The sequence below is a fragment of the Bos indicus genome, chromosome 23 (genome assembly GCF_029378745.1).
Source record: "Bos indicus isolate NIAB-ARS_2022 breed Sahiwal x Tharparkar chromosome 23, NIAB-ARS_B.indTharparkar_mat_pri_1.0, whole genome shotgun sequence".
Lineage (NCBI taxonomy): Eukaryota > Metazoa > Chordata > Mammalia > Artiodactyla > Bovidae > Bos > Bos indicus.
In genome coordinates, this window is record NC_091782.1 from 14,058,553 (window position 1) to 14,635,268 (window position 576,716).

Consider the following 576,716-nt stretch of genomic DNA (forward strand, 5'->3'; position numbering starts at 1 on the left):
GATGAAGGGCTGCTGGTGTCCCTTCATATGAAGCACCATCTTACTTAGGCCAGGTCTGCACCAGTGACTTCAGAATTTCTCACTAGAAAGCTTCTTTATCTTCTTTTGAAGTAGCTGCTTTGTAATCTGTTCTTCTGCTCTTCAATTATGTACTCTTGTTCTGTGAGAGTAAGAATCTTAGCCATATCCTGAATGCCTGTTTATTTTGATGGAGACTTGATTATTGTCCTAACTTTGATTTTTCCCCCACCTATTGCCGGGAGAAATATCAATAACCTCAGATATGCAGATGACACCACCCTTATGGCAGAAAGTGAAGAGGAACTCAAAAGTCTCTTGATGAAAGTGAAAGAGGAGAGTGAAAAAGTTGGCTTAAAGCTCAACATTCAGAAAACTAAGATCATGGCATCTGGTCCCAGCACTTCATGGGAAATAGATGGGGAAACAGTGGAAACAGTGTCAGACTTTATTTTGGGGGGCTCCAAAATCACTGCAGCCATGAAATTAAAAGATGCTTTCTCCTTGGAAGAAAAGTTATGACCAACCTAGATAGCATATTGAAAAGCAGAGACATTACTTTGCCAACAAAGGTCCATCTAGTCAAGGCTATGGTTTTTCCTGTGGTCATGTATGGATGTGAGAGTTGGACTATGAAGAAGGCTGAGCACCGAAGAATTGATGCTTTTGAACTGTGGTGTTGGAGAAGACTCTTGAGAGTCCCTTGGACTGCAAGGAGATCCAACCAGTCCATTCTAAAGGAGATCAGCCCTGGGTGTTCTTTGGAAGGAATGATGCTAAAACTGAAACTCCAGTACTTTGGCCACCTCATGCGAAGAGTTGACTCATTGGAAAAGACTCTGATGCTGGGAGGGATTGGGGGCAGGAGGAGAAGGGGATGACAGAGGATGAGATGGCTGGATGGCATCACTGACTCGATGGACGTGAGTCTGAGTGAACTCTGGGAGTTGGTGATGGACAGGGAGGCCTGGTGTGCTGCAATTCATGGGGTCGCAAAGAGTCAGACACGACTGAGCGACTGAACTGAACTGATTCCCCTGGGAATGGGGTATGTCCCCTAGGGTCACATCATGATCAGGAGAAGCACTTACACAGTTTGAAAAAGCTCCTAGAGGGATGTGTGTTTATGTGTGTGTGTGCGCGCGTGCTGTCTCACTTAAAAAAACTCTCTCTAGCCCCTTAAACTTAAGTTTCTTTAGATAATGCAGTAGGGAGAAATACATAATTTTGTTCACCTGTCTAGCCTCAAGGGTAGTAATTAACATATCGCGCTCAACGTTTTGAATAGTTTTAAAAGCAAACTTTTTATCATCCTAGGTTTTGAAGTTTTAAGGTGCTCCGCTGGTGGAAGGACCGGATAACATGAGCGCTGAGGAAGGCGACCCACCCGCTCCGGAAGAAGAAGCCCCTCCCTCGTCCGGAGAATCAGCGCCTCCTGGTTCAGAAGAGGTTGCCCGTCCAGATCCAGGAGATGAGGCTCCGCCCCCTGCAGAAGAAGAGACTCCTCCTCCTCCTTCCAGCGAGGAGGCCCCAACCCTTCCCGAAGAGGTGTCTGAGGGAGATACAGGCTCTCTTTCGGAGAAAGCCCCTACTTCCTCTTTAAGTGATTATTTGAATCTCCTTCCTTCTGATGAAAGGATAGTTATGCCAGACGATGATGAGTTGGAACCAGGCAGGGTGCGACCCAGGCCTGCGCCGCGAATGGTCCAGTCAATGCTTTCTGATGTGCTCTCTCAGTCTTCCCACAGATCATCCAAATATCGCCGAAGTATGAGTGGCATTCCAAATCTACAGGAAACATTAAAAGAGAGACAGGTTTTGCTTATGTTTTTCATATGTGTCACTTCGATCTCAAATGAAACGTTTTGGTGACTTTTCTTAATAATTGCATTTTTTTTTTTAACCTGTTGTTTTCATTCTTTAGGCAAGATATAGAGATGCAAGAGAAAACCGAAAAATGAAAATAGACCCTTCCTACAAATATATATTTGAAATTCTGTCAGAAAAGCTTGGCCTGGACATAGTAACTGTTGAAGAATTAATTTTAGATTGCCCATCTGTAAGTTTGAGTCTTATCACTCTCTTTTAGCTGCTTTTAGAGGAGTGATTGGTTTATGAAACATGGATCATTGTGAACAACAAAACATTTAGAAAGAGGCGGTTGGAATTTACCTGGTTAGAGAGGAAGCTTTATTTTATGTAATTATAGCCAACTGGGTGATATTTCTAGTTTGGCTTACTAGTGTGGAGGAAGGAAGGAAGGAAGGAAGGAAGGAAAAGAGTTGGCAACTAGAATTAAGCTAAAATTTAATTCAGAATGGCTTCAGAAGTTAAGAGGAATAGTAAAGCACAGGTAGAGTGATATTTTAAAAGTACAGGTTATATAACCTACAAGTGAAAATTATTTGGATAGAAAAACAAACTGCAGAAATAGAGCTAGGGCACAGTGACTGTTGCATGAATATATTGGAAACCAGTGAGGTGATTCCCATGTATCTCTGCATGCCAGGGACACCCCACTGCCTACTTTTCTGGCATAATTATTAACAGTTCCCCCTTTCACTCCAAAAACGGTCCCAGTTTTGGATGATGAATTTACTATATATGGTCACCCTAATTATAGTAATATATGATAAACTGTGACTTTCATAGCAGTTCCCAGAAGCAGTTATAGCTTCCTTGTAGCTCAGGTTCTAAATTAATTTTCTTTTAAAAAAATTTGATACTTTTTGTTGTAAATTCCTTATAGACATTGATTCTCTTTTAAAAGTATTTATTTTTATTTATTTTTGGCTGCTTTGGGTCTTTGTTGCTTTGTACGGGCTTTCTCTGGTTGTGGTGAGTGAGGGCTACACTCTGTGGTCTGCGGGCTTCTCATTATGGCAGTGTCTCGTTGTGGAGCATGCGCTCTAGGCTCGTGGGCTTCAGTAGTTGCAGTGCACGGGCTTGGGAGTTACGGATCTCAGGCTCTAGAGTGAGGACTCAGTAGCTGTGGCACACCGGCCTAGTTGCTCCATGGCACATGGAATCCTCCTGGACCAAGGATTGAATCTGTGCCTCCTGCATTGGTAGGCAGATTCTTATCCACTGTGGCACCAGGGAAGTCCTAAATTAATTTTCAATAAAATTACTGTTAACTACTTGAGCTTGTCATCAAGTCTAGGAGTGACCTGGATCAGTGAAAGTCACAGTTTCTCAGGTCACCAAAGTTCCATGTGGGAATGTAGATGTGGCCAGATGCTTTAAGGGCGTTCAGGCTGTTAGCCGAGTAGGCCCCTGTGCTGAAGGGCCTTGCACTTGGATTAATGATCTCCTGTTGCCATCTTGAAATTATTAATAATTTTTAAACCTTTGGTTCTGCATTTTCATTTTATACTGGGCCCCACAAATTCTGAAATCTGTACTGGCTATGGGTCATACCACCCAATGGCAACAGGATTCTTTTTGCCATTCTCAAGCTGTTTTGTTTGTTTGTGTTGCTTTTAAAAAATTATTTATTTATGGCCCTGCTGGGTCTTTGTTACTGAGTGGGCTTTTCTCTGGTTGTGTAGAGTAGGGTATACAGTCTAGTTAGACTGTGTGGGCTTCTCATTGCAGTGACTTCTTTTGTGGAACATGGGCTCTAGGGTGCGTGGGCTTCAGACTTGCAGCATGTGGGTTCACCAGTTGCAGCTCCTAGGCCCTAGAGCACAGGCTTAGTTGCTTGGACACATGTGGGATCTTCCCGGATCAGGGATGGAATCTATGTTTCCTGCATTGACAGGCGGATTCTTTACCACTGAGCCACCATCTGTTTCAATCTCTCCTGGCCTCCTTTCCTTACTATTTTGGCTCCTCTGACAACTCTGTTTGTGTGTCTGCCTGTTCTCCTAGTAGAAGAAAGTAACATAAAACAGCCCTGTACTCATCATTGAGCAGATGACCAAGAGATAAAGGAAAGGCAAATTTCTAAAAAAAAGTGTTTCTCAGATGGCCCAGGCTTCAGGCCTGTCCCAAGAACCATTCCTGTGCTTGGTTAGGGAGGAAACTATATAGGTGATCAACCTTGTTTCACCTGAAATTTGCAAGGCCACATAGTTGGCTGACTTCGTAATTGGAATCCCAGTAGCTCTGCAGAAGTTTTAGGCATAGAAATTGAGACTGGACAGTGCCTTCAGAGGAGGATTGATGCTAGGACTCGGGAGATGGGTGCCTACAGAGGTGGTACTATCACCCGTAAGTATTGATATTTGCCCCCTGGTTTTCTTGACTGGCATTTTCTGCTTGGAGGAAGTTTTTCTCACTGGGCCAGCATGCTGGAGTGCCTGGTGGCTGCAAACCATTCCACTTGTCACTCCAGGGGTATGTCTTGGATTTGGGTTTATGTGGTTAAGTTATTCCTTAAGACTATCATGGACCAGGTCAGATACTGCTAAGGCAGCAAGAAATGGGAAATCTAGGATTAAGGGAAAATTCAGGCCAAAAAGGTGTTTCCTTAAGAGTTCCTTGTGAGTTGCAAAGCCACAGTGGAAGGAAGATCATACAGCCAGGAATGGAGACAAATGTCAAAATCTGGGAGAGATTAGAGTGTTTATTTGGTTACATGTTCAAATCCAGGACTTATAGTAGATTGGGATCATGATTAGTGGATGCATGAGGAAGCAGATGGAATAAGGAGCAAGGGATGGTACGTTTTGTTGTGTGGTTTAGGAAACTGGGTGTGTTAAGAACGGGTGTGGTTGTTAGTTTGTTGGCTTTCAGATCCATTCTCTTTTACTGTTCTGTTACCTGGAAGACTGACCTTTCTGGAATCTACCACGTGCCCTCGCTCTCTTGCTTCCATGTGGCTCAGCCTCTGGGAGGTACCAGTATGAGACTGGAGGGCATAGGGGAAAGAAGCCTGATCCTTCCCTCCTTGGCCGTGTTTCTGGCCGTGTTCTCCCGAGCAGTCCCTCTCCCCCAGCTCCTCCTTTCAGCCTGCTTCCCGCTGTTCCCCCATGCCCACCCTTCCAGGCCTTGAGGTGGTACTGGTTTTCCTCTGTTGGTTCATTTTATTATAGTTTCTTAGTCATTTTATTGGGCTTCCCCAGGTGGCTAAGTGATAAAGAGTCTGCCTGGAATGCAGGAGACCTGGGTTTGATCCCTGGTTGGAGAAGATCCCTTGGAGAAGGAAATGGCAACCTATTCCAGTATTCTTGCCTGGGAAATCCCATGGACAGAGGAGCCTAGTGGGCTACAGTCCATGGGGTCACAAAAGAGTTGGACATGACTTAGCCACTAAACAAGTCATTTCTCTTTTACTTAACAGCTGGAAGCATTTACTCTCTTTTTTATGAAAGACGGTTGCAAGACACTGAAATTTTTGTACCAAGAAGGAGATGTACCTGGTCTTGGTAAGTATGTTCTGCAAGGGTAATGTGCCAGCTGTTCATGAATGAATGTGAAAATGTAGCATATCTTTTCTCTTATACATAGACAATCCTATATTTATAAAGGAAATTATCAGGAGCTTACAGGATTACCATAATGATTGAAGAAGAAAACATCCTTAAAAAAGTCATTGACTTCCCCTGGGAATATACATTTTCACTAGGGTTTAATTGCCTTTTCCCTGAAACAGATAGAGAGCCATTCTGTACACATGTTGTCAGATGACCAGAAATAGTCAGGAAACCACCTGAAAGCACAGCCGTTGCTCCCTATGGTCCTAGGTGAGCCTCCTGTGTCTGCTGCTGCTGTAGTTGGAATATCTGGCTTTCCCTACTTTTCACGTTATTCCAAAAAGAGTTGCTACTTTACCAGGTTGGTAAACTTTTATCTTAATAAGTAGGTACATGGCCCATCCTTTGCTCTTAGGCTACTTATCTTATAAATCCTGTGGATTTTACCTTCACTATGTCCCCTCTATTGGTTCTTTCTTGCTTTCCTCCTCTGCTGCCTTTAAGCTAGGCTCATATCTCATGCCCATCTCTGGATTCTAGATCCAAAAATAGTATCTGTTGTCAGATTCCCTCTCTGAAATCTATACTACTTATTCTTGGTAAGTAAACCTTTAATTAGGCCCAGACTCTTCATTTATTGCACCAAGGCCTGTCATAACCTGGGCACACAGTACTTGTTTAGTTGGGTCTCCTAATCTCCTCTTAACCAGAACTTGCTGCTCCTTCTAAGTCAGTCTTCATTGTTCTCTGTTCATACCAGAGTCATTTCTGTGCCCTTTTCTCCACTCTCCATCCTGACTGTCTCTGAATGCCTTTCTTCTCTCCACCTAGACAAATCCTACCCCTCTTCGGGATCACTTCATGCGTTCTCTTTTCTTCAGAGCCTTCCTAGAGTTTTCCAAACCACGTCCATCACTATCCTCCAAATTCCTGTCTCTTTTAAAGTTTGCACTGTCAAACAGAGCACTTGAGGATGTTCTTCTGTTTTCATCTTGCTGTTCAGTTGCTCAGTCATGTCTGACTCTTTGAAACCCTGTGAACTGCAGCACACCAGGCTTCCCTGTCCTTCACTATCTCCCAGAGTTTGCTCAGAATCATTGAGTCAATGATGCTGTCCGACCATCTCATCCTCCGTCTCTCCCTTCTCCTCCTGTCCTCAATCTTTCCCAGCATCTGGGTCTTTTCTAATGAGTTGGCTTTTCACATCAGGTGGCCAAGGTACCGGAGCTTCAGCTTCAGCAGCAGTCTTTCCAATGAATATTCAGGGTTGACTCTTTTAGGATGGACTGGTTTGATCTCCTTGCAGTCCAAGGGACTCTCAAGAATCTTCAAACACTGAAGATAGATACCTAATTAAATGATAAGTTTTCACTGAAATTAGCTCAAGGAAAGATTTCGTATAAGTTGGGTGCTGTGAGAATATTTAGTGGGGGACAGGATCTTCTTAGGGGAGTCACTGAAGGTTTCCCTGCGAGGTGGCATTCTGGCTAAAATATGTAAGATTAGCAAGGATTAGGGAGGTAGAAGGTGGACGATGGGATGGCAGAAGAGTTTGCATGAAGACCCTGCCTGAGGCCAGGCCGGAAGGAGCCAAGTGCAGAGCTCAGGGAAAGGCACCCGAGGAGGTGGCAACGTTAAGATTTGCAATTACTAACATCTTTTTGTAGGCAAAAAATTTTATCCCACAATCATATTGAAAACTTCTTATACTAAAGTGAAGCAAGGAACACCAGTGTAAGAATCACAGTAATTTATCACATTTAATCAGTTATGTGATCATATGTTAAGTTCTTGACTTTTGTTTTCAGAATGTGGTCGAACTATTGCTGGAGCAACCAAAGGGGCAAAAATGATGAGATTGTATGTAGACAACGCAGCCCCGGAGAAACTAAAAGGACAGTGTGTATTTTTTGTTCGCTGTCGCAACGATATCCCTATAAATACTAAAAATATTCAGGAAGTATGTTTACTTTTTTTTCAAACATATAGTTAAATATTTTTGCCAGCTTTATTGTGATACAATTGACATATAACATTATGTAAGTTTAAAGTATGCAAAGAATTTATTCAATACATTGTGAGATGATTATCACCATAGCATTAACTTCATATAATTAACTACTTTTCTTTTTTGGTAATGATGTTTAAGATCTACTCCCTTAGCAACTGTTTTCTTTTTTAAGGTTTTTTTTTTTTTTTTTTTTTTTTTTGGATGTAGACCATTTTTAAACTCTTTATTGCACTTATTACAATATTGCTTGTTTTATGTTTTGGTGTTTGCCTACAAAGTATGTGGATTCTTAGCTCCCCAGTCAAAGATTGCATCCCCTACATTAGAAGGTGAAGTCTTAACCACTGGACTGCTGGGGATGTCCCAGCAGCTTTCAAGTATATGATATAGTAATTTATGCTTTTTTTAAAAATTTTTATTTTATTTTTTAACTTTACAATATTGTATTGGTTTTGCCATATATTGAAATGAATCCGCCACAGGTATACATGTGTGCTTTTGAACTCTGGTGTTGAAGACTCTTGAGAGTCCCTTGGACTGCAAGGAGATCCAACCAGTCCATCCTAAAAGGAGATCAGTCCTGAATATTCATTGGAAGGACTGATACTGAAGCTGAAACTCTAATACTTTGGCCACCTGATGTGAAGAACTAAATCATTGGAAAAGACCCTGATGCTGGGCAAGACTGAAGGCAGAAGGAGAATGGGACAGAGAATGGGATGGTTGGATGGCATCACCTACTCAATAGACATGAGTTTGAGCAAGCTCCGGGAGTTGGTGATGGGCAGGGAAGCCTGATATGCTGCAGTCTATGGGGCTGCAAAGAGTTGGACACGACTGAGTGACTGAACGGAACTGATTGTTGACTATGGGGCTTCCCAGGTGGTGCCAGTGGTAAAGAACCTGTATGCCAATGCAGGAGACACAGGAGACTCGGGTTTGATCCCTGGGTTGGGAAGATCCCCTGGAGGGGGGCATTTCAACCTACTCGAGTATTCTTGCCTAGAGAATCCCATGAACAGAGGAGCCTGGTGGGCTATGGTCCATAGGGTTGCAAAGAGTTGGACACGACTGAAGTAACTTAGCATGGCACATTTTATCATAGTCACCATGTTGTTCATTATATCCCCAGAACCTAGTCATCTTATAACTGAAAGTTTGCATCCTTTCACCAGCGGTTTTTTTGTGTCAAATTTCTGGGCAGAAGGCTAGTTTCGTTGTTCTGTCTTTGCACTGACGGTTTTCTGGTCTCCTTTTCATAGACAGGGCAATGGTCAACCTGGAACTTTCTTTTTGCACAAGGCTTAATTTCATTTCCCTCACATTGTGTATGCTCCAGGCCATAACTTCTTCCCTAGGCAGAATTTAAAGCACCAGGGAAAAAATGTTTGCTTGATGAGCAAGCATCTGAATGGTTAAATGTGGGCAGAATATAAATTTGTTGATTTTAGAACCCTAATATTCACCACTTAAGTTTTCCTAATAGTTTATAAGATGTATTATTTATACTTATTGCAGTGTAAAAATAGATTTTGGTTTTCAGTTCTTAATGGGACCAGCATATAAAATAACCTTTGAACATTATCCTTTCAGGAAGTGCTATTTACTGTTCTGGATGCATCGGAAGGACTGCTAGTTGGGATTAGAAATATGCTGGCAAATATATTTCTACCAGCTATTCTTGCGACAAACAGTTGGGGTGCTTTAAACCAGTCCCAGCAAGGAGAATCCGAAAAACAAATTTTCATTGAAACCATCAACAGATACCTTTCCTTTTTAGATGGTAAGTGTAATATTTAATGTTTAATAAATTATTACAATAAGCAAATTAGCTATAAGATATGTTATTAAAAATAAACATTAGAGAAAAAATTTCCATCTTAAAAGATGATGTTAAAGTAATTATGGGACCTAGAGTTAAGATATTTAATCATTACAACTTCTCTTTCCAGGAATTTTTGAAGGCATAAGATACATTTTCTTTTATATTTTCTGTTGAAGAAGAAGTCTCTTCCTATATTATTTGTGAAAATTTTTACCATGTTTAAAAATATATACTTTATTATTAACCCTCTTTAAACTATAAATCATTTCATATTTATAAAAATAAACAATTTAAATAATCATAGCACAGTCTAATGATCAATTAGAATTATGCTCCTACTATAAAATATTAAATCTCTAACATTTTAGTAATTACAGCTTGAAACCACACATTGATGTTTAACACACTGACATTACCATCTCTTCTCAATATTATTTTTTCCCTTTTAGGTGCTAGAATAAGTATTGAGGGAACAGTTAAGCTAAAGAAAATAGACAGTGTTGATTTTTCCAAACTGCATACCTTTGAAGACGTGACACTTGCAGCAAGCAATTCAGAAACTGTTCGTCAGCTAGAGGACGTGCTGATGATATGGTACAAACAGATCGAACAGGTGAGCTGGCTCGAGTGACTTCATCAGATACGAGTTGTGGTTCTCATCTGTGTCCTAATCATTGCATTTTGTTCCTGAACATAAAGGGAAGAGGAGCCTTCCAGATTCTACTATGAAATTCAGCCTCTTCTTGATTCCAGTGCAAAATCATTGTTCTCTTTGGACCATTTAAAATCACCTTTAAGATATTTCTCACTTTAAGGAGGAAACCATAACAGTATGGCTTGAGGATGAAATAGTAAAGAATCAGGATTAGCTAGCATTTATCTGCAATATTTTATATATTGTTTATGCTTTTCATTAGAGAGAGAGGAAAAGAACACAATGAAGAGCCTATAGCCACAATGCTAGATAATTAATAAATGCTTTTTGGTTCATCAGTGAAATTGTTTGTGTTGACAGAGAGGTTCAAACTAGGCTCATTCATATTAGTGCTACAGTTGCAAGTCTGCAGCTCTGTGGCCAAATACATTTTCTCTGTCAGTAAGAAAAGCAGTGATAGAAATGGTGGCACATTCTGAGAGGTGCCAACTTACACTACAAAGGCTGCCCCAAACCAGATGCTATATAATTGCTCTAAACAGACTCTAGAAACCAGCTCACAGATCTCCAGGTCATGAGCACAGGAGAGTGGAACTGGAGAAGAAAATCTTTAATGGAGTGAGGACTAGGGGAGAAAAGTCTTGAGCAAGCAAGAGTTAGAGAAAAGCATTTCTGATTTTACCTCTCAGAACTGTTAGAAGGAGGGAAGTGTAGTTAGAGTGGAGAATCTGGAGGAGTTTTGGAAACTCCATCAAGGCCTGGAGTGCTGACACCAGAATTTGCTTCCAGGTGTCACTAGGTAATAAAAATGAGTATTTGTCCACCTGCAGCTGCCTTTAATGCCACTGAGGAAGGAGGGGAGTTGTAAGCCATTGTGGAGGTCAAGCTCTGTCCTGCACAGAGCTGAGGAGATCTCCTCCAGTTTTCATGATCAATCAAAATAGATCTTCTTTTATAAAAATGAGCAAGCAAAAGATAATAGCTTAACATGAAGATATTAGGCAACTTGAAATAGGAAAATCAAGTTGGCCAACTGCAGCAAATGGTCTCCAGTTAAGCAGAATCAGTGCAAGAAATCTTTAAAAGTTACATCTAGGACGTCCTTTGTGGCACAGTGGATAAGGATCTGCCTTCCAATACAGGGGACATGTGTCCAGTCCCTGGTCCAGGAAGATCAGACATGCTGTGGAACAACTGAAGCCAGAGTCTGCACTCTAGAGCCTGTGCTTTGAAACAAGAGAAGGCACCACAGTGGGAAACCTGCACGCTGCAGGGAAGAGTAACCCCCGCTCACCACAACTAGAGAGCACCTACGTGCAGCAAAAAAGACCAGCACAGCCAATATATAAATAAATATTAAAAAATTACATCTAAAATAAACCCGACCTCTTGTCATACACAAAAATTAATTCAGGATGGATCATCGCTAAAACTAAAAGAAGAGATACATGCAACAAGATGAATGAATCTCAAAAACATGCTGTGAACAAATCCAGCCTTTGAAGAGTAATGTGAAAAGTAGAACAAAAACTATAGGTAAATCAGAACATAATGTAGGGCTATATTAATATCTAATTAAGACAGATGGAAAACCCAGAAGCCATGAAATAAAAACCTGACATATTTGACTACATAAAAAATTAAAGTAATATCCATATGGCAGAAATCACTGTAAGCAACATTAAAAGATAATTGACTTTCTGGGAGAAAAATATTATCAGCATGTGTAACAAAGAGTTAGTATCCACAATATATAAAGAACTTGCTCTTCTTTGGGATTGGAATGAAAACTGACCTTTTCCAGTCCTGTGGCTACTGTTGAGTTTTCCAAATTTGCTGACATGCTGAGTATAGCACTTCAATAGCATTCTTGCCTGGAGACCCCTAGGGACAGTATGAAAAGGCAAAAAGATACGATGCTGCAAGATGAGTCCCCCAAGTTGGCAGGTGTTCAATATGCTACCATGGTGAAGAGTGGAGGGCAATTACGAATAGCTCCAGTAAGAATGAAGTAGCTGGGCCAAAGCCGGAATGATGCTTGGTTGGGGACATATCTGGTGGTGAAAGTAAAGTTAGATGCTGTAAAGAACAGTATTGCATAGGAAGCTGGTTAGGTCCACAAATCAAGGTAAATTGGACATGGTCAAGCAGGAGATAGTAAGGCTGAATATCAACATCTTAGGAATCACGAACTATAATAGATGGGAATGGGAGAATTTAATTCAGATGACCATTGTATCTATTACTGTGGGCAAGAATCCCTTGGAAGAAGTGGAGTAGCCTTCATAGTCAATTATAGAATGCAGTACTTGAGTACAGTCTCAAAAATGACAGAATGATCTTAGTTCATTTCCAAGGCAAACCATTCAACATCACAGTAATCCAGGTCTATGCCCCAACCACTGATGTCAAAAAACATGAAGTTGAACAGTTCTAGGAAGACCTACAAAACCTAGAGCTAATACCAAAAAAATAAAAATAAAAAGACATGTCTTTTTCATCATAGGGGATTGGAATGCAAATGTAGGAAGTCAAGAGATACCAGAATAACAGGCAAGTTTGGCTTTGGAGTACAAAATGAAACAGGGCAAAGGCTAACATTTTTGCCAAGAGAATGCACTGGTCATTGCAAATGCCCTCTTCCAACAACACAAGAGATGGTTCTACACATAGACATCACCAGATGGTCAATACCAAGATCAGATTGATTGCCCTTTGCAGCCAAAGATGGAGAAGCTCTATACAGTTAGCAAAAGTAAGATCAGGAGCTGACTGTAGCTCAAAACATGACCTCCTTATTGCAAAATCCAGGCTTAAATTGAAGAAAATAGGGAAAACATCTATGTCATTCAGATATGTTCTAAATCCCTTATGATTATACAGTGGAAGTGATGAATAGATTCAAGGAATTAGACCTGATAGAGTTCCTGAAGAACTATGGATGGAGGTTCATAATGTTGTACAGTGTCTTTGAGATGATTTTGGAGGCAGGGACCAAACTATCTCAAAGGAAAAGAAATGCAAGAAGGCAAAGTAGTTGTCTGAGGAACTTTACAGATATCTGAGGAAAGAAGAGACGCTAAAGACAAAGGAGAAAGGCAAAGATATACCCAACTGAATGCAGAGTTCCAGAGAATAGCAAGGAGAGATAAGAAGGCCTTTTAAAATGAATAATGCACAGAAGTAGAGGAAAGCAATAGAATGGGAAAGGCTAGAGATCTCTTTAGGAAAATAGGAAATATCAAAGGAACATCTCATGCAGGGATGGGCAGGATAAAGGATGAAAATGGTAAGGATAAAGGACGAAAATGGTAAGGACCTAACATAAGCAGATGTAGATGATTTTCTGGATAAAGGACGAAAATGGTAAGGACCTAACATAAGCAGATGTAGATGGTTTTCTGGAACTCTATTGCTTTTTTGATGATCCAACGGATGTTGGCAATTTAATCTCTTATTCCTTTGCCTTTTCTAAATTCAGCTTGAACATCTGCAAGTTCACGGTTCACATACTGTTGAAGCCTGGCTTGGAGAATGTTGAGCATTACTTTGCTAGCATGTGAGATGAGTGCAACTGTGTGGTAGTTTGAACATTCTTTGGCATTGCCTTTCTTTAAGATTAGAATGAAAACTGACCTTTTCCAGTCCCGTGGCCACTGCTGAGTTTTCCAAATTTACTGGCATATTGAGTGCAGCACTTTCACAGCATCAACCTTTAGAATTTGAAATAGCTCAACTGGAATTCCATCACCTCCACTAGCTTTGTTCATAGTGATGCTTCATAAGGCCCACTTGACTTCACATTCCAGAATGTCTGGCTCTAGGTGAGTGATCACACCATCATGGTTATCTGGGTTATGAAGACCTTTTTTTGTATAGTTCTGTGTATTCTTGCCACCTCTTCTTAATATATTCTGTTTCTGATATCATAAGATATCTTAATATCTTCAGTGATCTGTTGGATCATTGAAAAAGCAAGAGAATTCCAGAAAAACATCTACTTCTGCTTTATTGATTATGTCAAAGCCTTTGACTGTGTGGATCACAATAAACTGTGGAAAATTCTTCAAGAGATGGGGATACCAGACCACTGACTTGCCTCTTGAGAAATCTGTGTGCAGGTCAGGAAGCAACAGTTAGAACTGGACATGGAACAACAGTCTCGTTGCAAATTGGGAAAGGAATACGTCAAGGCTGTATATTGTCACCCTGCTTATTTAACTTAAATGCAGAGTATATCATGAGAAATGCTAGGCTGGATGAAGCACAAGCTGGAATCAAAGATTACTGGGAGAAATATCAATAACCTCAGATATGCAGATGACACCACCCTTATAGCAGAAAGTGAAGAACTAAAGAGCTTCTTGATGAAAGTGAAAGAGGAGAGTGAAAATGTTGAGTGAAAGCTCAACATTCAGAAAACGAAGATCATGACCTCTGGTCCCATCACTTCACGGCAAATAGATGGAGAAACAATGGAAACAGTGGCAGACTTTATTTTGGGCTCCAAAATCACTGCAGATTGTGACTGCAGTCATGCAATTAAAAGACGCTTGCTCCTTGGAAGAAAGCTCTGATTAACCTAGACAGCATATTAAAAAACAGAGACATTACTTTGCTGACAAAGGTCCGGATAGTCAAGGCTATGGTTTTTCCATTAGTCACGTATGGATGTGAGAGTTGGATTATAAAGAAAGCTGAGCGCTGAAGAATTGAACTGTGGTGTTGGAGAAGACTCTTGAGAGTCCCTTGGGCTGCATGGAGATCCAACTGGTTCATCCTAAAGGAGATCATCCTGAATATTCATTGAAAGGACTGATGTTGAAGCTGAAACTCTAATACTTTGGCCACCTGATGTGAAGAACTGACTCATTTGAAAAGATCCTCATGCTGGGAAAGATTGAAGGCAGGAAGAGAAGGGGATGACAAAGGATGAGATAGTTGGATGGTATCACCGACTCAGTGGACATGGGTTTGGGTAAACACGGGGATTTGGTGATGGACAGGGAGGCCTGGCATGCTGAAGTCCATGGGGTCGCAAACAGTAGGACACAACTGAGCGACTGAACTGAACTGAACTCAGTGATGTCATCCATTTTCTAAAAATGTTAGTTGTTTCTACGTTTTTGTCCTATTACAAACAATAATAATGTCGATACATCTTCATTGAATATCTTTGTTGAAGTCTTGTTTGCACTTGTTCAAGAGTTTCCCAGGGGATGACTGAGAGAAGTACTATATCAGTCTTTTATTGGTTACTAACTGCAAAGCCTTCCAAACAGTGGTTATATTAATTTATAATTTTTTACATAAGTAAATGAGAGTTTCCATGTCTTCAAATCTTCCATTACACTAAGAATGTCAGATTTTTAATGGTTGTCAGTATGTTGGGTGTGAAATTGTATTTTGATTTATTTTACATTACCCTGAACACTGTTGAGGCTGTCCTTTTTTTTTTTTTTTTTTAATTTGTGTGTGACATGTGGGATCATAGTCCTCAGCCCCTGCACTCAAAGAGTGGAGGTGTTTTTTTTTTTTAATTGATTCATTTTTTATCGAAGGATAATTGCTTTACAGAATTTTGCTGTTTTCTGTCAAACCGCAACATGAATCAGCCATAGGTATACATATATCTCCTCCTTTTTGAACCTCCCTCCCATCTCTCGCCCCATCCCACCCCTCTAGGTTGATACAGAGCCCCTGTTTGAATTTCCTGAGCCATACAGCAAATTCCTGTTGGTTATCTATTTTACATATGGTAAAGTGAGTTTCCATGTTGCTCTTTCCATATACCTCACCCTCGCCTCCCTTTTCCCCATGTCCATAAGTCTATTCTCTAGAAAGAGTGGAGTTTTAACCTCTGGACTGCCAGGGAAGTCCTGAGGTTGTGCATGCTTAATGGATATTTAGATCTCCCCTTGTTGAATTGGCTGTTCTTATCCTTTACCTAGTGTTCTTTCAGATTGCTTGATGGCGTCTTACTGAATTGTTGAGAGTTTGAATAATGTTTTCCTGCTGTTCATCTTTTGTTGCTCCCTATTGTGTCCTGATTTTTCAGTTGGTATTGGTGTCTTTAGTCATGTGGAAACTTTACATTTTAATGGATGTATGTGAGATACAAATGGCAATCTAGCCTCAATTTAGCTACCTCCAGTGACAAGAAGCTTTGTGCTTTTTGTATTTAGGAAACACTTTTCATACTCTCGTGTTGTGAAGATATTCTCCTAAATTATTTATTTTAAATGTTGAAATATACAAAAATGAGTAACAAATGAATAATACTAAAAATTAATAAGATAAATTATTGTAAAATGAACACCTGTGTAACTTTTGCACAAGTTAAGAAATAGAGCATTATCCGCACCTTGCAATCTCCATGCATTTCTCTTCCCAATTTTAACTTCTTTTTCTTCCAGTGGTTACCATTTTCTTGACAGTTATGATATTCCATTCCATGTCTTTCTTTATAGTTTTACCCCCATCTTCTATATTTTCTTTAAAGGTTTTGCCATTTTGTTTTAACCATTTACGTTTTAATGTATCTGGAATTATTTGTATCCGTGTATAATGTAAGGGCTTCCCCAGTGGCTCGATGGTAAAGAATCTGCGTGTGATGTAGGAGCTGCAGGAGATGTGGGAACGATCCCTGGGGAAGATTCCCTGGAGGAGGGCATGGCATCCTATTCCATGTTCCTGCCTGGAGAATCCAGGGGCCTGGTGGGCTACGCTCCATAGGATCGCAAAGAGTTGGACATGAAGGAAGCGACTTAGCACACATGCATGCATAATGCGAAGTAGGAATCTAATTTTGTCTTTTCCACATAGTTAGCCAGTTGTCCCAAAACTGTACTTGGTAGTCCATTCTTTGCTAACAAATTTGTATTATGTATCAAGTGTCTGGACTCTTTTATCTGTCCCATTGGTCTACTTATTTGATTTTTGCATTCATATCATACTGCATTAATTTCTGTTGGTTTTTACTAAATCAGCGTTTAGTATGCTAATTCCCTTTCAGTGTTTTTGTTCAAAATTGCATTGATTATTTCTGGTTAAATGCTCTTTCAAATTAATTTTAAGACTAGTTTGTTAGGTATCATGAAAAAAAGCCTTGTTGAGATTTTGATTGGAAATTTCATTGAATGTATACATTAATTTAGAGAAAATTGCCATTTTTGTATTACTGAATTTCCCAATCCATGAACATGGTATATTTCTCCATTTATTTATTTATTTTGTGCACTGAAAGTAAATTTTCTAATTTTCTCCAAAAAGATCTTGTACATCTTTTGTTAAACTCTAGATATCTTAATGATGTTACTATTTATTGTAGCATATGCTGTCATTTTAGAAATTACATTTTTAGATTGCTAGATGGCTTGTAAAGAAATTACACTAATATTTAAATACATACAGCCAAAACCTTACTGAATTGTTCACTTTTATTAGTTATAAAAGTCTGTCTTTATATATTCTTGAGTTTTTAAAATGTGGCCAACCATTCCATCTGTGATTATGTCATTTTTGTTTTTTATTTACAATTCTTGTACCTTTGTTTACTTTCCTTATATTGTCCTGTGATCTCCATGTCCAGGTTGAATAGAAGTGGCTGGTGATAGTGGCGAAATTGTCTTGTCCTTGGTTTCAAAGTGGTATTTTCTAAAATTTCATTTTTAAGTATGATGTTTGCTGTAGATTTTTGGTAGATACTCATTATCATGGTAAAGATATTCTCTTCTAGTCTTAGTTTACTAAGAGTTCTCAATATTATTCAGTGTTGACTGTGATTTATACTTTTAACTTTTTTTTTAAAAGTTCAAATAATGAGATTTTAAAAGAAGAAAGTAACATGTCTAAGCTGTGAACTTTTTTGATTCCAGGTACTTATTGAGAGTGAGCAGTTCAAATAATGAGATTTTAAAAGAAGAAAGTAACATGTCTAAGCTGTGAAATTTTTGATTCCAGGTACTTATTGAGAGTGAGCAGATGAGAAAAGAAGCTGATGACTCGGGTCCACTCACTGAATTGGAACACTGGAAACGCATGTCAGCCAAATTCAATTATATCATTGAACAGATTAAAGGACCAAGTTGTAAGGCTGTTATAAATGTGCTTAATGTTGCACACTCCAAACTCTTAAAGGTAAAAGGCCTTGTGTTGTAAAGTTAGGTATACTTCAAAACAGACAACTGGAAAATTACCCTTCTTGAATTGCTTCTTTGCATCATATACTTGGCACCGAGTATTTAGAAGTGCTAAACTTTGAGTAAGGCTTTCTCATTATACCATAATTACTTCCAGAAGAGGAAAAGGAAGTATAGAAGTGAAGATTTATTTCTCAATATTTCACATACCAATTTTGATAATACTAGTATAGGGTGATTGTCATTTATTTTTAAATTGTTTTTGAAACTGTAAATCATTACCAGCTCATTGAAATAGAGAACTGCAAGAAAGTCAAAAGCAAAAATGTCCTCTACCATACATCTCACCCGACTATTCTACCTTCTTTCCAGGAGGTCATATGTATTAAGTTTGGCTTGATTCTTTCCAGGTTCTTTTCTGTTTCTTCCTAATACATACAAACACACACACACACACACACACACACACACACACACATTTGTTTTGTGTCTCTAATTTTTAAAAATTACAGTGTCATACTCTGTTTTTCTTTAACTCCCTCTTCCCCTAGTAGCATATCTTGGAGAGTTATGCCTGTCAGATCAAGCTGTGTAGTTTTCCAGAACATTAATGCACGAGGTTCTAGCTAATCATTTTCCTGTTTTTAGACAGTGAAATGGTTTCTTTTTTTCCCCCAACAATCTCAAGGTAAAATTCACATGCTGTTCATGTCTTCCATCTAAGGAGCAAAATTCAGTGGCTTTTAGTGTAATCATAGAATTGTGCAATCATCAATTTTAGAATATTTTCATCACTTCAAAAAGAAACCCCTGTACCTTTTAGCTATCACTTTCTGTCTCTACCTGTCTCTTTCCCCTCACGCCAGTCCTAAGTAACCACCAGTCCACTTTTTGTCTCTAGATTTGTAGATTGGACATTTCATATAAATGGAATCATATAGTATGTGGTGCTTTGTTACTGGTTTCTTTCACTTGGCTTGATGTTTTCAAGGTTTATCCATGTTTTAGCATGTATCAGTACTTATTCTTTTTCACAGTTGAATAATACTCCATTATAGATAAATACCACAATTTGTTTATCAGTTTATAAATATTTGCATTGTTTCTTCTTTTTGGCTATTATGAACAGTGCTGCTGTGAACATTTTTATACAGGTTCTTGTGTCGACATTTTCTTGTATATGCCTAAGAGTGGGATTTCTGGGTCAAACCCTAGCTCTGTGTTTAACTTTTTGAGGAAATTTGTTCCTTTTTTATATGTTTACAGACATTAATACAGTTAAAGCTTCTATGTGCCTACAATCAAGTATTTTCCTGGGGTATATACTCTACAACTTTGTTAGTATTTATTATCAGTTAAAAATTTTTTTTTTTTTTGCCAGTCTGACATGTAGAAAATGCTAGTCATATTTTGGCTTTTGCTTAATAGTGAAGTTGAGTATCTTTTAAAGTTTACTGGATCCTTGCATTTGTTCTCCTGAGAAACGTTGGCTTATATCTTTCTCTCATTGAAATGGTACGGGGAGGGAAGTGGGAGGGGGGTTCAGGGTGGGGAACACGTGTACACCCATGGCGGATTCATGTTGATGTATGGCAAAACCAATACAATATTGTAAAGTAAAAAAAAATAAAATTCAGATATTAGTTTGTAGATAAGATAGTATTAGTTTGTACTGATTCTGATAGTTCTTTATTACTATGGCTGTTTATCACTTGTTATGTATATTGAATGAGGTAATTCACCATCGTCCCTGAGCATCTCTGTACATTATTACTGAATATGAGAAGTTCACTTTGTTGATACGGATACTTTCTTGGAATAATGTGTTCTTTTAATAATTTGACCCATTCTTGAAGATTCAGAATAATGTAATGTCACAAATAACTAACCTAGAAAAGTACTCCAGGTAAAAGCATGTCTGGTTGAAGCCTATAGACAGAATATTAATTACAAAAGTAATGAGACTTAAGTCACTTAAGATATTTACAGTAACTATAAGTCTTAAATAACAGGAGAAAAAGGTATGTTAATCACATTCAAATATCTACTGTCTTAGTATATGTATGGCCAGGGAAGACAGCTTGAATTTCTTGGCTAAATCTTGGCACATAGATAGACCTTAGTGGTATATTTGGATGTTTCACAGGACTCAAACTTTCTTTTCTTAGAATTGGCGTGATTTGGATGCAAGAATCACAGATACAGCTAATGAATCAAAAGATAATGTCAGATATTTGTACACTCTAGAAAAAGTATGTCAACCTCTCTATAACTATGATCTAGTAAGTATACTTTTTAAAGTGTAGTTTTAAAAATTATTGTGTTTACTGTGGGGGAAGGAGAGGGTGGGATGAACTGAGAGAGTAGCATTGAAACATATACATTACCATATGTAAAATAGATAGTTGGTGGGAGTTTGCTGTATGACAGACACTGGGAGCTCAAACCCAGTGCTCTGTGATGACCTAGAAGGGTAGGATGGGGTGGGAGATGGGAGGGAGGCACAAAATGGAGGAGACATGTGTTTGCCTAGGGCTGATACATGTTGATGTATGGCAGAAACAGTACAATATTGTAAAGCAAATATCCTCCAATTAAAAATCAATAAATTTTAAAAATTAGCATGTTAAAATCAATATGTGTATATTGGGAAAAATGTATACTGCAGAAAAGTTATTTAAAAGATGTCTTTTCCTATTATATATCTGTAATGAATCATAAACTATATTTATTATTTTAACCCACATTTAAATATGTGGTATTATCATAACTATGACCTCATTTGTATGTTGAGCAAGACAAATATATTAATTGTTCATTGCTTATAACAAATTACCAGAACTGAGTGACTTAAAAGAAAAAGCGTTTATTATATCACAGTTTTTGCAGGTCAGGAATTGCACAAAGTAGCTGAATGCCTCTGCTTCAAGGTCACTCATGAGGCTGCAGAGAAGCTGTGGGTTGGGAATGTGGTCTCTTCTGAAGGGGAGACTGACTGGAGAGGGTCCATTTCTATAGCACATCACATGGTCCTATGCACAGAACAACTCGCTTACCCTAGAGTGAGCAAGAGAGGGTGCTCTATCAGCATTACCCCAATAATACCAAAGCCAGATACTGCACTGCTGCTAAGTCATTTCAGTCGTGTCCGACTCTATGCGACCCCATAGACGGCAGCCCAACAGGCTCCCCCGTCCCTGGGATTCTCCAGGCAAGAACACTGGAGTGGGTTGCCATTTCCTTCTCCAATGCATGAAAGTGAAAAGTGAAAGTGAAGTCGCTCAGTCGTGTCCGACTCTTAGCGACCCCATGGACTACAGCCTACCACGCTCCTCCATCCATGGGATTTTCCAGGCAAGAGTACTGGAGTGGGGTGCCATTGCCTTCTCCGAAAGCCAGATAAGGATACCTCAAAAAAAAAAAAAAAAAAATTACAGGTCAATATCCCTGATGAAGATAGATGTAAAAATTCTCAACAAAACAGTAGCAAGCCAAATTCCACAGCACATTAAAAGAATCACACACTATGACCAAGGGGGATTTATTTCTGGAATGCACAGATGGTTCAACATATGCCAGTCAATAAATGTAATACCTCATGTTAGCAGAATGAAAGATAAAAATCATGTGATTATCAATAGATGCAGAAAAAGCATTTGACAAAATACTATAAAAATTCTCAATAAATTGGGTATGGTAGGAATGTACCTCAACATAATAAAAGAATATATATTCTTTAAAAATCATATAAAAATAAAATAATAAGCACGCTGAAAGAGAATATATATGAATATTATAATGTTCTGTGTACTTTTCTATATATTTAAAACTTTTCACTATAAAAAGTAAACTTGGAAGAAAATAACAATGCTTTTTATTGTTACCAAGACTTCAGAGTTGGAAGGAAAGTTATGAGCAACCTAGATAGCATATTCAAAAGCAGAGACATTACTTTGCCAACAAAGGTCCGTCTAGTCAAGGCTATGGTTTTTCCTGTGGTCATGTATGGATGTGAGAGTTGGACTGTGAAGAAGGCTGAGCGCTGAAAAATTGATGCTTTTGATCTGTGGTGTTGGAGAAGACTCTTGAGAGTCCCTTGGACTGCAAGGTGATCCAACCAGTCCACTCTGAAGGAGATCAGCCCTGGGATTTCTTTGGAAGGAATGATGCTAAAGCTGAAACTCCAGTATTTTGGCCACCTCATGCGAAGAGTTGACTCATTGGAAAAGACTCTGATGCTGGGAGGGATTGGGGGCAAGAGGAGAACAGGATGACAGAGGATGAGATGGCTGGATGGCATCACTGACTCGATGGGCGTGAGTCTGGGTGAACTCCAGGAGTTGGTGATGGACAGGGAGGCCTGGCGTGCTGCGATTCATGGGGTCGCAAAGAGTCGGACACGACTGAGCAACTGATCTGATCTTAATTTCAACATCAAGATTCAAAAGACTTGTTTAAAACTATATAATTTTCAAGTAATTTAGTTTTGGTTTTACTTCTTTTCATCCTAGTAATTTTAAAAACTTTGTTCAGTGAGGGTGAGGGCTGATGTTATTTCTCAGTTTATTCCATTTTTTGTTGTTTTCCTTAATCATTGATAATGACATTCAAGTGATTTAATTCTACCCAAGAGTAGAAATGTTAAGCAGACTGGTGACCCACCCTTCACATTCACACATAAGATCATATGGAAATTGTATAAAATAGAGAAAAAAAGCTTTGTTAAGTTGCTCTAGCCATGGATGTACTTCATTATTATTGTTATTTTGTTATTATTGAGCTTCTGACATTCTTTGATGTAGGAATATTTTGAACATTATCTTTTAAAATTAGTGAAGTACTATCAGTATTAGGTCTTATAATTTCTTCCCCCTCATAAGCCATTTCTGTGGTTTTAAAAATTCCTTTTTTCCCTTCATTTTCTTTATTCTCATTAAAAGCAGTTGCTGTTAAGTTTGTAACTGCCCGTTGAGCAGGAGAAAAGTGGATGAATATGCTTCTATTTCTTGTTGATAAAATTTTATGAATTTTGTTTCATGTTTTCATCCTAGTATTGTGCTATAGGCATATATACTCTTATCTATTATATATATAAAATGTCTAAACTCTATGTATAGTCAAGAACTGTGCACCCATTGAGCTATTATTATAAATAATAATGTTTAAAGGGCATTTTCCTGGTGGGCCCATTTGATATAATCCCCAGGCCTTTTCCATTCTTTATAAGGTTGCCTTATTGAGGGTGGAAGGAATTCTAGGCATATTTTCATTAGAATCTTGTTGATCTACAGATAACGATATAATATGAAAAGTGATGATACTAATTTTCATAAGCCACATAAAATTGATTTAATTATGTCTTGATGTGCCGGGGTCCAGCCCTGGCTGATCCAGGGTATTCAAAGCGGGGACGGCGTCGGTGAGGGTCAGCATACAATAGCTTCAATTAGATATTAATTAAAGATATAAAGAGTAATAGAATAAGGATAGCTCAGTAGGAAAATTCAGTGGAGAAAAGAGGCTGAGTAGCTTAGTTTACGCGGGAGACCAATAAAACTTCAAGTCAAGAAGCTTGCACCACTTACGTAGGCCACAGGCGTCCTTCCGTTCTCCCGAAGGAGAGGAGACACTGAGGCCTCCCCGGTCAGATCTTAGAAGCCCAGGCATAATTAGTAAGCATGGCGGGTTCCACGCTCCAGATGGAGACTCAGCCAGAGTGAGAGAGAGAGCGACATGGGGAGACCAGTCTTTCGAGGAACTGATCCCCATTCTTTATTTTCCAGAGTCTGTTTTTATACACTGAGATGTTATACAAAAGTCACGTGGGGACAGCAGTCCTGACTTTTATTAAAGTCAGGTGCTTCACACAAATGTATACAGAGGTCTTAGGGGTGTTACATCATCTTCTGGCCAGGGGGGGGCCTGCTGACAATTTATGACCCTCTCCTTGTGACAACGGTCAGTCAACCAGGACACTTATTTCTCCAGGGGTGATTATTCTTAAAACAGACGCCACCCAAATAAAGTTACATTCCTATAGGGTGAGGGTGTAGTGGGTTTTAGTTAAGGAAAGAATTTATTTAGCCTAAGGTCTAACGTGATTAATATCAAAGGTTAATACTTATTTCTTCTATATTCATTAATGTATGTAAGGGCAGGGGATGTGGAGACTTAGCAACAAACATTGGCTCAACAAATGAAAAACCCTTCACCAATACAATTTTTAATCAGCCCATTATACTTATACTAATAGTTTTCTGACTTTTCTAAGGAACCTGTTTTTAGAAGGTTTAAAGCATCTCGTGCCTTTCACGGTTGGGAGGCTGTGAGCAATCACATGTGGCCGGACAAGCCCGTCAGGAAGGCTAGAGAACCTTCAGAGGAGTTTGTAGGTTGAAACACTCCTATCACGCCCAGGAATTATTATTACCTGGAGCTCTAAGTTAACTCCTTCTCCGAAAGAGGTGGTGGGGGACAGCCCCCCGTAAAGTCAGAGGTGTAGGGGAGAGCACAAAGTAGTAAAGTAGGCAGGCTCTGGTTATGGGGATAGATGCTTGAGGATTTCCAGGGGGACTCCTGAGGCTCGATCCCGCCTTTGCGTATGTCCAGCCTCCTTCCTCATGACCTTTGTCATGGGCAGAGTACCTCACTCTGGCCCCCAACATTGATGCTTTTGAACTGTGGTGTTGGAGAAGACTCTTGAGAGTCACTTAGACTGCAAGGAGATCCAACCAGTCCATCCTAAAGGAGATCAATCCTGGGTGTTCACTGGAAGGACTGATGTTGAAACTGAAACTCCAATACTTTGGCCACCTGATGCGAAGAGCTGACTCATTTGAAAAGACCCTGATGCTGGGAAAGATTGAGGGCAGGAGGAGAAGGGGACGACAGAGGATGAGATGGTTGGATGGCATCACTGACTCAATGGACATGGATTTGACTGGACTCTGGGAGTTGGTGATAGACAGGGAGGCCTGGTGTGCTACGGTTCATGGGGTCACAGAATCAGACACGACTGAGCGACTGAACTGAACTGATGTCATGGTTACACCTCATACCTATGACATGTAGTACCCTCATCAGTGGTTGTTTTTCCTGGTTTTATTTATTCCACCACCATTAAAAAAATCTTTTTATATATTTTAAATTGTCCTAGCAATTAAAAGGCAAACTACTAGAGGTCAGGAATACCACTGACCTTATCTGTTCTTCCATAGTGATTTGCATCAAGGTTAAAGACAGGATCTCAAAATCTCAGGCACCTAGCTATGCTTATATTACAGCTGTGGGACTTGGACAAGGTACTTCTCCACATTTCTATTTTCTCATTTGCAAAATGGGAATAGTTAATACTTTATAGATTCTGACTCATTTTTTTCACATTTTCACATTTCACATTCAGTGTACTCAGAGTACATTTTATAGTCAGTCAAGTTTTATGAATCATTGTGAACATGACACCATCTGAGATTATTAGTTCTTTCCTGGGAGGGTAGTGTATGTTTCGGTTTGGGTACTGTTGGTGTGAATTCAGATGGCAGTGAGTGAGCACCAGCTTGTGGTACAAAATCTCAGAAGAGTTTATTTTCCATCTCCTCCCGAAGAGCAGGATTGGGACACATAGGCTTTGCTCCTATCTTTCTTCATGGCTTGTTAATTTCATGCATAGTTTGGTGGCTTAGTTTTTTGTGGGAGTTAGACTCCCTGTCTTGAGCATCCCACCCCGCTTTCTTCAGTTCAGTTCAGTCGCTCAGTTGTGTCCGACTCTTTGTGACCCTATGGACTGCAGCACACCAGGCTTCCCTGTCCATCACCAACTCCTGGAGCTTACTCAAACTTGTGTCCATCAAGTTGGTGATGCTATCCAACCATCTCACCCTCTATCATCCCCGTCTCCTTCCGCCTTCAATCTTTCCCAGCATCAGGGTCTTTTCCAATGAGTCAGTTCTTTGCATCAGGTGGCCAACATATTGGACTTTCCGTCCTTCCAATGAATATTCAGAACTGATTTCCTTTAAGATTGACTGGTTTGATGTCTTCTGCAACACCACAGTTCAAAAGCATAATTTCTTTGGCGCTCAGCTTTCTTTATGGTCCAACTCTCAGGTCCATACATGACTAGTGGAAAAACCATAGCTTTGACTAGATGGACCTTTGTCGGCAAAGTAATGTCTCTGCTTTTTAATATGCTGTCTAGGTTGGTCATAGCTTTTCTTCCAAGGAGCAAGCATCTTTTAACTGCACGACTGCAGTCACAATCTGTAGTGATTTTGGAGCCCAAAAGAATAAAGTCTGACACTGTTTCCATTGTTTCCCCATTTATTTGCCATGAAGTGATGGGACTGGATGCCATCATCTTAATTTTCTGAATGTTGAGTTTTAAGCCAGCTTTTTTACTCTCCTCTTTCACTTTCATCAAGAGGCTCTTTAGTTCTTCTTTGCTTTCTGCCATAAGGGTGGTGTCATCTGTGTATCTGAGGTTATTGATATTTCTCCTGGCAATCTTGATTCCAGCTTGTGCTTCATCAAGCCTGGCATTTTGTATGATGTATCTGCATATAAGTTAAATAAACAGGGTGACAATATACAGCCTTGACATACTCCTTTCCTGATTTGGATCCAGTCTGTTGATCCATGTCCAGTTCTAACTGCTGTCTCTTGACCCTCATGCAGATTTCTCAGGAGTGAGGTCAGGTGGTCTGGTATTCCTATCTCTTTAAGAATTTTCCACAGTTTGTTGTGATCCACACAGACAAAGGCTTTGGTATAATCAATAAAGCAGAAGTAAATGTTTTTTTGGAAGTCTCTTGCTTTTTCTCCCCCTTTCTTAGTAGCACCTAAAGCAGCAGTGCAGTCTTACAATCAGTGATGTTTTAGATCCGATGAAATCAAACCTGCCCTAAAGTGTCATTGTCAGCATAAATCTAGATAATATGTGAAGCTCTTTGCTTAGTGCCTGGTGCATAGTAACCTTTCAATATATGTTACCAGTAGTTTGATATCTCAGATGCACTTGCTCTGCTTTGATCCATGCCATTCTACTTGTTTCAGTTTGTTTGCATCTCTCCCACACTGCCTTGACCTCCTCCAGGATAGTTTCCTTATATTTGGAATTCTGTCAGTACTGTTAGAACTTGGTAGCACTTCCTAGGCTTGCTGATAGGCGAATTGAATTGAATAACCAATAACCAGCTTTTCAACCATACATTAGTCATTTTACCCATCAAGATATCAGTTTCTTCATCTTTAAAAAGAACAACTTGAGCTGTTAATCCTTAAATAACTTTCACTTACAAAATCTTTTCTTTAGACAACAACAAAAAAATTTTTTTAAGGCCATGTAATATGGCTTGCAGCATCTTAGTTCCCTAACCAGGGATTAAACCCAGGACCCCTGCAGTGGAAGTGCCAAGCTTTAACCACTGAACTGCCAGGAAATTTGCATAAATAAAACCTGAAGTTTACATGTACAGAAAAGTTGCAATGATAGTACAGAATTCTCTTCACCTAATTTCTCCTGTTAATATCTTGCATTACCTTGGCACATTTGTCAAAACTGATGTCTCTGTTTCAGTATCCTGTCAAGGATACCACTTGGCATTGAGTAAAATGTTACACTATTTTATGTAAGTTTAGAGTTTTGAATATTATAGCTTTCTGGTTATTAAAAATATGAACATATGGTGGAATTCACTTGCTATATTTCAATTTTAGGTTTCCATGGCGCATGGGATACAAAATTTGATAAATGCCATCAGAATGATTCACAGTGTGTCCAGGTACTATAATACTTCTGAGAGAATGACCTCATTGTTTATCAAGGTGAGTTTCAAGGGAAGACGCCACACATGTAACCCTGTGAAAAAGTTAGCAGTGCTTTCCATTTGAGCCAGAGAAGGGAAAAAGGCAATTCTGGATTTTCATACTTTGTGGACAAAAAAAGAAAGATGTTGCCTGGAGTCAGTTGTACTTAATTGAAGGGGGACTTTTCTGCTTGTCAGAGGTAAGTGCCCAAGACTTGTTTAAATGTATCTGATGATTTTCTAATTTAGTTATTCCAAATAGTTTTGCATAAGAGGTAAAAGTTGGGTGTTTTGTTGCTAATGCTTCTTAGCTACTTCTATGCACACTGTGGTTTATGTAAAATCTTACCATGTAGTGTCATTTGATTAATTGTTTTAAATAATTGAAAAAATTATCCAAGAAACACATGAATAGAATTTACTTGTAAATAATTCAAGCAGAACGTAACAGTCACATTTCAACCTTTGTTTTTTAAATCAAAGGATAGGTTTAATCATTCATTATCTATGTCCCAAACGTAGCAAGAACCTTAGGAGACTTTTCCGTTGCTTGTCTTCCTCCTTGCTGCATGTTCCACATGGAGATTGCTAGTTTCATGTTATTGTTGCTATTTTTTCAACATTATGAGTCAACAGGTGTTCAGACTGAAATCTAAGTATTGCTAGGTTCTTGGATCTGTGTTGTGATTTCCACGTCTTCCTTTGTCTTGGATTTAGTATTTCTTTTGCTGAAAAAAATTCTTAAGTAATTCTTCCAGAGGGGGTCTCTGTGGTGAGCCCCTTGAGTTCCTGCCTGTCTGAAAATTGCTTCATTTTGTCCTACCACTCAAATGTTAGTTTGGGTTTCTTAAGTTCAATATAATTTTTTCCTGGAACTTGGAAGATGCCATTGTGTTCTATGTTGTTGTATCTTCCTGCTCTTCCTTTGTAGGAAACCTATTTTATTCTCATAGGAAGATTTTAGGATTTTTTCCTTTATTCTTGAACTTCTAAAATTTCAAAGTAATGCTCTTTTTACATTTATCTTGTTCTATACTTGCTGACGGAGAAGGCAATGGCACCCCACTCCAGTACTCTTGCCTGGAAGATCCCATGGATGGAGGACCCTGGTAGGCTGCAGTCCATGGGGTCACTAAGAGTCGGACACGACTGAGCAATTTCACTTTAACTTTTCACTTTCATGCATTGGAGAAGGAAATGGCAACCCACTCCAGTATTCTTGCCTGGAGAATCCCAGGGACGGGGGAGCCAGGTGGGCTGCCGTCTATGGGGTCGAACAGAGTCGGACACGACTGAAGCGACTTAGCAGCAGCAGCAGCATACTTGCTGAGTTTATTTTACTTCAAAAAGACTGTCGTCTCTCTTCTTTTGGGGGAACTTTTCCTCTTTACTCCCGATTATATCCACCTATACAATTTATTCCCTTTTCTTGAATCTAAAATCTATATTTTTAAATTATGATCTTTTTGGTCCATCTTTGTCCTTTGACCTTTCAGCTCACTCACTGCCTCTTCATTTATATCCCAATTACTGGTCAATGCAAATTTCAGTTTCCAAGTTCTTTTGTTGTTTCCTTTTCATGGTGTAAAAATCCTCTCATATCTTTTTCATGAACTAATTTAGTTAACAAAGCCATTTTAAAAGATTTCACGCATATCTTTTTCTGTATTTTCTCTCTTTGTTGAATTTAATGTTTCTGTCACCATGTCTGTTTTCTTCAGTTGCTGGATGATTCTTGGTTGTCTGCCCATCTTTGTATTTGAGATTCCTGATTTGCCTCTGGGTTTTGTTTATTTTGTCTGTCTCCTGTGAGTAAGGGGCATAACTTACTGTTGGAAGGGAGTGGGAGTAGCTTTCTCTCTGATCTGTCCTCTTGAGGGTGCAGTAGCTACTTGGGTCACAGCTCTCCGAGGCCGTGGTCTGCTTATCGGTTCATCCTTTCAGCATATGGCACTGTTGCCTGCTGTACGAGTTGCTCCAAATTCAGTGTTCAGGGTTACAGCTAAGGGTCACCTCACATTGGAGAAGGCAATGGCACCTCACTCCAGTACTCTTGCCTGGAAAATCCCATGGATGGAGGAGCCTGGTGGGCTGCAGCCCATGGGGTCGCTAAGAGTCGGGCACAACTGAACGACTTCACTTTCACTCTTCACTTTCATGCACTGGAGAAGGAAATGGCAACCCACTCCAGTGTTCTTGCCTGGAGAATCCCAGGGACGGGGGAGCCTGGTGGACTGCTGTCTATGGGGTCGCACAGAGTCAGACACGACTGAAGCGACTTAGCAGCAGCAGCAGCAGCAGCAGCATGTTTTTAAAAACTTGTTTTTTTTCTTTCTCTATATATAGTTATTTTGGACTTATATTTATTTTAGGTAACCAACCAAATGGTGACAGCATGTAAAGCATATATTACTGATGGGGGAACTAATCACGTATGGGATCAGGAAACACCAGTGGTACTAAAGAAAATTCAGGTTTGTACAAGTATTTTTATTTTCTTAAAGCTTTTAAACATCTGGCTCAATTTGTTTACTTTTTTCATTGATAAAGTATGCTAGCTTTGAAAAAGTATTGTACAGAGTAGCATGAGCAAATAAAAAGAACTTCATTAAAATTATCCACTTCCCTTTATGTTTAGTGCTCCTGATAGGGCACCATTTAATCCTCAGCTTCTCCATGGCTGCCTGTATCAGACACCTCTTGTGTACTCTTACGTATGCTCTGACCACTCCTCTTATTCCATCCCCTGTTAGATTTCATTTTCTTGCCTTTTTCATTGGCTGGGACTGTCATACATCCTTAAGTAGACCTTATGATAGTTGGCATCTTATTCTGATCTTCTTTTGGAAGAAAATCCTTCTAACATTTCCCCATTTGGTTTGATGCTTTAGTGCATCATTGATTAGATTCCAGGAAGTTTTACTCCTAATTTTGGTTACTAGGAGATATTATTAAAAGTTATGAATGGGTTTTGAAAAAAGTTTTTATGCACTTATTCATCGAGGAGGTTATAAAAATTTTCTCCTTAATCTGTTAACAGATGACATTTTTGAAAAAATTTTTATTGCAAGATATTTACTTTACAATATTGTGCTGGTTTCTGCCACACATCAACATCAATCGGTCACAGGTATACATATGTCCCCTCCCTCTTGAACCTCCTTCCCATCTCCCAACCGATCCTACCCCTCTAGGTTGTCATAGAGCACTGGATTGAGCTCCTTGTGTATTTGAGTCAGTCCTAAAGAGGGGGATGAACCTAGAGCCTATCGTACAGAATGAAGTAAGTTAGAAAGAGAAAGATGGATATTGTATATTAACACATGTGTATGGAATCTAGAAAGATGGTACCGATGAAGCTATTTGCAGGGCAGCAATGGAGGCACAGACAGAACAGACTTGTGGACACAGTGTGGGAGGGAGAGGGTGGGTGGACTGAGAGAGTGGCTTCGGTTCAGTTCAGTTCAGTTGCTCAGTCATGTCCAACTCTTTGCTACCCCAAGGACTGCAGCACGCCAGGCCTCCCTGTCCATCACCAACTCCCGGAGCTTGCTCAAACTCATGTCCATCGAGTCAGTGATACCATCCAACCATATCATCCTCTGTCGTCCCCTTCTCCTCCCACCTTGAATCTTTCCCAGCATCAGGGTCTTTTCAAATGAGTCAGCTCTTCACATCAGGTGGCCAAAGTATTGGAGTATAGCTTAGATGACATTTTTAGGTTATCTAGAATGAAACTATTCTGATATCCCTAGGGTAAACTCAACTTATGGTGTAATTATCTTTTAAAAGACATTCTTAAATTCACTTTGCTACACTTTTCTGTAGGACCTTTTGGAACTATACTCATGAGAGAGATAGCCTGTAAATTTTTTTTTCTCACAGTATCCTTGTCAGTGTTTCTGGCACTAAATTTTCAGAATGAATATGACTGAAGGAGAGAAAGAAAGTACTCCCATCTTTTCCAGTCTCTGGAGGAGTCTGTAGAAAATCAAAGCAATCTGTTATTTTGAAAGTCTGAAAGAAATGACCATACCAGGAAGTCTCCAACTGGAAGTGGTTTGCTTTCTTCATGTGCTGGATCCTGGGTTCTGCAGAGTTAAGGCGGGAGGCTGAGACTGGGAGGCAGAGCAAGAAAGGATGCTCAATGCCCGCCCCTAGGACGCGAACTGCTGTGTGTGCAGGGTGGGTCCTGAGCACTGCCATCACCACACTCTGACCTTTCAACCAGAGGACAAGGAAGAGGGGTCAGAGGAAACAGGAGATGAGGAACTGCAATTAGAGTAGTTTCTCTTCCTGAAAACACTTAAACCCAAAGACTGGAAGTACCAGAATCATTATGCAGTTTTTGGACAGAGACAGACGAAAGCAGCATGTAAAGCAGTGGTTTTAAAACAGTACCCAAAGAGCTGGTGAGCCATTTAAAGAAGGAGATAATGACAACTGCACCTGCATAAATAGAGCTTATGAAATATCTGATTCAGTGAAAAGAGGAGAAATTAAGAATATAGTTCTTGCTTTTGATAACTCAGTTCCTTCTAGAAGTGAAGCAACGGATACTTTCTTCTAAATGTTTTCCCAAGTGTTTGAAATGTATTCCAGGTGGTAAAAAAGAAAATGTAAACCTAATGATATGCATTCATCCTTTTTGTAGAGGCATTTTATTCCTGCTGGTATAATTTTTATTCTTGGAAAGAGTTTTCTTATTTAAATGAAGGGGAAAAAAAGCAGAATGTCATGATAAGAAGAGAGAGATTGAAAAGCAGAACAGAGCAACAAGGGCACAAAGAAAAAAGAAGAAATGAATGGAAGGTCAGTTACTAATGCATATAACTGTGATGCAAGAAGAAAAACAGAAGGAAAAATGAAGAAGAAAGAAGCTAAGGAAAATAGAGATGAGCTCAATTAGGAGTTGTTTGGGTAACTAAGGAGAAAGAAGAGGAAGTTTGTCAAAATGCATTACTGGCAAAGAAGAAAAAAGATATACAGGGGGAAAAAAGCCATTAAGAGGGAAAGGCAATATCAAATCATTATGTTTTACACGTGAAACTAATATAATGTTGTGTGTGCATGCTAAGTTGCTCAGTCACGTGCAACTCTTTGCAACCCTGTGGACCATAGGCCACCAGGCTCCTCTGTCCGTGGGATTCTCCAGGCAAGGATACTGGAGTGGGTTGCCATGCCCTCCTCCAGGGGATCTTCCCAACTCAGGGATGGGACCCGTGTCTCTTTATGTCTCCTATACTGGCAGGTGGGTTCTTTACCACTAGCGCCACCTGATGTAATGTTATATGTCAACTATATCTCCATAAGAAAAGGGAAAGGTAGCAAAAATTGCAAAATTCACGGAAGACCTGGAATCACCTTTCCGATGATGAGATGAAGACAAAGTAATGGAAGAAGTGGAAAAACTTGGCGATACCCTTGAACTTGCAAGCTTACTGTACTTAAGTGAAAAACTCACATCACCTACAAAAGAAATAGGAATGATCGCTCTGGCAAAACAGATAGAAGAAAATGAGCAAAGCAGAAGAGAAAGGAAGTTGAGTATGTGCCAAGTATCTAAGAATGCAGAGACATCAACTGTTGCAGGTGGAAATGACAGTAAAAATTGGTCAGAAGAGAATTGATCTGCAATTGCTAATTAAATCTGTGAGCCTCTTCCTTGATGGGATGAAGTCAAGATGGGAAGTTATTGCCAATTACGTGAATGTGTATTCTACTTCTGGGAGTCAAGAAAACTACCAAAGATTTCATTGGCAAAGAAGAGTCTCTAAAAACTTGGCCATCATCGAAAAGAGGGCATACTGTACGGAGAGGAGCCTCAAATTGTCAGTACCTTGAAGTGCTGAAGGTTCTGTCAGCACCTTCAGAACAATTTGAAAATCCATGTGCAGATTTCACGTCTTGACAACAGAAGAACAGAAGCTTTTGGAACAAGCTTTGAAAATGTATTTACTGGGTAGTAAATACACCTGAAAGATGGGGAAAAATAGCAGAAGCAGTATCTGACATGACAAAAAGGACTACCAAAATGACATATGAAACTTGCTAAGATGGTGAAAGCAAAGAATGATGCTCAAGAACAAGCGCTGAATTCAGATAGAGCCATGAAATGACATAATGACAGACTGTTGTATGTGCATTTAAAAAATAAAACGACGAGTTGAGTTGAGCTCAGTCACTCAGTCATGTCCGACTCTTTTTGACCCCATGCCCTGCAGCACTCCAGGCTTCCCTGTCCATCACCAACTCTTGGAGCTTACTCAAACTCATGTCCATCAAGTCGGTGATGCCATCCAGCCATCTCATCCTCTGTCTTCCCCTTCTCCTCCCACCTTCAATCTTTCCCAGCATCAGGGTCTTTTCTAGTGAGTCAGTTCTTCACATCAGGTGGCCAAAGTATCAGAATTTCAACTTCAGCACCAGTCCTTCCAATGAATATTCAGGACTGATTTTCTTTAGGATGGACTGGTTGGATCTTCTTGCAGTCCAAGGGACTCTCAAGAGTCTTCTCCAACACCACAGTTCAAAAGCATCAATTCTTCGGCACTCAGATTTTTTTATAATCCAACTCTTACATCCATACATGACTAATGGAAAAACCATAGCTTTGACTAGACAGACCTTTGTTTACAAAGTAATGTCTCTGCCTTTTAATATGCTGTCTAGGTTGGTCAGAGCTTTTCTACCAAGGATCAAGCATCTTTTAATTTCATGACTGCTGTCACAATCTGCAGTGATTTTGGAGCCCAAGAAAATAAAGTCTCTCACTGTTTCCATTGCTTTCCCATCTATTTGCCATGAAGTGATGGGACCAGATGCCATGATCTTAGTTTTCCGAATGTTGAGTTTTAAGCCAACTTTTTTCACTGTCATCTTTCACTTTCATCAAGAGGCTTTTTAGTTCCTCTTCGCTTTCTGCCATAAGGGTGGTGTCATCTGGGTATCTAAGGTTATTGATATTTCTCCCGGCAATCTTGATTCCAGCTTGTGCTTCATCCAGCCCGACATTTCACGTGATGTACTCTGCATATAAGTTAAATAAACAGGGTGACAATATACAGCCTTGATATACTCCTTTCCGAATTTGGAACCAGTCTGTTGTTCCATGTCCAGTTCTAACTGTTGCTTCTTGACCTGCATACAGATATCTCAGGAAATGGGTCAGGTGGTCTGGTATTCCCATCTCTTTAAGAATTTTCAGTTTGTTGTGATCTACACAGTCAAAGGCTTTGGTGTAGTCAATAAAGCAGAAGTAGATGTTTTTCTGGAACTCTCTTGCTTTTTTGATGATCAAACGGATGTTGACAATTTGATCTCTGGTTCCTCTACCTTTTCTAAATCCAGCTTGAACATCTGGAAGTTCACAGTTCATGTACTGTTGAAACCTGGCTTGGAGAATTTTAAGCATTACTTTGCTAGCGTGTGAGATGAGTGCAATTGTGTGGTAGTTTGAGCATTCCTTGGCATTGCCTTTCTTTGGGATTGGAATAAAAACTGACCTTTTCCAGTCCTGTGGCTACTGCTGAGTACTATAAAACTGCAAGTACTATACAAAAAAAATATCTGGACAGAACTCATGTAACTCATTGAGCTTGAGTTTTTTGTGGAATTTCCTTTTCTTATCATTAAAATTTTTAAAATTGTGATAAAATGTACACAATGTAAAATTTACTGTTTTAACTGTTTTAAAATTTGTGGTTCAGTGGCATTAAGCACATTCACAATATTGTGTAACCATTACCACTATCAATTTCTGGAATGTTTCCATCTCCACAGACTGAGATTCTATATCTATTAAACAGCAACTTATTCCCTGTCTCCAAGCCCCTGGTCATCTCTGTTCTGCTTTCTGTCTCCATGTATTTGTCTATTCTAGGTTTTTTATATAGAATCAGGCAGTATTTGTCCTTCAGTGCTGGTCTCTTTTTTTAACATAACATGTTTTCAAAGTTCATATTGTGGCATGTATTAGAATTTCACTTTTTTTATGGCTGAGTATTATTCCATTGTGTGGATATACCACATTTTGTTTATCGATTCATCTTTTGATAGACATTTGGGTTGTTACCACTTTCTGACTATTGTGAATAATGCTGATATGATCACTGTTGTGTAATGATCTCTTTGAATCTCTTTATTTTGAGTATATACCTAAAAATGGAATTGCTGGATCATATGCAATTATATATTTAACTTTTTGCACAACCATTAGGCTGTTTTCTATAGCTGCTGTTCCATTTTACGTTCTCACCAGCAATACATGAGAGTTCCGGTTTCTCCACATCCACACCAGTGCTTGTTATTTTTTCTTTTTCTTTTTTGATAATAGCATCCTAATGCCTGTGAAATGTTATCCCATTGTGTTTTGATTTGCATTTCCCTAATGTCTAGTAATAGTTGAGCATATTTTCAAATACATATTGGCAATTTGTATATTTTCCTTGGAGAAATAGCTTTCAAATCCTTTACTCACTTTTCAACTGAGTTGTTCTGCTTTTGTTCAGTTGTAAGAGTTCTTTACATATTCTAGATATTAGTCCCTGGCATATATTTTTAAAAAATACATAGTTTCATTTTTTTAAAAACTAATTTTTTGACTTTTATTTCATTTATTCTTGAGTCAGTTTGGTAAGTTTATATTTTTGAGGAATTTATTCAAGTTTTCTAAAATTTGTAAATTATTGTTATAATGTTGATAATATCTTATTATTATATAATATAATATATAATTATATATAATTATAATAATATATTGTAATATATTATTATTGCTTTATTATATACTATGTCCGCTTATTCATTAACAGTATTACTTATCTTTTTCCATTGTCTTCTTAATCATTCTTGCTCACTTAATCCTCAGATTCAAAACAACCCATACTCTTTCTGGAAGTTTAATCATTTCTGTTGTTGTTGTTGTTATTTTTTGGATTCCATGTTGCCCTCTAGAATTTCTCCAGTGTTAATTTTTGGAGTGGGAGGCAGAGATCACTCCCTCCAAGTTGACCTATTAGCAGGAGCCAGAACTCTTGACATAGAACTTAGCAATTTATTCTTATAATTCTTTTAATATCCTTCAGGTCACTAGCTATTTACCTACTGAATTAGAAATGAAAGTTTGGTTTTCTGAATTCTAGTTTAACCCAATTTCTATCACATTTGAAATCGTTTCAGGAGACTTCTACTGTATAGTTTTCGGGAATAATTTTCAAATGGGTTGGAAGAAACAATGGAAAGAATTATTATTTAGGACCTTATCTGTCCAACATGAAGGAATTGGTTAGTAGAGAAGAAATAATATGAAGTAATTTCTATTAGATGGCATATTCCAGGAGGATAAGGATCTTATTCCTAGCATCTCAAGGAAGTTGAGTGAAAAATTATCAGTAACCTTGAAGAGTGTAAGATTCTGTTTTAGAGATTGAGATGGGGGGACTATCTCTTATAGTTAGAAGTAGGTGTGTGACTAGTTACAGAAACCTGAATGTTTATAGGAATCACCTGAGAAACTGGTTGAACATATGGATTTCTATGTCTCACTCACAGAAATTCTGATTTAGTGGCTGAAGGAGACAGAATAAAGATGTCCTCATCCTAATCCCTGGAATTTGTTACATTAAATGTCAAGGGGGAATTCAGATTGTAGGAGGAATTAAGGATGGGGAGGTTATCCTGGATGATCAAAGTGGGCCCAATGTAATCACATAGGTCCTTCTAGACTCAAGAGGGAGATGAAAGAGTCAGAGCCAGGGAGCTGACAGTATGTTAGAGATTTGACTGGACATTTGTGGCTTTGAAAAAGTTGAACATTTTTTAAAAGATGGTTTGGTTTGCTTGACATGACAGTGAGTTCCTACTGGAGACTGGTAACACTGTCCTCTTTTTGCCTGGCTGAACTGCCCAGTGGTATCCCAGTTCAGTTGCCCAGTCGTGTCCGACTCTTTGCGACCCCATAAACCGCAGCACGCCAGGCCTCCCTGTCCATCACCAACTGCCAGAGTCCACCCAAACCCATGTCCATTGAGTTGGTGATGCAGTCCAACCATCTCATCCTCTGTCATCCCCTTCTCCTCCTGCCTTCAATCTTTCCCAGCATCAGGGGCTTTTCAAACGAGTCAGCTCTTTGCATCAGGGGGCCAAAATATTAGAGTTTCAGCTTCAACATCAGTCCTTCCAAAGAACACCTAGGACTGATCTCCTTTAGGATGGAATGGTTGGACCTCCTTGCAGTCTAAGGGACCCTCAAGGGTCTTCTCCAACACCACAGTTCAAAAACATCAATTCTTCAGTGCTCAGCTTTCTTTATAGTCCAACTTTCACATCCATACATGACTACTGGAAAAACCATAGCCTTGACTAGACGGACCTTTGTTGACAAAGTAATGTCTCTGCTTTTCAATATGCAGTCATAACTTTCCTTCTAAGGAGTAAGTATCTTTTAATTTCATGGCTGCAGTCACCATCTCCAGTGATTTTGGAGCCCCCCAAAATAAAATCAGCCACTGTTTCCCCATCTAGTCAAATATTAGGATTTCAGTAATGTATCCATCAAAGACTTTATGCTCTCCTTGTGGAGAAATGACAGTTGCATAATAAATTAGCACTACACAACCTTAATGTTTTTTATACCTGTATGTGAATAATGCTGATTAAAAGGTGCCAACTGAATAGATAATTGATAACAGAATTGATACATCATTTTTTACCTGGAAGTTCTAATTAGCCATGAAAATCTGACAACAAATAGTATATGTCATACTTTGATAAGGATAAGAGTTAAGGGGAAATAATGAGAATAAAGAAGCTGAGAGAATGGCATTGAAACATGTATAATATCATATATGAAACGAGTCGCCAATCCAGGTTTGATGCATGATACTGGATGCTTGGGGCTGGTGCACTGGGATGACCCAGAGGGATGGTACAGGGAGGGGGAGGGAAGAGGGTTCAGGATGGGGAACACGTGTATACCTCTGGCGGATTCATGTTGATATATGGCAAAACCAATACAATATTGTAAAGTTAAAAAATAAAATAAAAAAATAAGATGAGAATATTTTGTAAAATAGAAAAAAATATATTGATTTTTCACAGACCTTTCTATATGTGAGCAGAGAACTTGAATTTTTAATGTTAGCAGCAACAGCCCTGTTGAGGGGCTGCTGTGATCAGTTCTGTGTGAGGATAGCAGTTTTGAATTTTTCACTTATGAACAAAAGGCTCACTATATATCACCCCATTTTAAATCTCTCATAGGACTGCATTTTTCTATTCAAGGAATATCAGGCATCTTTTCATAAAACAAGGAAACAGATTTTAGAGTCCTCAGGGGAAAAATCTTTTGAGGTTTCAGAAATGTACATATTTGGAAAATTTGAAGCTTTCTGCAAAAGACTGGAGAAGGTAAGCAGCCACAGTTTTCACTGCCAACCATAGTGTTCCAGTTACTTCATACTTCATGTAGCATTGTTGAGATCTCTTATCTCACTATTGATCTGACTCATCCAGTATTACTCATAGATTGCTGCGTTTTATTATAACTTATTTTTTCATTCCTAGTTACTGTCTTCTGCCAGTCACACAAAAGCTGTTGTAGACTTTCTCTTCTCTTGAGACCTCCACTCTGTCTTCACATATGGAGCTTGAACTCAAGTCTCTGCTCTTAGGCATCATAGCAGCTGAGAACAGGCGTGAGATGACATGTGTGCAGTGCCTGGCAGAACCAGGTAGCTGTTTCCTATCTGGATGTGTGGGTACCTTATCTTTCTAGGGCAGCATGTATGGTCTAACATAGACATTATGTGTGTACTGTCTTTGCTGGGCAGGTGTGGATTAGAAACTTCTGCACCTTGGATGCATTCATTGTTTAGGACTGGCTGGAGAGAAGTGAGGTTTTGCCAGGGGTTGTAGGGCAGCCCATCCCAGAGTCTTCTTGCAGTCAGCCTTTGGAAAGCCTACAGAGATACCATCTAGGTACCATCCTCCCCATGCCCCCACCATTCTGCAGGCTCCCTAGGTCTTGGGAGTAGTTAGGGACCTGCTCATCATTTTTGGGACAATGGTGGGGGCATTACGCAAGTTGAAGGGCATTTCCTAGGTATGCCAGGATGGGAAAGTATGGGTGCTGAACAGAACCAGGTTACTGAGTTGGGCCCTTCCTACATACTTCTATTGGTTCTGTTTTTGTTTATTTCTCTAGCATCTTTATTGTGATATAGTTTACATACCACATAATTTATTCATTTAAAGTGTTCAAGTCAATATTTTCTAATATATTCACAGGATTGTGCAACCATCACCACCATCTAATTTTACATTTCATTCCCACTAAAAGAAAACCCTGTGCCCATTAGCAATGATACCCCTTTCTCCCCTCTACCCAACCCTAAGCAACTGCTAATCTACTTTCTGTTTCTATAGATTTGCCTATTCTGGACATTCCATATAAATGGAGTCATATAATATGTGCTCTTTTGTGACTGGCTCCTTTAGTTTAGTATCATAATTTCAAGCCTCATCTGTTTTGTAGCATTCCTCTTTATTTCAGAATAATATTCCATTATATGGGTATGTGTGCTTAGTTGCTCAGTCGTATCTGACTCTTTGCAACCTCACGGACTGTAGCCCGCCAGGCTCCTCTGTGCATGGGGATTCTCCAGGCAAGAATACTGGAGTGGGTTGCCATACCCTCCTCTCAACATGGGTATACTATATTTTATTTGTCCATTCATTAGTTGATGGACATTTGGGTTTTTCCATTTTGGGCTATTACGAGTAATGCTGCTATTTTCTATGTGTGTTTTTGAGTTGTTATTTCTCTTGAGTTTATGCATAGGAGTGGAATTGTTGGGTCATATTATAACTCCATGTTTACTTTTTGAGGGAGTACCAAACTGTTTTCCAAAGTACTTGCATCATTTTATATTCTCGTAAGAAATGTATGAGGGTTCCAGTTTCTCTACATCATTGTAATGCTTGTTATTATCTGTCCTTTTGAATTTAGCCATTGTAGTGGATGTGAAGTGATATCACACTGTGGTTTTGATTTGCATTTCCCTGATGACTCGGTGACTAATGGTGTTGAGCATCTTTTCATGAGCTTATTGTCCATTCGTATTTCTTCTTTGGAGAAATTTCTGTTCCGATTCTTTGCACATTTTAAATTTAGTTATTTGTATTTTTATAGTTGAGTTCATAAGCATTATTTATGTATTCTGGATTTAAGTCTCTTATCAGATATGATTTTCAAGTATTTTCTCTTGCTGCGGGCTATCTTTTCATTTTCTTGATTGTGTTCTTTGAAGCATGAAGTTTTAAATTTCCATCGAGTCTGATTTATCAAGTGTTTGTTTTGTCGCTTGTGCTTTTGGTGATGCATCTAGGAAAAGTTGTATGAGACTGTTTTGTGAACAGTGGGAATGTCTTGAGGACAAATGTCTAATTGGAATTGTATCAGCATGGGTCAAATGAATAAATAAGTCCCATCATCAGAACCTGTTCCACAGAGATGTTTAATATGTCTGAAACCATTAGAATGTAAACCTGGAGGTGATTCCTAGTTACTTTTCATTTTTCCAGGAGCAAGGACCCTCGCCAACTTGGGTGCAGTTTTAGGCTTGGTAGGGCTTCAGGGCTGGACCTTAATGGTTAACCCATTTGCAATAAAGATCTTTGCTGTCAGGTCTAGTGCTGGGGATCCATCTGTAAAGTAGCAGCCCAAGCATTCCTGATCCTAGAGGGAGTAGGTGATAATGGCTAGCTGCTTCAGCCACTCACCCCCGTCCTACCTCTAGAGAAGCCTACCTACAGTCTTAAGGATACAACTTCATGCCACAAAGGCTCAACAGTCAGAGCCAATGCAGCACTCTCCAGGGGCCTTACTTGAAGTGCATTCTGGCTGCTAGGTTATTCCAACTCTCCTGTGCTAAGAATCCTTTGGCTGGCTGGCATCTCTCCCAGGTGTAATTGGTGGATATTGGTTTCCAGATTCTCGAAGATGGGGCATGATAGTTACCCTGAAATGTGGCCAGGATTTTTTTTTATAATCCTGTAGAGGTTGTTCCAACATCTGTTGGAGCATCGAAAAAGTGAGAGAGTTCCAGGAAAACATCTATTTCTGCTTTATTGTCTACACCAAAGCCTTTGACTGTGTGGATCACAAGAAATTGTAAAAATTTTTAAAGAGATGGGAATACCAGACCACCTGACCTGCCTCCTGAGAAATCTGAATGCAGGTTAAGAAGCAACAGTTAAAATTGGACATGGAACAACAGACTGGTTTCAAATTGGGAAAGGAGTATGTTAAGGCTGTATATTGTCACCCTGCTCATTTAACTTATATGCAGAGTATATCATGTGAAATGCAGGCTGGATGTAGCACAAGCTGGAATCAAGATTACCAGGAGAATTATAAATAACCTCAGATATACAGATGACAACACTCTTATGGAAGAAAGAGGAGAAGGACTAAAGAGCCTCTTGATGAAAGTGAAAGAGATGAGTGAAAAAGTTGGCTTAAAACTCAACATTCAGAAAACTAAGATCATGGCATCTGGTCCATCACTTCATGGCAAATGGGGAAGCAATGGAAACTGTGAGAGGCTTTATTTTGGGGGGCTCCAAAATCACTGCAGATGGTGACAGCAGCCATGAAATTAAAAGGAGCTTACTCTTTGGAAGAAAGGCTCTAACCAACCTAGACAGCATATTAAAAAGCAGAGACATTACTTTGCCAACAAATATCTGTCTAGTCAAAGCTATGGTTTTTCCAGTAGTCATGTATAAATGTGAGAGTTGGACTATAAAGAAAGCTGAGCACTGAAGAATTGATGCTTTTGAGCTGTGGTATTGGAGAAGACTCTTGAGCATCCCTTGGACTGCAAGGAGATTCAACCAGTCCATCCTAAAGGAAATCAGTCCTGAATATTCACTGGAAGATCTGATGCTGAAGCTGAAACTGCAATACTCTGGCTACCTGATGTGAAGAACTGACTCACTGGAAAAGACCCTGATGCTGGGCAAGACTGAAGGTGGGAGGAGAAGGGGACAACAGAAGATGAGATGGTTGGATGGCTGGATGGCATCACCGACTTGATGGACATGAGTTTGAGTAAGCTCCAAGAGTTGGCATGCTGCAGTCCATGGGGTCACAAAGAGTCAGACATGACTAAGTGATTGAACTGAACTGAGAGGTGGTTACTGAGCTGCTTGGTGGACTTCCCCTGCTCAGTGGGGCACAGCAGGGACTGCTGTTGGACCTGCCCTGAGAGCTCTTCAATAGCTGTCAAGGAGAGACAGAAAGGCACGCTAAGCCAGATCCTGTTAGGGAAAGCTGAGATTCAGATGTCTGGATGACCAACTGCCAAAGTCAAAGGACAGACAGAATTGAGCTTGGCGTTGGAGAGCCAAGACCTCAGAGTTGGGCAGGGATGTTGGGAATCTTTAAGGAATAAGTGAGGAAAATTCTAGTGTGTCAGCTTAGGATGCCTGAAAGTTACCTTTTGGTAGGTGGAGACTTGATGGTGTATTGTGGTTAGTCTGCCCTAAAGAACTGAAATTAAGTGTGTATGATATAGCTTTTGTTTCTTCTTCTTCCTGCCATGTAAATTTTGGTGAATATTGGTGTTTCCCAAAGCTCTGTGTTTAGTTTTCTTTTCTTCTCACCCTCATTTGTGGGGGAGAAGAGAAGGTGTGGGAAGCTTTGAGTATTGTTCTCCAGAGCAAGAATCAAGATGAGGAATCACTGATGAAGACTGAAGAGCTGAGAGCCTGTGAACATAAAAGACTTTTTCTTTATGGTGAAGTAGGTAGTGTTGGTATGTTGAGATGGAGTCAACTGTTTCTGAAGTAACGTTCATAATGAGGATTGCCCAGGGTTCTTTTTAAAAAACAGTTTTCTTTTATTGTGCTGAAAGTCACATAATATAAAACATATGATTTTAACCATATTTATCTATACAGTTCAGTGGCCCTAAGTGTATTTACATTGCTCTACAGCTCTTACCATCATCTGTCTCCCGAATTTTTCACCTTCCTAAACTCAAACTGTCTCCATTAAACACTAACTCCTTGTTCCCCCTCCCCCCACAACCCCCACCTGCCAGCCCCTGGAGTCTACCAGTGTACTTTTTGACACTATGAATTTGACTATTTGAGATACCTCATGTAAGTGGAATCCAACAGTAGTTGTCTCCCAAGTGTTCTTTAAGGGTCAGAAGTGACTGCAGTCATCCTTCAGGATTGTGGGGCCTTTCTTTTTTCTGAATGTGGATTTATTGCTAGTGTTACATATCAGAACTGTCGGGAGTGCCAAGAAGGACGGTAATGCTTTTGAATCCAGTGAAGTGATTTTGAGGAATAAAAGGCCTAAACTGTTTAGACATCTGCAAGGGATTTTAGTCCCTGCCCTTCCTCCTCTTGAAAGGCAAAGTGATCAAATTCTGAGAAAGGCTGTAAACTCTTTGCTTATGTTGAAACATCTTCTGTCTTAAATAGTCCAAGGGTAATAATGACTGGAGTAGAGATTTGTCTTCTATTTTATCTCCTCTGGTTGGGTTTATTTATATGATTCTAGATCCTGTTTATTTATTTATTTTTTTAAAATCATTGATTCATTAAGAGTTTATTCTGGGGAAGGGTGCTAATTTTTTAAATAAAATAACACTTTTGTTTTTAAGATTACAGAAATGATAACTGTTGTGCAAACATACTCAACCTTAAACAATTCTACCATAGAGGGAATAGACATTTTGGCAATAAAATTCAAAAATATATATCAAGGGGTTAAGAAGAAACAGTATGACATTCTGGATCCAAGAAGGACAGAATTTGACACAGATTTCTTAGATTTTATGACAAAAATCAATGCTTTAGAGGTGAGTATACATAATTTTACTTTAGTAAAGCTGAAATGTAATCAATAGTACTGTACTGAAATTAACATAGTTACTATTTATTACAAATTACTTTTGCAAATTGATCAAAAATACTTGCTGGTATGAATAATCTTCTAACTAGTCCACAAGATATTTTCCATCTTTTTTGAAAAATGAGTTTACTCAGTAAAGGGTACCAGTAACTAACCAGAAGCCCAAAGGGCTTATTGTAGCTAGGGTTTATTTTTCATTTGCATTAAAAATTAGATTCAGTTTTTGTTGTGCCAGGGACCCATGTCACTTTTCCAGTCTAAGAGGGAATTTGTCAGCCTTGTTCTTGGTCAAGTGTGAGAAGATTTGAGAACAGATTAGGAAGACGAATCACTCTTCCCTTGGCACTGCACTTTATAACCACATTCTCACTACAGCTTAGAGGATGGCTCTGAAAAGGCCCTCAATCCTGTCTGTGAGAGCTGAAGGAACCCCAGAGGGATGAGACTGTAACATATTTCTCTGTCACTTTTTGGGCTTATATGACCTCAGTTACTTTCTTACTGAAAACTCTTAGCCCAGGTGTAGCCAAGGTCTCCTCCTTGCTGCATAAGGTCCTAGAAACACAGGGAGGGATAGGAATTCTCCAGGCAAAAATGCTGGAGTGGGTAGCCACTCCCTTCTCCTTGGGATCTTCCCAACCCAGAGATTGAACCTGGGTCTCCTGCATTGCAGGTGAATTCTTTACCATCTGAGCCACCTGCTAACACACTGTCTAATTGAAAACTGTTAGCCCAGATGTAGCTCCAGTCCTCCTCTTTGCTCAGAATGTCCTGGAAATACAGAGAGGGAAAAGAATATACAATGTCCACTTCCTGGGTCTTAAATTATTGCTAAGAAGGTGAGGAAAATTATATTTTTTTCCCTTGTGTTTTAAAAGACTCTTTTAAAAACCACATTATGTATATAATTTGTGCAATATATATTAAAAAGATCCTAAAATTCTAACAACACTTTTTCTTTTTGACACAGATTTCCTTTCAGTTTTTGATAGACTCTGATAAGATCAGATCAGATCAGATCAGTCGCTCAGTCGTGTCCGACTCTTTGCGACCCCATGAATCGCAGCACGTCAGGCCTCCCTGTCCATCACCAACTCCTGCAGTTCACCCAGACTCACGTCCATCGAGTCAGTGATGCCATCCAGCCATCTTATCCTCTGTCGTCCCCTTCTCCTCCTGCCCCCAATCCCTCCCAGCATCAGAGTCTTTTCCAATGAGTCAACTCTTTGCATGAGGTGGCCAAAGTACTGGAGTTTCAGCTTTAGCATCATTCCTTCCAAAGAAATCCCAGGGCTGATCTCCTTCAGAATGGACTGGTGGGATCTCCTTGCAGTCCAAGGGACTCTCAAGAGTCTTCTCCAACACCACAGTTCAAAAGCATCAATTCTTCAGCGCTCAGCCTTCTTCACAGTCCAACTCTCACATCCATACATGACCACAGGAAAAACCATAGCCTTGACTAGACGAACCTTTGTTGGCAAAGTAATGTCTCTGCTTTTGAATATGCTATCTAGGTTGCTCATAACTTTCCTTCCAAGGAGTAAGCATCTTTTAATTTCATGGCTGCAGTCACCATCTGTAGTGATTTTGGAGCCCAAAAAATAAAGTCTGACACTGTTTCCACTGTTTCCCCATCTATTTCCCATGAAGTGATGGGACCGGATGCCATGATCTTCGTTTTCTGAATGTTGAGCTTTAAGCCAACTTTTTCACTCTCCACTTTAACTTTCATCAAGAGGCTTTTGAGTTCCCTTCACTTTCTGCCATAAGGGTGGTGTCATCTGCATATCTGAGGTTATTGATATTTCTCCCCGCAATCTTGATTCCAGCTTGTTTCTTCCAGTCCAGCATTTCTATGATGTACTCTACATAGAAGTTAAATAAACAGGGTGACAATATACAGCCTTGACGAACTCCTTTTCCTATTTGGAACCAGTCTGTTGTTCCATGTCCAGTTCTAACTGTTGCTTCCTGACCTGCATACAGATTTCTCAAGAGGCTGATATGAAGATATATTTTACTTTTAGTATTTGGTTTGGGGAGTTATATCATTATAGCAATGGGAATTTGTCTTTTTAAAAAATTATTGTGTAAATTATTTTTATGATTCATTAATAAAGATTATATGTTATAAAGACTTTACTGTGTGGTCTTAGATTTAAATTTAGCTTTCAGTAAATTTAGAAAGCATAGTTTTTAGTATTTAGAAAGAGATGTCAGTGTTTTAACTTTCCTTGGTTTTCCAATGTTTCATTAATGGGTGTGGCATATATTTGTGGACAGTACCAATATAATTGATAAGTGAAAGTAATTTACAGAGTGCTTCAGTTCCATCAGCTGGGCACCAAGAGTTTGGAGTTCACTGCTAAGGATGGTCAGAGCCTTGGAAGGATATTTTCTGCATCTCATTCCTCATTACCATGACAAAGATGTTTCTGAGAGTAGTGGTATTGGACAATGACACCTGTTCACTATGGGTGTTTATAGTGTCATTGGAGAAGGACATGGCAACCCACTCCAGTATTCTTGCCTGGAGAATCCCATGGACAGAGGAGCCTGGGGGGCTACAGTCCACAGGGTTTCAAAGAGTCGGACACGACTGAGCACAGTGTCATTACATTGCTCCACAGACATGCTAAGAAATCCTAAATGTCCCAAAGAAATGTGCTCAGTAAGAGACTTTCACTCCTTTCATAAATTCTGTAGGTCAACATACAGTAAATAATGAGCAGCAAATGCAAACCACATATGTAATTTTAACTTTTTAGTAGCCGCATGCATACAAGTAAGAAGAAACAGGTGCCGTTAATTTTAATGATATACTTTATTCAACACCACGTAGTAAAAATATTATCATTTTAACACGTCACTAACAAAACCCAGTATGACATATTTTATACTCCCTTTTTCATACTAAGTCTTTGAAGTTTTGTGTGTATTTTATTTTCTATTTACAGCACATCTCACTTCCAAGTACTGACTTTCACGTGCTCAGGGGAAACGTGTGGCCAGTGGCTACCATACTGGACAGTGCAGCGCTAGACGCTTAGATGGTAGATGTGTTTAAGGCTCTTTTGATTCTGTAGAAGAATCATTCATTGTTGTTAAACAAAACCAATCTTCTCTTTAATAAAAAAAAAATCATTCAAACATTAATATTGCATTTCAGGTACAGATACAGGCATTTATGAACAGTAGTTTTGGAAAAATTCTATCTTCTCAGCAGGCTCTTCAACTGCTTCAAAGGTATTTATAATGCATTAAGCAGTGTAATTCCTTTTTTATTTATTTATTTATTTATTTTTTGTTTGCTTTTTAAAAATTTTATTTTTAAACTTTACAATATTGTATTGGTTTTGCCATATATCAACATGAATCCACCACAGGTATACACGTGTTCCCCATCCTGAACCCTCCTCCCACCTCCCTCCCCCTACCATCCCTCGGGGTCGTCCCAGTGCACACGAGTTGCCAGTCCAGGTTTGATGCACGATAAGCAGTGTAATTTCTAAGTGGGATAACTTTATACCTGAAAATAACCATTTCAAAAAAAATTTTGGAAATCTCTATGTAAACTTTGAAACTTATAAACAGTAATCTTTTTTATGATTTTATTCTTGAAATTTATTTATTTTAATTGGAGGCTAATTACTTCACAATATTGTGGTGGTTTTAGCCATACATCGACATGAATCAGCAATGGGTATACATGTGTCCCCTATCCCGAATCCCCTTCCCACCTCCCTCCCCATCCCATCCCTCTGGATTGGTCCCAGTGCACCAGCTTTGAGTGCCCTGTTTCATGCATAGAACTTGGACTAGTGATCTATTTCACGTGTGGTAATTAATATACATGTTTCAATGCTATTCTCTCAAATCATCCCACCCTTGCTTTCTCCCACAGAGTCCCAAAGTCTGTTCTTTATATCTGTGTCTCTTTTGCTGTCTCACATACAGGGTCATTGTTACCATCTTTCTAAATTCCATATATATGCATTAATATACTGTATTGGTGTTTTTCTTTCTGACTTACTTCACTCAAACAGTAATCTTTCAATTACCATAAATAGACTGGTGAAAATTTGAAACATGGGATGATGTTTTTCATTGAATTTTATTGAGGAAAGCCTTTATATAGGAAATGATGTCATATTTTCCCTCAGCTATGTAATATCTTAAAGTTAATTTCATAAGTGTTATTGGAAAGGGAACAAATAATGTTTGATTCTACATACTGAAAGGAATTCTGAAAGTGAAATTATCTAAGAGTAATAGGTCTCTGGCTTCCCTGATAGCTCAGATGGTAAAAAATCTGCCTGCAATGGAGGAGACCCAGGTTTGATCCCCAGGTTGAGACGAGCTCCTGGAGAAGAAAATGGCAGCCCACTCTAGTAGTCTTGCCTGGAGAATCCCATGGACAGAGGACCCTGGGGGGCTACAGTCCATGGGGTCGCAGAGAGTCAGACATGACTGAAGCAACTTAGCACACATGCCCCTACGCACAGCAGGCCTCCAAAGTTTCTGTTTTCCTTCCTGAGCACTCCTGCAGCTTCCTCTATTCTGACAGCAGTGCTCCCCTGCAGGACAGGGGAGCCTGGATTAGAGGAGCGGGCTGGACCAGAAGCCGTTTTCTTCCAGCTCAGAGAGGGCTCATTACCCATGTCAGGGACTCTCTGGGAACTCTCCCCTGAGAGCCAGTGGATCTGGGCTTGGGTCTGACTTTGCTGTAGTTCCATGTCTTTCTAATGATGAATCATACCTGTAAAACTTTAGCTCATGAGATGATCGTAAGAGTCAAAACAGATATAAAATGGTTTTGATGAGTGAGAGTACTATACAGTACTGTACAGACTATACTATACAGAGTACCATACAGATGGCAGTACCACTGTCTTGGCAGTTTCTCTGTCTCTTTTTACTCATTTTATTATCAGAATGTTATGGTTCTAGTTCTCCCCGTGCATCCTTAGTCTCTAAGCGTTGTGGTGTTTGGCTGACAAAATGTTTATTATCGTGACTGGGGATGACATGAGCAGTAATACTGGCAGAGGACAGTCAGTCAACTGCTTTCCGTCTTTGCTAAGCCAGCTTTGAAAAGCTCAACTTTTCAATCTCAGTTCAGATGTCATTTTCTTCAGGAAGTCTTTCTCGACTCCCCAGGCTTGGCAGGGTTTCCTCTGTTACATGCAATTTCTGGCACTCCTGTAATTGGAACAACTATTTATGTCACTTATGACCAATCTCTACCTTTTCAATGACCGTTGGCTCCAAGAGGGCTGAAGCCACACCTGTCTTGTACATCACTGTGTCCTAGGGCAATGCATGAGGCCTGGTGGGAATGTTTGTCAAATGAGTGAATGGATTTTTAGGACTACAGCAACTCTTAAGTATGTTTCTCATTCGCCTTTTAATTATTCACCTTCACTTGCTTTTAGATTCCAGAAACTGAACATTCCCTGTCTGCAGTTAGAAATAAACCACACCATTGAGCGTATTCTTCAGTATTATGTGGCTGAACTTGAAGCTACCAAAAAGGCAAGTATCATGTTTATAAATAGAACAGCACTTTTTGTACAAGAAGAAAAATACACTGCAAGTATTCGCCGTCATTATCTTGTGCCAAGCTTTTCAGACCAATCCTGTCACTGCTGAGTATCTTTGATGCTCCTCTCCAGGGGGAAGGTCCTGACAGCATGTGTCCCTAGAAAGCCAGATTATACCTCTCTCCTCTTAAGAATTATCTTCTTATGACAGGGTTCATGTATGTGTGGGGAATCCCATTTACATTAATGTTTTTGTACATCAAAATATGGGCTCAGGTTTCTGCCATAAAGGAGTGCGAATCAGCCGTAATTATACATACATCCCCTCCTTCTCTAGCCTCCTTCCCCTCCCCTCGTCCCATCCCGTCAGGTCATCACAGAGCACCAGACTGGGCTCTCTGTGCTGCACAGCAACTTGTCACCAGCCAATAGTGTGTATATGTTGATGCTACTTTCTCCAGTTGTCCCGCTCTCTCTCCTCTCCCACTGGGACCGCAAGTCATCTTCATCCGTGTCTCCATTCCTTCCCTGCAAACAGGTTCATCAATATCATGTTTATGGCAGAAGCCAACACAACATTGTAAAAATTTAGAAAAATATCTAAATGTTAAAAATAGGGGGAAAAAAATTGGGAAGGCTTTTATCATAGTTTGTGATCCTGAATTAGATAACACAGCATTGGAATAGGAATTTACTTGGAAATGTGAAATTAGCAGTACAATTAATGGGGCCAAGGAACAGAGAAGTAAAAGTAAAAGGTAGTTAGTTCTTGGATTCTTATCCCTCTTCTTCTGTCACTCTGTAAAATTAAAATATATGTGTATAACCTGTAAAAAAAAATATGGTCTCTGGAGAATATTATGACAGATATAATATAGCTATGTGTTCCCACTTTTGAGTATAGCTTTAGGATTAGGGATAAAAGGCAGAAAAAATGTATACATGTAATGGGAAGTAAGGGTTAAAAGGGAATCAAGTGTCATGTGTTGTAATCATCATAGTTTTTGAGCCTTGGGTTGATAGGGCTAGAGTACATACTTTTTGACAACCTCTTATTTATAAAACATGTCAATAATTGTAATACATCAATAAAAATATAGCTGTATGTGTTTTACCTTTTCCTCTGTATTGAATTTCAAACATTAATGCCAGACCTTTAATTACAGCTTTATCATTCTCAAAAAGATGACCCCCCTCTTGCTCGCAACATGCCCCCTATAGCAGGAAAGATCCTCTGGGTGAGGCAGCTGTATCGCCGGATAAGTGAGCCCATCAACTATTTCTTCGTAAGCCAATAGTTAAAATTTACAGTTTGTGGATCATGGTGGGTTTAGTTTTTCTTTTTTTGGCATGCCCTGAAGCATGTGGGATCTTAATTCTCCTACTAGGGATTGAACTGGTGCTCCCTGCATTGGAAGCATGGAATCTTAACCACTTGACTGCTGGGGAAGTCCCTTGTGGTGATTTTTAATACAAGAAATATATTTTATACTAGAGCATTTGTTTCCAGTAGAGTAACTAGAGCTAATTCTTTTACCAGGCAAAGTAAATTTAGCTTGCAAATACGCTTGAGAGAGAATAAGCCAATTCCTTTCATGTTTGGTAGATAAGCCTGATTAATTACAGCTAATCTGTCAGAAGGTTAATCTGAGAAATGTATGACCTTTAATCATACAGGACACTTGATAAAGGCTTTTGTAAAATAATTGCTTTGAAAATGATAGAGCACAGGCTTGGTACTGAAACTTAAGTCTGTGTGTGGATGGATAGGTCACTGATACACATTCAGTTCAGTTCAGTTCAGACGCTCAGTCCTGTCCGACTCTTTGCGACCCCATGGACTGCAGCGCGGCAGGCTTCCCTGTCCATTACCAACTTCCAGAGCCTACTCAAACTCATGTCCGTCGGTGATGCCATCTAACCATCTCATCCTCTATTGTCCCCTTCTCCTCTCGCCTTCAGTGGAGGTGAGGATGTGCTCAGAATATATTCCTCTGTGTAGGACTGAGGCCAAGAGCAGGTGTAATAGAGTACGTTCATCCTCTGTGTTCTTAAGACGATTAGATTTCTGAAAACCACCAGGGTAGTCTTAAGCCTTGTTGGGATTCTGAAACTGCCAGTTTGTCATCTCGTTTTGTTTGTGTGTTTTGGTTTTCCTTTTCTTGCTTTGTGTTTTAAAGAGATGGTGTCGCCAGTCCAGGTTCGATGTACGATACTGGATGCTTGGGGCTGGTGCACTGGGACGACCCAGAGGGAGGGTATGGGGAGGGAGGAGGGAGGAGGGTTCAGGATGGGGAACGCATGTATACCTGTGGCGGATTCATTTCGATATTTGGCAAAACTAATACAATATTGTAAAGTTCAAAAATAAAATTAAAAATAAAATAAAAATAAAGAGATGGTGTAGCAAAGCAAAGTTGGTTTGCCTGGTGTTGTGTCTTGTGCCTAAGTAGAGAACAAAATATAATAGTCTTGCAAGTGATTTTATTATTTGAGCATTATTAAATATTAAGTTTTTGTTGTTTTTGTTTGGCTGATATAATTTGTTTTACTGTCCTCAATATTAAAAAAAATATTGAAAAAACAGTAGGCTCTGGCAGTAGGCTCTGGAAGTTGGTGATGGACAGGGAAGCCTGCCGCGCTGCAGTCCATGGGGTTGCAAATATTAAAAAAAAATAAATAAATAAAACAAAATGCTGGCCTTAGACAAGAGGCCAGGATAGGTACTCAGTTGTTTATTGACTTTATAGTGACAGAGCAGAGATTGCCCTGTTTTTGATACGTGTGAATGAAAACAACAAAAAGAGAATGTTCAATTTTTACATAAAAAATCTTGTTTTTGTTCTTTGATATATATTTACTTCTTTTTAAAAAAGTTGGTGGGGAAGGAGGGAGGGGGAGAGAGAGAGAGGGAAGAAGGGAAGGAAGGAGGGAGGGAGGGAATCTACATTTCCTTTTTTTTTTGATGCTGTAATTTAAGAATTTGCCCTGATACTCACAGTTCTAGGAAAATTAGTTCATTGTATCTTGCCAGAAAAGTGGGGATGAAACAGAGAATTGGAGGTGGAGACCCTAGTGCCTACGGCCAGCTGTAAGACTAGATACCTTGCTTTATAAATCCTATTTTCTTTCTCAGTTTCTGCTTTTTACTGTTAATGTTTCTCTGCTTCCTTCTCTAGCTTGTCTGACCTTCCTCGTCTCTGATCTTTTTCTGAGGCAAAATCTAAATGAGTAGCATTGTTATTTGAAATATAAACAGCTTTACAGTTTGAATAGAAAGCAGACAGCAGACTTTTTAAAATAAATCATTTTTCTTCCCTTAAAAAAACAGAAAAACTCGGAAATTTTGTCAAGTGCAGAAGGCAAAGCTGTCATCCGTCAGTATAATAAAATTTCCTATGTTCTGGTGGAATTCGAGGTGGTCTATCACACAGCCTGGATCAGAGAGATCTCCCAGTTACAATACGGTGTGTGTAAGACTGCAGTGACCCTGCAGAGGAGGGAGTATTAGGTGGCTTTGAATGAGTTTGTGGTTCTGGAGAATTTTTATGTCTTTTTAAATATAACTGTATGATGGTTAAATTTAGATTTGGGACTGATACAATTATTTATTTCTTTACAGTTAGTAATATTCTGATTTTATAAGCAGAAATTGTCATGACCTTAAAATTGGTATATGCAGATTATGAGTTTCCCCTGAAAAACAGTATTAAAAGTCAATATCAAAGCTCTTTATTTCTCCATAGGTTTGAGAAGATTTTTTGTTTTTAATCAGTTTTATCATGCTGTAGATTCAAATCTCAGTCCCAGTCAAGAGAAAGAATCGCAACTTGCTTGTCCTCATTCTATCCTTCCTTCAATCGTTCCTTCCTTCTATCTGTCCTTCGTTCCACCCATCCTTTCTTCCATTATTCCTTCCTTCCTTCCTTCCTCCCTCCCTTGCTTCCTTGCTTCTTCTCTCCCTTCTATTTTCCCCTCCTCTCTTCCTCTCCCTTCCCTTTCTTTCTATAACTGAATTTAACTTAAATTTTGATCTCCAGTAAATAATGAATATTAGGGTTGTGTCTAAGTACCTCTGAGAGGTGCCAGGGTATTGGGCAGCTAAGTGATGTAGGAGATGGATGGTTTTAAGCCACCGTCCATCCATGCTCCCATCATCTGGGATGTTGTTGTCATTGTGTGGGCCCAGCTGGTCAGTTCAGGTTCCTACTTTGTCCCATATCAACCGTAATCTCTTATCCATAACCCTGGCGGAACCCTGATTCTGTCCCGTGGTGGGAAGGTGTCTCCCTCTCGTGCCAGGGATCTCCACTTCAGGAGAGCACAGAACTGCAGGGGTAGGAAGCACAGATTCACAGTTTGGGTCCCTGGGAGTGATGGTGAGAGGGGCCACTCCTAGTTCTGCCTCTTGGTTCCAAACTCACAGCACTATATATAGGTCATTGATTCGCTGCATGACTGCATCCTGAAGGATAAGATTTCAACCCTCTGGAGTATCTTCTGAACTGGCACCTCATTAAGCCTTTAATATACCACTTCTATCGGCCCAGCTGTTTCTGGGTAATGCATATGATAAGATCCTATGGATCCTAATGAAAGCCTGCTAATGGAGCAATGGTCTCAAACTTTAAAAGAAGGTTAAAATTTACATTATGGAAAAGATCAAAGAGAATTTTTAGCAATCGAAATATGGAGCATGTATTGTTTTGCTTATACAATACGATGCACTTCTCTATTTTTTTTTTTTTTTTTGTTCTGTCAGCTTTTCCTTTTATCTGCACACTAACAAGTTCAACAGTCCCCTGGTCCATAAAGCTGTTCCTTATTCTTCCTGGCAGATAATAATGTCTTCTTCCTCCAGAGGCCTCCACACACTTTATCATGACATTTGTGGCTTTATAGATCTGTCTTATCTCCCCTATACATTCTAGCAACACTCTCCGTGTCTGTTTCATCTTTGTGTCCTTTAAATAGCAGTCATAGCTAACAAAACACACCTTATATATTCAACCCCCATTAATTCTCATGGCAGTTCTCTGAGCTATTATTCTTATTGTCATTTTACAGATGAAGAAACTGAGGTGCTGAGAAGTTAAGTGATTTTCCTGAGATCACAGAGCTGGGAAGTGGCAGGGCCAGGATTCAAATTTGCCTTTCTTTAAAAAAAAAAAAATTATTTATTTGGCTGGGCCAGGTCTTAGTTGCAGCATGTGGGATCTAGTCCCCTACCAGGGAGAGAACCCCTGCATTGGGAGCATGGAGACTTAGCCACTGGACTACCATGGAAGTCCCCAGACTTGCCTTTCATGTGAACACAGGCTCGTGAAAGTGAATTACTCTGAAAGACCTCTTGTTATGTTGATGTAACTATATTTAACTGTTTAGGAACTTGGGATTATAATTGGAGACCTAGTATTGGTCTCCTCATTTGCTCTGTAAAGTTTCTCCAGTGATGATTAACATAGAAGGTTCACTTAGTCCCAGAGTTGCCTTCCTGGCTATCATTATTCTTAGTGGTCTCGCTGACCACTTTGTCCTTTCAAGAAAGCTCAGCTTTGCCTTAAGGAAGATAGATTTCATTACATGAATGTCCTAAGATTATCTTGGCATTTACTTGGGAAGATAATGATTTCCAGCCAAAGTTTTAAAAGATTCCAAATGAACTGGTTTTTAGTTGAAATCCTCATAAAACCATCATTGTTAATAATCACATCAAAACTCATTCTGTTGAGTAGAAGTCAACTAACTTCAAAGGGATATACAGTCTATTTTGTTTTACTAGGAATTTGATGCACCCATATTCTCTGAAGTAATTTGAGGCTTGGAAAATAAAATGTGTGAAATTCTCACATTAGCAGTGCTTGTATAAGATGCAACTGAAGCTAGCACATACTAGTTTACAACTGCGTTATTATGATGCCTCTAAAAGCAATTCATGTTAGGATAACAAATGGTTGAAGGCTGTTCAACATGAACAGTTTGGGATTATGTATTTAACTTCTTAATAAAAAGCATATCTGAGAGTACCTATTATATGACTGATGTTCATGTAGTAATTTGGATGTAGGCTAAAAAAAAATTCTTCCTCTGCATTCTAGGAGTTCACAACTCAATGGTGTTTAATAAATATTTCTTACGGATACTGAACCTAGTTATCGATTTAAGTCAGATAAACCTTCTTAAATTTGAGAAGCCAATTTAGTATTAGGTATAGAAAAGAGTTTGAACTCTATGAGGTGTGTCATATTTTGTAGTTGGGCACATCTTTCAATTCTCTCTCCCAGAGGTTAAATCACAATCTGTAAAAATAAACTAACACTGCATCACAGCCCTCTTAGACCCACTCAGAAAAGTACTGTGTTACAGTTCATGGCACAAAGGCTAAGCATTCTTGGTTCATATTTATGTCTCTGGATCTAATTTTATGGTTTACAGACACTCTGCATTCATTTATCTAAGTTTTGAGCACTGACAATGTGTCAGATACTGTGCCTTAGCACTTGATAGCCAAAACTACCATTCTGTCCTTAAGAAGTCAGTGGTTCAGTGCGGAAGACAGTCATATAAACAGGACTGGAAGCAGGAGTAAGTCATGTCAGCAATTGTTTATTTGTAGCTTTGCAAGCCACACTTTTTGTGCGACATCCAGAAACAGGAAAGTTGCTGGTTAATTTTGACCCCAAAATTTTGGAAGTTGTTCGGGAAACTAAGTGCATGATAAAAATGAAGCTTGACGTACCAGAACAGGCAAAGAGATTGCTAAAATTGGAAAGTAAATTGAAAGGAGATAAATTGTACCTACAGGTAAGATGGATTCTATTTTCTTTTCTTTTTAAAAAATATTTATTTATTAGGATGCGTTGGGTCTTAGTTGGGGTACATGGGATCTTTTGCTGTGGTACATGGACACTCAAGTTGTAGCTTGAGGGCTCAGTGGTTGTGGCACTTGGGCCTAGATGCTCCATGGCATGTGGGATCCTAGTTCCCAAGCCAGGGATTGAACCTGCATCTCCTGCATTGCAAGGTGGATTCTTAACCACTGGACCACAAGAGAATTTCCCTACTTTCTAATTTGCAAGAGGTTTTTAAATATATATATATATATATATAATTTTTTTTTTTAGAAAGAAAAAGACACCTTTGCAGTTGTGCTGATGCTGCATTGAGGAGAAATTTGTTATTATGTTGATTCTTTTTAAATTTTTTCAGCTTTATCGGGGGACAGATGACAAATAAAATTGTTAGATAAAGTGTAGGTCATGATGATTTGATATACATATGTGTTATGAAAATATGTTGTAGAATGTATTAGTCACTCAGTTGTGTCCAGCTCTTTGTGACTCCATGGACTGTAGCTTGCCAGGTTCCTCTGTCCAGGCAAGAATGCAGGAGTGGATTGCCATTCCCTTCTCCAGGGATCTTCCTGACCCAGGATCGACCTAGGTATCCCGACTTACAGGCAGATTCTTTACCGTCTGAGCCACTAGGAAGCCAGAAGCCCATATTATGAAAGGATTCCTTCCATTTAGTCAGTTAACTAACGTATCCATCATTATATATATATATATATATATATATATATAATTATATATATAATATATAAACACACACACATTGGTGAAAACATTTAAATTCTATTCTCTTCAGTTTAGTCGCTCAGTCATGTCTGACTCTTTGTGTCCCCATGGACTGCAGCATACCAGGCCCCCTGTCCATCACCAACTCCTGGAGCCTGCTCAAACTCATGTCCATTGGGTTGGCGATGCCATCCAACCATCTCATCCTCTGTCATCCCTGTCTCCTCCTGCTTTCAATCTTTCCCATCATCAGGGTCTTTTCAAATGAGACAGTTCTTCACATCAGGTGGCCAAAGTATTGGAGTTTCAGCTTCAGCATCAGTCCTTCCAATGAATATTCAGGACTGATTTCCTTTAGGATGGACTGGTTGGATCTCCTTGCAGTCCAAGGGACTCTCAAGAGTCTTCTCCAACACCACAGTTCAAAAGCATCAATTTTTTGGCACTCCGTTTTGTTTTTTTTTTTATAGTCCAACTCTTACATCCATACATGACTAATGGAAAAACCGTATCTTTGACTAGATGGATCTTTGTTGGCAAGGTAACATCTCTGCTTTTTAATATGCTGTCTAGGTTGGTCATAGCTTTTCTTTCAAAGAGCAAGCATCTTTTAATTTCATGACTGCAGTCACCATCTTTAGTGATTTTGGAGCCAAAGAAAATAAAGTCTCTCACTGTTTCCATTGCCTCCCCATCTATTTGCCATGAAGTGATGGTACCAGATGCCATGATCTTAGTTTTTTGAATGTTGAGTTTTAAGCCAACTTTTTCACTCTCCTCTTTCACTTTCATTAAGAGGCTCTTTAATTCCTCTTAGCTTTCTGCCATAAGGGTGGTGTCATCTGTGTGTATGAGGTTATTGATATTTCTCCTGGCAATCTTGATTCCAGCTTGTGCTTCATCCAGCCCGGGATTTCTTATGATGTATTTTGCATAGAAGTTAAATAAGTAGGGTGACAATACACAGCCTTGATGTACTCACTTTCCAAATTTGGAACCAGTCTGTTGTTCCGGGTCTGGTTCTAACTGTTGCTTCTTGACTTGAATGCAGATTTCTCAGGAGACAGGTGTGGTGGTCTGGTATTCCCATCTCTTGAAGAATTTTCCACAGTTTGTTGTGATCTACACAGTCAAAGGCTTTGGCATAATCAGTAAAGTAGAAGTAGATGTTTTCCTGGAATCCTCTTTCTTTTTCTACGATCCAACGGATGTTGGCAATTTGATCTCTGGTTCCTCTGCCTTTTCTAAATCCAGCTTGAGCATCTGAAAGTTCATGCTTCATGTACTGTTGAAGCCTGGCTTGGAGAATTTCAAGCATTACTTTGCTAGCCTGTGAGATGAGTGCAGTTGTGCGGTAGTTTGATTGTATGACGTGTTATCAACTACCGTCACTGTGTTGTACTTCAGGTCCTCAGACCTTATCAATCTTAGAGCTGAAGGTTTGCGCCCTGTTAGCAATAGCTTCCTGTTTCCCCTACGCCTGACATCTACTTTGCTACTCTTTTTATGAGTTTGCATGTCTTAGATAACACATCTAAGTGATATTATACAGTATTTATCTTCTCCTGTCTGACTTATTTCACTTAGTGCAGTGCCCTTGAGGTCCATCCATGTTGTCACAAATGGCAAGATGTCCTTCTCTCTCATGGTTGAATAGTATTCCATTGTATATATGCCACCTCTTTATCCATTCACCCATTGATGGAAAGTTGTTTCCGTGTTTTGGCTGTTGTGAATAATGTTGCAATGAACATTGGAGTGCATATATATTTTCAAATTAGTGTTTTCATATTCTTTGGATAAAAATCCCAAAGTGGAATTGCTAGGTCTTGTGGTAGGCATCACTGACTCAATGGACGTGAGTTTGAGTAAACTCAGGAGTTGGTGATGGACAGGGAGGCCTGGCGTGCTGCAGTCCATGGGGTACCAAAGAGTCAGACACGACTGAGCGACTGAACTGAACTGATGGTAGTTCTACTTTAGTTTTGTAAGGAAACTGTTTTTGATAATATTTGCACAATTTAGCTTTTACCAACAGTGTCTGAAGGTTCCTTACTCTCCACATCCTCACCAGTTATTTATCTTTTATCAATAGATGTGAGGTGGTATCTCATTACCTACTATGTTTACTTCTAGGAGTTTTATGGCTTCAGGTCTTAAATTTAATGGTTTAATCCATTTTGAGTTAATTTTTGGGTGCGGTATAAGATGGTGGTCCAGTTTTATTCTTTTTCATGTGACTGCCCAGTTTTCCCAGTATTGTTTACCGAAGAGACTGTCCTCTCACCATTGAATTCTTTTGACTTCTTAGTGTGTTCTTGGTTCTTCGTAAGTGAATCGACTGTATATGCACGGGTTTATTTCTGGACTGTATTCTGTTCTGTTGTGATTCTCGAGGCATTAAAATACTGACATGCAAACAGAAAGGAAAAAAGTGAAAGGATTATCAGAAAGCAAAAAGTGATTATCAGAAGTCAGATGTAGATTTCTGGATAATGACAATGATGAATAGCAAGTTTAAAACACTATTAATATTATAATTTTATAGATTAAGTGCATTATATTTTATAATATGTTCAATTAAGGATACTAGTAAGATATGAATTAATGACTGTAAAATGACATGAATGGAAAATGAATCTCAATATTATGGAGTAAAATGGAGCAACAACCAAAAAGATCAGAGTATTAGAATAGATATTCTCAAAACCAGTCTAGAAAAACAGGCTTATTGAGATATAATTCACATACCACACAATTTATCCATTTTAAGCATACAGTTTAATGGTTTTAGTATATTCACAAAGTTACACAACCATCATCATTATCAATTTTAGAATATTTTCATCATTCCCAAAAGAAACTCCATATCTGTTAGCAGTCAGTCCCCATTTTCCCCTCAACTCTCGCCACATCTTCCCCTGGCAATCACTTAGTGTCTCTATGGATTTGCCTACCCTGGGCATTTATACAAATGGAATCATTTAATATATGATGGTTTGTGATTCACTTTTTTAACCTAACACAATATTTTCAGAGTTCATTCATATTGTCCCATGGATCAGTACTCATTTTTGAGTGTGTGAGTGAGAAAGTTACTCAGTCATGTCCGACTCTTTGCAACCACATGGACTGTACAGTCAATGGAATTCTCCAGGCCAGAATACTGGAGTGGGTAGCTTTTCCATTCTCCAGGGGATCTTCCCAAACCAGGAATTGAACTGGGGTCTCCTGCATTGTAGGTGGATTTTTTACCAACTGAGCTATGAGGGAAGCCAACGGCTAAATAATATTCCATTGTGTGGTTATACCACATTTTAGGCATCCAGTCGCCAGTTGATAGACATTTGGGTTGTTTCTATATTTTTGCATCTTGAGTGATGCTGCTGTGAATATGTGTATACAAGTTTTTGTGTAGATATGTTTTCATCCTCTTAGGAATATAACCTAGGAGTGAAATTGCTGGGTTTTAGTAACTTCATAACTCTATGTTTAACCTTTTGAGTAACTGACATGTTTTGTTTTCCAAAAAGGCTGCTTTATTTTATGTTCTCACAAACAGTGTATGATGGTTCCATTTTTCCACATCCTTGCCAACATTTGTTACTGTCTTCTTCATTTGAACATCATTTGGATGTGAAGTAGTATTTCCATATGGTTTTGACTTGCATATCTTCATGGCTGTTGATGTTGAGGATGTTTTCGTGTGCATGTTGGTGATTTGTAGGTCTTTGGCAGAATGTCTGTTTTCTCCTATTCTGTGAGTTGTCTTTTTGTTTTCTTGATACTATCCTTTGGAGCACAAACTTTTTAAAATTTTGATGAAATCCAACGTATGTATTTTATCTTTTGTCCCATGTAATTTTAGTGTCATTTCTAAGAAATCTTTGCCTAATCCAAGGTCACAAAGATTTATGCATGTGCTTTGCTCTAGGGTTTCATAATTGTAGCTTTTACCAAAACACACACACACACACCCTCAGAATACCCCCTCAGGCATTGTAGAAACTTTGGCTTCATCATCAAAAGCCCTAGGTTTTCATACTGGTTAGTTATGACTTTACAGGACTGAGTGTCAAAATACTGTTATAAATTGAGGTTAATGTCACATGCACTGAATCTTGCAGGATTTTAGTTAGTATTGAATGATACTAGGAAAGTCAGAGTCCTTTGCCAAGTGTAAAGTGTACATAAAAGTTCAACTACAAGTAAGAGAAAGGAAGAAGGGAATTAATCACTTTGGAACTATTAAGTAAACATTGAAACAGTTTAAAATTATTAATTTGGGGAAGAATTAGCCTGAAACCACATCTTCCATCACACAGTGTAGTAAGTTACAAAACGATCAAAAGTTGATCATCATGGTTCTTTCTCTAAAAAACATCTAAAAGTATTTAAGCTTTGTGTAGACCTTTATTTTGATTCAAGAAAACAAATGTGGCTTCAGGAATAAGTAAGCTGCAATATATCAGAAAACAAGCAGCAGAAGGGGTGAAAATGTGTAATGACAGACTTAAGGAAAAGATAATTGTCTGAACCATTTAAAATTGCATGAATTTAAAAAGACAATTAAATAATAGTTATTATAAATGTAAATCTAGGAAGCTCCCATGACTTACTGTTTAAAGGGGATGCTCAGTTAATTTACAGGTGAAAGGAAAGTACAGCAAATTAGTACAAATAATCAGCCTCCATTTTACAGGGCTATGAGGAAATGGGTAAAATGAAACCTTCTAGGTATGAATCAAAATGTGACTGTTGCTTTAAAATAAATCAAAGTAAAACATGCCATTTTGACTTTTAACAGGGTCTCCTGCAACATTATGATGATTTATGTCAGGAAGTGCCTCCTGTGTTTGTCAATCTGATGACCCCTAAAATGAAAAAGGTTGGTGATGTTGATGGTTTATATTGATTTCCCTGTCGTTTAAAATTAGATTCCAGTTCTATAGATTATGGATTCTAGAACATCTATTCTTGGCAAGGCCCTCTTTCTAGTTCAACTTTATAGCTCTATTTTCCCTGCAGAATGATTTCTTGTCTAGGTTTTGTTGCCTTTGAAAAACAAATAAATCTAAATAATGAGCCCTTTCTAAGAATCTGCAATTGCTTCATGGACAGCCAAAGATGATTAAAAACAAAAAGTCACCTTTACTAGGCATAATGGAGGGGAAATAGAATTAAGGAAATACAACCCATAATATTTCCAGGTAATAAAAGGCAGCCTTTTTATGAATGCAGATGCTCCTTTTTAATAAGGGAAACCATTTTTTTTTTCTTTTTCTAGGTGGAAGCTGTGTTAAGACAAGGGCTCACAATATTGACATGGTCATCTTTAACACTAGAAAGCTTTTTTCAGGAAGTTGACTCAGTTTTGGGTATGTTCAACCAACTCTTAAAGAAGGTATGAGAGATACATTGTTAAAAACTACATGCATTAATACTCAGGCTATACGTAATAGTTTGATTAACCTATGAAAGCTATTTAAGTCTATTTAAGTGATTTTTAACTAAAAGGACATCATTACATTAAAAAAAAAAAAAAAAAGCTTTGTACTTCTTGAACTGATTTGGGGCCTCTTAATTTAGAATTGCCTTGTTCTTGTCCCTGAATTACCTTGCTTGTAATATGTTTAAATGATTGTTCAGCTCCACAGTGTAGTTTAGAAAATGGTATGGTTGTAGACTGTGGAAGATGGTGGAATGGAGGGCTTAAATGTATCTGATGTTAATTAGATGAGGTAGTTACCCACTTGGAGACTATCTATTGATTTCTGACATGTTTTCTACATAAAACATGCATAACCTTTTAGATGTGCTAGTCTGTCTATGGTGGCAGCATGTATAACAGACGAAACCCAGAGGCCTGAAAATCAGATAAACCTAGGTAGGATATTTCGACTTTCACCAGCTCTGTGTTCCTCTCTGGGTTTCTTGACTTCTCTGAGCCTTGGTTTCTCTGGCTGTAAAACTGGGATAGTACTGATTCATAGACTGGAAGGAGATCATGCATGTGAGGTTATGACACATGTTGCAGCTCAGTAAAGTTTAATTCCACATCAAGAAAAGATTTACTCCTAAAATTCCTACCAAATTATGCTTGGCTCAGGATGCAAGTTTCCAGATATAGCCCTCCAGGTTAGTTTATAACTCAAGTGCTTTTTGGATGAAAAAGGAGGTTTCTTCTACATATGTTTTCTCATTGGTAGATCAATGACTTGTGTGAAATGCATATTGATGCAGTTCTAAAGGAGATAGCCAAAACATTGTTAATTTCCCTGCCTGAAACCGGTGCTACCAAAGTAGAAGATATGTTGACACTCAATGAGGTATGTGTTTATGTGTTATACTTTAGTCATAGAAATGCTAACTCATAAACTAAAATGTGAATTTGCATTCTAAAAGTAGAAATCTGTGTTCATGGCATTTAGAATTCTGGATTTTTTTTTTTTTTTTTTTTACATCCTCAGCTCCAAAGACTTATAAGGTGTCAACAGCTCAAGCTCATGGTCACACCTTAGACATTATCTTAAGAATGTCCTCCACCTCATGCTGGAGTCCCCTGGGGTCCTGTTGGTGTTCACTGCCCTTCCTCTGTACATGCTCCCAGGGCAATATCATCTACTCTCATGGTTTTAACTACCACATACTTTGTCCTTAAGTCATCCGAACACCTGGGTGTCATCCAGAGTCCTTTTCTCGCTCCCATCCCCAAAGCCAGTCAGTCTTCTAGGGCTAAGCCAGATTTTGTCTCTTACTATTCTTGAATTGCCTCTTCTTTTCCATATCTACCACACTTGTCTTAGGTCATGCTTTTTTTCTCTTTTGAGCAAAGGTTTATCACAAGGGCCAAGCAAAGAGAATGAGTAGCTCATACTCAAAAAGCCTAAACTCCAGATCAGGCTTTTAATGCTCATGAGTGTGTCATTTGATGTGATCTAACTGGTCTTTCTGCCCCCATGTTCGGCCCCATCATATCCATCATCCTCCGGTTGTAGGAACTCCCTAGCTTAAATCCTTCAATGGCAGTGGCACCTGCCTAAGCTCCTGAGCATCACATTAAATTGAACTGACTTGAATACCTACTTGTCCTCCATTGGCTCAAAAGCACAAAAGACAGGAATCCTGTCTAGCCATTCTTGAGGCCTGGCACATAACACAGTCTTTCTCAGAAGCACTTACTTTTTATCTTGAACTCTGAGCCCTTTTTTTTTTTCTTGCCTGCCTTGTGCTTCCCACCTCCTTACTGGTTTAGGTCACCTTGCGAATGTCCTTTTCAAGACAAGCAAGGATGGTTCCATCTCAAGGGATGTAACCTGGCCATGGGAAACAAGTGCCCTTACCCTCTCTTTCTATGGAAATGTGGTGTCCTCTTCGCAGGACACCTTTCTGAGCTGTTTGGGCTTAGGGTAGCCAGCCAGCCTCTTGCTTCAGAATTACTTAGGCATGGAGCAGCCCCTGCATCCCCAGATTGTAGCGGTCATGGGTCAAGGTCTCTGAGTAGTTCTTTTTCAAAACTTTGAGGTAGTGTGATCTCAAGCCATAAACTTGAGTGAGGGTGAGCTAGTGGTTGTAAATTTCTAAGGGAGACTGTATCTGTCTCTCCTAGAGCCTTAACCGAGATTGCTGACTGTCCTGAAGAGCGTGGCCCTTGATTTGCCTGATGGTGTGGCAGGGAGGGCAAGGGTAGGTCTCAAGTTCCTATCTGCTACCCTTGTGAGGGATCCAAGGCCTCATTTGGTTTTTTGTTTGTTTGTTTATGGGGGAAAAAAGTCCCCATAAAAGCTGTAGCTTCAACTTCTCACTTTAGGCCCATATCTTTTTTTTTTTAATTGAGATATCATGTGTATACAGCAAAGTGCACAAATCTTAAGTGCACTATTCAGTGAATGTTTACATATGACGTACCCTTGTACCCTTCTCCACCGCAAGGTATAGAACATTTCTTCATTGCAAATGATCCCTTCTGCTCCATTCCAGGCAGCAAGCACCCTCTACCCCAAAGTCCTCAACATTTTGGCTTCTATCACTGTACATTAGTTTCACTTGTTTTGAACTTCACGCAAATGAAATCAAGGCGCATACATTCCTTATGTCTGGCTTATTTTGCTCAGGGGCTGTGAGAGTCATCTGTGTAGTTGCATGAGACACTAGTTCTTTCAATCTCATTCATTGCTGACTAGTATTTCAGTGTCATATTACATATGACTAGTGTCTGAGTTTATTACACTTTATGTGTCTACTCTACTGTTTGGGGCCTTTGGATAGTTCACAGCTTTTGGTTATATGCACTGAGAACTCTTGTAGGTGGTTGCTTTTTGTTTTGTTTTTGTGAACCTAAGCACCTGTTTTGGTGAGTGTATTCTTCTAAGTGAGTTTGCTGGGTCATAGTCATAGGTTATGAATATATTTAGCTTTTGTAGAAACTGTTTTTAGAGTTGGTATGTTTGAATTAGGAACCAAATAGATTCACAGATTGCATTTGATTTATATATCTTTTAAATTTCTTTTTGTCATCTCCCATTTCTTGGCTTGTAATTTTTTATTGCAGTAAAATATACATACTGCAAACTTTATAATTTTAACCATTTTTAATGTACAGTTCAGTGGCATTAAGTAAAATTCAGTGTTTTGTAACCATCTATTTACAGAACATTTTTTTTAAATCATCTTACACAGGAACTCTGTACCTATGAAACAATGACTTCCCATTTTCCTTCTCTCCACCCAATCCCTGGTAACCTCTATTTCTGCTTTCTATGTTTATGGATTTGTCTATTTTAGGTATCTCATGTAGGTGAAATCATGCAATATTGCCCTTTTGTATCTGTGTTACTTCCCTTAGCATAATGTTTTCAAGGTTATCCTATTGTAGCATGTATCAGAATTTAGTTCCTTTTTAGATCTGAAATGTTCTGTGATATATATACGCCACATTTGGTTTATCCATTCATCTGTCAGTGGACATTTGGGCTCTTACCACCTTTTAATGATGAGTTAAGCACTAGTGTGTAATTATCTGTCCCTACCTTCGATTCTTTTGGGTATATACTCAGAGTGGAATTACTGGTCATATGGTAATTCTATGTTTAGCTTTTGAGAAATCACCAAGTATTTTTCACGGTGGCCATACTCTTTTACCTTCCCACTAGCAGTGTACAACAAGGGTTCCAGTTTCTCTGCTTGCTTGCTGACAGTTCTTATTTTTCATTTTTGAAAATTAAAACATTTTTCATAATACTCTGAATGGATGTGAAGTCTCCTTGTGGTTCTGATTTGCCTTTTCCTAATGATTGCTGATGTTGTGCATCTTTCATGTGTTTTTTGGCCATTTGTACATTTCTTTGGAGAAATGTCTATTCGAAGTTTTTTTTTTTTTTTTTTTTTTTGCCTTCTTCTTTCTTTTAATGCTGTTTATTTATTGAAGAAATGGGATCATTTGTCCTATAGAATTTTCCATGTTTTAGACTTTTGCTTATTATATCCTAGTAGTATGATTTTTAAAAATCAAAAAATATATATATCATTTATTTATTTTATTTGGCTGGACTGGGTCTGAGTTGTGGCTCACAGGATCTTTAGTTGCGTCATGCGAACTCTCAGTTGGGGCATGTGGGATCTAGTTCCCTGGTCAGGGATCGAACCTGGGCCCCTTGCATTGGAAGCATGAAGTCTTAGCCACTGAAACACCAGAGAAGTCCCAGTAGTGTGATTTAACATGTTGACCTAGTCCTCTATTCCTTGAATTTCCTATGTATTTTAATTATCTGGAGGATTGATGCAGTTCAGGTTCAGTTGCTTTTGCTTTTCCTGACAGAATAGTTCACTGTGTACTTCCTATTGCTTCACATCAGGAGGCACATTTTATTGGTGTTTCCCTTTTTGTGATTTTAAGATTAATTAGTGAGCTCAAATACAGTCAGCTTTATCCATCATTATAAAGTTTCCCACCAACTTTTCTCCTGAGGAGTTTAGCAATCTTTGATTATTATTGCCTAGAGCCATTATTGTTGCCTAGAGATTGCAAAATGTTGATTTTCTGACTTTAGCATTTATGGATAAAATACCTCTATAAAGAAGAAATTTCCTTCATTAATTGCTTGGTTACTATGGAACGATGTATAGAAAATTCAAGTTTAGTGCTTCAGTTTTCCTTTTATATACCAGTTTTCAAAATAATGAGTTGGCTCACTGGTAACTTCTAAAATACTCATTGTAGTTTAAATTATTTAAAGATCATTATGTATGGATGGATTATTATGTATTTGAGGGATTCAGTCCATGGAAGTCATTATTCTTTTTTCTATTTAAATTTTATCATCTTTGTCCAGTGGAATTCTTCAGGCAGGCTTCTGTGTTTTTGATATGAGTCTTGTAGTCTTTGAAAGCTTTCTTGCTTCCTGGAACCACTGAAAATCTTAGGTTCATCTTGTACATTTCCTGTCCCAGATCTGGGATAACTCAATTTTCCATCTAGCCCTTCGGTGTTACTGGTGGAAAATGATATTTGAAGATCATACCCTAGGTGCTAGGGATGGCACTCATTTTTAACTTTCACCTGTTCTTATAGTATTATTTCTGCATCCCTGATATACCTTGGGTGGTATTTCTTGGGTTGGCAAAGAGTCTGCTCTATTCCTGGGCTCCATGTTATTTTAGGAGGGAGATTCCTTCAAATGTCGTATAGGTCTTTTTCCAGCAATTAAAGTTTCCAAAGAAGTCTCCTGTTTCCTGCCTGGGGATGAGGGGGTAACAGCTTGTCACTGCCTTCTCGCTCATCCTGAAATCTGATTATGAAAGTGAAAGTCACTCAGTTGTGTCTGACTCTTTGTGACCGCATGGACTGTAGCCTGCCAAGCTCCTCTTTCCATGGAATTCTTCAGGCGAGAATACTGGAATGGGTAGCTGTTCCTTTCTCCAGGGGATCTTCCCAACCCAGGGATTGAACCCAGGTCTCCCACTTTGCAGGCAGATTCTTTACCATCTGAGCTACCAGGGAAGCCCAAGAATACTGGGGTGGGTTGCCATTTCCTTCTCCAGGGGATCTTCCTGACCCAGGAATCAAACCAGGGTCTCTTGCATTGCAGGCAGATTCTTTACCAGCTGAGCTACCAGGGAAGCCCATGTACTTCATACCAGGTCTCACTTATAAACTAACAGCATACAAAGGAGTAGGGACATTTCTCCATTAATTTTTTTCATTTTGTGCTCTTGACAATGAAAATCATTTCTATTGGTGTGTGCATATAACTGTTCTGACACTGTCCTCTTCTCAGTCGGGTGAAATTCACACTACCAAAGAAAATTTTCTTTGAACATATAAACACAGGACTTTCATATGCATAGAAGAAGCAGATCACCCAAACAAGGGAGATGAGGATAAAGGGAGACCAAGTGTGAATGTGGTGGTTACGTGGGTGGCCCCAGTCAAGATACAGGAGGTGAAACTTGGAAGAGCGTGTTTGTCAATCAGTGTGCCCCAGTCACGTGTCCTAGAGGGAGCCAAGATTGAGTAACACATGGGCTGCCTTCACACAAGCCTGTCACTTAGGTAGACCATTACAGTGAAGACAGAATAAGATTTGTAATGACAAAGCACATTGGATAACACTTCGGAGAGAAATCAGTTTTGGAAACACGGCATACATAATGTTGATCTGGGGATGGGTGCGAGGTTATTTTGCCTACCCAGTGGTTTCAGACCGTATTGGGAACCAGGGCCTATTTGCAGTAATGGCAAGTATTCCTTATCTTGGGACATCTAAGATAAGGATGTGGTTATAGGACAGATTTTGATAATTATTTAAAAGCTATCTTCTGTTAGCTCCAATTAGTCCTTCTACTCTATGATGTTGGGGCTGGGACTCTGCAAATTACATTTATCCTTGGCCAGTTGGCTCCCTTTTAAGCTTGCAGTATAGGTAATAGAAGGAGGCTGGAGGAGAAAACAGCTTGCTCTTCCTTGTATTGCCTTCTGTTGCTGACACCATTACCCTGGCAGTGGTTGTTAGTCCCAGGCCCTAGCTTTTTCTGGCCTTTCCAGAATCAGCCTCATGTGTCTCTCAGATATACCAACATCAAGAGGCCCCTCTCTGAGCTTCTGAGGCAGCCCTGCTAGCTGAGCATCTCCCTCACCTCCCGGTACCAGGTTCCAATAACTTCACCCTCCTCCCTGGGCTCCTCCATGCCCGGGGATGGGAGCTGCTTCCTGCAGTTACTTTCTGTGACCTCTGTGTTCCTTTTTGCCATTTTGATCCTTTAAAAGTTGTTTTACCAATTTTTAAAATATTTGAATTCTCTCATTCTGTCTGTTAAAATAGCTGGAGTGGCGTGTATTTCCTTGCTGGACCATGATCAACATATCTGTATATTGATAGATATACAAATGGAATCAGAAATCAGGGCAATATTATGATCCAAGTTAAGACAGGAGAACACAGGAAAATATATGAAAGGGTATTAAAAATTCTATCCACAAAATCAACCTGGCTCCATAGAGACAGAAAGTAGATTAGTGGTTGCTAGAGTGATGGGGAGTGACTGCTAATGGATATAGGGGGATTCTTTTGGGGATGATGAAAATATTCTGGAATCAGATGTCAGTGATGCTCCCCAGCTTTGTGAGTATACTAAAAATCAATTAACTGTATACTTTACAAGGGTCAGTTTGTGTTATATGAATTATATCTCAATTTTTAAAAATAGAAAGCTGCTCACAAAATCAGTTTGACTGCCTTCCATTTCATCCCTGGCATGCTCCTTGGTACTGCAATTTGTTCTTCACTCAGCTGTGGGAATGATCTTATTAATCTTCAAGGACTAGCTGTTCTTCTCATGAAGAGATATGGTCCTTATTAGGAAAAGATGCCTTGCTTTGTGAGGCATCTCACAAAGTTGGGTACTACCCAACTGGTAGTGACATCACATGGAGGCAGTTTTTGTAGTCTGTTATCTCATGGCATTATTTTGCCACTTGTTAAAGAGGATAGCTGTGCCACTGGTCGCCAACTGAGACAGGAAATTTCTTTGCAATGGAATGTGTACATCTAAGTTTCTTACTCCTGGCTTTCTTGGCAGTATGAGCTGTCATGGTTATCTGAGGTGACCTAATTCATAAAGTGAAATTGACATCGCTCAGTCGTGTCTGACTCTTTGCGACCCCATGGACTGTAGCCCACCAGGCTCTTCTGTCCATGGGATTTTCCAGGCAAGAGTATTGGAGTGGGTTCCCATTTCCTTCTCCAAGGGATCTTCCCAATCCAGGGGTTGAACCTGGGTCTCCTGCATTGCAGGCAGACGCTTTATCCTCTGAGCCACCAGGGAAGCCCAAATTCATAGCAAGAATCAAATGTGAGTTCTTTGATCAGGGTTCAGGAACTAGGATAGGGCTGGATTATTGTGTTTGGGATGGTATCGGTGCAGAGCCCAGCAAGGTGAGACACTCCAGGAGTCTCAAGGGTGAAAGTCATCAGCACCGCTGGGGCTGAAGGCACCAAATGAGGAAAGAGTGCTTTCAAAGTCCAGTGAGAACTGAAACCACGGGGAGGGGCTCATCCTGTAGGAGCTGAATTTGTGAAGAGACAACAGCCTCTACCAGAGATGCAGCCCTACCCTCCTCTGCCAAGGAGGGAGTGGGAGGCACCCTTCTCTCCCGCTCTCCTATTTTCTGCTGGTACGTCCCATTGGGTCAAACCCAGCCGGAAATTAGAGAATCAGGGAACCCCAGGAGGCAGCTTCCCTCTGCACAGGGCAGAGCAGAGAAGAGCTAGGAATGGGTTGCAGGAGGCAAACGGAAAATAGCCTGCACCTGGACTGTCTCCCAAGCTGGATTTCATGGACTTGCAGGGATTACTTGTAGTTTCCTGAATTAAAGTCATGTAAATAGTTTGTACCGTCCCAGAGCTCTTGGTGCATTGCTGACTTCTTCATCCAACTCTTCTTTCCTTCTGGTTCCGTGGAGAAAGTTCTCACCTCTTTTCATAATTGAGGTCCTACTCGTGGGCTCTGGAGTCCACGCCTTCTTGTTCTTGGCAGCCTACCTCCGCCAGTCTTCCTTCTTCTAGATCTTCAGCTTTGTCCTCTCTAGGGGACTCCGCCCCCTAGTAGTCAAATATATTCTCCTTCTTTTCTTGCCAGCAAACAAAAAATGCTCTCACATCTCCTTCACTTCTTATTCACAACTAAACTTCTACAAATGCTCACTCAAGCTGCCTTCACTCACCCACTTCTCTTTTCCTTGCTTCATTCCCCTCAATTCTTGCTTCCAGTTATTTCTGGCACTAGCTATTGTTTTTTGACAAATTTATTGAAATATAATTCACCCATTTAAAGTGTACAATTTGGGAACTGCCTGGCGATCCAGTGGTTAGGACTCTGTGCTTCCCACTGCAGGAAGCATGAGTTTGATCCCTGGTTGGGAAACTAAGATCTGGTAAGCTATGTGGCACAGCCAAAAAAAAAGCGTACAATTCAATGGTTTTAACATAGTGACAGAATTGTGCAACTGTCACCACAATCAATTTTAGAACAGTTCATCTCCCCCAAAGAAATCCCATGCTCATTAGCAGTCAATATAATTTTCTCTCAACCCTCCCAGCCCTAGGCCACCACTGATTTGCTTTCTGTCTCGATAGATTTGTCTACTGTAGACATTTCTTACAAAAGGAATCATATGGAATATGGTATATTATGACTGGCTTTTTTGACTTAGCTCAGTGTTCATTCATATTGTCCCATGTATCAGTACTACATTTCTTTTTATTGTTGAATCATAGTGCGTTGTGTGGGTGGACCATGTTTTAGTTATCCATTCATCAGTTAATGGACATTCAGATTCTCACTTTTTGGCCTTTATGAATAATGCTGCTGTGAATATAAATGTAAAAGTTTTTGCAGGGACATATTTTCATTTCTCTTGGGCATATATTTAGGAGTGGAATTGTTGGGTTATGTGTTAAGTACATGTTCAATCTTTTGAAGAACAGTCAGACTTTTCCAAACTGGCTGCATTATTTAACATTCCCACCAGCAGTACGTGAGGGTTCCAGTTTCTCTACACCCTTGCCAACACTTATTATCCATCGTCTTGATTATCGCCTTCTTAGTACGTATGAAGTGGTATTAGAAATGTCTATTCAACATTCAGAAAACTAAGATCATGGCATCTGGTCCCATCACTTCATGGGAAATAGATGAGGAAACAGTGGAAACAGTGTCAGACTTTATTTTGGGGGGCTCCAAAATCACTGCAGATGGTAATTGCAGCCATGAAATTAAAAGACGCTTAATCCTTGGAAGGAAAGTTACGACCAACCTAGATAGCATATTCAAAAGCAGAGACATTACTTTGCAACAAAGGTCCGTCTAGTCAAGTCTATGGTTTTTCCAATGGTCATGTATGGATGTGACAGTTGGACTGTGAAGAAAGCTGAGTGCCAAAGAATTGATGCTTTTGAACTGTGGTGTTGGAGAAGACTCTTGAGAGTCCCTTGGACTGCAAGGAGATCCAACCAGTCCATTCTAAAGGAGATCAGTCCTGGGTGGTCATTGGAAGGATTGATGCTAAAGCTGAAACTCCAATACTTTGGCCACCTCATGCGAAGAATTGACTTATTGGAAAAGACTCTGATGCTGGGAGGGATTGGGGGCAGGAGAAGAAGGGGATGACATAGGATGAGATGGGTGAATGGCATCACTGACTCGATGGACATGAGTTTGGGTGAACTCTGGAAGTTGGTGATGGACAGGGAGGCCTGGCGTGCTGCAATTCATGGGGTCGCAAAGAGTTGGACACTACTGAGTGACTGAACTGAACTGATTCAAATTGTTTGTTCATTGTAAAATTGGGTTATCTGACTTTTTAGTTTTTAGTTGTAATAGTTATTTGTATGTTCTGGATACTAGTCCCTTATCAGATTGCAAAATTTTTCTCCCATTCTGTGGGTTGTCTTTCACTTTCTTGATGGTATCCTTTGAAGCCACAAAGTTTCAAATTTTGATGATGTCCATTTCATCTGTTTCTGTTGTTGCTGCTCTGCTTTGGTGTCAAATATCAAAGAAAACTTTGCCTTATCCAAGATTATGAAGATACATGCTTATGTTTTCTTTTGAGAGTTTTATGGTTTTTGCTGTCATTTAGATCTGTGCTTCATTTTGAGTTAGTTTTTGTGTATGGTATAAGGATCCAGTTTCATTATTTTGCAAGTGGATATTCATTTGTACTAGCACCAATTGTCAAATACCATTAATTTCATTATTATATGGTATTGAAAACATACAGAGGAATTTTATGGCATCCTCATTTATTCTTGTGAGCATGCTCTTGTAACATAAAAGATGATTTTATGTTATTTTGTAGAGGTTTCCAGGGGAGTGCCAAAATAAACATGTGTTTAATCTGTCATGTTTAGTAGTATGGTTCCTTCCTTGTACATGTGTGTGTATGTGTGCTCAGTTGTGTCCGACTCCCTTGCAACCCCATGGACTGTAGCCCACCAGGCTCCTCTGTCCATGGGACTTCCAGGTAAGAATCCTGGAATGGGTTTTCATTTCCTCCTCCAGGGGATCTTCCCAACCCAGGGATCAAACCTGAGTCTCTTGTGTCTCCTTAGGGGATTTCAAAGCAAATAGAGGGTGTGTGTATATGAACAGGTGTGTCCCGTCTTCTGTGATCAGCTGGAATTGTGTCCACTTGCTTAACACTTGTTTTCCCTGCTGGACTGAAGTGGCTCTCAGCCTCCATTGCATTCCAAAGTTTAATAGTGTGTTCAATAAATTAGAAAGGATGGAGTGAATGAATGGAGGAATGAGGTCTGAAGAGTTGGTGGGGATAGGAGGGAAGGGAGATTGTCTTTTGGTAAGAGGAGGAACATCATTTCCCCTGAGACTGAGAAAAGATGAAGATGGTTTCAAATACAGGTGAGGTGGTATAAATCTGGGGGACAAGCTTAGAAGTCTCTTTCTCTCAATCTAATAGCCAAGAGAGGAACGCCTGAGAGCTGTGCAAGGAAACTATGGGATCTCCCAAAGCGTGTCTGGAGAGAATGCATAGATAGGCTCAGGCTCCTTCGCAAAAGTGATTTTAAAGGGCTAAGTTGGCTGCTACCATTTACTTTTCTCTTTTCTAAAATGCATGGACAGTGTATGTCAAAAGGCTTGTTCAGTTTTATAAGCCAGTTTTCTTTTCTGGATTTAACTAGTTCTCAATTTCTTCCTAAAGTATTTGTTATTAGAAAGATTCAAAAGGCAAAAAGCACAGACTTTTAGAATCACACAAAGCTGGTTTCAAACCCCTATTCTTACCATCAACTGTGTGACCTTGGGCAAATTTTTTATTCTTTCTGAGACTCAGTTTTCTCATCTGTGAAATGGGGACAATAATGTTACCTATCCCAAGAGGCTGTCGTTTAATTAAATGAGTTCATACACATAAAGCTCTTAAATTGATGCCTGGCATATGACACGATGCTCAGTTAAAAACCTTGTCTGATTTGAATCTCAAAACAACACTTTGGATTGTCATTTTTAAAACCAGTTCTCACTTTCAACTTGTGACATCTTTATCTCTCTTATGTCTTCAGGCTTCTTTCTTTTTATTCATATGAATGTGAGTATAGATCTTGATGAGTGATTGGATCAGGTAAGGTAAAAAAAACTTTGAATTTGGCACTTCCCTGGCAAGTCCAGTGGTTAAGACTCCATGCTTCCACTGCAGGGGGCACAGGTTCCATTCCTATCAGGGAACTAAGATCCTGTATGTGTCATGGCATGGCCAAAAAACAAAACAACTTTGAATTTTTATTCTTTCTCCTCCTTTTCCTTGCTTGAGACTTAACAGGTTTCTCAGGCTGCTTTTAGCTGTTGCCAGTTTGGAGTCTGAATCGTCATGCTACTGGCTACTATCTCTAGGTATTTTCAAATAGCATTAATTAGAGTTTGACAAATTAAAGTCATATTAAGAAGCTTCACAGTAGTTTTAAGTATCTGGAAATTAATAGTCATTTCTTTATTTAATAGACATACACAAAAGAATGGGCTGAGGTTCTAAACCACAAAAGTAAGCATGTGGAAGAAGCTGTCAAAGAACTTATATCAATATTTGAGACTATTTATGAAGTTAAGTACAGTGGGAAAGGAGCAAGACACTTACCAGGTAATGCGACTGGTTAAACTGTTTGAATCACGAGTGCTACAGATATGCTCTCAAGAAGGCCCTCTGTGCTTAGCATCTACCAAAATTCCAGACTCTGTGAAGGAGATCAGGTGTTCAGCATAAACCATGCAATTTGCACAGTGTAGGCATGTGAGCCCTTTTTATGAGTTAGGGAATGGTGGGCACCCCTCTGAAATCCAGGTTCTTGTTGTTTAGTTGATAAGTCGTGTCTGACTCTTTTGCCACCCCATGGACTGTAGCCCACCAGGCTCCTCTGCACATGGGTTTTCCCAGGCAAGAATATTGGAGCAGGTTACCTTTTCCTTCTCCAAGGGATTTTCCCTACTCAGGGATCGACCTATGTCTCCTGCGTTGGCAGACAGATTCTGTACCACTGAGCCACCTGGGAAGCCCCAAATCCAAATTCCCAGACACCTGTTAAGGACCAATCTTGCAAGCAGGCCTTAACGTGGATAGCAGTCTCTGGCCTGCTATGTTAACTTTTTCTTTTTTATGTATTCATTCTACCATGCTGGTTGTCACACTGCATGACAATCATCTGAATAGAGGGCAGAGATGCTGCTGAACATCCTCCATTGCACAGGACAGCCCCCAGCAACAAAGTAGTGCTGAGGATGAGAAACTCTGAGCTTACAGTGGTTAAGAATCCGCCTGCTAATGCAGGAGATGCCAGAGACGTGGATTCAATCCCTAGGTTGGGAAGATCCCCTCGAGGAGGAAATGGTAACCCACGTCAGTATTTTTGGCTGGAAAATCCCATGGACAGTGGAGCCTGGGAGGCTACAGTCCATGAGCTTGCAAAGAGTCAGACACGATTGAATGCACACACATACGAGTGATCTTAGCTAAAACTCAAGTTTATAAATGATTTACTTTTTTTTATTTATTAAAAGAAGTGAAAGAGGAAATATTTCTTTTAAGAGGTCTAATCATGACTAAGTTTAATCATGAGTGGTTTAATTATGAATAAACCTGGTTTAATCAAGACTAGTATAGGATGCGGAGAAGGCAATGGCACCCCACTCCAGTACTCTTGCCTGGAAAGTCCTATGGATGGAGGAGCCTGGTGGGCTGCAGTCCATGGGGTTGCTAAGAGTCGGACACGACTGAGTGACTTCACTTTCACTTTTCACTTTCATGCATTGGAAAAGGAAATGGCAACCCACTCCAGTATTCTTGCCTGGAGAATCCCAGGGATGGGGGAGCCTGTTGGGCTGCCGTCTATGGGGTCGCACAGAGTCGGACACGACTGAAGCGACACAGCAGCAGCAGCAGCAGCAGCAGTATAAGATGATAAAAAAAATTTACAATTTTTATAAATTGTACTTTCTTTGTATAATTGAATTATGGTTTTATTCATATTTTTCTTTATATTTCTGCATAATCCAAATGTGTCTAGTCACCTTGTATTACACAAATAATTATAAAAAGTATTTCATCTTCAAATGTTTCTCATAGAAACTTTTAAAACGAGTGTAAAGAAATCCCTGAATTCCTATACACTAACAATGAGAAAACAGAGAAATTAAGGAAACAATTCCATTAACCATTGCAATGAAAAGAATAAAATACTTAGGAATATATCTACCTAAAGAAACAAAAGACCTATGTATAGAAAACTATAAAACACTGGTGAAAGAAATCAAAGAGGACACAAATAGATGGAGAAATATACCGTGTTCATGGATTGGAAGAATCAATATAGTGAAAATGAGTATACTACCCAAAGCAATCTATAGAGTCAATGCAATCCATATCAAGCTACCAATGGTATTTTTCACAGAACTAGAAAAAATAATTTCACAATTTGTATGGAAATACAAAAAAAACTCAAATAGCCAAAGCAATCTTGAGAAAGATTGCTTGGAACTGGAGCAATTGGAACTGGAAGAATCAACCTGCCTGACTTGAGTCTCTACTGCAAAGCCACAGTCATCAAGACAGTATGGTACTGGCACAAAGACAGAAATATAAGTCAACGGAACAAAATAGAAAGTCCAGAGATAAATCCACGCATCTATGGACACCTTATCTTTGACAAAGGAGGCAAGAATATACAATGGAGAAAAGACAATCTCTTTAACAAGTGGTCCTGGGAAAACTGGTCAACCACTTGTAAAAGAATGGAACTAGAACACTTTCTAACACCATACACAAAAATAAACTCAAAATGGATTAAAGATCTAAACGTAAGACCAGAAACTATAAAACTCCTAGAGGAGAACATAGGCAAAACACTCTCCGACATACATCACAGCAGGATCATCTATGACCCACCTCCCAGAATATTGGAAATAAAAGCAAAAATAAACAAATTAAAATTAAATTAAATTAAAATTAAAAGCTTCTGCACAACAAAGGAAACTATAAGCAAGGTGAAAAGACAGCCTTCAGAATGGGAGAAAATAATAGCAAATGAAGCAATGGACAAAGAATTAACCTCAAAAATATACAAGCAACTCCTGCAGCTCAATTCCAGAAAAATAAAAGACCCAATCAAAAAGTGGGCCAAAGAACTAAATAGACTTTCTCCAAAGAAGACATACGGATGGCTAACAAACACTTGAAAAGATGCTCAACATCACTCATTATCAGAGAAATGCAAATCAAAACCACAACGAGGTACCATTTCATGCCAGTCAGAATGGCTGCTATCCAAAAGTCTACAAGCAATAAATGCTGGAGAGGGTGTGGAGAAAAGGGAACCCTCTTACACTGTTGGTGGGAATGCAAACTAGTACAGCCACTATGGAGAACAGTGTGGAGATTCCTTAAAAAACTGGAAATAGAACTGCCTTATGACCCAGCAATCCCACTGCTGGGCACACACACTGAGGAAACCAGAATTGGAAGAGACACATGTACCCCAATGTTCATTGCAGCACTGTTTACAATAGCCAGGACATGAAAACAACCTAGATGTCCATCAGCAGACGAATGGATAAGAAAGCTGTGGTACATATACACAATGGAGTATTACTCAGCCATTAAAAAGAATACATTTGAATCAGTTCTAATGAGGTGGATGAAACTGGAACCTATTATACAGAGTGAAGTAAGCCAGAAAGAAAAATACCAATACAGTATACTAACACAAGAGAAGACTCTACACATGGACATCACCAGATGGTCAACACTGAAATCAGATTGATTATATTCTTTGCAGCCAAAGATGGAGAAGCTCTATACAGTCAGCAAAAACAAGACCAGGAGCTGACTGTGGCTCAGATCATGAACTCCTTATTGCCAAATTCAGACTTAAATTGAAGAAAGTAGGGAAAACCACTAGACCATACAGGTATGACCTAAATCAAATCCCTTATGATTATACAGTGGAAGTGAGAAATAGATTTAAGGGCCTAGATCTGATAGAGTGCCTGATGAACTATGGACTGAGGTTTGTGACATTGTACAGGAGACAGGGATCAAGACCATCCCTGTGGAAAAGAAATGCAAAAAAGCAAAATGGCTGTCTGGGGAGGCCTTACAAATAGCTGTGAAAAGAAGAGAAGTGAAAAGCGAAGGAGCAAAGGAAAGATATAAGCATCTGAATGCAGAGTTCCAAAGAATAGCAAGAAGAGATAAGAAAGCCTTCTTCAGTGATCAGTGCAAAGAAATAGAGGAAAACAACAGAATGGGAAAGACTAGAGATCTCTTTAAGAAAATTAGAGATACCAAGGGAACATTTCATGCAAAGATGGGCACAACAAAGGACAGAAATGGTATGGACCTAACAGAAGCAGAAGATATTAAGAAGAGATGGCAAGAATACACAGAAGAACTATACAAAAAAGATCTTCATGACCCAGATAATCACGATGGTGTGATCACTGACCTAGAGCCAGACATCCTGGAATGTGAAGTCAAGTGGGCCTTAGAAAGCATCACTATGAACAAAGCTAGTGGAGGTGATAGAATTCCAGTTGAGCTATTTCAAATCCTGAAAGATGATGCTGTGAAAGTACTGCATTCAATATGCCAGCAAATTTGGAAAACTCAGCAGTGGCCACAGGACTGGAAAAGGTCAGTTTTCATTCCAATCCCAAAGAAAGGCAATTCCAAAGAATGCTCGAACTACCGCACAATTGCACTCATCTCACACGCTAGTAAAGTAATGCTCAAAATTCTCCCAGCCAGGCTTCAGCAATATGTGAACCGTGAACTTCCTGATGTTGAAGCTGGTTTTAGAAAAGGCAGAGGAACCAGAGATCAAATTGCCAACATCCGCTGGATCATGGAAAAAGCAAGAGAGTTCCAGAAAAACATCTATTTCTGCTTTATTGACTATACCAAAGCCTTTGACTGTGTGGATCACAATAAACTGTGGAAAATTCTGAAAGAGATGGGAATACCAGAACACCTGATCTGCCTCTTGAGAAATTTGTATGCAGGTCAGGAGGCAAAAGTTAGAACTGGACATGGAACAACAGACTGGTTCCAAATAGGAAAAGGAGTACATCAAGGCTGTGTATTGTCACCCTGCTTATTTAACTTATATGCAGAGTACATCATGAGAAACGCTGGGCTGGAAGAAACACAAGCTGAAATCAAGATTGCCGGGAGAAATATCAATAACCTCAGATATACAGATGACACCACCCTTATGGCAGAAAGTGAAGAGGAACTCAAAAGCCTCTTGATGAAAGTGGAGAGTGGAAAAGTTGGCTTAAAGCTCAACATTCAGAAAACGAAGATCATGGCATCCGGTCCCATCACTTCATGGCAAATAGATGGGGAAACAGTGGAAATAGTGTCAGACTTTATTTTTCTGGGCTCCAAAATCACTGCAGATGGTGACTGCAGCCATGAAGTTAAAAGACGCTTACTCCTTGGAAGGAAACTTATGACCAACCTAGATAGCATATTCAAAAGCAGATCATTACTTTTCCAACAAAAGTTCGTCTAGTCAAGGCTATGGTTTTTCCTGTGGTCATGTATGGATGTGAGAGTTGGACTGTGAAGAAGGCTGAGCGCCGAAGAATTGATGTTTTTGAACTGTGGTGTTGGAGAAGACTCTTGAGAGTCCCTTGGACTGCAAGGAGATCCCACCAGTCCATTCTGAAGGAGATCAGCCCTGGGATTTCTTTGGAAGGAATGATGCTAAAGCTGAAACTCCAGTACTTTGGCCACCTCATGCGAAGAGTTGACTCATTGGAAAAGACTCTGATGCTGGGAAGAATTGGGGCCAGGAGGAGAAGGGGACGACAGAGGATGAGATGGCTGGATGGCATCACTGACTCGATGGACATGAGTCTGGGTGAACTCTGGGAGTTGGTGATGGACAGGGAGGCTTGGTGTGCTGTGATTCACAGGGTCGCAAAGAATCGGACACGACTGAGTGACTGAACTGAACTGAATGCATTTATATGGAATTTAGAAAGAAGGTAATGATAACCCTGTATGTGAAACAGCAAAAGAGACACAGATGTATTGAACAGTGTTTTGGACTCTGGGAGAGGGCGAGGGTGGGATGATATGGGAGAATGGCATTGAAACATATTAAATATCAAATGTGAAACAAACAAACAAAAAAAAGAAATAACTTACAAAGACCCCCCCCTCCAAAATTTAAAAATTATCTCTATAATGTCCTTTTCAGGCTCTTCTATTCAAAAATGTTCTCCTGAATACAGAGAGGGCCCACACAATAGAAATTAATTAATGGGTTTGTGCTGTGCCTACAAAATCAGCAGTTTTTTGAGACCTAGTCAATGGAAAGTTAAGAACTGTAAGTTAAAGACAGGTGGACAGGTAGAGGAGAAAGCCATGTGCAGGCAAATATCCCTTTCCAGTAATAAGGGAAAACGTAGGTGAAAATGCACATTTTCATTAAGTAAAAACTTCAATTTAATTCAGTGAACAAATTGTTTAATATATAAAATACATTTTGCTTTCCTAAATGTATAAGACCTGTAAGAAGTGCTGAAAATAATATATTCACTGAGGGGATTCTGGGTAATAAATATAGATAATTTGTAGTTTTAATTTGAAGGGAAAACCATTGTGTGTGTGTGTGAAAGTGTTAGTGGCTCAGTTGTGTCTGACTCTTTGCGACCCCACAGACTAGCCTGCCAGGCTCCTTTGTTCATGGAATTCTCCAGGTAAGAATACTGGAGTTGGTTGCTATTCCCTTCATCAGGGGATCTTCCCGACCCAGAGATCAGACAAACCATTATTTTTAGTTAAAAGTTGTTAATATTTTTCCATGTTCACTTTACTGCTGCTGCTGCTGCTAAGTTGCTTCAGTTGTGTCCGACTTTGTGCGACCCCATAGACGGCAGCCCACCAGGCTCCCCCGTCCCTGGGATTCTCTAGGCAAGAACACTGAAGTGAGCCGCCATTTCCTTCTCCAATGCGTAAAAGGGAAAAGTGAAAGTGAAGTCACTCAGTCGTGTCCGACTCTTAGCAACCCCATGGACTGCAGCCTACCAGGCTCCGCCATCCATAGGATTTTCCAGGCAAGAGTACTGGAGTGGGGTGCCATTGCCTTCTCCATCACTTACTGCTAGAAATGTTAAATGTGTTTCTTTAATGAGTTATAGCCAGTTATGATCCACATGCAAGATTCTGCACCAAAGTTCCTAAATGTGAGAAGTTTTTGCAAGGGATAAATTTGAAACTATTGGAAGAAAGCTTTGCTTTTTTGGGGAAACACAGGAGCTCATCCCACTGATGAAGCAAAGTTGTTGGAAAAGTAGCATCAATATGCTAATCAAATTAACAAGTCTTTAGATTCATTAGGCGGGGCACAGGGAAGAGGGGAGTAGTTTACAGAACCCCCTCTCTAGTATTGGTATGGCATACCATAGAAAGAATTTTTAAAGGAAAGGAAATGAAAGAAGGGAAAATGTAAGTTAGGAGAGAAATTTTGGGGCTCAGAACATACCACCCCCAAATGTGCTACCGTGCATATTGAGTATTTTAAGCTAAAGGAATTTGAGAGGTGGTGGTACAGGAAAGTGAAAGTGTTAGTCACTCAGTTTTGTCTGACCCTTTGTGACCCTATGCACTGTAGCCCACCAGTCTCCTCTGTCCATGAAATTCTCCAGACAAGAACACTGGAGTGGGTTGCCATTTCCTACTGCAGGGAATCTTCCTGACCCAGGGCTTGAACCTGGATCTCCTGCATTGCTGGCAGTTTCTTTACCATCTGAGCCACTCCAGGTGGTATGGGAAGGACTCTCCAACCTCTACTTTCTCCTCTCATCTGAGAGGCTTCCATGTACCCAGAGAGGAAAGGAGCATCTTTATTTTCAAAGATGGGAGGATGCTGAGAGGAATCAGAATGAATGGGCCTTGCTAAATCCCCACAGTTTACTACTTGTAGTCCTATCACATTTTTCCTATGATTTTCTACTCTTTATCGAACCTAGTGTGAAACCCCGCAAGTTTAATCACTTCTTTGGATCTTAATTTCCTTTTGAAATCTCTTGTGTCATGTAAAACTTATATTAAATTTGTATGCTTTAAAAAAACAAACAAACAAAAACTCAGAGCTTAAATATCCACAGCATGTGTTCTTTCTCTTAGAGATTTTTCACTTAGTTTAAGTGGTTTTCATCAGAAGTATCAAAAACACAAACATATCAGCTTGTTAGGCTAGCAAAGTCAAAACTTAAACAGATATTTTAGAAAGCTAACATGTAGAGCCCTCTTTAAATGTTCCCTAATTCTAGATACTAAGAGTGTGTTTGAAGAGTGTACTTGATTTAAATTAAATTCAAGGGTGATTTCCCTAGGAACAAATTTTTAATTTTTCGATTAAGAATTTTTTAAAGAAGGAGCCTCCTAAGAAGGTTTGGTCATATAGAATAAACCGATTGCTAAGTATTAAATATTCTATTTTTATTTTATCTTTTCTATAGAGCTGAGAAAGCACGTTGTTTTTGGAAGTGAGGGAGAAGATGTTGAAAGTGCTGATTATGATGCTAATATTGTGCCTGAGGCTGATGTTAAAGATGATAAAGAAGATGAATTTAAGAAGGTATTATTGTGAAACAACCTCATGCAATTTCACAGAATTATGTTTCATAGGATTGCAGATAATCCCAAATGGTGTTTCCCTCCCCACCCCCACCCCCCAGGCAGTTCTGCAGCCAATCTGTGTGGATTTATAACAAAATCCAGAAAATATAATTTTCTATCCTACACTGTGGAATCTGACAAGCTACAGCAGTCCTTACAGCTTTCCCCCCAATATCACCTGCTTTTAATGTGATTCTGTCGATTACAGTTTATATACTTATCGTCCCGATTGTGACTGACAATGTTTTCTTATGTAATAAATGTCACATCTGGGACCATAGTGCCAATCCATTTGACTCAGGACGGAGAACTTTGTTCTCAGTTACTGTTTTTAATGGAGTTACCTATATTGCAAGACCAGACTTTGATTCACCTGGGGTCCAGGGATCTGCATATTTTAAAAGCACTGTGGATATCCTGTGGACTCCCCTGCAGGAGAAACCCCAGGTGGGCAGAGCTTCACATTACACTGAGATGTGTTGAGAATGGAAATTGAGGAGACAGGGGGATTCTTCATCCTTCTTAGGCCTTCTGGCTGTTAATCAGCTCTGAATGCCCCTGCCACATTTGTACTAATTCCTGATTTCTCCTGCTGCCATCAGTTTTCTTTTTCTTAATATTTATTTATTTCACTTGGTCGGGTCTTACTTGTGTCACCTGGGATTTTCATCGTGGTGCACAGACTCTCTAGTTGTAGTAAGAGGATTCTAGAGCTCTTGGGCTCAGTAGTTGTGGTAAGCAGGCTTAGTTGCTCTGCAGCTTGTGGGATCTTTGTTCCCCAACCACAGATCAAACCCGTGTCCCCTGCATTGGAAGGCAGATTTTTAACCACTAGACCACCAGGGAAGTCCCTCGTTAATTTTTTTTAACCCTCCATACCCATCTTTTCATTCTTTCTCCATTTTACTTGCTTTTATACCCTCTAACCCACACAAGTGGTGCTTGCGGTAAAGCATCTGCCTGCAATGCAAGAGACATGGGTTTGATCCCTGTGTTGGGAAGATTCCTCTGGAGGAGGAAGTGGCAACCCACTCCAGTATTCTTGCCTGGAAAATTCCATGGACAGGGGAGCCCAGTGGGCTATAGACCATGGGGTTTCAAGAGTTGGACACAACTGATACAGATACACTGCTACTGCTAAGTCACTTCAGCTGCGTCCGACTCTGTGCGACCCCATAGACGGCAGCCCACCAGGCTCCCTCGTCCCTGGGATTCTCCAGGCAAGAACACTGGAGTGGGTTGCCATTTCCTTCTCCAATGTGTGAAAGGGAAAAGTGAAAGTGAAGTCGCTCAGTCGTGTCCGACCCTCAGCAACCCCATGGACTGCAGCCTTCCAGGCTCCTCTGTCCATGGGATTTTCCAGGCAAGAGTACTGGAGTGGGGTGCCATTGCCTTCTCCAATACAGATACACACACACCCACAAACACACCCCACACTCCAACATAGTTTTGGAAATAAACAGCACACATGTGTTTCATTTTCACCTTCTGATTCAAGGATGGTATAACGACTTGGTTGGGAAACACTTTCCTGCTGAGTCTAGATTTTAGCTGTGGATTGCTTCTCAGCGCCAGACACTAGGCAGCCACTACTGGTGAGTGGGAGGCGGCTGGAGAGTCCTTCACTCCCACCTGCATTCCCTGTGAAACTGGCTGGGGTCCTTAGAGCAAGACTGAGTACCATACTGAGTACCATCAGAGCCTCTGGAGCTGTAGGATCACTTGGAGCTGCATCAGGCGGGCACCTCCTCAACAACCTCTGCCTCTCACATCCATCTTCCTCATCGCTTCCACAGTGGTCTAACGTAAACATCTCACGATATCCTGCCTGCGCTGTGGCCTGGTGCTTGACCAACCCTGATCATATTCCTCTTTGTTAACACTTGACAGGCCTCCCTTCTGAACCAGCTCAACCTAACTGGCCTACCCAGTCTCAGAGCGGGGCAGGGCATAGGGTGGACAGAACAGCGTGGCCAGAGCCTGGCCATGGGTGTGGGACTCACTGTGAAGCTAGACGTGGTGCCCAACACCTGCTCAGGCTCAATATTTATTCTGTGCTCTGACCAATAAGTATGGCTACTACTTCGCTGGAGGGAAGGTAGGGCTGACAGAGAGGGGCAAACCATGGTGCCAAGACGATGGAAGTTTCATCCCATACATTTGGGTATCATATTTTTTTTTTAAATGCAGCTTTATTATTATTATTATTTGACTGCATGGTGTGGCATGTGGGATCCCAGTTCCCTGACCAGGCATTGAACCTGCGCCCCCTGCCGTGGAAGCACGAAGTCCCCACCCCTGGACTGCCAGTGAAGTCCTTATGCATTTTAAAACATATTTATTCACCAAACTGAGACTTCTGCGGTTGGAGACTAAAAATAATGTTCTGTGTCCACACCTCTAAGCATTGAGAAGTACATACCCCTAAATGCTTCAGTTTTGTTGAGTGAATTTTTGAGTATTGAGCAAACCAGGATTATTTTCAATTAGCTGTTTTTGAATTTTGCTTCGGAGTAACACCTTCTAATTTGCTGCGGTGTTTATGAAAGCACATTTTTCATATATTCTTGTTTTAAAAAATAAAAGAGTAATATAGTGTTGAATTTATTTCTATAATATAATCGAAATTGTAAAGTTTATTATTTTCACCTTTTGCATGTCACTTCTAATATTTATTATTGCTTTGGGGGTGTTAGATTTTTTTGTACCAAATTTAATATGATTTCTCATTATAGGAATGTAAAGAGGTCTACGCTTTTTTCTCTCATCAATTACTAGACAGTCTTCAAAAAGCTACACGGTTATCTTTGGACACAATGAAAAGAAGAATATTTGTTGCCAGGCAAGTGGAAAATATGTCTGGTAATACTATCACAGCACAATGCTAAAGCATTTTTAAAAGTTATAAAATTTAAAACATGGCACTTATGAAAATACTGTATAAAAACAAGTGTGTAACATTATAAAAACAGTAATGAATGAACAACCGTATTCCTAGCAACCAGCCCAAGAGCAAAGAACACTGAACTCTATAGTCCCCTTACTGGTCCCTTCTCTGCTCACGCAGAGGTAGCCACTGTTTGGAACTTGATTTTATCATTGTCTTGTTTTGCTTTTTTTTTTTAACGGTTTACCCCATTTTTGTATTGTTTAATTTTGTGTGTATTTGAACTGTGTTCAGTATTGTTTTTGAGATGCATTTATGCTGATATAATTTATTTTCACTTCTATTTAGCCAGAGCGTACACAGTCTGTTTTATCAGTTCTACTGGTGGTAATTGTTTGGAGTGTTTGCAGTTTGGGCTGCTGTGAACGCTCTTGTAACCTATCTCGTGCTGCATCTGCTGAGGGGGATGGCTGGGCCCTGGGGTGTGTGCACTCCTCACTTTACCAGGCAGTGCCTAGCATTCTTGCTCCTTGGAAGGAAAGCTATGACAAACCTAGACAGCATATTAAAAGGCAGAGACATCACTTTGCTAGCAAAGGTCTACATAGACAAAGCTGTGGTTTTACTAGTAGTCATGTATGGATGTGAGAGTTGGACCATAAAGAAGGCTGAGTGCCAGAGAATTGATGCTTTTGAATTGTGGTGCTAGAGAAGATTCTTGAGAGTCCTTTGGACAGCACGGAGATCAACACCAGTCAATGCTAAAGGAAATCAACCCTGAGTATTTACTAGGACTGATGCTGAAGCTCAAGCTCCAATACTTTGGCCACCTGATGCAAAGGGCCAACTCATTGGAAAAGACCCTGATGCTGGGAAAGATTGAAGGCAAAAGGAGAAGGGACAGCGGAGGGTGGGCTGATTAGATAGCATCACCAACTCAGTGGACATGCATTTGAGCTAACTCTGGGAGATAGTGGAGGACAGAGGAGCCTGGCGTGCTACAGTCCATGGTGTTGCAAAGAATCGGGCACAACTTAGCAACTGAACAACAGCAGCAACGAGTCTAGCAGGAATGTGCCCATGGTTCCTCATCGCACTGCTCAATTAAAAAATCGTTGCCAGTGTGTATAGGTGTAAAGTGGCATCTCACTGGGATTTAAATGATCACTTTCCTGGTTACTGATGAGGTTAAACATACTTTTATGTTCATGAGCCATTTGTGCTTTCTTTTTAAAAAAATTTCTTTCCTTCTTTTTCCTTTCTTTCCCTTCCCTTTTCTATTTCCTTCTTTCCCTTCTCCCTTCTTCCCAACCTCCTTCCTTCCGTCTGTTTTACTATGTGATTGGATTTATTCATGGATGGTCTCAATATATTACTTTGTTGGTATCATAGCAGATATCTTCTCTCCTTGTGCCTTTTTGTTCTATTTATGATATTCTTTGTTGAGTTTAAATTCAGATTTATCAATCTTTTCCTTAGTGATTTGTGATTTCTATGCCTTTCAAAGGAAAATTTTCTCTACTGCATCATGTCTTCTGAAAGTTTTAAAGTTTTATCTTTTACAATTAGGGGTTTAATCCACATGGTATTTATTTTTGTGTTTAGTGTAAAGTAGGAGACTAGTATTTCTTTCCCGTATAGTTAATTAGTTAAAAAAGAAAATTAATTTTTCTTTTGGGATAGTTATTTAAATTACATTGAATCTATAGGTAAATTTGGAGGGAATTAGCATCCTTACTACATTGAGTCTTCCTTTCAGAATCATGGATTACCTCTCCATTTATTTTTCATTTTTAAAATATTTCTCAATAAAGTTTTTTTAATTCTCTGTGTAAAAGTCTTATACATTTTAAAGTTAAATAATAAAATAAAATTTAAAAAAAAGTCTTGTACATTTTTGCTAGGTTTATTCCTTGGTTATTCATTGCTGAATTTTAATTAAATTGCACTATTCAGATCTCCCAATGTGATTGTGAAGTTGTCAATTTTTCCTTCTGTTTTGGTCAGTTCTCTTTTTATATCTTTTAAGGCTATGTGGCTAGGTACATGCAACATCATATAGTTAAGTCTGCTACAACACTGTATATATATATTTTTTTTTTTTTTGATGAGCCTTTCTATCCATATTAATCCTGATTTCTCATTCTTTTTGGTCTGTCATTAATTTTACTTTCCCAGATTTTTTGGTATATCTTTTTCTATCCCTTCATTTTTTTTTTCTGTAAAGTTTTGCCTCTTAAAAGGATTATATACCTGATTATTTTTATTTAATCTGATTATCTCTGCCATTTAATGGATTTTAATTGACTTACATTTTTGGATTTTTTTTATATAGTTACAGTTAATTTATGACATTTTATTTTGTAGTTTCTTACTATCCTTTTTCCTTGGTTCATTTATTATCTGTTATCCTTGGGATGGATAATTCCCCCTTTATATTCTCTTTCCTATACTTCAGTCCTTTAAGTAGTTACCTTCAGATTTAGAATACATATATCTATCTCTGGTTTTTAAAAAACACTGTCTATATTTTTTTCAGTTTTCTCATCTTATTTCTAACTACAAGGGGTTTGGCATGAACTTTATAATTTCTGTGTGGTGTTTTGCTTTTACCTATTTTTTGAACACTAGAAAATAGTATATTTACTGGACTATTTTATTAAAATGTCCAGGTTATTGTGTGTTTATTTTATACTGCTGGTTCCTCAGTAAGTGTGGGTGAGGTATAAACCCTCTTAGTCTTCATTTTAAGTCTGAACCAATTTGGCTATATAAAAAACTTTTGTTTTTCTCTCAGCACTTTGAACATATTTCTTCATTTTTTTCCTGACGTATATTGTTGCTGATGAGAAGTGTGCAGTGAGTCTAACTGAAAATTGTTTTTTTAGCCTTGATGTTCTGCAGCTTCCTTTCCCGGAGTGGATTTGTCTTTATTTAGTCATGCTTTATTCTCAGAGTATACTTTCTGTTTGATGACTTGCCGTGTTCTTTAATCCTGGAAAATCCTCAGCAATTTCCTCTTGAGTTATTGCTTCTGAGATAGTCTCTTCATTCTCTTGATATGTAACTCCTGTAGCTGAATGTTGAGTAGGTTGACCACATGATCTATTCTTCCACCTTGGAAACACTTTTGAGTGGAGAGGCACTATCTAGATGAAGATTCAGGGTGGACTTAAATCAGAACTGTTGCAGGCACTGTGGTTATTTGGCCATCTCAAATGCTGGGGCATGTCAGTCTGTCTTTCCTTCACTGTCATATATTTCATCTTTTTTGTCTTTCTGGGCTACATCATTGTCAAGTATCTCTGTATCTAGCCTAAAGGTGGTCTCATCTACTGTATCTTAAATATTTCAATTGATATTTTTGTCCTTATCCTCTAGATACTGTATCATTCTTGCCTTTTTAGTTCAGCAACTTATTACTTTTTGGAAGATGGCTTCATTTATCTCTTTGAACATCCTCAATATATTTATATTTGAGTTTGTCATACTTCTATACATTAAACTTTATCTGGAGTGAGGTTTTGTTTCAATTATTGATGTCTTTAGTCCTCTTTCTTTACGTTAGACTCAGGCACGCGTATTGGAATTTATTTGTAGACTCTCCTTGAGCGAGAGTTTTTCTTTGGTTGTTTTTGTGTGTTTCTCCCTCCTTCCTTTCGTGTGTCTCTCTCGTCTCTACATGACCCTTGGCACCTTGAGTGCAGGTCTGGGTCGCATTTGTTCACAGTTACGTATCCTCTGAAGAGATGCTGGGTGTGGTGGGTTCCACACATGGGCGGCTCGGCTTAGTGGCAAAATGAGGATGCTGTGGATTCACTCCTTTCACCTTAGGTGAGAACATCTTTTGGAAAAGCTGCAGCTGCAGGCAGGAGGTTGGCAAACGTCTTGTTATTTTGCCGGTCTTTACAAGTGGGGGAAGGTCGCTTCAGTGTCTGGTGTCTGGTAGCAAGCCTGGATGAGTCCCCTCTCACATGGACTACTCTAGCCTCCCACAGTCCACAGGGCCGAGCCCCACCATCACTGCTCGTTTCCTGACCAGAGCCCTGGCCAGGCTACTGCGTGTTTCTGATGCCAGCCTGATGCATGGTGATGCTAGCCTTCTGTTTGAGTATTTTCAGGTCCTTCATGGTCTATCCATGATTGTGACGTTCTTGGCACAGGGAGGCGTTTTTGAAGTCTGAACTCAGAATTCCATGTTAATTTGAAACTGTACTTCTGTGATTTTTGAAGAGGCATACATGAGTATACTACCGCAGAATCCTCCCTTGTCTAAAACATCTCTCTTTCCCACACCCGTGAAGACTATTTGGTCAGCTTGGGTCATAGCCTCTTTCTCTCGCACTCCACAAATACTGTTTCACTGGCTTATTTTGTTTCCATATTCAGATGTGAGTTCTGCTGCTAATCTGATTTTTCTTTTCTAAATAACAGTTTTTTGCTGCTTACAGATTTCCCCCATGTATTCTGGAAATTCACAGATAATGTGTTTTCCCCCCATTAATCCTGAGGCACACAGAGAAACTTTTCAAGGTGAAAAAAATAAGTCTATTCTTAAGATTTGAGAAGGGCTATGCTTAAATTTACTGTATGTAGGGTTTCCACAGTGGATCCTAGGCAGTAGAGCATCTCTGAGCTGAGTGACCCTCTGGGAGTTACTTAATCTCTCTCTGCCTTGGTTTCCTCATCTACAATAAGGAGATAATAATCATGGGATCTGTGTCAAGAGTTAATGTGAGCATGAAATACTTCAATTTATGGAAAAGTACTTGGAAAAGCACCTGCGGTACACTAAGTGGAGGATAAACTTATCTTTATTACCTTTTCCTTAAGTAATTTATGTCTCATATTTTGCATGGGAATGATTGGAGAATTCCTTAAGCTAATCCTCTAGTTTGTCAAATAAGTCACTGAAGGATCTAGTATGCTGTCCATTGCTTCTGTTAGTTCAGCTGCTTGATTATACTTTATAAAACTCTTTCTTTTTCTCAGATTGTACCCTTTCAAATGCAGTCTACGCGTCTTGAATTTCACAGTGAGACTAAGAATTTGAGGTTTTTTCCTTTGTTTGCTCACTTCTAGTTCAAAGAGTTCCTTACCATAATATGTTTACCTGGGAACCACTGATCCTCCGTTATGAACGGAGGTGTAGTTTTCCAGTAATGATAACATTTCTTTCTATGGAAAGTTTACACTTACTAAATTTCATCTGGGATGGGACAGAGATCAGACAGAGGGAGATAACCAAACTACTAATAATTTTCAGGCCAATGTGTGTCATTCATTAGTTGCACTCCTGTGTCTGTATGTCTGTACTTCTGTCTGAGCATAATTGATACTACTGTAAAAATTACTTTTGGAAGGCTTTGACTTGAAACCTCCTGTTAATCTTGTACACACGCAGAATAAAGTATATGAAGGTATATGCTTTTTGTTGGTGATTTTCAGCACCTATTGTGGGACAGGGAAAAAGGAGTGCCTGAGGTGAACATGTTTAGGTGGTACTTCCTGAGAGAATGCAACATTAAAATATTAGAAATGGGTAAAAGACTAATATGTCATTTCAAAGAAGATTAAAACTTTTCTTAGTCTGTGAACTAGTTCATGAAATCTATGGTTCCATTGTAAATAATAGTCTCTTCAAGTAATTCAGCATTTTGAAAATTGTCCTTATTTTTCAGGGTTGAAAGTTGTAGCATAACCATGCTATTTATGAAATATTAGGTTAAGGTTTCTGAGTTAAATGTCCATCTTATTACAGCCCTTATGGACGAAAGCGGTCAGAAGATGTTATTTCTTTTTTAAAATCTGAAGTACATCTTGCGATTCCTAATGTGGTAAGTATTATGAAATATTCAAGTTAATACAGTGATATTTTGGTAATGTATTTAAGAAGTATAGAGACTTGCCTGGCTGTCCAGTAGTTAAGACTTTGCCTTTGAATGCAGGGGATATAGGTTTGATTCCTGGTTGGGGAGCTGAGATCCCACATGCCTTGTGGCCAAAAAAAACCCCAAAACAAACAGAAGCAATATTGTAACAAGTTCAGCAGAGACTTAAAAAGAAGTATAGCATTAGGACTGAACTTTGTTTAATCTCTTGGTCCTGTGTGCTTTTTGACTTCACCTCAGCATTTAACAATGGAAACCACTCCAGTACTCTTGCCTGAAAAATCCCATGGTTGGAGGAGCCTGGTAGGGTGCAGTCCATGGGGTCGCGAAGAGTTGGACATGACTGAGTGACTTCACTTCCACTTTTCACTTTCACACATTGGAGAAGGAAATGGCAACCCACTCCAGAGTTCTTGCCTGGAGAATCCCAGGGATGGGGGAGCCTGGTAGGCTGCCGTCTATGGGATTGCACAGAGTCGGACACGACTGAAGCGACTTAGCAGCAGTAGCAGCAGCATTTAACAAAAATCAAAGTGTATCATTAATATCTATTATAAAAATGACTTCTGCAGAGCTCATGGTATATTGAAGGAGGGTATCAGAGTTAAGTGTCTGGTGGGCCATAATTAGCAAGTACCCTACAAATCATCTTCCTTTTTCTTACTTCAGACATTATCTAAATAAGACCATCTCAGAAGTCCAAATCTCTGTCCTGAGCACCCAGCTGTGAGGCAGTCCACGGCAGAATAGAAGGAAAGAAAGAACAAACCTGCGCCTTGAGTGCACAGGTCCCTTATGTTTTCTCAGGGCACTTTTCTCTACCACCACCCCTCCTGCTGCTTGTTGGCATGTGGAACACCAAGTCATCAGGATGACTGTGCTGTGTTCTGTGATGATCCAAGGGTTAAGGCCAGGCAGGAATGATCTATGGCTCACCTAACACCGAATGTACACAGTCTGGCCTCCTGGAGGACAGCTTCTATGCTTCTCTGGCACATTTGAAAGAACGGAAGTCAAGATCTTGGCAGTATAGGGTCTTCAGTTTCTCTGCTTCATGGACATGCCACACGTGCACATGCCTGCATCCAGCCACCCTCACAGGGAAAGGGTGGCAAGCACTGTGCTTGACCTTTCTGCCTGCAGGAATGGGTAGAGTGGGAAAGCTTGAAGATGGTTAAGTCTGCAGCCTATCTTCCTCTAATATCCCTCTCCTTGAAGCAGACTTCCACTGGGCCAGCGGAGGCTTTCCCCACTCCGAAGGGAGTGGGGATGATGACAATCAGAGGTGTGGATTTGTCTGTGCTGGGAGCACCTGGGACTCATTTCTTCTTTCCACAGGTAATGGTTCCTAGCTTGGATGACATTCAACAAGCCATTAACCGTATGATCCAGTTAACCCTGGAGGTCAGCAGAGGAGTAGCTCACTGGGGCCAGCAGTCCCGTCACATCAAGAGGGTCATTAGCAGTACCTCCCGTACGACTATGGACGTGGCCCATTCAAGCCCAGGAAAGCAATTGAAGAAGGAAGAAAGTAAGAATGTAAATCTCAGATCAGTAGAGTCTCAGAATTATAACAGTAAATAAGTCTTTCTGATTTTTCCTGGATATTACAACATATCTTTTTAAAGTCAGTTTTATATGTTTGTTGGTTACATTTTGCATTAAAAAAACTAGTGTTCTCCATCTTCCATCTTAAACATTGCATGCAGACATTTCAGATTTTGGTCATGGATGAACAGGACATTTATCACGGTTCTACTATCATAGCCTCAGATTCAAAGTTAAAAATGAAAACAAACCTTAGAACTAATTCTATTTTCAGGCTAGTATTTGGTCTGATAAACTTAGTTTGCTAGAACATGGTGCTTAGGAAATCTGGTCATATGTGCTTTGTACATAAAGTTTATTTAAGCTGTTCCCTTAATTAAGGGTGTGGTATGACACTGACCCCAAATTCCATGGATATTTTTGGATACTTTCTCTTGTATAGAAAGCCAAACTTTTTTTCTTTTTCTTTCTTGCTTTTATGCCACGTTAAATTTTTATTTATTTTTGAGAAAAGTTGTACATATCTGAGGTATACAGCATGATGTTTTGATATATGTGTACTTTTGTGAAATGGTTGCCACAGTCAGAGTAACATATTCATCACCTCTCATAGTTTATCATTTATGTGTGTGTGTGTGTGTGTGTGTGTGTGTGGTGAGAACACCTGAGGTGTACTTTCTTAGCAGACTTCAAGTACGCATTATTATTATACTATACATTACCAGTACATATACATTTCCAGAATTATTCATTATGTTAATGAAAGTTTGTACCCCTTGATCAACATCTCCCCTTTTCTTCTACCCCCATCCCAAGTCAGTATCATTTATGGGTATTTCCGCCAGCTGTTGCTAGGCAGGAGTATCAGATTGAACCATTTTAAAAGAGAAGGTGGAAATCTCAAATTTTTCATGAAATCTCATGATTTTTTAATTGTTGCTGCTGCTGCTGCTGCTAAGTCGCTTCAGTCGTGTCCGACTCTGTGCGACCCCAAAGACGGCAGCCCACCAGGCTCCCCTGTCCCTGGGATTCTCCAGGCAAGAACACTGGAGTAGGTTACTATTTCCTTCTCCAATGCATGAAAGTGAAAAGTGAAAATGAAGTTGCTCAGTCGTGTCCGACCCTCAGCGACCCCATGGACTGCAGCCCACCAGGCTCCTCCATCCATGGGATTTTCCAGGCAAGAGTACTGGAGTGGGGTGCCATTGCCTTCTCCGTTTAATTGTTAACAACTGCTTTAACAAAAGTAGGGAACTGTCCAGGCCAAACAAAAGTATCCGTATGATCTGTACCTGATGAAGAATACTTGAGAATACTGACTTTTAATAAGAGATGTTTATTGTGGTGTTTAATACTGGTTGTGTGGGTTCTATATACTAGATGCTGAGCTGAAGACAAGCATATGTTGTATCATTTAGTCCTCTCAAGTATTTCTATGAAGTTTAAATAATTAGCTTAAGGCATTTGGGTAATAAATGTAGTTGTTGTTGCGTTTAGTTGCTAAGTCTTGTCTGACTCTTTGTAACCCCATGGACTATATGTAGCCCACCAGGCTCCTCTGTCCATGGGATTTTCCAGGCAAGAATACTGGAGTGGGTTGCCATTTCCTTCTCTAGGGGATCTTTCTGACCCAGGGGTCAAACCCCCGTTCCTTGCACTGGCAGCAGATTCTTTACTGCTGAGTCACAAGGGAAGCCCCAATAAATGTCCTGCCTCTCCTTTAACCACAAGGCTGTTCTGTGGGATAGCAATTTCAACTCTTTTGATTTTTCCTTGGAGGACGTTTTGTTTTGGGGGAGGTTGTTAATCAGTGTCTTTCAACTGGTTTTCAGTTCTTTCCTCTGAATAGCAATTTCCTCACTTTAATGAAGGCATCTCAGATAGATCAATGGTAAAGAATCCACCTGCCAATGCAGGAGATGCAGAAGTGGGTTTGACCCCTGGGTCAGGAAGATCCCCTGGAGAAGGAAATGGAAACCCACCCTAGTATTCTTGCCTGGGAAGTCCCATGGACAGTGGAACCTGGCAGGCCACGATAGTCAATGGGGTCGCAAAAGAGTCGGACATGATTGAACGACTGAGTGCGCCTGCGCACATGTACTTTAAAGAAACCTAGACCTCAGAATCGGAGAAGGTAATGGCACCCCATTCCAGTACTCTTGCCTGGAATATCCCATGGACTGAGGAGCCTGGTAGGCTGCAGTCCATGGGGTCTCGAAGAGTCGGACACGACGGAATGACTTGGCTTTCACTTTTCACTTTCATGCGTTGGAGAAGGAAATGGCAACCCACTCCAGTGTTCTTGCCTGGAGAATCCCAGGGACGGGGGAGCCTGGTGGGCTGCCGTCTATGGCGTCGCACAGTCGGCCACGACTGAAGTGACTTAGCAGCAGCAGCAGCAGCAGACCTCAAAATATGACACAACGATTTAATAAGAATAAATGAAACTAGTGAGAGATTAGCTGTTAATTACTTGCAGGGAGATGGGTCTTAAGAATTTAAAGTTTGAAAAGTCTATAGATAATTACAACTGGCAGTATTTAAAGTTGAATGCATGAGTTGTCTATAGAACACAACTGTCCGTTCTCAGGATCCTTTGAAGAAATGATTCCCGCACGGAAGCTGAAGAATTTTTACCCGGGAGTGGCAGAACACAAGGATATTTCCAAGCTGGTCCTCCTCCTTTCTTCCTCCGTGAACTCTCTGAGAAAGGCAGTTCATGAAGCCCTGCAGGACTTTCAAAAGTACAAGACACTCTGGACAGAGGACCGAGATGTGAAAGTGAAGGTGTGTTTCCACTGCTGGCAACGCAGTTTGGCTTGTAATTGTTTAACTCTTGTGGGAAGACCAGGAAAACGCCAGTGATAATGATGAGAACTCAAGAACAGAGGCCGAGAACCTGTAAATGCCACGCACCTAACACTTCTTGTCTTGTGTAATTCTGATACTGACAGAGGGGCAATTGATAATAATGAGGCTCAAGCAGATTTTGTTCAATTCACCTGAGTACCAATTATGTGTGAGACATACCCAGAGGCCAGGTATTCAGGGGTGTGTCAAAGTTACAGAGGCTTAGCTGGATATTTGGTTAGAAACTCAAGGAAACTTTAGGACTATGAACAACCAACCAGAAATGTGAACTGTCTTCACGTAGCCTCCTCTTCCAGTACTAACAGTTCATCCCTCTCTCTACTGAGCCCCTGGCCTGATAGAACATACGTGAGGAAAAATATATAAGCAGATGCAATTTTATAATTTACCTATTAGAAGTGTAAGATTTACATTGTCAAAAAGCCAAAGAAAGTGTTGATTCCTTCCTTGCTACAGGAGTTTTTGGCTAACAATCCCTCTCTGACTGAAATCAGATCTGAAATTCTACACTACGCGACTTTTGAACAGGAGATCGATGAGTTGAAGCCTATTATAGTTGTAGGAGCACTTGAATTGCATACAGGTATTTAAAAAATATTACGTAAAGTATCTGCATTTTCACGTGAAATGTGACTTCATTTAGGAGGCAGTTATTAATCTGCAATATTATAACTATTAAGTATTTTGGACCACCAATATTGTTCATATATATGTTAAATATAGATATACATTGTGTATATATAGTATTATACCAAAGTGGCTTAATGCAGTTAATACTAAGCTGGCACCCAAACGACTAAAACTATAGGTGGAACTATGTGTTACCGGAGGGAGTGGGTTGTGTACAACAGATAAGAATCGGAACAGCTGGAGTCTCCTGAGAAGTTAGTCCAGTGGGGTTAGAGTATCAGAGGGTGATGAGACAATGTCTGAAATCAAAAGCCCAAGCCAAATATATGGCTAACTATAGTGAGGGAGAGCTCTGCTGGACAGGCCCAGTGTTCCCAGCATTTTAGACTGCTGGTCTCATGCAGGAGTTACCTGGAGGAATTCAGGGAAATGGGTGAGGGCTGCTAATAGGATGGCCAGAAACAGAGCAAGGTTCACATTGGATAATGCTAGAATGAATTTCCAAAATTCTTCTCTATAGACTTCGGTGTTTGTCTTGTGAACAGCTTAACATACTTCACTGGGATAGGAATTAAGTTTTCAAAATCTGGTAACCTTACAGAACATTTAATTCAGACTAGCTACATTTCAAGTGCTCAGTGTGGCTGGTGACAAATGGACAATTATAAATGCTCAGCTTACACATGAAGTGAATTGTTTCAGAAGGTCACCTAGTATTTTATTTTGACCTTTTTCTGTCTTCACCAGAGCCAATGAAATTGGCCTTATCAATTGAGGCTAAGGCATGGAAGATGCTACTCTGTCGATATTTGAATGAAGAATACAAAAAGAAGATGTCAGACATGATAGCATTTATCAACGAATACTTGAAAAAGTTATCTAGACCTATTCGTGACTTAGATGATGTCAGATTTGCCATGGAAGCCTTGTCTTGTATCCGTGATAATGAAATTCAAATGGACATGACTTTGGGACCAATTGAAGTAAGAAATGTTTGCATTTTCCTCTCTTGAAATGCTACTTTTTTTTTTAATAGAGAAACATTAAAAAGTTGATTTATTTATCTATTTTATGGCATCATCTTCCTGTTTTTCCTCTCTGATGTTGATGTTCTTAGAGGGATTTTGATAATTATTAACAGTGAACAGTATACCAAGGAAAATATATTAATAATGCTGTCTGTACTGGTCTAGACAGTGTTCCATTTTTTTATGCTGGTACCTATATTTTACAGAAAAGAGTGGTTGTACTCTCTGACTTCAGTCCTGACATATTAGGCAAGTTCCCCAAATATCTTTGACTTTCTTAGAAATGAGCTGTGTGTCTCCCCTGTGGCCAGCAGCATACCATGGTTGGGAATGGTCCATTTAGGCTCAAAAGCAGCTGTTGGGATTTAGATCAACAGGAGATGTTTTTAGGAAAGAGTACTCTTTTAGTTTTCTGTTTAGCCTCTGTAACAACCTCAATGGCTTAAAACAACACACATTTATGATTTTATAGTTCTCGAGGTCAGAAGTGTGGAAATGAGGCTGAAATCAGCATGTCAGCAGGGGCTCCAGGGAAGAACCGTTTCCCTGTGTTGTCCAGCTTCCGGAGGCAGCTTGCGTCCCTTGGTTCCTGGTTCCCTCCCAGCCGTGGCATCGCTCTTACCCCTGCTTCTGTCCTCACACTCTGTCTCTAAATCTCCTGCCTCCTCCTTTCCCTTAAAGGAACCTTTGTGATTACATTGGGCCCACATGGTTAATCCAGGATAATCTACCCCTCTCAGATTCTTTATTTTTAATCACATCTGCAAAGTCTCATTTGCTGTGTAAGGTGACATATATTCCCAGGTGCTGGAGATTAGGGTGTGGCTAACAATAGGGAGGCTGTTATTCTAGCACAAGTACTTATGACTAATACTTAGAATTTCTGGCTCATGGTGATAATAAAGATAAGATCCAGTTCATTTTATAACTTTTTTAGATTCTCTGTGGACAGGGCACTCCCCTATTGCCTGCAAACCTGGGTAATTGGTACCTCCTTTTGGTACCCGGTGTTCATAACTGAGCCTTGCTTTCATGAACCTATTTAGAGTTTGTGCTCTTTGGTAGCTAATGAAATTCATACCTTTACTACTTCTTTAAATCTTAGTATTCAGATATTTTGAATGCTGACCACTCGCTTCTCAAGATTTAACAAGTTATCATACCATTTTTTCCTGACTGCCAAAGCTCAGTTTTTCAGCATAAATTCCTTTGGTAAAGCCGATTGCCAGCTCATCACTCCAGAAATTAGGCAAAATTGGTATATAACATTATACAGATTTCAGTTGTGCAGGATTATAACTCAATATTTATATGCAGTGTAAAGCCATCACCACCTTTAAATCTCATTACCAGCTATCACCATACAGTTAACCCCCTTCACCCGTTTCTCTGTCCTCTATCCCCCTTCCTCTCTGGTTACCACCAATATGTTCTCTGTACCTATGAATTTGTTTTGATTTTGTCTTATTTGTTCATTAGTGTCTGCTCTTCAGAATATCATTTCATTCCATTCCTTATATAGCCAGCCCCTACTTTAATAGAATATGAGAAGACATTTTGCATGGTGTTGGCACAAGATCAGGAAGAGAGAGGTTTTTCCTTGGAGGATATCTCAAAGGGATCGGTCTCCTCTCCACCAGAATCACCTTGGTGCTTATTAAGTTCAGATTTCAGGGCCTGAGGTCTAGAGTCAATATCTGATGTCAGTGATAATCTAAAGGAGCTTTTTATACACATTTAATTTGGGGAACCATCCTTTTAAGACATAGTGGGGATTTCCCTGGTGGTCTGTTGGCTACGGTGCTGTGCTGGGGGGATCCCTGGTCAGGGAACTAGATCCCACACACTGCAATTGAGAGTTTATGCTGCAACTAAAGATCCCACATGCTGCAAGACCTAGCACAGCCAAATAAATAAGTAATTTTAATAAAAGACATAGGAATGTGTTTGTAGAAGGCCTGTAAGCCATTTGTCAATTGTATTCCTTGTGATGTGTCTGAATCTGCCCCCATTGCACAGGAAGCCTATGCTATTTTAAACCGATTTGAAGTTGAAGTCACCAAAGAAGAATCAGAAGCAGTAGACACCTTGAGATATTCTTTCAACAAATTGCAGAGTAAAGCGGTGAGTACAAATTTAATTCTTCTTTTATTAAGTGACTATATCCAGAAAAATATACATTTAAAAAGCTCAATATATATTACCTTCATAGCTTTATTGGCTTATAATCCACATCCTATAACATTTACCATTTCAAAGTATACACTTCTGTGATTGTTACTATATGCAGAGTTGCACAACCATTATTATTTAATTTTAGAACATTTTCATCATCCCCAAAGAAACCCCATACCCATTAGTAATCACTCCTCATTCTCTTCCTCACCACAGCCCCTGGCAATCACTAATATACTTTTTATCTCTTTGAATTTGCCTTTTCTGGATGCTTAAGCATAGATAGAATCATATAATATCTAGCCTTTTGTGACTGGCTTCTTTTACTTAGAATAATATTGTCAAGATTTATCCATATTGTGTCACATACCAACACCTCATTCTCCTAATGGCTAATCATTCTTAGCATCTTTTTACATGTACTCATTAGCCATTTGTATATCTTCTTTGAAGAAAGGTTGAATTTAAATCTGTTATTTTTTTTTTTAATTGGGTTATTTGTCTCTTTGAGTTGTAAGAGTTCTTTATATATTCTGGATGTAAGTCCTTTAATCAGAAGATTTGCAAGTATTTTCTCTCATTCTGTGGGTTTTTTCACTTTCTTGGTGTCTTTTGAAGTATAAAATTTTTAATTTTGATGAAGTCCAGTTTGTCTAATTTCTCTTTTGTTTCTTGTTTTTTGGTATTGTATGTTGGAAACCATGACTAATCCAGGGTCATGAAGAGTCACTACTATGTTTTCTTATGAGAGTTTTATAATTTTACCCTTACATTTAGGTCTTTGTCACATTTTGAGTGAATCTTTGTATATGGTGTGAGTTAGGGGTCCAACGTCATGTAAACGTGTGTGGATATCCTGTTGTCTCAGGACCATTTGTTGTAAAGACTGTGCTTTCACCAATGAATTGTCTTGTTACCCTGGAGAAAAACAGTTAACTGTAAGGATTCATTTCTGTACTCTCAACTTTAATTTGTTGATCCATATGCCTGCCCCTATGCCAGTCTTGATTACAGTAGCTTTGTACTAAGGTAAAAAAAAATGAAGCAAAATACACATAACCTAAAGTTTACCATCTTAATCATTTTTACATGTAGAGTTCAGTAGTGTTACATGTATTCACATTGCTATGCAGCCAATCTCCAGAACTTTTTCGCATTGCAAAATGGAAACTACCCATTAAACAACAGCTCCCCATTTCTCTCATGTAAGTGAAATCATACAATATTTATCTTTTTTGTTACTGACCTATTTCAGTTAGCATAATGTCATCAAGATTCATCTGTATTGTAGCATATGTCAGAATTTCCTTCCTTTTCAGTGTTGAATCATATTCCATCATGTGCATATTCCGCATTTTGTTTATTCACTCATCCATCAGTGGGCTTTGTGTTCCTCCCACCTTTTGGCTGTTGTGAATATATGGATATGGATGTACAGATATCTCTTTGAGACCCTGCTTTCAGTTCTTTTGGATATTTACCCAGGAGTAGAATTGCTGGACCACACAGCAACTCTATTTTTAATTTTTCAGAACTGCCTGCCATATTGTTTTCCATGGCAGCTGCACTATTTTATGTTCCCACCAACAGTTCATAAGGGTTCCAATTTCCAACATCCTCACTTGTTATTTTTTGTGTTCTTGATAGTAGGTGAGGTGGTCTCTCATTGTGGTTTTGATTTGCATTTCCCTAATGAAAAGTGACGTTGAGCATCTTTTCATGTGCTTGTTGGCTATTTGTGTATCTTCTTTGGAGAAATGTCTTTTCAAGTTCCTTGCCTGGTTTTAAGTTGGATTGTTTGTTTTTGTTATTGCTGTTGAATGGTAGAAGTTCTTTGTATATTCTGGATATTAACTTCTTGCTGCTGCTGCTGCTAAGTCGCTTCAGTTGTGTCCGACTCTGTGCGACCCCATAGACGGCAGCCCACCAGGCTTCCCTGTCCCTGGGATTCTCCAGGCAAGAACACTGGAGTGGGTTGCCATTTCCTTCTCCAATGCATGAAAGTGAAAAGTGAAAGTGAAGTTGCTCAGTCGTGTCCGACTCTTCGCAACCCCATGGACTGCAGCCTACCAGGCTCCTCCGTCCATGGGATTTTCTAGGCAAAAGTACTGGAGTGGGGTGCCATTCACAAAACCTAGCCAGGCCTAATTCCATGGCCTTAGCCCTTGCCCTCGGCAACAGTTCACAGCCTGAAGGGTGGCTTCTCTCTGGATCCTAACAAATCTACCTCTTATCGCTTTGTCTCTCAATGAATTTTTGCAATGAGACATCAGAGCCTGAATTTCTTTAGTTTTGACTGGGCTTGAGTCCCAGGAGAGAGCTGGAGGAAAAAGCAGTGGGAAAAACATGCCAAAGAATCCCTTTCATAGCCCGCCAGAAAATTTGCTAAATATCTGACCAGTTCTCACAGTTTCATTGGTCTGATCCTTGGCACAGAGAAGAGAAAGGACAGAAGAACCCCCACCGGCTTGTGTGACAGCTACTGGGGCTCAGCACATAGCGCCTTTGGGACATGCTGAGGAGTAGCCTCTCCAGAGTCCCTCAGTTGTGCCCCATGCCGCTCGCCTGTTAGCGGGAGGTTCGAGGAAACAAGAGGTTGTAAAGGTCCCTCCAGCCATAGGAGCGAGGACCTCTTACCTTAACCGGAGGTTTTCTGGGATCTGAGACTGGGCCACATGAGCTTTCTGCTGAGTTCATTTTTCGCTGTCCTGGTTTCCAGCACGATGGACCTTCCCCTGCGCTGGGTTTCTTCGCCTTCTGCTTCTAGCGCGGGAGCTTCCCTGAGTTGGGCTCCTGCTGTACTTGGCCTCTTCTGCGCAGAGGTTGTTTCAGCCAGGTTTAATCCGAGTCTGCTGTGGCACCATAGATGTCACACGAGTGTATGTTCCCTGGTTCTTTGTCTCGTCACAACAAAGATTTGGAGCAACGGACATTAAAGCCCTTGGCACGTCACAGCTCTCAGGTCTTGGACAAACCATGCTACAGCTCTTAGGCAAATCAGTGTTACAGCTCTATTTTATTTAGAAGATAGCAGGAGAGTGAGAGAGAGAGAGAGAAAGAGAGAGCGCTCGCATGTGGGAGAGAAAGAGTCCATTACAGGAAAGAGTCCTGTAACGGGGTGCCATTACAGGTATATAATTGGCAAGTATTTTCTCCCATTCTGTAGATTGTCTTTTCACTCTGTTCATTATATCTTTATAATTCTTTTTATATATATCACTCTATATATTTATTTATATATTATATTATATATATATTTATTTTGGAGAAGGCAGTGGCAACCCACTCCAGTGTTCTTGCCTGGAGAATCCCAGGGACAGGGGAGCCTGGTGGGCTGCCATCTATGGGGTCACACAGAGTTGGACACGACTGAAGTGACTTAGCAGCAGCAGCAGCATAGATATTTATATTGTAAATATATATTTATATCACTTTGTAAAGTAAGTAGTGATATCCCTCCTTTCTTTTCTAATTTTAGTAATTTGAGTCCTTTCTCTTTTATTTTTGGTTATACTAGGTAAAACCTTGTCACTTTCATTGCTGTTTTCAAAAAAGAAACTTTTAGGTTATTTTCTCTATTGTTTTCTTATTCTCTTATTCTTATTCTCATTTATCTGTGCTCTTTTAAAATTGTTTTCTTCCTTCTGCTTTCTTTGGGTTTAGTTTCTTCTTCTTTGTCTAGTTTGTTAAGGTGGATGGTTAGGTTACTGATTTGAAGTTTTTTTTCTTTTTTCTTTTAATGTTGTCATTTATGGTTATAAATTTTTCTCTAAGCATTTTTGAAGTTGGTAAATATTTAGACATTATACCTATGGCTGATTCATGTTGAGATTTGACAGAAAACAGCAAAATTCTGTAAAGCAGTTATCCTTCAATAAAAAATAAATTTAAAAAAAGTGAATGGAAAAGGGATGGTGGGATGAATTGGGAGATTAGGATTGACATATATACACTTCCATGTGTAAAACAGACAGCTAGTGGGACCCTGCTGTACAGCACAGGGAGCTCAGCTCAGTGCTCTGTAATGACTGAGAGGAGCGGGATGGGAGGGGAGCAAGGGAGGCTCAGGAGGGAGGGGACATACGTATGCATATGGTTGGTTCACTTTGTTGTAAGAAGAAACTAACAATTTAAAAAATAAGTGAACTCCAAGGGAGGGTCCAGATTCTTTAATTATACTAAAATTTCTATTGACTACTAATTAATTAATGTTGGATTAAAGTTTCCTATTTATGGAGAGATTTGTCACTGAGATTGAAGCAAGACACAGCAGCAAGGACACAGAGCTGAAATTGGGGTCATGACTTGTGATTCTGGCTCTGCCATCAGCCAGTTGGGTGATCTGGTGCAAGTTAATAACCTTTGTTTCTTAATTTCTTCATGAGGTCCTTTAGGAATATTTTAGAAGCTTTAAAAAATGCAGTTTAATGAGGCTTGAGAAGATGTGTATAAAATTTTTTAATAATTTTTATTTTGGGGCTTCATGTTCAGTATTGACTAACTGCTTATTTTAAAAAGTACTTGCTGGTTAGTCTAGACAGTGAGTCCTAGGAAGGATATGGGGAGCCCTCAGTTGAGATCTAGTAAAGCCCTATTTTCTATTATTGTTCAGTTTAAAAGATTCACTTGGGTTTTTCTCTCATCTCTCTGTTAGTGTTATACCTACTGACCCATTCTTTACTACAGTCACCATTAAGCTTAAAGCAGTATATGTTCCAACCCTGAAAGATGCTACTGTTGAGAGCAGTTAAGAGCAAGAGCCCAGGAATCACATTGCCAAGTTTTGAATCTTGACCTTGTCACATACCTTGAGGAACTTAGTCTCTCTGTGCGTCCGTTTTTTCGCTTGTAAAATGGATACAATAGTAGTGTATACCACGCAGGGTGGTTGTGAGGATTGAATGAGTTAACATATGTAAAGAACCTGGCAGATAGAAAGCAAGAATTAGGTGTTAGGTGTAATGATTGTCTTTTTATACAATTCATGAGGTTCTCATAGCTAGTATACTGGAATGGTTTGCCATTCCCTCTTCCAGTGGAATTGATGCTTTTGAACTGTATTGCTGGAGAAGATTCTTGAGAGTCCCATGGAAAGAAAAGAACTCAAACCAGTCAATCTTAAAGGAAATCAACCCAGAATACTCTTTGGAAGGACTGATGCTGAAGCTGAAGCTCCAAAACTTTGACCACCTGATGCGAACAGCTGACTCATTGGAAGAGACCCTGATGTTGGGAAAGATTGAAGGCAGAATAAGAGGGTGACAGAGGATGAGATGGTTGAATGGCATCACTGATTCAATGGACATGAACTTGGGCAAGCTCTGGGAGATGGAGAGGGACAGGGAAGCCTGGTGTGTTGCAGTACATGGAATTGTGAAGAATTGCACTCGACTTGGTGACTGAACAACAACAATAGCAATGATTGCAGATTTAAGCAGAAGCTTTGAAAATCGTTGTGGAAGACATTTGCTATTCTTTTTCCCTAGAGTTATATCATTTTCTTACTGGGAACTGCTCTAATTATTGCAACCACATGAACCTACTAGAGATTTCTAATCCCAGTCCGTGGCCTGGTCCCGGAGACAACATGTGACCTAGACTAGGCCCATAGTTGTAATTGTTTCCTTGGCCATATTAACTGCCTGAACTGGGCAGCCAGAAAATATTTTCCTAACTGCAGTTAAATAGCTTTGCCTCTTGGGTCATGAGCTAGAATGATTTGAGACTCATTGGTGCATTTGGATTGTTTATTTCTGAGTTTTTTTTTTTTTTAACAAATTAACATTTCAGACACATCCTCATTCATAGTATCTCTGTGAGATTAACAAACTTGCTGGAGTAGAATCTGTATTTTTCATTTAAATACATTGGTTTCATCCTCACATTGAGCCTTTTTTTTTATTCTAGGTTTCTGTACAAGATGAACTAGTACAAGTACAGCCAAAGTTTAAAAGTAATCTACTTGAGTCTGTGGAAGTTTTTCGTGAGGATGTGATGAACTTTGCAGAAGCGTACGAGACGGTAATTAAGTGTTTCACGCTCTGTGTTAAGATACTTGGCACAGTGTTCATATGAGATGAAAGTGCTGAACCCTGAGAAGTATACTGTAATTTGTACGTTGTGTGCAAGAGTCTATCTTCGCGTAGTTGCAGCTGTCAAAAAGAGGGGATAGCTGTTCCTTTAAGCATGTTTTATATAAGAGAGAAGAGAAACAATTTAACTGCTAAAAGGAGCAACAATTTTGGAAATCATGAAAGGAACACAGAATCTGCTTTTGTCCTTTCTTAGGGCCAAGATATTCATAATTAAAAATATAGTACAATTGTTGGAAGGCTGTTAGAAACTATAAATGTCCAAATGTCAGGGTATCATGCAACTGGTTTTTTCCCAGCTCTAACTCTTAGAGAACCAGAAGGGTCACTGAACATAAATAATAAATGTCATCCTTGGTTATTCCCACAGACTATTCAACATGGTATATGACTGATAATGGTTGACCTTTATGAAGTTAAAACTCAGAAGTTGGATATAGTCCCTAACATATTCTACTTTCTTTTAGTAATCATAGTAGATATAAAATCATAAGATAATTTAAGACCTTGGTGCTACTTCTATAACACTTTTTCTTTAATGTGTACTGAACATCTCTTTTAGGTTTGACTAGTTGATATTTTATTTTTCTATTATTCTGTTATACTGGAAATATGGCATATTATTTAGCATATCCATAGTATTTATGATTATACAGACCATTTGGGGTCTTTTTTGCAACTGTTTTCTGGCTCATGGCCACCAAAGACTGCCTTCTGCTACTTCCAAGTATTCAGCCTATGTGTGTCTGTTTCTATATTGGGCTAGACTATTAGTGAGAGGAAGTTGTTCTCAGAACTATGTATCAGTTATTCTAATGCACAACCACAGCACCATCATTTACGATTGTAAATGAAATGAAACAGAGTTCTTGTATTGCAAATGTCATATAAGATGTAATTTAATCACATATTTTGTTAGCTATGTCAAGGTCCTTGAAAAATGAATGGAAGTTAGAGTGATGCAAATGTACTAAAATTGATTGTGATCATAGTCTGTGAATATAATAAAAACTGTTGAAGGGTACATTTTAAATGAGTGGATTGTATAATATGTGAATAATATCTCAATGAAACTGTTACAGAAAATAAATGAGAGCCTCATGTACAGGACAGAGTTAGATCATGTAAATCATGTTTATTTGTTTAAAAGGAAATAATAGATAAACCTAATAAATTGATAAATATATGTGATTAAGAATTAAAATGCTGATTATATTATTCATTACAGGAAGGACCCATGGTTCCAAATATACCACCCCAAGAAGCTAGCAACAGGCTACAGATCTTTCAGGTAAAATTACATTTTTGTGGTTACATTGACATTCCCTGCATGTTTAAGCATGAACATGAACTCTGAACATGAAATGAACATGAACATGAAAATGAACTCTGTTTCATTTCGTTTACTATCATTTCATTTACAATTTATACTTAGGTGGCTTCCATGGTCATCTCACCAGGGAAATACAGAGCTGCTGTCCAAAAATCAGTGTTTTCTTCTTTACTAGGAATACCCAAGATTGAGTGGATTATACTACTTCTTTACTCATTTGAACCCTATAGGAAAGATGACGGTCTAAAATAGTAGAAAAGTCTGAATTATAGAATTTTACAAATGTAGTTTCATTACTTTCAGATATATTTATAGGAGCTTGAAATGTATGTCTGGGGACCACTTAATTTCTTAAGGAAATAATTTTATATAAAAAGATTACTTTCAGAATGCTTGAAAGTTAATTTTCCTGAGTACTTAACTTTTCCTCTGATAGCTTGGTATCAGCATAAATTTGCTTCACAAATTTATCTTGTTTCATAGATACTATTTAATAAACTTCAATATAGCTTTTATCCTCATTATAATAAATTCTACTTTAGTGGGTTCTGAATTAATTACATCTTACTATAATTTAAAAACCTTTTGTAGGCCAATTTTGATGATCTATGGAGGAAATTCGTTACATATTCATCTGGAGAACAACTTTTTGGGTTGCCTGTGACTGACTATGAGGTTTTACACAAAACTAGGTAAGTTTAGAAATTGAGCAAGTTTATTATAAATAGTTAACTGTCCATTAGGTGAACATGTTGTCATTAAATCCTTCATTGTACAGAGAAGGGTCTGGCTTGGAAAACTCCTAAATAGTCCCCTCATTCCTAGCTATTCCTATTCCATTGAATACACAGTCTCCATATAAAAAATGTGGCCTTTTGTGGTTTTCCCTGATAGCTCAATTGGTAAAGAACCTGCTGCCAATGCAGGAGACCATGGTCTGATTCCCAGGTCGGGAAGATCTCCTGGAGAAGGGGTAGGCTTTGGGCTTCCTTTGTGGCTCAGCTGGTAAAGAATCTGCCTGCGCCTGCAGTGTGGGAGTCCTGGGTTCAATCCCTGGGGTGGGAAGATCCCCTGGAGTAGGAAATGGCAACCCACTCCAGTATTCTTGCCTGGGAAATCCCGTGGACGGAGGAGCCTGGTGGGCTACAGTCCATGGGGTCTCAGAGAGTCTGGTGTGACTGAGCGCGAGTGCCACACAATGAAGTTTTCCTGTACTTGCTCCAGAATCCCTCCTTTCTTCTTGTTTTGGATATAACTGCATCTGGGCACATGAGAGAAAGCTTTTGGTAGGAATGTGATGTTTAAAAGGCAGACTTAAAGGCAGACATGATCATAGAAATGCAGCTTGCATTTGAAAGTAAAGAGATCAAATAAAACATTAGCCTTAACTTTGCTCTCGTTAGCAAGTTTTGGTCACATTGTTTGCAGTGATTGGTAAGTTTGTAATAATTAAACACACTGGTAATGGCACGTAATATTGTAATTTGGAATATTTGAGAGCTATAAACCTTGACCTAATTGATGGAGCTTTGTTTGGAAACTGACGGGGTTGTATGCATGTTGGTATAAGACATTATACACATAATGTATGAAATATTTGACTAGATGAATTCTGCCTATCCAATAATGGAATTTATGTTTACAATATATGTTACATAATGACTTAATTATTTGGTTTCTCAGAAAGGAACTCAACTTGCTGCAGAAGCTGTATGGACTGTACGATACTGTGATGGGCAATATTAGTGGTTATTATGAGATACTTTGGGGAGATGTAGATATTGAAAAAATTAATGCAGAACTTCTGGAGTTTCAAAACAGGTGAGTTTCAATTGCATTAAACTTACCAATTTATAGTGCCTATTTTAGGATCCTATAGGAATTTCACAAATGATTTTATCTTCTGATATATTGCTATATATTCATAACACCTTCTTCAAAGAAATGTGTAGATGAAATAATTTTTTTCTTAAAGATGTCGTAAACTGCCAAAAGGACTTAAAGATTGGCAAGCTTTTTTGGATCTGAAAAAAAGAATTGATGATTTCAGTGAGTCATGTCCTCTACTAGAAATGATGACCAATAAGGCAATGAAACAGAGGCACTGGGATCGGATCTCTGAGTTGACCGGAACCCCATTTGATGTGGAGTCAGATTCTTTTTGTCTCAGAAATATTATGGAAGCACCACTCCTTAAAAATAAGGATGATATCGAGGTACCTAGGATTTAAGGTCTTACGAATGATCTGTTAAAGAATGTCTCCTTTTTCTTTTCTGAAAATTGTACAAATAAACGTTTTATTCATGGGTGTACTGATTTCCCTATATAATGTACCCTCAAAATTTCAAATGATCCTGAACATTCCTTGGTTTTGCAAAATCATGCTGTAACTCAAGGAGATAATATAATTATTCGAATTATTTAGTTTTGGAGCTCCTTAATCTGTCCTCCTTGTCCCTTAACTATACCCTTTTAAAAAATTCTGTTTATTTCTATATTGTGTTCTTGGTGGATTCCTCAGAATATTTTCCAACCTTCTAATTCTATACTGTTTACTATTAGTCTACTAAATACTTTAAATTATTATATATTTCCTTCAGGATTTTTAATTGGTTCATTTCCATTTTTATGCTTAGTGTTATTTACATTTCCATCAACAATGTGCAAGGATTCCTTTTTTTTTTACATCCTCACTGACACTCTTTCTTGTCTTTGTGATGGTAACTATTCCAGCAGGTGTGAGGTGATACTTCATTGTGATTTTGACTTGAATTTCTCTGATGATACGTGATGTGGAGCACCTTTATATGTACCTGTTGGCTCTTTGTATGTCTTTTTCAGAAAAATAGCTATTTAGAACCTCTGTCCATTATTTAATCAGATTGGTGGTTTTCGCTGCTGAGTTGTATGAATCTGCTATATATATATTGAATATTAATCCCTTATCAGAGCTATTATTTGTGAATATTTTCTCCTGTTTAGTAAGTTACCTTTTCATTTTGTTGGTTGTTTCCTTTGCTATAAGAAGCTTTTTAGTTTGATGCTATCCCACATGTTTATTTTTACTTTTGTTACCTTGGCTTTGGTGTCAAGTCCAAAAAAATCATTGCCAAGACTGATTTCAAGGAACTTAACCACCTCTGTTGTCTTACAGGAGTTTTATGGTTTCGGGTCTTTAGTCCATTTTAAGTTGATTTTTTGTGTGGTGTCAGATAGTGGTCTAGTTTCGTCCTTTTGCATGTGGTTATCCTATTTTCCCAGCACCATTTATTGAAGAGACTGTCCTTTCCCCATTGTATATTCCTGGCTCTTTTCTCATAAATTAATTAAACATATATGTACGTTTATTCTGTTCCATTGTCTCTGTTTTTATGCCAATACCATACTTTTTTGATTACCGTAGCTTTGATATAGTTTGAAAGCAGGAAGCATTATGCCTCCAGCTTTGTTCCTTTTTCTCAAGATTGCTTCGGCTAAATGGAGTCTTATGTGGTTTCATAAAATTTTTAGGATTTTTTGTTCTGTTTCTTTTATTTATTTATTTGACTGTGCCTGGTCTTAGTTGCGGCACGTGAGATCTTTGTTGCAGCATGCAGGACCTTTCTTTGAGGAGGGCAGGTTAGCTGTCCCAAGACATGTGGGATCTGAGTTCCTCTACCAGGAATCGAACCTAATCCCCTGCCTTGGAAGGCAGATTCTTAACCATGGACCACCAGGGAAGTCCCCTTGTTCTATTTCTTGAAAAATGTCATTGAAATTTTTATAGGGATTGCTTTGAAACTGTAGATTGCTTTAGGTAGTGTAGACATTTTAATGATACTAATTCTTCCAATCTATGCTCATGTATTATCTTCGCATTTACTTGTGTCCATTTTAAGTTGCTAGCTACTAAAGTTGGAATGCGGTCTAAAACTCTACATTTTTACTCCCCCCCTACATTTTGTTTTTGGTGTCACAGTTTACATCTTTTTTATCTTGTGTATCCACTGACAAATTATTATAGTTACCATTATTTTTACTAATTTTGTCTTTTAACCTTCATACTAGACTTACAAGTGATTAACCCAACACCTTTTATAACATTAGACTATTCTGAACTTTACTATTTATTTCCCTTTACCAGTGAGATTTATACTTTCATATAGTCTTCTGTAGGCAATGGCATCCCACTCCAGTACTCTTGCCTGGAAAATCCCATGGACGGAGGAGCCTGGTAGGCTGCAGTCCATGGGGTCGCTAAGAGTCGGGAACGACTGAGCGACTTCACTTTCATGCACTGGAGAAGGAAATGACAACCCACTCCAGTGTTCTTGCCTGGAGGATCCCAGGGACGGGGAAGCCTGGTGGGCTGCTGTCTATGGGGTCGAACAGAGTCGGACACGACTGAAGCGACTTAGCAGCAGCAGCATAGCCTTCTGTTACTAACTAGCTCGGTTTCATTTTAGCTTAAAGAAGTCCATTTAACTTTTTTTTGTAAGACTTATCTAGTGATGATGAACTCCTTTAAGCTTTTACTTGTCTGAAAAACTGTTTATCACTCTTTCAATTCAAAAGGACAGCTTCACCGTGTACTGTATTCTTGGTGGCAGGTTTTTTTTTTTTTTCTTTCAACACTTTGGATATATTGTGTCACTCCCTTTTGTCCTGCAAAGTTTCTGCTGAAAAATCTGCTGGTAATCTCATGGGGGTTCCCTTGTACATAACAAGCTGTTTTTTTCTTGCTGTTTTTAAGTTCTCTCCTTGTCTTTAACTCTTGACCCTTTATTTATGTGTTTTGTTGTGAATCTCTTTGGGTATATTTGTGTATTAAGCAAATAGGCCCCTTTTTTCACAGAAAGCTTTTTAGTGATCTGCCTCTGTGCTGGGCACTGGGTTGGGTGAGTACAAGCAAGCTATTCAAGAGCTATTTCTCAGTTCATTATGGGCTTGTGGGTCTCATGAACATAAGCCCTGAATTTGGGAGGGGTTGCTTCTTTATAACAATATATGTATGCCAAAAGTTTTGTTTTCGAAGCATTCTTGTCCTATAAATGCTATTCAAATACTATTGAAGGAAACAATCAAGGAATTAAAAAAAAAAAAAAAACTTTGATGATCACTTCATTCTTACAGTAGGTTTTTACACTGAAGAGTGTAGCTATTCATAGGCTGTGCTTCTGAAAACTTCATTTCGCAGGAATTCTAGGATTCAGTTATTAGTTATTTTCCCCCTAAACAGAGTCTCAGTGTCGTCTATACCAGTACATTCTGTTTGCTTTGCTCCATGTACTCTGCTAGTAGCCTAGCTGGCTGCTTACTATTACTTCATTCACTGCCTTGAAAGGAAGCCTTTTCCCTTCCTATAAAATGTCCTCTCCCTCCCCCTGTTGGAATCCTACTTATTCTCAGATGTTCCCTCCTCCATGAAGCCTTTCCTCCTGACTGTAGGCAAAAGTCATTTCTCCCTTCTCAGAACTCACAACAGTTAACACCACTCTTATTACACTTACTACACAGTGTGTGTTAGTTACTCAGTCGTGTCCGACTCTTTACGATGCCATGGATTGTAGCCTACCAGGCTCCTCTGTCCATGGAATTGTCCAGGCAAGAATACTGGAGTGGGTAGCCATTTCCTTCTCCAGGGGAGCTTCCCAACCCAGGGATTGAACCCAGGTTTCCCGCATTACAGGCAGATGCTTTACCATCTGAGCTACTAGGGAAGCTCTACCACACACTAATTTGTGGAAATTCCTTGCACCTTCATATCCTTTCCCGTCTCTGAGATTCTGTGATTCCAAGTAGGAAAATCAACTGGGGTATGTTCGGAAAATACCTTAATTTTATTTACCTTTGTGAGACTTTCATATCAAAAATTCTCAGGAAAACAGGAAAATCCATAAAAATTAGAATTAACTTTTAATCAAGTGAGATATTCATATTAGGGTCAGAAGAGATGGGACTATAGCAATGTTTATATATTACTTTAAAGAGTTCAAAAGAATCTCACATTCTCATTTGCTTCTTATAACAAGCCACTGAGCGCAGCTGTGATTATGTCCATGTTGGCTGAAAAACAACAGTTAAAAATATAAACAAGAAACATGATTTAAGTTCCGTATCTCATGTATCTCAGTTGTGTCCACCTCTTTGCAATCCCAGGGTCTGAAGCCCCTCAGGCTACTCAGTCCATGGAATTTTCCTAGAATACTGAAGTGGGCCGCCATTTCCTTCTCCAGGGGATCTTCTCAACCCAGGGATTGAACCTGTGGCTCCTGCATTGACAGGCAGGTTCTTTACCACTGCGCAACCTGGGAACCCGAATGATTTTCTAGGGCCAAACTAAAAAATTATGTGATTTTAATGCACTGAATTTGTAATTGAAAATGTCATGACATATTCTTTGATTTCCCTCTGAAGGATATTTGCATATCTGCCATTAAGGAGAAGGATATTGAAGCCAAGCTGACTCAGGTGATTGAGAACTGGACCAATCAGAACCTGAGTTTTGCAGCCTTTAAGGGAAAGGGAGAACTCCTGCTCAAAGGAACTGAATCGGGAGAGATTATCACCTTGATGGAGGATAGTTTAATGGTTTTGGGTTCCTTACTAAGCAACAGGTAATTTTATAATTTGCAAGGGAAGGTTTTGATTTGCCATTTAGAGTTATATAATTTTAGATAAAACTCCAGTTTCGTAGCTGTGGCACAACACGAGATTCTGACCTAAAGTGTTGACTCTTGTCAGTCCTTACATGAACTACCTATTTTCCCTAATAATCATGGCCTCAATTTTTTTTTTATGGTACTCACCTCCCCATTATAATTATTCTCCCCCAAATTGGCAGCTCATCTTCTGAATATCTTGACTCCCTACCAAGATGACATCTTCATTTTATCTTCTTTCTCTCTCATTCTTTCATTTTTTTGTCATTGTCCTCCTTGGCTGAACCTGCTCAAGTGTTCACCCAATAGCCCAAGAAGAGTAGGCTGGCAAACATGAAGGAATATGGAGAAGGCGATGGCACTCCACTCCAGTACTCTTGCCTGGAGAATCCCATGGACAGAGGAGCCTCGTAGGCTGCAGTCCATGGGGTCTCGAAGAGTTGGACACGACTGAGCGACTTGACTTTCACTTTTCACTTTCATGCATTGGAGAAGGAAATGGCAACCCACTCCAGTGTTCTTGCCTGGAGAATCCCAGGGACGGCGGAGCCTGGTGGGCTGCTGTCTATGGGGTCGCACAGAGTCGGACACGACTGAAGTGACTTAGCAGCAGCAGCAGCTGCAATCCCCTACCTGACTATCCAGTGATTCTTAACTGGTCTTTACCCTAACACACCTAAGAAATGTGTCACATTATTTCAGAGGTCATTAACAGAGGTCAGTGCCCAGGGTGCATGGGGATTATAATACCCTATCTGCATGTTGGGATCACTGTTTACTGAATGACATCCTGCAAGACCTCTGGCCCAAAGGCAGTCTTGCATTTGGATAATGCATTAACTCACAAAACTCCTAGGAGTTCTAGGGTGAAGTTGCTGGGCTTAAATTCCTAGGGCTCATCCTCTGCTTTCAGGGAATCTGAATAATCTGAATAAGCTGGCAAAGGTGACCATTGGCTATTCAGTGGTTCCTGGACTTCACAGGCTTCTGCTTTGCCATGGTTCATTGAAAAGTTTGCCATCTTGATTTCCTGAATTATGATCTCTTGAAGAAAGGCTGTAGATTGATCTGAGCCTGATTGTGCAACCCAGGAATTCAGACTTGAAATTTTTCTTAATTTTACTGTTAACTTGCATATAACTTGAGTTGTTGTTGTTCATTTGCTCAGTCATGTCCGACTCTTTGTGACCCTATGGACTGCAGCACGCCAGGCTTCCCTATCCTTCACCATCTCCCAGAGTTTGCTCAAACTCATGTCCATTGAGTCAGTGATGCCATCCAACAATCTCTTCCTCTGTCATCCCCTTCTCCTCCTGCCTGCACTCTTTCCCAGCATCAGGGTCTTTGCTAATGAATTGGCTCTTTGCATCAGGTTACCAAAGTATTGGATCTTGAGCTTCAGCATCAGTCCTTCCAATGAATATTCAGGATTGATTTCCTTTGAATTAACTGGGTTTGATCTCCCTGCAGTACAAAGGACTCTCAAGAGTCTTCTCCAACACCACAGTTCAAAAGCATCAATTCTTTGGCACTCAGCCTTCTTTATGGCTACTGGAAACACCATAGCTTTGTTTGGCAAAGTAATCTGAGTGGTTAGAGTACTAATTTATTGTACTAGTAAACTCAATGTTGAGGTCCTGCTAGGAAGAGTATAAGGATATCTGAGAAGTCACAACACTATGGGAGATCCTTCTTCTAGAAAACTTTGCAGCACCAAGTGGATCCAGAATGCCTCTTCCAGAGCCAACCATAGCCTTATCTTGTAGCAAGTGCCAGATGAATTTCTAGGGCTATTCAGATGTGATGTCAGAGGAAATTGTGTATTTCCATGGGTGAGACTTGACTCACCTCAAATACCTGGATTGTGACACTTTCCTCATGGGGTTCCATGAGCCTTCTTTTCTGTCATTAACAGGTTCTACCACATAAAGTTGTGCAGTGCAAATACCTGGCCAAAGGACAAAACTTGTCACTAGTGATTTATTTCAAGTCCCCCTTTTTCATGTTGGGAAGTTATACAACCATCAAAGATGAGTCTTTTCAAAAATTTCTGGGCAAAGTTATTTTTAACTCCATTTATCTAGGTGCTTCAGCTCCCTAAAATGCTTATCCACACCCTCTTGGTCTGCATGTATTGATTTTGAAGGTGCTTTTGGCGTATTGACTGCCTTTCAGCTCTAGACTGATGGTCAGATGCACACTATAAATTGTGAGTTGAGAAAAAATGCCTCTTACTACTAGATCAACTCATCTACCTCCTTGGGGCAATTTTTGTACTGCCACTTTATACCTCCATGTATAACATAAGCTTCTGTAGAAACCAAAGGTTGCGCTCAAGCATCAGACTATACCCAGAAGAACCCCATTCTATATGTGAGTCCCTTCAAGTCACTCTGTCTTGATCAAGAAAACTTTTAAGACTGTACAAATGTCACTCACCAGGAAGTGCCACTACACAACTTCAAAGCTATATGCTTGCATTGCCACAACTGAAGTTGGCGTCTTAATCCAACTGTAGGTAATTAGGTCTTTACCCAGTATCTTCCCATCACTTCCTCATGGCATCCACTCTATTTCTTGTCTTTCTTATTTGTGCCCAGCTTTTTGGACACCTTGTAGTCTCATGAACTCTTTAGCTAGCCCCGATGGTGAAGAAGCAGGATGGGGAAGAAGTGGAAACAGTGACAGACTTTATTTCCTTGGGCTCCAAAGTTACCATGAATGTTGACTGCAGCCATGAAATTAAAAGACACTTGCTCCTTGGAAGAAAAGCTATGACAAACCTGGACAGCATATTAAAAAGAAGAGACATCACTTTGCCGACAGAAGTCTGTATAGTCAAAGCTATGGTGTTTCCAGTAGTCATGTACAGTGTGAGAGTTGGCCCATAAAGAAGGCTGAGCATTGAAGAACTGATGCTTTCATACTGTGGTGCTGGAGAAGACACTTGAGAGTCCCTTGGACAGCAAGGAGATCCAACCAGTCAATCCTAAAGGAAGTCAACTCTGAATATTCGTTAAAGCTGATGCTGAAGCTCCAATAATTTGGCCACCTGATGTGAAGAGCTCATTGGAAAAGACCCTGATGCTGGGAAAGATTAAGGGCAGGAGGAGAGGGGGGTGACAGAGGATGAGTTGGATAGCACCATCGACTCAATAGACATGAGTTTGAGCAAACTCCAGGAGATAATGAAGGACAGGGAAGCCTGGCATGCTGTGGTCCATGGGATTGCAAAGAGTTGGACACAACTGAGTGACTGAACAACAACCACAAGGGCTTCTAGGGAGTAGCAGTTCTGGATCTTTAACACTGCAGAATCTACTAAGCACAGTGCCTGGTGGAATTAGCAGTCTGTAGGTAAGGCAGACCACATTTGTAGTGAATATCAGACCTCAAGTTTGACCCAGGCCTTGTGTTAGTAGTTCCACAGACCAGTGATAACAGGGCCCTATGTGTTATTCTCACGGGCAGTCCCCACTTGGATTTGGTTCACAGAAGCCTTGGCAGGCCATCTTAGTCCGTATTTTCCCTATACTCCAAAGAGCAACCAGTACAATTCCTTTGCTAGACCTCTGTAGCTTAAAACTAGGCAGATTTCTTAGTTTATCACTGAAACGTGGGAGCAGTAAGTGAGATCACTATAATTCTATGTTTTATTCATAAAAATGCAAATATCTCATTAACTTTATGAAATTTAATAGGAGCTGCTTTTTTGTAGGAAAAAATATTCATTGTCAAAGGAATATTTCTCCTTCTTGTTAAAGCCTACTATTGTCTGAATCTTTCTTAAAATGTAATATTTTTCCATTCTTACTTTTTAGATATAATGCTCCATTTAAAAAAAATATTCAGAATTGGGTGTATAAATTGTCTACTTCCTCAGATATAATTGAAGAGTGGCTAGTAGTCCAGAACCTTTGGGTTTATCTTGAAGCTGTCTTTGTAGGTGGCGACATAGCCAAACAGCTACCACAGGTAAGTACGGGTCTTGTAACTGCTGATAGAATAGTTGGTGTATGTTGTCTGTATGTCTCTGTAGAAATCTTCAGAAAGACATATGGCCATGTCTTGAGGATTTGTACCAGTGGTTTGCAAACTGTGGCCAACTCACCTATTTTTGTAAATATAGCTTTATTGGAATACAGCCATGTCTCCATTCATTTATATCCTGTCTGTGACTGCTTTAGCATTACAATGGCACAGTTGAGTAGTTGTAACAGAAACCATATGGCCTTACAAAGCCTAAAATGTTTGCTCTCTTGCCATCAACAAAAAAGTTGCAAACTGCTGACCTTTGCTTTACATTAATAGAAAGAAGAAACTCATAGTATTTTATAAATATATATTATAAACATAATATTTTCAAATCTGTTGTCTGAGGAGGTGAGGTACATTCAAATATGATACTACTAAATTATAGAAGTTCATCTCTTCTAAGAGTTAGACTTATTCCTCTGAGTTAAAATAATCTGTAATCTGTAAACACAAATTAACTACTAGTAAGTTAACTAATAGTAGATTAGAAACACGAGGCAAGGAAACTTAGCCTTAGAAACCTGTAACAAATTATTTAAAACAGCTTTATTGAGACCTTTTAAATTAATACCGATACATTACTACTAACTTTATTCTATAGAGGTAATTTTCCTTTTGTAAAATTAGTCTTGTTCTTTTGAATTTCCATATCTATGGCATCTCTATGGGGCTTCCCTGGTGGCTCAGATGGTAAAGAATCCACCTGCAATGCAGGAGAACCAGATTCAATACCTGGGTTGGGAAGATCCCCTAGAGAAGGGAATGGCTCCCCACTCAAGTATTCTTGCCTGGAGAATTCCATGGGCAGGCTACAGTCCATGGGGTCGCAAATCTTTGTAGATTAAAAATCAAGGACAAAAGCATTTTGAAAGTAGCTGGTTTCCCTTTGTAACACATTTTTAAAACAGAAATCTTTTCTTTTTTAATCAGAAAGTTATGTTTTTTATCAAAAATGCACTTAAAACTTTTGATAGAGGCAAGATTATGCCAATTTCTAAAGGCATTTTTGCAATCGAATGCAAGCTTAATATCATTCATAGTAAATAGTAAATTTTCATTTGCAAAAATGTAAATGAAGCTTTGTTTCAGATTTTTACTGTTTTCTCCTTCTTTTTTCCTGGGGCACTATTAAGCTTTAATTATTCCAAAGACACTGAGATCAAATTATTTTCATGCTTCTTCAGTTTGCTCATCAAACCAAAACACCTGGGGTGCTGAAAGACTAGATTTGCGATTTAAGTTGATAGCACTGAAAATTAATCATGCGGCACTTTGAAAAATGTATTAAATGTAAGGAAATGAATTAGTCATAAACCCTATTGTGATAGGACAGCATTTCAATAAGCAGTTTTATGGCTTTGGGTGTCTGTTGTTCAGAGTTAATTCAGATAAAAAAAAAATGCTCCTTTAAATTATGTAGCCTAAGATTAATAGGGTGACTTGAGGAACTATAGGACATGCCAGAGTGAAGACTTTGCTTCATTCAGTCATCCACATGCCAACTTTTACTGACTATGGGTTTGTCTTTAGGAAGCAAAACGTTTTCAGAATATTGACAAGTCATGGATAAAGATAATGCAGCGAGCTCACGAGAATCCCAATGTGATTAGTTGCTGTGTTGGAGATGAAACCATGGGGCAGCTTTTACCTCATTTACACGAACAATTAGAAGTATGTCAGAAGTCACTTACAGGGTAAGAGTTTAATTTTTTCATTGCCTAACATTTTATATGTGATGGTGTTTTATCCAAAATTAATAGAATTGACTGCATTTCTGGTTTGGTAGTGACGGTTGAAGTGGTGTTAGGAATTTAACATTTCACATAAATTTGATTTCTTTGCAAAAAAAGACACCTTCAAGTTAGGGTGGGTGAATTAAGACATTGTATAAGTTTTGTAGGGCTGCTGTGACAAATTACCGCAAACGGGGTGGTTTAAGATGACAGAAACTTATTTTCTCAGTTCTGGAGACCGTAAGTCTAAAGTCAAGGTAGCAGCCCCTTCTGAAGGCTCTAGGGAGAATTTTCCTTTGCCTCGCCCAGGTTCTGGTGGCTCTGGGACTACCCTTGGCTTGTGGCTACGTAACATCAGTCTCTGTCTTGATATGTCCTTCTCCTCTTCTTCCTGTGTCTCTTATGAGGAGACTTGTCATTGGACTTAGGGCTCATCCGGATAATCCAAGATGAGCTCCTCTCGAGATATCTGACTTCAGTACATTTGCAAAGGCCTCTTTTCCAAATGAGACCGTATTCACGGATTCCAGGAAATAGGATGTGGACATGTCTTTTGGGGGCTACCAATCAACACACTGCAGGTGTGGAGTGGAGAGGTGCACTCACAGAGCAAATAGCCAAACAAATTCACAGATAATTTTCTTCAAAGGCAGTTCTTTCTCAATTTCTCTTGAAATAGGGCGAAAATAGACCCCGGTTTGTCCAAATTTTTGCCTTTGTCCTGACTGAATGGCTAGTTACCTCCGCCCCCCGCTTTCACTCTCAAAATATCCTGGTTTGGAGATAAATTATATGTTCACCTGGCATTTAAGCTTGAGGTTCACAGTACTCTTAGAAGGGTTGCAGGAGGGCTCTTGATGAGAAAGAATACTATAGACGATGCCTTGCTCTGAGTCACGCTTTCTTATTTCCACTTACTTTCCCCAGTGCCATCTATGGTAGGTCAGAACTTTTCAAATGGGAAATGGCTATAAGTGTTTGCTACTATCTTATCGATATTAGTGATTGTGTCTTGGCTAAAAACCCCAAAATTAGTAATTCAGAAAAAATTATTTGGTAATGTGACTTTATTTAAAGGTATTTGGAGAAGAAGCGATTACTATTTCCAAGATTCTTCTTTGTGTCTGATCCAGTTCTCCTGGAAATTCTTGGACAAGCCAGTGATTCCCATACCATCCAGGTGTGTCATCTAAATTTCTGTTACCTAAATCCTTTTTTTCCATAGCCTGTGTAATAAAAAATAAAAATGAAGTTAACATCTGAAAAGTACAGTCAGGAAAGAAGAGTGTTAAAAATGACATTGGTTATAAAATGCCTCATTTTCTTTGGATCTGGAGCCCATCAGCTGGAGGCAAGAGCCATCAATTATGCAACTCACCAGTTGGATGATCTTAGCCAGTTACTTAATTTTCCTGTGTCTCAGTTTTCTTGTCTGTAAAATCAGAATATTAATCATTTCCACCTCATAGGCTTGTCATAAGAATTAAGCAAGATAATGCATCAAAAGTACCTGACATAAAGTATGTGCTCACTAAATGTAACTCATTGTTATGAGTATTTAAATCTAAATATTCTTAGATCAGATAGGGATTGTGGTTTAAATGTGTCCCTTTTTTCCTGTCCAGAATGCTTCTCAAATGCTTTTAGCCATTTCGAAGGGCAGTAATTCCAGGGGGAAGAGAAAAACTACAGAGAACTGAGAGTGGAGGCACTGAAACCCCATCCCAGGACCATTTCTGGTTTGGGAAGCTGGGAAACAGCTAATAATACCTTCCTTGTTGGTTTCCAGGGAGTTGTGGGGATGAGAAAGGACAGGAAGGAAGTAGAAGCTGTGTAAGGCAGACACAGAGCCAAGAGAGAAGGACTGACCTGTCCCTGGGAGGGAAGGGGACAGGGACAGTGTGGTTCAGTCTCCAGTGGGAGGAAGATGGCAGTTACTGGTTCAACCTCCATAATGTAAGAGGATGGGCATCTGTAGGTCTTGGAGGAAACACTGTATATGGCTGGATTTTAAAAAGTGGGCTTCCAAGTCAGTCAAGGGTCAAAGAAGAGGTTGGTTTTTGTTTTTTTTTTTTTTTTTTGAGACAGTGAAGTAAATTCTTAATCTTTTACAAATATTAAAAAAAAAAAAGCAAAGCTTTTAAGAAATGTCTCAATGGCTTTTGTGTTTGCATGCATGCTCAGTTGACCCATCGTGTCTGACTCTTTGCCATCCCATGGACTGTAGCCCGCCAGACTTCTCTGTCCATGGAATTATCCAGGCGAGAATACTGGAGTAGGTTGCCATTTCCTCTCCCAGGGGAATCTTCCCAACCCAGGGACTGAACCCATGTCTCCTGCAGCTTTTGTGTCTAACCTCATGTATGATGTGTTTGCTCTGTCTTGTGCTCTCTTATAGCCACATCTCCCTGCAGTGTCTGACAACATAAATGAGGTGACCTTTCATGCAAAAGACTACGATCGTATCATGGCTGTCATATCAAGAGAAGGAGAAAAAATCATTGTAATTTAACTTGATTAAAATTTTGTTAGGGTTTCTTTAAAATGTAGAATGCAGTTCTCTTATGAGAGAAAGGGAGGGAGTTGAGTCAGGTTCTAGTTCTGTAGTCTTTCCTGGCTTTGTTACAGACTAGTTTAGATAACTCATTTAATTTCTCTGAGATTCATTTTATCACCTATACAATGAAAGTTTTAGACCAAATGATCTTTATACTTCTTGCTACATTATTAATTAATTTTACTCATGTTTTAAGTATTTTGTGTGAAATTGTTTGCTTTGTCTCGAGGTACTGTGATTTAGGACATTTGTAAAAATATCAAATTACTATATATTTGTAACCTATTTGTAATATACTGTTTCAGTTGGATAGTCCTGTTATGGCCAAAGGTCCCGTGGAGATTTGGCTTCTGGACCTATTAAAAATGCAGATGTCGTCATTGCATAATATAATTCGATCCGCATTCTATCAAATCAGTGATTCAGGATTTCAGCTGTTACCTTTCCTCAATCACTTTCCGGCACAGGTGAGACTACATGACATTCAACGAGTAGAAATAAGGGGGACAGGTATTCAGGAGACAGACAGCCTGACAGTGCGGAGCTGTTCTGTGTGTCTTAGTTGCTCAGTCACGTTCAACTCTTTGTGACCCTCTGGACTGTAGCCCCCCAGGCTCCTCTGTCCATGGAATTCTCCAGGCAGGAATACTGGAGTGGGCTGCCATTCCCTTCTCCAAGGAAGCCGTTCTAGCTTTCAACAAGCTAGAGAGGCCCACCCTCACACTTGTCCTCTCCTCCACCACTCTAGTCCAACCCACCCCGTCCCCCAGAATAGGGTTTGCACTGCTCCCATCATTGAGGATCTTCACGGAGACTAAAGGACTAATGAGAAATTTCATCTTGTACAAAAGACACCTGTCTATGTATAAAAACACCTATCTCTATCCATACGTAGATAAATATAGATGCAGATACAGATATGGACATATATAAAAGGAGTAACCATATCTTTTCCTGAAATGAAATCCATCTTGCCTTTTGTTTATTTTCCCTTCAAGTAGTTAAAAATTGGCATAATCTGGTGAAGTTCTTCTCATGAGCTAAGGTTTTAGAGAAAAGACATTGAAGAGGCTGGAGCAGGTGTTTTCGTGAAAAGCCCTCCTGCCCTTTGACTCTTAGAAGTGTGGTGTCATGTGCCAGGTGTTATTAAAACTGGATATGGCAAATGAAGAAGTAACAGTTTCATTACATTTTCAGCCAAGGTAAATGAAGAGTGATGATTTGTGATCTTGGTCAGAGACAGTGAGGGATCAATTCAGTTTAGTTCTGAATTGCTCAGTTGTGAGTCGCTCAGTCATGTCCGACTCTTTGTGACCCCATGAAGCACAGCACGCCAGGCGTCCCTGTCCATCACCAACTCCCAGAGTCCACCCAAACCCATGTCCATTGAATCGGTGATGCCATCCAACCATCTCATCCTCTGTTGTCCCCTTCTCCTCCTGCCCTCAATCTTTCCCAGCATCAGGGTCTTTTCAAGTGAGTCAGCTCTTTGCATCAGGTGGCCAAAGTATTGGAGTTTTAGGTTCAGCATCAGTCCTTCCAATGAACACCCAGGACTGATCTCCTTTAGGATGGACTGGTTGGATCTCCTTGCAGTCCAAGGGACTCTCAACAGTCTTCTCCAACACCACAGTTCAAAAGCATCAATTCTTCGGTGCTCAGCCTTCTTCACAGTCCAACTCTCACATCCATACATGACCACAGGAAAAACCATAGCCTTGACTAGACAGACCTTTGTCGACAAAGTAATGTCTCTGCTTTTTAACATGCTATCTAGGTTGGTCATAACTTTCCTTCCAAGGAGTAAGCGTCTTTTAATTTCATGACTAGAAGGCAAGAAAAATATAGGCGGGTTTAGCAAAACCCAGCTGCTCTTCCCATCCCAAGCCCCAAATCCTGAATTACTGCACACACAGTGGAGACAGCTGAAATGTTATGAAATTATTCAGATGACACAAGCATGAATACAGAGTCAATCTCCACTGAAGAGAATGCATTAATATTGTTTTGTGTTCTATAATATTCTTCGAAAGCTTTATTATTCTTATTAGCATTATTACCTTTGTGACAAAGCTTTATAAAATTCTGTATTTGATAGCTAAGGAAAATAGCTCCTTAGGCTAAATCAACATAGTTTCCCTCCTGCAGGAAAGCATGATTACAATTAGGAGATATAGCATTACAGTTGGAAAAGCTGAAAAGCAAATTTAAAGTAGTGGTGAAGTTGGACAGGATATAATAGGAAAATTGACCAACTTTTAGGACTTTTGTATAATGTGTGTATGTATTTTTAGATAAAAGATTTTTAGATAAAAATCGTAACATTGTAGTAGGCAAATTTCAGTTGTATGGAAAAATTGCTTTAAAGAGTAATGAATATATATATTCATTTTCTGTATTTTCATTCAATATATACTTATTTAATATATTCATTAAATATATATATTACTCTCTTTAAATTGCATTTTAGAAAGCAGTTTTCCAGAATCAATTTTTCTGTTACTGTGTTAATTTTTTATCTGAAATTGTTTAAAATTTCACCTTTTTTCTCAAATGCATTTTGAAGATTTTGAACACAATGGATCCTTTTTGGAAAAATTTGGAAACATTTGAAGAATATAAAAGTGAAAAGAAAATTTTCCCATATTTCCACCACCTGGAAATGATGACAGTATTTTAGTGTGTTCCTTTTCAGTATTTTTTAATGTGCTCATCATAAACACCAAATAATATTGATGAGAATTTTGTTTTTTATTTTTATTTCATTTTTTATTGTAATGAAACATCCTTCAGTTTTCACCATGATGTCCCCTGCCTTCTTAAACCTAGTGAGAAACATAATTTATAGTCAGTTTTTAAATCAGATAGCCTTGCACTGTCGTTTCTGCCTTGTTTCCCTCTGCTTTGTGCAAAGAGAATCTGCTATCTGGAGCTTCCTGATAGCAACTATTTCCTTTCCACCCCAGGGCTTCGTTTACCTTCACCTGCAGACCCAAGATTGGCCACTGCTCTAGCAGGAAAATTATTGATGTTCCAGAGGAAGCAAGGATAAGGAGAGGGTTTTTTTTTTTTTTTTTAGTTTATTTATTTTAATTGGAGGCTAATTACTTTACATATTGTATTGGTTTTGCCATACATCAACATGAATCCGCCACGGGTGTATACGTGTTCTCCATCCTGAACCCCCCTCCCACCTCCCTCCCCATACCATCCCTCTGGGTCATCCCAGTGCACCAGCCCCGAGCATCCTGTATCATGAATTCCTGCTTTACCTACACTGAACGCCATGCCTGTAGAATCCATACGCCACTTGCACACTTTCCTTCCTCTACCAGATGTGGAATTCCTCTTTGGTTCAAATGGTCTTGGATATGTTGCCTGACTCTGGGGAAGAACAGAAGATCCCAAAGGGACGGTTGTTGCAGACGAGGGGGTGAGGGGAGGGCAAGTTCTGACCGCTTTCATTTCCTTTCCTGGGGCAGAAATCGTAGGTAAGGTGAGCATCAACTTACAGTTTTCCTATGCCTTCTTCAGGAGACAAAGGACAAGCTTCCCCCTATCTGACTTTTTGTCTCTATCTCTGTCTCTTGTAGATCTATATGTAGAAAGAGAAGTAGATGTACATAAAAGATAAGGATATTAGAATGAGATTAAGGAAAGAGATAGACAGCATATCCTTTTTAGAAGATACAAATAAACCTTTGGAAAACTCTGCTGAAGAAAAATACACAATAATATATTATTTCCATTTATTTTTTTTTAGAAAGGAAAGTAATTGTATGAAGGTATATGGGTCTCAAGCCCTCTATAGAAAAATTCCCCAAGCATCTTCCATTAATGCATATATAATTGCATAAATTGTAGCAGTTGTTTAAATTATTATCCATCCACATTGAAATAAATAATCAATTGTTTGAACTTTCAGTGATTTTCCCCTTTGAGAGTGAAGAAATGCATGTCCCTTTTTTAGTTTAAAATCAAGAAGACTGTCCACCTCAGTGTGAATAAGTGACCACTAGATTTTATTACAGGTGTGCTTTAAATATTTGGTAAACTTATTTGTCTGCTGGATTTCTAGGTTGGGCTTCTGGGAATTCAGATGTTGTGGACACATGATTCAGAAGAGGCTTTAAATAATGCAAAAGATGACAGGAAAATCATGCAAGTGACAAACCAGAAATTTTTGGATATTCTAAATACTCTCATTAGTCAGACAACACATGACCTGAGCAAGTTTGATAGAGTGAAATTTGAGACTCTAATTACCATCCATGTGCATCAGAGAGATATTTTTGATGACTTGGTAAAGTATTTTTTTTCTTAATTTAAAGTAATCTAGTGTATTAATTAAAAGTTAGTGCTTCTAATAATTAACAGTTAAGTATTATACATACTTCGTAGCTTATATGAATCTTGCATCTGTTTGGTCCTTTCTCACAACCAGCTTTGCCTATACAGTGTCTACAAACATATACTGATATATTTGGTAGTTTTAACAGTCATGTATGTGTATTCAGTTTTGACATTCTGAAAGTCTGGAATCAACTGATGTAATTTGAACTGTTTCTTTAAGCCAATAACCAGGGATATGATATAATTTAGGTGCGCTTGGTTGTGAGTTATGGCAATGTTCGTTCATGACTTGGCCCCTGCGCTCAGAGGGCAAGAAGAATCTGAAGAAAGAGGCATGCCACTCCAGATTGGTAGTTAGCAATATTAGTGAGGAAATTCATTGAATACTTAATGAGGCTTGGGCAGCCTCTAGAGGACTAAATCTCTGCATTTGTCTGCCAGAATTTTTAAAATAATTTTCTTGAAATATAGTTGATTTACAGTGTTGTGTTAGTTTCTGCTGTACAGCAAAGTGAATGAGTTATACATATCCATATCCCTCCCCTTTTTTAGATTCTTACCCCATTACAGTGTATTGAGTAGAGTTTCCTGTGCTATTCAGTAGGTCTTTATTAGTTACCTATTTTGTATATAATAGTGTGTATATACGGAGAAGGCAATGGCACCCCACTCCAGTACTCTTGCCTGGAAAATCCATGGACAGAGGAGCCTGGTAGGCTGCAGTCCATGGAGTCGCTAGGAGTCGGACACGACTGAGCGACTTCACTTTCACTTTTCACTTTCATGCATTGGAGAAGGAAATGGCAACCCATTCCAGTGTTCTTGCCTGGAAAATCCCAGGGATGGGGAAGCCTGGTGGGCTGCTGTCTCTGGGGTCGCACAGAGTCAGACACGACTGAAGCGACTTAGCAGCAGCAGCAGCAGTGTGTATATGTCTATCCTGATCTCCCAATTTATCCCTCCCCACTTACCCCCTGGTAGGTTTGTTTTCTATATCTGTAACTCTATTTCATTGTCTGCCAGAACCTTATAAGTTTGTATGGAGGCCTTAACTACCTCCTGTACCATCCAGATGGTCTCAACGGCATGTTCCTCTCTCAAGGGTGCATCCATGAAAATAGTTCCCACTATGGGAACAGTAGGCAGAACGCCTATTCCAGGGACAGAGAAGGGGGTGAGGGTCCATCCAGCTCATGGGTCCACCTGAAGCCATGTCTTCTAGATTAGCTCCTCCAACAGATGAGCCAGTTGTGAAAAAAGTGTAGATTGAGTAGAACCAAGTTTCAGGGCACTCCTATGGCTGTTCAGGTGATCGTGTCTGACAAGTCTTCATGGGCTTGATCTGGGCAAGGTTCTGCAGAGTGGGAGTAGAAGGGATATTTGAATTCCCTTTGGAAACAGGACCCTAACAAGTGGTCTTGAGCAGTAGTTGTCTATTATGGGATAGGAGGCCCAGGTAGTTTTGATATTCCATCATTTTGACTAGCTTCATTTTTGACTACCATTGCATTATTCTGTTTAACTTTTTTTAAAAAATTCTGAACATGCTGCTCTACTTTATTTCTTAAATTTTTTTTTATTCATTTCTTGGCTGAGCTGGGTCTTTGCTGGGGTGCGTGGGCTCTTCATTGCTGTGAGCAGGCTTTCTCTAGTGGTGGCAAGTGAGGACTACTCTCCGGTGGAGGTGCACTGGCGTCTCATTATGGTGACTTCTCTTGTACAGGGCATGGGCTCTAGGCTCACGGGCTTCAGTTGCTGTGGCTCTCAGGCTTAGTTGCCCCACGGCATGTGGGATCTTAGTTCCCAGACCAGGGCTTGAACCCGTGTCCCCTGCACTGGCAGGCAGATTCTTAACCACTGGACCACCAGGGAAGTCCCTGACTTGATCTGTCTTTAAGGTATCTTTTTCCTTCATCAGAGACCCACAGTTCATGCAACTTGGGGCCCATTTTTTGGAGACTATGATTCCCAGGCTATCTGTTTCCAACTTGTATCAAAAGTTCTGATCAGATAAGTTGTATTTACTGAAGATTGAAGGGCATGGAATCCATTTTATTCCCCTGTAGTCTAGATCCTTCTTTCTCAAAGTATGTATGACCACCGGTTGTGCTGGCCTCATCTAGGAGCTTGTTTGAAAAGCAGAATCTTCAGCCTCCCCACCATACCCCTCTGCAGACCTACTGAATCATCCTCTGTATTTCAGGACAACTTCCAGGTGATTCATAAGCATATTAAAGCTCAAGAAACACTGCTCTAGAATTTCTCTGGTTCATGCTAATCATCAAAGAGCCACATACTTAGACCGTATTGCTTTGGCCTTCTACAGATTTGCTTAATTGCATTACCATTATACTTTGGTTTTCCTTGAAATCCACTTCAAGAAGAAGTCATATGGAATCCATTACTATACCTGCTATGAATGTAATTGAGAATATTTGTACATTTCTCACTGTCTCTTAAAGTTGAGGTCTCATGGAAGAACCTTCTTTTTAAAATAAAAAGGCTGAGCATAGCTTTACTTTCCTTACAGAATGGTTTTTTTTTTTTTTTTAAGAAACTATACACATAGTTAAAACTATGAAGCTGTTTTTCTTTTTATCTCAATTGCTAGTGAACTCATGCTCAGTTTGCATTCCAAGTAAAATAGTATCTTGTAGCCCACATATATGCATTTTATTTCTCCATGTATAATGCTTAGAACATAATGTATTTTGATATACAGTAACAACTCAATAAATATCCGCTATTCTTCTTTATACTTTCCTCCTCGACCCCCTCTTTATTTTTAAAAGTGTACTTATTTTTATTTATTTTTGGCTGTGCTGGTTCTTTGTTGCTATGTGCAAGCTTTCTCTAGTTGCGGCGAATGCTGCTCTCTAGCTGTGGTACATGGGCTTCTCATTGTGGTGACTTCTGTTGTTGCAGAGGATGGACCCTAGGGCATGCAGGCTCAGACTTGGGGCACATGGGCTTAGTTGCCTCATGGCATGTAGGATCTTAGTTCCTGGACCAGGGATCAAACTTGTGTCCCCTGCCTGTCCCCGGCAGGCAGATTCTTAACTATTTGACAACCAGGCAAGCCCCAGTCTATCCCCTCTTTACCATCCAATAGGACTGTTGCAAGCAGCTAGCTGACTACATCTCCATGGCTGAGGGTCCTGTGCTAGAGAACAGAGTCCCTGCGGGTGGCACTGGACTGTTACCTGAAAGTAGTCCTTTTAAGGTGGTGAATACAAACTATTCTTTAGAAGGGAAGATAGAATTCTTAACTGGAGGGGGGAGCCAGATCATAGACAATGAAACAATAGCAAAAATTAAATAGCATGAAGACTTCATGAGATGGAGAACTGAGCATTGTATAGTTGCCGGAGTCTATTTTTCAGTGTCAGCTGAATGACCTGGAATTGGGCCCCTGGGTGGAGAAGCAGTGAAAGGGACCACTTGCCACTTATATTGATTCCCCTGAGTGGGCAGGACTGGGGTTTCTCCAGGTTTGCTGATGGAAAGTCATTAGGCACCGTAGAACTTATTGTGGTGGGATGTTGCTCCTGAACGTGCTCATCAGGTTTCTGTCTCTTGCATCCATGGTGGTGGGAGCCTCTTGGCCTCCCATGGGTATAAGCCTCTTGGCCCATGGGTATAAGCTGATGGCTGGGCAGATTGATTGGTTTGGCCACAGTGCTGGTACAAGAAGGCGTGTGTGCATACAGGGCCATGCCTCTCCCACTGCCGTGAGGACAGTGCCCAACCCCTTTCCTCTGCCCTGTGAAGCCTCAGCTCTCACTCTTTCTCCAGAGTCCTGGACGCCTCAGCAGTACTGAACTTCCTTCAATTTCTTGAACACACCAGCCACATCTTCTGGGTCTTTGTCTAGAATATTTTGCCTTCTCATGCCTTCTGTTTTATTTCCTCAGCTAATTCCTACTGTTTTTGCGGGGTAGTTTAGATGTTTCTTTCTCTGAGTATCTCCCTCAGACCTAGACTAGGGGAGGTCTTCTTGCTACATCATTTCATGACCTTGAGTTTCTTTCCCTACTTTATTGCATTTGCTTGTTCATCTGATTTGTCTTTTGCCCTGACTTGTCATCTTCAGAAGCCAGGAACTGTGTCTGTCTTTGTTTACCCAGCACAGCACTCCAAGGAAAGACTCATCAAATATTCATTCCAAGGAAAGACTCAGTAAATATATATTCAGTGACAAGAATCAACTAATGAATGAGTGAATAAAAATTGCCTATATGCTACATTTTATGCTATTGCAATTCAGTATGTAATCTCTTTGTATTTCATGTTTTTAAGGTAAAAATGCATATCAGATCTGTTACTGATTTTGAATGGCTAAAACAGAGTAGATTTTACTTTAAGGAAGATTTGGATCAAACAGTGGTGTCTATTACAGATGTTGACTTTATTTACCAGAATGAATTTCTGGGATGCACTGATCGTCTTGTTATCACCCCGTTAACAGATCGGTAGGAAACTCATTTTTGTTATTCCATTCTTGTAATTAAATCATGTACTTACAATTGTCTTAAATTTGCATTTGAAATGTTAACAAAAGCATATTGCTGTCGTGTCAGGTCTGGGCTAGCTCATCAAAGTTTAACAATGAAATAACTATCATTATTTCAAAGTACCTATAGGTTAAATTTTTATGAAATAGAAAAAAATAAAACAATAAAAGGATGCTTGAATGTTGACTATGAGAAGTTTAGTAATGAAGTTGAAAAAAAAAAAAAGGAAAGAAAAAAGCCGTTGAGTAATAAAGTTGAGATTACAGGATGGACAAATGTCTCTAGAGCCTTAAAGAGGGTCATTAGAATGGCAAAGAAGGAAGGTACACCTTGGAAACGGTGTCTTCTGGTTTTTCATATGTGGAAGTTCATTCCTGAAGTGATGTTTCTTGGCCAGGTCTGAGTGAATAATCAGTTAATGGCACATCCCCTCGCCATTCTTTCTAGTACATGACACTAGACAAGTCCAGGGTCTTTGCCATTCTTACATGTCCTGCAAATACCTGGTTCTGTATGCCATGTGTAGGAGACAGTAAATGTTTGTAGAATCGACTTAAACTGGGTCACAGAACAGCTAATTCTGCTGTTATTTTTAAATAGAGCCGACACCAGGTAAAATTATGATACAGCAAAATTATGTCTTCAGCGTCTTCTAGACTCATCCAACCTCCCTTTATATGTCCGGTTCCATCACAGTTTAAATTTTTCAGGCTGTTTTCCCTTCGACTGATGTTTATGTATAAAGCTTCATGTCACATGAAGCTTTACTAAGTTTGCTTAGATCTGAAACAAATGTAACTGAAGCTGCATTATGGATACCAGGGGATTCATTACAGTGTTCTGTACATGTGTCTAAGTGAGTGAAACACTTCACAGTAACATGGTTTCCCGGCAGTGGTGTGCTGGCGGAGCTGGCTTGTACTAGTCTGCAAGAGCCAACGTCATGCTCTTCTTCCCAGTTTTGTGCTATCACATTGCCAGCGTTGCCACTGGCCACGATGGACGTATTTATGCCACAGAAATCAGCAGATGTAAAAAATTAGGCTTGGAATTTCCTGGTGGTCCAGTAGTAGGACTCAGCACCTCCACTGCAGAGGACACAGGTTCTATCCTTGCTTGGGGAACTGAGACCCTGCATGCCATGTGGCGAGGCCAAAAAACAGAAATCAGCTTTATTTTATTTTTCCTAGAGGGCTCATTGTTAAACATCTGCCAGCACACCACCACTTACTTGATTCTCTGACTTCAGATTTCTCCTGACCACAGTGCAAGGAAGGCCTGCAGGTTTTACGTCAGGGTTGCACACCTTTGCAAACCCTGTATTACTTCTAATGAATACCAGCTACTCCAGCCTTGTTTGGTTGCCCATCTCTTATGAGAAAGCATTAGTAGCTCAGTCATGTCCGACTCTTTGTCATCCAATGGACTGTAGCCTGCTAGGCTCCTCTGCCCAAGGCATTTTCCAGGCAAGAATACTGGAGTGGGTTGCCGTTCCCCTCTCCAGGGGATCTTCCTGACCCAGGGATCGAACCTGCATCTCTTATGACTCTGGCATTGACAGGCCGGTTCTTTACCACTAGCACCACCGGGGAAGCCCCTCTAATGGGGGTGGCTCAAACTCTAAAACGAACGGTCTCATTTCAATCACATCAGACTTCTGCTTGTGCTTCACTGTAACGCGTGTTAGCTCACATCCACGCTTTGTCTGCTTCACGTTTGCAGGTGCTACATCACTTTGGCACAGGCTTTGGGAATGAACATGGGAGGGGCTCCAGCAGGACCTGCGGGCACTGGCAAAACCGAAACGACGAAAGACATGGGAAGATGTTTGGGGAAATATGTGGTCGTGTTTAATTGCTCAGATCAAATGGATTTCAGAGGGCTAGGAAGGATTTTTAAAGGCAAGTGTCAAACACTGTTGTGTTATTTTTGGTGGATTTATTTTTATTGCATTTAAATGGTATTTTCTGATAGAAGTCTAAAGTGATAGTGTCCCACATAAGCAAAATTAATGTAGATTGATGCATATGATATTGCCATTTTTCTGGGCCAAAAATGGCTGGGTATCATCAATTAAATATCATTCAATACTACTTCTGGCATTACAGTCCATGAGTTGAATGTGTATTAGATTATGAAAACAGAATCAATTTAATACTGCCTGAAACAATGGTGGAGGAGATAAGATCAGGATAGCAAACTGATGACACATGTGACTTCCTTTATCGCATTAAATCACACTGAAATAAAGATTTTTACTATTTATTTATTTTTGGCTGCACTGTGAAGCTTATGGGATTTTAGTTCCCTGACCAGTGATCAAACCCGGGCCCTTGGCAGTAAAAGCACAGAATCCTAACCACTGGACCACCAGGGAATTACTGAAATATTTTTTTAAAAGGATGGTAACACTGGAACACAAGAAGGGAGAGGGGTACTGGCAGATGGGAAATATTGATAAAATCTGGAAAGATAGATGGCAGATGGTTTCAGATGGACAAAGAAAAAAGATTAGGGAGCATTTCAGTCTTAGAACTCAGGCCTTGTTGGTCTTCTCTGGTGGTCTCATGCAGACCCACACTTTTGTTGTTATTCGGTCACCAAGTCATGTCTGAATGTTTGCAACCCCATGGACTGCAGTGCCCCAGGCTTCCCTGTCCTTCACTATCTCCCAGAGTTTGCTCAAACTCATGTCCATTGAGTCAGTGATGCTGTCTAACCATCTCATCTTCTGTTGCTCCCTTCTCCTCCTGCCCTCAATCTTTCCCAGCATCAGGGTCTTTTCCAAAGAGTCTGCTCTCCACATCAGGTGGCCAAAGTATTGGAGCTCCAGCTTAAGTATCAACCCTTCCAATGAATATTCAGGGTTGATTTCCTTTAGAATTGACTGGTTTGCTCTCCTTGTAGTTCAAGGGACTCTCAGGAGTCTTCTCCAGCATGACAATTTGAAAGCATCACTTCTCTATCATCCAGCCTTCTTTGTCCAACTCACATCTGTACATGACTACTGGAAAAACCATAGCTTTGACTATATAAACTTTTGTCAACAAAATGATGTCTCTGCTTTTTAATATGTTGTCTAGGTTTGTCATGGTTTTCCTTCCAAGAAGCAAGCGTCTTTTAACTTCATGGCTGCAGTCACCATCTGCAGTGATTTTGGAGCCCAAGAAAATAAAGTCTGTTACTGTTTCCGTTGTCTCCCCATCTATTTGCCATGAAGTGATGGGATGGGATGCCATGATGTTAGTTTTTTGAATGTTGAGTTTTAAGTCAGCTTTTTCACTCTCCTCTTTCACCCTCATCAAGAGGCTCTTTAGTTCCTTTTCACTTTCTACCAGTAGAGTAGTATCATCTGCATATCTAGGGTCATTGATATTTCTCCCAGCAATAAACATTAAATGCTATCTAAATGATCAAATTTACATCTTATCTTGGACTTCCCCTTGAAACTCTGAATTCACATAATACAACTGATACCTGATCCTTGACATTGCCCCTTAAATATCTAACAGGTCCAGAGTCACTGAATCCCAAACCAAACTTCCGATCCCCCCTCCCCATCTCGACTTCTTCTTCAGCCTTCCTTGACACACTAAATACCCACTCTATTCTTCCAGATACTTAAACAGAAATCTTTGACTTATCCTTTTCACCTCTCTTTCTCTCATGCTCATGTCCAACTGTCAGCAAACACTATTAGCTCTACTTTCAGAACACATCTAGCACCAGCCGCCTTTTATTATCCCGCTGCTGTCATCCTGGTTCAAGCCAATCATTATCTCTCGCCTATGCTGCTCCAATAAGGTTCCTAATTGGTCTCCCTGAGTTTACCCCTGTGCTCTCCATTCTAATCTCAAATCTAGAGCCTTCTAATTGTAAGTCAGGTCACGACACTCTTCTACTGAAAGCCGGGCCCTGGCTTCGCTCACAATAAGAGCCGAAATCCTTACGCTGGTCCTCGTATTGTTTTGTACAGTCACACCTGCCCTTCCCTGTGGCATCGCTCTGCCCTTCTCATCTCGTCTCCTGACACTGTCCCCACACTGTCTCTGCTGCAGCCACGCTGACCTTTGTGATGTTTCTCAAACATCCCGAAGCACACTCCCTCCACCTTATGCCTGCTGATCTTTAGATTCTTTCCCCAGATATCCATCCACATAGCTCACTTGATAAAGGACACCCACGGCAAACATTGTGGTACTGAAAATTTGAAAGCGTTCTCTGAGACAAGGTATAAGATGAGGATTTCCATCGCTATTCCTTCCACTCACCACTGTGTTCTGCATCCTACCCAGTGCATTAAGGAACAACAACAGGGACAGCAAAAGTACAAAGGCTGGAAAGAAAGAAACACAAAAGGCTGTCATTTACAAGTGACATTGTAAACAATGAAATCAACAAAGCTATAGAAAGTAGAATTTAGCAAGTTTACTTGAATATGAAATAAACACAAATTTTATTTTAATTGTCCATAACAAAAGTTAGAAAATGAAAATCTCAGAAGGATATCACTTAGGTAGTGCTGGTGGTAAAGAACTCCAGTGCCAGTGTAGGAGACATGAGAGATGAGGGTTTGATCCCTGGGTCAGGAAGATCCCCTGGAGGAGGGCATGCTAACCCATTCCAGTATTCTTGCCTGGAGAATCCCATGGACAAAGGAGTCTGGTGGGCTACAGTCTGTAGGGTCACAAAGAGTTGGACATGACTAAAGCGACTTGATAAACAGACAAGTGGAACATAGTAGAGAATGCAGAAATAGGCCAGGAACACTGACATGTGGAAAAGGTGGTATTGAAAATCAGTGATGAAGAGATAGAATTTGCAATGTCATTCTGGTACCCTGGATGATTAATATTTAACAAGGGAAATTGGATGCCTGCATATATAAAAATTAAATCCCTACAACATGCATAGAAATAATTTTGGGGGATTAAGTGCTTAACTATGATAGGCAAAACCTGTATGACCTTTAGAAGGTAACAAAGGCACATATCTGTTCTCAGAGTAGAAAGGGACTTTTTATACAAAAACCACAAACTATAAAGAAAGGATGAATACATTTAAGCAGGGTAGGAGGATATCCCTATAACAGATACCATGGGATTGCTCATCCAGCTCTTATCTTTAGTTACTTGCCTGTTCAAAATATATACATTGAACAACTCAGACTTGAACTGTGCAGTTCTACTTATACACAGATTTTTTAAACTAAATACATACTCCAGTACTATACGACCTCAGGCTGGTTGAACCCCTATATGTGGAACTGTGGATGTGAGAGGGCTGACTGCAAAGTTATATATGGATTTTCGACTTTGTGGCGTGTCCAAGCCCCTAACCCCTGTGTTGTTCAAGGGTCAATTGTGTGTGTGTGTGAATGTGTGTGCATGTATATAATTTTACAGTCTTTTGTGATATGTCTCTTTTTGAGAAGTTAAATAGACTTCTCAAAGACTGGGAGAAGATATTTTAGCATGTATGGCTGACAAAAGATTAATATCTAACATTAAGAAAGATTTTCTTTAGACTTCCATGTTGGTCCAGTGGTTAAGACTTCACACTTACACTGCAGCAGGCAGGGGTTCTACCCCTGGTCAGGAAACTAAGATCTCCACATGTGTGTGGCATGGCCAAAAAAAAAAAAAAAAGAGAGAGAGTTTCTTCAAATCATTAAGAAATACAAAACAATGCTGTTCTCACTGTTATTAATTGGTAAGAATGAAAAGTCTAACAAACCACTGTTGGTAAGGGTGTGTAAAACTGTAAATCTTAGTACTTCTGTGTGTATAAGTTGGTAGAATTGCTTCAGAGAACAGTAAATAAATCAGTTTATTTGATGATACACTGTATATATTTACAGTGCACAGATACAGTATTTTATAGATACAGTATATAGAAAAATAAATAGATACACACAAATTTTGAACAAGCCAAACAAGCCAAACGTTATGCATGCCTGTAAATAACTGCACGTGAGCAGGCATGCATAAGAACCGTTGACATCAAATTCATAGTAGAAGTTACCTCTGGAGAAGGAGGGAGTGTGGATCCAAGAATGGACTTGAATTGTAGTTCCAGTATTTTATTTTTTAGGATGAAATCTGAAGCAAAATTGTTAAGATTTGGTAGGTGGGTACATGGATGTTCACCATATTGTTCATTGTAATTGCCTGTCCTTAAAAAAAAAATAATTTAAACCCAAAGAATCACTTAATGAAAGAGAATGTTCTGTGGGCCACTCCTGGCTGGTTGAAGATGGCTGAGAGGTGCAGACTAGAGCACCAGGTAAATCCTAGAATGCCAAAAGTAAAGCAGAAAGCAGAGAAAGAGAAAAGAAACTGGCTGTCTCCAGCATTTCTCCCCCATGGAAATGCTCTGAAGGTGGAGTCCTGACAAAGATTATCGCCAGGTAGGGGTTGTGCCAGAGAGGCAAGCACCGCACCAGGTCAGTTCCCAAGCCCCAGACCCAAGCGGATAAGCTCTCCTGCCTCTCATGCCTTTCCCCCAATCGCCAGAGGCAGCCATACACAATGCAAACAGGAATTTGCATTTGGAATGAGAAGAAAATGCAAAAGTAACTCAAATTAATAGCTTCAGAGAGATTCAAGAATTTGTCACATATAACCAATTAAAGAAAAAAAAAATAGGCTGCTATGAAAAGAATAACAATTGGAATAATCAGAAATTGAAAAAAACAAAACCTGAGTTTTTTTTTTTTGAGTTGGAATATCTAGCCAAGAGAGCATATTGCAGAAAGAAATGGAAAGTTTGACAGAAAAAATTCACGGTCATAGGAATAGATATGTAAATTCCAATATCCATAAAATGGAAATTCCCAAAGGAGAGAGAAGAAAAAGTGGGGGTTGGTGGGTGGAAGCAGTAATAAAAGAAGAGTGTTTTGTGGGGACTCTCTAACCCCTCTCAGTGTCTATGCTGAGAGCTTTGTACTTTCCTTCTCTTTAATAAATCCAATTCGCTTGCTTAAAAAAAAGGAGAGAGAAGAGTGTTTCATGCAGTTAAAGATAATAAAGATTTTTCATCCTTTGAGATTAGACAGGAGCAGTGTTCCTGGTATCCAGGTCTTCCTTTGTGCTGGGTTTCATAAGGAATAAATAAACATCTTTTGACCATTCTTTGTCTCACTCAGCTTCCAGGCATTTCTCTCAGTGCAACAAGAATGGGACAGAGTGATCTGACCCAGATAGGGCATCCCTTATTTTGTTAATTTCCCCAAACATTATAGCTCCCTCACCTCCATCCCCACTGGGGGTGGCACATCCAGACTGAAGCAATTTTTATCACCCTTCAGCATCCCTGGTGGAATGATGAGTCTGAACTTTCATTTCAGCAGTATACTGTTTTCATTGTTTTGGTGATGATGTACAAATAATTAAACTTCTCTATATCACTGGAATTAAATATGTCTTTATAAACAGCCAGATGTGAAGTTTATATAAATTGTATTTCACTATATAATTGTTTGAGGGTGCTTTGGAAAAATGATTTCTATCAAGAAGGTGTATTACAAAGTAAAACTTATCAAACTAACTGTTTTTCACACCAGGTCTTGCACAGTCAGGTTCCTGGGGCTGTTTTGATGAGTTTAACAGAATTGAATTGCCTGTGTTATCAGTGGCAGCCCAACAAATTTACATCGTCTTGACAGCAAGAAAAGAGAGAAAAAAACAGTTTATTTTTTCTGATGGTGATTGTGTTGATTTAAATCCAGAATTTGGAATCTTCTTAACAATGGTGAGAACATAGGTGTTACATATTTTAAAACTTTTTATTGAGTATGGTTAATATATAGTGTATTAGTTTCTGGTGTACAGGAAAGTGACTCCGTTATATATGTATATATATATATATTATATTCTTTTCTACTATAGGTTATTATAAGGTTTTGAATACAGTTCCCTGTGATATATATACTAGGATCTTGTTGTTTATCTATGTATATATAGTACTTTGTATCTGCTAACCCCAAATTCCTAATTTGTTCCTCCTCCACCCACTTTCCCCTTTGGTAATCCTAAATTGGTTTTCTTCGTCATTTGTATCATAGTTTAGATTCTGCCTTTGAGTGATATCCTATGATATTTCTCTTTGTCTGACTTACTTCACTTAGTATGATGATGTCTAGGTCCATCATGTTGCTGCAAGTGGCGTTATTTCATTCTTTTCACCCTCTTGATCGGGTGTATTCCTAAGTATTTCATACTTTTTGATGTGATTTTAAACGAGACTGAAAAACATAGGTTTTAAATGCAATTTATTGGTGTAATTGTTATAGACTTAAATAAAAGTAGGCATATATGAGTGGGTAAATGACCATCTAGGGATCGTCCCTGTTTAAATGATTTTTTTTTGAGTAGGAAAAATAGACTAGACAGAAGATAAAATAGTGATTTGTTAATGATAAAATTAGTCACTGTTTACTGAGCACTCATTTTGGGAAAAGGTAATGGGCCTTTTATATACTGTATCAGACAGGGAAGCTACAATAACAATGCCCAAATTCTAGTGGCTTACCACCTCAAACCCAGTCCAGTGGCTAAGACTTTGTGCTCCTACTGCAAGGGTTGCACAGGTTTGATCCCTGGCTGGGGAAACTAAGATCCCACATGCCGTGAAGCACGGCTGGGAAAGAAAATATCCACCATGCAAAATACTACAGGACTATGTCTCCCTGACCCTTAAAGTTAGGTGTGGCCACATAAATTGCTCTACCTAACACCTTAACCAGAGAAGGCAATGGCACCCCACTCCAGTACTCTTGCCTGGAAAATCCCATGGATGGAGGGGCCTGGTGGGCTACAGTCCATGGGGTCGCTAAGAGTCGGACACGACTGAGCGACTTCACTTTCACTTTTCACTTTCCTGCATTGGAGAAGGAAATGGCAACGCACTTCAGTGTTCTTGCCTGGAGAATCCCAGGGACGGGGGAGCCTGGTGGGCTGCCGTCTATGGGGTCACACAGAATCGGACACGACTGAAGCGACTTGGCAGGAACAGCAGCAGCAACAACACCTTAACACACCAGGGAAGCCTGGCGTGCTGCAGTCCATGGGGTTGCAAAAGGTCAGATGCAACTGATGGACTGAACTGACTGAACTGAACACATCAAAGATTTATTATTTTCATACCACACGTCCGCTTGGGTGTATGGTGTCGTGGTGGAGAGGGCAGAAGATGCTTTACATGTCCTGTCTCTGGTACTGTCTCAGCTGTGACTGGTAGCTACAGCAAAGGAAAAAGAGAACAAGAAGAATTATGCTCTGGTTCTTAGGGTTTCCTGTCCAGAAGTGAGACTAGTCACAAACTTTGGCTAAAGCAAACAACCAGTAAAGCAATTAGGGGTAAATAATAATAATTCTGAAGTGATCAGTTATAACCCATGAAACTGAATGAAAGAGTTTACTCAGTGTGATAGTGTGGCTTAGAAGAATTTAAAAGAAGCAAACAAAAGCCCAGGTCCAGATGGCTTCACAGCTGAATTCTACCAAAAATTTAGAGAAGAGCTAACACCTATCCTACTCAAACTCTTCCAGAAAATTGCAGAGGAAGGTAAACTTCCAAACTCATTCTATGAGGCCACCATCACCATAATACCAAAAACCTGACAAAGATGCCACACACAAAAAAGAAAACTACAGGCCAATATCACTGATGAACATAGATGCAAAAATCCTTTAAAAAATTCTAGCAATCGGAATCCAACAACACATTAAAAAGATCATACACCATGATCAAGTGGGCTTTATCCCAGGGATGCAAGGATTCTTCAATATCTGCAAATCATTAATGTAATACACTACATTAACAAATTGAAAAATAAAAGCCATATGATTATCTCAATAGATGCAGAGAAAGCCTTTGACAAAATTCAACATACATTTATGATAAAAACTCTCCAGAAAGCAGGAATAGAAGGAACATACCTCAACACAATAAAAGCTATATATGACAAACCCACAGCAAACATTATCCTCAATGGTGAAAAATTAAAAGCATTTCCCCTAAAGTCAGGAACAAGACAAGAGTGCCCACTCTCACCACTGTTATTCAACATAGTTTTGGAAGTTTTGGCCACAGCAATCAGAGCAGAAAAAGAAATAAAAGGAATCCAGATTGGAAAAGAAGAAGTAAAACACTCACTGTTTGCAGATGACATTATCCTCTACATAGAAAACCCTAAAGACTGCACCAGAAAATTACTAGAGCTAATCAATGAATATAGTAAAGTTGCAGGATATAAAATCAACACACAGAAATCCCTTGCATTCCTATACACTAATAAAGAGAAAATAGAAAGAGAAATTAAGGAAACAATTCCATTCACCATTGCAATGAAAAGAATAAAATACTTAGGAATATATCTACCCAAAAAAACTAAAGACCTATATATAGAAGACTATAAAACACTGGTGAAAGAAATCAAAGAGGACACTAATAGATGGAGAAACATACCATGCTCATGGATTGGAAGAATCAATATAGTGAAAATGAGTATACTACCCAAAGCAATCTACAGATTCAATGCAATCCTTATCAAGCTACCAACGGTATTTTTCACAGAGCTAGAACAAATAATTTCACAATATGTATGGAAATACAAAAAACCTTGAATAGCCAAAGCAGTCTTGAGAAAGAAGAATGGAACTGGAGGAATCAACCTGCCTGACTTCAGGCTCTACTGCAAAGCCACAGTCATCAAGACAGTATGGTACTGGCACAAAGACAGAAATAGATCAATGGAACAAAATAGAAAGCTCAGAGATAAATCCACGCACCTATGGACACCTTATCTTTGACAAAGGAGGCAAGAACATACAATAGAGAAAAGACAATCTCTTTAACAAGTGGTGCTGGGAAAACTGGTCAACCACTTGAAAAAGAATGAAACTAGAATACTTTCTAACACCATACACAAAAATAAACTCAAAATGGATTAAAGATCTAAACGTAAGACCAGAAACTATAAAACTCCTAGAGGAGAACATAGGCAAAACACTCTCTGACATTAATCACAGCAGATCCTCTATGACCCACCTCCCAGAATATTGGAAATAAAAGCAAAAATAAACAAATGGGACCTAATTAAAATTAAAAGCTTCTGCACAACAAAGGAAACTATAAGCAAGGTGAAAAGACAGCCTTCAGAATGGGAGAAAATAATAGCAAATGAAGCAACTGACAAACAACTAATCTCAAAAATATACAAGCAACTCCTGCAGCTCAATTCCAGAAAAATAAACGACCCAATCAAAAAATGGGCCAAAGAACTAAATAGACATTTCTCCAAAGAAGACATATAGATGGCTAACAAACACATGAAAAGATGCTCAGCATCACTCATTATCAGAGAAATGCAAATCAAAACCACAATGAGGTACCATTTCACGCCAGTCAGAATGGCTGCGATCCAAAAGTCTACAAGCAATAAATGCTGGAGAGGGTGTGGAGAAAAGGGAACCCTCTTACACTGTTGGTGGGAATGCAAACTAGTACAGCCACTATGGAGAACAGTGTGGAGATTCCTTAAAAAACTGGAAATAGAACTGCCTTATGACCCAGCAATCCCACTGCTGGGCATACACACTGAGGAAACCAGAATTGAAAGAGACACGTGTACCCCCAATGTTCATTGTAGCACTGTTTATAATAGCCAGGACATGGAAGCAACCTAGATGTCCATCAGCAGATGACTGGATAAGAAAGCTGTGGTACATATACACAATGGAGTATTACTCAGCCATTAAAAAGAAAACATTTGAATCAGTTCTAATGAGGTGGATGAAACTGGAGCCTATTATACAGAGTGAAGTAAGCCAGAAAGAAAAACACCAATACAGTATACTAATGCATATATATGGAATTTAGAAAGACGGTAACGATAACCCTGTATGTGAGACAGCAAAAGAGACACAGATGTATAGAACAGTCTTTTGGACTCTGTGGGAGAGGGAGAGGGTGGGATGATTTGGGAGAATGGCATTGAAACATGTACAATATCATATAAGAAATGAATCACCAGACCAGGTTCGTTGCAGGATACAGGATGCTTGGGGCTGGTGCACTGGGATGACCCAGAGGGATGGTACAGGGAGGGAGGTGGGAGGGGGGTTCAGGATGGAGAACACGTGTACACCCGTGGCAGATTCATGTTGATGTATGACAAAACCAATACAATATTGTAAAGTAATTAGCCTCCAATTAAAATAAATAAATTTAAATTAAAAAAAAAGAAGCTTGCCCTTGGATTAAGAATAATTTTGGAAATATCAATTAGATATTGCATTAGGCTGTGAATACCTGAGATATGAAGAATAGTAACTTAAGTATGTATTCTTTTAAGATTTTTTGAGGTTTCTACACCATCATGGTTTCCATTTTCAAGGTCACCTTATAGCCCAAGGTGCTACAGAAGCAGCTCTGTTGCAGCCAATTGACTGAATCAACTCCCTTCAGTCAGACATCAAGTGTATTTCATACACTGTCCCTTTCATACACTGTGTCCCTTTGTGACTCACAGGGTAGAATTTAATCTCACCAGCTGCAGGGCAGGCTGGGAAATGTAGTTTTAAATCTGGGTGGTGATGCACCCAGCTTGCAGCTGAAGTTATGTGACTAAGAATGAAAAATAGGAGTATTGAAAGGCAGCCAGCCATCTTTGCGTCCCCAGCACCTGGAAAGTTATCTGGTCTATTGACCATGCCCAGTAAATGCTCAGGGACTGAAGGTTTCCTCATGCACTTTCCTCTTTGCCTTACTTGTCTTCGAACACCCTCACCTTATCGCTTGGGATTTTTGGGTGTGGTCTATCCTCAGTCTTTTGCTACTTATTAGCTTCCTTCTCACCTCTACTTTTGTCCTTTTTAATGTTTTTCTCATCATTCCTGTCTTTGTTTCCCTTCATCACTGTGTGTGTTTTTTTAAATAGTAAAAAGAAACTATTTGTCAGCTATTTATGGCTATTTGTCAGCCACAGAACTCTCTAATTCTGACTGTAAAGAATAATTTGTGTTGTTGATCAGCAGAAACCAACACAATATTGTAAAGCAGTTATCTTCCAATTCAAAAACAAAGCACACACACACACAAAGCAAATAGGAAACATTAATAAAAAAGACAAACCTAGCAACTATAGTATATACTCCATGCAAATGTCCTTCAAAAGGTAAGGCAAGATAAAAATATTTTCTGGCAAAAAAAAGAACAGTTGAAGAGAGGAAATAAAAATTGCCTCAGTAAATTGATTAGTATGAAATCCTAAATTTTCTTTTTCTTTAAGTAACACATTTTAGATCATAATTATCCCAGTATTTATTCAGTTTTATTTCATTTTCTTTAACAAATAGATATACAGAGGCTTATTTTTTGCTACATAAAGTGGTGTGTGTGTGTGTACGTGTGTACATATGCACATGTGTGTTACTTTATTAGTATAATGAAAATGGAAATGTGTGAGAGAAAGTAATGTGACATTAATAAATATGGATGGTCTAATACATATTTTTGTGAAAAGAGGGATATTTTATCAATCGAATGTTTTTCAATACCTTCTTAGAATCTGAATTAGGGATTTGAAATGTATTGATAATTTGTATTCAAGAAATAAAAATTATGTCAACAATTAAAAATTAAATAATTTTAACTTTTAGAACCCTGGGTATGCTGGGCGCCAGGAACTACCCGAGAACTTGAAAATTCAGTTCAGAACTGTTGCTATGATGGTTCCTGATAGACAGGTATGCATCAGGATTTAAAACCATAATACGATTTATGTTGTTTACCTGTTCTTCACTAAAACTGAAAAGTCTCACTGTTAATTTGCAGATCATTATGCGAGTTAAACTTGCAAGCTGTGGTTTTCTTGAAAACGTTATCTTGGCTCAAAAGTTTTATGTACTTTACAAACTCTGTGAAGAGCAACTTACTAAGCAGGTAACTTTGTACATCTATTTTCCCCCTCACTATAGAACTTGTCTTTTAACTTGCAATTTTGATAAGTACTAATTAGGGAGTTAAAAAAATTCCTTGACTCTTTCCTAAGATATGTTTATAATTAACTTGAACTTTTGATTATGTATTTTAAAAACTTCCCTAAGTTGAAATAATTATAGATTCCCAGGAAGTTGCAAAGACATGTATGAGATGTCCTGTGTACTCGTCATCCTGTTGACATAATTGTAGTACAATAACCAAACCAGAAGATTGACAATGGACAATAAACAGAGATTCCTAAGACTTCACACGCACTCGTGTGTGTGTGTGTGTGTGAAGTGAAATGAAGTGAAGTCGCTCAGTTGTGTCCAACTCTTTGCGACCCCATGGACAGTAGCCTACCAGGCTCTGCCGTCCATGGAATTTTCCAGACAAGAATACTGGAGTGGGCTGCCATTTCCTTCTCCAGGGGATCTTCCCAACCCAGGAATCGAACCTGGGTCTCCTGCATTGCAGACAGACGCTTTTACCGTCTGAGTATGTGTAGTTCTATCCAATTATGTCATAGAAAACAGAATTGTTTATCCCCACCAAGTACCCTCCCGCTACCCTTTATAGCTATGCTTACCTCTCTCCCAAACTCTATAGCCCCTCATAGGCCTAATCTTTTCTTTCTTTTTTTTTGTTTTATTTATTTATTTATTTTTATTTTTTTATTTTTTCTAATTTTATTTTATTTTTAAACTTTACATAATTGTATTAGTTTTGCCAAATATCAAAATGAATCCGCCACAGGTATACATGTGTTCCCCATCCCGAACCCTCCTCCCTCCTCCCTCCCCATACCATCCCTCTGGGCCGTCCCAGTGCACCAGCCCCAAGCAACCAGCATCGTGCATCGAATCTGGACTGGCAACTCGTTTCCTACATGATATTTTACATGTTTCATTGCCATTCTCCCAAATCTTCCCACCCTCTCCCTCTCCCACAGAGTCCATAAGACTGTTCTATACATCAGTGTCTCTTTTGCTGTCTCGTACACCGGGTTATTGTTACCATCTTTCTAAATTCCATATATATGCGTTAGTATACTGTATTTATGTTTTTCCTTCTGGCTTACTTCACTCTGTATAATAGGCTCCAGTTTCATCCACCTCATTAGAACTGATTCAAATGTCTAATCTTTTCTACGTCTCTGTAATTGTGTTATTTCAAGCATGTTACATAAGGTGAATCACATAGTATGTAACCAGTTGTTCATGCATTTTAAATGGTTGCCCTTCAGACTATCAGAGTGTATTTTTCTCAGAAAATCATGTGTGAGCACTGTCACCCAGCTTGATGTTTCCAGTGAAGTCATCTTTTTCAGTCAAAAGAAAGGCAGGAGAAGTGAGCTAACAGAACTCTGCCACTCAGCCACTCCAAAACTATAGTATATAAGTACTATATGTGCACAGTGAGTCTACACTTAGAATTTTTCAACTGGATGATCCTTTTTATTTCTTTTCTCATCCTAGGTTCATTACGACTTTGGGTTGAGAAATATTCTATCTGTATTGAGGACACTCGGATCTCAAAAAAGAGCCAGACCAGAAGATAGTGAATTAAGCACGGTCATGAGAGGACTGAGAGATATGAACCTTTCTAAATTGGTATCTTTATTTTCTGGGTTAATTTCTCTTTCAAGATTTTGACCTAGCTGACAAGTGGGGGTGGGCTCATACAGAGCTGTTAACATGAGTGTGTGTTGGGTTATGTATGTGAAGTTACCACTGACTGGGCTTCTGGAAGAAGGCACCCTCCTCCTGCCCCCAAGAAAAAAAATCCATGGCTTTATATGAACCACAGGGGCCAGAAATGCATCCTTGCAAATGCCATAAAATAGGCTCCATCAGTGGGCTCCAGCCCCCAAATGTCAGTCCATTACTCATAATGTAACACAGATTCTAAACATGAAAATCTGGATTCATAGGGAACCACCAGAGCTTTTTGCTTTGTCTGTATGTGACTAGCTTTAACTATGTCTCTGCCAAAACATCAACACCATTTCTATTTTCTAAATGTGCGTTAAATGGTGGCTGCTGCTGCTAAGTCACTTCAGAGTACTGGAGTGGGTTGTCATTGCCTTCAATGCATGGAAGTGAAAAGTGAAAGTGAAGTCACTCAGTCATGTCTGACTCTTCACGACCCCATGGACTGCAGCCCACCAGGCTCCTCTGTCCATGGGATTTTCCAGGCAAGAGTACTGGAGTGGGGCGCCATCGCCTTCTCCGGTTTGCTGTGGAGATTACAATAATTATTTCACTGCTTGCACACTTTTCACGGGTACAGCCATGTTGTCGTGAACTAGCTGATGGGCAGCTTCATGTGGCTTTTATTCAGGGGCTTCTTGGTGCTACGTGTCCGTGTCCTGGCAGTACACGGTTGAGGAAGGAGTGGACCTTAGGAGCTCACATTCTAGTTACAAAACTAACAACTAACATCTGCATACTTCACTTTATTACAGAATCTTTTCACGGGTACTGTCTTGTTTGAGTCTCACAGCCACCCTGGGGGGCGTGGATCTCCTTATGAGGGAGCCACGTTTGTAGGACTCACCCACCATCATAGTCAGTTGAGAAACTGAAAGCAAAATCCACAAGACTTTCTGATGTTAAACTACAGATATTTTCCTAATTAAAGTAGAATGTTAATACTCTGTTCTCTTGGGATTGGAGCTATTACTTACACGTTTTTAAGGTTAATGCATATACCTGTCGTATGATAAAGTAATGAGATCAAACCCTGGAGCAGTAGATTGGAGAAGACATTAAATGCCGACAGAGTGTTTTTTAAACATTTTGTCTTGGGGTATGGCCAATTAACAATGTTGTGACAGTTTCAGGTGAACAGCAAAGGGACTCAGTCATACATGTATATAAATCCTACTACTACTACTAAGTCGCATCAGTCGTGTCCGACTCTCTGTGACCCATAGACAGCAGCCCACCAGGCTTCCCTGTCCCTGGGATTCTCCAGGCAAGAACACTGGAGTGGGTTGCCATTTCCTTCTCCAATGCATGAAAGTGAAAAGTGAAAGTGAAGTCGCTCAGTCGTGTCCGACTCTAGCGACCCCATGGACTACAGCCTACCAGGCTCCTCCATCCATGGGATTTTCCAGGCAAAAGTACTGGAGTGGGGTGCCATTGCCTTCTCCGAATATAAATCCAGTTTCCACCAAACTTCCCTCCCGTCCAGGCTGCCACGTATTATTGAATAGAGTTCCCCGTGCTATAAAGCAGATCTTTTTATCCATTTTAGCTATCCATTTTAGTAATGTCTACGTGTCCATCCCAGACTCTAAGTATCCCTTCCCCCCATCCTCTCCTCCGCCCACCCTGGCAACCGTCCAGTTCATTCTCTAAGTCTGTGAGTCTCTTTCTGTTTTGTAAGTTCATTCCTATCATTTCCTTTTAGATTCCGCATATAAGAGAGATGTTTCCCCTTTATGTCTGACTTACTTCACTCAGTACAACAATCTCTGGGTCCATCCATGTTGCTGAAAATGGCATTATTTCATTCTTTTTAATGTAAATGCCAGGGAAATTTAGGTGCAATGCTGTAGGTAATGTGGACTCAGGGGTGGTGTTTGGGAGAAAGTGCTAGAGCATACAGGTGTGGCCAGGAGAATAATATGATTATTTGGGCATGAAATAAGTGCTATGAGCTTCATTTTTGACCTAAATGAGTAAATTTATTCTTTGCCACCTTAGATTGATGAAGATGAACCCCTGTTCCTCAGCTTAATCAATGACCTGTTTCCAGGATTACAACTAGATAGTAATAGTTACGTGGAACTGCAAGCTGCAGTCACCAACCAGGTTCAGCTGGAAGGTTTGATTAACCATCCACCCTGGAATCTCAAACTCGTGCAGGTAAAATATTTTTCATCTATTATCAGTATGATGCTCAATGAGTGTTGTTAGAGGTTGTCATTTGGAGAGAAGAACTTGTGATATTAGTCTTGCTTGATGTTAAGGTTGAGACTAAATAAAGCACATCATTACAAGAAGAGTCCTCAGCTAGGGATGTTAGTCCTAAGGACTTTAGTGTGGTTTTACCCTGCTTCACACTAACCAAGCACTTACTGAAGTTACTTACACCCCATGACGTTAAGTGGTAACCAGAATCTTGAGAATAGCTGGTAGGAGATAGTAGATTATGAAAATGCAGGGAGGGACTTCCCTGGTGGTCCGGTAGTTGGGACTCTGTGTTTCCACTGCAGGGGCCTTGGGTTCCATTCTTGGTTGGGGAACTGGAATCTCACGAGCCATGCAGCATGACCAAAAAAAAAAAAAAAAAAACCCACAGGGAAATGGAATGCCATAGCTGGGGGCCTTCATGGGGCATGGAGCCCAAGGAATCTGGGGCTGCTACCCTGCTTCTGCTTCGTATGTGGGCGTGTTCACACCTAAACTAAATCCTTTGCCCGTGTCTCTTGGTGTGTTTCTGTCAATTACATTTTATCCTTGTGACAACCTATCAGTGATTTTATCAAGCAGATCCCTGAAACTGTTGCAGAGTTGCTGAATTAAATCCCTATGAGCTTGACACATTGAGAGTATTTTCCAGTGCCTTGGAAAATGAAGGCATTGAAATTGTGGAAAGTGTCAAAACTGCATTTGAAAAGTAATGATTCTTAACTTATTCTTTTAACCAGTGCAAGTGTATGAGACAGATTCAAATCTTAGAAAGAAAATATATTGGGAGAAATCAACGTATTTTTCATCATCTATGTAATGGAAATCATTCCATTTAAAAAAAATTCTGGGAAAACCTCACTTTACATGTGATGTGCATACAGGTGAATTGAGAACTTCAGATGTACAAGCTGGATTTAGAAAAGGTAGAGGAACCAGAGGTCAAGTTGCCAACATCCACTATATGATAGAAAAGCAAGGGAATTAAAAAACAAAAATCTACTTCTGCTTCATTGACCATGCTAGCACTTTTGACTGTATGAATCACAACAAACTGTGGAAAATTCTTAAAGAGATGGGAATACCAGACCACCTTATCTTCCTCCCGAAAAACCTGCATGCAAGACAAGAAGCAAGAGTTAGAATCAGATATGGAACAATGGCCTGGTTCAAAATTGGGAAAGGAGTACATCAAGGCTATATATTGTCACCCTGCTTACTTAACTTCTATGCAGAGTACATCATGAAAAATGCCAGGCTGGATAAAGCACAAGATGGAATCAAGATTTCCAGGAGAAATATCAATAACCTCAGATATGCAGATGACATATGTCTAATGGTAGAAAGTGAAGAGGAATTAAAGACCTTCTTAATGAGGGTGCAAGTGGAGAGTAAAAAAGCTGGCTTAAAACCCAACATTCAGAAAACTAAGATCATCACATCCGGTCCCATCACTTCATGGCAAATAGATGGGGGGAAAGTGGAAACAGTGACAGATTTTATTTTCTTGGGCTCCAAAATCACTGTGGACAGTGACTTGCAGCCATGAAAGTAAAAGATGCTTGTTCCTTGGAAGAAAAGCAATGACAAACCTAGACAGCATATTAAAAAGCAGAGACATCACTTTGCTGAAAAAGGTCTGTATAGTCAAAGCTATGGTTTTGCCAGTAGTCATAAAGGATGTGAGAACTGGACCATAAAGAAGACTGAGCACTGAAGAATTTATGCTTTTGAACTATGGTACTAGAGAAGGCTCTTGAGAGTCTCTTGGATAGCAAGGAGATCAAACCAGTCAATCCTAAAGGAAATCAACCCTGAGTATTCATTGAAAGGACTGATGGTGAAGCTCCAATACTTTGGCCACCTGATGCAAGAGCTGACTCATTTTAAAAGCCCCTGATGCTGAGAAAGATGGAGAGCAAGAGGAGAAGGGGGTGAGAGAGGATGAGATGGTTGGATGGCATCACTGACTCAATGGACATGAGTTTGAGCAAACTCAGGGAGATAGTGAAAGACAGAGAAGCCTGGTGTGTTGCAGTTCATGAGGGCGCAGAGTCGGACATGACTTAGCCACTGAACAACAATGCACACAGTATACTGAGCACTGAAATCTTAGTTCTCTCAGTTGGTGGAGGACTAGAATATTGTGTTGTTACTTAATGTCAAACACATTACTGTTGAATATAATATGGCCAGTACCTCTGTTGCTTTTAAACTATGGATTACAGAGCTAATACATTTCTATCTAAAACTTAGGAAAGTAACTCAAATTTTACTCTGATCAGCTATGAGACCTTTGACTTTTTGTTTTCATTAAGAAAACTGTAGAGAGGACTTTGTAACAGACACTGTCCATGTTCTTTGTATGTCTCCTTGAATCTCTCTTACCTCAACCTTGCACTCCTTCCCTGACTTCTAGAACTGTGATTCCAATCCCAAACACACCACTCTCTGCAGGAGGGTCAGTGCCACTTTTTCTGGAAGGTGCAAAGTGCAGACAGCGCATGGGAGTTTTTTCTCCCCTACCCCCAAACAACCCTTCCTTAGTTAAGGACATATGGTTGATGTGGGGAATTCCCTGGTGGTCTAGTGGTTAATACTATGCATTCCCAATGCAGGGGGCCTGGGTTTGATCCCTGGTTAGGGAACTTGATCCTGCATGCTGCAACTAAGAGCTGGCACAGCCAAATAAATAATTAAAAAAAAAAAACAAACCAACAGAACACTCGATAAAGACTTATGGGTGATGCAGTCAAAAAGTCAAGTTCTCCTGCTTCCAGTTGAAACAGGTATAAAGGTGCCCCGAGGGCCAGCCTTAAGTCTCCCCTCTACAGGATTTTTGTCTTCAGTCACACCACGCTTGACCTGTCCCCGTTCCTGTCCTTCCCTTACTCCATTACAAGTTTCCCTGATGATCACTCGCTTGTACAGGAAACTCAACGTCCAGCTGTGCCTCTGGAGAACCAGAAGGCTGATGTTTAACTTGGGTCTTGGCAGAGATGCTGTGTATCGCTGCTTTCCACCACTAGGGGGCGGTATCACCACACGTGATACAGAGAAAGCCTGTTTGTGGAAAAACCACTTCTATGTTATCAGCAAACTGAAATGACAAGGAGTTTGTCATATCAAGTAGTTTGAGACGTAAAAACTAGATCCTGAATTGATTACTTCCAAAATGTAATTAAAGTCCCACATTGTCATCACTTTCTCACTTTTAACGTTTTAAAAGTTTGCTACTCACCTTCCATGAAACAAACAGTTTTGGAGGGGTCATATTCCATTTTTAAGTACTGAACCAGTTACTATCTAAAGCTTTTAAGATCCTGTTTAAAGCTTTTAAAATTTCTTCACATGACTTCTATGAACGTGTGCAGGAGACTCCTAAGTTATATTTTTTGATTGATCATCTCATTGTGTAGTTGTATGAGACGTCTCTGGTCCGTCATGGTTTGATGACTCTTGGGCCCAGCGGGTCTGGGAAGACAATGGTCATAACAATCCTGATGAAGGCACTGACAGAGTGTGGAAGGCCTCACAGGGAGATGAGAATGAATCCCAAAGCTATTACGGCTCCTCAGATGTTTGGCCGACTGGACACAGCGACCAATGACTGGACAGACGGGATTTTTTCTACTCTGTGGAGAAAAACATTAAAAGCTAAAAAAGGTACACGCAAATTCTTTTCTGCTGATCATTCTTTTTTCCTGCCAGTTTATCCGCAACTCAGTATTTTAATTTTCTTTTTTGATCATCCACAGTTGAAAAGTGATTTTCTGTTCTTATTTTTGGCAGGTGAAAACATTTTCCTCGTTTTAGATGGCCCTGTGGATGCCATTTGGATTGAGAACTTAAATTCCGTGTTGGATGACAATAAAACCCTCACACTGGCCAACGGAGATCGCATCCCCATGGCCCCAAGCTGCAAGCTTTTGTTTGAAGTCCACAATATCGAGAACGCCTCTCCAGCCACGGTTTCTAGGATGGGCATGGTGTACATCAGCAGCTCTGCCCTCAGCTGGAGACCAATCCTGCAGGTGGGGACTGGAGACCTACAGAAGCGCATTTAGTATCTTTCCATGTCTCGCTTTCTCCATGTCTTGCTCTCTTATAAACAGAGATTCTGTTTCTTTGCTGTAGGCATGGTTGAAGAAGCGTACTACTCAGGAAAATAATGTATTCCTAACTCTGTATGATAAAATATTTGAGGATGCATATACATTTATGAAACTGAACCTCAATCCGAAAATGCAGCTCTTAGAGTGCAACTATATTGTGCAAGTAAGATATGTTTTTTGTACACTCATTGCTTAAGATTTGAAATTCCCCCCACCTCCCCCCCACACACTCAGTTGCAGTCTAGAGGTATCTGAAATGGAAGGTTCACAGAATACATCAAAATCTTTCTGTGATGTGGCAGTGAAGCGTCTGAGAATTTGGATTCCTATTAAAGATCTTATTGATTCACTTACTGCCATGTCTTCATGAGTTTCACCTCCCAGGGCGGTATTGTCAGGGGAAGCGGAATGAACTATCTTTCCCACCATTCAAGCTCAGTCTAACCTTCCCAGAAAGAGTGTCCAAAAATGAGAGCAGACAAGATAAATAGAGCTGGTAGTTCTACAGAAAGCACAACAAGGAGCTGGTGGCAAGCAGGAAAATTTGGGTGGAAGTCTTGGCTTTGCAAATTTAGTGTATGTATTAGATAGGGAAAACCTTGAAGCAGCTCTCCAAGTAGTTTGTAACCTTATATTTTCCCCCTCTACTCAGTTTTCCTTTTAAGTCTTTGGAAGAAACAGAACAAATCGTTAATTTCTTTCTCTTTCTTTTTTTTCTGTTTCTTTTATATATTTTTTTAAAGATGTATTTGTTTAATTGGAGGATAATTACTTTGCAATTTGATGATGGTTTTTGTCATACAGCAATATGAATTGGCCATAGGTATACATGTGTCCCCTCCATCCTGAACCTCCCTCCCATCTCCTTCCCTACCCTATTCCTTAGATTTTTCAAAGGCTCTCCTGATTCTAGTCCATATGTGATCTCTCATTATCCATTCTAGAGCTCTGATTCTCTGTCAGTGTGAAGGACGTCAGTCAGGGAGGCTGGGTGGCTTAGAAATAATTCATGAAGCTCACAAATCATTGAAATGATTTTATTTTGAAAGACAAAGGATGTCTTACTGTAGATACTTTTTTTCTTTTTTTTTTTTTTTGATGCCATGTGGGAGTTGACACACTTTTTCTTGAAGGGGCAAATAGTCAATGTTCTAGGCTTTGCACAATTTTCCATCCCAACCCCTCAGCTCTACTGTTGCAATATAGAAACAGCCAGACGCAATGGACGAGACTAACTGTGTTTCAGAAACACTTCATTTGCTAAGCAAGTGGCTGGCCCCTGGGGCCACAGTGTGCTGAGCCTTGCAACATGTTAAAAATAAATAAAATCTTTGATCTATAAAATTTGGAATGACCAAACTTTAGAACCAGAAACTACCTAAGGAAGCATCTAGTCTAGGCTTTTTGCTTCTCAGATCAGGAAACTGAGACTCAGAGATGTTAGGGGCATGAGTTGGGGGAAGAAACCACACCTCCGCATTCCCAGTTTGGTGTCTTTTCTGTGCAGTCATGCTAAGAGTCGGACATGACTGAGTGACTTCACTTTCACTTTTCACTTTCATGCATTGGAGAAGGAAATGGCAACCCACTCCAGTGTTCTTGCCTGGAGAATCCCAGGGACGGGGAAGCCTGGTGGGCTGCCGTCTATGGGGTCGCACAGAGTCGGACACGACTGAAGCGACTTAGCAGCAGCAGCAGCAGCATGCAGTCTGCCTAAAGCAGAATGACTTTTCTTCTAAATGCCACTGGCTGTAGGACACTGATCAAGCCATAACTGGGGATATATGGATTTGTTTTCTTCTCCCGTTCTCTCCTTCTTTTAAAGTTATTATTATATTTAAATGTTTATTTTGAAATCTAAATATAACACTTAATTTTATTGTATTTTAAATATTTTCAGTCTCTCAATCTTCTGGAAGGTTTAATCCCCTCCAAAGAAGAAGGTGGCATTTCGTGTGTCGAACATCTTCATAAATTATTTGTGTTTGCTCTAATGTGGAGTTTAGGAGCCCTTCTGGAACTGGAAAGCAGAGACAAGCTTGAAGCTTTTATGCGAAGTCATGAAAGCAAGTTAGATTTACCAGAAATACCTAAAGGCTTGACTCAAACCATGTATGAGTTCTATGTTACTGATTATGGTAAGCACAGTGACTTACGTCTGAAAAAAAAAAAAAAAAACATTTTTGTTTAATGGAACAGAGATAAACTCCATAAAATCTTCTATGGGAAATATTAAACCAATTGTGAGTAACATAATTGCTAATACTATTTTTAAATTGCATCTATGGAAACAAGACTAGGATTTTGCATATGAGCTGGGAATGGTTATAGAGGCTCTTGACTTCCCCTTTCGCAGTTATCTAAGTGAAGTCTACCATAAATAAGTTAGCAGTACCTCTTTTTCTATTGCTTGAAGAGGAAGGGTAGAAGTATAGAGAACACAGATTCTTCATGATGCAAAGTGTGGTAATGCAGTCTTAGAACTTCTTTGTTGGAAACATCAGAATAATCAGAGAATGAAGCAAGCAGATAGGGACCCTACTTATGTGTAGTAGACTTGGCAAAATCCCATGCCTCGGCTCCCTAACCCACCATATGTGTCAGTGCCCAGCTTACCGCTCCCTAAAAGAAGCTAATTATGAAATAAATCCTTAAACCTAGATGTTAATTCTCTTACAATTTAGAGCCAATCCAAAGATGGTTCTTTGGAAAGAGCGGTAAAATTGGTCAATTTCTTACCAGAGATATTAGGGGGAAAAAAGAGAAGAAGTAGATTACCATGAGCCAGGTTGAGAGAGGAAACATTACTACAGACCCTAAAGATGTTAAAATAAGAAGTGATTATTAGAAACAATGTTAATGAAAGTACATTTGACAGTGTAGATGCTGGGCATTTATTCTAGGGGTGGAAGATTGGATTAACGTTTAAAAACCAGTCAGTGTAATTCACCATATTGATATACAAAAAACCAAGCAATTTATGTGTCATCTAAATAGATGCAGAAAGTACATTTGACAAAATTTTAACATTCTTCTATGGTAGAAGGATCATTTTTCTATGATAAAACTATGACAAAACTCGCAGGATACTAGAATTAGAAACTTTATCATTATAATAAAGAATATCTTCAAAAAAGCTGTATTATACTGAATGGTGTGCTGCAGTCCATGGAGTCACACAGAATCAGATGTGACTTAGTAACTCAACAAATACTTAATGGTGAAAGACTGAATACCTCCAAGGTTCAGAAACAAGAATATCCTTTCTCACCATTTCTGTTCAGCATTGTACCAAATGTTTTAGCCAGTGCAAAAAGGCAGTAAATAAATAAATACAAACAAACACACAAATGAAATATCTATTGGAAAAAATTGGAAAAAAAACAAGTAAATTTCTATTTACTTGCAGATATTATAACCTCCCTCCAAAATGTTGTTAGAACTAGTATAATGAGTTTAGCAAGGTCACAGAATGAAAGAACAGTATATAATAATAATTTGTATTTCTGTACGCTCGCAACAAATTGGAAACTGAAATTTTAATATAGAATTCAAAATAGCATCCAAAAATGAAATATATAGGGATAAATTTAATGAAATATGTATAAAATTTGTATACTGAAAGCTATAAAACTGCTGAGAGAAATTAAAGAAGCCCTGAATAAATGGAAAGATAAATCCAGTGTACAAATCAGAAAATACAGTATTGTTAAGATGTTACTTTCCCTGAACTTATCTATACACTTAGTGCAATCACAGTGAAAAATCTCAATAGGCTTTTTTTTTTTGGTTAAAATTTATAAATTATTATAAACTTTTATGGAAATGCAAAGAATAACCAAATCAATTTTTAAAAAACAAAGGTGGAACACTACGTCATGATTTCACTAAAGTTAACATCTCTTTAAAAGTCACTATGAAAATAAAATGACCCATTTTGGCCACAGAATGGAAACAAATATTTAAGAGACATATATCTGATAAAAGAATTTTATCCAGAATACATAAAGAACTCTTGCAATTCAATAATAACTTTAAATAGATGCTGTACCAAAGACTTATGAATGGTGAAAAAAAGAATATGAAGAGATATTCAACATGATTGGTCATCAGGGAAATGCAAATTAAAATTGCAATGGGGTATCACTTCACAGTCACTAGAATGACTAAATTCTAATTAATTTAATGCCTAAAATGGGAATATCAATAACCTCAGATAGGCAGATGACACCATCCTTAAGGCAGAAAGTGAAGAAGAACCAAAGAGCCTCTTGATGAAAGTGAAAGAGGAGAGTGAAAAAGTTGGCTTAAAGCTCAACATTCAGAAAACTAAGATCATGGTATCTGGTCCCATCACTTCATGGCAAATAGATGGGGAAACAGTGCAAACAGTGGCTGACTATTTTTCTGGGCTTCAAAATCACTGCAGATGGGACTGCAGCCATGAAATTAAAAGATGCTTACTCCTTGAAAGGAAAGTTATGACCAACCTAGACAGTATATTAAAAAGCAGAGACATTACTTTGCCAACAAAGGTCCGTCTAGTCAAGGCTATGGTTTTTCCAGTAGTCATGTATGGATGCGAGAGTTGGACTATAAAGAAAGCTGAGCACCAAAGAACTGATGCTTTTGAACTGTGGTGTTGGAGAAGACTCTTGGGAGTCCCTTGAACTTCAAGGAGATCCAACCAGTCCATCCTAAAGGAGATCAGTCCTGAGTGTTCATTGGAAGGACTGATGTTGAAGCTGAAACTCTAATACTTTGGCCACCTGATGCGAAGAGTTGACTCATTGGAAAGACTCTGATGCTGGGAGGGATTGGGGGCAGGAGGAGAAGGGGACGACAGAGGATGAGATGGCTGGATGGCGTCACCGACTCAATGGACATGAGTTTGGGTAAACTCCGGGAATTGGTGATGGACAGGGAGGCCTGGTGTGCAGTGATTTATGGGGTCACAAAGAGTCGGACGCGACTGAGCAACTGAACTGAACTGAACTGAAAATGGCAGGGTTCATAATACCAAATTCTGGCAAGAATGTGGAACAAGTACAGCTCTCACATTGAACATTGTGCCCACTTTGCTAACTACACAGTGGTGCACAAGATGCAGCCTCTATGGAAAACCCTTTAGCCACTAATGTTTAATCCTTAAAACTTAAACATACATATAACATAGGACTCCATAATTTGCAAGGAAAGTTGAAATCAAGGCTGTTCCTCCAGTGATGAATATTTGCTTTGCTGCTATCAAATGTGTACTCTTCCTCTCTCTTTCCATGCATTCTATGTACACAGTTACTTTTTGGGTAAATTTCTGAATTGTGTTTTTTTTTGGAAGATCTTTAAAATGGCAGTTAAATTCAATAATGCAATCAACAATGAGGGTCATTCCATTTAAATGACCACAATATAAACATCTCTGGCCAAGTTTGCATGACTAACAGCGATGCTGACACCATAGATTGAATGGTGCTTTCCAGAGATGCTAAAATGTAAATAAGATACTTTTCTTAGAATTGATGGAATGTACTTATAATGCTTATTATAACAATAATGTGGTGGTTGTGTTAGTCGCTCAGTCATGTATAACTCTGCTTCTCTGTCCATGGATCCTCCAGACAAGAATACTAGAGTGGGTAGCCATTCTTCTCCAGGGCATCTTCCCGACCCAGGGATGCAACCGGGTCTCCTGCATTGCAGGCAGATTCTTCACAGTCTGAGCTAACCCATCCTTTTAGTTAATGTGGCTTTCTTAGTAGATACTAAACGTATCATTGGTTGTAATTCCATTTTAGGTCAGAGCTCTCTAGATAAATAATAATTTAAAGATTATTTTTTAAAGAGGCAAAACAAATTTAAATTATCAGATGCCACATACATTAGCTTAGCAGATAGGTTAATATGTTTCATGAGGATGTTTTAAATGTTTATTTCTGTTGATTGTTTACAGCACTTATATTTTTGTATTCTGAGATAACTTTTGAAGAATGCAGTTTTATTAAGATCCGTTTTAATTATTGCATAGGTGATTGGGAGCATTGGAATAAGAAACTTCAGCCATATTATTATCCAACTGACAGTGTTCCAGAATATTCATCAATTTTGGTTCCAAATGTTGACAATGTTAGAACAAATTTTTTGATAGACACCATTGCAAAACAGCATAAAGTAAGTTTGATAGTTTTGTTGACTGAAAAAAATGCACAATCTAAAAGCTGAGAGTTATGTTATTTTTTTAATTTAAATGTATTTATTTTAATTGGAGGCTAATTACTTTACAATATTGTATTGGTTTTGCCATACATCAACATGAATCCACCACGTGTTCCCCATCCTGAACCCCCCCTCCCACCTCCCTCCCCGTACCTATTTGGTGGACATTCTTCAGACTTCAAGTCCAGGACACAGCATCTCAGATAGTGTTCTGATGCGGCAAAGTTTGAGGGGGGAAGTCAGGATATATAGAAATTTTTGTAACCAAAAACCAGGTAGTCGGAACATCATGAAATGATGTTTTTTAATGAAAACAAACAAACAAGCAAACAAAAACCCAGGTGTCTCAAGTTAAGGAATTTAGCACTTTCCATGTATGGAAAGATTCGGGTCTGGACTCACTAAAGTCATCCCTTTGATATGTGGGGCCAGTAGCCTGTGTTTCCTGAGTCTCTTAGATCATTGCAGACCATGTAAGAAGCACAACTCTTTTTACAACCACAAGTGGGAAAAGTAAAGTACAGAGGGCTGGAGGTGGTGTCATTTCAAAGAAACCTTTTGGCAAGTGAACTCCGGTTCCCAAAATACGCTCAAACTCTGCTGATTTTCAGCTTGCTAAGGAAAGTGGATGTCTGCCTACAAAGTCCCTCCCCTGGTCACGTGACCACTCACCCACGTTTTCTTCCAGTACATTTTCTTCCAGCATGCATTGTACATTTATGGCTTTAATTCAACTAGGATTTATTTTGATGTAGGTTTAATTCTTAAAAGTAACTAAAACCTACCGTTAATTTATAGAATGAAAGAATGGCTACCAGAACCATAATATGTTTAAGACTAAACATTTTATAACACCTTTTAACATGATTATCCTACCATTGCAGGCTGTTTTACTCACAGGGGAGCAGGGAACTGCAAAAACTGTAATGATTAAGGCCTATTTGAAAAAATATGACCCAGAAGTACAGTTATCTAAAAGTCTAAACTTTTCATCTGCCACAGAACCAATGATGTTTCAGGTAAAATCTATCATTTGCAGTAGTCATTAACTTATTAAATATATTAAGTAGTTGATACATGTATATGCAAATAAAACATTGATATATATAGTCCCTCAGTATCCATGGAGGATTAGTGCCAAGACTCCTGGGAGTACTCAGTTGCATACAGTGGGTAGTGTTTGCGAATAACCTGTGCATATCCTCCCTTATACTCTAAAATAATCCCTAGATTATTTATAGTACCTAATACATGATAATTCTATGTAAATGGTTGTAAATGCTATGTGAATAGTTTCCAGTGTGAGACAAATTCAAGTTTTGCTTTTTGAAACTTGCTGGAATTCCCCCCACCCCTGCCCCCAATACTTTTGATGGAAGTTGGTTGAATCCAAGGACTTGGAAGCCATGAATATGAAGGGCTGACTGTAGACGCATCTTGAAAGAATCAGTATTGCAGTTGCCATTCAGCTATTTAACTTTCCTAAGGCTGAGACTGAAGCCACATTCAAACAGCATATTTTGGCCTAATAGTGAAGTTGAAGCTGAACATTGGAGTGTCGTTTGATGTAAATTAATGATAAACAGTCCAACAACTTATTTTTTAAAGTTCACAGTATTTATTTGAATAATAACATCACCCATTAAATAAATAAGTCAGTTATATTCTACTCTGAAAAGCATGCTCATCATTTTTAGAAATGGACTGAAGTGTAATGCATAAAACAGACTGTTTCCTTTTCTCTAGAGAACAATTGAAAGCTATGTGGACAAGCGGATGGGAAGCACATACGGGCCACCTGGAGGCAGAAAGATGACTGTATTTATTGATGACATTAATATGCCCGTGATTAATGAATGGGGAGATCAGGTATGACTAAAATATCTCATGTGGGTGATATTTAACCAGTATTCTTGGTTATATATATGGGCTTCCCTGGTGGCTCAGATGGTAAAGAATCTGCCTGCAATGCAGGAGGTGACCTAGGTTCCATCCCTGGGTCAGGAAGATCCCCTGCAGAAGGAAATGGCAACATGCTCCAGTATTCTTGTCTGCACGATTCCATGGACAGAGGAGTCTGGTGGTCTACAGTCCATGGGGTTGCAAAGAGTCAGATACAACTGACACTTTCTCTTTCACTTGGTTATATATAAAGAGATCAATAACCGTCACTTGATTAAGCCTAGTAATAAATTCTCAGTCTTTTTTGACCTCTTGGTGATAGGTGACCTTCTCCTTTCTTGAAATCCCTGTATGCTTCTCCCCATGTTCCCTTTGGTCTCTTTGGCTGCTTGATTTCGGTGTACTTTCTGGCTTCTCTCTTCCTTTCCCCAGGGTTTTATCTTTGTTCTCTTATTTCTCACTCTACATACTCTTTTCCAGGAGTATGTGATGTTTAGAAAACACTGAAAAAAGGAGATAGCTCTTTTATACACCACTGACCTATTTGTGATCATCTATCAACCCCAGACTCACTTCCCTTAGAGGACCTCACAGATGCTACCACCTGGGTTCAGCATGTTCATGGTGGGATCCCCAACACCTCTTCCCACTGCTGTCCACTGCCTTTTCAACAACATCCACCGGAGCCCACCAGGACCAGTCACATCCCTTCCACCAACATCAGGTTTACCTTTGATGTCACCAGGAGGTCAGGACTCCCAGGTCCATCCATGCTCAGCCTGAGACTAATTCCCATCAGTTCTGCTTGGCCCTTCTCTGACCCCATCTCCTACATTCCCTCCTCCTGAAAACCCTCTGTGTGCCCTCAGAGGTCATGGTTCATCCACAAAGTGAAAAGTGAAAGTGTTCGTCGATCAGCTGTGTCAGACTCTTTGTGACCCCATGGACTGTAGCCCATCAGGCTCCTCTGTCCATGGGATCTCCCAGGCAAGAATACTGGAGTGAGTTGCCATTTCTTCCTCCAGGGGATCTTCCTGACCCAGGGATGGAACACAGATCTCCTGCATTGCAAAATTCCCTGAAAATTCAGCTTCTCCTCTGAGCTTTTCCTCACTATCTTGCTCCAGTGGGAAACCGCGGATGCTGCTTTCCCTGCATACTTCTCACATGGATGTGAGGGAGAGGTCCTTGGTTCCCTTGGTACTGCATCGCCCCCCAACCCCCACAACCCTCCGCCAAAGATTTCAGTCCCTGGATCACTGATACTCTCTGTCCAGGGCTGCCCCAGGCTCTAGGGTCATTTTCATGGTGTGTACAATATGTCATAGCGCAGAGACTCGCACGTCAGAGAAACTTGCACATAGTTTAATGCTCTGCTGTCACTGTCTTGAAATTCCTAATGATTTTTGCACAGAGACACTGCATTTTCATTTTGACCTGGGCCCCACAAATTATGAAGCCAGTCCTGCTTGTCGTAATTCTCAGTGATGCCAACTTTTGTCTCCATACATGATCTTGGCCTCTTAGTTCCTTGACCTGGACTCCCCTATAATCATGTCTTCTACTCTGTCTGAATTACTGGCTGATGCAGTCATATCCTATACCTTGTCATCAATAACTGTCATCCCTTCATTATCTCAATTTCAACCCTTTTATTCTCTGATCACTATATCCACACTCTATAGCTCATTTCCTCTACTACAGATGGCCATCATCCAAAAAAATCTAAAAACAGTAAATGCTGGAGAGGGTGTGGAGAAAAGGAACACTCTTACACTGTTGGTGGGAATGTAAAGAGATACAGCCATTATGGAGATACATACCATTATGGAGAATGGTATGGAGTGTCCTTTAAAAACTAAAAATAGAACTACCACACGATCCAGAAATCCCACTGCTGGGCATCAACCACTGTTTATGGAGGCATCAAACATCAACCAGATGGAGCCGTCAACCACTGTTCCTACCATCATCAAACTCTCCTTCATTTCTTCTCATTTCCTCACTTTCTTCCTTCCCCCAGCTACAATTCCATAATCTATCATTATAATCATGGGAGCATATACCCTCTACTCATCTGTGAAAACCTTAACCATGTTAAATTCTTGTTAAACCTTTTTGCTCACCACCTACCTGCATCTATGCAGTTATACTTAGCTGGAGAAAAATACACAATACTGGTTTCACTTTAAAATCATATTTATGGACCTCTGCTAAGCTCTTGGTACTGCCCAGAAATTGCACTGCATGTTTCGTGTTATGTATCTTTATCCTGTCTATTCCTGTCCTGGCATTTACTTTCGGGCTCCTTTCATACTGTCTTTTTCTCAGACCTTGGACACCATCGTTTCCTTGCCCTCAGCTGATCATAGAAGTCCCGCAGTCTTCTTCCTATTCCCACTGAGAACACATTGATTTTTGTTCCCTTTTGTTTTCTTTCCTATCCATTTACTGCAGTCAATTTCTGTGTTTTAGTGGTTACCCTTGACAGTGCCTCCTGCATACATAATCTGAAATAAAGAAAGTCTAGCCCTTCTTTCCCGTTTTGTATATCCAGTGACCTTTGAACACTTCAATTTCCTTTATCTTTCTTCTGATTTATCCTTTTATTGTTGACTTGTATTTAAGTCTATATCTCTCTTTGTGTTACCATAAATTGTATTGGTCACCATTATATTGTATAATGCCAGTTTTATTTTTATAGGAGTTAGTTGATTTGCAAGGCTGTGTTAGTGCAGGTGTTCAGCAAAGTGAATCAGTTATACATATACATAAATCCACTCTTTTTTAGATCCTTATCCTACCTAGGTCATTACAGAGTACTGTGTAGGGTTTCCTGTGCTATACAGTAAGTCCTTATTATCTATTATGTTAGTGTGTGTATGTTAATCCCAGCCTCCCCATTCATCCCTGCCCTCCCCACTTTTCCCTTCTGGTAACCATAAGTTTGTTTTCTACATCTATGACTCTGTTTCTGTTTTGTAAATAAGTTCACGTATATAATATTTTTTTAGATTCCACATATAAGCGATATTGTCACATTTGTCTTTTTCTGTCTGGCTTACTCAGTTGGACAATCTCTAGGTCGATCCATGTTGCTGCAAATGGCATTATTTGGTTCCTTTTTGCGGCTGAGTAATATCCCATTGTATATATATTCCACGTGTTTATCCATTCCTCTGTCAATGGACATTTAGGTCACTTCCATGTCCTGGCTATTGTAAATAGTGCTGCAGTGAACACTGGGGTACATGTGTCTCTTTGAGTTACGGTTTTCTCCAGATAGATGCCCAGGAGTGGGATTGTTGGATCATGTGGTAGTTCTATTTTTGGTTTTTTAAGGAACTTCCATACTGTTCTCCATAGTGGCTGTACCTCTTTACATTCCCACCAACAGTGTAAGAGTGTTCCCTTTTCTCCACACTCTCTCCACCATTTACTGTTTGTAGATTTTTTGGTGATGGCCATTCTGAACTGTGTAAGATGATACCTCATTGTAGTTTTGATTTGCATTTCCCTAATAATTGATGATGTTGAGCATCTTATCACTTGTTTTTTGGCTATCTGTATCTCTATTTTCAAAGCAACCTCCCGTGAGACATTATTTTTACTGTTTCTTTTTTAAGATTAAAAAAAATGCTTATTATTTATTTATTTTTGGCTGTGTTGGGTCTTCATTGCTGCGAGAGCTTTTCTCTAGCTGTGATGAGCCGCTGCTGCTGCTGCTGCTAAGTCACTTCAGTCGTGTCCGACCCCATAGACTGCAGCCCACCAGGCTCCTCCTTCCCTGGGATTCTCCAGGCAAGAACACTGGAGTGGATTGCCATTTCCTTCTCCAATGCATGAAAGTGAAAAGTGAAAATGAAGTCGCTCAGTCGTGTCCTACTCTTTGCGACCCCATGGACTGCAGCCTAACAGGCTCCTCCGTCCATGGGATTTTCCACCCCACTGGAGTGGGGTGCCATCGCCTTCTCCGTGATGAGCAGGGGCTACTTTCTGGTTATGGTACGTGGGCTTCCCATTGCAGTGGCTTCTCCTGTCTCGGGCACAGGCTCTAGGGCAGGCAGGCGTCCATAGTTGCGCCATGTGGGCTCCGTGGTTGCAGCCCCTGGATTCCGGAACACAGGCGCAGTAGCTGTGGTGCACGGGCTTAGTGTTTCCACAACACATGTCATCTTCCTGGACCAGGGATCAGACCCATGTCCCCTGCATTGGCAGATTCTTTACTGCTGAGCCCCAGAGAAGCCCTACTGATTTTTACACTCACTCTCTGTTTGCCTGACTCATTTCTTTACCACTTTTTTCACTCTTTATTCCTTTTCATTCCTGGGCCTCCCATCTGATATCATGTTTCTTCTACTTTTAGAACTTCCTTAGGAGAAAATCTTTTAATAACAAACTTTTGTTTTGTTTGATTTTGGAGGGTTTTTTTTTTTTTTTTTTTTTGGTCTACAAAAGTCTTTATTTTTGAGATTGGCAGTTATTTTCTTTCATCATTTTAAATATATGACTTCTGTCTTCTGTTTTCCTTGTTGCTGTTGAGATGTCAACTACCACATTGTACCTCTGAAGTAAATCTGCCTTTTTTCTCTTGCCACCTTACTTTCCTATAATTTTTTTCTCTTTTGAATTATGTTCCTTGGTGTAGATTTATTTGTATTTATTTGCTTGGGATTTATTGGAACTCACCAATCTGTGGATTTGTCTCTTTGTCAAGTCTAGAAAATTTTTATTCTTCTCTCTACAAATATTGCCTCTGCCTCACTTACTTTCCCCTCTTATCACACTCCCAGTGTGTGTTAGATTTTCTTCTTTGCCCTCTATGTTTCTGTACTTCTTTTCTGTACATCTTAACCTTTTCTGTGTCCAATGCTTATAGTCTAGGTAATTTTCTCCTCTTCTATCATCCATCTCACTAATGTTCTTCTCTGCTTTGTCCACTCTGCTGTCAAATTCATCCACTGAATTTTAATTTCAATTGCTGTTTGGTTCTTTTTTCTTTCTACTATGTTATTACTTTTTACAGTTTTTATTCCTTGCATCTATTTTCAAATCATTGCCTATTTCTTTCTTTTCTTTTCTTTTCTTTTGTAGCCCTATTAGAGTTTTATTATGTTTATCTCTTCAGCAACATTTTGTGCCTACCCTACACCAGCAGGCGCGGGTAACCCGTTGAACCCCATTCGTGATTGGGATCGGGGATTGCAATTATTCCCCATGAACAAGGATGTCCGGGGCTGCACGCACGCTACACTGCCTATTTCTTTCAACATGTTGAGCACAGTTGCTTTAAAGTCTGTGTCTGTTACTATCATCATCTGAAGTCCATAACATCTGTGTCTGTTCTCTTTTGTCTCAATAGGTCTTGTTCATACTCAAAGTGTCTTGTTGTCTGCATCTTTGACTGCTTCCAAAGTCATTGCCCTTGAAAAATTACCTGTGGCTGTTTCTTAAAGCTTCAGATGAATGTGCCCTTAACCGGATAGGTTTTGAGTTTTCTTCTGTCGGATTCTTAAATGCTTATTCAGCTGGGATCACCTCAAAGAAAGGTTAATATTTGAGCGTCTCTGGCCCAGCTAGGCCATGCATACTCATGGTGCAAGTCTATTCCAGTGTCATTCTGAGGCCACAACCTCCCAGGGAGACTTTGCTGTTCTTTTTCTTTCCCTTTTCCTCTCCCATTCAGCAGGGATCCTGGTCAGATAAACCTTTCAGCAGTTCCTATAAGGTGAGGAGAGAGGGAAGCGTATTTAGTTATCTAAAAGATGAAGAACTCCTGAATTCAGATTTTTTAAAAATCCAATTAGGAATGCCTAGTTGGATGTCCAACTTAACATGTCCAAAATGAAATTCCCGTTACTCCCCAAACCTACTCCTACAATAGTCTTCTCCATCTCAAGAAATAGCAACTTCGCATTCAGCCTGTCTTCAAACTATACAGAAGTCTTGACCACTACTCATCACTCTATTGCTAAAGCCTGGTGCAAGCTGCCATCTCTCTTCTTGATTATTACACACATCTCCTCATTATCTCCCCATTTCCCTTGTGTCTCTCAAGCTATCTGCATATCAGTAACCAATTAAAACATGTGTCAGATTGTGACACACTCCTCTGCTCAAAATTCTCCCCGGAGATGCATAGCATATAAACGCCAAAATCCTCCCCATGATCCAAAGACCCTACACTGATCTCATCTTCCCATGAATCTCCTCCAGCCACATTTACTGATTCTTATACACATGGAATGTAACATTTACTCAGAGCCTCTTCATCTGCTGTTTCCTCTGCCTGGAATGCCTTTCCCCTAGATATCTGAATGGTTAGCTTTCTCACTTCCTTCACGTTTTTGATTATATGTCTTATGAGATGAAGCCTTCCTGCTTCCACATTCAGTTGCATGCATGAGCACTGCCTGTTTCCTTTCTCTGCTCATTTTCTCTAAAGGACTTATAACATACATATATATACATACATACATACAGGTGTGCACATGTATGTTTTGTCTCCACCACAAGAAGGTATGCTTCATGAAGACAGGGATTTTTGTCTGTGTTTCAACAGGGCCAGACACAGAGTAGCCATTCATTAAATGTTGACTGAAAGAGTGTTGTACTTGAAGGGCTTGTATGTTATCTATTCAGAGATGCCCAGTAGGAATTTGGATGTACAAGTGTGGAGTTTGGAAGAGAATCTGAAGCTTGAGTTACAGAGTTGAGATTCTTTAGGATATACAGTTGAGATAGAAACAGAAAAGAAATAGAGAAGAGCCAAGGATGGGAGCCTGTATAAAGATTACAGCTGAGGGATGAGTGGAGAAGAATGTCTTAGAAAGTGATCCAGGGTCTCAAGATGAGCCTTGGAAAAACCAAATCTCTAGAACTAAGAGAGGAAAAAAATTCAATACAGCGGGAATGTTAGCCGTGGCATAGGTTGTAGAGAAGAAAGCTGGGGATATAAAATCCAATACCAAAACAGTTAGGAGTAAAAGTATCCCATAATCTGATTTAAGGTATTTTGAAAAGTTGAATGTGAAATGTGAAAGATATCTGTAGTAAAACTTGTAACTTTGAGAACTCTTGTAATTGTACCAAATATTCTCTAATTCCTTTATCTAAATTTATCAAAGTGGTAAAGAGTGCATTGGATTTGCACCAGGTTTAGAGTTCGTGGGTGGTACAATTTAAGTTAAATTGCCTTGAAGGCAACATTCACAAACACTTCATTGAAAAGAGCTGAGCATTTTTTTTCTGATGTCATCTGTACTATTTTATAGGAAATTTGGAGAAAAATGGAGTGATGTGTTACTAAAATATTATTGTTTAAAATTCCAGATAACTAATGAGATTGTGCGACAGATGATGGAAATGGAAGGAATGTACAGCTTGGATAAGCCTGGAGATTTCACCACTATTGTTGATGTACAGCTCATAGCAGCAATGATCCATCCTGGAGGTGGTCGAAATGATATTCCGCAACGTTTAAAAAGACAATTTACTGTGTTTAATTGCACATTGCCTTCAAACGCTTCAATAGACAAAATCTTTGGTATGACAGTTCTTGGTGTTTAATTTTTTATTGCATTACATAATGGACATAAACCATGCAAAACCTGATTTATGAGATAAAAAGGCTCAGTGTGAGGTAGGATTAAGTATCTGAAATGGACAACTAAGTGCCAGGAGCTAAATACTAAGAAGAATCGTGTTTATAGCCTGTCGTAAGACTCAGGAATATTTAGAAACAGTCTTGTTTAAGGTTAGCTTTAGAGATAAGCAGACCTTTGTGTTCTGGTTTTCTTGACATGATTAATCAGAGAAATTTGAGCTAATGAATGACAGCACATTGATCATGGATTAACAGTATAATACACCAAGTCAAATGCAGCACTTTGCTATGTTAGTGAAAATGATATTTTTTTTGGAGTATAACCTTGCATTCTTTATTAAAGAATATGATTCTTTTAAACATTATAATTCTTTTAAACATTTACAAACACACAAGGCATGTACACAGAGTTTTGTCATTGTTTTTGCCAAAACAAAATCATATTATATACATTTCCTTTTCAACTTGAAATTTTCTTTAATAAAGTATAATGAACATCCTTTCAGGTCAGTAGTTATTAATCTAACTCATACTTTTTTAAAATTTGAAAATAATATTTTGACACTAAATTTAGGCTCACGCAAACCATTCCATAACAGTTATATACATGAAGACATAAGGGAGACTGTCCCGTTCATATGTGGGCATTAGTTGTTTGACATAGCAAGTACTATAGATGAGAACAGAAAATTTTCAGTAAATGGTGCTGGAATATTTAGTAATTCTTATGTGAAAATAATGGAAATTGGACCCCTACCTCACACCAAGCATTATAGTCAATACAGAAGTTTTGAAGATTTAAATATAGAAATCTGTAAAACATTTGGAAAAAATATTGGAAAATATCTGAATGATCTCTGGGTAGGAAAGAACTTCTCAAATGAGACTCAGAAAGCATAGACCATAAAGGAAGAAAATGATAAATTTGACCAAAATGAAAAGTTTCTGTTCATTCAAAAAGCAAAGAGTATTATTATTAAAAGTACTATATTAGTATTAAAAGTACTATTATTAAAAGAGTATTAATAAAATAAAGACAAGTCCCAAAATGGAAGAAAAAAATTTCAACATGTAACAAAGCAAAAGACTTAGTAATCTGAATACTCTGAAAATTTCTATGACTCAGTCAGATAAAAAGCAAACATCCTAATATAAATATGGACCAAAAGTCATGCATTTTAAGAAGAGAAAACAAGATGACTAATAAATGGTAAACATTAGAAATATGAACATTTAAAACACCAGGGAAAAGCCATTTATAATCACTAGATTTGCAAAAATGAAAAATTCTGACCCAAATATCAGGCATTGGTGAAAATGTGAAGCAAGTGAGACTCTTCCCTGCTGCTGCTGCTGCTAAGTCACTTCAGTCGTGTCTGATTCTGTGCGGCCTCATAGACGGCAGCCCACGAGGCTCCCCTGTCCCTGGGATTCTCCAGACAAGAGTACTGCTACTGGGAGTATAAATTGCCACAAGCTCTTGATAATGACTGGACATTATTACTGGTTGTAGAATGTGTGCACACCCACCACCGTTCCACTTCCAAGTATATGCCAGTTCATCATTTTCTTCCTTTAGGGTGATGCTTTCGGAATCTCATGTAAGAAGTCCTTTCCTACCTAGAGGTCATGTAGATATTTGCCTATGTTTCCTTCCAAATGTTACATAGTTTTGTCTTCCATATTTGAGTCCTTAATCCATCTGTAGTTGATTTTGCACATGTGTGCCACAAGACTTACACAAGAAGGTTCATAGAATAGTGCTCATGACAGCAAAACCCGTGTAGTGGCCCAAATGTGTATCAACAGTGAAGTCAGATAAGACATTGTGGTGTGGGCATACATGCTGTGCTCTGCAGCTGTGAATGTGAACAAAGTCAGCTACATGCTTCAAAATAGATGAAGCCAAGAATTACAACATTAAGGGGAAAAAGCAAGTCACAGAGGAACCTATAACATAATCCCATTAAATTGAATTTCAAAAATTAAAGTTAAGAGAAAGGGGTTAAAGTTCAAGAAAATAAGTGGCAGAGCTGTTTTGGGGAAAGCGAGTTGCTGATTCTCACGAAGTCAAAGCAGTGGGCTACCTCTGGAGGGAGGAGGGATTGGACAAAAGAGACTTCTGATGTGCTGGGGCGTTGTGGTACTCCCCCAGTCTACTGGTCTATATGTGAGTGTTTGCTTACTTGTTAAACTATTTTGTACAGTCTTTGATATGGTTAATATTGAAAATGAGATACAGAAACACACTAGAAACAGGCTCAGAGAAGTGAAATAATTGCCCAGTTATGTGGTGCTGATCCTGCTCTCTGGGGCTTCCAAATGGCATTAGTGGTAAAGAACCCACCTGCCAATGCAGGAGACCCAGGTTCGATCCCTGGGTTAAGAAGATCCCCTGGAGGAGGGCATGGCAACCCACTCCAATATTCTTGCCTGAAGAATCCCATGGACAGAGGAGCCCAGTGGGCTACAGTCCATAGGGTCGCAAAGAGTTGGACATGACTGAAGTGACTTAGCAAACACACATGATCATGTTTTCTGATTCCTGACCCCATACATCTTATATAACACATTTGTGCCACAGGAAGCTGAAAATCTAGAATCAGAGGACTTCAGAAAGAGGCCTTATAGGCGTCTAACAGAGCCAACCATGACTTTGGACCATTTCACGTTCCCTCAAGGCTGCCCGTCTTTGGTTTATGTGAACAGAACCAAGAGTTTCTTGGGCTGCCCCACTCTTTGCAAACCTGCTATGTGTCTCTGGGCAAATATTCATACTCATTTTCCTCTGAAAATACCATGCTCAGTACTGAACATAAAGCTCAACACTGAGTCTCACTGGCACGAAGTAGGGTTAAATCTTTTTGCAGTCTAACACCAAACACGCTTTGAGACTTTAGAAACAGTCTATAGACATATAACACAGTCATTCCTGAGGGTGATCATGTCAGATTCACTGGGCTGGGTGTTTCCTAGGAACCGTTACATCACCACTCAGGCCAGGGTGTTGCTGATTGCAGGTCAGGAGATGGGGGTCCTGACATTCTACTAATGTCAACAACCAATTCCTTTGACCTGGAACATTTTGCTTTACTTATCTCTACCTCCTCTCCTCATCTATAAGATGAGGAAATAGTTCTTTTCTAGCTCTTCTACTCTTCAGTGAAGCCTGCTTTATGGGTTCCAGAGCCAAGTTTCCTTTAGGTCCAAACCTTAGATCCACCCACGTACAAGCTGGGTGATCTTGGGTAAGTTGGTAAACTCGTATTAAAATGAGAATAATAATACCCTCTGTGTCCATCCATGTTGTTGCAAATGGCAAGTCATGTCAGACAGAGAAAGACAAATACCTATGGTCTCACTTATATGTGGACTCTGGGGAATAAAACAAATTAGCAAACAAAACAAAATGGAAACGGACTCATGGATACAGAGATCAACTTGGTGGTTGCCAGAAGGGATAAGAATGGAAGGATTAGTGAAATAGGTGAAGGGGATTCAGAGGTACAAACTTTCAGTTTTGAAATAAATTAGTCCTAGGGTTATAATATACAGAAATGTAGTCAATAATATAGTAATAGTTTTGCATGGTGACAGAGGGTTATCAGGCTTACTGTGGTGATCACTTCTTTAACTGAGGTATAGTTGATTTACAATGTTGCATTAGTTCCAGGTGTACAGCAAAGCGATTCAGTTGTACATACGTATATATCCTTTTTTTTTTTCAGATTATTTTCCCTTATAGGTTATTACAAAATGTTGAGTATAGTTCTCTGTGCTATTCAGTGGGTCCTTATCTATTTCATATATAATGCTGCTAAGTCGCTTCAGTCGTGTCCGACTCTGTGTGACCCCATAGACGGCAGCCCACCAGGCTCCCCCATCCCTGGGATTCTCCAGGCAAAAACACTGGAGTGGGCTGCCATTTCCTTCTCCAATGTATGAAAGTGGAAAGTGAAAGTGAAGTCACTCAGTCGTGTCCGACTCTTAGCGACCCCATGGACTGCAGCCCACCAGGCTCCTCCATCCATGGGATTTTCCCAGGCAAGAGTACTGGAGTGGGGTGCCATCATATATAATAGTAATGTGTATATGGTAATCCCAGACTCCTAGTTTATCCCCCTCTTTTCCCTTTGGAAACCTTAACTTTATTTTCTATGTGTGTGGGTCTGTTTTGTAAGTTCATCTGTATTATTATTTTTTTAGATTCCCTATATAAGAGATATGATGTTTGTCTTTGTTATTGTGTGGTAATCTCTAGGTCCATCCATGTGGCTGCAGATGGCATTACTTCATTCTTTTTGATGGCTGAGCGATATTCCATTGCCCATATGTACCACATGTTTATCTATTCATCTGTCAATGGACATTTAGATTGCTCCCATGTCTTGGCTATTGTCTGTAGTGCTGCCGTGAACACTGGGTGTGTGTATCCTTTCACATTATGGTTTCTCCAGATACATGCTCAGGAGTTGGGTAGCTGGATCACATGGCAGCTGTGTTTTTAGTTTTTAAAGGAACCTCCATGCTGTTCTCCATAGTGGCTGTACCAGCTTACATTCCCAGGAAGTATAAGAGGGCTCCCCTACTCCCTCTACAGCATTTATTGTTTGTGGACTTTTTCATAACAGCCGTTCTGACCAGTGTGATGTTTTGAATGTTGAATCACTACATTGTACACCTGAAAATACCAGAATAGTGTGTTGACCATATTTCAATAAAAAATAAGTAAAAATGGGAATAATAATAATACCGACCTCAGATTCTTTCTCGTAGGATGTTGGGAAAATTAAAAGGGTTAATACATATAAAATACTTATCAGTGTGTACTAAGCTTTGCAGGTCCCACTGCTGACTCCCAGTCTTAGCTGATTCTTTGAGAGAAATTCTTCACACCTTGTAATGATTTATTCACTGGGATAAACATGTACTTTGTGATCTTGAAGTAAGCTTGTACTTTCAATCTTGTTTATTTTTCAGGAGTTATTGGCTGTGGGTATTTTGATGCTTGCAGAAGGTTCAAACCTGAAATATGTGAGATGATTCTGAATTTGGTTTCCGCGAGCAGAATGCTGTGGCAGTGGACGAAGGTACAAAACCGTCCGTTATGAGTAATCAGGAAAAAATGTCACTAATTTCTCAGTGGCTCAGGAAGTTCTCATCACATATTGGGTAGTAGTGTTTTTTCAGGAAAAGACAAATTAGGGGCTTGAATAGATTTATGACACCTTTTCCTCCCAGGGAGCAAATATTCAGACTGAATGATGCTTTCCATATGTATGAGATATTACTGTAAACCAGACATTGCATTCAAGATAAAGTAGAATTTTGCTGAAATGAGAACACTGCTTTTCTACTTGTTTCTCTGATTTGTACCTCTTTATGCCTGTCTTCCCCTCCCCACCCCCAAGAACCAAACTGGGCCAGACACTCAGATGTTCACTGAGTGACTACATGGATTTCCAGATATTCTTAGCTAGTCAGGACTTAAAGTCCAACTTGTGGTTTCCTCTGAGGTGGGGCATGAATTAGTAAATGAATACAATGTACTTAATAAAGTAGTCTAGATTTTACTACAGAGATCAATGCCCTAAGTAAAACTCAGGGAGCGCTGTAGCTGTCACCAGATGTCTGAAGGTAGACTCATGAAAAAGTGATTAAAGATAGGTCAGAGATTAAAAAAAAACACACAAAAAAATAGCATTGATATATGTGCTAAAAAAAAAGTGGTGAAAGAGATGAGGATTACTTGTCATAGTTCATACGTTCGTTTGGCCATTTACGCACATCTGGACAGACGCTGATGTCCTGGGGAAACCTGGAGTGTGGCAGCCTCTCAGACCCCTGGGTGGACTGGGGGATTTCTTCTGTGTAGCCCCGCTGCTGTGACCATTTCTTTGCATGGGGCCTGCTCCAGACTGGAGTTTCAGAACATCTGGATATCTGAGATAATTCTCTGTCATAAGATCCATCTTTTTCCAGTGGGACTGTTGTTCAATTTAACATGCCCTTGTACATATTTTTCTGGAAGGCTTTGGTCTTCCTGGTATCTTTCCATCAAAGCTTCTTTTGAGTGTTAATCAGTTCCACTTCCTCACCTTTCTTAATCTTTTTAACACGTTTTGCACAAGTTCTCATTTCTGCTGCTCTCATCAAGGTCATCAAAGGCCACAATCTTACCAAACCCAGAGGCTGATTTTGTCTTCCTCTGACTTGACCCTTTAGTGGCATTTGATGATCCCTCTAAATACATTCTTGGCTTCAGAGAGGCCTCATGCTTCTTACCTCACTGGCTGCCTTCTCTAAGTCCCCACTCTCCCCCCTCCTCTAAGTACTGTGGTACGCCTGATCTCCATCCTGGAACCTCATCTCTGCCTCCATTATGACCCAGGTAGCCTCATCCAGCTTCGTGGCTTTAAATGCCATCTCTGGGCTGATGACTTCAAAATCAATACCTCCATCCCAGGCCTCTCTCCTCAACTCCAGACTTGTTTCTAATGGGCTTACTTAGTAGACACCACCACTTTGATATCAAGTAACGATCTCAAAGTTAACGTGTCTCTATCAGACTTTCGTATCTTAATTATCCTGCTTCTCAGGCTAAAACACAGGACTCCATCCTTGATTTCGCTCTTATTCCCTACATCCAGGCCATCAGCAAATCTTAGTAAGCAGGCTTTCAAAATACTATATCCAGAAGTTGAGTGCTTACTGCCACCTGACTGTGATCACCCTGATAGACGTTTCCATTCCCTGCCCTCTAGACCAGGCAGCAGCTTCCTAAACAGTCTCCTTGTCCTCCTAGAATCTGTTCTTTACATGGTCCTAAAAATGCTTTTTTAAAAGTACATCAGAGATCATTATTCCCTTTGTTTTATTTTTTTTAATGAATTAATTTATTTTATTTTTTATTTTTTTTTAAATTTTATTTTATTTTTAAACTTTACAATATTGTATTAGTTTTGCCAAATATCGAAATGAATCCGCCAAAAGTATACCCGCGTTCCCCATCCTGAACCCTCCTCCCTCCTCCCTCCCCTACCCTCCCTCTGGGTTGTCCCAGTGCACCAGCCCCAAGCATCCAGTACCGTGCATCGAACCTGGACTGGCGACTCATTTCATACATGATATTATACATGTTTCAATGCTATTCTCCCAAATCTCCCCACCCTCTCCCTCTCCCACAGAGTCCATAAGACTGATCTATACATCGGTGTCTCTTTTGCTGTCTCGTACACAGGGTTATTGTTACCATCTTTCTAAATTCCATATATATGTGTTAGTATACTGTATTGGTGTTTTTCTTTCTGGCTTACTTCACTCTGTATAATAGGTTCCAGTTTTATCCATCTCATTAGAACTGATTCAAATGTATTCTTTTTAATGGCTAAGTAATACTCCATTGTGTATATGTACCACAGCTTTCTTATCCATTCATCTGCTGATGGGCATCTAGGTTGCTTCCATGTCCTGGCTATTATAAACAGTGCTGCGATGAACATTGGGGTACACGTGTCTCTTTCCCTTCTGGTTTCCTCAGTGTGTATGCCCAGCAGTGGGATTGCTGGATCATAAGGCAGTTCTATTTCCAGTTTTTTAAGGAATCTCCACACTGTTCTCCATAGTGGTTGTACTAGTTTGCATTCCCACCAACAGTGTAAGAGAGTTCCCTTTTCTCCACACCCTCTCCAGCATTTATTGCTTGTAGACTTTTGGATCGCAGCCATTCTGACTGGCGTGAAATGGTACCTCATATTCCCTTTTTTTTAAAAAAAGATTTTCTTTTAAAAAAAAAAGATAATGCAACTTTTCCATTTTATTTATTTATTTTTGGACCCATAGTGCGGGCATATGAGATCTCAGTCCCCTGACCAGGGATCGAACCCGTATCCCCCTCAGTGGAAGCATGGAGTCTTAAGCACTGGGCCACCAGGGAAGTTGCTCCTTACTCAATCTTAAAATCACCAGTAGATTCCCAGTTACACTGCAGTGAAACATTCCACCTGCCCTCTGCTCTGTCAACCTGAGTTGGCCCCTGCTCACTGCTCAGTAGCTCAGTGGTAAAGAATCCACCTTCAATGCAGGAGACACAGGTTTGATACCTGGTTGGGAAGATCCCCTGGAGTAGAAAATGGTAACCCACTCCAGTATTCTTGCTGGGAAAATCCCATAGACAGAGGAGCCTGGCAGGCTACAGTCCATAGAGTCGCAAAGAGTTGGACACAACTGAGCCACTAAACATACATAAACACCCTTCTTCCCTCCCATTGTTCTTCTCCAGCCACACTGCCCTTCTCACTGTTTCTTGAACACCCCCAAGTTTTTATGCTTCTGGACATTTGTACTTTGTTTGACTCTTCTCATCATCTTACCATCAGAGGGGCTTTCTTAGATGATTTTCTCTAAAATAACTGTCCATGACCCCATTACAGGCCTTATCTGTCTCCTGATCCTTCATTTGTTCTTACTATGACTTTTATCATGATTATATGTCTCTCTGTTAGTTTATATTTGTTTCCTATTTATCACTAGGCTCCCCCGCTTGAATAGGCCCCTGATGGCAGCAGATTTAGCTGTCCTATTTACCATGATATCTTGGTAAGGGTAGTGGGAGATACTCAAAAATAGTCATAAAAAATGAATGAATCTTCCTCCTCTCCCCAGCCTCAAATAAGCAGCTTTCTTTGCATCTTTTCTTCAAATTTCCCATTTTCACAAAGCACTCTTTTAATCCATTCATGCCTAGTCTATCTCTTTACTTTTATATTACTTTACATAGCTTTAAAGGAGAAGCAGGTGAGAAAAAAAAGAAGTTAACAAAAATTAAAAGAAAATGTTGAAAGATGAGGTAAGAAGCAGATTAATAAATAAGAAAGAATAGGGTAAGAAAGGACTTCATTTAATTCTCCCTAATGGTTGCTTAAGTTGCCAACAGCTGCCGTCATAACTGCAGTCTTTTACAGGAAAGAAAAAAAGTAATGTTCACATAGCCTTATCCCTTTATTTGTGCATATTTGTAATATAAGTGCCTGCTTTACATTTTGGTGAGTAGTATGAACATTTTAGCTTGGAATGGAACTGAAAGCAAAGAGGGAAAGTGAAAGGTGATTGCTAATATATCATTTCTCTTTATTCTATCTTCATTTGCTACCTGCTGTTTTTAACTTGCACTGTGAATTAGCCTGTAGAAATTACTCTGTAAACTCAATAGGGTACTTTTTCAATATAGAAAGGGCATATTCCATGAATAAGTGCTAAAGAAAGCATTTACTTTCCTGAATTACTCTTATGGAAAGTTTGCTTTATATTTCCAGAGTTCTCATTGTTTCACTTACAAAATTATGCTGGTGGTATCAATTACAATCTTTACACTTGGGCAGCCATACTTCCCACACCTAATGCCTCAAGTTTATCCTTTAACTGGTACCTCTTTGTATAAGAATGTAGAAGGTGTCATATTATAGCTTTGCCTATTTGGATTTAGAAGTGGGTAGAAATAATAAGTAACTTAGTGTTCAAACAAACAAGCAAAACCCACAAAAACTACTAAGTATTTATAGCTGCATATCATACTTGCCTGCCAATTCTATTGTGGATATAGAGATATATGAAAGCATATTGACTGAGTTTGGATCCATAAGTGAAATCTAGATTATGATAAACAAATGTATTTGTGGAAATCCAGATGCACTCAGGACCTTAATCAAAGCAACCTATAAAAGATGGTTTTTCTTGACTTTAGACATGAACTTTCATTATTCTTAACCAAATGACCACCAGCTCACAATCAGTTTTTTTGTTATGACATATTTCCATTTTGACGTAGGATCACAACAAACTATGGAAAATTCTTAAAGAGATGGGAATACCAGACCACTTATCTTCCTCCTAAGAAACCTGTATGCAGGTCAAGAAGCAACAGTTAGAACTGGACATGGAATAACAAACTGGTTCAAAATTGGGAAAGGAGTAAAGGCTATGTATTGCCACCCTGCTTATTTAACTTATATGCAGAGTACATCATGAGAAACACTGGGCTGGAGGAAGCACAAGCTGGAATCAAGATTGCTGGGAGAAATATCAATAACCTCAGATATGCAGATGATGCCACCCTTATGGCAAAAAGCAAAGAGGAACTAAACAGCCTCTTGATGAAGGTAAAAGAGGAGAATGAAAAAGCTCATTTAAAACTCACCGTGAAAAAACTAAGATCATGGCATCCAGTCCCATCACTTCATGACAAATAGATGGAAAACAGTGGAAACAGTGGCAGACTTTATTTTCTTGGGCTCCAAAATTGCTGTAGTTGGTGACTGCAGCCATGAAATTAAAAGACACTTGCTCCTCGGAAGAAAAGCTATGACAAACCTAGTCAGCGTATTAAAAAGCAGAGACATCACTTTGCCAACAAAGGTCCTTATAGTCAAAGCTATGGTTTTTCCAGTAGTCGTTTATGGGTGTGAGAGTTGAACCATAAAGAAGGCTGAGCACCAAAGAATTGATGCCTTTTAACTGTAGTGCTAAAGAAGACTCTTGAGAGTCCATTGTTCAACAAGGTGATCAAACCAGTCAATCCTAAAGGAAATCAATCCAGAATATTCATTGAAAGGACTGACGCTGAAGCTGAAGCTCCAATACTTAGGCCACCTGATGTGAAGAGCCGACTCACTGGAAAAGACCCTGATGCTGGAAAAGACCGAGGGCAAGAGGAAAAGGAGGCGACAGAGGATGAGATGGTTGGATGGCATCATTGACTCAATGAGTCTAAGCAAACTCCAGGAAATGGTGAGGGACAGGGAAGCCTAGCATGCTGCAGTGCATGGGGTCACAGAGTCGAACATGACTGAGCGACTGAACAACAGTAACAACGATTTCTATAGACACACTAATAAGGTTAATAATGATTAGGAATGCTTATGCTTACAATTCACAGTTTTTAAAAACTCAAGGAACAATGGCTTGGTCAAAGTCAACTCATGGGGCTAGAACAAGAGTTAGAATCTGCATATAGTGCATTATCTTGAGTCCATCCTATTCAAAGCGTTATGGTCTTTTATATTTTGGTTTATTTATGATGCGTTTATTCCATAAATGCTGTAACAAAAATACAAACTTAATTTATTTGCCCAGTCTCTTTTATATAAAATCGGAACTTTGAAATAAAATCATTCTAAAAGATTTTTGGTTTTATCTTGAATTGAAATTGAAGAGTGTTTCTTTTTCTCTCAACTCTAGGTGAAGATGCTGCCTACTCCTTCTAAATTTCATTACATTTTCAATCTGCGAGATCTTTCCAGAATTTGGCAAGGCATGTTAACCATAAAAGCTGACGAGTGTGCTTCAGTTCATGTTCTTCTGTCACTTTTCAAACATGAGTGCAACAGAGTAATTGCTGACAGGTGTGTATTGCAGTGCTTGAGTTTAAATGTAATATATAAGCAGTTTATACTACTAGATTAACTCCTGCATTATCTACTCAAATAAGTAGAATATTTTCTTAAATTGCTCTGAGGCTTATGACACATGGATGTCATTTCCTACCTGCTGGTCACCTTGAAAAACCACTCCACCAATTTCCTTGAGTATCATTTCAATAAGACATTTTAAAAATATGCCCACATTATCGGCGCGTTGACAACATTCAGAGGCAAATTTTGGTTATGTATAGTTTCTAAAAAAAACTTGAAAGAGCTTGTAGTGAGAGCTCTGTTGCATGGTGACATTTGGTACATAAACTAAGTCATCTTTCTGAGGCTCCGTTCGCTTGTCTATAAAACATGACGGTGATGCTGGTCTTGTTGTTTAGTCACTAGGTCACAGCTGACTCTTTTGCAACCCCATGGACTGTAGCCCATCCGGTTCCTCTGTCCATGGGATTTCCCAGACAAGAATACTAGAGTGGGTAGCCATTTCCTTCTCCAGGGGATCTTCCTGAGCCAAGGAATTGAACCTGTGTCTCCTGCATTGACAGGTGGATTCTTTACCGCTGAGCCACCAGAGAAACCCAGTGCTGTTCTTACAAAGCTGTAAAGGACCTACTACAATGTCTCACACAAAGTGGCCTCTGTCAAATATTAGTCCCACTCCTTCCTCCCTTCCCACTCTGATGTTATAAGTGTGAAAAGAACCTTCATACACTGGGTGTGCACAGACCCAGAAAGAGGATGCTCATCCACTACTGGCTGTCAAATTCTCCTCTTCTGTCGGAAGTTTCAGGGATCTTGGGCCTCACCCAAGGGACTTACCTGTTTTGTTAAAGAAAAAAATCAATCACACTTGTTAAAACAATAAGACACTCATCCTTTATTCAAGACTATTGTGATAGATGTAGGGACTATACAGTGAGGTTTTGCAGTAGGGCTGAGAAATGGACTCAACTCTGAATACAAGCAGGGAAAAGTGAGAATTTATAATGGGGGAACAAAATGGGGGAGTTTGGATGGGAAATTACTAAGAGGAAATAAGGGGGTTATGGGAGGATTCTGCCTAAACTCGGAGAAGGCAACGGCAACCCACTCCAGTACTCTTGCCTGGACAATCCCATGGACAGAGGAGCCTGGTAGGCTGCAGTCCATGGGGTCGCAAAGAGTCAGACATGACTGAGTGTCTTCACTTTCACTTTTCACTTTCATGCATTGGAGAAGGAAATGGCAACCCACTCCAGTGTTCTTGCCTGGAGAATCCCAGGGACGGGGGAGCCTAGTGGGCTGTCGTCTATAGGGTCGGACACGACTGAAGCAACTTTGCAGCAGCAGCTGCCTAAACTGATCTAACGGGATTCTTGCTAAAAATGGGTGATGCAAAGAAGGACATGAGAGTCCAAAATTTCGGGCCTGGTTGGGAAGAGGATTCAGAGGAGCTTGAGTCTGGCCACAGAGAGACACAGTCAGTATTTTCTGTAAGTGACACTGTCAGGGTTATAACTCTCTTGGATGGAGTTCGGTCTGCCTCTGGTCAGAAGGCTGAACATACTGTTTCTGTGTTTTGAGGTAATGGATGTACAGGGTGAGGGCTGAGAAGATGTGGAGAGAGGTTAAAACCATGTTCAGTTAGAACAGATGCCTTCCTAGTTTGCATTTCTTACTCCTGTATTTTTCTTTTAGATTTATAACGCCTGATGATGAGCAGTGGTTTAATACACAACTTGTTCGTTCAGTTGAAGAAAATGTTAGCCCAGATGTGGGGTCATATATTCTTCCTGAGCCATACTTTGTAGATTTTCTCCGTGAGATGCCTGAGCCAACTGGAGATGAACCTGAAGACACGGCATTTGAAGTGCCCAAAGTCTATGAATTGGTATTCTCAGGCTTTTTCGATCACTCATCTAGCTAGATATTTCTCCCTGCACTGGAGTCCCCCTTTGGAGTTATCATAACTTCTACAATAGTTCTATGTTTCATGTCATCATACACCAAGTGAAATGTTTATTTCAAAGAAATTTAGCAGCCGTCCCATTAAAGTCAGGTATAAGACAAGTATGTGTGCAGTTATCTTGATTACTTAATATTGTTTTGAAAGTTCTAGGCAGTGCAACAAAATGACAAGAAGAAAATAGATGTAATTATCAAAAGCAAAAGTGTTAGGTACTGACAGATATGATTGTCTCTTAATATAATCCAAGAGATTTTTAAAAATCAGTTCCAACTACTAAGAGTTCAGTTATATGACTAAATGTGATATAAATCTATAACTGAATAAATATCCTCTATATTAGCCAATGGGCCAAATCCAGCCTACTGCCTCTTTTTGTCAGATTTGTGAGCTAAGAAGGGTTTTGCATTTTTAAATGGGTAGACAAAAAATCAAAGAACAATAATATTGTGTGACACATGAAAATTACACAGAATTCAAATTTCATTGTTCACAAGTAAAGCTGTATTGGAACACAACCAAGCCCATTTGTTTATATATTGTCTATGACTGCTTTTGTACTACAAAAGTGGAGTTGAATGACCATATGGGCCACAAAGTCTAAAATATTTACTATCTTGCCCTTTATAGAAAAAGGATTGCCATCTCTTGCCAATAATCCCAAGATAGGAAATACAACATAAAAGTATTTCATTCAGTTAGCAATAAATATGTAAAACATCTAGAAATAAATGTGATAAAACTTTACTTGGTTAAATGGCAACACATTGTTTTCCATAAGTTAACGTATAGATTTAATGACGCTTGAAGCAAGACTCCAAAGAGATTTTTTTTAAACAGGGTCACAAAGAGTAATTTTGAAATGCATGTTGGTCAAAGAATTAAATGGGGAGCAACCATTTGCAAAAGAAATAAGTGAATATTGATTTCAGAATAATTTGACTACATACATAATGTAAAATTTCTATATATTTTTAAAGCTCCATAAGCACTGTTAAGAAGCAAATAAAAACTGAGAAATACATTTGTTATATTACAGCCTTAATTAACATGGACAGTAGTTGGTGCTGGGATTCCTAAAGGAAAAGGTTAAGAATAATTTCATATTGGAAACCAACCAGTTAGGTTTCAGGATCTGAAAATGGAAATAACTAAAAGTCAATTCATTCATGACAAATTTTTGGAAATCCATTAGGTTTAACTTTTTTTTTTTTAAGAATTACTTGTGAATATGTTTGCAATTATAGCATTCCAGAATTTTGGATCTTAAATATTATTTTTCTCTCTCCCCACTCTTAGGTACCATCCTTTGAATTTCTGTCTGAAAAACTCCAGTTTTACCAGAGACAGTTCAATGAAATCATTAGAGGAACATCTCTTGATCTGGTGTTTTTTAAAGATGCAATGACTCATCTTATTAAGGTTCTCACTATTGATTGTTTACTGATATAAATAGATAATGTAAAAGCTTAGTGAATTTCACAGATAAACTTTTTTAGAGAATACATATATAGAATCTGATAGTTAATAGAAGAGAATCTATAGGTAAAGTCGGTTCACTCTCTAACAAAACAAAGGCTTAATCAGGAACCCCTTATTTGAATCCATCTATATGACAGCAAATGTTTTTCAAGGGCAAACTGATGGGTTTTGTATTCGACTCGCTGAGTCAAAGAGTTTTACCTTTTTAGCCAGTAAGCTGGAGAACTCTATGAAAAAAATATTCCCTCAAACTATGTTTTGGTGTAATGGAAATCCCGTTGCCCATGGAGGAAAAGTTGATGTATTTAAAAATGTCGATTTCATGATTGACTTACAGACTATGTGGAAAAGGAAAATGTGGGTATACAGGACTGATAAAAATAGGAACCAACTGGAGGCATCACCTAAAAGAAGTATGGCTTGGATCCAGGTGTGAAAGGCTGCAGGAAGGAGTTGTTTGACTATGTAATTTATAGATATAAAAAGAGTTTCTCCAACAAATTGGAGTAGGAAGGTTTCATAAAGAGGAGACAGTTAACTCTGTATTTATCATAGAATCGTCTTCTGCAAAATTGGTAAATTTACATTCATCTATTCAACAATTAATAATTATTATTTTAAAAGATGTTTACTTATTTATTTAGGCCATGTTGGCTCTTAGTTGTGGCACGTGGGCTCTTTCATCATGGCACGTGGACTCCTGGTTGTGGTGCATGGGCTTAGTGGTTCTGAGGCATGTGGGACCTTAGTTTCCAGACCAGGGACTGAACCTGAATTCCTTGCATTGCAAGGCAGATTCCCAACCACTAGACCACCAGGGAATCCCAACAAATAATTACTGAGTACCCACAGTGGCTTGGTCTTAGGGGCCTGGTACCCTGTTCTAGGTGCAAAGCACATAAGCGATTAACGTATTTAAAATATAATAGTAGATTTGACACATATCAAGGTGTCTGCCCCCTGTAAAACTTGGATTAAAAAAAATTCTTTGCTGTGGTGATAAATGAATTTAACGATCCATCTAGATTTTCTTCTAATCAGTGGTATTAATGTAAAAGACAGCTTTTAAGCAATGTCTCCAACTGACCCGCATAAGATTCAAACCACAGCTTGGGCCTTATCCTCTCTGTGAGGAAATCTCCTTAGAAAAGCAACACAAAGCTAAAGGCTGTTTCCCTAAGTTTTTTCTACAGATGTTTCCATGCCTCCATTGTAAATAGAATTTTGATACTTTTAAAAAATTTTCACTGGCAGAGATATGGTAGAGGTAGCATTTGCTGTAGAGCTACGTAGCACTTGGTTTCTGCTAAGTCAGTGTGTTAGACTGATGATAATAAGCAAACAGTTCTAAACTGCTCCCTGTAGATTGGGAAGAGCAGTTCCATTACCCGTTGAGTCTGAAAATAATAAAATTACACACACACAGAGCAAATCATTTTAAAATAGGAGAGAGGAAAGCCAATTTGCACTCTTTTTCATGATGTAAATATAGATGGGCAATGAAAGAACTGGAATTGAATAAATCAATATGAACCCTTGTACATTAAATGAGAAAGTCTAATGTAGTCTCAAAGCATGTGGTCAAACCTTGGACCCATTTATTGCAAGCAGCTGTAAACAGCTGAATTCTATTTTCAAATATATACTATTTTATTTCAAAACAGATTTCACGAATAATCCGAACATCATGTGGAAATGCGTTGCTTGTGGGTGTCGGTGGGTCAGGAAAACAAAGTCTTTCAAGATTGGCCTCTTTTATAGCTGGATATCAAATATTCCAGATAACATTAACCAGGTAAGATAAAATGAAACACGCCAATATGTTTTTTTCTCTATTGTTGATTTCACTGGAGTGAAATGTTTGCTTAAAAAAATTACATATATAATTATGACTGATTTGCATCATTGTATGTGAAGAAAGCTGAGTGCCAAAGAATTGATGTTTTTGAACTGTGGTGTTGGAGAAGACTCTTGAGAGTCCCTTGGACTGCAAGGAGATCCAACCAGTCCATTCTGAAGGAGATCAGCCCTGGGTGTTCTTTGGAAGTAATGATGCTAAAGCTGAAATTCCAGTACTTTGGCCACCTCACGCGAAGAGTTGACTCATTGGAAAAGACACCGATGCTGGGAGGGATTGGGGGCAGGAGGAAAAGGGGACGACAGAGGATGAGATGGCTGGATGGCATCACCGACTCGATGGACGTGAGTTTGAGTGAACTCTGGGAGTTGGTGATGGACAGGGAGGCCTAGTGTGCTGCGATTCATGGGGTCGCAAAGAGTTGGACACGACTGAGCGACTGAACTGAACTGAACTGAACTGATGGCAGAAAGCAACACAACATTGTAAAGCAATTATCCTCCAACTAAAAAACGAAATAAAAAAAAATTCCAATAGGATTTATCTGCAGGTTCAGTGGTTAAGACTCCATGTTTCTACTGCTGGGGGCAACAGTTTGATCCCTGGTCAGGAAACTGAGATCCTGCATGCTCCTGGGCATAGCCAAATAAACAAAAATAAAAAAGATTACAACAATATATTGTATTTCTTTTTCAAGTAAACGTTTTTATTTCAGGGTAATATACATTAAAAAAAATGTTCACAAATCATGGGTGTCAAAAAGTAAGTACACCTATGTAGTTAGGTCACAGATAAAGAAATAAAACATCACTAGCACCCAGAAGTACACCTTGGGTCTTGTCCCAGTCACTACCCTCCTAAGGGGAAGAATATTCTAACTTCTAAGCCCATTGCTTTACTTGGCCTATTTTTCAGCTTTATGTCAGTCGAATCGTATGGGGTTTCCTCTTTAGTGCCGTTTTTGTTGCTTGCGTGGTGTTTGTGAGAGTCACCCATGCGGCTGCGTGCAGCAGTAGTTTATTCTTTTTTATTGCTGTGGAGCCTCCCATTTTATCACATATTGCCACAGTTTGCTTGTCCATCGTACTGTTGATAAACGTTTGCGGGGTTTTCGTTTTGCAAATACAGCTGTTACGAATATTCCTGCACATGTCTGAGTATACTCCTCGAGATAGAAGTGGTGGGTATAACAATGCAGGGGGAGTGAGGAGAAGAGGCCAGGCAGAGGAGGAAATCTGACGTGGTTTCCAGAAACCCGAAGGCAGAGAATTAGCCTAAAAACGAGATTAAAGCCTGAAGAGTGGTGACTAACCTTTGAGTGGATCAGATGGGGGCGGAAGCCACATTGCTTTAAGGAAGCAAAGAAGCAAATATAAACAAATTTTAAAACTCCTCAAGAGGCTTAGCTGTGAAGGAAAGCAGTGAGAGGGATCTGGACCTACAGAGGGTGTGCTGTGACCATGTCTATATATTGTAAAAGCAATGCCTAACAGTCTGCTTAATTTAAAAAAATGAGCAAAATGGCTTTGTGACTTCCTTGAGTGGTCAGTGAGAGGGTTGCTCTAACACCGGGCACTTCTGAGAAAGGATGCGGACTATGTCGCTCTCACAAGTGCAGCTGCTTCTCAGCAAACCAACCTACCCGTTTCCCTTTTTAATGAGTTCTCCCCCTTGGCAATTATTTTGAGGGGATATATCATCTCTTCTTGATAGTATTCCTTTTGCTGAGATCTACAAGATTAACTATAATTCCACCCAGAAGGGCTTCATTTCCTCTCCTAATTTAAAAATAAGCTATGACATCTCTTATTTGCAGAATCTAAAAAGAAATTATACAGATGAACTTATTTACAAAACAGACTCACAGACTTACTAGAGAATGAACTTACGGTTGCCAGGGGGAAGAATGGGAGGAAGGGATAGTTAGGGAGTTTGGGATGAATATGTACACATTGCTATGATTAAAATGGATAACCAACAAGGACCTACTGTATAGCATAGGGAACTCTGCTCAATGCTATGTGGCAGCCTGGAAGAGAGGGGAGTTTGGGGGAGAATGGATACATGTATATGTATGTGTGAGTCCCTTTGCTGTCCACCTGAAACTGTCACGGTGTTGTTAATTGGCTATACTCCAATACAAAATAAAAAGGTTAAAAAAATAAAAGTAAGCTATTATACGTTTAAGTGCAGTTAAGGTACATCATCTCAAATGCCCATAACAACCTTTACAAATTTGTAATTATCTTCATTTTGCAGATGAGTAAACAAGCTGTAAAACATGAAGGAACTTTTATAAAACTTCAGGGCAGGGATTTGAACTCTGGTCTTCCTGAATTTAATGTCAGTAGTCTTTCCATTAGACCCTATGAATTACACAGAACTCCCTATTACTTGCACTGTGAAACCTCCTTCAAATAAGGACTTCTTTATAATCCCTTTCATTGGCATCTACCCACGAGGATTTACATGCCACACTTAGGAAAACGTCTGCTTTGCTTTTACACATCATATCACTTCTGGTAGCACATGCGTTTAGTAGGAAACAGGGTAAACGAGAAAAACAGAGACCAGGCTCATCTCTTTTCAGAATCTGTGACCACATAATTATAACATTTCTATTATTTATATCACATTGCATAATGCATCTCTGAATCTAGTCGCTCAGTGAGATGTGAAAATTACCATTATATGTAATTTATCACTACTTTTATTTATAATTTATCTATACCTTCTTACCAATATAAGCTCATCCAAATATCTGATTAGTTTAAATATTACATATATATTCACTTGGGCAAAAAACATCTGTTGGCTGAGGACTGTTGGATTGTAGGGAATAAAAGTTCTTTTCCTTGTTCCCAATTATTCTGTCTGAGTCACTTTTGGTAAATTCCCCACTAAGTTCTCAAGCTAAATAAAACCTATTTATTTAGAGTGGTAATGTACAGCTGTTTAGCTCTGTGTTTTCTAGCAGGCACTATTAACTTAGAATCTATCGGAGCAGGTGTGGATTACGCTCTAATTATCATGGATTGTATCGTGTTTTGAGATAAATGATGACTATATTTTCATTTAAAGCTTTCTGCTCCTTCTCTTCTTAGGTCTTATAATGTGAGTAATCTCACAGATGATTTAAAAGGCTTGTACAAGGTTGCTGGTGCTGATGGCAAAGGCATCACTTTTATCTTTACTGACAACGAAATAAAAGATGAGGCATTTCTAGAATATCTCAACAACCTGCTATCTTCAGGGGAGGTATGTCTCCAAAGTAGAGAAAGAAGTTATATTTTAAAAATGTAAATCTGAATAGAGAAAGCAGCAGTCTTTCAGAAGTGAGGTATTTAGGGACTTCCCTGGTGGCCCAGTGGCTAAGCCTCTGAGCTCCCAACGCAGGGCGCCCTGGATCAATCCCTGGTCAGGGAAGCAGATACCACATGCTGCAACTAGGGTTTGCATGCTGCAGCAAAGATCCCGGATGGCTGCAACTAAGACCTGGCACAGCCAAATAAGTAAATAATAATTATTAAAAAAAGAAGGGAAGCCATTTGGCACACGTTTTTCATTTTAGAAATGATTAACACATGAGGTTCAATAGATTTTTTGAAGTTTCTGTGAAATTAATGCTGCTTACCTCCAGATATTTTATATGCTTTCTTCCATTTTAAGTGTGGTTCCTTATTTGTCTCTTAAATCTTTAGCTTAATCCTGTAGTTTATTTTAGGAAAAGCAAAGTTTATCTTTCTATGTATCATTTATCTATCTAAATATCAGGTGTATAGAATGGTTGAAAAAGTTACACTAACTGTAAATAGATGTGTATGTCACCACTGAGTGCCAAAGAATTGATGCTTTTGAACTGTGGTGTTGGAGAAGACTCTTTAGAGTCCCTTGGACTGCAAGGAGATCCAACCAAGCCATCTTACAGGAGATCAGTCCTGAGTGTTCATTGGAAGGACTGATGATGAAGCTGAGGCTCCAATACTTTGGCCACCTGATGTGAAGAACTGACTCATTGGAAAAGACCCTGATGCTGGAAAAGATTGAAGGCGGGAGGAGAAGGGGACAACAGAGGATGAGATGGTTGGATGGCATCACCAACTCAATGGACATGAGTTTGAGTAAACTCTGGGAGTTGGTGATGGACAAGGAGGCCTGGCATGCTGCAGTCCATTGGGTCGCATAGAGTCCATGGACATGACTGAGTGAGTGAACTGAACTGAATGTCACTACTGCTGACACCATTTTTATCATCACTTCTTTGACCACCCACATGCTTGGTACTTTATTAGAAGGATACACAGGACTCAGCATATAGTTGAGCTTATGATTAAGATTTATTGCAGCAGCACAGTAAGGATTTTCAGCTGGATCAGTAAAGAAAAAGACACATCCAGGGGAGTCTGGGGAAATCCATATATATGCTTCCTATTAATATGTTCTCACTAAAGGGTCCATACAGAATGTGTTTTTGGTGTGAAGTGAAAGTGAAGAAACGTGAAGTGAAGTGCAGAAACACAGGTGCTCTTTCTGTTCAAGGAAGCTCATTTGAGACTCAGAATTCAAGATTTTCTTAGGGGCTGGTCATGTAGTTGTTCTCTGCCTAGCCGCAACTGCCAAAATTCCAGACTCCCAGAAGTAAAGCAGATGTTCACCATATATCCCAATGTTTTTATAAATAGTAGGTACAGTGGAACAGCCTTATTGATTAGTAATGGAGCCTTCCTTCCAAAAGCCTAGTTCTCAGATGCCAGGCGAAGGCCAGCCCTGCGAGCACACCTTGCGTGTGCACTCTCCCCTTCACAGTGACGTGTCTGGGTGCTTACTGATGCATGCTCTAGTTAACTATTTTGGAACCACAGTTGAGACTGACTGTGAATCAGAACGAAGGCATCACTGGACATTTAAGTGGTGATTGGAATGGTAAACAAGATGGCTTTTTGGTAATAGCTATTTGAGCAAAAGGAAACTTAATTTGCTCCTGATTAAGCTGCTAAATAAAAAGTTGTGCTCTTGGAATTTCTGGCAAACTAGGGATTTGTAGAGATGCAGGAAAAAATGTGAAAAGAAATGACATGCAGTGGTGGGGGTGGGGGGAAACCAGACTTTGGCAGTGCGTTGGCTGTGGGGAACTCTCGAAATACTGAACCCTTTCTTGCCTATTCCTCAAAGATCTCCAATTTGTTTGCACGGGACGAGATGGATGAAATCACCCAAGGGCTGATATCGGTCATGAAAAGGGAGCTCCCTCGCCATCCTCCCACCTTCGATAATCTGTATGAGTACTTCATTTCACGATCAAGGAAGAACTTGCACGTTGTTCTCTGCTTTTCTCCAGTGAGTTTTTACTTTAGTTATTTCTACGTAGGAGGAGTTACTTCCTTGAATGTACTTAGTTCGCCTTCTCTGATGAGATGATTTGCTCAGAAATGAACACTTGTTACTTCTTGACTACCACCAATCTCCACTGACCAAAATCATACTAAAGAGTGAAAATTGAGTGTACTCATTAGCAATTATTGCATACCCTACAACTTTGATTACCTAGAGACAGAAATTATTTATTTTAAGGGATTTGGTGATATAGTCTTTTCTAGCTTTAGCTCCAATGTATTCATACCATCTAGAATGTCCCTGATGTAGGTTTGAATGTCTCTCACTCACTGTGCTATCCAGTATTGTAACCATTAGCCATGTGTGGCCATTTGATTTTTGATCAGTTAAAACTAAGTAAAAATGAAAATCCAATTTCTCAGTCCCACTAGCTTCATTTCAAATATTCAATAGCTGCACGTGGCTAGGGATTACTATGGAAAGCACACATATAGATCCTTTCCATCATCATAGAAAATTCTATTGGGCAGTTCTGCTCTTGGGGGTGGGGGAGGTGGCTCACTAACTTACAGGGCATCTTGCTTAATTTTTAGGTAGTCTAATAGCCAGAAAGGTCTTCTTTACAAACAGTGGAATTTTGTCTCTGACTCTTCACCTGTGATTTCGTTTGTCCTGTAAAGTGAATCCAATCCCTCTCCTTTACTCAGCTCTTCAGATATTTGGAGAAAGTTTCTGCAGACTCCCTAAGTCATTTCTTTTTTAGACCAAACACCTCCCATTCCTTCTGCAGATCTCACTTGCCCTGGTTCCAGGCCTTTCACTGTCCTGGTCATCTGTCTCTGTAGAAGTGTGCTTTGTCAGTTTCCTTTTTTTTCTATCCATTTTTCCTTTATTGGAACAGATCTTTAATGTCAGATTGTTTAAAATTTTCTTTAAAATTTTAAGTATCAAATTTAGTTGTTTTTTTTTCTTGCCTAAGAATCCCTCTTGAGCCTCCCACCCGCCTCCTGTCCCGCCCATCTGGGCCGTCACAGCGCGCCGGGCTGGGCTCCCTGCGTTGTGCAGCAGCTTCCCCTGGTGGTCTCTCTTTTACATGGTAGTGAATACATGTCACTGCTACTTTCTCGATTCGTCCTACTCTCCCTTCTCTCACTGTGTCCACAAGTCCGTTCTCTATGTCTGCATCTCTATTTCTTCCTTGTAAAGAGGTTCATCAGTACTGTTTATCTAGGTTCTTATATATGTGTTACTATACAATATTTGTTTTTCTCTTTCTGACTTACTTCACTCTGTATAACAGGCTGTAGATTCATCTCCTTCACTACAAGTGACTCAAATCCATTCCTTTTTATGACTGAGTAATATTCCGTTGTGTGTTTGTAGCACATGGTCAAAGAAGATGTCAGTGTCTTCTTACATGGGAGCTCCTAGAGCAGAATGAGTCTTAGGGAAGGAGGGAATGTGGAACTATTACCTCCTTGCACCTGGACACTTCATTTACATATTCATGCAGTCTAAGAAGATTTCTAAAATAATGTGTTGTGTCAGGCTATTGGCTCAGAATATAAAAAGGTCTCTCTGCATGACTTATCATCCCTCTGTGTTTTTTGAAAATATAATTTTTAAAATGTATAATGCTTTTTGACACTTCTGTCGCTAGGTTGGTGAGAAGTTCCGTGCCCGCTCTTTGAAATTTCCGGGCTTGATCTCGGGCTGCACCATGGACTGGTTCAGTCGCTGGCCTAGGGAGGCGCTGGTCGCCGTGGCCTCCTACTTCGTCTCAGGCTATAGTATTGTCTGCTCTAGCGACACCAAAAGACAAGTTGTAGAAACAATGGGCCTCTTTCACGACATGGTTTCAGAGAGCTGTGAAAGTTATTTCCAAAGGTAAGTGATGATGCGTGAGCGTGACAGCTACCGAAACACAAGGTTCACTCCAAAGACGAGTAAAATGTAACATCCAGTAACACACTCGTCACAGTGATTGAGCTCAAAATCCCAGCTGCTCTTAGATTTTTCCCTCGCTTTGATTTTCTAGTGATTATGTATTAAAATGATGACAAATAATTGAGATTTTAAAATTAACTAGTGTCCATACTTTTAATTACCCCTTTCCCTCTGGGCTTCAAAGTAACAGATACTTAATGAATTATTTTATTTCACTTGCTTAATTAATTTTTTGGAAATGACTTAAAATAATTCATTATAAACTCTTTAAAATTTGTTTCTTATTCAAGTTCATTATTTATTTGGTTAAAGAAGTCCACTGTCCTAAAGCTTCATTATTGCCTTATGCTAAGGGATCATTAATATGCATCACTTAATCTTGTCTGTGTTTTCATGACAAATAATTATGAAACTGAAGTTTAATTGACAGTAGAAGAGTCCAGTCCCTAAAAGCAGAAATGGCGTTCATGATGTGAAAGCTGGTGTTGACAGTTCAAGAATACAGCAGTTTTTTCCAAAGTGTGATAGTCACTGGTATGATTGCTATAAATAAAGGTGGGCCAACATGGTTTCTATAACAGAGCACTTCTTCCTTAGGGTTCATGGATGAGCTTCAGGGGGTGCAGTACCTCCCAGAAAGCCTATTTTTCTTCATGGAGAGTCTTCAGTTCAGTTGCTCAGTTGTGTCCAACTCTTTGCGACCCCATGGATGCACACCAGGTCTCCCTGTCCATCACCAACTCCTGGAGCTTACTCAAACTCATGTCCATTGAGTCAGTGATGCTATGCAACCATCTCATCCTCTGTCATCCCCTTCTCCTCCTGCCTTCAATCTTTCCCAGCATCAGGGTCTTTTCTAAGGAGTTAGTTCTTTGCATCAGGTGGCCAAAGTATTAGAGCTTCAACTTCAGCATCAGTCCTTCCAATGAGTATTCAGGACTGATTTCCTTTAAGATTGACTGGTTGGATCTCTTGCAGTCCAAGGGACTCTCAAGAGTTTTCTCCAACACCACAGTTCAAAAGCATCAGTTCTTCAGCGCTCAGCTTTCTTTATAGTCCAACTCTCACATCCATACATGACTACTGAAAGAACCATAGCTTTAAGTAGATGGACCTTTGTCATCAAAGTAATGTCTCTGTTTTTTAATATGCTGTCTAGGCTGGTCATAGCTTTTCTTCCAAGGAGCAAGCATCTTTTAATTTCATGGCTGCAGTCACCATCTGCAGTGATTTTGGAGCTCAAGAAAATAAAGTCCGTCACTGTTTCCACTGTTTCCCCATCTATTTGCCATGAAGTAATGGGACCAGATGGAGAGTCTGGGTAGCACTTAATTGATTTTCCAAGGGGTAGGGGATCCTATCTCACAAAAACTTGTTTATCCTGTGTCGTTTTCTTTACTTAAAACTGTACATGGACCATCCTCTTAAATAGTTATAGATAATCTCCCAGATTCTCTTGGTAAATCTGTGTATATTAATTCTCTTTGTTGGGAAGATTTTCTTTCTGCTTAACTTGCACTCCATCTCTACTGCTGTCAACTTGTGAAGAGAAGTTTTTACTTTTGTGCAGCTACAAAAAACCATGTCTTTAGTTTTGAAAATTTGGTGTATTTTTCAAAGTTTTCAATATCCTCTTATTGTAGAAGTTTATTCTGAATGCATTATATATGCATAATGTGGGATTTCCCTGGGAGTCCAGTGGTTAAGATTTTGCCGTCCAACGTAGGAGGTGCTGGTTCGATCTCTGATCGGGTAGCTAATAAAAATCCCACATGCCTTGCAGCCAAAAACAGAAGCAGAGTTGTAACAAATTCAATAAAAGGCTTTAAAAATGGCCTGCATAAAAAAAGATATGTAAAAGATATTTATATAATGTTTTACTAATAGTCACATATATGCCAGAGTCCTTTAAAATGCTTTTTAATGTTCAGAACTCCAAAAGTAAAATTTTAATATAAAATAAACTTACTGTAATATAAAAATATGAATTTTTAGTATGTGAAGATCTCTTCTTTGACTTTAGTTTCTCCTGTATAAAAATTTTTCCTTTTACTTGTTTCTATTGTTAAATATAATTATTATACTGAAACCGTAGTGATTTGGATGTTTGAATCAAGTGTGCCTTGATTTCAAGGACAATCCAGAAATTCAGGGGAGAGATTGGCTTTCACCGTTGTAAGCCCACTCATCTCATCTGGGTTTCTAGTGGGGAAGAGGTGTGTAGCAAATATCTGGCGAATGAAAACAGATCTCGGCACAAATTCATTTCAACCACTTATCCCTAGTATTTGTATAGAACATTAAAGTTTACAAAGTGTGTTTACGTATGCTGTTTTATTTTTTGATCTTCACAAAATCCTAGGAGGTGTAGGACAGTGATTCTTTTCTCAGTTTTCCAGAATAGGAAACAGAAGCCCAGAATGGGGATAAGGGTCAAGTCAAAGAATCAGTTAGAGATACAGTATTCCTGCTGCCTCACCGGAAGGTCTTTTTTTCTGTTCTACTCTCAGATACCGCCGAAGAGCGCACGTGACTCCCAAATCTTACCTCTCATTTATAAATGGTTATAAAAACATTTACACTGAAAAGGTGAAATACATTAATGAGCAAGCTGAACGTATGAATATTGGTAAGTGGAACAGAATCTGATCTTTTAGGGCTTGTCTGAAAGAGATCCCAATATTTTGTTTGATGGACATTGTTGTTTGAAAATGAAATACTTATTTTTCATATTGAAATATTGATTTATAATCAATATTGAAATATTGCTGATAGTAGATTATTTTGAGGGGTTATCTTTATGGGTCTTTTGACCTGTCAAGAAAGTCTGGGCAGAAAAAATGTAAACAGAGGTGGCCTGTTTTTCTTCTGGAACCATTTCTTCCAGCGCTTTCAGCTTTAGGTCCATCCTGTTGGGTAGTGAGTCACCGTGGTTGTTGAGCTGCTGCTTACAGATGGGGAAAAGCCAGCTCCTGGGTACTGACCACAGTTTCAATTTATGGTTTCATTGCCATTTCCCTCAATTTGTGTAAACTTTGCCGTGTTACTGCTTCTCAGATTTCTAACAAAGGAAAAAACAAAACAGAAACAAAAGCAAAAAAATGAAAACAAAAAGAGACTTTACGTGAGCAGTGGTTTTCTAAGTGTCCAGTATATGTAGTGTAAGTAGGAAAAGTGTAAGTGGGAACAGATTTTATGTCCAGAAAGCATTTGGCCCAGATAATCCTGAAATGCCTTAGTTCTGTATTTTCACTTCTGCACAGAACGTGGTCACAAAGCATAAAGGCCTGTGAAGCTACAGTGATGATCGGTGCCCTGTGAGAGAAACGTCCTTCTGTTGGCTTTCTCGTGGCTTTCCGCAGCTTTTTTATATGATGCTCTAGAATCGGTGGTGTGCTGAAGCTACCTGCACTGGCTCATGAGAACTGATGGTTAAATTAGGAATGTGATGATCTGGTTGATAACCACAGCCTTCATTAAAAATTAATAAACTTACAATTAAATTAATTATGTTAATGAGGGCAATCAATACTCAAAACTCATTACTTCTTAGTTATTTTTACTTTATTATTATTAATGTTCTTGGGGAACATTATTATTTCTATTCTATCTATGTGGCAGAAATATTATATAATGGTGTGTTGCTGAGAACCAGGCAAGGTGGGATTATCTACACGGCGGACACTGGAACCATCCAAATGAATGCCCTCACTCCAGACCCAGAATCTAAATGTTTACCAACACACCTCTATCTAGCGACTAGTGAGATTTTCAGTTAACCAGTTATTTTTGTCTAGAGCACTGAGAGTCTCAGAAACAGTTGCAGAAGTTTTAGCAGTTATTTTCACTGTTACAGGAGAGAACCACAAAAAATGTTAATATGTTATGTCTCATTTGCCGTCTCAGTTGCAGTGTGATTCAAAGGCAAAAAATGATAGTTACAAACTGTTTGCAAAGCCAAGGAGAGCATACATTTGTCAAATAAGTTTCCTGGCTAAATTCATTTTACTTGTTATAGCAATATGACTTTCCCTTAAATGTAACTAGATGATATTCTTCATTCAGACCTATTTTCTTCATTTCCTGCTGAACCGAAACTGTTAGAAATATGGTCAGTATTATTGCTTCTAAAATATGTGTATTTTAAGACATCTTGTCCATAATTATTTTGTGTTTGTTATAGTGTACATTATGGTGCCTTAGGGCTTCCCAGATGGCCCTAATGGCATCCCAGGTGGTAAAGGACTTGCCTGCCAGTGCGAGAGACATAAGAGATATGGGTTCAATCCCTGGGTCAGGAAGATCCCCTGGAGGAAGGCACGGCAACCCACTCCAGTATTCTTGCCTGGAAAATCCCATGAACAGAGAAACCTGGTGGGCTACAGTCCATGGGGTTGCAAAGAGCTGGACATGACTGATGAGACAGCATGCACGCAGCACATGGTTCTTTATAAGTAGTAAATATTGAATAAGTATTTGATGAGGGGATAATCATATATTCAGTGAAAGTGTCTATGTGTGTGTTTGTAAAGGTCTTGACAAGCTGATGGAGGCAAGTGAATCTGTGGCAAAACTCTCTCAGGATCTTGCAGTAAAGGAGAAGGAGTTGGCAGTGGCTTCCGTAAAAGCAGATGAAGTGAGTTGGCATTTACACTGTGAAGCATATCTTCCCACATTTAAAAAAAAGCATTGTTTAAAATGTTATTAAAAAGTAAACAGAATATAAACCCACAGGTTATTTCCAGTAAAATACAGCCCACATGGGGTCACAAAAGAGTCGGATACGACTTAGCAACTAAACAACAATAGCAACATTTACAAAGACCGTTAGATATTTTTGTTTAATTTATACCAAAACATACCTAAACTATTATATCCTCTACTTGGTCTAAGACTGTTTTTTCTTCTCTGGTTCTCTCTTGTTTTCTGTCATCTGTATAGGAAATTTCTGCTTGACAATAAATTATATTAGATCTTCTCTTTAAGGTCTCTGCAGACTCTAGGTTTCTGGGGTAGCCCAAGTTTGATCTGAAGTTTGTTTTAAGGAAGGAAAAGAATAAAAAGAAGAGTTGATTGAGTCTTTTTAAAAAGATGCTCCTCCCAAGGTGATAGGGATATATATGTGTTACTTCTCTACCTACTGCTTCTCCCCCAGGCTCAGGCTGCTTTCACCTTGCACTCACAGAGTCAGTTAAGAATAGATGCTTAAGTCTCTACCTTTAGCCAGTTATTGAAATATTAGAGCATAGGAGAGGCACTTAGCATATGACATAAGGTAGACCCTTAGCATCCTGATATATGGTAGGCAGTCAACAAACATTAGCTATTTTTTTTGTTATTACATGAGGCTTCATATGGTTTCTGACCTTATTCCATGGCACTGACTTTGAATAGTTTTAATTTTCTAGAAATAACATAGAGTATAAATATCATTTTTCTGAAAGTTTAAAATATTTATTAATACAGTTCATGACCGAGAGAAGCTTAGGAAACAAAGATTACAAAGCTACTCAGAGGAGTTACTTTAATACATCTTAAAATATAGACAGCTTAAATGGGGGATGAATTTTCTCTCATTCTTATTTTATATTATATACTCAAATCTGTAAATTATGCTGAAAAGATTTCTATTGATCCTCATGTTTTCTTTCTTTAACAGGTATTAGCAGAAGTCACAGTAAGTGCTCAGGCTTCAGCCAAAGTGAAAAATGAAGTGCAGGAAGTAAAAGACAAAGCCCAAAAAATAGTGGATGAAATCGATAGTGAAAAAGTAATAGCTGAGACCAAGCTCGAGGCAGCTAGACCTGCACTGGAAGAAGCAGAAGCAGCCCTGAATGTGAGCAGTGCATTGTTATCCCTCCCAACACAGGTCCTAGCTGGCACCACGTGTCATTACATAAAATTTAGTTATGGGATTTCTAATCAGAAAACTGAATTGAATTCTTAATGTGATTGTGATCTCTGAGTCTTGAAGCAAATATTTCTGCTGATTACATTTCCTAAGTTTATTTTTTTAAGTCTTTACTTCCCATAACTTACTTTCATCCCACAAAGCATCTTTCCATGAGAACTGAGGAATAATGCTTAGTGTGATTATTGGCTTAAACTGTATCCTAAGGGATTCAGATTATACAGACAGCCTTCTCAGTTCCTTCAGCATCCTGACTAGGTTATGTCATGCACTCTTTAACATTTTTTAAAAATCCTCTTACGGTTCCCATTTCTCTAATTTAAAGTCCCAAGATGGGTATCCAGGACTGTGAAGCAAGAAGGGACAGCTTCAGAGGCAAGCAGATCTCCATTTGCCTCTCATGACCATACGGTAGATAGTCTCAAGTAAAGTTTACTTAACTCTCTTGGATCTCTGTCAAGATTCTAATTCTTTCTTGATCTTTGAAGAATCAATGTATGCATTAAAAAGTAATGAATAGTTCACTGGGTACATGGAAGGAACTCAATAAGTATTCGTGCTACTGCTGTGATACCTGGCTCCTGTCTGCCCCTTCAATTTTACCTTATTTTGTCCCTACACACAGCATGATCCAGCCATACAGAAACACCTAAATGCTTCTGCAGTAATTATGGTCTGTTACTTTTAAATGGGTCTCTATCTGCCAGGAACACTTTCTACTTTTCCTAACTTTCATGACTAGTAAGAGTCAGTCTGCAGGACCAAGCTCAGATTTCACCCCTTCCAGGAAGTCCTGAACCTCCTTTGTTTTCCTGTCACTCCTAGACTTCTGTCGTGTCAGATAATCATAGGGTAATTGTGTTTCTCTCTCTTTGAAAGATTCTGAGGACAGGGATATTTTGGTTTTGCTCTTATTTTATATGGGAGAATGTCTGTGATTGTTAAATGCATTAATAGATTTAGGATCATCATTTAATAAAATTGTAACAATGACCTGGACACACTTTCCACCCTCCCTTCTTTTGTGGGTCCTATGATAACACATGAGAGAGTGATCACTGAGTCAAATGGGTCTTAGGAGTTTTTATGGATCATATGATGTCCCAGTCCTTCTTGACTTGAATGTCAGGAGATGTCCTATTTCTAACTCAGCTCACAGATAGAAACTTCCAAAAATATTTTTATGAGTCATATGGTACAATAACTTTACTTGTCTCCTTCGAATTCTCTCCCTTCCATAGACAGGGCAACCTTCAAAATGAAAACTGAAGGTGAGGTTTCTGATATTCAGGGCCTTGCCCCTTTTTTAATACTCATATGTAATATAGACTCTATGCTTTGAAGATGAAATTATCTAAATGGTAAACATTAATGACAGTTGTTGCTAATGGAGGTCTGGGGTGATGGCCAATGAATGGTAGTGATATTCTAAACCAATTCTTTGATAACTTTTGGGGGAAATGCAAACAAAGAAACAGAAATCCTAACTTAACCATGAAAGATCCATTATGTAAGAATCTTGGAATGCAGACCCTTGATGTAAATGTCAGGAATTGGGAAGAAAATATGTTTTAAAATTTTCCATTTTAAGTTTTTAAAAGTATGAGAGTTCCATATGACTAGGAATACTACTCAGCAAAAAATATTCTGATCCCTAACCCCAAATACAGACTATCAAGCCAAATGATATTGCCACAGTCAGGAAACTTGCAAAGCCCCCTCATCTTATTATGAGAATCATGGACTGTGTTCTGTTACTATTTCAAAAGAAAATTGACCCTGTCACTATGGATCCAGAAAAACCTTGCTGCAAGCCATCATGGGGCGAGTCATTAAAAGTAAGTAAAATCTATCTCTATAAGTCCTTTGAGGTGTATTAGGTGTCTGCATCCCAGGACACTCAATACAGACCAGACACAATGGCAGACAAATAATTGATCATTGTATACTGAAGAATTTATCTTAAATTGCATCTCTCAAAATGTAATGCCTCTTTAAAATGTAAGATTTTAAAGCTGAATGCCCTCTTTTTATAAAAATCTGTCCAGAACCCATACCTAGTATTGGCACAGTCTTTTTTTTTTTTAAAGGGGAAATTTTATTGTAAATTATACCTAAATAAAGATGTTGAAAAAGAAGCCATGGTACAAAAGTAAATATACTCTTACCATTCAATTCAGCAATCATGCTCCTCAGTATTTACCCAAATGAGCTGAAAACTTATACCCACACAAAAGCCTGCTCACAGGGGTTTTTATAGCAGCTTTATTCATAATTTCCAAAACATGGATGCAACCAAGATGCCTTTCAGTATGTGAGTAGTTAAATAAACAGTGGTACATCTGGACCATAGAATATTATTGTCCCCCCGCACACACACAAAAATAATACATGTATAAAATAGATAACTAGTGAGAACCTATTGTATGGCACAGGGAACTCTATTCAGTGATCTGTGATAACCTAAATGGGAAGAAATCCAAGGAAGAGGGTGTTGTGTATGTGTGGCTGATTCAGTTTGCTTACAGCAGAAACTAACACAACATTGTAAAGCAACTATAGTACAATTTAAAAACAATATATAATATGCACTTAAATGCATATTACTCAGTGAAGGAAGTATTGGCACAATGTTGATGTCAACCCAACTCCGTCTATAAAAAGGGGCTTGTGTGGTTGGTGGCATTTAGACGCACTCACTAGGTGGGAAACTTACGTTGTTTTTCTTCTTTGCTCTTCTCCATGGAAACAGGAAGACAGCTTGCAATTTACGGCTTTAGGTTGACTACTGCCATAGTCTTGATTTGTATGTTTAGAGCAAATCAATTATTACTTCTTTGAAAAAAATTCAATTTAGAAGTACATGCTAACTTAGAAAGAAAAGTACATATTTTTTCCCAGAGCTTACAGGCTGTAATACTATTTTTCAGTTGATGAGTGCAACAGGATTCCTGTGGAGTCTTCAGCAGTTCCCCAAGGACACAATAAATGAAGAGATTGTTGAGTTACTACAGCCATATTTTAACATGGATGATTACACTTTTGAAAGTGCCAAAAAGGTCTGTGGGAATGTGGCTGGTCTGCTGTCTTGGACACTTGCTATGGCAACATTTTATGGTGTCAACAGAGAAGTGTTGCCTCTGAAGGTAAAAATTTCCCTCCTTCTCCCAGCAAATCAGTGTTTAATAAAATCAGTCATCAGTATCACTGCCGTTAAAAAGCAAAGCATAATTTAGACTAATAAAGGTAGGTTTCTCCATTACCAGATTTTTCTTTTTCTCTGTATGCCCGGTCACAGTTTCTCATTCTTTTTATAACTGTTGCATGCTTCTTGGCATCACAGACAAGAAAAAAACCAACTTGTTGACTTACACAAGGCATGAGTTTATTGGGAATAATAATTGGGGCTTCCCTGGTAGCTCAGCTGGTAGGGGATCCACCTGCAATTCAGGAGACCCCAGTTCTATTCCTGGGTCGGGAAGATCTGCTGAGAAGGGAAAGGCTACCCACTCCAGTATTCTGGCCTAGAGAATTCCATGGACTACAGTCTATGGGGTTGCAAAGAGTCGAACATGACTGAGCTATCATGAAAGAAAATTGGCCATATCTTTAAGTTTGGTGATTAGGTTTGGAGATTGAATTTGATTACTATATTCCAAACAAAATTTATGAAAATTAAGATCAACACCTAGAAATGTTTTAAATTTCAAAGACAGGAAGAAAAGCTTATAGGCACTTAAGAAACAAAATGTAAAAGATGGCTCACAAAAGAAGAGAAATCAGGACGTCACAGTCTTGCCGCAACCCTAAATACTAGAAAGTAACAGCAAAACATATGCAGGGGAAATTACTGGCCTCTAAGAATTCAGTGACTAACCAAACTGCCCTCGGTGTGAGCAGGTGAGTGATAGTCGCTCAGTCGTGTCCGACTCTTTGTGGCCCCGTGTACTGCAGCCCGCCAGGCTCCTCTGTCCGTGGAATTCTCCAGGCAAGAGTACTGGAGTGGGTTGCCATTTCCTTATCCTCAATATATGAGGGAACAAAAAGACATTCTTTTTTTTTTTTATGTGGACCATTTTTATAGTCTTTATTGAATTTGTTACAGAATGGTTTCTGTTTTCTGTCTTGGTTTTTCAGCCCCAAGCCATGTAGAATTCTTGCTCCCTGACCTGGGATCAAACCCACGCCCCCTGCATTGGAAGTCAAAGTCTTAACTACTAGGCCACCAGGGAAGTCCCCAAAAGATATTCTTAGGGATGCAATTTAAGTGTTAAGGGATAAACACATTCTATCTCACTCTCTCTCACACATATACCATCTATACTGGGCCAGATTGTCCTTTATGTCTGAGAGAACAAAAATACATTTTCAGGAGTTTGAAAGATTAACAAAATATACCAGCCAGACACATAATATCCTCCACTTCCCGGCCCCAGCCCATCCCATAAAACTAGAAGAGTTGGAAGTGGTTGCTCTGTGGAATTGAAAGTGGTGAGCAAGTGGGCAGGGGGTTAGTGTTTTCATAATAAGCCTTATACAAATGGCTGACTATTTAAATTGTGCACAGAGGTAACTTGAAGAAAAATAGAAAAAAAATTAAAAATAGGAAAGTTTTAACAAGAGAAATGATGAACAAATATAGCAAATACACTCAAACCAACAGATACCAAGAAAGAAATATTACTGTAAATGTAGAATTCAAGGAAAAAAAAGCACTTATAAGAGCAGTTATTTTTATGGGTAAAAATTATGATTCACAGTGAGAATTAATTGTAATAATGCTTTATGAAATAAAAATAACATCAAATTACATAAGACAAAATCCATCAATATTTTATGTGGAGTTTTTTTTTAAATTCCTATAATTTGAGACTATGGCATATACTATCAATCCATGACAGGTCTGGTAGGCAGAAGGCCAACTTTAGAAGGGACCATACTTGGCTTAATGCTCTGCTATCACCCTCTTAAAGTCCTTAATAATTTTTAAACAAGGAGCTCTACAGTTTTGTTTCACGCTTTTATGTAGCCAGTCCTGAGTAGGCATAAATTAGTAATTATATAGAGATTTTATAATATGTTATTTTTAAGCTTGAATAGCTACATTGGACTGTCTTCAATATGAACGAAGTATATGAAATTATTTCTAGTGTCCAAGAAATATTTACAAAAATTGATGATATTCAGTCCCAAAAGAAAACTTTGATTCAATCCCCAAAAGCAAAAATTGCTGAAACCTCCTTCTCTGACTATAAGCAATAAAATTAGAACACTTTAAAAAAAAGCGAGTCAATTCTGTTTAGAAAATGATGACAAAAATCTAGTTATGAAAGGTTTTAAAATTTATTTATTTTTTATTGAAGGATAATTGCTTTACAGATTTTTGTTGTTTTCTGTCAAACTTTGTGAGGTGGCCAAAATGCTATCTTCTTAACCCTTAAGTGAACCAAAGAACTAAACAATAGGATATATATATATAAGTGTTCACAAACACACACACACAGAGGTTAGTAAAAGTAGAAAGAGTTAATAAAAATAATGTTAAAAATCAGAAAAAAGTAGCAAAATTAAAGAATTCGTGCTTTGCAATATACACATACATATAAGAGTCAACTCACTGGAAAAGATCCTGATGCTGGGAAAGATTCAAGGCCGGAGGAGAAGGGGACGACAGAGGACGAAATGGTTGGATGGCATTACTGACTCAATGGACATGAGTTTGAGCAAGCTCTGGGAGATAGTGAAGGGTAGGGAAACCTGGCGTGCTGCAGTCCTCAGGGTTGTAAAGAGTCAGACATGAGTTAGCGACTGAACAACAGCTATTATATATGATATGTATGAAAAACTAATCAGGGACTTCTCTGGCAGTCCAGTAGTTAAGAATCTGCCTTCCAATGCAGGGGATGTGCATTCCACCCCTCGTCAGCAACTAAGATCCCACTTGCTGCGCGGCACCTAAGCCCACGTGCCACAACTAAGACCCAATGCTACCAAATAAGTAAATAAATAAATACAAAAAGTAATCAGCAAGAAAATACACAAAAATAAATGCCTATAATACGTAAACCCATATAATTACAGATTGTAGATTTAAATAGAGGCAAATTTTATAGTTATTTGTAAATACAGTAGAAAATCTAAGTGAAATGAAAATTTCCCGAGAAAAAGAGCTAATTTCAAAACCACAAATATTGAGAAAGAAAATGAGAAAGTTATCAAGGAACTTCTACCCCAGAAAGCTCTAGAGCTATATTACTTTACTGATTAATTACTTGAAATTTATAAGAAACAAGTAATTATCATGCTGTAGGACTGAGAGAAAGATGAAAAGCTACTGTTTTTCATTACAGCCATTTCAGTTCAAAAATTCTTACCCCAAAAACAATACTAAACGTTTGCATACTTAGTAGTATTTCAGTTCAGTTCTTATAACAGTTTAAAATGAGGGTGGCGGGGAAGAAATGTATATAAGTACACAGAAGTTAAGGAAATTACAATATATCCAAATTGTGGGACATCACACAGCCATGTAACTAATGTTCATAAAGAAAGTGTTTAATGATGTAAGGAAATGATTATACTACTCTAAGTGAAAAAAAATGCCAAAATGGTAGTTGTCCATTTGTTAACACAATACTCATAAACTCTTTTCTGTGTAAAATCATGAGTGATTATTTTTCTCCTTCCCATACATTTCTGTGTTTTCCATATTGAACATTAATAATTAAAAGGAACTTCAATGATATTTATCTGCTTCCCCAGCTGAAGACAATGAAATAAACAACTTCCAAATAGGCCAAAAATGATGTCGTAACTTGTGTTATTATTTACCAATTACAAGCATGAAAGTTTCATAGCATTAATACACCTCTACACCGATCACCTCTTCTTCCTTTTAAGGCTAACCTGGCCAAGCAGGAGGGCCGCTTAGCAGTTGCCAATGCTGAACTGGGCAAGGCCCAGGCACTGCTGGATGAGAAACAAGCTGAGCTGGATAAAGTGCAAGCCAAATTTGATGCAGCAATGAATGAAAAAATGGTGAGATCAAATATACAGAAATTACTAATATGACACACTGAAATGCTACCCAAGTATGTGTCGTATTTAGGGATCAGGCATATGTTTACAACGAAAAAATACTGACCTGAGTGCCCTTTCTCACTGGCCATGTCTACTTTTTTTGGACCTTCAACACTCTACATTCTTTTTTCTGTTTTTAATAACTGTTTGCTGTGATGTGATACACAGGAGTACTGACTTTGGAGTCAGGGTTTGAGATCTATATCAGACACTTATGAATTGTGCAGTGAAAGTGAGTGACTTACTAACTTTACTGTCAAATGGGGATCCTAACGTGACCTCATGGTATAGGTTGTAGCAGTGTTGATCTGGTAAACGTTCAACAATCAGCTTGACTCTTTTTCTGGTGGCGGAGTCTGGAGAAGAGGAGCAGAAATGGCACCTCGCAAAGGAAAAGAAAAGAAGGAAGAACAGGTCATCAGCTTTGGCCCGCAAGTGGCTGAAGGAGAAAACGTATTTGGTGTGTGCCACATCTTTGCATCCCTCAACAACACTTTTATCCATGACACTGATCTTTCTGGCAAGGAAACCATCTGCCATGTAACTGGTGGGATGAAGGTGAAGGCTGACCGAGATGAGTCCTCTCCATATGCTGCCATGTTGGCTGCCCAGGATGTAGCCCATAGATGCAAGGAGCTGGGCATCATTGCCCTCCACATCAAACTCAGGGCCACAGGAAGAAATAGGACCAAGACTCCTGGACCAGGGGCCCAGTCAGCGCTTAGAGCCCTCACCCACTCAGGGATCAAAAGTGGGTGGATTGAGGATGTCACCCCATCCTCTCCGACAGCACCTGCAGGAAAGGATCAGCTTGTGGGGATGTGGGCCAAGGGGAGAAGAAAGCCTTGATTTGCAGTGTTTGCTTATTTCTGTGGTCTAGGTACCTCCTCCACTGTCGGTTCTAAGCTATCTATGAGGCAGTTGAGAGAGAAGATGAGCGTGCCATTATATCCTATTGCCACCATGCAGAGGCGGTGAACTTCACCTAGGAGTATAGTAATACAAATATACAGTCGACAATTAGGAGTTGATGAATTTTGATGATTCATTACCTCTAATATAATGGGCTTAATTGTAAGTTTATATAATTTAGTTTTTCATAGTGGCTGTGTTTAATGCCAGCTCACAGATTTTCTGAAAAATGTTAACAGTTGACTTCTTTGACCTGATACAAGCTGGCTGCAGCCTACTACTGTTGTGTAGATTTTTTCTGAAGGAAAAAAAAATCCTTATAAACTGCAAAGAACTCAGAGTCATTATTAAATCCAGGACTTTAAAAGGTATATTTATTGTTTTGAAAATATTTAATAGAAATCCTATTTAAGCTATGTAATTTGGATTCTCCCTTTCAAAATGGCTCCTTTTGAAATTTTGTAAGGTGAAATAACTGTATTATGAATGAATTATAAAAATTTAATATGTAAAATTTTACTGACTGTATTTTTAGATTATATTTATTTTGCACATTGAGAAATTCCTCCAGGTATTTTTACATGTCATATAATGGATGTTTGATTAAGCAGTTCAAAAAGTTCTCTGAGACAGTCTCCTTTTATGAATGTAGGATTTGCTTAATGATGCTGACATGTGCCGGAAAAAGATGCAGGCAGCTTCCACCCTCATTGATGGACTGAGTGGAGAAAAAGTCCGATGGACTCAGCAAAGCAAAGAGTTCAGAGCTCAGATTAATAGGTATCAACTTTGGTCTTTGTTATAATTGCTCTCCTTAGTCATCAGCCCAAAGGCCACCTCTTGTGACATGGGGAGATAAAGTCGGATTCCCTGAGGTGCTTTTCTCCTCCGTTTCCATGTCCGCATGCCGGGATCCCACCATCTAAGACAGTGCTTAGAGCTTGAGTCCCACACTCTAAAACGGAGAGAAGAAAACTTGGTGAAACATTTTTTAACTCACTATTTGTGTGGGGGTGCTTCTGATACCATCTGAATTTGCCAGAACAATCTAGATACTGGTTCCAGTTCTACACCTTTCACCTCAAGGGTTTTGAAAGTGTAGACTGAGAATTTGTTCCAATGGAAGGGCATCTTGGGCTGGTGTCTTCTGAAAACTGAAAGAGAGGGAATGAGAGGGGAGTAAGAGAATGGCAAAAGGAAAAAGAAAGAGGATGACAAAGAAATAGTGGTTTAATCAAGGCTGAATATGAACAGGACTAGGACTTGCTTCTTCCTCATCTGGAAGTCAAGCTTCAGGACTCTAGGCTTCAGGAAGGAGCCTCTTTCTTGCTCCTGGACTTACCCGAAATGTGGCCACTCCCACCCCGTTTGGAGCCTTTAGGCTGGCTCCTTTACCCGCTCCATGTCTTGTTGCCAAGTGTTAAGCAGGGAGCAGAGAAGAACTTCACCTAGTAACGAAACTGCCCGATGGCCTTTCAGATTCCTTACTGGGAGAGCTTAAAACGTGTTGGTGATTCACTTTATTGTTTCTTAACAGGCTTGTAGGGGATATTCTGCTGTGCACTGGATTCCTGTCCTACCTTGGTCCTTTCAATCAGATATTTAGGAACTATTTGCTGAAAGAGCAATGGGAGATAGAGTTGAAAGCACGGAAGATTCCTTTCACTGAAAACCTGAATCTTATTTCAATGTTGGTAGATCCTCCAACAGTAAGTGTTACTTTCCTCATATCATTAGTTGAATTTCATTTTATTCACGAGAAATCAAGGTATGCCTGACTTATTCTTTTTGCATTTAATTGGAAAGATCATTTTCAAAATGCTGAAGCATGACAAATTTTTTTTTCTTTGTGGTACAAAAGTTCTTTTGCATTTTAAGAAATCTTGCTTTCAAATTGGTCTTTCAGTCAGGTCCGACTCTTTGTGACCCCATGGACTGTGGCCCATCAGTTTCCTCTGTCCATGGGATTCTCCAGGCAAGAATACTGGAGGGGGGTTGCCATTTCCGTCTCCAGGGGATCTTTCCAACCCAGGTATCAAACCCACGTCTTCAATTGCACTGCTTTGAGTGAAAAGATAATTTTTGAGCTACAGGCTTGCTAATATTGAGCTCTTCATATAACCCTCCATTATTTACACCACTCTTATTGAATCTCATTCTTTTACAAACATTCTAGGAAGATGTAGGCATTAGCTAGGCTGTAAGTATTGGTATTATTAACTTTCTTTTGATTATTAACCATCTTTTTATAATGTCTAACAGTGTAATACAATAGCACATTCTGGCATCGCTGAGTGATAGCATGCACTGCTAGACTAAACTTTCTTGGTAGGAATTTGATGCCATTGTTAATTTTCAGTATATCTTACAGACCTCTTGCAGTGTTAAATGCTGTCCAGGCAATTTGTATTCATGAGCTGATTTTTGATTTGTAAATATGTTCCCCAGTTGTAGTTTCCCAGGGGAAGCCAAGCTATTAATTTCAAGTTATCTCTATTTAAAAGTCAAAAAATTATCTTTTCCAATTCAAACAGTGTTCAGCTGGTCCCCACAGGTACTAGATAATGTATTGGAAACACACTGATTATGGCCTTCAGAGGAGCTAAGATAATTTGACGAAGGTGGAGGCTTCTCTGCATCTTGGGTGATTTCATTGACCATGTGGGGTCAGGCTTCCCAGGAGGCACAGTGGTAAAGAGGCCACCTGCCAATGCAGAAGTTGTAAGTTCTGTCCCTGGGTCAGGAATATCCCCTGGAGTAGGAAGTGGCAACCAATTCCAGTATGTTTGCATGGAAAATCCCATGGACAGAGGAGCCTGGCAGGCTACAGTTCATGGGGTCACAAAGAGTTGGACATGACGGAGTGACTGAGCACAGCGCCTTCTTGATTTTGAAAGGAATATTTAGAAAACTGTCATTGATGAGTTCCTGCCAATGTGATATTTCTTGTCCCCTAATTTCTCTGCCTCCAGCTGTGCAGTGCCCCTTCCCCCATGTGAGCAGAACAAGAGGGCAGGAAGGGGAAATTTCAGAGGCAGAACCCTTAGGGCTTGCCTACTCTGACTTCTCAGAATATTCATTGTCTCTGCTAACTCCAGCCCATCTAGATCCCACCCAGTCTCGGGTTTCCTACTAGGGAAAGGATTTATTAGACGATAAATTTGTTTAACTTAGTGTTATTTGGTTCACATTTGTAACTTTGAGTTTTTTTATGTGAATGTTGCATAATCCTAATCTAAAAAAAAAAAGTCTAAATTTTAAATTATTTGTGGCATTAATTACTAACAAACGCCTTCTCGTCTTCCTTTGTGTGGCCACATCCATTTCCTATTATGCAGATTGGTGAGTGGGGGCTGCAAGGCTTACCAGGAGATGACCTCTCAATTCAGAATGGCATCATTGTGACAAAGGCCACCAGATACCCACTCCTCATAGACCCACAAACTCAAGGCAAAACGTGGATTAAATCAAAGGAAAAAGAAAACGACTTGCAGGTATGGACCATTTGGTGGGTGGGAAAGAAATCTAGAAATCAAGACGTTTTCCCACAATTTCAGTTGATTCTGTCATTAAATTGTCATCTCTATGATAGTTTTTGCTAATTCACACCTTTGAGTTTTGTGACAGTGATTTGGGGCAAAGGCTCCGATATTTGCTTTTTAAACATATTTATTTATTTATTTAACTGCCCTGTATTAGTTGTGGCACAAGAGATCTTTTTAGTTGCAGTATATGAACTCTTGGTTGTATCATGTGAGATCTAGTTCCCTGAACAGGAATCGAACCCAGGCCTCCTGCCTTGGGAGCGGGGAGTCTTGGCCACTGGACCACCAGGGAAGTCCTGGTCCTGGTCATTTTCTCTCTTTTGTGATCTCTCTTGACCTCACTTTCCTTCTCTCTGTCCATTTCCCTGGCTGTACTGCTTTTGCTCATGTTGGATGAGGCTTTTATTCTGGGCCCTGAGATTGTGCTTACAGGAAAATGGCAAGCACAGGACTTGTGATTCCTCAGATGAAAGCCACTTGCTCCAGCCTAACTCAGGTGCTTGCTCACACTCTGGAGTTCAGCATTGCCGTTAGTCTACCAAGGTGTTAATCTTAAGGCAGACGTAGACACGGGCAGGATTTCAACATTCCTGGCTCCTTTGAGGATCCTGTGACATTGATACTTCAATTCTGTGTTACAATATGGATTATTCACTGTTTCCTCGACACTGTTCCGAGTTCCAAGCCTTATGGACCCAAAGTTTTGCTTGTAGTCTGTCTATTATACTAACCAGAATGTTTCCTCCACCCAATTGCCCACTTATATCCAAGATGAAAGTCTTGAGCATTATTTGGAGTCCACATCCAAAACTACCTTTCACCAGACTTGCCTGAATCCACAGCTTCATACAGCCTGTCCTGATTCCTCACACACCTTGTATTTCTTCTGTGGACTAGAAGTATGCCTTAAATTACTGTTCTTTGCACATTTGTCTTTTTTCTTTTTTTTGACTTTTATTTTTTTTTTACTGGGCTTCCCTGGTAGCTCAACTAAAGAATCCACCTGCAAAGCAGGAGACCCCAGTTTGATTCCTGGATTGGAAAGACCCTCTGGAGAAAGGGATAAGCTACCCACTCCAGTATTTTGGGGTTTCCCTGGTGGCTCAGCTGGTAAAAAATCCACCTGCAATGCATAAGACCTGGATTCAATCCCTGGATTGAGAAGATCCCCTGGAGAAGGGAAAAACTACCCCCTCCAGTATTCTGACCTGGAGAATTCCCTGGACTGCAGTCCATGGGGTTGCAAAGAGTCGGACATGACTTTCACCTATACTATAAACTTGGGCAAATTCCCAGAGATGGTGAGGGCCAGGAAGGCCTGGCGTGCTGCAGTCCATGGGGTCACGGAGAGTTGGATATGACTGGGCAACTGAACAACAGCAACAACTCCATAAACTTCTTGTTAGATTTATGGTTTTATGCCATCTATATGTTTTCAGCATTTATTGAATTAAAGTGTGTAATCATTACAGGAAAAAAAAAAAAAACAACCCAGAAAAAATCATGTGGTCATCTTGATAAATGCAGAAAAAGTAAGTTGGTAAAATCAAAACTTCCAGCAAACTGAGATTAGGAGAAAGAGTTAGTGGCTCAGTTGTCTCCAACTTTTTGTGACCCCATGGACAGGAGCCCCCCAGGCTCCTCTGTTCATGGAATTCTCCAGGCCAGAATACTGGAGTGGGTAGCCATTCCCTTCTCCAGGGGATCTTCCCAACCCAGGGATCAAACCTGGGTCTCTTGCGTTGCAGGCAGATTCTTTATCATCTGAGCCCCAGGGAAACCCAAGATTAAGAGGGCCCTTCCTTAATCAGATAAAGAGTATTTACAAAAAACCTACAAGAAACACCACATTTAGTGGTGAAACAGTGAAAGATTTCCTTCTGAGATCAAGACTTTGCAGGCATGGGGACATTGCCTATTACTCTGGAGCACCCCCCAAGATTCTCCCACCTAATTAAGACTTCAATTTATGTTGACTTAGAAAACTCAGGAAAATCCTGGCAAAGATCATAGAGTATAAGTGGAGGGGAAGAGTTAAGGAAAGTGGGGTTGATGGGAAAGTAGCTTCTGAGGAGCTGTATACACAGAAGTGCATGAGTGGTGTGTACCAGTCTTCCTCCTCCTGAACTCAGCCCCCTGGATCCAGCTCAGCTATAACTTGTTCCTTACTCCGTTCCTCACTCCTCTTGCCTCCCCTGGCTGTTGATCTCCCTGCTCATCTTAGTCTTATTTTTTCTGATTGTGGCTTTATTTCTCCATTTAATTCATTGATAGTCTTCAGTCATGTTCTTCCTGATAAAGCCTCATCCCAAGAAGCTTCCTGAGGAAGTAAAAGAAATATATCAGACATACTTCCTTATTTTAAAAACCATCAACTGCTGGGATGTACGTAAATTGAACTGCATCTTTTTTACTCAGACAGCATAGTATTTTTCTGAATATGTGGATAGGCATATGCACAAACACACATAAATGAAAAGAAAATGAAGCAAAACCATCACTTCTGTGCTCGGTAAGGAAGGCAAAATGAAAAATGAAACATTTTATAAATGAAAAACAAAACATATTGGGCATGTCCAGGGCTGCATTCCACCTTGGCAGCTTTGCCAAGGTCATCTTCAAAGCCTTTCCAGCACCTATAGCTCTGACTTCTGAATAAAGAATGTATTTGCTTAAGTCCTCTGTGAAGAATTCACTGAGTGAAGACCTAGTTCCAGAGTATCTGTGCGGGTGATACAGGCTCTCTTGTGGCCGCCATACAGTATTCCTCCATGAGAAAAATCAAGTGAATCCAACCCGAAACTATGACTCCAAGATATTACTTCAAGTTTACAAAACTATTAAAGGTGGTTAAAAGATAATTTAATAAATCAACAATTTGAAAATTATTTCTTTAATTGCTATATTAGTCAGGGTTTTTCAGAAAAACAGAACTGAAAGGATATCCAGGTACAGATACATAGAAAGAGATTTATTATGAAGGGGTGGCTCATGGGATTATGGAGGCTGAGAAGTCCCCGATCTGCTGTCTACAGGCTGGAGCCCCAGGAAAGCTGGTGGTGTCGTTCCAGTCCAAACCCTGAAGGTCTGAGGACCATGGGAGCCAGTGGGGTCAGTCCCAGTCCCAGTCTGAAGTCCTCAGAGTCAGGAGCTGATGTCCAAGGGCAGGAGAAGATGGATGTGCTAACCTATGCAGAGAACAAATCAGCACTTCCTCCAGCTGTCTGTTCTGTTCAGGTCCTTAATGGATTGAACAGTGCCCACCTACATGGGCGAGGGCCATAGTCTTTATTCAGAATGTCGACTCAAACGCTAATCTCTTCCAGAAACAACCTCACAAACACACCTTGAAATAATGCTTGCCAGCTATCTGGGCATTCATTAGCCCGATCAAGTTGACACATAAAATTAACCATCACACTTGGGAAAGACATCACAAAGACAGAGTTTGCTTCTTGGGGAATCGAGAAGGACAATTACATTCAGTCTTCTTGGGACCTTATTTCATCTTATTTAAATACGCTAGTTAAAGCTCTTTGTTTGGATTCATTTACCTTATCAACTTATAGTGAGGTCTTGCACAGCATATCATGTACATAAATAAAGCTGTCCATCTAGGGGGAAAAGTTCCATCGTGTGCAAGATTTTCTGTTTTTAGTTATTTCTGTTTTGATCAAAACAGGACAAAGATAGACTTATTTTTTTATTCCACGCCTTTCTTCATTGCAAGTGAAAGATAATATTTTTAAATTTCACCCTCCTAATCACCTGATATCTCGGTGGATCTTCCTTTTTAATTTTTTCTTCTGTTTATTTGGCTGCTTGTGGCATGAGGGATCTTTAATTTTATTTTAATCGGAAGCTAATTACTTTACAATATTGTGGCGGTTTTTGCCATACATCGACATGAGTCAGCCACAGGTGTACATGTGTCCCACCATCCTGAACCCCCCTCCCACCTCCTTCCCCACCCCATCCATCTGAGTTGTTCCAGAGCACCAGCTCTGACGCCCTGCTTCATGCAGTGAACCTGCACTTCATATATTTTACATATGGTAATATACATGTTTCAATGCTAGTCTTTCATATCGTCCCACCCTTGTCTTCTCCCACGTAGTCCAAAAGTCTGTTCTTTACATCTGTTTCTCTTTTGTTGTTTTGCATATAGGGTTGTCATTATTGTCTTTCTAAATTCTTAGTTCTTAGTCCTTGGATAGAATCCGTGCCCCTGTGGAAGCCCAGTGTCTTAACCACTGGACCACCAGGGAAGTCCTCTCTTGTATCTTAAGATCAGCACTCACAATAGCATAAAGGCAATAGTTGAATTCAGAGAATAGAGGATAAGAAGGTGGAGAGTTGAGGACTGAACCTATGGGAATCCTCACACTTAGGCAGAGGGAGAGATCACTGGAGAAGTAAAGAGTTCCAAGTCAGTTGGCTAATGCAAAGATCAACTAGCCCAGATGGGGTGTTTTAACTAATAACAAACATTGATCTAAAAATGGAGAACCCCACCAGACATTCAGAATCCTAATTTTTTTTAATGTAAGAATATTTTTAAAATGTATAGTCTGTTAGGTTGATTTTATGCAAAGTACCATATTCTTATGTTATGTCACTGTTAGAGACAGAATTCCCGGATGAACCTTAGGTTGATTCAGTATGTCATTTCTGACATCCCTATGCTTTTTAAAAAATCACTTATTCATCTCATAGGTGTCCTGAGAAGATAAAGTGAGTATCATAAAAATGCAAGTTAGTTTGCTTTCTTTGAATGATTGTAGCTATGTAAGTTTAAAGGGTTAATCCTTGATTACCTCTCTTCCACCTGCCAGAGCAGAGCTCTGACTTCCAACTAAGGAATGACCTTTGTTTCTCTTTCAATCGGAGAGACCCCCATTACACACCCAGGGCTTCCACAGAGTCGTGACCCCCCAAGTTTTGAAAATTATGTTTTGTTTGTTATTTTTATATTTATAATTAAAGCTTCCTGTACAGTCCTTAGAATTCTTAGTCCTTTGCCCAAATATCTCTGGTTTCCACTCAGAAACAGGCACATTCTTTGTAACATTTCTGCAGCAATGAACTCTTTATTTTTAGGTAACCTCTTTGAACCATAAATATTTCCGCACACACCTGGAGGACAGTCTTTCCTTGGGCCGACCCCTTCTTATTGAGGACATCCGTGAAGAGCTGGATCCAGCCCTGGATAATGTATTAGAAAAGAATTTCATCAAGTCAGGCACCACTTTCAAGGTGAGCTTTGAAAAAAGAAAAGAGCAATGGTGACATCTACTTATCTTTTGGAGCACAGCAGGAAGACAGTTTTCTTCAGGTGGTAGCATTTGACGTGCTGAAAGAATTATTTCCAAACTCATATTCAGTGTTTCCTTAAAAAAAAAATATATATATATATATATATACACACACACACACACACACACAGGGGCGAGAACAGTATCTTGCTAACAATAGCCATTTACCTGAAACTAAACAAGATCTAAAGGAAAGGCATCTGGTGATAATGATATATTATTGTTACACACAAAATATGTATATTTTAGCAGCTCTGAGAAAGGTGGTTTCCAAACCATGTATACTTCTATACAGTAAAACCTGTGTTTCCTCACTGAATAAAATGGCATTTTTAGTAAAGTATAGGGACATTGATTTTATTTCTCTATTAACTTTCAATTAAAACTCATGAACTTTGCTGGAAGCAGTAGAATATGGTTTCTGATGATTGGTGATAACATGAATTGTTTTCAATACAAGTGTTTCTTTTTTAATTGGTTTCATTCTTTACTTTTAGTTTTCTTCGGTTTTACTGAATGACAGCATTTCTGATCGAGAATTTTTTGCTCTGAATAACTTAATTTCAGGAATATCAGTGAATAAGAACGCCAATTTTCTCATTAAATATAGATTTATTTAGAGGAATGTTCTTCATAATGTGAATTCCTTCAAATGCCATATTTAATATGCCAAAGGAGGTTTTAGTACATCCATTCCTGAAAGGGCTTTTAAAAGACCCAGATTCTTACCTGCAATATGAAGGCCATGATGCCTGAGAATTAGTGCCTTAGTGATGTGGTTTTCACTCACATGCAAGATTAATATTAATTAAAAATTTAAATCATTTAAAATTTTAGAATTTCCACCTGAGTTTTAGATAGCAAACCCAGTTGTTTTTGATACACTGAAAATTGTTATGTTTAAGATAAGTGTTATCTGAGGAAAAAAGTTGGCGTTTTTTTCCTCTGAAAGTTTCATTAACCCTTTCTCTTGTCAAATGTGCTTCAGATGACTACGAAATGCAAAAAGAAATAGCACTTCTTATAAACACAACAAATTTCTGTAGTAGGAAATTTCCTCAGGTGAAGAAAAGCAGTCAAATCTTAGACATGTCCGAGTTTTCCTTTATTCCAGGGGCCCCCAACCTCTGGGATCTAATGCTTGATGATCTGAGGTGGAGCCAATGTGATAATAAATAAATAAAGTGCATAATGAATGTAGTGTGCTCCAATCATTCTGAAACCACCCCCCTCCACCCCCCCAGGACATGGAGAAATTGTCCTCCATGAAACCAGCCCCTGGTACCAAAAAGGGTTGGGGACCACTGCTTTATTCACATTTGTTTTGGATAAATTTTTCGTTTAATTTTCTTGGCGTCATGGCTAAAATCATCTTCAGGCAGAGAAAGAATTTAAACCACAAGTTTAAATTATTCTAAAAGAATATGATCTATCATATAAGTTCAGTGATTAAAATTTTACAACTGGTTTTTGTAATTCATTCAAGTTTCACTGCATTGACCTTTGGTAAATTCTCTCCTAAACTGAACCCAAATTCCTTGTCTGCCCTTTAAGCTGTGTGTAATTTAATATTTGAATTGATGTAGGTGAAAGTCGGTGATAAGGAATGTGATGTCATGGACACATTTAAACTTTATATTACGACAAAGTTACCAAACCCTGCCTTTACCCCTGAGATCAATGCTAAAACGTCAGTCATTGATTTTACTGTTACCATGAAAGGGCTTGAGAACCAGTTACTAAGGAGGGTAATTCTAACAGAGAAACAGGTAATGATTTCTCAAGGTAAAGAACTTCTGCTTATAATAAATTATAATAATGTTTTAATGTATTAGGAAATTGTTGAATGTATGGAAAGGAAAAAATGAAGCAAATCATATTTACCTTTGTTAGCATAAATATTTGTTTCTCAGGTCCTGTTGAGAAATCGTGCAACTAATCTATTTTCTGATCCCTGAAAACACATGTGCACACACATGCCACTCTCTACTTCTGACTTTAAGGCTTTGGGTATATTGACTTTCGTATCTACAGCCCTATAGATGAGTAATCTTGAGTTTCACCTGAAAAATTCAATGAAATGATGATCCTGAAGAAAAAGAAATTGCTCTGGATGAGTATTATTAGTAGTTTTAACTGCTGCTGCTGCTAAGTCGCTTCAGTCATGTCCGACTCTATGTGACCCCATAGACGGCAGCCCACCAGGCTTCCCCATCCCTGGGATTCTCCAGGCAAGAACACTGGAGTGGGTTGCCATTTCCTTCTCCAATGCATGAAAATGAAAAGTGAAAGTGAAGTCGCTCAGTCGTGTCCGACTCCTAGCTACTACACTGCAATAGTAATTGATATACTTGGCTATAATTGATACTATCACACTCTAATAATCTAATGATGTAGGGAGCCTTACTTTCATTTTAGTTAAATAAAACTTATACTGAAGCAGAGAAATTAAGTATAATTGAGAGTTCTGATAAAACAAAGAACAATGTAAAGCTGGAAAATTTTAAGGGCCTGATAAGCTACGTTTTAAGATAAAGCTCAGAAAACATTAAATGTTATATATAAAATATAATTTTATATATTTTTATTGTATAAAATCTATTTTCATAAAATCTGAGAAAGTTTATATTTGCTTAAATATAACTAATTTTAAGGGCTTTCTAGGAGAAGGAAATGGCAACCCACTGCAGTGTTCTTGCCTGGAGAATCCCAGGGATGGGGGAGCCTGGTGGGCTGCCATCTATGGGGTCGCACAGAGTCGGACACAACTGAAGCGACTTAGCAGCAGCAGCAGCAGGTGGTGCTAGCGCTAAAGAACCTGCCTGTCAATGCAGGAGACATAAGATCCCTGGGAGAAATGGCAACCCACTCCAGTATTCTTGTCTGGAGAATCCCATAGACACAGGAGCCTGGTGGGCTACGGTCCATGGGGTTGCAAAGAGTTGGACACGACTGAAAGCGACTTAGCACATAGCATATAGCACAACTAATTATAGTATTAAGGGTTCAAGGAGAAGGCCAGGTTAGAAATAGTAATGGGAGGGTGAGAAAAAGATTGGCAGAAGAAAGGAGGAAAAGAAGAGATGTGAATAGATGGCAACAAATACAAAGGAAAGATTCGAAAAGGGAAAGATACTGACACCAAAAAAATAGAGGGCTCAGTAAAATGAGAAGTAAAATCCCACCTGGTTAATAAGAAATGGCTGACTTGGGGCAAGCCCTTGAAAGACAGCCAGTGTAGTGGGGTGAAAGGGGCCCAGTCTCAGCTTCCCCTCTCATTAGCTGTGTGATCTTAGTTTCCAAAAAAACGGCCCAGGGCTTATGCAATCCAGAAAGGGAAGTCTCTCACTTCTAGAGTCTGGCAGAGAGCATAGGCCCCTCAGTTCACTGCCTCTGTCACCTCTTAAGGCCGCATGGTATCAACTATTGAAAATTAGTCCTTCCTTCTTGGTCTACCTGGTGCTGCTGATCTGTTTTGATGTTGCCTCATTGGTTCAGATCCCCAATGAAAGCTTCACTAACTTCTTAAGGCAGGCCATACCGCTGTCTAGGGTACACTCCTCATCCCCAGAGCACCCTAAACCCACTCCTCCGGGCCTTAGCTTCCTCTTCAAGAGAGGTGCTAAGGTATTCATACCAACCTTGCTGGGAAAAACACTTAGTCTGCGATGTTTGGAGGGTGTATTTTTTTTCCTACATAAATAATGCATTCTTAAAATTATACTTTGAAAATTTTTTTCAAACTTTCACAAAAGTTACAAGACTCATCTATGAACTCTCATCACATGATGTTTAACCTTCCTAACAATCTTGCTCTTATACCCCGTTTTTACAGATGAACAAATGGAGACCAGGGAGAATAAGGTCTTAACCATAAGAGTCCATGGACTTTCCACCCTGCCAAACCTCGTAGATAAGCTGTACAGGTCATGCTGTAAAACTCACAGGTGCCCACTGTGCCACAATGCTTCTTTTTCCATATCACACTGAAAAGGAGGCTAACAGGATTTCATCTTGTCCACACATGCCTATACTGCCACCCAGGGGGTGACTGTTTTAATGCAGGCAATTCATTAATTATTCCCCTTGGGCTTCCCTTGTGGCTCAGATGATAAAGAATCTGCCTGCAATACCGGAGACCTGGGTTTGATCCCTGGGTTGGCAAGATCCCCGGGAGAAGGGAATGGCAACCCACTCTAGTATTCTTGCCTGAAAAATCCCATGGGTGAGGAGCCTGGTGGGCTACAGTCCATGGGGTCACAAAGTCAGACACAGCTGAGTGACTAACACTTCACTTCACCGCAAGTACAGCCATGATCTTATCACTAACCCATCAAATACTCCCAAACCACTAATACAATGGCAATATACACTAGCATTGGAGTTAGAGGACAAGGGCATTAGGCCTGTCTCTGCTAGCAACTGTACTCAATTGCTTATTGTGTCTGACTCTTCGCTGCATTTTAAAAAATGAATGGGTAGGAGGGAGTATCCCTTGTGGTCTGGTGGTTAAGAATCCACCTGCCAATGCAGAGGGTGTGGGTTCAATCACTGATCTGGGAAGATTCCCACATGCCAAGTGACGACTAAGCCCATGTACCACAAAAGCCCGTGCACCGCAACTACTGAGCCAGCACTCTGGAGCAACCGAAGCCTGCGTGTCCTAGAGCCCATGCTCTACAAGAGAAGCTGCTGGAATGAGAAACCCGTACCCGCAACAAAGAGTAGCCCCTGCTTTCCACAACTAGAGAAAGCCCACGCACAGCAACAAAAACCCAGGGCAACCAAAAATAAACAAATACATCTTTTAAAAAAAATGAATTTAAGGGGACACGTTCCTGCCCTCTAGATGCTCAGAATCTGGTTGTGATGCCAGCCGTAGTAGATGTACAGATGACTGCCATGCTGTGGGTTTTCATTGACAAATTGATTTAGGAAGAATTTCTGGAAGTTTTTTGAGAAACTTTCTCAAATAAGTAGTTTAAAAACACATTTTAAATGCAGTTCTAAGTATACTGTGATTCCATGTAAGATCAAAAAAGAATGCTGTGAAGACTGCTTTTGAGACAATTTAATTTACTCTATATTTAGCATGAGTATTACAGTCATGTTACATTTTCTGAATTTGAAAATTGCACTGTGGCTGTATAAGAGAGTGTCCTGTTTCCCAGGAGATATGTTTCAGTTTTTAAAGGTAAAGGATGATGACACATGCACACAGTTCGGCAGCAATAATTATCACAGAGGAGAAATAATGGTAAAGCAAAATGGTGTTTGATGAATCTAGGTGAAGGGTATATGAGAGTTCATGGTACCAGTCTTGTAACTTTTCTGAAAGTTTGAAAAATTTTTTCAAAGTATACTTTTAAGAATGCATCACTTATGTAGGACAAAAATATACCCTCCAAACATCTAATTTAGCCATTCTGATAGAAGGGATGCAAAACAATGGAAAGTGGATGTATACTGGCAACTGACTATGTCAGGTCAAGTACCTGGTGTTCCTGTAGTCAGGTCCCAATTCAGAAGCTCCGATCACTTGAGTATCTATTCGTTTCTTGGTTTTAATGCCTCTTTGTTTCTGCCCTTTCTGACTGCAAATAAAGTTAGTATTTCTCACTGAGGGCGGTATGTGGGAACAGGGCCAAGAGAATGGGACACTCTGATTTAAATAAATGTAGAGGTGGAAAAAGCCTGGGAAGAATTATTTTAGCAGAGTTATCCCATGCATGCCAGTGTACGTGCTATGGAAACTTAATGCTAGTGGGCATAGTTTTTTTAATGGTTAAGAGAAACCAAAATACAGATTTGACTAAAGATAGTGTCATTTGACGGAGAAGGCAATGGCACCCCACTCCAGTACTCTTGCCTGGAGAATCCCATGGATGGAGGAGCCTGGTGGGCTGCAGTCCATGGGGTCGCTAAGAGTCGGACACGACTGAGCGACTTCACTTTCACGCATTGGAGAAGGAAATGGCAGCCCACTCCAGTGTTCTTGCCTGGAGAATCCCAGGGATGGGGAAGCCTGGTGGGCTGCCGTCCATTGGGTCGCACAGAGTCGGACACGACTGAAGCGACGCAGCAGCAGCAGCAGCAGCAGTGTCATTTGAGTGGTATTTTGGTTTAAACTTTTAAAAATGAATAATAAACACTGCTGCTGCTGCTGCGTCGCTTCAGTCGTGTCCGACTCTGTGCGACCCAATGGACGGCAGCCCACCAGGCTTCCCCATCCCTGGGATTCTCCAGGCAAGAACACTGGAGTGGGTTGCCATTTCCTTCTCCAATGCATGAAAGTGAAAAGTGAAAGTGAAGTCGCTCAGTCGTTTCCGACTCTAGCGACCCCATGGACTGCAGCCTACCAGGCTCCTCAGTCCATGGGATTTTCTAGGCAAAAGTACTGGAGTGGGGTGCCATTGTCTTCTCCGTAATAAACACTAGTAAGTTGGATTTGCCGTAATAACTGATAATTACACTTCTGATGATATTTTTTGTTTTGTTTTGTTTTGTTTTAATAACAGGAGTTAGAGTCTGAGAGGGTTAAACTTTTGGAGGATGTGACTTTTAATAAGCGGAAGATGAAAGAACTTGAAGATAACCTCCTCTACAAATTAAGTGCTACAAAAGGTATTGTGTTATTAAGAAATAATCACATAATGGATTGTGGATAGATTTCTTGTACCCTCTTTTCAATGCCCTCATGATTATAGATGTCAGGAAACAGTTCAGTTACCAATGCAAAAACAAGCAAGGCAATTTCCATCTAGATATTACAGAGAGACTGCAGGGAATCTGATGTTTAAATTAGCAACCGGCATCTGAGCATTTGATAATAACACAGTTTTCTTGATATAATTGCTTTCTCCTGAGAAAAACAAGGGCTCCCAATACAGCTAGGTAACTCATAATAGACTAATTTGCTTGCCTGAAGGAAACTAATGCGCTCAATCTTTTTTTGTGTGTTTTTCGATCAGTTCTTTCATTTGGTGTTGAATAGCTGTTACCACAACGGGTTTTGATGTATGTAATCTTGTCAGAGAGACCTGAGCAGCCAGGGCTCAGTCACTCTTGACTTGACTGGACCTCCCACTCAGCAGTTGGGATAGGTTCACCTCTGGGCAGTCAGGTCATCATTCCAACCCCTGATTTGGGGATATACTGTTCTGTAATAGGCAAAATACAGCAACCTAAATTCTATCGTTCATGAGCGAACTAATAATAAATACTTCAACTCAGTGGACGTTAGTTTGAGCAAACTCTGGGAGATAGTGAAGGACAGGGAAGCCCTGTGTGCTGCACTTCATGGAGTCACAGTCAGATGAGACTTAGCGACTGAACAACAGCAAATGAACGCTTTCCAGAAGCGCCTTAACTCTTGCATAACCTCCCAGAAGTACATTAAGTGTTACTCTCACAACAGCCTCTAGCACGTTAAGGTGGCTTCATGGCAAAGGTCTTTGTCTGCCTTAATTGCACTGCTTGTGCCGATGAAGTTGCCTGTCTCTTGGTCTGTGACTTCTCCCAGCCATTTGAACGGATACCTCTGGGCACTGTAAATATTACCAAGGACTGACTGAGGGTTCCTCCCCCGATCCAGCCAAGAGTGTACTGGATCAAGACCTCTTTCCTGTGAGATTAGTCACAATTTGGACTTCTCTTGCAGACCTAACATGCCCATGAGAGCCTCTCAGCACCTTCCAGTAGCATCCACCTGCTCCCAGGTGGGCCAGAGCTTCGCACTCTGAAGATATCCTGACTGTCATCTCAGCACATCCAGAGCATCTTTCTGTGCCTTAAAACTGAGTTTATTGTCATAGACATGTTTAGGTCTATTCAGAAGGGTAAAACTGAAAACTAAATGCTGAAAAATCAGCATTTTTCTTCCTGGTCAGACACTTCCACTGTCCCCTAATTTACTAGAGACGTAGGAGGATCAGAGTCCTCAATGTCAAGGACTGTTGGACAAAAGCAGGAGTAGAAAGTGTACAGCTCACCTGCAAGCTAGTGGGTAATGTTTGGGTCAGCCTGTGCTGTGAGACAAATGGGACGGAAAAGCCCACGATGCCATGAGGGCACCCAGCAAGATGATAAAAGAGGCAACAGCACCGTCACATAAAGAACAGCTGAAACCGCTGGGACTGGTGGGAGACATGAGTTTTCTTTAAACATTTGAGGAACAGACATGTGGGCTATCTTGAGAACTGCCTTTTGCACATTTTCAGGCTGGAATGTTAGAACGAATTGAAGCCTCAGATAGATAGCTGGACTAGAAGCCTTTCCATGTCTCAAGATTCACCTTTCCACCCTGTGGGCTTTGAAGAAGTCAAGTTGAAAACTAACGGGATGATTAGAGAAGTGATGCATCTCTCTTTGTGAATTTCCCATCTCGCGTTCCCCAGCTTTCCTCTTTGGTTTTCAGGTTCCTTGGTAGACGATGAATCTCTCATTGGTGTCCTCCGCACCACCAAGCTGACAGCCGCTGAAGTCAGTGAAAAACTACACGTAGCTGCAGAAACGGAGGTCAAGATTAACACTGCCCAGGAGGAGTTCCGGCCCGCAGCCACCCGCGGCAGCATCCTCTACTTCCTCATCACGGAGATGAGCATGGTCAACATCATGTACCAGACCTCGCTGGCCCAGTTCTTGAAATTATTTGACCAGTCCATGGCCAGGTGGGGCCTCACTACCTAACTACCTCCCCCCCAACAAATTCTGTGTGTATTCCTACTCTCTTAGAAATAGATTTTTACTTCTTTGATTTTTAAAACATATTGCAGGTCTGAGAAGTCTCCGCTGCCTCAAAAGAGAATTACAAATATTATTGAATATCTGACCTACGAAGTTTTTACATATTCTGTCAGAGGCTTGTACGAGAACCACAAGTTCCTCTTTGTACTCCTCATGACCTTAAAGATCGATCTTCAGAGAGGAACTGTGAAGCACAGAGAGTTTCAGGCTCTCATTAAAGGTGAAAGGCTTGGGATGTGGATGTACTATGTAAAGGAGATTGCTTTTAATGTGCTTTTTGATGTCCCGTAGACCCATTCTTGTAATACACAGAGGCATTAAGTTCTGTTGGAAGTGAAGTTCATTTTCCACCCCCTGATTTCTATTCATTTTGCTCTGGTTGCTCAAGATGACTTACTTCAGGTCTGTGTTAACTCTGCGATTTTTAGTTATGTCATTAAGTTTCAGCTTTGTTGTCTAGGATTAGGACATTCAAATGCCAAAAGGGGAAATAGTGATTTGGCGGATGAGCTTTCTACTGCAAGAGAGCAATTCCTTAAGCAGGGGATTATAGTGATGTTATAAGAGTGTAAACTTAAAAAGAAAGCACACTTGTATTTCATATTTAAAGTGAATCCTATACATTGCTTACCTGCATGTTAAAAGTATGATTAAGAAATGTAAATTATGGGCGTAGGTCTGGTGAGATCTTTACAACCTCCAGACATTCTTTTGATTCATTGAAGAGTATATAACTCCATTGCTAACACTAGCAAGCGGGTACTCTTTCTACCCCCTTCTGATGTCTATGTCAGAAGCTTTCTCTATCTCTTTTATATTTTAATAAAACTTTATCACACACACACACACACACACACACAAAGTATGATTAAGGAGAGAAAAGAGCACTATTTTCATTCAGTTCAGTTAAACAAAGTGTTATGTCTAAAAGAAGGGAGCGATTGCATGTCGTTAGTGAGATCATAAAAAGCTCCTTGGAAAATTTGCCTTTGCAGGTTAAGCTGTGAAGTTTTCTAGGTTATTTGATACATGGGAAAATGCTCCAATCTTCTCTGGTTTTTTTTTTTTTTTTTTTTTTGCTCTTTGGTAAGTCGTTTAGTAAATAATTTTCTGGCTGCCCTTCTCCCCCAAAAGAAGAAAGTGGCATTTGAAATGGACTTTGAATGATAGGCAGAAATGAAGAAAACTTCCATGCTGAGCAGAGCAGCATGAGAAAAGAATGTAAATTGGTGAGCCTTGATTCCCAGGGGAAGGATTTCTTGATCTGGTAAGAAATTAAGGGGTTGTATGAGGTGGTGATGTGATCCTTTTATTGTTCTTTAGGAAGGTAACTCTGGCAGAGAAGCATAGGATTAATGAAGTTCAAGGGAGTCTGTTAAAATCTTCCCAACCACAAGAAATGCTGCATTCCCATCCTAGGGCGAAGACAATGGGGAAATAAAGACAGACAGATATGAGAGATCATGAAAGTAAAATGGCAAAGAACCGGGTGTAAGAACGAAGAGAGGGTCAGAAATGAGTCTAAGAGTTCTGCTGTGTGCAAAGATTTCTGGTCACGATGGTTGAAAGAGAGCTAGTTTGAGAAGTGTCAGAGTGGGGACCTAGTTTTAGTCAGGATAGGCCAGGTTTTGTGGTCATAAAAACAATCCCTGAATTTCAACACAGCAGAAGTGTACTTCTCCTTTACTCTTTCATCTGACCTGCTTGTCATGGTCACCCAGGAATCCAAGCTGCTTGCCATAATCACTATGGAAAAGGGACACAATATAGCAAATTGTGTGCTGGTTCTTAAACATCACACGAGTCACTTGTACTCATATTTCATTAGCTATAGAAGGATGCATGACCTCATCTAAATTCAGAGAGAGCAGGGAAGTGCATTCTGCCCTGAGCTACCTCCAACATGGAAGCTGCATCACAGCGTCAATGGTGGAAGGTAGTGGATAGATGGATAAGCCCGAGGTTTGGCGGCAGGAGTGTGGACATGGAAATGCAGAGAGGGCTGGGGTTCCAATCAAGAAGTTGCAGGACAGGGGAACTTTGTAGCTAGTAACAAAGTACCGACCTCTGTGGACAGCAGCCTGATGCCCCCAGATAGGATTTGTCATGGCTCAGAGGATCCCAGGCTGTGACTGAGACAGATGAAGACCAGAGGAGAGGTGGGATGGGGAGGGGAGGGGGCGGGTTGTAGATCCAAAGCATCTCCCCATCAAGACACAAACCCACCCCACTCTACCTCTCCCCAGCCAGCACAGCCAGCCAAGCCACGGGCATTCCCCAAAAGAGACTAGGTTCTTTGAGAAAAAGTCTTTAAATCAGAAGAGACCGAGAAACACAGCAAGACTTGGGGTGGGAATTTGTGAGGAGGATTTGATTTCTCACAGAAAAAATAAAGAAGGCTACACCTCTGAGCTGTGGTTAGAGCACATCTGTGACCCCATTTCATAAAACTGGAGAGTCAGAGAGAACCAGACTGTGTAGGGTCAGGAGAGTCAGTGAGAGGAATTTGAATTTAATTTACTTGGCGATAGGGAGTCATGGAATGTTTTATGAGCAGGGAAGTAGCATGAACAGAGCCATGCTGCAGAAGATTAATTTGGGATTTTATGGTAGGTGGATTGTCAGAAGTACAGTCAGAACAGCATACAGTGAGAGTTTTTAAAAAATCAAAACTGGTTTAATCTATAGTTTGTAGTCATTTTAAACTGGCTTACAGTTTGACTAAATTATTTTTTAAAAGCTGGTAGAACTTTGTTTTTAATGCTTTTTTTTTTTTTTACAAAGTTAACAAATATGGCCCTTAGATCACTGGTGTCTTTTACCATTTTGAACTCAGTACTTAAGGGGGAAAGAAAAGGGACTTATTTATCAGAGCAGAAATGTTTGATTTCCCAAGAGTGACCATCCTTTTGTATTAATTCCTACTTGTTTCCTGCAATATCTGGAAGGTGCCTTTGACTTTCTTCTTCAACTGAGAATGTCAGAATACTTTGAAAAATGGAACTGCTACCAGGGGCAATCCTGCACTGTAGAGTAATTGATACACCTGTTCCCCCTGCCTGGTTTTTTTTAGAAAGACATCATCTTTTTTTTGTCATAAACCACAGACAAAAAGACACCTTAGGGGGTCTTCTCTTGCCTTCCAGGTTGGATTGGACCCAAGCCTTCCAAAACAGACAGAGAGTTAATGTCAAAATAACAGCACATGATTATATAGCTTTTACTTTGAGCCACAAGGGTTGTTAGCTTTCTACATACATTAATTTATTTAAGCGTTACAGCAATCAATCTGATGGATTCTATTATTATACTCATTTGACAGAAGAGGGTACTGGGAGAAATTGAGTTCTTTGTCCAAGTTTATGTAGCCTGTAAGTGGCAGAGCCACGATATTTAGGGGGAACAGGACAGGCTGTGATTGTTCTGGGCTAGTTTTGACGCATGGTATGTTGAAACCACCTATGTAACTTAAATGTCTTCTCCCGATGTCTTTGAGGTGTGTGATGACATGAAATCATTTTGTGTGTGTGTGTTGGGGGGAGACCACCAAGAAGAAAAGGGACATGTGTTATCTCCGTGTTAGAGCACTGCGTGCATACATGCTAAGTTGCTCAGTCGTGTCTGACTCTTTGTGACCCTGTGGACTGTAGCCCATTAGGCTCCTCTGTCCATGGGATTCTCCAGGCAAGAATACTGGAGTGGGTTGCCATGCCCTCCTCCAGGGGATCTGCCCAACCCAGGGATCGAACCCTCATCTCTTACGTCTCCGGCATTAGCAAGCCGGTTCTTTACAACTAGCGCCACCTGGGAAGCCTGTGTGAGAGGAGAAAAATCCCTTAAATCTGCAGGTGATTTTCTCTAGGGCTTGCTTCTCCTATGGTAAACTCAGTGTTAGCAGAAGTGGTGCTAGAGTAAGGCTTTCTCTTTCACCTTGTCACTGTGGGGATGGAGGGATTGTTGGAAGGTTTACAGGTTCTAGAGGTATTGTGGCACTCAGAGCCCCTGACTCCACAATGGAGGGAAAGGATTTACAGGAAGGTACTCCAGGTCGTTCACCTTCTCAGGAAGATGCTAGAGGGGAGAGCAGAGACCTGTAATTCCCTCCGCCACCTCCCCTGTTTCTGTCCCCAAGTTAATGAGTGAAATGGGGGGATTTGATGAGTTCTTAACACCCTCTTCCAAAAACACAAGAGAAGACTCTACACATGGACATCACCAGATGGTCAACACCGAAATCAGATTGATTATATTCTTTGCAGCCAAAGATGGAGGAGCTCTATACAGTCAGCAAAAACAAGACCAGGAGCTGACTGTGGCTCAGATCATGAACTCCTTATTGCCAAATTCAGACTTAAATTGAAGAAAGTAGGGAAAACCACTAGACCATTCAGGTATGACCTAAATCAAATCCCTTATGATTATACAGTGGAAGTGAGAAATAGATTTAAGGGCCTAGATCTGATAGACAGAGTGCCTGATGAACTATGGACTGAGGTTCGTGACATTGTACAGGAGACAGGGATCAAGACCATCCCCATGGAAAAGAAATGCAGAAAAGCAAAATGGCTGTCTGGGGAGGCCTTACAAATAGCTGTGAAAAGAAGAGAAGCGAAAAGCAAAGGAGCAAAGGAAAGATATAAGCATCTGAATGCAGAGTTCCAAAGAATAGCAAGAAGAGATAAGAAAGCCTTCTTCAGCGATCAATGCAAAGAAATAGAGGAAAACAACAGAATGGGAAAGACTAGAGATCTCTTCAAGAAAATTAGAGATACCAAGGGAACATTTCATGCAAAGATGGGCTCGATAAAGGACAGAAATGGTATGGACCTAACAGAAGCAGAAGATATTGGGAAGAGATGGCAAGAATACACAGAAAAACTGTACAAAAAAGATCTTCACGACCCAGATAATTGCGATGGTGTGATCACTGACCTAAAGCCAGACATCTTGGAATGTGAAGTCAAGTGGGCCTTAGAAAACATTACTACGAACAAAGCTAGTGGAGGTGATGGAATTCCAGTTGAGCTATTTCAAATCCTGAAAGATGATACTGTGAAAGCGCTGCACTCAATATGCCAGCAAATTTGGAAAACTCAGCAGTGGCCACAGGACTGGAAAAGGTCAGTTTTCATTCCAATCCCAAAGAAAGGCAATGCCAAAGAATGCTCAAACTACTGCACAATTGCACTCATCTCACATGCTAGTAAAGTAATGCTCAAAATTCTCCAAGCCAGGCTTCAGCAATATGTGAACCGTGAACTTCCTGATGTTCAAGCTGGTTTTAGAAAAGGCAGAGGAACCAGAGATCAAATTGCCAACATCCGCTGGATCATGGAAAAAGCAAGAGAGTTCCAGAAAAACATCTATTTCTGCTTTATTGACTATGCCAAAGCCTTTGACTTGTGTGGATCACAATAAACTGGAAAATTCTGAAAGAGATGGGAATACCAGACCCCCTGATCTGCCTCTTGAGAAATTTGTATGCAGGTCAGGAAGCAACAGTTAGAACTGGACATGGAACAACAGACTGGTTCCAAATAGGAAAAGGAGTACGTCAAGGCTGTATATTGTCACCCTGCTTATTTAACATCTATGCAGAGTACATCATGAGAAACGCTGGACTGGAAGAAGCACAAGCTGGAATCAAGATTGCCAGGAGAAATACCAATAACCTCAGATAGGCAGATGACACCACCCTTATGGCAGAAAGTGAAGAGGAACTAAAAAGCCTCTTAATGAAAGTGAAAGAGGAGAGTGAAAAAGTTGGCTTAAAGCTCAACATTCAGAAAACGAAGATCATGGCATCTGGTCCCATCACTTCATGGGAAATAGATGGGGAAACAGTGGAAACAGTGTCAGACTTTATTTTTGGGGGCTCCAAAATCACTGCAGATGGTGACTGCAGCCATGAAATTAAAAGACGCTTACTCCTTGGAAGGAAAGTTATGAGCAACCTAGATAGCATATTCAAAAGCAGAGACATTACTTTGCCACCAAAGGTCCGTCTAGTCAAGGCTATGGTTTTTCCTGTGGTCATGTATGGATGTGAGAGTTGGACTGTGAAGAAGGCTGAGCACCGAAGAATTGATGCTTTTGAACTGCGGTGTTGGAGAAGACTCTTGAGAGTCCCTTGGACTGCAAGGAGATCCAACCAGTCCATTCTGAAGGAGATCAGCCCTGGGATTTCTTTGGAAGGAATGATGTTAAAGCTGAAACTCCAGTACTTTGACCACCTCATGCGAAGAGTTGACTCATTGGAAAAGGCTCTGATGCTGGGAGGGATTGGGGGCAGGAGGAGAAGGGGACGACAGAGGATGAGATGGCTGGATGGCATCACTGACTTGATGGATGTGAGTCTGGGTGAACTCCGGGAGTTGGTGATGGACAGGGAGGCCTGGCGTGCTGCGATTCATGGGGTCGCAAAGAGTGGGACACAACTGAGGGACTGAACTGAACTTAAGAGGGTTATAGGATTTAAAAGTTCAAGAACCACTATTTCCTATACACCTGAATTAAACAGCAGAGGTGGAAAAATTATGATAAAACATTACTAAAGACATTCAATAGAGGACTTTTGAAAATGAAAATATAGTCATACCTCTTGGTGGAGATTGTCACATTGAATGTGCTCATTTAACTGGTGATTTGCTTTCAAAATGGGCTTCCCTGGTGGCTCAGATGGTCAAGAATCCATCTGCAATGCAGGAGACCTGGGTTCAATCCCTGGTTGGGAAGATCCCCTGGAGAGGGAATGGCTATCCGCTCCAGTATTCTGGTCTGGAGAATTCCATGGACAGAGGAGCCTGACAGGCTACAGTCCATGGAGTCGCAAAGAGTTGGATACGACTGAGCAACTTTCACTTTGCTTCAAAATATGTTTCAATGCATTCACGTACGTTCTCCACTAGACTTGGTGAGAGCAGGGGTCTTGTTTGGTATCCCTAGTGCCTGGAATATTCTAGAAACAGAGAAGAGGCTCAGTGAGTATTTGTTGAGTAAATGAGTGAATAAATGATTTGAACATTACTTCCTTAAAACCGACAGATGTATTATACTCCTTCCTTCCTTTTTTCCTCCCTATGCATGTATCCATCTTTCTGACCTGATTAAAAAATAGTATTTAATATCAAGCTTCTGGAGGAGTGATTTCACTAAGAAGTGATTTTTAAACTCGCCTATGAAAAGATCAATCTATTCACTGATATCAAATAGTTAAAAACGATAAAAAGGCAAACACCTGCAACCAACTGAGAAAAATTCTTTGCGTGGAAAAATGATAGGGAGTTGCTATCTGTATAAGATGGTATAAACCACTTAGACTTGAAGGAAATGTATGCAAAAAAGATAACCACATTTTCTATAATGTGATTATTTTCCAACTTTCCCATTTTTGTGTGTGATATGGTTATCTGGATTTTTTTTCTCAATTTGGAAGTAAATTTCTAAAATATGAGCACAAGCTGACCTGATTCCCACTAATGCCTTTCCCCAGGGGGAGCAGCTCTGGATCTGAAAGCCTGCCCTCCCAAGCCGTTTCGCTGGATCCTCGATATGACCTGGCTGAATCTTGTGGAACTGAGTAAACTTCCACAGTTTGCAGAAATTATGAACCAGGTAATAAAGGACTAGGAAAAAAGTATAGATCTGTAAACCCAAACACACCTGGGTCATTTAAATTGGGGCCTCCTGGTGACAAGCCTTTGAACCAGAGGAGCTGACACAAAAATGCACCTTTAAGACAACTGTGGCTCTCGTTCAAAGGCAATCTGGTGCACACCCCATAGTACATATGACGATTCTGGAGACGTTTTTGATTGCCACGAACTAGAGGCAAAGGTGCTCTGGTGAGTAGTGGGGAGAGGCCAGGGATGCTGCGAAACATCCTGCAATACGCAGGACAGTCCCTCACAAGATAAGATTAACCTGGCCCTGAATGCTCATGGGGCCGAGGTTGAGAAACTCTGGTCTGTGGTTTTTCCTTTCCAATCGTTGAGTTTGACTGATACGTGGTCCTCATTTTAGTGAATAATGTAGAAAAGCAATGGAGAAAGGGAATAGCAATATCCAAGCTATTTGAGTCATTGATTCTGAAGAAAAACGTAAAACAGTGTGGTTATGTTTAAAAAATTATCTGCCTGTAAAGAGTGACCTTTTAACATTGTTTAATTTTAATTGCATATATTCCTGAGGGTCGCTAATTAGCTTGTGTACTTTAGATCTCTCGTAATGAGAAAGGCTGGAAAAGTTGGTTTGATAAAGATGCTCCGGAGGAGGAAATCATCCCTGATGGATATAATGACTCACTGGATACCTGCCGCAAACTTTTACTTATCAGGTGAGAGCAGGTATTATCAGACCTAGAAGCATCACTCGTCACCGCGTCAAATTACAGATCCAACCTGAGTTTACTTCCCTGTGTCCCAGTAGTGACTGTAATGGATGTGTATGCTTCCAAACTCAAGTTTGGGATGGCAAATAAAAATGGTGAAGGGCATATGTTCACAATGTATTCATGATAGTGCTTTTAGCAAAACATATATGAAAGTGTTTTTACTATTCACTTAGGTCACCGTTTACCAGTGAGTAAATCATTTATTATTGAATTTACTTCTGTAAAAGAGCAGATCTCACAGAGTTACAAGGCAATTTTTAAGCTAAAGCCAAGAAGATTGCACTATTAAAACATATAAATGGTGTTGTAGCTATTGAAATGAAAGCAAAAGTTTGAAATGGATATTGATTTTTCTTTTCTTTTCTTCTCACTTTTCATGTTTTCTCAGTATGCAGTAGCTCAAAGAAGGCTTCTGTATTGGAAGGTGTGTGTGTGTGTGTGTGTGTGTGTGTGTGTGTGTTGTGTATGATGGACAAGAGAGGAGGGTGGAGCTGGGGAGGATGAAACCACCAAAAGAATAACAAAAAGATGTAGGATTATTATTTTGGAGTAGTTTTGGTCTTACCTAAGATTACACCACCAAATGTTCTTAGAAAAAGTTGTTTCCTAGATGTTGTCACTCTTTGAGAGTGATCAGAGCTGTCAGCAGTGGTAACTTCAGAACAGAACAATTATTTGTTTTTATTAGACTACATGTGTCTATCTTTCATCTGTCCTTTGAAAATTGAATACATGTCAAATTAATAATGCAATCTACTAAACAATAAGAAACCATAGCAATTGACTATGATCCAGAAATATCAAATGACATTTATTTAATGAGTCACAGTGTATAGAACCAGCTACAGTGTAGGCTACATGGATGGTATTAACTATTAATAAATGCTTGCGAATCAAGCAACTTCTGTCACCTTTGACACATTATCTCCCTCTGAAGACTGCAGAGCTCCCAGGGTGCAGCCGGCCAGGCCCCATTGTGTACTGGAGCGGCCAGAGGACACCTCCTTTTGCATCCCCACTGTGTCCCTGACATCGGGAGCAGGCCCTGATGTATTTACTCCATATATATCTATCAAAGAGTGAATATGCTCCTGTGTATTTGTTTGAATGAGTAATTGCTTACCTGAAGCTGATAGCCTAGTTACTAGGGATAATCACTGATATGTGTGTGTGTGTGTGTGTGTGTGTATGTTTTAAGTAGCTAATTAAAACCTCCCTGATGGTCCAGTGGCTAAGACTCCACACTCTTATGCCTGGGCCTGGGTTTGATTCTTTGGTCAGGGAACTAGATCCTACAGGCCTCAACTAAAATGATCCTGTGTGCATCAATGAAGATCAAAGATCCCATGTGGTAAGAATCCACCTGCCAATGCAGGGGACATGGGTTCCATCCCTGGTCCAGGAAGATCCCACACACCATTGAGCAACCAAGCCTATGCACCACGACTACTGAGCCTATATGCTGCAAGTACTGGAGCTCCTGGGCCTAGAGCCTGTGCTCCAGAGCGAGAGAGGCTGCTGCAACGAGAAGCCTGAAGAGTAGCCTCTGCTCGCTGCAGCTAGAGAAGGACTGCGTGTAGCAACAAAGACCCAGTGCATCCAAAAAAAAAAAAAAAAAATCCCATGTGCTGCAAATAAGCCCCATCACAGCCAAATAAATAAATAGATTTTTTTTTAAACCCAACAGGAATTTATTTATTTTTTTGTGTGTGTGTGTAACAAAGTTTTATTAAAGTATAAAGGAGATAGAGAAAGCTTCTGACATAGGCATCAGAAGAGGGCAGAAAGAGTACCCCAGGAATTTATTTTTAAAAAATTCAGAATAGTCACTGCTTCTCCTGAAAATGAGACTCTTGGAAGTCAGCTGATTTCTAAGTTCCCTTCTAGATTGGCAACATAACTGACTCTGCCCTGCTCCTTGCCAATGCCTGGCGTCAAAACCACACGATTAAACTTGCACTCATCCGAGGACTGAAAATCTCACTGTCCATCTTACACATATCTGCATAAAAGAGGATTCACTTGTTATCCTTTTGCTAATTAACTATGTGTTCTTTAAGTGCTTAGAACTAAATAGAATTTTCGAAATCTGAATTTATTTCCTCTAACTTGTTTGCATTTCTAGGTCTTGGTGCCCAGACCGTACTGTTTTTCAAGCAAGAAAGTATATTGCAGATTCTTTGGAGGAAAAGTACACGGAACCAGTTATCTTAAATCTGGAGAAAACTTGGGAAGAAAGTGATACGAGAACACCTCTGATATGTTTTCTGTCCATGGGATCCGATCCCACAATTCAAATTGACGCACTGGCCAAGAAACTGAAGCTGGGTATGAGCAGCAATCTATGAGATTTAGCAAAGCCTCCATGTTTTTGCTTCAGTTTTTTCCTTTCATACTTTTATAGCCAATTCTTATAAATATATTCATAAAACTGAGTTCGAAAAAATATTAAATTTCTTCTTTCCCCCATTTTCAGATCTAGAAGGAGGGTATAGATATCTTTGTGTAGAGAGGAACATACTCATCCATCATGTACTGATTTTTTTAAAGTTGTAATCAGATGTCCATACCACATGGATAGCAGACTGGCAAGAATGAACATTCAACAGCAAATTTTATTGCTGTGTCTGTATAAATTTATGACAAAGCCTATTTTGTCACAATGAAAACATGTAACCCTTGTATTATAATGCATAGTAATTTAAGGATTCGTTCATTGATACTTTCATTCAATAACCCCTGAGTATAGGCAGTGTGCTCGATTCACGGAGTACAGCGGTGAATACAACATAGCTGGGAAAGACAGACATGTAAACAGGCAATAGACGACAGTGTGACAAGCTGCTGCAGCAGAGGTACGGACATGCCCAGCGATAAGAGCCAGAGCTGCCCAGATTGCGTGGGCTATAGAGGAAAGCCTGGTGACATTTTGAGTAGTATCCAAAAGTGATAAAAATTAGGGGATCATGTGGGAGAGAAGGAAAGTTACTCTGACGGAAGGAGGTAGGGTAAGGAGTTACAAACCTATAAGTGTGAGTCGACAGGACTAAAGAAAAAGTACCTGAATGACACCAAGACATCACGATTGAGCCATTCTCTTCTAGGATGGCTGTTTATAGGAGGGCAGTTTTCTCTTAATACTCTGAAAATCTGAATGTTGTTGGAATTGCCTTTTGGAATATTCATAGGTTCATATCTTATAGGTTCTTATCTCTATACCTATATCTCGTAGGAGCGATTCATTTATGTCTTTATAAGGATTATGAAAGTGATTGATTGTGAATCCCTAAATCTAGAAAATAAAACCTTGAATTTATTATCTAGTTAGAATAAGCATAATATAAAATTTGTTTAATGATCTCCAAGTATTTACCACGTCTGCACTAAAGCTACTGTAAACTGATAGCTTAAGGTAGCATGGTCTTTGTTCCCTCCTCCTCATCATTGTCATCACACTGCTCTGTGTGCTACATGGATTCATGTTTCAATAGCTACTTTCTTCTATCCGAACACTGAGACCCAATGCAAAGAGCTCCCAGGTTCTCTTGGCTCATACTCACGGCTAAGTCTCATTGTTGTTGTTGTTGAGTTGCTCCATTGTGTCCAATTCCTTGTGACCCCATGCACTACAGCACGCCAGGCTTCCCTGTCCTTCACTATCTCCTGGAGCTTGCTCAAAGTCATGTCCATTGAGTCAGTGATGCCATCCAACCATCTCGTCCTCTGTCGTCCCCTCTTCCTCCTGCCTTCAGTCTTTCCCAGCATCTGGGTCTTTTCCAATGAGTCAGCTTTTCACATCAGGTGGCCAAAGTATTGGAGCTTCAGCTTCAGCATCAGTCCTTCTAATCAATTCTCAGGACTGATTTCCTTTAGGATTAACTGGTTGGATCTCCTTGCAGTCCAAGGGACTCTCAAGAGTCTTCTCCAACACCATAGCTCAAAAGTGTCAATTCTTCAGCATTCAGCCTTCTTTATGGTCCAACTCTCACATTCATACATAATGACTAGAAAGTCTCGTTAACCACCTTTAAAGGTGGCCATTTTGTTCCAGTATTCACTGAAGCATGGAGTCATCTGTATCAGCCTTAGAGTGGTGCTTCTCTCAAAGCTTTGAAAATCCCTCTGAGATCTACTTCTCCGTGGATTTTTGTCCAGTTGCTTCAATGTCCTCTCTGCATATAGATTCCTTTTTTGTCTTGCTACAAAGCAGTCTCCATACAACAGAATTCATGGATTCCAGTGGCTAATGGGCTTCAATACTTACATGTTCAGTAAGTTCAGCACTACTAGTGTTACTAAGTGACTCCACCTGCCTGCCGGGTAGTAAAGCCAATTTACTGACCCAAGTTGTGGTGAAGGAAAGTACAGTGTTTATGCATGCATGCATGTGTGCTAAGTCGCTTCAGTTGTGTCCAAGTCTATGTGACCCTGTCCGACTCTTTGCAACCCCATGGACTGTAACCTGCCAGGCTCTTCTGTCCATAGAATTCTCCAGGCAAGAATACTGGAGTGGGTTGTCATGCCCTCCTTTAGGGGATCTTCCCAACTCAGGGATTGAAGCTGCGTCTCTTCCATCTTCTGCATTGTCAGTCGGGTTCCTTACCACTAGCACGACCTGGAAAGCCCTCAGTGTTTATTGCAGGTGCCATATCATCTGCAGAATGGGCAGTTCATGCTCAACAGATTTCGAGGAAAGGATGTTTAAAAACCGCATTTGGAGTGAAATTGCAGGGGGCATGACTTTCTTCTGATTGGTTGATAGTGAAGTAAAAGGGTAGTGGTTCAGGAATCTTAATCATCAGCCTTTTGGTTCCAGGCAGTATAGTCTCCATACTTGTGGACTACATGTAGTCACACACCCTCCATCTGGGCAAGGGTCTTAGCGTGTTCCTAACAACTCAAAGATATTCATCAGACTGTTATATATATTCCTTGAGGAAGAACTAAGATTGTTTTGTTTTTTGGCTTTATCATGTACATGTGGGATCTTAGTTCCCCAACCAGAGATGGAACCCATGCCCCCTGCAGTGGAAGCCCAGAGCCTCAACCACTGGACCGCTGGGGAAGTCCTGAGAAGTTAGCATTGTTGTTGAAGCTGTCGTTACTTTTCTTGCTCCACTGCTCTTCCTTTGTTTCTCATTAGTAAGTGCTTGAGTCTGCTTTTTGGAACCCGGGGAAGGCCTAAGAGACTAAAGCTTTTTCTACGAACAAGAAATGGGACCACAGAGGGGCTTTTGCACCTGGGATGGCCGCATTTGGTTTCACCCAGGCAAAGTCCTCTTACTCCCTTGGTCCCAGGTCCAGATACCCAAGGAAGAAGCTCCTTGGTTTTGCTTTGGTCGTGTGCTCCTTTCTGGACCAGTCAATGAACGGTTGCCGTGTAAATGGGTTCATAGCAAGAACCACATACATGGAGCCTAGAGTTGAGGGCATTTCTTAGAAGGGGATACTCTTCCCAGAAGAGGGGCAGTTCCCACTGAAGTTACCATTTCAAATTTACCTCAAAACAATGCTGTTGTCTAGGACATTGGTGTAAGAACAGAAATAAAATAATTCAAGGTTTCCTTTGGGAGAGATTATAACTTTAGATAAATACATACGACCAAAACAGTGCTGTCACCTAGTATTATTACATACTATCATACTGCTTTGCTTGGCAATTTGGTGATTCCATTTCTTGATATTTCTTTAGTTTTTCCAGCAATTGTTTAACCTTCTATTGATTACTTTGTTAGGAAACACATTAGATTTAATTTTAACACTGAAGGATCCAATGTTGTTTATAAAGAACTCATTGCTCATTTTTTTTAGAGCAAAGGAATGTTTAGGAATGTTAGGAAGCATCATTCTGTTCACTAATTGGGATTAAAAACTCCCCAGATAGCTGTAAAATGAAACTATTATGTAGATGAATGACATATTACTCTAGTCTCAACTAGAGATGTTTTATTTGGGTGATGGATAATCATAAAATGCTCAAGGTTCACAAAATTCTGAAAAATCCTGGAATTCAAGTGCCTTGTATTACAGCTGAGGAAACTAAGGTCTGGAGATAAGGCCAGAGAACTAGATAATTCAGGACTTAGTCTCAGGCCTCCCAGATCCCTTGTCAGTGGCCTTTCTCTCATCCTCCCCAGTGCCTTTCAGTCAGTTCAGTTCAGTTCAGTCGCTCAGCCGTGTCCGACTCTTTGCGACCCCACGAACCGCAGCACGCCAGGCCTCCCTGTCCATCACCAACTCCCGGAGTCCACCTAAACCCATGTCCAACAAGTTGGTGATGCCATCCAGCCATCTCAGTGGATTTAGTGGATGAATTAGCAAGTTACCTGACAGCAACTTGAGGGATGGGACCAGATCAAATAGGTTTTCATAGAAAAAAAAAAAAAAGGAAGGAAAACTTCTCACTATGGAACCTGTCAGGCTCTGTGTTGAGAAATTCAGAGAAGATAAATTCTGCACAAAAGCATTGGGTACCTGGGAAAGAAGGAGAAAACAGATGGGTTTAGCATGAGAAAAATCCTACTAGGAGCTTGGGTGAAGGAGAGAAGAATAGATTTGAAAATAGAATCCAAACATGAATGAAAGAGGACAAATAAAATATAAACCTACAAATAAAAATGGGGCTTCCCTGGTGGCTCAGTGGTGAAGAATCTGCCTGCAGTGCAGGAGACACAGGAGAGGAGAGTACAATCCCTGGATCGGAAAGATCCCCTGGAGGAGAGCATGGCAGCCCACTCCAGTATTCTTGCTGGGAGAATCCCATGGACAGAGAAGCCTGGTGGGCTACAGTCCATGGGGTCACAAAGAGTCAGACACAACTGAAGTGACTGAACATGCAAGCAAACAAAAATAGGAATGAGAAAATGAGTAAAATAAAGTAATACAGATAAAAAAAGTAATAAGATAGTTATAGTAAAAAAAAAGTTTAAAAATCTCATTAAAATGGATGTTTGTAGAAAAATATAAATTTACAAAAATTTCTTGGAAAAAATTGAAAAGCCTGAATGGACCGATAATTAAGATGAGGAAAATTAGAAGTTTTAAAATTATTACCTCAGCAAAGACACTAAGCTTAAATGATTTTTTTGGTAGGTCCTTTAAAACTTTGCTATGTCCCATTTCACAATGTAGGAAAATAAGATGCATTTTCCTCTGTATTTTAAGGGAATAACATTATCTTGATATGTAAAGCAGACCGAGATAGTCACTATATCAAAGAAAGAAAACCACAGATTGATCCTACTTATTAATATAAATGTAAGGACCTTAATATAAGTGCAAGCAGAAAGAATTTAGCATAATATAAAATATGCAAAAAACAGCAACATGCCTTGATCAAGTAGGATGCATGGGCAAATCTGAGAAAGACACAGTATTAAGAAATCTCATCACAACAAGTGAAAGACTTTTTCCTTAGGCTGTTATTACCCTGATGATTGCTAAAAAGGCATTTTATAAAAATTCAGCATTTGTATTTGGCTCTTAAAAATGGGAACAGAAGAATATTGTATCAATATGATAGTGAATATGAACTTCAAACAGCTTCATGCTTTCTGGTGAACAACTAGAGACATGATGCCCATTAAAGTCAGGAACAAGATAAAGATGTCTGCTATCACCACTCTCATTTAGTATTACTGTGGAGGATATAGCTAATGTTTTGTAAGAATCATAAATAAAAGATATAACTACTGGAAAAGAGGGACAAGAGCCATCGTTATTCTCAGATCGTGTAATTGTCTAACTAAAGAACACAAATGAATCAACTGAAAAGCTATTAGATTTAACAGGATATTTTAGTAAGGTAGCTGGTCACAAAAATAAATATATTTAAAAAATCAATGAAACATTCTTCTAAAATGTAAAAATCCCATTCAGTATCTCAATAAAAATAAAACTGAGGAATAATCTTTAGAATACCTATTAGAAGAAGACTATAAAACTTTCTTAAAGACTTGAAAGTAGGGTAGATCAAATAGAGAGTTAAACCACATCCCCATTATAAAGATTCAGTATTGTAAAGATGTCAATAGTCTCTAAATTAATCTATAAATTGAGTGCAAGTCTAATTGAAATTCCAACATCATTTTCCCCCTAATTGGATAGTAGAGGGGTCTTAAATCATCTAGAGTAATAAATAGACAACAATAGCCAAGACAGCTTGAAAAGGAAAAAGAATAATGTGGAGAACAAGCCCAATCAGATTTCTAAACTTTATCAAATTGCAATAACTTAATCAGTGAGGAACTGGCTCAGAGTAGATAAACAGATCAATAGAGCAAAATGAAAGGCCCCAAATTAGATGCTAGTGTATACAATAGCTTAGCCTGTGATGAGATTCACATTTCAAATCAGTGGAAGAAAAACGGGTTAGTCAATAAACAGTGTTGCCATAGCAGATTAACTTTGGAAGAAAGCAAGAATTTTACCTCAGATTAAACTCTAAAGTACATTCTAGGTTGATTAAGGTTTTAAAAGGTTTAAACTATGAAAAAATACACTGATACTACTGGCGTGGCTAAGATTTCCTTAATCATAATACCAGAATCCAAAACCAGAGGAAAAGAGGTTTGGATGAAGTTTTCAAACTTTGGTATGTCAAAAGCGGCACAAATAAAATTAAAACACAAATTGCGGTTGAATCCAAGCTCATGATGCACAGTGAGGCCAAGCCAACTGAAAGGTCAGAGTTTGGAGCAGAGAAAGGTTAACTGCAAGGACAAAACAAGGAGTGTGGGTGGCTTATTCTCAAAAGACCCAAACTTCCTGGTGGTTTTCAGGGAAGAGTTTTTAAAGGCAAAATTTGGAGTGAGGGCTGCAGTGTAGGACTTTCTTCTGATTGGTTGGTGGTGAGGTAACAGGGTGGTGCTCCAGGAACCATGTTCTCGGCCTGAAGTCACCATCCTCTGCTTAGGGGGGGGGCAATAATTCCTGTAAGAAAACCCCAAAGATATATTGTTAGGTATATCCCTTTAGGAGGAAATCCGACTCTTTATCTCTGGGCTATGGTTTCTTTTTTAAAAAATTTAGTTATTTTTGGCTGCTCTGGATCTTTGTTGCTGTACATGGGCTTTCTCTAGTTGTGGCGAGTGGGGGTTACTCTCTAGTCACAATGCACTGGCTTTTCGTCGTGGCTTCTCTTGTTGCAGAGCATGGACTCTAGGGTGTGCAGACTTCGGCAGTCGCAGCACACAGGCTCGGTAGTTGTGGCGCTACAGGCTTAGCTGCCCTGCAGCATAGGGATCTTCCCAGATCAGGGATGGAATCCATGTCCCCAGCGTTAGCAGGCAGATTCTTAGCCACTGGACCACTAGGGAAGTCCTGCACGAAGTGTTCCAGACCGCTTTTCTTTTGCTTCTGCATTTCCTCACTTCCCTAATCAGTAACTTTGAATTTGCCCTTTGGATCTCAGGGAAGGTCTGGAAGACTGAAGCCTTTTTCTTACAGACAAGAAATGGGGGACAAGGAAAGATTTTTGTACCTGGGAGGGCTCCACAGGGCCCTGCCCAGTTTCCAAAGAAAAGGTAGAAGTGTGGGTTGGGAATTGCAACATTCTATTTCAGCTGGAGACACTGGCAGTCCTTTTTCATATACACCATGAATCTTTAAAATGTTTGAGTGCTTTTTCCCAACTATTCTACACATACAAATTTATCATAAAAACAAACTGAGAGATGCACATTAAGATTCATTTATAAGGATGTTAAGTCTAGTGCTATTTTTAATATTAAAAAATTAGAAATGTCTGAAATATACAAAAGGATAGTGGCTAACTTGGCAAGAATGCATTAATATGATGGAACATTGTGCTACCATTAAAAACTGTTTATCAGTAATGTTTAATGACAATAAAATACAACATACTTAAGAAGTAGATATATAAAATGACATGTATATGTTATACATATATATATAATTTTTAATATGGATAGGTCTGTAATCTCTTATTTAAAGCCCTTGCAGTCAGATGCACTGCAGAAATTAGAATTGTCCAGCTTTTAGAAAAGTAATATTTCATGTATTATATAATACATTGCAGATGAAAGTATTAATATTTATAAAGATAGGGATAAATAAATAGGCTCATATCCATTCAGGTCAGCTTTTACCACCAAAGTGATTTTGTGGCAAAGCTGTCAGTTTTCAGAGTGCTTTGAATTTTGAAATGAGGGTAAGTGATTGTGGATTGTGCACTGAGAAGATTAGAATGTAGATCTCTCTGGAAGGATATTGGTGATTTTTGTTTTCTTCTTTGTAGTCTCCTGTATTTTACAAAGCTTTCACTATAAACATATATCATTTAATCTGATTTTTAAAAAATTTTTAAAAAGAAAGAGGAGATGTGAAAGACACTCAAGTCCAATTTTGGAAAGAAATAGAAAAGCAGTTGAAATCTTACTAAAGGTCTTTCAAATGTAACCAAGCAGCAAAAAAAGGAAAAAAAAAAAAAAAGTCCACAAACCAGAAAACCAAAACATCCCATACCACCAAAGGACAATTATGCTGCAATACATGCAAAAATGATTCCTGCAACATCCTCTGCAACCTGCCTCCTCACGGCAGTCCGCATCATGATGTCCTGGCAGCCTTCCCTACTCTCTCTGGAAATTCAGCCTGCGCTGCCTCTTCTCTCACTGGTCTTTGTCTTTTGAACTTCCTCAAGTGCAAAGCTTCCTCACTATTCCAGTGTCAATCAATCTAGTTTTTCCAGACTATTCAGAAATTTATCAAATATTTATCAACCTATTTTAAAAATGAAGAAAGATTGCAGATCAATAACTTCCACTTTAAGAAACCAAGGAAAGAAGAGCAAACTAAACCCGAAGCAATCAAAAGGAAGGAAATAATAAATATCTGAGTGAAAAAAAATGCAAGAGAGGATTAAAAAACAACAGAGAATCAATCAACCAAGTGTATCTTCTTTGAAAAGATCAACAAAATGGACAAACTTTTGTCCTAACCGACCAAGAATAAAGGAGAGAAGACTTAAGATAACTAAAATCAGGAGTGAAAGAGGGATGTCAATGAAAATAATCAATGAACAAACTATATAATAGGAATAGAAAAGTTTTATTTGCGCCAAACTGAGGACTGGCAGCTCTCAGATAAGTGAGAGGATCTGCTCCAGAGAAGCATGGGTTTCAGCATAGTTTCATATCTTGTCAGAACAAAGAACATCAAACAAGTCAGGACACATTCCTTCAAGGTTTCAAGAAAAGCAGGTTAGCAAGTACATAGCAAGTCAGTGTACCTTGACACCTGGGAAGGGAGCCTCATCACTGAAGAAGTACTGGCACTGGCATCTCAGGAAGGGAAGAATTTATGAAATTTTTATTTTTAACACATTCTTTAATTCTGGTCAATGTACCCTTTTCTCTGACAGTTAGAGCCGATGTACAATGTATGTTTGATAGGCCACAAACAGGCTGTTTTAGTTAGCATAAAGTTCAAATAAACTCACGTATAAGTCAGAATGACTTTCCCATATCTCAATATGTGAACATTTCTTTTATCAGGGGACATCGCTATTGACTTGAAAAAATAGAAAAGATCATACAGAATACTATGAACAATTATAACAACAAATTAGATAGATAACCTAGATGAAATGGGCAAATTATCAGAAAGAGAAAACTGCTGAAACTGACTAAGGAAGAAATAGAAAACCCGAATAGAGCTTTAAGAAGTAAAAGGATTGATTTGTAGGAAATCCAGGACTAGATGCCTTCACATTCTACCGAATGTTTAATGAATAACACCAGTTCTTTCCAAAAAATAAAAGAGGAGAGATTACTTCCCAACTCATTCTATGAGACCATATTACTCTGATACCAAATCTAGACAAAGACAGTAGAAGGAAACCAATATCCTGCTGAATATAAAAGCAAAAGTTCTCAACAAAATGCTACTGAATTGAGTGCCATGCAAAATGAATTATACACCATGACCAAGTGGATTTACCCCAAGAATGCAAGGTTGGTTCAACATATGAAAATTAATCAATGTAATACCCCATATTAATAGAATAAAGAACAAAAATCAAACAGTTATCTCAATAGTTGCAGAAAAAGCATTGAAAAAAATCCAACATTCTTTCATGATGAAAGCCCTCAACAAACTAAGAATAAAAGGGAACTTCTTCAACCTGATGAGGGACACCTACAGAAACCCACAGCTAACATCATACTTAATGCTGAAAGATGGGATATTTTTCCCAAAACATCAGGAACAAGAGAAGAATGTCTACTTGCACTTCTACTCAGCACTGTAGTGGAAGTTTTAGTCAGACCAAAAGAAGAAATAAATGGTATTCACACTGGAAAAGAAGTAAAAGCACCTCAGTTTGATGATGACATGAGGGAGGGGGCCCGCACAGTTGGAGAAGAGTGAGTGAATTGTGGTGGGATCCTAAAAAGTGTGTGTGTGTGTGTAGATTGCGGGAGCAATGGGACCCATTTGTGTAGGGTCATAGAGGTCAGAATTTGAATTGGATTCTGGATTTTGCACAGAATGAAATGAGAAGCTGTCAGATGTTTCTGAGCAGAGGGTGGACATAATCTGATTCAGGATTCAATCAAATCCCTCTGTCTGCTGCGGGAAGAATAGCTAGTAGGGAAAAGAGTGGCAGAGAGGTCACCAGTGAGTAGCCTCCTGCAAGAATACAGGCATGAGGTGATGGACCAGGGGAATGAGAGTGTAGACATCCAGAAGGGGTCACATTCAGACTCTGGGTTTGTTTTGAAGGGATGCCTTTAAGTATCTTCTTGACCTCTTACCCAGGTCAAGACAAGAAACTCAGGCTACCCCTGAACAAAAACAAGTTCTTCCTTTTAAACGGTGTATCTCAGAAGAGTTGGAAGGCAGAGGAGATAGATTATGGCTCACGCTCATGTGTTAATACTTATTGTCCATATCACACCTTCCTCCATTGACCTACCTAACACTTGTGGGTTCTTCCAAAACAAGAGAGACTCAGTGTCTCTTTGTACAATTCAGAGGCTCCTCCCAATCGAGTTCCACCTTTCCTTTCTTCTTTTATAGGGTTTGTGGGTTCTTCTCAGATGCTCTGGGAACAGTGCCTAGTTCCCCTTGAGCAGGAGAGATTCATGAGGGCTTTGTTGGGAGAATCCAGCTATGTTCAGTGACTTATGGACAATTGCAGTTCCTAGTTCTTCAAGCAGTGCTCTGTCAGTCCTCTCAGGCACAAACTGCTGAGTTTCACCCTGTGACCCTGAGTCCACAAATAATTCTAATGCTGCACCCTACCAGCACTCACGGAATCTCTGGCCATTAACCCCATGGTGCTGTATTTTAAGTGGTGTGCCCTGGCAGCTTCTTCCCTGGTTCCTGACATACTTCTGTCTCCAGCCTATGAATTTCTCTCATTCTCTGTAGCTTCTACCAGCAGTTTCCAAATCAGCCTCATTGTTTGCCCAATCACAGCTGCCCATTTTTCTGAGGATTCAGATCACTCCAATAGAGTAAGTCAAAAGCATGCATTGCTTCACAGCGTATACACTGACTTCCTTTCTCTGTGCCCCTAGAGATCTAGAGATCATGCCTTTAAAATTAAAGAAGACCTGGGTCCACAAAAGCTTACTTCAAAGTTAATTTCTAATTTCAGTTTCCCAAGTATGATTCAGAGACTTCTTTTTTTTCTTCTTTAATCCATTGTATATTCTTGCCTCCTTTGTCAAAGATAAGGTGTCCATATGTGTGTGGATTTATCTCTGGGCTTTCTATTTTGTTCCACTGATCAATATTTCTGTCTTTGTGCCAGTACCATACTGTCTTGATAACTGTGGCTTTGTAATACAGCCTGAAGTCAGGTAGGTTGATTCCTCCAGTTCCATTCTTCTTTCTCAAGATAGCTTTGGCTATTCGAGGTTTCCATACAAATTGTGAAATGATTTGTTCTAGCTCTGTGAGGAATACCGTTGGTAGCTTGATAGGGATTGCATTGAATCTATAAATTGCTTTGGGTAGTATACTCATTTTCACTATATTGATTCTTCCAATCCATGAACATGGTATATTTCTCCATCTATTAGTGTCCTCTTTGATTTCTTTCACCAGTGTTTTATAGTTTTCTATATATAGGTCTTTAGTTTCTTTAGGTAGATATATTCCTAAGTATTTTATTCTTTCCGTTGCAATGGTGAATGGAATTGTTTCCTTAATTTCTCTTTCTGTTTTCTCATTATTAGTGTATAGGAATGCAAGGGATTTCTGTGTGTTGATTTTATATCCTGCAACTTTACTATAATCATTGATTAGTTCTAGTAATTTTCTGGTGGAGTCTTTAGGGTTTTCTATGTAGAGGATCATGTCATCTGCAAATAGTGAGAGTTTTACTTCTTCTTTTCCTTCTACAGTTTAGTGAATTCACATGACAGGCACAAGTGTGGTTCTCCACCTGGGACATCAAATTCACTAATGAGCCTCAATACTGTATATTCTGCTGAATTATAATCACATCTCTAATCTTGGAGTGGTTTCCACTTTTTCTTAAGGCTCCTTTTTCTCAGTTCCAAGAGGATTTGATCCTGAGGAGCAGTTACCCCTGAATATAGTCGTCATGGGGATGAATTGCTACGAGTTCCATCTCAGAAAATGGACAAATAGGCAAACAAAACCCGGACAGACAGAACACTGCAAGCTTGACATCATAAAAGAATAAAAAGATTGGTATCCAATCTTTACTGAAACATCTGCTGAAACACCAAAAAATTATTCTAATCAAAACATAGAGCAAAACTAAAAAATCCTCTTTCCTTCTAAATACCTGTGATAGCATTGCAGCTGCCTCTCCCCGTCAGTCTGTCTCCTCATTATCCCCAAAGACCCCAGAACTCTTTAAAAGCTCTGCCTCGTGCCTTTTGTCTTTCTCTCTTTGTCCTTCCCTTTCCATGTAGTGCCTCCAGTCTGCTCCACTCCTTTCTCTCATCAACACAACCAAAAGCCAGACTTATTTGCATAACAGACTTTCCTTAGAAGCCATAGAGGGAGGGAGGCTATGACAACTCAGAAATTAATTTTTCATCCCAATCCTGTTATAAAATTTACGTTTGATCATAGTAATCCTTCTGTATTACAGAATGCAGAACTATCTCAATGGGGCAAGGACAAGAAGTACATGCTCGAAAGCTGATTCAGATGTCAATGCAGCAGGTATGTAGCAATGGAAACTACTCTTCATGCAGCTTTCTTGATATGATTCCTCTGGCCATCTGGTCCACCTAGCACCACCCCTATGATGGGTAGAGTGTTCTTCCTGTGATGCTCAATTTTCCATTTTGATTCACGCATATAGAGTACACGTTGGTTACTTAAGGATTTTGAACCTCCAGCTAGTTGGCTCCTGACATCCCCACAAAATACTTGTTCCATTTTCTAGAGCATGTGCTCCATTTTTATTTTCACTAAATATTTTTTGGTAATTTGGCAGACACACTTTCTGGTTCATAAAGAATGCAGCTCTAGCAGTCTTGGAATGTCATGATCAATATTAATAGATAGTGCTTAAGAAGTGACAGATTGAGATAGTCAAATTTCAATTTTCGGTTAAAGTGAGCCTTTCATTTTTCATTAATGGATAGTTTCAGGCAAATAAGAAATATTTGAGGGTGTTATGTTTAAATATTGATAACAGTTTTTACTGAAAATTGCAAGCTGGATGGAATGTTGAGAAATATTTTTCATCACACCTAATAAATACACAGGACATTAATTTTCTAGAAAAGCTTGGTTGATCGCAGTTTCAGCAGCAATAAGAAATTGCACCATTTATAAAAATAAAATAAAGTCTTGGTTTATTTTTAAGCTTTTGATCTCATAATGTCCCTAGCAACTTTTCCCTGGGAATTAATGACTATAGAGGGTTAATGGGCTAAAACTCTGCTTGGGTCATCAAGTTTTCAGACTAACCATTAATTCTCAAGTGCCCTAAGCCTTAATCTTTATCAGTTAATTAAATTCAATAATATATGGTATTTAATTTATATATACCAAAGCAATTATATATAGTTATTTTTACTCAGATAAAATGATTCACTCTGTTGAATGATCTGACTGTTTGACTTTGGGCCTTAAATAATTTCTTTAGTTTCCACGAGTGAGAAGCTTTTAAATTTGAATACAACATTCACATTAACTTTCTTTGGAATATTAGTTTTTTTTATAACTTCTGTGTTCTGTGTCTCAAGGTGGGATAAATATTGATAATATTTGCAGTATAAAAATCAAACAAACAGAACTTCCCTGGCTGTCTAATGGTTAAGATTCCGAACTTCCAATGCAGGGGGTGTGCGTTCGATCCCTGGTTGGGGAACTAAGATCCCACATGCCATGAGGCATAGGCAAAAACAAAACAGATAACAACAATAATACCAACAAAAAGCGTGAACAGGTACAGCCACATTGTCACTTGAAAGATTTAGGATAAAGCTGACATTGTGGAATTCAGAGCAGGGAATCAGAGAGTAACTGGGTCCACAAGGACCCAGAGTTCTGACCATGAAGTTCATCTTCTTGACGATCTGGTTGTCTAGACCAAAAAGTCCCCTTTGCTATTTAAGCCAATCTGAGTTGTATTTTCTCTTGCAGTTTAAGGCATAATATATATGCCTTACCATATGTATACTGAGCTCAATAACTTGTAGCTGTATTTATTCGATCTTGTTGCATAAAGTATATCAAAGCATCAGCTGGCTAGTAAACTATGTTCTTATAGAACTGTGATGGTTATGTGACATATTGTGAAGGTTTTATCAATATTTAGATAGTGCTTAATAAACTTTGTGGTTTCAGGAACATCTGGGAGGAGTGATGACAAAGAATAAGATTTAGTGTTGGGGTAGGAGGCGGGAGGGAGGTTCCAGAGGGAGGGGACATATGTATACCTGTGGCTGGTACATGTTGATGTATGGCAGAGGCCAACACAATGTTGTAAAGTGATTATCCTTCCATTAAAAAGAAATAAAATGTTGAAAAAGATTTAGTATTATGGTAGCAGGCATGCTCAGTCACTCAGTTGTGTCCAACTCTGCGACCCCATGGACTGTAGCCTCTGTAGATAGGATTTTCCAGGCAAGAATACTGGTAGCAAATGTCACCAAATGTATTGCCTCTGGTGAAGTAAAATTTGTGTTTCAAGGCAGGAGAAGAAAACTGTAGCGTAAAATCGGCTCTGGCTGCTCGTTTGGGCCTCCTGCCTGCCCTGTGCAGTGTGTCTGCATTATGCATCAGCCAGGCCTCCTCAGAGGTGGGAATGCCTGCTCCAGTGCAAAGATCAGGTTTATTTTTCCCCATTTCTTTGACACTAACAATGTAGCTTCTTACAGATTAGCATGGTGACTTGTTGCTGTCTTTGTATATGCTTACGTGGACTGTGAATCTTTGGTGAACTTCATGTGAAATGTCAGCATGTCATTTTGATGTATGATCCTTTGTCTTGAAAATGCCTATGACTGTGCCTTTGACTTCTAATAGGTGGGACAGTCAGAGCCTCTGGGTCTATCTCCCAGGCTATAATCCTCAGTTTGGCTTTATTAAAATTCTCTCTTTTCTTCCTAACTTGATTGTTGATGAATTTTCGTCAACTCCTCCAACTTTCATGAGGTCATGTGCATCTCTTTGTGACAGTGGATGGCTTGGCTTTGGCGTGAGTCCCTTCTGATTTACCTTAGGCCGGACAAGTTGCAAATTCCAAAATACCCGTTCCGACCATTAGATGGTGCACACACTGTACTTAATAAAGTCTGACTTCGTTTTAATTTCTGTTCCTTTCTGAACCAGGGGTGACAGAGTAACATTCATTTTGAAACCTCTTGATTCCAAGTAACCAGCTTTACCAGAAGCAGGGGAAAAAACGTTTGTATTGACATATAATAATTCCATTAACATATGTGCTTAAAACAGAGTATTCACATGCCCCGAGCAAAAGTTTAAAAAATATTTGTATGTACACTTTGTTTCCATTAACATATATGTGCTTAAAACAGAGTATTCACATGCCCCGAGCAAAAGTTTAAAAAATATTTGTATGTACACTTTGTTTTATTAAAATCATAGCAAAAAAGTTATGAGGAATTAACACGAGGTCATTTTTCAATACAGGGTGGCTGGGTGTTACTGCAGAATTGTCACCTTGGCCTAGAATTCATGGAAGAATTGCTGGAGACTTTGACCATCACAGAAACCATCGATGATACTTTCCGAGTGTGGATAACCACCGAGCCGCACATCCGGTTTCCCATTACATTGCTTCAGGTTTGTTACTATGAGATGAGTGTCTTTGCCTTGAGACTTATACAAATGAAGATGACACTTCTGTCATTACTGAAAGATGGCAAACGTAACAGGCTTCTTTTGGTCAAGTCTGCATTGTAAAATCTTAATGCCATGATCGTCAAAACCTTGACTATAATCATCAAGGTTATATAGTAAATATCCCCACAAGAGAGTTATGAGACTCGGTATTAATTTATTGGGTTTTAGCTCTGATCAATGTGACTAGTTTACATGGTGCCTTTTTATGTACCACAAGCATATTGTTGTCTGATGTATTGTCATTTCTATTTTATCCTTCGCAGTAATTCATAGAAACAAAAGTACTATTTACCCTTTTTTTTTTTTCACTATTTGTTTTTTATGACAGACTTCTCTCAAATTCACTAATGAGCCACCCCAAGGCGTTCGCGCAGGTCTGAAAAGAACATTTGCGGGGATTAATCAAGACCTCCTGGACATCAGTAACTTACCCATGTGGAAGCCAATGCTGTACACCGTAGCGTTTCTGCACTCCACCGTGCAGGTAACTTCTGGGAACCGTGTGCACTTTCAGAAGATGCTAGCGATGTTATGTTTGCCCCCCTGCTCCACGGTCTGGTGTCCTCACCACGCTTCCATTTTCCTTCATGGCAATTTTTCCCCCACCTGGCACGGGATGCGCATATTTGCGTATGTATTTAAAGCATCTTCCTGCCCCCAGCCCCAACCTCGGCCCCTAGAGTGTAAGATTCTCTGGGGCGATGACTCTGTCCTTTGGAAACTGCTGGGTCTCCGCTTGTCACAGCAGCAGCTGCAGCATTGCCAGAGCTCAATACATGTTTGTGGGATGAGCAAGCGAATTGCTCTGATAGGAACTGGATCTTGAAAGTTGCCTATGCTGCTGTTCTCTGTACCATCTCATGTAATGCTAGCAATCACCTTTCAGGGTAGGATTTATCACCATCTGCAAAGTGAGGGAATTGAGACTCAGAGAGGTTAGGCAATATTATGTATACCATCTCATGTAATACTAATAACCGCCTTTCAGGGTAGGATTTATCACCATCTGGAAAATGAGGAAATTGAGACTCAGAGAGGTTAAGGTCCTTCCTAAATGGTGAATCTAGGAGTCACACCCCATGTTGCCTGCCTTGGATGCAAGTATGTTTGGACCCTCGTCCCCACTGGGGACAGTGGTGCCCATGGTGTTTGGAAGATGAGTCATAGGGCTCGGCTGTCGTCTTCAGGTTGTTTCTGATTTGCTTGTACTGTGTGGCTACCCAGCAGTGTCTCCATGGGTTCCCGGTTTTGTTTTTTCATTTGTTACCCCTTTGTTCTATGTTTGGATTTTGTTCTGTATTTGAAAGCTATATAATTTTTAATTAGTAAATACAATTAAATACAAATAAAAATAAATCAGTAATTTGTTTGTTTTTGGCCGCACTGGATCTTCGTTGCTGAACACAGGCTTTTTCTAGTTGTGGCGAGTGGGAGCTATTGGAGTTGTGGGGCGTGGGCTTCTCTCATTGTGACGGAGCACGGGCTCCATAGTTGTGGCGCTCTGGCTTAGTTGCCCTGTGGCCTGTGGAATCTTCCGGACCAGGGATTGAACCTGTGTCCCCTGCATTGGCAGGCACATTCTTAATCTCTGGACCACCAGGGAAGCCCAGGCTGTGTAATTTTAATGTACTTGATTCACTCTTGATTTCACGGAGAGATAAAGGGGCTCCTTGAACTCTTTCCGACATTTCTTCTTTTCCTGAAGTTGGAGTGAGGACAAAATAAATCAACTGGTTTGAACCAGGAGTCAGGGTTCAACTGTGCCCAGCGGCCAGCAGAGCTTGACCTCATCTTTGCCTGCCCTGCCCAAAGGGAAAGATGGAGGGAAATTGGGTGCTCCCCCCAGGAAATACTGGGCGTGTTTACCCGCAGGTTCCCTGTTGCCGCCACTTTACCAGGTATAACACTGCCCAACAGAGAGGCAGTGCAGAGGGACACTGGTGTTTCTCTGCCCCCACACCCTGAGAAGTTAAAATCAGAATAAATGCTTTGTGGGTGGTTGTTTTTTACTAAGTTCCACTGTGGCCTCTGGATTGATTGTAAATTACAATTTTCATGTCACTGAAGCTGATTTCATACATTCTTATCTGGGAATTGTTGGGTTTGCTAGACCTTATCACACTCTAATACAAACAGTGCTTTAACTCTGATATTTAATGCCCAATTCACAAACAGTAAATTTTATGGTTCTTTTCCTAGTAATGATGGTTCAACTTTTCCACCATGCTTATCACGAATAGACGTTTGGGGGTATTTTCCATACGGTCAAGACGGCAGTCTGTGTTTTTAGTGGCCATTATCCAAGTGCTAAAAAGAAGAAAAGGAGTCTGGGCCAGTCATGCAGCCAAAGTGTACTTGCACTTAATGTGACTCATATTTGGATTAAAACAAACAAAAAAAATCTCCACTGCTAGGGCCATGAAGTTCACAGTGGCATGTCTATAAAAAAATTGTGACGATCTCTTAAAATCCAATCATAGTGTATTAGAGCACTTCATAGAGAGTCAGGAGGCCTGGGCTTTAGACTTGTTGTGACATCAGTTAGCTACGTAAGGTCGGTCCAGTTTTATCCCTTTGGGGGCCTCTGTTTCCCCATCTGTGTGTTTCAAGGCAGAAGGAAGTGATCTTTCAAGATTTTTCCCATTTCTAACATTCTGTTGTCCAGCTCTATGATTACACAAGGAGTGTAGATAATTCAAGCATTTCCCCTCACCCTGCATCCTCCATTCTAGTTTCAATTAGAGAAATGTTTTAATGTTTTTCAGTTAGACAAAATGTCCTCGGTCACCCTCCTCCTCCTGCCCTCAGTCTTTCCCAGCATCAGGGTCTTTTCCAATGAGTCGGCTCTTCACATCAGGGGGCCAAAGTATTGGAGCTTCAGCTTCAGCATCAGTCCTTCCAATGAGTGTTCAGGGTTGATTTCCTTTGAGATTGACTGGTTTGCTCTCCTTTCTGTCCAAGGAACTCTCAAGAGTCTTCTCCAACACCACAGTTCCAAAGCATCAATTCTTTGGCGCTCAGCCTTCTTTATGGTCCAACTCTCACATCCATACAGGTCTACTGGAAAAACCATAACTTTGACGATATGGACCTTTGTTGGCAAAGTGATATCTTAGCTTTTTAATGTTGTCTGGGTTTAATCCCTGGGTTGGAAAGATCCCCTGGAGAAGGGAAAGGCCACCTACTCCAGTATTCTGGCCCGGAGAATTCCATGGACTGTATGGTCCGTGGCTTCTCAAAGGGTAGGACACGACTGAGCGACGTTCACTTTCACTTCAGGTTTTTCATAGCTTTCCTTCCAAGAAGCAGGCATCTTTTAGTTTCATGGCTGCAGTAACTGTCCACAGTGGTTTTGGAGCCCAAGAAAATAAAATCTGCCACTATTTCCATTCTTTCCCTGTCATTTGCCATAAAGTGATGGGACCAGATATCATGATCTTAGTTTTTTGAATGTTGAATTTTAAGCCAACTTTTTCACTCTCCTCTTTCACTTTCATCAAGAGGCTCTTTAGTTCCTCTTCACTTTCTGCCATAAGGGTGGTGTCATCTGCATATCTGAGGTTATTGATATTTCTTCCAGCAATCTTAATTCCAGCTTGTGCTTCATCCAGCCCGGCATTTCTCATGATGTACTCTGCATATAAGTTAAATAAGCACCTTGAGGTACTCCTTTCCCAATTTGGAACCAGTCTGTTGTTTGATGTTCAGTTCTGTTATTCCTTGACCTGCATGCAAATGTCTTAGGAGGCAGTTAAGGTGGTCTGATATTTCCATCTTTTTAAGAGTTTTCCACAGTTGATTGTGATCCACACTGTCAAAGGCGTTAGCATAGTCAATGAAGCAGAAGTAGATGTTTTTCTTGAATTCTTTTGCTTTTTCTATGATCCAATAGATGTTGGCAATTTGATTTCTGGTTCGTCTGCCTTTTCTAAACCCACTTTGAACATCTGGAACTTCTTGGTTCACATACTATGGAAGACTAGCTTGAAGGATTTTGAGCATTACCTTGCTAGCATGTGAAATGATTGCAACTGTGCAATAGTTTGAACATTCTTTGACATTGCCTTTCCTTGGGATTGGAATGAAAACTGACCTTTTCCAGTCCTATGGCCACTGCTGAGCTTTCTAAATTTGCTGGCATGTTGAGTGCAGCACTTTCACAGCATCATCTTTTAGGATTTGAAATAGCTCAGCTGAAATTTCAACACCTCCACTAGCTTTGTTTGTAGTGATGCTTCCTAAGGGCCACTTGACCTCACACTCAAAGATGTCTGACTCTAGGTGAGTGATCACATCATCGTGGTTATCCAGGTCATTAAGACCTTTTTTGTATAGTTCTTCTGTGTATTCTTGCCACCTCTTCTTAATCTCTTCTCCTTCTGTTAGGTCCTTGCTGTTTCTGTCCTTTTGCCCAACTTTGCATGAAATGTCCCCTTGGTTTCTCTAATTTTCTCGAAGAGATCTCTAGTCTTTCCCATTCTGTTGTTTTCCTCTATTTCTTTGCATTGTTCGCTTACGAAGGCTTTCTTATCTCTCCTTACTATCCTTTGAAACTCTGCATTCAGATGGGTATAGCTTTCCTTTTCTCCTTTGCCTTTTGCTTCTCTTCTTTTCTCAGCTATTTGTAAGGCCTCCTCAGACAACCACCTTGCCTTGCTGCATTTCTTTTGGGGGAATGGTGTGGTCACCATCTCCGGTACAATGTTGCAAACCTCCATCCGTCATTCTTCAGGCACTCTGTTTATCAGATCTAGTCCCTTGAATCTATTTCTCACTTCCACTGTATAGTCATAAGGGATTTGATTTAGGTCATATCTGAATGGTCTAGTGGTTTTCCCTACTTTCTTCAATTTAAGTCTGAATTTTGCAATAAGGAGTTCATAATCTGAGCCACAGTCAGCTCCTGGTCTTGTTTTTGCTGACTGTACAGAGCGTCTCATCTTTGGCTGCAAAGAATATAATCAATCTGATTTCGGCATTGACCATCTGGTGATGTCCATGTGTAGAGTCGTCTCTTGTGTTATTGGAAGAGGGTGTTTGTTGTGACCAGTGCCTTCTCTCATGCACGCCAGAGACTCTTGGAGGGCACAAACAAAACCTGTCACACCAGGACCCAGGGAAAGGAGCAGTGACCCCCACAGGAGACTGAACCAGACCTGCCTGCGAGTGTCTAAGGGTCTCCTGTGGAGGTGTGGGTCAGTAGTGGGCTGCTGTGGGGACAGGTGCACTGGCAGCACAGTCCTGGGACATGCAGGCAGCATGCAACATAAGTCCTCTTGGAGGAGGTCACCATTAGCCCCCCAATAAGTCACCAGGTGGGTGATCCACAAACTGGAACCTTGAGACCTCCATGAACGGTGTGAAAAGGCAAAAAGATATGACACTGAAAGATGAGCTTCTTAGGTCAGTAGGTGTCCAATAAGTTACTGGGGAAGAACAGAGAAGTAGCTCCAGAAAGAATGAAGAGACTGAGACAAAGCAGAAATGATGCCCAGTTGTAGACATGTCTGGTGGAGAAAGCAAAGTCCAGTGACATAAAGAACACTGTTGCATAGGAACGTGGAGTGGTAGGTCCATGAGTCAAAGTAAATCAGTTAGGATAGACCTAGTCTGATAGAAAAATCCAGAATTCTTTAGGGGCTCGTGGTCCTGCGTCAGCAGCATTCATGTCACCTGAGACTTCTAAGAGATGAATCTCAGGACCCACCCCGGATCTGCTGAATCAGAATCTGTGTTGTAATAAGATGCCCAAGTGATCTGTGTGCACGTTAGGGTTTAAGACACAACTGTTATAGGAAGGACTATTCTGCAAAGAAAGATTTTGGCTTATATTTTTCTATTGTTGGATATAAAAGCCAAATACCTGATTTGTTAATTGGTGAATTGATTCTTCCCAATTTTCCTGGATGTCCCTTGCTTTCTACAACATGATATATATAATTTTGTCCTTTAGAGACTGAATAAAAGAAGAGGGAATTGGTTCATGTCACATAATCCGAAGCTTCTGGACTAGGGAAATTGGTGGCAAAACTCACCCTCGGCTCTCCAGTGCTGACGTGGAGACAGAATTTTGGGTGAAGTAGAAGAGAATAGCTTTATTGTTTTGTCGGGCAAAGGGGGCCACAGTGGACTAATGTTCTTGAAACTGAGTGTACCAGCCTGCAGGGGGGTAGTGAGGAGTCGTACACTCAGCTCGTGGCCATTCTTCTGACTGGTTGGTGGTGAGGTAAGAAGGACTCAGCATCATCAGTTATTTGGTTCCAGCTGGTCTGATGTCTGTGTGTTTGTGGGCAATATACAGGTAACTTCTTCTACCTGGTGGTGGTTCCAGTCTCTATAAAACAACTCAAAGGATGTGGCTCAGAATATTGTCTGTAGTCCTTGAGGAAGAACCAAAGGTCCTTGACATTTTTTTTTTTAATGACTAAGCTATTATTATTTCTTCCTTTTGTATTTTCTCACCTCTCTGATTAAATTTTCAACTAAAGTTTTTCTACAGACGGAAGGCAGGTGAAGGACATGGTTCGGGGCGTCTATTCTGGGAAGAGTCTGCTCACTTCCAAGGGGTTCGTGTTGGAGTCCATCACACATGAGAACGCAGGACCAAGTGGTGGAACAGCCACCCCCGCCTGCCCTCCAGTGTGTTTCTCTTACCGAACCATGGCTTGGCCTCATGCTCCCCACCTCAAGGGCATCATGTGTTATGTGGATCCTACTCATTGCAGAGGATGAAATGAGCAGCCCTCCTCTCCTGCAAGGAGGGCAAGTAGATTTGACTGATCAAGGACAACTGTCTTGGGTAGAAGAGTGGCGGAGGGTGTCTTGAGGTGGGAGCAGGCTTACCCAGGGGGAGGGGGTGACCTGGGGGCCGCCATGGAAACTTGCATAGATGCACCAACCAATTCTGCACCAAGTTCTGCTCACTCCCGACTCCCCCAGCTTCCCTCCCTCCTCCTCCAGGAACTTGGCTCTGAGGTTACTGCTGCCGAGTCAGCTCTCACTGCAGCCAGCTGATGTCTCTGCCTCGGCCAGCCAGTCCTCCTGCCCTCCCCATGGGAGCCTTGCATCCCAGTGCCCTGGTGCATGCCTCCACTTACTTGGCCACTACTTCTTGAGAACAATTCCTGCATCCTCTGAAAGATGACTCGCAAGGGAAGCGTCCTTCTGGTGTCAATATTCTCACTACCATTTCCCAGAAGCTCCAATGTAGCACTATCCTGGGCTTCAGAGCAAGCCCACACTCACCCTTCAGGATTTTAGTTTTAAATATATCCTCCTCCAAAGTCTGGGTCTTCTGAAACTCAACAATTCCATCTGTAGTCTCCTGCCAACAGTTCCTGCAGAAGTTTAGGAAAACATTGGCTGTTTTGTTCCCACTGATGATCCCTGTACTGCCCCTTGTGGCACACCACATTGGACCCTGAGCATCTTAAGCAGGGTTCCAGCAAATTGAACCTGTGAACATCTTAAGCATCTCTCTTAAGCATCTTACCTTAATGACTGGATCCTCAGCCACCGCTTGGATCCAGAATCCCTTGGAGGAGGCATTGTGGTGAAGTTCTCAGACCTTTGTAAAATTTTCCACGTGATTCTAGTATTCAGTGAGAATGGAGAATAACTGCCAAAGAGCCACTGCCCTTGGGGGAGGTGTCGTTAGTCATTTTTATGTCCTTTTCATGGTTTGGATATTTCTCTTTCTCACTTTGGCTTGCCACATTGAAGCCCATGTTTGGGACTTATGAGTGATACACAACTTTGTGAGGTTTATTACAAGAGTCTTTGATTAGCAGCTCTAACTGCCTGCAGGGGCAATTGCAAACTTGGAAATTTTACCATGGCTATTAAAATATTTGTTAATATTTAATAAAAATGGCCATATCTGTGGGGCTCAGGGAGTACCACTGTTAACAGTTCCTCATTTAGAAAAGTGTTTACTTTTCTGACTTCCTTTTTAGGTTTAAGCCTTGACAAATACTCAATTAAAATTTAATAGTCTGAATACCAGTTCTTGCTTTGGGGAGGTGTGATAATAAAGTTCTTAGTGCAAATCTCTTGAAAATAATTATAGTAACATGATACAGAATTTTTTAAAAATATCTTTTACACGTTCCTGTATAAAAGGGGTCAGAACCCTTTTTCCCAGGGGTTCTGACTATTTCTGTTAATTATTTTAACCTATTGATGTTTCTGGAGAAGGCAATGGCACCCCACTCTAGTACTCTTGCCTGGAAAATCCCATGGACGGAGGGGCCTGGTGGGCTGCAGTCCGTGGGGTCACTAGAGTCGGACACAGCTGAGTGACTTCATTTTCACTTTTCACTTCCATGCATTGGAGAAGGAAATGGCAACCCACTCCAGTGTTCTTGCCTGGAGAATCCCAGGGATGGGGAAGCCTGGTGGGCTGCTGTCCATGGGGTCGCACAGAGTCAGACACGACTGAAGCGACTTAGCAGCAGCATTGATGTTTCTCTTATATTGTCCAGTATGGATTTTATTTTTTATTTTATGTTAGCTCCAGTTATTAAATAAATAGGATGCAATGCTCTAAAGAGAGCCTTGCTTTGAAGATGAGCCTGAAATGATTCTGCACTGGACTGTGGGAGAGAAGATCGTTAGGCTGAGGTAGATTCTAACATAAAACTGGAAATGGCTTTGACATCGTTAAAACGATGATTTCATTGAACATCTCTTCAGTGTTCTATGGAGGGTTCCACATTTCCATATTGTGTTGGTAGTTGTGTTTTATATATCCTTTGGAACAGAAAGTAGGAACTGTATTGGTTAAATTCAGTAGGGAGTAGACTAGTCTTCCTAAAATCATGACTCTAGAAACTGAATAATGGATTAACAACTCCTTTCTGCTGAGTCAGGTTTAGCTCTTTCTTCTGATGTTCAAATCTGTCTGCGTTCCATCCACCCCTGAATCATCACGTGGGGCTGTGGTTCCAGATGTACTCAGCAGAGGCTGTCCCCTGCTGCAGTGGCACAGTTCTGCAGCCTCTTTCTGGACAGATCGTGAGCTCTGCACTCCTGTCTTTGCTCCTGACCTTGACCAAGCTCAGGATTCTTTTCTCCCTTCTGTTCAAACACCAGCTGCAGTTTCGTTCTTCCCAGGAGCCCTTGATTGAATGTCTTCTTCAAGCTTAACGTCTGTGAAATTTTGACAGTTAATTATACTTACTACCGTTTTGTCCTCCCCTTGTTTCTAAGTCTTATTTTCTCAGCTAGATTAAAACTTCTTGCAAATGCACTGATTCTAATATTTTTCTATGATATCACCTAGGACACATAATTTCAAAAACACTAATTGGATCGGAGAGATTCAATATTCCAAATATTCCAAATTCTAGCAAAGTCCTCTGCTTTTGAGCTTCCAATGAGTTCTTCGGTCACAATGGTTTGAGTCTATCCTGGTATAAATCCAAGGTGCTACTTCAGTTCAGTTCAGTTCAGCCGCTCAGTCGAGTCCAGCTCTTTGCAACCCCATGAACTGAAGCACACCAGGCCTCCCTGTCCATCACCAACTCCCGGAGTTCACTCAAACTCACGTGCATTGAGTCAGTGATGCCATCCAGCCATCTCATCCTCTGTCGTCCCCTTCTCCTCCTGCCCCCAATCCCTCCCAGCATCAGAGTCTTTTCCAATGAGTCAACTCTTCGCATGAGGGGGCCAAAGCATCATTCCTTCCAAAGAAATCTCAGGGCTGATCTCCTTTAGAATGGACTGGTTGGATCCCCTTGCAGTCCAAGGGACTCTCAAGAGTCTTTTCCATCACCACAGTTCAAAAGCATCAATTCTTCGGCGCTCAGCCTTCATCACAGTCCAACTCTCACATCCATACATGACCACAGGAAAAACCATAGCCTTGACTAGACAGACCTTTGTTAGCAAAGTAATGTCTCTGCTTTTGAATATGCTATCTAGGTTGGTCATAACTTTTCTTCCAAGGAGTAAGCATCTTTTAATTTCATGGCTGAAGTCACCATTTGCAGTGATTTTGGAGCCCAAAAGATAAGTCTGACACTGTTTCCACTGTTTCCCCATCTATTTCCCATGAAGTGATGAGACCAGATGCCATGATCTTCGTTTTCTGAATGTTGAGCTTTAAGCCAACTTTTTCACTCTTCTCTTTCACTTTCATCAAGAGGCTTTTAAGTTCCTCTTCACTTTCTGCCATAAGGGTGGTGTCATCTGCATATCTGAGGTTATTGATATTTCTCCCTGCAATCTTGATTCCAGCTTGTGCTTCATCCAGTCCAGCGTTTCTCATGATGTACTCTGCATAGAAGTTAAATAAGCAGGGTGACAATATACAGCCTTCACGTACTCCTTTTCCTATTTGGAACCAGTTCCATGTCCAGTTCTAACTGTTGCTTCCTGAACTGCATATAGGTTTCTCAAGAGGCAGGTCAGGTGGTCTGGTATTCCCATCTCTTTCAGAATTTTCCACAGTTTATTGTGGTCCACACAGTCAAAGGCTTTGGCATAGTCAATAAAGCAGAAGTAGATGTTTTTCTGGAACTCTCTTGCTTTTTTGATGATCCAGTGGATGTTGGCAGTTTGATCTCTGGTTCCTCTGCCTTGTCTAAAACCAGCTTGAACATCTGGAAGTTCACGGTTCACATATTACTGAAGCCTGGCTTGGAGAATTTTGAGCATGACTTTACTAGTGTGTGAGATGAGTGCAATTTTGCGGTAGTTTGAGCATTCTTTGGCATTGCCTTTCTTTGGGATTGGAATGAAAACTGACCTTTTCTAGTCCTGTGGCCACTGCTGAGTTTTCCAAATGTGCTGGCATATTGAGTGCAGCACTTTCACAGCATCATCTTTCAGGATTTGAAATAGCTCAACTGGAATTCCATCACCTGGTGCTACTTAGGTGTTGTTTTTTTCTTAATTGTCACTTATAGGAATCAATAAGTACAGAAAAAAATAGCAAGAAAGTGAAATGACCTCATTTGTGAAAGAAAAGATACCTAGATTTTGTCCTTTTTTCCAAGAGGAATTAAACCATCTGTGATTTTAGTGAACCAACCTAAGAAGTGAATGTTCACAAATAAAAATTGATAGTAATGTAAAATGAAGCAAATCTCAGCATTAGGACAATTTTCAAAGATCACATTTTAAGGAACAACTGAATTGCAGTCACTCAGTGCACGTAAATGGGGACGTTTCTGTAGAGCCAATTTAACCAGCTTTGGTAATTGGAAAGGAAGAATTATTCTTCATTCAGTCTCCTGTCTAACTGACCAGCAAATTTTAAAAATTAAGTCAAAATGGGTAAAACTGTTTTAGAGATGATTCTTTCTTTTAATGGGAAAACATTTGCATTTTAATTATAAGTGTATTTTTGCATTTTTCACTTTGAAGTCTTCAAGATGGAAGTAATTCTAGAGACTCAAGGGTTAGCCGAATGCGTTGTTGTGTTAATGTCCTATAGATCCTCCAAGCCACCCTTGCTCCTGGAACAACCTGAACAAGGCTCACCTGAGTGAGCTCTGATTAGGACAAACTCTGAATACCAATTCTGAACTCTTAAGTTCAAATTCCTGGGAGAGGGGATGTTGTTGGTCTTGGGCTGGTTGTCCACCTTTGATCTAATTAGCTAGAGTGGAAATGGGAGTCCCTCCATACAAATGCCTGATACCTGACAACCCAACCTAAAGAAGAACAGTTCTAGAAATAATGGTAGCAGTTTACATGTCTAAGGGTTGTTTGTCCTCAGTCTGATCTCCCAGGGCCAGGACATCTGGACCCAATTTAATTTTGATTTAGGATACACTTAAAAGCATATCCTGTGCGGTGTGTGTTCAGTTGTGTCCAACTCCTTGTGTTCAGGAGTCTTTGTTACTCCCATGGACTGTAGCCCACTAGGCTCCTCTGTCCATGGAATTTTCCAGGCAAGAATGCTAGAGTAGTTTGCCATTTCATTCTCCAGGGGATCTTGCTAGGCCAGGGATCAAACCTGCATCTCTTGTGTCTCCTGCCTTGGCAGGTGTTTTCTTTACCAAAAATCAGTAATTAAAGCTTCTCACTTTCTCAGTTTCTTCTCTGACTTGTCTGTGAATTTGCCCAAATGAAAATTCATTTAGATTCCTTTAAATGGTAGTGTTATTCATGGTCTAAAGCATGGAACAGCTGCAGAAAGAAGTATTAGAATGGTTCGTGAAAACCGTGTGTGTGTGTGTGTGTGTGTGTGTGTGTGTGTGTGTGTGTATCTATGTCTGTGTATGTGTGTTGGGTTAGGGAAAGCAAAAAAGAGAAAGAAAAGCTAGTACACATTTAGAGGTAGAGAAGTGGAATTGTATCTTCCCACCAATGTATCAGGATTCTACTCTCCACGAGAGTGACACTTGGATCAATGGTCAGGAGCTAACCTGAATAAATAATTGAACTTTTCTTAGACTGACTGTGTGCTGAGGCAGGGAAAGCTGATGGTATGGTAACATTTGAGTTAATATATGTGGTTTGCTAGGTGATCAGGGTCTGAAAATATCAGTTCTGACACTCACATACCTTTAAAATGGTCTCAGAATATCAAAGCAATTGAGTCATTTGGCTTGAGCCCTGTTTGATTATTTATGAGTAATTTGATGATTTGAAATGATTAACCACTGTTTCACAGGAGAGAACAAACAAGGGCAATATGTTTTAAGGCAGGTATGTCATGTTTTACAATAGAAAATGTTTAGTTTTCAAAATCTGAAACTGCAAGATTACAAAGTGATACTAGCAGGGAGTCTGAACACCCTGTGAGCTTAGGTTACTCAACTTGAAAAGCAAAATTCAAACCCTTACACTTCACATTTGAAACTTTCAAGACTCCAATTTAGAACAAGTGAGTTCCTTCAACAGCTGTTTTTTGAGCACCTACTGAACTTTCTTGAGCTGACAGTGGAGACCTAGATTTTTTAAACCCCGGACTCCAATTTGGCAAATAGCCAGAGATTTGCTTTTTTTTGTCAACCATCTAGAGCCAAGGAAAAGTATTTCTAATGTTTGCTGTATCCCAAACCAAATAATGGTTTGGGATATATTCTTTTATGATGTCAACTTACTTCAGTATCATGCCTTACTTTTACTGTAGTTTGTTTGAATAATAAAAAGGAATCAGCTGCAATACAAGTTAAAAACCTCACTCAATACTTAACTTTTCTTTGGTGTTTTTAAGGAGCGACGCAAATTTGGTCCCTTAGGATGGAATATTCCTTATGAGTTCAATTCTGCCGACTTTTCAGCCAGCGTTCAGTTTATTCAGAATCACCTTGATGAATGTGACATTAAGAAAGTGAGTGAAATTATTTCTTTTTGTTTGTTTGTTTTCATTGCTGTCTTTAAATCAAAGTTCTAGAGACATTCACAGTCTGGGATATGCAGTGACCCTGCTAACGTTCCCCCCAGTTCTTCCAAAAGGGATCAGTCATTCCAATCACCTGTTTACTGGTCCAGCCATTTCCAGTCACACCTCGACTGCCCATCGGAGTGCACTGGGGCTCTCCATTTCACACTTGTGTCCCCCACCCTCACCCTACCTCTGTCTCTCCCAAGCACATGCACAGCAGAGTCAGAGCTGTGATGGATGAACTCGTTGTTTTCAGAAACAGCACAGCCTTCTTCACGTCACATCCCAGTGCCTCCGTGTACTTCCAGAGAAAGTATACCTTGAATCAGACTTTCCTTCCTTCATCTCACTCATGCCACCTCAGAGTCCTCAGAAGTGAGGATGTTATCTCCCAGCCCACGTGGAATTTCCTTTGCACCCTAAGTCACATCTTAACAGACGCTATGCAGATAAATAGCAGTGATTTGTAACAACATCACTGGTCATGTAGCACTTCACAGTTTTCAAGGTACTCGTGTGCAGGCTCTCATTTTTATTTTCACAACTGGGTGAGGCAGATACAGAAGGCATTACCATCATCCCTGTTTTACTGATGGGGTACTAGGCTAAGGGCTTCCCTGGTGGCTCAGATGGCAAAGAATCCACCTGCAATGCAGGAGACCTGGGTTTGATCCCTGGATCGGGAAGATCCCCTGGAGAAGGGAATGACCACCCACTCCAGCATTCTTGCCTAGAGAATCCCATGGACAGAGGAGCTTGGCGGGCTACGGTCCATGGGGTTTCAAAGTGTCGGACAGGACTGAATGACTAGCACTAGGCTAAAGAGAATAATGGACTTCCTCAGGGTCACTGGACTAAGAACACAAACTCAGTTGTTCTTTCACATGTGTGTTCCAAGGAGTTCGAAATCTGTTTTTTATTCTGTGATTTTGAGCAAGTTTATGAGCCTCTCAGAACCTGTGTCTTCATCTATAAAATGGTCATGGTTTCCAAGAGGAATAAGCAAGTTAGTATTTGTGTGTATGGTGTGTAGTCAGGACTCAGTAAATACGAGTTGCCTGTCGTCTCTCCCTCTCTTCCTTCTCACAGTAGATACCTTCTCACAAAGATAATCATAGCTTCTTCAGTACCAGTATGATGAGGGTGAGCCGTGATGAATTGTTATCTGGCTAGGGGAGAAATCTAGAATCAAACCATCATTTTTCCTAGAAATTACAAAGGGACATTAAATTTGAGTATGACATTTTGATGAAAAAATTATATGGGTTTGTATCTGTGATTGTTTATCATTTTTTATGTACAAATGACAGTTATCTTGAAATAGCTGCTTTGAAAGGCAATGTAGCTGAAAAATAAAATTTTAACCAAGAGAAAGTAAATAAAAATCAAGCATCCCTACTTCTCCTACCCCAAATGTATTGAAACTTTTTAAAAATAAAGAACTACTAATATCTGAAATGTGTTGCTTATATAAGATTCCTATGGAAATTAATAAATGGTTTGATGTAGTCATAGCTCACACAATGAGTCAGAGAAAGATTGCATTGCAGAAAAACCTTGCGAATAATTTTCTAGATGTTCTCATACAGATTCAGAAAATATATTACTAAGAAAGCATATTCAAGCATTGATTACTTGATTTTTCTCCTTTCCTCATTTAACGTGACTTTTTTCTGCTCTAACAGCTTGGCATTACTATAATGAACATTATTGGTAATTACATCCACAGACTGAAAAATAGTCTTCTTTTTCCCCTACTTTACATAATCAATGAGCAATATATTCACTGATGTTTAGTATTGTAAGTTTTTCTTTGGTGAACAAACCATAGCAATTCAAGTCGTGTAAGAGCAAAAGAGTTATTAATATAAGATAATGAGTAATTTTAAATGCAGTCTAGCTAGTGCTTCCCTTTTCAGAGCTTTCTTTTAAAGAAAGAATCGAAATGTTTAGAATTCTTTGTTTGGGTTGACAACGAATAACTCTTTTCTATTTTTTAATAAAGGGTGTGTCGTGGAATACCGTTCGGTACATGATTGGAGAGGTGCAGTATGGGGGCAGAGTCACCGATGACTTTGATAAACGTCTACTTAACTGCTTTGCTAGAGTAAGTCAACTTAGAAAAAAATACCATAGATACACATCTCATTGCATCTTCCTATTAAATAAGAATATTTTTGGTTCGTAATAGGTAAGCCAAACTGAAAGGGAAAAAATATAGAGCAGAGCCGCTGAAAAGAATCGGCCAACCAAACCAAAACCAAACCAGCTAGCAATCTACTTGTCCAAAACAGAACAAAGGTCAACTCTCAATGATCTATAATCTTCTTCTGTATAGACTAGCTGCTCATGTCCACCTCCCCTCCTATAAAAATATTGGACATAATACCTCTGTCTTTTCCTCTGAAAAGGGGAAAAATCTTCAGGGCAATTTCAAGCCCCAAGATAAGTGATCGGAGAATGAGCCAAAATTTGAGTTTTCTCATCTCTTTCCATTAGGACAGACAATTGAAAACTGATGAAGTGGTTTTTTTTTTTCCTCAGTGCCCAGTAAAATCTGCATAGGTCATGTGAGCAAACATTTTCTAGAAAATATTATCTCTTAGCAATTCTGGCTTTCACACCAAGGATGAATGGTATAAGTACATCTGCTGCTGCTGCTGCTGCTGCCAAGTCACTTCAGTCGTGTCTGACTCATAGACAGCAGCCCCATAGATGGCAGCCTTCCAGGCTCCTCTGTCCCTGGGATTCTTCAGGCAAGAATCTATCAGACTCAAATTGTTCTTAAAACTTTTACATGTTAAAGACGCAATATACGTTACCTAAGTGGGAAAAAAAATCAGATATAGGAGTATTTTATGGTTATTTGGGTTCTTTGCATTAGGATCTAAATTGGTAATTCTTAGTTTTTTTTCCCACTTTAACAAAATTGAGACCTCAACAACAAAGCATAAGCTTTGGGGGTATTTTGGTAAACTGGAGGTTGACCAGAAATCTGAATTGTTTTTCGACCTTTACTAAGGTTTTTCTTAAAACTGTATTTGGAGAAAGGTGGATGATGATAAGTGTTGGTAAGGATATGCAGAAGCAGATCTCTAGGGAAGTAATTGAACAAAACTTAACCAAAACTAAGTATTATGGGTAGATACATCCCAGAACATTTCTAGGGGGAAAAAAGCCCACACATGGATATGTATAAAAATGTCATGGCAAGACTGTGCACGGAGCTGCAGGTGACCATTGTTGGTTGGATTCTCCAGAAGTGGACTCTTAGAGGGATTCTGCCTGTGGTCCTCCCTTCCCCCAAGGGCATGATCTTGGTTGAGGCAGCTCCCTTCCAGGGCAATTCCTGGGAGGGACAGTGTTGTGAGCCCTCAGTAGCCAGTACTCCAGACAGCTGGGGGAGCCAGTGCCTGGGTCCTGGAGAAGGATTTGGTGGCACATCACAGCATCCACTGTGGAGATGAACAAGCCTAAGAGAATAGATAAGAAGCCTGAGAGAATAGATAAGCAGTAGTGGGTGAGCACATGTATTGCCATTGCTTACCCTTCAAAGGTGCACTGGTAGCACTGAGTCATATCAAGGGTGTATGATGGGACTACTCTCTGAACCAGAATCCCACTCTTGTGTGTATGTCGCAGAGTAATTCTCAGACAGGTTTGTGGACACGTACAAAGACATTATCCGTAGTATTGTTTGGGAGAGTGGAAAGTTGAAAGCAACCTGAGGGTCTGTCGGGTTGAGGAGTTAGAGGAGTTAAATGAAGAGTTAGAGAAGGAATAGAGGAGTTAAATGTTGTATGCCTGTCATGGAATACAATGCAGCACTTGGAAGAAATGGTCCATATGACATCATGCATAAATCTTAGGAACATAGCATCAGGTGCAGAGCTTTCAAAAATAAAATGAGACCTATAGAGTGGTACCTGGGTAATTTCTCACGGACAAATACATACTTTCAAGGACATATATCAAGTATATTTAAATAGAAGTCCCCAAAGAGGAGACTGCTGCTGCTAAGTTGCTTCAGTTGTGTCTGACTCTGTGCGACCCCATAGATGGCAGCCCACCAGGCTCCCCCATCTCTGGGATTCTCCAGGCAATAACACTGGAGTGGGTTGCCATTTCCTTCTCCAATGCATGAAAGTGAGAAGTGAAAGTGAAGTTTGCTCAGTCGTGTCCGACTCTATGCGACCCCATAGACGGCAGCTCACCAGGCTCCTCCGTCCATGGGATTTTCCAGGCAAGAGCACTGGAGTGGGGTGCCATTGCCTTCTCCAAAGAGGAGACTAGGAGTGAATATAAGGGCTAAATGGGAAAAACTAAAGTGAAAAGGGTCTAGAGACCTGAGAATAACAAATGAATATGATGAACTCACCTCTGTATCTGAGATTTAAAAGAGGAAACAAAAATGGCAACCCACTCGTGTTCTTGCCTGGAGAATCCCGGGGATGGGGAGCCTGGTGGGCTGCCGTCTATGGGGTCGCACACAGTCAGACATGACTGAAGCAACTTAGCAGCAGCAGTAAGCATATTTGTTAGAATATGTACAAGTACCCAAATTGGAGTTTTGGCACTGGAGACTGTGAAAAGTGGATAGATTCTGGACGTATCGTACAGATACTACCAGCAGAATGCTGATGGGGAAGGAAGGGGCAGGGTCAAGGATCACTCCTAGTTTTGACCTAAGTAACTGGATGGAGAATGGGATTACTTACAGAGAAGAGAAAGAATTTCTAGGGGAAGAAATTTCACTGGGGGTGGAAATTTCCTAATTTTTGCTTTTATATGCATATGTCGTCTGTTTTCATCGTGTAACCTATGAGATGCCTACTGGACATCCAAGTGGAGATGTCTAAGACTGGAAGTTCCATAAGGGCAGGGACTTCACCTGTTTGCATCACTGTACCTGGAATGGATCTCTCACATAGTAGGCACTCAATAAATATTTGTTGAATAAGAGAATGGATGAAGATAAACAGGCAGTTGGATTTATAGGGTGGAGCTCAGGAGAGAGCCCAGGGCTGGAGAAAAGGATTTGGGATTTGTCATATGTAGATGGCATTTAAAGTCAGGAGATGAGATGAGATCATCATCTAAGAAGAAAGTGTAGAGAAAAGGATGAAAAAAGAAAAGAAACTGAGGACAAATTCCCGAGTACTTTAATATACTTTAATGTATCAAGAAAGAAGAAATGTCAACTGAGAGAGGTCAAGGAAGATAAGGAAAGGGAATTGACCTTTACTGACTTTTAATACTGATTATTTAGTATTAGCCTGATATAAAAAAATTTACTTACTTTAAAATATACATGGATGTATGCATGCTAAGTCCTTTCAATCATATCCAACTCTTTGCAGCTCCATGGATGGTAGCCCACCAGGCTCCTCTGTCCATGAGATTCTCAGCAAGAATATTAGAGTGGGTTGTCATGCCCTCCTCCAGGGGATCTTCCTGACCCAGGGATCAAACCTGCATCTCTTAAGGCTCCTGCATTGGCAGGCTGGTTCTTTACCACTGGTGCCACCTGGGAGACTCCTAAAAATTTATATAAGACAGCTCAATATAGAAAAATACCAACATTCAGCTTAACGTCTTCAAACAGAATGTGGGTGACTAGGGAGGCAAAGGCTTGTCATCTGCTGCCTCTTTACCCGGTCCGTGTTCCCTGAGGGAAAATGGCTTCAGTTGAAAACCAGAGCCTTCAAATCGGATCCTCTGTCACTGTGACTTGCAATTTGGAGCTTATCTTTGAATCCTTGTCTGTTTTCTCTGTTCTCAGCATCTTATGGCCTGTGTCCCTTAAAACCAGTAATTGTAGAACTTTGCTCTTTGTCCTTGAAGAGAACTTATTTTGTCTGGCTACCTTTCAGAGTGTCCTGAAGTAATTCCATGTAGATTTCATATTCTGTATTTTGATTATACCAAAAGTGTCCTCCAGATTTGGTGAAACGCAACTGTTTTTGTGTTTTTAAATCTAGCTATTCGTGGATTTACTCTTTGTGCTTTTGAACTTTATTAAAGAAGTGGAAAAACAAGAAGAAAGTTCCTTTTGCTTTTTTATGCATATGTCACCTGGCAGCTCAGAACTCAGTGTGGTCATTTGCTGTCTGTGTGCTGAAGACCCCATGGCCTTTGCCACCCTTGTCATCTTCATCGCTAAAAACCTCATCTTTCTAAATAATGACCATAATCATAGCACTGTTTTCTTTGATGACTTTCAACTGCTCCCCATTTTTTCAGTTATGCACCAGTCCTCTCCTTGACATCCACAGTCATCCATAATATGACCTCACTTCACTTTTTCTGTCTGATCTCTTCCCTCTATGTTATATTTATCTTAGGGTAAATACACTGGTTTCATCATGTACCCAACCTGCCTTACATCTTTGCATCAGTTATTCTATACCTTTGCATGTGTGGTCTCCCCAGTCACAAGTTCGTTTGCTAAAATCCTATCCTTCTAGGTATATCTCCAAAATCACCTTCTAGATAAAGCTTTGCCTGACACCCATCTGGTTCTTCTTTCTCCCTGGCTCGCCTCCTTAGTACTTTGCCTATTTTTATTTCCTCTGTCTCTTACCTTACTTAGTGCACTTTGTATTATGGTGATTATGTAACTGGCTTCTCTCTCTACTGGGTCACAAGCTCCTTGAAGGAAAGGACTGCGTGTCTCGTCTTTGCAACCTGTTCCTGTTCTAAGCTCAATGCCTTGTGGACAGGAGTTGAACAGAATAGAACTGTGATGAATAAAAAAGGGAGAACCAGGGAACAGAGTGTTTCAGAGCAATCACTGGACCTAAAAAGAGCTGGAAGAGGCAGGATATGGAGGGAAGATAATAGAGAAAGTGTGACCAATCGAAGGAAAACACAATCCCCATTTCTTTCCACATGGAGTCCTCTGAGTGATTTGGACATCCAGCCTGCATCCCTGCTCTTCCCATCATCCCATTATTTCCCTCCCTTCTGTGAAAATCACTCCTTTAGACACAGAAGTCATTGCCTCAAAGCAGGCTCATAGGCATTCAACATTTTTGTTTTCTCCACTTCAGAATAAGTCTATCCACACCAAGTATTTATTTGTTCTCTCGCTGTTACCTTATAGATAATCAGTTCATACAGAATGAGAAAGGGATGTCTTAAGGCAAACAATAAGATGGTTGGATATATTTGCTTCTTGTGTCCAGGGACATAACTTAATTAACAGAGGGTGCGCTCCAGCTCAGGGTGGAGGGGAGATATTTGTAAGAAGTTTTCCTGGCTGTATGGAGTGTTCAGTGCCACTGCGGGCCATGCTGAGCACAAGCATAAGCCCCCGGGCACAAGCCCTGTTTCTGGGGAGAAGGGAGGCAGTGAAAATGCCCAGATGTGCTCTCATGTGTGTGTGTGTGTGTGTGTGTGTCTGTGTGTCTGTGTGTCTGTGTGTGTGGTTATTGCTTCTGCAATCCGTTCCCCTGCCTTTTTAAAGTGAACTCAAGGTTTGTCAGATTACTCCAGTAGAGGGCGGGCTTGCAAGGCTGGCTCTCCCCTCTTCACCCTTAGAAATGATCTTCTTTGGTGTTAAACAGAGACCGGCTTTCATTGTTCTTATATTGTGGCCTTTCTCTTTCCTTAATCTATGTCTAACTATGCTTCCCTGGTGGCTCGGTGGTAAAGAATCCAGCTGCATTGCAGTGCAAGAACCAGAGGAGAAGTGGGTTTGATCCCTGGGTCGGGGAGACTCCTTGGAGGAGGAAATGGCAACCCTCTCCAGTATTCTTGCTGGGATAATCCCATGGTGGGCTGCAGTCTGTTGGGGTCACAAAGAATCGGACATGACTGAAGCAACTGAGCATGCACGCATATGTCTAACTATCCTATCAGTGGTTTTGTTAAGGATCTTTCAAATCCAATATAAAAAATGCTTACAATGGAAATAAGGTGACCCTATCTCCTTGACAGTGGCAGTTTGGGGTTTTCATTTGGATATTCATCAATTTATTTCTCCTGTTTTCTCTCTGATATAGGTCTGGTTCAGTGAGAAGATGTTTGAACCATCGTTCTGTTTTTATACAGGGTATAAAATCCCTGTGTGCAAAACCTTGGATCAGTATTTCGAATACATCCAGTCATTACCATCTCTAGATAACCCCGAAGTCTTTGGGCTTCACCCAAATGCCGATATCACGTAAGTTCCCAGCGTTTTTTAATTTGAAAGGATATAACCCAGCCTGGCAAAGTCTGTGCACTTCATTCACTCTCTTAATATCTCTCCTTTCCCTTCTTTTTATTTTACTGTGAAAAACAGTAGTGTCACTTCCTGTCTCCCAATTACAATTTTGTCCTATCCTGGCCTGCTTGCCCATTGCTAAATCCTGCTGCTCCAGAGTTTATGACAGTGTTAAAGCTCTAATTTATGCATTGATTATTTCTCCTCTGTTGTGTCGTAAAACCAGTTGGTGTTCTTGGTCTTGATACCACTGATCTGGTAGGACAGTAGCCTCCTAGTTCTTTGCCTTTTATCTCAAAAAATCTATTAAAAATAATGGTCATAAACAGAATGTAAAAGGTTCAGAAGGGCAGAGAGAAGAAGAGGAGGACATGTATTTCTGTGGGTCCTCTCAGAGATGGCTCCTCTCCCTCTACTCGCTCACCTGCATCCTTGTGTAAGTAGCTGCCTTGGAGGGCAGGATGCTGTGAGCACAGGTGCAGAGGACACAGATGCAGAGCCCAGGAAGAGGGGCTCCGCGTGATGTTCTGCCCCGGTCACTGTGGTAAGAGGTGGTGAGGGAAGAGATAAGACATGCATCCAGTCTCAGGCCCCTTCTCAGGCCCGTCCTTTGGATGAGGTCTCACCCCCTACCTGAACCCAAGACCACCCAGCTCCACAGAGAGGACTCCAAGAAGCCCCTGCTGAGAACCTCCCTGGATGTTCATGCCTGGGGCTCACTGACCAAAGACCAAGAGTTTATGTCCAGCAGAGTGGCTCATTTCAGGAAATGGAAGAAACCAAGACTCCTGCTGCAGATTCTAAGCTGTGACAGCTGGGAGGATTAAGTTGTGCCTCACTCCTGGTCACTCACCTGCAGCAGCAGGTCCAGCAGCTCTGCGATGGGGCGTGGACATCTTCACCTCCTGGTTCTCTGTCCTGGCCCAGCATCCCTGCTCCCACTGTATCTTCTCTCCACCCCGAGCATGCTCCCTGCCCCAGCATGAGGCTTGGCCTCCTGGCCTCTTTGTCACTCACATTCATTCTCACCCCTCCACATCCTCTAAACTCTACCACACCTCTTTTCATCTTCAAAGTCATGGGTGTGACCCCCAAAGACCCACAAATGGCCATCACTCATTTCAGACCCCATGACAGAACAGTTATGGTGCTTTGGTGGCAGCTCTAGGTGTTATTTTAAGAGACTGTTGTAAGTTAGCAGGAGACAGGAAAGAAGTGAAGAAGTGAAAGGGAATCCTCAGAAATCCAGCTGTGAATTAATATCATCTGAAAGACAGCACACAGGGAAGGAGTTGTTTTTAATTAATTAGTTAATTCTGGGGCCATGTGAGGGATGCGGGACCTTAGTTCCCTGACCAGGGATGGAACCTGTGCCCGCTGCAGTGGATGCATGGAGTCTTAACCAGTGAACTACTGGGGAAGTCGTGGGAAGGAGTTTTAATTTAGCTAAGACTTTAGAAACGTGTGTCAAACCACTCCTCTGCCCAGAACCCTCCTGAGGCTCCTGTCTTCACTCCAAGTCAAGGGCAAGAGCTGACCATGACCTACAGGTGACCTACAAAGCCCAGTGATGCCATCTGACCCCGACCTATCAGCTGGTCTCCTTTTGCCCTCTTCCTCAATTGCACTGCTTCTGCAATTGCGCTCCAGATTCTGCTAGCTTCCTGTTACTTGGACAGGCCAGATGGCTCCCACCACAGGTCCTTCCTACCATAGAATACACCTCCTGGAACATCCTTCCCCCAGATATCACTGGGGCTCACTTTTTCACCTCTTCCGGTCTTAATGTCACCTACTCAAAGATGCCTTCCCTGGCTGCCTTATTTAAAAATTGCAAACCACTCCCCAACTCCCACCCCGAACCCCATCCTCCTTGCCTGTTTTTTTCCTGTCAATTGTATCACCAACTCTCTATTCACTTATGTATTTGCTTGTCGTCTATCAACCTGGCTTCCTTTCCTCCCTTTGAAATCTTTATTAACATAAGCTCCATTATGTCTGAAATGTCTGCCTGTTTTCACTACTGTAGCTCCAGGGCTAAATAGTGCCTGCTACTCGGGCACTATTTGTTGAATAGTGTCACATTTGTTGAATGTGTCAGCGGTAGTAAATTCTCCTAGGCCGTGGAGAGTCTAATTAATAGAGATAGTCCACAGAAAGATCTCATGAGTTCCAGGGAATGGGCAGAAAAATGGCCAGTAAGTTTTAATGTACTTGTAAATTAGCCATCGAAATGGTTCACTTATAAGGGCTCTAAACTCTGACTCCATCCTTGGCAAGAGCCCCAGGAGCCACATTGGCTGGTACCTAGAGAGTCTGACCCTGTCGGATACCACAAAATCCTACCAAGGAACATATGAAACCAGGTTGACAGTGTCTCACCCTGGCTTACAGGGATGGCTTTCCTATGACTGGATTGCTGTAGGCAGTTTTGGTCAATGGCTCTCAAGAGAGATAAACCAGAGCTAGAAAAGTCCAGAGAAGAGCAACCAAACTAATCCAGATGGGAGGCAATGATAAAGACAAACTTTTGTTTTTTTCCTTGACTTTCTTTCTTGAACTATTATAAACCCTCATAAAAGTTGTGGGTACAGTGAACACCCATATACCCTTTATCTAGGTTCACCAACTGTTAACATTTTGTTCCATTAGCTTTTCTTTTGTTCTGTATTTATCAGTTTGTTTATTCATCTACAGCTATATTCATACATAACCACATCTATTTGTGTGTTTGTGTTTATGTGTGTGTGTGTGCGCTTATAGACACTCTGAGTGGGCAGAGATAGGAGATATGTGTTTTTTTAAAACATCATGAGCTCATGGGTAACTCCAGTACCAATACACCTCAGGGCTCTTCCTTGTCCTTGCTCATTTCACACAGTGATCTACTTTCTCCCACGGGGAGAACTCAGGTTCTCAGCACTTCAGTTTGTTTACTCATTTGCTCCAAAGTACACTCTAATGGAAAGTGGGGTCCAGCTGATCGCTGCTCAAAAGCCAATAAAGAGGCAAGTTGGTGGAAAGGAAACTTTGGTTTACTTTGGATGCCGGCAACCAGTGGGGAGGGCGGACGCCTGTCCAAAGGCTGACTCCCTTCCACTGACAGTCAGGGGCAGAAGCTTTTATAGACAGCAGAGGGCTACATGTAGAAACAGCACAGTCAGCTCTGACAGTCATCTTAAAATTTGTCATCGGTAGTCTGACCAGCATCATCCTGATTGTTTTAAGTACAGTTAATCCTTAGTTCCAGGGTCAGTTTGTTCCCGTTTCCTTGAGATTAATTCCCAGAATTGTGGCAGTTTTTGTCACAGCGACAAGCCTAGTCATCATGTAGTTAAGTTCTTCCACCTGGTGGGGGTTTCAGTATCTGTAAGACAGCTCACAGGATATGGCTTAGACATTACCAAACTCAGCAGTGGCCACAGGACTGAAAAAGGTCAGTTTTCATTCCAATCCCAAAGAAAGGCAATGCCAAAGAATGCTCAAACTACCGCACAATTGCACTCATCTCACACGCTAGTAAAGTAACGCTCAAAATTCTCCAAGCCAGGCTTCAGCAATATGTGAACCGTGAACTTCCTGATGTTCAAGCTGGTTTTAGAAAAGGCAGAGGAACCAGAGATCAAATTGCCAATATCCGCTGGATCATGGAAAAAGCAAGAGAGTTCCAGAAAATCATCTATTTCTGCTTTATTGACTATGCCAAAGCCTTTGACTGTGTGGATCACAATAGACTATGGAAAATTCTGAAAGAGATGGGAATACCAGAGCACCTGATCTGCCTCTTGAGAAATTTGTATGCAGGTCAGGAAGCAACAGTTAGAACTGGACATGGAACAACAGACTGGTTCCAAATAGGAAAAGGAGTACATCAAGGCTGTATATTGTCACCCTGCTTATTTAACTTATATGCAGAGTACATCATGAGAAACGCTGGACTGGAAGAAACACAGGCTGGAATCAAGATTGCTGGGAGAAATATCAATAACCTTAGATATGCAGATGACACCACCCTTATGGCAGAAAGTGAAGAGGAACTCAAAAGCCTCTTGATGAAAGTGAAAGTGGAGAGTGAAAAAGTTGGCTTAAAGCTCAACATTCAGAAAACGAAGATCATGGCATCCGGTCCCATCACTTCATGGGAAGTAGATGGGGGAACAGTGGAAACAGTGTCAGACTTTATTTTTCTGGGCTCCAAAATCACTGCAGATGGTGACTGCAGCCAGGAAATTAAAAGACGCTTATTCCTTGGAAGGAAAGTTATGAGCAACCTAGATAGCATATTCAAAAGCAGAGACATTACTTTGCCAACAAAGGTTCATCTAGTTTCATCAACAAAGACATTACTTTGCCAACAAAGGTTCGTCAACAAAGGCTATGGTTTTTCCTGTGGTCATGTATGGATGTGAGAGTTGGACTGTGAAGACAATTGAGCGCCGAAGAATTGATGCTTTTGAAGTGTGGTGTTGGAGAAGACTCTTGAGAGTCCCTTGGACTGCAAGGAGATCCAACCAGTCCATTCTGAAGGAGATCAGCCCTGGGATTTCTTTGGAAGGACTGATGCTAAAGCTGAAACTCCAGTACTTTGGCCACCTCATTCGAAGAGCTGACTCATTGGAAAAGACTCTGATGCTGGGAGGGATTGGGGCAAGAGGAGAAGGGGACGACAGAGGATGAGATGGCTGGATGGCATCACTGACTCAATGGATGTGAATCTGAGTGAACTCCGGGAGTTGGTGATGGACAGAGAGGCCTGGCATGCTGCGATTCATGGGGTCGCAAAGAGTCGGACATGACTGAGCAACTGATCTGATCTGTTCTGATAGCCCTTGAGGAGGTACTAAAAGTTCTTGACCATGCTTAATGACTGAACGGTTATTATTTAGTCTTGTTGGACTATTTCCCTTTGCTTCTGCATTTTCTCTCTTCTCAGATTAAACTTATTCTTTGGTTAAAGTTTTTCCACAGACAAAAGGCAGGCTGAGAACATGAGGGGAAAGGACTATAGGATACTATTCCCTTTCACCACCAGTACCATATGACCAACAACAGAGGTACCAACTGGAGGTCAAGATTTTTTTGCAGCTCTTTTTGTCCCCTAGAATATATCCCATTGAGAGTGTACAGAGCACTATGTTCAGAAGTTCTTCAGATCGTTTTTTCTGTGAGTTTATGCTATCAGTTGATGTATAGCTACATACACTTGTTTCTATTTTTATTACATTTTAGGGTTTTTAAAAAATTTTTGTTGATTGTTTTAAATATGTGAAACATGAATATGGCTCAAAAGTCACAGCTATATAATGTGGTTCTTAGAAAAGTCTCAGCCCTCCCACCATTCCCCCTTCTGTCACAGGCAACCAAATGCATTAGCTTCTGGCTTATCTCCTCTGTATTTTTTTTGTTGTTGTTGTTCATACATAAGTATCATATCGGAGAAGGCAATGGCACCCCACTCCAGTACTCTTGCCTGGAAAATCCCATGGACAGAGAAGCCTGGTGGGCTACAGTCCATGGAGTCGCTAAGAGTCGGGCACGACTGAGTGACTTCACTTTCAGTTTTCACTTTCATGCATTGGAGAAGGAAATGGCAACCCACTCCAGTATTCTTGCCTGGAGAATCCCAGGGACAGAGGAGCCTGGTGGACTTCCGTCTCTGGGGTCGCACAGAGTTGGACACAACTGAAGCGACTTAGCAGCAGCAGCAGCAGCAGCAAGTATCATATATATTCTTATTATCCTTTCTCTCTGATACAAAATTGCCATTATGTATATAATTATATATGTAACTATATATATACATATATGTTTATATATATTGCCATATACATTTGTGTGTGTCTCACTTTTTTCACTTAACAATGATCCTGTAATCATCTACATGGTCATAGGTATCTTCCTCATTAAAGGCGCATCTCAGAGATAACATTTCAGACTACCACAATAAAACAAGCCACGCGATATTTTTAGTTTGCCGGTGCATATAAATGTTATGTTCGTGCTAACTTAACTGTAGCCAATAAAGTGTACAGTAGAATTATGTCTAAAAAACAAATATACCCATCTTAATTTGAAATAGTTTATTGCTTTAAAATGCCGACCTTTATCTGAGTCTTCAGCGGGTCATAGTAGTAACATCAAGGGTCACTGATCACAGATCACTGTAACAAATACAATAAAATAATAATAAAAGTTAGAAATATTGTGAGAATTACCCAAATGTGACTCAGAGATATGAAATGAGCAAATGCTGTTGGAAAAAAAATGGTGCCAATAGACTTGACTGACACAGGGTTTTCACAAACCTTCAATTTGTAAAAATTACAGTCTCTTTGAAGTGCAAAACACCAAAGCGCAGAGAAACAGATATGCCTGGGTCACATGTGTTATAGTTCATTCATCTGTTTTCCTGTGGATGGGCCTGTTGGTTGTTTCCAATATTTTGCTGTCCCCTGTGGTTCCTCAGTTAATAATCTCATGCTTATGGTTTTCCCATGTTGTTAGAGATATATTTTTCAGGGTAAATTGCTGTGGGTGGGATTGCTAGATCAAGGATTAATGAATATTTCCAGTTTCCCTTACAGAGGACACTGTTTTACAGTCTCACCAACATGACAGTGTCACACAGTCAACAGTATGACTCAGTCAGCAGAGTGTTGGTGAAACTTATTTTTCACCAATATGACTAGTGACAAATGGCTTCTCAGCATAGCTTTATTTCCTCTTATTTTAAGTGAAACTGAGCACATTTCCCCTATATTTAAGGGCTGTTTGGACTAAGAGGCCATCTTGGAGACCCTGTGAATACACGTGTGTAATGATACCAGCAGAGATTAGGGATGATGACAGATGGAGGGGGTAGAGTGAAGCTGAGAACCAGCCCCACAAGGAGACCGATTTGGTGAATACAGAGCAGTGAGCAGTGACCAAGAGTCTTCTGTGGTTTCCATCTGTATGTTGCTGCTGCCCGCTGGACAGAGAGGACATGGCGAGCTTTCTTCGTCATGTGGCAAGTCTCTCTTCTCAGCCCTCTCCAGAGGCTCATCTGCTGTTGCTGGCAGGTGCGCTCCAGATTCAGTGAGCTGTCTTTTCCCCAAATTGAGCACCAGGATCTTGCAACCTCTCATCACCCTGAGTGAGGTCACATACAAAGTGCTGTAGCTCTCCTCGATTGGAGGACTATTTCTGCCAGAAGCAACTAGCTGGTGTGTAAGACGTTTGATCCTCCTCTCTCTCCATTCTGAACTTCCCCCTTTAGTCTGTCCTAGGGTCTTCCAGAAAAACATCTATTTCTGCTTTATTGACTATGCCAAAGCCTTTGACTATGTGGATCACAATAGACTGTGGAAAATTCTGAAAGAGATGGGAATACCAGACCACCTGACCTGCCTTTTGAGAAATCTGTATGAAGGTCAGGAAGCAACAGTTAGAACTGGACATGGAACAACAGACTGGTTCCAAATAGGAAAAGGAGTACATCAAGGCTGTATATTGTCACCCTGCTTATTTAATTTATATGCAGAGTACATCATGAGAAACGCTGGACTGGAAGAAACACAAGCTGGAATCAAGATTGCCGAGAGAAATCTCAATAACCTCAGATATGCAGATGACACCACCTTTATGGCAGAAAGTGAAGAGGAACTCAAAAGCCTCTTGATGAAAGTGAAAGTGGAGAGTGAAAAAGTTGGCTTAAAGCTCAACATTCAGAAAATGAAGATCATGGCATCTAGTCCCATCACTTCATGGGAAATAGATGGGGAAACTGGAAACAGTGTCAGACTTTATTTTGGGGGGCTCCAAAATCACTGCAGATGGTGACTGCAGCCATGAAATTAAAAGACGCTTACTCCTTGGAAGAAAAGTTATGACCAACCTAGATAGCATATTCAAAAGCAGAGACATTACTTTGCCAACTAAGGTCTGTCTAGTCAAGGCTATGGTTTTTCCTGTGGTCATGTATGGATGTGAGAGTTGGACTGTGAAGAAGGCTGAGCACCGAAGAATTGATGCTTTTGAACTGTGGTGTTGGAGAAGACTCAAAGAGTCGGACACGACTGAGTGACTGAACTGAACTAAACTGAGGGTCTTCCCTAGGGTCCCCCTCTTTCCAGGGACCTTGGTACATTTCTGTCTCCTGCTCAGTTCAGAAGCTACACCTTCCTTTGGTCATTTTCTCAACCTCTGAGTGAGCTTTGTTCTAGAGTTGATGTTTCTTCCCTCTGGTCTCTGAAATGTGTGATGACTGTATTCCTGGCCTCCCCGTTCCTGGCAACTGAGCCCACCTTCTTGGAGGGCTGTGCTCCAATGCCTCACTGTTCCCCCACCAACCACCAGGAGGTGGTAAGCAATGACGGTCAAAAGGGTGTTAGTTGCTCAGTCGTGTCCGACTCTGCCATCCCATGGACTGTAGCCCACCAGGCTCCTCTGTCCATGGGATTTCCCAGGCATTTCCCAGTATTTCTCCAGAAATACTGGAGTGGATAGCCATTTCCTTCTCCAGGGGGTTTCTTCCTGATCCAGGGATCGAACCTGGGTTTCCTGCATTGAAGGCAGATTATTTACCATCTGAGCCACCAGGGAAACCCATAAACTTCCCAGCTAAAAACCTACCCCTGGTCTCCTCCCAACTACACCCTTCTCACACCAAATAGAAGTGACTCTCCATGTTCTACGTGGGATGAAAGAGGTAAAGGATCCCCTGTTATTCCTGGTCCGGGAGCCGAGATGGTGGAGGAGTTGGGAACAGGATTGCATTGGGGTGGGGAGGTGGGGATTACAGAGTCCTGTTTGGGTGTGTTGAGTTGGGAAAGATGATGGGATGTATCTGAGGGGAAAGAGAGTGTATCATGTGGACTGGGGCCAGGTGAGAGGTTTGATCACATTTGTACAGAGACAACAATTGTAACTAGAGAGGTGGTGGCCTCTCCGAGGCATCACTGACTCGATGGACATGAGTTTGGATGAACTCCAGGAGTTGGTGATGGACAGGGAGACCTGGCATGCTGCAATTCATGGGGTCGCAGAGTCGGACATAACTGAGCGACTGAACTGAACTCTCTAAATGCACTAACTGAATCTGTGTGGATGTCACCAGCTAGAGGAATCCTTACTAGTTTTTCTGACTGTCCACCCTGTACAACACCACTCTTGCTTCCAGACAGGCACAGTGGCTGTAATTGGGCCACTGTAGAGAACCTGTTGATGGGAATCTGTACTCTAAAGTTAGTATCCATAAATTTGAGAGAAGAAGGAAATTTGGGGGAGGGGGGACCATCTCCTCGATCCTGCTTGAGCATGCCCGATCCCTGAAGTAGAGGGGGGAAATCCAGCTGAATAAATGCTTTAAAATAAATAAAATCTCTCCCAAGAGCTCAGATACCTTGGTGATAGGAACCATAAAAAATGCATAGTTTACCATTTACCTATTTTTTGGAATTCTACCCAAAGCAATTTATAGATTCAATGCAATCCCTATCAAGCTACCAACAGTATTCTTCACAGAGCTAGAACAAATAATTTCACAATTTGTATGGAAATACAAAAAACCTCGAATAGCCAAAGCGATCCTGAGAAAGAAGAATGGAACTGGAGGAATCAACCTACCTGACTTCAGGCTCTACTACAAAGCCACAGTTATCAAGACAGTATGGTACTGGCACAAAGACAGAAATATAGATCAATGGAACAAAATAGAAAGCCCAGAGATAAATCCACGCACATATGGACACCCTATCTTTGACAAAGGAAGCAAGAACATACAATGGATTAAAGACAATCTCTTTAACAAGTGGTGCTGGGAAATCTGGTCAACCACTTGTAAAAGAATGAAACTAGAACACTTTCTAACACCATACACAAAAATAAACTCAAAATGGATTAAAGATCTAAACGTAAGACCAGAAACTATAAAACTCCTAGAGGAGAACATAGGCAAAACACTCTCTGACATACATCACAGCAGGATCCTCTATGACCCACCTCCCAGAATATTGGAAATAAAAGCAAAAATAAACAAATGGGACCTAATTAACCTTAAAAGCTTCTGCACATCAAAGGAAACTATTAGCAAGGTGAAAAGACAGCCTTCAGAATGGGAGAAAATAATAGCAAATGAAGCAACTGACAAACAACTAATCTCAAAAATATACAAGCAACTCCTACAGCTCAATTCCAGAAAAATAAATGACCCAATCAAAAAATGGGCCAAAGAACTAAATAGACATTTCTCCAAAGAAGACATACAGATGGCTAACAAACACATGAAAAGATGTTCAACATCACTCATTATCAGAGAAATGCAAATCAAAACCACTATGAGGTACAATTTCACACCAGTCAGAATGGCTGCGATCCAAAAGTCTACAAGCAATAAATGCTGGAGAGGGTGTGGAGAAAAGGGAACCCTCTTACAGTGTTGGTGGGAATGCAAACTAGTACAGCCACTATGGAGAACAGTGTGGAGATTCCTTAAAAAACTGGAAATAGAACTGCCTTATGATCCAGCAATCCCACTGCTGGGCATACACACTGAGGAAACCAGAAGGGAAAGAGACACGTGTACCCCAATGTTCATCGCAGCACTGTTTATAATAGCCAGGACATGGAAGCAACCTAGATGTCCATCAGCAGATGAATGGATAAGAAAGCTATGGTACATATACACAATGGAGTATTACTCAGCCATTAAAAAGAAAACATTTGAATCAGTTCTAATGAGGTGGATGAAACTGGAGCCTATTATACAGAGTGAAGTAAGCCAGAAGGAAAAACACCAATACAGTACACTAACGCATATATATGGAATTTAGAAAGATGGTAGCAATAACCCTGTGTACGAGACAGCAAAAGAGACAGTGATGTATAGAACAGTCTTATGGACTCTGTCGGAGAGGGAGAGGGTGGGAAGATTTGGGAGAATGGCTTTGAAACATGTAAAATATCATGTATGAAACGAGATGCCAGACCAGGTTCGATGCACGATACTGGATGCTTGGGGCTGGTGCACTGGGACGACCCAGAGGGATGGTATGGGGAGGGAGGAGGGAGGAGGGTTCAGGATGGGGAACACATGTATACCTGTGGTGGATTCATTTTGATATTTGGCAAAACTAATACAATTATGTAAAGTTTAAAAATAAAATTTAAAAAAATGCATAGTTTATTCCCATTTTATTATCTAGATTTATAAGATACCAAGTACTCTGCACATTCAACTACCTCAATGTCAGAAACAATTATTTTCACTCTTGTAGTCATTAGCATTTAGGCATATTTTTCTACCTTCTAAAATTTATCAAATATCTTATTACAACTTTTATGTTCATTTCCATTCAGGATAAATTCAATTGTATTCCCTTTAGTTTTGGCTGACTTTTGAGCTTCAGGTTTTTATTAAAAAATTTATGGCCATTGATATTTCATGTGTGAAGATATAGATAAATCTAGGCTGGGTATGACAGTGCACTAATAGCTCATTAGATAGTTAATTGTGTATTTTATAGACCGTTCTGTTTTTTTATGTGCATTTTATTTTTCATGACCCCCAACTGTCCCACCCAACAGAAATGACCTAGACATATCCCCCAAATCACAAAGCTGCAAGTCCAATGTTTACTCCAAAGAGAGATTTTCTTCTAGAAGTGACTTGGGACCAAAGCTCATGGAGTATTATAGTTCCTGTTCTTCATCTCAGAGCTTTTATAGGGACTGTTTTCTTGAAAGCCCTTGGGCTTTGAGGCATATAGAGACATTCGCAATTCTCCATTCTAACCAGCTAACTAGGCTTCTGCCTTTCCTATCTTTACAAACAGAAAACACTTTTTGGAAAAAAGAAATGTAAGCTGTACAGCCCCGGCATCCTGCACCTAATAAAATGTGTGGTGGGGATGTGATCTGGAGAGTTTGTCCAGCTCCTGTGAAAATTAATCATCTTTTCAGGGGTTGGTCCCCCTCATCCATAGTGTGAAGACTATTTTCAGATCCCCTCATAAAAAAATGAAATCATCCAACATGAAAGTGATTTCTTAGGTGAAATCTAGCAACAACAACTCCATCAGTCCCTCCCTGGAGAGCTGGTGAACGTAACCGGTGCCAGCCAAGAGCAAGTGATTCGTGTCTGCGCTGGTGTGCCTTGTTGGCACCCAGCCACTGGTGCAGAGCGTGTTTCCAGAAAAGATTCAAGCTGAAAGGGAGCTGAGAGAGCTCCTGAGAATCCCGGATATGGAGTCTTTCCCCTTTTTTATTTGTAGCGAGAACAGGTAGGGAGAATGAGCTCAGGTTTTCTTAGTATGCATGGGAATTTACTGTTGTCTTCTTCTCTGTAAACTTTAAAGGTCTCTGTTTAAATTTAATCATGTTTAAATTATATCTGATTCTCTTGTGTTTTGAGGAATGTGTATATATATATCCCTTTGTATGTGGGAAGGTGCCTGGAAAAAATGGACAGTAATGATAATATACTATACTTTTACCATAAGAAGGAACAAATAGTTAAATTTTCATGCCCTTTAAATATTGGAGAATTGTTCTCCTTTATATTTGAGATTTAATGCAATCCAAACTAGTTGGCCTCAATTCAATAAACAAATATTTATTGAGAACATATTCCCTAGCCAGCATGGGGATACAAAGATCAGTAAGGCTCAGTCCTTGCCCTTGGAGCTCATCGTCTATTAGGGAAGATAGATGAGTGGCAAATAGTTATGCAGTGTGATATGGTTAACTCTAAAATCAGGAGGTATTATTCATGCTGCTATGAGAGCAAAGGCAAAGGAGCAATAAATTCCAACTTGGGGGTTAAAGTAAGCTCGTGAGACAGTCCACATTGGAGTCACACCTTAAAGGATCTGCAGGAGTTCTCAGGTTAGAGAAGGGATGGGGAGGAGGTGACTACTGTATGCTGGGGGTGAGGGTGAGGTGAGGAGGCTGCAAGAAGGACAGAGAGCAAGTAAAGAGGAAGATGATGAGCTGGAAGGATGCATACGTATATGGAGTCATCAAGTTGTACATCTGCAATATGTACAATTAAAAATAAACAGAGACTTCCCTGGGGATCCAGTGGTTAAGAATCCACCTTGCAATGTGGGAGACATGGGTTTCGATCCCTGGTCAGGGAGCTTAGATCCCACAAGCCACGAATCAACTAAGCCTGCATAACTGCAGTTACTGAGCCCATGTGCTCTGGAGCCTGTGTGCCTCAACTAGAGAGTCCATTTGCTGCCAGGAAGATCCCACATGCCACAGCTAAAATCCAACGCAGTCAAATACATAAACAAATATTTAAAATAAATAAACACTTGAGCTCAGTGAGAGAAAAGACATAGATTGGGGCACCTACATAAAGGGACAATCCAGAGACGGATATGATGTTTGTGGGGAACCGAGTCCTTTGTACCTAAAGCGTGGGAAGGAGGGGCTTGAAGAGAGGTGTCCCCTGACCTTGAGGCTGAAGCAAATGCAGAGATTGGCTTTTGAAGCTTTTGGGTGTCACTCAAAAGAGTTTAGGGCAGTTCTGAAGGCAGTGGGGATGAAGATGCTGGGATTTTCTAGATGGATCCTAGCAACGATTTAGATGTAGGACTTGGAAACCAAGAAGCACTGGGAAATATGACATCAGAAGAAGGCTATTTCTGAATTCATAGATTGAGCAGCCGGACGAAGACATCGAAGTTGTCAAAGGAGATGGGGCAAGAAACAGTTCAGGTGAAAGGAAAAGGAGAATAAAACAATGAGTTAGGTTTGGGGTTTGACTTTGGAAACAGAGAGCCCAGGAGTCAGTGGAAATGTGGGTACACGGAGTTCATGACAAAGTCAGAGATTTAATGTTGTATTAATATTTCATGATGCTCGGCAAAGTGACAGTTACACCTACATCTTGCCTAATACAGCCATTCAGCACATATTTTATCTTCACTGTATCTAAAGCTACAGTGAGATCTTGGAATACGCTGAATCGTGTAGAAATTCAGATTTCTGAAAAATGCATATAATAGCCTGTGGCTCCTTCACTTTTGCTAACTTCATGTTGTTGTCCCATCACCTTTTTTCATAGGATTGGTTCCCCCTTCAGAGTTATTTTCATTTTTCTTATACTTTGCATGACTTTTTTGGCATATGTGAAATTTTTTTTAACTTTTTTTTTTACATTGGAGTATAGTTGATTAACAATGTTGTAATAGTTTGGGGTGTACAGAAAAGTGATTCAGTTATACATGTACAAGAATCTATTCTTTTTCAAATTCTTTTCCTGTTTAGGTTATTACATAACGTTGAACGGAGTTCCCTGTGTTATACAGTAGGTCTTTGTCAATTATTCATTTTATTTTTTTTAATTTAAATTTATTTATTTTAATTGGAGGCTAATTACTTTACAATATTGTATTGGTTCTGCCACACATCAACATGAATGTGCCACGGGTATACATGTGTTCCCCATCCTAAACCCCTCTCCCACCTCCCTCCCTGTACCCTCCCTCTGGGTCATCCTAGTGCACCAGCCCCAAGGATCCTATATCAAACCTGGACTGGTAGTTCGTTTCTTACATGATATTACACATGTTTCCATGCCATTCCCCCAAATCATCCCACCCTCTCCCTCTCCCACAGAGTCCAAAAGACTGTTCTATACATCTGTATCTCTTTTGCTATCTCACATACAGGGTTATAGTTACCATCTTTCTAAATTCCATATATATGTGTTAGTATACTGTATTGGTGTCTTTCTTTCTGGCTTACTTCACTCAGTATAATAGGCTCCAGTTTCATCCACCTCATTAGAACTGATTCAAATGTATTCTTTTTAATGGCTGAGTAATACTCCATTGTGTATATGTACCACAGCTTTCTTATCCAGTCATCTTCTGATGGACATCTAGGTTGCTTCCATGTCCTGGCTATAATAAACAGTGCTGCAATGAACATTGGGGTACACGTGTCTCTTTCAATTCTGGTTTCCTCAGTGTATGCCCAGCAGTGGGATTGCTGGGTCGTATGGCAGTTCTATTTCCAGGTTTTGAAGGAACCTCCACACTGTTCTCCATAGTGGCTGTACTAGTTTGCATTCCCACCAACACTGTAAGAGGGTTCCCTTTTCTCCACACCCTCTCCAGCATTTATTGCTTGTAGACTTTTGGATCGCAGCCATTCTGACTGGCGTGAAATGGTACCTCATAGTGGTTTTGATTTGCATTTCTCTGATAATGAGTGATGTTGAGCATCTTTTCATGTGTTTGTTAGCCATCTGTATGTCTTCTTTAGAGAAATGTCTATTTAGTTCTTTGGCCCATTTTTTGATTGGGTCGTTTATTTTTCTGGAATTGAGCTGCAGGAGTTGCTTGTATATTTTTGAGATTAGTTGTTTGTCAGTTGCTTCATTTGCTATTATTTTCTCCCATTCTGAAGGCTGTCTTTTCACCTTGCTTATAGTTTCCTTTGTTGTGAAGAAGCTTTTAATTTTAATTAGGTCCCATTTGTTTATTTTTGCTTTTATTTCCAATATTCAAGTATTCATTTTAAATACAGCAGTGTGTACATCTCAAACCCGAATTCCCAAACTATCCCTTCTCCCCACTCTTCCCCGTAGTACAATTTTTAAGCCTGGGATAACACCATTCTTCAAAGTTTAGGAATGGGTTGCAAGTGTCTTTGGTACCATTCTACCAGAATATTTTGCTCTCTATTCATATGTTCAACTGTGTGCATGCTTGACATATTCATCTTCCAACTTTTAAAACAAATGTCTTTCGGGATATTCTAAAACCCCAACATCTAAATAGAGGTTATTCAACAAAAATTAATTTAGAGATTAAAATTTTATGTAAAATTACACAAAATCCATTTTCATTTGTTAAAAATCACCTCCTTCCTTATTGGGCCTTCTTGTGTGGTTCATATGCTTAAAGGTCATGTGGAGTTAATACCCTAACTCTGGTTGGATTACAAACATTACTGGTCTGACACAGGACCCTCGTAATCACTGTATCTGAGTCAAAATCCAGCTGTAAAGCCTGGGTCCAGATGCAGCTATCTCAAGCCACGACTTTCGGAAAGGATGCCGTTGCTTGGACACGCAGATTTGCGTCCCGGTGCCAGTCAATCAATGAAAATGCTGAAGACAGAAGCGTCTCCTCCATTCTTCAGCTGGTTTCCTAAATGAATTAAAGGCTAGCTGAATAGAATTCCCTCTGTTCACAAGATACAATTTTTCATAAGCAGAGAATCCTGGATAATTTTAGCTGTAGCTCCTTAAGATTCTGCCTGTTGGTAGGGTGTTTCACGAAACATTGTTTAATTCACACCTAGAGATGAATAAAGATAAGTAAGACTCTCATCCCGTATGCTGTAAGAAAAGGCAGAAGAGGGCCTTTTTGTGAAGCATAAACGTTACTAGGGATTTGTAAGACATGTTTTAAGGAACCTAAAGCATTTCTTGCTGATTCATCTCTGTTGAGTTCTTAACCCTTGTGGTGGGCTTTGTATCTAAGGGCTTATATTTTTTTTTCTATTTTTCACAATGAAAATGGTTTTAATACTCTTTATTTTTAAAAAGTATTACTTACTTTTTCATTGAGAAAAATTAGCAATACAGAAAATAGAAAGCCCAAAAGTAATAATCACAGAAAAAAAAACTCATCATACCAAAGTTTTTCTATTACTATACACTTGATATTATCAAGAAAAAACTAGATCATACCATATGGTTTTGTACTATGCTATTTCATTTCATGGGCCTTCCTCATTGCTCAGATGGTAAAGAATCTGCCTGCAATGCAGGAGATCTGGGAAGATCCCCTGAAGAAGGGAATGGCTACCCACTCTGGTATCCTTGCCTGGAGAATTCCATGGACAGAGGAACCTACCAGTTTCCTCTGTCCAAGGGGTTGCAAAGAGTAGCATAGCTGAGTGAATAACACTTTTCACTGAATAATATCAATTCAATAACTCTACCTTATCAATTAATATAGAACCACATCACCATTTTTACTAGATGTATAGATTTTTATAGAGCTTGTTTAAGATTTATTGTTACAAATACTGTCATAAACAGTCTTGTACATACATCGTTTTATATTTGTCTGATTAGTTTTAAACCAATTTATTAAATGTTGAATAAATACAGGAGCATTTATAAAATACAAAGAATAAACATAAAACATTGCCTTCTTCATATTGTTTCTATGCCTTGTTTCTTTTCTCCTTCCTCCTTTTTGATCTTTTGCTGAATATGGATTTCTCTCTTTGTGTTTTCCCCCTTGGCTAGTTTGGAAGTTATGTACTGTGCTTCTGTTCTTTTTCTGATTACCCTAGAAATTTTAACATTACTTTTTAATTAAATCTAAAACGAACTTCTTTACCCTCTTCTCAATTAAATTTTTAGGCAACTTTAACTACATGACTCCTCTCCTGGCATTTCAGCATTTTAATTTGATCTTCTTTCTTTTCTAACACCACAATGAAACATATAACTGTTGTTTTATACCATAATGTTTACCCATGCATGGACTTATTCTTTTCTACATCTCAAATCTTCCGTCAGAATAATTATCTTCCTTTCTGAAATATACACTTCATAATTTCTTTCACTGAGAGTCTGTTGATTGTAAACTTTTTTTCCCCTGCAAATGTCTTATTTTGCCCTTCTTTTTTGAGAAATAGCTTTATTGAGTTATAGTTTGTCTGTCATAAATTCATTCCTGATAAGTGGACAGTTCTCTAATTTCAGAATATTTCCATTACCCCCAAAGAATTCATGAGCCCATTTGTAATCAACTCACACTCCCACCCCCAGCCTCAGAGCACCACTTATCTTCTTTCTGTTTCTATAGACTGGCCTTTTCTGGACATTTCCTATATCTTGAAATCATATTCTGTGTGTCTTTTGTGTATGGATTCTTTCATTTAGCATAATGTTTTTAAAGTTCATCCACATTTTAGCGTGTGTCAGTGCTTCGTTGCTTTTGATTGTCAAATGATATTGCAATATATATATGAATATAATGGGCCTCCCAGGTGGCCCTAGCAGTAAAGAACCTTCTGCCAGTACAGGAGACATAGGAGATGCAGATTTCATCCCTGGGTCGGGAAGATCCCCTGGAGAAGGGCATGGCAACCCACTCCAGTTTTCTTGCCTAGAGAATTCCATGCACAGATAAGCCTGGCAGGCTACAGTCCAGAAGGTCGCAAAGAGTCAGACACGACTGAAGCGATGTAGCACTCACATATGAATATATCACGTTTTGTTTGTCCATTCGACAGTTAATGGGCATGTGGGTAGTTTCCGCTTTTTGACGATTATGAATAATGCTGGTGGAACATTCACAGGCAAGTCTTTGTGTGGACAAGTCTTTTCATTTCTCTTGAACAGACAACTAGAAATGTAATTATTGGGTCAGATAGTTAATCTATCCCTAACATTTTAGGAAACTGCTAACTTATTTTCCAAAGGACCTGCACCAATTTACAATACCCTCCAGTGATGTATGAGGGCTTAAGTTTCTCCACATTGTTTTCAGCATTTGTTATTATCTGTTTTTTTTTTATTATGACCATTCTTATAAATGTGAAGTGGTATCTCATTGTGGTTTTCATTTGTATTTCCCTAGCAAATAATGAGGTTGAGCATCTTTTTATGTGTAACTGGCTGTCAGTACAACTACTCCGTTTGCGAAAATTTCTGTTCAAATCTTTAGCCTTGCCCTCATTCGTGAAAGATAATTTTGTTTGGGGTACAATTCTGTATTTACAGTTAATCCTAGCACACACAGTTTACTGTTCTTTCCTTTTGGCTTTCACTGGTGCTATTGAGGAATCAGTTGCCAGTGTAATTGTCATTTCCTTCTATATAATTTCTTTTTCTTTCTGATTGCTTTTAAGATATTGTCTTTGTTTTTGATGTTCAACAATTCAATAGTGATATGTCTCAGTTCAGTTCAGTCACTCAGCTGTGTCTGACTCTTTGCAACCCTGTGGACTGCAGCACGCCAGGCTTCCCTGTCCATCACCAACTCCCAAAGTTTGCTCAAACTCATGTCCATCGAGTTGGTGATACCATCCAACCATCTGTTCTCTGCTATCCCCTTCTCTACCTGCTTTCAATCTTTTCCACTGTCAGGCTCTTTTCTAGTGAGTCAGTTTTTCACATCAGTTGGCCAAAGTATTGGAGCTTCAGCTTTAGCATCTGTCTTTCCAGTGAATATTCAGGACTGATCTCCTCTAGGATTGACTGGTTTGATCTCCTTGCAGTCCAAGGGACTCTCAAGAATCTTCTCCAACACTACAGTTCAAAAAGATCAACTCTTTGGTGCTCAGCTTTCTTTATGGTCCAAGTCTCACATTCATATATGACTACTGGAAAAAAACATAGCTTTGACAAGATGGACCTTTCTCGACAAAGTGATACCTCTGCTTTTTAATATACAGAGACATATTAAAGAGAGACACATGACCAATGTTTAGATCGGTCATGGCTTTTCTTCCAAGGAGCAAGCATCTTTTAATTCCATGGCTGCAGTCACCATTTGCAGTGATTTTAGATCCCAAGAAAATAAAGGCTGTCACTGCTTCCATTGTTTCCCCACCTATTTGCCATGTAGTGATGGGACTGGATGCCATGATCTTCATTTTTTGAATGTTGAGTTTTAAACCAGCTTCTTCACTCTCCTCTTTCACTTTCATCAAGAGGCTCTTTAGTTCCTCTTCACTTTCTGCTGTTAGGGTGCTGTCATCTGCGTATCTGAGGTTATTGATATTTCTCCCTGCAATCTTGATTCCAGCTTGTGCTATATCCAACCTGGTATTTTGCATGATGTACTCTTCCTATAAGTTAAATAAGCAGGGTGACAATATACAGCCTTGACATACCCCTTTCCCAATTTGGAACCAATCCATTGTTCCATGTCCAGTTCTAACTATTGCTTCTTGAACTCCATACTGATTTCTCAGGAGGCAGGTAGGGTGGCCTGATATTCCCATCTCTTGAAGAACTTTCCATAGTTTGTTGTGATCCACACAGTCAAAAGCTTTGACATAGTCAATAAAGCAAAAGTAGATGTTTTTCTGGAATTGCCTTGCTTTCTATAATCCAGTGGATGTTGGCAATTTGACCTCTGCCTTTTCTAAATCCAACTTGAACATCTGGAAGTTCTCAGTTCCTGTACTGTTGAAGCCTAGCTTGGAGAATTTTGAACATTACTTTACTAGCGTGTGAGATGAGTGTAGTTGTGCAATAGTTTGAACATTCTTTGGCATTGCCTTTCTTTGGATTCGAATAAAAACTGACCTTTTCCAGTCCTGTGGCCACTGCTGAGTTTTTCAAATTTCCTGGCATATTGAGTGCAGCAATATAACAGCATCATCTTTTAGGATTTGAAATAGCTCAACTGGAATTCCATCACCTCCACTAGCTTTGTTCATAGTGATACTTCCTAAGGCCCACTTGACTTCACATTTCAGGATGTCTGGCTCTAGGTGAGTGACCACACTATCGTGGTTATCTGGATCATTAAGATCTTTTTTGTATAGTTCTTCTGTGTATTCTTGACACCTCTTCTTAATATCTTCTGCTTCTGTTAGGTCCATACCATTTCTGTCCTTTATTGTTCCCATCTTTGCATGAAATGTTCTCTTGTTATCTCTAATTTTATTGAAGAGATCGCTAGTCTCTCGCATTCTATTGTTTTCCTCTATTTCTATGCATTGATCACTGAGAAAGGCTTTGTTATCTCTCATTACTATTCTTTGAAACTCTTCATTCAGGTGGATATATCTTTCCTTTTCTCCTTTGCCTTTTGCTTCTCTTCTTTCCTCAGCTATTTGTAAGGCCTCCTCAGACAACTATTTTGCCTTGCTGCATTTCTTTTTCTTGGGGATGATTTTGATCACTGCCTCCTGTACAATGTCATGAACTCCTGTCCATAGTTCTTCAGGCACTCTGTCTATCAGATCTGATCTCTTGAATCTATTCGTCACTTCCACTGTATAATCTTAAGGGATTTGATTTAGGTCATACCTTAATCGTCAAGTGGTTTTCCCTACTTTCTTCAATTTAAGTCTGAATTTGGCAATAAGGAGTTCATGATCTGAGCCACAGTCAGCTGCTGGTCTTGTTTTTGCTGACTGTATAGAGCTTCTCCATCTTCGGCTGCAAAGAATATAATCAATCTGATTTCGCTGTTGACCATCTGGTGATGTCCATGTGTAGAGTTGTCTCTTGTGTTGTTGGAGGAGGGTGTTTTCTATGACCAGTGCATTCTCTTGGCAAAACTCTATTAGCCTTTGCCCTGCTTCATTCCATACTCCAAGGCCAAATTTGCCTGTTACTCCAGTTATATCTTGACCTCCTACTTTTGCATTCCAGTCCTCTCTGATGAAAAGGACATCTTTTTTGGGTGTTAGTTCTAGAAGGTCTTGTAGGTCTTCATAAAACCGTTCAACTTCAGCTTCTTCCGCATTAGTGGTTGGGGCATAGACTTGGATTACTATGATACTGAATGGTTTGCTTTGGAAACAAACAGAGATCATTCTGTTGTTTTTGGGATTGCACCCAAGTACTGCATTTCAGACTCTTTTGTTGACTATGAGGGCTACTCCATTTCTTCTAAGGGATTCTTACCCACAGTACTATATATAATGGTCATCTGAATTAAATTTGCCCATTCCAGTCCATTTTAGTTCACTGATTCCTAAATGTCGATGTTCACTCTTGCTATCTCCTGTTTGACCACTTCTAATTTACTTTGATTCATGGACCTAACATTCCAGGTTCCTATGCAATATTGTGCTTTACAGCATTGGGCTTTACTTCCATCACCAGTCACATCCACAACTGGGCGTGTTTTTTGCTTTGGCTCTGTCTCTTCATTCTTTCTGGAGTTATTTCTCCACTCTTCTCAAGTAGCATATTGGGCTCCTACTGACCTGCGGAGTTCATTTTTCAGTGTCATCTTTTAGCCTTTTTATACCATTCATGCAGTTCTCAAGGCATTCCCTTCTTCAGTGGACCATGTTTTGTCAGAACTCTCCAGCATAACCCGTCTGTCTTGGGTGGCATTGTTCATAGTTTCATTAAGTTAGATAAGGCTGTGATCCATGTGATCAAACTGGCCAGTTTTCTGTGACTGTGATTTTCCTCTGTCTGCCTTCTGACTGATAAGGATAAGAGGCTTGTGGAATCTTCCTGATGGGAAGGACTGGCTCTGGGGGAATCTGGGTCTTATTCTGATGGGCGGGGCTATGCTCAGTAAATCTTTAATCTAATTTTGTGTTGATGGGTGGGGCTGTGTTCCCTCCCTGTTGTTTGGCCTGAGGCCAAACTACGGTAGGGGTAATGGCAGTAATGGTGACCTCCTTCAAAAGGACTTAGGCCAGCACTGTGCCCCTGACCCTGCAACAGGTCATGGTCAATCCACGCCTACACCAGAGACTCCTGGACACTCATAGACGGGTCTGGCTCAGTCTCTTGGGGGGGGTCACTACTCCTTTCTCCTGGGTCCTGGTGAGCACAAGGCTTTGTTTGTGTCCTCCAAGACTTTGTTTTCCCAGTCCTGTGGAAGTTCTGTAATCAAATCCCACTGGCCTCCAAAGTCAAATTCCCTGGGGTTTCTCAGTCCCTTTGCTGGATCCCCAGGTTGGGAACTCTGTTGTGGGTCCTAGAACTTTAGTAACAGTGCAAAAACTTCTTTGGTATAATTGTTCTCCAGTTTTGGGGTCATCTCCTCAGTGGCTCAATGGTGGGGCTAATGGCGACCTCCTCCAAGAGGACTTACACCGCCCGCCGTGGCTCCCAGGTCTGCTGCAGCAAGAGGCCCCGTCCCCGCGGCAGGCCACTGCTGACCTGTGACCCTACAGGAGACACTCAGACACTCAAAGGCAGGGCTGGCTCGGTCTCTGTGGGGTCTCTGGGTCCCGGTGCACACAAGGTTTTATTTGAGCCCTCTGAGAGTCTCTGGCGGGTGTGGGGTTTGATTCTAAATGTGATTTTACCCCTCCTACCATCTTGTCGGGGCTTCTCCTTTGCCCTTGGACATTGGGTATTTTTTTTGGTGGGATCCACCATTCTGCTATCAGTGGTTGTTCAGCAGTGAGTTGAAATTTTGGAGTTCTCTCAGGAGAAGATGAGAGCACATCCTTCTACTCCACTATCTTTGTGCTATGTCGATATGTCTACACATGGGTTTCTATTTACTTATTTGTTTTTCCTATTTAGGATGCATTGAGTTTCCTGAACTTGAGGATTCAAATCTTTCATCAATTCTCAGTCATTATTTCTTCAGTTATTATCTCTTTCTAATTCTCCTTCTTCTATCTTTCTCAAACTTTTGTAGAAGTATGTTAGAATGTACTACTTTGGCCTATATGCCTCTTAACTTTATATTTCCCATTTATTTTCCCCTCTGCAGATTCCAGATAATGTCTTGAGACCTGTTTTGCTGTTTTCTAATTATTTATTTGGCTACATCTAATCTTCTGTTTAAGCCATCATTAACTGTTACTGGGTAGACACTTCCCCCAAAGATGTCCACATCCTAATCCTTAAAAGCTGTAAATATGTTACCTAATGTGACAAGTACGACTTTACAGATGCTATTAAGGTTAAGGACCTTGAGATGGGGATGTTAGCCTACATTATCCAGGTGGGCCCAATTTAATCACATAAGCTTTTTTGGCAAAAGAGTGAGTCAGAGAGAGGAAATTGTTCAAGGAAGAAAGATTCAAAGAGAATGACTCAACTGGCCATTTCTGACTTTTAAGGTGTAGGAAGGAGGTCATGAACCAAGAAATACAGATGGACCCTAGAAGCTAGGAGAGTCCTTATAGCTGATATGGAATTAGGGGCAATGGTTCTACAACTGCAAAAAAGTGAATTCTGTAAAAAACTCAAATGAGCAAGGAAACGGATCTTTCCCCCTAGCCAACAGAAAGGAACCCAGTCCGCTCACCTTAATTTTAGCCCAGTGAGACCTCTATCAGACTTATTAACTATAGAACTGTGAAATAATACATTTGTATTGTTTTTAGGTCACTTATTTTATGATAATTTGTTACAGGAGCAATAGAATAAACTAATGCAAGCTTTAATTTTCAAGTTCTATTTGGCTCTTTTTCGAAATACTGTTTATACTTGTTTCCTATATTATATTTTCAATCATGTTTTTTGTTTTTCAATACAATGAAAACATTTTATAAGGTGCATCTGAAAATTCACTATCTGATATCTTTGCAGGTGTAGTTCTATTTCCTTTTGTTTAGTTGGCTCTTGGCTCATGTTTACTGGAAATTAACTGTTGGACTTTTTGAGACTTGGTTCGAAGGCATATTGTTCCAGAAAAGATTTCTGTTTGCATCTACCAGGTACCACCTGAGGTTTCCTGGGGCCATCTTAAAATAAATTTTTGGCTTGAGGTTTTTCAAATCACACAAGTAGTATTAATGAATGTTAATTACTATCACAAATTAAGAATTCTTAGGAAAGATTTTTTCCCCACTAAGCTAGACCAGTTTACCTACCATCCCCTTCTGATAGTCAGGTTATTTCTAGTTAACCCTAACACTGAGTGATTAGCCCTGTGAAGTCCCAAATGTACGTAGAAGTTTCCTATTAGGCTTTCTTCCTTGGGCATAGGGCTTACCTCCTTTCTCATTGCACCATCCCAACGGACACTTGAGAACACCAGGGTTTGGTTGATGCCCCCAGGGTAAAATTTGGCTTATCTTTCTTGATTCCAGCTTTCATTCTATATTTCATTTGATCCTGAGCATTTCTTAGTTTCTTGCCAGTTCAGTAATGTTTTTCATGTCTTATCCAGCATTTTTAGCTATTTTCGTTGGAGTTGTTCAGGGTGAGAGTTGCACTATACTGTCAGAAATTAAAATGTCTGGTTCTCTCTTGAGGATGAATTCTTATACGTAGACTTGATGGGTTAAAAGATATGCACATTAAAAATTTTTGTACATATAGCTATATTACAAGGTTTATTTAAGGAAATATAACAGAAAAACAAATCACTAATCTTAACCATTTGTTGGATTCCTTTTAAATTTGCCTCTAACCTCTTTTGTAAGGAAATGTAAATGTGGTTTGCATCTGGACAAGAGACAAAATTTACAAGCAAAACAAAACGGTAACTCAAAACAGTTTAATTGTGGGACGTTTATAGATGGTAAATTAGGAGTTCAAGAAAGACAGAAAAATTTAAATCTGGTCCTGCCACACCTCTGCCGAGGAAGTCTTCTGTGGTTGCCTGTTGCCTGTAGGATAATGTCAAATTCTTCAAACAGCCCACATGACCATGCATGGTCTGGTCCTTGCCTTATATCCATCCTTACCTCTCCTTCTAGCTCCAGCCTCACTGGACTTGTCTCTGTTACTCAAATGCAGGGAAGTCCTTCTCACCTCCAGGCCTTACCTCTTATCTGAATGTCCTCTCTTGCCTCCCACTTCCACCCTATTTTGTCTGGCTGATCTGTTTATTCTTCAGGTCTCAACTTACATATGACCTTTTTTAAAATAAGGCAGTTTTACATTAAAAAAAAATATATATATATTTATTTGTTTACTTTTGGCTGTGTTGGGTCTTAGAGCCTTCACTGAAGCAGGCTCTTCCTTATAGTACAAGGACGTGTCTCTAGTTGTGTTGTGCAGGCTCCAGAGTGCATGGGCTCAGTAGTTGTGACCCTCATGGACTTAGCTGCCCCGCAGTATGTGGGATCTTAGTTCCCTGACTAGGCATCAAACCCGTGTCCCCTGCATTGCAAGGTGGATTCTTAACCACTGAACCGTCAGGGAATTCCCTATATGACATTTTAAGAGAAAACTTCCCTGATCTTTTGCTGTAAATTGCTGTACACACATACACACACACACCATATCTGTGTGTTTAGACTGCTGGTCGACTCAGCAACCTTGGGACAAAAACTAAGTTTGTGCACCTCAGAGCATCTGGTCAGTCTCCCCAAAAGGAGCTAGAGAGTGAGAATGAGAGAGAGAGAAGCTATATGATCTTAAACCATCCTGTTCTTTTTCTGCACAGCACTTATTACGATAATATTGACTGATGTCCCCCTTCTCTCCTAGAGAAAAAGAACTGTTCACCACCGTCTCCTAATACCTAACTCAATGCCGGGTACACAGTAAATCTTTATTGAATATATGAATTTTAAGGATAAGTAGCTGCATATAGACAAGTGCTGCCTATACATCACTTTGGGAATCATAAAACAAGTGGAAAAGTGAGAAGACAAAACAGAAAAGACCCAAGAAATTTAATAATTTATAATTCAGAGAAGAATTATGACCAGTGCTCTTCATGCTAAAAAATTGCCGTTTAATGGAGGATGCTTAGGACCAGTCCATAAACAGGGGAGAGTAAAAGGAGGTGGGCTCCTTGTTCAGCTTGAGGGGTTTAGGTTAGTACAAGCAAGGCTGGCTAGCACTGCTTTGGCTTGTTAAAGGCATTCATGGAATCTTTTTCCCTGAAGATGAAGAACTTTCATTTCTGTGATGTTCTTGATGTCCTAATAGGAGGAAGTAGAGCGGATCTCAAGTTTTTTCATTCCCATAGATCGATGGTAAAAGTTTCCTTTTTTTTTCTTCCTTTTTTTTTTTTTGGCTGAATTTGATTCATCGTTTCATTTTAGCGTTGATAATTATCTCTGAAGGTGCATTTTCCTGCTGCATTCTGAACAGTTCAGTTCTTTTTGTCAGTTACCAGAGTAACACCGCTTCTGCTGTGCTTGAAACAATTACCAACATTCAGCCCAAAGAGAGTGGAGGCGGCGTGGGAGAGACCCGGGAAGCCATTGTTTACAGGTTATCTGAAGACATGCTGAGCAAGCTGCCTCCTGATTACGTTCCCCATGAGGTGAGCTCTCCTTTCCCCAGGCACACAGGGCTGTCATTGGGTTCCACAAGGCTAAGCACAGTCCTCGGACAGTACATTTCAGTCGCTTCCTCTCCCTGCTCAATCCTTTTTCACTTTGTGGTTTTCTCTTGCTTACTCTTGCTCAAGCCTCTTGCAAAATTACAATCTGTACTCTTCTATTTCATTTTCCTTCTCAATTTTCTCTTCTGTACCCTTTGCCCATCTTTGGGTTCCTCTGTCTTTGGGTTTTTTAACCCTCTGGGTTGAGATTCTCCCTGTCTGTCTTACTCAAGCCTGCTTTGTCCCATGATTTAAATTGAGCCCTTGCTTCTCTCTCTTGCCCTCCATATGTTTCATTCTCCCTGTCCTTTCAGCCAGGTAACAGGAAAGCAAGCCATTTACATGAACTCACTCTCCAGTTTGGATGGCAATAATTTTCTACTTCTCGAACCTTGCAGATGTTTGCTTGTTAATAAACATTGGTTTTTCTCAAAAAAAATTTTTTTTAATCTCAAGACCACTTTACTTTACTTGGACCCCAAACAGCTCTTACTTTTATGGATTATGTGTATGAGAGCTCAGTCATGTCCATTTCTTTGTGACCCCAAGGACTGTGGCCCTCCAGGTTCCTCTGTTCATGGGATTCTCTGGGCAAGAATACTGGAATGGGTTGCCATTTCCTTCTCCAGGGGATCTTCCCGACCCAGGGATCAAACCCATGTCTCCTGCATTGCAGGAAGATTCTTTACTGCTTGAGCCATCGGGGAAGTCCATATGTGGTTCATAATGACTGATATTTAATATATTATAAATGTAAACTAAAATGAAAAAAATATTAATTTATTGTGAAATAACGTTAATAAACCCATCACATGGTAGTGTAACATTTATATTTTAAAAATAAATGTATTTTCCAAAACAAAACCATTCAAAGAGAAAGTGAGGGTTTTGTACATCTCTTTAATGTCTGGTTTACTAGAAGACAGCTGGACCCTTGTATCTGCTGGTACATCCTGTCTGCTGTGACAGCACAGGTCAGGTCATGCAGCCTTTAGACACTCCTCAGTGAAGGAAGGCGAGTAAAAGGTCAAATGATGTGTTAGAATTACTACGAAAAAAAATTAACTTCATGGACCTCCTAAAAGGAGCTCAGGAGCCTTAGGGGTCCCAGACCACACTTTGAGAACTGCTGATCTTAATAAATCTTTAATTGTGGTAAAATTTCTGGGCAGTCTGGAAGTCCTGTAAGACATCCTCCTTCTTCAAGCAAGAAGATAGTCAGGCCATCCAGGGCCTCCTCTTTCCTGTTCTCAGCTCCACCCCTCACTACTGATGGCGAGCTTCACATGAATCCAAGACTGGACTGAGGCAATTTTAGCTTTTCAACCAAAAAGTGAGAGGCTGATGCCCTCATGGAGGTATTTCTCTGGTCCGGTGTCTCCCCTGTCCGGCATCCCTGAGTCTGGGAGATGTGGCTGCCTGGGCTACCGCTCTCCCTCCTGCATTCAGTGCCCCCAGCAATAAAAAACATTTTCTTGCTTCTTAAAACAATTTTTGCTTCTGATGTGTAGATGGATACCAAGAATTTGGCTAAGATACTGAAATCAGTGACTTCACGTAGAGATGTTTATAGTCAGGGGAGAAAAATGTTTTTAAGTGGATAAGTATTATAAGTCCATACTTTGTGTGGTCCATTGCAAACGATCAGAAGACAGATGAGGCATAACACCTGTCTTCAAAGATTTTTATTTTTTTTAAATATAAATTTATTTATTTTAATTGGAGGCTAATTACTTTACAATATTGTATTGGTTTTGCCATACATTGACATGAATCCGCCACGGGTGTACATGTGTTCCCCATCCTGAACCCCCCTCCCACCTCCCTCTGGCATGTGAAAGTAAGATAAAATGCACTCTCTGTGACTAGACTGCAGGTTTGTATTACCAGAGGAGAGTTTCAAGACCTTGGGATAATTTGAGCTGCTTGGGGTTAGTCAGGACTACTTCACCAAGATCTCTGTTCTGTCATCACCCCCAGCAGAATCTGAGTGGGAGGGATGACCCTAAATGTATTATTAGATAAGAGGGAGTTGTTACTAAGAGACATCTAAAGAAGCCTCCTCTTCCAGGATTACTTACTTTTTAGTGTCCTTTTATAGAAGAGATGTGTTCTTAAAAATGTGGCTGTAAGGTACATTTAGTTAATTGAAACATAATTACAGTATTGACTTAAAAACATACTACTGTAGAAAAGACTAACTGGTTTCAGAAACATAAAAATTCTATGTAAGAGTACAGCAAATATTTTACTTATTAATAAAAAGGCAATTTTAAGCTGAAGCAATAATGATACTGAAAGTAAAATCAGTTCTGATTTTAGATTTTCTAGAATCTAAGTTTTAAGACACATTAAGCACGTGTCTGTAAGTGTCGCGCAAGGTGATTTGTTGGGGCTGTTAGCATATCAAAGCTACTGGGACTATTGATTTCATGCGGAAGCCAACACCTGGGCCTGATTTCTCACTTGTGTTGGTTGCAAAAGTGTTTCCATAATTTCCCTTTTCCTTAAAATGTTAATTTCCACGACGCAGTCATGATCTAAGCAGGATGATATATAGGCTATTTAGCCGCTGGAGGCTGAAGGGCTCAAGATGAGAACAGAGCAATGGAGCCTGCAAAGCTGTAAGTTCTGGAACCAGGGATTTAGGTGACTACCTGAAGGTTGGTATGTCAGACTGGGTTAAAGACCTCCACTGGCATGTTTAGGGGGCTTCCCAGATGGCTCAGTGGTAAAGAATCTGCCTGCCAATGCAGTAGACGCAGGATACTTGGGTTTGATCCCTGGATCGGGAAGATCCCCTGGAGGAGAAAATGGCAACCCACTACAGTTTTCTTGCCTGGAAAGTCCCATGGACAGAGGATCCCAGTGGGCTACAGTCCATGGAGTCACAGAGAGTTGGACACAACGGAGCAACTGAGCATGCACGCTGGCATATGTGACTAGGATTTCGAGATCACTTGCTCAACCTGTGCAGGTTGTCCCATCCAGGTGTTCCGTTTCACATCACTGTTCCCATCTTGTCCCTCACACACTAGAAGTGGCCCATCTGCAGTTAATCAGAGATGGCCATTGCTGAGTAGGAAACATGGGCCCCATGCCAGAAAACCTGTTCTGTGACAGGAGGAAAGAGGGTGGTCCAGATGAGCCTAGAGCCCATCTGTCTCTAGTCTCCCATGACTCAAGAGAAGGCAGCGGGCATTCAAGAATGCTGCAGTTCCCCTGGCTTTCTGGTGACTCTGTGGACTGGTGCCTCATTCCCTCCTACTCCATGTATCTATCCTCACCCCTCCTGTTCTGGCATTTCTTTGATTGTGGCCCGCAGAAAGTTCAGATCTCTCAAGAGTTCTTGCCGGTATTCGTAGTCAGTCTTTGCTGGGGCATATGTCACTGAATTGAAATGTGTATATGTATTGGCCTATTTCCCAATAATTGTTATATTTTATTGTTCCTGTGACCAGATGCTTTTATATTGATCTCTTCGAAATGGCCAATAAATTATATACCAGAAGGAAAAAATGACAGGTGCTTTATGGCCCTTCCACAAAATCAAATATTTTCATTGATTAGATTATGAAAGGCTCTCTTTAGTCACCCTAGCCAGAGCAAGAACAGTTAGGATACTGCAGCCAATCATATTTATTGGTAACTGTTCTGTAAAGATTTCGGCTGTATTCACTTTCTGTGACATTTCTAATAATGATTCTATAAGCACTATGAGAAAAAGTATTCCAGACTGTACTCTTACAAAGGTTAAATTGCAAAAGAATATTTAACTGACACTTTAGTACTTAATCATTTGAAAGGGGAAAAAAAGTAAAATTTTATCTCAGCTTTTCAAAGTATTTTTCCAATTATCAACTAAGTACGATCAGTAGGAAATAAAAATCATTTTAGTTGAACAGTAGTTTTTGAAGCCCAGAAAATGGGAAATTTAATGGCAAATTTGGTTCTGCAAGAGATATTTTAGAGTTCACTTGGGCTTGTAGAGATATATCCAGAGGAAAAAGAGACTAGAGAAAGGAGGGATCCTTGGAAAAGAAGGGGCAGATAATTTTTTTTTTCATCTCCATTATTGTATGCTTTGTGTTAGGTGAAAGCTCGTTTGATAAAGATGGGGCATCTTAATTCAATGAACATATTTCTCAGACAAGAAATTGACAGAATGCAAAAAGTCATTTCAATACTTCGCAGTAGCCTGAATGATCTAAAATTGGCCATTGAAGGCACGATCATTATGAGTGAGGTAAGCTATGACCATCTCGGTAGCTGTTTCCCTCTTCCGTTGAATTTTCTTATTCTCAGATTTTAACTCCGTCATTTTTCCAGAACTTGAGAGATGCTCTGGACAACATGTATGATGCCCGTATACCCCAAATCTGGAAAAGAGTGTCCTGGGACTCCTCCACACTGGGCTTCTGGTTTACTGAACTTTTGGAAAGAAACGCTCAGTTTTCTACCTGGATATTTGAAGGGAGGCCCAATGTGTTCTGGATGACTGGTTTCTTCAATCCCCAAGGTAGGTGTTCACAGGACTTGGACGTCGTGAGTGGTTGTGTGGTAGCACTGTGTGATAAATGTATGTTACACAGAGCAGTATAGAGGCGCAGCTTACTGCATGCTGGAATTATGCTTTCAGAGGTGTAGACCAACAGAGGAACCTTCTATATTTGTTTTACAAATTCAGTCTGAAGTTCTGTCTGCCATATTGCTTCCACAACATAGGGGCAAAATTCCATTTTTCTTCTCACCCACTTAAGCAAGCAAGTTGGTGGTTAGAACAATGTGAAATACTGAAAAGGTTTTGTTCAAACATTACTTTTTAAATGTTTATGAAACTGACAAAAATGAAGCACCAGAATATGCAAAGGAAAATGTTCCTAAGGCTCAGAAAATTAGACTGATTTTTAAAATGACCATGTGGCAAAAGTTTTATTCAGTGCACTTCCAGAGTCTGTCCCTGCTTGCTTGTTTTTTTTGCCCCTCCCCTGAAAAAGTGCTTTGTGATCCCATGGCATATATTCCTTCATTATAGAAATATTTACTGAATAAGTTTCAGACTAGATCTCATAGAGTTCATAAAAGTTCAGAAATGCAACAATGTTTTTTTCTTACTATGACATGGATAGTTTTTTCAAGTAACTCTTGGCAAGAATGAAGGGACACTGGGTTCCTTACAGTTCAGCACCTTCTAGGCCCATTAGTAATACAATTTAAGAAGTGTTCACACTTAGAAATTTAGGATTACTCTCGTTACTCCGTAAGCAACTTAGCAAACACTCACATTGTTACTCTCAGCAGTATGGTTGAATCTCATAAAATAATATTAAATGAAGGAAGTCAAACAGGACACATTATAATGTATACCATATTCTTTGTGATGTATGAATATTGTGTGATTCCATTTATGCAAGAAACCAAAATAAGTAAAATAGATCCAAGGTCTTAAAAGTCAGAATAGTGGTTACCCTTGTGGGAAAGGGCAGTGATCGCCAAAGGGCACAAGGCGGTTCAAGGGGTCTGGGAATGTTCTACTTCTTGATCTGGATATTGGTTACAGGGCTATATTCCCTTGGTGAAAATTTATCAAGCTTTATACTTATGAGTTGTATGTTTTTCTTTGTATCAGTTCAGTTCAGTTCAGTCGCTCAGTCATGTCCAACTCTTTGTGACCCCATGAATCGCAGCATGCCAGGCCTCCCTGTATAATACTTAATAAATAGTAGACATTTATTTGTTCTCTGTGTACATGCATTCATTCAGTTCATGAATTTTCAAGTGCCTTAACATTTTCTAAATTTAAAACATTGATCATGGTGGTTTTTAGGAACTTAGCAAATTATATTGGGTTGGCCAAAAAGTTTATTCAGGTTTTTCTGTACCATCTTATGAAAAAACCCAAATGAACTTTTTGGCCAACCCAATACATGGCACATTATTATGTCAGTAGACTTTAGATTTGTGAAGAACAGCCCCAATATTTCACTTATCTGTTTTTCTCCCAGAATTCCCATTGAATTTGGGAAGGAAAAAAATTTTTATTATGGTTTTCAGATTCTTGTGTCTACTTACAAGTCTCTTTCCTCTATACCAGCCCTCAATTTGAGTAAGCTGTCACCAGGCGATTCCGAGCTTGGGAGCTTAAAGAAATAACGTTTAACTTGATTAGGATTGTTCAACCATCTTTCATTTGCCAGCCCATCCACTAGGTGCTTTCAATAGAGAGAGATTTGAGATGCAGTTCCTGCCCCAAAGGCGCCCATAATCTGGTCAGTAGGACAGAAACATGAGCAACTTTAACAGAATGTGGTAAATGCTCCGCCTGCGTAGAACCAAGTGCCGCGCAGGCACAGAGGACAGAGAGGTACCTTCCCCGAGGCCGGCCTTGAGAAGAGCTGTACCCGGGGTCAGCTCAACCCTGGAAGAGTGGGGTTCACAGAGGCAGAGGCTGGTAAGAGCATCCCAGTCAGAGACCTGAGCAGAGACAAGGCATGTCCAGGGAGAGAAGACTCGTGTGGCCTGAGCTCAGGAAGCAGGAGCAGGGGTGTCGGGGGGTGAGGTCTTCCAGGCGAGTTTGAGCTGCATCATAAAGGCAGCATAAAGTCACCAAAAATGAGGTGAAGGTAGAGTGTAGACTGAAAGAAGGCTATCCATAGCAATGACACTCTTATCAGGTCCAAGGGAGACAGCCTGAGACCTTGACCAGGTGCAGAGGAGGAGGCAGATCTGATGGACTGATTAAATGGGGCTCTTTGAGAGGGTAGGAAGTAGCAGTGGCTGAGGCTGAAGGCTAAGCACAAGACCAGGAGCCTTAGGAGAGGGGCCACTTGGGAGGATGAGCAGGGAGCCCTGGACACGTCAGCTTGTGCAGGAGGGACATCCAGGTGGGCAGGTGTGCTGGCAGACTTCAAATCAGTGATTAGGAAAAAAAAAAAAGGTGAGATCGTTAAGTATATTTTTAACATTTAGAAGCCAAGGGAGCGGGGTTGATGTATTCATGGCTTTCCATAGACATAGATGGGTAAATCGTATATCACAGCACAGTCTCTTTGAGCAATTGCTTTTTTCCATTAGAAATGTAACTTTCAATAGCAAAGTATTAATATAAACTAATGTTTGTTACTATTTATTAAGAAGTATTACAAACTAGAGCAACATTTAAAGAAATATAAATACAAATCAGTTTTCTTATTTGCCTTGTTAATAACACTGATCCTTTCTATTTTTTTTTTTTTTTCTCTTCATTTCTGTTTTTTTTTTTTTTATTTTTATTTTTTTTCGCCGCCTCCCGTGAGGGGGCGGAAATGACGCGACATGCGCGTCAGAGGGTGCGACGCGGTCGCCGGCCAAATACCTTCATTTCTGTTTTTAAACTGAACTTGGATTCCTTCTCTCATGGCTCTCCGTGTCTCCGAAAGTCTTGCACCTATTCAAACATCCTACCTTACACACCCTTGCTTTCTGTTTGTAGCACAGAAGAATGGAAGTTAGATTTCCCTACCTACCAATCATTTCTCTGCTTCCTTTGCCCTTACTTGACATGGAAGACAAATCCCTTGCAGTTCCATCTTACCTGGCCGAATCAGAGAGGTTGCAGCAACCCCATGCATGTTCACAGGCAGCATGCAAGCAGATAAAGTCCTCTCCAGGTGGAAGCTTCTCTGGTCACTATCTGACCTTGGTGACTGATTTCTCGACATGGTGTAACTTCTGGGTTTTATATCGTCTAACCCAGTCCCCTTCCATGAAATAATTTTTTGTCCCAAAAGATTTAAGTAAATTATTTTTCAAGGGCTATTTTTTTAAGATTTTTCTTTTTTTTTTTTAATTTTATTTTATTTTTAAACTTTACAATATTGTATTGGTTCTGCCATATATTGAAATGAATCCGCCACAGGCATACATGTGTTCCCCATCCTGAACCCTCCTCCCTCCTCCCTCCCCATACCATCCGGCATTGAAATATGTATAATATCATATATGAAACGAGTCGCCAGTCCAGGTTCGATGCACGATACTGGATACTTGGGGCTGGTGCACTGGGAAGATTTTTCTTTTGATGTGGAACATTTTGAAAGTCTTTATTGAATTTGTTACAATATTGCTTCCATTTCATGTATTGGCTTTTTGGTTGAAAGACATGTGAGATCATAGCTCCCGGACCAGGGATCAGACAAACACACCCCGCATTGAAAGGCGAAGTCTTAGCCGCTGGACCGCTAGGGAAGTCTCTAAGTAAATTGTTTAAAGAAACCACGGTTTAAGTAAAACACAGTGCCGTTTGCTAAGATGCCATAGTTTTTTCAGAAATATATATAGTCAAAATCACCTAGATTGTAGAAAGCTTGAAAATGTTTCTTTCACCTATGACCATTTGTTTTGTGTTCTTGTAATGTTACCTGGCATCTGATACTGTCTGAGGTGTGTTTCCCATCATGCCCCTGTGAGCGCCCTTTGGGCCTAAGTGATGCTGCAGGGACAGGTGACGGGCCTCATTTGCCACCCCCTCCCTGGTCGCAGTCTGTGTCTGATCTCACCCTGTTTGTAGCACTGTTCTGTCACTGTGTGGTGGTCTGATATTTCGTCTTATTGAAGAGGCTGTCAGCCAGCCACCCTGGAACTAATTTCGTGTGTTCAGCCCCCTTCACAATCATTTCTGTAGCAACTGACGAGCTCAATCAGGTGGCAATTAGATTTGATTATTAACGTGGTCAAGCTCTGTGTGCCCCTGACCCTGTGACATTTGTTCAATGGCCCAGCTTTGGGCATAGCATGGAACTGCCTCCAAGTGGATAACTCAGGCTCAGGTGAACCTTTGTGCTCCACTGGGGCTTCCCAGCAGTAACTGGCACGCACACACGCATATCGTTTAAGACTGTGCTGCTCAGCATTCTGGAAGGATTATGTGGTCTCTTGTTCCCACAAGTGTACCTTTTCACAGCATCATGTACACACGACTTAGATTCTGATTTGTGTGTGTCTGTGTCATAGATAGGGATGTGTTTAAACTCAGAGATTATGAGTGGACATGAGCTTGACATCAATCCAAGGGAATTGCCTGCCTTCCAGAACCTTTTAATTGATAGCCTCGCTTTGCCATTCAGTTTGGTGTGACTCACAGGTGCTGCAAATGAAAGGGAGCAGAGGCTGGACGTGCTCTCACACAGAGGTGTGAGACCTGCACTGACATTATTTTCCAAATGTTGAACTCAATCTGCAGCGTGATGCCATTTGGATGCCGAACTGCTCTAGCTTTTCTGTTTTGTTCTTTAGTGTCTTGGCAAGCCACACCAGGTCTGTTGTAGCAGATATCAGCAACAATTTAGTATTCACTACTACAAATCAAGATTTTCAGTTAGAAGGGAGTCTACTGAATCAAAGAGATGGACAATTTTTGTCCTGTTATCTTTTGTTCCTGTAAAAATCACCGATAACCTCTTGCCTGAGTATTTGTTCTTTTTTAAAAAAAATAACGTATTTATTTATTTTTGGTCGTGCTGGGTCTTCGTTGCTGCATGTGAGTTTTCTCTAGTCGTGGTGAATGGGGGCTACTCCTCATTGTGGTGCACAGGCTTGTCACTGCGGTGGCCTCTCTCATTGCAGAGCACAGGTTTGTCATTGCAGTGGCCTCTCTTTTTGCAGAGCACAGGCTCTAGGCGCTTGGGCTTCAGTCGTTGTGGTCCATGGGCATTAGTTGCCCACAGCCCATGGAATCTTCCTGGACCAGAGATCAAACCTGTGCCCCCTGTGTTGGCAGGCGGACTCCTATCCACTGTCCAGGGAAGTCCTGTGTATTTGTTTTTAGGGCAACATTAGCAGCTGCCAGCAATTTCTGAATGCTTATCTTGAAGACAGTCATAAAAGCTTGCTGTCTGTTGGGCAGAAGAGTACAGCAGGGTTATTAATAGAGCTTTAGGATTGGAAGGGACTGGGGATTTTTTCTAATCTTATAACAATCCCAAGTGTGCCCCAGAGGTACCCCTAATATCTGAGGAAATCTAGGTGAAGGGTTATCAGGGTTTCAGACCTCAATCTGGGTGATAGCACTCACTGCCGTGACCCTGAATCCCAGAACCAGAGAAGGACTGTGGACACTGTAGAAACACCTCCAAGTGAATAAAAGCCCATTCTTCTCACCTTTGGTGGGGAGGGGCTTGATGCCCTGGCTTCAGCCTCAACCACATCCCTTATGATTTTAGTCTCTGCCCATGGTCCTTACCCACCCTCTAGTTCCTTGTCGTTTGGCTGGCTTCATTACAACACTGAAACTGCTCTCTCCAAGGCCACCAGGTCTAGTAATCCTCCTGCTAGCTTCATTTCACACCTTGGCTTCCATCCATCACCTACCTTGGTTCTCCCCCTACCTCTCAGAGGGCTACTTCTGAGCCCACTTTGTGGGCTCTTCTCAGGCAAGTTCTGCCCTTGGCCCTGGTCTCTTCATTGATGACCTCAGTCCTTCTCAGAGATGCAATTGTTTGTCTCTACTTATGACCGACTCATCAAAAGTCCCAGTGTTAGCTTCTGATTCTTACTTCCAACTGTCTCCGTGAACTATTCCATCCTCTGTAAACCTCACCAGGACTACAGCTGTCCATCTCCCCACTAAACCACCCTCACCAGGGTTCTGCTCCGTTTGCTTGTACCTGCCCACCCTCCAGATCACCCTGACTCTTGTAAATAGTCCCTCACATCCTAACAGCTTGAAAGAGGGAAATCAGGAATGCATAGTGTGGTGGAAGATGGGGGGGATGGGAGGAAGGAGTAACAGATGCTGCCAGAGGTCAAGTAAGGTAGGGCCCCAGATGGCTAGATAGCCTTATCAACCAGGAGACTGCGGGCGAGAGAAGTCTCAGTGGAGTAGGTGGGGAGGTGGAGGAGTCAGATTTCAGGGTGAGTGAGAGACCAGAAAATGGGGAGACAGAGAGTGAGGGTGGAGAACATAGAAAATTCCCTCGAGAAATTGGATTTGGAAGAGAAGAAGGGAGTTGGAGGAGCAGTTGTAAGAAGAAAACATTTTCTTTCTTCTTTTAATGGCAGGACAAGCTTGAGCCTATTCAAATACTGGTGGGAAGAAGCCAGGAGAGAGAGAGACAACAAAGATACCACAAGGGGGGGAGTGAAAGAAGCAGAAGGAGTGGTTCCCCAAGTGGAGGGATGCACTCCATGCGGGAGGAGGGACACCCCACCCGCTATAACAAGGTAACAAGGAAGGAATGAGCGTAGATGCCAATGAGTTTGCTGGTATGGTGGCAAGAAGTTAAGAGAATTTCCATCTGATGCTTTCTATTCTTCCCTTTGAGGAGGCAAAGTGATCTCAGGAGCAGGGTGTTAGAGGAGAGATTTAAGAAGAGTAGCAGAAGTTTGAGAAAGAGGGCTAAGGAGGAAGGGATTGCTAGATGGCTTTGACAATCCCATCAAGGCTAGTGGTGGCTAAACCACGGTGGCAGTTGTGTGCTGGTCTCAGTTTTGCTCAGCAGCCTGGAATGGGTTTAAGAAGAAGGACACCTGGACTTGTTTAGCAGTGGAGTTCTGCTGGGTGAGTGATGAAAAAGATGGGTCTGCTCTAAATAGGGGAAGAAGCAAAGAAAAGGGGTGGAGTTGAGGACCAGGTCTTTGGAACTGAGACGTCAAGATGCTGAGTGGGATACTGAAGAGACCCAGAAGGCGGCAGGAGGCTCCGTGAATGGGGACCAGTGGGTACTTGCAGGGACAGTGAGGGGAGGGGCGTGTGGACAGAGGATGATTGTCCAAGCAGCAGAGATTCTCATCCAGGGTGGAGGGGCAGTTGGGGAGGACAGGATCTTCAGGGTTGAGCCAGCCTCCAGGAAGGGCAAGAAGATGGAGAGAATGTTCTGTGCAGACATGGAACACATGGGAGAGTCTGTTAACCACAGACCCACTCCAGCGAGAATAGCGTAAAGGTTGGGGAGGGAGCAGAGAGGTGTAAGGTTGGGTGAAGGGAGAGGAAGCATGGAGTAGCAGAGAAGGAGTAGGGAAGGTACAGCAATTACAGAATTACGTTTTGGCATGTGAGACCCAGCGGGGTTAGCTGATCCCAACCTAACCAAGAGAATTAGCCCCAGTGCTCCGGCTTATACTCCATGTCCTGGATTAACAGCATTTCAGAAAATATATGCATATCAGGGGACTCTGGGAAGACTCAGCTTGCATTACTGACAGCCTTCCTCATGTTTTGCTTGTATCATAGGGCATGTCTCTTCCCACTTGCCAAATTTGTTCTGCAAACAACATGCGTCCATGATCTCTTATTGGCCTGTCATGCAGATATTTTTTACAGAGCAGAGGTTCTTAATCCTGCCCGCACAGTAGAATCATGTGGGTAGGTTTTAATGCATGCTAGTCCCTGGGGCCCAAACCAGGGACTTCAGAACCTCTGGGGATGAGTTCATTAGAGTCTATATAATCAGTCTTAAAATATCTTTTGGTCATGCTAAGGTGTGAGGAACCTGGGCCTTAGACCATTGCTACCCAGTATGTGGTCCAGCAGCCAGCAGCGGCAACATCACCTGGGAGCTTGATAGAAATGAGGATCCTCAGGACCTACCCTCAACCTCCCTACTGAATCAGAACCAGCATTTTAATAAGCGATCTTTCCCTTGGTGTTAACTGTGAACTTTGAGAAACCCTGCCTTAAAACAGTACTAAAGCCTGGTCCCACCTCTAGAGATTCTGATTTAACTTATCTGGGCTATGACCAGGGAATTGGAAGTTTCAAAGTCTTCCCAGATATTTCAAATTTTCAGCCAAGATTAAGATCCCTACCTTACAGCATTGAACAAAGCATCAGGAAAGGTTCCTGGGGCATTTTTATTCAACTGGGTGAATCATCGTCATCTTTGCTTAATGATTTCTGACCTTCTATTTAACTTACCAATGAACTGCATTCGGTTCTCATTTTGGGGAAAAAACTGCCTGTCATAATCTTATGGCAGGAACATCATTTCTGCTCATCTTTCAAAATGCTCATGGGAGGCTTAGTAACTGACAAGACAGGAAATACTGAACAACCGAAGGCTCATTACCTAAGGACTGGTTCATTTATTAAAGGAAAGAAAGTGTTGCCTATAGGACCATCATTACAGAATACCAAGCAACTCCTTGTGAAATAAAGAACCTTCCTGATGGTGCTCATTTCACACACTAGCAAGGTTATGCTCAAAATTCGTCAAGCTAGGCTTCAGCAGTACGTGAACCAAGAACTTCCAGATGTACAGCTGGGTTTAGAAAGAGCACAGGACCCAGAGATCAGATTACCAACATTCATAGAGAAAGCAAGAGAATTTCAGAAAAATATCTACTTCTGCTTCCTTGGTTATGCTAAAGCCTTTGACTGTGTAGATCACAACAAACTGTGGAAAATTCTTAAAGAGACAGGAGTACCACACCACCTTACCTGTCTCCTGATAATCCTGTATGCAGGTCAAGAAGCAACAGTTTGAACCGGACATGGAACAACTGACTGATTCAAAATTGGGAAAGGAGTATGTCGAGGCTGTACATTGTCACCCTGCTTATTTAACTTCTATGAAGAGTACATCATGCAAAATGCTGGGCTGGATGAATCACAAGCTGGAATCAAGATTGTGGGGAGAAATATCAACAGCCTCAGATACACAAATGTTACCACTCTAATGGCAAAAAGGGAAGACAAACTGAAGAGCCTCCTGATGAGGGTGAAAGAGGAGAGTGAAAAAGTTGGTTTGATGACATGTGTTCCCATCACTTCATGGCAAACAGAAGGGGGAAAAGTGGAAGCAGCAACAGGTTTTATTTTCTTGGGCTCCAGAATCACTATGGATGGTGACTGCAAGCCATGAAATTAAAAGACACTTGTCCTTGATAGGAGCAAAGACACGACAAACCTAGGCAGAAAAGCAGAGATAGAAAGCAGAGATATCATTCTGCTGATAAAGATCTGTATGGTCAAAGCTACGGTTTTTCTAGTAGTCATGTATGGATGTGAGAGTTGGGCTATAAAGAAAGCTGAGCACAGAAGAATTGATGCTTTTGAACTGTGGTGTTGGAGAAGACTCTTGAGAGTCCCTTGGACAGCCAGGAGACCAAACCAGTCAATCCTAAAGGAAATCAACCCTGAATACTCATTGGAAGGACTAATGCTGAAGCTGATGCTCCAATACTTTGGCTATCTGATGCAAAGAGCAGACTCACTGGAAAAGACCCTGATGCTGGAAAGATTGAGGGCAAAAAGAGAAGGCAGCAGAGGTTATATAGTATTACCAACTCCATGGACATGAATCTAAGCAAACTCTGGGAGATAGTAGAGAACAGAGGAGCCTGGCATGCTGCAGTCCTTGGGGTTGCAAAGAATTGAACACAACTTAGTGACTGAACAACAACAATAGCATTCCTGGTTAGTTATTTATTCTGTCCCTTCCACGACCTTGTTTGAATTGATACTGAAAGCCTTCTACAGCTTCCTTCAAGCCAACTGATTGCACAGGTCAAACAACAATAGTTTGTTTGCTGAAATGTTAGGTCATGACTATTACAGGAATTAAGACATAACAAGTGTTATTTTAGGCCTGAGTTTCCAGAGTATAATACAAGCTTAAAAGTACATTTTGCAAAAGAACAAGCTTGACAAGTGTTTTAACAATTCATTATACTGTATGGGTTAGAAAGGCAAAGAAAATTTAAGGCACCTCAGTTAGCCCACATGACACTCAGATGTTTGAATGGTTAAATCACCCATTTTTGTGTGGGTGTTTAAGTCTCATGAAAAATAGATTATTTTTGTTGAGGACTTTCCCCAACTTTTTTTTTCTCACTTCTGAGTCAAACGCATGAACGCCTGAATCGCTTTTCCCACCACTGATGATTGAAATTCGGCTTAAGAATTATTAAAATTAAATTAGTGCCAAGACAGAAGTACTACTTCTCAAGCCTTTATAAAGAAAAATCTATCAATAGTCTTTTAAAATTATATAGGTTTCAGAAAACAAGAGTTTTTGATTTCATTATACTTGATATCAGTCTATAAGAAAGATGATCATTCATTTTTAAAATTCGATAAAGAGCAATTCAGTGGATTTGCAATTCAGTTTGAATTCTGCAAGATCATGTTCTTCTTTTTAGGAGGCAAAAAAAAAGCTATCAAAACTTGAAAAAAATATATGTATCTTCTCCATGTTCTGAGTGAGAATGAGCCATGGAACGGTTTCCTACCCTCTGCTCTCAGGCCTCAAATTATTTATTGAACATTTTCCTTTCTTAATAGCTCAAGGTAATATGCATTCTAGATTTCGTCTCCTGGCATAACCGAGAGTGCTTCCTAAACATTAGGAGGCTTACTGTTGAAGTCAGCCAGACAATATCATGCGTATTCCCCAGCAGGGAGATGAGAGAAGGTGGTATCTCCTTAACCATACTAGAACTTTTTCAGAACACTCCACCATCAACTGAGGTCCTTGCCTTGGGTGTGTTACATAATAGAGAGTCTCTCACCCCCTCACCTGGCATCTACTACATTGTTCTGAGTGCCATAGCAAGTGAGGTCAAATTTGCAATTTGGAACTTCAAATATTATAGAAAAACCCAGTTTTTCAACTAGTGCAGATGGATAGTTAGTCATTATTCATGCCTTATGCATTATGACTTTGTAGATTCATAGATCAATGATGAATTTTAAAATATCATAAAATAGGGTCAATTTAATTCTGAGGATCTACTTGGATGCAAGCTTAAAGTTGAGTGATGAAAATGACATTTTCATGGAGTCACTTAGAATGGAGGATTGGGTTTTATTACTGTGGTCATATATACCTGACTGGGTTTCCCAGGTGGTGTGAGTGATAAAGAACCCGCTTGCCAATGCAGGAAACATAAAAGACCCGGGTTTGATCCCTGGATCAGGAAGATTCCCAGAGGATGGCATGGCAACACACTCCAGTATTCTTGCCTGGAAAATCCCACGGACAGAGGAGCCTGGAGGGCCACAGTCCATAGGGCTGCAGAGCCGGACACAACTAAAGCAAGTTATCATGGCGTGGCATATACCTGACTACCAAACACACGACATGTTGACTACTAAAAAAATGAGATCCCCAGTATTTAAAGTGGAAGTTGATGTAATCACACACTTGATCAGACCATCTCAGGTGACTCCACATGTACACTACAGACAGGTCTTGACCAGAAATCGCTGCAGGCAAACGTCTACCAAGTTTCCTACTCCCTGTATTTAACACTTTGCATCATAAAAGCATCCTTTCCTACTAGGCACTCTTAGTTTCATGAAACTTTATAAGAATCACTTATAGGACTTCTCTGGTGGTCCAGTGGTTATGATTATGCATTTCCATTGCAAAGGGCATGGGTTCGATCCTTGGTCAGGGAAGTTCCACATGCCTCCCAGTGGACCTAAAAAAAAGAAAAAAGACCTTCAATTAGGTCCTCTGGTTGACTGACCAACTTTTCTTTTGGATTAATGCAGGGGTTCTTCTTGAGTTTCCTAAATCCTGCTTTCAGTGAGAGCTCTGAGTAAACTTTATAAGATGCAAATACAACTAAATTATTTGCCTGCTTCAGATAATCAGTGGCTTCCCACCATTCACAAAGTCACCAGGTCCAAAGTCTGCCCCTGCGAAACCCTGCCTCTGCCTTTGTTCTAACCTCATCTGCCATTATTGCCTCATCTGTAGGCCTAGACTTCTGTGCCTTTGCACATGCTGTTCCCTTAACTGGAATTATCCCACCTGGAAAACTCTTATTTTCAAGACTAGTCTTTGACTTCATCTTCTCAATTCAGCCGTCCCTGAGCTGTCTTCTTGAGTGGTCCACTCTGTTCTCACATCTTTACTTACAATGACATCGAGGTGTATATCCTGCTTCCGTCCACTTTCCCTGTAGACTGAGCTCCTTGAGTGCAGGGTCCATGGATGGCCTCTTCATCATTGTGGGCATCTCACCTCTAGCATACCTGGTATATAGTGGCCACTTCTAAGGGACTTAGTGAATGAATGAATGAATGAGTGCCTCCCCAAGTGTCTAACAATAATGAGGGAAGGACTTGAGAATGGAGAGAACTTGACTTTTTCACTAAGCAGGCTAGAGTCCTACTTTATTTATTAAAAAAAAAAAAAAAAAATATATATATATATATATATATACACTGATTCATTTGGCTGTGCCAGGTCATGGTTGCATGCGAGATCTTAGTTGCAGCATGTGAACTCCTAGCTGTGGCATGTGGGATCTAGTTCTCTGATGAGGGCTTGAACCTGGGTTCCTTGCATTGAAAGCACAGAGTCTTAGCCACTGGACCACCAGGGGAGTTCTCATTCTTTCTTTCTAATTCTAACAGGTGTTAACTCACTGCCTGCCTTTATGCCTTGTAACTTTCCCTCTTCTTTCCACTCCCATTCAAACCTGATAAAATATTACCACTTTCGTGTTGGTTTGTGCGTTAAAGTTCTCACAGTTCATGAGTCTAGGAGTAATAGGGACACACGCTTCCAAAATTTACTTGTGATTGTGAATAAAGGGGCTCATGATTTCCAGTATTAACATGGAGGCCAAAATGTAATAGATAGGTCACAGGGGACATGAGTTTGGGTGAACTCTGGGAGTTGGTGATGGACAGGGGGGCCTGGCGCACTGCGATTCATGGGGTCGCAGAGTCGGACACGACTGAGCGACTGAACTGAACTGAAAGTATCCTAAGATTTTGAAGTCCATTTTGAAGTTTAAGGTATAGTTTTTAAATATGAAATGCTACTCTCCAAGATAGACTTCTCTAATTGAATTGCATGGCAATGATTTGCAAATATTATGTTTAAAGAAAGGCCACAATATACAGAACCATGTATTGTCTTAAAATAACTGTATTATGCACATTAAAACATGGAGCGTTCCTTTCCGGTGTGATTGCTTTGTTTGATCAAATTGAAAGTCAGGCTTTCTATTTTGGCATTACGCCTTATTTCCTAGACTAAATGAAATTATTCCATTAGAGCAAATAGACGCTTGATAATGGTTTGATTCCAGTTTTAATTGGAATGCTGTTCTCAGAATATTTTACCATTCCAATATTATTCCTTGATACTGGATTTTCAAACAGAGACTCTATGTTAGCGCTGGGTTACAGCCCTTAGAAGACTAGAATAGTTGAAATCCCAGGGGAATTTCAAACCGCGACCTTGTCTGAGGCAGAGACGGTGCTGTTTTCCGGCTGTCTGCTGGCAAGACGTATTTGGTTGATTGAAACAAAACGTTGAAAGAAACATCCCTTCTGAGGTTTGATGTCAGCTCCTCTGGGATGGGCACACATCTGGAGATGGATAAGCAGCTAACTACACAATTCCCCCTCTTGTTACTAGAGTAGTCTGCACCAAGGCATCACGATTTCTTTCTCCTTTTCTAAGGCTTCCTGACCGCAATGAGGCAAGAAGTGACCCGTGCCCACAAAGGCTGGGCCCTGGACTCCGTGACCATCCACAACGAAGTTCTGCGGCAGACCAAGGAGGAGGTCACATCACCCCCTGCGGTAGGTGCCACTGGGCAAGAGCAGGGCCACTTCTGGAGCTGGGGCTCCAAGTTCAAGTTCTGCTGAACATGGACCTATGAGCATCTCCATCAGGTCCTCTGGCTTTGCAGTGAGAGTTTCCTTGGTTGTAACCAGGAGACCTCAATGCCAACTCCTCCTGCATTTGCCAGAGTGGGAATGAATGATAAACACCAGGAAGTCCCCAGACTGCATTCTTTGTAATTACAAGTTACATTTGTGTGTGCTCAAAAGGACTTTCTGCATGTCTCCATCCACTGCTGTGGGGCACTCACAGAATTAATGAGGGTTAAGGGCAGTAGTGGGTTGCCATTTTCCAGTACTCTTGCCTGGAAAATCCCATGGATGGAGGACCCTGGTAGGTTGCAGTCCATGGGGTCGCTAAGAGTCAGACACAACTGAACGACTTCACTTTCACTTTTCACTTTCATGCATTGGAGGAGGAAATGGCAACCCACTCCAGTGTTCTTGCCTGGAGAATCCCAGGGATGGCAGGGCCTGGTGGGCTGCCGTCTATGGGGTTGCACAGAATCAGACACGACTGAAGTGACTTAGCAGCAGCAGCAAGGGCAGTAGAGACTAACAGGATTGGCAGTCCTGAGCTCTGGGGCCAGTTCCAGTCATGTTCCTTCTTAGCTGCAGGACCTGGGTAGAAGGACAATTTGCCTGGAAAATTCCATGGACAGAAGAGCTTGGTGGGCTATCACCTATGGTGTTGCAAAGAGTCGGACCTGGTGCACACATCATACCATGCCACAGATTTAATGATGGTATCTAATGTGCTCATTTTCTGGGATTGCCCATGGTTTTACTGTCAAATCATGTACTTCAGATTTTGGTTCAAGAGGTATGGTTCTTATACTCTTGGCCCACATGGGGGATTTTAGAAAACACTTTGCAGCTAATATCCCTCTCTTTTATTATAATATAGATTTCCTTTCTCTTACCCAGTCCTCACTGGAGATGGAAAAACGGTCACCATCTTCTACTTAAGTGTGTCTTATGAGCTTACGTGATTGTTGGAGTCTCCCCCGTGATTCCCTTTAGACTTTTTTCTTACTGAGCACATGTTCTATGGCTCCCCACTGCCTACAAGATAAAGTTCAAGCTCTTCAGTCTGGTATCGACAGTCTTCCACTGTTAAGCCCTAACTTATTTTATAACCATTGACCCTGCTGCTAAATAAAATGCTTGGACTCTCCTGACCATCCAGCCTCTCTTGATGCCCACCCTCTCTCCTCCATGTTCCCAAGCGCAGCGTGCCCTCCAAGACCCTCTCCTCCACAAGCCTCCCCGAGCACTCCAACCCACAGTGACTTTTCACTTGCAGTCACCGCGCTTGGCCTCAGTCAGTGCTGTTCATTAGGCAGCCCCTCTAACAAGCGTGTGCTGGTGTTTGAGTCATGCCTTTTACATTTTGTTCTATGTGTGTGTGTGTGTGTGTTGTCTCCTGGTTTACTGGTGAGGCCCTCAAGTCCTACTGTGTGAAAGACAGATACAGGATGAGGTCAGCCACTCTTGGACTGATTCTCCCCCACCCTGCCCATCACTTCCGCTCTTGCTCTGCATGTCTGACCTCTGGGGGCACTCACATGAAGTTAGAACCGCCTGTTGGCTTGCTCAGTGCAGGCTGAGATCCCGAGTGGCACCCAGCTCTGAATCGTGTCCTGGGTGCTCCCGCAGGACCCCGCACCAACTCAGAACACCCCTGTCAGAGACTTTCATTTGCAGCAGAGGCAATCTGGCGCTGCTGGCTGAGTCTTTGGTCCCAGGCTGGTCACCCCTAGGCTCAAATCACCAGTAATAGAAACATTTCTATGGCACTCATGTGCTGTGTGTGCTTAGTCACTCAGTCATGTCTGACTCCTTGCAACCCCATGGACTGTAGCCCACCAGGCTCCTCTGTCCATGGGATTCTCCAGGCAAGAATACTGGAGTGGGTTGCCATACCCTCCTCCAGAGGATCTTCCCAACCCAGGAATCGAACTGGGATATCCTGCATTTGCAGGCAGATTCTTTACCAGCTGAGCTACCAGGGAAGACCATAGCCTCCAGCTGTGCCACAGAGCAACAGTGGGCTCAGTATTTCACCAAGGAATGCATCCACTGGTGTTTTCTCCTTTGGGGAGCGTTTTAAGATTGCTGTGTGTTCTCTTTCCAAACTGATGACCTTCGTTACAACATTGGGTGCCCATCTCCCAGCAGGTAACTTTTTAAAACTTCCTGCTATCTTCCGCTTGGCCCCTCCAGGAAGGCGTATACATTTATGGGCTGTACATGGACGGAGCAGCCTGGGACAGACGGAATGGAAAGCTCACGGAATCCACCCCCAAGGTGCTCTTCACACAGCTGCCCGTGTTGCACATCTTTGCCATCAATTCCACGGCACCCAAGGACCCCAAGTTGTACGTGTGTCCCATTTACAAGAAGCCCAGGCGGACTGACTTGACCTTCATCACTGTGGTGTATTTGCGAACAGTCCTCTCCCCGGATCACTGGATCCTGAGAGGCGTGGCCCTTCTGTGTGACATCAAGTAAGTTCCTTTCCACCTGCTGAGGGCCCTGGAGCCACGTGGGCAGTCAGCACTGTCGAGAGACTCAGGGAGGCGTGTCTTTCTCCCTGATAATTGCTTGATTACTCTTTCTAAATTAAAAAGTTGGTATCTTACAGTCACTTGGATGTGTGTGTTTTCTCTCATATCAATATTTGGAAAGACGATTCAAAAGTAAAGTTTGTTGTTTTTTTTTTATTCCAGGCAGCCACATTCCATTTATAATTATTTTTTAGATAAAGTCCTATTTTCATGTTTGAATACTTTGGAAGATTTGAATTTTTAAAAACTAAAAGTATTAATTTGTTGCATCCCAAAAAGAGTCTAGTAGATGCAATCGTCTCTCTCAAATAAAACCCACCTTTCCTTTGAATACCATCCACCCAAGCCTGAGTTTATGCAAGTATGCTGCCTTTTGCTTGTTTTCTGCATTTGGTCCTCTCTCCGTGTTTGTGAAGTGGGAACTGGAGGGGTCCAGTCAGTTCCCCCTTGGGACTGATAGCTGGTGGTGTGAAATATTTGAGACAGAAAATCCACTGGGATGGCTGCCCTTGCAATTTAATTTTATTCAGTATTATTTTTAAGTGCTTTTGAGGCCCAGAGAGCTCTGAGTCTCTAGCTCTCCCCTCCCAACTCCAACTCCACAGGAGATAATGAAGCACACATTTCTAGGCAGCAAATGTAGAAGGAAAAAACAAACTCCATCAAATGAAATTAGGTTACATGCTGAATGCCTTAAACAGCAAAGTCTTTAAAAAGTGGAGCTATTTCTTACTCCGTAGCTAGTCTGAAACTCGATATGAACCTTTATTTCCTGCTAAAGGAAATTGTCAATTTAACAAAACAGATGGGGTCTTATATTGAACGTTCAGGCACCTTCTGGCTAATGAAGAAGTGTCTCTGGTCTTCCCATCTAGAATCCTCTTGCCTGCCCCCAGCTAAATCCTCAAACTTCCTCCCCTCTGTCTGTTCTGAAGGAGGGGGATGTTTCAAGTTGCCTTGCTCCCCTCTCATCCCTGTGTCACTCTGATCAGAGATGGCCAAGAAAGAGCCCAGGTGAGGTGTCTAGAGAAGAGCCCAGAAGAAATCCCACCGTAGTCTAGAGCAGGGGTCCCCAACCTCTGGGCATCTAATGCCTGATGACCTGAAGTGGAACCAATGTAATAATAAGAGAAATAAAGTACACAATAAATGTAATGCACTTGAATCATCCCTAAACCATCCCACCCTCCATCTGTAGAAAAATCGTCCTCCATGAAACTGGTCCCTGGTGCCAAAAGGTTAGAGACCCCTGGCCTTGTGTACTTTCAAACAGTAGACAGTACATTATAGGATGCAGTGTATTCTAGCCATGGCCTCTGCTGTGCTCTTGATCCTGATTCGATGTCAAAGCCATAGCACTTTCCAGGACTGTTTTTTAAAAAAATCAAGTAAGCAAGCCCCAAGTGTTTTGGCTCTTCCCTCAGCCTGTAGTCACACTAAAAAGATAGCATCCTCTGGGAAGACTGACGTGAACAGAAGCTAGCATCTGGAAGCAACCACTCTGTCTGGATGAGCAGAGCAGAAGCAAGACACGTTACAGCAAACCAAACTACAAATTCTCAAATAAAGCACATTTTATTCATTTCCCGTTCAGTTGCCAAAATTACTGAAGCAAGTCACATTGTCTGACCCCCTGGATGTCATGGTAGGTTTTCAGAGAATAACAATTAGATTCAATGTTTTCTTTTCTTTCTAAAAATATATACACATTTATTTGTTCATCTGGCAGCTGGGGTCTTAGCTGCAGCGCACGGGATCTTCCTTGCATTGTGTAGCGTCTGTTGCTGGGCACACGGGCTCAGTGGTTGTGGCACACAGGTCTAGTTGCTCCTCTGCATGTGGGATCTTAGTTCGCCCACCAGGGATCAAACCCACATCCCCTGCATTGCAAGGTGGATTCTATTTATTTATTTTCGGCGTGCTGGGTCTTTGTTGCTGTGTGGGCTTTTCTCTAGTTGCAGTGATTGGGCTTCTCACTGCCGTGGGCTCTCTTGTTGCTGAGCATGGGCTCTAAGGCGCACAGGCGTAGTTGCTCCCACGTAGGATCTTCCTGGGTCAGGGGTCAAACCTGCATCTCCTGCATTGCAGGCAGATTACCACTGAGCCACCAGGGAAGCCCTCAAGGCGGATTCTTAACCTCTGGACCACCAGGGACGTCCCAGTCCAATGTTTTCTAATGACTTGAATGTCCTATGAAAAATTTGGGAAAGAGATGGGAAGGGTGTGAATCTAGCAAAGATCATGGATCAGACTGTTTAAAGCCACACACATAGCATTTCCTGGGAATTCTCCACGGTTGCAGATTATTTTGTTCTGTGTCAACCCTGAGGAGAGAGAGATGGGTGCTGAGGCTTCCTCAGGAACGGACACCTGGCTTCCAAGTGGTGCCCCCAAAAGTAGTCTTCCTCGTGGTGGGTACCCCTCCACTCTCCCTATTGTACAGAGCTGGCTGGGGTCCAGGTCAGCTTGCCTTCTCTGGGCTTACTTAATGCTTTCCTTAGATGTTTTGAGCCATTGAACTTGAATAAGGACATAACCATTTTCTCAGAAAAATTGTTGCTGTTTTACTAATTACATAATTTGCCACACTTGAGTGAGGGAGACCTGGTGAGCATAAAAGAGCAGAGGACCAAGGACTAGATGGTTAAGCCGGCTGAAGCCGGAAGAGAGAAAAAGTAATTTTTGGTTCCTCCTTAGAGTCAGTCCACATAGTCTCATTTTGGTCTCAGCAAAATGTACCACAAGATTTATGCCTTTGTTGATTTAAAATGTTCTGTTAGTTTGGACTTTGCATAAAAATAAGACTGAAAGAGAAGTGGCTAGAGATATATTATGAAAGGAACTGGTCTTGAGGGTGATGTTGCATGAACAGGCCCCACTGTCTTTCATCAAAGACCTCAGGTGAATACGGGACTCACCTGTAGTGTGACTGTAACTCAGGTCCATGAGTGAAGTACAAAGAAATGGTTAAACTCAGGGCGAGGGATGAACTTGAAGACAAGGTAGCATTTCACTTGGGTCTTGGTCACAGATAGTACCAAGACAGTAGATGGATGCATTCGAAGGAAGGGAATGGTGTGAGGGAAAGAACAGTATAAAGATGGGAAACCATGGAATGTCCAGAGACGGAGACCAGACTGTGTAAAGTCCTCCTTAAGAGCCTTTGAAAGTTAAAAAATTTAAAAAAAAACAAAAAATAAAAAAGAAACATAATGGAAAAAAAGAAAAATATAGCAGTGCCTGGAGAGTCTAGTTGGATGTTTCTTCTATCATTACAATTTGAGGAAAAGAGCTGTTTTCCTAGCCAAGTGCTTATAAATAACTGCCAGGGTCTCTGAAAAAAGACTCAGAGATCTTTGTGCTCACTGTTGCCCACGATGAGGTCTGTGACTTAATAACGTCGTGTTACTGGGTGCCCTTGACATGAATTAACTTTTGTAATCATTATAACAACCCTATGAAGTCTGATAGCATTATTACTGTTTCACAGGGGAGGAGACTGAGGCCCAGAAAAGCTAAATAATTTCCCCAAGTTCTCCCAGCTGGTAACTGACAGAGCTGAGATTTGGACCCAGTCTACGCTCTGATGAACTTTGCAAGGCAGTATTGGATTTTTTGTTTAAGCCAGAGTCTAATAAGATAAAAATCATCATTGTGTGTAGAAAATAGTGCATCCGTGTTTCTCTGACTTGTTCATTTGAGCCGCTTTTGTTGTCTGCATGGAAAGGATAAGGTGCATGGGAGAGAGACTATCAGGCAAATATCAGCATTTGGGGGCTTCCCTGGTGGCTCAGTGGCAAAGAATCCACCTGCCAGTGCAGGGGACGCGGGTTCAGTCCTGATCCGGGAAGATCCCACAAGCCACAGAGCAACCTAGCCTGTGCACCACCACTATTGAGCCTGTGCTCTAGAGCCCAAGAGTCACGACTACTGAGCCCACGTGCCACAACTACGGAAGCCCCAGTGCTCTAGACCCCGTGCTCCGCAACCAAATAAGCCACTGTAATAAGAGGCCTGTGCACCACAGGCAGAGCGTACCCCTGCTTGCTGCAACTAGAGAAAAGCCCGCACAGTAACTAAGACTTAGCACAGCCAAAATCTATTTCATTTTAATAAATAATGAAATATTTTAATAAATAATGAATCTTAAAATAGCAGCATTTGTATGGTGTGCAAGCAAATTGTACATTTAAAATTCAAGAATTTTGAAAGGAATTAGTCGGTTCATTTAACATGCTTTTTCTGGGCTTTCTTGAACAGTCTAGACCAGCAGGTGTATTGTTAACAGGAAGGAGGTGAAGGAATTAGCTCTAGACTCTTAAGTGAGAAGACTAGCGGTCTGGTCCTTGGACCCAGGCCCCCTGTAGGATGGCTTCCTTGTCCATATGCAGAAGAAGAAAAAGAAACTAAGATGGTATTTTAAAGAACACACTTCAGCAAAGAATAAAAGAGAGCAAAAGTATGGAAGAAAATTCACTATCCTAAATGGATAAAAAAAAGGCAGAAGGACTATGAAGATCCTTTCCATTTTCACCAAAAAGCCACTCACAGTTAAAATAGCTCAGTGACTTAAACCTAGGTGCCTAATAGAATCTCCAATTTCTTTTTTCAAGATTTCAAAAAATGATCTTGTTTTAGATGTAAAAAATGTCACAGGACAACACTCTGGAATAGGACCCGTAGCATACATCCCCCAAATAGGCCTCCTACTGAATGGACAAGGAATCCACCCAGGGTCATCTAGGGCTGTATAAACATTGGCTTAGGAGCCTTTGGTACATTTGATAAAAATTGTCTACTCATCACAGACACTAAACATTTTGCTCCCTCCCTGACTTAGGTCAGATTCTCTGGAAACAGACTCAGAGCTAGGGATCTGAGTGCAGATTTCCTGGGGAGATCTCTTGGGAACAGCACTCCTTGGGAGTGAAGGAGGCAGGAGTGGGCAGAGGGAGAAGCTGGGCTGCGATGCGGGCACAGCAAAGGCCTCAGCCACCCCATGGAGCTGTAAGACAGGGAGGGTGCTGCAAGTGGCCCCACACGAGCCCTGGGAACAAGCGGACCCGGCAGATACATCATGTGCAGCCCACACTCCTGGTGGCTCAGAGAGGAGAGCCTGGGATCCAAGAGGGACCCGGGTGGTGCACGGTGTCCATGGATTGCCTTTCTTCCTCCACATGCTTGCTTTTCTCCTCTCGTTCTCTTTCTCCATCTCCTTTGATTTGAAAGCAAATGATGAACATGTTTCCTCTGGCTTCCTCTTTATGGTCTCTTCTGAGGAGCTTAACAACTTCAGCGAGTGTGTATCTAACATTTGCATGCCGACAAACATCCCTGAAATGCAGGGAGCTTTCCCAGTGCCTGGAATAGTGGGAGAAGAGACCTGGGGGGGTGTGATTCCTGTCCCTCCCGAGTGGCTGGGGAAGAGGGGGTCCCTGCCTGGAGGAGCCCCCTGGGGCTGAGTGGAGCCACCGGATAGACATTGAAAAGCCCTCAAAATACAAAGCAACTGAAATCTGAAAGTCTTCATGACTACTTTGCTCACAGCCTTAAATTTCTAAGACTCCTTGAAAGAGAGCTGTATCCAGTCTTAGAAAAAGATGACTTTTGTACCTTCAGCACCTGGATAAAAGTCCACTCCATTGCTTCTGTCTTCTGGCATCAAACAGTCAAAGCTGTTTGACTGCAAAAAAGAACCATGTTCTTTGAACACTCAAGTCTTGATTTACATATAGCCTTCTGAGATGAATATAAACACTTTGGAGTCATGCTCAAGAAATGAAAATAATCTTTGTCTACCTTGAATGAATACCCGTTCCTCAGAAGCCACTGGTTTATAGTGGATTCTCCCAATCTGTTCCATGCCCCTCAAAAGGCGCGCTCCATCCCCCAGGGCGTGTGTGACCACCCACGTTGGGAGTGTGGGATGTGACAGGCTGTCAGGTTTACAGTTGCTTCTTTATAAACAGTTTTAATTGAACAGGTGTCATCAAGGAGCACAGAAATTCCTCTGCGCCTCGCACATCTGTCTTGCTGGCAGCTCCCTGCCTTTCCCCCACAGAAGCCACCCCTCATTTTCACTCAGGCTGGGACTGATTAATTAAAGCACCTCCTCTCCATTTCCAGGCAAAGTCCTCATTTGACCCCATGCAGATATTCAATGCTTCAGCCTCTAATTTCCTGGCACTTTCACAACCTCTTCAAGATGGTGTTTATGAAAAGGGAACTCTTTCCCCATCTCCCAACTGACAGATTCATGGTATTTCTGTCACTGGGACCCCAGGCTCCCCAGACAGGTGATCGAGGACTTCAGCCCATGTCTGGGGGGTAAGGACCCCCATCTGTCGTTTGCAGTTTCCGGGTATTCCTTTCTGATTATGTAAATCCTCTCCCCTACTGTTGTGTCTCTTCTGTTGTCCCTCGGTGAGAACCTGAATGCAAGGCTGCCAGACAAATAGAAAATAGCCCTAATAGTCCTTCTCTCTATCTCTCTCCCTTTGTCTCTCTCCAGACCTAGGCGGTTAGCTAGGCCAAATCAGAAGCTTTGCCTGTTATGTGTCATCCCCTCTCTTGGGGAAAGCAGTCACTTTAAGTGTTTTTCCATGTTTATGGAATCTTTTTAAAGGATGGCCTTGCTCTTTCTGCCTACTCTGCTTTCTCCAGGAGCCCAGGCCAGTCCTTGGCTGCCATCAGTCAACTGGCACACGCAGAGGGTTCCCTGGTGGGTCCCAGATCCGACAGCACCCTCGGGCCCCTCTGCTGTTCAGGGAACCTTGTGGGACCGCTGGCCCAGGTGGTGAGCTGAGGCATTTCCTCATCCAGCCTGGTCCTTGCCTCTCACGTGCCTGCTCTGCCTTCCAGGCTCCTCAGAGAGCTGGGCCTGGTGCCCTCAGGAGGAAGGTCGCATTCACACTCATTTGCTCACATTAGCTGCTCCAGGGGCCCCACCAGGGGAGAGCAGGTGGCCGCTTGGGTCAGGTAAGCCCCTGCCAGGTCACTGCTCTTGGGTCTGTCTCTTCCTCTCATCCTGGAGGAGGCCCTGGTTGGAAAGGAGCTAGGGTGCAGCCAAGGTCTTCTCCTGACATCTTCTAAGAGCCCCAGAAGGGCTCCAGAGCCAAGGGCAAGGTGGTGCCCGTCTTCCATACCATTTGTCCCCAAAACGAATTACGTGTGCATTTGCCCTCTTCTGGGGAAAAGTCTGGGCTCTTTAAGAGTCGTCTTAATCAGAGTCGTCTTCACTTCCATCATTTTCTTAGGAAACTCCAGCTTGACCAACACATGATGTTAGATATCTGCCACATCCAGCCATGAGGTCCCGCAAGTCTTCACTCCGTTCTCATCCAAGGGAGTTGGAGGATGTGTCTCCAGGTCAATTTATGTATTAATTTGTCACTCACTGCATAATATTTAGCACTGCGATAAAAAAACAAATAAGCCAATACTATGAGGAATTGATTTTCCCTTCCACATCTGTTCACAGAGACATAAATCTAAAGTTTTGCTATTTTAAAAGCCTCCCGTGCAAATATAATCTAAAATTGCTAGGCTTTGAGGTTGGGCTTTTCTGTCAAAGGATGTTTATGGACCTGCTGCCTAGAGCCTGGCTGCTCATCTTCTGCCTCCAGGCCCCAAAGACATCGATTATCTCTTAAGGTCCTTCTCAACTCACTGCCAATTAATAGGGTGATTTTGAGCATCTTTTGTGCACAAGCTCCATGCTGACCTTCAGCTAAGATGCAAGAGGGACCCTGGCCTCAGGCATGTGCTGCAGCAGAGCACACTCAGTCTGCACTCAAACAGCCACGATGCAAGTCAGAGAGTGATGACAGTGAGAGACCAAGTGGGCGTGGGAGTGAGAGATCAGATCAGATCAGATCAGATCAGTCACTCGGTCATGTCCGACTCTTTGTGACCCCATGAATCACAGCACACCAGGCCTCCCTGTCCATCACCAACTCCCAGAGTTCACTCAGACTCACGTCCATCGAGTCAGTGATGCCATCCAGCCATCTCATCCTCTGTCATCCCCTTTTCCTCCTGCCCCCAATCCCTCCCAGCGTCAGAGTCTTTTCCAATGAGTTAACTCTTCGCATGAGGGGGCCAAAGTACTGGAGTTTCAGCTTCAGCATCATTCCTTCCAAAGAAATCCCAGGACTGATCTCCTTCAGAATGGACTGGTTGGATCTCCTTGCAGTCCAAGGGACTCTCAAGAGTCTTCTCCAACACCACAGTTTAAAAGCATCAATTCTTCAGCGCTCAGCCTTCTTCACAGTCCAACTCTCACATCCAAACATGACCACAGGAAAAACCATAGCCTTGACTAGACGAACCTTTGTTGGCAAAGTAATGTCTCTGCTTTTGAATATGCTATCTAGGTTGGTCATAACTTTCCTTCCAAGGAGTAAGCGTCTTTTAATTTCATGGCTGCAGTCACCATCTGCAATGATGTTGGAGCCCAAAAAAATAAAGTCTGACACTGTTTCCACTGTTTCCCCATCTATTTCCCATGAAGTGATGGGACCGGATGCCATGATCTTCGGTTTTCTGAATGTTGAGCTTTAAACCAACTTTTTCACTCTCCACTTTCACTTTCATCAAGAGGCTTTTGAGTTCCTCTTCACTTTCTGCCATAAGGGTGGTGTCATCTGCATATCTGAGACTGGACTTTTTCAAGTCAAGGGTTGGGCAAGGCCCTTGGAGGAAGTAGAATTTAAGCTGAGCCATGAAGGATGGATGGGATCTGACCAAAGGCAATAGAGGAGAAGAACATTTTAGGGGGAGGGCGCAGCGGGAGCAAAGGCCAGATGTGGATAAAGGCTGGCCGACAAGACGACAACCATGACAACAAACCCTGGTTGGCTGCGGCACAGGACACTTGAAGACAGCCGGGAGGGCCAGGAAAGGTCAAGAATATTGTGGGAATGACCATGGAGTTGCCTCGTGTCTAGGCTTAGCTGTTTCCAGTGCTCTTAACGCATGGATCCTCTCATTCTGAAGGTCACAACAGTCCTGTGGGTAGGGATGATTATACAGGTGAGGAAACCGAGACTCAGAAGGTGGAGGCGATCTGCTTTAGGGGACAAAGGACAATAGCAGAAGAACCAGGGTGAGAGCCCAGGTCTTCCCACACCTGACCGGCCTCTCCTGCTAAACCAGGGAGTAGATGAGAGCCTGCAAGAGAACTTGCTCCTTAGAACCCAGCCGCGCTGTCTGTGGAACTTCTGCTTGTTGCTTTGCTCTCAGGATTTTTCTTTGGTTTGGTTTGGTTTGAGGTTGGCTGTGTTGGGTCTTAGTTACAGCATGTGGGATCTAGTTCCATGACCAAGGATAGAACCTGGACTTCTTGCGTTGGGAGTGTGGTGTTTTAACAACTGGACCACCAGAGAGGTCATTGCTTTCATGTTTAATTCACTGATTTTTCTTGGTATAAGAGCACCATGGGGGGGTCACCCCTGGAGACTCTGGTGTGGGTCAGTGAGGTCAAGCTGTGGGTCTGGATGTGATGTTGAAGTGACCTTGGTAAAGCTGGCAGAGACCTGCCATCAGTGGCAGCTTCCTGGGCACAGGGGCCACGGCAATGCCCAGGGCAGTGTTGCGTCACCACGTGGGGCTTGCTGATCTCGTTCCCCCGGCAGTCCCAGCACACCAGGATTACGAAGGGCATGGTCAGGATGAAGGCCCCGTGTGTACCTCTTGGGCCGCTTCACATCCAGAGCGACATGACTGTTGAGTCTCCAGTGATTACAGTCACCTTGAACCTGGCCTGCTGGCCAGCCTAGGTCTGCTTTTGCACCAGCGTGATCTTCAGATCCTTGTCCTTGATGGGGTAGCCCCAGAAAAGTGTTCATGATCTCGAAATCCTTGCTGGACGGGGCACAGACCTGATGTCTGTGTCCTGGATCTACACAACCTGTCTTGATGACGGGGACACACTCCTTGTCCTTGATTTTCCTCCATGAGCTTGGGCGCCCTGGCCCTGGTGTTGACCACAGCTGAGACCCCAGCCCAGGTGCTGCCAAATTCTCCACAGCCTCCTCTGCTGGAACCCTTGGGCCCTCCAGACTCTGACACACCACTGGCATCAGCTTTTGTCTCGGAGAAGTGTTTGTGCCCTTTTCCATGGCAAAACTGTCGTCCTTGGCATTAATTCTGTGAGCCTACCCCACCCTGAGGAGCTCCCCATGAGAGCACTTGGGTGGTGGTGGGATGGGGCATCTGAGCCATTAAGTGCCAGGTAGGCTCATCAGCTTTGTTTGCCATCCCGTTTGGCAAATGAGCCAGAAACCAGGGCATCATCGAGTGCATGGAGGGTGAAAGCTTTCATAACAGGGAAGGAAGTGACTCTGGGTTGGTCTTGGGAGGGGAAAAATGAAATAGACCGGGTCCTCAGGAAATGTCACCTGCCAGGCAAGGCTGCAAGTTCACTCGAGGCCAGGTCTAGAGGTCAGGCCACAACAACAGAGGGAGACTCTGAGTTTCCTCCAGCCACAGGCCGGTCTCAAATCCTAAAGTATTATCATCACTAATAGAGACAGAACTGAGAAAGGACCAGAAACGGGAGCGGAAGTTTCTGGACTGTGATCCTGTGGAGGTGCAGGAGGCACCTACAGGGTCGGAGATCCATCCTGCAGGCCTCGATGGCTGCAGTCACTTCAAGCTGGACCCCAGGTGTGACCTGTGAGGTCCGAGGAACGGAGATGCTCACCAGATCCACACTCAGAGACTCAGGCATGATGGTGCGGGTGGCTGGGAGGAGCTGGCCCGGACACGTCTGCATTCTCCCTTTTGCATTTGTTTTCTGCTATTTAGGAGAAGCGAGTGAGCGAGTACCACATTGCTTTCATCGAGGGAGTTGATTTTGTCCAGCCTGAGTTTGTTAAAGAGTGCACGATCAGACAAGAGTCGGGCTATTGTCCATCCTCCCCTGCCTTGGGGGACTCTGCTAGGCTCTACACTGTCCTTGACTCAGCCCTGGAGATGTTCCTGGCTCCAGAAAGCCCGTGACAGCTTCCCCATCCTGGCTCGGAGCCGTTCTTTTCAGAGAGAACTTCTGGGGCCTTCAAGTCCCTCCACAGGGCATCTCCGGCCCCGGCCTGTGAGGCCTGTGACTGGCTGGTCTGCAGGATGCTACCAGAGGGAAACAGCTGGGGAGAGCTTCTGATAAAGAAACTGTCACTGCTGGGCCAGTTAGCCTGTCAGCCTGTGGACACCACTTATCTTAGACCTGGTTGACGGTTTCATTTCTCATTTTGGTCACAGTGGGCTTCTCAGCCTCGATGAGGTGCTGAAAGGCTATGTACAATGAGAAGGCCAGTGTAGTGCTTCCTTTCAGTTGATTTCCAAACATGAGATTTGGCACGTTTCCTCTTTTCTTGCACAGCATTAATTCAGTGAGGGGGCATTGTGGGCTCTTGTCATAACCAACCCCCTCCTCGCCCCCCAGAGAGCAGGCAGACAGGTGGGAATACCTTGGGGTGAAAGATAGGAGCCAGGGACTTCCCTGGTGGTCCAGTGGCTAAGACTCCATGGTCCCAGTGCAGGGGGTCCCAGTTTGATCCCTGGTCAGGGAATTAGATCCCACATGCTGAAACTAATGACCCCACATGCTGCAATGAAGACTGAAGATCCCTCACATCACAACTAAGACAAATAAAAATCTAAGGATAGGAGCCACATGAATAAGGTCAAATGGGAGCCCTGGCCACATGATCCCAAATGTCCTCTGCGATGCTGTTATCCACTGACCAAAGGGAGGAGGAGACTGAGCCAGAGGGAGGGGTCTCATTCACCTACTCGCAGGTACAAAGAGGGGACCTCCAGAAGGCCCCCCTGGCCTGACCAGCACTGCTCCCAGGGACACCCACCAGCAGTGTCTCTAGGGGTAGATTAGCTGCAGTGACAGCTCCCCAGTCTCAGTGACTTAACATGATACACCCCAGGGCAGGTCAGCAGGAAACTCTGCCCCATGCAGTTATCCAAGGACCCAGGCTCCTTCTGTCTGGTGGGCCTTGGAGTTCTGCACTGGATCATCTGTGTCCAAATGGTTGACGGAGGCGGAGAAGGTGTGAGGAGGAGAAGGTGTGGAGAATCATGTGGGAGGTTTTCTGGGCCTATGCCACTTTCCTCCACGATCCACTCGCCATGTGGAACATCAAGGGAGACTGGGAAATACGGTGGTCTCAACAACTAACAGGCTGAATTGTATTCTCCCACAAAAGATATCTTGAAGTCCCAACTCTTAATAGTTTAGAAAGTGACCTTTGTTTGGAAACAGGGTCTTTAGAGAGGTAATCAAGTTAAAATGAGGTCATTAGAGTGGACCCTAATCCAATATGGAGAACCCACTCCAGTATTCTTGCCTGAGAGAATCCCATGGACAGAGGAGTCTGGTGGGCTATAGTCTATGGGATTCCACAGAGTCCCACACTATTGAAGTAACTTAACAGGCACGCACAATCCAATGACTGGTGTCCTTGTACAAAAGGGAAGTTTGAAGACAGGTTCAGTTCAGTTCAGTTGCTCAGCTGTGTCCGACTCTTTGCGACCCCATGGACTGCAGCACACCAGGCTTCTCTGTCTATCACCAACTCCCAGAGCTTACTCAAACTCATGTCCATTGAGTCGGTGATGCCATCCAACCATCTCATCGTCTGTCATCCATCCCCTTCTCCTCTCACCTTCAATCTTTCCCAGCATCAGGGTCTTTTCAAATGAGTCAGTTCTTCGCATCAGGTGGCCAAAGTATTGGAGTTTCAGCTTCAGCAGCAGTCCTTCCAATGACTATTCAGGACTGATTTCCTTTAGGATGGACTGGTTGGATCTCATTGCTGTCTAAGGGACCCTCGAGAGTCTTCTCCAACACCACAATTCAAAAGCATCAATTTTTCAGTGCTCAGCTTTCTTTATAGTCCAACTCTCATATCCACACGACTGCTAGAAAAACCATAGCTTTGACTGGACAGACCTTTGTTAGCAAAGTAATATCTCTGCTTTTTAATAAGCTGTTTGGGTTGGTCATAAACTTTTCTTCCAAGGAGTAAGTGTCTTTTAATTTCATGGCTGCAGTCACCATCTGCAGTGATTTTGGAGCCCAAAAAAATAAATTCTGTCACTGTTTCCACTGTTTCCCCATCAATTTCCCATGAAGTGATGGGACCAGACGCCATGGTGTTAGTTTTCTGAATGTTGAGTTTTATGCCAACTTTTGCACTCTCTTCTTTCACTTTCATCAAGAGGCTCTTTAGTTCTTCTTCACTTTCTGCCATAAGGGTGGTGTCATCTGCATATCTGAGGTTACTGATATTTCTCCCGGCAATCTTGATTCCAGCTTGTGCATCATCCAGCCCAGCATTTCTCATGATGTACTCTGCATATAAGTTAAATAAGCAGGTAGATGTACACAGGAGGAAGAAAATGTGAAGACACAGGGAGAATGCCATCTATGAACCAATGATGCCTGAGGCTACAGAAGCTGGGAGAGCGGCCTGGACTAGATTCACCCTCTGAACTCTCAGGAGGACCCAACCCTGATGACACCTTGATTTCTGACCTCACGCCTCCAGAACTGTGAGACAATGCATCCTGTTGTGTAAGCCACCAGTTGCAGTGCTTTATTACAGCAACCCCAGGAAACAAACACACGGCAGATCTGGGGAGCTCTCCGCCAGTGCTGCTGCACCATCTTCTCGTTAAAGGGAAGAGGGCAGATGGCTCTTAGGGCAACACCTGCCCCTCACAGGTTCTGCTCTCACCAAGCCCCTCTCTGCAAAATGACTCTCTCCCTGCCCCCACCCTGGTTTTCTCTTACCTTCTCCCCGCTGCTGACATTATAACCCCTTCCCTGCTGGGCAGACAGAGGGATCCCAGTCATTTCTAGCCGGAATCCCCAGGTGAAGAAGAGAGAGGAATTTTGCTGTTTTCACCTCATTTATTTTTCTCTTCCTTGCTCCACAGATGCACAAACCCTGCCGATCTTGCTAAGTGAGCTCAAACAAATCCCCCGACTCTTGCAGACTCAGTTTCCCCCCATATAAAGCGGGAGTGATGGCACTGACTTCTCTCTCAACGAGGAGTCAGTTAGGAAACGTCACTGTGACACGTGGCGCCGCCTCTGCCCAAGAGAGCAATAATCACTGTAGCTCAAGAGGCTATAAATCCTGCCAGCTGACTGCCCAACACTTGAACCGGACCCAGTACTTGGGAAGCTCGGCTGGACTGCAGGATGGGGGCAGCGACAGGTGCACTGCGCAGGGGACAGAGCCTCTCGGGTCCAGCCAGCCTCCTCCCGGCCCTAGATCTGGGGGGTGCCTGTAGCCATCTGGACCGGGAAGGGATGGACTGAGCTGGAGCCCTGGGCATTGGCACAGCTGGGAAGACGGAGGGCCACGGGGAACAACAGTGTGGCGGTAACGCTTCTAATTACTGAAGACTTACGAGTGCCAGGTTCTGGACAAGGGCAATTATGATGGTCCAACCATCCTGCCAGGTGTGACCGTGTTTGTGCAGTCACTGCGAGGGGTCCGGGTGGGTTGCATCCAGGCTCTCTTGACCTATCTTGGGCTAGTCACTCCACTGTTTTGCACTTGGGAGTCCTCCTTTGTAAAACGGGGATAGAAATGATCACACTTCACAAGGCAGGGTTGCTGCCAGAAGCTCTGGGTCGGGGGGACAGGGGGCAGGGTCTCGAGAAGAGAAGCCGGAAGTAGAGGGGTGGAGCCCTGGCCTGGTGGGCATTCCCTCCCCCCACCCCACGGCACACTCCTTCACCCCGGGAACCGCAGACAGGCACATTCCCCAGACTCCTGGCAGAAGACAGATTCCTGGTCCCACTCCTGTGGTCTCTGCCTCCGCCTAGCAGCAAAGCTTCCGACTCTCCTGGCGACGAGTAGAGCGGGCGAGGGCAACGGTAAGCATTAAATGGATAACACTCACATGGCTCCTAGAACACTGCCCCGCTCAAGGCAAAGGCTCTGTAAATATTGATCTTTATTATTATCCCCATGCTACAGACTGTGACACCAAGGCTCAGAGATGTTCAGTGAGTGATTGAGCTGGATTTCAACCCAGGACTTACAGAGCCTAAGATCTGTGTGTAGGTGTATGTGTGTATGTCTGTGTGTGTGTGTGTGTGCTGAGTGTGCACATGTATTTATTCTAGGCTACGTGTTGGTTCTTTCCTCATCCGGTCTGCCAGAACAGGGATATGGTCTTGAGCTTTGGAAAATAAACAAGCTTCTTAGGAACTTGGAATTCGGAAGGAACTTGGCTGTGTGGACAAGAGACACTTGTCCTCCTCAGCAATGCTTCCTTCTCTCCCCACCCCACCCCCATTTTCCTCTCTGCTTCCCCCTCCCTCCTTATCTTCCCCCAAGAGAAAGACTCAGTTCTGCGCACTGGCCAGGTCTCCCACCGAGAGGGCTCCCCTCAATGAGGGACAGAGGAGGTGGGGGGCCTGCCCTGGGCTCTTGTCTTCTTAGGTTGAGGGACTTACAACATCTTTTCCTCAGCTGTCCAGATCAGTCGCTCCCATTCCCATTTCTGAAGATGATCTGAAAACCAAGTTCCTTAGTGGAAGCCTCACTTTGGGCCACAGGAGTAGCTTTGGGTGTGGGGGTAAAGAGCTGGATCCAGAGCTCTGGGCTGGGGAGGCAGGAGCTGCAGGAGATGCTCCCAGGACTGGCTGGCAGAGCTGGAGCCTGTCTCCTCTCCTTTACCAGCCTTGGTGGTGGGTGGACCCAGGATGAACGCCCATGTTGTTCTCTGAGCAGCTCACTTGTCATCCCTGAGCCTCAGTCTCCTCATCCATAAATCGGGTGTCATAGTACTTGTTCATCAGACTTGAGGCGATCAGGGCACGCTAAGTGTTCAGCAGCACCCGATCTGGAGTGGGGCCTCAACACCAGGCAGCTGTTACTTCTGTTCATGATTAGCGTTAGTCTGTGCTGTCTTGCGCTTAGTTGCTCAATCGTGTCTGATTCTTTGCAACCGCCAAGGACTGTAGCCCACCAGGCTCCTCTGTCCATGGGGATTCTCCAGGCAAGAATACTGGAGTGGGTTCCCTTGCCCTCCTCCAGGGGGTCGTCCCTACCCAGGGATCAAACCCAGGTCTCCTGCATTGCAGACAGATTCTTTACCATCTGAGCCACCAGGGAAGCCCTAGTGTTTGCCTAGGGAGCAGTATTCCATCCCTTCAAGTCCCTGTTCTTAGGGAGCGCATCCTGCCTCATGTTCTAGTGGGGCTTGTTTTAATCCATTTGAGCTGCTACAATGATGTGTCATAGACACCGTGGCTTATAAACAACAAATGACTGGAGGCTAGAAGTCCAAGATCATGGCATTTGGTGGATTTGGTCTCTGGAGAGCCTGCTTCCTGGTTTCATAGATGACCATTTTCACTGCCCTCACATCGTGGAAGGGGGAGGTGGTCCTCTGGGGTCATGCCATGTATGACAGCTCTGCTATCACGACCCAATCACCCCCCAAAATCTTATTTGCAGCATGCAAGATTTTAGTTGCAGTAGGCAAACTCTTAGTTGCGGCATGTGGGAGCTAGTTCCCTGACTAGAGATCAAACCCAGGCCTCCTGCATTGGGAGGGCAGAGTCTTAGCCACTGGACCACCAGGGAAATCCCATCAGGCGTTATTTCAAACCAGAGTCACTGAGCACCTAGAATGCCGGAAGCACTGTGCTGGGTGCCATGGCTGTAGAGGTGAGTGAAACAAGACCCCTGCCCTCCAGGGGCTCTGAGACCACGCGGAAACTGAGAAATTAACCAGCAACAGTAAAGAAGGTTCCCATGTGCTCAGAGGGCCTCAGTAAACATAAGGGACTGGGGCCCTGAGGAACTGGGGGAGATGATGGAAAGCTTGGTGGTGGGGGGTAGTCCTTCATGAGGCTCTAAGGGTGAGCAGAAGGTGGGGGATCCTGGAGGACAACCATGTTTAGGGGAGCCTTCCAAGGTTCCTGCTGCCAGTGAGAGCACCTATGCTGTGTTGAGGGGCAGAGCAGAGGGGAGGTTTCCCAGAGGGACTGCCTGAGCTGGGTCCTGAAGCAGGAGTAGGAGCTCGGGCAGGCAAGGTTGGGGAGGACTCTTCAGAGGGGACTGCTTGTTCGAGAGCACAGAGGTCCAGCTGGGAGGTGAGCTGGGGCAATCCAGGCAGCTTTCTTAGATGTTAACAAGTTTGGAGGACTTGGTCCTGTGTGATGGGGAACCAATGGATGGGCTCAGGGACGAGGTCAGATAAGGGTATGAGAACGCTTATTCTCTAGGGGACTGGGTAAGAAGGGACGGAGAGAATTAAGTTGCTTAAAAAAAAAATTGAGGGGGTAATCAGACTGTGGACCTACTCTGAAATTTACTTACAAGTTAAGGAGACAAACTGTCCCCATATTCAACACAGAGCCTTCTAGAATCTGCTAGGAAGCACTAGAGCACAGCACACAGTGTCACCTGTCATACCCGGAGACAGTTCCTGGAGGGGAGGGAGGGGTCTGCCAACGCTGAGCACTCAAACCCAGTGCTGAAATCCACCGTGCTGGCCCTCCTGGAGTCTCGGTCTAATGAGGAGACAGAATCCAGGATGGTGTTAATACATGCTGAGACCAGAGGTAGCATCAGAATCCGAGCAGACTCAGAGGTTCTGGACCCCCACGTGTTCAAAGGACAGGAGAGTCATCTTCCACCCAAATAACTCTGGGCTCAAGGGGCCGGTCCCCACCTCTGGCTGCTCTCATCTGCCCACTGTCTTCAGCCGGGCTTACCCAGCAAGAATTTAAGAATTTAAAAGTAAAGATTTTTACTCCAAAATTCTTGCCCAGAGAATCCCATGGATAGATGGGCCTGGCAGGCTACAGTCCATACCCACATACAGGTGGGTTGCTCAGTCATTCAGTTGTGTCCTATTCTTTTTGATGCTATGGACTATAGCCCACCAGGCTTCTCTGTCCTTGGGATTCTCCAGGCAAGAATACTGGAGTGGTTTACCATTCCCTTCTCCAGAGGATCTTCGCAACCCAGGGATTGAACCCTGGTCTCCTGCATTGCAGGCAGATTCTTTACCAACTAAGCCACCAGGGAAGCCCCCCATCTAGTTTATTTTTATTTAGAAGATGCCCTCAGGAAGCACTAGTCCCCCTGCTGGTGGAGGGTGAGACAGACCAGGAAGTGAGTGTTTTATTGAGCACCCGAGTGACCATCTGGGAAGCTGCAGCTCCATCGCTCCATCTGGGAGACTGCAGTACGCCTCTGAATTGTTGAATCCATGGGGTGAGACACTGAGGCATTTATCCCTCCACTGCTGCCCATCCATGCTTGGGTTCCTAAGGCTGCCTACCCTGCACTGACTGAACACAGAGCTCTCCTCCCAGAGAGAATCCAACCCTCCCTCTCCCCCACCACCCCCCACCCCATCCCAGCAGAGAGAAAATGGTCTTTCAAGTACTGAGGGCAGGACTTCAACAGCATCTGCTCATCACTGGGGTGCTGATCACCATTGCAATTGTAATATCAGTTCAGTTCAGTTCAGTCGCTCAGTCGTGTCCGACTCTTTGCGACCCCATGAATCGCAGCATGCCAGGCCTCCCTGTCCATCACCAACTCCCGGAGTTCACTCAGACTCACGTCCATCGAGTCAGTGATGCCATCCAGCCATCTCATCCTCTGTCGTCCCCTTCTCCTCCTGCCCCCAATCCCTCCCAGCATCAGAGTCTTTTCCAATGAGTCAACTCTTCGAATGAGGTGGCCAAAGTACTGGAGTTTCAGCTTTAGCATTATTCCTTCCAGAGAAATCCCAGGGCTGATCTCCTTCAGAATGGACTGGTTGGATCTTGCAGTCCAAGGGACTCTCAAGAGTCTTCTCCAACACCACAGTTCAAAAGCATCAATTCTTCAGCGCTCAGCCTTCTTCACAGTCCAACTCTCACATCCAAACATGACCACAGGAAATACCATAGCCTTGACTAGACAGACCTTTGTTGGCAAAGTAATGTCTCTGCTTTTGAATATGCTATCTAGGTTGGTCATAACTTTCCTTCCAAGGACTAAGCGTCTTTTAATTTCATGGCTGCAGTCACCATCTGCAGTGATTTTGGAGCCCCCAAAAATAAAGTCTGACACTGTTTCCCCATCTATTTCCCGTGAAGTGATGGGACCGGATGCCATGAAATTTGTTTTCTGAATGTTGAGCTTTAGCCAACTTTTTCACTCCCCACTTTCACTTTCATCAAGAGGCTTTTGAGTTCCTCTTCACTTTCTGCCATAAGGATGGTGTCATCTGCATATCCGAGGTTATTGATATTTCTCCCGGCAATCTTGATTCCAACTTGTGTTTCTTCCAGTCCAGCGTTTCCCATGATGTACTCTGCATATAAGTTAAATTGTAATATAAATGGCTCCAATAATTACTTTCTTAATATCTTCCTCCTGCACTAGATTATAATCTGTCTGAGGATGCAGACTGCATCACCATTTAATGCCCAGGACCTAGTTCAGTTTGTGGCTCAAGGCAGATGTTCAACTGATACTTACTGAATGTAATTTAGAGGTTGATAAATTCATGGAAAAGGCTCAGTTCTGCCTGGGTGCTTTCTCTAGCCCTTTTCCTCTCTCCTTTTCTCTTGTCCCCAACCCCCAGCCCTGATACAGCAGAGTCTACAAGTTATTTGCCTATCCATCTAGCCTTCTTCTAAAGTAATAAAAACTGTAATATTTGACCTCGCCAGTGACAGTTTGGAAAAAGGGCCTCCTTCAAGACTAAGTGTGCCTATGTGTCTGAGTGCTCACCATGGCATGTGGAACTGATGACTGCCTCTTTCAGGCTATGTCCTCACTGATGGAGGTGCACCCAACTTCTCTTACCGCCTTCCTGCTGGCTGGAATTTGAATACCATGACTGGAGCAGGAGCAGCCACCTTGTATTATTAGGTAGAAGCCCTGAACCATGAGAATGGTGGAAACTGAAAGAACTGGACACCTTGATGGTCAAGGAGCCTTTGCTCCAGCCCTGGGCTGAACCTCTGACCTTGCATTACATTACAGAGTCCTTGGTTATGCCCCTGTTATTCGGGGTTTTCTGTCACTTGCAGCTGAACAAGCTAATCCTAAGTGGCACATAAGGTGATTGTTAATTGACTTCTTAGTGTGTGTGTGCATACTTAGTAGTGTGTGCATAGTCGCTCAGTTGTTTCTGACTCTTTTGCAACCCCACGGACTGTAGCCCACCAGGATCCTCTGTCCAAGGGATTCTCCAGGTGAGAATACTGGAGTGGATTGCCATTTCCTCCTCCAAGGGATCTTCCTGACCCAGGGATCAAACCCACATCCCCTACATCTCCTGCATTGGCAGGCAAATTCTTTACCACTGCATCACCTGGGAAGGAGGGAATAAATGACCCTCAGGGAGTGGAGGCAGAACTTGCTGAATGGGAGCCCCTGGTTCCTCCCACTGGAGGCTTCCTCCCAGCATCTCACCTCTCTCTGGGATTTGAGATGTTCTGTTCTCTCCCTGAGAAGCAGCTGCTCCAACGGACTCCCTTTCCCTTTGAAATGGTCCAGACATGCTCCATGTAGCTCCAGGCTAATATTGCTGCCACCCCACTTCAAAGTTCTTTTGTTGTTGGTGGTGGTGGTGTGGGAGGGGGGCGACTGTTGTTCAGTCGCTAAGTTGTGTCCCGAATCTGCAGTCCCATGGACTGCAGCACGCCAGGCTTCCCTGTCTTTCACCAACTCCCGGAGCATGCTCAAACTAATGTCCATTGACACGGTGATGCCATCCAACCATCTCGTCCTCTGTCATCCCCTTCTCCTCCCGCCTTCAATCTTTCCCAGCCTCGGGGTCTTTTCCAATGGGTCAGTTCTGCCAATCAGGTGGCCAAAGTATTGAAGTTTCAGCATCAGCATCAGCATCAGTCCTTCCAGTGAATATTCGGGGTTGATTTCCTTTAGGATTGACTGCGGGAAGGCAGGTACAATTCCCTCTTCCCACTGGGTCTCCTCACTGTCTTTAGGGAACAGGAAAGTCAGTGCTTCCTTGGCACTGTCTCCCACAGCCTGGCTGAGGGTGAGTCTGGGCCCCACCAGCCCCTGCTCCCAGGTCTGCACTGCGCAGGGGTGTGGGGATATAAAAGCAAGTAAAGTAGAGAGTCCCACCAAGCAGCGAGAGGAAGACGCAGGAGGGCAGAGGACAGCCTTGGGCACACGTTATCGCGTGGGCACAGGGGTTATAAAAGCCCAGGGACTCAGAGCAGGGCTATGCTGCGGGAGGCGGGTGGTGAGCCTCTAGACCCTCCCCACCCGCAGGGCTCCATAGATCGTTTGTCATTGTCCCCTCAACCTTGGTTGTCCCAGGGCCGCCTTCGGGACAGAACTCGAGAAGGGGAGGACTTGGGGACGGGGTAACCCCTCCGGGTGGATCTGTCTTCCTAGCCACTCGCAGCTTTTGGGGTTACACTTTCCGGAAGGGGTCTGACGGAAGGTGTGACCTTGGCCAAGTCCCGTGCGCTTCTCCGGCCCCAGTTCCCTTTGGGGTACCCTGGACAGCTTGGGGGCGGTTTGGCTTTCCTTAGCAGAGGGATCCGGAAGGTGGTCCGGGTGCGGGATGAGGACGGCCCGGCTCCTGCGCGCCCCGAACCCGAGCGCGCCGGCCCGGAGCGCAGTGCCCGGGACCTCCCGCGGGAGAAGGACCGGCCGGGGGGCCTCTGCGGCCCGGGTTGGAAAGCCAGGACCCGCCCGGCCCCTCCTGCGGGCGGGGCGGCCCCGCGCCGGCTCCTCCCCCGCGCCCGCCCGCGCGGCCGGGGCTCAGTGGTGCGCGGCGTGCCGCAGGTGGCAGCGATGGCCCAGTGCTGAGCGCCCCGCCATGGCCGGCGCCCCGGGGCCGCTCCGCCTGGCGCTGCTGCTGCTCGGGGCGGTGGGCAGGGCCGGCCCCCGCCCCCAGGTGAGAACCGCGGGCCCCGGGGCGGGGTTGGCGGCGGTGCGGGCTGCGGCGGGCCAGGCGTCCCGGACTTGAGCGAAACTCCGCGGGCGGCGGGGACCCAAGCCTCGGGAGAGCGGGGCCTAGGACAGTGGAGTGCCCCGGGCTGGGTGGCCGAGGTGGGGACTCGGACGGCGGACGGCTCCCCTAGCCCCGGCCAGGCGCCCGTCTTCCTGGCCGCCGGGGCCCCTTGGCCGGGCCACCGGCTGTCCCGCGGCCGCCCTGCGCAGACTTCTGCGCCCGGCATCTCCCCGGACCACTTTCCCAACTCCGTCTCCCCCAAACCCCTACCAGTGGCTCGGCTGCAGCCCGAGCTGCCCTCTCCCACTCTGCCCCAGACCCTTTCCTGCCGTGTCTGTGCCCCAACCCGCCACTGCTCGCCATGGGAGACCCTCCGGGAAGGCAGAGAGACCAGGGTGTGGACCCCCAGCTCCACTCTCTTCCACCAGCAGCCCCCCGGCACAGCCTATGACTCACAGCCCCAGGGACCCTGCAGTGGCAGCTTGCTGTCCTTCCTCCTGACCTCCCAGAGGGAACCTGAGAGCCACATCGGCTCCCCAGCCCCAAGGCAAACACCGAAAAGGCTCCCTGTTCCTCTGGAAGCAGGCAGCACCCTCCACACACACTCATCTGACACCACCAGCTTGACCCCCTTGGTGGTCAGCAAGCACCAGAGCTCATACTGGGATGCTCAGAGACACCTTGGCCTCCCCACGCCCTTGGAGAGCTGACCCCGGGGGACCCCTTGCTGCCTCCAGGCTCCTGGGCTGGGGGCTGTGTCAGCCTGCCTTAGGAGAGGGGAGTTGTCCAGAAACGCTGTGAGACGCTTGAACAGAGAGGAGGTGCAGGCTTGGGTGGCCTGTCCTGTGTCAGGGGGCTGTGTTTCCCTGTGACCTCCCACTCTTACCCCGAGACCTGAAGCTTTGGGGAGGGGACCTGTACAGGCCTTGGAATTTGTTCCAGGTGGGAGGCAGGAGGAGGAGGGGCTTGGGTGAGGGCCGACTCCATCCTTGGTTGAGAATCCAGATGTCGACAGATGCGTCTCCCAGCTAAGGTGCCAGCTCTTCCTCAGCCCCCGTGTTTTTCCGAGACTCATTCCCTCCCTCTCCCTGTTCACCAGCCCAACTCCTGCCCTTGCCGCACAATGGCTTCCCTGGTATGCCTGGGATCTTTCCTGAGCCAGGACTGCAGACTGCTCTGGCTTACCTTTACCTCTTCCCCCTCCTCCTCTCCCCCTCCTCCTCCTCCCCCACTTCTTCCTCCCCCTCCTCCTCCTCCTTGGGCTGGGACAGGGTCGGGGTGGGAGGCTCTGGTGCCTGGTCCCATCCTGCTCCAGGCCAAGTTTGCAGATTAAGCAAAAAAGAGAGGTTGTGGAAGCCACATGTTTTCTCCCCAAAGTTCCTTTGCCCAGAGGAGTGGGGCTTCTTGAACCCCCCCTCTTCTAATCCCCTCATTCTTCAGCCTTTGGCTAAGGGTAAAAGCCCAATATCCTGGGGCCATATCTCTAGACCTAGGGACACAGAGAAGGGCAGGGTGAGCCAGGCTCCGAGCAGAGAAGGGGAGTTTCGGGGGGTGCCCCTGCTTTGAGCATTCCTGGCCCGCGGAGGTCTGAGTGACAAGCTTGGAGGTCAGACTGCAGTAATTGCGACACAACTCATCCTGCGTGTAAGACTCTATAAACACTGGTGGATTTTGCCTTCTATTTTCTGTTCATGAGATCAGCAAGACTAAGTTGCTCCCTCCATGTCCCTGCTGGGGGGATAAATCTCAGAAAAGGAGGGTTCCCTGTATAAAGTGAATCCAGCAGACCAGCAGCAGAGAGGAGAAAGGGGTGCAGGGCTGGGCTGGTGCCTAATACCTGCCCATCCAGGCGGGACTAAAGGGAAAACCGAGTGAGCTACCCACAGTCAGGCTGGCCAGGCTGGAGGGGGTACAGGCAGAGGGGGTGGTCGAATTGACCTCTGAAGAAGGGGACCTAGGCCACTCCATTGTTGCTGGGAAGGACCACCCCCTCCCCTATTCCTTTCCTCCCCAAAACCCCTGTGAGGGAGCTGGTCTACTGAGGGCAAGCCTTTGACACCCAAATTAGAGCCAGCTAAGACCAGGTTCAAATATTCCTGACCATTGCGAACAGAACCTCAGTTTCCTCATCTGTAAATAAGGGTCACGAGCCCTGCCACGTGGGAGTTCTGGAGCAGATTGAGACACTGGCATCCCGTGACGGCAGCTTTAGTCATTCAGGGCCTCTGACCCTCTTGTCCTCGGACATCTGGAAGCCTTCTCCAGGGTGGTGGAAGAGGGCTGGAGGTGGGGGCCCCTCTAGTGAAGGGTGGAGGGAGTCCAGAGGACACCACGGTCAGCGTGCAACTTCATTATTGAGCTGGACTCCCTCCCAGACTCGGACTCCAGTGGGGATCAGAGCAGGAGATACCAAGAAACCACATCCTGCCCTCAGATGCCTGGCTGTGAGGAGAAGTAGGCTCTTCCTTAGCGGAAGGCTGCCCCTGAGTAGGTTCCTCCCTGTGTGTGAGAGATGAGGAGATACAGAGATACACAGAGACAGAGAAGGAGACAGAGACATAAAGAGAGGGACGGGGGAAAGGGGTTGTATGAACCCCTGTTTCTCCTCTGCACTCACGTGACCTTCTGTGACTTCCTGCCTGTGAGTCCGTGTCTGAAACATCTCAGTGTGTCATTGTGTATCTGACGGTGTGCATGTGTGACTCCAAGTGTGATACTGCATCTGTGGGGAGGGGTGTGTGTGTGTGTATGACAGACCTCTTAGAGTGTTAATGGGTGTCTGTCAGTGTGTGTCCGTGTGTGGGTGAGAAATAGTGTGCTTGTGACAGAACGTGTGACTCTTCCTCTGTATCTATGTGTGCGACAGTGTGACTGAGTATATGTCAGCCAAGGGGTCTCTGTGTGTGTACCTGACCATCTGTGTGTTCGTGTGTGGGAGAGAGACTCTGTCATGTCTTAGTGTGTAAGCATGTGCTCCACGGCATGTGTGATAACGTGTGTGGCAGAGTGTCCCTGGGAGGGGTCTGTGCATGTGAGAATGTGTGTATGGTCTTCCCTGCCCTGCCCTTCTGCTCATGCATCTGGAGTCTTTAAGGAAAAAGAAATGGGGCCAAGAGCGCAGGGACCAGCAGCCCCACCCCTGCAGATCTCAGAGGCCGTCGGTGATGGCTGAGCTCTGGAAGTCAGGCAGAGAAGATGAGGCCGGGTCCTGCCTTGGGGAAGACGCAGGGCTGCGCCAGCTGGTAGACCCCAGAGTTGTCACCGGAGCCCTCTTTTCCCTCTCCCATTTTCCCCACCTCAGAGGCCTGTCTTTCCTCCTTCCCTTCAGTCAAAAATGTTCCCAGAGAAGGAAAGAATCTGATGCACTTATTCATACTGAGACATGAAGCTGTAGGAGGAATTCTTCAGGTTAGCAGCCAGTGTTTGGAGGTGTGCCCTCCCAGGGTGTTGGAAAGTCCCTCACCTCGAGAGCAACCACCCGCTCCACGTCCTTCTCTCCCTGCTCTTCCTCCTTAGAACACTGCCCATTCATACAGGGCTGGATAACTCCTAAAGCTTTTCACTACTTTATCTTGCTGGAACTGTCCTGGAATTCTTAGAGAACAGTGATGTGCCCATTTTACAGATGAGGAAATTGAGGCCCGAGAAGGTTAACATTTGTCCCATCAGTCCCACATTAACAGACTACTGGGATTTATGCCCAGGACCTGTGACTGTCTGTCCAGTGCTCCCTCCTGGCCTCTTCGTTCTCACCTCTTGTTTCCTCCCTAAACTCTTCAGTCTGAGAGATGCCCCCTCCTTACTGTGACCTCCACCCCAGGCATTGCCCCCATTTGCCTTCACCCCCATGCAGAGAGTGCCCATAATACCTGGTGAGTCCTGATTCTAAAAACTGCCGGCCTGCCCTCACCCAGGCCCGTCAAGTGCCCCGATCTCCAGCCAGCTCTGCAGCCTGTGAGGGGCAGGGCTTCCATCACTGAATCCTCTCCACCACCCAGCCCCGCAGCCCCTCGTCTCCAGGCCTGGGGCAGGACCTCACATCTAAGGGGGATGAAATGGGGTAGGTGGGGCGGGGCGGGGGTGGGGGGGCGCAGTGGGCAGGGCCAGGCCCCTCCTCGCAGTTCACTGCTTGCTGGAAGGCACGGAGGCTTTGCTATTGGCTACGTTTGCAGCTGGAAGATGCCACGAATTAAGCTGAATGGTCGGTCCTTGGCATGAAAATATGTTAGTTTCCTCCTGCCAGAAGTTTGTTGATCCTAGAAATGAAGGAGGGGTAGGACCCTGACTCCCCAGGAAGCCTGGCTGCCTGGACCACGCTTTGCTTTCTCCCATCAACAGCAGAAATCCAGGACAGCTGTTGTTGACTGAGTTTTCCAAGTACCGGGGCCCTTTAGCATCAACTCACTTAATGCTCATGAGGAGGGAGGGACTATGGTTATTTCCAGTCTGTGCAGGTGTGAGCTCAGGCTGGAAGTTAAAACCCTTGGACAAGGTCAGAAAATCAATATATGAGAGAGCCAGGGTCAGCCCTGGCTCTGCGCCCAAAGCCAGGTCTATTCACGCATCTCCGTGTAACCGTGCTCCCCTGGGCCCCGGGCCTGGCCGCACCGATTAACCTCAGCCTTGTTCCAGGCCAGAGCCTCCCAGCTGCCCCCGGTCCTGAGAAGATTCTGAACAGCGGTCCGTAGCCGTCCTCAGCTTGCTCCCTGGAGCTGTAGTGTCCCCATCTCTGCCGCTTTGTTTCGGCCAGGCCCCCCTGCTGAAATGCCCACCCTCTGCCCTTGCTGGGTCCAATCTCTCCCCACAGATTCCCTGCTTAACCCCCGCTCACAGCTCCCAGAGGGCCCCCTGACCCCCCCAGAACTCTTAGGTCTGCACCAAGTTCTGCCGCAACCTGAGCAGTGTCACCTACCTTCTCTGCTGTGTCCTGAACAGCATTTGTCCCCAACCCACCCCCGAGGAGCCTGCGGATTCTCTCAGGCACGGGCTCTGCCCTCATCTTTGTGTTCCCCATGTCCCTCCGTCAGACCTGCCACCCAGAGCCTGGCACAGTATTACTTCCATAAACACCAGGTGGGGAGAGGCCAGAGGTCTGGTAGTTTGTGTGTTTGACTGGGGAGAGGTGGGGCGGAAGTGAGCAGTATTTGGAGAACTTCAACTGGTGCAGGAAGATGGCAGCGAACCCTGTTGTCAGGAAGCCCTCTATCTGAGGGGGCGACCCAGCCCCTGTTCTCAAGGAGCCCCAGCTTGAGGGGACACATAGCCCCGTCCTCAGGGAGCTCCGTCTGAGGGGAGACACAGCCCTGCCTCAGGGAGCCCCAGTCTGAGGGGAGACACAGCCCCGCCTCAGGGAGCCCCAGTCTGAGGGGAGACACAGCCCTGCCCTTGGGGAGCCCCAGTCTGAGGGGAGACACAGCCCCGCCTCAGGGAGCCCCAGTCTGAGGGGAGACACAGCCCCGCCTCAGGGAGCCCCAGTCTGAGGGGAGACACAGCCCCGCCTCAGGGAGCCCCAGTCTGAGGGGAGACACAGCCCTGCCTCAGGAAACCCCAGTCTGAGGGGAGACACAGCCCCGCCTCAGGGAGCCCCAGTCTGAGGGGAGACACAGCCCTGCCTCAGGGAGCCCCATCTGAGGGGAGACACAGCCCCGCCTCAGGGAGCCCCAGTCTGAGGGGAGACACAGCCCTGCCTCAGGAAACCCCAGTCTGAGGAGGGACACAGCCCTGCCTCAGGGAGCCCGTCTGAGAGGAGACAGCCCCGCCTCAGGGAGCGCCAGTCTGAAGATAGTTTCTTGTCCAAAGCTCTGCTCGGAGCAAGTGACAGGGCTGCCTCTGCCTCCAAGTCCCCTGGAGGTTGGTGGCCAGCCTGGCCTTCCTGGTGTTGTCCTTACCCTTTAACCCCACTCCCCACCTCCACCCCCAGACTTCTGGCTTCCATGAGCTTCCTCGTTCTCACTCCCTGGCCCTGACACACCTTCTGCCCCAGTTCCCAGCAGTGACCTTGCTTCCCGCCTGCTTTCCTCCTGGAAAGAGAGATGGAGTGGGATTTCTTCCCAGTCTCCCTGCCCCAACCACCAGCAGCTGCCATTTTCAGGTGCAGGAGGAGAAGGAAAGTGAGTCTGGGGGTTTGATCCACCAGGACTGGCTTTAGTGAAAACTGTTTGGACCCCTCAGTTGTAGCTAAAATCGTGATACTGCCTTTGCTGTTGGGTTTGATTTCTTGTTCTTTTTTTTTTTTTTTTTTAATAACAAATACACTTGACCTTTGCCCTCAGAAGAGGACTGTCTCTTAGGTATCTCCCCCTGTGGTCTCAGCACACTTACTCTAAGAGTGTGGCTGGGGCTCAAGCAAGCTTGTTTCCCCCCTTGCCCAGGGCTTCCTAGGCAGCCAGGGATGAGCCCAAGACAACCTATGTCTTTATGGGAAGTGTCTCATAAACCAGCGGTCCCCAACCTCTTTGGTACCAGGAACTGGTTTTGTGGAAGACAGTTTTACCGCGGTGGGGGGATGGTTTTGGGATGACTCAAGCTTCCCAGGTGGCGCTAGTGGTAAAGAAACTGCCTGCCAGTGCAGGAGATATAAGAGATTGGAGTTCTATCCCTGGGTCGGAAAGGCTCCCCTGGAGGAGGGCGCTGCAACCCACTCCAGGATTCTTGCCTGGAGAATCCCATGGACAGAGGATCTTGTCCATAGGGTTGCAAAGAGTCGGACATGACTGAAGCGACTTAACACACCCACAAGTGCATTATATTTATTGTGCACTTTATTTGTATTATTATTACATTAACTCCACCTCAGATCATCAGGCATTAGATCTCAGAAACTGGGGACCCCTGTTACAAACCACAACTCAGCTTAAATCTGGGCAAGATTACCCAGACACCAGATCCAGTGTGCTTAGGGCACCACCAGTCAAGGATGCAAGCTCCCCAAAGGAAGCTGTTTTAATTTCAGCACAAATGCTTATTGTTGTGATTTTAAAAAGTGAAATTTTGTTTTAAATTATGTATAGGTCCTAAATTTTATCCAAGGGGCTCCCTGGTCATTTGTGTGTCTGCAGCCTCTAAGTGAGGAATATTTAGAATCTTCAGCCTGTTCAGGAAAAAATACAAATAAAAAAGAAACATAGTCCCAAGACATATGTAAAGGAAGTACACTACAGTGTCTGGGAATGGATAATTCTCTCTTGGGTGCATCTGCTTGGGTCTGTCTAAAAGCCAGTTGTGTTACCTTATCTGAAAGTGGAGCTTCTTATCCCCCTGCTCACAGATAGGGGGGCCCCTCCCAATGCAGGCCTAATCTCTGTGTCCTGGAACTTTTCTGACCCCTTTACCCCATGTCCTCAAGACTTCTCCTTCTCCAGTTGATAGAGCTGGGCTGGGCTGATGTTTGACCCATGTTGTGCTAGAAGGAGACAGTGCAGGCTTGTGTTGACCTCCCAGATAACATGGTTGCATTTTGTAGGAGGGACGTTAGAGCAGGGCCCTTTTTGGCACAAGGGACCGGTTTTGTGGAAGACAGTTTTTCCATGGACTGGGGGTTGGGGGAATGGTTTCAGGATGATTCAGATGTGTTACAATTACTGTGCACTTTATTTCTATTATTACATCAGGTCTACCTCCGATCATCAGGCATCAGGTCCCAGAGGCTGGGGACCCCTGTAGTAGTGGGAAATAGTACCAGGGTCTGCAGCATTGAATCCCACCGCAGCCCACATCATCCACTGCTCCAACAGTCACTGATCTGGGAGGCTCCTGGTCCTAACCTTAGCTCTGCTCCTTGGAGTGCTGTGTGACCTTGACTGAGCCCCTCTCCCACTCTGAGCCTGCATGTCCCCTTCTAGAATGGTGGATGAAAGTGTGAGAACTTCACAGGCAGGTTGACTGGGCACTGGAAAGGAGCCCGTGGCAGTCACGAACCCCAGGGCCCTCAGGAAATCTCTGCTGGGTGGGGGCAGATGAAACCATGAATGAGACACTCCCCCTCCTTCACTCACCCCAACAGCATCCTTTCAGTAGCCATGGGTTGGACATTTACTACACCTCAAGGTATGCAAGGAGAAGGCACTGGTGACCCACTCTCGTACTCTTGCCTGGAAAATCCCATGGACAGAGGAGCCCGGTAGGCAGCAGTCCATGGGGTCGCACAGAGTCAGACACGACTGATGCGACTTAGCAGCAAGGTATGCTCTGGGAGGCATAAAGATGTAAAAGCATCCACTGGAGCTCCTCATTGCGTTGTCACCCCCTTGCAAAGATGGCCAAAGCCTGTGGGGTTTGGGGCCCTAAGATCCCCTAAAGATCAAGAAACCAAGTATGTGGGGGCAGAGGGTAAAATAGACTTGAATTGGACCCAAGGGGCCCCTTTTTCTCTCTTCTCCCCAGGGTGCCACCGTGTCCCTCTCGGAGACCGTGCAGAAATGGCGAGAGTACCGACGCCAATGCCAGCGCTTCCTGACCGAGGCCCCGCCCCCGGCCGCAGGTGAGAGCAGGGGGGCCCCCACCCAGCTCCCCAGAGCCTTCGGAGGCCCCCCAAGCTGGCTTGGCCTCCCTTGCCTCTCTAGGACCCGCATCTGCCCTATGCCTTGGGTGCAGCCGTGTAGCTGCCGTGCCCTTCTCCAGGGCCCCCCAGGAGCTGACACCAGGCCATTCCGTGCTGTGTCCTCAGCGCCTCCCGGCTTATGCCCGGGCTGAAGGCCCCACTCACGTACTTACAGTAATGAACGTCTAGGGGGCTCGTGTGGGCTGTTTTAAAGAATAGAGGATTGAAGCCAGACAGACCTCTGTTCCTGACCTGTGGTCCTGACCCAGTCACCTGAGGAAGTGATCTCGGGCTGGAGAGGTACCAAGGCGCCGTCCCGGTCACAGGAGGTATAGAATTTCAGAAAAGGCCATGAAGATTGTTTATTAAGCACTTATTATGCTCTGATATCTTTGCTGCCTACACTATTTGTCCCTGCTCAGCCCTGTGGGCTGGGAAGTCAACCCCATTTTACAGATGAGAAAACAGAGACCTTAAGTACTTGGCTTCAAGTCCCTCTGCTGCTAAGTGGTGCCTGTTGGGTGGGAACGTGCTAGGCAGGGAGCTTTCTGCTGGGTAGCCTCCCCAATGGGGAGCGGAGGAAAGCAGAACGCGCCCCAGCCAGGCTCGGACTCAAACGCCTTCCCCCTGCACCAGACCTCTTCTGCAACCGGACCTTTGACGACTATGCCTGCTGGCCGGATGGGTCACCAGGCTCCTTTGTGAATGTCAGCTGCCCCTGGTACCTACCCTGGGCCAGCAGCGGTGAGTCCCCTTCCCCACATGGACCTCCCCTCCCCAGTGTCCAGGAGGCTCGGGTGGGGGTGGAGTTGACATAGGGTGCTTGCTGCTTCCTTTGCACTGAGACACCGTCTCCCCACTCCCGGAGGTCTATAGGCCTCCTCATGGTGGTCTGCCTACCTTTCCTTGGGATGGGGAGCGGTAGGGGGAGGTATCAGGTATAACCTGGGCCTGAGGCTTCTACTGGCAGGTGTCTATAGGGAAAGCATGGGCTCTGACTTAAGAAAGAAATGTGAGCACCCGCTTGCATGTAGTAATCAGGAAAGGGATCAGGCAGGAACAGTTCCTCGGTACTTGGGGTGGAGTGGTTTGAGGTGTCATTGCTGTGTGTGTGTATGCATGTGTTTGTAGATGCCCCACTTCCCTGGTGGCTCAGATGGTAAAGAATCTGCCTGCAATGCAGGAGAAACAGTTTCAATCCCTGGGTTGGGAAGATCCCCTGGAAAAGGGGATGGCAATCCATTCCTGTATTCTCACCTGGAAAATCCCATGGACAGAGGAGCCTGGCGGGCTGCAGTCCATGGGGTTGCAAAGAGTCGGACACGACTGAGCGACTAATGCTTACCTGATAGTGCCCTGGAGCCACCTCCTGACTTTTCAAGGGATTCATTGCTCAGAGGAACCCAGGCAGTGGTGATTAGGCCTTCCTCTGGCCCTCCCCAGCTCACTCCTGCCTGTAGGGGACCCCTTGTGGTGGGGAGGGTGTGATTGGGTAGGTGAGAGGGGCTTTGGGGTGCAGAGACCTACAGAGACTGCAGAGGGAGCTCTGACTGGAGGGGGAGACCATGTGCCCCACCCCCCATCCGCCCCATGTGTCCCAGGAGACAAGCACCCTTGCCTCAGAGAGCTCACAGTCTCAGGAAGGGAGAAAGGATACTGTCTTATAATAGTGATACTTACTCAGTGCCTGCTTTGTGCCCCATCCTGCCCTATAAGGCAAGTATTCATGTAATCCTTACAATGACCCGCAGTATGCTTGTAATACAGATAGGGGAACTGAGTCCCCAGAAAGTTTACACAGCTCACTCTAGATGACGTGTCAATGGCAGGGCCAGGATTTGAAGGCAGCCTGTGCTCTTAATGACAGTGCATTGAAGGGGCCTGAGACCAAGCAGAAACTGGCCCAGAAGCAGGTGTGAGAGGAAGGTCATGCTGTGGGATGCTAGTGGGCTTCCTGGAGGAGGCAGCTGCTTAGTGGAACATCTGGGCACCTGGCAGGGCCCGGCGTCAGCTTCAGCACAGAACACGGAATGGAGGTCAGACGAAGCCCCAGCTGGAGTCCTGAGGACTCTCTCTCCTGCTGTGCCCTCCTGTGCCCAACCACCCCGAGGGGCATGCTGAAAGCCTGGGCTGGAAAGAGGCAGGCACCAGGGTGAGACAGAGCGGCCCAGTGCCCTTCGTGCAGCTCTTCCATAAGCACTTTATGTACCTACAGTCATTTAATCCTCACAACAACTTTTCAGGGCTCCAAGTACTCTAAGAATACCTCATTTAGTACTCCGATGACTCTCCCCTCTTACAGAGGAGGAAACTGAGGCCCAGAGATGCTAAATGACTTTTCCAAGCTCTCACAGTGAGTAAATAGCAGACCCATGAATCAGCCCAGGAGTCTGGTTCAGATTAAGCGTGTGTCATTTCTGCACCAGGCTTCCTCCAGTGTGCGGGCACATGTGTGTTCCTGTGTGTGTGGGTCTGGGCATGGAGACAGGGGAGCGACCTGAGCCTCTGCTGGCTGGACCACCCCAAAGGAGGGCAGTGAACTGCTTGCCTTCTCCCTGGAGATGAAATCTTATGATTCTGCCTCACACTGTTCCAAGTGGCTGTGTGCGCTTGACTGAACTTCTAAACCTCTCTGTGCCTCTGGACATCATGTGGGAGCGGGGATATAGCCAGGTGATGGGGGTGTTAGGAGGATTTCAAATTCCTAAAAAATGGTTTCTGTCAATTTTTTCCACCCACCTGACTTGTCTTCCCCACTTCCCTCAATACACACAGGTTCCCAGCTCCCCAAAGGTTTGGGACTGGCTGGCTGGCTGGCCCTCTAGACCCCGGGGAGCCAGGCGCAGGACAGGGCCCATCACTCAGCACTAAGCCACCCCCAGCTCTGCCTGCTGCTCGCGGCTCCATCCATCACCTTTAATTTTATTTGAGCAGGAAATAGGTCCTGGTGGTGCCCATTTATGAGCGAACATGGTTTTATTGCTTTCTCCATGAAGATAACAGCCACTGCACAGGCCCCCTGCCAGCTTCCACCCCACCGCTCCCCGCCTCACTCCCTTTTTTGACCAAGCTAACTCACTCCCTTTTTTGACCCTTGGGATCAGAGACTCTGCCTCCCTCTCCCCTCTCTCTGAGTTAAGGACCCACAGAGATACCCACCCTGGGTTCCTGCAACATAATCGCTGTCTCTGGCCTGTCCTGGCTGTCCCCTTGGCAGGAGCTGGCACGGGGAGCTTCCCTCACCCCCTCCCAGGGCATGGGAGATGAAGAGGGGGCAGTTCTGAAACTTTCTTGGGCTAATCAAGGGAGTGCCCTAAGTGAAAATGTCGTCGTGGGAATTAGGAACGTGAAGAAGAAAGAGGAGCAGATCTTAGTCAATGTCCTGGGAGAAAACACACTCAGCTGGGAATCTCAAAAGAACCCGATAGAGGGACCACTTCAGAGGTTGGTCTGGGTTAACCTGGTGTCTCAGCGGTAAAGAATCTGCCTGTTATGCAGGAGATGCAGGTTCAATCCCTGGATCGGAAAGGTCCCCTAGAGGAGGGCATGGCAGTCCACTCCAGTGTTCTTGCCTAGGAAATCCCATGGACAGAGGAGCCTGGCGGGCTACAGTTCATGGCATCGCAGAGTCAGGCACAACTTAGCAATTAAACAACAACAAGGAACATAAAGCACCAGGACTATAAGAGTGGGAAGCTTAAAAAAAAAAAAAAAAGAGTGGGAAGCTTTAGTAGCCCTAGGTCCCAGTGGGGCAGGAACAGGGCTGTGGTGCCCTCATGACAGCTGGAGGTCATGAAGATGGAGAGGCCACCAGCAGGACAGGGCCATGGTCACAGAGAGGCAAAAACCGCTGCCAGAACCTCAGAATCAAGGCAGAAAGGGAGCAAGGGAGAAATACCCTAGCCTCTCTTTCCAACTGTCTTCCTACCTCCTGCCAGTGCCTCCCATTAGCTAAACCCAGCAGAGGGCCGGGAGCTCAAGTGATACTGTCCACAGGGGTCAGCCTTCTGGAGTGCAGGGCAGGGCAGAGGAATGAGTGACTCGAGAAATAATTCGAAACAATTACCCAGGGCAGGTCTGGGTTAAGAGCTGGGGATGTCAGTGAGACCTTAGAGGTGTGTGAGTGTGCGGGCTTTGGGGAGAAGGGGTGACTCTCATGGGGCTTGAAGAGGTTGCTCAAGAGCCAGGGAAGTGGTGCCGAGGGAGGTCAGAGCCACCTCTTCTGCCTGGGGTGTGGCATTAGGAAGGCTTCCAGAGGGAGGTGTCGTTGGGGCCAGGCCTTAAAGAACAGGTGGATGGAGATGGAGGACGGGGAGGAGGGCCCTCCAGGGTGGAGGATGTTTAGGCACCAGCTCGGAGACGGGGCCGGGACTCAGAACTGTTCAGCATCCCAGGGATGCCAGCCGAGTCCTTGAACGCAGACCTCTCTAATTCAGAACCGGGGATTGCACGGAAAGGGTAGGGGCAGGTGAGTCAGGGAAGGAAGGGCTCCCGAGGAGATGCCTTGTGTCCACAAGATTTTCTCTCTGGAAACCAAGAGGCTGGAGTGGCGTCCAAGAGCCTGCTGCCACCTGAGGGCCCTCCAGCAACCTCGCTTCCCAGCCAACAGCTGAGCTGCTTGTTACAAATCATTCCAGTCTCATTAGCTGCACCCTCTCCTGATCCCTACCTGTTTGTGAGCTTGGTTCTAATTATAGGAGAGTCATAAAATGCTTTAAAAATAGCCTATAACTCACAATTCTTGGTAACTCTGACAGGTGCCTCCCTGGAGGAGCTTTCGCAGCAGGCCAGGGTTGCGGAAGGAAGCCGAGGCCCCCTGCTGGTCCTGGAGGGATTTCAGCTGCTGCAGGGTTCTAAATTCCAGCCCAGCCCCAGTGAAGGGCACTCTTTTGAAGAATTGGGGCCAGGGTAGGGGTGGAATTGGGCAGGAGCAGGGCTTTCACTGTGACTGTGTTCTGAAGGCCAGCCAGGCACCCAGGTGGCGCTAGTGGTAAAGAATCCGCCTGCCAGTGCAGGAGACGCAAGAGACATGGGTTCGACCCTGGGTCAGGAAGATCCCCTGGAGAAGGAAATGGCAACCCACTCTTGTATTCTTGCCTGGAAAGTTCCATGGACAGAGGAGCCTGGTGGGCTACAGTCCATGGGGTTGCAAAGAGTTGGACATGATTGAGCGCGTGTGCGCGCACGCGCACACACACACACACACAGCTACCAGGCATTTCATGTGCTTTCACTTCTAGTCTTCACACCACCGACCTGGGAAGTTATCATGGTTTCCATTTTACAGATGAGGAAACTGAGACCCAGGGAGGTCTGCCCCAGGTCCCATAGCTGGTTGAGGGCAGAACCAGGATTTGAGCTTGAGGTCTTCCTCTATCCCTTGATGTGAAGCACAGCCCCACACCTGGAGTCCAAGCCGGCCCCTTTAGTTCCAGCCCTGGCTTTGACCCTCATTCCTGCACTCTGGGGAGGTCCTGTGACTGCCGTCTTTGAATCTCGGCATCCCGGCCTGGAAGTTGGGGGCCCAGGCGTCCATGCTGGCCACTGCTGTTGCCAGGGTACAGGAGCTAATGGATTCATGAGCGCCTCTCAACAGCCCTGAGTGCCCGCATCCACGTGGAAGGGCGGCTGTTAGCTTGATTACGGACGCTGCTGCAGTTTCCGGGAGGGGAAGTGTTTAATTGGGGGTTTTATTTCCAGCACCAGGGTCTGACTTAATGAAATATTCCCTAGGCTTCCTGGCTCGTGGCCGGCTGCCTCCTGGTGTTGACAAGACCAGAGCCAAGCTTCTGGTTATGATATACCAGTAGCTCCCGGGCCAGATAAGGCTGGCCTGATAAGCTGGGCTGGGCCCTGACCCACCCCATCTCCAGCCAAGATGGGCGCCTGGGGATCACAGCCGGGCCAGGAACAGTTCTGGCTTTTAATATTTGCTGCTAATGAAGGGTAATTGACAGACGCATTTGCATAGGCTCACTGAGCTTTGCAGGGATGCAGCGATCCCTTGACACTGTGCCAGTGACACATACATCTGTGCACATTCCACCTCCCCACCACCTCCCCACCACCTCCCCATCCTCCCAGTTCGCCCTGAGAAGAGAACCCAGGAATGGCAGGGTGCAGGGGGCCCACACTGCCAAGAGGATCTGCTGGGAAGATGCAGAATGTTGGTGAATCCAGGCCCAGAGGAAGGGCAGAGAAATGGCACAAGGCCGTGGTGGACTGTTAGCAGCGAGTTCGGTGCTGACTCTTGGCCTTTTGGCCTCCAGAGGCAGAGGGCCAGGGGCTGTGATCCTGATTCTGCCACTCCCTGGCTGGATCATCTTGGGCAAGTCACTTGGCCTCTTAGAGGCTCGGTTTCTCCATCTGTAAAATGGGATTCTCGGCGCGTAACCTTGTAAGGTGGTTGTGATGTTCTCAGGTGTCAGGCGTATAGCAGGTGCTCAAAACCTGATTCTGTGACAGTGCAGCCTGCCGAGAGGGCTTGAGAGAGGAAGGAAAGCATCCATTTGTGTGCCTCCTGGCTGCCAGACCCTGTGCCCCTGTGGCGAGTTGAGTGTTATTAGGGTCACACTGCTGTGTCCTGGGTCGGTGGTACTTCCATGGTTTTGGCTCCACTGCTGGGTCCTCTCCCTTGCCTGGCCCCTCTGCCTCCTCACCTCTCCCCACTTCCTCCCATCTAAACGGGCCTCCAGAGAAGGCTCTGACACCAGTCTCACACCCTGTAGAATCAGCCCAGATCTCCATCAGTGCTGTGGGGTCATTACCCCTGAAGGCTGGTGTTGCTGTCATATCAGATGACTCAACCCCTGGGGAAGAATTCTAGGCACTCACGCAGCAGATCAAAGAGACGTCTGGGGGCTCATCCAGTCGCTTAAAATCAGACCTGATGCCTCCCCTTCTCTGCCTTTTTCCTTTTTTGATTTGTTCATCCTGTGTCGGGGGCTTCTCCTGCCGAGGGAAGTCCCACCATTTGATTTTTCAGGCTTTTGTTTCTCTTCCCCGGGGACGTCTCTTAAAATGCAGGTTCTTCTAGAAGCTGTGATGCCAAAAGCTGACTTAGCCCCACGGTATTACCAGATACTTTGTCTCCTAAATCAGGACCCTGCTCAGGGTCTCTGAAGAGCAGTGGGAGAAAGGAGAGTGAGCTGCAAGCTGGGGACTGGCTCAGGGGACCAGGGTCCCACTGACAGGCCCTAAAGGTGACTGACCATGTAAGCGGAGGGTTGCCCCAGCCCTTAAAGTGAAGATGTCGGGCATACGACAGCAGTGGGTGGCTTGACGGTTTGTGAACTAGGAAATGCAGCCCCGGCCTCCATGGCGCGTCCCTCCTGGGCCCTGGTGGGTGGACCTGGGCTGGTGATGCTGCTGTCAGGCATGCGTGTTAATTAGCCCCCTGCGCAGACCTGTCCTTACTGCTGCCTCACCTGGAAACTTCTGAGCAGCCGCTGCCACCCAGGGCCTCCCTCTCTCCCTCACGCTGAGCCTTCTTCCCACACCTGGGGAATCTGGTCTTTAAAATCTTTTTTCCTTTAGAATTAAAGAAATATTTATTTTTGGCTGTGTTGAGTCTTAGTTGTGGCATATGGGCTCAGCAGTTGTGGTACAGAGGCTTAGTTGCTCCCCGGCACATGGGATCTTCCTGGACCAGGGGTTGAACCTGTGTCCCCTGCATTGGTAGGCGGATTCTTAACCACTGGACCACCAGGGAAGTCTTTTCAGTCTTTTAAAACTTGTTCTGGCCCCTAGTCCCCTCCTTGACACCCCCCGCCCCCGGTGCAAAATCTCTCCCCGCTTTTGTCCCTGGTCTCCTGGCCCTGGGGTCAGACTTATATTTCCTCTCAGACACAAGTAAGCCCCTATCACTGTGACCTCATTGCAAACTTGGGGCCACCAGCCAACCCACTCCCTGGATGGTGGACACTGAGGCCTTCCAGGGAAGTTGCTCCAGCACCAGATGCCCAGGCAGGGTGTGAGGGGCACAGGGACACCCTGCCCTCAATTCTGCTGGGCCTGTGTGTGACCTCTCTTCTTCACATTGATGTTATTGCTTTCTAAGCACCTTCTTCTTTCTGTGAGAGTCTTGATTCTCTGAAGTCAGGCACTGTGCTTCCTTCCTCTCTCAGACAGGGAGCTCCTGGAGGACAGGGGCTCCCCATTCAGACTGGGAGGTCTCCGAGGACAGCCTCTGTCTCCGGCTACTTGGAGTTACTTGAAGGGAGGAGCCAGTTCTCCCCCTCTTTGAACAGAGGGTCTCTAAGGACTGTATCTCTGCCGTTAGCTATGTTTTCCTTTAAATCAGGTGATCTTTGACAATAGGACTGGGTCTCCTCCATCAGGTTAGAACTTCCTGAGGACGGGGCTGTGTCTCCCCTCAGACTGCTGCTCCGTAGGCCAAGGCTGTGTCTCCCCTCAGACTGGGGCTCCCTGAGGAGGGGCTGTGTCTCCCCTCAGACTGGGGCTCCCCAAGGGCAGGGCTGTGTCTCCTCTCAGACTGGGGCTCCCTGGGGCGGGGCTGTGTCTCCCCTCAGACTGGGGCTCCCTGAGGCGGGGCTGTGTCTCCCCTCAGACTGGGGCTCCCTGAGGCAGGGCTGTGTCTCCCCTCAGACTGGGGCTCCCTGAGGGCAGGGCTGTGTCTCCCCTCAGACTGGGGCTCCCTGAGGATGGGGCTGTGTTTCCCGTCAGACTGGGGGTCCCTGAGGGCAGGGCTGTGTCTCCCCTCAGACTGGGGCTCCCTGAGGCAGGGCTATGTCTCCCCTCAGACTGGGGCTCCCTGAGGCAGGGCTGTGTCTCCCCTCAGACTGGGGCTCCCTGAGGCAGGGCTGTGTCTCCCCTCAGACTGGGGCTCCCTGAGGCGGGGCTGTGTCTCCCTTCAGACTGGGGCTCCCTCAGGGAAGGGGTGTGTCTCTTTCTCTCAGGAGCTCTGTGGCCACTTTATAGCTGAGGTCTACTTTGCCCAAGGAGGTGGCCCTGAGTTCCAAGAATCAGAAATCTCAGGGATGGCTGTGGGTCTGCCAAGGCCATAGCTCATCAGCACTGAGCCTTGTCTGAGTGAGATTTGAGGCAGGGACATGGAAATGGTGTGTTCAGTTCAGTCGCTCAGTTGTGTCCGACTCTTTGCGACCCATGGACTGCAGCACGCCAGGCCTCCCTATCCATCACCAACTCCCAGAGTTTACCCAAACTCATGTCCATTGAGTCGGTGATGCCATCCAACCATCTCATTCTCTGTCATCCCCTTCTCCTCCTGCCTTCAATCTTTTACAGCATCATGGTCTTTTCAAATGAGTCAGTTCTTCGCATCAGGTGGCCAAAGTATTGGAGTTTAAGCTTTAGCATCAGTCCTTCCAATGAATATTCAGGACTGATTTCCTTTAGGATGGACTGGTTTGATCTCCTTGCAGTCCAAGGGACTCTCAAGAGTCTTCTCCAACACCACAGTTCAAAAGCATCAATTCTTCGGCGCTCAGCTTTCTTTATACTCCAACTCTCACATCCATACATGACTACTGGAAAAACCATAGCCTTGACTAGACAGACTTTTGTTGGCAAAGTAATGTCTCTGCTTTTTAATATGCTGACTAGGTTGGTCATACTTTCTTCCAAGGAGTAAGTGTCTTTGAATTTCATGGCTACAGTCACCATCTGCAGTGATTTTGGAGCCCCCCCAAATAAAGTCTGTCACAGTTTCTGCTGTTTCCCCATCTATTTGCCATAAAGTGATGGGACCAGATGCCATGATCTTAGTTTTCTGAATGTTGAGCTTTAAGCCAACTTTTTCACTCTCCTCTTTCACTTTCATCAAGAGGCTCTTTAGTTCATCTTCACTTAATGCCATAAGGGTGGTGTCATCTGCGTATCTGAGGTTATTGATATTTCTCCTGGCAATCTTGATTCTAGCTTGTGCTTCATCCAGTCCAACAGTTCTCATGATGTACTCTGAATATAAGTTAAATAAGCAGGGTGACAATATACAGCCTTGATGTACTCCTTTCCCGATTTGGAACCAGTCTGTTGATTCCATCTCCAGTTCTAACTGTTGCTTCCTGACCTACATACAGGTTTCTCAGGAGGCAGGTCAGGTTGTCTGGTATTCCCATCTCTTTCAGAATTTTCAGCAGTTGATTGTGATCCACACAGTCAAAGGCTTTGGCATAGTCAATAAAGCAGAAGTAGATGTTTTTCTGGAACTCTCTTGCTTTTTCAATGATCCAACAGATGTTGGCAATTTGATCTCTGGTTCCTCTGCCTTGGAAATGGTGTGGCCTTATCTCAAAAGTGTGGGTTCATCAAACTGCATTCCAGGGTGGCTAAGAGGAAAGGCTGAGGCAGGGCCTGGGCAGGTCCCCTTTGTGACCTTTTCTGTTCCTGGGTGAAACGGACACGTGGCAGGAGAGGAAGACCCGAGCGTGTGTGTGTGTGTGTGTGTGTGTGTGTGTGTGTGTGTGTGTGGAGGGGTCACAGGGTCGACCCCCAGGTGGGGAGGGGGCGAGGCAGGTGGCCTCGGGCCGAGGCTCACCCCGTGTCTCCGCCCCAGTGCTGCAGGGTCATGTCTACCGGTTCTGCACCGCGGACGGCCTGTGGCTGCATAAAGACAACTCAAGCCTGCCCTGGAGGGACCTGTCCGAGTGTGAGGATTCCAAGCGAGGGGACCGCGTGAGTTGAGGAGGCGAGGGAGGGGGCAGCAGGGGGCCAACTTCATGGGAGCAGGGACCTGGGCCATCTGGCGGGTAGGTCTGTCTCCACCTGCCCACCCCTCTGCCTCTGGGGCTTTGCTCACCACACCTTCTGGACACAGGTGGTGTGTGTTCACATCTCTGGCCTTAGAACAAGGTCCTTGAAATCCGGGGACCGTTACCATAGGTGATTCCCTTCCTCAGTTCCGGGATCCCAGTGGGGCTGAGTTTCCCCATCCCCCCGGGTAAGCAGGCTGTGAGAGAGGAGGGTCGTGGGCGCCCCCTGTATGCCCTGTCCCCTGTGTGCACACAGAGCTCCCCGGAGCAGCAGCTCCTGTCTCTTTATGTCATCTACACGGTGGGCTACGCGCTCTCCTTCTCTGCGCTGGTCATCGCCTCGGCCATCCTCCTGGGCTTCAGGTAAGGGGGCTGCTTCCGCCTGACCCGTCGCTCTGTCCCCATATAGAGGAGGGGGCACCAAACTGAAGTGACAGCATAGCAGGGTCCTCTCCTAAGAGATGTCCAGCGAGGCCACACCGTAGACTCTGAGGTTGAAAACAGAGCCCACAGCACTGTGTACTTAAGCTAATCTATACCGTGTACATGTATGCATGTAATAATAAAAAAAAAAAAGGAAAAGCAGACACATGCACACATGCCGGAGGCCTTCACGGTGGATAATGGGAGGAGAGGAGGTCCTCTCCCGTGAGCCTATGTCTCAAATGAGGGGGAGTTCAGTATGATTTTAGGAGACCTCAGCGGGTTAGCGATTCTGCTCTCTGGAGTTTGTCAGCTCCCGTGGAAAATTTCTTCCCCAGGTCTACCCATTCCTTTCAGAGTACCAGGCTCTTCCCACGCCCTCTGCACTGATGGCGGTAGGCCAGGAGGGCCAGGTTCAAGGGCAGGAGGAATTCTGAGGGCTGGGAACTCAGGACACCAGCCAGCAGGAGCAGGAGAGGCGACATTCCTCCTGCGTCCCCATGGCTTCTGGCACAGTCAGGGCTGGGCACACAGTCAGTGCGCCGTAAATACATTCACTCAAGAATAGTCTCCCCTTTTATTAGGAAACGTTTAGAGATCTGAAAATACAGTGTCTGGGACTGTAATCACCTGTGCACACACACCCCGAAGCCCAGGAACTAGAGCCCAGTGGCAAGGTTAAGTTTCTCAGGATCACCCTTCCTCCCCACCAGAGGGAACTCCTCTGTGGCTGCTTATAATTCTGATGCCTCTCTCTATACTTTTATTGCATTTCTAAGTATCTATAAAACCATATAGCATGGATCTTGCGTACCTTTAATGGCATGTTGGGCATCAGTGTTATTTTTGGCCTGATGTTGTATTTTTGTGAGGTTCATTCACAAATGATACAGGTGGTTCTGTTTCATTCATTTGAACCATCACTCCATTGTATGATATATTGCAGTTTATTTGTTGTCCTTTTACTGGACATTTGAGGCATTTCTCTCTTCTTCTTTTCTCAATTATAAACATTGCTAAGATGAACATGCTTACCCATGACCCCCTGTGCGTGGCTCCAGGGGCACATGCCTCTGAGTAGAAGTGCCTGGTCTGAATACGACGTGCTGCTGCAAATGTATTAGGTGTTGTGAAGTTGTTTTCCAAAGTGGTCAGGCCCGTTTGCCCTCTTACTGGTAATATATGAGAGTTCCCTTGGCTTAACATCCTCACCAATATTTCCTATTTTTCAGACTTAATTGTTGCTAATCTGAAGTGTGTGAAGTATTTCATTATGATTTTAATTTGCATATCACTGATTCCTAGAGAGATCTACCAGACTTTTTATGTTTCATTCTGTGAATTGCTTGTTCATATCCTTGGCTTACTTTTTTATTGGCTGATTTGGCTTTTTCTTTTGATTTTAGGCATTCCTTAAATATTATGGATAATAATCCAGGATATGTTGTCTCAGCCTGTGGTTTATTTTTTCACTTACTCTATGGTGCCTTAATAATTTTACAGGAATGGAATATATCAATGTATCTGATTCTACTGATAAATAAAAGTCTTAATTTTAATAGAATGAAATATATGAAGTATCTAATTCTGTTGATAAACATAATTCATGAGTGTTATCAATTAATAAAAATTCATTTTTCCAATTGATAAAAAAAATTATCAAATTTTTCCCCCAAAGGCCAAATTTCTTTATGGTCTTAAGAAATCTTTCCTTATCCTAGCATCATAAGTTTTACACATCCCTTATGGCTCTTTGGTGAACCTGGAATTTATTTTTGTCTATAGTGAAAATAAGAGATTTAATTTCATTTTTCCACATATGCATATAGTTAATTGCATCAGGACCACTTATGGATAGCCCCCTTTCCACCCCTGGCTTCTGCTGCATGGCAAGCCTTATCTACACCTGGGTGGATCTCTGTCATCTGGATTGTTTTCCATTGGGCTACTTACCTGTCCCTTTGTTGATAACCACAGTGCCTTAACTACTTAGATTCATTCGAAAATCTTATTTTTTTACAGCAGGGGCCCTACATTGTGATTCTTTAGGAGTGTCTGTTCTTGGCCCTTGGCTCTTCTTTTTAAAAAAAATTAATGTAATTTATTTTTACCACATTGCATACCATGTGGGATTTTAGTTTCCCCAACCAGGGATTGAACTCATGTCCCATGCATTTGAACCACAGAGTCTTAATCACTGGACTGCCAGGGAAGTCCCCTTGACTCTCTTTATAAGTTTTGGTTTTTTTAACTCTTCATTTTATATTGGAGCATAATTGATTAACAGAACTTATTTACAAAAGAGAAACAGGCTCACAGACTTAGAGCACTTATGGTTACCAGGGAGGAAGGGTGGGATAGTTAGGGAGTTTGGGATTGACGTGTACACACTGCTATATTTAAAACGGATAACTGGGACTTCCCTGGTGGTCCAGTGGTTAAGACTCCGTTCTTCTAATGCAGGGGGCCCTGGTTTGATCCCTGGTTGGGGAATTAAGATCCTACATACCATACATCATGGCCAGAAAAATAAAAATAAATAAACAAAATGGATATCCAACAAGGACCTACTGTATAACACATGGAACTCTGTTCAATATTCTATAACAACCTAATTGGGAAAAGAATTTGAAAAAGAACAGATACATGAAATGCATAGCTGAATCGCTTTGTTCTTCTTTATAAGTTTTTAAAAATTCCATCAAAAGAAAAACCAACACTGTTGGAATTTTTATTAGAGTGAATTGAATTTATTGGTTAATGTGAAGAGAATCAACACTTTCAAGATAGGGCCTCTATCCATGAATCTGGTGACTCTTCCATTAATTTGAGTCTTCTTTAATTATTTTAAGCAAGCTTTACCTGTGTGCTCCATAGAAATTGTGCCATCTTCTGTTAGATTTATTTCCAGGTACTAATTTAAAATAGTGCAAATGAATTTTTAAATTTACTTTTAAATTGTTTATTGCTGACGTACATAAACATACATATCAGCAACCTTATTGAATGAACTCTGATTAGTTCTAATACTTTGTGTGTTGATTCTCTTGGATTTCCTGTGAAGATCATCTATAAACAGTGACAATTTTGTGTCTTTATTTCCAATTCTTATCCATTTTTCCCCTTGCCCTCTTACAGTGGCTAGGATTTGTAGTACAAAGTTGAGTAGATGTGATATAAGTAGACCTTACAGCTAGATAATCCTTATTTTGTTCCTGATTTAAAGGGAATCTTTTTAAAATTTCTCAGTTAAGAATGAGGTTGGCTGCTTGTTTGGCTGGACAGCCCTTATTGGGTAAAGAAGTGTCCTCATGTTTTCCGTTTGTTTTTACACAAAAGGATATTGAAGTTGTATCCAGTACTTTTTGAATTCCTGCCACGTGCTTAGCCCCAATCTGTCACTGTAAGGCAGCCTGGAGGCATGTTAGACATGGGCTGTCATCAGGAAGCCAAGCAAGTCCCCAGTGGGAAAAGTGGTCTTCCTACAGATCGCTTGGGTTACACGTGACTTTGTAGAAGGGAAGATGCTGCAGAGAAAAGGATAGAATGTAGATGAGGGTGGGTTGGCAGTCACCACACCGCTGAAGGCTTCATGGATAGGCAGGACGTGAAATCCAAAGGATTTTCAAGATTATGGGAAATGAGGGCATCTTGGAGGAAGAAAGACAGGAGCATAGTCCCAGGGACCGACACATGCCTGAGAACCAGGGCTCATGGAGCAGAATTGTCAGTCATCGTGCCAGGGAAGGTCCTGCTTTCTCCCGCAGACACCTGCACTGTACCCGGAACTACATCCATCTGAACCTCTTTGCATCCTTCATCCTCCGAGCACTGTCCGTCTTCATCAAGGACACGGTCCTCAAGTGGATGTACAGCACAGCCGCCCAGCAGCATCAGTGGGACGGGCTCCTCTCCTACCAGGTATGTGGTGTGTCCAGGGAGGGATTGGGGAGGGTGGATGATCTGTGAAGGGCAGGCTTCCCTACCCCACTGAGGCCTGGCACAGAGGAAGGCAAGAGCTGCTCTGACCTGGTCGTCAGGAAGCCCTCAGTCTGATGAGAGAGGCGGTCCATCCTGAGGAGCCCGCAGTCTGATGGGAGAGGCTGTCCACCCCAGGGAACCCCAAGTCCCATCTGATGGGAGAGGCAGTGCACCCTGGGGAGCCCCCAGTCTGATGGGAGAGGCTGTCCACCCCAGGGAATCCCAAGTCCCATCTGATGGGAGAGGTGGTCCATCCTGAGGAGCCCGCAGTCTGATGGGAGAGGCTGTCCACCCCAGGGAACCCCAAGTCCCATCTGATGGGAGAGGCAGTGCACCCTGGGGAGCCCTCAGTCTGATGGGAGAGGCTGTCCACCCCAGGGAACCCCAAGTCCCATCTGATGGGAGAGGCTGTCCACCCTGGGAAGCCCCCAGTCTGACGGGAGAGGCTGTCCACTCTGCAGAGTCCCCCGGTCCAGTCTGATGGGAGAGGCAGTGCACCCTGGGGAGCTTCTAGTCTGAGGAGGGAGACTGCCCTGCCCAAAGAGAGGGTACCGTTTGACTCCGGGGAGTGGTTTTTGGAAACAGACCTGGGTTTGAATTCCAGTTCTACCACTTACTCGTTTGCAGGCATAAGTTATTTACTTCTCTGAACTTCAGTTTTCTCACCCGTATGGGGAAAATTAGTTTCCTTCCTCCAGGATAGTGAGGACCCCATGAGCTAGATAGAGCAGGTCAGGGTCTTAGCACTGGTCCGGGCGGGAAGGTGTCAGCTGTGTCATCCTGCATTTGCTCTGGCAGGATAGCAGCTGGGGCGGGACCAGGAGAGGGGTCAAGAGAGGCAGGGGCCAAGCTGTTGTCCCCTGGGGACCCTTCCTCTGCCCCCAGGAGTCTCTGGGCTGTCGCCTGGTGTTCCTGCTCATGCAGTACTGCGTGGCAGCCAACTACTACTGGCTCCTGGTGGAGGGGGTGTACCTGTACTCGCTGCTGGCCCTGTCCGTCTTCTCCGAGCAGCGTGTCTTCAGGCTCTACCTGAGCATTGGCTGGGGTAAGGCCCGCCGCCCTTCATCTCACCCCTATCCCGACTGAGCGCAGCGGGTGGGAGACCCTGATCCCTCTTGGAGCTGCTGCCTTCAGGCTACCCAGGGGGCCACCCGGTACGGGGTGGGGCCCCCTTGGAGAACCCCCTTCTGGGCACAGGACTTGCTGCCGATGGGACTGTCAAGTCATCGTCCAGCCTCTCTGCCTTTGCGTGACTCTCCCCCCTTAAAGGAAGCAGAGGCCTTCACCTCTCTGGCCAAATACACGACACACACCATTGGCCGTCATGGTACCAGTCTCAAAGATCCTGGCCCCTAAGACCCTTGGGGGACAGAGCCCCACACCCAGTCCTGGGCACCCCAGCCCTGAGGGAAATAGACAGTCCTGGGTCTCAGGGTGGGGGTCCCTGGGTGTGGGGCTGAGGCGCGTGGCTCTGTCACTTGACGAAGAAGACGAGAGCTTTGAGCTGAGTGAGAGAGTGGGAGAGGGTCAGCCGGAAGCCAGCTGAGCAAAGGGTAGACCCCGGAAGTGCCTGGAGCCCAGCTGGAAATGTTCTAGCCAAAAAAGTTTGCCAAGAACCACTGTGTCTTTTTTTTTTGCTGGAACATTTCTGGTTGTGCTTCTGCCTCTCTCCACATGGGATTCCAATGAGAATGGTGTGGGGTGGGGCAGGGCTGAGGCACCCATCCTAGCAGCACCCCCTACTAGCCTCCACCCCCGACCTCCACCCTCTACCCCAGAAACAGATGCAACAACACTTCCTTTGGAGGGGCCCTCGGGCACCCACCTGGGATGGAGCCAGGAGTGGGCAGGCCTCTGGGCCTCTCACACCAGAATGGGACGCACTCTCTTCCCATTTCCATGCTCCCCCCTTAATTTCCCCCTTTCCCATACTCGCTCTTTCCCCTGAGCCCCTGCTAGGCTGTGCCTGGTCCCACCCGCCTCCTTGGGAAGTGCCCTGGGTTCCTGGCTGTGGGCTCTCTCTGGTTCCCCTCGGCCGCCCTGCCCCATCCTCAGACTTCATCCCTTGTTGATGATGCTCTTTGGCTACTTTGTTCCATAGCCCTGCTGCAGAAGAGCATCTGGAAAGGGGCTTTGATCAGTGTCCTGAGGGCAAGGCTGTAGAGAGCAGGCGCTGGGCCCAGGCCTCCCGACTCGCAGACCCTGGGCCCCACTGCCTGTCCCGCCAGGTTTTCTCTAGCCCCTGAGGGCCCAGCCGAGCAAACTCAGGTCCCCGCAGGGGGCAGGTGGGCCTGCCCTCAGTGTACTGCTCTTCCCTCCTACCCTTCCTTCCCTCTTCCACCAGAGCCCAGCCCTTCCCTGCTTGGCTTCCTCCCCTCCCAGGCCTCTTCATTCTGCAGGGGCATCAGACTGGCAGTGGGCAAAGCTGAAGAGCCCTGCAGCCAACTGGAGGGGTGGGTGGAGTTAGGCCATGAAGGGGAGCTCCGGGAAGGCGGTCCTCAGAGTGGAGGACTGTTTCTGTCCATTCTGGGAAATAGCATCAGCGTTGGAGTGCTGTCACCATGGTGACCTGAGGGCGGAAGCAATGGACGGAACGGTGTGATGTGTGCAGAGGTGCATGGATGGTGGGTGGAGACTTTGGGGGCTGGGACATACAGTGTTCCTGTGTGTCTCTGAGTGGGGCAGTGGGGGAGGGGACATACAGTGTTCCTGTGTGTCTCTGAGTGCGGCAGTGGGGGAGGGGGCAGTGGGGGAGGGGGCTCCAGTCTTTTTCCCGTCACCTCATGCCCCAGCTTGGGACCCAGAGTCTGAGGGAGCAGAAGGGTAGGACCCAAGGGGACCCCCTCTTCTCACTCAGATCATCCTTTTCTTGAGGAATTGGGATGGGGAGATACAGAGAGACAGAGGAGCAAAGACAGAAGGACAGACAGAGTCACTGAGAGCCCAGAGCTCTGCTGTGATGCTAGGAGGCTCTCGGCGCAAGTGGGATGCTTGGGAAACACCTTTTAGCTTCATATGCAGATGCAGGAATTAAAATTAAGATGCTGATACAGCGCGGGAATCCCCAAAAGGCATGTCAGCCTCTGCTGTTGTCCACGGGTGGCTGGACACCCCCATAACCCACCAGAAGGAGGCCTCTCGGGGGAGGCATGTGACACACGAGGAAATCAGCCAGACTGTGTCTTCATTCAAGCCTTTTTCTCCAGCCTGTCTTGTTGATTTTCTAAATGGGAGAAAGATGAAGCCAGCAGGGAGTGTGTAATGTTTGCAAGCGGCAGAGCTGTGCGTGCATTTTTTTTAAGACTTCGTTAAAGAGATGCTGATGCATGAATGAAGTTCACCAGGTCTGGTTTTTAACATGAGTGAGCTCCCCTGTCGTGGGGTAGGGTCTCAGAAAAAGGCCAGCAGGGGGCTGGGGATGTCGAAGACAGGGGTGTCCAGATGTGTGTGTGGCTCAGGGCATTGGCCTGTTCTTGCCTGGACAGCTTCCCTTGTCTCACTGATACACTGACTCTTTCACTTCATTCATTCCATTTTCACTGGGCATCTTCTATGTGACAGACTCGGTGCTATGTGCTGGAGCCTTGGGAAGCTGTCTGCCTCTTGTCCAGTCTCATGAAGGCCTGTTACTAAAGCAACATGGATGCTGGGTTATGTAAAAATAAATAGCTAAGGAGAAGGCTGTCTGATGACCGTGCTGGTCAGCCATGAGCCAGTTGCTTCCTCCATGCTTGACCATCTGCACAGTCAAGTACAGTTGCTCCGGGAGTGCAAGCTGCTCGGTAGCTGCTGTTGAGTGGACATCCGTGTGTTGAGGATGTGGGTGATGGCAGCAGGAAAGGTGATGAAGTGGGTTCTGCCCTGGAAATGTGCTTCCCGAAGCCTCACATGCATACACATGGACTCCCCGCCACCACCTCACACACATCCTGGCCACGCAGCTTTAGACGCACTCTCTTATCCCTCTGGGACACCCACATCTCCATCCCTGAGAGGCACCAACAGAGACAGGCTTAGACGGAGTTGGTGCTGAGAGCCATTAGGCGGTGGGATTGCAGTCCTGTGTTCTAGTCCCACCTGTGGCCTGTTTAGCTGCTGATGCAGCTCCTCATCGGTCACATGAGGATGGACCATCCAATTTAAAAAAAAAATTTTTTTTTAAGTGTTTAAAGACCCAGCTGTGCTGGGTCTTCGTTGCCACAGACCAGCTTTCTCAGTTGCGGTGAGCAGGGTCTACTCTAGTGGTGCACGGGCTTCTCACTGCGGTGTCTTCTCTTGTTGCAGAACACAGCTCTAGGTGTGCAGGCTCAGTAGTTGTGGCCCACGGGCTTAGTTGCCCCGCAGCATGTGGAATCTTCCCAGACCGGGGATCAAACCCGTGTCCCCTACATTGGCAGGCAGATTCTTAATCACTGGACCAACAGCAAAGTCTGACAGTCCAATCGAAAGTCAGCGAACATATACTGAACTCCAGAGTGAGATGGTCACTGAGGCCCTGCAGATGAATTAGGTTCTGTGCTTAAGGAACTAGGGGCCAGTGTATTAGTTACCTATGACTGTGTAACAAAGGACCTCTCACTTAGATATGTAAAACACCAACTATATCTTGCAGTTTCTATGGTCAGAATTCCAGGTTCAACTGAGTTGCCTGCCTCAGGCTTAGGATCTCCAAGAGAGGTGTCATGGAGCTGTTGGCCAGGGAAGCTATCATCTCAAGGCTTAATGGATCAGAAGATCCACTTCCAAGCTCACTCTCGAGGTTGTTGGCAGGAAGCTCAGGTCTTTGCTATCTGTTGGCTGGAGGCCTCCATTCCTCACCACAGTGGGCTCTCTGAGTGCCCACATGACCCAGCAGCTGGTGTCCCCCAGGGCAAGTGACCAGATTAAGAGAGAAAGAGCCCAAGACCTGCCTTTTACAGTCTTGAAGACCTTTTCTACCCTAATCTCAGAAATGGCATGCCATCACTTCTGCTGTATGTTGGTCACACAGACCAATCTGGATCCACTGTGGACCGCACCCAGGTGTGAATACCAGGGGTGGGGTGATTGGGGGTCCTCCTAGAGGCCGTCTCCACACTACCCTGCCTCGTCCATGTGGGCAGTGTTGCGGTAGCTGGTGTCGCTGTGGCCACTGTGCATGGTCAGTTGGGCTGTTGCTGTCAAGGACGGGGCTCCTGTCTCTGCTCCAGGCTTCCACCCAGCCACGGGCAGCTGCATGGGGATTGGGGTGGGTACCTGGAGAGGCTTTCAGTGCTATAGAAGTTGACTGAAATGGGTGTGTGGGCCCAGGCAGGGGTGGGTGGCATCAAAGAGTTGGCCCCTGGCCCATGGGAGGGGGTGGACTGTGAGGAAAGTCATGGTGCCCATGTGGTGGGGACCGCTCTCTAGGGAGGAGTGTGGGGAGTTGGGAAGGGTGGCTCTTGCTGCCGCTTCTCTGAAGCACCCATGCCAGCCTAATTCCGTACCTGTTAGAAAACGTGGCCGGGGCCAGGCAAGGAGCAGGGCTGGAGGTGGGAGAGCCCGGATGGGGGCCTCTGGGTGTGCCGGGCAGGGCTCCGGCCTGCCAGCCCCTCTGCCCTCTCTCTCCCCCACCCTCTTAGGAGTCCCCCTGCTGTTTGTCATCCCCTGGGGCATCGTCAAGTACCTCTATGAGGACGAGGGGTGAGTGTCCTGCTCCGAGGGGCTGAGGCGTGTGCTGAGGTCACCGTTCTCAAACCCTATGGGATTCCTTGGCCCCTGGGGTGTGCAGTTACTGCCTCTTGGGAGGGTAAACTGAGGCACCAGGAGCTAAATTTATGAATTTAGTTCTGCAATCCCCCACCCTCCCCCTCCCTGGATTTGATGATGACAAGGGTGCTGGTCTGTGGGGGTAGGTGATGTCCCCTAGGCTTTCCTGTGACAACTGTGAGTGAAATGTTCCTGTTATTTGTGTGTGAAGGTGAGGACGCATGTGACTGTGATTGGAGGTTCATGAAGGGGCTGTGTGTATCTGTGTGTGTTTAGGACTGTGTGTGTGTGTGTGTGTGTGAGTTGTCGGGTGACTCCTGGTGGCAGTGTTTGTGTGGCTGTGTGTGTGTGTGTGTGTGTGACTTTGCATGCCCTTGTGTATGGGGCTGCCCGGTGCCTGCACTGGGAGCTGGGGGCTCTGTGTGCCCAAGCCGGGGCCTGTGTGTCTCTCTCCGCTCCAGCTGTTGGACCAGGAACTCCAACATGAATTACTGGCTCATAATCCGGCTGCCCATCCTCTTCGCCATCGGGGTGAGTGATGCTGTGGGCAGGCGGTGGGAGCTGCAGTGGGCCCGGGCACTAAGGGAGGACGGGGTCGCGAGGGCGTTTTGAGAGGGCCTCCAGTCGCCCTCCCCTCTGCCCTGCAGGTGAACTTCCTCATCTTCGTCCGGGTCATCTGCATTGTGGTGTCCAAACTGCAGGCCAACCTCATGTGCAAGACAGACATCAAGTGCAGGTGATGTAGCGGAGTCTCCCTTGTCGGGCACGCTGAGCCCTGCCTTCGGGCACAGAGGGAGATCCTGGGTGCTGATCCCTATGTGCCCTTTCTTCCTCCAGCCAGGCCTGGCTTGAGCCCTCAAGTCTTGTCTCACCCCTGTACCTGAGCAGCTCCTGGGCTTCTGTCTCCACCTCTACTTCCTCCCCTCCAGGCAGCCCGTCCCAGGGTATTCGGTGGGGGAGGGTTCTGTGACCCAGATGCCAGGCCTTGGTGGGCGCTGGGAGCACTGACGGGGGAGCAGAGTCCATGAGAGAGGTCCGGAGTGATGTCCCTGCCCCACCCCGCAGGCTCGCCAAGTCCACGCTGACACTCATCCCCCTGCTGGGGACGCATGAGGTCATCTTCGCCTTCGTGATGGACGAGCACGCCCGGGGAGTGCTGCGCTTCGTCAAGCTGTTCACGGAGCTCTCCTTCACCTCCTTCCAGGTGACCTCGCGGCAGGGGCCCCAGTCCAGAAGTCCCAGGGTGGGGGCGGGGCGAGACCAGCCTGCACCACCGAGGGGCAGCCCGGGGCCTGGGCTGAAAGCGGCCCTTCCCCAGGGGACGTGGTTAGAGCAGAGCCAGAGTCCCAGGTACCCTGACACCTACCCAGTCTTCTCTGTGAGCGCACTGGATAAGAAGCCTTCCTGGATGTTACCTTGGGCACCCAGCCTGGCATAGCACCTGCCATCCCTTCCCTGGGCTGCTTGTTGGTGGCGGGTGCTTTACAGACATTGTGCAGCTCATCCTCCCAGAATACGAGGCAGTATGCCGGAGTCTCCCATTTTACAGAGGAGGAAACTGAGGCTCGGCAATGTTAAAACGAGATTTCCAGGTCACGTAGTTTCCAAAGCTGAGAACTGAGCCTCTCCACTAGTATTAGCTGTTGCTGGGGGTGGGGAGTCGAATATCAACAGGGGTGCAGAGATGTAAGAAACTGGCCTAACCCGTCAGATGTCTGTGTGGGCCCGTGTGTGTGCACGGACGCACATGTCCGCACACACAAACAGATCACGGATCTGGAGCACTGGGGCTCCTGAGTGAACGAATAGTGCCGAGCAGGGAAAGTTCCATGTGGTAAGTGTATTTTCTCAGGTTGGGCCTCTTCCAGGAGAGGTTAGTTGAAGAAATTCTGCAGTTTCTGAGCAAGGGGCCTCCTCATTCCTCTGGAAATGAAAGGAGAAGGAACCCACTACCCCCATGCCTGGGCCTGCCTTGGCCGCCCAGTCTCAGGAGGGAGATGCTGAGGCTGGGGCCCCCTGGAGCTTCAGACCAGGCCTGCCTGCAGGGCGCCTCCCTCCTCTTCCTCCTGCTGACAAGACTCTTGTTTCCAGGGGCTGATGGTGGCCATCCTGTACTGCTTTGTCAACAACGAGGTAAGGCCTGTGGAGGGACGTGGACTCCTGGTGGGGCTGCTACACTGGCTGTCCTGGATGGTCCAGTGGGGTTGTCCAGGCTTCTCAGCTGCAATCGCTACTCACCCCACTAGGCACCGGCGCTCAGGGGGTGTCTTGTCCCTGTGTTGTTCCATCACCCTCTCTCTCTCTTCCCCCACCCAACATACACACACACACACGTGCGTGGACAGGATGCCCTAACATACACATGAGCTTGGGGAAGACACAGCCTCATGTACACATGACACAGCCTCTTGACGCTGGGGGTGGGAGTGGGGCAGGTGGGGTGTGAATGTCAGTGGGGGTGCAGAAATATAAGAAACTGGCCCCCAGTCCTCAGATGTCTTATGTGGGCCCATGCGTGTGCACTTGCGCACATGTGCACCCACAAGTAGATCACAGATCTCGAGCACTGAGGCCCTGAGGGAACAAATAGGGCTGGGCAGGGAAAATTCCAGGTGATGTAAAGGGTGGTGACTGTTATAAGGCACATTCTTGGCGCCTTAAAAACCACCGTCTCATTTGCTTGTCTCTGCCTCCCCCCAAAAAGCTTTCCTGCTGAAAGTCTGGTTTCGAGATTCTCATTTCTCTCACGTGAGAACGTTGAAGATCAGAGACAGTCAGAGACACACTCCAGGTCTGGCCTGGAAATAGTGCAGAGTCGGGATTGGGATGAATTCTTCCTGGAGAGAGAGAGAGCACCTTCAATATGTATAGGCCAGAGCCCCATCCACCACGGGAAAGGGGGTCTGCTCCTCCAGTGGATTATTGGTGGCTGGGGTGGGAGCAGGGGGGTCTTGCTGCCCAGATCCCCACTGACCTCTCCCCTCAGGCTGGTGCCATGGGGTCCAAGAGACCCTGCTCGGAGGGCCCAGAGCACCTGCCTTGCTCAGGCGCACCGCCTGGTTCCTTTCAACCATCCCCAGACGTCTCGGGCCCAGCTCCTCTGGACACATGGACAGACATGTCACCAAGCACTTGTGGTTCCTGGGCTGAGCCCTCTGTCCGTAAGAGCTGTTCTCCAGACCCAGGGTTGCCATAGCAATACCGGATACTTGTGACCCTGGCATTGGGCCTGTGTGGCCACCAAGGCCTGCACTAGCTGCCAGCGGGCAGGGCATGGGCACAGGGGAGGAGGCCCGGGGGTGGCTTTGCTGTGGCTCTGGTGACTCAGGAGCCCGAGTGCTGGTCCCGGTTCTGCTCCTGCCCAGCTGTGTGACCCCCCCCCAACTCATCCCAAACCCCAGAGCCTGGCGTGGTGCCCGGCCCGGGGACCTGGGAGGCAGGGATGAGGGCCACCTGAGAGTGAGGAAGCGTGCTGGCGGGAGCGCCAGGAGCCCAGGGTGTGTGTTGTCGTCTTCGTTGTTGGATCATGAGAGCTCAGTAGAAGAAGGAACCCGATGTTCGGTGCTCGTTTAGTCATTTATTCATTTGGCTCATTGAGAGAACACGTATGGAGTACCTGCTCTATGCCGGGCACTGTGCAAGCTCTGAGAGGAGGATGTGGTCCCAGTTCTCGTGGGGTACCTACCGAGATGGGGGAGACACGGCAGAAACAAGCGTGGCCTAAATAGTCCAAGTGGCAGGAGACGGAGGGTTAGGAGCCTGGCTGTAGAGTCAGCCCAGATCTAGGGTCAGATCCTGGCTGAGACTGGGAGAAATACTTAAATCTCTGCCCCTCAGTTTCCTTACCTTTGTGAAAGTATTTGTTGCTCAGTCGTGTCCGACTCTTTGCGACCCCATGGACTATAGCCCGCCAGGCTCCTCTCTCCATGGGATTCGCCAGGCAAGAATACTGGAGTGGGCTGCCATTCCCTTCTCTGGGGAATCTTCCCAACCCAGGGATGGAACCCAGGTCTCCTCCATTGTAGGCAGATTCTTTACTGTCTGAGCTACCAGGGAAGCCCTTCATTACCTTTAAGCAAGGACTAAGGAGCTGCCTCACAGGGTTGCTGTGAAAGTTAACAATCTATGGTGAATACTGGGGATATAGTAAGTGCCCTGTAAATGATGGTTTCTAATGACAATTGTCATTGGGGTGGGGAGCGCAGCAGAGGTTCATGGAAAGGGCTGAGGGAGAGGGAGGCAGAGGGGGACACAGTCCCAATCCTGTCCAATTCCCTGTATCTGTGAGGCCTCTCTAGTCCCTGAGTTGGCTTCCCAGGGATGTGCCTCAGTTGGCCGTCTCTCTTTTCATCTTCCCAGTGAAGGGCTGAGCCACAAGACTGGCCTTCCTGCGGCTACACAAGCAGAGGCCACTGCAGGACTCAGGCATCGTCATGCCAGCTATCAACACACGCATCACACTCACTCACCCAGGCAGTGAGCTGGCAAAGAGCCATGGTCAGTGGGTGGTGTCTGCTCAGCCTCCCTCCCTTACCCCAGCCCAGGCTCGGAGGTGCTGCCCGGGACCCGGGGACCATCCTGGCAGGCAGGCTCTGGGCCATCTCAGCTTCACTCAGTGCAGATAAAGTTCTTTTAAGGGATAGGCATGTGGCCATGCCAAGCACCTTGCTGGGCTTAGTGAGATGGATGGCAGCCCTGCGGGAAGAGAAGGGGGGTGTTTGCACAGGGACCCATGGGATGTTGGCAGTGAGCCACGTACCCACAGTTGCTGGCAGCTGGCCACCCTGCTGGATGGAGCCCAAGAGGGCGGGCCTGGGCCCCAGACACTCTGGTGTGAGGAGTTCTGGTGGCACGTGTGGAGTGCATCAGAGAAGCTCTGGAAAGCAGATGTAGAGGCGTGTCCGCTGGCTGAGCTCTCTGGATGCCCTGGGCTGGCTGTACAGCTTCCAGCAGCCTCTCTGGGGGACTGGAATCACAGGAGCCAGCCGCAGCATCGCCACAGCCCTCAAGGGACTGGGGCTCTGCAGTGTTACTTGGATTGTATCTTTCTGCTCTAACCACGTGGGCTCCAAGCTTCCACCCTCTTGAGAAGGCTCTTGCTGATGGGGAGGGCTGAGTTCTGCTGAGTTGAGCACGGCAGCAGTTCTGCTTGGCCGAACTCACCTGGGCTGCACCCTCTGTGGGTTGAGTCCAGCTCCTGGCTGGGATTAGTTCAAATCCAGGCTGAGAAGTCCTTATCCGCAGCCTGCTCTTTCAGGCTGCTTCTAGTCCCAGCCTCATTCTCCGCAGCTCCTCTGCCCTTCCGTCCTGGAGCCAGGATGAAAGCCCTTGGGGGAGTTTAGAGGGTCTGGTGTTGACACCGTGAGGGGCAGGGCAGGCTGTCCCTCTTCTCAGTCGTCCAAGAGGGCCCTGAAGTCAGACTCTCTCTTCTCCTTTTCTTCTCTCTCCACCTCCCTTCTCCCCACATCTCTCTGTCACTCCTTCTCTTCCGCCAACTGATACTGTGATGGATTGTGAAAGGTACTTAGCTGAGTCACAAGAGTTTAGAGATGCAAGAGACCAATTAGATCAGCAAAGCCCGTCTCCCTCCTGAGAAGAGCCAGAAAATAGGAGACGAGAAGAAACAATTTTATGGGGATATTAATTTAGGTGCCCGAAGCCCTTGACTTGTGTCTCTTAATATAATGCACTGGATTTTTTTCCCTCCCCTCCTAATGTAATCATGGGGCCATTTCGTGGGCAGTTGGTTTGTCTGATGGCCTCTGCTTTCCTCCTTTCCCCGCGGAAGGTCCAGATGGAGTTCCGGAAGAGCTGGGAGCGCTGGCAGCTGGAGCACCTGCACGTCCAGAGGGAGAACAGCATGAAGCCCTTCAAGTGTCCCACCAGCAGCCTGAGCTGCGGGGCCACAGCAGGCAGCAGCGTGTACGCAGCCTCCTGCCAGACCTCCTGCAGCTGAGACTCAGGCGCCTCCCTCCCTGTGGTCTCACTGCCGGCCTGGGCGGCCACCCCAGGTGGGAGAGACTCTCCCAGGGACTGGGGGGCAGGGGGCTGGGGGAGCACCAGAGGCACACACACTACTTCCCTGCGTTCCTGTCCCGAGCCCATCAGACAGGCAAATGGGCAGTGCCTCCTGGGACCTGAGGACACATTTTATTCCGAGGAGAAGCAACCTGTTAATTTGATCACTGTGGCGGGTGGAGAGGAAAAAGCAATTGCTGCTAAAACAAGGAGGATTTCTTCTCGTTAAGCCACAAGGCCCCTGGGGTTCCCCCAGAGAAGAACATCAGCCCCAGACTCAAACTCAAGGTCAATGGCTTATTAGTGGCCTTGTAAGAGAACATGGTTCTGCAAGAGGCGGATATGACCTCAGCTAAACACGGAGCTCGGGTAACGCCAGCCGACTCCACCTGCCTCCGGTTGGCATCACCACCCCCGCCTGCCTCCTCTTTAAGGGACGCTGGGCACAGGCTTGTTGCCCCTCCTCTGGCCCCTCGTCTCACTGCCCACCCTCCAGTAGCGATTTCTAGAAGTGGTCATGGGGGTGGTGTTGAGAATGAACATCGAGAAGGTGCCTCACAGTTTCCCCTTTCTGGCTCCCACTTCTTCCTTGGGTGTTTGAGTTGCTTTGGCGCCTGCTCCCAGGGCAGGTTCACTGTGGAGGAGTCCAGCCCTGGGTGTGAGCTCTGACTCATATTCTAGAGATGCTCAAGAATCCTGTGGGGCTCATCTAGGGGACTTTAGGAATGTCCCTGATGGGACTGTAGATTACTCTCTACTGTTGGGAACCCACAGGCGCCGAGACAGAGAGACAGACAGCCTGCCCCTCTCCATGGAAATACTTTTTACCTGTGACCGGATTACCTATCTTGCATGGGTGTTTGAATGCGCTGTCTTAACTTTAGGGGGTGTGACCAAAAAGAGACTCTTCCAGGAATTCTACCAGTCCCCACTATGACCATGGGGGTGGGCTTCCCATCCCTTTGGTTACTTCCCTGTGAAATTCCCCCAACGTGGGAGCATGTATATACTTTGCTCATTTCTCTGTCTTTGCTGTGAATAGTTTCTGTCTGCACAAACATGAAATTCTGAATTTTCCCAACTGGTAGAAACAAGCAGTAAACCACAGTGATGGTTTTGGTGTTGTTTGGGGTTGTACTGTAGTTATTAATTTGACTCATCCATGCTTTGAGGTACTTAATGTTCACCCTGCCTCCAATCTCATCCCATAAATAATGAGCCTCAGGGAAGCTTAGGCAAAACCTTTCAATCTAGCCACGGAGGAAAAGCAGACATGTAGCACCACTGCAGAGACCCAGACAGAAGGGGAACAGCCATGCCACAGAGGCTGGCAACTGAGTTCATAGGTATAGAACACAGAGCAGAAGAGAACCCTTGGGAGTTCACATCTTCTGGGAGGGCAGAGGGAGAGTCTTTGGATGAATTCCTAAGAGAATTGATCTCTCCCTCCTATTTTTGAGTGGCAGGAACCCTCCCGCAGAGCCTTGTGCCAGACACACTCTCCTCTGCCCCTCCGAGAGGCACAGGATGTGCAGGGAAAATAATAATGGGACATAAAACACATCAAGCAGAAAACCTCTTATACTTCAGCTTCAGTGGAGTGTTGTGTCTATGTTAATAGGGAAGTTGAACCTCAGGCTAAAGAAAGGATTTGTGCAGGCTGCCTCTTTGAGAAAATGTGGAGAGCCGGGGGTGGGGACATGCCTGCCTCCCCAGTCAGGAGGGCAGACAGCCCCATCGGCATTGGTTTGCTCTTTGGAGGGGGGCTAGGGTGAGGAGAGCACTGGTGGGTTTGATTGGGTGGGGTCCAGCTCTGGTGCAAGTATTTCCATTTTGGGTAAACTGGAAGATTTTTGAGAATCATTAATAAACTGTACAACAACGAAGAGACAAATTAATATTATTTTCAAGAAATAAATTTTTGAGGGGAAAGATTGTAGGGAGAAAGTGTTTAGTTAGGCACTTGGGAAGGAAGCTCAGACAATTTGGTTTTATGCTCTAAGTTCTTTTCCCAACGGGTACTGATTCCTAGTTGCAGAGTGCTCATCACACCCCAATTGCCCCAAGCCTTTTAACACCAAGCAGTGTTTTCCTTGTCAGATACATACCAGATGCTGAACTGAAGAAATATTTTCTTTGCTCTAAGACCCGCACTATTAATATTCATTTGAGTGGCAGTGCACTCTCTCCAAAGCTATTCCCAAGCTAAATATAGCTCTCTAACAGATCTGGGAACGATTGAATGCAGTGTGCTCAGAAATTCCTCTGGCTGTTTACATGCCTGGTGCCCAAAGTCTGGAGCTTGCTGAGAAAACTCTTGCTTGCCTCTGTCCTGGGGCAGGGTAAGGTGCTGTGTGTGTGAGCAGTGTAGCCAGGTCTGACTGTCATGAATAGAAGCTGAGTTCAGCACTCTGGCCAGCTCCCCACTGACCTTGTGAGGGGCTTAAACCATGTCAATTTATCTTTTTCATCTGAATCTTTGGAGCAGCTAAACCACAGAACTGAGACAAACCACTTACATTGCAAGGTTGCCTTCCCTTTAGAGCAGCTTTCCTGATTTGCAGGCATGATTTGCAGTCGCCTCAAGGCACTTTTATGCTGGAGAGTACAGCAGTGGAGTTCTCAGAGACTCAGCAGGGAAAGCTCCCGGACATCTCACTGCTCTGATCTGGAGAATTGAGGAGGGAAGCTTACAGAGGTGATCTGCCCAAGGTCACAGGGCTAGATGGTGGCTGAACTGGGAGAGGACCCAGGCCAACTTCTGCCTTCCAGTCCAATGAAGCCTCTGGAAAGGATAGATGAAAAATAGAAATGGCCATTCAGGACACTCTCGGTGAAAGCTGGCAGTGTTGTGTGGAGTTTCTGTTAAAGAGAAAACACAGCAGCAAAAGAGACAAGTCGGTTGGCTCAGGTGCCGTTTCAGTGATTTATGCCCCTGAGAAGAGGGGAGGGTGTGCTTTGCTGTCATTCCACGTACCGCATTCATCCTTGTCTTCAAATTAAGAAATGAAATGCATTAGAGCTCAAGTGTACACAGAAGCAGCAAGGAGCCATTCCAGAGAGCAAATCCAGCGCTCTTTTAATGGGTTAGCTTAGTGTTTTCCCGATGCACCTGTGCTCATTTGAGAAGTTGTGTGTTCTGATAGCCCTGCAGAGTGGACTAAAAGAACCTAAAGAAGGACCTAACAACCTGACCCTCAGCATTGCCTCTCTAGTACTCCCTGAAGTTGGAGAAGACTAGCAAGCCTGGACAGAGAAGGCAATGGCACCCCACTCCAGTACTCTTGCCTGGAAAATCCCATGGACAGAGGAGCCTGGTAGGCTGTGGTCCATGGGGTCGCTAAGAGTCAGACATGACTGAGCGACTTCACTTTCACTTTTCACTCTCATGCATTGGAGAAGGAAATGGCAACCCACTCCAGTGTTCTTGCCTGGAGAATCCCAGGGATGGGGGAGCCTGGTGGGCTGCCGTCTATGGGGTCATACAGAATTGGACACGACTGAAGCGACTTAGCAGCAGCAGCAGCAAGCCTGGAAAAGGTGGCACAGCTGCCATCGAGGGCAAATAGAGTCAGTTCACATACAGGTCCCCAAAGGCTTGGTTACCTTATCTGTGTGGGCCATGTTTCAGCAGCTCCTGTCCCTACTTCTTCTTCTGTTTCTTCTAGAAGACTGTATGTGTGTGTGTGTGTGTGTGTGTGTGTGTGTATTTTTTCCTGTGCATAGCAGTATAAAGTTAGAGATGAATCCAGAATCATTCCCCCTCCCCACTGTGAAGGTCAGGGGACTGCACAGCAGGGGGGCGAGAATGGTGGGAGCCTGAGCTAGATGCTTTCTCTCCATGCACAGACAGAGCTCCCATTACTGCTAATGCCTGCGACGTGCTCAGGGAAGGCAAGATACACTCCGAAGGTTTATTTTCCCCCCACTGAATTGATTCTAATCCACAGTGCTGACCCTGCTTTTGGCTCCTCCGAGGAGCGAGGAGCCAAAAGCTATAAAAGACATGTCGGCTCCCTCCGCTAAGACAGCTATATGAATGACAGGCTAAATACACAACAGAAACCAAATTAGTATCAATTCTTTTTTTTTTTTTTTTCCTTTTCTTGGCTGCAGCAAGTTTTCTTGGGGGAAAAACATGACCCAATGTGAGAAACTTCTGCAGATAGCATCACCATGCCCCCGTGGAGTTATCTGCTGACTCAAAGCAGCTCTCCGCCCCCCCACGCTGAGGGCCCTATCAAGGAAGCGTTGTTAAGCAGTATAATTTGAAACATTTAACACCACAGTGTATCCACGGTATCTATAATTACTTCTGCTCTGTCTGTGGATACAGATTGGCAGGAAGCAGATAAGTATAATTGTTTTCCAATTAACTCTCTAAGTCTTTTGGACTTGGCCTGTATCTGAGTCTATCTGAGGAGTGAGTTTTCCCTCTTCCCCTTCTGCCATTCTAGCCTGTTTTTTGGGATCTCATCCAGCAAGGGAACATTCTCCCCTTGAAGCATCCGACCTCTTCCCCAGCACAACATTTACCCCCTCTCACCTCCCGTCCCTGCAGTGGGCTCCCCACGCTTCTCCTTGGCTGCATCAGTAAGAGGTGAGCCCACCGGTAAGAGGTGAGCCCACCAGCTGTGCCAGGAGTGCCATGCTCTTGACTGTGACCAATTTCGGGGTACAGCTAGGAGTGGGGCACAGTCAGGGCTGAAGTCACATACCGCATCCTGCACTCTAGTGCAGTAAGGAGGGCTGCAGCCAGTAGCGTGGATCCTAACTTAAATTGGGATTAAGCAACCTTTCCTGATGGGGCCTGTCACAGCTCTCACAGCCCAGACAATCTAGTGTGACTGATTATCTCTGCGTCAGTGCAATCTGGGAGAAAAAAATATATATATAAATGAGAATATTTGGATTTGGCAGGGGGTGGGGGTGGGGGGAGCTCTCAGCCAAGTTTGGAACATACAACATGTTAGGTGTTGAGGCTTCTCTGCAAGGGGAGCCAGTGAGAGTAGTCAGGAAGGGGCAAGATTCGTAGCTGACAGACAGGGCTCGACCTTGCCAAATGGTTCACGCGTTACTTCCAAATCTGCATTTCCTCTAAGCTTCTCCCACTAAAAATAATCATCATACCCTCAGAGCAGATAAGCCTGAACATTTTGCAGCAGGGGGTGGTGGATGCAGAGCTGAGATGCACCAAGAGGAAGGTGAGTGAAGCTCTCGGGAGGGACGAAACGGAATTTCTGTCTTCAGTTCTCTTGGGGGATGTTGTACTTCATGAATGTTTAAACAAGGTAATCTTCATGCGATTTCTTAATATATAAACTCATGTAAAATATGACCCGTGACTACAGGTAGCAAATGTGTACGGCATGTAATTCATGTACAGATGCGAATGGATTCACACTCTCTCCTAATCTGCCTTGTAAGTCAAATAAAAACCTGTCCTTACTGTGTCTCTCCTGCTCTTCCTTGGGGGGAGGTTTCCTGCATTGTCAACCCAGGTGACTCACAGTGTAGCAGGAAAACACAAAAGATGCCATTTCCAGCCCCAGGGGAGGAAAAATTCTGGCTCATTACTCATATCGTGATTTTCATCTTCAAAGCACTTACCAAGTACTAATTTATCCATCGAAGCCTTTCTGCAGGGACTGCAATATCATTTAATTAGAGAAGTCGGGTGGTCGAGTGGCTTACACAATGACTGGCAGCCAAATGGATGTGCATTCTAATTCTGCTCATTCATTTGATCTCCTGTCTAAATGAACTCAGTCCATTAAATCCATCTTTTAAAAAAAGCACAAACCGTGTTTGCGAAGCGGCCACAGAATTTGAATAGAGCTGCCCGTTAACAGATTCATCTTTGGAAAAATGAACTTTTCCCCTAATTTGTGACTCGCTCTCACAGAAGAGCAGGGGAATTGCAGGTTCTCCCTAAGCCCGCCACCATTTCAGTCACCCCCCTCTTCCCCCCCCCCCCCCCCCCCAACCCCCGGCTTAAAGATCACTACACTACTTATCCAAATGTCTCCGTAAACACAGCTCTCTTTTAGACAAGCTGTGGGAATTGTCCCTTTCAGGCATAATAGTCCTAAATCTGAGTCTGAGAGCAAACTACAGATACAGCCAGCTCCTGAGACGTGCAGGCAGAACATCTGTGTTTGAGTTGTCTGTACCAATGGTGCTTTCAGCCTCTTTCCCTCCTCTGTTGACAGTCTCATCTTTCTGGGTCTTTACTCTGCCACTCAGCAGGAGCAAGATGGAGCCAGGAGGGTTCCTCTCCCTTGCCAACCCCCAGGAAAACACCTGCCCAAACCAGTAATGACCACCACATTTTTGCGACATGACAGTCACAATGATGCAGGGAAAGGGTGCACGGTGGCTTAACAGGGCTTAGCTCCAGCCTAAAGAAAGCGCAAGCAGAGCTGCCCACTCTGCTGAGGGCCAGCCCTGGAGGAAATAAGTGAGAATTCCTGGCCCCCAGACCCATCTGTGTTCACATGTGATATGAAGCCACATTCCAGGGATGGATCCCCACCGGTGGGGATAAGTGAGTTCCACACAGAATTTGTGAAGGATCTCACTCATCTGCCAAGAGTGCTGACATTCCCCAAGGAGCAGGAATCCCCCTGCCCCAACCCAGGGTCTTCTGTTACTATCCTCTCAAAAGACTATGCCGTAAACATGCTGTTCAGTATCTTTCAACCTCTCCCCACCTTTCTTCCTTCCCTCTGTCTTGCTCTTACACACACATTTCTCTAAAGAGAAATACTGAAAACAGGTCTCCCTTGCCAGAAACAGTGGGGGAGAAAAAACCGAAGTACAAGCTGGAATAGATGACAGATATAGCCAGGGAACTGGAGAATAGGGAAAGATAGATTCCAGACGGGGACAAGGAAGGAGAAGAAACTGGGTATCCCCAAGGGTGGGAAGGACAGGTGGGAAAGAGACAATGAAGAGATGGAACATGAGCAAAGTGAATAATGAAAAACAGCAGGCTGCTTAAATGTGAAGAAGAGCCGTAGTAAAGAGGAGAGGAAATTGCAGAGGTACAAAAAAGAATAAGGATTGCAGTGGTGAGCTCCAGTGGGCCAAGTCGGGGGCTGTCTAGTCAATGTTATTAACTCCTTTTTCCATAAATCTGAGCTCTTCCCCTGGAGAGTTCTCTAATCCCAAGCTGTGATAGATTATTTTCTTTGGTACAAAGGCTTATTTTAACTAACATAATGATTTTAGAAAAAGACCCACAGCCTAGAGCAAATGCAATAAAAAAAAAAAAAAAATTTCCCCCTACTGATCCAGGGCTCCAGTGTGAGAATGAATTACTGTGGCTCTTCCTCATGTAGGACCTATAATAGACCTCAGAATTTATCGGTGTTACAACCTCCAAGAATAAAATCAATAGTTGAGAATTATAAACACTGAGTAGTCCCATGCCAAAGGATGGGAGCTCTCTGGGGCTGAAGCAGGCTGGTAACACCTGGAGAGATTGCAAGGAGTTTTTTCTTTCTTTCTTTTTAAACTTTCACTATCTCTAGGATGAAAGAGCAAGGACTTAAATGTTTACAGAAGCGTTTCAGTTCCAAAGACCTAAGGTGCAGTTAGAAATACAGTTCAAGACTTGGGAACGCAAGTTTAATAGCTACAAAGAAAAGGCCATGGTTATCCTGCCTTTTAGGCCCATTCTTCAACAATCTATAACCATCTGTGTACATTTCTGGCTTAAAAAGACTAGTGTTTTATTGCCATGTATTTTGTCCCCCAGAAATTTCAGAACCTTCAGAATTCCTAGGAGACTGAATTTACTATTTTTATTGAACCCCACCCCCACCCTGGGTACCTGCTAATTAGACGCCATTTTACAATGAAGACAAACTCTTGGGAGTCCCTTGGACTGCAAGGAGATCCAACCAGTCCATTCTAAAGGAGATCAGTCCTGGGTGTTCATCAGAAGGACTGATGCTAAAGCTGGAACTCCAATACTTTGGCCACCTCATGTGAAGAGTTGACTCATTGGAAAAGACTCTGATGCTGGGAGGGATTGGGGGCAGGAGGAGAAGGGGACGACAGAGGATGAGATGGCTGGATGGCATCACCGACTCAATGGACATGAGTTTGAGTGAACTCTGGGAGTTGGTGATGGACAGGGAGGCCTGGCATGCTGCGATTCATGGGGTCGCAGAGAGTTGGACACGACTGAGCGACTGAACTGAACTGAACTTACAATGAAACTGGCTTCCCCAATGGCTCAGCGGTAAAGATTCTGCCTGCAATGTAAGAGACTTACAGGAGAAGCAGGTTCGATTCCTGGGTCGGGAAGATGCCCTGGAGGAGGAAATGGCAACCCACTCCAGTGTTCTTGCCCGGGAAATCCCATAGACAGAGGAGTCTGGCAGGCTGTAGTCCCTGGGGTCACAAAGAGTCAGACATGACTGAGCAACTAAACAACATACAATGAAACTACATTCAAGGTCTCTCATCTTTTGAACCCTGGTACGGGAAGCAGAGAGTAGAGAACATATACCCAAGTAAGGATATCTCACTCTGGTTATACTAAATCAACGTCTTTCCAATAGCATCCTTTGGAAAGATACAGTTAACAGTACAGATGAAAAGGCATCGTATGTGCTTTCATATCATAGAGTCATGTTGCCTTCAGAACGCAATATAGTTCTTGAGCATAATTTCTTAGCAATCAAGAAAAACATCCACCACACCATATTTTACACAAGACATTTACAAAAACACCTTCTTTTAGAAACTGGTAAAGATCATGAAGACTGCCAATCAAGGTATGATGGGACCACAAGCTCAGAAAAGATGCCATGTCCGTGGAGTCTTAGCATCACCTGCAACCACAGTTCTCTCACATTCTCCTGCCTTGAACTCTTCCTGCTTTTCAGATACAGCCTCTCTTCTAGCAGGATGGGTCCCTTGCCTTTCAGGTCCCTTCACTGGATTAATCCTGGTGTCACTCTTTACATTAGAAACGCAACAGCTCTTGAGATACTTTGCACCCGTGGTGTAGATCCCTTGAGAATATGTCAAGTCACCCGATTTCCAGCATTGGTGTCATCTCCATGAAGTGTGGCACACACATTCTGCATCAGCCACGCACATGGAGAGACTTTGCTCAGCTGCACTCAAAGTGGTGCACTAATATAGACTTCCTAAGGCTTCAGCAGGAAGATCACTGACCCCCAGAGTGGACTCTAGGATCTGACATCTCTCTCCTCCCTCGGGCTGTATCCTCCAAAGTTACCAGCTCCTGACATGAATTTCCTCTCTGATCACCTCCCAGTTTCCCTGTTCACTTTGTACTGACCAGCCTTGTAGCTTCCTCTGTTTCTGGGAAACATGCAAATTTTATAGGAAATTCTCCTCTTTCCATAAATAGTTCTGTGAAAATTACATATGGGGCAGAACTTATAATCTATAGGAAGAGCCAAAAACATGAATGAGGATCTAGAAAAAGCAATTCTTTCACATTGCCCTGTGCCAGGTCACCATATGATATGTTTGACACTGCCAAACTCAGCCTAAATCTCAGGGGAAAAGTCATTAGAGGAATGCAATGAAAACAAACTCTGCATAGCAAAGCTATTTCTGTACACAGAGATTGTTCACTGTAAATGGACTGCAACACATGGAAAAGATACTCTGAAAAAAATACATTTTCTGGCTATAAACACACACGCTTTTCTCTAGCGGATACCAAAATGTGATCAATATTATTAGTAAAGCAACTCCATGAAGTATTTATCACAGGAGAGAGGAGGGGGGAAAATGGAGATATGGGAGCAGAGTTCTATTTTTTTTTTAATTAATTCATTCAACCATTCATTCATTTTTGGTTGTGTTGGGTCTTTGTTGCTGTGTAAGTTGTGGTGAGTGCAGGCTTCTCACTGTGATGGCTTCTCATGTTGTGAAGCATGTGGGCTTCAGTAGTTGGGGTGACTAGTCAGTTGCCCTGTGGCAGGTGGGATCTTCCCAAACCAAGGATGGAACCATGACCCCTGCATTAGTGGCAGACTCTTAACCAGTGGACCACCAGGGAAGCCCCAGAGCTCTATTTTAGATTGGGTAGTCAGAGAAAGCCATTCTGATGACATGACATCTGAGAGACCTGAACGGAGTAAGGGAACAAGTCCTAGGATCATCTGGGGAAGTCAGTTCTAAGCAAACAGCCTAAAGCCTAAGTCTATTTAGTGTGTTAAGAGAGCAGGAGCTGGCAAACTATGGCCCACCACTGGTTTTTATAAATAAAGTTTTATTGACACACTCATTTGTTCACATCCATTCTATGGCTGCTTTGGCTCCACAATGGCAAAGTTGAGTAGTCAAGACTATTTACTGTCTGGATTTTTATTTTTTAGTATTCCAAACTTCTGTGTAGAATGAATATTAAAGAGGTAACTATAACTGGGAAAGGCAGGCAGGGGCCAGATCACTTAGGGCCTGGTAAGATAAACCCATCTACCAAACAAAAGACACATCTCCAAGGGTAAGGACTGCAGATTTCATTGACAAATTCGGGTTCAAAGGCTTCTCTCCACCAACTCACAATGCTCCAGTGTGGTGAAATAAAAGTATGTGTGACAAAAACCAAAGCAGACAGTTCAAATTTGACTTCCTTTGGCTTAGGCATCAAGTTTTTCTGCCAGCTGGGTGAGTTCTTTGTCTTTTTTCCCCCCAACAAAGCTCAGACATGGACAAGCATAGTGCTGACCCCTTCAACTGCAATACTGCCTGCTAAGTCTAGAGAGAGGATTTTATTTTAAAGTCTGTGTATAAATCACTCTGATAGCTTTCTTGGCCTTTCCCAGGACCTCTGATGAGTTCTTTCCTCTGTGAATCTTAAAGTAAAGAGAAAGTCTGAAAAAGTAGTACAAGTGGTTCAGACAACATTCTAGTGGAATACCCAGCTGTGGATATGACTGGTGATAGAAGCAAGGTCCGATGCTGTAAAGAGCAATATTGCATAGGAACCTGGAATGTCAGGTCCATGAATCAAGGCAAATTGGAAGTGGTCAAACAAGAGATGGCAAGAGTGAATGTCGACATTCTAGGTATCAGCGAACTGAAATGGACTGGAATGGGTGAATTTAACTCAGATGACCATTATATCTACTACTGCGGGCAGGAATCCCTCAGAAGAAATTAAGTAGCCATCATGGTCAACAAAAGAGTCCGAAATGCAGTACTTGGATGCAATCTCAAAAACGACAGAATGATCTCTGTTCATTTCCAAGGCAAACCATTCAATATCACAGTAATCCAAGTCTATGCCCCAACCAGTAACACTGAAGAAGCTGAAGTTGAACGGTTCTATGAAGACCTATAAGACCTTTTAGAACTAACACCCCAAAAAGATGTCCTTTTCATTATAGGGGACTGGAATGCAAAAGTAGGAAGTCAAGAAACACCTGGAGTAACAGGCAAATTTGTCCTTGGAATACGGAATGAAGCAGGGCAAAGACTAATAGAGTTTTGGCAAGAAAATGCACTGGTCATAACAAACACCCTCTTCCAACAACACAAGAGAAGACTCTATACATGGACATCACCAGATGGTCAACACTGAAATCAGATTGATTATATTCTTTGCAGCCAAAGATGGAGAAGCTCTATACAGTCAGCAAAAACAAGACCAGGAGCTGATTGTGGCTCAGATCATGAACTCCTTATTGCCAAATTCAGACTTAAATTGAAGAAAGTAGGGAAAACCACTAGACCATTCAGGTATGACCTAAATCAAATCCCTTATGATTATACAGTGGAAGTGAGAAATAGATTTAAGGGTCTAGATCTGATAGATAGAGTGCCTGATGAACTATGGACTGAGGTTCGTGACATTGTACAGGAGACACGGATCAAGACCATTCCCATAGAAAAGAAATGCAAAAAAGCAAAATGGCTCTCTGGGGAGGCCTTACAAATAGCTGTGAAAAGAAGAGACGCGAAAAGCAAAGGAGAAAAGGAAAGATATAAACATCTGAATGCAGAGTTCCAAAGAATAGCAAGAAGAGATAAGAAAGCCTTCTTCAGCAATCAATGCAAAGAAATAGAAGAAAACAACAGAATGGGAAAGACTAGGGATCTCTTCAAGAAAATCAGAGATACCAAAGGAACATTTCATGCAAAGATGAGCTCGATAAAGGACAGAAATGGTAAGGACCTAACAAAAGCAGAAGATATTAAGAAGAGATGGCAAGAATACACAGAAGAACTGTACAAAAAAGATCTTCACGACCCAGATAATCACAATGGTGTGATCACTGACCTAGAACCAGACATCCTGGAATGTGAAGTCAAGTGGGCCTTAGAAAGCATCACTACGAACAAAGCTAGTGGAGGTGATGGAATTCCAGTTGAGCTATTCCAAATCCTGAAAGATGATGCTGTGAAAGTGCTGCACTCAATATGCCAGCAAATTTGGAAAACTCAGCAGTGGCCACAGGACTGGAAAAGGTCAGTTTTCATTCTAATCCCAAAGAAAGGCAATGCCAATGAATGCTCAAACTACTGCACAATTGCACTCATCTCACACGCTAGTAAAGTAATACTCAAAATTCTCCAAGCCAGGCTTCAGCAATATGTGAACCGTAAACTTCCTGATGTTCAAGCTGGTTTTAGAAAAGGCAGAGGAACTAGAGATCAAATTGCCAACATCCGCTGGATCATGGAAAAAGCAAGAGAGTTCCAGAAAAACATCTATTTCTGCTTTATTGACTATGCCAAAGCCTTTGACTGTGTGGATCACAAGAAACTGTGGAAAATTCTGAAAGAGATGGGAATACCAGAGCACCTGATCTGTCTCTTGAGAAATTTGTATGCAGGTGAGGAAGCAACAGTTAGAACTGGACATGGAACAACAGACTGGTTCCAAATAGGAAAAGGAGTACGTCAAGGCTGTATATTGTCACCCTGTTTATTTAACTTATATGCAGAGTACATCATGAGAAACGCTGGACTGGAAGAAACACAAACTGGAATCAAGATTGCCAGGAGAAATATCAATAACCTCAGATATGCAGATGACACCACCCTTATGGCAGAAAGTGAAGAGGAACTCAAAAGCCTCTTGATGAAAGTGAAAGTGGAGAGTGAAAAAGTTGGCTTAAAGCTCAACATTCAGAAGACAATGATCATGGCATCTGGTCCCATCACTTCATGGGAAGTAGATGGGGAAACAGTGGAAACAGTGTCAGACTTTATTTTTCTGGGCTCCAACATGACTGCAAATGGTGACTGCAGCCATGAAATTAAAAGACACTTACTCCTTGGAAGGAAAGTTATGACCAACCTAGATAGCATATTCAAAAGCAGAGACATTACTTTGCCAACAAAGGTTCGTCTAATCAAGGCTATGGTTTTTCCAGTGGTCATGTATGGATGTGAGAGTTGGACTGTGAAGAAAGCTGAGCGCCAAAGAATTGATGCTTTTGAACTGTGGAGTTGGAGAAGACTCTTGAGAGTCCCTTGGACTGCAAGGAGATCCAACCAGTTCATTTTGAAGGAGATCAGCCCTGGGATTTCTTTGGAAGGACTGATGCTAAAGCTGAAACTCCAGTACTTTGGCCACCTCATGCGAAGAGTTGACTCATTGGAAAAGACTCTGATGCTGGGAGGGATTGGGGGCAGGAGGAGAAGGGGATGACAGAGGATGAGATGGTTGGATGGTATCACCGACTCGATGGACGTGAGCATCAGTGAACTCCTGGAGTTTGTGATGGACAGGGAGGCTTGGTGAGCTGCGATTCGTGGGGTCGCAAAGAGTCGGACTCGACTGAGCGACTGATCTGATCTGATCTGAAGGGACCCACGACTTAAGAGCTGCAGCTCTATGCTACCCCCTAGTGGCAAGATGCTCCATGGCACCCCCGGCCCCACCCTGCCTCCTGTCCCTCACGGTGGACACAGACTGGAGAGGCTCATTTACGTGTCCCCAGCAGCACCACGCTCAGAGCAGCTGCAAATATTTGCTGGCAAATAGGTCAATAGTGTGAGTGGCAGGAAATAAAAACACATAGTTAAAATTTTACTTTCTGCCTGATTCTGCCAACTGTGTAACTCTTCCTAGGTTTTTTTCTTTTTTTGGCACAGAGTTTGTGAGTTTCGTCTTAACGCATAGATCAGTCAAAAGGCAAATGTGAAAAACTTTCTGGACTTGATGCACGATCCTAATAGCACAAGATATACACGCCTAAATCATCACTGGTAAAATGCCAGAGATTCTGAGAAATGTCACTGCACCCACCAACTGGGACATTCGCGTCATCCAGATCCTGCACCTGCAGAATGGGTCAGGGATAGCTCGAAAATGGTTATCCCAGAGGTACAATCTGATGATTCAGCCCGAAGACAAGAGATGACTAAGAGGACTAAGTAATGGCTTACCAATTGGGAGGGTACTCTGTGCCCACTGAGATTAGAAGAAGAAGAAATAACCGGGGGCTGCTCAAGCCCTTTCAGGAAAGAACTTCCTAACTAGTGCCTGAACTTGTACCTGGATTTGTCTTCTTCTGGAAAATCCCATGGACAGAGGAGCCTGGTAGGCTGCAGTCCCTGGGGTCGCTAGGAGTCAGACACGACTGAGCGACTTCACTTTCACTTTTCACTTTCATGCATTGGAGAAGGAAATGGCAACCCACTCCAGTGTTCTTAGCAGCAGCAGCAGCAGGAAAGAAAATGTTTAGTCAGGAATAAAACGCAGCCCTGACCAAGGCAGGGGTGAAAGTCGCTCAGTCGTGTCTGACTCTGCAACCCCATACAGTCCATAGAATTCTCCAGGCCAGAATACTGGAGTGGGTGGCCTATCCCTTCTCCAGGGGACCTTCCCAACCCAGAATTCGAACCAGGGTCTCCTGCATTGCAGATGGATTCTTTACCAACTGAGCTATGAGGGAAGGCAGGGGTAGGGGATGCATTCGAGGCCATTTTGGGGGTTCTTCCAGCCCTACAAGTTAGAGGTTCATGTAGCAATCCCTGTGAATAGGTGGGATGGGATAATGTGAATAAAAGCATTCTTTTATTCACATTACTCATAAGACTTGGATGGAGAGGACCTCATCCGTGCACACAGCTATCACAGGGACTGAACACATCTCTGGGATTTCAAGTTCCCTGATGGCAGAAGCAGCCTTTAATGGAAGCTGCTTGCTGGGCTAATGGTCAGGCCCTAAGTGGAAATTCTGAGATCAACAGGCCTTTCTAAATTCAGGAAATCAAAGACTGAAACTGAAGCTTAATGGGCTGATAAGAACAGCAAATACCTACCCCCATCCTTTCATCTTGTCCCTGCCAGGCATTTAATTGGTCTACCTTTCCTAGAAGTCAATGCTGCCTGTTACATGCAATTTTTGGGAAGAGATGAACAAGGAGAGTTGACAAATCACTCACAGAAAATCCCATGAAAGGTGGATTTAAGGCAATCCAGGCCCCACCTCATTATAAATGGCTACATTTTCAAAGGACGCTAGTGAAGTCGGCTCTTAAATTGAGTCTCTTCTGTGCTGTGTTTCAGAGAACTCTCTGCTTTGCTAGGATTACTAATTGGACCAAACCTTCTTAATTCAGAGTTACAGGCATTTTGTTTTAGGTGAAAGTCTGAATTATATATTAAAAAAAATATAAATTTATTCTTTCCTAGAATAATACTTATTGCCCTTGGCTTTGCAGCAAACCTTTGATCAGGGAAAGATATTTCTTCTTGGTATTTGGGTGTTATGAAATAGAAAAGCCCAAATAAAATATCAAGATGAAGAAAGCCTTGAGAAAATAAATCAGAAGACAAAATCATGTATCTTAATAGAAACTTGCATGTTTAATAGGAATTCATCTGCTTCCCATACGTTCTACAGGTCCAGTTCAGACAGGAGTCACAGAATAAAAGACTTAAAAATTTTTTTTAAGATTTTTTTTTTGGATGTGGCTCATTTTTAAAGTCTTTATTGAATTTGTTACAACATTGTTTCTGTCTTATGTTTTGGATTTTTGGTCACAAGGCATGAGGGATCTTAGCTTCCATTGGAAGGCAAAGTCTTAACCACTGGACCACCAGGGAAGTCTCAAGACTTCTTGATGAGCTAAGGGAACCTTCTGCTCAAGGGATAACTCTGAAGGAGAAATTCCTAATCAGGAAGGGGCTGGAGAGGAGCAATGCAAGTAAATATTCAAGGAGAGCTAAATATACACACTCATATGTGTCAAATAGATAATCAAAAAGGACCTACTAAATATAACACATGGGGTTTGTTGTTGTTTAGTTGCTAAGTCATGTCTAACTTTGCAGTCCTACAGACTAGTCCACCAGGCTCCTCTGTCCATGGGATTTCCCAGGCAAGTGGGTTTGCCGTTTCCCAGTCTGAGATCAAACTCAGGTCTCCTACACTGGCAGGCAGATTCCTTATCACTGAGCCACCTGGGAAGCCAAATATATATCAAATAGACAATCAAAAAGGACCTACTGAATGTAACACATGGGGTTAACTACTAAGTGTGACTCATGAGAATATCTGCTCCATATTTCTACAACTAAAACTTATCTCACTCGATCACTGGCCTTGCTTGTTTTATTTTGACTATCACCCCATTTCCAGTTAGACTGAATGCTCCAAGAACTGGGAAAATGCCTGCTTTTTTCATTATTCTATGGCAGGTACCTAGTAGAGTGTTGGCATTTGATGAGTAAAAGTTGAATTTAAATTAGGATTTTGCTATAAGTAGATCAGGCAAGAATTAAAAAAAGAAAACAGACCTACAGGACTTCCCTGGCAGTCGAGTGTTTAATTATCCTTCCAATGCAGAGGGTGTGGGTTCAACCCCTGGTTGGGCACTAAGATCCCACAAAGAAAATAGACCTCCATTATTTAGTAACATCTGGATATTAAAGTTACTTTCCCAATATAAGAATAACTAAATTCTGAAAACCTACCAAGGAGACATTAATTTCTTAAAATCTGAAGTTTGGAAAAAACTATCGCTTTCAAGCTTGAGTCCTCTTACTAATCAGTATGATTTGTGTTTAAAAAAAAAAAAAAAAGTATTCAATGGTTTGCTTCACCCAATTTTAATGAGCCCCGGCTGTAAGTTCACCCTGGAAAAGGCCAGAACACAGAGTATGGCTGATTACTATGATTTACATAATTTCCCACCAGAGGCCCACAGCCAAAGTCATCACTCACTCTCGAGTCTTTAGAATATAAGAAACGACCCAAGCAGCCAGTAAGAAAGGAGTTCCACTTCCAGAGCTTCCCTTTGTACGTGCTCAAGAATTTTTTCTTGCTGGATTCATCATTAATAGCCATTTATCAAATCTACCAGTATTTTTGATTTTGTGAAGTCTCGCCCCACACTGTCACTTAGAACACTGTCTTCTCTAATCTTCCTGCACTGCGTGGAGGTAGAATAACTGAGGAGTATGAAAAATAGTGACGGGCAAATAGGAGTCTGTTTCTGAGAAGCAGATGTTTCAACAGCATTAATAACCAAAAAGGCAAGACAGACAGCAGAAAGGGGAGGGGTGGGGAAACCCAAAACAAGAAAAATCCCAAAACTTCCAACTTCAACCTTCCAGAGGAAAAAATGCTATAAAAATGATATGAAAGGACTTAGAGACACAATGGCAGAGTAGGAAGGCCTTGAGCTCACCTCCTCTCACGAGTACACCAAACTCACAATTGCTGAACAATTATCAATAAAAGACTGAAAGTGAAAGTCTCTCAGTTGTGTCTGACTCTTTGTGACCCCATGGACTGTATAGTCCATGGAATTCTCCAGGCCAGAATACTGGAATGGGTACCCTTTCCCTTCTCCAAGGTATCTTCCCAACCCAGGGATCGAACACAGGTCTCCCACATTGCAGGCAGATTCTTTACCAGCTGAGCCACCAGGGAAGCCCAAGCCTATCCCTTCTCCAGGGGATCTTCCCAATCCAGGAATCAAACTGAGGTCTCCTGCAATGCAGGCAGATTCTTTACCAACAGAGCTATCAGGGAAGCGCCCCCCTCCCCCCCTCCAAAAAAAGGAAGACTGTAATCTACAAAAAAAATAAAAAGATTTTCTACATCCAAAGACACAAGGAAGAAACCATGAGACAGCAGAAGGGGTGCATTTGCAATATAATCAAACTCCACACCCCTCAAGTGGGCAACCTGCAAACTGGAGAATAATTATATCACAGAAGTTCTCCCACAGGAGTGAAAGTTCTGAGTCCCAAGCCAGGCTCCCCAGTCTAAAGGTCAAGTACCATGAGGAGGAGCCCCCAGACCATCTGGCTTTGAAGGCCAGTGGAGCTTGTTGTAGGAGTCCATGGACTGGGTGAGACAGGGACTCCGCTCTTGGAGAGGGCACACAACATTTCGTGCTAGAGCCCAGGGTGAAGGCAGTGACGTCATAGGAGCCTGGGCCAGAGGCTCCACTTTTGGAGAGGGCACACAGCATCTTGTGCTAGAGCCCGGGGTGAAGGCAGTGACGTCATAGGAGCCTGGGCCAGAGCCTCTGCTCTTGGAGAGGGCACACAGCATCTCGTGCTAGAGCCCAGGGTGAAGGCAGTGACGTCATAGGAGCCTGGGCCAGAGCCTCTGCTCTTGGAGAGGGCACACAGCATCTCGTGCTAGAGCCCAGGGTGAAGGCAGTGACATCATAGGAGCCTGGGCCAGAGCCTCTGCTCTTGGAGAGGGCACACAGCATCTCGTGCTAGAGCCCGGGGTGAAGGCAGTGACGTCATAGGAGCCTGGGCCAGAGCCTCCGCTCTTGGAGAGGGCACACAGCATCTCGTGCTAGAGCCCAGGGTGAAGGCAGTGATGTCATAGGAGCCTGGGCCAGAGCCACCTGTTGGTCTTGGAGGGTCTCCTGAGGAGGTGTGAGGATGGGGCAGCCGTGGCTTACTGTGGGTACAGGGACTCTGGTGGTGGAGGTACCAGGGAATATTCATTGGCGTGAGCTCTCCTGGAGGCCACCATTTTGGCACCAAGACTTGGCCCCAACCAAAAGCCTGTAGACTCCAGTGCTGAAACATCTCAGGCCAAACAACCAACAGAGCAGGAAGAGAGGACAAACAGAGAAGAAAAGAGATAAAAGGAATCCAAATCAAAAAGGAAATAATTACTGTTTGCAGATGACATGATACTCTACATTGAAAATCCTAAAGATGCTACCAGAAAACTACTCGTGCTCATCACTGAATCTGGTAAAGATACAGGATACAAAAATTATACACAGAAATCTCCTGCATTCCTATTCTCTGACAGTGAAAGATCAGAAAGAGAAATGAAGGCAACAATTCTACTTATCATCACATCAAAGAGAAAAAAATACCTCAGAATACACCTACCTAAGGAGATGAATGGAAAAGCTAGTGGAGGTGATGGAATTCCAGTTGAGCTATTCCAAATCCTGAAAGATGATGCTGTGAAAGTGCTGAACTCAATATGCCAGCAAATTTGGAAAACTCAGCAGTGGCCACAGGACTGGAAAAGGTCAGTTTTCATTCCAATCCCAAAGAAAGGCAATGCCACAGAATGATCAAACTATTGCACAATTGCACTCATCTCACACGCTAGTAAAGTAATACTCAAAATTCTCCAAGCCAGGCTTCAACAATACATGAACCATGAATTTCCTGATGTTCAAGCTGGTTTTAGAAAAGGCAGAGGAACCAGAGATCAAATTTCCAACATCCACTGGATCATTGAAAAAGCAAGAGAATTCCAGAAAACATCTATTTCTGCTTTATTGACTATGCCAAAGCCTTTGACTGTGTGGATCACAATCAACTGTAGACAATTCTGAAAGAGATGGGAATACCAGACCACCTGACCTGCCTCTTGAGAAACCTATATGCAGGTCAGGAAGCAACAGTTAGAAATGGACATGGAACAACAGACTGGTTCCAAATAGGAAAAGGAATACATCAAGGCTGTATATTGTCACCTTGTTTATTTAATTTATATGTAGGGTACATCATGAGAAACGCTGGGCTGGAAGAAGCACAAGCTGGAATCAAGATTGCTGGGAGAAATATCAATAACCTCAGATATGCAGATGACACCACTCTTATGGCAGAAAGTGAAAAGGAACTAAAAAGCCTCTTGATGAAAGTAAAAGAGGAGAGTGAAAAAGTAGGCTTAAAGCTCAACATTTACAAAACTAAGATCATGACATCTGGTCCCATCACTTCATGGCAAATAGACTGGGAAACAGTAGAAACAGTGTCAGACTTTATCTTTTTGGGCTCCAAAGTCACTGCAGATGGTGACTGCAGCCATGAAATTAAAAGATGCTTACTCCTTGGAAGGAAAGTTATGACCAACCTAGACAGCATATTGAAAAGCAGAGACATTACTTTGCCAACAAAGGTCCGTCTAGTCAAGGCTATGGTTTTTCCTGTGGTCATGTATGGATGTGAGAGTTGAACTGTGAAGAAGGCTGAGTGCCGAAGAATTGATGCTTTTGAACTGTGGTGTTGGAGAAGACTCTTTGAGAGTCCCTTGGACTGCAAGGAGATCCAACCAGTCCATTCTAAAGATCAGTCCTGGGTGTTCACTGGAAGGACTGATGCTAAAGCTGAAACTCCAATACTTTGGCCACCTCATGCAAAGAGTTGATTCATTGGAAAAGACCCTGATGCTGGGAGGGATTGGGGCAGGAGGAGAAGGGGACGACAGAGGATGAGATGGCTGTTTGGCATTACCAACTCGAAGGACACAAGTTTGAGTGAACTCCAGGAGTTGGTGTTGGACAGGGAGGCCTGGCGTGCTGCGATTCATGAGGTCGCAGAGTTGAACACGACTGAGTGACTGAACTGAACTGAGCTGAAGGAGATGAAAGACTTGTACTCAGAAAACTTTAAGAAAGTGATCAAAGAAATCAAAGATGACACAAATAGATGGACAGATACACTGTTTCTGGACTGGAAGAATCAATATTGTCAAAAATGATTTTACTACCCAAAGTAATCTACAGATTCAGTGCAATCCCTATCAAATTACCAATAGCATTTTTCACAGAGGATTAGCCTCCAAAATGTGCAAACAGCTCATACAGCTCAATTAAAAAAAAAAAAAAAACTCAAACGAAAAAGGGGCAGAAGATCTAAAAAGACATTTCTCCAAAGAAGATATACAGATGGCCAAATGACACATGAAAAGATGTTCAACACTGCTCATTATTAGAGAAATGTGAATCAAAACTACAATGAGGTTATCACCTCACACCAGTCAGAATGGCCATCATCAAAGAGTCTACAAATAATACATGTTGGAGAGGGTGTAGAGCAATGGGAACCCTCTTACAATGTTGGGGGAAATGTAAACTGGTACAGCCACCAAAGAGAATAATACAGAGATTCCTTAAAAAACTAGAAACACAGTTACCATGTGATCCTGTAATCCCACTCCTAAGCATATGTCCAGGGAAAATCATAATTTGGAAAGATACACGGGCACCAGTGTTCATTGCAGCACTATTTCCAATAGCCAAGACAAGGAAGCAACCTAATTGTCCATTGACAGATGAAGAGATAAAGAAGATGTAGTATAAACATAAAATGGAATATTACTCAGCCATAAAAAAGAAAAAATAATGCCATTTGCAGCAACATGGATGGACCTAGAGATTATCATAGTAAGTGAAATAAGCCAAACAGAGAGAGACAACTATCATATGGTATTGCTTATATGTGGAGTCTTAAAAACAATACAAATGAACTTATTTACAAAACACAAATAGACTCATAGACATAGGAAACAAATTTATGGTTAAAAGGGGAAAGTTCGGGGGGAGGAGAAAAGTAGGAATTTTGGATTAGCAGATACATACTACTACACCTAAAATAGATAATAAATAAGGACCTGCTGTACAGAGCAGAGAACTATACTCAGTATTTTGTAGTAACCTATATGGGAAAGGAATCTGAAAAAGACTATATATATACACACACATATATACATATATATGGAGAAGGCAATGGCAACCCACTCCAGTACTCTTGCCTGGAGAATCCCATGGATGGAGGATCCTGGTAGGCTTCAGTCCATGGGGTTGCAAAGAGTCGGACACGACTGAGCAACTTCACTTTCGCTATACATATATATGTATGTGTGTGTGTGTATATATATACACACACACACATACATATACATATACATATATATACATACTTCCCAAGTGGTGCTAGTGATAAAAAAGAACCTGCCTGCCAATGCAGGAGACGTAAGAGATGCAGGTTAAATCCCTAGGTCAGGAAGATCCCCTGGACAAGGGTACGGCAACCCACTCCAGTATTCTTGCCTGGAGAATCCTATGGACAGAGGAGCCTGGTGGGTTACGGCCCACGTAGTTGCAGAGTCGGACATGAATGAAGTGACCTAGAATGCATTCGTGCACATATATATGTAACTGAATCACTTTGCTGTACAACTGAAACTACTAACAACACAACGTGTAAATCAAATATGTGTCAATTAAAAATTAACTATAGTAAGTCTCCTGCATATGAACCTTCAAGTTGTGAACTTTCAAAGACGTGAGTATGTGTGCGCACGTCCAGTCTCGTGTCACTTCATGTGTCTGGCGTATATCATCATGCATGTCCATCCCCTACAAGTGGTTGTGCTTCTGTGCACTTTACTGTACAGTATTGTATAAGCACAGCAGTATAGTTTCTTTATTTCAAGCTAGATCTGCAAGAGGACAACTGCACTGAACTCCTTGCTGTGCAACATGAAGAATTTACTAATGAAGGCCTGAAGGAGTTGGAGGCCCAGAGAAAGCACGAAGAGAGACAAGAGGAAGCAGTAACTGAAGAACCAAAGAGCTTCATGATGCAGGAGATAGTAAGGGGGTTTTCTTTGAGAGGCCCTGTTAAGTTTTTGAGGCACCGGACCTGAATGTAGACTAGTTCACAAAGTTTGCAGCAGCCGTTCAGAATGCAATCCAGTGCTACTGTGTCATTATGGCAAGAAAAAAAAGAGCTACTACTCAGACGCCACTAAGATTGTTGTTTTCAAGAGGATAGATGGAATTGAATCCAGCAAAGAACCAGACCTGTGACGTCAACGTCAGGCGTGAGTGACATTGCAGCTTGCCCTCCATCTCCTCTTGCTGATGATCCTTCAGCTCTACAATCTCCCACTTCTCTCTCCTCCAGTCAGTGACGCTTCCTGCCCATTCACTTGATGCCAGCCCCTGTATGCCAGCTGTTGTGCCACACTACTGTACTTTTCAAGTACTTTCTCACTACTTATTGTACTTTTTCTTACTGTACTATAAGATTAAAAATGTTTTATTTTTTATGTATTATTTGTGTGAAAAGTATTATAAACCTATTAAAGTACAGTACTATATAGTCAATTGGGTTAGTTGGGTACCTAGGCTAACTGTGTTAGACTTGGAACAAACTGGACTTACAAATGCACTCTTGGAACAGAAGTCATGTATGTATGCAGGGGAGTTACTGTAACTAATTCTAAAAATAAGACTTAAAGAGAATATTTACTTTTAACACATAGCTCTGATGTACCAAACCATTACTTCAAACAGCTCAATATTTTCAACAGTTATCTCCCCAAAGCCCTCCTAGTGTTCTCTAAGAATCGCCTCTCTCAAATAAAGAGACAAACAGGTCTCCTGTCTTGAGTGTGTAATTTTTATAAATTGCATCAGACCCACAGTGAGTGTCTTTCAGGAGTTTCACCAAAATGAAAAAGAAATTCTGAGATAAAACTGTAGCAGGAGGTCAGGGGAAGTGCGGAATTGTGGGGTCACAGACCTGACCCGCAAGCTGTTCTCAGTCAAAGCCAGGGGGTGCGAGAGCCCTGGGGCCACCGCCGGTCTGGTCCTATCTCCGCGGCAGAGGCCTCAGGTACAGCTCTCGCTCCAGCTGCTCGGCGGTCAGGCTTCCCTGGATTGCCTCGCAGCCCGGGTTGAACACCGAGTAGGCACTTTTCTCCCCCTGCATCTTCTCCTCGGGGCCTCGCATCCCCACATACATCCAGTAGAACAGGGACAGGACAAAATAGGCCAGGCCAAATTCCAGCTCCACAAACAGCCCCAGCAGGACCAACCAGAGGAGCACCTTCAACAGGGTGACGCTGGTCAGGAGAGACCGGTCCCGCGGGGTCAGGGGCTGCGGTGGCGGCGGCTGCGGCGGTGGCGGGGCTTCTTCGGCTGGACTCCATGGTGGCTGTGACTCGAGGCCCCTGGGCCATGCTGCTCCCTAGGACACACAAACAAACCAAAGAAAGAATGAAGGACAGTGGGGCCGAGAGGATCAAAACCCATCCGGAGAGGCAGCTGCCCCTGCGTGCAAAGGCGTCCCCTCATCGGCGTCTGTTTTTCTTGCCCTGCTCTCTAAGACAACTATCTCCCAAGAGCTCTCATGCATCCTGCTCTGAATCAAAACCCATCAGTGAGATGTGACTTGAGGAAAACCTTACGGCGTTCGGGTGGATTCCCGTCTGAGGCAGACATTTCATCAGATTAGTCTGCTGCTAAGAGGAGCTAATGTAGCCCCTCTAGTAACTCCATGTAATTGATAAGGCAGCAGCCGGGCACATGCTTCCCACACAGAATCAATACATGTTTGTTGACTGGATTAGATGAGCTAAAATGTTGTTGAGTGGCATGATTCTAAAATGAGGAGTATTCTACACGTTAAAAAAAAAAAATCACAATTAGAGCCACAACCTTTCCATCCCGTGACCATCCTACATGGCCCCAGGGTCTCCTAACTGGACTACCCGCCTTCTAACCTATCTCTCCCCACACCAAACCATGTACAGCTGCTAAATAAATCTGCCACAACATCCATCAACCTTCTGCTCACAAACCTTTGACACATTTTTAATGCCTACCAGTTAAATTTTAAACTCCTTGGGCTGGAATCCAAGGCCTTGCATTCACTCAAAAGACAGAAGTGCCAGAACACAGGCCCCTATGCTGGCTGTAATGGGAGACAGAGGTATTTAAGGAGCTTTTGCAAGCTTGGTCTCCAGTCCAGTATTTTCTAAAATTTTGGGGTATGACCCACAATAAAAAAATACATTTTGTACTGCAAACCCCCCCCAAAATATATATATATGGTGTGTATATATGTGTGTATCAGGAAAAAAGTCTTCACATATCATCACTTTGATTACATATGAAGCTTTGGTTTTCTATTCTATTTTTAAAATTACATTTAGTTAATTTAGGATAAGACCTTTAAAATTTTTTTCACTAGCCACGAATGAGTCATGATTTGCAGTTTGTAAAATAATGTTGTAAAAAGTTTCCTGAACAACATGATCCACAATCTACTGCTCTAGAAATGAATCCTCTGGTCTTACAACCCAAAGACACTGCCCATCCGTGGCCGGGAATATTCCTCTCCATTCCTCAGGAACGTGCTCTCTCCAGGCAAGCACGGCTGGTGAACTATGTATACCCTGACCTCTGGGGCCAGCAAGCAGGGTGCCCCTCCGCCTCCCAGAGCTCTAACTGGCTCTCTTTCTCACTGAGCACCAAACTGTTGTCATTCAAGTGTCTCTCTTTTAATATAGATCACATGTGTCCCTAGTGGTTGCATGAGGTCACCTACTGTTGCTGATTATCTTTTGGTGTCTCCAGAGCCAAACAGCACTGCACACATAAGTTCTCTGTACAGAGCAGACTTAGTTCATTTATTCAGTTATATCCCGTATTCTTCACGTGGCAACTTAAAAGGGACCAAAACTGTTATCTGATCTCCAAAAAATATATAGGTCATCTGATTCATGCTGCTTTAGCAATTCTACATTGTTAGACCTTTGGTTGTTTTTTCGTTATTTTTTTTTTAAGCATCAACTCTGGGTCGGGAAGATCCCCTGGAGAAGAAAATGGCAACCCACTCCAGCATTCTTGCCTGGAGAATCCCATGAACAGAGGTGCCTGGAGGGCTACAATCCATAGGGTCGCAAAAAGTCAGACACGACTGAAGTGACTTGGCACGCGTTGCAATTATTACCTTTCCAATTAGATTGGAAAGGTCTTTGACATATAATCAGCTACACTCCCCACCCCCTCCACAAACATTTATTAAATAAATAAATGTCCCTTTCAGATTCAACCAGTGTGCAAAATAGGGAAATCACTGACAGTCTTAGCAGGGAACGCATACAATCTGATTAGTATTTAAGACTACTCTGGATGCCAGGTAGAGAATGGGCTGCAAGAGAAGAAAGGAAATTGTTAACAGCTCATGCATGAGGCCCAATAAGAGAGGAGCAGGCAGAGATGAGGCTGGTGACAAGGAGATCAGAGAGAAATGATGGACTGATGGATAGAGAACACATCTTGAACGTGCACAACTTGAAATTCACAGTAAACTGAATTTATTAGTAAAGGAACACTAATAAGAATAATGCTATGGCCAACATTTACTGAGTACCTTCTAGATGCCTGATCTCCTGTAACCCAGCAGGCAGGCCTTATTAGTCCCAATTTACTGATAAGGAGACACTGAGATGTAAGGAACTCCCCTAAAGTCACATGGCTGGTGACAGGCAGAGATGAGGTTGGTCCAGGATCCTAGGATGATCTCCCTTCAAAGGCCTTTTTACTTAACTAAGGGCATCATGGGAGATGCTAAGGGGAAGGGTTAGAGAGCTAGAAGGAGATGAGGTAGGGGTAGGGGTGTTAAACTGGCAAAGGGAACAAACAAAGGAGAGGGGGCCTCCAGAGATGCCTCCAACCAGTGCACCTCCTACTGTAAAAGCTGTGTGTCAAAGTATTTGGGGCCACCACAGGCACCACAGCACATATGGTGCAGTTTAGGGAAGGGACTTCCATTCCCAGAATACCAAAGTCTTCCCACCTCAGAGCCTTTGCACTTGCGGTTCCCTCTGAGAGGAAAGCCCTTTCCCCTCACACCACCTGGCTGGCTCCCTCTTCTACAAACCTCAGCAAAAATGTCACCATGTGGGCCCTTGTCCTTGTCCCAGGTTTCTTAAGAGTGGCTCCTTCTTAAGAAAAATGGTGAGGTCACTTCCTCTATGAGGTCCTCCCTGCCCACCCAATTTAAAGTGACACTCTGCATCCCTCACCCCCGATTCACTATCACAGCACGCTGGATTTTCCTCCCTTTTGTAGCATTCATCATTCTGTTCTTTCAACTCAAAAGCAAGTTCTGAGAGAACAGGGCCTTGTCTTTATTGCATTGTCTCCTGGGACTCAGGACAGTAGCTGGAACATAGTGGGCACGTGACTGAGTCAATGAATGCTGGTGGAAAAAAGGGAGAACTTAAGAGATGACTCCTGGATCTGAAGCGGTAATGCAAAGCCTGTGCCTGGCTGCTGCTGCTGCTGTTGCTAAGTCGCTTCAGTCGTGTCTGACTCTCTGCGACCCCATAGACGGCAGCCCACCAGGCTCCCCCGTCCCTGGGATTCTCCAGGCAAGAACACTCGAGTAGGTTGCCATTGCCTTCTCCAATGCATGAAAGTGAAAAGTGAAAGTGAAGTCGCTCAGTTGTGTCCGACTCTTTGAGACCCCATGGACTGCAGCCTACCAGGCTCCTCATCCATTCGATTTTCAGGCAAGAACACTGGGGTGCCATCGCCTTCTCTGTGCCTGGCTAGGTCATGCCAAAGAAAGAGGGCATTTGAACTGTGGGCCAGCCTGAGCCAAGGCCTGGAAGGGAGGAGTTGCAGGATGAGTGTGGTCAATAGACCCTGGGGCTAGATGGTGCACTGGGGGCCTGGGGAGGGAGATGGGGGTGGGGTGGGGGCTTGGCAGGATTAAAAAAAAAAAAGTTACAGGCATTTTTGTCCCACTGTGGTAGAAGCTTGCTGCAGAAAGAAATATTTTATTTGGGGGAAATGCTTTTCCCCAAGCTAAATTCGAGAGTGAGGGAATGAGGAGGTGGACCCCTCTGTATCAATGGCCAGCAAAAAGAAGCAATAACAAACAGAAGGATAAAGAAATCTCAGACAAGCCACTATGTGCCACCAAAATTATTAGGTAGAGATAGATCAGAAATTGGCAGGGGTAGGGGGTGGGGAGCAATTTAGTGATAATTTCACACCAGAACAAACTCAAGAATGATAACTGAGTAAATGAAAATGAGTTTTAGACAAAGTCCCTTATGAAAAACAGAGTAACTGATAAGAAGCATAGGAGGTCTAGCATTGCCTCTCATCCCTTTGTCAGGCCATCAGTTAGTTTTTGGGCTTTTAATAATGGAAATTTTCTCCAAGCTCAGCTCCTCTAGTGATCTCATATTCCTTTGGAAATGAGCCATAAAGTCAAAAACTCATTGTGTAGGCTAGATGTTTTATAACTGTGGGGAGGAAAAGGGGTAGAGGAAATGGATTCTAAAATCCTAAGCAATTGTGCCCTGTGAGTTCTAATCCACAATAAAGTCATCCTGAGACAAACTGTATGCAAGGAAATGGATTGTTTGAACCCTGCACACTCTTTCTGCAAGTCAGCAGGAACCCTGTGTGTCATGAAGAATAGTATCTAATTCAAACTAAGTAACAATAAGTTCTCCTTGATTACCAAAAAAAAAAAAGAAAAAATTCCTTATAAGCAGATGTGGTGCAAGGATACATGAACTTAGGAAATTTTAAGAGGAGTAAGAGTTGACTCATTGGAAAAGACTCTGATGCTGGGAGGGATTGGGGGCAGGAGGAGAAGGGGACGACAGAGGATGAGATGGCTGGATGGCATCACTGACTCGATGGACGTGAGTCTCAGTGAACTCCGGGAGTTGGTGATGGACAGGGAGGCCTGGCGTGCTGCGATTCATGGGGTCACAAAGAGTCGGACACGACTGAGCGACTGATCTGATCTGAAGGCACATTTTACTTTCCAAAAGGAATTTCTGGCACTTATTGCACTTAGGAGGTTCAAAGACCAGCTCACAGATTTCCCCTTGATGTTTTGTCCTGTGTTCCCACATGCATGCTCCAATCTCACACTTAAGTCACCTTGCCACTTTACTCATGAATGAAAACCAAGATACAGAGAGAGGAATGAGAGATTACCAAAAGCTAATGAGGCTTCCCTGGTGGCTCAGACAGTAAAGAATCTGCCTGCAATGGCAGGAGACCTGTGTGGGATCCCTGGGTCAGGAAGATCCCCTGAAGAAGATAATGGCTACCCACTCCAGTATTCTTGCATGGAGAATCCCATGAACAGAGGAGACTGACAGGCTACAGCCCATAGGATCGCAAGGATTCGGGCACGACTGAACGACTAACACACTCACAATAGGGTGTAAAAGCTATCATACTAATCTCTTGTTTTCGCCTTAAACATTAATTGTTAAACTTGAGTAGGCTTCGCTACTTCAACAGTGATACACAACACATTGCCACCACAGGCAGTCAGCACACTTCTGCGAGTTCTGTATTCAAACACCATTTCTAAAGCGCAGGCTATTTGGGCACGTGGCCCAGATGCGAAATCAAATCAAGCTTTAATTTACTGCCACTTCTCATCAGCATCCAATTAGACCTTTCCCCCTCCATTAGCAGAGGGCTGTGGCCCCCTATGGTTGTGGAGACGTTTCCCAAAGCCACCGAGGGCACAACGATCACTCAACTCGCTGTGAATAACGCAAGGGCAGAGGTGATTTCTTCTGGGACCCTAGACCCTCAACTTCCCGCCTGGAGTCGAAGGTACGTGGGTCCCTGGCTGGAAAGAAAATGTCAAAGTCACTCTGCAGGGCAGAACAGGACGGGGCAGGAGACGCGGGGCACCGCCGCCAAGCCGGCGGGAGGCGCCAGCAGCCCCTCTCAGCTAGCGAAAAGTGTGTTAGTCCCTCAATTGTGTCTGACTCTCTGCGAGCCCATAAACTGTCCTCCGCTGTCAACGGGCTTCTCCAGCCCCGGGGGGCGTGGCCTGGGCCGGGCCATTCCACGACGTGGGGGTGGGGCCTTCAGGCCACCACGTGGTGCCGGGGCGGAGCCTCGGCGGAGTCGCCTTGGAGGCCACGTCGGCGTTTCAGAAGCCAGGTGCCTTAGGGGTAAGGCCTCCCTCCTCTCACCTGAGCGAGGCTGGGCTGGGCCTGGGCACTCGGTGGCCTCGGTTTCCACACCAGGAACCGTTTTAGCCAGCCTGAAGGTGCTTTTGGAGTCGTAGCTGCTTCTGCCTTCTCTCCCGAGGTTTGTGTACTCTGGCTCGAAGTGCTGGGTTCAGCCACCAGCCCGGCTCGCTTCCGGGCCGCCCGGAACTCAGCTAGCCGCTGCTCCATGGCGCGCGCCCCCTTCTTCGCGCGCCCAAAAAGCGCGCGCGCGCGCCCGCCCGCGGGGAACCAGTCCCGACTTTGCGGGGTTCCGGGCTGCAGTGCGCCTGCGTGGCGGCGCTCTCTGTTGCGCGTGCGCGCTAGCGGCACTGAGCGCGGGTGGGGCGTGCGCTGGCTTTGTGACGTTCAGTAGGCAGTTCACAGCTAATTGTTCACTCTAAACTTGAAAGAGCAGTGTTCACATCCTCGAGCTACGTGGTTAAGAACCTAAACATAAAGGTTGCCTCATTGTTTCCAGCTTTTGCCCTAGGCTAAGCGCCGCAATGCTCTCTCATGTCAGGGATCAGCTCCCTAACAGGTGGAACATCTCCACAGGTTAGCACCAGATTGAGAAGGTGGTCCCGGGGCATTGAAAAAGGCCCATGATCTGTGGGACTTTTCATGTCAGAAGGAAGGCAGGATACAGCCTGCCCTTTTCCTTTTCAGCGGTTTGCCAGTCTTAGCACTTTGGAGGGCTAGCACTTCTCACTGGCAAGCAGGTTGTACAGACTTCGCCCAATCACTACTCACCCAAAAGGTCACAGTTCCGGTCAGGGACTGTTTAGATTTTTAAAGCTCTAAGCATCTAGCTTTGATGCTTTTGAACTTTGGTGTTGGAGAAGACTTGAGGACTGGACTGCAAGGAGAGCCAACCAGTTCATCCTAAAGGAAAGCAGTCCTGGATGTTCATTGGAAGGACTGATGCTGAAGCTGAAACTCCAATACTTTGGCCACCTGACTCATTGGAAAAGACCCTGATGCTGGGAAAGATTGAAGGCAGGAGGAGAAGGGGAAGACAAGAGGAGGAGATAGTTGGATGGCATCACTGACTCAATGGACGTGAGTTTGAGTAAACTCTGGGAGTTGGCAGTGGACAGGGAGGCCTAGCGTGCTGAAGCCCATGGAGTCACAAAGAGTCAGATAGGACGAGTGACAACTGGACTGAAGCATCTAGCTAAGTGACACTCACGAAATTGAGAACTCAAATATTTTTGGGGTCTTGTTGAGTGTGAGTCAAGGAACTATATGAACTAGAATTGGAGTCTTTCCTACTCTTAGCAAATGTTTATCAAGAATCCTCTATATGTCAAGGGCTCCCATGATAGCTCAGTTGGTAAAGAATCCGCCTGCAATGCAGGGGACCCTGGTTCAATTCCTGGGTCAGGAAGCTCTCCTGGGGAAAGGATAGGCTGCCCACTCCAGCCAGTATTCTTGGGCTTCCCTGGTGGCTCAGCTGGTAAAGAATCTGCCCACAATGAGGGAGACCTGTGTTCGATCCCAGGGTTAGGAAGATCCCCTGGAGAAGGGAAAGGCTACTCACTCCAGTATCCTGGCCTGGAGAATTCCATGGACTTTATAGTTCATGGGGTTGCAAAGAGGGAACGCGACTGAACGACTTCACTTTCAGGTACTGATCATAGGCTTCTTAGGTGGCTCCGTGGTAAAGAGTCTGCCTGCAATGCAGGAGACTCAAGTTTGATCTCTGGGTCAGGAAGATATCCTGGAGAAGGAAATGGCAACCCACTCCAGTATTCTTGCCTGGGAAATCTGGACAGAGGAGCCTGGCAAGGAATAGTCCATATGGTCACAAAAAGGTCAGACACAACTTAGCAACTAAACAACAGTTGCTAAGAAACAACAGCTCTGAAGAAAATTGAAGTAAGAAATAGGGATGGTGGGGCTGTTTTGAGCCAGTGACCAGGGAAGTCTTCTCTGAGGAGTTGCCATTTAAGCAGAGACCTAAATGAAGTGAGTGGTGAAGGCATGTAGATACCTGGAGATGAGCATTTCTGTTAGAGGAAACAGCAAGTACAAAAGTCCTGAGAGCTCAAGTACTTTGTTTGACCTTCTCACAGAACATCAATGGTCAGTTCATAAAAGGCCTTACAGGCCATAGTCGAAACTTCACCCTGTGTTCTGAGTGTGATGGTAAGTGACAGGAGGATTTTGAGTACAAGATGTCATGATCTGACATATTTTTAAAAGATCACACTTGCTGCTGGAGGTGGGGTGCTATTAGGGTGCAAAGACAGAAGGAAGAAAGCCAGTTAGAAAATACAGTGGTATAAGAGAGACTGGGCCTTTGGGGGCTAGAGTGGGAGTGATGGAGTTGGTGAGAATTGGTCAGATTCTGAATATAGTTCTGAATATCTGAGCCAACATGATGTGCAGCCGCATTGGATGTGGAGTGTGAGAAAAAAGGAATCAAGGATGACATATTTCCACCAGCCCCTCTGTCACCAATCCACACACCTTAGATACCAAGTAAAAAAATGCTAGGTTCTTTATTGAGATAGAGGAAGACTGGCAAGTCTTGTTTTGGACATGCCAAGAGTTTGAGGTGCCCGTTGGATAAACAGTGGAGGCAGTTCAACAGTGAAAACTGGAATTCAGATAAAAGTCAAGACTGGAGATACATATTGGGAGTCATGACCATGTGTGTGATAAAGCCATGAAACTAGGTGCAATCAACTAGGGAGTGAGTGTGGATAAGAAGAGAAGGTATATGAGGACTGAATCCTGACTAGTTGGAGATGATCTGTGAGACAAAAAAGAATGGGGATGTTATACCACAAAGAGTTGCCATTGAGAAGTCACAAAGTTTCTTACCCATCATGGTAGAATGACGGGTAAGTTTTTACCCATCCAGAGTAGATCTGCTTCTCTGGAGGGACTAGAGATTTCATTGATTGTATTTCCCACTTGGTCATGTCAGTTGTAAGTTACTTGCCATAGGTGCCTGCCATCTACCTCTACAAGGATTAAATCATGTGCTGCTGCAGCTGCTGACCTTCAACACCTCCTGATGGAGCTCAGGGTGGAGAGTGGAAATGAGGCACTCTGTGCTCCGGGAAAGCTGGCAGGATAGGTCTTCAGATAGTTAGATATTCTTGGAACTGATTTTAGGAGCCCAATTCTTGTATCTCCTTGTAACTAGAAAAGCACTAAAATCCTGCTTGGCAACAATTGTTTCTTGTGACTAGCAGAAGCCTCACAAGACCAGAAGAAATTCCACACACACCAAAAAAGTGCTTAATTGCATGTATTCCCCCTTTACCAAAATCACATATATCCTGTCCTTTCCTCCTACCTCTTTGAAACAGATTCTCAGAGCTGTCTGAGGTGCTGTCTCCTGGGCTGCAATCCTCACATTGCTCCAAATAAAACTTAACTCACAACTCTCACATTGTGCTTTTTTTTTAGTTGACAATAATCACACTGAGACCTTAGAACTGCATTTGTCATCTACTTCTAGCAGGCATTTAGACTTCAGGCATACAATTTGTGGGCTATTGCAGTCAGGGTCTCTGGCAGGAAACATGGCACTTTTGAAAAGGTTAAGTAAGGAGAGTTTCATGTTACAAAGATGTGGCAAAATAAAGGGATGCAGCAAGGAAGTTCATAGGAAGTGTGTGTGACCAGCCTCTGGGCCTCAGGCAGCAAGACAGAGTGGTCATCAGAACTCGATGAATCCTGTAGCTAGAGGAGAAGTCCAAGATGCAGGAGCTGTTAAACGGGTGGAGAAGGGTGGGAAGAGGGTAAGAGGAGCAAACAGAATATCCAGCCAAGTACTGGCATTTCTAGCTCCATCTTGCTTCGGTAACCTTATTTTCCCTTTGTTTTCTGCTTATAAATTTATTTTGTCTCGGTGCTTTGTAAACCTCTTTAAATTCTTTTTGGAAGAGTTTGAAAGAATGGGAAAAAGTAAAGATGAAAAAGATGATCATGAAGAACACCTTCTGCCAAACTAACTCCATTTCCTTTTCAGATAAGATTGTGAGCCTAGTAAATAAGAAGGATCCCAAAGTGTACTTAATGTGTGAATTTAAATTTTATTTGCACGTACCATATTTCATGTGTATATAAATTGGCACATAATAAACATATGTAATATGTGTACATGTATGTCATATTTGTAAATTATGCGTAATAAAATACCCACATGTCCTCCTAAGGTATCCATGCTATGGAGAGTATAATTCCCCATTGTTTGACTTTGAACTCAAACATCCAAGTTGTTTTTGCCAAATGGATGATGGCAGGCATTATGCAGTTAGAGGGGCTTGATGTGTGTCTGTCCTGTTGAATGTGCCCTTTTAATTTTCTGCACTGCCATGAAACTAGCCAGTTATCCAGGAATAATGAGAGTTCTGTGGATATGGCTGACTCACTGACCAGCTAAGCCCAGCCCAAAATAGCTGCCCCCAGCTTACCCAAGATGTATGAAAAATAAATGTTTGTTTTATATCACAGAAATTATGTGTGTTTGGTTACACAGAAACAGCTATTTAAGGAAAAAAAAAAAAGAATGTTCTTCTCTGTACCTGTGGTCCGTTTCTGACTCTTACCCACCACTTCAATCTATTAATGTAGTGAGTTACATTAATAGACTTTCTATCAAACCATCCTATATTCCTGGAATAAACAAAACTCAGCCACTTTATAACATATAAAATTCAAAGCTAGGTCCAGTTTGGTAATCTTTAAAGAATTTTGTACCTATGTGCATTAATGAGATTTTTCAATCTTTTTTTTTTCACGTACTGTTCTTAAAAAGTTCTGGATTTAGGATTATACTAGCTTTATGAAATAAGCTGAAGTCTCCATCTCCCCTCCCAACCCCCATTTTTAGAACAGTTTGAATAAAGTAGGAATTAACTGGTTCTTGAATATTTGATAAGACTTAGTAATAAAACCATCTAGACTTGATATTTTCTTAGATCAGATAAATAAATATAAGCAACAATTAAGTGGCTTCATAGCTGGTCAACAAAAAGTGTTAAGAAATGCATCAACATCAGTCTGTCCTATCTGATGTTTTTGGAGTGGCTTGCATGAAAACATAAAAGACAGTTATCATATTTTTAGGTGATAAAAATTTGATAGAGAAATCTACAATTATATCTTTAGGGTAAGAAAAAAACAAATTTAATTAAATTTATCATGATTAAAGGGTTTTGTAGATGCTTAGAGGGAACACTACCTCCTAGATTTGCATTTATGTTTTTATGTCTGTTCTTACTTCCTAATCATTGACTTGAGAGATGTTTGCTTCAATAGGAATTGGAGCTTTTCCTTGACCCCAGGCTGGGAAAGAGGGGCATATGTGGTGGATGCTTCAGCTTCTATAGTCAATCCCATTGTCTGAGAGAGGACCGCCATGCTCTCCTGCTTATATGACAGGCATTCAGAGTGTCCAGAGGAGAGTGGTCTGGATAATGATGTTTCTAGAGCAGGGCTTCTCAACCTTGGTACTTCAGGCATTTGGGGCCAGATAATTCTTTGTTGTGGGGGGCTGTCCTGTATCTTGTAGGATTCTTAGCAGTATCCCTGACCCCAGCCCATACTTGCCAATAGTATCCCTGGTCATTGTAGCAACCAAAAATGTCTCCAGACGATGCCAAATCAGTGGTGCCCAACCTTTTTGGTACCAGAGACCAGTTTCATGGAAGACAATTTTTTCCATGGACTCAGGGTGGGGACGGGGAGGTTGGTTCAGCAGTAATGCGAGTGATGGGGAGTGAAGGGGAGCAGCAGATGAAGCTTCACTCAGTGGACCGCTGCTCAATTTCTGCTCTGCAGCCCAGGGCCTAACAGAAGCCCTAGGGGTTGGGGACCCCTGCCGAAACTCCCCCCGGAGGCAAATTGTCCTCAGTTGAGAATAACTGGTCTAAAGACCATATTTTAGTAAGCGTAGTAAAAGCAGTGGTGATTTGGGTCAGAGAAGAAGAGTCATAGTGAAAACATACCAGTTTGTTTTAGAAGCTATTAAAAGGGCTATTGCAAATGGGGGACAGAATCATTTTGTGGGGATCCAAAAGGCAGAATTGGGGCTTCCCAGGTAATTCCATGGTAAAGAGTCTGCCTGCCAATGCAGGAGACACAGGAGACTTGGGTTCCATCCCTGGGTCAAGAAGATCCCCTGGAGGAAGGCATGGCAACCTGCTCCAGTATTCTTGCCTGGAGAATCCCAGGGACAGAGGAGCCTGGTGGGCTACAGTCCATAAGGTCGCACAGTGTTGGACGAGACTCAAAGAGTTGGATGAAACTGAGGATGCATGCAAAAGGCAGAACAAAGGTCAAAAGTTTCAAATTACAAGGTGACAAATGTGGAATCTTTTTTTTAAAGGAATTTTCCACCAATTCAGTTTTTCCAGAAATAGGCAGCTAGTGGAATAATTTCAGTGCAGTTGAGTTTCCTGACACTAGCCGTATTCAAGCAGAGGCTGACAAACCACTTGTTAGGAATGCTGTAGAGAGGATCCTGGGCCGAAGAGGATGTAGATGGTTGATGCAGATGATTACCAAGTCTCTTCCAACTGGAGAATTTAATGTTTTAATTCAAACTGGGATAAGAAAACGGAAGGCTTTGGTGCATCAGACTAGACTGTGTCACATAAAGTGTCAGTGCCACTGCCTGGATCCCCTCAGCTCTCGCTGTTGCTGGACATGCTGATGGCTTGTTTCTGTGAGCCCCTGGGGGCTTCAGGAGTGTGTTTAACTAGTGCATGAGGCAGACCAGCAGTGGTGGGGTGATTATTCCCCCCCAACCATCAAATGCTGCTGCTGAGTCGCTTCAGTCGTGTCTGACTCTGTGTGACCCCATAGACAGCAGCCCACCAGGCTCCCCCGTCCCTGGGATTCTCCAGGCAAGAACACTGGAGTGGGTTGCTTGCCATTTCCTTCTCCAATGCATCAAAGTGAAAAGTGAAAGGGAAGTCACTCAGTCGTGTCTGACTCTTAGCGACCCCATGGACTGCAGCACGCCAGGCTTCCCTGCCCATCACCAACTGCCGGAGCTTGCTCAAAGTCATGTCCATTGAGTTGGTGATGCCATCCATCTCATCCCTTGTCGTCCCCTTCTCCTCCTGCCTTCAATCTTTCCCAGCATCAGGGTCTTTTCTAGTGAGTCACTTCTTCATATCAGGTGGCCAAAGTATTGGAGTTACAGCTTCAGGATCAGTCCTTCCAATGAACACCCAGGACTGATCTCCTTTAGGGTAGACTGGTTGGATCTCCTTGCAGTCCAAGGGACTCTCAAGAATCTTCTCCAACACCACAGTTCAAAAGTATCAACGCTTTGGCGCTCAGCTTTCTTTATAGCCCAACTCTCACATCCATACATGACTACTGGAAAGACCATAGCTTTGACTAGATGGACCTTTGTTGGCAAAGTAATGTCTCTGCTTTTTAATATGCTATCTAGGTTGGTCATAACTTTTCTTCCAAAGGACAAGAGTCTTTTAATTTCATGGCTGCAGTCACCATTTCCAATGATTTTGGAGCCCCCAAAATTAAGTCTGTAGCTGTTTCCATTGTTTCCCAATCTATTTCCCATGAAGTGATGGGACCAGATGCCATGATCTTAGTTTTCTGAATGTTGAGTTTTAAGCCAACTTTTTCACTCTCCTCTTTCACTTTCATCAAGAGGCTCTTTAGTTCTTTGCTTTCTGCCATAAGGGTTGTGTCATCTGCATATCTGTGGTTATTGATATTTCTCCCAGCAATCTTGATTCCATCTTGTGCTTCATCCAGTCCAGCATTTCTCATGATGTACTCTGCATATAAGTTAAATAAGCAGGGTGACAATATACAGCCTTGAGGTACTCCTTTTCTTATTTGGAACCAGTCTGTTGTTCCATGTCCAGTTCTAACTGTTGCTTCCTGACCTGCATACAGATTTCTTAGGAGTCAGGTCAGGTGGTCTGGTATTCCCATCTCTTGAAGAATTTTCTACAGTTGTTTATGATCCACACAGTCAAAGGCTTTGGCATAGTCAATAAATGTTTTTCCAGAACTCTCTCACTTTTTTGATGATCCAACGGATGTTGGCAATTTGATCTCTGGTTCCTCTGCCTTTTCTAAATCCAGCTTGAACATCTGGAAGTTCATGGTTCACATACTATTGAAGCCTGGCTTGGAGAATTTTGAGCATTACTTTGCTAGCATGTGAGATGCGTGCAATTGTGCGGTAGTTTGAGCATTCTTTGGCATTGCCTTTCTTTGGGATTGGAATGAAAACTGATCTTTTCCAGTCCTGTGGCCACTGCTGAGTTTTCCAAATTTGCTGGCATATTGAGTGCAGCACTTTCACAGATCATCTTTTAGGTGAGACCCTCATCCCCTCTGCCAGGATGTGGGCCCTGAAGCTGCTCTGTGCATGCAGAGGAAAGGTGTAGGAATGTCCTTGCTCACTAGCATTTAATTTACCAGTTGCCTCTGAGCTGGGGCTTTGGCAGATTCTGCTGAAATCTGAAAGACAACCTATTATACCGAGGGCCTGCTGCTGACGACTGAAATTGAGAAACTTGGCAGATAATCAAACAGTAACTGGAAATCAAACTTCCTGGGTTGGTAGGAACACAGGCCCTGGAGACAAGGAGCTTCTGGGAGCCTCAGGACCAGAACACTGAGCACTGCCCATGCCAGTGAGGACAGGTCAGTGTTCAATTTTGACCCTCAAGAAGACTCCCATCAATTGCAAGGTGGGATGTTCACCTGGGAGGCAGCTGTCCCATAACAGGTAGATCATTGGACTGAGAATCCTGGTCCTCTGGGCATTTCTAGACCCATTCAGTGGGCATTAGACAAGCTGGGACCTGGGACCATTTGCTCCAGTACTTGCACCTGGACATACCTTTCCTGAGCAACAAAATACAGAGAAACTACAAAGGACTGTAGTTATGTGCATATGTGTGCAGTTGGGGAAAATTATGGACAATAATAATCAGCTATACTCCAATACAAAATTAAAAGTTTAACTCAAACTAAAAGAAAGGATGAGTGAATGAGTGAAAGTCACTCAGTTGTGTCCGACTCTGCGACCCCATAGATTATACAGGCTATTCTCCAGGCCAGGATACTGGAGTGGGTAGCCTTTCCCTTCTCCAGGAGATCTTCCAAACCCAGGGATTGAACCCAGGTCTCACGCATTGCAGGTGGATTCTTTACCAGCTAAGCTATCAGGGAAGCCCCTTCGTGAAAAAGATTTTCACGAACCAGATAATAACGATGGTGGGATCACTCACCTAGAGCCAGACATCCTGGAATGTGAAGTCAAGTGGGCCTTAGAAAGCATCACTACGAACAAAGCTAGCGGAGGTGATGGAATTCCAGTTGAGCCGTTTCAAATCCTGAAAGACGATGCTGTGAAAGTGCTGTACTCAATATGCCAGCAAATTTGGAAAACTCAGCAGTGGCCACAGGACTGGAAAAGGTCAGTTTTTATCCCAATCCCAAAGAAAGGCAATGCCAAAGAATGCTTGAACTACTGCACAGTTGCACTCATCTCACACGCTAGTAAAGTAATACTCAAAATTCTCCAAGCCAGGCTTCAGCAATATGTGAACCGTGAACTTCCAGATGTTCAAGCTGGTTTTAGAAAAGGCAGAGGAACCAGAGGTCAAATTGCCAACATCCACTGGATCATGGAAAAAGCAAGAGAGTTCCAGAAAAACATCTATTTCTGCTTCGTTGACTATGACAAAGCCTTTGACTGTGTGGATCATAAACAACTGTAGAAAATTCTTCAAGAGATGGGAATACCAGACCACCTGACCTGCCTCCTAAGAAACCTATATGCAGGTCAGGAAGCAACAGTTAGAACTGGACATGAAACAACAGACTGGCTCCAAATAGGAAAAGGAGTACCTCAAGGCTGTATATTGTCACCCTGCTTATTTAACTTATATGCAGAGTACATCATGAGAAACGCTGGGCTGGAAGAAGCACAAGCTGGAATCAAGATTGCAGGGAGAAATAACAATAACCTCAGATATGCAGATGACACCACCCTTATGGCAGAAAGTGAAGAGGAACTAAAAAGCCTCTTGATGAAAGTGAAAGAGGAGAGTGAAAAAGTTGGCTTAAAGCTCAACATTCAGAAAACGAAGATCGTGGCATCCGGTCCCACCACTTCATGGGAAATAGATGGGGAAACAGTGGAAACAGTGTCAGACTTTATTTTTGGGGGCTCCAAAATCACTGAAGATGGTGATTGCAGCCATGAAATTAAAAGATGCTTACTCCTTGGAAGGAAAGTTATGACCAATCTAGACAGCATATTAAAAAGCAGAGACATTACTTTGCCAACAAAGGTCCATCTAGTCAAGGCTATGGTTTTTCCTGTGGTCATGTATGGATGTGAGAATTGGACTGTGAAGAAAGCTGAGTGGCAAATAATTGATGCTTTTGAACTGTGGTGTTGGAGAAGACTCTTGAGAGTCCTTGGACTGCAGGGAGATCCAATTAGTCCATCCTAAAGGAGATCAGTCCTGGGTGTTCATTGGAAGGACTGATGCTAAAGCTGAAACTCCAATACTTTGGCCACCTCATGTGAAGAGTTGACTCATTGGAAAAGACCCTGATGCTGGGAGGGATTGGGGGCAGGAGGAGAAGGGGATGACAGAGGATGAGATGGCTGGATGGCATCACCGACTTGATGCACATGAGTTTGGGTGAACTCTGGGAGTTGGTGTTGGACAGGGAGGCTTGGCGTGCTGCGATTCATGGGGTCGCAGAGTCAGACACGACTGAGCGACTGAACTGAAAAGAAAGGAAGGGGAAGGGAGGCCACAGTGTTTCAACTGAGGTAGTCTGATCCGGACAACTCCTAGGGAAGCAACTTGGCCAACACTTCATGTGAACTCCATGGAGGACAGAATCCAGTCATTCTGTGATTCTGTCCTCCTGGGACTTTGGAGACCAATCAGTCAGTAAATGTTGATTGAACACCTGCTGCAAGCCATGCTCTGTGCCAGGCTTTGAGGACACAGAGGAATAAAATACAGTCCCATCCCATAGGAGTTTATGGTCTAGTTGGAGAGGCAGACACATTAATAGAAAATTACACATGGAGGTCTGAGGGAGCAGAGGAGGGTCACCAACTCAGGAGTAGTATGACTTCAGATTTAAATATGGGGAAACTGAGGCCAGAAGAAGAAAGTTGATGAGGTTATATAATTCCTGGGCATGACTGTTGACAATAAATATTTCTGATGATAGTCCATTTTGCATTTGCATTAGAAAATATTGGCACATGAGCCCCTCCCTGCTCCTGCTGCTCCCCCTACTCTTGGCTTAATGTCAGAACTTGCTTTGGTTTAATAGCTACTGCTGGTTTGAGTTTTGCGTTTTTGTGTCCCCCAATCCCAACCCAACTATAGGGATCTTGTGGTCCAGAAGAGCCCAGCAGTCTCTGCTGTCAGTCCTGTCTGATCCAATTATCTGAAGCATCCTCATTACCCTCTTCTGCATCTCCTTAACTCCCTGTAATTTCCAAAGTCTCAGGTTATGACAGTTTTCCACCCACCAGATACGCCTCACATTGTTCAATTTTGAGTTCTATTTTGCTTAGCATTGATGCTCTGAGAAATGCCTCCTACAACTTGCAGGACAGATGATCAGACAAAGCCCACAGGATTACAGGAAAGATACTCTGTATGCAAATCTCATCCTCAAACTCTCCTTAATTTTTTCTGAAAGTATCTGGGGAAGAATCTCTTTGCAAGTTGAGAATAAAGAAAGCAGTAGGTGCTATGTTTCAGACAAGCTTGCTCCTGTGATGTGTGGGAATAAAGTTAGAAAGAGGCAAGCTTTTGCCCTTTGCAGTCATTTGAAGAAATGGACTGGTTAAAATATGCACACACACCCAGAGTGGTGTATTTCTTGGTTCTTGACAGCTGCTCAGCCTCTTCTCTGGAAACTCCTGCTTCAGCGCTTGCATTTTCTCTCCAGTCACTGACCTTGTAGAGTACCTGAACATCAAAGTTTAGGGCCCAAATGGACCCATCTTTTATCCTAATAGCATTAGCTGCTGTGGAGGCTCGGAGGAGGTAAAGATGGCCTCTTCTGCATGACTTAGCAGTGGGAACACAGCCAGGGCCCTGCTCCGCTTGGTTGTCGCCTGCTCAGCTGTTAGTCTTTTCAGTGCTCTGCATGGTGGGGAGCCATTACTGCTTCTTTAGCAAGGTGAACATGATGGAGGGGAAGTGAGGCTATGCCTATCCAGTATCCGGCCTCCTTCCAACATGCGTGTTGTTTTTCTCGACCTGTATCCTATGGAAAAGAGATTTTCTATCTTAGTCCTTTCTTTAAAAATAATTTTGTTAACCTTGAGAATTGGTTGAGTAGCTCACTATCAACCAACAATGGATACTTGTTGAGTTCCAATAATAGTTGACCTTTGCAGAATGACTAATGTGTGCCAGGCACTATGATGCTACACCCTGAATTAATTTTCTCAACAACCCTTCAAGAAAGCATTTAGATAGAGATTAAGTAATTCACCGTCACACGGCAAGCCACTAGTGAGACCAGGATTTGAACCTGAGTCTGACCTCAGAGCCCAGGAATCCACTTCTTCTGCCTCCTCCTCTATGCAGACCACTTTCAAGTGTCTATATAAACAGGTGTTAAGTGACCTCCAAAAATGCTTACAAAAATGCTTACACTCATAGGGAAGATGAAACAAGAATGTGAAATGCTAAATAATGCCAGACAGCATCTGCATCTAAGTGTCCTGTCAGTGAAGCAGGCAGTAAGGAACTCACCAGGTAGAGAAAAAGATCAGTGAGAACAGGGGGGTTCTAACAGGCTGCATATGGAGAAGCATGGATTCCATCGACCTTGAAAGATGGAAAGGACTTAGGTAAGCAGAAAGGGAGAAATAAATCAAGCTATAGAGGACTTCAAACACATGGGTTCAGGTCCCAGCTCTGACATATGTGCAGTCATAGGAAAGTCCCTAAGTTTTTAATTGCTCCATGAGGCTAAGGGAGGTAGTATGTAGTCAGGGATAAAGCTGAAGTTTGGAAGCAGAAGAGGTCTCAGAGCAGTAGGGAGGGAGGCGGTAGTGATTAGAGGGGGAAAGGATGTTGACAAACTTCTCTCCTGACTTCACGGCAGTTCCATGAGTAATTGCTGTGGCAATCCATTGAGCTGCAGAAGCAAAACAAACCCCCCTAGCTTCTAATTTTTATTTTGCCTTAGGAAAGGCTCTCGTCCCTCTATTTCTTCATTTGTAAATGGGGATAGTATCTCACAGGCAGATAATCAAGATGGTAGGAAGTACCTACCAGTAGCTGGCCCATTGTAGACCCTTAGTCAACACGGGCAACTGAGATTATGAAGCCAGCATGGTCCATACTTGGTGGGTAACCGAAGACCTGGGAAGAACAGAGGAAAGAAAAGATCTTTCTAGCCCAGACAAATTGGAATGCATGTGGAGAATTGGTACCTTGGTAGGTTTTTAGACTAAGGAAGACACATTCATCTGAGATGGTTAAATTGAAATTGTTCCCATGTCAAAAAACTGACATAGAACTTTTGCTCCTGTCTTCTTCCAGATTCCTGTCACTCTCCAGAGCTTGTTTGAACCAAAATAAATCCCTTTCTCCCATTACCTTGATAAAAGTCAAAGTGTTAGTTATGTCCAACTCTGGGATTTCCCAGGCAAGAATACTGAAGTGGGTTGCCATTACCCTTTTCCAGGGGATATTCCTGACCCAGGGATCAAACCCAGGTCTCCTGCATTGCAGGCAGATTATTTATCACCTGAGCCACCAGGGAAGGCCCTTACCTTGATAGGCTTGAATTAAATTTAGTCAGATATTGACCTCACTTTGAGGTTGCTTTCAGGTGGCATTGACTGGCCTATCAATCAGCCAGCCTCCCACAGTCCCCAGTGGTTTGTAGAAGGCAATGGGGATTCCTGTCTGCCTCACAAGAATCCAACTGGTAGGAACAATGGACTGAACCCTCTGTGAATCTGGGATCTCCATTAGGAAGTTAATAGGGGAAACCATATGGTACTAATCTTTGGGTTTCGGTCTCCTTTCTCACCAGAACCTGCTAAGGACACAGAGAGATTCCATGGTGCGAGATTCTCAGATTGTTTCTCAGGTGAGTGATTCTCAGAGATTCTCAGATTCTCAGGAGTTTTCATCATGTTACCGCACCATCTTCTTTTGCCATGCAATACCCACTCCCAAGCCCCAGCCTCATTACTTCCCACTGCCCATTCAAATTCAGCTCTTTGCTATGCTAAATGACAATTTCCCAAACATCCCATGTTGTTTCCTGCCTCTGTAACTTTGCTTACACTTTTTATTTGGGGCATCCTTTCCTCCCTTCCTCGCCTACCTAAGTGCCACTCATCTTATATACTTGACTAAAATATCACCTTGGTTAGGAAGCCTCTTAGGCTTTGCCTTGCAGGTAGGGTTTGGTCCCCCAGGTATGCTCTTGAAGCACCAAGTGCATCTCCTCTAGCAGCCCTTCTCATCAATATTGCAGTGGCTGGTTTACTAGTTGTTAGGATGTAGTTTCAGATTCTTGAGCAATGACCAAAAATAATAGTGACTTGAACAAGATAGAAGTTTATGTTTTCCCTCTAGGCAAAACTTGAGAGTGCTCAGGCACTTTCCATGTTATTGCTCGGCCTCCCTAGGATGTTAACCAGCATAGTGCAAGTTGGCTCACAACCACACTAGAACTCCAGCGTGCCTTATTTCAAAGCCAGCCTCTTAAGCACCAGGTCATACTGCCTCTATTAGTGGAGCTGAGCTCATTGCTGATGGAGGAGGAAGATATGAACAAGTGAGAGAAGTTCAGGGTATATTGGAAGACACTTTGAGTGCCTGGTGGGGATTGATGGAAGTTTATATCCTAAAGTTTAGGTCTTACGGTATGCTAGACTTGAATGTTGAAAATATATCTGATGATAGTCATCAGAGAGTGTCATTTCTCAGGCACATAGTCCACAACCACTGCCTCTGAAATGGAATCAGCTCCAAGTGCCTCTTAAGACTCTCCTAAACCTTTCTCACATTATGTTGAAGAGACGTGGGTCAGATCTTTGCAAAGGTAAATGGAATAGAAATGCTAATACTCAATGAGCCACTTGTAAAGAAACAGCCTGAATCATCCACCTTCTGAGCTGTTTCCAAAGTTGACTGATCATCAGAATCACCTTGGCACTTTAATTGAAAAGAAGCAGGATCCTGAGCTGCTCCATGGCCATTGACTCTCCAGGGTGGGCTCAGGAATCTGTCTATTTTTGTAATAGTTTTCCAATTATTCTGATGACAAGCTGCTGTGGGTACCTTTGCACTTAAGAAACCCATCACCACCCTATATTTATGCTAACTTCAACCTACCAACTGACCCCCTATTTCTTTCATGGCAGAAGCATTGATCTGTCTTTAGTGAATTAGTGAAAGTCCCTCAGTCGTGTCCAACTCTTTGCAAACCCATGGACTGTACAGTCCATGGAATTCGCCAGGCCAGCATACTGGAGTGAGTAGCCTTTCCCTTCTCCAGGGGATCTTTCCCACCCAGGGATCAAACCCAGGTCTCCCACATCGCAGGCGGATTCTATACCAGCTGAGCCACCAGAAAAGCAGTCTCTCTTTGGACCAATGGAAAGGTGATTCTCATTTGACATTCTCTCTAAACTCTAGGTTATTGCACTGTCCAAACGGTTTTGAACTTTCTCCAAGCCGGCTCAGTGCCAAACCTATTCGCTAGAAACCTAAAAACAGAACTGAGAAATTGTTTGGTTAGTTGAAATTAATGATAAACTAGAAATAAAATTTTCTTATTGTTTAGTCACTAAGTCTTTGTGACCCCATGGGCTGTAGCTCACCAGCTCCTCTGTCCATGGAATTTCCCAGGCAAGAATACTGGAGTGTGTTGCCATTTCCTCCTCCAGGGGATCTTCCTGACCCAGGGATGGAACCCACGTCTCCTGCATTGGCAGGCAGATTCTTTACCACTGAGCCACCAGGGAAGCCCCTAGAAATAAAATAATAAATATTTTAAAAACCTACAATTTGGATAACCACAAACCCAACCATTTTACATCTTGTGAAGAGGTTTAGAAAATCATTAGACCTCAGAACTTCCAGTAGCCACCTAACAGAGATTTTTTTTTTTTTTCCTTACATTTGACCATCCATATCCCATTATGGTAGCTCAGCTGGTAGAGAATCCTCCTGCAATGCAGGAGACCCCAGTTCAATTCCTGGGTCAGGAAGATCCCTGGAGAAGGGATAGGCTACCCACTGCAGTATTCTTGGGCTTCCTTGGTGGTTCAGATGCTAAAGAATCCACTTGTAATGTGGGAGACCTGGGTTAGATCCCTGAGTTGGGAAGATCCCTTGAAGGAAGGCATGGCAACCCACTCCAGCATTCTTGCCTGGAGAATCCCCATGGACAGAGGTGCCTGGCAGGCTAAAGTTCATGGGATCTATTAGTTCCAATTTATAGGTGAAGAATCTAAGGCTCAGAAAAAAGTATAACTGAATTCAAACCTAGATCTATTTGAGTCTCAATTCTGAGTTATTAAACTATTCCTCCTCGTGGTGTTCATGTATGGTGGGGGGTGGGGCAGGAGAGAGGGAGAGAACAAGGAATAGAGGTGGAAAGACAACTTCTTACTAGGACCTGCTGTCTATTGTCCTTTTCTGTCTGCATATTCTCATGCCAGTAGCAACCAACTCAGGAACAGCCTCTGATGCTCCAAGGCAAACTTTAGCAAAGAAAGTTGAGCTGTTCCTATGCCAACAAGCTACCCCTCTGCATCATTTCATAGCCTCAGTGGACCCACAAATATCATTTCCAGCTAATCACATATGCACCAGACAGTTATGCTATACAATAAATGATTAACACATTCAGCTGATTCCCTTGAAGACAATTCACCAAATTTATTGGGAGGTACTTTTATTCAAGATGACACTTGGATTCTTCTTTTGTACATTTCTTTCCTCTGCTGATTCACTGTGTATTGTGTCTGGATCACTTGGCTTTTCTAAGTCAACAGAGCTGAATGGGAGAAATCCAAGCATTGTGATTGCTGCTGGGGAAATGGCAGATTTGCCTCATGAGAGTTATAGTTGGGGCACTCTTTGGGATCAAAAGCATACTAAATCTGAGGCACTTGAAGAGGGAGATAGCCATCACATTTGGTTCAAAGTTTCCCTTGGAGATTGAGTTTCTCTGCCCAAATGCTGCTATTTGCTGATGGGAGGAAAATTATACTGGACCTTGGTTTGTAGCAATTAGAGTAAATTCTCCTGTGGCAGGCTGGGACCTCCAGAGCTCTAATTGGTTCTAATGTAGAGTGGCTTAAAATAATTTACTCTTCCAAAGGCTAATCTCTCATTTCCCAGAGCAGATTGAATTGTTCAGAAATGAGCCATTGAGAGAACTTCTCATTCAGCCCTAGATTTGTGGCACATCTTTCTAAAAAAGAAAAAAAAGAGGCTGATTTGAGGATGGGGTGGGAAGAGGCTGGCTGGGCCTGTTCTGTAATGCCAAACATTTTTTCTCCAGTCTTTACATTCTCATCCTTGTTCCCCAAACCTAACTGATGAGCTCCAGATAATGTGCATTAAGGAAACCATTCTAGGACTTCGCTGGTCACTCAGAGGTAAAGAATATGAGTGCCAATGCAGGAGACGTGGGTTCAGCCCCCGGCCTGGGAAGATCCCACGTGCCACAGAGCAACTAAGCCCATGCTCCGCAACTACTGAGCCCATGCGCAGCTGTTGAAGCCCATGCATCTAGAGCCATGCTCCACAACAAGAGAAGCCACTGCAATAACAAGCCCTGCACTGCAGCTAGAGAGTAGCCTCTGCTTGCCACAACTTAAGGAAAGCCCGCACAGCAATGAAGACCTAGCGCAGTCAAAAATAAAATAAGCTTGTGTGTGTGTGTGTGTGTGTGTGTCTATGTATATGATCAGTCATGTCTGACTCTTTGTGACCCCATGGACTATAGCCTGCCAGACTCCTCTGTCCATGGAATTTTCCAGGCAAGAATACGGGAGTGGGTTGCCATTTCCTACTCTGGGAGAGCTTGCCGACCCGGGGATCAAACCTGTGTCTCTTGTGTCTCCTGCGCTGGCAGGCAGATTCTTTACCACTGTGTCACCCGGGAAGCCTCTCTCTCTCTCCCATACACACACACACACACACACACACACACACACACACACACACACACACACACACACACACACACCACACACATACACACATATGAAAAAACATTCTGTCCCTTCACCAGTCAGAGTCCTGGATGGTTAAAAAGTAACATTAGCCAGGTAAAACCATGTGGAAAAGGTGCCATGGTACAAGTTCTTGCCCTACCCTACAACCAATTAACTCAGTTTTTCATCTGTAAAATGACCTAGTTGGACTCACTGCTCTCTGGAGACTCATAAACTGATTAAAGAAGAGTTAGATTAAGTCCATTTCATTATTCTAAAAAGGGTTTCCCAACCTCAGCACGAATAACATTTGGGGCCAGATTAATCTTTGGTGTGGAGGCTGTCCTATGTTTGCTAGGATGTTGGGAAGCATCCATGGTCTCTACCTACTGTATCACTAGCACCACCCACCCTGAGTTGCAACAACAAAAATTTCCAAACATTGGAAGGGGGCGCGGGGGGGCGGCGCAAAGTCATTGAGAACCACCTTCAATAGCTCCCAACTGCCAACAGACAATTCACTCATTTATTAAATATTTAATACTATTTATTGAGTTTTTACTAAAACCAACAATAACTGAGATATAGTCCCTGTCCTCAAGAAACTCATAGTCAAGCTAGGAGGACAGACAATTATAATCTGTTGTAGCATATGTAATGACCAAGAGAGATGCAGAAGAAGAAAGGGGGGATATTTTCTGAGGGGGAATGCAGAGGGAGCTCAGAAAACTTTTTGGATAAATTAATGATTAAATGGAACATTAAAGGATAAGTAGAAATGAGCCAGGCATCCCCAGCTGGGGAGACAGCCTGAGAAAATGCATAGTAATAAAAATTATGACCTACTCTCACAAAACTCATTAAACTAGAGAGATGTGAGAATGAATCAGACAAAGAGACCAGCTTCCTCCTCAACTCCAGGTCTGTATGGTCTCTTTTAACATCCCATTGTTGGAAAGGAATTCAAAACTATAGAGAACTCCTAGCCATTGTTCTGCAGAGTCTCCCATAGATGTTACTGCTACGGAGCTCTCCAGGGTACTGAACCGTATCAATCTGAAGCAACTCAACCTAGGGACCTTCTTAGAACTCTTATCTCTCCTTCTAGGCCCTGACTCATGGCCATTCCTGCTGCCCTTGGCTGATGCCATATAGTGTAAAGCGAATAGCTTTACCAACCCAAACAGTTCAAATTAAGAGACACAAATAAATGATAAATTATTGTTATAAATTATAAATCATGGTGAGTCCCAATAGTCTTGCTGACTTTATTTTTTTTAATTTACTTGGAATTTTATGTTTTCTAATATATCTATGACAACATGTATTTCTTTACTCTGAAAAACATCATTTAATATAAGATCTTGGAATAAAAGATTTTGGAATCATAGGACTGGGGTATGAATCCTAACTCTGCCACTTAATAGCTGTCTGACATCAGGTCAGGTAACTTAATCCTCAGAGGGCTTCCCAGGTGCTAAAGAAGTCACCAAGCCATGCAGAAGACATAAGAGATACAGGTTCAATACCTGGGTCAGGAAGATCCCATGGAGGAGGGCATGGCAATCCACTCCAGTATTCTTGCTGGTGAATTGCCAGCATCTTAAAGAGTCTTAAAGAGTCAGGCATGACTGAAGTGACTTAGCGCACACACAGCACATTGTTTACTCAAAATGAGGTAAATGGGGGGAAAATGGATAAACCTTTTTTCAATAATTCCCCTTATTACCAAAGATCTGGAGTCAGAATGGCTTTAGATTTTTCAACAGTAATATGTGAAGGAAGAAGACAATGGAGAAATGCCCTTCAAAATAGGAACAATTATCCCTCATCTAAAATTCTATACCTAGCAATGGCAACCCACTCCAGTACTCTTGCCTGGAAAATCCCATGGACGGAGGAGCCTGGTAGGCTGTAGTCCATGGGGTTGCTGAGGGTCGGACATGACTGAGCGACTTCCCTTTCACTTTTCACTTTCATGCATTGGAGAAGGAAATGGCAACCCACTCCAGTGTTCTTGCCTGGAGAATCCCAGGGACGGGGGAGCCTGGTGGGCTGCCATCTATGGGGTCGCACAGAGTCGGACACAACTGAAGCGACTTAGCAGCAGCAGCAGTAACTCAACTATAAATCAAGTTATATAGAGTAAAAACATTTCTAGACCTGTATAGTCTCAACGAATTTCTCTCCTGATGCATACTTTCTCAGGGAATTACTAGAGTGCATGCACCACCAAAAAAAAAGTAAGCTAAGAAAGAGAAAGGCATTAAATACAGGAAACATGAGCTCCAGCACTGTTAAGAAGGATTAAGAAATACCCAAAAGGATGGTAAACAGTGATCTCAGATTGCCAGTTGTGAATAAGGCATCCAAGACAACCAGTCCAGATTAGAACAGAATGCCTCAGAGGGTAGATAGAGAGTTATCATCACCAAGGGGGCTTCCCAGGTGGTGTTAGTGGTAAAGAACCTGCCTGCCAGTGCAGGAGATGTAAGAGACTGGGGTTTGGGAAGATCTCCTGGAGGAGGAAATGGCAACCCACTCCAGTATTCTTGCCTGGAGAATCCCATGGACAGAGGAGCCTGGTGGGCTACACTTGACAGAGTTGCAAAGAATTAGACATGTCTGAAGCAACTTAGCATGCACACGTCATCACCAAGATCCCTACTGCTGTTGACCCTTTTGTTTTTAACTTGAGGAGAGAATTCCTGGGTGAGTGTAGTTGAGACATTTGTTATTGACTTGCCTGAGTCATTTCTAATGAGGATGATGCTTTTCCTGCAGCATAGCCCATTTTCTGGATCAGCTAAGGATGCTCATTTCACCCCCAAAGAAGTGTTCTACTTTGATCTACCTAAGGAGCACTAGGAAAGCAGAAAACCCAGAGCAGCCCACACTTTGGACTACATTTCTTCTGGATACTGAATACTTGACCCCCACAGCAGCCCTAGAAGATGGCTGCAGATGTCCAGCTCTGGTTTCCCAAGATCCACTCATGGCCTTGTCCAGTCCAGACAAGGTCTTCCAGAAGGGGCTCTTGTAACCTCTTGAAGAAACTGAAACCAGACTGACCCAGAGACTCTGTTTAGTTTCTCTCTCTCCTGAACATCTTCCTCAAACAGGGGCAGACTTCCTTGGTGGTCCAATGGTTAATAATCTATCTGCAAATGCAGGGGACATAGGTATGATCCCTGTTCCAGGAGATTCCACATGCCACGGGGTAACTAAGTCCATGTGCCACAACTACTGAAGCCCACGTGCTCTAGAGCCTGTGCTCTGCAACAAGAGAAACCACCACAGTGAGAAGCCCATGGGCCTCAACCAAAGAGAGTAGCCTCCGCTTGTCATAACTAGAGAAAAGCCTGTGTGCAGCAATGCAGTCAAAATAAGCAATTATATATATATATAAACAGAGACAACATTGCCCTGTCATCCTGAGCTAGATTTGTGCTTCTACTCAACAAACATTGTTTAGGAAAATATACTTAGTAAAAACTATAATGAAAATCAAGAGAATGATTAGCACCAAAGTCAACATGGCAGTTACTTCCAAAGAAGAGTTTGGAGGTTTTATTTAGAGAGGAGCATTTGCAGAACTTGTAAGATACCAGTTAATGTTTGATTTCTCAGTTTTTGTGGTGAGTACATAGGTGTTAAATGTACTATATTTTCAACTCTACATATATTTAAAATACAGTCCTATACATATAATTTACTTAATAGTAGACATTTACATAACAATCAAAGCACCCTGCAAAGTAATGAAATCATATACCTTCAGTTAACTGGTAACCTTCAGATAAAACTTTCTGAGTGTCCCTTCTGTGCTGGGACCCTAACTGACGTTTTAATGTCTAGACGTCCCTAGCCAGTAGTACATTTTCATGTTAATATGAATTTTGAGGACCAGAAAGCTCTCCCAAGCCCAAATAAGTAGCTGTCTAGGGACTTTCCTGCTGGTCGAGGGGTTAAGAATCCACCTTCCAATGCAGGGGACCCGAGTTCAATCCCTGGTCTGGGAACTAAGACCCCCCCATGCCACAGGGCAAGTAAACCTACACACTGCAACTACTGAGCCCACCACAACTAGAGATTCCACACGCCACAACGAAGATTTCACGTACTGCAACTAAGACCTGATTCAGCCAAATAAATAAATTAAAAAAAAAAAATAGCTGTCTGATGGGTTGGATTTCAGGCAATATCCCAGAGGAGTTCCCATGCCACCTCCCAAATCAGACCCAGCCGCTCGTGGTTTTTATAAGCAGTCTTGTCCAAGAGAAGACAGACACCTAAAAACATCTCCCCCCAGTGGTGGGAAGAGGGTCTGCAGTCGTGGCTGTGTGTGGAAAGGCTGCTCATTAGTTTATTATTCAGTCAATTACACGGGTGCCTAAGTTTAGAAAGGCTTGGGGGAATTTGCTTCGGACTTGTGGAAATTTTAATCCCTTTTCCAGCTTTGTCCCAGAGAAAAGGAAGACCTCCATCCTGGCACTGGCAGGGATCCACAGTTCTCACCAGCATCCTCAAGTTGCTTTAAGAGAGGATTTTTTTTTTTCCTTCTTCACAGAATGAGTCAGATGCTGACAAGACTCCTCGCATCTCTCACCATCTTCCTGTTGCCCCTTCCAATCTGAAGATCAAAGCTCACCTCAGGAGAACCTCCAGAGGGAAGAAATAGCCAGCGGAACCCCCAGAGCCAGGCAGGAAAAGCAAGTAAACAAGTGATTGACGCACTTGGTAGGCGAGTTGCAGGAGCCTCCAACGCAGTCTCCGCCAGGGTCAAGCGTGAGCAAGGGGAAGCTGAGGAAGCGGTCCCGGATGGGGGCGGGGCCCCGGGGGCGTGGCCACCGCTCATTGTTCCTCCGGGTTCCCAGGGAAGAAAGCAGGCCTCCAGCAAAACAAACGTGCCGAGGGGAAGTGACTGGCAGGAGGGAGAGTGACTTGAAGTAGAATGTGCCTTATTTCCCCCGGGGTTTCTCAGGGACACAAGAAGAGGCTTAGAGAAGAATCTGGGGCAAAACGAGGCAGTGTGGATAAATGCATGGGACCTGGAGATGGGCAGACCTGAATTCAAATCCTAGAGCCTCAATTTCCTGATCCTATCATTAGGTTTCTCGGGATCTTGGTTTTACTGTTTGCGAAATGGGAATGACACTTCTCACCCATAATGTTTCCTTGAAGGCTTGATAAGATAATGCACTTTTTAGTGTCTGACACAGAGTTTTGTTTTTGTTTTTAAGTTAACTGTTGTTATTCAATTCAGTTCAGTTCAGTCGCTCAGTCGTGTCCGACTCTTTGCGACCTCATGAATCGCAGCACGCCAGGCCTCCCTGTCCATCACCAACTCCCGGAGTTCATTCAGACTCACGTCCATCGAGTCAGTGATGCCATCCAGCCATCTCATCCTCTGTTGTCCCCTTCTCCTCCTGCCCCCAATCCCTCCCAGCGTCAGAGTCTTTTCCAATGAGTCAACTCGTCGCATGAGGTGGCCAAAGTACTGGAGCTTCAGCTTTAGCATCATTCCCTCCAAAGAATACCCAGGGCTGATCTCCTTCAGAATGGACGGGTTGGATCTCCTTGCAGTCCAAGGGACTCTCAGGAGTCTTCTCCAACACCACAGTTCAAAAGCATCAATTCTTCAGCGCTCAATTGTCTTCACAGTCCAACTCTTACATCCATACATGACCACTGGAAAAACCATAGCCTTGACTAGATGGACCTTTGTTGGGAGAGTAATGTCTCTGCTTTTGAATATGCTATCTAGGTTAGTCATAATTTTCCTTCCAAGGAGTAAGCATCTTTTAATTTCATGGCTGCAGTTACCATCTGTATCAGTGGGGGTGGGCACAGCTGGGAGGGAGCATCCTGCAGTGGGGAGCTAGCTCTGCCAGCTGTCAAGACATGGGTGTCAGTTCACAGAGTGAGCCTGAGCAGGTAACTCCCTGTTCCTGGAGCCGAACTTCACCTACCTAGAATGAGGGTGCTGATAAATGTCTCCCGGGCTTGTTCTGGTGCCAAGATCCTGGGTTCTAAAGACCTGTATCTGAGGTGGGACTAAGAAATCCTCTGACTTCAAACAAAAATAATGTAGAGGCAGGCTAGGGAGGTATTTGTTCCCATCACACTGGTTTCCTTGGGAACTTTAGTTTTATTATGATGCGGCTGCCATCTCTGAAAACATTTTCAGATTCGTTGGTTTAAAATAATCTGCAGAGCCAGTTCTTGGAGCCAAATTAGAAAATCATCCCATTGCTTTGTAACCATGATGTTCTTCTTTCTGTTTCTTTCAAATTTTAACTTCAAAAAGCTCTCATTAGATTCCAGTTTCAATTTTACCACTAAGTCATGGAGGATTTTTTTTTTTTTTTTTTATCTCTTCTGACCTTGGTTTCCTCCCCTGGAAAATGGTGATGATAGTATCCACTTGTAGTGTGGCCAAAGGACACACGACCTTTGCACACACATGAGCAAAGGACTACAACTGCAGTTCCAGGCAGAATGCTGGGCTCAGCGTGGCAGTAGCACGTATTAATACATCTACATATGCGTGCCTTCACTCTGTCATTCCTTCCCCACCATGATTGCCCGTTTTACCAGTTTATCCACCACGTAAATTCACAGCCCACTAAACTAGCATGCTCTATGTTGGAAAAATCTGAGGCTTTCTCTTGCTGTGTTTTCTCCTTTACTTTTGCACAGACTACCTCATTTCTGACACTTCTGGTCACCAAATGTGTGTTTTTTTCTGTTCACCAAGCAAGTCTCTGACATCAGCTGGGAGGTCTATCAGTATAACTCAATTCTGATACTATCTGCCTAGAAATTGCTTTAGATCTCACAGGTTAAGGGGTTAGTCCTACGAGATTACCCCACAGTTCAGATGCCACCCATAAGTAGTAGGGCCCCAGGCTCTCTACAGATTCTATCCAGGTTGGCTACATTTCAGAGGTTTCCCTGTGACCCCTCCTTGCATTCAATTGACTTGCTAGAGCAGCTCACAGAGCTCAGGGAAACATTTTCTCACATTTACCAATTCAGTAAAGTATATGATAAAGGATATAGGTGAACAACCAGAGGAAGAGATACATAGGGCAAAGTCCGGGAGAGTCCTGGGTGCAGGAGTCTTCTGCTTCCATGGACTTGGGGTGTGTCACCCTCCCAGCATGCAGATGCATTCATGTGCCTGGAAGCTCTCCTAACCCCATACTGTCAAGATCTTATGGCGGGTTCCTCACGTAAACATGATCATTATTAACTCCATTTCTAGCCCCTCTTCCCTCTCTAGAGAAGTGGGAGGGGCGCTGAAATTTCCAAGCTTCGAATCATGGCTTGGTCTTTCTGGTGACTGGCCCTGACTCAGGAGCCCACCCAGAGTCGCCTTGTTAGAACAAAAGATGTTCCCAGTGCTCTTACCACTGAGGACCTTACAAGGACTTTAGGAGCCTTGTGTCAGGGACTGGGGATGAGACCAAGTATTTATTTCTTATCATGAATCACAATACGTATCACAGACTCCAAATGATCTTCGTCCATTTCCAAAAATCAAATATACTCTCAGAGGTAAAGAGTCACTACCATGAGGGATATTCAAAGAGTTGTGCTCAGATACTAAAGATTTTTCTTTAAACTATATTTAGTGCTTCTATGTGTGTATATGAGGGCTTCTCTCGTGGCTCAGCTGGTAAAGAATCCGCCTGCAGTGCGGAAGACGTGGGTTCAATCCCTGGGTTGGGAAGATCCCCTGGAGAAGGGAAAGCCTACCCACTCCAGTATTCTGGCCTGGAGAATTCCATGGACTACAGTCCATGGGGTTGCAAAGAGTCTGACACAACTGAATGACTTTCACCGTCACTGTGTGTATATGAACGTGTGTGTGGGTACATTTGCTAGTTAATAAAACCCTCAACCCTTGGGAAACCAGCAGACCTACAGCCAATACTGTGGTGCTCGACCAGGACCTGGTTTCAAAAAGTCAGAGCTCAGAACGATAGCCAGAAGCAAGGAAATACAGAAGCCAACCAGGCCTGGCCTCCAAGCTCAGGGAAGCCCACTCTTGCTGAGTGACCTGTGTCCACCACATCATCTTTTCAAATGTATTCACCAGAAATATGGAAAGTCACATAAGCCTTGTAAAGGCCGATATAGTGGGACTTCCCTGGCAGTGTAGTGGTTAAGACTTCACCTTCCAATGCAGGGGCTGCTGGTTCAATCCCTGATCGGGGGGATGTAAAATCCCACATCCCTCATGGCCAAAAAACCAAAATATAAAACAAGCAATATTGTAACAGATTCAATAAAGATGTTTAAAAAAATGGAAATACATTTTTTTAAAGTCTTAAAAAAACATAATTGAAAGAGACACATGTGCCCCAATGTTCATCGCAGCACTGTTTACAATAGCTAGGACATGGAAGCAACTTAGATGTCTATCGGCATACAAATGGATAAGAAAGCTGGGGTACATATACACAATGGAATATTACTCAGCTATTAAAAAGAATGCATTTGAATCATTTCTAATGAGGTGGATGAAACTGGAGCCTATTATACAGAGTGAAGTAAGTCAGAAAGAAAAACACCAATATATATGGAATTTAAAAAGATGGTAATGATGACCCTATATGCAAGATAGCAAAAGAGACACAGAGATAAAGAACAGACTTTTGGACTCTATGGGAGAAGGCGAGGGTGGGATGATTTGAGAGAATAGCATTGAAACATATATATTTCCATATATGAAATGGATCGCTAGTCCAGGTTCAATGCATGAGACAGGGTGCTCAGGGCCGGTGCACTGGGATGACCCTGAGGGATGGGAGGGGGTGGGTGGTGGGAGGGGGTTCAGGATGGGGAACACATGTACACCCATGGCTGATTCTTGTCAATGGATGGAAAAAACCACTACAATATTGTAAAATAATTAGCCTCCAACTAAAATAAATAAATTCTTTAAAAGTCTTAGAAAACAACCAAAAAAAGATTGATGAAGTAAAATTATCAAGCTGACCAAAAAGTCTTTTCCATAAGATTGTTGGAAAAACCTGAATGAACTTTTTGACCAACCCAATACTTTTAAAGCAGAAAAATTTAACATAAATTTGGAGCCACTCTGCCACTGGAGCCACTCTGGCTCCCCTTTAGTGTGCATTGTGCATCTGTGTTATACATTAACTAAATCCTCTTAGAAGAAACAGGAATGTGTGCTCGAAAAAACAAAACAAAACAATTTTCTCCTGGCGTCAGCAAGGTAAACTCCTTAGGCAATAACACTCTTTCTCAATCCTGTAAAGGGTCATGATGTCATGATGGCCTATGACTCACCTCGTTGACAGTATAAACTCAATATGTTACTTTGATGTATGACCCTCTGTCTCAGAAACTCATAGACCTGTGCCTTGACCTCTAACAGTGCCCAGAACTCTCTGAAAGACTGTCTGGTTACAATCCTCAGGTTGGTTTGAACAAAAATTTCCATCTCTCTCTTAGATTAAATACTAATTATTTTTTTTCATTGACAAGATGTCATGAGAATCATAAGTACTCGTTTTGTGGACAAGCAAAGTGGACGGGAACATTCATTCTGTTTAAGGCCTAAGACATCAACATACTTGCACCAAAGCCGGCATGGCAGGGGAAGTGGGGTTGCTCTAGCCACCAGTGAGGTCCTCCAGGTGGGTGTGGTGGACCAGGTGATGCCTGAGGACCAGGCACAGAGCGCAGCCCTCTCGGCAATAGCCTGATGGATAGCCTTTCCAGATCGTGCTCAACAGCTGACCAAGAATATAACACGAAAGCCCATGGCAGACCACCGGGTGAACGACATGATGCAGACATACAGAACAACATCTGGAGGTTTCTGCAGAGGCCCTTAGGGAAGCTCAAACAAAAGAACAGCCAAAGACCAGGCTGCTCACATGGGGCTTTTAACCATATGAGCCCTTCTGGGGCCCTCTGGTTCCAAGGGAGCTTTTCACAAATTAATTATTTGGCTGTGCTGGGCCTTCATTGCTTCACGTGGGCTTTCTCTCTGGTTGCGATGGGGGTAGGGGACTACTCTCCAGTTGCCATGTCCGGGCTTCTCATTGTGGTGGCTCCTCCTGCAGAGCCAGGCTCTAGGGCACATGGGCTCTGTAGTTGGCGGTACACAGGTCTAGTTGCCCTGGGCATGTGGGATCTTTCCTGACCAGGGATCAAACCCCTGTTCCCTACATTAGCAGGCCAATTCTTAACCACTAGACCACCAGGGAAGTGCCTGGTTGGGGGAGGGGGGTGAAACCCACGATATTTTTATTTTTTTAAGAATACTGTCATCAGAGGGCTTTGTGTCATCAACCATGGAGGGATGCAGACAGACAGAAACAGCAGGAGATCCTTTACCAGATAGAGGGGCTTTGGCACGACCATCCCCACCACAGAGGCAGCCAGGAAAAAATAAAAGATCTTGGGAAAGCAGACAGCCCACAGCCCCAAGTGGCAGCTGGGACCTTCACACCAAAAACAGGTCTGAGTGGAGGCGGCAGAAAGAGTGGCCAGCAGAGAACATCAAGCCGGAAGAAACAGCTCCTGCCACCCAGGACCCACAGCACCCTCCATGGTGCTCAGTCAGGTGTGGAGGTTAGTCAGCGTGGTGCCCCCAGCTGATGAGAGATTGGAGCTGGTTTGAGAGGCTGCAACCCACAGGATCAGTAAACACAGGCCTGCCTCTCATGCCTCCAAGAAGTGATGGACAAGCAGCCTTAGCTCGGCCCAGGGCAGCCTCTAGAGACACCAGGCTCTCCCAGGGGATGTCCAGTTCCCCTGCCTCCACCGTGTGTTCTTCCCCAAGGAAACCATTTCTCAGCCTCTCCTGTAGTCCATTCAGCCTGAGGCCGCCCAGCAAGTTTCCAACGTGTTTATGAAACGCCTTCACCTGAGGCTGCCTTCACCTGAGGCTGCCTGATGGGCTTATCAGCCCTGGCCCTGGGAACATTTCCTCGCAATGAGCAGTGACATTTACAGCTTGGAAAAGTGCAAGGGAAACATTTTTCTTGCTGACTCCTCTCTCTCTAATGAAGTGGCCATTATCATCTTTCAAAGGTGGATTCTGTCGGTCAAAAATGTGCCATAACTCCCCACAGGAGAGACGCCGTAAATGTCAGAAATCCAATAGTACTGTCTGAGGTGCATAAAATCAGCAGCTCTAAAATTGTAAAACAAAAGTGTTTCTTCTTGTTCACCAGATGAGGGTGGCTTCATGGGCACATGATCTGGACAGCCGCACAGAGTCCTATGCTCAGAGAAGCCCTGCTCTTGGTTTCAGAGGCTACATTTAAGTCATTGTACAATATAAAGAACAGTAAAAATTCATGCTCAAAGTTTAAAACCTTCATTTTTCTTTACCTAGAAGGACTTTAAAAAAGCACATAAACCCCACCACGATTAGCTGAGAAACCACAGAAAAAAGAAGAAAAGCTCACTATTTTTGTACATTAACTGGCATTTTTCTCCCTGCTTTTTGAACAAGAAGCCCTGCATTCTCATTTTGCTTATGTAGCCAGCCAGCTCTGTCTGAAGCAGTATAAAAACAGCAGATGTTTCTATCATAAGGACAGAAAATAAAAATAAACACAAATTACAAGCACATTGGCATACCTCACCTAATGATAACCAGTTTAGTCAAGACGTCTCTCCCCAGTGTGTGGTCTCCTCACTGTGTGTATGGATTTATTCTTGCCTGCACTGAAAAGCTGTCCACTGCTGGACACACAAATTTTTCTCCATTTCTGTTGCTGGTATTTTGTCTGGGATTGGATGTAGAATGTTTTCTTAGGTAATTGCAATTACATTGCTCTCTCTATGAACTGTGTGTGAAAACAAGACTTTTTCTTCTTCTTTCCTGGCCATTTCTCAATGGTCTATCTCTCCATCAGTTTCAATAGCGTGTTAAAGGCTCTGATAAACCCTTCAACGAGAACAGACAAAGCATCCAGCCTATTTTGTTTCAATTAACTGAGAGATTTCTCAACTTGTTATTTTCCTAATGGGGTTTGGTCCCCTTCTTTGGTATAACACCTCTGAGCATCCTCAGAGTCAACGACGTAGCAGTGTTTATAAGCCTTGCTCTAGGCTCAGACTCTAATTGTGCTTCCACCGAGGTGTTGGCAGACATCTCTTAACCTCTCTAAACCTCAGTTTCTTCATAAGTAAAATGGGACTAATAATCCTACCTCATAGGCTTGTGAGGATTAAATATACGTGGAATGTACACAGTAGGCACCTGATGGAGGTAAAAGCTATTTTTATTAAAAACCCTGAGCATCTCCCCTCTGTAAGCCCTTCCTGCCTTCAGCAGGCACAACTTGTCTGTCTTCATGTTCCCTGGTCCTCTGTCTCTCCCTGTTTTCTTAACCCTCAACTTTGGGCTCATTATGAAGTCAGCACCCAGCAACCCACAGTGTGTCTGTGGTTCTCACCCAGCACGCTAAGGGTTGTTCTATGATTCACTCTTTTGTATCACCCGCCAAACTAGGCTGCAGTGGGGAGGAGGGTAGGGGAGGTCGAGACCGCTTTTACTACCTATAATGAAGGGTCTGTGGGCTGTGTCCCTCATTTGGGAAACATGGGTGGGGTTCTCTTATTTTTATTTTTGAAAGAGATGTTTCTTTAAATATGCCCAGGTGTTTATAGCTATAAATACTATAATGCAATAAAATCTGGCTGCTGAGGACAGATGCCCAGCTCTGGGCTGAGCGACATCCAAAAGAACATCCTGTTAATGGAAGATTCCAGTTAGTGGAACTCTCTGTCTACACTGAAATCTCAATGCAAAGCGAGGGGACAGTGACCTTCCATGGAGTCTTCTGTAGCAGTCAGGACTCAGGGCAGAAACAGAAACCACTCAAGGTGTTTCAAGCCCAAAGCAGTTCAACCTAATAGAAGCAATTAGGGGGCTTCCCTGGTGGCTCAGTGGTAAAGTATCTCCCTGCCAGTGCAGGAGGTGTGGGTTCGATCCCTGGCCCAGGAAGAGCCCACATGCCTCGGAGCAGCTAAGCCCATGTGCCACAACTATTGAGCTTGTGCTCTAGAGCCCAGAACTGCAAACACTGAGCCCGCCAGCCACAACTACCGAAACCCACGTGCTCTTGATCCTGTGCTCCACAAGAGGAGCCGTGGCAATGGGAAGCCCGCCCACCACAGCTGGAGAGTAGTTCTCACTTACCACAACTATGAAAAGAGAAAGGCCCTCACAGTAATGAAGACCGATTGCAGCTAAAACTGAATAAATAAATAATAAAAAATATATATCTATATCTAATCAATGAGATGCTCGTAGGAGGAACAGGAGTTGGGGGTCACTGACAGTTCGAAGTCACACCTCCACAGCTGCAGGCCAGAGGTCAGGCAACTGCAGTCATTGCTATGGCTGTCACCATGTATAAATCCATGAAACTGGTGACCAGTAACTGGAACTTGGCATCTAGCAGCGGCTGGCACATCTTGCTTGCTTCCTCCTTCCAAATCTTTCCTGAGTGTATCTCAGCCTAAATTGTAGTTACAAGATACAGAAGGAGGTGGAAGGGCATGGGAAAGAGAGGACTAGATTCCAGGAGACCATACTGGGTGTATCATCTAGACACAACAAGAGTAGCTTTTATTTATTGAGTGTCCACAATTTGCCAGATGCTATGTTAGGTGGTTTACATATTCAGTCTTATTTTCACAATGGTCCTCCAAGAAAGGTATAAAAATATTCCCATTTCACAGATAAGAAAACTGAGACTCAATGTGATTGAATAAGTTACTCAAGGTCTGCGCTGGTTAATTTCATATATCAAGTTGGCTAGGCTGTGCTGCCCAGTTGTTTGGTCAAACACCAATCTAGATGTCGCCTTGAATGTATTTTTAAAAGATGTGATTAGTATTTAAATCAGTTGAGTAAAGCTCAAACTAGTTGAACTTCATCCAATCAGATAAGGCCTAAGAGAAAAGACTGAGGTCCATCTCCCTCCCTCCCTCCCTCTCTCCCACCACCTCCAGGAAGGATTCTGCTTCTCAGCTTCCTTCAAGGTCAAGACTGCAACATCGGTTCATGCCTGAATTTCCAGCCTGCCCCAAAGATTTTGGACTTGCCAGCCTCCACAATCACAAGACCCAATTCCTTAAACTCCCCTTCCTAATGATAAATAATACAGACAGAAAATTGATATAGTTAGATAGGCAAATAACATCTATATCTTATCTACCTCCATCCTCTCTCTGTATCTCTATATCTAGTATCTATGGTCTTCCCTGGTGGCTCAGGGGTAAAGAATCCATTGGCAATACAGGAGACATGGGTTTGATCCCTGGGTTGGGAAGATCCCCTGGAGAAGGGCATGGCAAGCCACTCCAGTATTCTTACCTGGGAAGTCCCATGGACAGAGGAGCCTGGTGGGCTACAGTGCATGGGGTTGTAAGGGTCGGACACAACTTAGCAACTAAACCACCACCATCTAGAATCTATATCTTATCTATTTGTCTCACTAGGTCCATCCTCTTGGTTCTACTTCTCCAGAGGATGCTGGTGAAGACAAGGTCCAACAAACAGTAAATGTTGTAGCTGAGCTTCAAGCTCAGGTTTGTCCAGCTCACAAGCCCAGGCTCTTGGAAGACAGATTTCAGACAGCCTCATGGACTTGGACTTTCATCAGCTCTATCAATGTGTGAGAAGCCCCAGACTCAATAGAGGAAAGATCTCCATGCATCCCAGGTGGAAAGGAAGCCACAATCTGCCTCAATCTGTAGACCCAGGTTATGGGGCATTGCTGTATTTAGTAGTCATGCTTTAAACCTTTATAGAGTGTAAGAGATCAGAGACTGTGTCAGGCTTAATGAGGATGCAAAAATTATATTCAAAACAGCCACAGCAACTGAAGAATCCCTGCCTTCCACTTTGAAGATGATGGCCTCAAGTTCATGCTTCCCTGTTCTTCTCCTGGAAATCACCTAAAAGAATAAGAAACAGAAATTCAACTCTGTGTGCATTAGTCACTCGGTGGTGTCCGACTCTTTTGCAACCCCAGGTACTGTAGCCCACCAGGCTCCTCTGTCCATGGGATTCTCCAGGCCAGAATATTGGACTGGGTTACCATTCCCTTCTCCAGGGGATCTTCCCAACCCAGGGATTGAACCCCAGTCTTCTGCATTGTAGGCAGATTCTTTACCATCTGAGCCACCAGATAAACCCTAACTTTGTCAAAATTACAAGACGGTCAAAACTAAATAGGTGGAAAGATGTCAAAAGATGTAGAAATTGATTGGGAGCAAGGGAGGGGAGAGGAAAGAATGGAGAGGCAGATCTCAGAGAGTTTACAAGGTACACTTTTTTAAAAATTATATATATATTTTACTTTTTGGTCACGCTGCGTAGCATGTGGAATCTTAGTTCCCCAATCAGATACTGAGCCCGCGTCCACTGCAGTGGAAGTGTGGAGTCTTAACTACTGGACTGCCAGGCAAGTCCTGCAAAGCACCTTTATGCAAGGTGAGGGGCAAACCTTAAGATTTAAAACCTAAATCCAGTACTTATAAGAGGGAGAGTTGGGTGCCCAGCCCAGGAACCTGAGCTTCCCTGGGTCTAGTTTGGTCCTGAGGGAGGAAGGAGCAGGGGTGATGTGAGGAGTCCCGCAGTTGAGTTGTGTTGCAGGGAACTCTCCGTGTGAAAATGAGGAGAGGAGAAGTTTTGCTTTAGGACCAGAACTTGGCAGTCTGTGTCGATTGTCTACAGAGAAGGAAAGACTCACTTACATTCCTGAGTGATAAGGAAAATACTTGCTGCCTTGGAACCTAACTTCCTGCGTAAGCTCTTGCAAGTGTGAAGAAAAAACACTCCTCACTCAAAGTTTATTCATCAAAATTGTAAATAATGGTGACTTCCGCTTCTGAACAAGATAGGATAATAAAGGACCAGATTTACCCTCTGTCTGAAGAAGGGAAAAAAAAAAAAAAACCTGAAAAAGCAGACAAAGCATTTTGGAACTTCTCTCGTGGTCCAGTGGCTACAAATCCATGCTCCCAATGCAGGAAGTCCAGGGTCGATCCTGGTCAGAGAACTAGGTCCTGTGTGTGGCGACTAAGACCCGGCTCAATCAAATAAATAAATTAACATTTAACAAAAATTGGATATCTTTCAGTGATGTTCCGTGGTCCCTGAGAAGAAATAAATGGGTCAGCCCTACAGTTGTCCCAGATTACTCTGAGAGAGGGTTTTTAGATATTTTCACGGGTCGGGTAGGGGGTTACCCAGTCATAGCCTGGTGGTCTCTCAGTTCAGTGGAAGGAGCTGGAAGACCTGAGAGGCTAAGGGGTCTAGATTTTTCAGAGAAAGTTTTCAGAGGGAAACAAGCTACAGAGAGAGAGGGAGAGGGTGCTAGGGATGTGGCAGGGCCCTCTTGAGTCTTCAGCTGAATGAGAAGTGCATGTGTGTGAAGAAGTTATCAGTGGAGGCCAAGGGAGAGGGTGTGAGAGGGAGAAAGAATTACCTGAAGGATTCAAGGAAAAATTCCCACTGAAGTTCAGGCAAAGATGTCTGTTTGCCCCACTTCTACCAATCCATGCCACAGCATAGGTGAATTGCAATAATTATAAAAGCCAGCCCCCCCCCCAAAAGAGTACATAGTGTATGATACCACTTACATAAGATTTTAGAAAATGCACACTAATCTAAAGTGATAGAAAGTAGATCAATGGCACATGGCGATGATAAGAACAGTGAGAAAGGACATATGGATGGATTATAAAGGGTACAAGGGGATGTTGGGGTAGTCTAGTGGCTCAGACACCATGCTCCCAATTCCCTGGGCCCAGGTTCGATCCCTGGTCAGGGAACTAGATCCCACAAGCTGCAACCAAGGGTTCACATGCCCCAACTAATGATCATGCATGGCACATTGAAGATCGAAGATCCTGCACAGCCAAATAAATATTTTTAAATAAATAAATAAATGGTACAGAGAAGATTTGGGGGTGATGAATATGTTCACTCTTTGATTGTGGCAATGGTTTCATGGGTATATAGATATACTCAAACTTATGCATCAAATCATATACTTAAATCTGTGCGGTTTCTTGAACATGATTATACCTCAATTAAAAAATACAAGAATACTACCAAAAAATAAAAGACAAGAAAAGCCAAGGAAATTGAACAAATGTTTAATTTTGAGCAAATTGAACAATTAATTAAACAAATATTTTAAGATGCAATTCATCAAAACTTCAGAAATCAAAGACAATTTGAATCTAGCTATTAAAAGAGGGCAGCTGATTCCAGGAAAAATTAATAAGGATTCTCACCACTAAGATATAGCCTAGCAAAATTGCTGGACTTCATAGATAAAGATTATTTGAGGCAGTTTAGCAAAAAAGACCAAAATAAGCCACACTGATGTCAGACTTCTTTAAATCAACATTCAATGCTAGGAGACAGTGGAACAAATCCTAAAACTCCTCAAAAGGATAGAATGTGTGATCTAAAGTTGCTATACCTAGCTTTCTATTTTAAAGGGCTTCCCTGATAGCTCAGTTGGTAAAGAATCCACCTGCAATGCAGGAGACCCTGGTTCGATTCCTGGATAGGGAAGATCCGCTGGAGAAGGGATAGGCTACCCACTCCAGTATTCTGGCCTGGAGAATTCTGTGGACTGTATTTTCCATGGTGTTGCAAAGAGTTGGACACCACTGAGCGACTTTCACTTCAGTTTTCTATTTGAAAAATGGAAAATCAAACCTTTTTAGACTTGCAGAATTTGGAGAAGATTATTCTTATGAACTCCTCTTGAAGAAACTACTAGAGGATCAACCCAAATGATACTCAAAATGGAAAGAAAAAAAAAAAGAGAGAGAGAGGGAGAGAAATTACATGAGGAACATCACCTGATAGAGAAATTGAGTCTCTGGTTGGAATAGAAATGCCTAAAAAGGATGCACATGTGTTGAATTTCCCAGACTTGAGTTTGGAAGCGTTGGTGCTTTAGATCAAGAAGTAAATTCGGAAGAGCAGCCGGTGTCTGACAGCAGTGAAGAATTCCTAAGTTGCTTGGCAAGATGCTACTGGCCACTGTGCTTGAGGAACTCTGGCAAAGTTGGATTTTTTTAATAGTTTTTTAAAAAACGATTTTTTATTGGCTATACTAGGTCTTCATTTCTTTGCATGGCTTTTCTCTAGTTGCAGCGAGTGGGGGGCTGCTCTCTAGTTGCAGTGCGTGGGCTTCTCATTGCGGTGTTGCTCTGGGTGCAGAGCGCAGGCTCTAGGCGCGTGGGCTCAGCAGTTGTGGCTGGCCAGCTCTAGAGCACAAGCTCAGTAGTTGTGGCACATGAGCCTAGTTACCATGTGGCATGTGGGACTTTCCCGGACCAGAGATGAACCCACGTCTCCTCATTGGCAGGCAGATTCCCAACCACCGGACCACCAAGAAAGTCCCAAGCTGGATTTTTGTAATGTGCCCTGGGAACATAGAATTTTTACTGCCTGCTTGGGAGTGGTGCGTTTGACAGTTTCTTTTGGGAGGAACACTCCTTCCCATGAAGAGTAGAAGGTGTCAAGCGATTGAATAACAGATTACACAGTAGTTTCAAATGATCTTGGTAGAATGAAATGATTTTAAGTTATCAGATTCATTTTGGGGTGAAATAAGGAGAACTTAATGTTAAGTTATATTTTAAATTTTGGACTTGTTAATTTTATGAGATGTGAGCATGGTATTATAGTCAATGTCAGAAAATACTTTTATTTACAGGAGATAGATGCTGAAATATTTAGGGATGGTATGTCACATCTGTAATTTGCTTCCAAATTACTGAGCCAAAAAAGTATATATCACACACAAAGAAAAGGAAAATGTGGCAAAATGTTAACAATTAGTGTTTCTTGCTGAGGAGTACATAGGATGTTCAGTACACTAATCTCTCAATTTTTCTGTAGGTATGAAGTTTCCAAAATAAAAATTATCCAGTTAAGAACAGAACATCAAAACAGAAAAGACTATCATTTAGAGAAATCGGACCTCCCCCTCTCAAAAAGAAAAACAACACTTTCCTAGGGAAGTATCTGTCCTTAAAGATACAATGAGACGACTTGGAGAAATAATTCATATACACAGGAAACGTACTTGCTGTTTGGGGAAGTGAGAAAGAGCGGACTGTGATGAATTCATTGAAAAGCTGGAACTCTCTGGAAAGGTCACACATTCTGACTACTAATTTTACAAAACCTCCAGAGGCAGGGAAGACTCTCTAATAAAGATAATTTAAATAAAGTGAAGATGGTGCCTGTTCCCAATTATGTCCTGGAAAAAAGACTTCCAGGCTTCAGCTGGCCGGGGAACTGTTATTGCTTGAGCAGGAGAAGATGGGAGTGTATGAAATACTGAGCTCAGTAATTGAATCAAATACTATCACAAATCTCAGGAAGCCCTAAGAAGAATCTCTAGTGCACAAAGCAGATGAAACTCTCTTTTTAAATAATTGTCCTGGAGTGATGACCAAGGCGGGATAGTAAAAATTCAGAGAGGACAGACGACAGCTACGTGTCACACGGTATGAAGAATGGCCGGGAAACGCAGAGTCCACTTCCAATCCAAACTGAGTGATGACGTGTCAGCTAGGCCTAAGCTGGAAGCGCCAAGAAGTTGGACACTGACCTCTGGACACAGCGTCCCATCAAAGTGCACCTTGAAAATGGATGCCCAGCCTTGCAGTGGAAGCCCAAGTTCTTAATGACTTGGACAGGCAGAGAGGCCCGGCTCTGCAGGAGGATGAATGGGGGGAGGGAGAGTGAGGACCCTTGGTTGCAGAGGAAGTGAGAGCTTATAGGCAGAGAGTTTAAGAACATGAATTATGGAGGTGGGTCGGGGGAACAAGATGTAATAAAATCAGATTTGCTCCTTTTTTGATCAGAAGGTCTGTGACAGCATGTACACCACTGACGCTGCAGAAAGAGCTCTTGCTGGGGAGAAGAGGCAAGCTGCCAGCTGAGGACAGAAATGAATATAAGCAGAACTGAGAGGCCAGTGCTTCAAACATTAGTGACCATAACTCCAGGAAGACACGCTCATCAAATCTTACTACAGAGAGGTCCTCTGAGCTCAGCTGCTCTTCTGGCCCACCTTCCAGAACTGGAGGTATCATCTGCCCAGAGATGATTACATAATTTGCTAGATTCAGTGCAAAATGAAAATATAGCTCCTTTGGTCAAAAAGCAGGAAAAAATGTCCTTGAAAGTACTAAAATATATACCTCTTTCCTTTCTTCTGGGGTCTCTTGACTTGCCATGGTATGGTGTCTTTTACTTGCTATTTAATGTCAATCTAAGCAAAGAAAAATTTAAAATGTTCACTATTAGCATAAATTTAACCATTCATCTTTACATTATCCGATGGCAGTTTTAAAAGCAAATATAAGAACACTTATCTCATATGAAGGATCACGAAAATTACTCAATTCTCATTTTGTAGCTCCTGAATGTGTGTGTATATAGTTCATAGCAGAACAGTGGAAATGACCCCGCAAAACTAACCACATACTTTAAATTGCTTGCTTCTTTTTCCTTTTTTGAAATGTATTTGGCTGTGCCAGGTCTCAGTTGTGGCCCTTGAGATCTTCCTTGCAGCATGCAGGGTTTTTGTTTTTTTAATTGTGACACGTGGGCTCTTGGGGATTCCCAGGTGGCCCGGGGGTAAAGAATCCGCCTGCCGATGAAGGAGACGCAAGAGACATGGGTTCAATCCATGAGTCAGGAAGATCCCCTAGAAGTAGGAAAAGGCAATCCACTCCAGTATTTTTTCCTGCACAATTCCATGGACAGAGGAGCCTGGTGGGCTACAGTCCATGGGGTTGCAGAGTCTGACATGACTGAGCATGCCATGCGTCACAGTAGGATGATATGTGGGCTCTTAGTTATGGCATTGGAATTAGTTCCCTGACAGGGATCTAACCCAGGTCCCCTCATTGGGAGCGAAGAGTCTTAACCACTGGGCCACCAGGGAAGACCCTAAATTGTTTGCTTCTTGATTCATCCACATTCTACCAACACTCTCTGCCTTTGATTTACAAATAAGTAAGAAAGTGCTGAGGGGGAAAAAAAAGCTGTTGAGTTACCCTCTGTTCTCCTTCATTCTATGGCAGTGTAAGTGGGAATACAGGGAGGTAGCATGAAGCATGAGTGAATAGAGTTTGAGGGAGTTCCTTGGTCATTCATGGTTCTTAGGACATCGTCGCCTTCTTTCTGTGTCCGAAGCAAGCTCTGGTTCTCATGGGAAGCGTGGCCTCTCCCGGCTGTCAGCCACCCTACTGGTTACCTCTTACTTGCTTCACGTCTTGTCTCACTCAGCTCCCATGCATCATGGGTCCAGTGGGATTCTGTGCTCATGAAGCCAAAACACAAGTTTAAAGAGGAAAGGATTAAGAATTTCGAGATGGAAACAGCAGCACTTTAAACCAGCCTGGGGCCTCTCTGAACATCAGGTTCTGTGCAACTGCACAACTTCCCTGCCCACAAAGCCAGGCCGGACTCTGTCTTCCAAATCATGATTTGCTTCCTCAGTGAATCCTTCTTTCACTAAGATCTGGATCCAGAAGGGAGCTTGTGACTGTCCATCAGCCCCGACCCAGTTCTAGAAGCCTCACTCCTTAAACCATGATGGATGACAGGTGATGCTGTCCCAGGAGTGCCAACAGGATCTCGCTAATAAGAGGATGCCACCACTCTGGGCGAGTGAACCACCCCCTAACCTGTGGCCAGTCACCGCAGGGGTCTGCACCTGTTTTCTTTGTCAGATTCCAGACCAGGAGAGGATTTCCTAGACTGTCACCAAGAATAAAGATCCTTCAAGGAGTTCACAGATGTCCATCTTCTAGATCCTTAGTTTCTTGGCATAAAATCATACACTCCTTCTGGTGTTCAGCTACCACTCAGGTTCCCACTGCTGTGCAATGAGTGACACCCATGTTCCCACATGCACAGCCTCGAGTGCTCACACACTTGCCTTCCGTGTCATGCCCGGGACAATCCAGGGGCTGCACTTGGAATTCCAGCTTGAGTCACTGGAATGGAATTTGATGAACATTTCCTATGCTTCAAAATGGACTATGCATTTACTCTGAAGACTGGACTTGTGCTTTCCATTCTGAAAACTTTTTTCTTTTCTGCTTTCACCTGACCAAGAAAGTCAACCCTGAGTTTTGTGGCTGGGGAAAAAAAAAACAACAAAAAAAACAACTGTATTTATTCAACTAAAGATCACCTCTTAAGTGTTATCCTGCTACATATCTGTTTTAGTTTTAGTTCCTGCAGTTTGAGTTCTCACTAAATGTTTTAAAATATTATGAAAATATAATATGCTTAAATACTGTTGCAAAACAAACAAAGAAACAAAACTGGTCCCATCCTAACAGTAAAAGATGACTCTACTGGTGAATCCAAATAATAATTCCCATACTTCTGTCCACTGTTCTCTCTGTACCTGCCCTCCAAGTTGGCGCGAGTGCATGCTCAGGCGCTTCAGTCATGTCCAACTCTTTGCAACACTATGGACTGTAGCCTGCCAGGCTCCTCTGTCCACAGGATTCTCCAGGCAAGAATACTGGAGTGGATTATCAGGCCCTCCTCCAGGGGACCTGGGGATTGAACCTGCATCTCCTGCATTGCAGGCAGGTTCTTAACCCACTGAGCCACCTGAGAAGTCCCTCCAAGGTGGCATCAGTAGCTTTAAAAGCACCTCTTCTCCCCCTGGGCATGGGAGGAAGACAGAACCATGGCAACAGCCAAGCCTCACTCATCTTGAAAGGAGTGGTTTGAGCCTAAGCATCTCTTAGGACCCCACACACACCAAAATCACCCTTCTGCGATCTTCTTTGGCTCTTTTATTTTTCAATCTGATTACCCTCTGCCTACCATTGGACTATGAAATGTTTCCATCTAGAGAATAACTGTTATTTAAAATATCAGAAGAATTCCCTGGTGGTCCAGTGGTTAGAACTCCATGTTCTCACCGCTAAAGGCCTGGGTTTAATCCCTATTTGGGGAACTAACATCCCACAAGCTTTAAGACACAGGCAGAAAAACAGAAAATTTTTAAAAGTTCAGATATTTGGCCTAGAGTTTTAAAAAAATATGTCCAGAGACCCCAACATCAGAAACCCCCAGGACAGAGGTCCAAGAGCGTTTAAAGTACAGACTCTGACCTCCTCTGCAGATATTTGAAAGCAGAATCTCTGTGGATCTCAGGCATCTGCAGCTTTAACAAGTTCCCTAGAAACCACTGACCTAGCCCAGCTACCCATTTTACAGCTGAGAAAATTGAGGCCCTGAGGTTGCCTACAGAGAAGGCAATGGCACCCCACTCCAGTACTCTTGCCTGGAAAATCCATGGACAGAGGAGCCTGGTAGGCTGCAGTCCATGGGGTCGCTAAGAGTCGGGAACGACTGAGCAACTTCACTTTCACTTTTCACTTTCATGCATTGGAGAAGGAAATGGCAACCCACTCCAGTGTTCTTGCCTGGAGAATCCCAGGGACAGGGGAGCCTGGTGGGCTGCCGTCTCTGGGGTCGCACAGAGTCGAACACGACTGAAGCGACTTAGCAGCAGCAGCAGTGGTTGCCTAAGTCAGAAACAGTGGAATGAGAACTAAAACCGGGATCTTTTCTCTCTTGTCACTGTTACTATGTATTAATCCCTCAGTCATATCCGACTCTTTGCGATCCCATGCTGTGTAGCCCGCCAGGCTCCTCTGTCCTCGGAATTCTCCAGGCAAGAATACTGAAGTGGGTAGCCATTCCCATCTGCAGTAGCCCTTCCTGACCCAGGGACTGAACCCCGGTCTCCTGCATTGCAAGTGGATTCTTTACTGTCTGAGTCACCAGGGCTTGTTTTCTCTCTTAGCCCATTCTATGTCCCCGCATCTGATGTCTGGGACTCAGTTTCTCAACATACATCTTGAACCTCAATCACCTTGTAAACTCCTACATAACAAGGACCACATGGATCAAACCGAATATCCAGGACTTTGCTGGGGGTCCAGTGGCTAAGAGTCTGTCTGCCAGTGCAGGGGACATAGGTCCACCCCCTGGTCCAGGAAGATCCCACGTGGCGCAGAGCAGTTAAGCCCATGCATCACAATTACTGAGCCCACGTGCTCTAGAGCCTGTGCTCTGCAACAAGGGAAGCCGCTGCAGTAAGAAGCCCACACACCACAACTAGAGAAAGCCTGCACACAGCAACAGACTCAGTGCAAGGAAAAATAAATCAATAAAAAAAAACAACCAACAAAAAAACCCTGAGTATCCAGCACACAGCTGGGTGTGATGTAGAGAATTGTTAATTTCAGCGAGTAGAACACTGAATGAATGAGGACTCCCTACTGTGGGGCTTTACAGCTTTCTGGTTCATTTTAAGTTTATTCCCTGATGACTCAGATGGTAAAGAATCTGCCTACGATATGGATGACCGAGATTCATTCCTTGAGTCAGGAAGATCCCCTGGAGAAGGAAATGGCAACCCAGTCCAGTCTTCCTGCCTGGAGAATCCCATGGACAGAGGACCCTGGTGGGCTATAGTCCATGGGATCGTAAAAAGTGGAACATGACTGATTGACTAATTTTGCCAGTACTTTTATTGCTAGCCATTGCAAATCCTCTTTGGCACAGGGCTGGGTTTAAAAGAGAAAATTAATGAGTCAGATGGAAGCAAGGGGTTCCAACAGAGCAGAAAACCCCTGGCCAGCCTGCTTTAGTACCCAAGATGGGGCCTCCAGAAGAATGACCCCTCCCCTATGAGAAATCTCTCACTTCATGTCTCTGCATCCCACCTGCACCCTCCTGCTTGGCTGTGGCTCTATGCCCTCTCCAGGTACCCAAAGTCAATTTGATTCAATACTTATCATTGTTTGTTGTCTCTCATTCAGGCTGCTGGTTCTTTGATTGTAAAACCACCCACCACCCCTTATAGGGTCAGGGGCTGGGATAGAGAAGTTCATTAGCTTTCATGGCTGCAGTAGTATTTTATGTCAATGCAACAAGTGGATCAACCCACGCACACTCCAGCCTCTCCACGCTGCGTGGCTGACTGCAGATGCTGACCGTATTGATTGCCTCTATAATGACATGATGGCTGCTCACTGGAGTGGGACATGGATTAATAAATACCTTGGCTGGCAGTGGGAGGGAAAGGATCACCGTCAAAGGCAGGCGAAGTGTACCCTCGAAATCAAGAGGGTACACTCTGTGGAAAAGGTCTCACCAGGTCACATCTGTGTCTTGCAATGCCTTAACCCCATCCCTCCCCCTGGATGCTCATATTCTTAAAATAGATGGAGTGGATAGATGGGTGGATGAATGGATGGAGCCACTCTAGTTAAATTTGACAAGTACTAGTATTAGTGGTCAAAGCAAAAAGGCCCTCACAGATCCTTGAGTCCAACACGCTCCTTATACAGATACAGAATTTGAAACTCAGAGAGAAAGACCAAATCTGAGTTTCTAGACTTCTAAGTAGGTGTCCAGGATGGTAATATATTTCATGTCAGCAAGCAGCAACTATACACTAGGGGAAGGGCTGCTTCTGGCCCATATGGTACCCTTTTGCATTTCCTCCCAGTGGTCGACAAGCTCTGCTCCAGGGTGCATGGCTTGGCAAAGCAGAGTGGCAGATGGAGTTCAGCCCCGCTGGCTCCTGGGCTGGGCACCCTTGTCCGGGATCATGATTCTCACTGGCGACTCTGGCTAAGGAAGTGCAAAGCTGGTCCCTGAGGACACAGCCTGAGCCTTATTTACCTCTGTAAATCAATCCTGCCTCATCCAGAGCTGTGCCCGTCCCAGGATGGGAGGAAGAGAGATGTTTACATAAGGAAAGAAGGGGTGGGGAAAAAAGGCACAATACAAATATCCTTGGGAGCCTCACACGTGAAACTTTGTGAAGAAGCAAAACAATTAAAACCCAAACTGCCAATGGGTCTAGCATGGGAAAACAAAGCAAAGTGAAAGAGTCCAATTAGTTTGAAGTTTAAACAATACTGAAGTCCAGAGAAAAGCAGAGAGCCCTGCTGACATTATGCAGAGGGGCCAGGCAATTTTATTAGGGAAAACAGATAAGTTTGTGAGTTGCCAAATAAAGAAGCAATCACAGAGATAAAGCAGGCGCTTTCCCCAAGCGGAAAGCATAACTAAATCATTTATCAACTTCCTGTGCAGACCTCAGGCACCTGATCTGGAGACAAATAAGGGGATTGGAAAAAAAAAATTGTTATCTTGAATAGCCTGATTCCTTTGCCTCAAGCTAATTCGGGTTAATCTATCCCCTCCCTCCACCCCCAGCCCCCACTGCTATAAAATTCTTCCTTTCTTCTATAAACCTGGAAGTTTGAACCCCTCCTTACTCTCCACCATGGGTGGTAGAAAGGAGGGGGTGGGGTGGGAGGGTCAAGAGCAGAGAGTTGGAGAAAAGGGGGTGGGATCAAATCTTTATGCTGAGCAGTTCAATAGTGTCTTGTTTCTCTGTCTCATTTATTTAGACAAGTCCCTGTCCTCCTTTTAAGATCATCTTAGAGACTACCCTGGTAGTCTAGTGGTTAAGACTCTCCCTGCCAATGCAGGCAACATGAGTTCAATCCGTGGTCTGGGAAGATTCCATGTGCAGCTAAGCCCAGGCACCTCAACTACTGAGCCCTCTCACCCTGGAGCCTGTGCTCCTCAGCAGCAGGAGAAGCCACTGCAACGAGGAGCCTCCGCCCTGCAACGAAGAGCAGCCCCAGCTCGCCACAACTAGGGAAAGCCTGCTCGCAGCAACAAGGACCCAGTGCAGCCGAAAATAATAAATAAATAAATAAAATTAAAAATACATAGAGAGGTCGCCTTGGCCTATGTCACCCCAGAGAATGGGTTTTGTAATCTTTCTGGAGTCACAGATCTTGCTGAAAATCTGGTCAAACGATATGGACCCCCTCTTCAGAAAAGACACACAATGCATGTACTTACACCATTTGTCAAACAATTTCAAAGGATTTAAGCATCCCCTGAAGCCCCAACTTGGATCCCAAGTTCAAAACACCTGTTTTAGAGCTTGGAAGGGAAGTCATCTTAGACAGAACCCTAAACACTTAAATGATAGAGGCTACTGCTGTCCATTTTGCATTTTAATGAGTTTGCAGACCTCCATTGCATTATGAGGAACAGCTTGGAAATGGCCTATCTTGGAAGCTTTAGCGGGAGCCCTGCTAGCTGAGACCTTGGGGAGAAGGGGAGACACTGGCAGGGAGGCGCTAGCACAATCTTTGTAAGGATGTTTTGGCATTCAAGAAGGGACATCTTTGTGGAAGTTTAGCCTGTAATTTATCACTATTGCTGTAAGATGGTAGTGCAGTAGTCATATGGCTCTTCTTCCAGTCAGCTTGGGTGTACATATTTCTGGGTTCCAAAATGAAATCAATAATTTTCCATTCAACTTTTTTGATAACTCAGGAACAAATACAGAGAGTCAAACGCTCACTTCCCAAGTGCCTACTGCTGTTCTGGGTATTGGTGGTACAAAGACAAAGAAGACACATTAGTGTCTTTACCTTTTACTCTTTTACTTCCTGCAGCAAAACTGACTATCCTGGGGCTAGATTCTCATTCCTGAAACTCTTTTGACCATTTTTCCTTTCAGAGTCAATTAGCGATTACTTATATGGTTTTTCCAGTAGTCATGTATGGATGTGAGAGTTGAACTGTGAAGAAGGCTGAGTGCCGAAGAATTGATGCTTTTGAACTGTGGTGTTGGAGAAGACTCTTGAGAGTCCCTTGGACTGCAAGGAGATTCAACCAGTCCATCCTAAAGGAAATCAGTCCTGGGTGTTCACTGGAAGGACTGATGTTGAAGCTGAAACTCCAATATTTTGGCCACCTGATGCAAAGAGCTGACTCATTTGAAAAGACCCTGATGCTGGGAAAGATTGAAGGCAGGAGGAGAAGGAGATGACAGAGGATGAGATGATTAGATGGCATCACCAACTCAATGGACATGAGTTTGGGTAAACTCTGGGAGTTGGTGATGGATAGGAAGGCCTGGCGTGCTGCAGTTCATGGGGTTGCAAAGAGTCGAACACAACTGAGTGGCTGAACTGAACTGAACTATATTACCTTTCCGTTTAATTTCACAAAATCTTCTGTATTTATGCCTGGCATTTTTTTCTCCCTGAGTTTCTTAAACTCTGAGACAGTATAGTCTCCTTTATCTGAATAACAAAACAAGAATTATTTACTGAGCCAGCTAACTATGACACAGGTAAAGAAAGAAGTATTACTAGTCACTAAGGAGTTCACCAAGCTCTCTTCATGACCCAAAAGTGGTGTTCCTAGATGCCCCCTGCCCACCCACCTCTAATACACATACACACACACTCACACACATTCTCTTTTTAAAACAATTTTATTTGATTAAAGTATGTGTGTGTGAATGTGTGCTCAGTCATGTCCAAGCCTTTGCGACCCCATGGACTGTAGCCTGCCAGGCTCTTCTGTCCATGGAATTTTCCATTCAGGAATACAGAAGTGGGTTGCCATTTCCTACTCCATTATTGAAGTATAGCTGATTTACAATGTTGTGTTAATTTTTGCTATTCAGCAAAGTGATTCAAATTATACACAATATATATTCATTTTCATATTCTTTTCCACTATGGTTTATCACGGGATATTGAATATAGTTCCCTGCACTAAACATAGGGCCTGTTGCTTATCTATTCTCTGTATAACAGTTTGCATCCACTAATCCCCAACTCCCAATCCTCCCCCACCCGCTCCTCGCAGCCACAAGTCTTTCTCTGTGTTTTCCAGTCTGTCTCTGCTCTGTAGATGAGCTCATTCACTCAGTCATTCTTTAGGTTGCTGGGAGCTGGGTCTGCGTCTGTGGAGATGCTGAGTTCAGATGGTGTAGTCTCTTTTATCTGAATAACAAAATAAGACTCATTTATTAAGCCACCCAACTATTACACAGATGAAGAAGCATTACTACTCACCAAGGAGTTCACTAAGCTCTCTTCATGACCCAAAAGTGGTGTTCCAACATGCCCCCTGCCCACCCACCCCTAACACACACACACACACACACCCACGCTCATTCTCTTTAATTTCACTAAACATTTTTGGCTATGACTGGCATTTTTCTCTTGAAGGAAATTTTGTCTGATTATCTCTCAGAGTATTTATCTTTCCTTTTCTGAATTCCCAAGTCCTTATGACCTGGCATATATCATAAACCACCTCGCATTTCAGGTCCTGTGTGCATACATGTCCTTCAGGATGTATTTCCATCTGCCAGCGCATCTTCAGTAGAATGGTCATGAAGTTACATTGGTTGGACATACCATTCAGCAGGATATGAATGGTCAGAGGAGAATTGGGGTTGGGGAGGCATGCTGAGTGCGCACAAGGACCCCAGGCAGGTTCTCACTGGAGAGGGTGACTCCTTCCAGTGTGACCAGGAAGGTGTCACAAAGGTAGAGGAAGGGAGAAAACTGGGAGGTGGGAGGATCCTCTGGGTTATAGACTGGAATGGTCAGACCTGAAATCATAAAGAAAACTGTCATGGCAGTCTGAACGTGGGTTGGAAAAGAATTTCCCGAGTATCTCAGAAAGTAGTGAGTTTATTAAGGGCAAGGAGCAGTGATAATCGTGAGACACTGTTAGAATAGACAGCTGGCTCAAGGGAGAGCTGACACTTTTCATGGTTTAGTAGCCAATTTTTATAGCCTCGAGACAGAGAAAATTCCTGCTGGAAGGTTGGCATTAGGTGATTGGTTAGGGAGCTATGGGGTGAGCACTGGGAAGGGCACTTTTGCTTAAGATGGGGTCAGGAAGCCTGCTGGTGATGCTGCGTAGGGATTGGCAATGGTTACAAAGGGGCTCAGTCGGTTCCAGAGATGACCCTGTTTCTGGGCTCCACTTCCGTGGCCTTGGTGCATCGTCTTGAATCTGTGGCCTCGGGATTTGCTGTTGTTTAGTCAAGTAGTGTCTGACTTTTTGCGACCGCATGGACTGCAGCCTGCCAGGCTACTCTGTCCACCGGATCCTCCACCAAGAATACTGGAGTGGGTTGTCACTTCCTTCTCCAGTCCACTTCCTGACCCGAGGACTGAACCCGCATCTCCTGCATTGCAGGTGGGTTCTCTACCACTGAGTCACCTGGAAAGCCCGTGGCCTTCAGATAGGACTTCACAAAAACTATAGGTGGTAAGCTCCTTGACATTGATATAATGATTTTTTGGATTTGACACCAAAAGCTAAAGCAAGAAAAGCAAAAACAAAGAAGTGATACTGCATCAAACTAAAGAGCTTCCATGGGAATTCTCTGGCAGTCCAGTTGTATGATTCTGTGCTCCCAGTTGCAGGGGACACAGGTTCTATCTTTGGTCAGGGAATTAAGGTTCTGCATGCTGTGCAGTGGGATCAAAAAATTAATTAAATTAAGTTAAAATGTTAAAAACAAAAAGCTTCTGTACAGCAAAGAAAATCATTAGTAAAAAATGAAAAGGCATCCTACTGAATGGAAGAAGATACTTGCAAATGTTTTATCTTATAAGGTGTTAATATCCAAAAATACATAAAGAACTCATATAATTCTAGCAAAAAAAAAAAAACATACAAAGCAATAATCAATTAAAAATGAGCAGAGAATTGGAATAGACATGCTTCCAAAGAAGACAGATGGCCAACAGATACATGAAAATGTGCTCAGCATCACTAATTATAAGGGAAATGCAAATCAAAACCACCGTGAGATATCACCTCACACCTGTTAGAATGGCTGTGATCAAAAAGACAGTCTTGCCTCAGTCTCCCCTGGGGAACTTGAATAATGTTGGCATTCTCCTCAAACAAGGATTCAGGGAGAGAGTGCAAGTGAAAAATCTAACCCCAAGCACATGATAAGGGCAGGAAATGTTAACAACGAGACAATTATTGCCAAGAGGCCAATCGGGACCTGACTCATGGAGTTTTGTGGGGACTGTGAATCTATTTAGGACAACTGCAGAGATGCAGGGATGACAGTCAGGGGAATGGATGGGGGCAATTGGAGAGCAAGGAGAGGAGGGTGGGGATGGAGCCTTCAAGGAGGGGCATTCTGGGGCTGGAGTAGAACCAGGGAGAGAATGAAATGGTGTGTGTTCATTTGCTAGGGCTTTTGCATCTTTTTATTTTTTAGTTAAAAAAATTGGCTACACCGTGCAGCATGTGGGATCTTAGTTCCTTGACCAGGGATCAAACCTGTGCCCCCTGCACAGACTCTGGGAGCGCAGAGTCTTAACCACTGGAATGCCAAGGAAGTCTTGCTAGGGCTTCTGTAACACAGTGACTATGAACAGCTGGCTTAAAACAACAGAAATGTATTGTCTCACAGTTCTGGAGGCCAAGAATCAGAGCAGGTGTGAGCGGGGTTGAGGGCTGAGGGAGAACCTCATTGCGTCTCTTTCCTCACTTCTGGGCTGCTGCTGGAACAAGTGCCCAAAATGTGGATGTGGCTTCAGAATAGGATAGCGAATGGATCGAGGCTTGAAGAGTTTGAAGGAACGTGATTTTAAAAAAGAAAGCCTAAATAGCCGTGAAAGAGTCTATTGCTAGAATATGAATGTTCATGATGAGGTGTCAGACAGAGTGATGAACACGGCACTAGGAAGTGGAGAAAAGGCAGTTATTGTTCTGTGTACCTCGGGGCTGGGAAGGGTAAGCACCAAGGTCCCTGGGCATCAATTGTCCAGCAAACATGAGGCTGCTGAGGTCCCATGACGGTGTTTCACTGTGGGGTCAGGGTGAGGCTCCCAGAAGAGGGCTGGAGGGACACTCTGCGGCTCCTGGGGGGCTCTGCAGATGAGATGAGTTTCTTAAAGGCAAACGGATGGGGCGTCCTCGGGGGCTGCCTCTGGGGACCCCTGGTTGAGTTCCTCCTTCAGGCTTTCCTTTTCATGGTTGTCTCTTGAACCTTTTGTACCTGCCCAGGGGTTTATGCAAAGGGTGTTTCACAAGCCCTCACAACTGAGGCTGGCAGGACAGAAACTGTTATTCTCCTTTTATAAACCAGGATGCGGAGGCTCATAGAGGTTATCTGACTTCCCCAGGACACACGGCATGTTGGAGGCAGCTTAAATACCCCTGTCTCATCTCCCAGCTCCGACTGGGTACACCACACCATGTGGTTTTGGTTTCTAGTGTTTCCTGTTCTGGGAGGCTGGGCCTGAAAGAGAAAGGGAAGCCAGAGGCACAGATACCCTAAGTTCACCAGCCGGAGAGAATTTGGTTTTCCGGAGATCTTCATCCCCTGGTACTTAGAGCGTCTCCAGGGACGGACTCCTCAGCTGCACTGTGGGTGTGACCACAAGGGGGCAGTGGCGCCCGTGTGATGCTCAGCTGGCAGGTTGGCACTTGAGGTCTGCAGAGGTAAGGAGGGGCTCTGCTCCCTCCTGCCCTACTCACCCCAACTTCTCAGAACTGCCAGGACCCTTCCTAGATTCCCTCCTCGACTGAGAGGCTCATCAAATTTCAGGGTACGTGATTTTGACTCAAATAGGTCTTTCCAGGGTTTCCTGGGGCTTCCCCAGCGGCTCAGAAGTAAAGAATCCACCTGCAATGCAGGAGCCATAGGAGACATAGGTCCAATCCTTAGCTCAGGAAGATCCCCTGGAGGAGGGCATGGCAACCCATTCCAGTATTCTTACCTGGGATACCCCATGAACAGAGGAGCCTGGGGGCTACAGTCCATAGTCACAAAGAGTCAATGACTGAAGCTACAGAGCATGCAGGGTTTTCTGAGCAGGAACTGGGCTTGATGCTGGAGAAGCCGCATCTCCCACCACAAGCGCCCACATTCAGCCCCAACTCAGCATCACTAGAGCCCCTCACTGCGGACTCCCTGGGGACCGAGTGATGATGAAACCCGCACTGGCTGCCCCTCTACTAAACTATCCATTCTCCTCATTTCACAGATGAAAAAACCCAAGACCTGGGTCAGACACTTGCCTGATCACACACCTTGACAGGAGCAGAGTCTATGTGGGAACCCAGGTCTCCCGGCTGCCAGGCCCACCCCACACAGCCCCACATGTGCCTGGGCTATGAGTGTGTGGAGATAGGGAACAGAGGAAACTCTTGTCTCAGAGTTTAGGATACAAGAGGGGCTTCCCTCGTGGCTTCCCTGGTTCGATCCCTGATCCAGAAAGAGCCCACATGCTGGTGCATCACAACTACTGAGTCTGTGTTCTACAGCCCGGAAGCCAAACTACTGAGCCCATGTGCTTCAGCTTCTGAAGCCCAAGTGCCCTAGAACCCGAGCTCTGCAACAAGAGAAGCCACTGCAATGAGAAACCTGGGCACCGTAACTAGAGAGCCGCAATGAGAAAAGCCCATGCAGCGACAAAGACCCAGCCCAGCCAAATAGATTAAATAAATAAAATTGGAAAAAAAAAAAAAAAACCAGCAAAATTCTCTAAAGCGATTATCCTTCAATAAAAAATAATTTTAAAAAAAGAAAGAAAGAAGCACAATACAAGAGGCCAAATTCCATGAAACCACACCAGCTGAGAATCTGTCACTCAGCCAACACATATTAATTGAGCACCTACTATGTGCTGGGCATCTAGATCCATGGGGTGCAACGGTCAACAAAAAGAAGACCCCGGCCTTGAAGAAGCTTAAATTCTAGTGGGAGTTCTGTTTGTCCAGTGACAGAGCAAAAATGGTAAGACAGATGATTAAAAACCCTTCGCCACCTCATCTGATTTCATAGTTGCCGTGTCTACACAGCACTCTCGTCACGGTTTATCCTCTGTTTCCTTTGTCCTCCTTGTCTTTCTCTTCCAAGTCTTTCCTGGTTCCTGGATCCGTCCTCCTCCTCCAAAGAAGCATCATGACAGGAAGAAAGGGCCTGCCCTTCTGCATCCACACAGGCCCAAGGGACGAGCAGAGAGGCCTGGCCACGAGGCTGGCCAGGCAGGAGGGGAGGAAGCTGGAGGTTTGGCTGTGCCAAGCCTGGACAGGCTGTCCCTCAGCCCATCACTGGTGCCTGTGAGCTGGGTTTGCCGACCCCCCATTAGGACCACGGGCTTTCTGGGTGGCTCAGAGGTAAAGAATTGGCTTGCCAATGCAGAAGATGTGGATTTAGTCCCTGGATCAGGCAGATCGCCTGGAGAGAGAATCCCATGGACAGAGGAGCCTGGCAGACTACAGTCCGCAGGGTCACAGAGTTGGACACGGCTGAGGGACTAAATATCAGCAGTAGGGCTGCTCTGTCAGGGCTGCCTTGGGTGGCCGATCTCAGACTCCAAGCCTCTCAGCCCACAGCAGACAGAGGGGCAGAGTGAAGGAATGAGGCGTGGGGTGGGGAGCAGGGGTCAGCGGTGGCGGTCAGGCAGCCCTGTGGGGAGTCCCGGACGTACTAGTCCATCCACATTGTCTCTGTTCATGAGGACCCCCGGGCTGGGGTTTCTCTCTAACCTCCAGCCCAGAAAGAGGGAATTCCCAGGGAATGTCTACAGAAGCCTCTGAAGACTTAGGGAAAGGAGGCTCACCACACACTCATGGTGTGCACACTGGGAGGACGTGTGGTTCCTCATTCCTAGGCAGGTCAGCTTCTCAGGGAGCCCCAGGCTGAGGGAGACACAGCCCCGCCTCAGGGAGCCCCAGTCTGAGGGGAGACACAGCCCTGTCTCAGGGAGCCCCAGGTTGAGGGAGACACAGCCCTGCCTCAGGGAGCCTCAGTCTGAAATGAGACACAGCCCTGCCTCAGGGAGCCCCAGTCTGAGGGGAGACACAGCCCTGCCTCAGGGAGCCTCAGTCTGAAATGAGACACAGCCCTGCCTCAGGGAGCCTCAGTCTGAGAGGAGACACAGCCCCGCCTCAGGGAGCCCCAGTCTGAGGGGAGACACAGCCCTGCCTCAGGGAGCCCCAGTCTGAGGGGAGACACAGCCCTGCCTCAGGGAGCCTCAGTCTGAAATGAGACACAGCCCCGCCTCAGGGAGCCTCAGTCTGAGAGGAGACACAACCCCACCTCAGGGAGCCCCAGTCTGAGGGGAGACACAGCCCTGCCTCAGGGAGCCCCAGTCTGAGGGGAGACACAGCCCCGCCTCAGGGAGCCCCAGTCTGAGGGGAGACACAGCCCTGCCTCAGGGAGCCTCAGTCTGAGAGGAGACACAGCCCTGCCTCAGGGAGCCTCAGTCTGAGGGGAGACACAGCCCTGCCTCAGGGAGCCCCAGTCTGAGGGGAGACACAGCCCTGCCTCAGGGAGCACCAGTCTGAGGGGAGACACAGCCCTGCCTCAGGGAGCCCCAGTCTGAGGGGAGACACAGCCCTGCCTCAGGGAGCCTCAGTCTGAGGGGAGACACAGCCCTGCCTCAGGGAGCCTCAGTCTGAGGGGAGACACAGCCCTGCCTCAGGGAGCCCCAGTCTGAGGGGAGACACAGCCCTGCCTCAGGGAGCACTAGTCTGAGGGGAGACACAGCCCTGCTGAGGGAAGAGAGAATCTGAGAGGAGACGCACAGTTTCTAGTTTCCATCAGTCTCTGCTGGCTCATTCCCCTGTGTCCCTGCCACTGTCTTGCTGCCTCTATTCCTTTCTCTCCCACCCTGCATGTTTTCTTCTCTAACGTGTGTCTGCACAGACAGAAACACATGCGTACACTCACATGCATTTGGGAGAAGTCTTAAAACAGTCAAGACCAAATCTCAATAAATGCAAGTACCGGGTCCCAACGCCAAGGACTGTGGAAACTCACTCAGTGATGAGTCGGGGAAGATCTTGGGGCTGTGCTGTTGGGGCTGAGGCTCCAGACCTCACAGGAACTCAGGGGCCTTGGGTTCCACTGCACACTCTGAGGCTCTTTGTGTGGCAGCCACACTGGGGAGGCATCCTCCATGGTGACCAGGGCAAGAGTGACCTCCACACCCTTGATGCTGTTCATTTCCAGCCTCACAAGCCCAGATACATGGTCTGGCTGCTGAGGAAGCAGGATGTGGGGGGCCTAGGAGCCCGTAAAGGGACAAGAGACAGCGGAGGCTCCGGGTAGAAAGGGAGAAGGGGGGCTGACTGCAAGCTGTCCAAGCTCCCCACGGGAGACCAGGCCGAGAAGCCCCCAGTACACACCCGCCTTGGCTCCCAGAGCCCACCTTTTCCAGGGATGTGTCCCATGGCCCTTGTTTGGGCCTCCATGTGAAGGAGGGCCAAGGGGTGGGCAGGAAGAGACCCTGTATAGGGTGCAATTCCAGTTGTATTTGTAAAACACCCTCCTTCATTTTCATGACCTTAGTCATCTTCTGTCCCGAGAAACAAACCACCTCCAATTCATTTGTAAACCTGGAAACTAGAGGCTCTGCTGGGGGATTAATATTGTCCAAATGAGAGATGGAGGAGAGAGCAAGTCCCTGGGGAACTAGCGGTGCAGAGAAGCTGCGAAGGTGACTTTTCTAGGACTCTTTGAACTCTTTGAAAACTCTTTGAACTCTTTGAAAACTAGTGGTTTTCATTGCAGTTTGGTCAGCCCCGGAGGCAGAGGGATGAAGAATTTGACATCTATAACCCTGGCCGCTCAAAGTGGCAAGATCGCCGGCCTCAGCGACAGGGCACATCTCCAGAGACAAGGAGCTCATTCTCTCTTTGCTCTTGCCTCTGCTAGTTGCCTTCGGTAGGAGGGGATCTGGGCTGTGAGGGTGCTGGGTCCCCCACCCTCCACCTGGTCACGGCAGACCCCGGTGGAGGAGATGGGTCGTCAAAAGCTGAGTTTCACTTTACACTCTGGAGCCCCAGAGCCTTCCTGGCTGGGTCTGGGAACTCCTCCTGGGAGCATGGATTTCACAGATGAGGGTTTGCTCTGAAATGGCCCCATTGTGCTCTGGGTGGCGCTGAGGAGGTGGGAGTGGTGTGGAGAAGAGGAGGCGGCGTTCCGAGCCCTTATGATGAGGGTAATCTGGCCTCCCACTGCCGGGTCCGTCAACAGGCCTGGCATGGCGCCTTCCTCCTTGGCACTTTCCAGGCCGGATTATGGTTCAGTCAGACTTCCTGTGCAGGTCTAGCCAGTCCTGAGCCCCGCAGAGGGCAGGAGGAGGAGTGTGAGCCCCGGGGCTACTGTCTGATGGACAAACAAGATTTTATTCAGTGGAGGAGAAAGAGGAGGCCCAGGGATGAAGCTGCTGGTGCCCCGGTCTTTCCTTCCTGCCTTCCCCCTTCAGATTTCACCAACGCAGAGTCCTGCACTGGAGTCAGAGGCCCAGGACCCAAGGACGGACAGACAGACACACACATGCAAACATCATACAACAAGGGGGCCCCCGCGGACAAGGCTGTGTTCACTTTTCTGATATAACCTTCCTAAACACACACACACACACAGACACAGCCTTTGTGTTTTAAAGTCAATTAACCCTGGCAAAACACAGAGTTACAGAGATGGCTCTAGTCCAAGGGCGTCGCAGCAGCTGCCAATGCCAAGACGGAGAATCGGCCTAGAGATGGAAGGAAGTGGTGGCTGGCAGCAGGGACAGGGCTGCAGGGTTGCCAGGTTTGCCATGTGGCACCTCTGGGGTGAACAGACTGGACCGTGATCTTGGTTGCTGTCCTGGGAAGTTGCAAGGACAAAGGACCTGCCTCCCTGGACTGAGGAGCCAGGCTCTGGGGCCCCATGCACACAGAACAGGAGAGGGGACAGACAGACTCCTAGAAGTAGTCTGAGGCCCCCAGGGCTTGCCTCTCGAAGTGGTCAATGAACAGCAGCATGACATGCGGACTTCTTAGAAACGCAGAATCTCGTATTCCACCCGGACCTACTGAGTCAAGAGGCAGGTCAAGTTCTGAAGGACTTTCTCTAGGCACTTCCTGGACCCTGGAGGGTTGTTTCCTTGTGGGCACAGCATGGATGACAGCATCCCTCTTAACGGATTCCACTCCTGGGCCTGCAAGGACCCAGTGAGGTCAGCCCAGCCATCTTCCAGACTACAGGTATGGCTATGCTCCCAGAGGGATTTATCCATTGATTTCACAGTTGTTTCCTGTGGCACCATGATAATGAGATAGCATTGAGATAATGACAATAAGCAAAACAGACATCGTTCCTGCCCTCTTGAAGTTTTCAGGTTTGTGGGACTGATAGATAATGGTTTTCCTGAAGAAGCGTCATTAGAGATTTGACGGAGAGAGAAACCTGTTCCAGGCAGAAGGAACAGCATAAGAAAAGGCCCTAAGTTAGGGACTTCCCTGGTGCTAAGACTCTGCATTTCCAGAACAGGGGTCCAGGTTCAATCCCTGGTTAGAGAACTAGATCCCACATACTAGAGCTAAGAGTTGATATGATGCAACTGAAGATCCTGCATGCTACAATGAAAAAAAGAAAAAAAGGGTCCTGAATTAAGGTGGAACTTGCTGGAGAGGGCAGAAGGTGAGAAAGATCATTGTATTGAATGAGGCTAGGTGTAAAATTCTCCAGTAAGCCAGAGTTCCCTGGTGCTAGCCATACCCCTTGATGGTTTCAGGGAATCCTAGAATATCAGAAATGGAAAGAACCTTGGGCTTCAGCCAGGCCAATGCTTGAATCTGGCTTCAAGCCTCAGGTCATAAATTAACTATAAATGTGATCTTGGATCATGGGTTTGTCATCTGAAAAGTTCTGGGGATATGAAGGAAAGTTATGACCAACTTAGACAGCATATTCAAAAGCAGAGACATTACTTTGCCAACAAAGGTCCGTCTAGTCAAGGCTATGGTTTTTCCAGTGGTCATGTATGGATGTGAGAGTTGGACTGTGAAGAAAGCTGAGCACTGAAGAATAGATGCTTTTGAACTGTGGTGTTGGAGAAGACTCTTGAGAGTCCCTTGGACTGCAAGGAGATCCAACCAGTCCATTCTAAAGGAGATCAGTCCTGGGTGTTCATTGGAGGGACTGATGTTGAAGCTGAAGCTCCAATACTTTGGCCATGTCATGAGAAGAGTTGACTCATTGGAAAAGACTCTGATGCTGGGAGGGATTGGGGGCAGGAGGAGAAGGGGATGACAGAGGATGAGATGGCTGGATGGTATCACCGACTCAATGGACATAAGTTTGAGTGAACTCCGGGAGTTGGTGATGGACAGGGAGGCCTGGCGTGCTGCGATTCATGGGGTTGCAAAGAGTCAGACACGACTGAGCGACTGAACTGAACTGAACTGAGACTACAACAGAATGGAAAGACTAGGGATCTCTTCAAGAAAATCAGAGATACCAGGGGAACATTTCATGCAAAGATGAGCTCGATAAAGGACAGAAATGGTATGGACCTAACAGAAGCAGAAGATATTAAGAAGAGATGGCAAGAATACACAGAAGAACTGTACAAAAAACATCTTCACAACCCAGATAATCACGATGGTGTGATCACTGACCTAGAGCCAGACATCCTGGAATGTGAAGTCAAGTGGGCCTTAGAAAGCATCACTACAAACAAAGCTAGTGGAGGTGATGGAATTCCAGTTGAGCTCTTTCAAATCCTGAAAGATGATACTGTGAAGGTGCTGCACTCAATATGCCAGCAAATTTGGAAAACTCAGCAGTGGCCACAGGACTGGAAAAGGTCAGTTTTCATTCCAATCCCAAAGAAAGGCAATGCCAAAGAATGCTCAAACTACCGCACAATTGCACTCATCTCACACGCTAGTAAAGTAATGCTCAAAATTCTCCAAGCCAGGCTTCAGCAATATGTGAACCGTGAACTTCCTGATGTTCAAGCTGGTTTTAGAAAAGGCAGAGGAACCAGAGATCAAATTGCCAACATCCGCTGGATCATGGAAAAAGCAAGAGAGTTCCAGAAAAACATCTATTTCTGGTTTATTGACTATGCCAAAGCCTTTGACTGTGTGGATCACAATAAACTGTGGAAAATTCTGAAAGAGATGGGAATACCAGAACACCTGATCTGCCTCTTGAGAAATTTGTATGCAGGTCAGGAAGCAACAGTTAGAACTGGACATGGAACAACAGACTGGTTCCAAATAGGAAAAGGAGTTTGTCACGGCTGTATATTGTCACCCTGTTTATTTAACTTATATGCAGAGTACATCATGAGAAACACTGGACTGGAAGAAACACAAGCTGGAATCAAGATTGCCGGGAGAAATATCAATAACCTCAGATATGCAGATGACACCACCCTTATGGCCGAACTCAAAAGCCTCTTGATGAAAGTGAAAGTGGAGAGTGAAAAAGTTGGCTTAAAGTTCAACATTCTGAAAACAAAGATCATGGCATCCGGTCCCACCACTTCATGGGAAATAGATGGGAAAACAGTGGAAACAGTGTCAGACTTTATTTTTCTGGGCTCCAAAATCACTACAGATGGTGACTGCAGCCATGAAATTAAAAGATGCTTACTCCTTGGATGGAAAGTTATGACCAACCTAGATAGCATATTCAAAAGCAGAGACATTACTTTGCCAACAAAGGTTTGTCTAGTCAAGGCTATGGTTTTTCCAGTGGTCATGTATGGATGTGAGAGTTGGACTGTGAAGAAGGCTGAGCGCGGAAGAATTGATGCTTTTGAACTGTGGTGTTGGAGAAGACTCTTGAGAGTCCCTTGGACTGCAGGGAAATCCAACCAGTCCATTCTGAAGGACATCAGCCCTGGGATTTCTTTGGAAAGAATGATGCTAAAGCTGAAACTCCAGTACTTTGGCCACCTCATGGGAAGAGTTGACTCATTGGAAAAGACTCTGATGCTGGGAGGGATTGGGGGCAGGAGGAGAAGGGGATGACAGAGGATGAGATGGCTGGATGGCATCACAGACTTGATGGACGTGAGTCTGAGTGAACTCCGGGAGTTGGTGACGGACAGGGAGGCCTGGCATGCTGTGATTCATGGGGTTGCAAAGAGTCGGACAGGACTGAGTGACTGATCTGATCTGATCTGATCTGAACTGAGACTTGGAGTAGCTCATGTAAGACTTCTCTAAGGAATTAGTTAAGGACACATGCTAAGCTGCTACTGAAAAATAGACCCCAAAATATAGTAGCTTAAACAAGAAACAATCTCATTTCTCTCTCATGTAAAAGTCTGAGGTGGTATGGAGTTAATAGGGCAGCTCAGTGATGGTGCAAAGTTAGGCATCTTGTGCCTTGGTACTCTGTCAGCATCGACTCCTAGCTTCATATGGTCCAAAATAGATGCTGCAGCTCAGCTCCTGCCACACCACATTTGATGCCTTCTTTTAAAGGCACAATCCAGATGCTGCACCTGGCACTTCTGCTCGTATCTCATTGGCTAGAAATTAGTCATGAAGCCACACATAGCTGCAAGAGCATCTGGGAAATGTAGTCTTTGGCTGGGCAGCCGTGTGTCCAGGGAAAGACTCCATAACTATGTAAGAATGGGAGAAGGAACACTGAGGGACCATAGAGGATGACCAGAATCTAAAGATAGCGTTGGAGCCAGGGAACCCTGCCAGGTCTCTCCAGTATCTCCTCTTGGTCTCCTTCATTGAGTTCATCAAGGACAGACTCCATCCTGCCCCACAATCCTCCCCTATCTTGACCAACTTGAAGAAATCCATGCAGTCCGTGGAGGCTTTGATAGTATAGGGTTACAGGAATGGAAGGTGGGCTGGCTCTTGGATGGCCCCCCATCACACCACATCCTGATTCTAGGGGGGGCTTCTGGCAGGCTGGGCTCAGGAAGAGGTCGGTTTCCACTGCTCACACACATAGGAGACTCCTCCTCCCACCCTCACAACAGCCGGAGAGGCCAGCGTGGTGTGGGTGGTGGGCCGGCTGTGCGCCTGAGCCAGGACCAGGGACAGTCTCACAGCCAAGTAACCAGCTGGCAGCAGCAGCCAGAGCGGCTTAAGGAGAGCTTTCCCGCCATATTGTCTGACCCTATGAAGGTGTCAGACCTTACCTGATGGATCAGACGGTAAAGAATTCGCCTGTAGTGCAGGAGACCCAAGTCTGATTCCTGGGTCAGGAAGATCCCTTGGAGAAAGAAACAGCAACCCGCTCCAGTATTCATGCCTGGGAAATCCCATGGACAGAAGAGCCTGGTGGTCCATGGGATGGCAAAGAGTTGGACACAACCGAGCAGCCAGCAGCTTCACTTTCAAGGCCAAAACCGACACCAGCAGATTCCCAAGGCTGCATCCCAGCCACTGCCTGAGCTACACAGCACACCAGCTGCTGGCAGTGGCCCCTCTTCTGGACCTCTGCTCTCCACTCTTGTCTTCTTTGAGAGGGACTAACTAGAGATGATGTGTGAAGTAGGGGTTACAGGGAATCCGTGTTTCTCAGCCTCGGCACTACTGACATTTGGGCTGGGTGATTCTTTGTTGTGGGGCTTAACATCATAGCCTGGAGAAGGAAATGGCAACCCACTCCAGTGTTCTTGCCTGGAGAATCCCATGGACCGAGGAGCCTGGTGGGCTACAGTCCACGGGGTCGCAGAGAGTCGGACATGACTGAGCGACTTCACTTTCACTTAACATCACAGGATGTTTCGCAGCATCCCTGGCCTCTCCCCACTAGCTGTCTGTGGCACCAACCGCCCCCCTCAGCTGCAGGTGATTCCTGGGGGAGCAGGGAAAACTCAGTCCTGGCTGAGAATCACTAGTGTAGATCAAAAAGGTCCTGATTTACCAAAGGAGGAAGACAGGGATGGATAAAGGGAGAGAGGGAGAGACAAAGAATGGGGGGAAAGAAAAGACAGAAATAGACAAAAACAGGGTGAGAGGGAAGGAAAAAGGAAGAAGAGACACTGAGAATAAGAAAATGAGATAAAAAAGAGAAAAGAAAGAAAAGTAGCAAAAGAGGGGAAGTTTAGAAACAGAGGGAGGGCCAGGCCCTGGAAGACAGACAGAACAAGCAGACAGGCAGGAGTGTTGTGCTGGAGTCTGGAGATGTGACTGGGTAAAGGGACCATGTCAGCATCAAAGTCAAGGTCCTGGCTTCCCTGGTCCCTAGGAGCCAGACCACAGAGCAGAGAATTGAGGCTTCAAGCTTCTCCCAGGTCTCTGGCCATGCTGCTGCCTTAGTAGAGTTGGAAATTGGATATGGGATCTCCTCAAAGTTTCTCTAAGCCTCAGTTTTTACCTCCAGAGAATAGGTCATTGCTGATGAGAAAGCACAAAGGACTGACCACTTTTTATCTCTGTGGTCTCCTATACCACCAAGATGATCACAATGAGGCACAGCCCCCAGGGGCAAGAAGAGTGAAGGTGTGCAGTAGTCAGCAAGGTTCCAGGAGCCAAAAAGGGAGGAACAGTTACTTAGCCTGGCAGAAGCCGAACCTTAACTGCATGGGTGGGGAGGCGGGGGTGGGAGGATGGGCAGAATACACTAAGAAGGTGCTGCTTCAGGGCGCCTTGCACTTGGAAATGCCAGATCCCTCTAAGAGGGAGGTTGCTGGAGGTGGGGCTGAAGAGGATTGCTTGGAAGTGGGTTAAGGGACTGTGAAAACCCCAGATCCCCTCCCGCTTCTTGGGCAGCTGGACACTGCTTTCCCCACTCTGGCAGAAAATGGGCTGGCTTACCAACAGAGACGATTACACAGCTGAGGCAGAGGATTAAGTGCAAGTCTGAACACCAAACGGTAAGTTTCCATGAGCCCTTCCCCATTCAGCATCAGAACATTGGAAACAGGTTTATTGCCCCCAGCAAATTCCAGGGATTCTCTCTAGGGAAACTGTCCCAAGAGAAGAGTCCTACAGATACAGGCATTTAAAGATTTCTCAGGGACTTCCCTGGTGGCCCAGTGGTAAAGAATCAACCTCCCAATGCAGGGGACATGGGTTCGATCCCTTGTCTGGGAACTAAGATCCCATATGTTGGGCACCTAAGCCCATGGGGGCACTAGTGGTAAAGAACCTGCCTGCCAATGCAGGAGACATAAGACACGGGTTTGACCCCTGGGTCAGGAAGATTCCCTGGAAGAGGTGGAAGAGGGCATGGCACCCCACTCCATTATTCTTGCCTAGAGTATCCCATAGACAGAGGAGCCTGGCAGGCTACAGTCCATGTGATCACAAAGAGTTGGATACGACTGAAGCAACTTGACATGTACGCACCACAACTACCGAAGCCCAAGCACTCGAGAGCCTGTGCTCCACAATGGAGAGTAGCCCCTGTTTGCTAGAGAAAGGCTACAAGCAGCATGAAGACCCAGCACAGCCAGAAGTAAATACATAGATAAGTAAATGAATCAATAAAATAAAAGTTTCTCAATGAAAAAGTCACCAAAAAAGGAAAAAGTTTGTCACCAAATCCTTTCAGCACCTTAGTTTTAAATATCAATATAAACAGACAGCCAACGACCACAGGGCATTGCAAGAGAGGTGTCACTATGAAAAAGAGAAGCCAGAAAAAACAAATAAGAAAAAAACAACTCAAGAGATAATGTAGAAAGCAGAATATCTTTTTTTGCCTCTTTGAGATCATTAATATTCTCAGATATAATAAAAATACTGCAACCTTTGCAACAAGACTAGGATGCTAAAGAAAGTAGCATTCACAGAACAAGAAATAGCTCTTGAAAATTAAAAATATGGTAACAATCTATGTAACATCCTTGCAAAAAATATTTCACCTGGATTTTACCATAATCTAACTTGCAGTCTGCAGTAAATACAGCAGGTAGGGGAAGAGGGATAAAATTAAATGACATCATGAGGAAAGAATCAGACAAATACAGAATGAGGGCCTTCTACAAGACAACTTGTCTAGATCCTTAAAATGTCAATGTTGTAGAAACAAAAAGATAAAACTATTATAGATTCAATTCCTTGAACTCCTTGGCAGTGCAGTGGTTAGGACTCAGCATGTTCACTGCCGAGGACCCAGATTCAATCTGTGGTCAGGGAACTAAGATCCGGCAAGCCACACAAGATGGTCAAAAAAAAAAAAAAAGAAGACGACTAAGGAGACCTACTGACCAAAGAAAGTTAAGATAGGATCCTAGTTCAAATAGATCAGCTATAAAAGAAAAGTCAGACACAATTGGGGAAATCTTGAATATGGCTAGGATATTAAAGACATTAGGGGTTTATTGTTAATTTTCTTAAGTGTGATTATGTAACTGAATGCTCTTAATTTTAGAATCTGCAGTTTAAAGTATTTAAAAATCATGTATAGTATGGTCTCCAAATTTCTTTCTAATAATTCTGCCAAAATATACAGGCAGTTCATAGATAGATACATCATTAACAATTGTTCAATCTAGTCCTACACTAACACAGTAGTTACTCTTCACCACGTGGCTTCTATGCACTTGACATAGAAGCTGTGTTGACATCAGCTGGATTGAGACCCACTATCAGTATAAAATACATACTGAATTTCAAAGACTTAGTACAATAAAAAATAATGAAAAACACCTCATTAATAATTTTTGTTTTGATTGCATGTAGAACTGATATTTTGAAATAAGTAAAATATTAAATTTACCTATTTCTCAGTTTACCTATTTCACCAGTTTAATGTGGCTACTATAAAGTTTAAAATTTTAAAAAAATTAAAATTACATATGTGGCTCACATTTTATTTCTGTCGAACAGTGGTAACTTAGATGGCAGGGAAAAGAAAGCTAAGTATACTTCTTTTTTCAACTTTTCTGTGTATTAGCAACTTTTTAAAATAAGAAGTTAGGAAGAAAAAGAAATAAAATAAAAATAGAGACTTTCTTTTTAACCAATAGGAAGGTGGATATAAAATTTAAAAAATCATTTGGAAAGTAGGATAAGATGACAAAAAGTAAAGATCAGAAAGTCAGAGAGCCGATCAAAGGGATCTAATTCAAAAAGATAGAACATAACAAGCACAGAAAGGAACCAAAAGGAATGAGCTTCTAGATTAACAGGAGCCTGTGGACTCAGCACTATGCAGGAGAAAATACACCAACCAACGTACTGGGGAATAAAGAGATTCCAAAAAGTTTTCTGAGAGAGAGAAAGAGGGAAAAAAAAAAGAATACAGGTCATATAAAAAGACCCAGGAATTAGAGTATTATTAAACTTCTCCACAACCATCCAGGAAGCTAGAAGACAAAGAGGAAAAACTCTCAAAATTCTGAAGGAAAAAATTTCCAACCTAGAATTAGACACCCAACCATGCTATCAGTCAAGATGAAAGTAGAAAAAAAATATATTTTAAGACATAGAAGCTCTCATAATTTTTACCACCCTTGCACCATTTCTCAAAAGGCTACTGAAGGATATGCTCCATCAACCAAGAGAGTAAACAAAGAAAAACAGAAAGAACTGTTCTCAGAAAACAGGGGAGACTTCTCTGGTAGTCCAGTGGTTAAGAATCCACCTTCCAATGTAGGGGATGTGGGTTCAATCCCTGGTTGGGGAAATAAGACCCCACCTTAGGGCAACAAAGCCTGTGTGCTTCAACTAAGACCCAATGCAGCCAAGAATAAATAAATAAATATTTATTTTTAAAAAGAAAAGAAAATAGGGAGTCTGATGTAGGAAGAAGGCAAAGGGAATTCCCAGTTAATGGTGAAGAGACATTTCAGGATGCGAGCTGTCCTAGACAGTAACCATCCAGCCAGGCAGGAGCAGAAAATATTTGGTTCTGAAAGCGGGTCTTTTAATACACCAAGGAAAAAAAAAAAACTGGGACTGGTAGATTATCCTTCTGAGGGAAGTTTTACAAATATAGCAGGGAGTTTGAGAGTTAATTAGTAACAGGAACACACCCAGTTAAGCAAACAAAAAACTTTGAAAAAAATCATGCAAGAAAAAATAAGTGTACTCAAGTACATTAAAAATATTTACATAGTTATAATAGTGTTGACATTGAGTTGAGGACTATTTTGGGTGACAGAGAAAAAAATATGTGTGTTGGGGATAGAATGGAGCTAATCTCTCTTTTTTGTGATAGGAAGATAATATATAGTATTAACTAAAGTAATCTTCCTTGATGGCTCAGACGGTAAAGAATCTACCTGCAAGGTGGGAGGCTTGGTTTGATCTCTGGGTTGGGAAAATCCCCTGGAGAAGGGACTGGCAACCCATTCCATTATTTTTGCCTGGAGAATTCCATGGACAGCTGAGCCTGGCCGGCTACAGTCCATGGGGTCACAAAGAATCGGACATCACTGAGAGACTAACACTTTTCACTTTCATAGTAGGATCACAAAAATAATAATGGGAGGGACTTCTCTAGTGGTCCAATGGCTAAAACTCTGAGCTCCCAGTGCAAGGGGCTCAGGTTTGAAAACTGGTCATGGAATTTGATTCCACATGTCACAACTAAAAATCCCCTTGTGCCGCAACTAAGACCCAGGGCAACCAAATAAATAAAATAAATTGAAAAAATAATGAATTTTCAAAAATAGCTATATGTTATTAAAGAAGTAGAAGAAAAATAGGAAGAAATGGCTGGAAAGTCTGAAAGAAGTTGCCTCTGGGGATTGGAGGTGGGGAAGGGTGAGGCAGGCAATTGCTGTTTTCCGATACTCTGTGTAGTATTATTTGACTTTTCAAAAGTATTTATATACATATATCACTTTGCTAAAAATAAAAGTTGAATTAAAAGATAAAAAAGAAAATCCAGGTCATCCAGGGTAGGGCAAGTGACTGCCCAGAACTGAAGGTCTTTCCAGGTGTCACTGCCTGGCAGCTGCCTACGTCAGTGACTCCGGACATGGCTAAAGGGAACCTTTTTGGGGAAACGTTATCCTGCCTACCCCCATGACTCATAGGCTCCCATTGTTTTCACACCCCTGCCACTCTCCTGCCATAGGGATGTGTGCGTTGATGCTGGGGGTGGGGATCAAGGAACTTTCTCGTGCTCTTTGTTTACTGTGCGCCCCACTCCCATCCCCAGGGGTACAGGCTTCCTTGCCAGGGACCAGGTGTCAGGCGAGGGGCACTGGATGCCAAGAAAAAGAAAAAACAATCTTAAAATACCTCTCTGCCCACTCATTTTGGAAATTCAGAATCATGTGGTTGAGTAGGGCATGTGAGAGCAACTTGCTGACATCTCCAAGAGGAAGACATGAATACTTTGAATGACAGGGAACTCATGCTTCAGAGGGACACTGTTAAAGGTTGGGGACAAGGTAAGGGGCACCTAAGGGTCTTTGGGATAAGGCGATGGCACCCCACTCCAGTACTCTTGCCTGGAAAATCCCATGGACAGAGGAGCCTGGTAGACCGCAGTCCATGGGGTCGCTAAGAGTCAGGACACGACTGAGTGACTTCACTTTCACTTTTCACTTTCATGCATTGGAGCAGAAAATGGTAACCCGTTATAGTATTCTTGCCTGGAGAATCCCAGGGACAGAGGAGCCTGGTGGGCTGCCGTCTATGGGGTCGCACAGAGTTGGACACGACTGAAGCGACTTAGCAGCAGCAGCAGCAGCAAGGGTCTTTGGTGCCTATAGGCTTTTGCATGAACTGTTCCCCGTACTTACATTGGTCAAAGCCCTTTGAGTGTCAAAGAACATAGCAGTTACAAAAGATGAGGTTCAATGAAAGGATACAGCTATCAGGGGAAACAGAAACTGCCCAGTCATGTCTCCACCTCTCTCACCAGAGGTCTGCTCTATTCTCCTCCTCCTCTCTGCATACCTCCTTCTTCTCCCCACCCTCTGGCTTACACATGACCCCAATACCTGCCACTGCTCCCAAACCTCCATGACTTCAGGTTTAGGTCCCCACAGCTCACTGTCTTAGTCCTTTAATAAATTCAAAGTGAAGTGAAAGTTAGTCCCACAGCTGTGTCTGATTCTTTGTGACCCCATGGACTGCAGCCTGCCTGGTTCCTCTGTCCATGGAATTCTCCAGGCAAGAGTATTGGAGTGGGTTGCCATTCCCTTCTTCAGGGGATCTTCCTGATTTGGGGATCAAACCCGGGTCTCCTGCACTGCAGGCAGACACTCTACCAACTGAGTCATCCTAATTTCAAATGCCTAGCCAGCCCATCTCAATGGCTCACCCTGGTTCAGGTTTCCTCTCCTAGTCCAATCAGGTTTACCAAGGTGAGTCACGTGGTTCCAAGAGAGCTACCTAGGTTGTCCATCTTCAGGAAGAACAATGGGTAGGAAAAGCCTTTCTAATGTATCCAGCACACTCAGCACCTTTCTCTCTGCCCTACCCCACGTTCATTTAAGGATGCCTTTAGTAAATTCTTACCGATTAACTTCATAAAGAGCACTGGGGGGGTTGAAGGTGGAGGAACCAGGCTCAGATTTGTGACTCTGGGCAAAGCAATGCCCATCTCTGGGTTGCAGTTCCTTCTTCTGTAACATGAGGGGGGGTCTCTGTTTCAACTAGGTCAAAGGTTCTCAATCCTGGGAAAACATTAAAATCATCTAGGGAGTTTTTCTTTTAATTTTTAAAACTCATTTTCATTTTTGGCCATGCTGAGTCTTCATTGTGGTGCCTGGACTTCCTCTAGTCACACTGTGTGCAGGCTTCTCTTTAGTGGAGCACGGGCTCTCTAGTTGTCACGCCCAGGCTTAGTTGTCCTGCAGCATGTGGGATCTTACTTCCGCCATCAGAGATTAAACCTGAGTCCCCTGCTTTGAAAGGTGGGTTCTCAACCCCTGGATTGCCAGGGAAGTCCCCATCTCGGAAGTTTTTAAATAAAATTCTGATAGCTGGTCTCACCTCCTTTCCTCTGCAAAGATTCTGATTTCATTGGTTGGAGTGAGATCTGGGTAACATACTTTGAAAGGGCCCCTGTGATTCTAATACACAGCCAGGGTTTACAGCTATTGGATCAGAATCTAATCATTAGATTATCACTAATACTCAGTGGCTAAAATGGTACTTGGCTTACCATGGGTGCTCAATAGATTCTCTCTAAAGGAATGAATTCTCTTCAGCTGTAACATTCTGTGCTGAGAGGTAGGTTTAGGCGTTCTGGGATGCTCCAGTGGAACTCAGTTAAAGAATTTGCTCAGAACCAGGGACAGAAAGACTGGAAGGAGGGTCACCACCAGTTAAGGAGGAATCTCAAGAGTGGTCCTTTGGAGATAGGCCAAGTTGGATACTCTGACTCACATGGTACCTACTGCTGACCTGGAGACCCAGAGGTTGGAGGGCTGCCCCCATGGTAGGGATGAGGTCTTGGAGATTTGAAGGGCAGCCCAGCTCTGTGACTTCAGGAAAGTCAATGGACCACAAGATTATCCATGCAAAACAGGAATTTGAGTTCTCCTTCATTAGGCTGATGAGAAGATTAAGAGAGACAAAAGATTGGAATGTAAACAATTATTCAAATGAGGCCTCAGGTAAAGCTCACATTATCACTGCCTCCCATCTCCTGGAGGCAGCTGTAGGGGGGTGGGGGAGGGGGGCACTAGATGGCCAAGTTCTGACCTGGAAAATGACAGCTGTCCAAAGTTCTCACTGGAACTTCAGTGAGTTATTGTCAAGCGTTACCTAGAGTGAGTGGAAAGACCATAATGTCCCGCCATCCTTGTGGCCCTGGGCCCCACATGCTAATCTTTGAGGCAGGTTATAGTTCCCAGTTTTCCTGAGAAATAACAGGCCCAGACTGGTTTTAACAGAGGTCCAGATGGGTTCAAAATTGGGAAAGGAGTACATCAAGGCTGTATACTGTCCCCCTGCTTATTTAACTTACATGCAGAGTACATCATGTGAAATGCTGGGCTAGATAAAGCACAAGCTGGAATCAAGATTGCTGGGAGAAATATCTGTAACCTCAGATACACAGAGGACACCACCCTTAGCGCAGAAAGCAAAGAGCAACTAAAGAGCCTCTTGATGAAAGTGAAAGGAGAGTGAAAAACCTGGCTTAAAATTCAACATTCAAAAAATGAAGATCATGGCATCTGGTCCCAACATTTCATAGCATATAGATGGGGAAACAATGAAAACAGTGACAGACTTTATTTTCTTGGACTCCAAAATCACTGCAGATGATGACTGCAGCCACGAAGTTAAAAGATGCTTGCTCCTTGGAAGAAAAGCTAGACAGCATATTAAAAAGCAGAGACATTACTCTGCCGACACAGGTCCATATAGTCAAAGCTATGGTTTTTCCAGTAGTCATGTATGCATGTGAGAGTTGGACCATAAAGAAGGCTGCGCACCGAAGAATTGATGCTTTTGAACTGTGGTGCTGGAGAAGACTCTTGAAAGTCCCTTGGACTGCAAGGAGATCAAACCAGTCAATCTTAAAGGAAATCAGTCCTGAATATATATTGGAAGGGCTGATGCTGAAGCTAAAGCTCCAATACTCTGGCCACCTGATGCAAAGAACTGACTCATTGAAAAAGACCCTGATGCTGGGAAAGATTGAAGGCAGGAGCAGAAGGGGACGACAGAGGAGGAGATCGTTGGATGGCATCACCAACTCAATGGAGATGACTTTGAGCAAGCTCCGGAAGATGGTGAAGGACAGGGAAGCCTGGCGTGCTGCAGCCCATAGGATCAAAAAGAGTTGGACACGACTGAGTGACTGAACAACAACAGAGAGGTTAAGTGACTTGCCCGAGGACAGGCGGCTAGGAGAGGGCTGAACCTGATATTTAAGGCAGCCCAAGATGGGACAGATACCTGTGAGACATCTATTGACAGAAAAAAAGCCAGTAGCCACAAATGTGAAGTTACCTGTAAAGTGGAGAAGAGCAGAATAGAAAACCTGGGAGAGGCAGGGACTGCTGAGAGAATCTAGAAGGTTAGTGTACAATCACGCCAACCTGTGGTGGAGGAGCATGAAGAAATGACGTCTCATTACTATCTCGAGCTGCTTCTCCTGGGGTTACCTGGTAAGACCAGAGACCACTTTAGCTAGTCACAGAAAGAAAACGTGTGGTTAGGATTCAGCAGGTGATCTCAGGGGATCGAGAAATGGGAAGTGAAGTTGATCAGTCGTGTCCGACTCTTTGCAACTATGAGGTTCCTCCACCTATGGAATTTTCCAGGCAGGAGTACTGGAGTGGGTTGCCGTTTGTGGGACCTATAAGCAATTCCTTATGGAGAGTTTGGAGCTGGGGGCTAGAAAGCTGTCTTCTCTGTATTGTTCATTTGTCTCTCTTGCTATCTGTATCTTTATGCTTCTATTCCTTTCCCTCAGCCCCCTTTTCTCTGTCTCTGTCTGACCTCATGCTATGCATGTATACACCACATGCACACACACTCTACACCCCACATTCATGCCCCTTTGCCTTCCTCTGTGCCCCTGCCTGCTCCATCCTACTCTCTCCACTGTCTGACTTCTATGTGAGCACACTTTCTGCTATTGCTGTTGTTGGGTCACCAAGTTGTGTCCAGCTCTTTGTGACCCCATGGACTGCAGCACCCCAGACTTCCCTGTCCCTCACCATCTCCGGAGTTTGCCCAGGTTCTTGTCCATTGAATCGGTGATACCATCCAACCATCTCATCCTCTGTTGCCCTCTTCTCCTTCTACCTTTAATCTCTCCCAACATCAGAGTCTTTTCCAATGAGTCAGCTCTTCCCATTAGGTGGCCAAAGTATTGGAGCTTCAGCTTCAACATCAGTCCTTTCAAAGAGTACTCAGGGTGATTTCCTTGAGGATTGACTGGTTTGATCCCCTTGCTTTCCAAGGGACTCTCAAGAGTCTTCTCCAGCCCCACAGTTCAAAAGCATCAATTCTTCGGCGTTCTGCTTTCTTTATTGTGATGGCAGCCATGATAGAGTGCCCACAGACCTCCAAATATAGGTAGGTAGGTCAATGACCCCCGTTGCTGCCTCTGAAATCCATCACCATGTTTGTGCCTAGACCATGGACTGCTCCAGACAGTGACTGAGCAGAACAGGGTACCAAGGTGGGCCCGTTCCCTGGAGACCTGGGGCTCACCAGATCCTAGCCTAACCCCCCACAGCAATCAGGGCAGTCTAGCTTGCTTCACTCAAACTTGCCTCCCTCTCAGTCACTCAGGATGGGACTTGCATTTGGTCAGATGGTGCCACCAGCCTCTCACAGATGCTTCCCCTAACATGGTCCTTTCTGGCTTAACCCAGCACCCACCTCTTGAAGAACCTGGACCAACACACGGCAGTTCCATGTGGGTCATGATGGACCCACCCACTCCAACCCTACTGACTCTCCTTCCATTCCTGTCACCAATACACACACCGAGGATGGAAGTGGACTCAAACAAAAGAAGAGGAGCCTTTTCCCTGGGGCCCCTTGTCAAGTCCCGCACAGAGCCTGTCCCAAAGCAAGTGGTCACTAAAGAATGGCAGTTGTTAGAGGGACAGCCCCTAGTCCCTGCTGTGCAGCTCACAGCATGGTTGGCCCACAACTGGCTCACTGAGGAGGGAGTGAGCTTCTGGGACGATTCTGGGGTGGGGCTGGGGGCACTGGACCTCTGCAGCACCCACTTCTAACTAGGACCCTGGGCATCCTCTGTGAAGTCACCTCTTCCCCTGCGTTGGGGGCGGGGAATTTCTTGAAAGCCTTAGAGTCCTTCCTGTGTTGGCTTAAATCATGCACAGCATTGTGTGCGTCAATGGTGTTCTTGCTCGGTGATATGATCCTTGCACCCTTAGTGAGGTTCCCACCACCCCCCCACCCCCGCCAATAGTCCAGGTTCAGTTATCACACCTAGTGTTTGCCAACAGGGTCTCTCCTTTAATTACAAGGACACCCAGGGGATGAGGACTTTGCTGAAACCACAGTGCAACTGGGACAGTATAAAGCATGTCCTGGACTAGATTTTGGGCAGCCGGAGAACTCCAGCTGAAGGCAGATAGGCATTCTACAGAAGGCCTGTCTTCCCCTTTCTTCCTCTAGTTTGGAGTGTGAACCTTGGCTGTACCCTTCTGTGTACATACATGGGGCAGGTATCTGTGCCACCTGCCCACCCACTACCCTCACAATCAGCACCCCTGGCCTTGAATCCTCACCGCCTCTCAGCAATGGTCTCAGAGGCCCACAGGATTGTAAGGGGCATTTCATGAAGTATGTTCTCCCTGGAATCCTGACATTGCTTGCTCCTTCCCAAGGCGGGCAAAACCTCACTGCAGTCTATCCCATCCAGCCACACAACCCATCCAGAAGATAGGGCCACCACAGGCTGGTAAATATTTAACATCTGGCTCTCTATAGAGAGGACAGCCCTAATTATAGTGTTTGCTCGTTTCTGAGGTGCAAATACTTCTATTATGGCTATTTTAAGCTATAACATGATGTCGTAAAAATAAAGTTGGCAAGAGAACCAGTAGTATACCATTATGTAATGTGTCCACCAGGCACCTCCAGGGGATGTCAGTAACCTCAAAAGCCTGGAGAGCACTAACAGGTAAAGTAATTAGGGAATGATGCCTTTGGAATCCTTTCACCTTTCCTCTGCATACAATTTGAGGGCTTCCCAGGTGGCGCTAGTGGTAAAGAATCTGCCTGCCAATGCAGGGGACTCACACAGTTTGATTATGTAATTTACTTAATACCATCAGCTTGTAAAATTTCTGAAACTTTCTAGTTCTCATGAGCAGGTATGAATGGGCTCCAGACCCCTGGGTCAGAATCTTTCCCCTGGAGTGAACGGTTGAGGGTGGGCATGTGAGTGGACAGATACACACACACACACACACACACACACACACACACACACACACACACGGGGTGACCACCCTGTGGGTTACTGTCTGCTCCTCATTTCTCTTCCCCCTCAGTCACCAGCACTACGTGTTCCAGGCAGCCCACGAGGGACTCAACAGGTACCTGTCCTTTGAATTGAATACAGTGTGATGTCAACACTCCAGATGAACAGCTCAGCTGGCCAGAGCTGCAGGTGAAGGAATCTAAGGAGGAGGAGGAAGTGTTAGCTAATTGGAAGTAAACACAGATTTCAATGCAGAATATAAACACAGGCAGGGAGGGGTTGGCAGAAGATACCACAAACACAGAGCAAACCTGCCCTCTGAGATCATCAGCCTGGCATTTCCAGAACCTGAGTGTTTCTGAATTTTACTCCACATCTGCAGGGTCAGAACCTTTTTTTTTTTTTAATATTTATTTATTGGCTGCGCGGGCGCAGGAGGGCCTAAAGGAGCTAGAAGGTCAGGAAGGGCAGCTGTGAGGAGATACCCCTCGTCCAAGGTAAGGAGCAGCGGCTGTGCTTTGCTGAAGCAGCTGTGAAGAGATACCCCAAGCCCAAGGTAAGAGAAACCCAAGTAAGAAGGTAGGTGTTGCAAGAGGGCATCAGAGGGCAGATACACTGAAACCATACTCACACATAACTAGTCAATCTAATCACACTAGGACCACAGCCTTGTCTAACTCAATGAAACTAAGCCATGCCCGTGGGGCAACCCAAGATGGGTGGATCATGGTGGAGAGATCTGACAGAATGTGGTCCACTGGAGAAGGGAATGGCAAACCACTTGAGTATTCTTGCCTCGAGAACCCCATGAACAGTATGAAAAGGCAAAATAATAGGATACTGAAAGAGGAACTCCCCAGGTCAGTAGGTGCCCAATATGCTACTAGAGATCAGTGGAGAAATAACTCCAGAAAGAATGAAGGGATGGAGCCAAAGCAAAAAGAATACCCAGCTGTGGATGTGACTGGTGATAGAAGCAAGGTCCGATGCTGTAAAGAGCAATATTGCATAGGAACCTGGAATGTCAGGTCCATGAATCAAGGCAAATTGGAAGTGGTCAAACAAGAGATGGCAAGAGTGAGTGTCGACATTCTAGGAATCAGCGAACTGACACGGACTGGAATGGGTGAATTTAACTCATATGACCATTATATCTACTACTGCGGGCAGGAATCCCTCAGAAGAAATGGAGCAGCCATTATGGTCAACAAAAGAGTCCGAAATGCAGACTTGGATGCAGTCTCAAAAACGACAGAATGATCTCTGTTCATTTCCAAGGCAAACCATTCAATATCACAGTAATCCAAGTCTATGCCCCAACCAGTAACGCTGAAGAAGCTGAAGTGGAATGGTTCTATGAAGACCTACAAGACCTTTTAGAACTAACACCCCAAAAAGATGTCCTTTTCATTATAGGGGACTGGAATGCAAAAGTAGGAAGTCAAGAAACACCTGGAGTAACAGGCAAATGGAATACGGCCTTGGAATACGGGATGAAGCAGGGCAAAGACTAATAGAGTTTTGCCAAGAAAATGCACTGGTCATAACAAACACCCTCTTCCAACAACACAAGAGAAGATTCTATACATGGACATCACCAGATGGTCAACACCGAAATCAGATTTATTATATTTTTTGCAGCCAAAGATGGAGAAGCTCTATACAGTCAGCAAAAACAAGACCAGGAGCTGACTGTGGCTCAGATCATGAACTCCTTATTGCCAAATTCAGACTTAAATTGAAGAAAGTAGGGAAGACCACTAGATCATTCAGGTATGACCTAAATCAAATCCCTTATGATTATACAGTGGAAGTGAGAAATAGATTTAAGGGCCTAGATCTGATAGATAGAATGCCTGATGAACTATGGAATGAGGTTCGTGACATTGTACAGGAGACAGGGATCAAGACCATCCCCATGGAAAAGAAATGCAAAAAAGCAAAATGGCTGTCTGGGGAGGCCTTACAAATAGCTGTGAAAAGAAGAGAAGCAAAAAGCAAAGGAGAAAAGGAAAGATATAAGCATCTGAAAGCAGAGTTCCAAAGAATAGCAAGAAGAGATAAGAAAGCCTTCTTCAGTGATCAGTGCAAAGAAATAGAGGAAAACAACAGAATGGGAAAGACTAGAGATCTCTTCAAGAAAATTAGAGATACTAAGGGAACACTTTATACAAAGATGGGCTCGATAAAGGACAGAAATGGTATGGACCTAACAGAAGCAGAAGATATTAAGAAGAGATGGCAAGAATACACAGAAGAACTATACAAAAAAGATCTTCACGACCCAGATAATCACAATGGTGTGATCACTGACCTAGAGCCAGACATCCTAGAATGTGAAGTCAAGTGGGCCTTAGAAAGCATCACTATGAACAAAGCTAGAGGAGGTGATGGAATTCCAGTTGAGCTCTTTCAAATCCTGAAAGATGATGCTGTGAAGGTGCTGCACTCAATATGCCAGCAAATTTGGAAAACTCAGCAGTGGCCACAGGACTGGAAAAGGTCAGTTTTCATTCCAATCCCAAAGAAAGGCAATGCCAAAGAATGCTCAAACTACCACACAATTGCACTCATCTCACACGCTAGTAAAGTAATGCTCAAAATTCTCCAAGCCAGGCTTCAGCAATATGTGAACCATGAACTTCCTGATGTTCAAGCTGGTTTTCGAAAAGGCAGAGGAACCAGAGATCAAATTGCCAACACTCGCTGGATCATGGAAAAAGCAAGAGAGTTCCAGAAAAACATCTATTTCTGGTTTATTGACTATGCCAAAGCCTTTGACTGTGTGGATCACAATAAACTGTGGAAAATTCTGAAAGAGACGGGAATACCAGACCACCTGACCTGCCTCTTGAGAAACCTATATGCAGGTCAGGAAGCAACAGTTAGAACTGGACATGGAACAACAGACTGGTTCCAAATAGGAAAAGGAGTATGTCAAGGCTGTATATTGTCACTCTGCTTATTTAACTTACATGCAGAGTACATGAGAAACGCTGGACTTGAAGAAGCACAAGCTGGAATCAAGATTGCCGGGAGAAATATCAATAACCTCAGATATGCAGATGACACCACCCTTACGGCAGAAAGTGAAGAGGAACTACAAAGCCTCTTGATGAAAGTGAAAGTGGAGAGTGAAAAAGTTGGCTTAAAGTTCAACATTCTGAAAACAAAGATCATGGCATCCGGTCCCACCACTTCATGGGAAATAGATGGGGAAACAGTGGAAACAGTGTCAGACTTTATTTTTCTGGGCTCCAAAATCACTGCAGATGGTGACTGCAGCCATGAAATTAAAAGACGCTTACTCCTTGGAAGGAAAGTTATGACCAACCTAGATAGCATATTCAAAAGCAGAGACATTACTTTGCCAACAAAGATTTGTCTAGTCAAGGCTATGGTTTTTCCTGTGGTCATGTTTGGATGTGAGAGTTGGACTGTGAAGAAGGCTGAGCGCCGAAGAATGGATGCTTTTGAACTGTGGTGTTGGAGAGGACTCTTGAGAGTCCCTTGGACTGCAAGGAGATCCATCCAGTCCATTCTGAAGGAGATCAGCCCTGGAATTTCTTTGGAAGGAATGATGCTAAAGCTGAAACTCCAATACTTTGGCCACCTCATGGGAAGAGTTGACTCATTGGAAAAGACTCTGATGCTGGGAGGGATTGGGGGCAGGAGGAGAAGGGGACAACAGAGGATGAAATGGCTGGATGGCATCACTGACTCGATGGACGTGAGTCTGGGTGAACTCCGGGAGTTGGTGATGGACAGGGAGGCTTGGCATGCTGCGATTCATGGGGTCGCAAAGAGTTGGACAGGATTGGGCGACTGAACTGAACTGAATTTATTCATTTGGCTGCATCAGGTCTTAGTTGAGGCACACAGGATCTTCATTGTGGCTCGAGGGCTTTTTCTAGTTGCGGTCAGAGGGTTTAGTTGCCCCACACATGTAGAATTGATGCTTTTGAACTGTGGGGCTGGAGAAGACTCTTGAGAGTCCCTTGGACAGCAGCAAGATCAAACAAGTCAGTCCTAAAGGAAGTCAACCCTGAATATTCATTGGAAGGACTGATGCTAAAGCTAAAGCTCCAATATTTTGGCCACCTGATGAAAGAGCTGACTCATTGGAAAAGACCCTGATGCTGGGAAAGAATGAGGGCAGGAAGAGAAGGGAGCAACATAGGATGAGATGGTTGGATGACATCATCGATTCAAAGGACATGAACTTGGGCAAACTCTGAGAGACATCAAGCCTGGTGTGCTGCAGTCCATGGGGTCACAAAGAGTCTGACTGAGCAACTGAACAACATCAGATTTTAGTTCCCTGACCAAGGATTGAACCTGCATCCCCTGCATTGCAAGGTGGATTCTTAACCACTGGACTACTAGGGAAGTCTCCAGAAGCTCTTGAGACAGAGTCCAGGAATCCCCTGTGACTGCTGGGTAGTCACCACAGGGCTGAGATGTGCTCATTGGTTCTCACTGGTCCTGCAGAGGATGGGTAGCTGGGAGCTGCAGCCAGGGCACCCTCTCTGGATCCCCTGAACCCTGCTCTGGCAGGGGTGTGTGGTAATTACTAGCACAGGCTCTGGGGTCTCAGGTTTGAACCCAGGCTCTGCTTCTAGCTGTGTGACTTCGGGCAAGTTATATACCTACTCTGTGACTCTGCTTCCAAAGAGGGATGATAATCCTGACCTCTCAGTGTGGCAGGGATTAAATGTGTTCTGAGGTCACAGGCAAGTAAGCATCCTGTAAATGGCCAAGGTGGCCTATTTAGGATGCAAGGCTAGATGGTAGATCCCAGGCTTCCCAGTATGGTTCAGATATAGCAGAGAGGACAGGAGACCCCAAAGTAGAAGAGACTTCAATATCTTGATGGTAAAAAGCTTTGATCCTGTTTAAGGAAGGGACCTCCTGGTAAGGAGAGATCGAGTGTCAGGGCAGTAGGTGCTGTTTGTGGCCTTGTCCCACTTCCTCAGCTCACTGTGAATGTCAGTGCGGCTATAGTGGACAGTCTGTACTTGCGGCCGGAACCCCTCCCCAGGGTACCTAGGTGGCTCTCTGCGTTCCCACTCCAGGGCTTTCTCCAAAACCCGGCAGGAGGTCTCTTAGCCCTGGGGCAAGCCCAGCCTGTGTTCTCGTCAGCTACCACTGCATAACAAACCAACCCCAAACGTAGGGGTTTAAAACAATACCAGTCTTGTATTTGCTTGTGACTTTTTGATTTGGAGAATGGCCAGTCTCTTCCTGCAGCCTCAACTGGGGCCGGAACGTCCCAGATAGCTCCTCAGCTGGGCAGATCCCCTCCAGGGCCTGGGTCTCCAGGAACTTGGATTTCTTACCTTGCAGCTGGCTTCCCTGAGAGCATGAAAGGAGAAGCTGCCAGGCCTCTTAACACAGAAGATCACCTTGAGGTATTCTATCAATCAAAACAGTCCAAGGCCAGAACGCATGCAAATCCACCAATGGACCCCACCTCTTGTTTGGAGAGTGGCAAGGTCAGTCTGCCGAGGACAGTGTGAGATGGTGGTGTCATTGGATGGTGTGGTGGGCCACATCCAGCCTGTATGGGAGGGAAGTGGAGATTGATGTTCCTCAGGCCACACTCCTTTTTAAATTAATTAATTTATTTTAATTAGAGGATAATTACTTTACAATATTGTAAAGTACAATATTCCTATACATCAACATGAATTGGCCATAGGCATACATGTGACCCCTCCCTCCTGAAATGCACTCTCACCTCCTCCCCCACCCGATCCCTCCAGGTTGTCACTTTGGGGGTCCCTGTGTCATACATCAAACTCCCACTGACTATTTTACATATGGTAATATATATGTTTCAAGGCTCTTCTCTCAAATCATCCCACCCTCTCCTTCCACTGTGTCCAAAAGTCTGTTCTTCATGTCTGTGTCTCTTTGCTGCCCTGTACATAGGATCGTTGGTACTATCTTTCTAGATTCCATATATATGCACTAATATATGATATTTGTCTTTCTTTTCCTGACTTACTTCACTCTGTATAGTAGGCTCTAGGTTCATCCACCTCATTAGAACTGACTCACATGTGTTCCTTTTTATGGCTGAGTGATATTGCATTGTATGTATGTACCACAACTGCTTTATCCATTCATCTCCTGATGGACATCTAGGTTGCTTCTGTGTCCTAGCTATTGTAAATGGTGCTTCAGTGAACGCTGGGGTACACGTGTCTTTTTCAATTGTGGTTTGCCCAGGGTGTGTGCCCAGTAGTGGGTTTGCTAGATCGTACGGCAGTTTTACTCCTAGTTTTTTTTAAAGACTCTGCATGGTGATTGTATCAGTTTGCATTCCCATCAACAGTGTAAGAGTATTCCTTTTCATCCATACCCTCTCCAGCATTTACTGTTTGTGGACTTTTTAAGGATAGCCATGCTGCCGGGTGTGAGACCATACCTCCTTGTAGTTTTGCCTTGCATTTCTCTCACAGTGAGCCTTGTTGAGCATCTTTGCATGTGTTTCTTAGCCATCCATCTATATGTTTTCTTCGGAGAAATGTCTGTTTAGGTCTTCTGCACACTTTTCAGTTGGGTTGTTTGTTTTTCTGGTATTGAGTTGCATGAGTTGCTTGTATATTTTGGGGGTTAATTCTTTGTCATGTTATTTTGTTTGCTATTATTTCCTCCCACTCTGAGGGTTGTCTTTTCACCTTGCTTATAGTTTCCTTCATCCTGCAAAAGCTTTTACATTTACTTAGGTCCTTGGGGCCATTCATAACCAACAAGGTTGGGAACTGGTGGATAAACACAGGTCTCTGGTCCTTTAGAGGGACAATTCTGAGGTGTATAGGACAAGCTCTTCGGGGGGGTGGGGGTCCCAGCAGGATCCAGCCCCAACTGCCTGCAGTGAGACTAGCTCAACCATGCCCCCTTATCTTGAGCTCTTTAAAAAAAGGTTTTTTTTTAATTTAGTTTTGGGTGCGCTGGGTCTTTGCTGCAGCACACAGCCTACTTCTGGTGTGGTACGCGGCCTTTTCATTGCAATGGCTTCTCTTGTTTGGGAGGTTCAAGGGTGCACAGGTTTGGTAGCTTTGGTGCATGGGCTTAGTTGCCCAGAGGCACGCGGGATCTTCTCAGAGCAGGTGGTGAACCGGTGTCCCCTGCTGCACTGGCGGGTGAACTCCCTGGCCCACCACGGAAGGCCTGCCCTGTGCCCCTTCCCATCTTCATCTCCCTCTCCTGCTCTGCTACTTCTTCCAACATCTTCCAGTTCTGTTCTTAGGCCTTGCTCTCCTGGACAACCAAATCCAAACAATAAATTTCCTCATGTGAAAAAAACAAAACAAAACACCTTAAATTGAGCTATAAAATACTACACCTGGCTCCTGGGCTGTTGAGTAATCCCACAGGAATGGAAGTGAAAGGGCTTTGTCAACTAGGCAGCCCTGAAACCAAGGTGAGGGGTCAGCGTGAGCAGAGGTATTCCCGAGGCAAGCACGGGGATCCGGGGGCTGCTGGCTGGGCTGCCCAGGCCCCGTCTTCAGGGAGTGCTGAGCAGAAGGGGCACCACCGCCTTGGAGGTGATGAGAGGTGAGGACAGAGCGGTGTTGGGGGTCGGGAAAGGGGGTGTAGACAGAGGGGCTTCCTGGAGTGTGAAGAAGTAGGGAGTGCGTCCCTGGCCTGCCTACCAGATTTAGGTGACGGCACAATTAGGTGACTCACCAGGCCAACAGAGCTTGTGACAAGGTCCCTCAGGTTCATCCACCCAGCTTTGCAGGGACTCGCCCTTGTGGAATCAGCCTCACCTCCTGATTTGGCCTCTGGCTGGGGAAAAGAGGGACTGTTAACAATGGGAGGGTCCAGGATTCTGGTTCCCTCACTCTCCACTCAGTAAACACCGAAAAGCTGAGCCCTTTTCCAAGCAGGTCAGCTTGTGGTTTGGATCCAAGGTGAACAAGCCACTCCTTCATCTCTTGGACTCTGCAGAACAGGAGACAGGCAGTTTGAACAGCATTGAAGCAGCCAGCTTGCTGAAGGAGGGGCCCTGGGCTCAGGGGAGGGACATCTGACCCAGGATCCAAGAGCGGAGGGGGCGGGGGTGGGGGCCAGTAACGGTGGAACTCTTCTGGGAGAAGCTGAGATCTACCTTTAATCCCATAAGTCTTAGAACGCATCCCTGAGAGATGAAGGGCACCCCAAACAGAGGACTGTTAGTGCTAAGTCGTTTCAGTTGTGTCCGACTCTGTATGACCCTGTGGACTATAGCCTGCCAGGCTTCTCTGTCCATGGGATCCTCCAGGCAAGAATACTGGAATGGGTTGCCACGCCTGGAGAATGCCATGGACAGAGGAGGCTGGCGGGCTACAGTCCGTGGGGTTGCAAAAAGTCAGACACAACTGAACAACGAACATGGAGGACGTGGCAGGGTTAAACAGGGTGGCCTGGCTCCTTTGAGAAATTTCGCTATGTCTGAGGCCCAGAGACATGGACGGGGACAGGTGAAACTGGAGAGGGAGGCGGTGCCAGGAAGGGCAATGGGAGCCCCGAGGGGTTTAAAGCTGGAGATAGGGACTTTCCTCCTGGTCCAGTGGTTAAGACTGCAGGATTGGTTTCCAATGCAGGGGGCATGGGTTCGGTTCCAGGTCAGGGAACTAAGATCCCACATGCTGTGTGGTGCGGTCCAAAAAAAAGGAAAAATGAAGCAGGAGCTTCAAGGGGTCAGATTTGAGTCTGGCTCCAGCCTGCTGGTTGAAGCAATGGCCAGGGAGAGGAGACCAGATAAGGGGGCTCATTCATTCAATAGACAAGGGCTCTGTGGCGCTCAACCAGGGGTCAGGCCCCATGCTGCTGAGGAGGTCCAGGTGAGGGGCAGTCGTGGCCTAGGTGGTGGCCAGGATGGAGAGAAGGGGCAAAGGTTTTGGGAGGCTCTCTCACTGCATTATATAGACACAAGCTGGCATCTGACTCCTGGACCAACTGTGTGTGAATCTGAAAACTGGGGACCTGTTATTTCCAGGATGGACAATTGATAGGCAGGGCTGAGCCCAAGCCTCAGGGGTCCCTGGGGAGAGGCAGCCATTCCTGGAGACCCACCGGGAGTGGCCCAGCCCAGCCTGCCTCCTTCCTCCCCCTGCCTCTGCCCCAGGTTCCAGAAAGCTTCCATGCAATCGAGGCTGAGAATACCCTTTCCACTAAGTGGGTGAAACCCAAACATCCCAATTTCTTTTCCTCGGTGCTGGCACGGAGCTAAGTGACCCCTCCAGGGTCACACAGGAGCCAGAGGCCCAGCTGGGATCCAGACTTTGTGCTTGTTTCCTATTTCTGAGCGCCTCTCCCACTTAGGTGGCAGATCTTTGAGAGCAGGAACTGTCTTCTCCGTCCATCTCCGTTTTCTAGAGATGTCTTCCCTAGCAGATTAGGAACTTTCTGGAGGGTAGAATGAAGAGTGGAAATGCAAGTCAGGGAAGCTGTTTTGCTGCCATTTAATAGTTACTTGGGGGTCCCAGGCGGTGCTAGTGGTAAAGAATCTGCCTGCCAATGCAGGAGACGTGGGTTCGATCCCTGGGTAGAAGAGATCCCCTGGAGGAGGAAATGGCAACCCACTCCAATATTCTTGCCTGGAAAATCCCATGGACAGAGGGAGCCTGGTGGGCTATGGTCCATTGGGTTGCAAAGAGTCGAACACGACTGAAGCGACTTAGCACACACATGCACAATAATTGCTTGAATTTGTGAAAAGTCCTGTATTTGCCTCAGTCTCCTCATTTGTAAAATGAGGTTAATGATACTACTACTTATTGTGAGGACTGAAAGATATATGATAGAAGAGACAAGATTTTAAGAGTCTTGGGGGTATGGAGAGGACAGAAATACCAAACACAGACCATGAAAAACAGCCAGAAATGAGAGCAAGGGGAACTCGACAGTAGGCTCCATGAATGGGATTTCTGTTCATGTTACACGCTGGAGTTTTCCAGGTGCCCAGGACACAGCCTGGTCCAGGATGGGTGTGGTCCAGGATGGGTGTTCAGTGAGCACTAGTTGGAGGAATGAATAGAATTCCTTCTAATGGAATGAATAGGGAGTCCAGGTGTTGCTGCTGGACAGTGGGGTGCTGGCTCAGAACTAGGGTGGGAAGGCTTTTGGGAGGGGGTAGGGGAAGATCCAGGCCTGGAGGACTGCTGGGAGTGGGCATGTCTGCTCCAGAACCCATAAAACTCTGAGGGTTTGACAATCCACCCCCATAATCCTGCTCGGGTTATGGATGCAGTGTTAAGAGGGGGATTTCCCTCCCAGGATCCTCTCAGCTTCTAAACCACGTGCTCTGCCTGCTATCCCCCAGGAATTCATGGGCACAATGGCAGATGTGCAGGCGCACCCCTCCTCCACACAGGGTACCCCTCCTCGGCCCTTGATGCTTCAGGAATCCCTCCTGGGCCCCACCCTCGGCTCCAGCTGCTGTCCCCCACTTCCTGTTGCTAGAAAGCTCCACTCAGAAAGCTCTTGACTCATCTCGACAAGTCACAGTGGCCCGAGACCAGAACTCCGCTCCTTCTATCTGTGAGCAACTGTAAAAACTGTGATGGGTCAAGTCATACTCTGAGAGCCTTTGTGTCCTTCACTGCAAAGGGGGCTAAAAGCCCTGTGCAATGGGAGTGCTTGGAGCCACTTGGGTTGCGGGTGGGGGAGCTTTGTGAGATGGCCACGTGCTAAGGTAGTAAATAAAACTGTCATTGGGTTGGCCAGAAAGTTTGTTTGGGTTTTTCCAATATGTTGAGGCTGTAAGGGCCTATAGCAAACCAGAGAAGTTTGGGTGGGTGGGTGTGTGTGTGTGTGTGAGAGAGAGAGAGGGAGGGAGAGGGAGGGAGGCAGGGAGGTGGAGAGATGCTTTGGCAAAGGGATGGATGGTATCAAGTCCTTGCAGAACCCGCTGATATTTTAAAGACATATGATCCTCTATAAACACAGTCACACCCTCATGAAAAATGCACTTCACTCCTGAAATCACAGAACTTTCCATTTTTCCCAACAGATTCAAACTTCTAATGAATGTCCTGTGCAGTGTGGGAAGGGGACCAGTCTCAAAACCACTGAGACCACAAAGTCTGCAAATCCTCCTCCTTAAAGCAGCGGTCTCTAACCTTGTTGACACCATGAGCATGGGAGACAATTTTTCCATGGACCCGGGGGAGGGGGGATGGTTTGGGGATGATTCAAGTGTATTACATATATCGTGCACTTTATTTCTATTATTATTCTTACATCAACTCAGATCATCAGACATCAGATTCCAGAGGGTGGGGACCCCTGTCTTAAAGGATGCAGATGGGCCCAGCTGAGCCTGTCCTTCTGACCTCAGAAGGCCTGGTCTCCAGGGTCCTTCCTGAGTTTCCCTACCTGGACACCCTTTCAGGGGACGCCAGACAAGCAATGACAAAGCAGGTGATTGCTCTCTTCTGGTCCTGGGGGCTGCATGGGTTTGAACCCAGGCTCACCATCTATGCAGGTTTGCCCAAGTCACCTCCTGGGCCCATTTCCTTGCCTGTAAAATGGGGATGTAATCCCTACCTCACGGGACTGTTGTGTAAAGTGTGTAGAGCAGGGCCTGGCAGACCGGTGACACCAGCCAGCCACAGTCCCCCTATTCCTCTCCCCTGGTTCCTGACTCCTTCCTGGTTCTTGGACCCCTTCTGAGAGGCTCTTCCCCGTCCTCATTTGGACCTGCCAGCTGTCACCTCCTCCACGAGGCCTGCCCCTTCTCCACCTCCCCACCTCTTTGATTAGTTTGCTCCCTTCCTGACTACTCCAGTTCTCCCCTTGACCTCCAGGCTGCCCTTAGTGCCCCCTGTCCCGGTCCCTCCCGGACTGCCCCCCACCTTGTCCCCGCAGCACACACCAGGCTGGCTTGTCCATCTCACATTTTATTGTAAAAATGTTAAAATAAATTACATTTTACATCATTTCCAGTATGTATACAGTGTGTGTGATTCCAGGACAGCCAGTGACACCCCAGCCAAGTGGGGTCAGGACACTAAGACGAACTCGTTAAAACATTTCACAGAAAGACAGAAGGACGCTCCTTCCCACCCCAATGCCAGGCCAGCACACCCCTGGGCGAGGGGCGAGTGGGGTGTGGATACCCACGCCCATCACCTTCACTGCTGCGGGTGGGCAGGGTTCCGGCCCTCTCTGGCCCCACACCACTGGAGAGGGGCCTGAGGGGCAGAGGGGGTGTTCGGGTGACACCCAGCATGCAGTCGCCTGCGACCGATGCCCTCCCCCTATTCTGACACCATGACCTTGGCTGAGGTCACCGAGAAAGGTCCGGTTGGGTTGAAGGGTAGGAGAGCGAACACCAGACATCCCGATCCTTGGGACCCCACTCTTTCACCTTTCCTCGCTGCTCTGGCTGTGAAGCCAACAAGAGATGTCAGGTATTAAAAAAACAGCAGTTCATTTAACAAAAGAACAAAATGAAACATGCAGGGCAGAGGCGGCCGGCTCTAGGGTGCGTATCTTGGAGAACCAAGTATGCTGCCAGTCCCTCGCCAGAAACAGTCTGTATACAGTTTCACATTATCGTTTTGCTCCCCCCATCGCAAATCCTTTTCTTTCTCTCACACACACATGCACGCACACGCATGCACACACACGCAGCAGCTGGAGGGAGGAGCTGGATTCACATATCTAGCCGTTCCCCACTTGCGAGCCAAGAGCGATCCGGGGAGAGGCGAGGCCCTTCTTCTCAGGGAACAGGGAATGAGGAGCCGGCGGGGCAGGGGCCGGGGCAGAATAAGCCCACTCCTGCAACTCCTGGAGCCCCAGCCTCTCTTTACTGCTTTCGGCTGCCTGCTGTTGCTTGGCCAAAGGGTGACTGAGGGAACAGGGCACTGGGCTGGGCTCCGTCCCACTAAGTCCACAAGTGGGACCGTGGGCCATGCTTGGGACTTGCCCTGTTATCAGGAGTGTTTCAGCATCTGCCTTGTTAGCTCCCCACCCCCTTCCCTAGGAAGACTCTTCCCTCCTGAGGTTTGCAGCAGGGGGTGCCAGCCAGGCTGACGAGGTGGGACTGGGGGACGGTTAAACATGAACCCCAGGCAGGGCCCTGAGGTGCTAAAGTGCCCAGCCCCCCACCCCAGGTTCTCACACCACTCTCACTGTCTCGGTGCCAGGCACACAGGAGCCCGTTAATACTGGTGAATTCACATGGCCAAGGCCCCCGACCTAAGAGAGCCGTGCGACAGTCTTAACCGAACGACAGGACGATGACCCCCGTGGATGCAAGCCTTGCCAGGAGCGGCCCTGCCAGCCCACGTGTCTGTGAACCATCAGATATGCCAGCCACGCTCGGGACAGATGCCTCCTGCTACCAGGGCACCCATTCTGCTGGGTAACAGAGGCCTGTCCTGGGCGCCATGTCTGACCTGTGGCATCTAGCTGCAGGGGATGAAGGTGAGGGCGGCCCCTGGCCCCCCACTCCCAGTTCCAGGGCTGCGCCCCCCCACCAGGGGCCAGGGTCCCAGCCATGGCAGAATGCCCCAGGTTGAGAATAGAAGCCTTGGAAGCGGGGTGGGGAGCCGGCCCCACCTCACGTGCCTTCGGGGCACTTTGCCTTATTATATTCGTTCATCAGCTGTTCGTAAGGCACGGAGAGCTCCGACTCTGTGCTGGTGAAGGTGGACTCGTCCGAGGAGGGGAACTCGCCCAGGTTCAGGGGCGCCTCGGCTGTGGCCCCCTCCTGGGGCCTCTCCTCGCTGGCCAGGTTGTCCTCCAGCGAGGACTTGGAGGTGTCCTCGTCTAACAGGCCAGCCTCCTCATTCGCAAAAGTGATGTCGGCGTTCTGGAAGATCAGTGGGTGGTAGTCCTGGGCATCCCATGGCTCGCCCTCCTCGCTGATGCGGTCCAGCTGGTTAATGAACACCTCGGAGGTGGGGGAGCCCTCCTCGGGGGGTCCAGCCCCGGCCTCCTCTCCACTGGGCCGCGACACGTGTCCTTTGCTCCGCAGCGTCTGGGACACCTCTTCCAAGCTGGGCACCTGGCTCTTGGAGTAGACCACCAGGGGGGTCAGGGAGGCGGGCAGGGCTGGCAGCCCAGCCCTGGGGGGCCCCGGCCCCGGGCCCCGCTCCCCACTGCTGCCTGTCTTCATAGCCTTCTTCCCGATCTGCTTGATGAGGTCATTGTAAGTCTCCTCCTTTTTGGACAGGAAGCTGAAGATGTTGACGTCCTTGGACGCCGCACCGCTCGCCACCTGCAGGGCCTTCCTGGAGTGTGGGGAGCTCTCGAAGGACTCTTTTCGCCGCCGACGCCGCTTCTTAATGGCCTTATGCACCTCCACGAACATGCTCACCTTCCAGTTGACAAACAGCGACAGCCAGGCCAGTCCCAGGTAGATCCAGAGCTCCACGAAGTAGCGGTACAGGGCGTGGTAGTTGGCGCTGGGGTTCACACCTACGGGCGGGTCAGGAAGCCCAGAGGATCAGGAGAGGGCCAGCGGGGACCCGGAGACACACAGGGGGCCAAAGCCGTGTCACCCGAGAGCGGACGCGGCTCGAGAACACAGAGTAGGGATGGGGACACACCAGGAAAAAGAAAGGATGCCTGTGCGGGACACCAACACCCCATCACCCCGAAGGACCTTGGCCTGGCCACCATGTGCCTGTCCCAGACCCGAAGTCAGGAGAGTGGCTCCCTGGGGTGCGGGAGGCTCGAGGGGGAGGGGCTTGGGGGGAGGGTGGAGACAAGCCAGCACCCAGCTCAGGAACTAAGCCATGAACCTTGGCCTTGCAATGATTCACCAACACACTGATTCACAACACTGTTTTGTGTACTCTTTGGGTGTATGTGTTACAGTTCCATTAAAACCTAGATAGGAATTAAGTGAGAGGGCAGCTGGCATCCTCCCGCTGGGCATGGACTCACTCATTTAGCATAAGTGAGGCTGGCGGAGCGGCCTGGGATGTCCAAGAGCACAGGTCCTGGCAAGAATATTCTGGACAGTCTTGACTGTCCTTCCGCTGATGTCTGGTTGGCCTCCTGGCTTCCTGTTTCTACCCTCCTCCTCCTGTGGCCTGTAGGGCTCTGCCCTCTCCGTGCCCTCTCCTTCGAGGCCAGGCTCCAGACACCTGCCCCAGGGAGCCCTCCCGGGTTACCCCGCACAGCTCTGGCCACTCCCCTACCCTCCAGGATCGTGGAGATCTCACCTTACATTTCCAGGCATGTTGATCCGTATTATTATCTATCCTATGTCCCCCTTCCCGCCCTGAGACTGGGAGTAACTTGTACAAGTTAACTGCAGGAAGGGGGCCATTTCTAGAATGGGCCTCCCTTAGGGCAAGGACTATAAGCCCCACATCAGACTGGAGGGGGTCTGAAGGCAAGGGGCTATCTCCCCAGCAGACAGGAGGTGCTGTTGATCTTGCTTAGGGCTCTAGTCATAAGCAGGTTATGATGATAACCAGGGCCCTACCCTCTGCACACGTGCAGAGCAACTCATCTGATTGTTTAACACCCTGTGATTGGTGGGCGCTATTCCTTTTTTTTTTTTAAACCAATTTTACAGATAGGGAAACTGAGGCAGGGGTCTGGCATCTTGCTGGAGCTAAGAAAGTATAATTAAAACATTTTTCTGTGCTTCCCTAATGCAAAGGCTTCTCCTTAGCCTGCTCTGGGCCGCATCAGCCAGACAAAGACAAGATTGTGCCTCCGTCTAAATTTATCTCCCAGGGCAGCAGGCTCAGATCTGCTGGTGTCAGTGCAGCGTTCAGGCCTTCCTTGCTTCTCACACCCACTCAGCCGCCCAGTCCCAGCATTCCAAGTCTCCATTTACAATGGGGCGGGAGGGCAGTGACCTGTCCCTGCTTCCAAGGAAGGGGGCGGGGAGAGATCAGAGGTCCTGGGTCAGAGGTAGGGGTCAGCGGCCGGGGCAGCAGGCACCGGGCAAGCAAGGGCAAGCAAATACGGACTCAGTAAAGGCGAACGGGGCTTTTTCAGGAAGATTAAGAATCAAGATGTTGTGCAGCCCACAGGCACAAGGACATAAGTGGCTGACAAAGGGGCCAAAGAATCTTATCGTCGCCTGGATTAAGGAGGGGAGGGGTGGGAGGGAGAGTCCAGGCCAGAGGGAGCGGGGCAGCTTGGGAGGAGGCCTTTCTTGTCTTTTAAGCTGCCCGTGGCAAGAGCCAAGTTTCTGGCCTCTGAGTCAAGTGTCCAACAGCGCCCTCATCACCTGTGAGTGATGGAAGGAGGCAGCTGTGATGTGGAGCAGCCCCTGACTCAGCCCCCAGGTCCTGTCTCTAGCCCATAGTGCACCTAAGCCTCTAAGTTCAGACAACAGGGGAGAAGAAAGGAAGAGACCAGAAGCAAAACACAAAGAGAGGAGAGAAAAGCCACCTTCTAAGAAAGCAAAGGGCCTTCCCAGGTGGCGCTAGTGGTAAAGAACCCGCCTGCCAGTGCAGGAGACATAAGACTTGGGTTCCATCCCTGGGTCGGGAAGATCCCCTGGAGGAGGGCATGGCAACCAGTCCAGTATTCTTGCCTGGAGAATCCCATGGACAGAGGGAGCCAGGCGCGCTACAGTCCACAGGGTCACAGAGTCAGATAAGACTGAAGCAACTCAGCACACATGCAAGAAAGAAAAAGGGAAAATGCCTGCAATGATTCTCTGTCTTGGTTTCCTCCTATAAGGGGCAGGGCTGGGTCAGGACCCCACTGGATGGAGACCCAGGACACTGGACGCCTACCGGGGCCCCTGGTCATGGTCAGCTGAGCTGAAACTGGAGGAGAAGCAGAGGAAGAGAGGGCAGGGAGACAGAGGCAAGGGGCAGGACTCACCGGCCACGAAGTCGCCGAAGCCGATGGTGGAGATGGTGATGAAGGAGTAGTAGAGGCCCTCGATGTAGTCCCACTCCTCCGTCACCATGAACACGAAGGGCGGGATCACCAGGTGGACCAGCACTCCCCACAGGATGAAGATGGCTGTGCACGTGATCTGCGCCTTGCGCTGAGGGATGGGCAGGGAGACCAAGTCAGACAACGTGCAGTGGGGAGACCAGGGGAACCCAGCAGAGCACCCAGAGTGCACCGAGGAGGTAACTAGAAGGGAGGCCAGCTGGGCGCCGGGCCTGCGAGGAGGCTCACTGCCAAGGAAGGAGGGGGGTTAGTGGCGTTCCCAGCCTCACCTGGGAGGGCAGGGGGCTCTGAAACGGCTTGCTTGCCATCTGTCCCGGTCTGTCCCGACACTTCCGTATCGGGACCCAGGGATCCTTCCCACCCTAGCCACAGTCACTTGCCAGGGTCCTTCCCACGGCTGCCCAGGACCCAGGGATGGGGACATACCAGGCTCACGCCTCTCTTGGTGAGGAACTGGCCCAACCTCTTGGCACGTCCCCCAAAGAACTTGCCCAGGGCACTGATCCACGTCAGACAGAGCGGCACCCCAAAGAGGCCGTAGAAGACACAGAAGAGGCGCCCGGCGGGAGTCTTGGGGGCCACGTTGCCGTAACCTGAGGAAGAAGAAGAGAGTGAGGCCAACAGGCCCACAGGATGGACCCAGACTCAGGGTGGCCCCCACCTCCACCCCACGCCCCCCACCTCCACCCCACCCCCCACACACACACAGCTGGAGGAAAGCCCATTCTCAAAGATCACTTGACACTGATCTAATATCAATACCTAAGAAATGAAGTTTTCCTTGACCATGCTACGATCTTGATCATCCACAGCAAATGACGGTATGGGCTACGCCTTCTCCACCAGCCTGGGAGCTCCCTGAAGGCGGACTAAGCCTCCCCTGTTAGTAAGTCCTGTCCTAGTCTGCATGGTACCCTTGTGCAAATTAGAAGGCACAAGTCAACAGCTTCCCTGGGTAGACACTCCAGAAGCACCGTAGTAGATGGTCTCCGAAGATGGCCATTCATTTCTTTTCTTTAAAAAAATTATTTATTTTATTTTTGACTGTACTGGGTCTTTGTTGCTGTGCATGGGCTTTCTCTAGTTGCGGAGAGCAGGCGCTACTCTCTAGGTGCGGTGCGCAGGCTTCTCATTGCGATGGTTTCTCTTTTTGTGGAGCACAGGCTCAGTAGTTGTGGTGCATGGGCTTAGCTGCCCCGGGGCATGTGGGATCTTCCCTGACCAGGGATTGAACCATAGCAAGAAAGTGAAAGTGAAAGTCACTCAGTTGTGTCCGACTCTCTGAGACCACACGGACTGTAGCCTGCCCGGCTTCTCTGTCCACAGAATTCTCCAGGCCAGAATACTGGAGGAGCCATTCCGTTCCCTTCTCCAGGGATCCTGATCCAGGTTTCCAGCATTGCAGGCAGATGTTTTACTGTCTGAGCCACCAGGGAATAAGTTATATTCTAAACCTCTAACTTCTGGGATGGTTGGTTATCAGTCATAGATAACTAGAGCAGACACCCAGATCGGTGAGAAAGCAGGGGCTGGGGCTTATGCAGTGACTAAACCTGCTTGACCTCCCGCATGGCTCTGGCTCTGGCTCTGCTGTGTTGTTTCTACTCCAAGAGCCCAGGTCAGGACTTCTGGAAGAAAACAGTCTCCCACGCATGGCCAGTCACCAAGCACTTACTGAATCTCCAGGGGTGTGTCAAAAGGACAGCATGCAACTGGCCCGATTTTAACCCCGACGAGGTCATGTGACCAGAGCTGGGGCATGGAAGAGGGTATCCTGAAGATCTCAGAAGGCTTACCGATGGTGGTGATGACTGTGGCTGCAAAAATCATTGCGTTGGGCCAGTTCCAGTTGTTGAAGGTCTGGTTCCCTGTGATGGCCACGCCCTGTCCTGCAGCATCAGATACTATCTAAAAGGAGATATACAGTGAAGATCAGAGAGGAGGTCACACTTTATGAACCTCCTTATAAGTATTCTTATTAAATCATCACAATAGGAAAGTGGCAATTATTGTCTTCAATTTATAGGAGATGAAATATTTTATACAGGATCAGAGAGGTCAAGTGATTTGCCCAAGGACACACAGCTGGGAAGACTATGAATCCCGGTAAACTGAATTCAGTAGATCTGGAAGATGTCAAGAGAACGTGCCTTTCTAACAAGTTTCCAGGTGATGCTGACGTTATGGCCCCAGGACCACACTTTGAGAACCACGCCAGACTTTATGCCTCTGAAAGAAGGCAGACATGATATAGAAAAGACAGAAGGACCTCCAGAGAAGTGCTCGACTTCGGGATTGGCCCTTCACACCCTGCCCCCCATTGTCAGGGCACTGGCTAAGGTCAGCTCAGAAGCTTGCGGACCCATCTTCCGGGGGTGGACCCATCAGCTGGCCTGGTCATCAAGGTGGTGTGTACTTTTCAGGCTGACTCAAAATCATCATATGAGTTCCCAAGAAGCTCCTGGCCACTTTGGAGAGCAGGTGAGAAGTCGCCTGGGGAGGTCCACTGGGAGGCCCAGGGAGAGGCCTTTATTATCTATTCCAGGAACACAGACAGCTGCCAAACCTGTCCACCTGGCCTCCACCCCATCCTTGAGGGTTGCCTCCATTCACTCCACCCACCATCAGTGGGGGCCGGGACCTCACGAGGCGACTCCAAGAAAGTGCCAAGATCTGGGGTCCTGGCCCTGCCCCCAGGGAGAGGCCTGGGATGGACCATCCAGCCCAGAAACCAGGAACGTGACAAATTCCCCCTAGAAATCAAGCCTAGGACCGAGGAAAGACAGAGACAAGCATGCGAGTAGGAAGGAGACAGAAAAACTGGAGTTCTACCCATGGCATGAGAAGAGAGGGAAGGGTGGGTTGTCCTGAAGGAGTGTGCCGTTTGCAGCGGCAGAGGCCAGTGTAAGTGGATCTGCAGACTTTGTCAAGAATTTTCCATGATGACACGCTCATCTGACAGGCTGTCAAACCACACGGCTCACTGCCTTGCCTACCCCCTCCCCACCCACCCTGCTATTTCCTGCTCATTTCTCTACAAAGTAGAAAGAGGGTGCCGCGGAGCTGGCTGGGCGCTTTACGCCAGGACGTTCAGATAGGAAAGAGGCCAACTGGTCCATCCGGTTGTAGGTCAACTCAAAAGGTTTCCTAAGCCATGACATCTATGTTCTAAGCAGGAGAATGAAATGTCCCAGGGCCCGGGGTGTAAACAGATGGCAAGGAAAAGCAGGATCACTCAGCCGCCTTTGGCTGCAGTCTTTGCTATCTGAGATACCCATCTTATGGGGGTGGGGGTGAGGAGAGCAGCACCATCCTCAGGAAACACAGCCCGAGATGGCCGACACTGACCGGGAAATCACAGCATTGGAACCCCACCCCTGGTCAACCCCGTGGAGTCTCGGAGGAACAGGAGAGATGTCAGAAGTTGCCTCCCCACCTCCTTCTCACACAAAAGGGAAGGGTGGACTCTAGAAACTCCAAACTGAACTCTCGCTGACTCCTCTCTGGAGACAGCAGAGCACTTGGCGGATTCAAAGAGGAAGCAGTGGGCACTGGAAGCTGCTAGCACAGGTTCACCAGAGCAAGTCATGCTCAGCTAAGTGCATCTCCCACTCCAAAGAGACTGCAAAGCCTTGAAGTTCGGTGGAATGCAGTCAATCCAGATAGCAGCCAGGCAGCTGAACAGATGGGTGCAAAGATATTCGTGTGGAGAAGACAGAGAAATTGCAGGGAGGGACTGGGATTAATCCGGGTCCACATAAAGGCAGATAAACAACCCCAAGAAGTACTGATGATTATCAGTCTGGATCGAGGTCTCCATCATCATGCCAAAGGCCAGGCCCCTTGAATCTTTTAATCCATAGCACAGCAAAGACATAGATGGCTGACCAGTTTAATCTGCAAAAGATGCAAACCTGGGAACAAGGCTGGGGTGGGAAGACAGCTGACACTGCAATGGCACCATCTGGACTGGAAAAATGGGCCTAGGGCTCCTCCGCTGGCTCAGTGGTGAAGAATCCGCCTACCTACGCAGGAGACACGGGTTCAGTCCCTGGTCTGGGATGATCCCACGTGTCACGGATCAATGAAGCCCTTGTACCACAACTACTGAGCCTGTGATCGAGAGCCTGGGACCCCCAACTACTGAGCCCACGTGCCCCAGCTACTGAAGCCCAAGAACTCTAGAGCTCACGCTCCTCAACGAGAGAAATTACTGCAAGGAGAAGCCCGTGCACCGCATCTAGAGAGTCGCCCTTGCTCACCGGAACTCGAGACAAGGCCGCACAGAGATAGAAGGTCCAGCAGAGCCAAAATAAATAAATAATCAATTTTTTTTGAGTTGAGATCTAGCTTTAAAAAAAAAAGGGGGGGGCCAAACTAACAAGATACGGCTGTCTTTTAAATTTTTCATGTCTTATACTTTGGGTTAGAAGAGACTGACCCAAAGGGTCAAAGGGAAAAGGCCTTGGGTTTTAGCTGACCCCAAACCAACAAACATTAGGGTGGCTGCCAAAACAAAGAGAGGTAAATACAATCTCGGGCAGTGTTAACACCTTATCTCTTCAGGGCTGGGAGGCAACCAGCCCACTGTCCTCTGCAGGTCAGTTCCTCTGCACTCTGCTCCACTCTTGGCTGTTAGACTTCATGACATGCTAACCTAGGGGCCAAGGTCCTGGAGGGGACAGCTGTGAATGTGTCGGATAATGAGTTCCACCAGAATGGACTGCCCTTGGTTAGGCATCCATTTCTGATCATGGGAAGCTTAGGCCCAGGAAGACCAGTACACTTCAGGGATACTGAAGGTGTGACTGCAACAGGGGTTCTCAGGTGGGGAGGCAGCACCCTCTGGGAATGTTTGCCAGTGCTGCCTGAGTGGGAGCCTCCTATGTGCTGGGCACTCACTGTTTGGGCACCAGGGGGAGAGCTTCAAGAGAGGACAGTATCCCTGTCCGTCCCATGCTGCTGGCATGAAGTGGGCAGGGACCAGAGAGGTAAGACAGCCTGGGATGCTCAGGACAGCCCCACCCGCCATGCCCACATGTGACTCCGGAACCATTTAGTTAAGTGCTGGTGGCTCAGTGGTAAAGAATTCACCTGCAGGAGACACAGATTCGATCCCTGGGTCGGGAAGATTCCCCTGGAGAAGGAAATGGCAACCCACTCCAGTATTCTTGTCTGGGAAATCCCATGGACAGAGGAGCCTGGTGGGCTATAGTCCATGGAGTTGCAAAAGAGCTGGACACGACCGAGCGACCAAACAACAATAGCAAGCAGACATCACATGTAAGAGCTGGCAAAACAGGGTAACCGAAGACGGCGTTATTGTTGGGAGCTTTGCAGCAGAAACGCTGGCTTCTTGCCCTTCACCCCACCGATGGTGTGTCCTTTGGGGCCTCCGTCCTGGGTTATCAGGGAGTCACAGCCCTGTGCACTGTCCCCTTCACCCCCATTATCTCTCCACGGTCACCCAGAGAGGGGCGGACAAATGGGGGCATTCCAAAGAGCCCTAAGCCCCCAGGGCCAGAAGCGCCACTCACCCTTACAACAGTCCAGTGGCGGCAGTTACGCCCACAGATCAGGTCAGGAGACAGAGGCTGAGCGCTTAACTGGCAGAACTGGGCCAGGTTCTAGGCTTTCTCTTGCAAGTCAGCTGGGCTCCTCACCTCCCTCTCTTCCCTGTTCTCTCTGCTCCTGGACGCCCCAAGCTTCTCTGCCCAGGGTTTCCAAGCAGCTGGCCTGGGGATCAGCTTGGCTCCATCCCCATGCTGGGAGAGAGAGAGGGATTTCAGTGCTGCTGTGTGTCAGATGCCTCTTGCTGGGGCTTTTATACATATTCCTTGACTGGCTCGTCCCCGAATCTGCCAGGCATCACCTGACAGGTGAGGAAAGCGAGGCTCAGGGAGCAAAGTTCTGGATGTGAACTTGGGCAGCCTGCTCCCTGTTCCCACTATGGGTCACTGTGGCTCCAGTTGGAACATCTCACTGATTAAGGTCAGGGGCAGGGTCCCTCAGGCTGGTGGGACCCTCTCCCCCAGAACAGAGAGGCTGACCCAGGATTGAGGTCATCCCTGGGTGAGGGGAGCCATTAGACACATCGTCTAGTCCTCCAGGGTTAGGGAAGTTGCTTTCTTGGGAGAAGGTGGACCTTGTTCACGCACAAGATGATTTAACTTGGCTTCCAAATTCACACAAGACAATATTTTCATTTTCTACATCACCCTAGAGAACGATGGGAGAGGGGGATCCTGCAGACAGCCTGGGCCTGGCTCTGGTTTGAGAACAGAATGGAGCTCCACCCCCTCCCCCGCCTGTCATCCTTGCAAAGAAGTGGCTGTGATTTACTGGTGAGGAGTTGGTGGTTACCATGCACTAAACGTTATGCTGAGCACTTTATGTGCCTCCAGCTCATTTAATGAGCAAAGAATCCTGCTGGGAAGTCACCGTAATTTTTTTCATTTTGCAAACGAGGACCTGAGGCTGAGAGGTTAAGTAAGTAACCTGCTGCTGCTAAGTTGCTTCAGTTGTGTCCAACTCTGTGCGACCCCACAGACAGCAGCCCACCAGGCTCTGCCGTCCCTGGGATTCTCCAGGCAAGAGTACTGGAGTGGGGTGCCATTGACTAAGGGATGCTAAAATCGAGGAAGCGGGGTGGGCTGGGGAGCCAGCCAGGATCTGGGTTCTGGCTGCAGGAAGGAGGCTGGTGCATACCTCCACCCCTTCACACCACCTGGAAAAACAGTGCCCTAAAACCAGCCCATCCACTCAGACAGAGTTCTCAGGGAGGAGACATTCACGCCTCTGCCTAGGCTTCAAGCAACATGCTACCCTGACTCCACCCTCCCAGAATCTCGCTGTCCATGAAGTCTGGGTTCCCTATGGCACCTCATCCCCCAGGGATCCGGAGTTTCCTGTGCAGAGGTAGCTGCCAGGCACCCCCATCCAGGAGACGCACTCTGCAGAGTTCCAGAAAGGGCCTGTCCTGCCCACCTGCGGACACGGGCAGCAGGGCTGAGGTCCAGCCTTTCCTTCATCAGGCCATAAGAGAACACTTTCGGGTGGCAGCCAGCCTGTGGATGCCGGCTACGGGGCCCCCACAGGGCCGCTCCCCACCCTGCCTCCAGCTCCATGTCAGGCCTCACACTGGGAGCACAGAGTCCCTTCCTGGCCACACAGAATCGGCCTCGAGGATGCCAGCCTCCACTGGACCCACGTGTCAGAGGCACCCAAGGGGTCGTCCCTCACCATCCCTGGCTGCATCCGTCCCTAACCCATTTCACCTCCGCTCACTTGGTTCCTCTGGCCTGCAAAGAGAACGAGGCCAATGGTCATGTGTTCACAGTGTGTGGAAGAGTAGGAAGAACATTTACTGTCTCTCACCGGCCCTCCTGGCTCCCCCAGCCACCTTGGGAGGTAGGTAGGGCATGGTTTATTACTCCTTATTTCATAGATTATGATAATTCATATTTGAATAGTAGCTGATATTTGAGCACTTGTTTTATGACAACCACCAATCAAAGCATTTTAAATCAGCTCATTGAGTGTTTATAACCTTGTAAAGGAGGTTCTCTTCCCTCCATTTACAGCTGAGGCAAACAAGGCACAGAGGCTGAGTAACCTGCGAGGCAGTGGTGGAGCCAGAGCGTGGACCCAGGCCGTCTGGCTCTCAACCCCTCTTCTGTCCACAGACGGGGGTGACGGGTATAGGCTTCTCGGCTACAGCAGTGAACCCAGGTTTCTAGAACACAGCCAGGCAAATGCAAGGGAAATAGCCACAGGAATGTAGAGACTGGCTTCCCTAGAAGGTAAGCTCCGTGAGGGCAGGGCTTTTATCTGCGGTGCACACATTTATTAAGTGAGTGAGTGAATGAATGAATGAGGGCATCTTCCCTGACCTTGACTGACTCCCTCTCCCATATCCTTCCTTCAATTCCTTCTCAGGGTTATTCTGCAGGCGGATCTCATAAACCACCCTGTGGATTATATTGTTCATCAGCAACAAGGCACACAGCTTTATCTGGCAAGAGGGTGGGAAGCAGAGTCAAACCCCAGTATGAGTGGGGCTGGCGGGGTCAGGGGAGGGACATAGAGCTGCTGGGACCACCAGCATCCAGGGGAGGAGGGATGGGGGCGGTCACCAGGTTGTGAGAACAGAGGGCAGACCCTGGAGGTCAGGGGTTGGGAAAGGGGTCAGGTAAGGGGGGCAAACAAAAGCCCCCTTGCCCAAGATGGCAGAGCGAGTGGCAGTGGGGCCAGGAGAGTCCCTGGAGTGACTAGAGGGACCGTCCTTCCTGCCGGAAGAGGGGGCCTGCCCCCTCCGAAACTCTTCTGCGGGGCAGTGGGTGTGCGGAGAACAGGAAGAGGCTATAAAAGAAGGAGATAGGGTTCTCCAACCAGATCCGTGCCCCCACCCTGGGCAGAGGCTCATGGACATGTGAGGCGGACCTGGGGGTTACTTAGTGGGCAGGGAGTCCTCTCTCAAGTGCTGGCACCAAGTTCCTGTGTAAATCATACACTATCAGCCTTAATTTCTCCATCGGTCAAAAACGGCACCCACTCTTGAACACACCCCGGAAGCCCTGAATAAAGGTAACTGCAGTCAGAGTTGCAACCACACGGTACACGTGGCCTTCAGGAAACCAGCCCCAGCAGTGACCTGACACCCCGGCAGGGGACTGCGGGCCCACAAGGGCGTGGAATTTACGTCTCTGCACCTGGAGGCCAGGCCTGGATGAGATCAGCAGGTAGGGGCCCCTGGAGTCAGGAGGCCTGAGGGTCGGGTGTGTGTCCAGGCTCCCCCCAGGAAGCAGAGGCAGGGAAACAGAGGCACACCCAGGACGCACCACCGCAGCCCTCAGACAGCCCATCTCTCTGGACCTCTGCCTTCTAGGGGCTCCCAGCCACCCTGGCCGGCCGCCTGCACAGCGGAGTAAGGACACATGCTGATCCCCCACCCTGTGCCCGCTATGGTGGGGCGGAGGCCAGGCATGAGGGCTTCTCTGAACCCTAGTCTTAAAGCCCCAGTTAAGACATCCCCCGGCTTCACTGTCAGCCCAATGCCCATCCACCCCCTGGTCTCTGGGCTGGGCTCTTCCTGTATATCCACGTCTGTCTGTACATCCATCCTCAGGGAAGGGGGCTGGGGTGGGGTCACGACCCCACAGGGAGTTTGCGGCAGTGGGTCGGGGCGGGGAGAGTCTTAACAGACAAAAGTGGGGATAAGTAAACCTATCATAGGCACTTTTCAGGCAAATAGATGCTGAACAAGTTGGGCTTGTTCAGAGCAATGCTTCTCACGTTCTTTAACACTGCAAACTGATGAGCGGATAGAGGAGAGCAGGGGGGGACCCCGGAGCCCATGCACTGGGGCGCCCTGTGGCAGCGTGAGGAGGGGGAGAGGCCGGGGTTGGGGGGGCGCAGTGGGTAGAGCTCGCAGTCCAGCTGTGTGGCCAGCCCTCCCTCTGAGGTCTTTCAGGGACTGCCAGCAGACCTACACTATCAGTGTCTTGGCGAGAAGGTGAGCACCTGTTAACCTCTTATTCCCAGGACAAATCAGAGGTGTGAAGACGATTATCTGAGCCCTCCATTATCTCCACTCCTCTCACTTGCCGGGCTCAGGCTGACTCAGCTCCTCAGTTCAGTTCAGTCGCCCAGTCGTGTCCGACTCTTTGCAACCCCATGGACTGCAGCACGCCAGGCCTCCCTGTCCATTGCCAACTCCCGGAGTTTACTCAAACTCATTTCCATCAAGTCAGTGATGCCATCCAACTATCTCCTCCTCTGTCGTTCCCTTCTCCTCCTGCCTTCAATCCCTCCCAGCATCAGGGTCTTTTCCAATGAGTCAGTTCTTAGCATCAGGTGGCCAAAGTATTGGAGTTTCAGTTTCAGCATCAGTCCTTCCAATGAACACTCAGGACTGATCTCCTTTAGGATGGACTGGTTGGATCTCCTTGGAGTCCAAGGGACTCTCGAGTGTCTTCAACACCATGGTTCAAAAGCATCAAAAGTATCTACCCCAACGGGGTGGGAGAGGGGCACTGGGCTAGTCTTCAGAGACAGTGGATGCCACCCAGCCCCTGGAGCAGGGGCTCTCCCCTGACCCAGTGGAACCACCTGGGAGTTTAAATAAACACAACACCTGGAGCTCACTCACAGGTATTCCCTGGGGTTGACCTAGGTGCCCAGCAAGCAGTTAACAAGCTTCACGGGTGATTCGTCCCTTCATCTGCTAAGTGGGGGTGACGTGGGTGCGGGGCTCAGCCTTCCAGCTCCCCAGCCAGGAGGCAAGATGCGCAGGATCCTCGGTATTCCCCCGCCCCGCTCCCCGAAGCCCAGGTGACCAGGTGTGGCTCGGAGGGCAGGACTGGTTTAGGAGCCGGGCATTGGCCGGGGCCCAACGGCACCACCCTGACACCTGCCTCCCAGCTGTGGGCCCGGCTCCCCCGGCCCTGACTCTCCCAGGCGGACAGCAGGTGTCTGTGGGGCAGGTGCAGGGACGTGGGGGCAGGGCCCCATCTTGTCTCTGTTAAGACTTGACCCGGGCCCTTGCAGTGTGGACTTTGTAGACTTGTGTTTTGCTTATCTGCATTTTCACTTTTGCTCCAATCCTGCTTATCTGCTTTTTCGGTTTTGCTCCGACGCCTGTTGTTTAGTCGCTCAGTCGTGTCCGACTCCTTGCGACCCCATGGACCGCAGCCTGCTAGGCTCCTCCATCCATGGGATTTCCCAGGCAAGAATACTGGAGTGGCTTGCTATTTCCTACTCCAGGGGATCTTCCCAGACCAGGGGTTGAGCCTGAGTCTCCTGCATTGGAAGGCAGATTCTTTACCACTGAGTCACCAGGGAAGCCCGCTCCAGTGTCTACCCGAATACCTATTACGTTTTCAGTAGAAAGAAAGTGTTAGCCGCTCAGTCATGTCTGACTCTTTGTGACCCCGTGGACTGTAGCCTGCCAGGCTCCTCTGTCCATGAAATTCTCCAGGTAAGAAATAACAGGAGTGGGAAGCCATTCCCTTCTCCAGGGGATCTTCATGACTTGGGGATCAAGCCCAGGTCCCTGGCACAGCAGGCAGATTCTCTGCCATCTGAGCCACCAGGGGAGCCAAGAAGGAAAGACAAATTGCTGGAGACTTGGTTGGTACACTAGGAAGTTAAGGTAGGGTCTGAAGACCTTGGTTCAGTTCAGGTCACTTACTGAGTTTCTCCAGGAACCAAAGTTGGCTTAGGACCACAGGGGTCCCCCTGTCTAAGCAGGTGACACTTTTGTATAATTCATATTTTCCTTTGTCCAGAACTATAACTTCTGAGCCTAGTTCAGCACCTCCCAAGCTCCATTCTCCCTGTCTCCCCCGCAAAAAAAAAATCCACAGCCCATTTGAGAAAATACATTTTCATTCTCAGGATTCAGCCTACTGGCCACCAGCTCCAGCTCTTCCCGAGGCCCCAGCAAGCCAGGCTGCTTGAGTCAGAAGCGAGTCTTATTCTTCACCCCACTTCCTTCCTCGATCCCCCCAGACCCCACTGCAGGATGAGGAAGGCGCCTCACTGTGCCTTGGTCCCTAAAGGACTGTGCCTGGTGCCAGCCAGGCTGCCCTCCCTCAGCCCAGGGAGGAAACAGCAACCGGAGGATGCCCTGGGGTACAAAATACAATCCCTCCCCAACCCCAGAAACCCACACATCCTCATCAGGCAAGGTGGAAAGAGGCACCCCACCCCACCCGCAACACATCTCCCAAAGGGAGGGGTCACCAGTACTGCTTCTTAACCAGGCTGCAGGTGGAGACCACCAGGGGTTGGGGGCAGCTTGGGGAAATACTCCTGCCTGGGTGCTACCCTGGGAGATTCAGACAGAAATGGTCTGGGGTGTGGACTGGGAACCAAGTTGCTGAAAAGCTGTCCCAGATAACTAATATCATGTGCAGCCCATTTCAAAACCACCGTCCCAGACCCAAACCATCCTCTCTTCTAGTTACGGGGAAGGCCCAGTCCAGCCCGCCCCAGGGGTCAGCACGGCAGCCAGCGATGGATGGCTGTCCTCCCATCTGCCCTTGGGTTTCCCCTCCAGGGCCATCTCTCAGCAGCTTGCGGAGCCCAGAGGCACGGAGAGGTCTCACGGTCGTGGGGAAAGCCCGGGCCAGAGGTAAGCGCGTTTTCAGCAGAAACCTGGGTTTCCGACTTTCTCAGGCCCGGGAGCCTGTCTGCTCTCAGGAGGGACAATGAAAACAAGGCAGGTGACCCTGCCCCCATTGTTCTCAGGCTGGGTCGGTAACACGCCTCCTCCTCCCCTGGGGCAGCTGGGCGCCTCTCCATGAGAGCGGAGGCCAGGGCAGAGCCCTGCAGGGATCGGCTGCCCCACTAGAAGGCTGTGGGTTTGGCTAAAGCAAACAGACTAGGGCTGGAGGGGCCGGAGCTCAGGATGGGATGTCAGCAAGTGTTCTCAGGCACCTGGAGGGCCGAGCTGATGAGTGACGCTGGAAATCCCGGTGTGAGCGGACACAGGGGACCTCCAGGGCCAGTTCTGGTGCCACAGCTGTGCTGCCCGAGAGCGACCCGGGGGAGTAGCAAAGAACCCCCGCCCGCCCAAACAGAGACACCAGATGACCCGCAGAGCCGTGTTCTCAGACTCCACTCCCTGCCTCATTTTCTGAAGGACTCGGGGCAGGTGGCACGTCCAGTGAGGCTTAAGTGACAAGAAGGACACCCTTCACCCACCTGCAGCTTCCTGATCCCCAAATCACAACCACTGCCGTGCTCCGGGGTGGCTGTGACCTGGTTTATGGCCTTATGCTGGCATCTCTGCCCTGTCTGGGATGCTTGGCCTGGATTCATGACCAGGCCCCTTCCCTGGCCCCAGAATCTAGATCCTGGGGATGTGGATGTCTTTCTACTTTGATGGATACCAAGAGACATCTCCCAACTTCTGGGCCAACAACTCAAAGGCAGGAAATTAATCAGCCAGGACCCCTCCAACAGGCCCTCCTTCCCCATAGGGGTGTGGGTCGCCAGGGAGTGAGAGGTCCCTGCGGTGGATTTGGCTCCTGGCTTATTCTTTCCAAGCTGACAAACCTTTCTGGGCCCCATTCAGCTCCTTTGTAATAAGGCTCTGGAGGAAGAGCCAGCATCTCCCTCCTTCTGGCCAAAACCCCATTCATCAGGTATCTTTCCTACCAGCAACTCTTCTGGCCCTAATTTCATTCGAGACTCAAGACCCTGTAGGCTAGGCAAGCAACGTGGACACTGTATTTCCATTTCATAGCTGAGGAAACTGATCAGAGAGGGCTAGTGACACAGAAGAGGTCACACAGCAAGCTCACGACAAAGGACAGAGCAGAACCAGCCGAAAGCCCCCTGACTCTCAGTGGAGGGCCCTCTCCACCAAACAAGCTGACTATCCATCTCGCCCCCCACCTGGGGTGAGGCTCAGAAATGCCAACCAAAGTGGAGCAAGGAAGGTGAGTGACAGGAGAGGGGCAGACACGGGTGACGGAGAGCTATAAAAGGGTGTAAGGTTTAATCCTGCGATTCTATCAGATGAGTGTTTGCTTGTGTCGCCCGCCTCCTCCCCAGAGACAAGGAGCAAGCAAGGGAAGCCACCAGCCCCTCGAGGTTTCTAAAAACCGCGCTCAAGCAGGCCACAAAGGAGGTCACAGGAATTGCTGATCCGCCGTCTCCCGGTCCTGGGCTGACGACCTGACGGAGATTGGGCTCATCAGCAGCCCCCTCCCTGTGCCAGCTTCCCTTCCCTGTCTTCACAGCAGCCTGGACGACACACGCTGGGACAGCTAACCCACTGGGAAACCACACCCGTCAAGTCGGGAACCTCTGCAGGCAGCCCCGGGGCAGAGGAGCTAAGACTGGACTTTGGCGCAGACACACGTGGCTTCAAGCCCTGGCTCCATGGCCCACCAGCGGGTCACCTGGGGCATGCCCTCTCACCAATCTGAGCCTCCCCTTCCACCTCTGGAAAGCGGGGGCACCAAGACTCTCTTGGGTTGGGATGCAGATTACGTGAAATGATGTGTAGTGGTGCTGGGCATACAGGGCGTGTGCTGGGCAGAGAAGTAAACTGGGAAGAACAGGGGGCTGGTGAGGTCCTCTCCATTCCTGGGGTTTGTGCCCAGGGCACAGGGCCTCCAGAGCTGTAGACACAGAGCTGGGCAGGGGTCACCAGGAACGCCCCCCCTTCCTGGCGGCCACTACCTGGAAGGAAGATCAGAGCTTGGGACAGCACTTATCGCCCCACACCCCAGGATGCTCTATTAGGATCTGCTGTCTGGTTGGTAGACCACAAGCTCTGAAGGCTTTCAGAGAAAGAGGTTTCGCTCATTCCTCATTCCCAGAACCTGGCACTGGCAGGTACTCAGTATTGGCCAAACGAGGGACTCAGTCTCCGAGACATACCCCTTCCAGGGCACGGAGGTGGGTGCTGCTGATTCTGTTATTTAACACAGGTTCCGGCTGGATGAGATGGGCAGTCCTGGCAGAGATGGCCGGCCCAGGGTGATGGCTTTGTGTTTCTCTGCCCAGTGTGCCTGTCACCCCACCCCACCCCACCTGTCTGCAAGTCTGGAGCCCCCAGAGGTCCCAGCCCTGGTGACTCAGCTGCACAGCAGACTTTGGAACCATCAGGATTCCGGAGGGAAGAGGCGGGTGGGTGATGAAGGGTGGGGGCCTGGAGGCAGGGGAGGGGGAAATAAATGAAGCTCTGTTCTTCCTGGGATCCTGAGGACAAGGCTCCCCCGCAACCAACACCCCCGGATCCCCCTCTCCAGGAGATGAAAGCTGCCCCCACCAACCCCACATTCATGCCACCCGGGTATGCCCGTGCCCTTGGGAGAAGGATGTGGCTGACACCCTCACCTCTGGCCCTCAGAGGACCACACCCCAGACCCCCAGCAAACTGTCCCCACCCAGGGGCCCTGAGAGCGGTCTCTCCATCTGCCTCTCTTTCTTTCCCGGTCCCTTCGCTGTGGCCGCAGCTCCAGGTAATAAGTAACTGCCCATCCTTGAAGTTTAGGGTTCTGACGATAAGGGATTATTAAGTCTACCCATTTATCATCATTTGTTTAAGATGACCAGGTGGTTAAACTGTAAACCTCTTCACTAATGAAAACAAGAAAAAGCCAGAAAGATACCAGGCGGTGGTATTAGCCCTGCATGAGGAGTAGCAGCAGAGCCGCTCCATACCTATGAGGTCACCCTCCCTGTCGGTTTATTACAAACCACCCCTGTCTGCCCCAGCCTGGCCTTACTGCCTCCACGCATGACCTGACCTGACCCTCTTCCCTCTCCACAAAGCCCCCTGCAGGAGCCCCGAGAGCCAGCCACCTGCCACAAAACCCTTCCTTATTGTCTGCCTCCAACCTAAATCCCCCCACCGGCTGCAGTCCAAGCCCATTTCCTTTGGTTCAGTCTCCAGCTGGAGACGGACAACAGCTGGTCTCCATCGTCTCTGGAATAAATCGCACAAGGAACCACCAGCGTGCTGGCACAAGGGTCTTGGGGTGAGTGGTACTCTCTGCAGGGTGGGGAGCCTTCTGCCTCGATGGCTCTCACCGCCAGAAGACACAATGAGAGACCAGGGCCAAGACCACGCTGCTGACAACTGTGAGCATCCCTGGGCCGGATGCCCTGAGGTGCAGACTCCTCAAGCCCCCGGCCGAGCGGCCGGACACAGACATGGCACCACACCAGGTGAATCAGGGCTCCAGCCACCAAGGGCCCTATCTGGAGATCACAGAGATGAGAAATGAAAGAGACCCCCAAATAGGGGGGAAGGAACAGAGCCCGATACACGCAACCCGTGCCCCCCACCCCGGCCACCCCACCACCCCTGCCTTTGCTGCCCAGCATAAAGCACAAAGGCGCAGCTACCTCTGCTTTTTCCACCCTGGGGGACAGAAGGCCACCCCACTTCCGCCGCCCCATCGTGGGCTGACTGGGGCATGACCAGGGTAAAGCAACACAGAACTGTTTTGTACGAAGGTATGGAAAAGTACAGCCAACCCTCTTCACACCTCTAGAGGCTGAGCTGAGGGGAGGGGTTGTGGTGGGGGTTAGGAAAACCTCCCGTCCTCTGACCTGGGGCCCAGGACCAGGGACAGGCGAGGACACAGGAAATGGAAACTCCCCCAGTGGTGCAGTGGGAGAACCCAGACTCTGAGACAGCCCCATGGTGAGACACCGGGAGGCAAGAAGGACCAAGACCAGGCCACACGTTCTCTCGTTCTCCTTCACCAGGGCTGTGATTTTAAGCCAGGGCCTTTTCCAAGCCTGCTTAACCCCCCTAACACCCACCCAGGCTCTGGCAGCCCTTAACCTTCCTAGGATCGTGCAGGAACTTTTGACACCCAGGCCTGCACAGTATTAGCTGTTTCCTGGCCCTCCTCATCATGACTTCAGTTTCTTGACTGATCTGATGGAAGACAGTGCTGCCCCCTCGCCTCCCCCATCAATTCACAGGGTTATGGGTCGAAAGGCTCAATAGACATGAACGTGATGAGCATGAAGCAGGTGCGCCAATAAAGCTGAAGACGCCCCCGACTTGGAACTCCTAGTTTCTAAATGCCTGCTGCTGTCGGCGGTAAGGCTTTCTCCCAGCCTCCCGGTGCATTGTGTGTGGCCAGGGGAGGCTCAAAGACAGGAAGGCAAATGCCAGCAGATTTCCAAGTCACGAAAGGGTCAGCGGGGGAGCGAGACCTGCTCCTCAAGTGGCTACATCCTGCCCCCCTGCAGAACCAAGTTTCTCATGAAATACTTTGAGTGGCAGCTGGCATGGCGACTTCTCAGGTCTGTCCAGGGAGGTCCGTTTACCCCCAGGTCTGCTGAAGATGGCAGTCTCATCTGGGCCGCTTAGGTCTAAACTAGAGACCTAGCAGTGGGCTTCCAAGACACAGCCTGCCCTCTGCCCCATGGGTCACCTCCCAGAAACAGCAGGGTGACGTGAGGACCAGATGGAATGGGGCTCCTTTCACCGTTCCTCCCACTAGGAGGCCCTGAGCCATTCCCCTTTCTGGAGTTGTTCCCACCCCTAGGTTGTGGTTCAGTCACTAAGTTACATCCGACTCTTCTCGACCCTACAGACTACAGCACGCCAGGCTTCCCTGTCCTTCACACACGCCCAGTACACACGCCACAGCTGACCAGACACCAGCCCCCAGTGCCCGTACAGAACCAACCACCCAACCTAAGCTAACCCAAGGAGGGATGCGACCAGAGTCCCAGGCAATCTTTCCTCGCACTACGCAGCTCAGGTCGATTGACTCCTTAAGTACTTGCTGAGCACAAAAGAAGAGACAACAATACACAGGCCCTTCCCAGTTGGACCTCGCATCTAAGGACAGACAGGCAGATGGGAGGCGTTACACGACATGGGAAGACAGCAGGAGAGAGCAGCAGGCAAGCCAAGGCGAGGCCGGGACAGTCCCTGCCAAACACACTCATCTGAGTCTGGAGGGACGGAGTGGGCAGGACAGTCAACAGACCCTGGCAAACCCACGCTTTCCGTCAACCAGTCTGGGGGATGCTCACCTCCGAGGAGCTTGCAAGTGTCCCGCTGAGGGGGACGGGGCAACCTGCTCCATCTATGGGTTCTCAGCACATCACCCTCCCCACTCCAAGGCTGCTGGCCAGCTCTGCCCTCACCCACCCCAGAGCAGGACGGAATCTAACGAGACACCAAGAGAAGCCAATGTGCCCTTAGGAACCTCAACAGACTCCACTAGCATTCTAGCACTGCCCAGTAGGACTCTCTGTGCTGAGGGAACCCTGTGGCTACTGAGCCCTCGGACCGTGGGCAGTGTGATAGAGGAACTAAGTTCAAATTTTATTAATTCTATTTTTTTTTAATTTTGGGGCCATGCTGTGCGGCATGTGGAATCTTAGCTCCCTGACCAGGGATCGAACCCACACCCCATCCTGCACCGGAAGCACAGTCTTAGCTGCCAGGGAAGTCTCTAAATTTTATTAATTTTAATTAAAAACTAAACAGGTACAATAGTTAGTAACATCATGTTAAAACCGATTTGTGGCCTGTGAGTGGTGATTACCATACTGATGCAGTCAGACACAGCACATCTACTTAGGCAGGGAGGGCCTGCTTTCCCCTGGACCCCCAGGGCTCACCCAAGCCTTGGGTCACGGTCTGTAGCGTACTCTTGACTCTGAATGACATGTGTGGTCGTGGGCTGTCCCAAATCTTTCCTTTGCCTGTGGTATATTTTTTTTGGTGGTGGTGGTGGTGGGGTTGGGGGGAACGGTCCATCCCAAAAGGCAAGGAGGCAAAGTCTTCCTGGGCCCCAGTGGGAATTGTAAGAGCTGAATATACACTGAGGCCTTGGTCTCTGGAGCACCCCTTTCCTTGTAGGAGACACTGACCCCAACACAGGGGACAGCTCCTGGGACTCCCCCAGCTCTGCAAGCCTTCTCCTGGGGAACCATTCTCTCTTCTTGGTGACTACCAGACTGTGTCCAATCTCAGACTTCTTGGTCTGCACACTGAAAGCCCGCCTGGTTTCCCCAGTCTTTGAGACCCTTCTCTTCAAAGTGGTCAACAGCCCTGCTGCCCAGGAAGTCAGCCCTCTGGCAGCTAAACTGAAAAACAATCACACATTGTTTAGCAATTTCAGAAGTGATACTGGTTTTCAGAGTGTGCGCCGTGGTTAAACCCATGTTTATTTGTGCTTTGTGTACCTCACGCATTAAAAATAGCCAGGGTAGAAGCGGCTGATGCATCTTACCCTTTCAGAAAATCCAATTTCTCACAGTACAATTGCAATACAACAGCATTTCAGAAAATTAGGGAGGCAGAGAAAGAAAAGGCATCAATAACCCTGCCTCCAATTCAGCGCTGCTCGCCTTCTGATTTCACATCGAGTTTCAGTGATTCAACCCTAACTCGGCACCAACTCCGAAAACGAGTCTGGGCTGCCCTCACCCCCATCTCGTTTCTGTCTCACTTCCAGTCTGGCTCATGGCTCAGCCCCACCGAGAACACCAAATTGAAGCCCTGGAAACCCCCACCCCCCTATTCCAGGCCCCCAGCAGATGCCCCTGCTGGTCTGTCTGAGGGTCTTCCAGTCCCCAGGTCAGAGCCCACCGGGTCGCTCAATAAGCAGGGGTCCAACTATAAGCAGAGCAGTGGGGTGGGGCAGGGAAGCGTGGCGGGGTGCTGTGGGGGTGGGGAGTGGAGAGTGTGTGCACAGATAGAAACCAGCTTCGGGAAGGGAAAATTTTCAGACTTGTACACAATGACTCCAACACAGAGCAAGTAGGAGAGACAGGGGATCAGGCAGCTCTAGGCTCTGGGGCATTCCAAAAAGAGCAGGCGTGCCCGTTCACTGAAACCTGTGAACTCTGAACCCCTGGCTTGGTGGAGGCGGGCACTGTCTGGAGCAGGACTCAAAAGTGCCCCCTCTAGCCTCCCCACATGACTTGGAAGTTGCCCTGGCGCGGGCCTGGGGAGCCAGCTCTGGGTCCAGACACGCACACCTGGGGTGCGGAGGGGGCAGGGCGTGGGGGAGGGGGACTGACGCACTTCTCCAGGCAACCTATGGACCTACCCCAACAGAGGACAGAGTGCCCGGCTCAGGTGCATTGTGCACAGCAGCAGGGTGGGGTGGGGGTAGGGGGCCGTCCCAGAGTTCTTGTGGGGTCGGGGTAGAATCTGGCCAGGCACGGCCCCCTCTGGAATGACAGGAGTTTTCCAGATTGGAGGTGGGCTCTGACGGTCCTATCTTTGGGATGTGGGGACTGGGAGACAGAGGCCAAAGGAGAGGGAGATATGGCATCGTGGCTCGGATGTCCATTAATCATTACCCTCTCACACAGCGAGAGTTCAGATCTAGTGGGGCACAGTCGAGGGCCTGATGGGAGGGGGGAAGGGGTGCAGACAAGGCACAACCCCAGAGCAATGTGCTCTAATGTGGGGGCAAGGAGGTGCTCAGAAAATGAGGGGGCTCAATAGAAGGCAACCCTCGAGGTCAGGGGAGCCCTCCCTGGCATCTCCCCCCAACCCCCACCTACAGCAACATTTCTACCTCGGAGCATATGAAAGGCTGCTGCACCTGCATAATCCTTCATATACATCGCAGGGCCTTAGGTAGGTAGGTAGGTAAGTCACGTACAGCTCTCGTGACCTCATGGACTGTAGCCCACCAGACTCCTCTGTCCATGGAATTCTCCAAGCATGAATACTCCAGGAGTGGGTTGCCATTTCCTTCTCCAGGGGATCTTCCTGACCCAGGGATCAAACCTGAGTTTACCGCATTGCAAGCAGATTCTACCAACTGAGCCATCAGGCCTGGCCCAACCTCAAAGGCAAGGCTAATGTCTAAATATGGCTCATAATTCCCACAAACCTTGAACTAGCACTGGGCAAAGTGCTGGTGTTCAGTGAGACTCTAATTGGCCTTAGTGAAGAAATCCTTTGGCTCAGAGAGAGGCGGGGATCCTGCCTAGTCACACAGCAAGTCCGCTCAGCCAGGCCCAGGACCCGGCTGTCTTCGAGTCCCCGGGGGCTGGGGAGGTAGGGTGTTGAAAAGCTGATAACCAGGACACCCTCCCTTTTCCTGCTCCCCGGGGGGTGCTGACAAGACATTACTGCACCAGCGAGCTCAGCCCACTCAGCACTCTCCCTTGGCCAGAGGCAGCCCTTCCACCCGCTGCTCCAAAGGGGGCGGGATGCTGGGGGTGGGGGTGGGCGGTGCAGGGCACACATCCAAAGCTAACACTGTCAGGATGCATTCCTCGACCCGGGAGGCAGGCGAGAGAGTTTTATTTGAACAGGAGCTACGGGGAGGGCACGGGGCTGCTGTTCTTTCTCCTCCGGAGAGTCTGAACAGGTGCCGTCCTGCAGCCAGAGGCATGGGGGGAGCAAGAACCTTGAATGAGACACAAGGGGCACCCAAGCCAAGGGCTCACCCACCCTGGGGGTCCTCTGCTCGCCGTAAAATAGCCAGCCTGACCCCAGTCGTGCAGACAGATCTGAGCGGGTGGCGGGAAAGGCAAGGCAAGAGCTGTCCCCTCCCCAGGGGGAGACCACAGTCCCACGAGGGGTTAGCCCTGGGGAAGCCAAGTGGGGGACGAGTCACAAGTGTGGCTGTAGCTGCTGGGGAGATTCAGACAGGAACCCCATGGCCAAGAGGCAAGCTGTACTTCCCCCTTCCAGGTCTTTGATTTTTTTTCTTGAAAGCTTGGACTCTGGGTGCCCTGACCCACAAATCCTGCAGGGTCAGGGCCTGACAGGTCCATAAGGAGGCCAGGGGAGCGGGCTGGGGGGCAGGGATGGAGCTGACGGCACCTGCCCTGAACTGTGGCACCTACTTACCTAACCCAGGTTTCTCCTGCTTTCAAACCTTTCACACTGCAAATGGTGAACAGCCCTGAACCAGGTCAGGAAACAGCGATGTCAGGACCCACAAAGGCTGAAGAGAGCGGTGCCCAGCAAAGGGCCAGTGAGCAAGCCCGGTGTGCTTCGGGGTGGAGGGGGCGGGGAGGGGGCGGCCAGAGCCAACAGGGTCCAAGGAGAAAGCCAGTCTCTAGGAGGGGCTGGTGGCCCAGCACAGCTGGTAAAAGAGGCCCTGATTTAGGACACCACGGAGTCTAAACGGGGCAACTCTGCCAGGCTCTGAACCCAGAGGCTTGGGTTCAGGCCGACTAACTAGCTTTTGCGTGACCCGGAAAGACTTATTTAATCCTCTGCCTCAGTTGTCTTATCTGCACATGAATTTGCACAGCGCCTATGGTCCCCGTCGGGAGTCCCTGCGGTGTGGGGCGGCTCCCACCTGCCCTTCCTTCACCAGGTGCCAGCTGCGGTCCCTGCTGTCGAGTGACGGCTGGAACGCCTCTCTCTGCCACCAACTGCAAGGTGACTTACATCATCAGCGGACACAGTCCTGAGTTCCTGGTAAAGGTTGAGACGTGCTGTGGGCGTGCAGGGTTTTAGACAGCCCCCTCACCCTAGGGGCATGGCCTCCAGTCTGCAGCAGGGATCAAGCATAGGGATCCAGACAGAAGCAAGACCCCACGGGGAGCAGAGTCTAGATCTTTTGGGGCCGCTGCAAGGACCCTGGCTCTTGGCAAGGATCGGACTCAGAGCCTAGGTCTGTGCAGTGGCCCATGTGCTCTGGACTCTGCTCCCCCCGTGTGGTCTAAGTCTGCGGGGGAAACCATGACAGGTTTTCTGAATCGGTGGTCCTGATGCAACTCTATCAGAATCCCTAACTGCTGCAGCAGTGATCACCTCCCACTTTCTGAGGCCATTGCCTCCAAGAAGCCTTCCCCAACTGCCTCACTTAGCAATACCTACTCCTTTATTGTACCTGCCCCACCCTGGAAAGCACAGTAACCTTGGAAAAGTTACATAACCTCCCAAGGCCTTGGCTCCAGGACTGTAAAGGGAGGCTAGTTAGATAACCACTAAGCTCCCTACGGCTTCACATTTTATGACTTGCTGCCAGGAGGAGCACCCAGAGCCAGGCCCTCCTCCTCCCCCATCCCTGCCAGCCTCCAAGAAACCAGCCAACAACACCTCCTTAGGCTCAAACCCTTGGGGAGCAGGGTCCTGTGAAGGACCAGTGAGGCATCAGGTCATTTCTGCCCCAGGCTCTGGATGGCCCCCCAAACCCTGTGTGGTGAAGGGGTTGACCACAATTTCAACCTCTGCCTCTTATTCCAGAAAAACTCACTAGTGGGTAGGGAAACTGGTGCTCCAGGAAAGGGTGTGCTGGGGTGGGGCAGGTTAGGAAATCAGGCCAGGTTAGTGTAAGTGAAATAAAGGCTCTGCAATCCAACACACATGAAGATTTTTGATTTAAAGGCTGTTCAGGGCTTTGATTTAAAGGCTGTGGTCCAATGGTTAAGAATGTGCCTTGCAATGCAGGGGACACAGGTTCAATCCTGGTCAGGGAAGATCCCACATGCCGTGGAGCAATTAAGCCCGTGCACCACAACTACTGAAGCCTGTGAGCCTAGAACCTGAGGTGCATGAGAAGCCACTGCAATGAGAAACCTGGGCACCGCAATGAAGAGGAGATCCCACTCATCACAACTACAGAAAGCCTGCATGTGGCAAAGAAAACCCACCACAGCCAAAATAAATAAGTGAATAAACGCTTCTCACCAGGCCTCAGTTTTCCCATCAAGCAAATGGGATGACATTCCCCAGTCAGACCTCAGAGAGGTCACAGGAAGGCACCTCAGAGGACTGGTTGTGCAGAAGCCTGTAGTAAGGCCAAGGGTGGGAACCCGAGGGGGGCAGGGGGAGCAAACCCTAGGTCACCCAGGTGCTGCAGGCAACACTGTGCAACAGTCCTGCTCCATCCCCTGGGGCCGACATCCCAGTCAGCTCAGCCCCGGGAGGGCCGAGGGGTGGAAAAGGCCCAGGGCAGGCTGCAGTCATGCCAAAGGGCCAGCAACAGCCCTGCCTTCCTCCTTCCTCCCTGCCTCTCCCCCCGCCCCCCTGCACGTCCGCGTGCCCCCATGGTTTCCAGGGCATGTGGTCTGGGGACATTCCCCGACAGGCGGGAGGACCTGCTCATCCTCTTTGTGGTAGGTTTCCACCAGGCCTGCACACACACTGGGTAAACATCCGCACGGACGAAGGAATGGGTCTCCACTCTGTCTCAAGTTCCTTGAAAGCAGAAATCACCCCCCGTGGGGAGGACAGGCCTGCTACGCCTGCTCACTACGAGGGGTCTTGCTAATCCCAGGGGAAAGGAGTAAGGGGACTCCTGGAGATAAACAGACCCAGAGAGGCAGAGCTGTTGGTCTTGTAAAGTCCCTCAAAGGAGAAAAGGTCGGAGTGCACCTTCCACATGAGTCCTTGGGTGGTCTCTGTGCCCAGCGAGATGGGAACCATCACTTTCTGATGAAGCCAGAGGCTCGGGGTCCAGCTTTCGAAGGCTGTGTGACTTGAAAGCCTATGCTTGACCACCAGGCAACGTGGCCCCACCTCATGCAGCTTAATTTTGATAAAGCCGCCTCCCTTCTGCTCCCTGGGGCCAGAGCCTGTCCTGGCTCAGTTTACCCAGGTAACCACCTTGACCTTACAGGAGGCTTGTTGTTGTTCAATGGCTAAGTCATATCCAACTCTTTGCGACCCCATGCACTTGAAGCACGACAGGCTTCCCTGTCCTTCACTATCTGCCAGAGTTTGCTCAAACTCATAGCCATTGAGTTTGTAGGAGGTTGGGTCCCTTGTGACTAGACTTCCAACCCAAAGGCCCACACAGCTGTCTGCCTCCCAACCACAGCCAGGTACATTGCTTGGGCACCCAGGGGTCCCACAGACAGATTCCAAGCAAGTCGCTTACCAGGCTAGAACCCAGGTAGGGAGGCTCCTGTTCCAGGGTGTGGGGCATGCCCACATGGAGCTCCCGTGGTCTATGCTGGGTATGTGTGTGCTAGTCACTCATCTGTGTCCGACTCATTGTGACTTCATGGGGATCGAACCGGGGTCTCCTGCATTGCAGGCAGATTCCTTACTGTCTGAGCCACCAGGGAAGTGTGCAATCTAGCAGAGAAGTATGCAGTCTAGCTAGGCCTAATTTAAGAGGCCTGCTAAGCCTTCTTGAATGAATGGATGAACTTACTCCAAGGAAGTGGGACTTCCCTATAGCTCAGATAGTAAAGAATCTGCCTGCAAATGCAGGAGACCCAGGTTCGATCCCTGGATCAGTAAGATCCCCTGGAGAAGGAAAATGGCCACCCACTCCAGTATTCTAGTCTGGAGAATCCCATGGACAGAGGAGCCCGGCAGGCTATAGTCCATGGGGTTGCAAAGAGTTGGACACGACTAAGCAACTACCACACACACAGAGTCCAGGGAAGTGGAGTCCAGAGAGGCGAAATCTGACCAGGTCACAAAGCACAAACCAGTACTGCAGGGAGAATCAGAACTCGAGTTAGCACCAGCTATTCCCTGCACAGTGGTTCAGACAAGGGCTTCCCAGCCCCAGCTCTGGCCCCAAGCACTGGGCACACACGCAGAGGAAGGGGCTCCACTGAGTCCTCACCAGCTGCTGTGGCCTACCAGTCCCCAGGCAACCCACAGGACCAGCCACTAGGCTACAGGAAGAGCCAGGCTGACCCTGCCCCCAGGTCAGCCCCTCCCTGCCTCTTCTCACAGAGCTTGGGGGCAAGCCTCTTCCTAACAGGAGGGGCCAGCTAGGCAGCCTGATTACAGAGTGCCATGGGAGGTGACAACAGCCAGAAGTACACAATCCTGCCTAAATATTTCAGCAGGAAACCCAAATATTTAGAGAGAAGGGGAAAAACAGAATGTACACTTCAAAGCCAATCAACGGGACCTGGCTATCAAGGACCCACGGAGAGGGGAGGTGGGTGGTGTCTGACCCCAAGGAGGGCACAACTTAGACCCCACATCCGGTGTGACCAACCCTCCAGGGATGTCACCCGTGAGGTCATCTGGACCCAGGATCCTCCAGAAGGGAAGAGGTTTAACCCAGGCCTGGGATAAGCCAGGACTCGTCCCCTTTCTCCAGAGGAGGAGGCAGGGCTCTGCTGGAAGGCAAGAGGCGATACACCTTCCTTTTCTCCTGGGAGGTGGGTGAGTCTGCAGGAAATGAAAAATGGTGGGTGACTCCACCAGGAGTTCTGGTGGGCTTTATCATCCGTGTCTCCATCCCCAGATTGGGAGCTCAAGAGATGGTGGGGCCTGAAGTAGGCATCGGGAACAGCCCCTAGCCCAGAGATGGAGGTGCCAGAGTGAAACCAAGTACGGCCCTGTGGGACTCCCAGGCTTGGACGTCTTTCTGTCCCCCATTTCTTGTAGGCAAGACTCCAGCCTCCATGACCTTCCCCGAGTTCCAAAGGGCAGATTTGGAACAGCGGCTAATCAGGGAAGGAGCAGCCAAGGAACAACCTGAGGCAAGATTAAAGGGACCAGAGAAACTTATCAATATTAGGAGTTGACCACCCGAAACTCTGCACACCCTAATCCCATCAAAGAGACCCCACTTTCGACTCACTATTCTAAACCTTTATCAAGTTCTTTGATGAGAGACACCTATTTTTTCGAGAGACACCTATTTTTTTCGAGGCAGAGGCTCAGTGTGTTTCCCTTTGCCTGGCAAAACACAATAAAGCTATCCTTTTCTACTTCAGCCAAAACTGTCTCTGGGATTTGATTCAGGACTGGTGTACAGAGAGGCCAAGCTTTGGGTAACAAGAGCAGCAGCTAACAGAGGAAATCACCAGTTGCTTGGGCTGCTCAAGTGTGTTTACATGGATTCTGCAGGAATGAGGGCAATGCTATACTGTAGTCCCCTTTCACAGATTAGGAGACTGACTTGCTCAAAGTCACATGGCTAAGTATTCAGCCAATTACACAGAGAACCTCCCGATGCACCCTAGGGTTCTGCAGCCACCACACACACCCTGTACTTTCCCACCTCCGTGCCTTTGCTCCTTGTTTTTGTATGTTTCATAGTGTGGGCTCTGGGCTCAAATCCATTTTCTTCCACCTCCTAGCTGTACAGTCTCGGGCAAAAGAGTGAAGTTGTAGGAGCCACTCTGCTGCTCTTGCCCTAAGGTGGGGTTGCTAACCCTCCAGCAGAGGGTTGCCCCAGGACTACGAGATGATGCACACAAACCATTCCCACTGCCAGTGGTGAAGCAAGTGCTCAGTAACTGCACCCGGGGCCCCAATCCCTGCTCACTCTCATCACTTCCACCTCCTGACTCTACCTCCCTTCAGATCCAAGGCTCTGAAATCAGCAAGGCAGGGTAACTCTCAGCCTCTAGCTAACCATGCCATCCTGGGCAAATCCCCTGACCTCAGCAGAGCATTAACACCTAACCCACAGGACAGGTTCAATGAGATCAGGTAAGAACCAGCCTGGCACCTGGGAGGTATTTGGCAGAAAGTCCACGGGGGCTGCAGCCCACTCCACTCATCGCTTCTGCCCACCTCAATGCTCTCCCCTCCACTTTAAGTTCAAGAGCAGAAATTCACCTCTCAAGAGTACACGCCTGGAACCTCCAGCTGCACCTATGAACACCACTCAGGTAACAAGCTCTTTACCTGTCTTTCTCTAGAGTATGGGCTCCCTGAGGGCAGGCACAACATTGTGCTCAGAGCCAGATCCTTCCCCACCACAGGCCACAGTGCTCTACAGGCAGCCCTCAGGAAACAGGAACTGACTCCTCCGAGGCCCCCTGACCCTCGTCCATCTTTCCAGCCTCACCATCTGCAACCCATCACTTGGCACCAGGACTATATTTCCCCTCATTTCACCACCACAGCCCTGTTTCTCTCCCCAGCTAGATGGAGCTCCAGAGGGCTAAGCCCCCATCTGGTTTCTGGGGCTTTGAAGTTAGGTTTCTGTCACACCAAAGTGACAGCTGGCAGGCAGGGGTCCCCCTGTGATCCCCCAACTCTGCCCAGGTCTCTGAGGTTTGGGGTGTCAGATGAATTGCTCACAAAAAGGCGAGACACCTCAGGCAGCTATACAGAGCTGGAGCACCCCACCCCCCACGATTACCAAAAGAAGCAACTAAGGCGCCCTCTGGGAACTGGGAACGTCATCAGTGGAGAGGACCCAGACGTGGACCAACAAGGAGGGAGAGCGGTGCCCTAACTGCAAGCTGGGTAAGGGAGTGTGGGTGGGCTCTTTTATGGGGCTGGGAGCTCTGTGGGCTTTGGTAGAGAAAACCACACTCCCTCACATCAGGAGAGAGGGAGGAGACATCTTTATCAGAACAACAAGGGGGTAAAAGGATCCGCCCACAGAAACGTTAGTTTAGAATAGAATGCTCCACTTCTTTTAAGTTGCAAACAGCTGTTGAAGGAAGAGGAATCTTTCTGAAATGCTGTTTACTCCCTTACTGGAAAATTGCAAAAATTTGGTGAGTTCAAATTCTTTGGCTCAACCCAGACAGCCTGGTCATCTGACCCTCACCCCTCTGTCCAGTGGCTGCAGCCCAGAACCATCAGGCAGTTTCACACCTCCCCGAGGAGGGCTGCAATGAAAATGGATGCTCCATCCTACCCTCTCTCTAGCTTTTTTACAAGGGTGGCGGAAGGACTTCCCTGGCCATCCAGTGGTTAAGACTTCGACTTCCAATGCAGGGACAGCGAGTTCAATCCCTAGTTGGGGAGCTAAGACCCTACAGGCCTCCTAGCCAAAAAAACAAAACAAAACAAAAAAAACAAACATAAAACAGAAGCGATATTGGAACAAAGTCAATAAAGACGAATGGTCCACATCCCCCCCCCCCCAAAAAATCTTCAAATAAATAAATACAAAGGTGGTTCACCCAGAAGTGGAATTACTGGGTCATGTGAGCTTCCCTGGTGGCTCAGACGGTAAAGCATTTGCCTGCAATGCAGGAAAGCCAGGTTCGATCCCTGGGTCTGGAAATCCCCTGGAAGAAGTTATGACAACCCACTCCAGTATTCTTGCCTGGGGGAGCCTGGCAAGCCTTGGTCCATTGAGTTGCAAAGAAATAGACACGACTGAGCAAGAAGCACAGACACACACTTGGCAGTCTATTTTTAATTTCTTGAGGAATCTCTATACTGTCTCCCATAGCGGTTGCCCCATTTTACACCAAAATACAAACACTATACAATTCCACTTGTAAGGTATCTAGAGTAGCCAAATTCACAGAAACAGAAAGTAAAATGGTAGTCACACAGCCCTGGGTGGGTGGGGGGAAGGAGAGCTGTTTAACAGGTCTAGCGTTTCAGTTTTGCCACATGAAAAAATTTTGGAGATGTTTCATGGTAACATGAATACACGTAACACTACTGAACAGCACTCAAAAAAAAAAGGTAAAAAGTGTATACTTTGATATGTGTTTTTCACTATAATTAAAAGAAAAGAAAGTCAGTTGCCCTTTCTTCTGCTCTAGGAAGACCTGACTCCGTGCCCTCTACACTGGGGTATGGAAGGGGCATCGCGTAGAAGTGGCATTTAGAAGCTCAGTGGCAGCAGCAGCTAATACTTAATGAGCTTTCCTGTGTGTCAAGCACTGTTTCCAATAAGCAACCTGTGAAGGTGATATAGTGCCATGCATTCAGAGGCCACCCGTCACCAACAGACACACAGCTTGGATGGTGACTCTTTCAGCAACAGTAAGGGGCCCACACCGATAAGCCAAGTGGCACGGGGACAAAGACGCCTGCCTGAGAGCAGCAGGTCCTCTTATCCGTGTCAACGCACCCTTGGGGAGAACGAGGAGGTCAGGGCTCCTCCACTTATTCCAGGGGTCCGGACGGATTCTCAGCAAAAATCTCCAAAGGGATTCGCCTCTATCTTCTCCACTCCCCCAAAGGAACATCTGGAGGTGTTCACATGCTATTTCATGCTCTCCTACAATCACCGGCCTCACCGGGCCTCTCTCTATCACCCCAGCGATAGAGGCCACTCCGTTCTCTCTGACTCTAGCATCTCAATTTGTACAAAGACTCTCCTTGGGGTTCCGTCTCAGGAGCCTGGCTTCCCTGTTCCCCAAAGCCTTGTACTTCCCTGTCCCCTGCTTCCTCCGCCCCCTCACCACACACAGGCTGAGGCCAATCTAACAGCAAACAACCAAGTTCAAGATGAAAGCTCTTGGCCTGAGGTCAGAGCCAGCCAAGCACGCCTCCAAAATCGGAGGACTGTGTTTCTTTTAAACGCCAGACTATAAATAGGGGAAAACCCCAGGAAAACACTTAGAAGCCGCAGTCATCACCTCCCTTGTGCCCCCCTCCTATAGGACTCCCCCAACCCCCACGAGAACCTTTCAACACTTGCTAATCTCTGCCTTCAATAAGCCTCTATTACTATGCCATCTGTAGTCATCCTAAGGGCTCTAGTAAAACTCTCAAAACGATTCAATAAAAATTCACCTTAACTGTTAAAATTCTAACCAGAGTAGTTAACGAAAGCAGATTTATCAATCTGAGAATTTTTTTTGGTTTTGGCTGCCCCCGACGTTGAGCTGAACAAAAATAAGAAAACGAGAGCCTTTAGGAAAGAACCTCTTCTGTTTCCTCTCCAAAAAAACCAACCTCTCCACTTCCCACTTCTGCACTCCTAGACGGTGAGAGTTGTTTCGAATGAATGACCCGGAGGCTTCTGCGATCCTGGATAATCAAAAGATCGATTGTGCGCTCTTTACTTACAAAGGCAGTTAAGTGGACCAGTGCGCTTTACAATTTCCAGCAAGGCTTGAAACAAAAGAGGCTTTCATGTTAACCCTAGGTTCCCCCCCGCCCCCCACCACCAAATTCAAGTCATGTGCCCAGTCTGAGCATTCGGTCAGATGTAATTTTACATGATTCGTAGTTAAATTTTTTAAAACTTTTAGGAGGAGGATTGGTGTCAGAACCTCAATGTTGGAATCAGCCTTACTCTATGGACCAGAATATGTGTGGGGGAGTGTGAAGGGCCCAGAAGATAAAAGGAGAGCGACTGGGCACAGACAGAAAACCTCAGAAGAGGACAAGGCAGGTAAGGAGGTCGGTGGGATCCAAGAGGCTTCCAGGAATGGGTCAGCTCTGTGAGCAGTCCAAGAAAACCTGGTTAGGGATGGGGCCAGCAGAGGGCAGGGCCTGGGGTGACCCCTGCACCCCCAGGAAACAAAGGATCCCCAAGAACCACATCGTGAAGCCTGTGGTCTCCCTCCTGGCCCTCTGCTAGGTTCCTCTTCCCGCTCTTCTCCTGCTTTGTTGTTGATGTTAAGTCACCCAGTCGTGTCCGACTCTCTGCGACCCCATGGACTGCAGCACGCCAGGCCTCCCTGTCCCTCACCATCTCCTGAAGTTTGCCCAAGTTCATGTTCATTGCATTGGTGATACTGTCCACCGATCTCATCCTGATGCTCTCTTCTCTGACACCCTCATAAATTCCCAGTTCCCACTCTTGGGAATTCCCTGGTGGCCCAGGGGTTAGGATTCTGTGCTTCCACTGCAGGGGGAACGGGTTTGATCCCTGGTTGGGGAACTAAGATCCTGCATGCCGTGGGGTGTTCTCAGTCACTCAGTTGGGTCCCACTCTTTGGGACCCCACAGGCTGCAGCCCATCAGGCTTCCCTGTCCATGGGATTTTCCAGGCAAGAATACCAGGGTGGATTGCCATTTCCTACTCCAGGCTGTGGGGTAAGGCGCTGCCAGAAAACAAAACCATATAATGATCAAGATCCCACTCTGGCTGGAGGGCATCTCCTCCTGAGAGTGCCCCCTAAAGTCAGGCTGGACCTGGGGGCCCTGGCGCACTGTCTTGTCAAGGTGGATTTTTCCATCCTTCTCCAAAGCAGGCCAGTCTGAGCCTGGCTGTGTCTAATTCATCCTTGCATTCCCAGTGCTTTGCCCACTGCCGCACACGCAGCAGGCGCTTAATAAACACTTGTTGGCTAATTCCCATATACTCTGCAATATACTTCAGTTTCACTTCAGTTTGAAACCTGACCCTGTACTGTAAGAACCTGGGCAAATTACATCATCTTTTCAAGTCTTCATCTTGATTGAAAAGGGAAGACTAGATTAAAATCAGAGCGTAGGTAAAGTGCTTATTCAGAGTCCTGGCACACAGTCAGCCCTGGAAAACCTTCCTGTTTAGGATCGCTGCAGAGGTGAAGGTTGAGAAAGGTTCATTCCTGCCCGGCATCCCAACCCTCTGGTTTTCCCGTGCTTCTCAAGGAGAAGTGGGGTGGGGTGGATGGCTGCTGTAAGGGAGGAGGTGCCGACTCAGCCAGGCACAACACAGGAGACGCCTGCGTGCCCATGCCTGTTCGAGGGGAAATAGAAAATAGAATTTCCCAGCCGACCAGAGTCCAGCAGAACCAATTTATTAAGCTCACCGACAGACCAACAGCTTCACATGCCTAAGGGGGAGGGCGAGGGTGTATGGACAAGGAGCAGGCTCTGGTGGCAGATGTCCAGGTCTTAGCCAAGTCCGTGTGTGCCCTCCTGGTCATTCCCTTGAGCTTCAGCTTCCTTATCTGAACACGCAAGGGTGCTGTAAAGAGTACCTGACTAAGGCAGGTAAAGGGCCGAGCAGGTTGCCCCGGTCAGTGTCCTCTAGTGTGTGCAGCGGTGCAAGGCTCGGTGTTTTCACTTACACCTGTACACACCCAATGCCTGATGCTTCCACTTATTAGACCCTCGCCAGATTCAAACCTTACTCAAACCTCACTTTGCAGATGAGGAAAGAGAGGCCAAGTCAAATGGTTTGATGGGTAAATGGCCAAGCCAGATGGCAAAACCAGCTTAGGGCCTCTCTCGTAAAATGCTGATTGCCGCCCACAACGCCCAACATGCCAGGTGCTCAGCCAATGCCAACTCCTCTTGTGGGAGCCTCTGCAATTTAGGAAGAGGCTGGGGGAACGGGTCACCCAGCAGCTGGAGGAGCAGGCTTGAGAGCAAGGGTTCAAGATGGTTCCGAAGGCTGGAAGGAGGGCGACCACGTGGCCTGGGGCCAGTGTGGCACAGAGCGTTTGAAAGTCAGCCTCCTCCACGTCAGTTCAACCACAGCATGCAGAGGGAGGAAGCAACTGACAACTCGGGGTACTATTTCCAAAGATCTAAAGAAGGGGGCCTTAACTCCCTTTCTCTCTTTGAAAGAATACACAAAATTTCCACTCTAAGAGAAACATCAAACCAGGTTGCACCACCCCCTCCCTTCCAACAGCCCCCTTGGGGCAGGGGGTTGGCTCCCACCCCAGGAATTCTTAACCAGGGACTCTGTTAGGATTACAAAGGTGATTATTCTGAACTTGATAAAAAACACAGAACTCAGGTGGAAAATGCCGGAGCAGCTAGACGGGTAAGAAGATTTTTGAGTTTTCATTTTCCTTAAAGCAATTTCCTGAGACCTGAAGCAGTGCCCCAAGTCCCAGATCAGAGAGCAATGCCAGGCAGGTTTCTGTGGACAGAAAGCAATGCTGAGTTAACGCTTCCACTGGTCCATTCTCATTTCTGGGGTTTTTCCTATGAAGGGAGGGGACTCGCCATGTTGGATATGGCTTGAGAGGCTGGCCTGTCTATAAGCATGTCCCAGTCAAACTAGCCTGAGGCCCAAATCTTTTTCCTAAAGTTACCTGCTGGATTTGGGGGAGGGGGACAGGGGGATGCTAATTGCTGGCGGGTTTAAAAGGACCTCAAAAATGTCAGGCTTCTTGCTTGCTCCAACACCTTAAGAAAGCTGTCTAACCTCCAAAGCTATAACCACCAGCTGCACCCGGGTGCCTCGCCCAGACCACCACCCCCCCCCCTTCCCCTACTCCTCGTGTTTTGAAGTTTATTTTCCCACATTCAGCCTTGAATTCTTTCCTTCCTTCCCCTGCAGTGGCGGAGGAGCAGCAGAGAGGGAAACACTTCGAGGGCAGCTCGATTCTTTATCATCCCCGCCTGCCTTCCTCCCCCTCTAAACAAAGCCCTGGAGCAAAGTAAACAACAACTCTTCTCCAGAGGAATTGTTTCCTCAAGGGAAATTATAAAGTGACCCCCCCCCCCTCCCCAACACGCACACACAGGGCAGACACCCATTCCAAGGAAGGCGCAGCCACCCAGATCTCCTGCTTTTAGGAGCGACATCACCCAGCTCCCTCCTGAAGCGCATCCTGCCACCAAACTCATCTCCCAACAGCCCCCAGCCCTGGAAACTGCTCCCAGACAGGAGACTCTCCACTAAAATCCAACACCCAACCTTCTAATCTAAACCTTTCACTGGCTCCTAAGAGGACAAATCTATTTGACCAGCTGCCAGTAGGCACCTATAAGCTCACCAGGGGTATTTAGGTGTCCATCAATTTGGGGACAAAAAGGGGAATCCACAGGCAAGACATTGTCATGCTTTCTAATGCTTTCAACCTTCCAACAGACCAGAGCTGGAAAGACAGATGAAGACGGGTTCGTTCCCATTTTACATACAGGGACATTGCTTCGGGAAAAATGAGAGACAAATACCCAGCCATAGAGGATTGGGGAGGCAAAGTAGATTAAACACTGTTACTCATTAAAGTTCCTTTCTGACCTCTTTTACCCCAAGAGAAATGTCACACCTTGGACAATATCTGTACTCCACCTCACCACCTAGAGCCTTCATCGGCTCTTATCCAGGTCTGGTGGTTCTACTGAAGGGAGGCCATCACGGTAGGCCAAGGAGGGTGAACGGCTGAAGTTAAGAACCTTCGAGAAACAAGGGTACAGGCCTTCGGTCCCCAAACAAGTCCCGCAGTTTATCCCAGTGAGATTAATGTCAACTATAGTACATACGAATCTACCAAGGCGGAGGAGAAACTCCCAACACCTCCCATTCTGCACAACCTCTCCTCCCTTCCCCCACCCTCGAAAAGGGACGCCCCGGGTGCTGTCCTTTTGTTCCACTGGTTACTTTCACAAAGTTGAACTCCAAGCCCTTCGGGGATGTCTCCACGAGATAAGCCTTCCCGGAAGCCTGCGCGAGTCTCCAGCGTTCCAGCCACCGGCCCGCATCCCGGAGGGGTCAGGCCCGACAGAGCCCCGGACCGCGCCCCCCCCATCCCGAGCCCTGCGAGGGGCGAGGGAGCCTCGCGCCATTCCCCCGGGCTGGTGAAGAAAGGCCGAAAAAGAGCCGGCGGGGTGCCGCTCTGGCCCGGGAGCTGGGAGGTGGAGACGCGAGGGGGTGGCACCCGGCGGGTGGCCCGAACTCCGGGAGCGTCTCCAAGGGAAGATAAACGCCCTTATCCGCCCCACAGCCTCCTCCAACCAGGGAGGTACCCGCGCACCCACACCGAGCCACCTCGGGGCCTGGTTCACCCGCGGGTCAAGCCTAAGTTCTCTTTCGGCACAAACTGGGTTCCAAAGAGTCTCCGCGCGCGTGCGTTGATTCCTGTGTCCATGGGTGAACGACGGATTCCAGTGGTCAGACTCACGGTGAGACATCCTCACCGATCACCCCCCAGGACCACCCACAGAGAGTGAGGGTCATCCAAAGCTGCGAGGGGCTCCCCTTCAGCACTCCTAAACCTCCAGCTCACCTGCAGGATCTTGTCCAGACCATCCTGGCCCAGGCACGGGAACTCCTTGAGCAGATGCACTTTCTGGGTATAGTAGTTTGTCTTGGCCTCTTTCCAATGCGGCTCCTCTAGTACCTCGAAGATCGCCGCCCCGATGGCCAGGTAGAAGATAATGGCCGAGGTAAGCAGAGGGCCCCGGTCCACCATGGCTCCCGAGAGGCCGCCTCCTGGAGAAAGCCTCCCCTAGCCCCAGCGACTCCCAGTCCCACCCGCCCTCCAGCCCCTGGAAACAGCTGTTTGAATTTGGAGCTCCGCATGCGCAGTGCTCCGTTCAACCCGGCTCGGCTCCACGAACAAAGTTGCGGCTCCAAGTTGGTCCACTGAGCGCGGGGGAACTGTGCGGACCCTTCTCACTCGCGCCAGGGGTGGGCGGACACAAAAGGGGCCGGGAGAGGGTCCCCGGATCGCGGGAGGGAAAGGAGCTGAGGGAACCCGGGGCAGAGATCCCGGAGCCACGTGCACCACTCCGCGCTTAACAGCAGTGTGCACCGCGCCCGCCTCCGGGAGTCTCTTTTACACGGGCCTGCAGCTCTCGGCCCGGGAGGAGGGGCCGCCGAGGGCCCGCCCCCGTGCAGGCCCCGCCCCGCGCAGGGCTGGCGGCGGGCCTCAGAGTCACCGCTAGGTGCGCGCTGGAACCAGCTCCCGACCCCGTGCGCTCTTTACCCCCAGCCCCCGGCCACAGCCAGGGTCCGCTGCGTGCCCCGTCTGCCCGCAGAGGTTGTGGTCTCATGGCCTCACGTTTCTTACTAGTGCTGGTGTATGAACTAAAATGAGTGTGTGCCAAATGACTGGGGTCAGGAAGTTATTACTACTGCTATTTTCCTTATAAGCCAATTTTCATTTGCTCATGTTTCTGCCAAGAACACCTGATTCTGTCTCTGTCTCACACACCTTCCTGTAAGACAGGGGAAAGGCCATTAGAAAGGGACTGGGGAGGCTGTAGAGAGTCAGAAGGTATCAGGAACTAAACCAGTCAATAAGGCGTGCATGGCTCCTCCCTCTCATTTCAGTCTCACCTGCCCTGGTGAGAGCGCCCTTCCAACCCACCCCCACCCCTCCATACCAAGGAAAGAGCAGTAAGAGGCAACCCTGTGCATACCCCTCCCGGCAAACACGCTGTGACTCTACAGGAAACACTTGACCTGTTTCATACTCCCAAACATATTTAAAATGGCAAACACCCCCTCCCACATACACACAGACGCATAAACACACACACTCACACACTCCTTATCCCCCTTGTTGGTCTTATTTTCTTCCTGGCACTAAATTCCTTCTGATATAAAACACTAAAATGATGACAGCTGTGGAGTCTGGACTGTTTGCTGACATAACCCCAGTGTGTGTTACATAGCAAACATTCAAACATTTGTGAAATGGAGTGAATGAATTTATGAATTTGTCGAAAGCACACACCCAAAGCCAGAGCACTTAGGCAAGAAAAAGAAATAAAAGGCATCCAGATCTAGATCAAGATCCTTTGGCCCAACTTGGTCCTGTGCGGCTGGTCAGCGAGAGTAAGACCTGTAGGTGTGGCTCTGGTCACTCCAGGACTCGCTTCAGGACAGAACATTCCAGAACTGTGCTGCTGTCATAAGGCCTCCAACCCAAGATGGGGACCCTGCTGAGGAGCTTCAGGGTACCATCCTGAGTTATCTGGGGGCGCTGCCCGACTCACATGGCCTGGGGACCACAAATGTCTAGTCTGCCCGCAAGGGTAGTGCAGAGCTAGGGAAAGTCGTGGCCTTGGGAATGTCCTCTGATGAAGAATCTGAAGGGTTATAAGATAGTTTTGTGTGGAATGTTGGTGTGCTGAAAAATAGTTGTGTGTGTTCTAGGCACGCCTGCACTTCTACCCCTTTGGTGTGGATCAACAGGGCTGAGGGAGCAGGCACGTACAGGAGTATGAGTAAAGACCATTTGGAATCTGAAAAACTCCAGGGGAACTAAAGATGATGGAAAGTCTAGTGGAGAGGACAGAATTGGGGAGGGGGAATGGTGGTGGTAGCAGGAGTCCTATCTCCAGTGACAACAGCCCAGCAGGCACCCCTTGGGGTCCTCATCCTAAAATCCTCCAGCCGGGTAGTTGGATAAGCTGCAAGATCTTGCGTGGAAGGATGTTCCCATGTTGGCAAAATTAGCGAACAAATGGGTCTTGAATTAAAAAAAAAAAAGTCATCCAAATTGGGGGGAAAAAAGTGAAATTGTCAGTGTTTTCAGATGATGTGTTGTTATACATAGAAAGCCCCAAAGATTCTACCAAAAAAAAAAACTGCTAGAACTAATCAATGAATTTAGTAAGGTTGCAGGATAAAAAATATGTTGTGTTTCCATACACTAATAATGAGCTATCACTAAGAGACATAAAAGCAGTTCTGTTTATAATGACATCAAAAATAATAAAATATCTATGAACAAATCTAACTAAGAGGGTGAAGGATCTGTACACTGAAAACTGTAGGACATTGGTGAAAGAAATTAAAAAAGACACAAATAAATGGAATGGAGGGATAACCTGTGCTCATGGATTGGAAGAATTACTATTGTTAAAATGTCCATAGTCACCAAAGCAATCTCCAGACTCAATGCAACCCCCATTGAAATTGCAATGACATTTTTCACAGAAATAGAACAATCCTAAAATTTGTATGTAATCACAAAAGATCCAGAATAGTTGGCGCAATCTTAAGAAAGAAGAAAATAGCTGGAGGCAACACACTTCCTGATTTCAACCTATATTCCAAAGCAACAGTAGTCAAAACAGTAAGATATTGGCATTAAAAACAACTCATGGATCAATGGACAGAAAGGACAACCCAGAAATAAACCCACAATGTGGTCAATTAGCTTACAACAAAGGAGTCAAGAATACACATTGGGGAAAGGATAGTCTCTTCAAATAAAAGTGTTGGGAAAACTGGACAGTCACATGCAAAAAAAGAAACTAGACTACTATCTTATACCACCCATAAAGATGAACTCAAAACGGATTAAAGATTTGAATGTAAGACCTGAAACCATAGAGCTCCAAGAAGAAAACATAAGTGGTAAATTCCTTGACATCAGGCCATAATTTTTTGGATCTGACTCCAAAAGCTAAGACAGCAAAAGCAAAACTAAACAAGTGGGACTACACGGAATTAAAATTTCTACCCAGCAAAGAAGATTATCAACAGTGAAAGGGCAACATTTTGAATAGGAGGAAATATTTGCAAATCATGTATCTGATAAGGAATTAATATCCCAAATGTATAAAGAATCCATATAACTCAATATTATCAGAAATAAACAATTCAATTAAAAAGTAGACAGAAGAATAGACACTGTTCTAAAGAAGACATACAAATGGCCAACTGGTACATGAAAAGATGCTCGACATCATGAATCATTAGAGAAATACAAATCAAAACCACCGTGAGACATCACCTCACACCTGTCAGAATGGCTATCATCAAAAAGACAACAAATAACAAGTGTTTGCCAGGATGTGGAGAAAAGAGTTCACAGTATCTGCCAGCACTGTTGGTAGGAATGTAAATTGATGTAGCCACTATGGAAGAGAGTATGAATGTTCCTCAAAAAGTTAAAAATAGACCACTATATGATCTAGCAATTCCACTTCTGAGTATGTATCCGAAGAAAATGAAAACACTAACTTGAAAAGCTACATGCACCCCTATGTTCACTGCAGTATTATTTACAATAACCAAGACATGGAGACAACATAAGTGTCCACTGATGGATGAATGGACAAAGAAACTGTGGTGCGTATCAAATTGGGAAAGGAGTACGTTAAGGTTGTATATTGTCACCTTGCTTATTCAACTTATATGCAGAGTACATCAGGTGAAATGCTGGGCTGGATGAAGCACAAGTTGGAATCAAGATTGCCAGGAGAAATATCAATAACCTCAGATGTGCAAATGACACCACCCTTATGGCAGAAAGTGAAGAGGAACTAAAGAGCCTCTTGATAAAGGTGAAAGAGGAGAGTGAAAAGGCTGGCTTAAAACTCAACATTCAAAAAACAAAGATCATGGCATCTGGTCCCATCACTTCATGGCAAATAGATGACGAAACAATGGAAACAGTGAGAGACTTTATTTTGGGGGGTTCCAAAATCACTGTAGATGGTGACCGGAGCCATGAAATTAAAAGACACTTGTTCCTTGGAAGAAAAGCTATGACCAACCTAGACAGCATATTAAAAAGCAGAGACATTACTCTGCCAACAAAGGTCTGTCTAGTCAAAGCTATGGTTTTTCCAGTAATAATGTATGGATGTGAGAGTTGGACAATAAAGAAAGCTGAGCGCTGAAGAATTAGTGCTTTTAAACTATGGTATTGGAGAAAACTCTTGAAGTCCCTTGGACTGCAGGATCAAACCAGTCAATTCTAAAGGAAATCAGTCCTGAATATTCATTGGAAAGACTGTTGCTGAAGCTGAAACTCCAATACTTTGGCCACCTGATGCGAAGAACTGACTCCTTGGAAAAGACCCTGATGTTGGGAGATTGAAGGCAGGAGGAGAAAGGGATGACAGAAGGTGAGACGGTGGGATGGCATCACTGACTCAATGGACATAAGTTTGAACAAGCTATGGGAGTTGGTAAGCCTGGAGTGCTGCAGTCCATGGGGTTGCAAAGAGTCAGACACGACTGAGCAACTGAACTGAACTGACTGGAATACTAAAAAAGAATACATAAATGAGAAAGAAATACATAGAAAAGAAAGAAACCTTGCTATTTGCAACAATATGGATGAACTTTAAGGGCATTATGTTAAGTGAAATGAGTCAGACATGGAAGACAAATGCTGCATGATCTTACTTATATGGAGAATAAAAAACACATAATAAATTCATAAATACAGAGAACAGATTGGTGGGTTGGAGGTTGGGTATAGGGTGTTAGAATGTATAAACTTACAACTATAAAATAAGATATGGGGATGTAATGTACAGACAGCATGGTGACTATAATTAAATAATACTGTATTGCATATTTGAAAGTTGCTAAGAGAGTAAAAAAAGATCTTCATGACCCAGATAATCACGATGATGTGATCACTGACCTAGAGCCAGACATCCTAGAATGTGAAGTCAAGTCGGCCTTAGAAAGCATCACTACAAACGAAGCTAGTGGAGGTGATGGAATTCCAGTTGAGTGCTTTCAAATCCTGAAAGATGATGCTGTGAAAGTGCTGCACTCAATATGCCAGCAAATTTGGAAAACTCAGCAGTGGCCACAGGACTGGAAAAGGTCAGTTTTCATTCCAATCCCAAAGAAAGTCAATGCCAAAGAATGCTCAAACTACCACACAATTGCATTCGTCTCACATACTAGTAAAGTAATGCTCAAAATTCTCCCAAGCCAGGCTTCAGCAGTATGTGAACCATGAACTTCCTGATGTTCAAGCTGGTTTTAGAAAAGGCAGAGGAACCAGAGATCAAATTGCCAACATCTGCTGGATCATGGAAAAAGCAAGAGAGTTCCAGAAAAACATCTATGTCTGCTTTATTGACTATGTCAAAGCCTTTGACTGTGTGGATCACAATAAACTGTGGAAAATCCTGAAAGAGATGGGAATACCAGACTACCTGACCTGCCTCTTGAGAAATCTGTATGTGGGTCAGGAAGCAACAGTTAGAACTGGACATGGAACAACAGACTGGTTCCAAATAGGAAAAGGAGTACGTCAAGGCTGTATATTGTCACCCTGTTTATTTAACTTATATGCAGAGTACATCATGAGAAACGCTGGACTGGAAGAAACATAAGCTGGAATCAAGATTGCCGGGAGAAATATCAATAACCTCAGATATGCAGATGACACCACCCTTATGGCAGAAAGTGAAGAGGAACTAAAAAGCCTCTTGATGAAGGTGAAACTGGAGAGTGAAAAAGTTGGCTTAAAGCTCAACATTCAGAAAACGAAGATCATGGCATCTGGTCCCATCACTTCATGGGAAATAGATGGGGAAACAGTGGAAACAGTGTCAGACTTTATCTTTGGGGGCTCCAAAATCACTGCAGATGGTGACTGCAGCCATGAAATTAAAAGACACTTACTCCTTGGAAGGAAAGTTATGACCAACCTAGATAGGATATTCAAAAGCAGAGACATTACTTTGCCAACAAAGATTTGTCTAGTCAAGGCTATGGTTTTTCCTGTGGCCTTGTATGGATGTGAGAGTTGGATTGTGAAGAAAGTTGAGCGCCGAAGAATTGATGCTTTTGAACTGTGGTGTTGGAGAAGACTCTTGAAAGTCACTTGGACTGCAAAGAGATCCAACCAGTCCATTCTGAAGGAGATCAGCCCTGGGATTTTTTTGGAAGGAATGATGCTAAAGCTGAAACTCCAGTACTTTGGCCACCTCATGGGAAGAGTTGACTCATTGGAAAAGACTCAGATGCTGGGATGGATTGGGGGCAGGAGTAGAAGGGGACGACAGAGGATGAGATGGCTGGATGGCATCCCTGACTTGATGGACGTGAGTCTGAACTCCGGGAGTTGGTGATGGACAGGGAGGCCTGGCGTGCTGCGATTTATGGGATTGCAAAGAGTTGGACACGACTGAGCAACTGAACTGAACTGAACTGAAGAGAGTAAATCTTAAAAGTCTTCATCACAAGGAAAAAATTGTAACTGTGTATGACACATGTTAACTAGACTTACTGTGGTGATCATTTTGCAACATATACAAATATCAAATCATTATATTGTGTTGCTGCTGCTGCTAAGTCACTTCAGTCGTGTCCAACTCTGTGCCACCCTACAGACGGCAGCCCACCAGGCTCCTCTGTCCCTGGGATTCTCCAGGCAAGAACACTGGAGTGGGTTGCCATTTCCTTCTCCAATGCATGAAAGTGAAAAGTGAAAGGGAAGTCGCTCAGTCGTGTCTGACTCTTAGCAACCCCACGGACTGCAGCCTACCAGGGTCCTCCATCCATGGGATTTTCCAGGCAAGAGTACTGGAGTGGGGTGCCATTGCCTTCTCCGTTATATTGTGTTAGGTTAGTGAAAAAGTAATTGCAGTTTCAGACTGTGAATTTTAAATCATTATAACTAGGTTCGAACACATATTTATTAATCAAAATAGGAAAAATTACAGTCAACACACTTTTGCCAATGAGAAATAAGATTGTTTATTCCTGTAGCATAAAAATCCATGCTTTGGGATTCAATAAACTCTTGGAAAGCATTTTCTGCCTCCTGTTGGTTGTGGAAGCATTTTCCCTGCAAAAAGCTGTTGAGATGTTTGAAGAAGTGGTAGTTGGTTGGCAAGAGGTCAGATGAATGTGGTGGACGAGGCAAAACTTTGTAGCCCAATTTGTTCAACTTTTGAATCACTGGTTGTGTTACCTGCAGTCAGGCATTGTCATGGGGAAGGACTGGGCCCTTTCTGTTGACCAATGCTGGCTGCAGGCATTGCAGTTTTCCATGCATCTCATCGATTTGCTGAGCATACTTCTCAGATGTAATGGTTTTACCAGGATTCAGAAAGCTGCAGTGGATAAGACGGGCAGCAGACCACCAAACGGTGACCATGATCTTTTTTTTTTTTTTGGTGCAAGTTTGGCTGTGAGAAGTGCTTTGGAGCTTCATCTTGGTCCAACCACTGAGCTGATCATTGCTGGCTGTCGTATAAAATCTACTTTTCATCGCATGTCATGATCAGATTGAGAAATGATTTGTTGTTGTGTACAGTAAGAGAAGATGACACTTCAAAACAGTGATCTTTTGATATTCAGTCAGCTCATGAGGCACCCACTTATCAGACTTGTTCACCTTTCCAACTTGCTTCAAATGCCACACAACCATAGAATGGCCAACATTGAATTCTTGGGCAACTTCTCATGTACAGTCAGCTTTGATGATTCTCTCAGTTGGTTGTTGTCACCTTCTAGTGGTTGGCCACTACACTCCTCATCTTCAAGGCTCTCATCTCCTTTGCAAAACTTCTTGAACCACCACCACACTGTACGTTCATTAGCAGTTCCTGGGCCAAATGTGTTGTTGATGTTGACAGTTATTTCTACTAATTTACAACCCATTTTGAACTCAAAAAAGCAATTGAATGTGCTTTTTGTCTAACATCATTTCTATAGTCTAAAATAAATATAAAGTAAACAGCAAGTAACATCATTAGCACAAATCACAAATTGAGAAATGTGTGTTAAAATGATGTATATGTGTATTTACTTAGTCACTCAGTTGTGTCCGACTCTTTGTGACCCCGTGGACTATAGCCTGCCAGGCTCCTCTGTCCACGGGGATTCTCCAGGCAAGAGTACTGGAGTGAGTTGCCATGCCCTCCTCCAGGAAAATGATGTATAAACACATTTATTTAAGAATGTATTCCAATAGCAAATGGCAAATTTCAACAATGCAAAGAACGCAATTACTTTTGCAACAACCTAATATAATACATCGGAGGAGGCAATGGCACCCCACTCCAGTACTTTTGCCTGGAAAATCCCATGGATGGAGGACCCTGGTAGGCTGCAGTCCATGGGGTCGCTAGGAGTCGGACACGACTGAGCGACTTCACTTTCACTTTTCACTTTCATGCATTGGAGAAGGAAATGGCAACCCACTCCAGTGTTCTTGCCTGGAGAATCCCAGGGACAGGGGAGCCTGGTGGGCTGCCATCTCTGGGGTCGCACAGAGTCAGACATGACTGAAGCGACTTAGCAGCAATATAATACATCTGAAATTAATGTTATATTTCAATTATCCCTGAATTTTTTTAATGAACCAAATTTATTTTTTAAAAGAACAAACAAAACAGAACAACAAAAACAAAAAACACGGGACTTCCCTGCTGATCCAGTGGTTAACTCTCTGAGCTCCCAAAGCAGGGGGCCCAGGTTCGATCCCTGGTCGGGGAACTAGACCCCACATGCTGCAACTAAGACCTGGTGCAGCCAAATAAATGAATAAATATTAAAAAAACAAAACAAAAACACTTACCCAGGTTTTTTTCTCATTCAGCTTGCTAATATTTACCAAGTGGTGGCTTAGGGGTTAAGAATCCACCTGCCAATTCAGGAAATGCGGGAGATGCTGGTTTGATCCCTGGGTCAGGAAGATCCCCTGGAGGAGGAAACAGCAACCCATTCCAGTATTCTTCCTGGAGAATTCCCTGGAAAGAGGAGCCTGGCAGGCTGCAGTCCATGGGGTTACAAAAAGTTGGACATGACTGAGCACAGCCTAATAATAAATAACATAAGCCTCAGGCTGCACTATATTCTTTCCAGGCATCTTCATCAGGGCCTGTCATTACACCCACTTTGCAGTGAGGAAACTGAAGCCTGTGTGGGTTAGTTTGTTCAAAGTCAGAAGTTAGGGAGGGGGCACACTCCCTCCAGCACTCTGTAAGAGAGCTGGCCCTGACCCGGCCCCTCTATGGGGGCAGGCATTGCAGCGGGCTGCACACTGACCCCTAGCCAAAGCCTTTTTTTCTTTCACACTGGGGGAGAGGGGCCTTTGCTCAAAGGGTCAAAAGTTAGCGTAGTTCTTCCTTGGGGGCTGGAAGATGATAAAGTGATATCTTCAAGTCAGACTGGAGCCCAGGGACTAGGGATGCAGGTTTGAAGGAATGCCCTGGGTTTGTGCATGTTTCAATTTCTCCTTTGTGGAACCGTGTGTGTGTCCCCTGCAGGTTGAGACAGGAAGCTGGGAAACCCCAGGTTCTGCGTTCTTGAAGACTTCGGGAGCCTTATCCCCTCAACAAAGGCCTTGGGGTGGCCCCCTCTGGAGACCACCTACTCTCCATCCAGAGCCCCTTACCCACTCCAGACAGACGCCTCTTTCTTAACCCCTGCCCCGCTCTCACCCTGCACATCGACGCTCCAGGGCTCAGCCTGGAGGGAGAGCAGACCCTTCTCTCTGGATAATGTCGGGGACTGCAGTGTGAACAGTTTACCCAGCGTGGGGTCGGGGCAGTTGGGGAGGCCACAGGCTCTCTCTTTGTTTGGAAAGTTCTCTCCCATTCCTTTCCCACCTCCGGTCTGCGTTCTCTTCCTAAGAAAATAAAGGGCCTCTTCCTATTTCAGTCTCCCTGTCTCACAAAAACACTGCAGAAGAGTTTGGGGTGAATTGGCTTTTATTTGAAGATTTTTTTTTTCTAATCATTTCTACTTTCCAGGCTATTTCTCCATTCCCTGACCCCTTCCTCTTTCTCGCCCCCTCTATGTCACTTTCATTCTCTCCTCACCCTCTCCTCCTGCGGGCCCCCTTCCTTACCTTCCTGCATTTCCCCAACCCCCTTAACCCAGCCCTCCGTTCTCCCTGCTCCAGCCTCTCCCTCTTTCCTTTGGCTCCATCCTACGTTGAACGCTCTCCTCCCCTCCTCCGCCCTCTCCCTGGCCCCATCCACACATTTGGATCAGCAATTTCTGATGGAGATCAGGAGCTGTGCCCATTCTCTGCACAACAGACAGTGGGGCTTTGGGAAATAGAAACTGTACTGAAACCTGTGAATGTCTGGACGGCTGGAGCCTCAGGGACAGAAAAGGAAAAAGTAGGTATATGGGGGGAGGAGGTGTATTTTCTTATACCACTAATAAAAATACATTCCAATGGCGTTATTATTATGCTTATGGGTGGTAATTGCTTTGGATTGCTATTCTTTGCAAGGCAATCAGCTTTGAGAATGATTGAATTTCACTTTGGTACTAGACTAGCCCTTCACTCGAGTCAGCTGGGTCCCAGCAGAAACTGGTAGAGCAGATGAGTTGTTTTCTCCAAGGCCATGCTCCCAAACCCTGGCCGCAAGATGATCCCAACTCACCTTTGTCATTTCTTCCTCGGTTCAATTAGATGAAGGGTTTATCCTCTTGGTGAATGAATGGTTTGATGATCCTTTAATAATGTTAAGATATTTACTGTTTTATTTCTGCTTAGGATTATTTCTGTTTGTATTTTGTTTAGGAATTTCAGAGGGAATAATCCTCCTCTGAAATTCATGACTGATCTAAAGAGGCATATAAAACACCATTGAAAGAATAAAAAGTTGTTCAACATCACCTGAAGACCTTGTATCCTTAAACAAACAAACAAAAAACTATAGCTCTCAACTCAAAAGGTTTTATTTTTATTTTTGTTCTTGTCATATTACTTGGAAGAGAGACAGTTACAAATGCTTATAAAATAGCTTGCACTGTGAAAGACTATCAGTTAATTTATAAACTTGCTTTGTTTCTAATGGATCATTTGGAAACCTGGGGAAAGTATCTGTTAAATTTTCACATCTACAAAGCCTCTGTTTATTCAATTAGAAAGGTTTCTGAGTAGTAAATTCAAGGTACGTGATAAGACTACCTTTATGTTTTATACCAGGAAACACAAAATAAAATCACAGCACAAAATGAAATTTCAGAGCAATATAGTTGTACCAATAAAAAAAAGTAGTGAAAATGGTATACACAGATAATAGAATATTATTTGGCCTTAAAAGAGAAGGAAGACTTGTCATATGCTACAACATGGATGAATCTTGAGGACATAACGGTAACTGAAATAATCCAGTTTCATAAAAGACAGGTACTGCAGGCTTCCACTTACATGAAGTATCCAAATTGGTCAAACTCTTGGGAACAGAAATTGAAACAGTCATTTCCAGGGCTGAGGAGAGGGAGAAAAGAATTATTCACTGCGCATATAGAGTTTCAGTTTTGTGAGAGAAAGAAGTTTAGAGATCTGATGTCTAATGAGATACATATGGTTAACTCTACTGTGCTGTCCACCTCAAAGGGGTTAAGATGAAAAATTTTATGTTATGTATAGCTTAAGGTAAAAACACAGTTTTAAAAAAAGTAGTGAAAATTAGACTTGTAAATCCAGTGTTAGCTATTTGAAGGGACAAGAATTAGCTGGGCATTGAGAAAAGAGATATGGCTAAGTAATCATAATAAAATCACATAAGTGTTGCCTTATCAGGGTTTCCATCACTCTTTTTTTTTTGTTTGTTTGTTTGTTTTTAATTTTATTTTATTTTTAAGCTTTACAAATTGTATTAGTTTTGCCAAATATACACCAAAGCTACTTGTCCTTTGCTGAGAGCCAGTTAAGCTATGGAGAAACGAGTCCTCATAAATTAAGGGTTGAGCTTGAGCATGGATTTTGAATTATTTATATTTGAAGATTTCTGATAGGTCTCCATCGCCCTTTTAATGTATCTTCTTTTATGTATATGTGTATATTTATATGTATTGCTACGATATTTGGCGTGTGGGATCTTAGTTCCCCAACCAGGGATTAAACCCAGAGCCTTGGCAGTGAAAGCTCAGAGTCCTAAACACTGGACCACCAGGGAATTCCCAATGTCTTTTCCTTTGAAAGGGAACATGATAATATTAGAATTTCATTGCTGTGTGGCAACATCTGAAATTTCTACTGCCCCCAAAACAACTCCGTAACAAGAGAGGCCCCCACTCCAACCAGTTTAGACATCACCTGAAGCTTTTCCTTAGATGGGGTCATTTTTAGAGTAACACAGCAGGGCGTGAGTTATGGGACCTACCTCCAAACTTTTCTCTCCAACTATCATTGACCCTTGAAATTCTACCATTTGAGAGTCATCCCTTTGTGTTAAACATTGTCCTTCCCTCTAAGATCTCTTTTGAAACTCAGGGAAGGAGTAGGGCATTAAGACTCTGTGCATCTTAGCCTTTTTTTTGTCTGTTTGCTTTGAGCATTTATGGACATTTTCTCAGAAAAAAAATGCACTCATGCAAAAACTGAAAAATTTTTTACAAATTCTGATGGTTCACAGGAACACCCTACCCTGACCACCCGCCAAAGTTGTTCCTGGCTGGGTGACTCTGTAAGCACCTTGGGCAGGGAACCCTGGGGTGACTGAATGGGGCTAGGAGGGAGGCTCAAGAGGGAGGAGAAATGTGTATACACATGGCTGATTCACATTGCTGTACAGCAGAAGCTGACACAACATTGTAAAGCAAGTATACTCCAATGAAAAAGTAAATGAATAAAACTGGCAAGTGAAAAAAAGAAGAAGAAAAGGTGAGTGGAGAGGATGGTGGGCCCAGGGAGCCAATTTGTGTTTTTAAATTTGCCTGTAGCAATACCAATTAGGTGCTTTTAAGTGTTCACTATGTACTAGAAATGCAATAAACACTCAATGAGATAATACAGATCAATAAAGCACTTAGTCATTATTTACTCATTTGATGGTTGCAGTGACACCATGGGGATTATTGGCCCATCTTACATGTGAGGGACGCTGAGGTTCAGGGAAGTGAAGTAACTTTGCCCAGGTTCCTTGCTCAGGGTGGTCTGAGCCCACAGGGTGTGGCTTTCCTTGCGACCTAGGCAGGTGCTGTCACCACCTGCTGTCCCATGGCCTCCTTCACCTTCCCTGCAGCCTCCTGGTTTTTCCTTCTGGGCTGAGAATCCTCACCCTGCTGGCTCAGGTCCCCTATGCACTGTGGGGCTGACCGAGAATGACGGGAGGGCCTGGCGGCCCTGTGGGGATACCTCTGTTGTCTCTGTCTTTCAGTGAGCAACTTCCTCTGTAGCCTTCCTCTTTTGGAGATGGTGGCCTGTCCGCACTGGTCCCTTCCAGCCCGCTCCCTTTGGGTCACACTTAACACAGATAGGAGCTTTAGAGATAAGAAGAGTGGATGGTCAATGGAAGAATTGCTCTTTGCCTGTAGGATGATGGTACCATATTGACCCTACCAGAGTGGTCAGGTGACTGCTCGCAGTGCTTCATATTCATACATTCATGTATTCACTCATTCATTCCTTTGATTTTTTTTGTTTATTTGTTTGTTTTTGAGCAACTACTTCATGCCTGACTCTGTACCCGACACGGGGAATATAGCACAGTATGGCACTGCCCTTGTCCCAGAGGGCCTTCACATGACCAGGAGACAAAGCAGCAGGAAAAGTCTATCCAGGGTTGGGAGTAGGAAGCATAAAGGAGAGGGTCAATTCTATCTGGTAGAGTCAAGTAACTTCAAAGAGAGGGTGGCCTTGACATTCACTTTGGACTCTAGGTAAGAGTTCGCTAGGTGCACTGGGCGGGGAAGAAAATCAATCATGAACGCAGAAGGCAAAGACACAAGTTGGACGCCACGAACTTGAACGCAAAAACATTTTATACCTTTATTTGAACTAACCTCTACCTGAACTTTAGCATCCTCTTCAAGGGCAAACTGCAGTCGTGCTAACAGCCCCTGAGACTTGGTCACCCACAGACAGCATGGTTCTTTGGCTATCACAAGGAGAGAGTGGCAGATATTTCAAAACATTGTCACAAACAAAAAGATGTCAGTTATTAGACCCACTGATATGCCTTGTAATACTACATGTTATTTCAAAACCATATATATTACTATACACAAACTTTATTTTTAAGAACTATTTTGATAATGGCGTTTTGATATAATTGGTTGCCTTTGGGACACGGCACATTTTATTTTAGGCATTGAAAAACATTTTACTAGGAAGAAGTCCACGGGCTTCACCAGACAGAGGAGTGTACGAAACAAAAGTAAGTTTAAGCACTGTGCCTGGGAGTGCTTTAAGCAGCAAATGTCCTGATCCCTGTAGTATATTCAAGAGCTCACCCAGGCAGCCGTGTCCTTTAGGAGGGGATGGCCACAGTCCAGAGGGGAGACAGTGGGGAGTGGAAGAACAGTAGAATGTTCTGGAGTCTGGCACCCAGGATATACTGCCTCCCATCCCCCACTGCCCGAGTCCTTGGCTCACACAGGAGCCTCTTCCCTGCCTCCCTCACCCCCTGGCTGCTCTAAGCCACCCTGGAAGCCTTCCTTCAAACCTACTGTCTCATGCCTGCGACAGCCCCATCTGGCCCCACCACCGCTGTACCCAAGAGACATAAAGATCTCAGAGACAATTGGCCACTTGTCCCCCAGATGGGAGAGGTGCCTGGGGATTGGTGGAGAAGGGGGCGGGGAGGGGAGGGGGAGGTGGAGGAGGACGATGCCAAGGGGAAGGAGGAATTGGGATTCCTGGAATTTCTGCCTCCTGAGCCAACACCCAAGAGCAAGCCGGGCAATAACCAGAACTTAGCTGCACACAGGACTTTGGCCTTGGGGACCTGAGACTTGAGTATCTGGGCGATGGCTCACCAGGCACTGGGGCTGCAGAGGCTCAGAGCCCCACACCTTATTATGGGATTCATAACACATAAGGGGCTATTCATTTAATATCGTAAGGGGCTGGAATCTCTGCCCTGGTCACAAAGCACCTCAGTCCTCAAACCAGCTACCCAAACCTTCTCCTATCCTTGTGTCGGCGACCCAAGCTGACCTGATCTGGAAAAGCCTTTGGTTGGAACCTTACTGAAGGTGAACATGTTGGGTGCACAGTCCAGCCCCTTTACTCTTTACCACCGTACTGTCAGGGGACAGAGGGGGCTAGTCTAAGCCACGCTGTGATAGGAGTCACGGGCACTGAGTGCTTCTCACATGTCAGGCACTGCAATCAGATCAGCGCTGAAACACGTCACTGCGTCTAACCTCACAAAGACCCTCTAAGGTGAGCCTGGTAATTATCTGCCTTTTACCTGCGAGGAAACTGTGATTCAGGGAGGGGAAGTAACTCACCCAGTCTGGTGGGTGAGGAAGTCAGGATGGGGACCCAGGTTGGTCTGGTGGCAGAGACCTCTGAGTACTTAGACAAGGTGGGACACTAGTGAGTTTTGTGCCTCCAGCATCCAGTCCCATATCCCTGCAAAGTCAGAGTTTTACCTACTGGGGCACAGCAGTGCTGGCCCTGCTACTGATTTCGAAGCTGAACACCTAAGGCACAAGGAAAGCCCAGCTGAGGGTCTCTTCATTTGCCAAGAGGCGGTACCTACACAGGAAAGCTTCCCTACCTAGGGTGAAAATTATTGGTGCTCAGAGGTAGTGGAGACAAAAATGTCCAGGGACCACAGCTGCCCCTTCTTTCCAGCAAGCCCTTCCCAGAGGGACAGGGAGAGACTGCAAGCCACCTCGGCCTCCAACCTGCTCTCCCCTCCCTGCCTGACGCCAGGGGGCCATTCCTGAAGGACTGGTGTCCTAGGCAGTGAGTGTCAGTGGCTGTCAACCTCCCCAGAAGGGAGACAAAGTGGTACCCCCATGGGAAGTACCCAACACCACCCTGAAATAGACTTGCCCTAAACTGAACTTGAATCTGATGAAGTCTCTAGCTACAACTACATTCCTAGGGACTACAGGGGACAGAGGAATGTGTTAAACTAAACCACAGGGGTTTAATTGATAAAATCCAAGTCAAATGACTTGCTTTCTTTAACAAATAAGTCACAGGGGAAAAAAAAAGAAAAACAGAGAGGCAGGGAGAAAGATTCAGCAGAGATCTACAGATTTCAAGGGACTTTAAAGAGAGCAATTACATGTAGAGACTTCATTTGGTTCTTGACTCTAACAGTAATAAAAATAAAAGAGCTTACCAATTTCTAACTTTTAAGAAATAATTAGAGCTATTCTGTATAAAATAAGCTACAAGGATGTATTGTATAACACAGGAATTATAGCCAAAAGTTTGTAACAACTATAAGTGGAGTATAACCTTTAAAAATTGTGAATCACTATACCATACACCTGTAACTAACATAATATTGTACATCAACTATACTTCAATTAAAAAAAATTTTTTTTTAAAGAGACAATTGGGAAAGTGAACATCATCAAATGGACTTTTGATGATATTAAGGAATTTTGGTTAATTTTTTGCTGGACCACTGGCCATCTGATACCTATTTTTTTTTTTTTATTGTGACAAAATATAGTAACAAAATTTACTACTTTAATCATATTTAAGCTTATAATTCAGTGGTCTTAAGTACATTCCCAATGTTATTAGACCATCACCCTATTCATTCCCAGATAAAATCCCTTATGATTATACAGTGGAAGTGAGAAATAGATTTAGGGGATTAGATCTGATAGATAGAGTGCCTGATGAACTATGGAAGGAGGTTCGTGACATTGTACAGGAGACAGGGATCAACAACATCCCCATGGAAAAGAAATGCAAAAAAGCAAAATGGCTGTCTGGGGAGGCCTTACAAATAGCTGTGAAAAGAAGAGAAGCGAAAACCAAAGGAGAAAAGGAAAGATATAAGCATCTGAATGCAGAGTTCCAAAGAATAGCAAGAAGAGATAAAGAAAGCCTTCCTCAGCGATCTGCAAAGAAATAGAGGAAAACAACAGAATGGGAAAGACTAGAGATCTCTTCAAGAAAATTAGAGATACCAAGGGAACATTTCATACAAAGGTGGCTCGATAAAGGACAGAAATGATATGGACCTCACAGAAGCAGAGGATATTAAGAAGAGATGGCAAGAATACACAGAACTGTACAAAAAAGATCTTCACGACCCAGATAATCACGATGATGTGATCGCTCACCTGGAGCCAGACATCCTGGAATGTGAAGTCAAGTGGGCCTTAGAAAGCAACACTACAAACAAAGCTAGTGGAGGTGATGCAATCCCAGTTGAGCTATTTCAAATCCTGAAAGATGATGCTGTGAAAGTGCTGCACTCAATATGCCAGCAAATTTGGAAAACTCAGCAGTGGCCACAGGACTAGAAAAGGTCAGTTTTCATTCCAATCCCAAAGAAAGGCAATGCCAAAGAATGCTCAAACTACCACACAATTGCACTCATCTCACACGCTAGTAAAGTAATGCTCAAAATTCTCCAAGCCAGGCTTCAGCAATACGTGAACCATAAATTTCCTGATGTTCAAGCTGGTTTTAGAAAAGGCAGAGGAACCAGAGATCAAATTGCCAACATCCGCTGGATCATGGAAAAAGCAAGAGAGTTCCAGAAAAACATCTATTTCTGCTTCATTGACTATGCCAGAGCCTTTGACTGTGTGGATCACAATAAACTGAGCAAAATTCTGAAGGAGATGGGAATACCAGACCACCTGACCTGCCTCTTGAGAAATCTATATGCAGGTCAGGAAGCAACAGTTAGAACTGGACATGGAACAACAGACTGTTTCCAAATAGGAAAAGGAGTACGTCAAGGCTGTATATTGTCACCCTGTTTATTTAACTTATATGCAGAGTACATCATGAGAAACGCTGGGCTGGAAGAAGCACAAGATGGAATCAAGATTACCGGGAGAAATATCAATAACCTCAGATATGCAGATGACACCACCCTTATGGCAGAAAGTGAAGAGGAAGTAAAAAGCCTCTTGAGGAAAGTGAAAGTGGAGAGTGAAAAAGTTGGCTTAAAGCTCAACATTCAGAAAACTAAGATCATGGCATCTGGTCCCATCACTTCATTGCAAATAGATGGGGAAAGAGCGGAAACAGAGTCAGACTTTATTTTTGGGGCTCTAAAATCACTGTAGATGGTGACTGTGGCCATGAAATTAAAAGACGCTTACTTCTTGGAAGGAAAGTTATGACCAACCTAGATAGCATATTCAAAAGCAGAGACATTACTTTGCCAACAAAGGTCCGTCTAGTCGAGGCTATGGTTTTTCCAGTAGTCATGCATGGATGTGAGAGTTGGACTATGAAGAAAGCATGGTGGTGAAGAATTGATGCTTTTGAACTGTGGTGTTGGAGAAGACTCTTGAGAGTCCCTTGGACTGCAAGGAGATCCAACCAGTCCATTCTAAAGGAGATCAGCCCTGGGATATCTTTGGAAGGAATGATGCTAAAGCTGAAACTCCAGTACTTTGGCCACCTCATGAGAAGAGTTGACTCATTGGAAAAGACCCTGATGCTGGGAGGGATTGGGGGCAGGAGGAGAAGGGGACGACAGAGGATGAGATGGCTGGATGGCATCACCGACTCGATGGACATGAGTCTGAGTGAACTCCTGGAGTTGGTGATGGACAGGGAGGCCTGGCGGGCTGTGATTCATGGGATCGCAAAGAGTCAGACACGACTGAGCGACTGAACTGAACTGAACTGTTGGCATTGTGGTTTTAGAAAAAGACATTCTTGGACTTCCCTGGCAGCCCAGTGGTAAAGACTCCACACTTCTGTTGCAGGGGGGTGGGTTCCATCCCTGGTCTGTGAACTAAGATCCCACATGCAGCTTGGCCTTAAAAAAAAAAAAAAAAAGAAATTTTTCGTTTTAGAGATTAAATCAAACATTCAAAGAATCTTGTCACTTCTCTGGTTTTCTGTTGCTTGAGGATAAAGTCCTGCATACCTACCATGACCTCTGGATCCATCCCCTGCCTGCCCCTCTGGTCATCTCTCCCACCACCATCTCGGGCCACTGTCTCTGACTCAGCCATGCGGCCTTCATGCCAGGACCACATGGTGAGTTTCAAGGGCATTTCTGTCTTTGTTGGGGCCCCTTCTTCCATACATTACATTTTATAAATGTATTAATATGAAGAACAATGCATGAATATTTACACTTAAAACGTTTTCTTCAACCCAAAGTCCATTTCTTTTCTTCTGATTTTAAAAGATATTAAAATATTTGCATGAGCTCCTTTCAGTGTGGTGGGTCCCTGACAGCGTATCCATGATGGCTATCAGCCTTTTCACAAATTCAGTCTCTACCTCCCCAAACATTCTTCCCCCACCACTTCCATCTTGGTGAGCCCTACTCTTCCTTGCTGGCCTTCCATGGACTTCCCTGGTGGCTCAGATGGTAAAGCGTCTGCCTACAATGCGGGAGACCTGGGTTCGATCCCTGGGTCGGGAAGATTCCCTGGAGAAGGAAATGGCAACCCACTCCAGTACTCTTGCCTAGAAAATCCCATGGACGGAGGAGCCTGGTGCAGGCTACTGTCCATGGGGTCGCAAAGAGTCGGACACGACTGAGCGACTTCACTTTCACTCTTCCTTGGAGAAGACTTCTCTGACCACCCCAAGTCCTCATGATGAGCTCACGGCCCCATCACACGTAGTCTTGCTTCCCCACCCTCTGGCTTCACGAGCAGCATCACAGTTAGAGAATCATGTATTAATGTGTGCTGTTCTTTTATTTTTTGGTTGCGCTGGGTCTTTGTTGCAGCTCACAGGCTTTCCTACTTGCTGAGAGCAGGGGTTACTCTTGTTTGCCGTGCGCGGGCTTTTCATCGCGGTGGCTTCCCTTCTTGTGGAGCACAGGCTCTAGAGCGAGGGCCCAGTAGTTGCGATGTGAGGGCTGAGTTGCCCCACAGCGTGTGGAATCTCCCTGGACCAGGGATTGAACCCATGTCCCCTACATTGTCAGGTGAATGCTTAACTGCTGGACCACCAGGGAAGTCCATTCGTGTGCTTCTTTGTTGTCTCCCCCACTAGGCTGTCTGTCTCTGTGATCCAGGCACCCAGTCCTGTGCTGGATGCTTAGTAATAAACATTTGCTGAGTAGATAAATACATCCGAGGTGGGAAGGGATACCAGTGGTGTTTTAAAACAATCAAATAAGAGAAAGAAAAATGTCTGAAGAGAAATACACCAAAAGGCTAACCATATTTTTAGGGGGTGGGGAGGGGGTTGGGGAGGATAGTAGGAGTTTAGAAAGACTGGTAAGTTGAAGAGTGAATTTTACGAAGTTGCTAAGAAACTAGATCTTAAGCTAAATGTCCTCACCACAAAAAAAAGTAATGATAATTATGTGATTGAGGGAGGCTGTTAGCTAACGCTATGGTGGTAATTACATTGCAATACACAAACGTATTAAATCAATGTGTTGTTTACCTTAGACTTGCTCAGTGTTATACGTCAACTGTCTCAACAACAAAAAAGAGAGTGATATTTAGTTTCCTGGTTATACTTAAGTGCATTTTCAAATTCTATCTCAATGACCACCTGTGTCTTGTGTCTTAAAAATATAAAAACCAAACAGCAGAGAAACATTTTTTCCAGATAGTGCTAAAAGAAAAACTCTATTGTCTACAAACTCCTTGAAGCATGACTGTGTCTGTCTTGTTCTCTGTGATATCCCTTGCAATGGGCATATTGTTGTGGTTTAGTCACTTCAGTCATGTCCAACTCTTTGCAACCACACGGACTGTAGCCCACCAGGCTCCTCATGGGATTTTCCAGGCAAGAATATTGGAGCGGGTTGCCATTTCCTTCAGGTGCTCAGTCATTATTACTGGCTGACCAAATGCTGATCCTTGGGGTCTGGATTAGAGATGGGAGCCGCTGACAGCAGGAAGGAGGCTGTTGTTTTGCCTGGATAAGGATGAGAGGGGAATGATGCACGGTCTGCTGAAGTTGGAGAATATGGGACCTCTTAGAGGTAGGACTCTCAGGACTGAGAGAGAAGGAATTCATTTAGCCTGGACAACTGCAGAGATTGCAGAGAGAGTCCAGTGGAGGGGGAGAGATAATGAGCTGACCTTGGGCTTTTTACAGGTAAGATGCTCTTGGCACACCTGGAAGAAGAGGCCCAGATAGCAGTGAGGATGAAAGACCAGGAGTTCAGGAATCTGAAGAACCAGATTCGGGGGTCACAGCACCCAGATGGTGTTTGTTGGCAACTGCCTTCTCCCCAGTGGATCAAACTGCCCCGCTCCTGATCTCGGGCTGGAAAACCAAAATGTTGGCAGCTGAGGCTTGCTTCAGAGCTCTTGGAGAGGAAGAGGACGCTTCACTGAGACAAGGATGCAAACTGATCCCAGGGGTGAGACAGAAACTGGGGAGAACTGGTTCAGCCTCTGAACTGAGGACCAGAACCAAAACAGCCATCAATTACATGTACTGAGTCAGAGTCCAAGCTGAAGTTTAAGAAAACAAGCACACAGGGACATGGAGAGGCAGCTCTTTCTACTCAGTAACAACCACTACCTAAGATCAACTGAATTGTCTTTCAGCTCATGCCTGGACGGGAACCACTTCTCATTCCTAGCACGTCCTTGCTCTGAAATGGGCCTATGAGTCACTGGGAAAAGAGGATTCGATTAACCAAGATTCAATTAGACTACAGCTGTGGCCAAAAAGTGGGGTGTGCCTGCAGGACAAGCCTTCTCCTTGGGCAGCCAGGTTGCCTCGTACCCTGTTCAGGCCTGCTGTCTGTCACCGTGCCCCGATCTCACCATCAGGGGGTGTGCCACTGGGGAGAAGGCATGACAGCCTCCAAAGATCTTATTTCAAAATGCAAAGGTCGCATTAGGGTAGCACATCCCAGAGGCTAAGAACTTGTTGCGAATTTACTTCTCAGTTCTCTTTTCTCCTGGAGGGGTTGCTAGGACCAGCACTCTGAGAGAAAGGAATATTAACGAGGGAGAAGGAAAGGACAGAGGTCGTCGTGCAATTTGTTGTAATGCATGGAGTAGGAGAGGGTTGGGTGGTGCGGCTTGACAGCTGTGGGCATGAGGCGGGGAGGGGTCTGCAGGAAGTGCAACTGTGCTATTCCAGATGTGTGTGGGCACCAGTAGAGCTGATCCTCTGAGTAGCTCACCTCCTTCCTGTGCCTGTGTGGACTGTTCTGAGTGGTCCACGAATGGTCCATGATTGTTCCTCAACATTATAGAAAGCCTCTTCTTCCAGCAGCCTTTCCTTATACTGACAGTGAACTCTGAATCTCTTGGCATCACACCGGACAGTCTCTTTCCTAAGAAGGGCCCATTGTTAGCTGGAAGAGAAAAGCCCAGCCAGAAACCAAGCATCCAGAAGGTATAGTAATCACTTTCAACAGATTTTGCACACACCTATTCACTCTAAGCTTATAATGGCTTTAACAAACATCCTATATTCCCTGGTGGTTCAGAGGTTAGTGTCTGCCTCTAACGCGGGAGACCTGGGTTCGATCCCTGGGTGGGGAAGATCCCCTGGGGAGAATCCCATGGACGGAGGAGCCTGGTGGGCTACAGTCCACAGGGTCGCAAAGAGTCAGACACAACTGAGCAACTTAACTTTCACTTTTCATAGCATCTGCGTATAAGAAAGAGCTCCACCAACAGCTGTAGTCTCCAGGCTCTGCAGCGCTAGGCTCTGCAGACACCTTCAAGTTCGGCAGACAGCTATGTATTTCAAAGCAATTACTCTTCAAAACTGTGATTTGAAATTGAAAAAACACTTAACAGGATTTCCCTTGTGGTCCAGTGGTTAAGAATCTGCCTGCCAATGCAGTGCACATGGGTTCAATCCCCAGTCTGGGAAGATCCCACATGTCTTGAAGAAACTAAGTGTGTGCTCCAGAACCACTGAGCCCACCTGCTGCAGCTACTGAGACCTGTGCGCCTAGAGCCTGTGCTCTGCAACGAGAGAAGCCAGCGCAACGAGAAGCCCGCGCACGGTAACCAGAGAGAAGTTCCCACTCACTACAACTAGAGAAAGCCCACGCGCAGCAGTGAAGACCCAGTGCAGGCCCCTCCCCACCAAACCAAACAAACACAAAAAAATCAGTGAAAAATTTATAGACCAGAGGCTCTGCAAATAGGGGTAGGCGCCGCAAACAGCTGTGCCAGCTGTGAGATGTGTGAAGAGCTACAGGCTTTGCAAAAGGAGACAAGCTCTGTGAACATCTGCAGTCTACAAGTGCCTGCAGATTCTGCAAACAGCTATAGGTTCTGCAAACAGTTAGACAATAGGCTAAAAGTATCAATCACAGGCCCAAACCTGAGAACGCTATTAGAGCTTTTGAAACTGATCATCCCTTTAAACAGGAAATACTTATCAGAATAAAGATGGGAAAGGATGGGAGAAGGGCAAGTAAATTTGATAAAAAACAGTTAGGGGCTCTGGTTGGGTTGAAAATGTGCCCACATAATTCAACAAACATTTGGTTGTGCTGAGAACAGTGCCAGGTACAGTGAGAAATGTGGAGAGCTATGTGCTCTCACTGATCTTGGAAATTCAGACGCCCCCTGGGCCCTTCCTGATAGCCCTTGGGAATACCTGCACGCAGCCTGGTTTCCTTCTGAGTCATGATTACTGTGTACCTGGCTAATGCCCTGGTTACCAACTAGAGCAATAAAAGCATATCACAATCCACTTGAATACTGGATGCAAAGGTGATTGACACCTCTGCCAATGGCTGCTGGCATTGGGGCTGGGACAACCTTGCCTGTGGGAACACAGGTAATCTAAGGGCAAAGAATGGACCAGGACTGGGGCCAGGACTCCACGCAAGGCATCACCCCAGTACATGATCCCTGCATGCTCCTGTGTCCCTAGGTTCTGGAGAAGCATGGGAATGAGGCTGAAGCATTTGCTTGATTAAAGCAGGCTTCTGGGAGGAGATGATGGGCTTGGAGCATAGACACACCAGCTGACAGCTGGGGAGAAAGACGGCTGTCCCTGGTGGCTCAGCTGGTTAAAAAAACAAAAAAACAAACACACCAGCCAGTGCAAGAGACAGAAGAGACGCAGGTTACATCCCTGAGTGAGGAGGATCCTCTGGAGAAGGAAATGGCAACTTGTTCCAGCATTCTTGCCTGGGACATTCCATGGAGATCTGGGGGGGTACAGCCCATGTGGTTGCAAAGAGTTGGACACGATTGAGCATGCACAGAGTGCCATATGTACGAGCGAGAGGAAAGGAGTAGTCCCGGAGGAACGTTGAGGCCAATGCACAGACGCCTTCTGGCTGTGTGGCCTTGGGAAGATGATTTAACCTCTCTGAGCTTCAGTTGCATATTCGCTGGAAAGTGGGGATAGTAATATAGGACCCACCTCATAGGGCTGTAGTAAGGATTAGAGAAGTAAAGTGCTCAGAATGGCAAGAAGCTTGGAGTTCTAACCACTGGACCGACAGGGAATTCCCTGTCTCACTGTTCTTTACTGTCGCACAGCACATGCAAGTCTGAGGTCAAGGTGTTGGCAGGAGTGGTCCCTCCTGAGAGTGTGAGGGAGCATCTGTTCTGTGCCTCTCTCCTAGGCTGGATGGCAAGCGTTGGCATTCTTTGACTTGAAGACCCCTTACCCCGATCTCTGCTTTCATATGGCGTTCTCCTAGTGTGTGTGTCTATGTCCAAATTCCCCCTTTTTATAAAGACACCAGTCACATTGCATTAGGGCCCACCCTAATGACCTCATCTTCTCTGACCATCTGTAAAGACTCTATTTCCAAGTAAGGTCACATTCTGAGTAGCAGGGTTTCAACGTTTTTGGAGAAGATGAGGATGGTGATGGTAGTGGTGATAATGGTGTCTTTCCTTCCTTGTGCCTCTCTCTGCCTGATTGAACAGTTTAAAGAAATGCCTGTTCACTGCCTGAAGTTAGGCCTTGTCCATTTTAGGCTCAGAGTAAACATCTACAGCAGGGCTTCCCTGATGGCTCAGCGGTAAAGAATCCACCTGCCAAGGCAGGAGATGCAGGTTTGATCCCTGGGTTGGGAAGATTCCCTGGAGGGCAACCCACTCCAGTGTTCTCGCCTGGGAAATCCCATGGACAGAGGAGCCTGGCAGGCTACATACAGTCCATGGGGGTCACAAAGACTCAGACACAACTTACTGACTAAACAACAACAACCACAAAACATCGAGTGCATTGAATCGCAGTTGACCCCACCCCACCTGATCTTGCTGAGTGACTCGAAGTTGGAAATTCCCTACTCCTTGTTCTGGGTCCCCTCTCCAATCGGAGACAGAAGACTACATGGGGTGGGAAAACTCAGCCCAGGAAGCAGGAAGCAAGTTTTTTGAGCCAGCATCACTGTATCGATATTCCCAAGGTTCTGAGCAAGCAAGGCAGGAGGCCATGTTGTTTTACACATGTCTGTATAAACAGATGGCAGGGAAACACTCCGTTGTGACAGGAAGGGATGATAAGGCATGAAGAGTCATAAACACTTTGGCACAACCTTCATCCCAGCTGAGCCCGGGCTCCATGTTTGCTCAGGTGTGGTCCTTCTCTTGCCACAGCTCGGATTGCATCACCTGTTGCCCTAGAAGAGAAGGGGTTAATCTGGGGGATGTAAAATAAATAAGCACACACTCCTTGGCAACACTGCCACCCACCCTCTTACACGCACAGCATACCTCCTGAGAATAATCACACATTCTAACGCGTTACCTAACAATAGTCCCCTCCTTAGCTTCCCTGCAGTTTGCAAAGCATTTGGATACACTTCATTTTTACATATCTTAAATATTTCAAGATCATTTCAACTTTACAGAAACTCTGCAAGGACAGTGCTAAGAACGCCCTTGTCCCTTTTATCCAGATTCTTCAACATTTCTCCACATTTGCTTTGTCACCTTCTCTCTTTTTAACATATTTAATTTAATTATTTATTTGGCTGCATCTAGGTCTTATTTGCATCATGTGGGATCTTTTCCTGTGGGCCCAATAGTTGCAGTGTGCAAAACTCAGTTGCTCTGTTGCATGTGGGATCTTAGTTTCCTGACCAGGGATCGAACCCCTGTCTCCTGCTGTGGAAAGCAGATTCTTAACCCCCGTACCATCAGGGAAGTCCCACCTGTCTTTTAATAGACACCTATTAGGGCTTCCCTGTTGGCTCACTGGTAAGGAATCTGCCTGCCAATGCAGGAGACACAGTTTAAATCCCTGATCCCGGAAGACTCCACGTACTGCAGGGCCTGTGCACCACACCTACTGAACTCTGTGTCTCGAGCCCGTGAGAAGCAACTGCTGAGCTGACATGCCACACCTACTGAAGCCTGAGTGCCCGAGAACCTGTACTCTGCAACAAGAGAAGCCACCAAAACGAGAAGCTCGTGTACTAGTGAGTAGCCCCTGCTCGCCACAACTAGAGAAAATCCCTTGCAGCAATGAAGACCCAGTACAGCCAAAAATAAATAAGTAAATAAAATTTATTAACAATTAAAGCATTATTTGTTTAACCATATATTTACGACAGACTTTAATAGCCCAGACGGTAAAGCATCCGCCTGCAATTCAGGAGACCCAGGTTCGATCCCTGGGTCGGGAAGATCCCCTGGAGAAGGAAATGGCCACCCACTCCAGTATTCTTGCCTGGAGAATTCCATGGACAGAGGAGGCTGATGGGCTATAGTCCATGGTGTTGTAAAGAGTCAGATATGACTGAGTGACTTACACACACACACACACACACACACACATAATTCTCTGAGCATTTTGTTATATTCTGGCACAAGCAAATGTCCCAAGCTCATTTGTACTTTCTCTGCTCTGGCCCTGGAATCAGCCATTACTACAGGAGCCCTGGTTTGTTTTAGTGGAGGGTGGTGTTTAGAAACTGTGATCTGGGGGCTTCCTGGGCTGCTGTTACTGGGGTGTCATTACTTCTAGGCCTTAAGAAGGAGCTAGGACATGTTTGTATAAACAGCCACTTTTCTTTATTTGCAGTGGTTGTGTTTTATAAAGAAACTACAAACACCAAATGGACGATTTAGGGGAACCCTGGCCCATTTAGGAGAAATGGGAACCAACAGCCTCAACACAGGCCTAAGTGATCTTCTGGCCCCAAAGGAACTCATTCCAATCCAGGGCAGACGCAATATGTGGAATGAAACTCCAGTTGTGCAATAAATACTCTGCCTAGTCGTCGAATGGTGGTGATGACCAACCTGATGGTGAAGGAGAAGAGTTGGCTGTTTAAGGCAAGTGCTCCTGGCTGGCGGCAAGTCCACTGGGGAAGCCCAGTGGCCTCTGCCAAAGGAGAGCAGGCCTTGTTCACCGGTCCAGCTCGCATTCTCTCTTCTATGACTCAGCTACACTAACTCTTACTATTTTCCACTTGCCTGGGCCAGGGGACTTTCATGGGTCAGTGGCTCCGTGCCTGGGAGAAGTCTAAGGTCCTGGGAAGGCAGAGGCCCATGAACTGGCCCAGTCAGGAGATGGCAAAGGGATGGGAGTAGAGAAGCCAGATAGCTGCATACCCCCAAAGAATCTGACCCCAGAAAAGAATCAGCCAAACTCTAATGCAGTGCCCGGTCCCAGCTTAGCCGATCTTGATTGGGACATGAGTGGGAAAATGAGTTCCTTGCTAGGAACGGCTCAGAGCAGGACTTCTGAGCTGGGGCCTTGCCAGCTGACCCTGCCGCCCTTTCCTGGCCCTTCCTGGCCTTGGAGGAGCAGGATGGAGGTGAGGGCAACCACCCCTGGGGGTACAGTCTCTGTTTCTGTGCTTCTTGCACTTGAACACCCTCCCCTTACCCCCTCAGTCCCAAGTCTTACTGCTTACCACCACCACCCCACCCCCAGTGCTTAAACATTTACCAAAGCCTGGTCAGGCAGTTTTCCAGGGGCTTTGGCCCCGTCAGGCACTGCTGAGCACTGAGCGTCACTGAGCAGTCCACGGAGCAGAATTGCTGATGCTGACTTAATGCCCCCCACACCCTACAAAGGTCCCCACTAAGGCCCTTGCCACTCGACAGCCCTTCAGCCTTGGCCTACCTCCCAGACCCCAGGCACCATTGTTCCGAGTTACTTTATCACCAAAGCACCAGGCTTGTCTCCAGATTACAAGGAGAATGGGAGGAGAAGGCCGGGGCAGGGAGGCGGGGAGGCTGGAGTTGTTATAGTCACAGCCACATCTGAGTGACAGGTCAAGGAGCTGGAGATCTGGCTTTCCACATCTTAGGCAAGTGATGTCAATCTCTCTGGGTCTCAGTGTCCTCATCTATAAAGTGCAAAAACCTAGATACATAGATACTAGAAGTTTTTTTGTTTGTCTCAATATGACTGAGCGACTAACACACAGAAGTTTTGCAAATCTGAAGCAAGATCATGAGTATTTTTAAGTTGCTGAAAATAGGAATGATCCACGAGAAAAAAAAAGTTTAACTCTCACTTGACTTCTTTTATCAGCATTTGTGTAGCTGTGGTACCAAATGCTAAGGAATCATATGTCCAGCGGTGAAGTCCTAGAAGCCAAGAATGTCATAAGTTGGATAGCATTTCTTACTTATTTAAAAGTTTCTGACATTTTCAACACTAATATGTATTGAGAATTGCCAAAAGAAAAGTTTTAAAGGGCATTTCAGCACTTTTTAAAATTTAAGTGTTTTTCAGTAATATATATATGTATATATTAGAGATGTATTATTAAAGTTTTATAGTAGAGTTCATTTTAACTAAAGTGTGTATGTTAGTCACTCTGTCATGTCCAACTCTTTGTGAACCCAATGGATTGTAGCTCACCAGGCTCCTCTGTCCATGGAATTTTCCAGGCAAGAATGCTGGAGTGGGTATCCATTCTCTTCTCCAGGGGATCTTCCCAACCCTGGGATCAAACCCAGGTCTCCCACATTGCAGGCAGATTCTTTACTGTTTGAGCCACATAATGTATAAAGACTAATGCTGAGTTTTTCCAGTGTAACTGCCACTTACTATCTAAGCAAGAACATGATTTGTTGGATAACTTCAAAATGATAAGTTATATCATGTTTAGGTAGGGATTGAATGTATTTAAAAATGGATTGATACCATTTTATATGTTAGAACATCAACAATTTCAGGATGTGGTGCATGGAATTCTTGCATTTTCCATCATGAATAATCAGCAGGTTCCCTGCCATACATTTTAAGCATGGTTTCTACTCAGTGGGAGAGAAACATTCAGGCTGGTTTTTCTAAGCATGTCTCCGTATTTAACACTATACAGTCTCCATTTCCAATAAAAGCAAAGCCAAATTGGAAGAAATCAGCATTTGCTTTTTTTTGGAAGAACCCAAGATGTCTTGTTGTGTTTTAAATACTGGGTTGGCCAAAAAGTTCTTTTTCGTTGGTGAACATGTTGCTCAATAAAGTTCTTGGTGAGAATGAAAAATACGTCTTGTATTTTCACTTAGAACCGAACAACCTTTTTGGCCAACCCAATAATTTCAATCAAAGATGAATGCAAATTATAAACCTGGCGATGAACACTTTGAGGCAAATTGCAAGATTCCTCGTGAAGTTGCTATGCTTCAGCATCAATATTTTTTCTCTTTCTCCTTACTAACCAACCAGCCATTGTGGTTAGACATAAAATGATAAATGACGGTATTGAAAAACTATTTAAAGTTGTTTAATGGTCAAAAAATACACATCGACTATCATGTGCTGCTGAGTAAGAAGCTGTGCCCTGGAGAGGCCAGTCACAAGAACTACTTGCTCACTCCGTAAGTACTCCCATTGCTCTGGGGGAAGCTTTTTAATTTGTTCTAATTTATTTTTAAGCAGTTAATAGGGTTAGCTGGTTTTAAATGTAAAAACTACAACAGCAAAGTGGAATTACGGGGTTGAATTCAACATGCATTTATAATTTCAATAGCTGCTGCCAGACTGTTCTCCAGAGGGTTTGTTCCAATTTACATGCTCAGCAGAAAGATCTGAGTGCTGTTTCTACACATCTTTGCCAACTCAGGGTACTGATGAATGTTTGATCTTGGCTAATCTGATAGGTGAAAGTGGTATGTTAGTGCTAGTTTAAATATGCAGTTCTCTTATTGCAGGTGAGATTGGCATCTTTGCAAATGTTTGAGTCATTTGAATTTTTTTCTGCCTGCAGATTGTCTGTTGATATCCCTCGTTCATTTTTTTCTATTGAGGTTTGTAGGTTTTGGTGTTTTTTTTTTTTTTTTAATTGATTTGGAAGAGCTCCTTATTTATGATCTGGAGAAGAAAATGGCAACCCACTTCAGTATTCTTGCCTGGAAAATACCATGGATGGAGGAGCCTGGCAGGCTACAGTCCGTGGGATCACAAAGAGTCAGACACGACTGAGCAACCAACTATTTATGAGGGAAAATTAGCTGTATGTTTATGACATTAACCACAAATACTTTTTCAAGTTTGTTGTTTATCCTTTAGTTTTGTTATCATAGTTTCTGTCATGCAGAAAATTTTGAAATATATATTTTTTTGGAGTGGAATTTATCAAGCTTCTATTTTTACGACTTCTGGATTTGTGTTCTAATTAGAAAGGCCTTCTAATTAGAAAGGGTGAGGGAAATGATTATTTAATTTAGTAAAACTGCATGAAATAGAATGGGACTAGACACCATCATCTCCTTTAAAAGTCCCCGGCTAGGAAGACGTCACTCTGGGAGATAATGAAGGACAGGGAAGCCTGGTTGTGCTGCAGTCCATGGGGGTCACAAAGAGTCGGACAAGACTAAGACACTGAACGACAGCAACAAAGAAGACTCTGGGAGACCTTGGGCTCTCACAAGCCTTTGGTTGGTACAAACGGATTTATCCCAATCTCTTCATTGAATCAGCGTGAAGGCTGAGACCCAGAGAGGGAAAAGTCCAGTCAGGGTTGGTGTAGAACCAGCCCACCCGCTTTTCCTCAGGGGGCACTGCTTTCTCTTCTCAAGGCACCCCCTGGTGAGGGTAAGCTCAAACTGGGCCGTATTTCTGCACAGAGCAAGCCTCCCTGACTGCTGGGAAAGGGGAAGAGAGGCTGCCTCTAGCTACAAGGGCAGAGGCAGATTCTTTGAGCGCTGAGCCCGTGGGGGTGCGGGAGAGGGCGGGGGAGGGAAGGTCAGCCAGGTGTGGCGGGAGCCTCAGGCACCGCCCCTTCCTGCCATCTTCTCGAGGCCACGCCCCTCCCGGGCACTCTCCTGACCTGTTAGAAAGCAGTTCCTCAGTGCCCAGCGCCTTCCTAAGAGCCTCATCTGGAGGATCAGCGCTTTCGTTCATTTCTGCATTTCTAAGAAGCAGTGAGCTGGGTTTACCGCAAAGCTCAAGAAGCTGCGGCTTCAGCATCTGCCCCGGTTTACAACAGGTCCTTCCCAGACTGCGATGGACCCCGGCGTGGTGTCCCCAGGGTCGCATATTTTTGTAAAAATCGTCTTTTGAATTCTCTTTCTGAGAGAGCTCCCTCCCACACTGGGGCTTCCTGTCCCACAACCCACTGCGGATCTACAGTTAAGCTTCAATAACTGTGAGGTTTGAGGCCAGCTCAGGCAAAAGACCCGCTTGTGGGAGGGGATCTTCCCGCCACGTCTAAAATCACATCGAGCCAGGGGACCATCTTTAGTCACAAGTTCTGCAGAACAACGTCAGCCTCCCAGCGAGCCTGGGCCCCAAAAAGCAGGGCTCTCACGTCTGAAAATTCTTTTCCAACCCGTGTCGGGACCACGACCCTTATTTGTATTAAAGGGGGCATGATATAGTGACCCACTAAACATAGTTCTGATTTAAATAATCCACTATACAATGGGCTTCCCTGGTGGCTCAGATGGTAAAGAATCTGCCTGCAATGCAGGAAACCTGGGTTTGATCCCTGGGTCAGGAAGATCCCCTGGAGAAGGGAATGGCAACCCACTCCAGTATTCTCGCCTGGAGAATTCCATGGACAGAGGAACCTGGCGGGCTACTGTCCATGGGGTCGCAAAGAGTCGGACAGGACTGAAGCAGCTTAGCACGCAAGTAAAGTGTAATCGAGAACCACTCTTCTTCATTAAGAGAGAAGTGGGAAGCCCACGTGCTCTACAGACACCTTCTCAGGGTTTTTTTTTAACAGCCCTTTCTTTCTGCTCAACTTAGATCCCTGTCTGAGAGTGACACTCCCCACACAACACTCTACTCTTAGCTTTTACCTAAATGCCAACAGTTATCAGGGAGCAGAGAGCCCCTAGTCTGAGGAGGGAGGCACCAGTCCCACCAGGAAGGAGCCCCCAGCACGACATGGGGAGCAGGGAATACAGAGCCTTGGAGGGATCAGAGGAGACAGAACAGGAGCGAAGGAACAAACGCAGTTTAAATCACATTCCAGATTCCCTGGAGATTATGTGGAAAAGACTTGTTAGTTAGGAAGGGTGGGAAGGGCAGGGTGACAGAAGGGAAGGGAAGAAGGGAAGTACCACCCAAAAGCACATGGAGGGAGGCAGTGGTGAATATATGTGGACTGTGGGGAGCTGCCCCCCATCTCCTTCCCTGCCTGCCAGGTTCCTCTGTGCATGGGATTCTCCAGGCAAGAACACTGGAGTGGGTCGCCATGCACTCCTCCAGGGGATCTTCCTGACCCAGGGATCAAACCCACGCCTCTTACATCTCCTGCATTGGCAGGCAAGTTCTTTACCACTGGGTGTAAGGAGTGCTGAGTGACATCTGTCTCCCTCAGCCCTGTCCTCCAAACACCCAGTTCCCCTCCTTCCCCTCAAACACTATTGCCAGCACCTTCCTCCCACCACACAATGTAGGAAATGGTGGTGGTGAGAATGCAGCTGATTATATGAGCTTAGACTTTCTCTTGTATTTAAAAAATAAAGGTTGTGCAACCACTTTTGAAAACTGTTTGGCGATATCTTGAAAGCTGACCACTGGCATATCCTATAACCAAACAGTTTCTTTTCTAGGTTTCTTTCTGACAGAGATGCATGCCTCTGCTCACCATGAGACTGTTCAAAAATGTTCATCACAGCATCAGGTCTAAGAGTCAACCATTGGAAACATCCAACAACTCATGGAAGGCAGAATGGATAAATAAGTTACAAAATGTCTCTCTAATGAGCTAGCAAACAGTGATGAAAATGAACCCATGACTGGGTGTGTCCCAGGAATGTGCTGAGAAAGCCAGATTCACAAGGGGCATATGGAACTCTTTGTGCAAATACGTAATGCAACAACCATGAATCTACAGTGCTTGGTGTCAGGTTATGGTGACCAATGAAGGGAGAGAAAGCGGTGATGGGGGTTTCTGAAGTGTTGTCTGTGTTCTCCTGGGCTCAAAATCCTGAATCCCCCCTGGGCCTGTCCAGGGCCTGTGGTGCCCCAAGGTAGAAGAGCAACATGAAAATGGGGATGAGGGACAAACTGGCGGAGGGAAGTCATCATGTATGAGAAGCGTGGGGAGCCCCACAGGGACCGAGTGAGCTGGACGATCAGCCCCACAAACTGGCCTGAGCAGCCTGTTGGCTGGAGCAGGGCTGGGAAGGCTAATGTGCTTGCTAAATCAAATTCAGGAATTGAGTCCAAAGCCTTTTACATAGCCTGGGTTGGTTCTCTAGGATCCGAGAGGAGTGAGACCTGCTCTCAGCTCTCACGGGGCTCGCAGTTTGGTGGGAGGAAAACGTGGTGTCTGGACGAACAGCTTGAATGCAACACAGTGAGAGCCACCAGGGAGGGAGGTGTGGGCCCGTGCCACAGGAGCCCTGAGGAGGAGGCATCTCTCAGGCTGAGGAGCTGACACAGGAGAAGGAACAGGAGCCCCAGGGCCAGCGGAGGGCCAGCAGAGTCAGAGGATCAGGGTTGGGAAAGCCCATGAGCTTTGGGCAACTGCATTTTCTCTGGAGCAAAAAGTTTATGCAGGGAAGGGAAAGGAAGTGAGGCAAGAAATGGGCAGGACAGGACCCCGAACTGTGACCAGCTTGGTTTATCTCACTTGGGAGTCAAACTTTCCCTTCCTTCCTTCCTTCCTTTCTTTCTTTTTCTCCCTTCCTTCCTGACCCTCTCCCTCCCTCTCTCCCCTCCTCGCTTTGTTTTTTCACTTTTTCTTCTGCCTTTAGAAAACCAGTACCTAAAATAACTTAAAATAACCTTCCCTAAAATAACTTTGAAATATGCAAAAACTGAGAGTGTGAGCTCCGTAAAAACAAGAACTTTGCTAATTCCCCATCATTTCCCCAGGGTTCATGGTTGGTACATGACATTAGGTAGATGCCCCAAAAATATGCATTGATGATGTGTTGATGACAAGGGTACTGTGCTGTACCTGCGATATAACATAGGCAAGATGGGGATTGACCGTCTTGAATCATTATAGTTAACCAGCAATCTTGGCAAGTGCCACAGCAGGGGATGGGGGCCAAAACACCTTACCTTGGGGTGGGTGGGGAGGAAGGCTTCCTGGAGTGAGCAGTACATGGTAGGGGCTAGTCAGGGCAGGTTTGTTCCAGGCAGAGGAAACAACACTGGAGAGGCCCAGAGGAAAGAGAGCCCTGGCTGGGGTTGGGGGGAGGTGTTTGTGCATGGCTTGGGGGCAGGAGTGAGTTTGAAGAGGACAGAGCTACGAGGTAGAGTTGTAAAAGGGGAGCAGGGATGGCTGCAGAGTAGGGATCATACTTGAAGGCCAAATTAAGAATATGTGGCTTTGACAGGGAACTCTGCTCATATCATAATGTCATGGGGCGGCCTGGAAGGGAAGGGAGTTTGGGGGAGAATGGACACAAGTATATGTATGGCTGAGTCCCTTCGCTGTTCATCTGAAACTATCACAACATTGTTAATTGGCTGCATTACAATATAAAATAAACGGTTAAAAAAAAAGAATGTGGGGCTTTGTTTTAAGGACAGTGGAGTTCAGGCAGGACAATGCTGTGATAAATTTTGTGGCAAAATGAACAGATCTGAGAAGGCAGGGAGAGGGGAGCCAGGCAGGTAAGAGACTGTTAACACCAGGTGATGGAGTGGAGGGTGGTCTAGGCGAGGGCAGAGGCCATGGGGGCAGGAAACAGCAGGACTCACAGAGTCTTCTGAAGGGAGACTGGACTTCCCTGGCGATCCAGTGGTTAGGACTTAGTCTTCCACTGCAGGGGACACGGGTTTGGTCCCTGGTCAGGGAACTAAGATCCCATAAGCTAGTTGGTATGACCAAATAAATAAATAAAGGGAGACTGGTCTTGGGGACCAAGGATGGGTGAAGGAGAGAGAAGAGCGTAGCATGACTCCCAGGTCTCTGGCCTGGAAAACAGGCTCAATATGGGGAGAGGGACATTATGTAGATGCTACACAAGTGTTATGTAAATGCTACACCGGGCCTGCCTGGTGGCTCAGACTGAAAGCATATGCTTGCAATGCAGGCGACCGGGTTCAATCCCAGGAAGATCCCCTGGAAAAGGGAATGGCAACTCATGTCAGTATTCTGGCTTGGAGAATTCCATGGGCAGAGGAGCCTGGTGGGCTATAGCAACCAACACACACTCAAGTGTTACTTCCACTTACTCAAATGTACTGTTTGCCTGTGGCTCCTCTTCAGTGATGACTGATAGAAATGACAAGTGGCCTGGCCGCAGGCTCTGCTGGCTCTCAAGGGCTCAGACCTGGTTCTTAGTCTGTGGATATCTTTCAGGCTCCTTTTTCCTCCCTCCACCCTCCAGCTCTTAAGGAAGCAAAAATTTTTCCTTTCTGGCCCTGAGCCCAGCTTTCAGCCAAGGATTGCATGAGTCCCTCTCCGAGTCACCTGCTCCTTACTCATTCCTGCAGGGAAATGCCCCACCTGCCATAGAAGTGAAGTCGCTCGGTCGTGTCCGTGTCCGACTCTTTGCAACCCCATGGACTGTAGCCTACCAGGCTCCTCCCTCCATGGGATTTTCTAGGCAATAGTACTGGAGTGGATTGCCATTTCCTTCTTCAGGGGATCTTCCCAACCCAGGGATTGAACCCGGGTCTCCCGCATTGTGGACAGACGCTTTACCATCTGAGCCACCAGGGAAGTCCTGCCATGGGGCCTGGCTTTTGACTCAATTTCCCTTTCTCCCACCCAGGATTTTCTGCTCATTTGTCAGGCCTCTTGCCCAGCAGCCCCTTCCTTCCTCTTGGCTTCCTTCACCTTTCTCCCCAAGATGCAGCTTCTTTGAAAATCTTCCCCACCCTTCTGGAACCCCTTGATTGTGCATCGGTGCCTATACCTCTTGGGTGCTAAGCTGTAGGTACACTCTGATGCGGGCAGGTGGTCACCCTGACCTTGATACAAGATATCAGGGTACATACTCAGGTTTGTGCAGAGAGATGGGCTAGACTGGAAGGTCTCCAAGGCAGAGTCTGGTCTCATTGAAGAGCCCCAAAGCCTGGCAATCAGTAAATATTTGTTGAGAAGAAGAATACAGCAGACATGGAGGTGTGTTTGCAGACCTCCCTCCAAGAAAGGACTTGCTATTTGCTGCCAGGAGTGTGGTGAGCTGACGGGTCCAGTTCTTAGCCTCTCCCTGGTCCCCAGGGCTGGGACTAGGCTGAGGAGAGCGAGGTGCCCAGCACACACAATGTGAGGTGGAGCTGGCTCCCAGGGTCATCCAAACACCTCCTTTTATTTTGTGCACCTCGCTCACCTCTCTCTCATCCTGGCACTTGAGGGCCAATGGGGGCTGAGCACAGCTGTGGTCCTAGGTCCCAGTCATCTCTGCCCAGCTCAGGCCTGGCTCCTCCCACGGGCTGGCTATCTTTGCTTGGGAGTTGCACATCAGGCTTGTGGAGAATTGGCAGATCTGCCCAATCCTGTTTCCTTTCACGGCAGTGACTCCCCAGGGACCCTTTCCCATGCCTATCTTCATCTCAGCAGCTGCTTCCTGGTGAACCTGACCTGATGAGCAGGTGCATCCAGATTACAAAGCAAAAAACTGATGCCCCTGGGAGAACTCACGCCCCGTCTTGGACCTAGTGCCTGGCATAAATCACAAGGACTGACTGAACGGTGAGGCGATCCCCAAGGGTCTGAACGCCTGGTGGGCGTTATGCTGGCCTTGGCACCCCTGTAGGTAGTCATGAAGGTGGCAGAGCTGTTTCCACAGTTTAAATGTTCTCCTGAAATCTATGCTTTTAGAGGAAACAAGGCCACTCAGGTTCACAAAAGGACCCAAACTTTTTGCTTTTGGTGGGAATGATATCAGAGCGGTGTGGCAACATCGGCTTATCTTGGGTAAGCAATAATTCCCATTGGCACCTGTATATAAACATGTTTTTCACTGGGCATAATGGGAGCAGAGGAGAGCAGTGGGAAGGTCAATGGCTTTGGACTGTCGCACCAGGTATCCTCAGGCGAATCATCCTACCTCTCTGAGACTCAGTTTCCCCATCAGTAAAGTGGGATCTAGGAATGTCTGGTTATGGGGACTGTGGGGATTAGATCAGATCACAATATAAAGAGCCCACCACAGTGTTTAGCCTAGCATGGAGTGGCAGCTACTATTATCATCAACTAATGCCCATCAAAACCTTTTTTTACTATTTGGCCATGCCACTCAGTGTGTGGGATCTTAGTCCCTGACTCGGGATCAAAACCAGTGCTTCCTGCAGTGGAATTGCAGAGTCTTAACTATTAGACTGCCAGGGGAGTCCTGCCCATCAAAGCCTTTTCAAAGATGGAGTTGATAGGCATGAATGCCACAAGGTCGTGAGTGGCCTAACTGCTTTGCAAGGACCAAGTCAAGACAATGCCAGTGCCAAGTCACTTCAGCCATGTCCAATTCTCTGTGACCCTATGGACCATAGACTTCTCTGTCCTTCGAATTCTCCAGGCAAGAATACTAGAGTGGGTTGCCATACCCTCCTCCAGGGGATCTTCCCAACTCGAGGATAGAACCCATATCTGCATTGGCAGGCAGGTTCTTTACCACTAGCGCCACGTGGGAGACCTAAGTCGAGACAGAGACCATTCATTTTGAGAATAAGAGAGCATTCAAACTCTGAGGCCACAGCAAACACGGACATGAGCTGAGCCAAGCTCCTTGGGAGCCAGGGACAAACTGGAAGAGTGAAGTGCAGTGGGAATCTTCAAGTTTCCAGCCAAAGGCAGAGCTTGGTGTGGAGTATGGGAGATGGAATAACCTCTGTATTTACAGGATTAGGGTTTAGTCAATGTCCCAGGGATGCTCATGTACATCAGCCTGAAGGATCAATACATACAAATGACTTGGTAGCTGGATCCACCAGGAAGATTCACAGATCTACATTTCTGTGGGTACCCAGGGCTTTTTAGAAAGGAGACTGTTCCCACATGCCAGGGGCTGTGGCCAAAAATTAAACCATAAAGTAAAATAAAAAAGAACGTTGGTGCCTTAAAAAAAAAAAAAAAAAAAAAAGAACAACAACAAAAAAATGGAGACTGTTGGTTTTTCCTCCTAGGAGGCAGGAGGTTGCATATAAAGAAGGCCTTTATGTGGTCTGGGGCTCTGTGGAATACTCCACATGTACATATGAAGTAAAGACTGAAAGGATTCTGTAAAGCAATTATCCTTCAATTAAAAAATAAATAATTTTTAAAAAGACTGCAAGGAAATACGTAAGTGTCAACCATTGTTTTTTCACTTAGGGAGTGGGATCATGGGTGATTTTAATTTTATTTTTTATACTTTTTTGTTTCTTCTGAATTTGTTCTCCACATGGTGCTGATGTAGGTAGATGGAGGGTGTAGGTAGTGGAGGGTGGACGTCAACAAGGAGTTTTAAAAAATGTATTATCCTCAGGATCTACTTAACTTGAAGATGAGGTTCTAGACTCAGCATTTTCATGGCATGACCGAGAATCTACTGTCAGCTTATGGTTTGTAACAAACAAGTGAAAGAAATCCACCGAAGCTCTTTACACCCCATTCGGGATGGGAGTAAGGATGCTCCAGGAAGCCTGAATGATCATCTCAGATTCTCATTTATTCTTCCCTTTGACACAAGGAAGGGAAGTGGAAGCGGAGGTCCTGATTGTCCCTAGAGCAGCTCTGCGATGAGTCAGAGGCTCAGAGAGGATCTATGGAGAGAGATCTCTACAATCTAATACCAGGCTCAGCTTGTCATTCTGAAGAGGAAGAGCCTGGGCACCAAGCCCTTTGATAACCTGACAAAGTGTGTGTTTGGCATTCTCACTCTCTTTCCTGAGTTATCTCTTTACTTCTAGACATACTTTCTTGTCCTTCCCTGTCTAGGCTCTTTAAAACCCTCCTGGACCCAAGCCTTACATATTCCCAAATTGTCCTTTTCATTCCCAACCTCCCTCTCCACTTTTACATTTCCTTCACTGTCCTATTCTTTGCTATCTCTTTGCAAAGTATGCTGACCACTAATTTTTACTATAGTGTAAAAGACTCCTACTATGTATTACAGTTCGTAAAACAAGATTCTAAGAAAAGCAATTTTACAATGGAATTCACTCTCTGGAGAAGTCAGTATGTTGTTGTTGTACAGTCTCTAAGTTGTGTCTGACTGCAACCCCACAGACTGCAGCATGCCAGTCTCCTCTGTCCTCCACTATCTCCTGGAGTTTACTCAAATCATGCCCATTGAGTTGGTGATGCTATCTAACTATCTCATCCTCTGCTGCCCCCTTCTCTTTTTGCCTTCGGTCTTTCCCAGCATCAGAGTCTTTTCCAATGAGTTGACTCTTCGCATCCTGGCCATAGTATTGAAGCTTCAGCTTCAGTCCTTCCAATGAATATACAGGCTTGATTTCCTTTAGGATTTACTGGTTTGATATCCTTTTGGTCCGAGAGACTTTCAAGAGTCATCTCCAGAACCATGATTCAAAAGCATCAATTCTTCAGTGCTCAGACTTCTTTATGGTCCAACTCTCACATCTGTACATGACTACTGGGAAAACCACAGCTTTGACTATACAGAAGTCTGTCAGCAAAGTGGTGTCTCTGTTTTTTAAATGCTATCTAGGTTTGTCATTGGAAAGGAAGCTTTCCTTCCAAGGAGCAAGTGTCTTTTAACTTCATGGCTGCAATCACTGTCCACAGTGATTTTTGGAGCCCAAGAAGATAAATCTGTCACTGCTTCTAACTTTTCCCCCTTCTATTTGCCGTGAAGTCATGTGACTGGATACCATGATCTTAGTTTTTTGAATGTTGAGTTTCAAGCCAGCTTTTTCATGCTCTTCTTTCACTCTCATCAAGAGGCTGTTTAGTTCCTATTCACTTTCTGAGTTATATCAGAATGATATCATCTACATATCTGAGGTTGTTGCTATTTCTTCCTGCAATCTTGATTCCAGCTTGTGCTTCATCCAGTCCATCATTTCACATGATGTACTCTGCATAGAAATTAAATAAGCAAGGTAACAATATACAGCCTTGTCATACTCCTTTCCAAAATTTGAACCGGTCTGTTGTTCCATGTCTGGTTCTAACAGTTGCTTCTTGACCTGCATACAGGTTTCTCAGGAGACAGGTAAGGTAGTCTGGTACTCCCATCTCTTTAAGAATTTCCCACAATTTGTTGTGGCTTTAGCATAGTCAGTGAAGCAGAAGTCAGTGTAGAAGACCCAAAACCTAATTCTAGAATCAGAAGATCTGGATTCAAGTCTTGTGTTGGCCTTTAAATTATTGGCTCACCATGAGCAAGTCATGCCCTCCAGGAGCCTGTTTCCTCACTTGTCATAACAGGACCTCGAAACTGTCTTTTTAAAAATCAGGTCACAAGATACTTTCCCCCTCCATTGTCTTGTTTTATTTTCACACTAATCCTGTGGTTATTCCCCATCCATTATATCTTTTGATTGTCACACTAATCCTATCTGGGCAGGAAGCCCTATTTTCTGATTTGCCTTTCAAAGTTGAGTTCAGATAAGCCCATCCCCAGAAAACCCTTCTCCCCACCCCCACCCCCAGGCTAATCATTCCATGGAGATGGGAGTGGGGGGCTGGGCAGCCTCTGAGTCTGGCATTGGCTCCTGTCACTCCACTCAATCCCCTACCTGCACCAAGGGCAGTGATCCCTCATTGTCCCTTTGGTTCCTTAGGGCTTTGCACACAGTCTCTAGTGGCTGTTCTAGAAAATTGAATGACACCAAGTCATCATTCACGGGGGAGACTGAAACTGAGCAGGGCCCTGTGGGGATCCCAGATGTGGATGTCTTTCTTTCTCCCATATCTTGTAGGCAAGACTCCAGCCTCCGTCATGACCTTCCGTGCGTTCCAAAGGGTGGATTCCAACAGCTGCTAATCAAGGGTGGGGCAGCCAAGAGAACACCTGCTGTTGTTCAGTTATGCCTGACTCTTTGGGACGCCATGCACTGCAGCACACCAGGCTTCCTGTCCTTCACTATGTCCCTGAGTTTGCTCAAACTCACGCCCATTGAGTCGATGATGCTATCCAACTATCCATCCTCTGCCGCCCCCTTCTCCTTCTCACTTCAGTTCAGTCACTCAGTCATGTCTGACTCTTTGTGACCCCATGGACTGCAGCACACCAGGCTTCTTTGTCCATCACCAACTCCTGGAGTTTACTCAGACTCATGTCCATAGAGTTGGTGGTGCCATCCAACCATATATTTGATCTCAAGATGGTGGGGTAGAAGGATGTATGGTCCTCTTCTCCTTCAAGAACTCCAAAATTACAACTCACTGCTGAACAACCATTGACAGGAGAATGTTGGATCCCATCAAAAAAAGATACCCCAAGTCCAAGGGCAAAGGAGAAGTCCTAGAAAGATGGTAGGAGGGGCAAAATTGTGTTTAGAATCAAACCCCATACCTGCCAGAGATGCTTGAAGGGTTCAAACAAAATCTTGTGCACACCAGGCCCCAGAGACCCCACAGAGACTGAGCCAAAACTGTGTTTGAGTGTCTCCTGAGGAAGTACGGGTCAGCAGTGGCCTGCTGCAGGGGCAGGGGCTCTGGGTTCAGGAGACCTGGTCACACAGCCTGTGGCATAAGCCATCTTGGAGGAGGTCACCATTAACCTCACCATAGAGCTGCCGAGCAGATGACCCACAAACTGCAGAACAATTATACCACAGAAATTCTCACACTGTGAAGAAAGTCCTAGGACTTACAACAGATTTCCCAACCTAGGGATCTGGCAAAGGGACTAAGAACCCCCAGGGAATTTGACTTTGGAGGCCAGTGGGATCTGATTACAGAACTTACACAGAACTGGGTAAACAGACTCCAGAGGGCACAAACAAAACCTTGTGTGCACCGGAATCCAGGAGAAAGGAGCAATGACCCCACAAGAGACTGACCCAGACTTGCCTGTGAGTGTCCAGGAGTCTCTGGCAGAGGCCTGGGTTGGTGATGGCCTGCTGCAGAGTCGGGGGCACTGAGTGTGACAATGTATGCATGGGACCTTTTGAAGGAGGTCACCATTATCTTCTCCTTCTACCTTCAATCGTTCCCAGCATTAGGATCTTTTCCATGAGTTGACTCTTCGCATCAGGT

At 44.0% G+C, this 576,716-nt stretch overlaps 4 protein-coding genes, 1 long non-coding RNA gene and 1 pseudogene across 9 annotated transcripts; 4 read left to right on the plus strand and 2 right to left on the minus strand.

The window, feature by feature from the left end:
• The first annotated feature begins 1,380 nt into the window (after positions 1 to 1,380).
• DNAH8 (dynein axonemal heavy chain 8) lies at positions 1,381 to 322,059 on the plus strand. Of its 4 annotated transcripts, none has more exons than XM_070777905.1 (92): positions 1,381 to 1,833; positions 1,943 to 2,077; positions 5,306 to 5,390; positions 7,247 to 7,398; positions 9,043 to 9,232; positions 9,724 to 9,887; positions 17,892 to 18,068; positions 20,239 to 20,352; positions 27,785 to 27,892; positions 30,246 to 30,347; positions 39,136 to 39,282; positions 44,556 to 44,753; positions 47,976 to 48,052; positions 50,242 to 50,341; positions 51,516 to 51,635; positions 53,681 to 53,816; positions 56,966 to 57,153; positions 62,734 to 62,814; positions 63,214 to 63,330; positions 64,136 to 64,255; positions 75,942 to 76,077; positions 83,964 to 84,082; positions 86,859 to 86,965; positions 92,772 to 92,847; positions 94,240 to 94,432; positions 97,040 to 97,236; positions 97,777 to 97,903; positions 98,698 to 98,933; positions 100,998 to 101,102; positions 107,061 to 107,174; positions 108,474 to 108,536; positions 109,170 to 109,270; positions 110,262 to 110,399; positions 110,554 to 110,794; positions 114,976 to 115,175; positions 119,042 to 119,195; positions 120,786 to 120,949; positions 122,066 to 122,168; positions 123,387 to 123,491; positions 123,851 to 124,012; positions 127,624 to 127,848; positions 132,198 to 132,370; positions 134,135 to 134,313; positions 139,977 to 140,164; positions 146,077 to 146,163; positions 146,252 to 146,359; positions 147,877 to 148,011; positions 150,112 to 150,273; positions 153,738 to 153,984; positions 154,111 to 154,352; positions 154,456 to 154,596; positions 156,334 to 156,571; positions 160,459 to 160,601; positions 161,531 to 161,665; positions 162,393 to 162,515; positions 169,881 to 170,094; positions 175,135 to 175,244; positions 181,390 to 181,553; positions 183,258 to 183,450; positions 184,825 to 184,947; positions 186,672 to 186,802; positions 189,970 to 190,123; positions 192,038 to 192,202; positions 193,860 to 194,086; positions 196,657 to 196,775; positions 198,679 to 198,782; positions 199,806 to 199,982; positions 201,728 to 201,895; positions 202,988 to 203,203; positions 206,958 to 207,095; positions 208,702 to 208,829; positions 209,587 to 209,758; positions 211,388 to 211,543; positions 216,695 to 216,850; positions 218,496 to 218,678; positions 223,428 to 223,533; positions 225,326 to 225,578; positions 225,684 to 225,874; positions 233,147 to 233,268; positions 233,871 to 233,989; positions 236,172 to 236,374; positions 249,144 to 249,217; positions 252,164 to 252,316; positions 252,705 to 252,860; positions 265,548 to 265,664; positions 267,724 to 267,825; positions 273,725 to 273,885; positions 300,629 to 300,785; positions 304,939 to 305,091; positions 305,175 to 305,364; positions 319,250 to 319,371; positions 321,640 to 322,059. In XM_070777905.1, exons 1-92 carry the CDS (start codon positions 1,381 to 1,383, stop codon positions 321,925 to 321,927), a joined length of 14,196 nt encoding a protein of 4,731 aa, XP_070634006.1. In that variant the 3' UTR covers positions 321,928 to 322,059. The 4 variants fall into 4 exon arrangements, with proteins under 4 accessions (XP_070634006.1, XP_070634008.1, XP_070634009.1 ...); XM_070777907.1 differs by having other exon boundaries at positions 201,827 to 201,895; XM_070777908.1 differs by lacking the exon at positions 218,496 to 218,678.
• On the plus strand, positions 31,127 to 33,992 carry LOC139179027 (dnaJ homolog subfamily C member 2-like; annotated as a pseudogene).
• A 21,735-nt stretch (positions 322,060 to 343,794) lies between the features above and the next one.
• On the plus strand, positions 343,795 to 384,844 carry GLP1R (glucagon like peptide 1 receptor). The gene is made up of 13 exons (XM_070777910.1): positions 343,795 to 343,913; positions 352,353 to 352,449; positions 353,146 to 353,253; positions 363,047 to 363,165; positions 363,499 to 363,605; positions 367,433 to 367,586; positions 368,532 to 368,691; positions 373,247 to 373,307; positions 373,835 to 373,904; positions 374,021 to 374,109; positions 374,439 to 374,577; positions 375,465 to 375,506; positions 379,162 to 384,844. The coding sequence occupies exons 1-13, from the start codon at positions 343,836 to 343,838 to the stop codon at positions 379,327 to 379,329; spliced, it is 1,392 nt and encodes a 463-aa protein (XP_070634011.1). The 5' UTR covers positions 343,795 to 343,835; the 3' UTR covers positions 379,330 to 384,844.
• Positions 384,845 to 403,017: 18,173 nt separating this feature from the next.
• On the minus strand, positions 403,018 to 409,709 carry SAYSD1 (SAYSVFN motif domain containing 1). The gene is made up of 2 exons (XM_019986316.2): positions 409,400 to 409,709; positions 403,018 to 403,608 (listed from the first exon to the last, which is right to left on the minus strand). The coding sequence occupies exons 1-2, from the start codon at positions 409,604 to 409,606 to the stop codon at positions 403,231 to 403,233; spliced, it is 585 nt and encodes a 194-aa protein (XP_019841875.2). The 5' UTR covers positions 409,607 to 409,709; the 3' UTR covers positions 403,018 to 403,230.
• On the plus strand, positions 409,705 to 435,952 carry LOC139178946 (uncharacterized). The gene is made up of 3 exons (XR_011563380.1): positions 409,705 to 410,476; positions 423,482 to 423,538; positions 432,202 to 435,952. It is a non-coding gene; the product is annotated as an uncharacterized lncRNA (long non-coding RNA).
• Positions 435,953 to 494,045: 58,093 nt separating this feature from the next.
• Positions 494,046 to 534,557, minus strand: KCNK5 (potassium two pore domain channel subfamily K member 5). 2 transcript variants are annotated; one of them, XM_019986262.2, is made up of 5 exons: positions 534,011 to 534,557; positions 500,845 to 500,956; positions 499,475 to 499,641; positions 498,971 to 499,139; positions 494,046 to 496,588 (listed from the first exon to the last, which is right to left on the minus strand). In XM_019986262.2, the coding sequence occupies exons 1-5, from the start codon at positions 534,194 to 534,196 to the stop codon at positions 495,729 to 495,731; spliced, it is 1,494 nt and encodes a 497-aa protein (XP_019841821.2). In that variant the 5' UTR covers positions 534,197 to 534,557; the 3' UTR covers positions 494,046 to 495,728. The 2 variants fall into 2 exon arrangements, with proteins under 2 accessions (XP_019841821.2, XP_019841822.2); XM_019986263.2 differs by lacking the exon at positions 534,011 to 534,557 and adding an exon at positions 533,386 to 534,002.
• Between the last annotated feature and the right edge of the window lie 42,159 nt (positions 534,558 to 576,716).

Coding starts and splice junctions, on each gene's coding strand:
- DNAH8 (XM_070777905.1), top strand. CDS start 1,381: ATGAGCGCTGAGGAAGGCGACCCACCCGCTCCGGAAGAAGAAGCCCCT. Junction 7,399..9,042: donor ATACTAAAAATATTCAGGAA/GTATGTTTACTT, acceptor TTATCCTTTCAG/GAAGTGCTATTTACTGTTCT. Junction 319,372..321,639: donor AGGTCACATCACCCCCTGCG/GTAGGTGCCACT, acceptor TGGCCCCTCCAG/GAAGGCGTATACATTTATGG.
- GLP1R (XM_070777910.1), top strand. CDS start 343,836: ATGGCCGGCGCCCCGGGGCCGCTCCGCCTGGCGCTGCTGCTGCTCGGG. Junction 343,914..352,352: donor GGGCCGGCCCCCGCCCCCAG/GTGAGAACCGCG, acceptor TCTTCTCCCCAG/GGTGCCACCGTGTCCCTCTC. Junction 373,905..374,020: donor CCATCCTCTTCGCCATCGGG/GTGAGTGATGCT, acceptor TCTGCCCTGCAG/GTGAACTTCCTCATCTTCGT.
- SAYSD1 (XM_019986316.2), bottom strand. CDS start 409,606: ATGGAGCAGCGGCTAGCTGAGTTCCGGGCGGCCCGGAAGCGAGCCGGG. Junction 403,609..409,399: donor CCCAGCCCAGCCTCGCTCAG/GTGAGAGGAGGG, acceptor TGTGTGTCCTAG/GGAGCAGCATGGCCCAGGGG.
- KCNK5 (XM_019986262.2), bottom strand. CDS start 534,196: ATGGTGGACCGGGGCCCTCTGCTTACCTCGGCCATTATCTTCTACCTG. Junction 499,140..499,474: donor CCAAGAGAGGCGTGAGCCTG/GTATGTCCCCAT, acceptor CCCATCCCTCAG/CGCAAGGCGCAGATCACGTG. Junction 496,589..498,970: donor CTTCGGCGACTTCGTGGCCG/GTGAGTCCTGCC, acceptor ACCCGCCCGTAG/GTGTGAACCCCAGCGCCAAC.